Source organism: Mastigoproctus giganteus, chromosome 12 (genome assembly GCF_048544385.1).
Source record: "Mastigoproctus giganteus isolate SK-2022 chromosome 12, ASM4854438v1, whole genome shotgun sequence".
NCBI lineage: Eukaryota > Metazoa > Arthropoda > Arachnida > Uropygi > Thelyphonidae > Mastigoproctus > Mastigoproctus giganteus.
Window position 1 is genome coordinate 31,617,825 of NC_143586.1, and position 444,471 is coordinate 32,062,295.

The 444,471-nt window shown below is 37.5% G+C and overlaps 2 protein-coding genes across 2 annotated transcripts; both read left to right on the top strand.

Annotated features, from left to right (window-relative positions):
• The first annotated feature begins 71,755 nt into the window (after positions 1 to 71,755).
• LOC150076854 (poly(A) polymerase type 3-like) lies at positions 71,756 to 412,816 on the top strand. Its single transcript, XM_090386405.1, has 23 exons — positions 71,756 to 71,935; positions 146,964 to 147,173; positions 158,689 to 158,755; positions 164,833 to 164,914; positions 172,535 to 172,644; positions 190,932 to 190,985; positions 204,502 to 204,613; positions 250,624 to 250,713; positions 261,124 to 261,262; positions 288,212 to 288,284; positions 298,964 to 299,084; positions 302,581 to 302,665; positions 311,631 to 311,684; positions 318,991 to 319,091; positions 319,235 to 319,254; positions 336,182 to 336,186; positions 337,405 to 337,499; positions 346,725 to 346,794; positions 357,618 to 357,681; positions 381,292 to 381,468; positions 394,571 to 394,771; positions 402,139 to 402,267; positions 412,408 to 412,816. Exons 1-23 carry the CDS (start codon positions 71,928 to 71,930, stop codon positions 412,423 to 412,425), a joined length of 2,085 nt encoding a protein of 694 aa, XP_090242531.1. The 5' UTR covers positions 71,756 to 71,927; the 3' UTR covers positions 412,426 to 412,816.
• A 6,362-nt stretch (positions 412,817 to 419,178) lies between these two features.
• Positions 419,179 to 419,553, top strand: LOC150076855 (putative CENPB DNA-binding domain-containing protein 1). Its single transcript, XM_090385701.1, has one exon. It carries the CDS (start codon positions 419,179 to 419,181, stop codon positions 419,551 to 419,553), a length of 375 nt encoding a protein of 124 aa, XP_090241827.1.
• Positions 419,554 to 444,471: the final 24,918 nt, after the last annotated feature.

Genomic DNA, 444,471 nt, shown 5'->3' on the forward strand with positions numbered 1-444,471 from the left:
AAGACACTCTGGGAGTCTACTATAGACATAACTCTGTCAGCTAGATCACTCGCTGGGCATTACTAAAACTGAACAGTGCAGGACGGCTGGTCCACTTCTGGCCACCGCACCATAACCTTCCAGATGACGAGAGCACTTGATCGCGGTACTCTTCCAAGAATACAACACCAGAGATTCGCCATTACTCTTTAAATCACTGCCGCGCCTCGAGATTTCCATGCCCAACATCAACAAATCAGAGACTCCAACTGGCATCAAAGGGCCGTAATAACAATTATTACAAACGCAGCCTCTACAGCCATCTCAAGGAAAAAGCTTCAGTCAAGAACTGTCCCGTGGTGGAACCGAGACCTGCAGAACCTTCGACAAGAGATGAACGCCAAAAGACGAGCGTTCCAACGTTCCCGTAGGACACAACCAGAACCAGAGTTTGACGCCCTTAAGTAAAGCTCCAGGGAGAAGAAGAACCAATACACAACATTGATATGGCAAAGGAAAAAAAACTGCCATGGGAAAACCTAGTTTCTACAGTGGGAAATGATGAACCCTGTAGGGTGGTGAACAAAATCACCACAAACAGACTCCCCAGGGGTGAAGTTATTCACTCCACCAAAACCGAACTAAATCAAGCAACCACCAACTGGAGAGAATCCATAAATAATATCCTGAATGCTGTTTTCGCCCAGCAGTAAACCCTTCAACATTAAAAAAAAAAAAACCAAACTGTTATATTTAGGCCACCCGAATAATTAAATTCATCTGCCGTGCTCTGTTTTATGTATGTTAGTTGCGTGTGTTCTCTGGTCGATTTAGCATTAGCATTAGCATTAGTAGAGGCATTTGATGCAAGAAAGCAAGCTTATGCAGCATCAGCCAAAAAAAAAAAAAAAACCACTTCCACTTCACCCCTCTTTTCGTTAGAAATACCCGTCCAGCTGAGCCTTAAACTTATTTAGACTATCAACTTCCACAACAAGGGATGGAAGTCTGTTCCACCAACCAACCACCCGCTGGCTAAAGGCAAATTTCCGCACGTCTATCCTACATCTGTCTTTCCTCAATTTGAATTTATGCCCTCTCAGGTGATTTTTCTGAGCTAGAGGAAGAATCCCATCAGCATTGAGCATGCTCAAACCATTCAAGGGTTTGTACACCTCTATCAGATCACCTCGCTGGTGCCTAGTCCCCAGACACTGTAATTTGCAAAACTTAAGCCTTTCTTCGTAAAAGCACCCCTTTGTTCCATTCACTAATCTTGTTGCCCTTCTCTGTACTCGTTCCAGCAGCTCTACATCCTTCTTGAAATGAGGCCTCCAGACCTGTATACAGTACTCTAGGTGTGGCCTGACCATTGCCGTATACAAGAGAATAATCACCTCCTTATCCCTGCTAGAAAAATTCCTATATATCATTGACAATGCACCATGAGCTACTCTTGGAGCCCGTCTGCACTGCTCAGAGAACTTCATATCTGCCTGCACAGCTGCCCCCAGGTCCCTTTCATTCTCTACCACTGTCAGTGTAGTACCACACAGTTTTAATACGTTACTCTGGTGTTGCTGTTTCAAATATGTAGTACTTTACATTTGTCAATGTTAAACTTCATTTGCCACCTCTCAGCCCATCTGCTCAACCTTTCCAGATCCTGTTGCAGCAGCATAGTGTCAGTAGTGTCCTTGAAAACCCTGCCAACCTTCGTATCGTCTGCAAACTTGGACATTAATCCCGATATACCATCATCAATATCATTTATAAATAGAGAAAACAATAATGGACCCAACACTGAGCCCTGAGGGACTCCATTAATAACATTATTCCACGAAGAGCAGTGTCCATTGATTACCACTCTCTGTCTTCTCCCCCTCAACCATCCCTTTAACCATAGCAGCAATTTGCCTCCAATGTCACTAATTACCATATGCACTTCATTCATCTCTTTAACTGTTTCCGATGCATTTCAGCCCCATCGGACAAAATAATGAATCGCACATTGCTGTTCAATTTGTACGTCAGACATATTTGCTTCAAAACGATCATGAGTGATACGCGGCTGAAAAAAAGATGGAGTCTGCTCAGTAGAGATAAGGGAGAACGCTTTTAACGGCAGTTATGTTAACTTCGCGAGGTACACATAAATTCTGGAACCAGGCGAGAATTTAATGATCACCCTCGAATATAAAATGACGATCCCTGTTCCCTTCCTGTTTCCTCTTCGTGAGGGATGAGAACTAGGAAACAGCTTATGTCTTTGATGTTTCCTGGTTACTAAGTTGTGGCCTGTCCAATACCATTTGACTCAAACATAGACGCACCTCAAACATTCCAAGCGCTACTTGCATATTAAACCTTCGACACAGAGCTGATCACTTTATTTCAAAGGACTTTGGGGGCAGTTTGTTTGAGAAACGTATGGAAAGGCACTCATTGAAACTTTTACAATGAATTTGTTTCAACAATTAAAACACAAAGTTAGTGTTAGATAGATTCATCTCCTTGCTGCTAATTGCTGTTTCAATATTTAACGGTCATTGTGACGTCATGTTACGCCATCGATTTGCACATTATATAATGGGTGTACGCCTGGTATTATTCATTCGGTACGGACTAGATGAACTACATTAGGCTGCAAGCAATGTCTGAGAAAGAGCAAGGGTAGCGAGGAAATATGTTCATCGCTATTCCACCTTGCATTGAAAACTGGAAGTTTTATGCGGAAGGTACCTTCTTCTTGATACTAAGATCAGGAGTTAGGCCATAGCAGAATCACGAGGAAGTCGGGAATCGTGCAACCTATATGTATGTGGTGAGAGTCATTCGTATGTTCCGATGGAACGTGGAGATTGAATGAACGGCGTGAAGAATTCTGGAGGCGTGGCGTGGTGGATAGATAACCCGTACAGTTTTGATTTACAATGTCTAAAGTATTGGGCAATGCAAAGAAAGACTGTGTGGCTTCCATGGTGGTCAGTGACACTATGAGAAGGATGTTTATCGCTATTCCACCTTGCATTCAAAACTGGACGTTTTATGCGGAAGGTACAGTTACCTTCGTCTTGATACTAAGATCAGGAGTTAGGCCATGGCAGAATCACAAGGAAGTCGGGAGTCATGCAACCCATATGTATGTGAGGGTAGTCATTCATAAGTTCCGATGGAACTTGGAAAAGGAATGACGTGCGCGATGAATTCTGGAGGCGTGGCGTGGTGGGATAGATAACGCGTACAGTTTTGATTTACAATGTCTAATGTATTAGGCAATGCAAAGAAAGACTGTGTGGCTTACCATGGTGTTCACTGACACTATGAGAAGGATGCTTCTTTCTGTGTGACATTTGCGTACCGCAATTGCTGCGCTGCTCGCAGCCACGTGAGCCGTGCACGCAATTTTTATTATTATTATTATTTTTTGTGTTAATTTTAAACCATTAAGGTTAAAAACAACAAAAAACACGGGGGATTTGGAGGGTGTTTTCAGGCGTTTTTTATTGCAGTTACAGTTTTCAGAGTCTTTGTAGACATCTTGTTTGAAACTTAAATCTGCCAATGATGTCGCCTGAAACGGGAATAACTTTCATGGGAACTTTAATAAACTGACGATATAATAAGTGTAATTTACAAAGAAAACGTGCATTGTCTTAATTCTCCTGATGCAGTTCAAAGAAAAGCATTTTCAATTCAGTAAGTCAACTGCTTAGCAAGCTACGTTTCTAAATATTCCAGCTTTTATCATCAGCTGGACAACTGCAATTTGATAGCAAGGAAATGAACACATTCATACTATTCGAAATTAGCCAATAAATAATAAGGATATTTTAAATAATAATTAAGTATTTATTGCAGATATTTCATAGAAATGTGACGAGAGGAGTTTAAGAAAATATAAAGGTTCTGTCAAATAACACTCCAACCGAGCTAGGTCAATGTTCATATTACAAGTAAATCCATGTTATTTGTATTATTTACAATGCCAACAAGTAAAGATGGTGAAATTGTGCGAAGATGCTAGTGGAGGATGTTACGAAACTGGAGGAAGTGATAATTTTGCATTTCAATTGTTCGGTTTTAAGCTTAGGGTTTTAGGTGTATCAGCAACTTAGGCAATATTGCGTATGTTCTGTTATTGCAGCTTTAACATTAGGGTTCAAGCTGCCATGCCCGATGGCTTGATCTAATCACAAAAATCTTTGCTTAAGATACCCTTTACTGGTGAGAGTAGATTCAGTCTCAGTAGCGATTCTGGACGTCAGCTAATGTGGCGCGAGGTTGGCACACGGTATCACCCCGCAAACATTACTGAAAAAGATCGATATGGCGGTCGAGGTTTTCTCGTCTGGGGAGGCGTTATCATGGATGGACATACACAACTCCAGATACTGGGCAGCGGTACTTTAAGCAGTGCCCGCTACTGTCAGAGGGCTACCTTACTAGTCGGACGTGCTGATCAACGCTAAAGAAAAATGTGCTTAAATATGCGTTTTAATTATAGTTATTGCCATAAAAAGTGTTCTCAAACTAAAGAAGTCAACTAGTGGACTCTCACGGTAAGAAATTTTTTAAATTTCAACTGGGAATTTAGCAGGCTATTTGCGTTTTCATCTATATCCTTTGTTTGCGAGACCGCAGTGGTCACCATGTGGCTGGCAGCAAGGATATAGAGAGGCGCCAATATAAAGCGGCGGCCACGTAAATACCCTGCATTTGACTGGGGAGGTGCCCCAACTTGTGCTAAACCCGAGCTGCAAGAGCGTTCCATCATCTGTGCTGAATTACCGTTACTGTGCTAGTGAAACATGTATTTTATGTCTCCCCCCCCTCTGCAATAGACATACCGTGAACAGAATGGATCTTAGCACATATACGTGTAGTGCAAAAACTGATGTCACCACTGTTATCGGCGCCAAGAAAAGCCCCCAGAGAAATTAACCCCGTTTTCCTAGGGCCACTTATATACTAGGCACTTATATACTTATATTTCCCCCCCTATACTAGTGGGGGAGAGCCCGAATCTTCGCCTGCAGATCACACGGCAACAAATATACCCACGGACTAGTGGTTTATATCCTCCAACAGCTCTCAGAGCCCTCATACAAAATAACGCGTCTAGACCTCACTAATCCGGATAACTTCGAAAATCCGAAATGGATACAAACATGATGGGAGAACCACACGAAAAAGATTGTGACTCTGACTGTGAACAAGTTAACCCTGAACACCAATTCCATACTGAAGAAGTTAAACCGACACCTTTGGCTAAAAGAAAAAATAAAAATCAAATAGTCTCTAATTCGGACAGAGCAACTAGAAGCCAGAGCCAACCAAAGGACGCTCATGATGATCCTGGCTCCCTACAACCAGGAAAACAAGTTGAAACCAAGCCGAAGGATTTCCCCTGGACTCTGCACTCCCAGAGGGATCCCCCTTGGATCAAGCACGCACTCTCAAGACAGCCCTAGAAGACCTATTTAGGGACCAGAGCAACAGAATCTCAGCAGGTCTCAGAGGCCAAATTGCTACTTTATGGAATAAAATGGAGTCCGTTTTATTCCAAACATACTTAGAATCTGAAATAGCCACAGCTAAACTGCAGGCTTATAAGGAAGGAGAAGCAAAAAATATGCCACAGCGCACTCCCTCCTATGCAGATGCGCTGAGGATACCGGCTCAGTGTGACCACACAGCCACCCAACCAATACAAGCCAAGGAGAAATCCACCACTCGGCGACCTAACATTGTAGTGTTGAGACCCCTTAATAAAGTGGACAAACATTCTAGTGAAGGCATTAAGCAGGCAATAATTAATAAACTCTCCGATGACCTAAGGACCACGAAAATAAAATCGGTACGAAAGACAAGGAATCCAGGTGTAGTCATCGAAACAGAGACCACAGAGGAAATAAACGAAATAATAGCCAACCCCAAGATAGCAACCCTGGGACTCAGAGCGGAACCCCCAAGAAGGAAGGGGCCCTCCATCCTTATATACGACCTTGATAAGGATATCAAACCCGAGGAGGTCGCAAGAGAATTGTTTGATAGAAATCTGTCCAAACATTTGCCAGATCAAAATCTAAATGATCATGTGATACCCAAGCACACTATCAAGACCAAGTCCTCGAGAACAGTCAACTGGTCGGTAGAACTGAGCCCGCTGGCTTGGCAAATACTTATAAATCAGACTAGAGTTTATATATATTGGAGCGGCCACCGATTCCGCGATCATGTGGCTATCATCAAATGCTACAACTGCTGCAAGTTCGGACACACATCGCACACATGCTCCCAGGCTGTGCGAACCTGCGGCCACTGCGCTGGCAAGGGCCACAACTTCACCGACTGCCCAAATAAGAGCACAGACGCCGTCTGTGCAAACTGCAAAAGTCAGAAAATGGATGCCTCCCATTCCCTCAGAGACAGCATGTGTCCCATATACCAAAAATACAAGAGCTTGACCCAATCCAGAACAGATTATGGCACCACACCATAAACAATTCAACACTAAAGTAATCAAATTCTTCCAGCTAAACGCTCATAGAACCAGGGCAGTGGCCGACCAGGTCAGGATGAAAGCCGACGACGAAAATATAGATATCATCATACTCCAAGAACCATACGCAGCCGCCAATCAAGTAAGGGGATACCCTCTACAATACAAGATCATACAACCTGAAAATGAAATCCCCACGGCCGCTATTGTGGTCAGAAACCCAGATATAACAGCTACCAGGATCACTCACCTCTGCACGGCCTGGGCAGTCTGTGCGCATCTTATCTCAGCACTGGGAGCCTTCTACGTCGTAGCCCTTTATTGCCGCCCTGGAGAGGACATAACGATGGCTACAAGGTACCTAGAACATGTAACAAATATCCTCCCTGACCAGAAACTAATAATAGGAGCGGACGTGAACTGCAGGTCACCAGCTTGGTACAGCCATACCCCGGACAGGCAGGGGACAAGGAATGGGCAGCGCCTGGAGGAATTCCTAGCAACATCAACGATAACAGTGCTAAACCAACCTAATCAACTACCGACTTACTGCAACCTACGATGGGAATCAACCATCGATGTCTCCCTAGCCACTAGAAACATTGCTGGCAATATAACAGACTGGACGGTTCAGGATGCCTGGACAACGTCCGACCACAGGGTCCTGACCTTCCAACTCAACAGAGACCATCAGAGACAATATCCTGAGAGAAAAATGCTGCAGAGATATGCGGTGAACACTGCAAACTGGAACCAATTCAGAGACACCCTAATAGCAGAAAAAGATACACAGCAAGCTGCAATTCAAACAATCCAAGACCCTGACCAACTCCAAAAAATAGTCACAGCGATCATTACTAAAGCAGCGAATGCTGCCATAAAACGAAGAAAACCTGTCTCAGGTGCTGTACCATGGTGGAGTCCGGAGCTCCAGAGGCTCCGAAGAGAAGTCCAGGACAAACGAAAAGCATTCCAGAGAGCCAGACGCTCCTGGCCTGCCCCTGAAGTGGATGCACTACGGGAAATCTACAAAGAGGCCAGAAACCAGTACACCTCGCTCATACGCAGAAGTAAACAACTCTCGTGGGAAAATCTGGTCGCAACCACTGGCAACACTGACCCCTGGGGGGTGGTCTACAAAGTAACCACTAATAAACTTCCCAGGGGAGAGGTAATTTCAACCACCATAACACCACAGGGAGATGCTACCAATTCTTGGGAGGCATCTGTTAACAATATTTTGGATGCAACCTTCCACCCTCATGTAGACCCACAGACACCCCAACAAATCAAGATGTGCACAGAGAATGACGACTACCGAACAGAAGACAGGGAACCGGATTTCACAATAGAGGAACTACAAGCGGCTGCGCACCTTATTAAAAGTAAGAAATGTCCGGGTCCGGACCTCTTGGAGCCCGAAATCATCAGGAAGGTGGTGGAGATAGCCCCTGACATGCTACTGAACCTCTTCAATCTATGTCTCCAAACTGGAACCTATCCGAAGGACTGGAAAAAAGCAAATATTAAACTCATAATTAAAAACCCGACAAAACCACCAGACCAACCAACTTCCTACAGACCAATAGCCCTACTAACAGTCTGCAGTAAACTCTTGGAACGACTTCTGTTAACCAGAATACAGGCTCACTACCTACAGGCAAACCTAATGTCCCCAAACCAGTACGGCTTTAGACCGGGAACGTCGACTGTAGATGCCCTGAAGAACGTCCTTGCACGTGCAGCTGCCACAGAAAACAAATATTTCCTGGCTATCTCTATCGACTTTGCTGGGGCGTTTGACACCCTTTGGTGGCCGAGCATCCTGGCCCGGCTCAGGGGGAGTGGGATGCCAGGCAACCTCTATCGAGTAATCCAAAGCTACCTCTCCAGTAGACTCATCATGGTGAATGCTCCATATAAAATACTCACCAGAAAAATCAACAGAGGCTGTCCACAAGGCTCCGTTTTAGGACCTACGTTATGGAACATCGTTTTGGATGAATTCCTAAATACCGATATTGGAGAGGCGTCTTCACAAGCCTTTGCAGACGACCTCATCCTGATGATAGAGGGAAACAGCAGAATTCAGCTGGAAAGAAAGGCAAATCATGCCCTTAAAATCCTACAAGAATGGACCAATATCCACTTCCTTAGGATCTCTGCAACCAAAACGGACTCCATTCTCCTCAAGGGTGCCCTAGATTACAGGAGACCCCCACAGATTAAGATTGATGGTATCACATTACGACTGTCCAAGGAACTTAGATACCTGGGAGTAATACTGGACCCCACTCTCTGCTTCCAGGCACACTTGAAATACATCCGTAAGAAGATACGGGGCTATACAGCCCTTGTTACCAGAGTCGCAAAAAGGAATTGGGGATTGAAAAAGAAGACCCTCAAGCTGTTTTACAAAGCCGCCTTCCTGCCGATAGCTACCTATGCTTCCGGAGCTTGGTACCCCAAAGTCACCATGGCTGTAAATCGCAGAATCCTCGACTCTATCCATAGAGCCATGCTGCTCGCTATAACCCGGGCCTGCAGAACAGTTAGCACCCACGCGCTGCAGGTGCTGGCAGGAACCCTACCTTTAGACCTCGAAGTAGCTAAATGTGGAGTATTATATGAACTCTCCAAGGGAAGAGCCTGCACCTTCGCCGGCTTCGACGCAGATCCTACCACAAATCGTTTGACTGAGAAAAAGAGACTTGCAAATCATCTCATGCAAACCTGGCAAACCAGATGGGAGAATTCCCCAAAGGGAGAAGTCACCAAACGATTCTTCCCCAACGTTGGAAAACTCTATCCAATGGCTCCAGCATGGTTCACGCCGGGACTCCACGCGACCTTCCTGCTAACAGGACATGGTGCCTTTAAGGCTAAACTTACAGCCCTGGGCATTACAGATGACCCTACTTGCTGCTGTGGAGAGCTGGAGAGCTGGCACCACCTCATGCATGAATGCCAGCTTTATGATGACCTCCGCTGCCAACTCATCACTCGGATCACTTTTTTGCCCAGAGATAGAGAACAACACCTCCTGGATGGGAGACAGGAATATATTGCCTTCTCAAAGTTTGCTGAAGCCTAGTACAGAAGAAGACGGGACCTGAATGCACATTAGCCACATAATGGCTAGAAGCCAAAATGTGCATAACACCAAAGATGGACTACTAAGCAACCATGAAGATAGACAAAAAATCTGAATGAAGGACGAATAGCAGCTGTTCTGGCGGCCTGAGCCAAGCACTAGCCTGGCTCTCCTTTAATATCCCTTCCTGGCAGGAGGACGAGATGACCAGTCGCCTCGCCCCCTGCTACCCCACCTTTCCTTCTGGTGAGGCATGGGCATGCCTCACTGACCACCTGGGGGAATCTCTTCTGTGTCCCCCATACTTCTGCCTTTTCCCCCCAACCTTCTTCCTCCCCTCCCCCACTCTATCTATACACAACGCGAGCACCCTACACACTAAATTTAATCTAGCAAAAAAATAATCTTCGCCCAGTCTCGGCCTAATTATCCTACGCAATGCCCTACTCCTGCCATATGAATGCATGCACACGTGCTGTATGCAAACATCCAAAGTAATTACGATTGCATGGATGCGTATATATTATGTATCACTGTTGTGTATATGTGCATATATGTGTATGTGTACATAAGTTTTTTTTTTTTTTTTTTTTTTAGGTCCTAGCTGCCGAAATCTCAGGAAATTAAGCGGCAGGACCTGCCAGAGTAAATCTTAGTCTACTGGTGTTTCCTGGTCTGCCTCCACGGGGCGAAGGTGGGGCAACGTTGGGCTCTAGCAGGGGTCCAGCGGCTAAATGACCAGATGAACAACGGTACACGACATTACACAGGTACAATACCCACACACTTTTAAACCTCTGGCATTCCCAGGAAACTGGTACACCCACAAAGAAAGCAACGCGGAGATGGGGGAAACCCCTGGGGCCGCATGACAACAATATACCTTACACCTTACACCTTGCCCGCTACTGTAATGAGGTAATCCTTCCCCGTGTGTGTCTTTTCCGAGGTGCCCCGAAATTCGTGTTTATGGATGATAACGCCACACCCCATCGCACTGCAGCTGTTGATATGCTTTTGGAACGTGAGGACATTGTTCGTATGGATTGGCCTGCCCATTTCCGACGATCTAAATCCCATCAGACACATAAAGGGCACTCTGGGGAGATTCCTAGGGGCATGTCAACACCCACCAGAAAATCTTCACCGGCTGAGGATGGCGCTGACAGAGGAATGGACAATGTTACCGCAAGAACTTATCAACAACACGTTCTAAGTATGGACAAGCGATGCAAAGCCTACATCGCCATTAGAGGTGACCATTTCTCCTACTGAGGACGACCTCTTCCCTTTGTTTCATCTTTAACGGTGATGCATCTGCATTCAAAAATCTTTATTCCAAAATGTCGACATAGCCAGTGCTATGTTGCCATTTTTGAATAAAGTCCCTCTGTACCGTTTTGTTTCCGTTGTTGTGCTGTTGTTGTTTCCTTCATCATTTCTGTACTTCATGAGGTTTCTTTGGTATGATTTTCCATATCCAGGCCACTACTATGAGAAGCTACAAGTGAAAACCTGAGTGGTCCTTAAATTTTGCACACAGTATATAACTGGATAGATTTTATCCTGCCACAAGTGCCTTTTTTGTGTTCAATTTCTAATTTCTCCTCCATTTTTTGTCAATTATTAGAATATCATTCAGCTTCCTGTTAGAGTTTGATAAGATTCTGGTTTCCACTTCTCTTCACAGTACATCAAGTTTGAAGGTAGACGCAAAATACTCATTCAATTTGTCAGCTAAATTAGCTGATTCATCAATAATCGCACCTTCGTTATCAGGTTTTACCAATCTGATTTAAACCCTTCCTTCTAGAGTTTACATAAATAAAGTAGTCTTTGCTGATTTTCTTTTGATCCTTGGCTAAAGATTTTTCCTAATCTGCCTTCGCTTGCCTAACCTTTTTTGTGACTTGATTACATAGCAGCTTATATCTGCCATAGGCTTGTGTCACCTGATAATTTATATGCATCCCATGCACTTTTCGTCTCTGCCGCGAATCACATTAGTTCGTCTGGCCTCCCGTTTTAGGCATAAATCTTGGACGGCATTTCTTAGAAGAAGAAGAAGAAGAAGAATTCTTTATTATATACAGAAAGCACATTGCTGTATACAAGTCCCTTCACGGCTACAAGCCAGGGGTTTACATAAAAGAAATCATATAATACAATAAACACAAAAAAAAAAAAAAAAAAAAAGAGCATTATGACTTCCGAAAAGTTTGTACACTGAGATGATGGATTCAGGGCAGTGATGAATAGGTCTCCGGGAGCAGGGTCTACTGTCCTCTAACGTGGTCCTGGGAAGGAAGTCGACCGAGTACTTTCTGCCTATATTCCTTGTCGACTGCGAATTTGTAGAGGTCGCCGTCCAAGGACTGTATGTCTTGCAGCATTTGCACGGGTAGGAACCGCTCAGTTAGCTTTAACCGGTTTGGAATGGCCTGTAGGATTGGATTAGCCCTAAGGCTTGGGACCGGGATCCTCCATCCACAGTTAGCCCAGAAATCTGGCACTGAAATAATGCCGACCATCATTTTGATGGCAAAGACGAGTCTTCTCTCGTCAATGATGGCAGGAAGACGTCTCATGTTGAGAGCTGCCGCCATCTGGGTGGTCCTTGGTGTAGAGAGAAGCCGAAATTTCCATATGGCCCACTTCAGTAGCCAGAATTCCCCCGCGAAAATCCGTCTAAGATGGGTCGTAGCAGTTGAGGTCCAGACTTCGGCGCCATACAATATTACCGGATAAACACATGTCTTAATATATCTGCACCCCACCGCCTGGTCATGGACGTGCATTAGTTGTTGCTTAATCATCCACCGGAGTCGACAGAACTTTATTTGCAAGTTGTCTATGTGCTGTACAAAGGAGAGCTTTTGATCAAAAATAACGCCCAGATCTGTATGTTGTTGGACGGCAGAAATCGCGCATCCTCTTAAAATGGGTTGTGGGCTCCGTTTGAGAGAGAAAGTCAACTGTTTTGACTTCTCAGGATTGATTTGAAGTCCGAAACCGGAGAGGAAGGCCTCAAGGTTCTGGATTTTCTGAAGGATTAAGGTATTGATGTATTCAGCAGTGTCTCCAGGGTTGATAAGAGTAAACATTTTTATGTCATCGGCAAAGGTGAGGATGTCAGTTCGGCCTATCACAAATGGCACGAGAATAGCTGAGAACAAGATTCAGGACAGGACCCCGCCTTGTGGAACTCCAGCTGTAATAGTCCTGGTATAGCGCAGAACGCCATCGCGAACAATAATGGTCCTGTTCTCGAGCATTTTCTGAATAAACCAGAGCACGTCTCCACCAATGAGGTAATACTCACGTAGTAACCTTGCCAATGCGTGAACGGATACGGAATCAAATGCTGCCTGGACGTCGATATACGTAACGGTGATTTCCGAACGGTGCTCAAATGCCTCGAGGATCTTGGTAGTGGTGGTGACTAGATTTGTAGCGGTGGATCTTGACCGGGTAGCATAGTCGATCTGCGGTAGCTGTTGTGGAATAATTTGGATGGTTAATGTTCTTAGAAGAGCTTTAATAGGCATGATGCAGAGGAAATTGGACGGAAGTGACTGGACTGAGAAGCAGAGCGTGTTTTCGGCAGCGGTCTTACTAGATAGACATGCCACATAGGCGGGAAGAAGTTTTGATTAAGGATCTTGTTAAATAAGGACAGGATTGGATCAACAACAAATGTACTGAGGCATTTCAGCATAAACTGAGGAATTCTGTCGGCACCTGATGCGGCCGTAGGTGCTAAGCTATTCATTACGTCGATCAGCTGGTCTCTGGTGAGGTGAACTGAATTTAAAGGGTCTATCGAAATCGGATTGATTGGGAATTCCATTGGTGTAGTGGATTCTGGCTGAGCAGCGAACCTAGTTATATGGTCGAGCTAACTCCTCATATTGAGTGAGTCAATGGCGTCATCTGATTGGATTCTATGGAAGGGCTTCCCCTTATTTATGGTATCCTCTAGGTGAAGTTTTATTGCCTTCCTCTTGTTCCGAATAAAAAGCGCCCTAGCTCGGGAATAGGCAGTTCTGTCCGAAGGTGAGTCGGAGTTTTTCCACTTTTGTGCAAATTCTGTTTAACGTGGAAACTTTCAGAGACTTCTGGGTTCCACCAGGCCTTTGAATGCTCTGTGACGGTTAGTTTCTTCGTTGCAGCATAAAGAGAAACAGTGGCTATCCATCTTGTCATCAAGTCAATCCCGAGTTCGGGATCACATTCCTCAAGGACAACCCATGGGATTGCTTGAGCCGCATAGACACACTTTTCAGGATTAAGGTATTTGAGCGCTGTAATTGTTTTGGTTGTGACTTTCCTTCTTCCAGAAATGATGGGCATTTCTATTTGCACAGAGAGAATGATGGGGTTGTGATCAGGCTGTATGTTGCTTGTAGGATTTTGATTAGCCACACAATTTGCTGACACGAACGCAAGGTCTAATGTGCTTTCGCCCCTCGTGGGTGGTGTGCTAACCAGTTTGAGACCTAATATACCTAGATGCTGACTCAGTCTCCTCCTGAGGTTTCCCTGAGTATTCGGGACATTGAAATCCCCACACATTTAGTTGGGACAAAAAAAGTCTAGTAGTTTTCAAGATTACTATTTTGAATGCATCCCACTTAGAATTGATTGATGGTAATATCATTTGTTTATCCCATTGTATAGAGTTTAAAATGCTGCCTGATAACACAGTGGTCACCTTTACGATAGGAAAAATCGTTCCCTCTACCCCTGATGATAGTTACGTCTTTAATTATATCCCACATCAGCACACCACCACACTTTGGTCACTGACACATAGTGGTTCCTTTATCTGCAGATTCTTAATGCATGACGAATCAATGCTGATAATCATATCGATAGTACTGTATCCCACCCATTAGTTTCCTCCCGAAGATGCTGCTGCAGAAAACAATCATCCAATAAATCCAGAAAAGGCTTGCTAGTGTAGCAGTGAGCAATCCACAAATTCCAGTCAAAACTGGGAAGTTAAAATCCCCCATTGGAAGACAATCTGATTTACTGGCCCACTCTACACTTTTAACAACGTCACCTAACAAAATTTTGTAGTTTTATTATGTACACCTACCTAGTACCGTGCTGAGCTTCCTTTAGCCTTCAAAACAGCTTGAATTCGTCTAGGCATGGATTGAACAAGATGATGAAAAAGTTGTGCAGGAATGGAGTACCATGAAGACATGAGTGTGTGACGCAGTTCCTTAAGATTCAACGGAGGTGTAGGCCTGCATTGAACAGCCCTTTCCAGCTCATCCCAAAGTTGTTCAATAGGACCGAGAACTGTGGTCTGACCGGGCCACTCACTGCAGCAAAGAAAAGTCATTGTCATGTTCCTCGAACCATTCCACAGTGATTCGGGCTTTGTGCACCGGCGCTTTATCCTGCTGGAAATAATCATCTGACTGAGGATAAACTGTCAACATGAACGGATGCACTTGGTCAGCAACGATGTTTAGGTACGATGTGGTATTCAGACGTGAATCTATGGGTATCACTGGACCCAATGTGTGCCAAGGAAACATTCCCCACACCATAGCATTGCCCCCACCACCTTGCACAGTAGTAGGCTCTGACAACCACCATGACGCTCTTAGGTTGACGCTGCCTTTTGCCCTTGCAACTTGTCAGGCTTTCCCCTAGTAGTTTGGTGAAAAGGTTGTCTGTCTGAGTAACATTCAAGTTTGTAAGATGGTCTCGTTGAATTCGTGCCAAGAAATGTTGTTATGGTTGAATCTAATATTTCGCATTTCGCTGTTTTCGCAGAATCCTGAGCTGCATCGTTACGTTACAAGTCAGCATTAGGCATATCACTAGAGATAGAAAAGGAAATCACTCTCTGATCACATATCGTCAAATAGTCATGTACTCAAGAGTTTTGTATGTGTTAAGCCAGGAAACCCGAAGTCACGGTAATATCAATGTTAGGCTTTGACAATGTTAGACGTGATCAATGTCATGGCGGAGCAGAAAGTGGTAGGGTGGTTTTGTCTATTAGCGAGAGTCAGGAGAAGCACCAAAATCCTTGGTCATTGTCCTTCTGGAGACAATATTATGGCTATTCTATAGTGTTGACTTGGCATTTAATTCTGCATCAAATATGAAGTTGTTGGTAACTTGGTCAAGTACAGGTGAGGTGCAATGTACTTTCTAGATGATCCTAATATAATAGTTTACTTTTTCTTTTTGTCTGTGCGGTAGCTCAGTGGAATAATCAGAGATTATTCCAAGAACCTAACTGCTCAACTACTGAATGCCAGGATACTTGTCAGCGGGGACGTGAACTGTCGCTCTCCAAGCTGGTACAGCCAAAGCCAGGAGCGAAGTGGATCCAGAAATGGACAACAACTTGAGCAATATCTCGCCGACAGCTCTTTCACAGTGTAAAGTGTAAAGTATGTTGATGTTAAACGGCACAAGGGGTTTCCCCATCTCCGCGTTGCTTTTATTCTGGGTGAACCACTTCAGTGGGAAGGCCAGAGATTTAAAAGTGTATAGATATTGTAAATGTGTAATGTCATGTACTGTTGTTCCTCTGGCGATTTAGCCGCTGGACCACTATTGAGGCCCAACATTGCCCACATTTCGCCCAGTGGAGGCAGACCAAGCACATCAGTATTTTAATACTGATTTACCTGGTCAGTATTAAAATACTGATGTATTATTATTTTATAATAAATAATAAAATAAATAAATAAATGAATAAATAAAATAAATAATGAATAATAACAAAAGAAAAAAATTATCGATTGCGTTGGGATGTCTCTTGAAATAAATAGGCCGAGACTGGGCGAAACTCTAAATTTCGTCGAGACTAGACTTAATGTGTGGGGTATTCGCTTGTGTGCAGATAGGGGGTGGAGGGGAGGCGGAACACTGGAGGGTAAAGACAGAAGAATGGGGAAAATACAGAAGATGTACCCAGATGATCAATGGAGCATGCCCATGCCCCACCAAGGGATGTGAGGATTGGCGGGGGAAGGGGGAGTCAGGACGCTGTCTTCCCCTCCCCGCCGGTGATTGTGGTTGAAAGTGAAACGGGCTAGAGTGCTCCATTCAGGTCGCCAATAAGGCCATTGGCAGCAAGCTGCATAGTCCAGGCGTAATGTTTAGCAGTTCGGTCCTAGGGTTAGGGTCATTCATGTGGCATGGTTCCACGATCATGTTGTCTTCAGTTAAGTATGGAGTTGTGAGTCGTTTTAGAGTGTCCAGTTTGTCAGTCTCTTGTTGTGGCTGGGATTCTGTTCTCTGGAAGGGTGAGTCTTAGTCTACCTGCCATATTTTGTAGTTAAATCAGTTGAGCCTTTTGTTTATGGTTGTTCCTTGCCACAGATTTGTTGTTGTACAGATCCCCGTGTCGGGATTCTTCTATTCCACTTGGTTAGGTTGTTTGATTCGCTTATTGTTTTTGCAGTGTTTGGCGTCTCGCTAATAGTTCCTGTGAATATTCAGAAAAGGCGATGTATGTCTCCTTACCTTCTAAGAGACGTTGTTCTTGGTCTTTTGGATAGTATTGTAGTCCTGTGACCATTTGGCAGCGGAGGTCATCATATATAATAATAATAATAATAATAATAAAATTTTAAAATTTCAGTACAGTCTTGACGTTCCTTTGAACGCAGAAAGCAGAAATATTTTTATTTGGTAAGAATTCGAATTCCTGACAATCAGAATGCAACGACGTACGAGGACAACGACAACGACTGTGTGAGGATGCAACATACCGGAAAGAGATCTTCCAGGATTCGTACAGACTTACTGAAATATGAATCGGCTGCAAAGTACTAAAGAATTGTGAATAAAAGTGAAGCTTTCTGCTTTAAGAACAATAATAATCTGTTGACTGTAAAAATATACCTTCTGTAACAGTTATGTTAATATGTAAGTTATAGATGGAATTATTAGTGAATTGTAAATATGAGTTGTATAATGTATGTACAGAATCATTAATGTGTAAATACTGTATGTATTAAACATAAAATGTGTATATAATATTTCGGGACGAGACTACGTGTTCAGTATATGTAACCCACTGCACGTAGTATCTCGTACCCTGATATGTACATAGCACCCTCCTGGCACTTTGCCGTCCCGGGGTGGTTTCCTTATGGAAATAAACAGATAATAATAATAATAATAATAATATTGGTGGCAGTCATACATAAGGTGCTGCCAGGTTTCTTGCGCGCCACAGGTACAGTTCGGATCTTCTGTAATTCCGAGTGAGGTCAACTTGGCCTTGATGGCACCATGAACTGTTAATAGATAGGTCGTGAATAAGCCTGGTGAGTACCAGGTCGGTGTCTTCGGCTGAAATCTGTCAACTTTGGGGACTAAATTTTTGGTGATTTGTTCCTTTGTGGAGGCATCCCAGCGTGACTGCCACACCTTCAGCAGGTGACCCGAAGCCTTCTTTTTTTCTGCAGCGTGGTTTTTTTGCAGGGTATGCATTGAAATCCTGATGTGTGTGTGCAGGCTCTATCCCTGGTGAGTTCATATCGCATGCCTCTTTTGGCCAACTCAAGATCAAGAGGGAGGGCTCCTGGGATAATATGTAGTGCGTGTGTGCTCCCCGTGCTGCAGGCGCGGGTAGCGGACAATAGCATAGTTCTGTGGGTGGAATCCAGGATCCTTATGTTGACAGCAGTGCCAGCTTTTTTATACCATGCACCTGCTGCATATGTTGCTATTGGCAGAAGTGTTACCTTATAGTACAGCTTCATTGTGCTTTACTTTAATCCAGAATCTCACCCGGCGATTTAACCAGGGCAGTGCAGAAGCGTATCGTTCTTCTCAAATGGTTGAGGTGTGGTTTAAAAGAAAGTTGCATGTCGAGTATGACTCCCAGATATTTGAGTTCTTTGATGAATCGGATGGTTGTATGCTTATTTTCATCTGGGGAGGTCTGTGTATATCCGGCGTTCCGTTGAGGAGTATAGAGCTATTTTTACTGGGTGAGATTTGGAGCAAGCGAAGTCCAACCCAGTTTTGGAGGGTTTGTATGGAGCGGTTTGCTTGGATCTCCAGCTCTAGTCTGGAGTTGGCTGCGATTGTCAAGACAAGGGCGTCAGCGAAAGCCTGCGAACGAACTTCTTCCAGGTCCTTGTTCAGGAATTCGTCCATCAGCAAGTTCCACATAGTGGGTCCCAGCACTGGGCCTTGTGGTCAGCCTCTGTGGATTTGTCTGTGTATTGCCTCGTAGGGGGGTGTTGACGATGATCGTTCTGCGGTGAGGTAGCTACGGATAACGTTGTACAGGTTTCCGGGGACCCTGGGCTCCTGGAGCGGGCCCAGGGCGCTCTGCCACTTTACGGTGTCAAACGCCTTGGAAAAATCTTTGGAAATAACCAGTAGGTATTCTTTATCCGTCTCCTGTGCTTGTGTGATTAGCCTTTGAAGGGCGTCAACAGTGGAGTGACCTTGTCGGAATCCATATTGGTTGGGTGAAGGTAGGTTTGCTAATTGTGCGAAGATGCTAGTGGAGGATGTTACGAAACTGGAGGAAGTGATAATTTTGCATTTCAATTGTTCGGTTTTAAGCTTAGGGTTTTAGGTGTATCAGCAACTTAGGCAATATTGCGTGTGTTCTGTTACTGCAACTTTAACTTTAGGGTTCAAGCTGCCATGCCCAATGGCTTGATCTAATCACAAAATCTTTACTGAAAGATACCCTTTACTGGTGAGAGTAGATTCAGTCTGAGTAGCGATTCTGGACGTCAGCTAATGTGGCGCGAGGTTGGCACACGCCTGGATTCGAAGTCACCTTCCTGCTTACAGGCCATGGACCGTTCCAGCAAAAATTAACAGCCATGGGAATAGAAAAAACCCATATTGCTACTGTGGTGAAGAGAAGTCCTGGGAACACCTTATGTACGATTGTCTCACTTACGACACCGCCAGACTTCAATTTCTCACAGAGATTCAAGGAAACCCCCGCAATCAGGAGTCAAATTTACTTTAAGAAGAGGCCACATACCTAGCCTTAACACGCTACGCCCAGGCTGTTTTCAATTGTATAAGAGCAAAACTTGCGGAACTCAGAGCAGAACAGAATAACGTGCCACCCCTGCGATCCCCTACTGGGATAGGATAATGCAATTTTCCCTGGGTGCAGGATACTGACTGGAGCACCTGCTCCTGTAATTTTCAACTCCTTTCTCCATCCTCTTCCTTATAGTGGACTGCCTTCCCTCTTTGGTCCACTCCAACTACTGTTTACCACTTTTGACCTCTTCTTCTTCTTTTACTCACCCCCCCATATGCTCTCTTATCTTTTTATTTTATTTATTTTTATTTATTTATTTATTTTATTTATTTTTTTTTTTACAGCCTCAATTTTTTTTATTTACAGCCTCAACTTTTTTTTTATTATCACGCTTCATTTTTTTATTATTTTTTTATTTTTATTTTATTTATTTTTATTTATTTATTTTTTTTTTTTTTTTATGCCTTCTGTCAGGTAGCTTAGGCAACCCTGGCAGAGACAGCCAGAGTATAATGGGCAGCCTGGCTCAAGTCTCACTGGTTGTGGCGGGCAACGTGGAGTCCCAGTTGGGGCCCTGCGGCCAAGCAGCCAGACACAACAACAGAACAAAGCACAATACTACATTAACCAGACATTACACTTTTTTTCTGGCTGTGCAGTAGTTCTGCATTTCATAACAGAGTACATATGGTGCAGATGTGGGAAACCACCGGTGGCGCCTGAACCTAAATACTATGCCACTATGACACTATATTGAATGGACATACACAACTCCAGATACTGGACAGCGGTACTCTAACTGTTGCACGCTACTGTACTGAGGTAATTCTTCCCCATGTGCGTCTGTTCCGAGGTGCCATTGACCCCGAGTTCGTGTTTATGGATGATAATGCCACACCCCATCGCACTGCAGCTGTTGATATATTTTTGGAAAGTGAGGACATTGTTCGTATGGATTGGCCTCCCCGTTTCCGCCGATCTAAATCCCATCGGTCACAAAAAGGGCACTCTGAGGAGACGCCTGGGGGCACGTCAACACCCACCAGAAAATGTTCACCGGCTGAGGATGGCACTGACAGAGGAATGGACAATGTTACCGCAAGAACTTATCAACAACATTGTTCTAAGAATGGACAGGCGATGCAAAGCCTACCTCGCCATTAGGGGTGGTGACCATATCTCCTACTGAGGACCACCTCTTCCCTTTGCTTCATCTTTAACGGTGATGCATCTGCATTCAAAAATCATTATTCAAAAATGTCAACATAGTCAATCCTATGTTGCCATTTTTGAATAAAGTCCCTCTGTACCGTTTTGTTTCCGTTGTTGTTTTGGTGTTGTTCCCTTCCTCATTTCTGTACTTCATGAGGTTCCTTTGGTATGCTTTTTCCATATCCAGACCACAACTTTGAGAAGCTACAAGTGAAAACCTGAGTGGTCCTCAAATTTTGCACACCAGTATATAACCGGATAGATTCCATCCTGCCACAAGTGCCTTTTTTATGTTCAATTTCCAATTTCTCCTCCACTTTTTTTCTCAATTATTAGAATATCATTCAGCTTCCTGTTAGGGTTTGATAAGATTCTGGCTTCCACTTCTCTTCACATTGCATCAAGTTTGAAGGTAGATGCAAAATACTCATTCAATTTGTCAGCTACATTAGCTGGTTCGTGAATAATCGCACCTTCGTTATCAGGTTTTACCAATCTGATTTAAACCCATACTTCTAGACGTTACATAAATAAAGTAGTCTTTGCTGATTTCATTTGCATCCTTTGCTAAAGAATCCTCCTAATCTGCCTTGATTACATACCAGCTTATATCTACTATATACTTCTGTGTCACCTGATAATTTATATGCATCCCATGAATTTTTCTTCTCTGCCACGAATCACAGTAGTTCATCTGGCTTGCCGTTTTAGGCATAAAGCTTGAACGGTATTTCTTAGTTGGGACAAAAAAGTCTAGTAGTTTTCAAGAGTACTATTTTGAATGCAACCCACTTAGAATTGATTGATGGTAATATCATTTGTTTATCCCATTGTATTGAGCTTAAAATGCTGCCTGATAACACTGTGGTCACCTTTACGATAGGAAAAATCGTTCCCTTTACCCCTGATGATATTTACGTCTTTAATTATATCCCATATCAGCACACCACCACACCTTGGTCATTGACACATAGTGGTTCCTTTAGCATTAGCATTAGTAGAGGCATTTGATGCAAGAAAGCAAGCTTATGCAGCATCACCCAAAAAAAAAAAAAAAAAAAAGTAAAATAAATAAATAAAAAATAACCACTTTCACTTCACCCCTCAATTCGTTCGAAATACCTGTCCAGCTGAGCCTTAAACTTATTTAGGCTATCAACTTCCACGACAAGGGATGGAAGTCTGTTCCACCAACCAACCACCCGCTGGCTAAAGGCAAATTTCTGCACATCTATCCTTCATCTGTCTTTTCTCAATTTGAATTTATGCCCTCTCAGGTGATTATTCTGAGCAAGAGGAAGAATCCCATCAGCACTGAGCATGCTCAAACCATTCAAGGCTTTGTACACCTCTACCAGATCACCTCGCTGGTGCCTTCTTTATCTGCAGATTCTTAATGCATGACGATTCAATGCTGATAATCAGATCAATAGTACTGTATCACTCCCTTTAATTTCTTCCCGAACATGCTGCTGCAGAAAACAATCATCCAATAAATCCAGAAAAGGCTTGCTAGTGTGGTAGTGAGCAATCCACAAATTCCAGTCAAAATCTGGGAAGTTAAAATCCCCCATTGGAAGACAATCTGATGTACTGGCCCACTCTACACTTTTAACAACGTCACCTTACAAAATTTTGTAGTTTTATAATGTACACCTAATAAAAGTACGTAGGTGTACCTTTATTAGGTACACCTACCTAGTACCATGTTGAGCCTCCTTTAGCCTTCAAAACAGCCTGAATCCGTCTAGGCATGGATTGAACAAGATGATGAAAAAGTTGCGCAGGAATGGAGTACAATGCAGACATGAGTGTGTGACGCAGTTCCTTAAGATTCAACGAAGGTGTAGGCCTGCATTAAACAGCCCTTTCCATCTCATCCCAAAGTTGTTCAATAGGATCGAGAACTGTGGTCTGAGCGGGCCACTCACTGCAGCAAAGAAAAGTCATTGTCATATCCCTTGAACCATTCCATAGTGATTCGGGCTTTGTGCACCGGCGCATTATTCTGCTGGAAATAATCATCTGACTGAGGATAAATTGTCAACATGAACGGATGCACTTGGTCAGCAACGATGTTTAGGTACGATGTAGTATTCATCTGAATACTACATCGTACTACATCGAGGTAGTATTCAGACGTGAATCTATTGGTATCACTGGACCCAATGTGTGCCAAGGAAACATTCCCCACACCATAGCATTGCCCCCACCACCTTGCACAGTAGTAGGCTCTGACAACCACCATGACGCTCTTAGGTTGACGCTGCCTTTTGCCCTTGCAGCTTGTGAGGCTTTCCCCTAGTAGTTTGGTGGAAAGGTTGTCTGTCTGAGTAACATTCAAGTTTGTAAGATGGTCTCCTGGAATTCGTGCCAAGAAATGTTGCTATGATTCAATCGAATATTTCGCATTTCGCTGTTTTCGCTGAATCCTGAGCTGTATCGTTACGTTACAAGTGAGCATTAGGCATATCACTACAGATAGAAAAGGAAATCACTCTGTGATCACATATCGTCAAATAGTCATGTACTCAACAGTTTTGTATGTGTTAAGCCAGGGAACCCAAAGTCACGGTAATATCAATGTTAAGCTTTGACAATGTTAGACGTGATCAATGTCATGGCGGAGCAGAAAGTGGTTTAGTCTATTAGCGAGAGTCACGAGAAGCACCAAAATCCTTGGTCATTGTCCTTCTGGAGACAATATTATGGCTATATCATAGTGTTGACTTGGTATTTAATTCTGCATCAAATATGAAGTTGTTGGTAACTTGGTCAAGTTCAGGTGAGGTTCAATGTCGATGGAATATAATATGCCGAGATAAAAGTGATTTTGCAAAGTCGCCTTCAAGGATGGCAGCTAAGAGACTGCAGCTTAATGACTAGGATATCCAAGTTTCTTATTGTGATAGGAACTTTTATGGGATTTTTTCACTCCGTGGCTGAGTTAATCGGTCTCAGTCGTAGATAGCAAGGATTTTCTTCGCAGCACAGAAAGAAATGGACATGAGAACACAAGCAATTTACCGACGCACTAGGAATTGGTAGTCGAAAGTTACTTTCTAGATGATCCTAATATAATAGTTTACTTTTTCTTTTTGTCTGTGCGGTAGCTCAGTGGAATAATCAGAGATTATTCCACGAACCTAACTGCTGAACTACTGAATGCCAGGATACTTGTCAGCGGAGTGTGTGTGTGTGTGTGTGTGTGTGTGTGTGTGTGTGTGTGTGTGTGTGTGTGTGTGTGTGTGTGTGTGTGTGTGTGTGTGTGTGTGTGTGTACTGTGTCGGAGTGGTTCCGAGGCATATGCCCATCTCCACCTAGTACATTTAAAGAATATAGAAAACTGTAAAGTGGGCCTGATAGATAAGATAGCTAAGAAATAAAGTATCCAAAACAAGAAAAATTTTGAGATGTTTACAAATTTCAACGCTAGTATCTAAAATTAATGCATCATTTTGTATAGGAAAGATTAAAACGTATTAAAGAAGTGTTTGTGTGTTTAGTGTGTTGTTAAAATCAGGTCACTTTGCCATCAGGAGGCAGCTGACATCAACAGCTGCCAACCGATGCCCGTCCCCGGCACGTGGAGCCGGACCTGTTTCTACTATTGTTAGCTGTAGTGCCAAAGCACAATTCTACACCCAAAAGAGAAAGTGCAATACTATTGGGTGCCAGCTTTCCAGTCGTGGGCCGCCCAAACCCAAGGACCGGAAAAAAAAAAAAAAAAGAACACCGTAATGGTACATACTCAGGAGCTGAAGACTTGACATAAAGCTTCCAGGTCTGAGGCTCCCAAGCCCAGATGCAATCAAGCAAAACTCTCAACATACACTGCCAGTTCATTTTCTGATAGGTTCCTTATAATTGATCTCTTAGAGAACACTGCAGCAGAAAAAACCTGCAATGCCTGGAAATTAGACACTCCGTTCACAAACTCCTGCACATTGTTTTCAGCTAGATCGGGAATCAATTGGAAAAGACGACGCCTCTGAACATTATAAAATGAGCAATGAAACAGTGTATGCAGCCACGTTTCCACTTCACCACAAGAACACCACGGATCTGGCTCCAGACCCCGTGAACATAATTTGTCTCGAAAGAACCCATGTCCTGTCAGCACATAGTTGGTGAACATTGAAGGACAAAACCATGACGAAACTGTTTTAGAAGTAGCAAAGTCCGCAGCAGGAATAATGTTCCTAGTTATTTCTCCCACATCCGACGAAATGCACCGATTCCTCCAAATCTCTATTAGTTCATTCCAGATTCGAAGTTTCTCCTCCTTAACACTGGCATCCAGGTTTATGGAAATGTCCAAATAATTAGCAGGGATTTCTTTTCTCATAGCATGTAACATTCCACGATATGCAATGTAGAGATCAAGAGGAATAGATCCAGCAATTACCTGTAGCGCAGCCGTAGATACCGTCCTCGGGGCATGCAATAGGGCCAACAACATAGATCTTTGTAATGACATGAGTTTGTTTTTTATTTTTACTTTAATCACTGATCCCGACCACACACCAGCCGCATAAGCAACAATTGGCAGGAAGATAGTCTTGTAATACAGTGACATCGTTCGTTTGTTAGGTCCCCATTCTTTTTTGGAGATTCTAATCACCGAAGACGTGAATTTCTTGATTTTATCATTGAGGTGTGATACGTGCAAATGGAATCCCAACCTATCATCCAGAATAACTCCTAGGTATTTAGTACTAGACACAAAAGGAATTTGTCTTCCATTTAACAATACTCTGGGCGGACGGTTATAATCAAAATGTTTTTTCAGCACCATGAAGTTAGTTTTTTTAGATGAAATTTTAAGGAGGCCCAGTCAGAAAGGTCCTCCAGAACATCTCGTATCCTCTGCTCCAGCATCAATCTAGACCCACCAGGAACTCCAACAACCAGGTCATCCGAGTACGCCACCTGCAGGCATCTTGAGGCACTAGGCCTATTCAGCCACTGATCCAAAACTGTGTTCCAAAATATAGGACCCAAAACAGATCCCTGCGGACACCCTCGACTGATATATTTTCCAAACGTCAGATGTTTTGCACAGACCCTCAACAGCCTATCACAGAAGTAAGAAGGAATTACTCCATATATGTATCTGTCACATCGAGACATTCTTAAGGATGTTAACACACTCTCCCACCACACAGAATCAAAAGCACCCTCAAAGTCCACAAACACAACCAAGACATACTTCTCAGAAGAGGATTTTATGTAATTGATTAATGTCAAAATAGCTTCCTCAGTTGAGTAGTGAACTGTCGCTATCCCAGCTGGTACAGCCAAAGCCACTAGCAAAGTGGATCCAGAAATGGACAACAACTTGAGGAATATCTCGCCGACAGCAATATCTCTCCGACAGCTCTTTCACAGTGTAAAGTGTAAAGTATGTTGTCAAACGGCACCAGGGGTTTCCCCATCTCCGCGTTGCTTTTATTCTGGGTGACCCAGTTCAGTGGGAAGGCCAGAGATTTAAAAGTGTATGGATATTGTTAATGTGTAATGTCATGTACCGTTGTTCCTCTGGCCATTTAGCCGCTGGACCACTATTGAGGCCCATCATTGCCCACACTTCGCCCAGTGGAGGCAGACCAGGTACATCAGTATTTTAATACTGATACACCTAGAGCCGGTGAAATTTCCTGAAATTTCAGCGGCTCCAGGTGTATCAGTATTAAAATTTCCTGAAATTTCAGCGGCTAGGACCTAAAAAAAAAAAATAAAATAAATAAATAATAAAATAAATAAATAAATAAAATAAATAATGAATAATAATAAAAAAAAAATTATCGATTGCATTGGGATGTCTCTTGAAATAAATAGGCCGAGACTGGGCGAAACTCTAAATTTCGTCAAGAATAGATTTAATGTGTAGGGTATTCGATTGTGTGCAGATAGAGGGTGGAGGGCAGGCGGAAGACTGGGGAGTAAAGACAGAAGAATGGGTACGATAGAGAAGATGTACCTAGATGATCAGTGGAGCATGCCCATGCCTCACCAGGAGAAATGAAGATTGTGAGGGAGATGGGGAGTCGGGAGGATGTCTTCACCCCCCCGCCGGTGAGTGTGGTTTAATGTGAAACGGGCTAGAGTGCTCGATTCAGGTCGCCAATAAGGCTATTGGCCGCAAGCTGCATAGTCCAGGCTTAATGTTTAGCAGTCCGGTCTTAGGGTTAGGGTCATTCATGTGGCATGGTTCCACGATCATGTTGTCTTCAGTTAAGTATGGAGTTGTGAGTCGTTTTAGAGTGTCCAGTTAGTCAGTCTCTTGTTGTGGTTGGGATTCTGTTCTCTGGAAGGGTGAGTCTTAGTCTACCTGCCATATTTTGTTGTTAAATCAGTTGAGCCTTTTGTTTGTGGTTGTTCCTTGCCACAGATTTGTTGTTGTACAGATCCCCGTGTTGGGTTTCTCCTATTCCTCTTGGCTAGGGTGTTTGGTTCGCTTGTTGGGGTTGCAGTGTTCGGCGTCTCGCTAATAGTTCCTGTGAATATTCAGAAAAGGCTACGTATATATCCTTACCTTCTAAGAGACGTTGTTCTTGGTCTTTTGGACAGTATTGTAGTCCTGTGACCATTTGGCAGCGGAGGTCATCATCTTGGTGGCAGCCATACATAAGGTGCTGCCAGGTTTCTTGCGCGCCACAGGTACAGTTCGGATCGTCTGTAATTCCGAGTGAGGTCAACTTGGCCTTGATGGCACCATGTACTGTTAAGAGGTAGGTCGTGAATAAGCGTGGTGTGTCCCAGGCCGGTGTCTTCGGCTGAAATCTGTCAACTTTGGGGAGGAATTTTTTGGTGATTTGTCCCTTTGTGGAGGCATCCCAGCGTGCCTGCCACACCTACAGCAGGTGAGTCTGGAGTCTTATTTTTTCCGCAGCGTGGTTTTTTGCAGGGTTTGCATTGAAATCCTGGTGTGTGTGTGTGCAGGCTGTACCCCTGGTGAGTTCATAGAGCATGCCTCTTTTGACCAACTCAGGATCAAGGGTCAGGGCTCCTGCGATAATCTGTAGTGCGTGTGTGCTCACCGTGCTGCAGGCGCGGGTAGCGAACAATAGCATAGTTCTGTGGGTGGAATCCAGGATCCTTAAGTTAACAGCAGTGCCAGCTTTTTTATACCATGCACCTGCTGCATATGTTGCTATTGGCAGAAGTGTTACCTTATAGTACAGCTTCATTGTGCTTTGGTTTAATCCAGAGTGTCACCCGGCGATTCTTTTAACAAGGGCAGTGCAGAACCGTATTGTTCTTCTCAAGTAGTTGATGTGTGGTTTAAACGACAGTTGCATGTCGAGTATGACTCCCAGATATTTGAGTTCTTTGCTGAATCGGATGGTTGTATGCTTATTTTCATCTGGGGAGGTCTGTGTACATCCGGCGTTCCCTTGAGGAGTATAGAGCTAGTTTTAGAGGGTGAGATTTAGAGCAAATGAAGTCCAACCCACTTTTGGAGGGTTTCTATGGCGCGGTTTGCCTGGATCTCCAGCTCTAGTCTTGAGTTGGCTGCGATTGTCAAGACAAGGTCGTCCGCGAAAGCCTGCGAACGAACTTCTTCCAGGTCGTTGCGGAGATGGGGGAAACCCCTGGGGCCGCATGACAACAATATACCTTACCTTACACCTTCTTCCAGGTCCTTGTTCAGGAATTCGTCCATCAGCAAGTTCCACATAGTTGGTCCCAGCACTGGGCCTTGTGGGCAGCCTCTGTGGATTTGTCTCTGTATTGCCTTGTAGGGGTGTGGGGGTGTTGACGATGATCGTTCTGCAGTGAAGTAGCTACGGATAACGTTGTACAGGTTTCCGGGGACCCTGTTCTCCCGGAGCGGGCCAAGGACGTTCTGCCACCTTACGGTGTCAAACACCTTGGAAAAATCTATGGAAATAACCAGTAGGTATTTTTTATCCGTCTCCTGTGCTTGTGTGATTAGCCTTTGAAGGGCGTCAACAGTGGAGCGACCTTGTCGGAATCCGTATTGGTTGGGTGAAGGTAGGTTTGCTAATTGGTAGTAGTGTTGGATTCATGCTAGTAGTAATCTTTCAAAAATTTACTGCAGATAGTGAGAAGGGCGATTGGTCTGTATAAATAAATAAATAAATAACTCTTAATTGTGAAGTAGAGTTACAGCACAATATCCCATCACGGCGACGAGCGCCAGGGGTTCATATATAGCAGTTAGAGAAAAGATAAGTACAGCATACAAAAGGCTGCAAAATACAGCGAACAAATACACAAGGCTACAAAATGCCGATCACAAAAGCAAAAGCAATACAAATACAGCATAAAAACGCAGAGCTAGACATAAATACGGAAATAAATACAAGTTGGCCATATATCAACGTTCAAAGGCTTTGATAAAGTCGTGTCTGTCCTTCTTGTTACTTATTATGCTGTCGATGTCGGCGTCCACACGTTTGAAGGTAGCGAGCATCTGCTTGGGAAGAAATCTCAGTGAGTACAAGCCTGTTGTGGTGCGCCAGGAGAGCTGGTACCGACCTTAGGCTTGGCTGTGGAATCCTCCAAGAGCAAGCGTTCCAAATATTTAGAGATAATATCTGGCCTGTGATGAGTTTGGCTGTGAAGACCAGCCTCTTTTCCACGATCAGGAACTTCATCCTCGGGATGTCGAGTGCTTGTGCCATCATGGTGGTTGTGGTAGCGAGAGGTAGCCGAAGCTTGTTATTGGACCATTTCAGTGACCAGTATTCAGCGGTGTACACCCGCTTGAGGTTATTATGTGCAGCAGACGCCCATATTTCTGCACCATAGAGAATGGCAGGGTAGACGGTGGAGGCGATGAACCTTTTAACAGTGACAGGATGTCGGACGTGTAGCAGCTGCTGCTTTGAGATCCACCGTCGACGAGAGAATTTCGTACTGATTTTGTCGATCTGGACAAAGGACATCTTTTGGTCGAACAGAACGCCAAGGTCTGTGTGCGAGGGTACATTTTGTATTCGTACCCCTGCGAGTGAAACGTTGAGTACTGTCGGCATGTATTTAAGGGAGAATATAACCTGAGCGACTTCACTGGGTTGATTTTTAGATTGAAGTTTGCCAGGTACAATTCTAGATCCTTAAGTTAGGAATTCATCCTGTTGCTGAGCTGAACGGGATTGTCGCCAGGTTTAATTTGAGTCAGAAGTTTGAGGTCATCGGCACAGCATAGGAGCCTATTCGTTGAGGCAGTAATGGGCACGTTGATAGCTGTGTACAGGACACCGGATAGGACACCCCCCTCTGGTACTCCAGCAGTAATGTCGCAGGATAGGGTGTGTTGTTGGGGATGGAGAATAAGTATTCTGTGACAGAGAAGAGATTCCAAAAAGCACAGCACAGCACCTCGAATGTGAAATTTCTCCTTAAGTAGGAGGAGCAAGGCCGGGATCGACACAGCACGAAATAAATAAATTTTCTGTTTATACTCCGGCACGACAACTAAGTCAGTAGAGTTTACAATAAATCGTCAATACAAATATTTATCGTATTTAGTAGTCACGGGCTTGAACCCCGGTCCACTCAAGGAACGCGTGCTATGCACTCTCGCTCCTGACCACTCGGATACGTCAGGCCTCGATGGCTGTTCAGGTGGTTTATTCTGATTTTCGATAATTAGTTTTACATTGGCTATTTTCCAGAAGAGTGGGAAGGGTCCGTCTAGCATGCATCGGTTGAACAGTTGGAGCAATAGATCAGTATCAATTTCCGTGACCATCTTAATGAACTACCTCCCCAGCAGCTCCGAGCCTTGGCATTTTCTACCAGTTATATGTAATGCAGCCTGCAAAAGCTCCTTTTTAGAAAATTGTGGCTCCACATCGTCAGTTTGATAAGCGTCCTTATCCCAACATGTCCTAATCTGTTCCTCAGATTGTGGGTCCACATGACGGCGCAAGGCAGTATCCAGGATGCTATTTGTTGATGCGTCCCAGGAACATGTTGCAATACCTTCTGGTGTGATCGTGGTTGTTATTACTTCCCCTCTGGGGAGTTTGTTCCTGACGATTTTATAAACAGTGCCCCAGGGGTCAGTATTCCCCTTGTTAGTCACAAGTCTTTTCACGTTCACAGTATTAAATCGCCCAAATAACCTTGCCACCAATTCAAGGACACTCTGGGAGTCTACTATAGACATAACTCTGTCAACTAGATCACTCGCCGTTCACATCTCAAACTGGACAGTGCAGGATGGCTGGTCCACCACCGGCCACCGAGCCATAACCTTCCAGATGACCAGAGCACTTGATCGCGGTACTCTTCCAAGAATACAACTTCAGAGATTCGCCATCACTCTTTAAAGCAGACTGGTCACTGTTCCAAACTAGTATCACTGCCGCGCCTCGAGATTTCCATGCCCACATCAACAAATCAGAGACTCCAACTGGCAGCAAAGGGCCGTAATAACAATTATCACAAACTCAGCCTCTACAGCCATCTCAAGGAAAAAGCTTCAGTCAAGAACTGTCCCGTGCTGGAACCGAGACCTGCAGAACCTCCGACAAGAGATGAACGCCAAAAGACGAGCGTTCCAACGTGCCCGTAGGACACAACCAGAACCAGAGTTTGACGCCCTTAAGGAAAGTTACAGGGAGAAGAAGAACCAATACACAACATTGATATGCCAAAGGAAAAAAACTAGCACGGGAAAACCTAGTTTGTACAGTGGGAAATGATGAACCCTGTAGGGTGGTGAACAAAATCACCACAAACAGACTCCCCAGGGGTGAAGTTATTCACTCCACCAAAACCGAACTAAATCAAGCAACCACCAACTGGAGAGAATCCATAAATAATATCCTGAATGCTGTTTTTCGCCCAGCAGTAAATCCTTCAACATTAAAAAAAAAAAAAAACCAAACTGTTATATTTAGGCCACCCGAATAATTAAATTCATCTGCCGTGCTCTGTTTTATGTATGTTAATTGCGAGTGTTCTCTGGTCGATTTGTCTGTTTTGGTGGACGAAAAACCTCAGTTTCTGGTTGAAAAACTTGCTATCTACGCCTGAGACGGACTAACTCAGCCACGCAGTAAATCCTTCACCACTAAAACAAACTGTTATATTTAGGTCACCCGAATAATTAAATTAATCTGCCGTACATTATGTATTATGTCTGTACATTGCGTGTGCTCTCTGGTCGATTTAGCATTAGTAGAGGCATTTGATGCAAGAAAGCAAGCTTATGCAGCATCAGCCAAAAAAAATAAAATAAAATAAAAGATAACCACTTCCACTTCACCCCTCTGTTTGTTCGAAATACCTGTCCACCTGAGCCTTAAACTTATTTAGGCTATCAACTTCCACGACAAGGGATGGAAGTCTGTTCCACCAACCAACCACCCGTTGGCTAAAGGCAAATTTCCGCACGTCTATCCTACATCTGTCTTTTCTCAATTTGAATTTATGCCCTCTCAGGTGATTTTTCTGAGCTAGAGGAAGAATCCCATCAGCATTGAGCATGCTCAAAACATTCAAGGCTTTTTACACATCTATCAGATCACTTCGCCGGTGCCTAGTCTCCAGACACCGTAATTTGCAAAACTTAAGCCTTTCTTCGTAAGAGCACCCCTTTGTTCCATTCACTAATCTTGTTGCCCTTCTCTGTACTCGTTCCAGCAGCTCCACATCCTTCTTGAAATGAGGCCTCCAGACCTGTATACAGTACTCTAGGTGTGGCCTGACCATTGCCTTATACAAGGGAATAATCACCTCCTTATCCCTGCTGGAAAAATTCCTGTATATCATTGACAATACTCCATGAGCTACTCTTGCAGCCCGTCTGCACTGTCAGAGAACTTCATATCTGCCTGCACAACCGCCCACAGGTCCCTTTCATTCTCTACCACTGTCAGTGTAGTACCACACAGTATTAATACGTTACTCTGGTGTTGCTGTTTCGAATATGTAGTACTTCACATTTGTCAATGTTAAACTTCATTTGCCACCTCTCAGCCCATCTGCTGAACCTTTCCAGATTCTGTTGCAGCAGCATAGTGTCAGTAGTGTCCTTGAAAACCCTGCCAACCTTTCTATCGTCTGCAAACTTGGACATTAAGCTTGATATACCATCATCAATATCATTTATAAATACAGAAAACAATAATGGACCCAACATTGAGCCCTGAGGGACTCCATTAATAACATTATTCCACGACGAGCAGTGTCCATTGATTACCACTCTCTGTCTTCTCCCCCTCAACCATCCCTTTATCCATAGCAGCAATTTGCCTCCAATGTCACTAATTACCATATGCACTTCATTCATCTCTTTAACTGTTTCCGATGCATTTAAGCCCCATCGGACAAAATAAGGAATCGCATATCGCTGTTCAATGTGTACGTCCGACATACTTGCTTCAAAACGATCATGAGTGATGCGCGGCTGAAAAAGAGCTGTCTTCATGTAAGACTAGCTCGACAGGTACTGGCATGCATATTCGGAGTCTGCTCAGTAGAGATGAGGGAGCACGCTTGTAACGGCAGTTATGTTAAGTTCGTGAGGTACACATAAAATCTGGAACCAGGAGAGAATTTAATGATCACCCTCGAATATAAAATGACGATCCCTGTTCCCTTCCTGTTTCCTCTTCGTGAGGGATGAGAACTAGGAAACAGCGTATGTCTTTGATGTTTCCTGGTTACTAAGTTGTGGCCTGTCCAATAATATTTGACTGAAACATAAACGCACCTCAAATATTCCACGCGCTACTTACTTATTAAAACTTCGACACATAGCTGATCACTTTATTTCAAAGTACTTTGGGCCAGTTTGTTTGAGAAACGTATGGAAAGGCACTCATTGAAACTTTTACAATGAGTTTGTTTCAACAATTAAAAATCAAACTTAGTATAAGATAGATTCATCTCTTGCTGCTAATTGATGTTTCAATATTTAACGGTCATTGTGACGTCATATTACGTCATTGATTTGCACATTATATAATGGGTATACGCCTGGTATTATTTATTCGGTACGGACTAGATGAACTAAATTAGGCTGCAAGCAATATCTGAGAAAGAGCAAGGGTAGCGAGGAAATATGTTCATCGCTATTCCACCTTGCATTGAAAACTGGAAGTTTTATGCGGAAGGTACCTTCTTCTTGATACTAAGATCACGAGTTAGGCCATAGCAGAATCACGAGGAAGTCGGGAATCGTGCAACCTATATGTATGTGGTGAGAGTCATTCGGATGTTCCGATGGAACGTGGAGATTGAATGAACGGCGTGAAGAATTCTGGAGGCGTGGCGTGGTGGATAGATAACCCGTACAGTTTTGATTTACAATGTCTAATGTATTAGGCAATGCAAAGAAAGACTGTGTGGCTTCCATTGTGGTCAGTGACACTATGAGAAGGATGTTTATCGCTATTCCACCTTGCATTCAAAACTGGACGTTTTATGCGGAAGGTACAGGTACCTTCGTCTTGAGACTAAGATCAGGAATTAGGCCATGGCAGAATCACAAGGAAGTCGGGAGTCATGCAACCCATATGTATGTGAGGGTAGTCATTCATAAGTTCCGATGGAACTTGGAAAAGGAATGATGTGCGCGATGAATTCTGGAGGCGTGGCGTGGTGGGATAGATAACGCGTACAGTTTTGATTTACAATGTCTAATGTTTTAGGCAATGCAAAGAAAGACTGTGTGGCTTACCATGGTGTTCACTGACACTATGAGAAGGATGCTTCTTTCTGTGTGACATTTGCGTACCCCAATTGCTGCGCTGCTCGCAGCCACGTGAGCCGTGCACGCAGTTTTTATTATTATTATTATTTTTTGTGTTAATTTTAAACCATTAACGTTAAAAACAACAAAAAACACGGGGGATTTGGAGGGTGTTTTCAGGCGTTTTTTATTGGAGTTATAGGTTTCAGACTCTTTGTAGACATCTTGTTTGAAACTTAAATCTGCCAATGATGTCGCCTGAAACGGGAATAACTTTAATAAACTGACGATATAATAAGCGTAATTTACAAAGAAAACGTGCATTGTCTTAATTCTCCTACTGCAGTTCAAAGAAAAGCATTTTTAATTCAATACGTCGACTGCTTAGCAAACTACGTTTCTAAACATTCCAGCTTTTATCATCAGCTGGACAACTGCAATTTGATAGTAGCAAGGAAATTAACACATTCATACTATTCGAAATTAGCCAATAAATAATAAGGATATTTTAAATACTAATTGCGCATATATCGCAGAAATTTAATAGAAATGTGACGAGAGGAGTTTGAGAAAATATAAAGGTTCTATCAAATAACACTCCAACCGAGCTAGGTCATTGTTCATATTACAATTAATCCATGTTATTTGTATTATTTATAATGCCAAAAAGTAAAGATGGTGAAATTGTGCGAAGATGCTAGTGGAGGATGTTACGAAACTGGAGGAAGTGATAATTTTGCATTTCAATTGTTCGGTTTTAATCTTAGGGTTTTAGGTGTATCAGCAACTTAGGCAATATTGCGTGTGTTCTGTTATTGGCATTAGCATTAGCATTAGCATTAGTAGAGGCTGTTGATGCAAGAAAGCAAGCTTATGCAGCATCAGCCAAAAAATAAATAAAGTAAAATAAATAAATAAAAAAAAACTACTTCCACATCACCCCTCTGTTCGCTCAAAATACCTCTCCAGCTCAGCCTTAAACTTATTTAGGCTATCAACTTCCACAACAAGGGATGGAAGTCTCTTCCACCTACCAACCACCCGCTGGCTAAAGGCAAATTTCCACACATCTATCCTACATCTGTCTTTCCTCAATTTGAATTTATGCCCTCTCGGGTGATTATTCTGAGCGAGAGGAAGCATCCCATCAGCATTGAGCATGCTCAAACCATTAAAGGCTTTGTACACCTCTATCAGATCACCTCGCTGGTGCCTAGTCCACAGACACTGTAATTTGCAAAATTTAAGCCTTTCTTCGTAAGAGCACCCCTTTGTTCCATTCACTAATCTTGTTGCCCTTCTCTGTACTCGTTCCAGCAGCTCTGCATCCTTCTTGAAATGATTCCTCCAGACCTGTATACAGTACTCTAGGTGTGGCCTGACAATTGCCTTATACAAGGGAATAATCACCTCCGTATCCCTGCTAGAAAAATTCCTATATATCATTGACAATACTCCATGAGCTACTCTTGCAGCCCATCTGCACTGCTCAGAGAACTTCATATCTGCCTGCACATCCACCCCCAGGTCCCTTTCATTCTCTACCACTGTCAGTGTAGTACCACAGAGTTGATACATTGCTCTGGGGTTGCTGTTTCCGATATGTAGTACTTTACATTTGTCAATGTTAAACTTCATTTGCCACCTCAAGCCATCTGCTCAACCTTTCCAGATCCTGTTGCAGCAGCATAGTGTCAGTAGTGTCCTTGACAACCCTGCCAACCTTCGTATCGTCTGCAAACTTGGACACTAAACTTGATATACCATCATCAATATCATTTATAAATACAGAAAACAGTAAAGGACCCAATACTGAACCCTGAGGGACTCCACTAATAACATTAGTCCACGATGAGCAGTGTCCGATTACCACTCTCTGTCTTCTCCCCCTCAACCACCCCTTTATCCATAGCAGCAATTTGCCTCCAATGCCACACTGCTCCAATTTGTGCAGCAGTCTTCCATGTGCAACAGTATCAAAACCCTTTCTAAGATCCAAGTATATAATATCAAAGTTATTCCCTGCATCCAGTTATTTTGTGACTGTATCTTAATATCCAATCAAATTGGTCAGGCAAGACCTCCCTTAAAAAAACCATGCTGTGTCCGAGCTATAACTGAAGTCTTGTCTAGATGATCCTGCAGTGCTTCTTTAACCAGTGCCTCCATTAATTTTCCGGGAACAGAAGTTAAAACTTACAGATCTATAATTACTTGTGTCAGCCTTTGATTCTCCTTTCTGAATTGGGGTCACATTTCCACATCTCCAGTCCATGGGTACCTCCGCTGAGTCCAAGGAAGCTCTCATAATTATGGCTAAAGGGTTTCTTACTCCCTTTGCTGCCTCCTTTAATAACTGGATAGAACCCATCCACCCCAGGTGCCTTTCTTGTGTTTATCTTCAACAATTTCTCCTCCACTTTACTCTCAGTTATTTCAAGATTCTATAGCTTACTGCTAGAGTTGAATACACCTCTGGCATTCCCCTCGCTGAATAACTCCTCATGTGTGAATTTCGATGCAAAATATTCACTTAGATTGTTAGCTACCTGAGCAGGATCATCAACAGTTGACCCATCGATATCAAGTGGACCAATCTGATTCATCCCCTTCCTTCTAAAGTTTACATAAGTAAAGAACTCTTTGCTGTTTTTCTTCGCATCCCTTGCCAAGGTTTTCTCATAATCTACCTTCGCCTGCCTAACTTCCTTTGTAACTTGGTTACAGATCAACTTGTATCTATCATAGGCTTCTGTGTCATGTGTTAATTTGTATGTATCCCATGCATTTTTCTTCCATGCCATATGCCTCATTAGTTCATCTGACATCCATTTAGGTCTAAACCTTGAACAATATTTCTTAGTTGGTATTTGTAAAGCCTAGTAGCTTCCAAGATAAGTTCTTTGAATGCTTCCTATTTTTAATTTGCTGTTGGTAACGTCATCAGTTGGTCCCACTGTATAGAATTTAAATACTGTCTCAGTCCATCGTAGTCGCCTTTACGAAAGCAATACCCCTTCCCTTTACCCTTAATGGTAGTTACCTCTTTGAGTAAATCCCACTTCAGCACACTGTGATCACTGCCCCCCAGTAGTTCCTTTATCTGCAGATTCCTAATGCATGAAGAATCACTACTGATAATCAAATCAAGAGTACTGCTCCCTCTAGTTGCCTCCTGAACATGCTGAATTAGAAAACAATCATCCAATAAATCCACAAAAGCCTTGCTAGTGTGTGAGTGACCAGCCCCCAAATTCCAGTCAATATCAGGGAAATTAAAATCCCCCATTATAAGACCCTCTGATTTACTGGCCCACTCTATTTCCCTGTACAGTTCCTTATTATACTCATCAGAGTCATTAGGCCTATAGCACACTCCTACTCTCAATTTTAATCTCCCAATGCACTGTCCAGCGATGTCGACTGGCTTCACTTCCTTGGATTTTATGTGTTTCTTACCTAATAGCATAACCCCTCCTCCCTTCCTATCCTGTCTATCCTTTCTGTAGACATTGTTCTCCCCAAATTCCAGTGCTGCATTCCTTATATCTGTGTGACATCACGTCTCTGATATCCCAACAATATCTGCCTTTGAAGTTTTGAGCAATACCTCAAATTCATCAAATGTATTTACTAAACTCCTAGCATTGGTGTACACGCAAGTATACATGCACCTGCTCTTCCTCTTAGCCACCCTAACACATCCCATGTGTTTACTTGTACCCCCATGTTTCCCAGCAGTCTCCGAAATATCCTGCATCTTATTTTCCAGGCTGCTGCTCATTCCAATAGAAGCAGTGCAAGAATCACTTTCTCCTCTGCCAGTGGCTAATGTTAATCTATTAGTCCTTGTATCCCCCCAATCTAGCAGTTTTCCGACCCACCTAACACGACCTCGGTAGAATCAGCAAACATTCTTTCACCCTTTCTATTTAAGTGTATCCCATCCCTGTAGAAGCAATCTCTCCTGTTAACAAGTACAGACCAGGCTGAAAAAAATTCTACCCCTTGAGCCCTGCACGATCTTTCCAGGGCCGAATTGATCGACAGGGCTCTCATCATATACTCCCTCCTATCGTGTTTGGGCAGAATTGCAGGCACTTTCAAATTCAACCCTACCTCACGGCTTTTTTTCATCAGTGACCTGTACTTGTTAAGTAATTCCGCCGGTCTCCTACTCTTAATATCACTTGTGCCAACGTGTACAACTATAGCACCTTTTGTGCCCTTAAAAGATGATATGCGCTCTACAACGTCATCAACCTTTGCCCATGGCAGACATACCCTGGTTCTGTTCCACCTATCCTTTTTACAAAGCATGTTTCCCGTTTCCCTGAGAATAGAGTCACCAACAACTACTAGTTCCTTTGGGACCAGCGCATTCTGCTTGGGGGTTCCCGCTGTGTTGCGCGATGACCAAGTGCAAGCTCTGGCATTGGTGTGGGAAGCTGAGAGCTTGATGGGCCCCTCACTTGTAAACCTTCGAGGGCATCCACCCTGTCCTTCAAGCTCTCATATAGACCCATAACAACGCTGAGTTGTCGCCTGATTTCCTTACACTCCTTGCATCGCGTACACACAAAGACATTCCCCATGGCAGTATCATGTCCCATACCTGACTGCTCCGCAAACATCAAGCAAATAGTGCATCTTAAAAGGCTGTGATTCAGAGGGCAACTGCCCCCCTCAGTTCTTCCCTGAGCCACAGCATTCCCATTAGCTTGAGCCTTTTGCTTTGCTGCTCTGGTTTGAGTCATGATTTCGATTTCCTTTCAATTAAATTTCAATTTCAGTACAAAATTAAATCCTAAACTTATATCCCAACACAGTTATAACACTATATTTGTTTCAGTAACGAGTGTTATCTACGAAATCCCTTTATATAACTTCCGTATCAAGTTATGTATTAATTATTTATTTTTACTAATTATGTTCCGTAACTTAAGTGGTTATATGTATAGTTAAAAGTACAATTTAATTGCCAATGAAGTTCGACAAGATTAATAGATTTTACTGATTAATTTTCGCGTAACAATGGCGGCCACTTACGAACGGTAAACACGTGGATTTGATACCCTTTCCGATACTAAGTAATACCTATAATATCTCTATCTAAGTTACTTTAAACTAAGTATCGTAAATAGGAATATAAAGATACTCTAGAAAATAAGTTAATATGTCAATTTAAACTAATGAAGCAAAAAATAAATCAGAAAAAACTTCTCTGTTCCAAGAGCGGCAGAAAGGCACGTCAGCACAGGCAATTCTCGTCCTCAGAATATCTCCTACTGAGGACCACCTCTTCCCTTTGTTTCATCTTTAACAGTGATGCATCTGTATTCAAAAATCATTATTCAAAAATGTCAACATAGTCAATGCTATGTTGCCATTTTTGAATAAAGTCCCTCTGTACCATTTTGTTTCCGTTGTTGTGTTGGTGTTGTTCCCTTCCTCATTTCTGTACTTCATGAGGTTCCTTTGATATGCTTTTTCCATATCCAGGCCACTACTTTGAGAAGCTACAAGAGAAAACCTGAGTGGTCCCCAAATTTTGCATACCAGTATATACATTTTGTAATTGGATAGATTCCATCCTGCCACAAGTGCCTTTTTTATGTTCAATTTCCAATTTCTCCTCCACTTTTTTCTCAATTATTAGAATATCATTCAGCTTCCTGTTAGAGTTTGATAAGATTCTGGCTTCCACTTCTCTTCACATTGCATCAAGTTTGAAGGTAGATGCAAAATACTCATTCAATTTGTCAGCTACATTAGCTGGTTCGTGAATAATCGCACCTTCGTTATCAGGTTTTACCAATCTGATTTAAACCCTTCCTTCTAGAGTTTACATAAATAAAGTAGTCTTTGCTGATTTCATTTGCATCCTTTGCTAAAGAATCCTCCTAATCTGCCTTGATTACATAGCAGCTTATATCTGCCATAGGCTTCTGTGTAACCTGATAATTTATATGCATCCCATGAATTTTTCGTCTCTGCCACGAATCACATTAGTTCATCTGGCCTCCCGTTTTAGGCATAAATCTTGAACGGTATTTCTTATTTGGGGCAAAAAGTCTAGTAGTTTTCAAGATTACTATTTTGAATGCATCCCACTTAGAATTGATTGATGGTAATATCATTTGTTAATCCCATTATATAGAGTTTAAAATGCTGTCTGATAACACTGTGGTCACCTTTACGATAGGAAAAATCGTTCCCTTTACCCCTGATGACAGTTACGTCTTTAATTATATCCCACATCAGCACACCACCACACCTTGGTCACTGACACATAGTGGTTCCTTTATCTGCAGATTCTTAATGCATGACGATTCAATGCTGATAATCAGATCAATAGTACTGTATCACTCCCTTTAGTTTCCTCCCGAACATGCTGCTGCAGAAAACAATCATCCAATAAATCCAGAAAAGGCTTACTAGTGTGGGAGTGAGCAATCCACAAATTCCAGTCAAAATCTGGGAAGTTAAAATCCTCCATTGGAAGACAATCTGATGTACTGGCCCACTCTACACTTTTAACGACGTCACCTTACAAAATTTTGTAGTTTTATTATGTACACCTAATAAAAGTACGTAGGTGTACCTTTATTAGGTACACCTACCTATTACCGTGCTGAGCTTTCTTTAGCCTTCAAAACAGCATGAATTCGTCTAGGCATGGATTGAACAAGATGATGAAAAAGTTGTGCAGGAATGGAGTACCATGAAGACATGAATGTGAGACGGAGTTCCTTAAGATTCGACGGAGGTGTAGGCCTGCATTGAACAGCCCTTTCCATCTCATCCCAAAGTTGTTCAATAAGACCGAGAACTGTGGTCTGAGCGGGCCACTCACTGCAGCAAAGAAAAGTCATTGTCATGTTCCTCGAACCATTCCACAGTGATTCGGGCTTTGTGCACCGGCGCATTATCCTGCTGGAAATAATCATCTGACTGAGGATAAACTGTCAACATGAACGGATGCACTTGGTCAGCAACGATGTTTAGGTACGATGTGGTATTCAGACGTGAATCTATGGGTATCACTGGACCCAATGTGTGCCAAGGAAACATTCCCCACACCATAACATTGCCCCCACCACCTTGCACAGTAGTAGGCTCTGACAACCACCATGACGCTCTTTTGTTGACGCTGCCTTTTGCCCTGGCAGCTTGTGAGGCTTTCCCCTAGTAGTTTGGCGAACAGGTTGTCTGTCTCAGTAACATTCAAATTTGTAAGATGGTCTCGTGGAATTCGTGCCAAGAAATGTTGTATGGTTGAATCGAATATTTCGCATTTCGCTGTTTTCGCAGAATCCTGAGCTGTATCGTTACGTTACAAGTCAGCATTAGGCATATCACTAGAGATAGAAAAGGAAATCACTCTCTGATCACATATCGTCAAATAGTCATGTACTCAACAGTTTTGTATGTGTTAAGCCAGGGAACCCGAAGTCACGGTAATATCAATGTTAGGCTTTGACAATGTTAGACGTGATCAATGTCATGGCGGAGCAGAAAGTGGTAGGGTGGTTTTGTATATTAGCGAGAGTCAGGAGAAGCACCAAAATCCTTCGTCACTGTCCTTCTGGAGACAATATTATGGCTATACCATAGTGTTGACTCGGCATTTAATTCTGCATCAAATATGAAGTTGTTGGTAACTTGGTCAAGTTCAGGTGAGGTGCAATGTCGATGGAATATAATATGCTGAGATAAAAGTGATTTTGCAAAGTCGCCTTCAAGGATGGCAGCTAAGAGACTGCAGCTTCATGACAAGGATATCCAAGTTTCTTATTATGATAGGAACTTTTATGGGATTTTTTCACTCCGTGGCTGAGTTAATCGGTCTCAGTCGGAGATAGCAAGGATTTTCTTCGCAGCACAGAAAGAAATGGACATGAGAACACAAGCAATTTACCGACGCACTAGGAATTGGTAGTCGAAAGTTACTTTCTAGATGATCCTAATATAATAGTTTACTTTTTCTTTTTGTCTGTGCGGTAGCTCAGTGGAATAATCAGAGATTATTCCAAGAACCTAACTGCTCAACTACTGAATGCCAGGATACTTGTGAGCGGAGAAGTGAACTGTCGCTCTCCAAGCTGGAACAGCCAATGCCAGGAGCGAAGTGGATCCAGAAATGGACAAGAGGAATATCTCACCGACAGCTCGCTCTTTCACAGTGTAAAGTATAAAATATGTTGATGTCAAACGGCACCAGGGGTTTCCCCATCTCCGCGTTGCTTTTATTCTGGGTGAACCAGTTCAGTGGGAAGGCCAGAGATTTAAAAGTGTATGGATAAGGTGTAAGGTATGTTGATGTCATGCGGCACCAGGGGTTTCCCCCCATCTCCGCGTTGCTTTCATTGTGGGTGTACCAGTTTGCTGGGAATGCTAGAGATTTAAAAGTGTGTGGGTATTGTACATGTGTAATGTCGTGTATCGTTGTTCATCTGGTCATTTAGCCGCTGGGCCCCTGCTGGAGCCCAACGTTGCCCCACCTTCGCCCCGTGGAGGCAGACCAGGAACCCAGTAGACTTAGTTATTCTGGCAGGTCCTGCCGCTTAGTTTCCTGAGATTTCGGCGGCTAGGACCTTAAAAAAATATATGTATGTATGTATATGCACATGTATATACTCATTTCACTTGTCTGCATACACCATATGTTGTATGCCTATACACACCGCTGGGGGGTTTGATATTACATAGATGGATAGGCTGAGACTGGGCGAAGATTATTTTGAGTGTTGTTAAATTTAGTGTGTGGGGCGTTCGCGTTGTATATAGATAGAGTAGGAGGGGAGACAGAAGACCGGGGGGTAAAGATAGAAATATGGGAGCGATAGAGAAGATGCCCCCAGTTGGTCAGTGAGGCATACCCATGCCTCACCAGAGAGGAAAGGGGAAAGGGGGTTCGGCGAGGGGAGACAAGGAGTCTCTGCCCCGCCGTGGTAGGGTTGGAAAGGAATCGAGTCAGGTGCTCGATTTTGGTCCCCAACGAGTCTTGATGGCAGTGAAGCTGCATGGTTCAGGTCCATGTGGCCCTTTCGCAGATTCAGGGTTCAGTCGGTCGCGGAGTTGTAGGCCATGTCCTTTTATTCTCATTGGAGGTATGGAATTTGTTGTGGGAATAGTAGCTTGTCCCATTTAGTTTCCAGTTGTGTTGTTATTTGCTTGTTGGGCTAGTGTGGCTCGGCGTCTGTTAAACAGTTTCTGTGCAAATTCGGTGAATGCCATATATGGTCCTTTATCATCCAGAATGAATTGCTCCTGATCCTTGGGTGAATGTTGTAGTCTCGTCACCAGCTGGCAGCGGATGTCGTCGTATTGGTGGCAGTCATACATTAGGTGCGACCAAGTTTCTGGAACGCCACAAGTGCAATTTGGGTTTTCAATTATTCCCAGAGTTGTTAGTTTGGCGTTTAAGGCACCATGTCCTGTGAGTAGGTACGTCACAAACAGACCAGGTGCGTACCAGGTTGGTAATTTAGGTTGGAATCTATGTATATTTGGAAAGAATTATTTATTTGTTATCCGACCTTTAATGGAGACATCCCATCGTGCCTGCCACGCCTGCAGCAAGTGGGTCTGGAGTCTTCTTTTTTCTGCAATGCGGTTATTTCCTGGATCTCCGTTGAAGTCAAGGTGTGTACAAGCATTGCCTTTAGCGAGCTCATGGAGAATGCCTCTCCTCACCACCTCTAGGTCTAAGGGGAGGGTTCCTGCGATGACTTGCAGAGCGTGTGTGCTCACTGTGCTGCAGGCGCGAGTAGCAGTGAGCAGCATGATTCTATGTATGGAATCAAGTATTCTTAGGTTTGCAGCTGTGCTGGCCTTTTTGTACCAGGCACCAGCTGCGTATGTTGCGATTGGTAAGAAGGCTGCTTTATAATAAAACATCATCGTTCTCTGCTTCAATCCCCAGTCTCTTCGGGCAATTCTGTTTATTAAGGCAGTGCAGTTTCTTATTTTTCTTCTTACGTAGTTTAGGTGCGGTTTGAAGGATAAGCGGGTATCCAAGATGACGCCCAAGTATTTGAGCTCTGTGCTGAGCCTTATTGTTCTAGTGCCAATTTTAATTTGGGGTGGTCTGTGGATGTTCAGTGTTCCCTTTAAGAGTATGGAGTTGGTCTTCGTCGGTGAGATTTGTAGTAAGTGGTGTGTGGCCCAGTCTTGGAGAATTTGCACAGCGCGGTTTGCCAGTATTTCCAGTTGTGCCCTGGAATTAGCTTCTATTGTTAAGATGAGGTCGTCCGCGAAGGCTTGTGAGCGGACCCCTTCCAGATCCTTCTTTAGAAACTGGTCCATCAGGAGGTTCCACATTGTTGGTCCAAGTACTGACCCCTGGGGGCACCCTCTATATATTTTTCTTTCTATTTCTTTGTAGGGAGCTTTTATCTTGATTGCTCTGTCGGTGAGATAGCTTTTAAGCACATTGAAGAGGTTGCCAGGAACCCCTGCCTCCCGCAGCCGACCCAGGACGCTCGGCCACCATAGGGTGTCGAACGCCCCGGCAAAATCAATTGAGATAGCTAGCACGTATTTTTTCTCAGATTCTTGTGCTTGGGCAATTAGGCTTTGGAGTGTATCTACTGTGGATCGACCTGGTTTGAATCCGTACTGGTTTGGTGAGGATAGGTTTGCCTGTTGGTAGTGGTGATTTATTCTGGATAACAGTAGCCGTTCAAAAAGTTTACTTAGTACTGTGAGTGGTGTGATCGGTCTGTAGGAAGATGGCTGTTCTGGTGGTTTGTTTGGATTCTTAGTTATTAGTTTAACATTGGCCATTTTCCAATCTTGCGGGTATGCTCCCACTGTGAGGCATAGGTTAAAGAGTTGGAGCAAGAGTTCCGGTTCTATTTCTACGACTTTTTTGATTATTTCCGGCTCAAGGAGGTCTGGACATGGGCATTTTTTCGCTGCTATACGTGAAGCCGCCAGGGTGAGCTCCTCCGTAGTGAATCGTGGTTCTGCATTATCTGTTCTGTACTTATCATTTTCCCTACAGGTCTGGATCTGCTCCTCCGTTTGTGGGTCTTTGTGGGGATGAAAGGTGACATCTAGTATATTGTTTATTGATGCGTCCCAGGAACAGGTTTCTTCTCCTTGGGGTGTGACAGTGGTTGTAAGCACTTCACCTCTGGGGAGCTTTTTTATGACAACCTTGTACACAACACCCCAGGGGTCAGTGTTCCCTGAGTTTGCTACTAGTCTCTCGCAGGTTTCCTTTTTATTTTTTCTTATGAGGGTGGTATAAGCATTTCGTGCTTCTGTATACAGATTTCTGAGCGCGTCCCCCTCCTGCTGAGGCCAAGTTCTTCTTGCCTTTTGGAAGTTTGTCCTTTTGGTCTGGACGTCCTTGCGAAGCTGTTGAAGTTCTTGGTTCCACCAAGGTACAGCACCAGGTTTGGGCCGTCTCCGTTTGATTGAGGTGTTTGCAGCCACTGTTATAATTTCGGTGATGGTCTTCTGGAGTTCATCAGGGTTGTCAGCTGTGTTGATTTCTTGCATCTGTCTGTTTTTGTTGTCTGTGAGGGTTTTCTGGAACAGGTCCCAGTTTGCAGTTTGCAATGCATAGCGTTGGGGCATTCTTTCTGCTGGCGGTTGTCGATTTAGGTTCCTGTTGAGTTGGAATGTCAGGGCCCTATGGTCTGAAGTGGTCCAGGCATCCTGGACCATCCAGTCTGTGATGTTTCCTGCTATGTTTCGAGTGGCAAGAGAGACATCTATTGTAGCCTCCCAACGGAGGTTGCAAAAAGTTGGCAGCTGGTTTGGTTTATTGAGGACTACGATAGATGAACTCGTAATAAATTCCTCCAGTCTCTGGCCATTCCTAGTACCTTGCCTGTCTGGGGTATGGCTGTGCCAGGCTGGTGATCTACAATTTGCATCCATTCCGATGATAATTCTTTCCCCTCTTAGTAAGTTGGTAGCATGTTGGAGGTATCTGGTGGCTGTGGTTATGTCTTCATCAGGTCTGCAATATAGCGAGATTATGTATAGGGCACCTAGCGCGGTGATAATTTGGGCGCAGGCCGCCCAGTCCGTGCCCAGGTGGGAGACTTTGGTTGCAGTGATGTCGGGATTTCTAATTAGGATTGCAGCCCACGGGGTAGTATCATCTGCTTGTATTAGTTTGTAGTTGAGGGGGTACCCTCTGACTAGTTTGGAGTGGGTATACGGTTCTTGTAATATGATTATATCTGCATTAATTTCATCGGCCTTGAGCCTGACTTGGTCAGCTAAGGCCCTTGCCCGTTGTGCATTCAGTTGGATGAATTTGATTTTTGTGGTATTATAGTGGTTATGGTGTGTTGCCATAATTGATTCTGGCTTGGTTTAAACTCTTGTTTTTGACGTAAATAGGACATTTGTTGTCGCGAACTGAGTGTGAAGCGTAGAACTTCTGACTCTTACAGTTGGCACATGTTGGTTCCTCATCTTTCTTTGGGCAGTCCTTGTAGTCATGGCCTTTGTCGGCGCAGTGACCACAGATTGGGATGTTTTGGCTGCAAGTGTGGGTAGTGTGGCCAAACTTGCAGCATCTGTAACATTTTGGAACTACTATATGTTCGTGGAATCTGTGGCTGCTCCAGTTGATGAAGATCCGCGTTTGTTTTGCTAGGATCTGCCACGCTGCGGGACTGAGCTCGACAACCCAGTTCCTTGTGTTTCCTGTCGTCGGTTTTATGGTGAATCTAGGCATTATTTGCTCTTTGATGTCGGTTTCCGGTAGGGATCTCTGTAGGTTCCTGGCGTATATTTCTGAGGCTAGGTTTTCTTGTGTCATATTGGCATCCAGGCCATAGATTTTTATGGAGGCTCCTTTCCTTTTTGGTTCCTTCGCTTTTAGCCCTATGTTAGTTATCTTGGGGTTGGTTATTATTTCGGTAGCTTCCTCTTTGGTTTCGGTCTCCACGACTATGCCCGGGTTCCTGGTTTTCCTTATTGTTTTAATTCTTATTGTCTTTAAATCATTAGCTAGTTCCTGAATGAACTGTGTCTTGATACTTTCGCTGGAGGTATCTTCATCTGTGGTAAGCGGTCTCAGGACAACAATGTTGGGGGTAGGTAGCAGGGTTCTCCTTGAGGCTGATTGGCATTTTATTTGTGGATTTTCCGTTGTATTTGGTTGTTTCCTCAGCGTTTCCGCGTATGTGGGCGCACGCTGTAGCATTTTGTTTGCCCCACACTCCATGTAGGCTTGAAGTTTAGCCGTCGCTTTCTCGCTGTTGAGATAGGTTTCTGTCAGTAACGCTTCTAATTTATTAAATATGGTAAGGATATGGGACCGAACTCCACTCGATACTCTATTGGGGTAGTCTTTAAATATAGTTTCTAGTGCCGTTTTGAGGTACACTGTTTTTGCCTGTAACGTACCTTCTGGTAGGGTGGGGTCCAAAGGTTGATCCTGTGGTCTTTCCTCGTTGGGGTTCTTTTCAGTTGGTTGTGGTATAGATTTACCTGAAATACCTTTGGTATTCATTTTATGTGCCGTAGTGTATAGCTGAGTAGCCTGAGCATAAGATAATGTAGGCACAGCTGACATTTGTTGAACGTCTTCTGATTTACCAGAATGTTGTAGAAGTTTGTCCATTTGAGAATCTTTTTCTTCCAGTTTCGCCTTGAGGCGTTCATTCTCCATAATTACATTAGACAGAATCTGTTCCATGGCAGACCAGATGTTTTGGATTTCTGTGGTTACTTGCTTGGTGAGTCTACCACCATCGGATATAATGCCAGATAGAGCAGACCTGAGAGTAAAAACTTGATGCATGTGGACACTAATAACAGGATTCGTAAAAGATTGGTCTGTAACTTCAGACAAAGCCTCCATAGAAACAACATCCTGATCCACAGGAGGAAGTGGAGGAATCTTCTCCTTAGATGACATCGGATCAAGCCTAGAAGTTTGTATCCTGGTTTCTTTACTTATAGCACTTAGTCTATTAATAGAGTCTCTATCCTCATCAACTTGAGAGGAAGAAGGCAATGTAGGAAAAGTATCCAACGACTGACTCGGTCGATCCGAATTCATTATGGTCTTAAAGATTTTAAATTTATATGAATTTTGAGATGTTTTGTAGATTTTTAGCCGAATTCTATGGAAAGTTATGAATTTTAAAACTAATTAGGCAGCGATCAGAGAATCGTGTGAGACATAAGTTTTAATCATTCTTCAAGTTAGTCAATTCAAACAGGAGTACTGAAACGGTGCAGTTTGGTTGACGCTGATCACAAAATTTTATAGTTATTTCGGTGCGGGAGCACGGAAGAAAAGTTGTAGCTCGCCCATGCAATCACTATTGGTAGGGAGGGAGGTAGGGGGAGAACTTGAAGACACATTTACTTATTTACTTCACTGTGTTGTTTACAAGGTCATAGAGTGGAGGAGCACAATCCTACGCTATAGTAGCACACAGGGGGGCACTAATCCCCAGTCTATAAGTGTGATTCAGGCGTGGTGACAGTGTGTTGTCACGTGGTCACTCTCCTACAATTCTAAGACAATGGCGCTTTTAACGGCAGACCCATTGTCGTTAGCGTTGGAAGAATAACGCAAACAGAATCTCACTTCTTCCCAAAGAAAGTTAAAACAAAACTCACCGAGGTGTTCCAGTTCCTTAATGGCTTTGATCCAACACAAATCCAAAGTTTGGCGCTAACTTTAAACTAATAAACCAGGTCACAATTTACGGAGCTGTCACACACACACGTGCACGCTTGGAAGCGGCCATTATGTCATGTACCGTTGTTCCTCTGCCATTTAGCCGCTGGACCCCTATTGAGGCCCAAAATTGCCCACACTTCGCCCAGTGGAGGCAGACCAGGTACAGCAGTATTTTAATACTGATGTACCTGGAGCCGCTGAAATTTCCTGAAATTTCACCGGCTAGGACCTAAGAAAAAAAAAAAATAAATAAATGAATAAATAAAATAAATAATGAATAATAATAAAAAAAATTATCGATGGCGTTGGGATGTCTCTTGAAATAAATAGGCCGAGACTGGGCGAAACTCTAAATTTCGTCGAGAATAGATTTAATGTGTGGGGTATTCGCTTGTGTGCAGATAGGGGGTGGAGGGGAGGCGGAACACTGGGGGGTAAAGACAGAAGGATGGGAACGATAGAGAAGATGTACCCAGATGATCAGTGGAGCATGCCCATGCCCCACCAGGAGAAGTGAGGAATGGCGGGGAAGGGGGAGTCAGGAGGCTGTCTTCCCCTCCCCGCCGGTGAGTGTGGTTTAAAGTGAAACGGGCTAGAGTGCTCGATTTCGGTCGCCAATAAGGCTATTGGCAGCAAGCTGCATAGTCCAGGCTTAATGTTTAGCAGTCCGGTCCTAGGGTTAGGGTCATTCATGTGGCATGGTTCCACGATCATGTTGTCTTCAGTTAAGTATGGAGTTGTGAGTCGTTTTAGAGTGTCCAGTTAGTCAGTCTCTTGTTGTGGCTGGGATTCTGTTCTCTGGAAGGGTGAGTCTTAGTCTACCTGCCATATTTTGTAGTTAAATCAGTTGAGCCTTTTGTTTGTGGTTGTTCCTTGCCACAGATTTGTTGTTGCACAGAACCCCGTGTCGGGTTCTGGAAGGGTGAGTCTTAGTCTACCTGCCATATTTTGTAGTTAAATCAGTTGAGCCTTTTGTTTGTGGTTGTTCCTTGCCACAGATTTGTTGTTGCACAGAACCCCGTGTCGGGTTTCTCCTGTTCCTCTTGGCTAGGTTGTTTGGTTCGCTTGTTGGGGTTGCAGTGTTCGGCGTCTCGCTAATAGTTCCTGTGAATATTCAGAAAAGGCGATGTATGTCTCCTTACCTTCTAAGAGACGTTGTTCTTGGACTTTTGGACAGTATTGTAGTCTTGTGACCATTTGGCAGCGGAGGTCATCATATTGGTGGCAGTCATACATAAGGTGCTGCCAGGTTTCTTGCCCGCCACAGTTACAGTTCGGATCGTCTGCAATTCCGAGTGAGGTCAACTTGGCCTTGATGGCACCATGTACTGTTAATAGATAGGTCGTGAATAAGCGTGGTGAGTACCAGGTCGGTGTCCTCGGCTGAAATCTGTCAACTTTGGGGAGGAATTTTTTGGTGATTTGTCCCTTTGTGGAGGCATCCCAGTGTGCCTGCCACACCTTGAGCAGATGAGTCTGGAGCCTTCTTCTTTCTGCAGCCTGGTTTTTTGCAGGGTTTGCACTGATATCCTGGTGTGTGTGTGTGAGTGCAGGCTGTACCGCTGGTGAGTTCATAGAGCATGCCTCTTTTGACCAACTCAAGATCAAGGGGGAGGGCTTCTGCGATAATCTGTAGTGCGTGTGTGCTCACTGTGCTGCAGGCGCGGGTAGTGGAAAATAGCATAGTTCTGTGGGTGGAATCCAGGATCCTTAAGTTGACAGCAGTGCCAGATTTTTTATGCCATGCACCTGCTGCATATGTTGCTATTGGCAGAAGTGTTACCTTATAGTACAGCGTCATTGTGCTTTGGTTTAATCCACAGTCTCACCGGGCGATTCTTTTAACCAGGGCAGTGCAGAAGCGTATCGTTCTTCTCAAGTGGTTGATGTGTGGTTTGAACGACAGTTGCATGTCGAGTATGACTCCCAGATATTTGAGTTCTTTGCTGAAACGGATGGTTGTATGCTTATTTTCATCTGGGGAGGTCTGTGTATATCCGGCGTTCCCTTGAGGAGTATAGAGCTAGTTTTAGTGGGTGAGATTTGGACAAGTGAAGTCCAACCCAGTTTTGGAGGGGTTGTATGGCGCGGTTTGCCTGGGGCTCCGGCTCTAGTCTGAAGTTGGCTGCGATTGTCAAGACAAGGTCGTCCGCGAAAGCCTGCGAACGAACTTCTTCCAGGTCCTTGTTCAGGAAATCATCCATCAGCAAGTTCCACATAGTTGGTCACAGCACTGGGCCTTGTGGGCAGCCTCTGTGGATTTGTCTCTGTATTGCCTTGTAGGGGGCTGTTGACGATGATTGTTCTGCAGTGAGGTAGCTACGGATAACGTTGTACAGGTTTTCGGGTACCCTGGCCTCCCGGAGCGGGACCAAGACGCTCTGCTACCATACGGTGTCAAAGGCCTTGGAAAAATCTATGGAAATAGCCAGTAGGTATTTTTTATCCGTCTCCTGTGTTTGTGTGATTAGCCTTTGAAGGGCGTCAACAGTGGAGCGACCTTGTCGGTATCTATATTGGTTGGGTGAAGGCAGGTTTGCTAATTGGTAGTAGTGTTGGATTCTTGCTAGTAGTAATCTTTCAAAAGGTTTACTGCAGATAGTGAGAAGGGCGATTGGTCTCTATGAATAAATAAATAAATAACTCTTTATTGTGTAGTAGAGATACAGCACAATATCCCATCACGGCGACGAGCGCCAGGGGTTCATATATAGCAGTTAGAGAAATGATAAGTACAGCATACAAAAGGCTGCAAAATACAGCGAACAAATACACAAGGCTACAAAATGCCGATCACAAAAGCAAAAGCAATACAAATACAGCATAAAAACGAAGAGCTAGACATAAATACAGAAATAAATACAAGTTGGCCATATATCAATGTTCATGGGCTTTGATAAAGTTGTGTCTGTCCTTCTTGTTACTTATTATGCTGTCGATGTCGAAGTCCACACGGTTGAGGACAGCGAGCATCTGCTTGGGAAGAAATCGCTCAGTGAGTACAAGCCTGTTGTGGTGCGCCACGAGAGCTGGTACCGACCTTAGGCTTGGCTGTGGAATCCTCCAAGAGCAAGCGTTCCAAATATTTGGAGATGATATCTGGCCTGTGATGAGTTTGGCTGTGAAGACCAGCCTCTTTTCCACGATCAGGAACTTCAACCTCGGGATGTCGAGTGCTTGTGCCATCATGGTGGTTGTGGTAGCGGGAGGTAGCCGAAGCTTGTTATTGGCCCATTTCAGTAACCAGTGTTCAGCGGTGTACACCCGCTTGAGGTTATTATGTGCAGCAGACGCCCATATTTCTGCACCGTAGGGAATGGCGGGGTAGACGGTGGAGGCGATGAACCTTTTAACAGTGACAGGATGTCGGACGTGTAGCAGCTGCTGCTTAGAGATCCACCGTAGACGAGAGAATTTGGTACTGATTTTGTCGATCTGGTTGACAAAGGACATCTTTTGGTCAAACAGAACGCCAAGGTCTGTGTGCGAGGGTACGTTTGGTATTCGTACCCCTGCGAGTGAAACGTTGAGTACTGTCGGCATGGATTTAAGAGAGAATATAACCTGAGCAGACTTCACTGCTCAGGTTATATTCTCAGGTTGATTTTTAGATTGAAGTTTGCCAGGTACTATTCTAGATCCTTAAGTTTGGAATTCATCCTGTTGCTGAGCTGAACGGGATTGTGGCCAGGGTTAATTTGAGTCAGCAGTTTCAGGTCATCGGCATAGCATAGGACACAATTCGTTGAGGCAGTAATGGGCAGGATGATAGCTGTGAACAGGACACCGGATAGGACACCCCCCTTCTCTTCTCTGTCACAGAATAAGTATTCTGTGACAGAGAAGAGATTCCAAAAAGCACAGCACATCACCTCGAATGTGAAATTTCTCCTTAAGTAGGAGGAGCAAGGCCGGGATCGACACAGCACGAAATAAATAAATTTTCTGTTTATACTCCGGCACGACAACTAAGTCAGTAGAGTTTACAATAAATCGTCAATACAAATATTTATCGTATTTAGTATTCACGGGCTTGAACCCCGGTCCACTCAAGGAACGCGTGCTATGCACTCTCGCTCCTGACCACTCGGCTACGTCAGGCCTCGATGGCTGTTCAGGTGGTTTATTCCGATTTTGGAGAATTAGTTTTACATTGGCTATTTTCCAGTCGAGTGGGAAGGGTCCGTCTAGCATGCATCGGTTGAACAGTTGGAGCAATAGATCAAGATCAATTTCCGTGATCTTATTAATGATCTCCCTTCCCAGGAGCTCCGAGCCTGGGCATTTTCTACGAGTTATATGTGATACAGCCTGCAAAAGCTCCTTTTTAGAAAATTGTGGCTCCACATCGTCAGTTTGATAAGCGTCCTTATCCCAACATGTCCTAATCTGTTCCTCTGTTTGCGGGTCCACATGAGGGCGCAAGGCAGTATCCAGGATGCTATTTGTTGATGCGTCCCAGGAACATGTTGCAATACCTTCTGGTGTGATCGTGGTTGTTATTACTTCCCCTTCTCGGTCTCCATACCTTCTCGTCCCTCAGATTCGAGTATCTGTGTGCCTGAGTACGTTCGCTTCTCAATTAATAACATTAATTGGGACATATTTGAACATTCTGTAAATGCTGATTTCTCCAAACTGACTAACTCTCATTTCGACGACATGTCTGTGTCTGAAGCTGCGACACAGATTCAAAATATTTTGATTAATGCATCATATAAATCATCAAGGAAAAAACGTGTCAATTCCAGAACTTGTTCCTGGTGGTCGTCAGAATTATCTTCGCTTCGGAAACAGGTCCACCACGCTCGAAGCACCTATCAGCGCAATCGTCATTTGTCTCAGGCTGATGTTCGCATCTTTTATAATAATTACGTTGATCTCAAGAAACGTTATGTGAAGGCAATTGCTACCAGGAAGAAGGAAACTTGGACAGAATTTGTGCACAACTCTGGTAATGCAGACCCGTGGGGGCTACTTTATAAAATTGTAAGAAATAAATTATTTACACAAGAAGTGTATGGATCGATCATATACAATGGTCTAGAGACCACTAACTGGACGGATTCTGTAAACATTATTCTAGATAATCTTTTTCTACAGGACAATGTGAGCTGCGACACTGATTTCCACACTAATATTCGTTCTGCCAATTCTCTGTATGTTTCTTCAATTAAGACTGAGCCTTTTAGTGCCATCGAGCTGGACACAGCGGTCAAACAAGTGAAAGTTAAGAAATGCCCAGGATGGACATGCTGGAGAGTATCTTTATAGTACGGCTCGCTAAGATTAAGCCCAGTATACTTCTACAACTTTTCAATAAATGTTTAGATGCTGGAACTTTCCCAGATCTGTGGAAGACAGCCCTTATCAAGCTGATTAGGAAACCTGACAAGCCCCCCCAGGAACCGAGGTCTTATCGGCCTATAGCTTTATTGGCCAACCTTGGTAAGCTATTAGAACGTTTAATTGCCCTGCGATTAAACAACTTGTTATTGGAACGGGAATTAATTGCGCCTAATCAATACGGATTCACTCCTGGAAGGTCCTGCGAGGACGCCCTTGTAGACTTCGTTTCTTCTGTTGAACACTCCAGTTTCAAGTATACTCTTGCTATCTTTATTGACTTCGAGGGTGCTTTTGATTCCCTTTGGTGGGAAAGTGCCCTCGAACGTTTACGTCATGCCTAATGTTCCCAGCAACTTTATCTTCTAATTAAGAGCTATTTCTCTAACAGATTTATCACCGCCTGATCTAAGTACAGACAAACTTTGCGTCAGGTCTTTCGAGGGTGTCCTCAAGGCTCCATTTTGGGACCACTTTTCTGGAACTTTGTCCTGCAAGGGTGGATTACCCGAACGTTTGACAACATGAAGATCATGGCATATGCGGATGATTTGACAGTCCTTGTTGGTGGAAATTCAAGGTCTTCTATTGAAATATCCGCTGAGAAAGTTCTATCTGATCTTCAACAATGGACAGTTGAAAATAAGCTAAAAATTAGTTCTACCAAGACAAAAATTATGATCCTTGGCTCTAAATTGGATGTTCGTCGACCGCCAAGAGTTAAAATAAACAACAGACAAATACCTCTAATAACGGAAATTAAACTTTTGGGAATAACTATTGACAGCAAGTTAAACTTTCTCCCTCATTTATCCAATCTGCGAATTAAGATCAGAAATTTCACCGGCGCTCTTGTCAGCGTTTCTAGAACTGAGTGGGGTCTTTCGAGAAGATGTTTAAGAATCTACTATAACTCTGTGTTTCTCCCTATGGTTACCTATGCTGCTGGCGCTTGGTTCCATAGGGTGCGGACTGTACAATTTCAATCAAAATTGATGTCAATCCAGCGTACAATGTTACTTTGTATTTTGAAGATTTGTCGAACAGTTTCAACACCTGCTTTACAGGTTTTAGCCTGGACGTTACCACTCGATCTCTACGTAATTTTCAGAGGCTTATGTTATCGCCTGAAACGTCAGATTCCCACTCAGATCCTTGGTATTTCTATTAACACTCAAGTCGATGTTAAAGCCGAACGACAAAGAATTTGGCAAGAGTTGATCAACTTGTGGCAGAGTAGGTGGGATGGCACAACACTGGGCAGTGTAACGCGTAAGTTTTTTCCTGAAGTTGACTCTCTTACGGATAAAAAATCTACAGTCTGGTTTAGCCTCGACTTGTTTACCTCCTATTTGATATCAGGACACGGATCATTAAATAAGAAATTGTTTAAATTTCGCTTGTCTCCTACGGAACTCTGCCATTGTGGCGGTGTGGAAGATTGGCAGCACGTGTTGTACTCTTGTCCCTCATACAATGAATTTCGAGTAATTCTGCAGAATGCAATTCCCAACTTTTCATCAGGATTGGAACCTAATTTTGTATCAAATGCCACGAGTTACCGCGCTCTTCAGGATTTTGCAAAGGCAACCTTCAATAAAAGGCTCGCAATCCTTTCTGCAACGACTACACATGCGAATGTTTCAAATTCAGCTCAAGACTCTTCACCTTCACTGCAATGACGTCCATTTTCTCAACAAGATCTATAACTCTGGACTTGTGCTCTGTGTGTTTTTTTTTTTTTTTTTTTTTTTAACTCTACAAGTGTCCTACAACTATAACTCAATTAGCCGATAAAAATTCCTGTGCTCCTTTGCTCGGATGGCTGTTAACTGACTGTGATTTTGTTATTGGTGATTGACTGTGACTTTGCTACTAATGACTGCAGGACTTACTGGATTTAACCTCAACTGTTTATAAGGTTTGTGCCTGTTTCTGGGATTGTGTAAAGTTTTGTCGGTTGAATGGTACTGTTATCCTTAATTATTTTCTTTGAACTTGTTTTTTTTTTTTTTTTTATGTTAATATGCATAAGATTACTTTCATTGTTTACTTTCAAATTATCTGTGTGTACCTCAATCTGTTGAGTTTTTCTTTTGTACAGTATTTAATCTTTGTATAGTTGTATAAGTTAACGAGGCGGAGATGAACTAACGTTTCAGGTGCCGCCCAAGACAAATAAATACATACATACATTCCCCTCTGGGGAGTTTGTTCGTGACGATTTTATAAACAGTGCCCCAGGGGTCAGTATTCCCCTTGTTAGTCACAAGTCTTTTCACTTTCACAGTATTAAATCGCCCAAACAACCTTGCCACCCACTCAAGGACACTCTGGGAGTCTACTATAGACATAACTCTGTCAACTAGATCACTCGCTGGGCATAACTAAAACTGGACAGTGCAGAATGGCTGGTCCGCTTCCAGCCACCGCACCATAACCTTCCAGATGACCAGAGCACTTGATCGTGGTACCCTTCCAAGAATACAACTCCAGAGATTCGCCATTACTCTTTAAAGCAGACTGGTCACTGTTCCAAACTAGTATCACTGCCGCGCCTCGAGATTTCCATGCCCACATCAACAAATCAGAGACTCCAACTGGCATCAAAGGGCCGTAATAACAATTATTACAAACGCAGCCTCCACAGCCATCTCAAGGAAAAAGCTTCAGTCAAGAACTGTCCAGTGGTGGAACCGAGACCTGCAGAACCTTCGACAAGAGATGAACGCCAAAAGACGAGCGTTCCAACGTGCCCGTAGGACACAACCAGAACCAGAGTTTGACGCCCTTAAGTAAAGCTACAGGGAGAAGAAGAACCAATACACAACATTGATATGGCAAAGTAAAAAAACTAGCATGGGAAAACCTAGTTTCTACAGTGGGAAATGATGAACCCTGTAGGGTGGTGAACAAAATGACCACAAACAGACTCCCCAGGGGTGAAGTTATTCACTCCACCAAAACCAAACTAAATCAAGCAACCACCAACTGGAGAGAATCCATAAATAATATCCTGAATGTTGTTTTTCGCCCAGCAGTAAATCCTTCAACATTAAAAAAAAAAAAAAAAACCAAACTGTTATATTTAGGCCACCCGAATAATTAAATTCATCTGCCGTGCTCTGTTTTATGTATGTTAGTTGCGTGTGTTCTCTGGTCGATTTGTCTGTTTTATGGACGAAAAACCTCAGTTCCTGGGGGAAAAACTTGCTATCTACGCCTGAGACCGACTAACGCAGCCACGGAGTAAATCCTTCAACACTAAAACAAACTGATATATTTAGGCCACCCGAAAAATTAAATTAATCTGCCGTACATTATGTATTATGTCTGTAAATTGCGTGTGTCCTCTGGTCGATTTAGCATTAGTAGAGGCATTTGATGCAAGAAAGCAAGCTTATGCAGCATCAGCCAAAAAAAAAAAAAAAAAAAAACCACTTCCACTTCACACCTCTGTTCGTTCGAAATACCTGTCCAGCTGAGCCTTAAACTTATTTAGGCTATCAACTTCCACGACAAGGGATGGAAGTCTGTTCCACCAACCAACCACCCGCTGGCGAATGGCAAATTTCCGCACGCCTATCCTACATCTGTCTTTCCTCAATTTGAATTTATGCCCTCTCAGGTGATTATTCTGAGCGAGAGGAAGAATCCCATTAGCATAGAGCATGCTCAAAACATTCCAGGTTTTATACACCTCTATCAGATCACCTCGCTGGTGCCTAGTCCACAGACACTGTAATTTGAAAAACTTAAGCCTTTCTTCGTAAAAGCACCACTTTGTTCCATTCACCAATCTTGTTGCCCTTCTCTGTACTCGTTCCAGCAGCTCTACATCCTTCTTGAAATGAGGCCTCCAGACCTGTATACAGTACTGTAGATGTGGCCTGACCATTGCCTTATACAAGGGAATAATCACCTCCTTATCCCTGCTTGAAAAATTCCTATATATCATTGACAATACACCATGAGCTACTCTTGCAGCCCGTCTGCACTGCTCAGAAAACTTCATATCTGCCTGCACAACCACCCCCAAGTCCCTTTCATTCTCTACCACTGTCAGTGTAGTACCACAGAGTTGATACGTTGCTTTGGGGTTGCTGTTTCCCATATGTAGTACTTTACATTTGTCAATGTTAAACTTCATTTGCCACCTCTCAGCCCATCTGCTCAACCTTTCCAGATCCTGTTGCAGCAGCATACTGTCAGTACTGTCCTCGTCCTGCCCGACCGGGCTAGCCGGGTGGGTAAAGCGCCTGCCTGGCAACCCAAAGGTCGCGGGGTTCGAATCCTGCCTCGGGCTTGGATCAAAGTACTGCAAAAAACCTTTCGAGGTGCACTATGACCACAGAAGCCGATGCGCCAATAACTACCAGAAAAAAAAAAAAAAAAAGTACTATCCTTGACAACCCTGCCAACCTTTCTATCGTCTGCAAACTTGGACATTAAGCTTGATATACCATCATCAATATCATTTGTAAATACAGAAAACAATAATGGACCCAACAATGAGCCCTGAGGGACTCCATTAATAACATTATTCCACGAAGAGCAGTGTCCATTGATTACCACTCTCTGTCTTCTCCCCCTCAACCATCCGTTTATCCATAGCAGCAATTTGCCTCCAATGTCACTAATTACCATATGCACTTCATTCATCTCTTTAACTGTTTCCGATGCATTTAAGCCCCATCGGACAAAATAAGGAATCGCATATCGCTGTTCAATGTGTACGTCCGACATACTTGCTTCAAAACGATCATGAGTGATGCGCGGCTGAAAAAAAGCTGCAGTCTGCTCATTTGAGATGAGGAGTAGAGATGCTACTGGAGTTTGCTCAGTAGAGATGAGGAAGAACGCTTGTAACGGCAGTTATGTTAGGTTCGCGAGGTACACATAAAATTTGGAACCAGGTGAGAATTTAATGATCACCCTCGAATATAAAATGACGATCCCTGTTCCCTTCCTGTTTCCTCTTCGTGAGGGATGAGAACTAGGAAACAGCTTACGTCTTTGATGTTTCCTGGTTACTAAGTTGTGGCCTCTCGAATAACATTTGGCTGAAACATACACGCACCTCAAACATTCCACGCGCTACTTACTTATTAAACCTTCGACACATAGCTGATCAATTTATTTCAAAGGACTTTGGGCCAGTTTGCTTGAGAAACGTATGGAAAGGCACTCATTGAAACTTTTACAATGAGTTTGTTTCAACAATTAAAAATCAAACTTAGTATAAGATAGATTCATCTCCTTGCTGCTCATTGCTGTATCAATATTTAACGGTCATTGTGACGTCATATTACGTCATCGATTTGCACATTATATAATGGGTGTACGCCTGGTATTATTCATTCGGTACGGACTAGATGAACTAAATTAGGCTGCAAGCAATATCTGAGAAAGAGCAAGGGTAGCGAGGAAATATGTTCATCGCTATTCCGCCTTGCATTCAAAACTGGAAGTTTTATGCTAATGGTACCTTCTTCTTGATACTAAGATCAGGAGTTAGGCCATAGCAGAATCACGAGGAAGTCGGGAATCGTGCAACCTATATGTATGTGGTGAGAGTCATTCGTATGTTCCGATGGAACGTGGAGATTGAATGAACGGCGTGAAGAATTCTGGAGACGTGGCGTGGTGGATAGATAACGCGTACAGATTTCATTTACAATGTCTAATGTATTAGGCAATGCAAAGAAAGACTGTGTGGCTTCCATGGTGGTCAGTGACACTATGAGAAGGATGTTTATCGCTATTCCACCTTGCATTCAAAACTGGACGTTTTGAATGCAAGGTGGTATTAGTATTCCTGATATTAGTATATCAGGAATACTAATATCAGGAGTTAGGCCATGGCAGAATCACAAGGATGTCGGGAGTCATGCAACCCATATGTATGTGAGGGTAGTCATTCATATGTTCAGATGGAACTTGGAAAAGGAATGATGTGCGTGATGAATTCTGGAGGCGTGGCGTGGTGGGATAGATAACGCGAACAGTTTTGATTTACAATGTCTAATGTATTAGGCAATGCAAAGAAAGACTGTGTGGCTTACCATGGTGTTCACTGACACTATGAGAAGGATGCTTCTTTCTGTGTGACATTTGCGTACCGCAATTGCTGCGGTGCTCGCAGCCACGTGAGCCGTGCACGCAATATCTATTATTATTATTTTTTGTGTTAATTTTAAACCATTAACGTTAAAAAAAACAAAAAACACGGGGGATTTGGAGGGTGTTTTCAGGCGTTTTTTATTGGAGTTATAGTTTTCAGAGTCTTTGTAGACATCTTGTTTGAAACTTAAATCTGCCAATGGTGTCGCCTGAAACGGGAATAACTTTCATGGGAACTTTAATAAACTGTCGATATAATAAGTGAAATTTACAAAGAAAACGTGCATTGTCTTAATTCTCCTACTGCAGTTCAAAGCAAAGCATTTTCAATTCAGTAAGTCAACTGTTTAGCAAGCTACGTTTCTAAACATTCCAGGTTTCATCATCAACTGGACAACTGCAATTTGATAGAAGCAAGGAAATGAACACATTCATACTATTCGAAATTAGCCAATAAATAATACAAGGATATTTTAAATACTAACTGAGTATTTATCGCAGAAATTTAATAGAAATGTGACGAGAGGAGTTTAAGAAAATATAAAGGTTCTGTCAAATCACACTCCAACCGAGCTACGTCAACGTTCATATTACAAGTAAATCCATGTTATTTGTATTATTTACAATGCCAACAAGTAAAGATGGTGAAATTGTGCGAAGATGCTAGTGGAGGATGTTACAAAACTGGAGGAAGTGATAATTTTGCATTTCAATTGTTCGGTTTTAATCTTAGGGTTTTAGGTGTATCAGCAACTTAGGCAATATTGCGTGTGTTCTGTTACTACAACCTTAACTTTAGGGTTCAAGCTGCCATGCCCGATGGCTTGATCTAATCACAAAATCTTTACTTAAGATACCCTTTACTGGTGAGAGTAGATTCAGTCTGAGTAGGAATTCTGGACGTCAGCTAATCTGGCGCGAGGTTGGCACACGGTATCACCCCGCAAACATTACTGAAAGAAATCGATATGGCGGTCGAGGTGTTCTCGTCTGGGGTGGCGTTATATTGGATGGACATACACAACTCCAGATACTGGACGGCGGTACTCTAACTGGTGCACGCTACTGTACTGAGGTAATCTTTCCCCATGTGCGTCTGTTCCGAGGTGCCATTGACCCCGAGTTCGTGTTTATGGATGATAACGCCACACCCCATCGAACTGCAGCTGTTGATATACTTTTGGAAAGTGAGGACATTGTTTCCGCCGTTTCCGCCGATCTAAATTCCATCGGTCACAAAAAGGGCACTCTGAGGAGACGCCTGGGGGCACGTCAACACCCACCAGAAAATGTTCACCGGCTGAGGATGGCGCTGATAGAGGAATGGACAATGTTACCGCAAGAACTTATCAACAACATTGTTCTAAGAATGGACTGGCGATGCAAAGCCCACCTCGCCATTAGGGGTGGTGACAATATCTCCTACTGAGGACCACCTTTTCCCTTTGCTTCAAATTTAACAGTGATGCATCTGTATTCAAAAATCATTATTCAAAAATGTCAACATAGTCAATGCTATGTTGCCATTTTTGAATAAAATCGCTCTGTACCGTTTTGTTTCCGTTGGTTTTTTGGTGTTGTTCCCTTCCTCATTTCTGTACTTCGTGAGGTTCCTTTGATATGCTTTTTCCATATCCAGGCCCCACTACTTTGAGATTATACAAGTGAAAACCTGAGTGGTCCTTAAATTTTGCACACCAGTGTATAACTGGATAGATTCCATCCTACCAAAAGTTCCTTTTTTATGTTCAATTTCCAATTTCTCCTCCACTTTTTTCTCAATTATTAGAATATCATTCAGCTTCCTGTTAGAGTTTGATAAGATTCTGGCTTCCACTTCTCTTCACATTGCATCAAGTTTGAAGGTAGATGCAAAATACTCATTCAATTTGTCAGCTACATTAGCTGGTTCGTGAATAATCGCACCTTCGTTATCAGGTTTTACCAATCTGATTTAAACCCTTCCTTCTAGAGTTTACATAAATAAAGTAGTCTTTGCTGATTTCATTTGCATCCTTTGCTAAAGATTCCCTCTAATCTGCCTTCGCTTGCCTAACCTTTTTTGTGACGTGATTACATACCAGCTTATATCTGCCATAGGCTTCTGTGTCACCTGATAATTTATATGCATCACATGCATTTTTCGTCTCTGCCACGAATCACATTAGTTCATCTGACCTCCCGTTTTAGGCATAAATCTTGAACGCTATTTCTTAGTTGGAACAAAAAGTCTAATAGTTTTCAAGATTACTATTTTGAATGTATCCCACTTAGAATTGATTGATGGTAATATCATTTGTTTATCCCATTGTATAGAGTTTAAAATGCTGCCTGATAACACTGTGGTCACCTTTACAATAGGAAAAATCGTTCCCTTTACCCCTGATGATAGTTACGTCTTTAAGTGTATCCCACATCAGCACACCACACCTTGGTCACTGACACATAGCGGTTCCTTTATCTGCAGATTCTTAATGCATGACGAATCAATTCTGATAATCAGATCAATAGTACTGTATCCCTCCCTTTAGTTTCCTCCCGAACACGCTGCTGCAGAAAACAATCATCCAATAAATCCAGAAAAGGATTGCTAGTGTGGAAGTGAGCAACCACAAATTCCAGTCAATATCTGGGAAGTTAAAATCCCCCATTGGAAGACAATCTTATTTACTGGCTCACTCTACACTTTTAACTAGGCCACCTAAGAAAATCTTGTAGTTTTATTAAGTATTAAGTACACCTAATAAAAGTACGTAGGTGTACCTTTATTAGGTACTAAGTACTATAGGTTCTTATATCTCTCGTGTTTGGGGTTCACATAACAAAAAAAAAAAAAAAAAAAAAAAACTAATCCCAGCGGAAAACTCATTCTCTCCTATTAGAGATGTTTTTCACTCTCAGGAGGAAATGCAAAACCAATGTGTGAAGCAATTCTCTGGGGAAAAATTCAGAGATAAAAAAAATAAAATGAAAGCAGTGCAAGAATCAGTTTCGCCTCTACCTGCAGCTCCAATTATTCTATTATTCTTTGTATTCCTTTAACCTAACAATGTTTCCAACACGCTTATCACTGCCTTCGATAGCACCAGCAAATATTATTGCATCCAATCTATTATAGTGTATCGCACCACAGGAAAAATAGTATCTGCTGTTACCAACCACGCGAAGAAAAATTTTTTCCCATGAGCCTTGAAAATGGGGCAGATCAACATTTAAGTAGATCAGAATTTATTGTATTTTCCGGAATATTCGAGAAGTTGAAGCTCTTTGGATAGAGATTGTTTTTTTCTGCTGAATAGTTGAAGGTAAAATGCTCCCATCGGTAAAACGATGGATAATATTTCCATACTATGGATGGTATAACAACATTAGAGGAAAAAGTGTAGAAAAAAGAAACAAACTTTGGATAATGTGAACGTTTGTGGTAAATTTGGAGGACAGAGAGCTATTCGCCATCACCAGTAACGAGTACTGAAGAGAATTTTGGCCACGCAATTGCAAAAAAGCAGAAGGCAAACCATAAAATGGCAACTTGTTTAGAAGACATTTATGTCCAGCATGGTCAGAAACCTCAAAAATGTCAAGAGAAATGTCAAATTTTTGAGCTTCACCGACCTTTTTAATCGAATTTTTCCAAATACGAGTAACACAATCCAAAATATCACCAAGAGATTGATACCGACGATTCGATTTTTCTATTATTAGCAGTGGCAAACCATACAAGAAAGAAAGCTAGTAGAGAAAGTCAAAAAGAAAACGCTTCCATATCACCGATTCATCCCCGCTGCTAGATTTTCTGCTCCCTTCAATTTATTCAAACTACACACTTCTACAACACAGACAGAAATTAGTTCAATAATCAACTACCTGCTGGCTAAAAATAAACTTCCGTATATCTATCCTCCATTCATCATTCTTCGATCTGAACAGATGCACAACATTACCTCCAAACGCACGCAATATTGTTTCAGTCACCGATGCGCCTAAAACCCTACAAACACAAAAATAGAAACAAAAACAGATTAAAAATTTGAAGGCAAAGGAAACATTGAGCAGATTGATCACAGTGGATGGATATGAAATTTACTTAAATAGTAACTACCATCAGGTGTAAATGAAAGAGAATTTCTTTTCGTCCACAGTGGATTCAGACAGTTTTTAAATTCTATGCAATGGAACAAACCTGACGATATTACAAAGAGAAAATTATAAAAGGGAAGCATTCAAGGAATTAATCATGGACGCTACAAGGCTCTTCATGCCAACTAAGAAATACTATTCAAGAAAAATGCATCGGTTGTGTGCAAATTATCATGTGACACAGAAGCGTGTGGTAGATATAATTAGTCTGTATTTAAGTCACAAAAGAGGTTAGGTAATCAAAGGTAGATTACGAGAAATCTTTGACAAAGGATGCAAAGAAAAACAGCAAAGACTTCTTTATTTATGTAAATTCTAGAAGGAAGGGGATGAATCAGATTGGTCTGCTTAATGTCGGTGGTTCGATTGTAAATGATTCTGCTCAAGTATCTAACAAACAATGAGTATTCTGCATCTACAGCCACACATGAAGTATTCTGTAGAGAAGCGGACGCCAGAAGCTTATCAAACTCTTCAGGGATCCAAATGATTTTGTAATAACTGAGAGTAAAGCGGAGGAGAAATAGCTGAATTTAAACATAAGAAAAGCATCTTGGGTGGATGCGATCTAGCTAGTTATATTCAGGAGGCGTCAAAGGAACTAAGCTAACCCTTAGCCATAATTACGAGAGCATCCTTAAGAGGTGAGGTCCCTATGGACTGGAGATTTTCAAATGTCCAAATCCTCCTATGTAGTCACTGTAGTCACTGGTTAAAGAATAATGTAGTCACTGGTTAAAGAAGCATTGAAGTATAATCTAGACAAGACTGCAGTAATAATTCAGACATAGCATGGATTTATTAAGGGGAAATCTTTTCTGACCAATTTGATTTTACACTATCATGTGGTCACAAAATAACTGGAGGCAAAAAATAATTTTAATATATACTTGAATTTTAGGAAAGCTTTTGGTTCGGTTGCATATGGGAGTCTACAGTAGAAATTTGGGCAGTATGGCATTAATAGCCAGTAATCAATGAACACTGCCTTCGTGAACTAATTGTTATTAGTGGAGTCTCCGAGAGTTCGGTGTTGGGCCCATTTGTTGTTTTCTGTATTTATCAATGGTATTGATGAAGGTATATCAGGCTTAATGTCGAAGTTTGCAGACGATACTATGCTATGGTTGGCAGGGTTTTTAATGACAGTTCGCTATTGCACCAGGATCTAGAAAAGTTGGGTATATGGTCTGGGAAGTGGAAAATGAAGTTTAACATTAACAAATGCAAAGTACCACATATGGGTAGCAGTAACCCCAAGGCAACTTACCATTTGTGCAATACTACACTCAGGGTAGTGGGGAATGAAAAACCGACTGGTAATTGTACCTTCAGATATCGAGTGTTCTGAACAGTAGAAACAGGCGACCAGAGTAACTCATAGGATCTTGCAAATCATATATATAGGAATTTTGATTCAGTGAGAAGGAGGTGATTGTCGCTTTGAATAAGGCAATGGTCAGGCCAAACCTTGAGTACTGAACACAGGTCTAGTGACTGCATTTTAGGAACTATGTAGACCAGCTGGAATGAGTACAGAGAAGGGCAACAAGATTGGTGAGGTGAATAAAAGGTTGCTCTTACCAAGAAAAGCTTAAGTTCTGCAAATTGCAGCGTCTGGAGACTAGGTACATGCGATGTGATCTGATTAATGTCTATAAGGCCTTGAATGGTTTGAACAAGCTCAACGCTGATGGGATTCTTCTTCTGTCTCAAATTATGCACTCGAGGGGACAGAAATTCAAATTGAAGAAAGAGAGTTGTGGAATACATATGCGGAAATTTACCTTTAGCCAGCGCAGCAGATGGTTGATGCATGGAACAAACTGCAATCTGTCGTTGTGGAAATTGATAGCTTAAATAAATTCAAGACAGAACTGAACAAACTTTTGGCTGGAATGAATGGTGATATCAGGTGAAATGAGAAATTTTTTTTTTTTTTTTTTGGCAAGTGCTGTATTGCATCATATGCTTCTAATATTGCTAATGCTAATATGCCTTCTTCAATATCATTGAAAATATAGAAAACAACAATGGGCACAACAGCGAACCCTGAAAAAATCCACTGATGACATTAGTCCACAAAGAACAATATTCATTGATTACTACTCTCTGTCTCCTCCCCCTCAACCATCCCTTTATTCATAGCAGAAACATGCCCTTAATGCCATTCTGCGGCAATCTAACCTGAAATTAAAGTTTATAACATCACATTTTTTTACATCCTGGCCTTTGGGACCACATCGTAGTAACCTATGAAACTGGTAAAACAATAGTTCCACTTAACAAACCCATGCAGTGTTTCAAGTATAATTGCGACCTTTTCTAGATGATCTTGTATTACTTCCCTTACCAGTCAGTGGGATTCTATTATTTTCCGTGGAACAGAAGTTAGTCTAACTGGTTTGTAATTATTCCTGTCACCTATTGTTTGCGCTTTTCGAATTGGTGATACATTTGCACATTTACAGTCCGCGGCAACCTGCCCTGAATCCAAGGATGCTGTAATAATTATGGCTAAAGGTTTGCTTACTCCTTTCGTTGTCCCTCCTTAACGTTACTGTATAGATCCCCTCCGCCGTATGTGCCTTTCTTGCATTTAACTTCAACAATTTCTGTTCCACTTTTTTCTCAATTATTACAAAATTATGTAGCTCTCTGTTAGAGTTTGTAAACTTCCGGCATCCTTGCATTCCATTCACTTTTCTTCTCTGCCACGAGTTTTATCAGTTCAGCTGACATCCATTTAGGTCTGTTGCTTGAAAGTATTTCTTAGTTGGTATGAAAAGCCTAGTAGATTCTATGATTAATTCCTTGAATGCTGCCAATTTAGAATTTTATGTTGGTAGTATCATTAGATAGTCCCACTGTATAGAATTTAAAAAGCGTGTGAGACCACTGTGGTCACCTTTATAAAAGCAAAACCCCCTCCCTTATAGTAGTTACATGATTAAGTAAATCCAAAGAAATCATTACATTGTGATCACAACCTTCGTGGTTCTATTATTAATTTTAGATTCTTAATGCATGAATAATCAGTGTTGTCAATCAGATCACGAGAATTACTCCTTCTTATTGCCTCTCTAACATAGTGCTGTAGAATACAGTCATTGAATAAATCCACAGAAGTCTTGCTAGTCCGTGAATGACCACCCCACAATTGGCACTTAATATCTGAAAAGTTAAAATCCCCATTATAAGTTGTACTCATCAGAGTCATTATTCCTATAACCACTCTCATTTTGCTTTCCCAGTGCGTGTGTCATACCAAACTGATTCAACATTGCACTATCCACCCATGTCAACTTGATGCATTGTCTTACATTATAAGTGCTCCTTAACAAAGAGCATAACCCCCTTATATCCTGCCTGTCCTTTCTGTGTATATATATTTCGATAGATTTAGTTTTCAGAAACATGTGAACAATGTGTCAGGTAAAATCAGATATTTTACTGCTTCTGTCGGCAGAATATCACGAGAGAAATGGGGACTCAGCAAGAAAACATTATTACTTTACTACAGTGTTGAATCCAGGGGTGAGTTTCATCCCCGGTGAAATAAAATTCCCCCACCCCGGGTGAAAAATAGTAATTTTTATTTTAATAAAAATTACTATTACTCTCGAGGGTGCTCACAAGGTTCTGTCCTAAGGCCCCTTGTCAGGAATATGGTCCTCCACAGCTGGCTCACAAAACCCTTGGATGAATGTAAAATAGTGGCTTTCACAGATGATCTCACTATCGTTGTTCCTGGAAAATCCCGCTTTGATCTAGAGTGTAAAGCAAATCGTATCCTGTCCGATCTCAACTCCTGGACGGTGCTCAACAAACTACGACTCAATCCGGATAAAACAAAAATGATGCTTTTCAAATACAAGCTATTATATCTCAGACGCCCACCACAAATTAAGATCGCTGTAAAGCAACTCCCGATTGTAACACAGACGAAAATCCTGGGGGTGATTATTGATCACAAGCTGAGCTTCCACCAACATCTTATGTACTTAGGAACCAAGGCTAAAAGATTCTCAATGGCCATCATTAGAGTTTCCAGTTGTGCCTGGGGACTCTCAAATAAAACTCTGTCCTTATACTACAGAGCGGTCTTTTTGTCTATTGTGACATATGCTTTTCCCAGAAACTGGGGTTTTTTCGTCCAGTAAAACAGGCAAATCGACCAGAGAACACATGCAATTTACAGACATGAATACGGGTTAATGTAATCATTTACGGTAACCCTAATATATATATATATATATATATATATATATATATATATTTTTTTTTTTTTTTTTTTTTGTGACATATGCGGCTGGAGCTTGGTTTCATAGAGTGAAGCTGGTCAAAATGAGAGACAAACTTAACTCCATCCAGCGAAGCATGCTTTTGTCAACTCATAGAATTGGCCGGACAATGTCCACAGCTGACATTCAAGTGATCGCTGGAACATTACCACTGAACTTGTACGTCATCTATCGAGGTCTAAACTTCAGGATCAAGAAGAAAATTCCAACTAAACTCCTTGAAATTGAACTGGATCTAAACAGCAACCCCAAAGTCGAAAGATTCAGGTGCTACAATGAACTAAAAAACATTGGGCAGACCAGAAGGGAGACCTCTGTAACAGGAGCCATCACAAAAAATTCCTTCCAGAGGTCTCGTTTTACTGCAACGAAAACTGTTACGTCATGGCTCTCGCTGACCTTGGATTCCTGCTTCTTGGTCACTGGACATGGGTCCCTCAATGGGAAGCTTTTTCAGCTAAGACTGTCTACAACTGATAGCTGTTTCTGCGGAGAAAAGGAGAACTGGAAGCATCTCCTACTTGAATGTCCGCTGTATGAAGACATAAGAAGAACTCTCACACAGGCAGTACCAAACGTCACTGAGCATGAACCGGACCTCCTACTCTGAACACCAGAAAATTTCTTAGCGCTGCAGACTTAAGCTGCACAAGTTTTCGAGCGTAGAAGGCGAATCCATGCTGAAGCAACACGCATTAGAAATACTTATACAGAGAACTGAAAGTCCACAGTGAAAAACTTTTTTTTCCCTTATTATTTTTTATTTTCTTTTTATTGTTGCGTTCTGCTTGGAGTTAATCTAGTGCTTTTTTTTTTTTGTTAGCGCATCTGCTTCTGTGGCCATAATGCACCTTCCAAGGTTTTTTTGCACTACTCTGATCCAAACTCGAGTCACGATTCGAACCCGCGACCTTCGGGTTGCCAGATAAAGGGTTAAATCCGATGCAGCTGTTTTTTCCCCTCAAATGCACAAAATAATTTTTTCATTATTTTTTTTTTTTCTGCTTAATTTGCCATTTAGTTTAACTTAGCCACGGAGTGAAAAAAGCCCATTAAAGTTCCTCGCGTCATCGACAGGATTCGAACCCAGGCCTTTTCCACCCGGTGCGGGGAGGACGGTGACGATACCACTATGCTACACGCGCAGACGGAATTAATGGGATACAATCCACTGGCTTCCCTGCATAGTTGCCACTTGAATTGAACTTTCTTAACACAGTCCGTTTGGAAATGTTTTCACTTGTAGCCGCAGCAACCTCAAGAGACAGTTGACACAGGACATTGTAGGGATCCTTCTTGCTGTTAACGCCAGATAGCGGTCTATTATGGTTGACGTAAACCCTGGCGACCTTGGCCAGCTCGTCTTGTAATGACTCCTGCCTCCTGAAACTGCTTCCATAGTTCCCTAGATGCCACATCCACCTGCGACTGCCCGGCTTCAAGTCGTCCAACGGACTGCCAGCTCAAAGAGTCAAATAAACGACAGTGACTAGCTATCTTGATTACTGAAGATGTGGCTGTCCCACTGAGCAAGCCGAAAAAAAAAAAAAAAAAAAAAAAACGGAATGAAGTGGTGTGGTCACAACCCCTGATTTTATAGGCATGAATAATTTGCATTATGTGTGGCTCTGTAAGGTGGTAGTAGTAGTAGTAGTGGCATGTGATGCAAGAAAGCAAGCATATGAGCTTATGCAGCATCAGCCAAAAAAAAAAAAAATATATATATACAAAATAATCCCCTCTAAATATTTGTCCAGTTACTCCTTAAATTTATTTAATCTATCAACTTCCACAACGACAGATGGAAGTTTGTTCCAGCAATTAACCACCCGCTGGCTAAAGGCAAATTTCCGCACATCTATTCTACATCTGTCCTTCCTCAATTTCAATTTATGCCCCATTAGGTTGGTAATCTGAACAAGTGGAAGAATCCCATCAGAATTCAGCATGCTCAACCCATTCAAGGCCTTATATACCTTAATCAGATCACCTCGCAGGTGCCTAGTCTCCAGCTGCTGCAATTTGCAGAACTTAAGCCTCTCCTGGTAAGAGGATCCCTTCAATCCCCTCACAATCTTGTTGCCCTTCTCTGTACACGCTCAAGCAAATCAACATCCTTCTTAAAATGAGGCCTCCAGACCTGCACGCAGTACTCAAGGCGTGGCCAACCACCTCCTTTTCCCTGCTAACAAAATTCCTGTGTATCATTGACAACACCCCATGACCTGCCCTGGCTGCCTGGCTGCATTGCTCAGAATCTACCAGATCGAATTCCATTCCATTGAATACTCGGAATTTGCATGCCGGGATGCCTATTATATCAAATATTTACCTTTGACGATACTGTTCACAATAAAATATTCATGAAAATAATTTTGTTGTGTTAATTTTGTTGAGGCAGTGTACTACTACTACTGCTACTACAACTACTACCTTTGTTATTGTCCCTCCTCCAAATAGAAAATTTATTGTTTTCATGTTCTGAGCAGTTTGAATTGGAATGACTTTTTCGGATATAACGAAAATTTAAAACTCTATTTTTGAAATTTTCGAGTGAAAGTTTTAACTCAAATTTATTAAAAAATGAGCTAAATAAATTTCTTTATTATACTTACTTCTAAACTGGTCTTCTTGTTTCAAGTATCACGTGTTCACCGTTGGAAGGCATCATGGGAAGGTTAATGTACCCGCCATGTTCAGGTACCGATTGAATGGGGAATGTTTTGGAAGTGCTTGTTTTAAAGTTTTATTTGATTATTGAGCAATTAATGTCTTTTTAAAAATTTGCCCATGTCGGGGAAACTGTGGGGGAGTTATTCCCTAAAAAGCAGTTAACGCACCTCTCTCCAAAGAAATGGCAAGGTAAGTTTAAAGACCATTTGTTTTGAAATATTGCGTACGCTTAGCTAAAGAAATGGAATGTTGACATTGTTTGCTTTTGAGGTTGTTTCGAAAAACCAGGAGAGATTGCATTGCATTTCAGGTGACAGTGCTGATATATGTTATGTTAATGTAACGTTTCAAGAAATATAGCTGTGAATGTGTTTTTTTTATGAAAGATTCTTGAAAAATGTTCGCAACTGTCACACCGGACGCCGTCAGTGGCGCACGTTATTCACTTTTTTTATTCTTAATTTAAAAAGTTAGTGATTTTATATCTTCTGTGATGCATTAACTTTTCATGTCACAAAGAATTTTTCCCTTTTAAACATTAATACATTACAGTAACAACAGAAGACATCGTTTCCATTTTAGCATGTATAATGCCAATGAAAGAAACTCGGAGTGTATAATACTCAAATTTTGTATATAGTGTGCGCATGGTAAAAGATATCGCAGAGTTCTCAGTTGCTTTTCCCTTTAACAGTATTATGTTTTAAGTTTTGTAAAATTGTGGTTGTAGAATACATTCCAGTAAAATTTAAAGCATCAAATAGTACCCAATGAAGATTGGGATTATATATGAGACGCTTAGTGTTTTTTCTTTCTTTCTTTTTTTTAAATTAATGGATTCAGTCGGTTGCAGTCATGTGCTACCTGGGTTTTTTTATTTACCAAAAATAAAAAAAAAACTGGATTTTTTTTTTTTTTTTTTCCTTTCTTTTCTTTCCTTTCCTTTTCTCAATGTGCTGCTAATGGACAGTGCAGCCGAGAGTTTAATGCTGGCAAGCATTCCTCTCCTTGTCACCTCTGGGGTGTAAATCCTGTCTGGTTTTTTGAAAATATATTCTTGCCAAAAAAAAAAAAAAGCAAGCGAAGCTGCAAAGCATATTGTGAGACTTAATCATAAAAGTGAGTTATTTTCAATCACTCCATACGAGAAAGTTCATATCAAGTTCTTGTTTTATGGGTGTAATTCATAATAAATGCTTAAGCTTTCAACTTTTGACAGTAAATTTGTTTCAACTAGGTATACAAGGTATGAATAAAGTAGTTTTATGTATCTAATGTATCACATCAAAACCAAGATAAATTAACTCAACATTTCTTTTCCCATTTTGGAATGTTCTAATGCATTTCTAATTATATCCATTTAACATTATATGTTGATGTCATGCACTTTTCTAATTTCCTACCCCCCATTTTGCACTGTCTTCTCTTGGGTAATGTTTCTCTTATTATCACGAACAGTATCTCATCTTTTCTATGTTGATTTATCTAAATTAGGTTCATTCTTATCCAAATCAAATGTTAATCTTACTATATTAGCTTCTTTCTTATTATATCATATACTGAAAAATACCATCTGTCACAGTTTATTTAATCTCAACAGGATAATAATGTCTAATTCTTGATAAGCATACAGGATAATAATGTCTTGAGCATAGACTTTCTGTACATATGTTTGCTGCTTTGTGCATCAATCTCATGTTGTGGAGGCACTTCGCAATGAGTTTCCTTGGTATTATGTTACTCTAAATAAAAAGTACTTCACCAACGGAGACATATACCACAATTTATTTAAAGTGTATGTCACTATCCAGACTATGGTTTTGACCCTTATTGTGGTCTTTTTGGTAGGTAGATAGTTGGGCAGGCAGGAAGGCAAGCAGGCACATTGTAAACACCTTAACAACCCAGTGATCTGATATATCCACAGTATGTGATATATGTAAACAAATTAGACATGGTTAAGTAGAGGACAGAAGCCTTAAGCTATTAAAGCTAAACGGTAACAGTACCTTTTTAGTTTATAGCGTTCTTAGCTTGAGACCTTTGCCCTACAATTAACCATGTCCACTTCATTTACTGCACCATCTTACTTATTGGAGTGTTACCATTTATTCTATCATCTCACATATTGGATATCTCATCATTTGCTGCACCATCTCATGTATTTGGGATGCTTTTGTCACTGGGGTGTTCACATTGCCTACCAATCCACTAAGGCGACCCCAATCAGGGTCGAAACCATGGTCTGAGTAGTGGCATATACACTTCAAATAAATAGCAGAATACTCTTTTTATTTAGAGTAGTGCAATAACAAGGCAACTCACAACATGCCTCCACAATATTAGATTCATGTACTAAGTAGTAAACCCAGTTTGCTCAAAGCTATGTGCAGAAAGAGACTATTCCTGCCATGTACTATTACTTTTTATCGCTTTCATAGCTTGAGTCTTTTGTCCCCAAGCTGTGCAACCATGCATACATGATATATATAATTTTGAATATTTTGTTTTGTGTGAGTCTGTTGGTGTATAATTAATTATGTTCATTAAAAGGACAAACATTTTTACATAGAGGGTAAAGAGAGGACAAACATAAAATATTTCAGCATAAAAAAGACTGTGCATTAAGATTAAATTTGGGGGGGGGGGGTCTTTATGAGCATTTTACAGTCGTTTCGGCCCTGAAAAGGTTATGCAAGGTTCATGATGTAGAATTTTTCTTAGTATGGCCAGCTATTGTTGACAGGTAGGGCTATTTTTACATGGATCGAATTCACTTAATCTGACAGCAGGCAAGCCCTGAATAATAACAGAAAAAAGGGTGCACTGCTCCCAAATTTGTTTTTTTTTTCTGGGGAAACATTTTGGTTTTTTTTTTTTAATGTTACTTGCCATATATTTACAAAAGATGCAAGCATTAGACTTTTGTGAATATTGCTTGCTTGCATAATCTTTTGTGAATGGATTGCATTGATGATATGTAATTTTACTTTTTCCAATTAATTTTTTTAAATTTAAAAATGTTTTTTTTTTTTTTTATATACACGTCATTTCTAGTGAAACAACTTTTATTGGTTCTGCTCAAAATAAGTAAAATCTTCCTAAACATACAAGTACCAAAAAGATAAAAAAGCAATATTTCCTTCCTTTTTCCAGTTTATAAAACAGATAAGGGCAAGAAATTAAATTTTTAAATTTTGCACCCTTATTTCTGCTTATATATATTATGTGTACAAGTATATGTCGAAACTGTTATTAATTGTGCTAAAAATAATAAAAAAACTGAATAAATGTAAAGTATAAACATGAAAGTATTAGGTTATTCCATTTTAAAGTTTATAAAATTGGATTATAAATTAATGATTTGAAATTACACCGGTGCACATATTTCTGCTTATCTGTTATGTATAAAAGTAGAAATATGCAGAAAGTTGTATTTATTCTACTGAAAATAAATAATAAAACTGCAGAAAGAAAAGTACAAATATGAAGTTATTAGGCATTTCTGTTTTATAGTTTATAAAATTAAGCATGTGAAATTTCACAGAAATATGCACACACATTTCTGCTTATATATTATGTATATAAATACTAAAAAATAATATGAATATAGTTAAGAATATGCTGGTCATATGACCAGCATATTCTTAATCAAGCCAATTAAGTGGTGAATTGAAAGTAAACCAGTATGTCATTAGCATTAGCATTAGCAGAGGCATTTGATGCAAGAAAGCAAGCTTATGCAGCATCAGCCAAAAAAAAAATAAAGTAAAAAAAATAAATAAAAATAACAACTTCACCCCTCTGTTCGTTCGAAATACCTGTCCAGCTGAGCCTTAAACTTATTTAGGCTATCAACTTCCACGACAAGGGATGGAACTCTGTTCCACCCGCTGGCTAAAGGCAAATTTCCGCACATCTATCCTACATCTGGCTTTCCTCAATTTGAATTTATGCCCTCTCAGGTGATTATTCTGAGCAAGAGGAAGAATCCCATCAGCATTGAGCATGCTCAAACCATTCAAGGCTTTGTACACCTCTATCAGATCACCTCGCTGGTGCCTAGTCTCCAGACACTGTAATTCGCAAAACTTCAGCCGTTCTTCGTATGAGCACCCCTTTGTTCCATTCACTAATCTTGTTGCCCTTCTCTGTACTCGTTCCAGCAGCTCTACATCCTTCTTGAAATGAGGCCTCCAGGCCTGTATACAGTACTCTAGGTGTGGCCTGACCATTGCCTTATACAAGGGAATAATCACCTCCTTATCCCTGCTAGAAAAATTCCTATATATCATTGACAATACACCACGAGCTACTCTTGCAGCCCGTCTGCACTGCTCAGAGAACTTCATATCTGCCTGCACAACCACCCCCAGGTCCCTTTCATTCTCTACCACTGTCAGTGTAGTACCACAGAGTTGATACGTTGCTCTGGGGTTGCTGTTTCCCATATGTAGTACTTTACATTTGTCAATGTTAAACCTCATTTGCCACCTCTCAGCCCATCTGCTCAACCTTTCCAGATCCTGTTGCAGTAACATAGTGTCAGTAGTGTCCTTGACAACCCTGCCAACCTTCGTATCGTTTGCAAACTTGGACATTAAGCTTGATATACCATCATCAATATCATTTATAAATACATAAAACAATAAAGGACCCAATACTGAACCCTGAGGGACTCCACTAATAACATTAGTCCACGATGAGCAGTGTCCATTGATTACCACTCTCTGTCTTCTCCCCCTCAACCACCCCTTTATCCATAGCAGCAATTGCCTCCAATGCCACACTGCTCCAATTTGTGCAGCAGTCTTCCATGTGCAACAGTATCAAAAGCCTTTCTAAGATCCAAGTATATAATATCAAAGTTATTCCCTGCATCCAGTTCTTTTGTGACTGCATCATAGTATCCAATCAAATTGGTCAGGCAAGACTTCCCCTTAACAAAACCATGCTGTGTCCGAGCTATAACTGAAGTCTTGTCTAGATGATCCTGCAAGGTTCATGATGCAGAATTTTTCTTAGTATGGCCAGTTATTGTTGACAGGTAGGGCTATTTTTACATGGATCGAATTCACTTAATCTGTCGTTTCGGTCCTGAAAAGGTTATGCAAGGTTCATGATGCAGAATTTTTCTTAGTATGGCCAGTTATTGTTGACAGGTAGTGCTATTTTTACTTGGATCAAATTCACTTAATCTGACAGCAGGCAAGCCCTGAATAATAACAGAAAAAAAGGGTGCACTGCTCCCAAATTTGTTTTTTTATTTCTGGGGAAACATTTTGGTTTTTTTTTTAATGTTACTTGCCGTATATTTACAAAAGATGCAAGCATTAGACTTTTGTGAATATTGCTTGCTTGCATAATCTTTTGTGAATGGATTGCATTGATGATATGTAATTTTACTTTTTCCAATGAATTTTTTTAAATTTAAAATTTTTTTTTTTTTTATATACACGTCATTTCTAGTGAAACAACTTTTATTGGTTCTGCTCAAAATAAATAAAATCTTCCTAAACATACAAGTACCAAAAAGATAAAAAAGCAATATTTCCTTCCTTTTTCCAGTTTATAAAACTGATAAGGGCAAGAAGTTATCTTCACTTAATTGAATTCACTTAATCTGTGTTTCGGCTATTTTTACATGGATCGAATTCACTTAATCTGTCGTTTCGGCCCTGAAAAGGTTATGCAAGGTTCATGATGCAGAATTTTTCTTAGTATGGCCAGTTATTGTTGACAGGTAGGGCTATTTTTATCCTGCAGTGCTTCTTTAACCTTCTGATCCTGCAGTGCTTCTTTAACCAGTGCCTCCATTAATTTTCCGGGAACAGAAGTTAAACTCACAGATCTATAATTACTTGTGTCAGCCTTTGATCCTCCTTTGAATTGGGGTCACATTTGCACATCTCCAGTCCATGGGTACCTCCCCTGAGTCCAAGGAAGCTCTCATAATTATGGCTAAGGGTTTGCTTACTTCCTTTGCTGCCTCCTTTAATATAACTGGATAGATCCCATCCACCCCAGGTGCCTTTCTTGTGTTTATCTTCAACAATTTCTCCTCCACTTTACTCTCAGTTATTACAAGATTCTCTAGCTTACTGCCAGAATTGAATACACCTCTGGCATTCCCCTCGCTGAATAACTCATGTGTGAATGTCGATGCAAAATATTCATTTAGTTTGTTAGCTACCTGAGCAGGATCGTCAACAGTTGACCCATCGATATCAAATGGACCAATCTGATTCATCCCCTTCCTTCTAGAGTTTACATAACTAAAGAACTCTTTGCTGTTTTTCTTCTCATCCCTTGCCAAGGATTTCTTGTAATCTGCCTTTGCCTGCCTGACCTCCTTTGTAACTTGGTTACAGATCAACTTGTATCTATCATAGGCTTCTGTGTCACGTGTTAATTTGTATGTATCCCATGCATTTTTCTTCTCTACCATATGCCTCATTAGTTCATCTGACATCCATTTAGGCCTAAACCTTGAACAATATTTCTTAGTTGGTATGTAAAGCCTAGTAGCTTCCAAGATAAGTTCTTTGAATGCTTCCCATTTTGAATTTGCTGTTGGTAACATCATCAGTTGATCCCACTGTATAGAATTTAAATACTGTCTCAATCCATCGTAGTCGCCTTTACGAAAGCAATACCCCTTCCCTTTACCCCTAATGGTAGTTACCTCTTTGAGTAAATCCCACTTCAGAACACTGTGATCACTGCCACCTAGCGGTTCATTTATCTGCAGATTCTTAATTCATGAAGAATCACTACGGATAATCAAATCAAGAGTATTACTCCCTCTAGTTGCCTCCTGAACATGCTGATGTAGAAAACAACCATCCAATAAATCCACAAAAGCCTTGCTAGTGTGTGAGTGACCAGCCCCCATATTCCAGTCAATATCTGGGAAATTAAAATCCCCCATTATAAGACTCTGATTTACTGGCCCACTATTTCTCTGTACAGTTTCTTATTATACTCATCAGAGTCATTAGGCCTATAGCACACTCCTACTCTCAATTTTCTCCCAGTGCTTATGCACACTAAACTGACTCGACACTGCACTGTCCAGCGATGTCGACTGGCTTCACTTCCTTGGATTTTATGTGTTTCTTAACTAATAGCATAACCCCTCCTCCCTTCCTATCCTGTCTATCCTTTCTGTAGACATTGTACTCCCCAAATTCCAGTTCTGCATTCCTTATATCTGTGTAACACCATGTCTCTGAAATCCCAACAATATCTGCCTTTGATGTTTTGAGCAATACCTCAAATTCATCAAATTTATTTACTAAACTCCTAGCATTGGTGTACACACAAGTATACATGGACCTGCTCTTCCTTTTAGCCACCCTAACACAACCCATGTGTTTACTTGTACCCCCATGATTCCCAGCAGTCTCTGAAATATCCTGCATCTTATTTTCCAGGCTGCTGCTCATTCCAATAGAAGCAGTGCAAGAATCATTTTCTCCTCTGCCAGTGGCTACTGTTAATCTATTAGTCCTTGTATCCCCCCAATCTAGCAGTTTTCCAACCCACCTAACACTGCCTCGATAGCATCAGAAAACATTCTTGCACCCTTTCTATTTAAGTGTATCCCATCCCTGTAGAAGCAGTCTCTCCTGTTTACAGCAATAAATGAAAGGATGAGGAGGTAATAATTTGAAATGAAGAGTATTGCAGAAGGAATGGGCTTCCAAAATAATTTAGAAAGAATGCCAATTAATAAAAATACCAAGTAATATAAATTACAAAAATACCAATTAATTCATTTTAGCCCCCCCCCCCCGATTACACCAGGTCCAAATTTTGTGAAATATCATTATAAGCAGAGACAAAACCAACCAGAACAAGGTGAAGAAAATAAAATAAAATCAATGTATAACTGACTTGAATAATGGCAATCCTTATGCAGTGAAAAATTATCAGAGACATGGTGTCACACAGATATAAGCAGTGCAGAACTGGAATTTCGGGAGTACAGTGTGTACAGAAAGGAAAGACAGGACAGGAAGGGAGGAGTTTTGCTTTTAGTTAAGAAATACAAAATCTAAGTGCGTCCAATTGATGTTGGTGGACAATGCAATGTTGAGTCTGTTTAGTGTGACATAAGCACTGGGAAAGGAAAATTGAGAGTAGGTATGTGTTATAGACCTAATGAATCTGATGAGTATAATCAGCAATTGTGCAGAGAAATAGAGTGGGCCAGTAAATTAGAGTGTTTTATAATGGGGATTTTAATTTCCCGGATATTGACTGGAATTTGTGGGTTGGTCACTCACACACTAGCTAGCAAGGCTTTTGTGGATTTATTGGATGATTGTTTTCTGCAGCAGCATGTTCGGGAGGTTTGGTTGGTTGGTTGGTTGTTGGGTTTAATTGTGTTCGGGAGGGAGTAATACTCTTGATCTGATTATCAGTAATGATTCTTCATGCATCAAGAATCTGCAGATAAAGGAACCGGCACCTCTGTATCCAGGTGGGCAGGAGCAGCAGTGCATAGCACAAGCTTCTTGATTAGACTGGGGTTTGAGCCCGTGACCACCAAATACGGAGGATGCAGAAAAGTCAGGGAATGACCACCGCATATCCCCGGAGCAATACGGACTTAGTTGCTAATACTCCTAAAAACCAAAATAACAACAATAACAAACATAAAGGAACCACTAGGTGGCATTAATCACAGTGTGCTGAAGTGGGATTTATTCAAAGAGGTAACTACCATCAAGGGTAAAGGAAAGGGTTTTTGCTTTTGTAAAGGTGGCTACGGTGGTCTGAGACAGTATTTAAATTCTATATGGTGGAACCAACTGATGATGTTACCAACAGCAAATTCAAAATGGGAAGCATTCAAAGAATTAATCTTGGAAGCTACTAGACTTTTCATACCAACAAAGAAATACTGTTAAAGATTTAGGCCTAAATGGATGGCAGATGAACTAATTAGACATGTGACAGAGAAGAAAAATGCATGGGATACATATAAATTAACATGTCACAGAAGCCTATGATAGATATAAGCTGGTTTGTAACTAAGTTACAAAGGAGGTTATGCAGGTGAAGGCAAATTATGAGAAATCTTTGGCAAAGGATGCAAAGAAAAACAGCAAAGAGTTCTTTACTTATGTAAACTCTAGAAGGAAGGGGATGAATCAGGTTGGTCCACTTGATATCGATGGTTCAACTGTTGATGATCCTGCTCAGTAGCTAACAAACTAAATGAAAATTTTGCATCGACATTCACGCATGAGCAGTTATTCAGGGAGTGGAATGCCAGAGGTGTATTCAACTCTGGCAGTAAGCTAGATAATCTTGTAATTACTGAGAGTAAAGTGGAGGAGAAATTGTTGAAGATAAACATAAAAAGGCACCTGGGGTGGATGGAATCTATCCAGTTATATTAAAGGAGTCGGCAAAGGAAGTAAGCAAACCCTTAGCCATAATTTTGAGAGCTTCCCTGGATTCAGGGAAGGTACCCATCGACTGGAGATGTGCAAATGTGACCCCAGTTTACAAAGGAGGATCAAAGGGAGATACAGGTAATTACAGACCTGTTAGTTTAACTTCTGTTCCAGCGAAATTAATGGAAATTAATTGCAGGATCATCTAGACAAGGCTTCAGTTATAGCTCAGACACAGCATGGGTTTGTTAAGGGGAAGTCTTGTCTGACTAATTTGATTGGATACTATGATGTAGTCACAAAGGAACTGGATGCAAAGAATAACTTTGATATCATATATTTGGATCTTAGAAAAGCCTTTGATACTGTTGCACATGGAAGACTGCTGCACAAATTGGAGCAGTGTGGCATTGGAGGCAAATTGTTGCTATGGATAAAAGGATGGCTGAGTGGGAGAAGACAGAGTGGTAATCAATGGACACTGCTCTTCGTGGACTAATGTTATTAGTGGTGTCCCTCAGGGTTCAGTGTTGGGTCCATTGTTGTTTTCTGTATTTATAAATCATATTGATGATGGTATATCAGGCTTAATGTCCAAGTTTGCAGACGATACAAAGGTGGCGAGGTTTACACTAATGACAGTACACTGCTGCAACAGGATCAAGAAAAGTTGAGCAGATGGGCTGAGAGGTGGCAAATGAAGTTTAACATTGACAAATGTAAAGTACTACATATGGGAAGCAGTAATCCCAGAGTAACGTTATCAACTCTGGTATCACACTGACAGTGGTAGAGAATGAAAAGGACCTGGGGGTAATTGTGCAGGCAGATATGACGTTTTCTGAGCGGTGCAGACTATCTGCAAGAGTAGTTCATGGTGTCTTGTCAGTGATATACTGGAATTTTTCTAGCAGGGATAAGGAGGTGATTATCTCTTTGTATAAGGCAATGGTCAGACCACATCTTGAGTAAAAAAAAATAAATTTTCTGTTTATATTCCAGCACGACAACCAAGTCAGTAGAGTTTACAATAAATCGTCAATACAAATATTTATCGTATTTAGTAGTCATGGGTTAAACCCTGGTCCACTCAAGGAACGCGTGCTATGCACTCTCGCTCCTGACCAGTGGGCTACGTCAGGCCTGTATACAGGTCTGGAGGCCTCATTTTAAGAAGGATGTAGAGCTGTTGGAATGAGTACAGAGAAGGGCAACAAGATTAGTGAATGGAATAAAGGGTTGCTCTTACGAAGAAAGGCTTAAGTTTTGCAAATTAGTGTTTGGAGACTATGCACCTGCGAGGTTATCTGATTGAGGTGTATAAAGCCTTGAATTGTTTGAGCATGATCAGTGCTCAAACAAATGATGGGATTCTTCCTCTTGCTCAGAATAATTGCCTGAGGGGGCATAAATTCAAATTGAGAAAAGACGGTTGTAGGATAGATGTGCAGAAGTTTGCCTTTAGCCAGCAGGTGGTTGATTGCTGGAACAAACTTCCATCTGTCGTAGAAGTTAGTTTAAATAGATTCAAGGCGGAACTTGACAAACATTTGGAGCAAGTGGATGGTTAAAATAAAGATTTTTTTTTTTTTTTTGGCTGATGTTATGTAAGCTTGCCTTCTTGCATCATGTGCCAATGCTAATGCTAATTATACCAGAACACGTGTCACACTCACAAAGGTATATCAAATTACTGACAGAGAGTTACAGTTAAATAAGAATACATCCAAAAGAAATTGGATGGCAGTATGAGCAGAACATTAGCATCTTAACTCATTACTACCCATGTAACATAAAAATACACTTGAATCAAATGAGTAATGAAATATTAAAGAATAAAAAAATGGAAAAAAGATAGGAAATCAGTATAGCAAACATCCTTAGCTGTTTCCACTTGTTGCAGAAACAAATTGAATATAAGTTAAGATGATACCAGCCATGTGACAATCAAAGCAAGTGGTGAATAGAAAGTAAGCCAATATGTAACTACAGCAACAAAAAAAAAAAACAGGTGGTGGGGGAAAATAAATCCCTATGTGAAGGAATGAAGAAGGAATGCACTCCCAAACTAATTTAGAAAGAATGCCAATTATGATAAATGATAGTAAAATTAAAAATAATAATAATAGAAAGAATGACAGTTAATTTAAACAGCAGTATCCCCTCGATCACACTGGGTCCAGATTGCATGAATTATCGCTGTGAGGGAAGATGAAAACCAACCACAACTTGAATATTTAATAGTTTACTATTTAAAAAAATATATATATATATATATAGTGATATATTGATAGTGTGAAGGACAAAGCTGTTACTATTGAATTTACGGTATACACAAGAAGTTAAAAAGAAGATAATGTAACATAACTGTAAAGAACAAGAAGAAAAAAAAAAAAAAAAAAAAAAAAGAGGTAAAATAACACATTGCCGTATTACTCACAATTTCAGTGTCTTTGTCAGAGGCCATCCACCGAAATTATGAGAAAGAGGGCAATGTGGGGGCATGGTCTTTATGCTCATGGACACATGCTGTGAAATGAGTTTGAATTTAGTGGCAAAAAATAGGGCCAAATAAAGTATGCCAATTGCTTACCATTACTGTGTAGGACTGAAAATGGTTAAGATGATGTTGTCCATGTGTATATTTATGTATGGTGCACTAGCAGTTCCTAGTGTTAGAAAACAGCTGTAGTAGATGGAAAAAAAATATATATATATAGTTGATAAGTATATATAGAATTGATACGATGTGTATAATGATGAACACAATTAAATACTTGATGAACACATTGCACAGGATAGTTAAGAATTTTGGCTAAACAGTGGCTAAAACTTTAAGGCAAAGAATAGATTGGGTAAAGGCAGGATGCTACCTCCTTCCTTTTACATTTTTATATGATCCAGGCATTAAAAAAAAAAAAAAAAATGTGGAGTACTTATTTCACTTCATAAATGTCTTAGATCTCTACACAAAAATAATTACAAGAGTTACAGGAAAAAAACCCTATGGAGAGTTATTTTCATGTGTTTTCAGCTAATTTCTCTTTAAAAATCTGGAAAACCCTTCCAAAGCTGTGACAATGCAATAATTACAAAGTTATACAGAATAAGTGGTGTTCAACAACACCAGTTGAATAACTGGTGTTGGAAATTCAACAACAGTGGCAGTTATTCAGCGTGCAGTTTAAATATAAACATTAAATATGAAATGCGAGTGGCAGCTGTGAGCTGCCACATGCCTATAAAGCACAAAAAGTTATAAAAAGGAGCATGGAACCTGCCAGGTTCTCTTTCACTATTACTCAGTGAAAAACAAAATTATTACCTCAAAAACAACTTGAGTAAAATTAGATCTATATTTTGGAAGGTAAAGAAAGTTTCAAAAATTAATCTTGAACCAGCAATTTAATGTGCAAAACTTTTTTGCACGAGGCACCTGACAGGTCCTGCATACCTAGTGCTATGTGCTGAATAGAAGAGTTGCAAGAATACTTGCCGATGCTATTGAGGAAATGTCAGATAGATTGGAAGACTGCTAATTTTGGAAATATACAGACTAATTAGAGATATAAATTATCAAATGGCATCATTGTAGGTATTGACAGAAACATGGTGTTACTCTTATACTGGAAATTCAAAATTTGAATATGGCAATTACAATGTACACAGAAAGGATAGTTATGCTTTTAGTTAAAATGCACATATTCTAAAACAGGACAATCAGTAGACACAGGCCACTGTAATATTGAGTTGGTCTGGTGACACTGGAAAAACAATGATGAGAGTTGGTCTTTTACAGGGCTGAATGACTGTGAAAATATAATAGACAACTATATTGACAAATAGAGTAGACAAGCAAATCAGAATATCTTGTAAGGGGGATTGTTAAGTTATGAACTGTTAATAGAAGCTCGTTGGTTGGCAGCTTGTTTGATAGCAAAACATTTCTTAATTTACTGGATGACTGAATTCTATGCAAATACGGTAGACAGCAGAGGTGTAGTTGTCATGGTATAGCAATTGGCAAAGTGTAATTTATAAATTAATATGATTATAATGTATAGATTATTAAATTGTTTATTTTGATGTACTGACTTTTTAAGAGTTTCTTGTAGTTTGGATTCGTTGAATATTACTTAAAGCAGCAGTTCCCAAACTGTTCCGTGAAAAATCGTAATTAATAATTAAAAAAATAATAATAAATTTTGCATATTTGTAGCATACACCACTTTTGTATCATAATTTTTAACATTTTTTTTTGGTTATTAATATACTGGCAAAGACTAATAATAGACCACAACACTTTATTTTGGTGGACTTTTGCAAACCAAATAACAACAACAACAGCCCATGTATTTACTTGTTCCACTATGACTCCCAGCAGTCCTGGAAATCCCCTTTACCATGCTTTCCAGGCTGCTGCCCAATTGCATTTCAATAGAAGCACAGCAAGAATCAATTTCACCTCTTCCAGCAGCTACTGTTAATCTATTAGTCCGTGTATCCCCCCCCCCAAGCTAGCAGTTTTCCAACCCACCTAACTCTGGCTCGATAGCATCAGCAATATTCCTGCACCTTTTCTATTTAAGTGTATCCCATCCCTGTAGAGGCAGTCTCTCCTGTTAACAAACACAGACCAGGCTGAGCCTTGCACAATCTCTCCAGGGCCAAATTGATTGACAAGGTTCTCATCATATACTTCCTCCTATTGTGTCTGGGCAGAATTGCAGACACTTTCAAATTCAACCATAACTCACGGCTTTTTTTCAGCACTAACTTGTTAAATAATTCTGCCGGTCTCCTACTCTTAATATCATTAGTGCCAACGTGTACAACAATATCACCATTGTGCCTTTAAAAGATGATATCTGCTCTACAATGTCATCAACCTTTGCCTCTGGCAGACATACCCTGGACTGTTCCACCTATCCTTTTTGCACAATATGTTCCCTGTTTCCGTGGTAATAGTGTCACCGATAACAACTAATTCCTTTGGAACCCGAATATTCTGAATTGGGGGTTGCTGTTGTGTTGCATGATGTTCAAGTACAAGCTCTGGCATTGATGTGGGCAGCTGAGAGCTTGATGGGCTCCTCAATTTAAATCCTTCGAGGGCATCCACCCTGTCTTTCAAGCTCTCATATAGGCCCATAACAATGCTGAGTTGGTGCCTGATTTCCTCACTCTCCTTACATTGCATACACACAAAGACATTCCCCTTGGCGATATCATGTCCCATTCCTGATTGCTCCACAAACATCAAACAAGCAATGCATTTCAAAAGGCTGTGATTCAGAGGACAGTGCTCCCCTCAGTTCCCCCCTGAGCCACAACACTTCCATTAGTTTGAGCCTTTTGCTTTGCTGCTCTGATCTGAGTCATGATTTCTATTCAACTTCAAATAAAATTCCAATACAAAATACAACCTTAAACTTATATCCCAATGCAGTTATAACAATATATATATGTATTTCAGTATCGAATATTATCTCCAGGGTACGCTATATGACTTTCTTATCTCCTGTCTAGTTATATGTATTAATTTATAATGTTACGTTTCTAAAAACTAGGTCGTTATATGTATTTAGTTAAAAAAAAGTACATAATTGACAATGAAATTTAATAAGGTTAGTAAATTTTACTGATTAAGTGATACTACTATATTCGCTATCTAGTTTTCCGTTAAACCTTACGCTATCTAGTTTGGGGTATGTGTTGTATTGTATAACAATGGCGGCAAGTTACGAATGGTAAATCTACGGACACGAGATTTACGAGATACAGAGAGTATTAATTACTTTCAAAATCATGCTATCTAAATTCAAAATGAACCACGGAGTTTGACTAGGTCTATAAGCTACTTATAGAAAATAATTTAATCTAACAATTAAGTCAATAAACTGGCTAAATACAGTGGAGTCCAGCCATTTGGGCCACTGGTTAATCGGGGTAGCCGTTTATTTGGGACAAATCTTAAAGAACAGAACCCAATCGAGAAAATAGCCAGGGTTTACTTCGGTTAATTGGGACAACATGCCGTTTAATCGGGGCAGGAGACTGCAGCACTCGAGATTACCCTACGATTGTCTCCGACCATAACACACGGTTCGGTCGCATTTCTGGAAGTCCCAACCATAAAACAAAAGCAATTAGCAGGCCCCTGTTTAATAGGTTTTTCTGTTAGTGCTTCAATCATATAAAAAAATTAATTTTCAGAACCTTCTCTTCATTCCTATTTTTCAGGTTTCGTAACTTGCTACTCTGTTCTCACTTGTGCGTATTGTGTTACATGCAATTTGTGTGTGCCGTGTTCTTTGTTATTGATTGCTTATCTTTTTACTGTTTTAAATTTTAACCCCCACCCACAAATGTCAGTGAATAGAAATGTCAACTAGTTAGTATGTACATATTACAGTACGTATTAATTAAGCTATGCATGTAAGCATAAATTTATTTTTATTTTGCTAATCTGTGGAAAATATTCTTCGGATTTTCACGTATCATTTAATTTTTTAATTAGTAACATAAAGTGTAAATTTGTACTTAATACTTTTATAGCTTTTGTACTTTTATACTTTTATCTTTACTTTTATAGCCTGTGGATAATATTCCTCCTATTTTTGCTAATTAGAATCTCTGTTTAATAGAATTAAACTTTAATTCACAAACATGATCACAATGACCGGCACTTACTACATATGATATAGTGAACCGTACTTTACTATGGTGAGTCCATTGTAACGTGATTTGATCGTGATGTGATTTGAACAGAAAATCAATCATAAAGCTGTATTTTTAACTATTTACGTGAAACTTCGCATAATTGGGGCAGCTGCTTAATTGGGCCAAAATGTGTCCCAAATAACCAGAATCGACTGTATATGCTTTGATACTGTACCATATTTGTATGATTGCTGTGTGAATTGGAACAATGCAGTTATTAGAGGACAAGTTAAACCATCCTTTTATCCATATGATGGATAAAGGGATTGTTAGATGGTAAGAGACAAAGAATGGTAAATGGTTATAAATGATCACTGCTCTTCATAGGCTAATGTGATGTTTGGGTACTGCAAGGTTCAGTGTTGTGCTCCTTACTGATTTTTAATATTTATTAATTATATTGATGTAGATATTTCAGGTTTGATGGCTGAAGTTTGCTGATGATACAGAGATAGGCACAGTGTTTAAAATAATCAGGGTATGCTATTTCAAGAAGATCGAGATAAACTAAGTGGACTGGGCTGAATAGTGGCAATGGAGGTTTAACAAATGGACATTTGATAAATGTAAAGTATGGCATTTGGATAGCCAAACTGGTAGTTGATAATGAAAAGGCCTGGGAATAATTTTGCAATCTGACATGAAATTCTCTCAGTACTGCAAACAGGCAGCTAGAAGAGCCCATAGAGTTTTGTCAATGATATATAGGAACTTTTCCATAACGAACAAAGAGGTGATTATTTCATTGTATTAGACAGTGGTCAAGCCATATATGGAATGCTGCACTGAAGTTTGCAAGCTTATTTTAGGAAGGATATAGATCTGTTGGAAAGGGTGCAGAAAAGAGCAACAAGATTAGTCAGTTAGGGATATTCTCACCAAGAAAGATGAGGTTTTTTATAAACTGCCATCTCTGTAGGGTGATCTAATTGAAGTGTATAATGTAAACTAAATGTCGATGGTATCTTTACTCAATTTCTGACAGTAAAAGTAGAACTGTGTATTGATACAAAAATTATATAACTGATTTGAAAAATCAGTTATATAATTTTTAAAAAGTAATATAATTTTTTACTTTTTTTCTATGCCAGTATTGAGTGCCACGTGCTGCAGTTTGGTTAACCTAGATTACACTAGGTGTTCTTATCTTTAATATACTGATGTAAGTTTGTTGCTGTAGCCTTAGCTTTCTATTAATTTAAAACATTGTTGCACTCAGCACTTTACAATATCAGAAGCCTGTTTAGCTTTTGGGGCCTCACATGAGAACTCTATTTCATGAGGGTTTTGAGCTTGTGTAGAAGGCAATAGGACAAACTTTTTTTTTCTTTTTTGTAGAAAACATTGCTTTTCACTTAGTAGATGCCGTAAATGCTCTTGGTAAAAATTTCTCATATACACCAATCTTCCAGAAACATGAAACAAACTGAAAAGAATAGCTTGAATTTTTCTGCTGCATTTAAAGAAATATATCTGACATTTTATCCTTTTGGAACTCTAAAGTGTATATTGCAAATGTAAAGTATTGGAGGCCCAGAAAAGAAGTTACATGATGATAATTCAGCTTAAGAAGAATTTGCTTGTTACATTACTTTTATTCTACAAAGACATATGCTGAGAATAAATTTCCACACAAATAGCCCATGTAATTGTTCTTACTTTTCCTAAGTAAAGCAAAAATCACAAATCCAGATAATTACCAACCCATAATTCAATTATCAGTGCCCATCTGACTTTGTAACTTGATACACAGTCTGTTAAGTCCATTAAAATACGGTTTTGGAATTGGCAGGTTGGCATTATACTTAATGATGACAGCAGAAGCCAACATACGAAATGCTGTTAAATGATAAAGAACATCTGGTCATAGTCACCTTTGAATTTGAAAAGGTATTTGATGCAGCATGGCTTTATGGAATATGTCTTTATGGAAATTGTGCTTGTCATGTTTTCTGGGCAGTGCAGACAGGCTGCAAGATTAGCCCATGGGATCTTGTCAATGGTATACAGGAATTTTGCTAGCAGGGATAAAGAGGTGATTATCCCCTTGTATAAGGCAATAGTCAAGCCACACCTTGAGTACTGCATACAGGTTTGGAGGCATCATTTTAGGAAGGACGTAGAGCTGCTGGAATGAGTACAGAGGAGGGCAACGAGATTGGTGAGTAGAACATAGGGTTTCTCTTATAAAAAAAGGCTTAAGTTCTGCAAAATTGCAGTGTCTGTTGACTAGGCACCTGCAAGGTGATCTGGTTGAGGTGTATAAGGTTTTGAATGGTTTGAGCAAGCTCAGTGTTGATGAGATTCATCGTCTTGCTCAGATTATGCACTTGTGGGAGCATAAATTCAATTTGAGAAAGATAGTTGTAGAACAGAAATGCAGAAATTTGCCTTTAGCCAACCTGTGGTTGGTTGCTGGAACAAGCTTTCATTGTCATTGTGGAAGTTTACAGTTTAAATAAATTCATAGCAGAACTAGACAAACTTTTGGAGTGAATGAATGGGTGAAATGGGAATTTTTTTTTTTTTTTTTTTTTTTTTGGCTGATGCTGATGCTAAGATTACTTTCTTGCATCATATGCCTTTGCTGGTACTAATGTCATGTTTGGTATGAATTTAGAACAAGAGGATGTCTCCCGAAGTTCATAAACTTTCTGCAGAGTCGTACTTTTGAAGTTCAAATACAGGCTACTCTTGCAAACTTTCATTCAAGCAGGGAACCGAGAGGTTCTGCAACAAGATCTAGAAAAATTAGGCAGATAGGCTGAGAAATCGCAATTGAAGTTTAACATTGACAAATGCAAAGTACTGCATATGGGTAGCAATAATTCCAGAGTAATGTACCAACTGTGTGTACTACACTCAGGGAAGTGGAAAGTTAAAAAATATCTGGGGTAATTTTGCAGTCAGATATAAAGTTTTCTTAGCATTGAAATCAGTCTGCCAGGACAGCTCATGGGGTTTGGTCAATGATATACAGGGATTTTACTAGCATGGATAAGAGGTGATTATCCCATTGTATAATGCAGTTGGTTAGGCCATCTTGAGTACTGCATACAGGTCTGGAGGCCTAATTTTAGGAAGGATGTAGAGCTCCTGGAAAGAGTACAGAGAAGGGTAACAAGATAGGTGAGGGGAGTAAAGGGGTTGTTCTTACCAAGAAAGGCTTCAGTTCTGCAAATTGCAACATCCTGAGACTAAGCACCTTTGAGGTGATCTGATTGAGGTGTTTAGGGCTTTGAACAGATTGAGCAAGCTCAATGCTGATGGAATTCTTCCTCTTGCTAAGACTATGCACATGAGGTGTTGCAGAATAGATGTATAGAAGTTTACCTCTAGCCAGTGGGTAGTTGATTGCTGAATCAAACTTCTATCTGTTGTTGTGGAAGTGAATAGCTTAAATAAATTTAATGAAGAACTAAACAAACTGTTGGAGGGAATAGCTACCCACAACAGATAGTGAAAATTTGTTCCAGAAATCAACTACCCACTAACTGAAAGCAAACATGCATACATCTATCTTGCGACCATTCTTTAGTTTGAATTTGTCACCCCCCCCCTCATTTGTAGTCTAAGTAAGGGGAAGAATGTGCCATTCATTGAGTTTTCTGAATCCATTCAAAGCTTTAAACACCTCAGTCAGCTCTCAGATAAATGTTGATACATTAATCTGGGATTATGGCTACCCATATGAAGTACCATGCATTTGGCAATGTTAAACTTCAATTGCCATTTTTCACCCCATTTGCTTAATTTTTCTAGATCTTATTACTTTAGCTTATCTAGATTACTGTCATTGACCACCCTGCCAAAGCCTTTGTATTATCTGCAAACTTAGATATTAAGCCTGATAATCAATATTAATAAATATAGAAAACAATGTGCCCAGCACCAAACCCTGGGTGATACCACTAATAACTTTAGTACACAAAGAGCAGTGTCCTTTGATGGTGGGAGAAGAAAGAGTGTAACTTAGTTACACTCTTTCTTCTCCCACTCAGCCATCCCTTTATCTGGCCCTTAATGCCACACCTCTCCAGTTTGTACAGCAGTCTTTTGTGTGCAACAGTATCGAAAGCTTTCATGAAATTAAAGTATATATTAAAATTATTTTTTGCATCCAATTCTTTTGTTACTGCATCATAGTATCTAATCAAATTGATCAGACCAGATCACCCCTTAACAAATCCAGGTTGTGACTGCTGCAGTATAACTGCACTAATGTTCAGATGGTCATGCATTGCTGTTTTAACCAGTGACCACTATTATTTTCCTTGAAACAGAAGTTAAGCTAATAGGTCTGTAATTATTTTATATCACCCTTTGATCTACCTTGGTGAATTGGGAATATATCCTCATACACATCTCCAATCTGCAGTGAACTCTCCTGAATACAAAGATGTTCTCACAATTGTGACTAAGGGTTTGATTATCTCCTTTGCTGCTTCCCTTAATATAATTGGATAAATCTCATTCACTCCAGGTGCCTTTTTTATATTAATTTTCAACAATTTCCCTTCCGCTTTCTTGTCAATATCATGAAATCATTTAGATCCTATTAAACTTTGATACACTTCTGTGCATCCTTTTCTCTAAAAATTCCCTATATGCGTGAATCTAGATGCAAAATATATATTCAAGTTTTCATTAAACTGAGCAGGATCATCAACATCAAACTGTTCATATCTAGCAGACCAATGTGATTCATTCCCTTCCTTCCAACATTTATATGAGCAAATCTGCTGTTTTTCTGTACTTATTTTGCCAAAAATTTAATATCATTATTGCCATTCTTTTCGACTTGATTGCTGACTAGTTTATATCTACCATAGGAATCTGTATCAGAGAAGAAAAGTTGATCTCATGCATTTTTCTTCTCTGCCCGAAGTCTCATTAGTTACTCTGACATCCATTTCGATCTAAGCATTAAACCGTAGGCTGGAAAACAAGGTGCTGGGGATTTCAGAGACTGCTGGAAGTCATCACGGAACAAGTAAATACATGGGCTGTGTTGGGATAGCTAAGCATAAGAACAGGTGTATGTATACTTGCGTGTACACCGCTGTTAGGGGTTTGATAAATAAAGTTGATGAATTTGGGTGTTGGTCAGAACATCAAAGGAAGATATTGTTGAAATATCAGAGACTTGCAGATCTGATTATAAGGAATGCAGAACTGGAATTTGGGGCGTACAAATGTGTACAGGAAGGATAAACAGGATAGGAAGGGAGGAGGGGTTTTGCTATTAGTTAAGAAACACAAAATCTAAGGAAGTGCAGCCAGTTGACATGGGTGGATAGTGCAGTGTCGAGTCAGTTTGGTGTGAAATAAGCATTGGGAAAGAAAAATTGAGAGTAGGAGTGTGTTATAGGGGAAATGACTCTGATTAGTATAATGAACAACTGAACAGAGAAATAGTAGGCCAGTAAATCAGATTGTTTTATAATGGGAGATTTTAATTTCCCAGATATTGACTGGAACTTGAGTTGGTCACACACACACACTAGCAAGGCTTTGTCAATTTATGGGATGATTGTTTTCTACAGCAGCAGTTTTGGGAGGCAACTAAAGGGAGTAATGCTCTTGATGTGATTATCAGTAGTGATTCTTCATGCATTAAAAATCTGCTGATAAAGGAACTACTAGGTGGGAGTCATCAGTGTGCTGACGTGGGATTTACTCAAAGAGGTAACTACCATCGGGGGTAAAGGGAAGGGTTTTTGCTTTCGAAAAGGTGACTGTGTATTTGAGTTTTAGAAGTTTTGAAATCAACTAAATTGTCTTTGTCCCACTGGAGAAACCTGAAGATCAGCATATAAGGAATTGGTAGCAGATTTTTGAGAAGTTGAAGCTGATTGAGCAGGACAAGGTTTCTTCCAGTCAATGGAAGAAGGTTATTAATATACGAGGAAAAGAGTGGGGGAAAGAACTGAACCTTGGGGGACACTGGCATTAGTGGAGAAGTTAGAAGACAGGGAGCCATCTACCATCACCCTCAGTGAGCGATCAGAGAGAAAAACTGGATAACCAATTACTAAAAACAGTTGGCAAACCATAAGATGGAAGCTTGTTTAGAAGACTTTTATGCCAAACACGATCGAAAGCCTTTGAGATGTCAAGAGCAACTACTTGTGTTTCACTGAACCTTTCCATTGAATTAGTCCATAAATGGGTAACATAAGCCAGAATATCACCAGTGGATCGACACTGACGGAATCCATACTGGCGATGATTAATCAGACGGAAGGTTTCTAGGTAGTTTAAGAGTTGCCTCTGCTTTAGGAGTGTCTCGTTGCAGTGCACAGTGTGTCTGGCACGACGATTCCTTACACCCCTTTCATCTCCAAAGGGTTCAGTTACTGCTCCCACAAGATCATCCTGCACGTGTGGCTTTTGCGCAGTGGTTTCTCCAAGAAAGTGTTCAAGACTTGAATTTTCCAGCCTATGTTTTGTTCACAGATGAGGTTTATTTCACTCGGGAAGGCTTATTCAATCAGCACAATGCTCATGTGTGGGCTCACAACAACCCACACGGTGTGCGCCCCCATGCAGCACAACATCGCTTCGCAATAAATGTGTGGGCAGATATGGTCGGTGACTGCTTAGTGGGCCCATACCTGTTACCATCCCGCATGAACTCCACTAAATATTGGATCTTTCTTGAACAAGTTCTACCAGGGTTACTTGACGATGTTCCAGCAGATGTGAGATGCAACATTTGGTTTCAACATGACAGGGCACCTGCACATTATGGAAGGTGTGTTTGTGACCATTTGAACAGGTGTTTTGGGCGTCGATGGATTGGCTGTGATGAACCCGTTTCCTGGCCCCCGCGCTCACTTGATTTATCGAGCCTTGATTTCTTTCTGTGGGGGCCCCTCAAATCTATCGTGTATGAATTGCCTGTGGAGATGGAAATGGATCTCGTGGCGAGACTCGTCTCCGCTACTGCTACTGTCAAAGAAATTCCAGGTGTGTTTGACCGTGTCCGCCAATCCATGCTGCGTTGGTGTCACGCATGCATTGCATCTCATGGTGGAACCTTCGAGCATCTGTTGTAACATCATGAAACGCATCCATCTCGTACTCCATTGTTAATATTATGTCAAATAAATGTTTGCCACTAATTACTGTCTTGTGTCATTTCTGCTTCTTGTGCCTCTGCTACTACTTTCTCTTGACGTTTCCGGTTATGGGTTCCTATGCGATTCACATTTCTTTAGATGTTACCTACCTCCCCTAAACGTTTATACCAATATTTTTGAGACACCCTGTATGTATACGCTTACATGTATTATACAGTTACATTCCTAATGTTATAAATTAGTTATTGCTTACTAGATAATTGAATTTCTTAGCAAAAAAAAACTAACCTATAATTAGAACCTTTGAGCTACTTATTTACCAGAATTAAAACGCTACAATTACCACTACTTGTTTCTACTTGCGAGACAGATAATTTGTGCCAGTACAAAGTCTGTGAATATTAAGTTGTAATTTAAAAAAATCTCTAGTTAAATTTAAAAATAAGGTAAAGAACATTCCTTTATGCCTGATATGGCTAAGTGGTCAGGAGAAAGTGTGCACTAGTACACACTCTGAGTGGACCATGATTCAAGCCTGCATGACTGCAAAATATGGTTAATGATTATATTCATAATTTATTGTGAGCTCCTCTGAATGAGAAAATGAGAAATATTTAATATGTTAAGTTAAAAAAGGGCCAAAATTTTCAAAAAACTTCTGCTTCCAAGAGTGCAAAATTCTTAAAAGTTTATAACCTTGAACCCTTGATTTGATTCAGTTGTAACTCAGATGGATTCCCTCAGAGAGTGATAGACTCCACCTCGAGGCATTCAGGAATGTAATTATAGAAGCTACTAAGCTTTTTATACCAAATAAGAGATATACTTTAAGGTTTAGACCTATATGGTTTGTTGTTATTTGGTTTTTAGGAGCATTAGCAACTAAGGCCATATTGCTCCGGGATATGCGGTGGTCATTCCCTGACCTTTCCGCATCTTCCGTATTTGGTGGTGATGGGCTCGAACCCGGTCTAATCAAGAAGCTTGTGCTACGCACTGCTGCTGCTGCTCCTTCCCACCTGGCTACGGAGGCGCCTAGACCTATATGGATATGAGGTGATATGGATAAGTCTAATTTCATAGAAAACATGCGTGTTGTTAATAAATTAGCAAAGAGCACAGAATCCTGTAGCGATTACACTCTTCTGCAGTCAAATGACTAATGGGGGTTAGAGAAGCTAAGGCAGATTATGAGAAGTCCTTGGCTAAGAGTGCAAAGAAAACTATCAAAGGTTTATTTCCTAATGTTAATACTGGAAGAAAAAGAACGAGTAACATTGGCTCAGCATATATGAATGGTATAACTATTGATGTTCCTGTTCAACTTGCTGGCAACCTAAATAACAGGGAGCTAAATGATGATTTTGTAATAATTGAGAGCAGAGTGGACGAGAAATTGTTGAAGTTGAACATAAGAAAGGCACTTGGGGTGGATGGGATCTATCCAGTTGTATTAAAGGAGGCAGCAAAGGAAGTAAGCAAACCCTTAGCTATAATTATGAATGAAAGCTTCCTTGGACTTAGGTTAGGTCCCCATGGACTGGAGATAACGCAGTACAAGTGTTCCTAAAAATCTCCACGTTATGGTATTTCGTGAATTAAAAACAATGGCTTATGGGAAAAATAGGGACAGAGGCAGAGCATTAAAAAAAAATGTTCAGTCTGGCAAGGAAAACACTAAAAAAAAAAGTTAGAAACCCAATAAAATTGTTGACTTTTAAACATCTTAAATTTCTAAAAAATAAAAATTACAGTATAGGCAACCCCCGTATAACAGTTTCACTCTAACATGATAAATTGCAGCAATCCCACACAATGTGGTACTTATAACACAGTTTCGCTCTAACACGGTTAGAGAATTGTGGCAAACTGTGTATAACATGGTATTTTTGAGCTTTTGTGTGGGGTTATATTGAATTATTATATTATTATATTGAATGTAATTTTTAAACCTGCTATTATATTGAATGTAATTTTTAAACCTGCTATTATATTGAATGTAATTTTTAAACATTTGCATTCTTTTTTGTGAATCCCCATTGTTAACTCATTAGATTATGCAAAAATAAATAAATTTATTGGGAAATCTATGTATTTTATTTCGTTGAGAAATCCTCCTGTTAAATTCTTTGCTCTGTTGAACTTGTGCTAGTTTGAGACCATAAAAATTTGGGACTTCGAAGTGTGCAGTTCGTAACTTTTGAGGTTTTTGTAAGGTTATTTTGGTTTTTATTTGTTCATTTATAAATTTTTCTGGGTATGTATTACTAAACTTTGTTCTTAAGAAGCATATTAGAATAATTTCTTTGTTGTAAATTAAATTCCATCCCTAAATTATGCCTAAGGAAATTAGGCATAATTTGGGTAACTGCCGATTTATTTAAAGAATGGATTCTAAATTATTTTGTGACAGCTGTGGAAAAGTATTTAAAGCGGAAAAATTTAGATTTAAAAATTTTATTACTATTGGATAACGTGCCAGGCCATCCAAAAGATTTAAGTCATCCAAAATGTTGAAGTAATGTTACTACTACCTAATACAACTTCTTTAATTCAGCCATTAGATCAATGCATTATATCTACCTTTAAAACTCATTACACCGGAAAATCGTTACAATGGATTTTGAAAAAAAAAAATGATTCCAAATCAATTGAAGTGATGAAGGCATGGAGCCATTTTTCAATTGTGGATTGTATCGTAATCATAGCATTTGCTCGAAGTAAAACCGTCAACGTGTGCGTGTTGGAAAAATGTATGGCTAGAGTCAGTTCATTCAAGAAATATGGTCCAGCTGGCAGAAAACAGAATCAGTGTGAAGTATAACTTGCTGAGTCGGTAGGAGGGGACGGTTTTGATGATATGACTACTGAAGACTTCACGAATTACTGGTAGAAAAGAGGCTGGCAATATGGATTTGGTGGAAATGGCATTGGAGGTAAACAAAATCAATTCAGAGAATAACAGCGTAGATGAAAATTCTGAAGTTCCAAATTTTGCACTAAAAAGCATACGGGAAAGCATACATTTAGCTGAGCAATTAGAATCTTATTTTTATTTATTTTTTTTAATGCAGATCCTTCGACTGGAAGGAACACAAAGTTTAAAAGGGAGCTTCAAAAATGCTTAGCTCCATACCATGCAATTTACAAAGATCTGTCAAGCAAAAGCAAACAATCCCAGAATACTAATATTTTAAAGAGAGCAGAAGATACATGAAATCTAGATTATGGTATATCAAGCTTAATGTCCAAGTTTGCAGACAATATGAAGGTTGGCAGGGTTGTCAAGGACACTACTGACACTATGCTACTGCAACAGGATCTGGAAAGGTTGAGCAGATGGGCTGAGAGGTGGCAAATGAAGTTTAACATTGACAAATGTAAAGTACTACATATGGGAAACAGCAACCCCAGAGCAACGTATCAACTCTGTGGTACTACACTGACAGTGGTAGAGAATGAAAGTGACCTGGTGGTGGTTGTGCAGGCAGATATGAAGTTTTCTGAGAAGTGCAGACGGGCTGCAAGAGTAGCTCATGGTGTATTGTCGATGATATATAGGAATTTTTCTAGCAGGGATAAGGAGGTGATTATTCCCTTGTATAAGGCAATGGTCAGGTCACACCTAGAGTACTGTATACAGGTCTGGAGGCCTCATTTCAAGAAGGATGTAGAGATGCTGGAACGAGTACAGAGAAGGGCAACAAGATTTGTGAATGGAACAAAGGGGTGCTCTTACAAAGAAAGGCTTTAGTTTTGCAAATTACAGTCTGGAGACTAGGCACCAACGAGGTGATCTGATAGAGGTGTATAAAGCCTTGAATGGTTTGAGCATGCTCAATGCTGATGGGATTCTTCCTCTTGCTCAGAATAATCACCTGAGAGGGCATAAATTCAAATTGAGGAAGGACAGATGTAGTATAGACGTGAGGAAATTTGCCTTTAGCCAGCGGGTGGTTGGTTGGTGGAACAGACTTCCATCCCTTGTCGTGGAAGTTGATGGCCTGAATAAGTTTAAGGCTCAGCTGGACAGGTATTTCGAACGAACAGAGGGGTGAAGTGGAAGTGGTTATTTTTTATTTATTTATTTTTTTTTTTTTTGGCTGATGCTGCATAAGCTTGCTTTCTTGCATCAAATGCCTCTACTAATGCTAATGCTAGATGCTTCAGAAGAAAGTTCAGAAGGTGAAGATATTCTGCAACTGAGAAAACATTCTCATTTGATTGTGCTTAGCAGCGATGAAGAGGAAGAAAATTAAATGAACATACATTAACTTGACATATTATGTATCACAGTTTGTACGACATTTGTTCAGTTATTACTATTTTTAATAATTTTTTTCTGATAGTCATAAATTTTTTAAAAATATTTTTAATGAAAAGATTTTATTTTAATAATTTTAATTTTATTTTAATAAAAAGTTTCTGATAGTTATAAAAAAATTATGTATTTTGTTAGTGTTTGGAATGTATCTCCCCTTTTTGTATTGGTTCTTAGTCCTGTATAACACGAGTTTGCACTACACAAGATTTTATAGGAACCTAACTACCGTGTTATACGAGGGTTACCTGTAAATATAGCACTTTAACTTGAAAAGTTATGAAGTTTGATTGATTGATATTTCTGTTAACTGACTTTTTTTTTGGATTGTAAAATTTAAAACAGTAAAAAAAAGATAAGCAATCAACAATGACAAACATGGGATGCACAAATTGCACAAATGAGACAAGTTTACAAAGGGAAGATTCTGAAAATTTGTTTTTTCTATGATTGAATATTTCATGGAAGGGGGAAACACATTTTACCATATTGATGTAAAAATCCACAGAATTCCACCTATCGGTATTATTGCAAATGCAGTAAGATAGTTTACTGCCCGTTTATAATTAGATTGCACTAACAGAAAAGTCCAATAAACTGGGAACTGCAAATTGTTTTATGGTTGTGACCTCCAGAAATGTGCTCCTATGCTCACTCTATCACGCCTGATGAAATTTCTGTTTGAACAGAAAAATGGGAGCTGCTGAAAATGAGTTGGCCTACAATATTACGTATTATCTTGTGAATACAGTGAATTACAACAGTGTCTCCGAACAATACAACTACAATAAATGGGAAATATAGGTCTCACACATTTGACGTTTGACATTTTTTAAGCTTCGTAAACTTGTATGTATTGCTGCGCAGGTCGCTACGTTCAGCTTGGTGCTGGGTTTTTCTTTCACCTGTTGTGTTACAGACGAAATCTCTCATGAGCCAATGCAAAAATCGCATTATACTTACATTGCTCCTTAATATATCAGTCGCTTTGGAACAAATTCACGTTGTGAAAATGTGCGTTTTAGCAGAACTAACTGTACTTGAATTTTAGGAACGATTTTGATACTGTTGCACATGGAAGGCAACTATACAAATTGGAGCAGTATGGCATTATGGTCAAGTTATTCCTATGGATAAGGGGATGGTTGAGTGGGAGAAGACAGTGAGTGGTAATCAATGGACAATGCTCTTCATGGGCTAATGTTATTAGTGGATTCCCGAGATTTCAGTTTTGGGCCCCCCTTGTTGTTTTCTGTACTTATCAACCATATCGATGAAGGTATATCATGGTTAATGTCCAAGTTTGTAGATGATATGAAGGTTGCTAATGACAGTACACTATTGCAACAGGATCTAGAAAAGTTGAGCAGATGGGCTGAGGTGGCAACTGAAGTTTAACATTGACAAATGTAAAATACTGCATATGAGTAGCAGTAACCCCAGAGTAACATACCAAACGTGTGGTACTACACTCAGGGTAGTGGGGAATGAAAAGGACCTGGGGGTAATTGTGCAGTCAGATATGAAATTTTCTGAGCAGTGCAGACAGGCTGCAAGAGCCACTCATGATGTCTTGTCAATGATATACAGGAATTTTGCTAGTAGGGATAAGGAGGTGATTGTCCTCTTATATAAGGCAGTGGTCAGGCCACACCTTGAGTACTGCATACAGATCTGGAAGCTCCATTTTAGTAAGGATGTAGAGCTGCTGGAATGAGTAAAGAGAAGGGCAACAAGACTGGTAAGTGGAACAAAGGTTTGCTGTTGCCAAGAAAGGCTTAAGTTCTGCAAATTGCATCTGGAGACTAGACACCTATGAGGTGATCTGATTGAGGTGTATAAGGCCTTGAAAGTTTTGAGTCAATGCTGATAAGATTCTTCCTCTTGCTCAGATTACTCACTTGAAGGGACATAAATTCAAATTAAGGCACATTTCCGCACAGAGGTGCGGAAATGCGCCTTTAGCCAGCGGGTGTCTGATAGGTGGAACACTTTCATCTGTCGTAGTGGAGGTCGACAGCTTAAATAAGTTCAAGGCTGAACTAGACAAGCATTTGGAGTGAGTGGATGGGTCAAATGGGAAGGTGTCTTTTTTTTATTTGGCTGATGCTATATAAGCTTGCTTTCTTGCACCATATGCATGTACTAATTAATGCTAATGCTAATACATGAAGACGTTTTTTGGGATGGGAAGGGATGTATGCCAAATTATACCTGTAAGCTAAATGGTTTTGTTATAACTGAAGAGAAAGTTGAAGAAAAATTGCCGAAGCTAAAAGAAACAGGAAAAGAGGAAAGTGTGCCATTGACCATAATTACGAGAGCATCCTGGATTCAGCAGAGATTACTATAGAATGGAGGTGTGCACATCTCCTATTTGCAGAGAGAGAGCAAAGGTTTACATGAGCAATTATATATTTCTATAAGTTTTGAGTTCTCTCGCAGAGAAAATAAAGTAGTCATTGGTTAAAGAAGCATTGCTGTATGATCTTAACAGTAATGGAATTTTACAGAAATCACAGCATGGGTTTGTTAGGGGAATCCTGTTGGACTACTCTGATTAGCTACTATTATGCAGTAACAAAGCAACTGGATGCATGTAATAGTTTTTGACAATATAATTAGATTTCAGTAAAGCTTTTGACATTGTTTCACACGAAAGACTACTGTCAAGATTGGAGCGACGTGGCATTAGGGGTAAATCATTGTGATGGATAAAGGGATGGTTTAGTGGTAGAAGCAAAAGACAGAGGTTGGTTATAAATGAGCACTGTTCTTCTCAGAATAATTTTAACCATTCCGCAATCCATCTAAGGATTTCTTGTGATTCCAAAATGTTTCAACTTGCACATTCTCATGAGGGACTGAATCAAATACTTTGCTGAGATTAGTACAGCAGGCCCCCATTATAACGTGGTTCGCTTTATGCTAATTCGCTATAATGCTGTTCTTTTATGTTATAGGTTATATTATAGCCCATATCTGACTATAACGCTGTCACAGATCACTATAACGCTCTTTTACAGATTGCATTTTTGGCATATTTAACGAAATCGTTTCATTTGATGGAGTCGATAGCTTGAAAATGAATAGCAAAACAGAATTAAAACATTTCCAACGCCGACTTGAGAAATTTTCCCACGCTCAGTGAAATTTTCTCGCACGCTAATTTAATTGCAGTACAGTGACTTGTTACGTAGTTCCGAGATCAACATTTTAAAAAATGATCAAGTATATTGCTCGTAATATTAGCGTTATATGCATTTATCTGAAGTCTAGTCATCACTCAGTACAGTATTAGACATTGTGCGTAACGGACAGTTTACTTGAACATTGTATCATAATTAATGAAACCAACGCAGTTACATTTTCGAAGAGTTAATAATGGCCGATAAGAATGAAAAAGCAACAACGTCTGAGAGCAGTATGAAGACTATAAAGGTAAGAAAAAGACTGAATTTAAAAGTTAAATTAGACGTTTTGAGGCAAATCGATTCCGGTCAAAGACAAGCGGATGTGTGCCATTATTTAGGATTTGCAAGTTTAACTGTAAGAACAATTATAAAAAAAATAAAGAATTAATTTTAGCAGCAGCGGGAAAGATAGCTGTTCCACTGCAAGCAACTAGGACTAGGCCGGCTATTAGGATTGAAATGGAAAGACTTCAACTAATTTTATTGAAGATAATATCCAATGCAGAATTCAGTTAAGTTAAATATTATTAAAAGAAGAAAAAAGAAAAAGAGAGAGAGAGAGAGATTAGCCAATATGATGATTTGAAGAAAACTCACCAAAAAAAAAAAAAAAAAACATGTGGAACCATTTAAAACTAGTAAGGGCTGGTTGAATAGATTTCAAATCCAGGGAGAAGCCACAAGTGCAAAAGGAGCCGAAACTTTCAAAAAAGAACGTTAAAATCATTGAAGAGGGGTATTGTGTGTTATACTTCTCAACAAGTTTATAACATAGATGAAGCAGGACTTTTGTGGAAACGAATACCTAAAAGAAGTTTCATATTGAAAGAAGAAAAAACATGCCAAGTTTCAAAGCGGCAAAGGATCGGTTGACTTTATTGTTGAGTGGTAATGCTGCGGGGGATTTAAAATTAATACCCCTTTTAGTTTATTTGGAAGAGGGCCAAAGTTCAACCCAAAATCGACACATTTTTCATGATTAAATTCATTAATTAAATTAAATCAATTTAGATCAATTAAATTCATGATTTTAATTGGAATTTTAAGTTTAATTTTGATACGTAAGTAGTTTCCACATAATTATATACGTATGTAATGCAGAATATTTTATATGTACAAATATTTGAATATTAAATATTTTGACCGACATTTGTGCATCTTTTTACTAACCATTTATTATCGATTAGGAAATATCCTATGGCACCGGCCGCAACTCACAAATACATATGTTACCTTATGGGATTGCGGCGCTCGCTTAGCGCATATTCACTTAGCGCTCTGTTTTTACGGAACGAATTGTCAGCGTTAAGCGGGGGTCACCTGTATTAATAGTGGCAAATGATGCAATAAAGCAAGCTTATAAAACATCAGCAAAAAAAAAAAAAAATAAAGTAAAATAAAAATAATTTCAAATGCCCATCTCCTGAAATAGTTTATCTAGTTCTTCTTTGAATTTATTCAAACTACCCACTTCCACAACAGATGGAAATTTGTTCCAACAATCAACTATCTGCTGACTGAAAGCAGGCAACAGATGGAAGTTTGTTCCAATAATTAATTACCCATTGGCTGATAGCAAACCTCCTCACATCTATCCTGCAACTATCCTTCTTTCAATTTGAATTTATGTGCCCTTATGTGATTAGACTAAGCAAGAGGAAGAATGCCATCAGCATTGAGATTTGCTCAATCTGTTCAAAGCCTCAAACACTTTGATCAGATCGCTTCTTAGGTGCCTTGTCTCTGACACTGCAATTTGCAGAACTTTAGCTTTTCTTGGTAAGACCACCCTTTTGTTCCCTTCCAGTCTCATTATCCTTCTCTGCACCCATTCCAGAACATCTTTATCCTTCCTAATATGGGGCCTCCACACTTGTATGCAGTGCTCAAGATACTGCCTAACTGTTGCTTTATACAGTGGCATTATCACCTCCTTATCACAGCTAGCAAATTTCTGTATATCATTAACAAAACACCTTAAGCTGTCATGGCAGCTTGTCTGCACTGCACAGAGAACTTCATAACTCCCAGATCTTTTTCATTTTCCACTAACCTGAGTATAGAACCGCACTCTGGAATTACTGCTACTCATGTGCAGTACTTTGCATTTGTCAGTGTTAAACTTCAATCAGGCCATTTCTCAGCTCATCTGCCTAATATTTTCAATCTTGTTGCAATAGCATACCTTAGTTACTGGGAGTCATTAACCACCTTGCCAGCTTTTGTATCATCTGCAACTGTAGACATTGTATGATATAACTTCATCAATATCATTAATGAATATAGAAAACAATGGGCCCATAACCGAACCCTGGGAGACTTCGCTAATAACTTTATTCTATGAAGAGCAATGTCCATTAATAACCACTCTGTCTTCTCCCACTCAACCATCCCTTTATCCATAGCAGTAACTTGCCTTTAGCCCTCAAGAATTCTTGTTGCCACAACTGATGTTGGCAAGCTGTTCTGAGGGTAGCAATGTCCCAAATGAGCAAGATGAGAAAGATAGGGAAACAAGCCCAAATAACTTCAAGGGATGTGCCAAGATAGTTAACTATTGAAGGATACCTAGTCTTAACTATGTCTATAGTAATGTCATAGTGTTGTCAATAAAATGGCTGGAACTCCTGGTTAGGACAACTAATACTGACATAATAGGGCTAACAGAAACATTTTGCCAGCTGGAAATTAGAGATGACGAGTTCCACTATGGTATTACTAATGACCTAGCACAGATTGTTCATTTACCTACAAGAATACCGGACAATCCTAATCATACAGCCAATACGCTTGATCTTTTTCTCACAAACAACCCTTCTAAGTACAAGGTTGAAGTGAGAGGTCCTTTAGGCACTTCAGACCACAACTTGGTGATTGCCTCTTCTCCAATGGAACCTTTATCTCATGGCTATTCCCAACCTCGTATTGTTTGGCATTACAAGAATGCAAAATGGGATGACCTCCGAGACTTCTTTTCTTCTTTTCCTTGGTCTGATTACTGTTTCAAAACTTCTGATGTCAACGTTTGCTCAGATCGTGTCAGTGAAATTATTCTTGCAGGAATGGAATCCTTTATCCCACACTCCACTTTAAAATCTCGTCCTTTATCTAAACCTTGGTTTTCCAATAAATGTGCTAAGGCTGTCCAAGAGAAGAACGTTGCATATCATAATTGGCTTGTTTCCAATTCTTCAGTTTCATTTTCTGCCTACACCAAAGCTCGCAACAATTGTAAAGCAGTTATTAATCAGTCCAAACTAGAGTTTGAACAGGCTAAGAGTAGGAAACTTGCTTCTTGCCCTAATGGTAGCCGAGCATTCTGGTCTCTTGCCAAAGCTATTGGCCGCAACTTTTGCTCATCTCTGCTCCCACCTCTGTCCAAACCAGATGGTTCTGTTGTCACTTCAGCCAAGGATAAAGCTGACCTGCTAGCATCCCATTTTTCTTTGAGCTCATGTATTAATGATCTTGGTAAAACACCTCCCACCATTCCTAACACGCTCCATTCAATGCCTCCTGTGGTCTTCCGTCAAAAGGATATCAGAAGGATTTTGATGAACCTTGATGCTAAGAAAGCTCCAGGTCCGGATGGTATTTCTCCACTTGTTCTCAAAACCTGTGCTCCTGAACTTACTCCTATTCTTTGCCGCCTTTTTTCACTTTCTTATTCCAAAGGTGTTTTTCCTTCTGCTTGGAAATTTGCTCATATCCAGCCAGTTCCTAAAAAGGGTGACAAATCCCTCCCATCCAATTATCGTCCCATTGCAATTACTTCTACTCTTTCTAAAGTAATGGAGAAATCAATTAACTACCTAGAAACCTTCCATCTGATCAACGATCGCCAGTATGGATTCCGTCAGTGTCGATCCACTGGTAATATTCTGGCTTATGTTACCCATTTATGGACTAATTCAATGGAAAGGTTCGGTGAAACACAAGTAGTTGCTCTCGACATCTCAAAGGCTTTTGATCGTGTTTGGCATAAAGGTCTTCTAAACAAGCTTCCATCTTATGGTTTGCCAACTGTTTTTAGTAATTGGTTATCCAGTTTTCTCTCTGATCGCTCACTGAGGGTGATGGTAAATGGCTCTCTGTCTTCTAACTTCTCCACTAATGCCGGTGTCCCCCAAGGTTCAGCTCTTTCCCCCACTCTTTTCCTCTTGTATATCAATGACCTTCTTCCATTGACTGGAAATCCTATCCATAGTTTTGCCGATGATAGCACATTCCATTCAACTTTCCATTTTGAGAAACCTTGTCCAGCTCAATCAGCTTCAAGTTCTCGAATATCCGCTACCAATTCCCTAAATGCCGATCTTCAGGTAATTCTCCAGTGGGGCAAAGGCAACTTAGTTGATTTCAACCCTTCTAAAACTCAATCTTGTCTTATATCTCGCAAAAAGGATTCTTCTGCTCCTATGCTTATCTTTAGTGACACTCCGATTTCTAGGCAAAATGATATATCTCTTTTGGGGATTACCCTGACTTCTAATCTCTCTTGGCACAAGCACATTACAAATATTGCTTCCTCTGCATCTAAAAAACTTGGTTTTCTCTTTCGCTCTCGGCGTTACTTTTCTTCCAAACAGCTGCTCACTCTGTATAAATCGCAAATCCGCCCTGCCATGGAATATTGTTCCCACATCTGGGGTGGTGCCCCCAAAACCTCTCTCAGGCTTCTTGATTCCATTCAGAAGAGGGCAGTTAGGTTAATTAATGATTCATCTCTAACAGAGTCTCTCCATTCGCTTTCTCATAGACGCACTGTTTCTGCTGCATGCCTCTTCTACAGATACTTCCATGGGCACTGTTCTTCTGAATTGGCTTCTATAATTCCCGCTCTCTCTTTCAAAACAGTCCGAACACGTGCCGCCACCAGCCAACATCCATTTACTGTCCAACTTCAAACCCACAGAACCAACTTTTCATCTTCCTCATTTATTCATTCAACTGCCGTTTTCTGGAACAACCTTCCTTCATACGTATTTCCTGAAAATTACAATCTGCAGAAGTTCAAAGTCCAATATCAACAAATATCTTCTTTCGTCTTCTCAACGCCTCGGGCTTGGATCAAAGTACTGCAAAAACCTTGGGAGGTGCAATATGGCCACAGAAGCCGATGCGCCAACAACTACCAAATCAAAAAAAAAAAAAAAAAAAAAAAAAAAAATCGTCTTCTCAACCTCCAACCCAAGCACGGTACTAAGTACTATAGGTTCTAATACCTCTCGTGTTTGGGGTTCTCATAAAAAAAAAAAAAAATGTGTAATGTATATAGGAAAGATAGCAAAGACAGAAGGGGTGTTCTTTTTATACCTTTGCTTCCAACTAACTCATACCACACAGATTCTGTGCTTGGCACTTGTAACTCCAGACTCAGCAAAAGCTCTTTTTCACGTTCGGGATTCTTTTGATAAAAAAGTATGACATCAATACTTTTTATCAAAACGAATATCTTATTATGGGTGACTTCAGTTGCCCCAGATTGATTGGAATAGGTGGGAGGGAAACTCACCTTGGGGAAAATTATTATAAAGTAGATGATTATTATTTGTACCAGCATGTCAGAGATAATACTATGGGTGAGGATATTCTTGACCTCATCATAATTTATGAATTAAATGACATCACACTGCTTAAAATACAGGAACTGTTGGCATGTAGTGATCATACAGTTATCAGTTGGAAGATGAAGAAACATGTTGCAGTAATTAAAGATATATGCATGGGTTTTAATTTCAGATGAGGAGACTTTGATGGCATAAGTTGCTATATGGCATCTATTAATTGGGCAGATTGCAGAGTGATTGTAAATACATTTGAATTCTGGAATACCTTTAAAGCAAAAATCACAGAAGCCATGAATGCATACAATATCATTAAGAAAATATTGCAGTAGGAGAATGCCAAGATGAACTAATATGGAACTGGCCAGTCAAATAGAGCAAAAAAAAGATAGCGTGGAATAGATAACATTGATGAAAATTACTGAAGGCAGGTAAGGCTCTTGGAGTTGGTGGCATATACCCAGTAATTTTAAGAGAAGCCACTGGTGAATGTATTGAACCATTGAAGTTAATTATGAGGGCATCTTTGGACTTTGAACAGATTCCTTTGGATTGGAGAAGTGCCAGCATGTCGGTAATGCATAAAGTCTGTTCTAAGAGCAAAGTTGGTAACTACAGATCACTTAGTCTGACTATATTGGAAAATCTTAGAGGCAGTGATTGAGTGCAATCCAGAGACATTTAGATAAATATGGCATTCTGAATAATGCACAACATGGTTTTGTTAAGGAAAATCATGTTTAGCTAACTTAGTAGGCTGTTCTGACACACTCATGAGCTGAGTATAGGGAACAATTTTGAAATAGTTTATTTGGATTTTAGCAAGGCATTTGACTCAGTCCCTCATGAGAGGTTACTGTATGAGCTGGAACATGTTGGGATTACTGGAAAAATTCTAAGATGGATTGCTGGGTGGCTGCAGAGGATTGTTATTAATCAATATTCTTTGGATTGGTTGGTGTAAAGTCAGAAGTAGGGTCCCCCCAAGGATTGGTTCTTGGACTACTGTTGTTTTTGATTTTCATAAACGATGTTGACAGTGGGATAGAAGGCTTGATATCAAAATTTGCAGACGACATAAAGATCGGTAGAGTAGTTAATGAAAAGTACCAAGCAGTGCACCTTCAGGGTGACTTGAACAGGCTGCAAGAATGGTCAGAAAATTGACAGCTATGATTTAATGCAGTAAAATTCAAGGTCTTACACTTGGGGAATAGCAACCCCGAAATAAATTATACACTTGGTGGGGTTGAATTATAAACATTAGAGGAAGAAAGGAATTGGGGGTGTAATACAGGCAGATAGGAAGTTTCCGAGCAGTGTAAACAGCCAGCCCGGAAAGCACATGATGTCCTACCGATGATATATCGAAAATTATTCTGTAGAGATATGGAGATCATAGGCCCACTGTATAAGGCAATTGCAAGGCCACATTTGGAATACTATGTTCAAGTATGGAGATCTCATCTGTAAAAAGATATTGAGTTTCTTGGAAAGATCCAAAGACAGGCAACTCACATGGTTGAGATCAGCAAAAGGGCAATCATACGAGGAAAGACTCCAATTATGTGGGCTACAGAGATTGCCAACCAGGCACCTCAGAGGTGACCTGATTGAGGTTTATAAGGCTTTGAGAGGGGTTAGTAAAATGAAAGAAGGCAGAATTTTCATTCCTATATGGTTATTAGTGTCCTCTGTATGCAGCTTCATATATATTACTTCTGTGTCTTCTTTTGGAAATTCCTATGGTGATATAATAAAAAAAATAAAAAATAAATGTTTATCAAATAGAGTCGGATACACACAGGGTTGATCTCATGTGTGAAAAAATTTGTGGTATTGAAAGAGGTTGCCGGTTCTATGAATCTTGAAATTGGTGTAAGGAGTCTGATCTCACTGTTGCTACAGAGACCACTAAGTCTGCAAATTTCAAATGTAAATTAAGGAAGAATTGGAATTCTTCGCATAAGCTGGAATATCAGGACCCAAATGTATCTCTAGGTAAATTGTCTGAGTCTAAGCAAAGAATCTTTCAAGGCTTCTATCTCTGGAGGTGTAGGTGAGAAGATGTTGTAATGGGAGAAGATTCTTGCGGGTAACACTATCATGTTAGCAGAATTGGATAGTGAGGATAATAGGGATGATAAGGACATAGCACTTTTGACACCATGTAGGTCTCCTGAATATTCCATCAAAACATGTCATCAAAGACGCATATAAAGGTGAGGAAGAAAGTTCAGTTGGGTCACTGTGTTCATCGTGCCGTAGGTTTCCCATTTTAAGAAATAATAGGAGGAAAGTCAAAATCAATACACCTTAGAATGATTGGAATAAGGAATTATGTAAAGTTAAGAACAATGTTCAGAGTGATATGGATTTGGCTGAAAAAAATTTTCAGCTGAAATTGAGATAGGGAATGACACTGAAGCGAGTATCTTGTCATCATGTTCAAAAGAAATTAGGAACGTAAACATGAATTTTAATCCTGTTGTCCAAAAACGCGACTTCTTTTGGGGAGAGAAACTGCCTCGTGCAGATAGTGATTTTGGAGAAGATAATACTCATCAGTTTTACAGAAATAACACAGTTTCACAGAAATAACATCTAAATTACGCAAAGATTTGGAAGATTTCCTTTTTGCCAAGGAGAGTGGTATCAATCAGAGGGATACTGTCTAGATATGATCTTCTTGAGGCCGTGGTTTTGAAACTTCGAATACAGAATGAGAAATTTAAGGAATGGATACAATTTATGCATGAATCTGCTCAGAATTATAGACAAGATATGAATAACCAACAAAATCTGAAACTTTATAGTGATGGAGTTAAGAGTGACGTGACTTCTGCTGTGAAGGTCATTAGCTTGAAAGTGACTTAGCATTAGCATTAGCATTAGTAGAGGCATATGATGCAAGAAAGCAAGCTTATTCAGCATCAGCCAAAAAAAAAAGAAAAAAAAAAAAAAAAAAAACAACCACTACTCCCATTTCACCCCTCAATTCGTTCGAAATACCTGTCCAGCTGAGCCTTAAATTTGTTTAGGCTATCAACTTCAACAACAAGTGATGGAAGTCGGTTCCACCAACCAACCACCCACTGGCCAAAGGCAAATTTCCGCACATCTATCCGACATCCGTCCTTCCTCAATTTGAATTTATGCCCTCTCAGGTGATTATTCTGAGCAAGAGGAAGAATTCCATCGGCATTGAGCATGCTCAAGCCATTCAAAGCCTTGTACACCTCTATCAGATCACCTCGGCGATGCCTAGTCTCCAGGCTCTGTAATTTGCAAAACTTAAGCCTTTCTTCGTAAGAGCAACCCTTTGTTCCATTCACTAATCTTGTTGCCCTTCTCTGTACTCGTTCCAGCAGCTCTACATCCTTCTTGAAATGAGGCCTCCAGACCTGTATACAGTACTCAAGGTGTGGCCTGACCAATGCCTTATACAAGGGAATAATCACATCCCTGTCCCTGCTAGAAAAATTCCTGTATATCATTGACAAGACACCATGAGCTACTCTTGCAGCTCGTCTGCACTGCTCAGAGAACTTCATATCTGCCTGCACAATTACCCCCAGGTCCTTTTCATTCTCTACCACTGTCAGCGTAGTACCACAGAGTTGATACGTTGATCTGGGGTTACTGTTTCCCATATGTAGTACTTTACATTTGTCAATGTTAAACTTCATTTGCCACCTCTCAGCCCATCTGCTCAACCTTTCCAGATCCTGTTGCAGCAGCATAGTATCAGTAGTGTCCTTAACAACCCTGCCAACCTTTGTATCGTCTGCAAACTTGGACATTAAGCCTGATACACCATCATCAATATCATTTATAAATACAGAAAACAACAATGGACCCAACACTGAACCCTGAGGAACTCCACTAATAACATTAGTCCACGTTGAGCAGTGTCCATTGATTACCACTCTCTGTCTTCTGCCACTCAACCATCCCTTTATCCATAGCAGCAATTTGCCTCGAATGCCACACTTCTCCAATTTGTGCAGCAGTCTTCCATGCGCAACAGTATCAAAAGCCTTTCTAAGATCCAAATATATAATATCAAAGTTATTCCCTGCATCCAGTTCTTTTGTGACTACATCATAGTATCCAATCAAATTGGTCAGACAAGACCTGCCCTTAAAAAAAAACCCATTCTGTGTCTGAGCTATAACTGAATTCTTGTCCAGATGATCCTGCAGTGCTTCTTTAACCAGTGCCTCCATTAATTTTCCTGGAACCGAAGTTAAACTAACAGGTCTATAATTACTTGTGTCAGCCTTTGATCCTCCTTTGTGAATTGGGGTTACATTTGCACATCTCCAGTCCATGGGTACCTCCCCTGAGTCCAAAGAAGCTCTCATAATTATGGCTAGGGGTTTGCTTACTTCCTTTGCTGCCTCCTTTAATATAACTGGATAGATCCCATCCACCCCGGGTGCCTTTTTTATGTTTATCCTCAACAATTTCTCCTCCACTTTCCTCTCAGTTATTAGAAAATCATCTAGCTCACTGCCAATGTTTACTTCACCTACGACATTCCCCTTCCTGAATAACTCATGTGTGAATGTAGATGCAAAATACTCGTTTAGATTGTTAGCCACCTGAGCTGGATCCTCAACTGTTGAACCATCAACATCCAGTGGACCAATCTGATTCATCCCTTTCCTTCTTGAGTTTAAATAGGTAAAGAACTCTTTTCTGTTTTTCTTTGCATCCTTTGCCAAGGATTTCTCATAATCTGCCTTTGCCTGCCTAATCTCCTTTGTGACTTGGTTACAGACCAACTTATATCTATCATAGGCTTCCACGTCACCCATTAATTTGTATGTATCCCATGCATTTTTCTTCTCTGCCATATGTCTCATTAGTTCATCTGACAACCATTTAGGCCTGAACCTTGAACAATATTTCTTGGTTGGTATGTAAAGCCTGGTAGCTTCCAAGATTAGTTCCTTGAATGCTTCCCATTTTTGAATTTGCTGTTGGTAACATCATCAGTTGGTCCCACTGTATAGAATTTAAATACTGTCTCAGACCAGCATAGTCTCCTTTACGAAAGCAAAAACCCTTCCCTTTACCTCTGATGGTAGTTACCTCCTTGAGTAAATCCCACTTCAGCACACTGTGATCACTGCCACCCAGTGGTTCATTTATCTGCAGATTCCTAATGCATGAAGAATCACTACTGATAATCAGATCACGAGTATTACTCCCTCTAGTTGCCTCCCGAACATGCTGGTGTAGAAAACAATCATCCAATAAATCCACAAAAGCCTTGCTAGTGTGTGAGTGACCAACCCACAAATTCCAGTCAATATCTGGGAAATTAAAATCCCCCATTATAAGACTCTCTGATTTACTGGCCCACTCTATTTCCCTGTACAGTATCTTATTATACTCATCAGAGTCATTAGGCCTATAGCACACTCCTACTCTCAATTTTGATTTACCTATGCTTATGTCACACCAAACTGACTCAACACTGCACTGTCCAGCGATGTCAACTGGCTTCACTTCCTTGGATTTTATGTGTTTTTTAACTAATAGCATAACCCCTCCTCCCTTCCTATCCTGTCTATCCTTTCTGTAGACGTTGTACTCCCCAAATTCCAGTTCTGCATTCCTTATATCTGTGTGACACCACGTCTCTGATATCCCAACAATATCTGCCTTTGATGTTTTGAGTAATACCTCAAATTCATCAAATTTATTTACTAAACTCCTAGCATTAGTGTACACGCAAGTATACATGCACCTGTTTCTATTCTTAGCTACCCTAACACAACCCATGTGTTTTCTTGTACCGCAATGACTTCCAGCAGTCTCTGAAATATCCTGCATCTTGTTTTTCAGGCTTCTGCTCATTCCTATAGAAGCAGTGCAAGAATCTCTTTCACCTCTGCCCGTGGCTACTGTTAATCCATTAGTCTTTGTCTCCCCCCAAGCTAGCAGTTTTCCGACCCACCTAACACTGCCTCGATAGCATCAGCAAATATTCTTGCACCCTTTCTATTTAAATGTATCCCATCCCTGTAGAAGCAATCTCTCCTGTTAACAAGTACAGTCCAGGCTGAAAAAAATTCTACCCCTTCAGCCTTGCACAATCTTTCCAGGGCCGAATTGATCGACAAGGCTCTCATCATATACTCCCTCCTATCGTGTCTGGGCAGAATTGCAGACACTTTCAAATTCAACCCTACTTCACGGCTTTTTTTCAACAGTGACCTGTACTTGTTAAGTAATTCCGCTGGTCTCCTACTCTTAATATCATTAGTGCCAACGTGTACAACTATATCACCTTTTGTGCCCTTAAAAGATGATATCTGCTCTACAACGTCATCAACCTTTGCCCCTGGCAGACATACCCTGGTCCTGTTCCACCTATCCTTTTTACAAAGCATGTTCCCCGTTTCCCTGACAATTGAGTCACCAACAACTACTAGTTCCTGTTGGACCAGCGCATTCTGCCTTGGGGGCTGCCTCTGTGTTGCAAGATGACCAAGTCCAAGCTCTGGTGTTGATGTGGGCAGCTGAGAGCTTGATGGGCCCCTCAATTTATTTCCTTCGAGGGCATCCACCCTGTCCTTCAAGGTCTCATATAGGCCCATAACAACGCCGAGTTGTCGCCTAATTTCCTTGCACTCCTTGCATCGTGCACACACAAAGACATCCCCCATGGCAGTATCATGTCCCGTACCCGATTGCTCCGCAAACATCAAGCAAACAGTGCATCTTAAAAGGCCGTGATTCAGGGGGCAACCGCCCCCCTCAGTTCTCCCCTGAGTCACAGCACTCCCATTAGCTTGAGCCTTTTGCTTTGCTGCTCTGGTCAGAGTCATGATTTCGATTTAAATGTCAATAAAATTACAATTTCAGAACAAAATTAAAACCTTAAACTTGTATCTTAACACAGTTATAACGCTATATTTATTTTTCGGTATCGAGTGTTATCTACGAGTTCCCTTTATATAACTTCCGTATCAAGTATGTATTAATTTTTTGCTACGTTTGTACTCTAAGTCGTTATATATATATAGTTAAAAGTACAATTTAATTGACAATGAAGTTTAACAAGATTAATAGATGTACTGATTAATTGACAATATTATATTATGCACTATACTATACAAAGCTAATGCTATCAAATTCCGGATATGCTGTATCGCGCTTCAGTAACGAGTGTTGTCTACGAAATTCCTTTATATAACTTCTGTATCAAGTTATGTATTAATTATTTATTTTTATTAATTATTTATGTTCCGTAACCTAAGTGGTTATATGTATAGTTAAAATTACAATTTAATTGCCAATGAAGTTCGACAAGATTAATAGATTTTACTGATTAATTTTCACGTAGCAATGGCGGCCGTTTATGAACGGTAAACACGTGGATTTGATACCCTTTCCGATACTAAGTAATACCTACAAAATCTCTATCTAAGTTATTTTAACTTTAAGTACCGTAAATAGGAATATAAAGCTACTCTAGAAATAAGTTAATATGTCAATTTAAACTAATAAAGCAGAAAATAAATCAGAAAAAACTTCTCTATTCCAAGAGCGGCAGAAAGGCACGTCCGCACAGGAAATCCTCGACCTCAGAACTGATGATGACTTCCTCAGATGATGAGAATGTTTTATTAATCCAAGCTAATGACAACTCCGTACTTAAAAGTAGTGAAGATGTCTGATTTGCTGTGGGTAAGGAAATGAGAAACTCGTTGAGAAGGGTCAGGATATGGAAGGCAAGAAAACTATTTGATCGTGGCATTGTTTTAGAGACCAAAATAAAAAAGTGCAAACAACTGACACTTCTTTGATTAGCTTTTGGATTTCCCAAAAGACCTAGAATGAAGTTAATTGTGTATGATATTAGTAGAAGTTCAGAAAGATGATCTTCTATGTGATGTGTATGAGAAATATCTTTTGCATTTGGGATTGACGAAAGAGGGGATGGTTGTTGAGGTCACTGTTTGCTTCATAAATAGGAACAGGAGTGATTCCTGGAATAACTGGATTTTGGAGATTTCACAAAGAATTAGAATGTTTCTAATGCAGCACTTGGTTTGTTGGACTGATGTCATACAGGTGAAAAGATTTCTATCTTGTGACTGTATGCTACAATTGCCAGGGTTTTGGGCATACTACCAAAACATGTAGATGACGAGAGCCTATATGCAGCCATTGAATCAATTGTGCTGGGAAAAGCCATACATAAAAAAATTGCAAAGACGTTAACAAAGAGGCTGTGTGTTCAAATTGTATTGCTAGAAATCATGTAGGAGACCATTCTGTTTGTGACAGTGTCCAGAATATCAGAGTGCTTAAACTAATTAAACTGCGTACAGTTGATTCCTTTCGTAACTTTGGCCAATAGTCTGAATTACTGTAACTCAAATCAGTACACTCACAATATAAGTTTGTTTAAAGGTTCGAAAATAATGCAGCTGAATGCACAGCATTATTGATCTGTTGCGAATGAAATAAAAATTGTATGTCAACAAGAATATATTGATGTTGCTTGCATCCAAGAACCTTATTATGTGAATGATAAGATAGTTGGTTATGCTCTTTCCTGTAGGGTCATATATAATCCTTGTCCAGAAGTGAGCTGCAATAATTGTTTTTAATTCTGATTTAGTATTAACCAAAATTGAATCCTTATGTAGCAGTCATGCAGTTTGTGTTAACATTGTCTACTGTCGGTGCATTTGTATTTGTTTCAATATATTTTAAATACAACTCTGACATTTGGCCATATTTAGTTTATATGGATAGTGTTCTTGATAAGCTAGGAGATTTGCCTGTATTGTTTGCAATTGATTCTAATGCCAAGTGGCACTACTGATGATGATAGCTTTAGATGATATGATAGCAGCGTGGAAGCTAGTGGACATAGCTTCCACGCTGCTATCATATCACAATCAACCTGGGGAGGAGTCCACCTTTTGGGCAGTAAATGGTGAATCAAACATAGGAACCCATAACTGGAAACGTCACGGGACAGTAGTAGCAGAGGCACAAGAAGTAGAAATGACACAAGACAGTAATTAGCGGCAAACATTTATTTGATATAATATTAACAATGGAGTACGAGATGGATGCATTTCATGATGTTACAACAGATGCTCAAAGGTTCCACCATGAGACGCAATGCATGCGTGACACTGACGCAGCATGGATTGGCGGACACGGTCAAACACACCTGGAGTTTCTTTGACAGTAGCAGCAGCGCAGACGAGTCTCGCCACGAGATCCATTTCCGTCTCCACAGGCGATTCATACATGATAGATTTGAGGGCCCCCTCACAGAAAGAAATTAAGGCTCGATAAATCAAGTGAGCGCGGGGGCCAGGAAACGGGTCCACCACGGCCAATCCATCAATGCCCAAAACGCCTGTTCAAATGGTCATGAACACACCTTCCATAATGGGCAGGCACCCCATCATGTTGAAACCAAATGTTGCGTTTCACATTTGCTGGAACATTGTCAAGTAACCCTGGTAGAACTTGTTCAAGAAAGATCCGATATTTAGCGGAGTTCATGCAAGATGGTAACAGGTATGGGCCCACTAAGCAGTCACCGACCATACCTGCCCACACATTTATTGCGAAGCGATGTTGTGCTGCATGGGGGTGCACACCGTGTGGGCCTTCTGCTAATCAGTACACTAGGTGCATGTCTGCCAGCTCACAGTTCGTATATCGATGCATGCTCTTTGTGCGGCGACTACTGCTTGAATGAGTAAACCAGAAATTTTCCCTCTCGCGAACTGATGAACAGTGCCATGTACCGACTTACAGTGACGTTTCCGGTTGTGGGTCCCTATGCGATTCACATTCCTTTAGATGTTACCTACTTCCCCTAAATGTTTGTACCAATATTTTTGAGACACCCTGTATATCAGAGTTGAAGAAATTTATTGCAATGATCTCAAGAATAATGCGAGTGGAATGGGGGATAAAGGGGAAAGCACTCTATTTGATTTATGGTTGTATTTTTCTGCTGATTGTTATGTACAGTGCATCAATGTGGGTTAGCCATGCAATCAAAGTAAGCAACACCAGAAAGCTCTATTCTATACATCAAGTAATATTAGGCACGTCCGTAGCCAGGTGGGAAGGAGCAGCAGTGCGTAGCACACGCTTCTTGATTAGACCGGGGTTCGAGCCCGTCACCACCAAATACGGAGCATGCGGAAAGGTCAGGGAATGACCACTGCACCGGAGCAATATGGCCTTAGTTGCTAATGCTCCTAAAAACCAAATAACAACAACAACAACAATCAAGTAATATTAATCAAAATGGTTATGGCCTGCAGAACAATTTCCACAGAAGGTTTGTAAGTGTTAGTTAGCAAAATGCCACTTAATTTGCAGTTAGTGTTTAGAAGCCTATCCTTTTATTTGAGAAGAGGTGTAAAATCTGAGTTGCTGGGCATCTAAATTAACACTTTAAATGACTTGAGAAATCAAAAGAAGAGGATTTGGGAGCTCCATTTTACAAAAATGGCAAAACAGATGGAATTTTTCGGAAGAAGGTAGAATGACATTCAAATTTTTCCCTTATGTTAATGGTGTGAATTATATTAAACTGACCTGGTTAGTACTTAATCTACATTGTACATTCGTATTAACAGGTCACGGATCATTTTTTGCTAAACTGAATAGTCTTGGAATCATAGCAAGATGCAGCTGTATGTGTGGTGATCTGGAAACATGGGAACATGTTGTTTAATTGTTTGGAATATGCTAATTTGCTTTTGGATTTTGAATAATGTTGATAATGTAACTTGTCTGGTAGATGGGATTGAGCCAGTACTTATTAAAACAAGAGAAAATTTTATTACCTTTCAAAATTTTGCAAATTCAGTTTTCGTGAGAAGGAATATTCTTTTACAGTTGGAAGAGTTAAGGTTGAAAAATGGACGAATTGATGGACTGTACCCTCTTATTTACATGGAACAGTGTTATTTTTTATATAGGAACAGAGATATTTTTTTGCAGAGGTGGTCAGGATGTTGTTACTCTGTTTCTTTCATGGCTGGGTGACCACTTCTCCTGCCAACACAGTTGGCAAGAACCCTTAGTCGTTGCTTTTCTTGGATTTGATTCTGCAATAACACCTTCTTCCAGCTTGGGTTTGCTGGTTAATATGAGTAACTTCTGTTGAGCTCTCTGACTGCTGGTAGATGGCTGTTCGTTGAACTGTTTATCTTTTAAAGATTACCGGCGATGCTTGTGCTCATCTGTGGACAGTGTCTCTTTATCAGTTTCTGTTGTATCCTCGGAGCAATATGGCCTTAGTTGCTAATGCTCCTAAAAACCAAATAACAGCAACAACAACTGTTGTATCCTACTTGTCCAGCTCGTGCTGTTGCTGAGGGGATGACCATTGCACAGTATAGTTAATTTGTAATGTGATAATTGAATTGATTGATGATATACATCTCATGTATATAAGAATATTGTTGATGACTGTATACTGTACTATACCATGTCTATATGTATGGCAGATTTGCCAGATTTTTTTGGCTAGGATCACCCTTTACTCAATAAATGAAAAAAAAAAAAAAAAATAAATAATTAATGTTATAGAATGAATATTTCAGAACTAGTCATAAATTAAAATGACATGGGAGGAAGTTTAGGTTAGATTGTAGAAAGTTTTCTTTTAGCTAGTGAGTTGATGATTGCTGGAACAGGTTGCCTTCACAAGTAGTTGAGGCCGAAAGTTTTAATATACAGGTAGTTCTCGACTTGATGAGTTAATTCGTTCCTAGCTCACGCTCAGAGTGGGAATATATTTCCCATAGATATAAGGTTAAAAATAGGGATTACGTTCTCAACAATGAAATTAGTTAGCTAATTAGTTTGTTTAAACAATGATTGATTTATCGAAAGAAATGAAAACGTAGTCTGTAAAATCAAGCAAGTTATAATAATAGAGAAATTATTTACACCTTACAAATGTTAAAGAATGTTTATTCTTCATCAACATTGACTAAATGCACACTCATTGATCACTCATTATTGGCTCGGCACTCATTGGTTTGTTGCACAAGGAGTAGTCTTCTTCGGAAATGTTTCAAGAGGCATTTGTTTCCAAGATAATCTTCTCTTTTAATTATAAATTTCACGATTGCATGCATAAGCATTTTTTAACGGCACACACAAATTGCAACTAACATGATTCGCGTGGAGTAACAAGTTTACGAAGCTTGAAAAAAAAAAGAATGAAGAGAAGATTCTGAAAATTTATTTATGTTTTTAATACGATTTCAGTAAAGGGCAAACACATTTCACGTAATAATGAAAAAAATCACACAATTCTAGCTATCGGTATTTTTGCAAATGCAAGAAGATCGAGTTTACTTACCCGGTTGCAGTAACAGAAAAGACCAATAAGCCGGAAAGGCAAATTGTTTTTATTGTTTTATGGTCGTGACCTCCAGAAATGTGCTTTAGAAAAATATCACAAAGCGTTTAAAATTGGTTCTTATAATGGAACATACAATAACGAAGAAAGTGTAGTGCATTTTAATGATTTGAATTGGTAACTAATACAGTTTACAAACCACGCTCCCGACCTTTTATATGGCCTTAAGGTCACGCTCGTGACCTTAAAAATGACATTTTAGAGAGATAAATACTTAGTTATACAGCGAAAATTTTAACTTCCAAGATCTTGAAACGAATTACCAAAAAAAAACAATGTGTTATTGGGTTCGTATAATGATATTTTAACATTACAATGGTGTCTCTGAAACTGATTAATATCGTAAAGCGGGATACACCGTATTGTATAGCTACGCACGTGGTTTGGAATGCGGTATTTATGAATATTTAACATTCATTTTTTGCAATTAATGTTCATATTTTCAATTTTGTTGATACTTGATACTTGGGGGGGGGGGGGACCTCGTAAATCCGGGAACTTGTAAAATGAAAACTGCCTATATTCAGAAGTCCACTGGATAGATACCTATGCGGAAACAAGCAAATAGTTTGTATTTTCTTGTCTACTTTTTTTTTCCTGGCCAGCAAAAGGTAGTGGGTTTCTTGCAATAGATGGCTATTACTATTAATGCCACACTGCTCCAATATATACAACAGTGTTGTGTGTAATGGTATCAAAAGCTTTCCTGAAATCCAAGTACAGTAGAGTCCTGATTATCCAAGGTAATGTGGACCAAGGGAACCTTGGATAATCAAAAACTGAGATAACATGGAAAGGGAAGGTTTGGTAAATTATTAAATAAACTGGATTTGAATACATTAGTGTGATGATGTATACACTATTTTCAGGTTAGACTTGCTTATTGAACATCATCGTCATCATCATCAGCCATTTTCAATCCACTGCAGGATGAAGGCTTCTCCAGCAACTTTCCAGTTCCTTCTGTTTTGTGCAATGGCCATCCATTTATTACCCACAAACTCATGAATTTCATATGTCCATCTCCGTTGTTGTCTTCCAGGTTTTCTCTTCAAACTGGCCTCCGTAGCCGAGTGGTCAGGAGCGGGAGTGCATTAGCACACGCTCTTTGAGTAGACCAGGGTTCAAGCCCAACTGCTAAATACGGTCGATCTGGCAACCCGCACTGCCCTGGACTAGCATGGCAGATTATGGTCCATTTCCCTCAGCATGAATTATTGAGGAGGCTTTCATCCTGCAGTGGGTTGATAATGGCTGCAGTTTACCTGTTGAACATAATGACTTTTAAATTATATAATAAAACACTTTTCATTTTAATTACAACTTTTATTACAAAAATTTTTAAAAAAGTAGTACACGTATGAAAATTACAATCATAGACGAGAAAAATGTACACTTACAGTCGTTGGCAACCTTATATCATAAAAAAAATTGCTTAATGGGTTTCTGTTTCATAAAAGCTCCTTGCTTTTTAGCTGCTATATTTTGTAGGTGCTTAAGTAACAACACATCGGCAGGCATGGTATCCTCCTGCTGTACAATATAACATAAAGCTGACTCAATAGCATTTAGACCTTCCGTGTATCATTTTTTTTTTTTTTTTTTTGTAGTTTCTGTGCATTCTTCATCATTATCTTCACTTTCATCTTTTTGTTCGTCAACAAACTTTATGATCATCTTTTTGTTCGTCAACAAACTTTATGATGATGTCATCAGTCATTTCCAGCTGTTCATCAGAATTCATCCACTCTTTAATATCCTCTGTAGTAAGGGTGTCTGAAACAGGAAGGTTATTTTCTGGTTCTAAAATAGTTTCACCTCTTTCATCTTCATTTGCCATCTCGTTCTCATTGGCTTCATCTTGGGAGCATAAAATATATTTCCAGGATTTAATAAGAGTAGATTTTTTAGCATCGTTCCATGCTTCTGCCGACCAGTAAATAATGTCCTTGATGTTTATTTTTTTAAGATTCTCAACAACACTGGTCTTTGTTTCAAGATTTTGAAGCAGATGTTTTAAGAGACGTCACCTGCAGTTGCATTTGAAAGTCACCAAAATACCTTGATCTAGAGCAGCATTTCTCAAACTGTTCTGTGAAAAATCAATTAATAATTAAAGAAATAAAATAAAATAAATTTTGCATATTTGTAGCATACACAATTTTTGTATCATTATAATTTTTACATTTTTTTTTTATTATTATTAATATACTAGCATAGACTAATAATCAAATAGACCATGGAACACTTTATTTTGGCGGGCTTTGAGGTTGTCACAGACATTCTCTCAGATATGCCAGACAAGCTGTACTTGCTACCTGGGAGTCTAAAACTCTGATGGAACTGATATTCGGGTGACACTCAAGTGAAGTGGACCCAATTTCGGCGAAGTCCGGACGGTCTGTGACAGCCAAATCCTCTGCTTGCACTTTCACGATGGTGGGACTGTTAGTAATCCTGGGTATAACCTCCATGCATAAGCACATGGTGGGTGACCACCCAGGTGTGAACCAACGTAAGAAGGGGTCGAGGTGTGGCGCCCACACCACATGGAGGAATGCCGCCCCTCTATGTTACCAGGCAGTACTAGGTGGTAGATGACTCTCATCAACCGGTGAAATACCACCACTTTGCTTATTGGAGGCTTGAAGTGGTGGAACCCATGTTTAGTCTCTAGAGCTAAGTTCCGGTCAACCCTTCCCTATCTCTTCCATCATGCAGTATGATTGATGACTTTTGAGGTTATGATGAACGTCGTGGCGAGATCCAATATTCCTTACATTTCGAGGGTACAGCTCTAAAACGGTTTTCGCAGGCCGGCTGCTAGTTAGTACACCGGACCGGAACTATTGGTAACTCTCTAGGAGGCTTCCGGATCACTAGTGTATAATCTTGCTACCTCTACTCTGCCAGATAGTGACTGGAGGGAGTCCGAGTAGTGTGTATGCGGGGAGCATTGTCGAGGCCACGTTATGTCAAGGATCTGGGTATATTCTTACCACATGTACGCCATATCCAAAAATTTCATTACTTCATACAGCATGTCCCACCCACTTTTTCTTACTATTGAATACACCATGAATTGCCAAACTAATAGAACAAGCTTATCTGCGAAAAGATCTAAACCTCCCAAGGATTTCCTAATTCATTTCACAAATATACGTGGTCTCAATTCTAATCTCAACGATGTCCATTTCCACTTGCAGTCTGCCAAACCCCATGTACTTTTTCTGACAGAATCTCAGTTATCGGTTGATTCAACTACTGCTCATCTCAGATGCCCAAATTATTCGCTGTATGATTCCTTTCGCCTCAAAGGTGGTACTTGTGCATATGTCCGTTCTGATATTCCCTGTCAGAGACTTGGCAATTTGGAATCTCCTCTCTTTGATCTTCTCTGGCTTAAAATCTCTCTACCTCATTGTGTCAAATTCATCTGTTGTCTCTACCGTTCCCCAAACTCCACTAATCACTTGGAGCTCTTTGACTTCCTCTCGTTGCAACTTGACTTTCTCCAGTCCAACTTTCCTAACAGTGAGGTAATTTTCCTTGGTGATTTTAATGTTCACAACTCCAGCTGGCTTCCGTTTTCTAGTCACACCGACCCAGCAGGTCGAGATGCTGAGGCTTTTGCAATTACTAATGACCTAGCACAGATTGTTCATTTACCTACAAGAATACCGGACAATCCGAATCATACATCCAATACGCTTGATCTTTTTCTCACAAACAACCCTTCTAAGTACACGGTCGAAGTGAGAGGTCCTTTAGGCACTTCAGACCACAACTTGGTGATTGTCTCTTCTCCAATGGAACCTTTATCTCATGGCTATTCCCAACCTCGTGTTGTTTGGCATTACAAGAATGCAAAATGGGATGACCTGCGAGACTTCTTTTCTTCTTTTCCTTGGTCGGATTACTGTTTCAAAACTCCTGATGTCAACGTTTGCTCAGATCGTGTCAGTGAAATTATTCTTGCAGGAATGGAATCCTTAATCCCACACTCCACTTTAAAATCTCGTCCTTTATCTAAACCTTGGTTTTCCAATAAATGTGCTAAGGCTGTTCAAGAGAAGAATGTTGCATATTGTAATTGGCTTGTTTCTAATTCTTCAGTTTCATTTTCTGCCTACACCAAAACTCGCAACAATTGTAAAGCAGTTATTAATCAGTCCAAACTAGAGTTTGAACAGGCTAAGAGTAGAAAACTTGCTTCTTGCCCTAATGGTAGCCGAGCATTCTGGTCTCTTGCCAAAGCTATTGGCCGCAACTTTTGCCCATCTCTGCTTCCACCTCTGTCCAAACCAGATGGTTCTGTTGTCACTTCAGCCAAGGATAAAGCTGACCTGCTAGCATCCCATTTTTCTTCCAGCTCATGTATTAATGAACTTGGTAAAACACCTCCCACCATTCTCAACACGGTCCATTCAATGCCTCCTGTGGTCTTCCGTCAAAAGGATATCAGAAGGATTTCGATGAATCTTGATGCTAAGAAAGCTCCAGGTCCTGATTGTATTTCTCCACTTGTTCTCAAAATCTGTGCTCCTGAACTTACTCCTATTCTTTGCCGCCTTTTTTCACTTTCTTATTCCAAAGGTGTTTTTCCTTCTGCTTGGAAATTTGCTCATATCCAGCCAGTTCCTAAAAAGGGTGACAAATCCCTCCCATCCAATTATCGTCCCATTGCAATTACTTCTACTCTTTCTAAAGTAATGGAGAAATCAATTAACCGCCATCTCTTAAACTACCTAGAAACCTTCCGTCTGATCAACGATCGCCAGTATGGATTCCGTCGGCGCCTCCGTAGCCAGGTGGGAAGGAGCAGCAGTGCGTAGCACATGCTTCTTGATTAGACCGGGGTTCAAGTCCGTCACCACCAAATACGGAGGATGCGGAAAGGTCAGGGAATGAGCACCGCATATCCCGGAGCAATATGGCCTTAGTTGCTAATGCTCCTAAAAAAAAAAAAAAAAAAATGGATTCCGTCAGTGTCGATCCACTGGTGATATTCTGGCTTATGTTACCCATTTATGGACTACCTCAATGGAAAGGTTCGGTGAAACACAAGTAGTTGCTCTTGACATCTCAAAGGCTTTCGATCGTGTTTGGCATAAAGGTCGTCTAAATAAGCTTCCATCTTATGGTTTGACAACTGTTTTTAGTAATTGGTTAACCGGTTTTCTCTCTGATCGCTCACTGAGGGTGATGGTAGATGGCTCTCTGTCTTCTAACTTCTCCACTAATGCCGGTGTCCCCCAAGGTTCAGTTCTTTCCTCCACTCTTTTCCTCTTGTATATCAATGACCTTCTTCCATTGACTGGAAATCCTATCCATAGTTTTGCCGATGATAGCACATTGCATTGAACTTTCCATTTTGAGAAACCTTGCCCTGCTCAATCAGCTTCAGCTTCTCGAAAATCTGCTACCAATTCCTTAAATGCCGATCTTCAGGTAATTCTCCAGTGGGGCAAAGACAACTTAGTTGATTTCAACCCTTCTAAAACTCAATCTTGTCTTATCTCTCGCAAAAAGGATTCTTCTGCTCCTATGCTTATCTTTAGTGACACTCCAATTTCTAGGCAAAAGGATATATCTCTTTTGGGAATTACCCTGACTTCTAATCTCTCTTGGCACAAGCACATTACAAATATTGCTTCCTCTGCATCTAAAAAACTTGGTTTTCTCTTTCGCTCTCGGCGTTACTTTTCTTCCAAACAGCTGCTCACTCTGTATAAATCGCAAATCCGCCCTGCCATGGAATATTGTTCCCACATTTGGGGTGGTGCCCCCAAAACCTCTCTCAGGCTTCTTGATTCCATTCAGAAGAGGGCAGTTAGGTTAATTAATGATTCATCTTTAACAGAGTCTCTCCACTCGCTTTCTCATAGACGTACTGTTTCTGCTGCATGCCTCTTCTACAGATATTTCCATGGGCACTGTTCTTCTGAATTGGCTTCTATAATTCCCACTGTCTCTTTCAGAACAGTCCGAACACGTGCCGCCACCAGCCAACATCCATTTACTGTTCAACTTCAAACCCACAGAACCAACTTTTCATCTTCCTCATTTATTCATTCAACTGCCGTTTTCTGGAACAACCTTCCTTCATACGTATTTCCTGAAAATTACAATCTACAGAAGTTCAAGTCCAATGTCAACAAATATCTTCTTTCGTCTTCTCAACCTCCAACCCAAGCATGGTACTAAGTACTATAGGTTCTAATACCTCTCGTGTTTGGGGTTCACATAAAAAAAAAAAAAAAAAAAATAGCGAAATATGCATGGATGTGATTACATCTATGAAAAAATAGCAATGTAGTTGTCTAATATGCCATTCGTATGCAATTTAGCCTGGAGTACACAGGTTGAAGGAGAGGGGGAAGCGAGCTGATATCATAACTAAATTCACTTTCTTGTATAAATCTTTTTTGATAATTATCAGTATTTTGAAGTACTATTATTAAAATAAATGATCAATGATTTGTGGTTGAAAGAAGGAACTTTATTATTATTATTATTATTATCCATACGGTGTAAGGAAGCCTGAGGCTTATGCTGCACCAGCCAAAAAAAAATTTTTCTGAATTACCCTGAGAGAGAGAAGTAGAAGGGAATCACCAAGAAAAAAGAATGATGATATCCAGCTCTTTTTTGATAATTATCAAAAAAAGATTTATACAAGGAAGTGAGTTTAGTTATTATATCAGCTCGCTTCCCCCTCTCCTTCAACCTGTGTACTCCAGGCTAAATTGCATACGAATGGCATATTAGACCACTACATTGCTATTTTTTCGTAGATGTATTTAAAACAAGAAGCAAGTACTTATAGTAGTGCAACTGTGGTCGATGAAAAAGAACACAATATTGTCACACTTCAAAGTGAGGATGAACAATCGCAGCCTTTTATTCCCCAAAAATCCAAAGTGAAAAAACAGGAACCAACTAATAAAAGACCAAAACGTAAGTATGATGACAGTTATTTGAATTTCGGCTTTACGTGTGTTGGAAATGAAGATGCTCCTGATGCACAGTGTGTCGTATGTAATAAAATATTAGCAAACAGTTCTTTGGCTCCCGCTAAACTTGTTTCCTAAGTGTTCTGTAAATATATTGTGAGATGAAGTGTTCCGTGACTAAAAAAGTTTGGGAAATGCTGATCTAGAGGTTGAAGAAGGGATGCCACATTAGGTGGCAAAAACAGAGCTCTGATGTCACCAGAAATTAGTTCACTTTCATCTGGATGGTATGGAGCATTGTCTAAAATTAAAAGTGCTTTATGGGGAAGTTTCTTTTTGTTCAAATATTTTTTTGTGCTAGGGACAGAATTTTCATGAAACCGTGTTTTAAACAAACTTGAATCCATCCATGCATATTTTTTTTGATTTGTCTAGTTAACAGGCAAACATTTTAGTTTTTAAAGCTCCGGGGGGGATTCTTTGACTTTCTGATGAGAGTTAGTTTAAGCTTATGTCCCCTCCCTGATGAATTTGAACATGCCAGTACTGTCATTCTCTCCTTGCTTTGTTTATAATGCAGGACTATGTATACAATCTGACTGGATACAGTAACAAAGCAAGTGGATATAAAAAATTATTTTGATATCATATATAGTAGAGTCCCGATTAACCAAGACTCATTTAACCGAGGTTCCATACTAACCTTGTTTAACCAAGGTTCTGAGGTGAATTGTCAAAGTTGTATATACTTTGTCATCAAAGACAAGAGTATATAGTTCAGTACAGAGCGGGAACTCACACCAATTGACTGTTGAATCGTGCTGATCTTTTTACGTTTGTTGATTCATGACTTTTACTATCTAATTTTAAAGATTTAATAAAAAAGAAATAAAATTTTACTCTAATTTTCTATTTTTTTTATTTGTCATGTTTCAACTATGTTATTAGGATTAGTGTAAGCACTATCAGTGGTAAACAGAAGCGTGTTGTTGTGTCTTTAGATGTGAAGTTGAATCTAATCAAACCCTTGGATCAAGGAGAACAATAAAAAAAAAGTGGCTAGTGACTGTAGGGGACTGGATGGGAAAGGGAGCAGAAATAGAAAAATGGTGTATACAAAGAGCATCTGTATGTGATAGTGAAAATTTGACAAGAAAAACAATGAAGGAGAATTTGAACAAACTTCCGAAGCTTTCTTTTTTGTGGTTCACACAGATGAGAGATAAAGAAAACCCGATTTCTGAACTGATTTTACAGGCTAAGGCCATAGAATTTCATAAGCATTTTAATGAAGGGGAAGAACAATTTACCACAAGTATTGGTTGGTTGGATCGTTGGAAAAAAAAGGTTTGAAGCTAGAAATCTGAACATCAACTGGGGAAAAATTATCAGCTAGTTCACAAGAAATAGCAACATTTACTGCTAAATTAGCAAAAATTATTCAAGAAGAAAATTTGAATTTGGATCAAGTTTACAACTGTGATGCAATCGGCCTGAATTATAAAATGCTCCCATCCAAAACACTTGCAGCTAGAAAATAAAAATCAGCTCCTGGTTATTAGAAACTTTTGCTAAAATCATAATTTAAATCATCGATTGCAATTATCACTCGACGATACAATATCTGAGATGAAACAAGTTAATCATTTAAAAATATTTTTAGATAAAATTTATTCTATTAATTCTATAAATGCAGGCTCCAATACTTTTACTTTTTTGCACATGTCTACCCATATGTTTACTGCCATTGATAATTCTATCTGCTACCCTTTTATCTTTGTATGTACTTGGGAAGTCAGAGAAAATCTCTATGGGAGTAATTACTTCCCTGTTATATCTACCCTGTGCAAAGGGAGACCGTGTCTCCTGCCGAGATATTACATTGGAAGATCGATCAGGCTGACTGAAATGTCTTTAAATACCTGGCAACTTTCAATACCACCACAGTCGGCCAGGAGCCAATCAATCTTGTAGTGAAGTACACCACAGAAAATATTAGCATTAGTAGAGGTGTATGATGCTAGAAAGCAAGCTTATATAGCATCAGCCAAAAAAAAAAAAAAAAAACTTCCCTCAGCCATCCATTCTCTCCAAATGTTTGTCTAGTTCTACCTTGAACTTATTTAAGTTGTTGGCCTCCACTATAACAGATCAAAGTTTGTTCCAACTATCAACCACCCCCTGGTTATAGGCAAATTTCTGCATCTAATTCGTCTTTCCTCAATTTGAACTTATGTCCCCTCGTGAGTAATTTGAGCAAGAGGAAGAATCCCATTCAAGGCCTTATACAGGTCAGTCAGATTACTACACAGGTCCCTAGTCTCCAGATGCTGCAATTTGCAGAACTTTAGCCTTTCTGGTAACAGCAATCCTTTGTTCCATTTGCCAATTTCATTGCCCTTCTCTGTACTTGTTCCAGCAGCTCTACAACTTTCCTAAAATAAGGCCTCCAGACCTGTATACAGTACTCAAGGTGTAGCCTGACCATTGCCTTATACAAGGGGACAATCACCCGCTTATCCCTGTTAGCAAAATTCCTGTATATCAGGGGTGGCAAACGAGTCGATTGCGGATTTAATTTCGGGCAATCAAGACAGATTTTAAATACAGTGAAACTTCCCTTTAACGAACAGCCATGGGGAACGAAAATATGTCCGTTAGAGAGAAGTGTCCGCTAACAAGAAGTCTGAGGGAGAAAAAAAAAAAGAAAGAAAGAAAAATCGTTAAGCGTTTAATGTAAAATGAAATTAAAATATATACAGATTTTGAACAATATTTTTGTAAATAATATACAATTACATACACAAGAGATAAAGAAAAATCGTTAAATGTTTAATGTAAAATTAAATTAAATTATATACAGATTTTGCACAATATTTTTGTAAATAATATACATACAATTGTGCTATGCATATTATGACTTTATCTTAAGAAAAATACATACAGTAATCACTTGTTTTCTTCTGCACCTTCTTCCGGCTGATAATTTTGTTTTCAACATTTGTTTGGAGTGAAGAAACCATCGAAAGTCCTTCAGTATCTTCTTCAGCGGCGAAAAACATTTTTAAACGATTAATTTGTATGAGCCCTTCTATTTTCATCGGTGGTTCGTCATTAATATGTTCTTCGACAGAATGACCTCCTTCCATTTCTTCATCCTCATGAGGAACCTCTTGAAAAATATCAATGATAATGTCGTTGATATCTAAAATCTTCTGTAGTGAGGTTTGAGTCTATATCTTTGTAGCCAGGGTCACTTGTAGCAGAAGTATCGTACATTATCAATAGATGTTGAAGTTCTTGTTCTTCTTGGTGCTCCACATTGCTGTTCACAACTTCAATTTTTGTGTTTGAGAAGCCAGACTTTACAAAACAGTTCACGACAGTTTGTTTTCTAATTGCGTGTACTGAAGAGGAAATCCATTGAATCACATCTAGGATGCTGATAATCTTTGCAAGGTCACTCGCACATGTTACATCGTTCATGTTTGCAGTGAGATGTCTTAAAACACGTTTTCTGTAGTGAAGTTTAAAATTTTTTATTATCCCTTGATCCAAGGGCTGACACTCTGCAGATGTGTTTGGTGGCAGAAAAATGATGTGAATGTTGGACAATTCAATGTGCAGGTGAGATGCAGCATTATCCATGAAAAGAATAATTTTTCTGTTTTGACGAATCATGTTTTGGTTAAAGTGGCTTATCCATTCGCTCATGATATCTCGTGTCATCCACGCTTTTTTATTAGACTTCCAGTCAACATCCAAAAGATTCAACTTTATGCCCTTGAAACAACAAGAATTGTGTGCAAGGGTGGGCAACAGCCGTCCCGCGACGATGTTGAATCCGGCCCCCTCGGTAAATGCATAAATATAGAAAATCCATACCTGACTACACTCGCCGTAAACGTTCGGCTTAATTCGGTTCAATCGGGAATCGCGGCCAGTACAACAGTAACCAAGTGATTCTACGCAGCGTCAAAGAGTTATTTCCTAATTATTATTGTAGCATCGATTGAACGAAGTTCCTTTGGGTTTGACTTCTTATTGAAAAAAATAATATTGGTGCGAGATATTTTATGTTTTATGCCTTTTCTAATTATTACAGTTTTTAATTTAATATAATTTATAGCCCATAAAATGAGCTAATTAAAAAAAAAGAAAAATTGATGCATGATAATTGGACATTCAGATATTTTTTTTAAAAATACATTAATAATTTGGTAATTCAAGTAATATAACATTTTTTAGGTTCTGATTTTTTTTATTAAATCGTTCAATCTATTCCGGCCCGCATCATGATGCGAAAATTTCATTCGGCCCGCATCATGATACGAAAATTTCATTCGGCCCGCTGACAAAAAAAGTTGCTCACCCCTGATTTTGTGGGTTTCCTATAACAAGAGGTTGTTCAAAGTCTCCCAGCATATTTGTACACAATAGTACAGTCAAGCGTTCCTTAGAAATTTTTCCGCCCTGGCACTTTTCGTTTTTAAGACTCATTGTTTTTTCAGGAAGAGCTTTAAAAAAACAACCCTGTTTCGTCACAGTTGTAAATATCCTTAGCTTCAAAATCACAACATAAATCTTCCAATTTGACGGTCCACTCTGTTACAACCTCAGTATCAACAGATCCACCTTCACCACTTACGGTTTTCCAAGAAATTTTATGCCGAGTTTTGAACTTGTCTAGCCATCCCACAGAAGCTTTGAACTCATTTACTCCTATTGATTTCGCAACCTCCAAAGCCTTTTCCCTAATAATACGCCCATTAATGGGAATTTTTTTAGCACGTGCGCGACAAATTTGAAGTCCAACAGTTTTCGGAAATGATTTTTGAACCTGATCATTTACGTGTTGCCAAAATTATTTGAGCAGTTCATTTTTTTCCTTTAGGATGTCGCTTACCTGTGTCTTCCCGATTTTGAATTTTACAGCGAGATTGCGAACACTATTTTTTTGCCGATCATATGCATTAATGAGTTCGACTATCTTTTAAAGTTAAATGTTTATGAGAAGGCATTGTGCACTTCACACGACACTGAACAAAACTGAAAACTGAAACTGAAAAGACGAAAGGCCGACCATATTCCCCCCCTCCCTGCACACACCGAATTCATCAGAAGTTTTACACGTGCCTTAAAATTCTTGAAAAAGGGTTTAGAACCGTGACGTAAACCTTGATAAAATTCAGAGAATCGGAAATAGAAATAAACACACAATTGAGGCAATACGTGGAAGAAACGTTCCTAGAAAAAGGGCCGTGAGCTCTCCCGCTGTCCGTTATGGGGAGATCAAATTAAGTGCTAATCTAAACAAAACAGTGCAGATTGCCTGTCCGCATCCGTTACAGAGAATGGCCGCTAGACAGAAGCTGCAAACACGTTAAAACCAATGGAGGTGAGTTGGGGAATATGAAAATGTCCATTGTAGAGAGATGTCCATTAACAAGAGGTGTCCGTTAGGAGAAGTTTCACTGTATACAGTCATCCCTTGATTTGTGCACCTTGTGCAATGAAATTTTTGAGATAGTAGATAGTGACGCAATTTGAAGGAAAAAAGTAGATCGCATCACATTAAGTTGGCCACTCCTGCTGTATATCATTGACAAGACACCATGAGCTACTATTGCAGCCTGTCTGCACTGCTCAGAAAACCTCATCTGAATTTTATTTTTTTGCATCCAGTTCTTTTGTGACCACATCATAGTATCCAATTAAATTTGTCAGACAAGACTTCCCCTTAACAAACCGAAACTGTGTCTGAACTATAACTGCAGTCTTGTCTAGATGATCCTGCATTGCTTCCTTAACCAGTGACTCCATTATTTTCCCTGGAACAGAAGTTAGACTAACAAGTCTGTAATTACTTGTGTCACCCTTTGATACCTCCTTTGTAAATTGGGGATACATTTGCACATCTCCAGTCCATGGGGACCTCCCCTAAGTCCAAGGAAGCTTTCATAATTATGGCTAAAGGGTTTGCTTACTTCCTTTTAATATAACTGGATAGATCCCATCCACCCCAGGTGCCTTTGTTATGTTCCGTTTCAACAGTTTCTCCTCCACTTTGGAGGAGAAATTGTTGAAACTGAACATAATTGTTGAAATTGAATTTCATCGTATAAAACTGAACATTTTTGAACCTCCCTTTTGAACTTTCAGCTCCTTTCATTCAAGAATCTGCATTCAAAAAATAAGATTCTAATTGCTCAGCTAACTTTATTCCTTCCCGTATGCTTTTTAGTGTAAAATTTGGAAGTTTAGAATTTTCATCTGCGATATCATCATCTGAATTAATTTGATTTTACCTCTGATGCCATTTGCACCAAATCCAACATGCCAGCTTCTTTTTCTACAAGTAATTCTTGAACATCTTCAGTAATCATATCTTTTTTTTTTTTTTTTTTTTTTTTTAATTTTTTTAGGAGCATCAGCGACTAAGGCCATGTTACTCCGTGTATATTGTCTATAAATTGCTTGTGTCCTGAGGTCAATTTTCTGTTTTGCTGGACAAAAAAACCCGAGTTTCTGGGAGAAAAAACCATGCTACCCTCGTCCAAACCCGACTAACTTAGCCACATTGTGAAAAAGACCCGTAAAAATTCCTCCCTTCATCAACGGGATTCAAACTCTGGTATTTTCCAGCTGGTGTGGGGAGTAGGGTGATTCTATCAACTGTGCTACCCACGAGGGCCTCAATAGTCATATCATCAAAACCTTCCCCACATACCAATGTAGCAAGCTCTACTATCGCACTGATTCCATTTTCTGCCCGTTTGATCGTATTTCCTGAATGAACTCGCTCTGGCCATACATATTTCCACATGCATTTAACATTGACGGTTTTACTTCTTTCAGCAATAAGGCTATGATTCTGATACAGTCCACAATTGAGAAATGTTTCCATGCCTCCATTACTTCAATAGATTCGGAATACATTTTTTCCAAAATCCATTGTAACAATTTTCTGATGTAATGAGTTTTAAAGGTGGATAATGGCTTGATCTAATGGCTGAATGAAAGAAGTTGTATTAACCCAGTACAACTGTGGTGGCGCCTCCATAGCCAGGTGGGAAGGAGCAGCAGTGCGTAGCACACGCTTCTTGATTAGACCGGGGTTCGAGCCCGTCACCACCAAATACGGAGGATGCGGAAAGGTCAGGGAATGACCACCGCATATCCTGGAGCAATATGGCCTTAGTTGCTAATGCTCCTAAAAACCAAATAACAACAACAACTGTGGTGGTAGGAACATGACTTCAGCATGTGGATGACTTAAATCTTTTGGATGGCCTGGTGTGCTATCCGATAGTAATTAAACTTTGAAATCTAGATTTTTCCACAAATTCAATAGCACAGAATGTAACAGGGGAATTTCCCAACAAAATAAAATACAGGGATTTCTCAATAAATTTTTTTTGACTAGCATGTCAATAGCGGGGATTCAAAGAGAGTGAAAATGTTGAAAAATTACATCCAATATAATAGCAGGGTTTCCCCTGCACAAAAGCTCAAAAATACCCTGTTATGCTAGGTTTACTGAAATTCTCTAACCGTGCTAGAGTGAAACTGTTATACGGGGGTTACTTATACAGTAATACCCCGAAGTTACGCGATAGGTGGGTCCGACGAAAATCGCGTAAGTCGAATTCGCGTAAGTCGGGGTACAACTTTGCATATAAATACATATAAATTTTGCTCAATTGGGACCAAGGACTAACAAAAACACTAGTTTAGAAGAAAAATATTAATAAAATTGCAGTTCTGTATACATATTAATACAAAATATGTATTAAAAAAACAAATGACTTACGTTAAAAAGTTATTTCGATGTCGATGGCTTCATAAAATCTAACAAATTCGTCTGACGACACAGCGCCTTCTTTTTTTCACGCAGAATTTCTTCGTAGCAAGCTAATAATTTTTTTTATTCCTTGCTTTGTAGCTATAACGCGTTCTTCGTTGGAGTCTATGTTTTCTAAAATTTTTAAGCCCTTTACAATTGAGCCCTTTTCAATTTTCAACCTGTCAAGTTTGCAATTGTCATGTGCTTTTCGCCGTTGCTTCATTTAGGCCTGTAGCACGTGCAATATCACATGGTCTTTCATTTCGTTCAAAGCGTTTCACAATTTCATATTTTTTCTCTATCGACAGAGGCGGACTGGCCATAAGCCTTACCGGGGCCAGTGTAACCCCGGTGGGCCAGTGTGATTTTGGCCATAAACCATAGTATGAGGCCACTATAAATTTTCCCGGGTAAGAATTTTTGACCCAGTCCGCCTCTGTTTATCGATAATTGCTTTTCTTTTTCTCTCTGAATCTGCAGTCTTCACCAGTACGCTTCCTTTTCACACCTTTTAATTAAGTATTTTACTAATTTTTAGGGAATAAAGCGCAATTACAAAATGAGGAGGCACGCTTGATACGCATAAACAAAGCTGCGCGCATGTAGCAACTGAATAAACAACACCATAAAGGCACAGATACACTATTAACACCCCACATTTCTAGGGGTTACTACCATAAAACAATAAAAATCCAGTTGCGTTTCTGCTAGTGAAATCTGTTATAAACTGGTAGTAAACTCGATCTAATTGCATTTGCGATTATACCGATAGCTGGAATTGTGTTGGTTTTTACGTTATTATGGTGAAATGTGTTTTTTGCTTCACTGATATAAAAAACATAAAATCAGCAAAGTTGAATTTTGTTCATCTTTCGCTCTCATTCTCCGCCGTCGCACCGTATATCGATAACATATGAAAAACGACCTTGAAGATAGTGGGCGGCAGCGTTGCCAAACGAAAAAATAAAGAACCGCGTAACTCCGAGTTCGCGTAAGTCGGGGTAGCGTAAGTCGGGGTATTACTGTATATAATTGCATACTAGCAATCTTCTTCACCCTAATGACCCTTTATGGGGGTTGATGAACAACTGAGGTTATTCCCTCAGTGTTTCCATCTGCGTTTGTCGATGTAAGAATTCGTTCAAATAGTAGCCAAACATCAGCATGATGTTTGCTCTTTACAGCGGAGGATAATACCTATTAAGGTTATTATATTATAATTTATAGTTGGTGTGCCAGCTGGTTCAGCATCTTACCGATACCTATCATCAGATCATGCTGCTGCTGCTGCTACCAGGTTTTTACCCTAGATCCGGGGTTCTTGTGCAGTAAGCATAGAGGCCAGATGTTTCCATTTCTTTATATTCTTCTAGATAAGTCAAAATCAACTTACGGTTGCATGTTCTGATTAATTCAGCAGAAAGCATTGCAAATCGAGAAAACGTTTCAACCAAGAAAATTCTAAGTTGATTACAAAAGTGCTGATATTAAGGGCTGTTTATTTCATTTCAGTCAAGCAATTTGGCGGAAAGTACAACATTTAGGATTACGGTTGAACAAAAAGTTAGTGAAGTCAGTGGTGGGATTAGCATTTGTTTCTTTAGAGGAAGCTTGGGAAGAAATCATTCGAGAACGTCCACCTCCAGAACATCCTTCATATGAAAAGCATGAAGAGCTTATAAAATTCTTCAAAACAAATTGGTTTAGACCCACTGCTCATTTTCCACCATCATTTCTGAATCATCATGCTAATTTTGGTCCTTGGATGATAAATCATGTGGAAGTATGGCATTATGCCTTAAACAAATCAGTGGGGCACCATCATGTTAATATATGGAAGATGATTACCCATTTAAAAAAACAAGCTAACATTAAGAGAATACTAGGATTAGTAAATGTTGGAAATCTTCCACTTCGTAAAAACCGTCAATATGAGGGCATTAATAAGAAATTAATGAAATTAACAGTGGACAGGCAAAATGGTGGCATTGATTTACATACTTTTGTGCAAGCAGTTGGTTACTTTCTTCCACTAAGTGATTAGTGTATTTTAAACCTATGTTTATTTGATATCAAAACATTTGCATTTTAAACATAATTTGTATAAAGAAAATAAATTTATTATTATTTTGATGTTATATTTGTTTATTTTTTTCATTATGTTTTTGAAGTCCATTTTTATTTTTTTAAAGGTCCGAAAAATAGGATACAGTTACATACAAGAGAAACATGATTAGGGCAAGTGGGAATAGGGCTTAAGTTATTAGGACATATGAATTAGAGCAAGTGGGTAATGACTCTTTCTTCAGCATCTATGGCTGGCTTGTTCTGTCTCTACAACAACATCTGTCTTAAAGAGCAGTTTTCAGACTTCTGTCATAAAAGAATCATACTTGCCTTCCCTAAACCAGGAAAGGATCTAAAAATTCTGTTGTTCTTTAGCTCTGACTGGCTGCCTGTGCGAGATTCTAGAAAGAATAGTTAATGCTTGCTTTATGTGGTATCTGAAGCAAATGACCCCCTTTCCAGGACATGGTGTGGCTTCCGGGGGAACTTGTAAACCATTGATCATTTAATTTGACTGGAAACTTCTATCGCTTTCCTCAAATGTGAGCACCTGGTTTCAGTTTTATTTGATATTTCATGGCTTGTAAATTTGGAATGCCAAAAAGATATTTATAACCTTAGTCTTGGAGGTTTATGGCTTGTAAATTTGGAATGCTAAAAGGATATTTATAACCTTGGTCTTGGAGGGGTCACCTTGCAGTTTTGATCAAAAACTTCATATTGAACTGAACTAGTCATTCCAATTTTGTGGGGTCTGTTCGCTCTTCCAGCTCTTTTTGTCAAAAGGAGGGAATTCCCTAAGGATCAGTCTTGCGTACCGCATTTTTTGATATCAAAGTTAATTCTATCACAGAACACCTTCTTCCAACTGTTCATAGTACCCTTTTTATTGATGACCAATATTTTTACACTGTCATGTAACATGAGAGTTATTGAAAGACAATTGCAGCAAGTCACTGACTTGCTGCAATTGTCTTTGCAAATGGTTTTGGGTTCTCACCTCAGAAGACTGTCTGTGCATATTTTTGTTATAAATAGAACTCTTATTTCTTGTTTTAGTTCTTGTTTGGAACTGTTAGTTCCAAACAAGAACTAAAGTTCTGACAAAATGTCATTCCAGTAGAACCAGAGACAAAATTCCTTGGGCTTGTATTTGATAAAAATTTGACATTCTTCTAACACATCTGTCAACTGTGGACAAATTGCACGAACATTCTGAACTTTCTACATGCTATCTTATCCAGCAACTGGAGAGCAGATTGTTAAGCCTTACTTTGCCTGTATTATGCATTTATCTGATCTAAACTAGACTATGAGGCCCAGGTGTGTGTGTGCATCAGTTCAAAATTTGTATTTGTGTCCATGTGCTACTTCAAGATCTTAACATCATGGTAGACAGTGTTGCCCAGGCACAAAGACGAACAGGGGAAAGGCCAGCACACCACCTTCTCTCTACTGTAACACTGTGTCTCACACTGAGCTGACCACTCTGACTTCTTTCCTGTATTTGCTGATGGCTCAAAGTCAGAACCTTACATGGGGGTCTAGGTGGCACTATATCTGAGAAGATCCACCATGATTGCAACATCTGCTCGGTGCTGAGTTGTATGCTGTTGGGTTTAGCCTTGTACCACATTAAAACTCACAATTATTAGAGTTGTATGATTTTTTAGGATTCTTTAAGTTCATTACAGACAATGTGATATGATTCCTAGTCCTGCAGCAGCTGCTACATTCATTTACTGAGTGTTTATTGGACATCTGCTGGATCTTCTGAATGGAATCTAGGAGCCTGAGAGAGGTTTTGGGGGCACCGCCCCAAATGTGGGAACATTATTCCATGGTAGGGCAGATTTTCGATTTTTACAGAGTGAACAGCTGTTTGGAAGAAAAGTAAGGTGAGAGCGAAAGAGAAAACAAAGTTTTTTAGATGCAGAGGAAGCAATATTTGTAATGTGCTTGTTCCAAGAGAGATTAGAAGTCAGGGTAATCTCCCAAAAGAGCTATATCAAAAGTGTTATATACCTAGAAATCGGAGTGTCACCAAAGATAAGCATGGGAGCAGAAGAATCCTTTTTGCGAGATATAAGACAGAACTGAGTTTTAGAATGATTGAAATCAACTAAGTTGTCTTTACGCTACTGGAGAATTACCCGGAGATTGGCATTTAAGTAATTGGTAGCAGATATTTGAGAAGTTGAAGCTGATTGAGCAGGGCGAGGTTTCTCAAAATGGAAAGTGGAATGCAGTGTGCTATCATCAGCAAAACTATGGATAGGATTTCTGGTCAATGGAAGAAGGTCATTAGTATACAAGAGGAAAAGAGTGGGGGAAACAATTGAACCTTTGGGGACACCAGCATTAGTGGAAAAGTTAGAAGACAGAGACCCATCTACCATCATCCTCTGTGAGTGGTCAGAGAGAAAACTGGATAACCAATTACAAAAAACAGTTGGCAAACCATAAGATGGAAGCTTGTTTAGAAGACCTTTATGCCAGACACGATCGAAAGCCTTTAAAATGTCAAGAGCAACTGCTTGTGTTTCACTGAACTTTTCCATTGAATTTGTCCATAAATGGGTAACATAAGCCAGCATATCACCAGTGGATCGCTGACAGAATCCATACTGGCGATCATTTATCAGACGGAAGGTTTCTAGATAGTTTAAGAATTGGCGGTTAATTGATTTCTCCATTACTTTAGAAAGAGTAGAAGTAATTGCAATAGGACGATAATTGGATGGGAGGGATTTGTCACTCATTTTAGGAACTGGCTGGATATGAGCAAATTTCCAAGCAGAAGGAAAAAAACACCTTTGGAATAAAGAAAGTGAAAAAAGCCGGCAAAGAACAGGAGTAAGTTCAGGAGTGCAGGATGGACTGAGAAATACCATCAGGACATGGAGCTTTCTTAGCATCAAGAGTCGTCAAAATCCTTCTGACATCCTTTTGACGGAGGACATTGAATGGAGTGTTTTGTGAACGGTGGGAGGGGTTTTACCAAGATCATTAATACATTAGTTAGAAAAAAAATGGGATGCTATCAGGTCAGCTTTATCCTCGGCTGAAGTGACAACAGATACATCTGGTTTGGACAGAGATGGGTAAAAGTTGTCGTCAATAGCTTTGGCAAGAGACCAGAATGCTCGGCTACCATTAGGGCAAGAACAAGTTTTCTACTCTGTAGAACTGAAGCTTTTCTTGCTAAAAGCACCCTTTTGTTCTCTGTCTTATCCAACAGAATCATGTCCTTAAAATCAGGCTTCCCTACTTGTATGTAGTACTTGAAGATGTTGGTTTTACCATTGCCTCATACAGCAGGATAATCATTTCCTTATGAATGCTGGCAGAAGTTCTGTTTATAATTGGCAAAATGCCATGAGCTGTCCTAGTAGCCTGTCACTCAGAAAACCATGTCTGATTGCACTGTTATCTTCATGTCTTTTTCATTCTCTGCTATCACGAGTGTGGTACCACACAGTTGATATATGGATAGTTGAGTGGGAGAACAGTTTTTATCAATGGATATTCTGCTTTGTGGACTAATGTTTTTAATGCAGTACTGCAAGGTTCAGTTGTGGGCTGATTGTTATTTTTAGTATTTATTAATGAAATTGATGAAGGCATATCAGGGTGAGCTACTGCAACAAGATGTAGGAAAATTAGGTTGATGGGCTGGGAAATGGCAATTTAAGTTTAACATTGACAAATGTAAGGTACTGCATATATGTAGCAGTAATCCCAGATTAATATACTAGCTGTGTACTGCACTGAGGGTAGTGGAAAATGGAAAAGATCTCTGGCAATTGCAGACAGGCTGCCAGGACAACTCCTTAGGTTTTGTCAGTAATATACAGAAACTTTGCTAGCAGGGATAATGAGGTGATTATCCCTTTGTACAAGGTCATGGTTAGGCTGCATCTTGAGTGCTGAACATAGATCTGGAGGCCTCACTTTAGGAAGGATGTAAATCTGCTAGCACAGATGTGGAGTAGGGCAACCAGATTGATAAAGGTAACAAAAGGGTGCTCTTACGAAGGAAGGCTTTGGTTCTGCTTGAGGTTTTTAAGGCCTTGAATGGATTGAGTAATAATTGAGCTAAATGTCAATGGCATTCCTCTTGCTTGAGACTACACACATGAGGGGACATAAATTCAAGTTGAGGAAGAGAGGATGCTCGCAGTAGAGATGTGTGGAAGTTTGCCTTCAGCCCGAAAGTGGCTGGCTTGAATGAATTCAAGGAAGAATAAAAAAAAATCTTGAAAGTATGAAGGGGTTAATTGTGTCTAGTCTTTTTTTTTTTTTTTTTTTGCTTAGATGCTTTATAAGCTTGTTTTCTTGCATCATTTGCCACTACTAATACTTAGGGTGTCCCAAAACTAGTAAACCCATTTGTTTTCAAGATTGTGAAAGAACATGATATGATACAAGACAGATTACTATGTTTATTGAAAGTACACACTCTGGAGATTTATGCATGAAATACTACATTAGACAGATGCTTGGATCTCTGCACTGTCATACTTGGGACACTTGCTATCACTTTCTCAAGAAGTTCTGACAATTCCCGAATTATTTTCTGAATGTTTCCTTGAGAACCATAATTGTTCTTCTTCAAGGGCCAGAAACTCATTTGCAAACTGTAACTGTTTTGTATGGTCAGTAGGCAGTAATTGCTGGTTCTTAGCTCATCTTAATTTGTCTAGATCTTGTTGCAATAGCATACCCTGATTACTGTCATTAAGCCTGAAATGCTTTCAGTAATGTCATTAATAAATATAGAAAATCCTGGGCCTAGCACTAAATGCTGGGAACTCCATTAATAACAGTAGTTTAAGAAGACCAGTGTACATTGATAACCACCCTGACTCTTCCATTCAACCTTCCCTTTATCCATAGCAATTATTTATCCTATTGCTGCACTTCTCCAGTTTGTTCAGTAGTCTTTTGTGGAACAGTATCAATAGTTTTCCCAAAACCTAAGTATATTATGTCATAATTACTTCTTGCATCCAGTTCCTTTGTTATTTCATCCTAGTATCCAGTCACATTGATCAGACAGGTTGTCCCTTAACAGATTCATGCTGTGAATGCAGTATAACTGCACTCCTATCTAGATGGTCCTGCATTGACCTATTTATCTGTAACTCCTTTATTTTCTCAGGAACAGAAGTCAAGCTACCAGGTCTGTAATTACTAATGTCACATTTTATGAATTGGAGATAAATTTGCACATCTCCAGTGCATTGTGATCTCAAATGAATTCAAGGATGCTCTCATAATTATGGCTAAAAGTTTGCTTACCCCTTTTTTCTGTCTCCCTTAATATAATTGGATAGATCCCACCAGTCTAGATGCCTTTTTTTTATAATTAGTTTTTTCAGCAATTTATCTTCCACTTTCTTCTCAGTTATCACAAAACCATTTACCCCCTATTAGAATTTGATACACTTCTGGCATCCCCATCTCTAAAACGTTTTCTATGGTTGAATGTAAATGCAAAATATCTATTCAGTTTTTCATTAACTTGAGCAGGATCATCAACAGTCAAACCATTCTTATCTAGCAGACCAATGTGATACATTCCCTTCCTTCCAGTGTTTACATAAGTAAAGAAGTTTTGCTGCTTTTCTTTGTCAGAAACTTTTTATAATGTGCCTTAGCTTGCCTAACCTCCTTTGTGACCTGATTGTAGGCTGTAAGGTAGACTACTTTTAGTCTACTATAGACTTCTATATTACCCGATAATATATTATCCCATGTATTTTTCTTCTCTGCCAAGAGTATCATCAGTTATCTATCCATTTATCTAAGTTAGTTATCCAAGCTTTGAACAGCATCTCTAATTGATATCAAAAGCTTCTGTAATTATTACCCTGAATATTTCCATTTAGAATTCACTGTTGGTAACATCATTAGTTGGGTACACTCACGAGACTTTAAAAAGTGTCTGAGATTGTTGTAATTACCTTTATGGAAACAAAAGCACCTTCACTTTGCCATTGACAATAGTCACATTTTTAAGTAAATCCAATATCCATACACTGTGATCACTACTGTCTAATAGTTCTTTTTTCTGCCGATTCTTAATGCGTTAAGAGTTGCTGCTAATAATCCAATCAGGAATATTGTTTTCTCTCATTGTTTCTCTAAAATGCTGTAGAAAACAGTTGTCCAATAAATCCACAAAAGTTCTTTGGTGACCAGCTCACAAGTTTCTTCAGTATCTGGAAAGTTAAAATCCCCCATTATAAGACAGTCTGAATTACTATCCCACTCTATTTGTCTATATAGTTGTTCATTATATTCATCACAGTCATTAGGCCTATGACACATTCCTGTTCTCATTTTTGTTTTCCCAGTTATGTCATATTAAACTGACTGAACATTGCACTAACCACCCAGTTCATCCAGATGCACTGCCTTAGATTTCATGTCAAGGGTGGCGAACCTATGGCACGAATGCCCAAAGCGGCATGCTGAATTCAGAACGTCCAAAAACAATTTCAAACTTTGAAACAACATCACTCCCGGAATCACCTCGAGTCGTGATCTGTGCACGCCCTTAGGCCCTTCTCCCCCCAGTTCCAAACATGTACTGCAAACAGTCAGCATCAATTCGTTGTTCAACTCTAATACCTTGTGTTTGGAGCTTTTATAATGAAAAGAAAAAGTGTCTTCTAGCTCACTTAATACTGATACTGTAGTGACAACTGACACATGATGCCACCCTGAAGAAGGCAAGAAGAATTTCATTACTCTGAATATAGCAGGAGGATAGTTAAGGGTGATTGGTCGGTAGTGATGCCTCTTATGGAATACTCTCAGTGACTAGATGATATTTCTAGAGTCTGATGATGATCTAGTCAAGGCAAATGTTTAGTCTGTGTGGTACGCTGTCATTAGTTGTTACCGAAAGATGATAGTGGATGGTACATTCTAGGCCAGATCTCTGTGTGGGGGATTATAAAAATCAGTTTAGGCAATGTTATGGGTGACTATTATACCACTTGCTGGAAATAATGGATTGCTGTATGCCAAGTTGCTTTGATTTCTGACCCAACTAGATGATTATTATATTTCTAGCATGTCAGAGGGTAGAACAAGAGGCCCAAATATCCTTGATCTGGTTTTGGTCGGTATCAAGGATATGACAGTGCAGGAAATGCTAGTGGGCAATAACTACAATATTATGCAAGTTGGTTAATGTTTGCAGTGCATTATGTTTCAGACACATTTGATTTTTATTTCTTAAAGTAACAGAATTTTTTTTCCTGTGATTAATAAAGCAAAAAGTAAACTTGTTACCAGTTAATTACTAATTAATTAAAAAATAGAGTGGTCCATAAGTAAGGAAACATGTTTAACCACAGATAACAACACCATTTTAAATATATATTTTAATAATGCTAGCACAGTAGAAAAGGCCCACTTAAACACTTAAGTGTATTTTTATTATTTTTCTCCCAAACTTAAGCGTATTTTTCATTGAATTTCATGGAAAATTTGAGCTAATTGTGATTTCATAGCCCACCCCACCTTCCTAGAAAAACAATCATAAATTTAGAGCAGCAACCCTGATCCTTTTGAAGATTTCAGGACTATGCTACTCTTATTTAGGTTATTCTTTGGGACCTTTATGACCAAATTATGTTAACAGAACAGGTTAACCTGTTCTGTTGACATAATTTGGTACAAAGATCCCTTCCCATTTCTATGGGAAACAGGAAATGAAATGTGTAACTGTAGGCACAGCCCTTGCCAAATGATGAAAGTCAATGACAGGATCTGTCAATATTACCTGAATTGCTACTACAAACAGTCAAGCTACAACAGATGTTCTGACCACAAAATTGAACACAGGTCCTGAAGTAACTATTTCAACTAAAATATTGCATCATATTATTGTTATTTGATTTTTAGAAGCATTAGCAACTAAGGCCATATTGCTCCTGGGATATGCGGTGGTCATTCCCTGACCTTTCCGCCTCCTCCGTATTTGGTGGTCACGGGCTCGAACCTCGGTCTAATCAAGAAGTGTGTGCTACACACTGCTGCTCCTGCCCACCTGGCTCCGGAGGCGCCATTGCATCATAAACAAGGAATTCACAGAATTGTACATTCAGAAACCTCTAATCTCACAGATTTTGGAATTTTGACCAATGGTAGAAAGTTGTCTGGTCTGACAGATCAAATTTATGCTATTTCATGCTGATCATAGGGCCAAAATTTGGAGAAAATTACATGAAAGTTACCACTGTGATTCTAGCAGGTGGTGGCCCTGTAATGATTGGGAGTGCTATATATTTAGAAGGCCAGTATATCCAGTACAGCTACATAGTTATGTGCTTCCCAAACATACCTGGACCTGTGTACTGTACATTATTCAATCCAAAAAAAAAAGTTCTTAAATAGTTCAAAGAGCATGACAATGAATTCCAACACTGTTCAGGTAAGGCATTATGTTGTCTTCTGATCTCAATCCTATTAATGTGTGGAATATCCTGGAGAGAAAATCGGTCAGGTGGTAAACTTGTCTATTTCAGTATTTGACTTGGAAGAATAGTCCTGAATCTTCTGAACAATGTTCAACCTCTTATTGTTCATTGCTGCACCATATGGCAGCAGTTTCCAAAGCTCAGGGAAGTTCAATGAATTATTAGCTGCTATTCTTGAATTTTTTTTAGGTACTGTATATCACTACCATTAATAAATTTTGGCAGTAATTAATTATCATCAGCACTCTAATGAGATAAATCTTATGGATGACTGATGGAGCTTTTCACATATGAAAAACAAATACTTATAACCAACAAGATTTAGCTTTTGTTATGTAATAATATGAAAATGAAGCATTCAATCAAGCAGAGTTTCTTCTTTTGACATACAGTGCATATGATGAATAGTATTTATTATGAATTTGTAATTGGTTCCATTTTAATCATTTTTTGCTGCATAAAATGTATATTATAAATTAAAACATTGTAAAAATGTTAAGTGTGTGTATGTGTCAAACCTTAGCCAAAAGTGAAATTGTTTCTAATGTAGAGTTTGAGAAATTGAATTATCATGCAATTAATATATGGAATTTTTGGCCAATTTTCTCCATTTTAAGGATATATTTCAACATAAGATATATTATTGTGTAACCTTATGACTGCCACTCTATTGGCAGTGGAGAAGTATGCTGATTTGATTTGGGATGCCATTGCAAGTTTCTACTGGTAATGATTATATGAATTTGCATTTGCAGAAGCTACTCAAGCAGTACTGCTATTAAGCAGTACTGGCTTGAGATATAGATATTATCGTGGAGTATAAAAATTACATCTAAAAATAATAAAATTACCTTGATTTTTAATTACTGTAATAATTTTTTTATTATTTTATGTGATTTCCTCTTATTTTAATTCTGACATGTAGATCTGGAACAGATTTGCTGATCTCTGATGATAAATGAATCACCCATGCAGGGTAGTACCATTTGAGAGTCATCAAAGTTTCCATTTTATTTCACTAAATTTTCATACTAGTATTTGAGCATCTTAAGTCTTTTAATATATAGTAAAAGAATTTCAGCTTATAAATATATATAATTTATAGTTTGCATGGGAACAATATAATGGGCAGAGGTTTAAGCGCCAGCAATAGTAGTGAGCAGCAACAGCAACAAGTACCAAAAAAGACATTAGGTGTTACCTCACCTATCAGTACTGCTCCTCCTAAACCTGTTGATCTGCTGAGAACTAAGGAACTGGAAGAGGTGCTGAAACAGTATGGCCTGTTTGAATCAGATGAGGAGCTTACTCACAGGTATTAATTTTTTTTAAGAAATTGAATTTATTAATAAAGATTAATACGAAATTTTTAGAAATCTTCAAGTATCGTGTTAATAGACTAGAAAGAATAGCGAAAGCTTAAAAAGCGGTACTCACCTTGAAATTAATCTGTGATGGTTTACTTAGGTAGCATGGTTAATGTTTAAGTTGAATGGTTAAATTGAAAAATTAAAAGGGAGGGAAGTAGGTAAAAGTTGACTGAGTTAAATGAGCGCAAGGAAACAGAAGTGTACACATCCAATCCTTGGTTGTCATTGAAATAAAAGAAAGAAGAATAATTAAAAAAAACTATGTAAGTGAATCCGGTGAAGCCAATAGTCTTTACGAGGACTTTCGTTAGTTAAAGAACGTCTTCAGTTGGCAATGTGTGGGGAGAGAACACGCATGGTATTTTAAGAATAAAAAATTATACTCTCGTGATGCCTTTTTTGACATGTGGGAACTTTAATCTTGAGAGGTTCCAAATTGGGGAAAGATTGAAAGGGAGTTTAGAATTTAGAATTTTGAGGTTAGAGTGGTGCTTGTACCATTCGATAACTAGAGCTTCATATTGAAGTATTCTGTAGCTGGATTTTAGTTTAATGATGGAAATGGCAGAATCGATGAGCAGGTTGTGGTTGTGAGTCTGGGCATGAGTTGTAAGTTCTGTGACAGATTGGTTAGACGTGAGACTATGGAAATGGTAGTATGCACAGGTGTTGGATGTTTTTGATGAGCCAAATTTGGTAGTGGTACTTCCGATATAACATGTGTTGCAGTTTGGTTGACAATTAATGAGGTATATAATATTATTAAGGTCGTTTGTAGAATATTTGTATGTGTCTTTATAGGTGCTGAAGAAGGATCCTAATTTGTTGTAGGTGGAAAAAACAGGGGAGATATCAGTGTTGTTAAATAGGCGTCGGAACTGTCCTGCTAGTTCATTGTGGTAAGGGAGGACTATGCGGATGTTAGTTTTATTTTTGTCTTTGCTTGGGATGTTGGATTTAATTTTATTTTTAGCGTTAAGGATTGTATTTAAAATGAGTTGGTGGGGGTAACCTCTGGATATAAATTTGTCGGTAATATACTGTATTTCATTGTGAAGGTCGGTGAGTGAGGAACTGTACTTTAGTGCATTGTGAATTTGGTTATATAAAACTGCCTTTTTAGTGTTTAGAGGGTGATGAGAAGCAAAATGTAAGTATTTACCGGTGTTTGTATTTTTCCTGAAAATTTTCGTATTTAATTTTGTGCCTGTTATATAGATAGTGAGATTAAGGAAATTTATCTGATTGTTCTGTCCAATTTCAAGGGTGAATTTAAGTCTATCATGTACAGAGTTAGAGTTAAGTTTTACGAAGAGGTTATTAATAATGGATCTGTTGCCTATTACAAGAATGTCGTCGGCATAGCGGATGTATAATTTTAGTTCAGGGGGAAAGGGATGTAGAATTTGGCTTTCAATGGTGGCTAGGTAGATTTCGGACAATGGGGCCAAAATCCGTAGTCCCATTGGTAAGCCATATATTTGTTGGAAGATTTTTTCGTTGAATCTAAAAAATCTTGCTTCTAATAGAAGGGTGGTGAGTTCAAGGATATGGTCTATAGAAAGGGAGGTACGTTTTGTTAAGGTATCGTCTGTTTCTAAGAACTTGCGTAAGGCTTGTAAAGTAAATGGAATATGGACATTTGTGTAAAGAGAAGTAACGTCATAGGAAGCTAGGATGTTTGTATCAGATATTGTAATATTATTAATTTTTTGAAAAGCTTGATTGGTGTCAAAAAATTTAAAAAAAAAAATTAATAATATCACAATATCCGATACAAACATCCTAGCTTCCTATGACGTTACTTCTCTTTACACAAATGTCCATATTCCATTTACTTGACAAGCCTTACGCAAGTTCTTAGAAACAGACGATACCTTAACAAAACGTACCTCCCTTTCTATAGACCATATCCTTGAACTCACCACCCTTCTATTAGAAGCAAGATTTTTTAGATTCAACGAAAAAATCTTCCAACAAATATATGGCTTACCAGTGGGACTAGGGATTTCGGCCCCATTGTCCGAAATCTACCTAGCCGCCATTGAAAGCCAAATTCTACACCCCTTTCCCCCTGAACTAAAATTATACATGCGCTATGCCGACAACATTCTTGTAGTAGGCAACAGATCCATTATTAATAACCTCTTCGTAAAACTTAACTCTGTACATGATAGACTTAAATTCACCCTTGAAATTGGACAGAACAATCAGATAAATTTCCTTAATCTCACTATCTATATAACAGGCACAAAATTAAATACGAAAATTTTCAGGAAAAATACAAACACCCACCGGTAAATACTTACATTTTGCTTCTCATCACCCTCTAAACACTAAAAAGGCAGTTTTATATAACCAAATTCACAATGCACTAAAGTACAGTTCCTCACCCACCGACCTTCACAATGAAATACAGTATATTACCGACAAATTTATATCCAGAGGTTACCCCCACCAATTGCATTTTAAATACAATCCTTAACGCTAAAAATAAAATTAAATCTAACATCCCAACCAAAGACAAAAATAAAACTAACATCCGCATAGTCCTCCCTTACCACAATGAACTAGCAGGACAGTTCCGACGCCTATTTAACAACACTGATATCTCCCTTGTTTTTTCCACCTACAACAAATTAGGATCCTTCTTCAGCACCTATAAAGACACATACAAATATTCTACAAACGACCTTGATATTATATACCTCATTAATTGTCAACCAAACTGCAACACATGTTATGTCAGAAGTACCACTACCAAATTTGGCTCATCAAAAACATCCAACACCCATGCATACTACCATTTCCATAGTCTCACGTCTAACCAATCTGTCACAGAACTTACAACTCATGCCCAGACTCATAACCACAACCCGCTCATCGATTCTGCCATTTCCATCATTAAACTAAAATCCAGCTACAGAATACTTCAATATGAAGCTCTAGTTATCGAATGGTACAAGCACCACTCTAATCTCAAAATTCTAAATTCTAAACTCCCCTTCAATCTTTGCCCAATTTGGAACCTCTCGAGATTAAAGTTCGCACATGTCAAAAAAGGCATCACGGGAGTATCATTTTTTATTCTTAAAATACCATGCGCGTTCTCTCCGCACACATTGCCAACTGAAGACATTCTTTAACTAACGAAAGTCCTCGTAAAGACTATTGGCTTCACCGGATTCACTTACATAGTTTTTAATTATTCTTCTTTCTTTTATTTCGATGACAACCAAGGATTGGATGTGTACACTTCTGTTTCCTTGCGCCCATTTAACTCAGTCAACTTTTACCTACTTCCCTCCCATTTAATTTTTCAATTTAACCATTCAACTTAAACATTAACCACGCTACCTAAGTAAACCATCGCCGATTAATTTCAAGGTGAGTACCGCTTTTTAAGCTTTCGCTATTCTTTCTAATAAAGATTAACTAATTTTTTCTTGCATAATTTCTTATTCTGTTACTTTTTTTCTGAAATTTTATATAACTGTGAATCAGTTATTACCATTTAGGATTAGTAGTGGCATATGATGCAAGAAAGCAAGCTTATACAGTATCAGCTAAACAAAAAAGAAAAAGAAAAAAAAAAAGAACACTTATCCATTCGTTCCAAAAGTTTGTCCAGTTCTTCCTTGAATTTATTTAAGCTATCAACTGCCACAATGACATATGCAAGTTTATTCCAGCAATCAACTACTCACTGGCTAAAGGGAAATTTCTGCACATCTATTCTGTAACTGCCTTTCTTCAATTTGAACTTATGCCCTATCAAGTGTGTAATCTGAGCAAGAGGAAGAATCCCATCGGCATTGAACTTGCTCAAACCATTGAAAGCCTTATACACCTCAATCAGATCACTTCGTAGGTGCCTAGTTTCCAGACACTGCAATTACCAAGCTGTTCTTGGTAAGAGCAATCCTTTCTTCCCCTCGCCAGTCTCATTGCCCTTCTCTGTATCCATTCCAGCAGCTCTACATCTTTCCTAAAATTATGCCTCCAGACCTCTCTGCAGTACTCAAGGTGTGGCCTGACCATTGTTTTATAAAAGGGGACAATCGCCTCCTTATCCCTGCTAGCAAAATTTTTGTATATCATTGACTAGAACACCCCATGAGCTCCTCTAGTATACTGTCTGCACTGCTCAGAAAACTTCATATCCAACTGCATAGTTATCCATAGGTCTTTTTCATTCTCCACTACCCTGAGTGTAGTACTGCACAGTTGGTACATTACTCTGGGGTAACTTCTACCCATATGCAGTACTTTGCATTTGTCAGTGTTAAACATCAGTTGCCACCTCTCAGTCCATCTGTTGCAAATTTTCAAGATCCTGTTGCAGGAGGGTACTGTCATTAACAACCCTGCCAACCTTCGTATCATCTGCAAACTTGGACATTAAACTTGATATACCTTCATCAATGTCATCGATAAATATAGAAAACAATAGGCACAACATAGAACTCCGGAGGACTCCACTAATAACATTAGTCCACAATGAGCATTGTCCATTGATTACCACTCTGTCGTCTCCTGCTCAACCATCCCTTTATCCATAGCAACTTTTCCCTAATGCCACACTGCTCCAATTTGTAGAGCAGTCTTTTATGTGCAACGGTATCATAAGCTCTCCTGAAATCCAAGTATGTGATATCAAAATTATTTTTTGCATCCAGTTCCTTTGTGACCACATCGTAGTATCCAGTCAAATTGATCAGGCAAGATTTCCCTTTAACAAACCCATGCTGTGTCTGAACTACAATTGCAGCCTTGTCTAGTTGATCCTGCATTGCTTCTTTAACCGGCAACTCCATTGCTTTCCCCGGAACAGAAATTAAACCAACAGGTCTGTAATTACTCTTATAACCCTTTGATCCCCCTTTATGAATTAAGGTTACATTTGCACTTCTCCAGTCTGTGGTTACCTCCACTGAATCCGAAGTTGCTCTCATAATTATGGCTAAGGGTTTTCTTACTTTCTTTGCTGCCTCCTTTTATATAATTGGATAGATCTTGTCCACCCCAGTGCCTTATGTTTAACTTCAGTTTCTCCTCCAATTTGCTCTAAGTTATTACAAAATCAATTAGCTCCCTATTAGAGTTTGATAAACTTCTGGCCTCCACTTCTCTACAGAATTCCTCATGTGAGAATGTACACACAAAATTCTCATTTAGTTTGTCAGCTACCTGAGCAGTATCATCAACAGTTGGATCATATCATGTAGATCAATCTGATTCATCCACATCCTTCTACAGTTTACATAAGTAAAAAAGTCTTTGCTGTTTTTCTTTGCATCCTTTGTCAAAGATTTCTTTTAATCTCTTTTCTTCTGCCTAACCTCCTTTGTGACTTGATTACAGACTAGCTTATATCTACTGTAGTCTTCTGTGTCCCCTGATTTGTATGCACCACCATGGATTTTTCTATCTCCCACGAGTCTCATTAAATGATTATTATATTTCTAGCATCCATCTGACAACCATTTAGGCCTAAACCTTGAACAATATTTATTTGTTGGTATGAAAAGACTAGTAACTTCCTTGAATGCTTCCCATTTAAAATTTGCTGTTGGTAACATCATCAGTTGGTCCCACTGTATAGAATTAAAAACTGTCTGTGGCCAGTGTAGTCATCTTTACAAAAACAAATACCATCTCTTTAACCCTGATAGTAGTTGCATCTTTGAGTAAATCCCACATCAGTACATTGTGTTTTTTTTTTGTGAAAACCCCAAACAGAAGAGGTATTAGAACCATTAGTACTTAGTACGCTGCGTGGGTTTCCGGTTGAGAGGATGAAAGAAGATATTTGTTGACATTAGTATGTTGACATATATACAAAGCAAGGTTGTTCTATAAAATGGCATTTTTGAATGAATAAATGAAGACGAAAAGTTGCTTCTGTGAGTTTGAAGACGGACAGTAAATGGATGTTGGCTGCACATATTCAGACTGTTTTTAAAGAGAGAGTGGGAATTATAGTAGCCAGTTCAGAAGAACAGTGCCCATGGAAGTATCTGTAGAAAAAGCATGTAGCAGAAACAGTATGTCTATGGGACAGAGTGGAGAGACTGTTAGAGATGAGTCATTAATTAACCTAACTGCCCTCTTCTGAATGGAATCTAGAAGCCTGAGAGGTTTTGGGAGCACTGCCCCAGATGTGAGAACAATATTCCATGGTATTTGTACAGAGGGAACAGCTGTTTGGAAGAAAAGTAACTCTGAGAGCGAAAGAGAAAACCAAGTTTTTTAGATGCAGAGGAAGCGATATTTGTGATGTGCTTGTGCCAAGAGAGATTAGAAGTCAGGGTAATCTCCAAAAGAGATGTATCATCTTTCCTAATAATTGGAGTGTCACCAAAGATAAGCATATGAGCAGAAGAATCCTTTTTTTGAGATATAAGACAGGACTGAGTTTTAGAAGGATTGAAATCAACTAAGTTGTCTTTGTCCCACTGGAGAATTACCTGGAGATCACTGTTTAAACAATTGGTAGCAGATATTCGAGTTTGAAGCTCATTGAGCAGGGCAAGGTTTCTCAAACTGGAAATTGGAATGCAATGTTCTGTCATCAGCAATACCATGGATAGGATTTGCGGTCAATGGAAGAAGGTCATTAATATACAAGAGGAAAAGAGTGGGGGAAAGAACTGAACCTTGAGGGACACCAGCATTAGTGGAGAAGTTAGAAGACAGAGTCATCTACCATCACCCCCAGTGTGCAGTCAGAGAGAACTGGATAACCAGTTACAAAAAACAGTTGGCAAACCATAAGATCTTGTTTAGAAGACCTTTATGCCAAACACGATCGAAAGCGTTTGAGATGTCGAGAGCAACAGCTTGTGTTTCACTGAACTTTCCATTGAATTTTTCCATAAATGGGTAACATAAGCCAGAATATCAGCAGTGGATCGACACTGATGGAATCCATACTGGCGATTGTTAATCATACAGAAGGTTTCTAGATAGTTTAAGGGTTGGCAGTTAATTGATTTCTCCATTACTTTAGAAAGCGTAGAAGTAATTTCAACGGGACGATAATTGGATGGGAGGGATTTGTCACCCTTTTTAAGAACTGGCTGGATATGTGCAAATTTCCAAGCAGAGGGAAAAACACCTTTGGAATAAGAAAGTGAAAAAAGGTGGCAAAGAACAGGAGTTAAGTTCAGGAGCACAGGTTTTGAGAACAAGTGGAGAAATACTATCAGGACCTGGAGCTTTCTTAGCATCAAGATTCGTCAAAATCCTTTTGATGGAAGACCACAGGAGGCATTGGATGGGGTGTGTTGGGAATGGTGGGAGGTGTCTTTCCAAGATTATTAATACGAGTTGGAAGAAAAATGGGATGCTATCAGGTCAGCTTTATCCTTGGCTGAAGTGACAATAGAACCATCTGGTTTTGATAGAGGTGTGAGCAGAGATGGGCAGATTTGCAGCCAATATCTTTGGCAAGAGACCAGAATGCTCAGCTACCATTGGGGCAAGAAGCTAATATACTATCCTTAGCTTGTTTAAAATCTAGTTTGGACAGATTAATAACTGCTTTACAGTCGTTGCGAGTTATGGTGTAGGCAGAAAATGAAAGTGAGGAATTGGAAACAAGCCAATTACGATATGTAAAATTCTTCTCTTGAACAGTCTTAGCACATTTATTGGAAGATCAAGGTTTAGATAAAGGATGAGATTTTAAAGGGGAATGTGGAATAAAGGATTCCATTCCTACACAAATGTTGATATCAGAAGTTTTAAACAGTAATCCGACCAGGGAAAAGAAGAAAAGAAATCTTGCAGGTCATCCCATTTTGCATTCTTGTAATGCCAAACAACATGAGATTGGGAATAGCCATGAGATAAAGGCTCCATTGGAGAAGAGACAATCACCAAGTTGTGATCTAAGGTGCCTAAAGGACCACTTAGTTCAACCGTGTACCTTTATTTACTTATTACATGATGACTCCTACCAGTTTTAGGAATCCTCAGCACCTTGCTTTCCAGGCTGCTGCTCATTCCATTAGAAGAAGTGCAAGACTCACTTTGACCTGTGCCTGTGGCTATCGTTAATCTATTAGTCTTATAGTAGGTTTATATAAATATCACCAACATTAGGGTACATATAGTTTATAGCAACTGAGTATCTCAAAGTATTATGTACTAACCCTCATTCATAATAATAAAGAATTGGGGGAAACACATCTCTCACTCCCCATTTTTGTGGGCGCCTCCGTAGCCAGGTGGGAAGGAGCAGCAGTGCGTAGCACATGCTTCTTGATTAGACCGGAGTTCGAGCCCGTGACCACCAAATACGGAGGATGCGGAAAGGTCAGGGCAATGACCACCGCATATCCCGGAGCAATATGGCCTTAGTTGCTAATGCTTCTAAAAAAATAAATAAATAAATAACCCATTTTTGTACACATGATTTGCTGTGTACATGAAACATACGTTGAAAAATAGCTGTGCAAAATTGGATCCAGTTTTATTTTTTAAAAGAGAGAATTATGTTCCAGGCACCAATGTCACTAAGTCACATAAATTAAAATAAATGTATAATTACTCAACACAGTAATATATACAAACATTTGAGAGTTCTCATTGATGAAGGATGTACTGTATTCACTAACACAACCTGGTTCAGCATGTTATGGTACTCTTAATTTATCCTATGAAAACAGAATGCATACTAACAGAAAACCCGGTGTTCAATTGCTAACTGATACAAACGTCTGTAGCTTTATATGACTCCCTAATCTGTAAGTTATATGAAGGCTGTGGTATTGGGAGGCAGAGAAAGACACTGAAATTGCCATCATTGCTTGATTAAATTTCAGCAGAAAGATGTGTGTGCAGGTGCATTATCGAAAAGTAATAGTGCCTTGGTACTTTCATTGCATTTAATTCTTCTATTTCAATGGGTTTACTTTTTTTACAAATTGATAATGAAACCATTCTGAAGGAGATATTGATTTGAAGAGAACTATAATAAAAGTAAAAGCAGTAGGGAGAGTTTCTAAATGAGAATGATGCTGCTGTAGCATTGGAAAACACTGCATTTACTAATGCGAGGAAATTCAGCTTTCAAACTTGCTAATGTTGGCAAACTGACATGATTGGTTCGTACCCCTGTCACAGCAGGAAACTAGTAAAAATGTATTCAGCATGTAATTAAACTGGAAAATTCATATTCAGAAACTGATGGTCTTGTTGAAAAACAAATTGAATCACTGTTGAATTGAATCCTAAAAACAAATTCTTTTGGGGATTCTTTTATCTATAATGCCTATAAAAACTAAAGGTTAATTTCACCAAAAGTATTCTTAAAGAATGTTTTGTAATATAAAGGTTGATTAAAGGACATTGTTATAAAATTAATAAACAGTTTTATTATGCCAAAACTAAAAAAAAAATTCAAGTCGGTTCAGGAAATCAAGAAAGCCGGTGTTTTTCTTTCCCATGAATAATTAGTTTCTTATTAATATTTATTGCCTGAAGGTAGTTTGTTATTTTAGATATGCCAATTTTATGAACACAGTGTTTCAAGAGATTATGCAGTATAGCTATAAAAAAATTATTTTTACCTTCCTTATTAATGACTAATGAGTCATTGTATAAATTTCTCGAGAAACTACACATTTCTTCTGCAGCCTTTATGCATTCCTCTACCAAATACAGAACAATAGTGTGTGGTCAAATATCTGAACAAGAAAAGAAAAAAAATTGCATCCCTCCAACAAAATATTGTATGAGTGCTGTTTTTTTTTTCATAGTCAGCTCAAACACTGATCTCTGCTAAATTGTGACCAATCACCCTGCTGGGTTATGACAATAAGAATCACCAATCACCCTGCTGGGTTATGACAATAGAACTATCTGTAAACTTAAAACACATTGATTTGATTTTGTATTGGTCATTGCCAATATTTATTCTGAAGTTGTGCTCTTTAAACTTATGTATTTGAATTATATTATTAGTATCTGTCACTGCTCATTCAACTATTGTAAATTTTTATTTTTATGTACTTATTTTTTGTGTTGTTGTTCTTCTCGTTTAATGTTTAGCTGTCAGTTTATAGAATAATTTATGTTACTTTACTCTGTTTATGATCCACATATGCTTTTCTGACTTCTGCCACTATAGAGCAGGTTCACATTGGAGAATGTAATTTCCGAATCACTAAATGAATATTTATTTATTTATGTACCATTATTCGTCTCAGATATATACAGTACAAAGAGATCTAACTGTTCAGAATGCTGTAACTGAGCATTAGTATTAGATAACAAAAAAAAAAAAAAAAAAGAATAAAATTAAAATGTTATTGTTTATTCCTTATGTCATTTTAAATTTGAATAAAACTCCACATCTAGTTATCTGAAAGAATTTAGGGCTTAAGTTCAGTTTTATCCTTTGTACACCAGCTGCTAAGCTCTTAATTATTTTTGATAAAACTGCATCTCTGGTGGGGGGGGGGAGTTCAAGAAAAGTTATATTTATATATTAAAAACATTATAGGATTTATTTGATTTGATAAAATTTTGTGTGATTTTTATATTTGTGCAGTATTCTTTAACATGTAAAACAATATTATAGTGTCATAGTTAATACCATTGCAAACTGTCGAATTTTTAAACCCATTTATTATCGAAAAAAATTCTTTTTATTTTTTTAATAGTAGGAAAACCCCTCATGAATTAATCAAAACCATAACACTACATCACTGCTCCATTGTCATTCTGGATTAAGGAGAATATAGCTAATTGGGCATAGTAGTCTGAAGCTGTATTTAACCTTAGAATAATAATGATAACCCTGTGGCCGTGACGAATAGGTTGCAACATAAACTATTTTGTACATATTATTATTGTTGTTGTTGTTGCAATAAAGATTCTCTTCATATTGATGTGTGGGTATGGATATATAAATTTTATGTATTAATGTTATTCTATAAAACATGTTTCAATAAGGATTTTTTCCTTGTGTTCTTGGTGTGTGGGTATACGACACTTTCAAGAATGGCAGGATAGTCATAAATTTATTCAGACAATACAGTACTGGCCTTTTTTCAGGCAAAGTTTTCATCCCCTAATGCATTTTTGTTAGCTAAATTCAGGTTGAGTTTCAGTGTCTGGAGTTTTATTCTGTTGTTATGACTATAGTTCCTTGTGTTGTTGAAGCTCAAATATGAATTTTTAAAACCCATCACTGAAATGATTGGCAGCTTTGTGGTCAAGTTACTGGTTAAAGTGCTATTCCATCCATGTGTGTGGAAGGAAGTAGCACTTTCATCAGTTAGTTCAATGAAGAAATGGGAGGCGTTGTTTTGTGAAATGTATTTCAGATTTATGTACATTACCATTCTAGGATTTAATAAATGTCTTTTGCTGGTGCATTATAGTGTCACAACATAAACCACTGAAATACTGATTATTAGTGATTTTTCATTTAATTATATTTTACAGAATGGAAGTTCTAAGCAAAATAAATCAGCTTGTAAAACAGTGGATTGTTGAAGTTAGCACAAGGAAGGTAAGGATTTTTACTTGTGAAATTAATGTTTATAGCAGTTAGCAAAATAAGATTGATGTGGAAGAAATACATTCTTAATTTTTTATTGTTGTTAATTGTATATGTTGTAAGTTGGTATTGATTTCTTACACATGAATAAAAATGGTAATACAGTCCCCCCCCCCCCCCTTCATAATTATATTGTTTAGTGTGACTGAAATTGAGGATAAGGAAATTAATGCTGTACTTAGGTTTTTTTTTTTTTTTTTTAATGAAAGTTGAATAATTTATTTTCTTCTGAGAGTTTTTTTATTTATTTAGCATACTTTTGTAACGAGAATATATGCCCTCAGCATTGAAAATTTAAAGTAAAATTAACATTTACTGGCACCAACAATGTCCAGAGGGAGAGTGAACCCCATTATTTCTAGTGCAACAGCGTGGCTTATGTGATGACCTAATGGAATATTACAGCATGGAAAGGAGCAGAATATTAACATTTGAATGATATATAGAACGGCTATGAGAGTTATCATATTGATCTGAAATAATCATAATTAGGCATAAATTTTGTTTTTAGTTATTATTTCTGTGTTGTTATTGGCAGTTTTTTTTTTTTTTTTTGTTGTTTTTGTTTTTGGGAGGATCTGTGTGTTATTTCTTGTTGAGGAATACAGGAATATAGGGCATTTTGGATCATTCAGCTGACATTTTCTCAGCATTCAGTGAAGATACATACTTCACAATAAAATTAGTGTCTCACACCAGTGTACACATAAAAGAAAAAGTTATATAAACTTTTATTTCTTAGTATTGTGCTGTTCTACAGAAGAGTTCATCCTGTAATAGAATTCAGTAGAGTTGTTGCCCAGAATACACGAGAGAAGGAGCTAAAGTTGATTAAGATCAGTGTGTGGAAAATATTACTTATTTCCAGCAACTGTGATGAAAGTTCCTGGCGCTTTGAGCTATTTCACTTGCAGAGCTAATGCTTGTTGAGAGCCCAGTTTCTTGAGCCAATGTTTGGTGCACATTATTATGCTGGTTTACATATATAAGCACCCAGTGTTTTAAGTTCTTTTTATAATGTTGTCACTCTGACTGTGTGACTTTTGGATGGACAAAACCTAGAGGAAACATTAAAATTATCAGTAAATTGTCATGTAATTTTTGGTAAATGGTCTTTCAGAAGCATGTTTATTTGCATATGTGTCAGAATCTGAATAATGGAAAATGAACCTATGGATTTCAGATAACATGTGTATTCTTTGTTCTGAGTTATAATTTAAGAGTAAGTTTTGAGAAAACAAAGAATATGGCTGTACTTAGAGTATAGATAGGCAATGTACTATAATTATATTCATGGAATTAATTAGTATTAAGATTGCATAATGATGGGAGAAAGTAAATCCATTCTGCATTTGCCAAGGTGTGTCCAGATTGTCTAGTTCCTCTTTGAATATTGCCAAACTTGTGGCCTTGGCTGCCCTTATAGGCACTTATTCCAACATTTCACAACTTGCTGCTTGAAGGTAACCTTCATAAGATGTCTGCTGTTACTGCCTAAGATTTTATTGTTGTGCCTTTCTAGTTCTCTTTTTTCATAAAATGAATGAGGGAGAAAATTTCTCCCTCATTCATTTTGTTATTCCCCAAATCTAAGAAATATGGTCTGTTATACTCTGCAGGCCTTATTTCTTAGCTGTTCTTCCTAGGGATACCATCACCACCCTCTCTCTCATGGCCAACCTCAGCCTCAAGTTGTGTTGTGGCATTGTAGGAATGCAAAATTGGATGATGCGTAATTTATATTATTCTTTTCCTTGTTTGAATTACTATTTTAAATCTTTTAATGCTAGTGTTTACTCAGATTGTCAGTAAAATTATTCTTATAGAGATGAAATCCTTTATTCAGCAATCCCCTCCAAGTTCTTCCCTTATATAAGCCTTGGTTTCCAGATAAATGTGTCAAGAGTTTTTGCTGCTTGTCTTTTCTTTCGGTACTTCCACGAGTACTGTTTTTCTGAATTGGACAGCTGTAATTCCCCGACTCGGTTTCAAACTAGTCCAAGCATGTGCTGCCAACAGTCAGAGTCCATTCACTGTCCACCTCCATACTCACAAATGCAACTTTATCTTTTCCTTATTTGTCCCGTGTACTTCTGTTTTCTGGAATACTTTCCCTTCACGTGTATTGCTGAAAATTGCAGAATCTATAGAAATCTAAGTCTAATGTTAACAAGCATCTTCTGCCTTCTCAATTTTCAGCCCATGCGTGGTTCTAAATACTGTAGGTTATAAAACTTTTTGTGCTTGGGGTTTTCATATATATATATTTATTATTTTTTTTTATCTAAATATATAAAAACGAAGAAGATATCACTTGACCTCTTTACTCAAGGACTGCCATTGCTGTACTTTGCTCTTTACATAATTTTTAACAGTAAGGTTGTTTGCCCTCATCTGCTTGCTCAAATTTTTGCATTTCTAAAGAACCACTAGACAAAACCTTTTATTTTTCTTTTCATTCAGATTATGATCACTTTATCCCCTTCTTTAAATTATTGAACTTTAATAATGTTATAGCTTTAGATCCCTTTGATTCTAATTCTCATATTCAGTCATATTTAGCTCCATAGTTTAATTTTTGATGTGAAACATTCTTAGGGGCACCTCAACCAAGTAAGTCTGCTTGCTCACAAAAAAATGCAACGGGGAAGTGGTCATCTGCAGTTTCTGCCAGAGGCGAATTACTGTTACGTGTATTGTTGCAATCATACTTCCTGCAGTTGCCATTTGATTGTAGCCATTCAGATGGCTACAATGAAATGGGTAATTAGGCTATTGGCTTGGATTTTGCTAACCCCTTCTATGCCAAGGATGTTTCACATAAAACCATTTCTGCATGTGCTTGGCACACGCACCATTTTTTCCCCCACTTACATTGCTTCATTATGAATTTCATAATATTTGTTATTGTGTGTTGTTTCTTCCCCCATATTTTTGGTTATTATTCTCTTCTCTTAATTATATTTTAGAGCATTCTTTTTTTGTTACTGTTTTTTTTTTTTTTTTTTTCTATCTTGAGATCATGAGTAGGCCTGACATAGTTGAGTTGTCAGGAGCAAGAGTGCAGTAGCAGTGGACTGTGGTGTTCAAGCCTGTGACTGCTAAATATGATTAACTATTGTATTTCATGATTTATTGTGAACTCCTCTGACCTGGTGGTTGTACTGGAGTATAAACAAGAACTGTTCAATTTGCTATATCAGGTAACTATTTTATATATTTTATTTAAAATTGGTATGAATATTTATGTTGTAATTTTAATTTTGGGCATGTATAATCTTTTAAATTTTACTGATTATTTGCTTTTTAAATAAATTAGATATAAATAAAAATATAAAAATAATAGCCTGGTTCTGAATCTGTTTGAAAATGTGTGGTCAAGGCTAAACGTTATTGTTTTCTGCCAAAATCCTAGCAATAAAAGGAGCTGATTCGGGCCATCATTTAGATTTAGTTCAGGATCCTCACACCTGAAGAATTATGACATTTGGTAGATTTTATGCCAAGACAGACTGAAGTTGTTTCAAAGGTTTCACAAACACCAAAATATTAAATATTAAATTTAACACCAAAATATTAAATATAAAGTTTTACTTTTAATTACTGACTTGGTTTTATGATCATTTAGATTTGTTTTGATAAATGTAATTTGTATTTATCTTGTTTTTTTTAAGTTCTTTTAAATAAATTGCAACTAATGGTAATTAATTTCAAATGAAATAAATTATAAATTGGAATTCCAAATGAAGGCAGTAAACATTTGATTATAAATGAATTAAGTGTATACATTTGTCATAATAGGTTCATCTTCATTATTTTGTAATAAAGAATATGAACATGATTTTGTCATATTTTTGAATGACATTTTATTTAATTTACTTTGTGTCGACTATGCTAATTTTCATACCCAGGGTTTGAAAACCTTTCTTAAAAAATAATTTTTATTATTTATTTATTTTTTTATTAATAACAAGATACACAACATTAACAATGTTGTGTATTTACAATGTATCTGAGAGCAGAATAACGAACAGCACAGCGTCGATAACAATAATAAGAAATAGTATGGTTGGATTTTTAAACTCCCTCATAATAATATAGTGACTAAAACTAAACAGAGGATTTATAACCCCTTTCAAATCTCAAGCACACTGAAAACAATCCTGTAAAAATGTTTTGCTTTTGAAAGCAAAACACTTTTACAGGATTGTTTTCAGTGAGCTTGAGATTTGAAAGGGGTTAGTTTTGTGTTAAGATCTTTCACATCCACATGTTTTTAACATGTTAAATGTTATTTTCCCCTGTTTCATATTTTGATCAATTAACTCTGTATATACAGGGTGTGTCAAAAATATTGGTACAAACATTTAGGGGAGGTAGGTAACATCTAAAGGAATGTGAATCGCATAGGAACCCACAACCGGAAACGTCACTGTAAGTCGGTAGACGACGCTGTTCATCAGTTCGCGAGAGGGAAAATTTCTGGTTTACTCATTGAAGCAGTAGTCAATGCCGCACGAAGAGCATGCATTGATATACGAACTGTGAGCTGGCAGATATGCACCTAGTGTATGGATTAGCAGAGGGCAATGGACGAGCCACTCAACGAATTTATGGAGAACGCTTCCCAGACAGACGTACTGGACCACCGTTTGTTTGCGCGTGTGCATCAAAATTTGTGCGATTATGTCATTTAGAGGTAACAGGAGTAGTGCGGGCAGGCCACGTTCGATGCGAACTCCCGCCATGGAAGAAAGTGTGTTGAATGCCATCCAGAATAATCCTACTACCAGCACACGTGCCGTTGCCTCTACCTTAGGAGTGTCTCGTTGCAGTGTACAGCGTGTCTGGCATGACGATTCCTTACACCCCTTTCATCTCCAAAGGGTTCAGTTACTACAGTTATCCCACAAGATCATCCTGCACGTGTGGCTTTTGTGCAGTGGTTTCTCCCAAGAAAGTGTTCAAGACTTATTTTCCTACCTATGTTTTGTTCACGGATGAGGCTTATTTCACTCGGGAAGGCTTATTCAATCAGCACAATGCTCATGTATGGGCTCACAACAACCCACACGGTGTGCATCCCCATGCAGCACAACATCACTTCGCAATAAATATGTGGGCAGGTATGGTCGGTGACTGCTTAGTTGGCCCATACCTGTTACCATCCTGCATGAACTCCACTAAATATCGGATCTTTCTTGAACAAGTTCTACCAGGGTTACTTGACGATGTTCCAGCAAATGTGAGACGCAACATTTGGTTTCAACATGACAGGGCACCTGCACATTATGGAAGGTGTGTTTGTGACCATTTGAACAGGTGTTTTGGGCGTCGATGGATTGGCCGTGGTGACCCGTTGCCTGGCCCCCATGCTCACCTGATTTATCGATCCTTGATTTCTTTCTGTGGGGGGCCCTCAAATCTATCGTGTATGAATTGCCTGTGGAGATGGAAATGAATCTCGTGGTGAGACTCGTCTGCGCTGCTGCTACTGTCAAAGAAACTCCAGGTGTGTTTGACCGTGTCTGCCAATCCATGCTGTGTCGGTGTCACGCATGCATCGTGTCTCATGGTGGAACCTTCGAGCATCTGTTGTAACATCATGAAATGCATCCATCTCATACTCCATTGTTAATATTATGTCAAATAAATGTTTACCACTAATTACTGTCTTGTGTTATTTCTGCTTCCTCTGTTACTACTTTCCCGTGACGTTTCCGGTTATGTGTTCCTGTGCAATTCACATTCCTTTAGATGTTACCTACCTTCCCTAAACGTTTGTACCAATATTTTTGAGACACCCTGTATTGGGAGGGGGAACATTTTAAATTTAAAGGTTGTTAAAGAAGATAAAACTGCAATGAACATGTGTTGGCAGATAGTTATGTATAAAAAAAAGTTACTTTTGTACAGTGATAACTTTTAATATTTTGAACTTCTATTATTTTTTAGCCAATTTTAAAACATTTTCATCAAACTTGCCTTTAGATAAGCATTGCTTATCACTGAGATTTTCTCTCTTGCAGAACATGCCTGCAAATGTTGCCGAAAATGTAGGAGGAAAAATATACACATTTGGTTCTTACCGTCTTGGTGTTCATACAAAAGGTACGTTATATTATTACCATGATGTTGTATTAATATCATATTTTGAAACAGTTGAGTAATAAAACAGGAGAATAATGAAATTTGACGATAATCATCTAAATCTGTTATACCCAATGGATGTATATGTCACCATCATCATACAAATCAGCCCTACATTAATTTTTTCCATGCTATGTGATTTCCTGTTACTTCTTCAGCTTGCTAAAGTAGTGCCCTTTCCTCTCATGCTTAATTTAATATAATTTCATTTTGATCTGCATTTGCCTCTTACTATTAATTTTTTATTTGAATATCTATTTGACTGATATGCCTTCCCCCCATCATTTTTATATGTATATACCCTATTTTAAGGGAAGTTTGTTTCACTTATTTTTTTTTCCCATATTTTTTATTTCCTCATTTGTAATATGACCTGTTGAATGATTTCTGTCTGTCTCAGCAGAGCAAAAGTACTCTCCCAATCTTGACAATGAGATTTTGGATTACACAGGCATCAGACTTTTCCCAAAACACTTAACAGAATTTTTTAGTCAAAATGCTCCCCCTCCCCAATACAGAAAGAGTTAATCTCATACTGGACCCTGTTACAGACTTTATCTTGGACACCGAATGAAACATACCTGTGTTCAATAGTAGTCCAACTTTCATGAACCTTCCATTCACTCACCTTCTAATAATTGCATTAAAACAAACGATAGCATCAATATGTGATCCCCAAGGGAGGAGGAAAATGGCATTTGGCCAATGTCTTTAACCACTTCCCACCCCATGGTGGAAAGGAAATCTTTTAAGTTCTGATCCTCTATCATTGGAACTTCCTCTTCCCTACAGTGTGCAGCCTGCATTAGTCTATAGGCACAGTGATCTTATATGAAGTCAAATGTTGATTCACCTTTTCCAGTTACTGAATATAAAGCTCCATAAAGTCATTAAATTGGCAACAGACAAATTATGAAGTAATAATCTGTCTGTTTATCCGAGGGTGCCTCACCACCTTATGACATGCACACCATGAGGAAAGCAAAGAAAATAGACAATGATAATTACCAGATCCCTATTCCAATGATGATAGTGGCTTGTGAGTTCACCCTGATCGGGGTGACCGGATAAGACAGAAGATATCTGCTCACTTTACCACAAAAGGCAGTATAGCTCCTGAATCAACAAATCAAATCCTGCTTCCTGCATCTCCTTGAATGAGCTGGGAAGCAATTTTAGCACACTGCCCATTGACTTGGAGTACATTATAACAGGTGTTATTTTTATTTCCCTCCATATTTCTCTTTTTGACTAACTCCACAGTTCTTATATTCAGAACAGTTACTTTCCACAGCCATGTGATCAGATGGCAGCTTCTTTTTCTTTCAGCAATTGATCCACCTTGGTGGTTCATTGAGAATATGGCATTCAAGTCTTCTTCTTCCATGAAGAGAATATGCTATTCAGCTAACATTGTTTCTTGGTAGAATGCTGGTTTAACTGATACTTGGAAAAGGCTTGTGAAAACTCGAAGAGAATACCAGCAGTCTGGATGCATGGGGGATGCCGAGCTGCGAAACCAATAGATAATTAAATCTTATGTAGACATCAGGAATGACTATTCTCGGAAACTTAATAGTGTTAAGAAATAGTTTTGGTAGGACTCTGTGAGTCATCATGTTAACCAGGACCCATGGTCATCTATGTACTACATAATTGCTGACAAAATAAATATGGACAATATTGTCTTCACAGTGAAGGGCAGGAACCAGAGAGAGAGAGAGAGAAGGGGACGAGAGAGAGAGAGAGAGAGAGAGAGAGAGAGAGAGAGAGAGAGAGAGAGAAGAGGGGGACGAGAGAGAGAGTGAGAGTGAGTGAGTGTGAGTTGGGCTGAATCCATCTAGTATATCTTAGTTCAGTTGTTTCCTAGAAATAACAGTTTGTATGTTTCGGTTTTACAGAAACAGTTTGCTTCTAATGATGCTTTATATATTTTTATGATGATGTCAGAGATTTTCTCTCTTGTTTGAGTTGAAAGATACAGTGGATTTGGTCAGGGATTATAGGGAATTGCCTTTCATCTGCTTCAACCCGATTTGATGCTCTAATAACTCTTGTTTTAGGGATGGAGTTTTCCCTTTTATTTGGAAAGACTCAGTTCTCAGCATGATCCTGAAGAACCCAGAGAAGCCACTGGATGAATTCAGTTCATATTACCCTATAGCCATTTTGCCTATTTTTGGCAAAATTATTGAACGACTCATACTGTGGCACTTGCAAAGCTAAGAGGTTATGTTCTACAAGGCAGTTTGGCTTTAAGAAAGGTCATTCTGCTAAGGATGTCATATATAAGGTGATCAGCCTTGTTAATGAATACCGGGGCTAGATATATTTAAGCATGTGTTCAGTGCTCTGTGGTGGGATAGTATTGTCTGCAGGGCTAGGGATGCCCTTTATCCCAGCAATCTCTATCATTCTCTGAGGGATTATATGGGAACAGAAGTGTGCAATTGTTAGATCAGGATATAACCAAAGGTCTATCCAATTGAGTGAGATTGTCCTTGGGGTCGATTGTGGGCCTTCCATGTGGAACATTGTCCTGACGAGTTTATGGAAAATGAACTGGTTTATCTGTTATGACTGTTTTTGTGCCCATTATCACCTATGCCTCCAGAGTTTAGTGTTCAGAGACCACTGAGGTTGCTATTAAAAGGCACCTTATTAGTTTGCAGCAACTTGCTGTACTGGAGATAACCCATGTGTGTAGAACTGTTTCATCCAGTGCCTTGTATGTTATCTCTGCCAAGTTGCCCCTGACTAGTTTTTCAGGTTGGTGTTATGTACTTTAGATGAGGGATTTCTATTGAAGTTTGAGGTGCCCAGTTGGTTGGGCAGCAGATGGTCCTGTGAATTTACCAGCTGAGAGAAGACACAAATGAATGATGAGTTGGGATACATATGGTATACATGTTGAAATAACTCTGAGAAAGTCAGTGAAGCTTATTCCTTTTCCCTGCTGTCTTGATTGTGTTTAAGAGACATGGGTTGCCGACCGGGCTAGCCGAGTGGGTAAAGTACCTGCCCGGCAACCCAAAGGTCGCGGGTTCGATTCCCGCCTCGGGCTTGGATCAAAGTACTGCAAAAACCTTGGGAGGTGCAATATGGCCACAGAAGCCGATGCGCCAACAACTACCAAATCAAAAAAAAAAAAAAAAAAAGAGACATGGGTTCTCCATTTTAGACTTTGAAGCCTGTTTCCTTTTGACCAGAAATGGGTTGAGGTTTAAGCTTTGTCAACCAGGATTGGCTGTCTGGACTGTATGGGTATTTTGATACCCTCTCCACATTATACTCTATTTTGGCTTGTTTGCTGAATTACAGTCTTGCCTAGAGATTAAGACTGATTCTTTCTCTGTGATAATATTTCTTTGTTCAGTACTCAAGAGGTTTTCTAGAGTGCTTAATACTTTTGTTAAAGCCATTTTTTGTGGGATAAATAATATGCTAGATGTATAGGCCCACTTCAATGTTAGTAGGGATGATAATTCCAGGCACCAGATGACATCTGTGTCATTCCCTACTACAGAGGCCAGGTTCTCCTACACTGGCAGTTTTGTGTTGTACGAGGGGTGATCATTCAGTTCACGGACTGGTGCAGGATTTTATGTTTACCATGCGAATTTTTCATAACTGCTGCTAGAGGTGCACTCCCTGATCATTAACAAGCAAACTCTGTAGTATCACGTAGTATCATGTCGGACATACAGATTGAACAGCGATATGTGATTCGTTATTGTGTCAGGCGGGGCTTAAATGCATCAGAAACAGTTAAAGCGATAAATGAAGTGTATGGTATTGAGAGTCTTGATAGGATTACTATATTTAAAGCACAAGCAATTCAGTGAAGGCCATGGGTCTGTTGCAGATGACCCAAGACCTGACCTTCTTCCTCTGTAACTCCTGAGCAAACTGCAAAAGCCCAAGAAATCTTGGATGAAGATAGGCGAATTACATCATGAATTAGCTGTTAGAATATCCATTTCATACGGTAGTGCTCACAATATTGTGAAAGATCACCTGAAAATGTCACTAATCTGTGCTCGCAGAATTCCACATAATTTGACTCCAGAACCAAAATAGCAAAAAGTAGACTTGTGCAGAGAAATGCTTGATCGGCTTAAATTGAATAGTGACGTGCGATGAAACTGGAATTTTTCACTGTGATCCAGAGACAAAACGACAGTCCAGTTAGCGGATGCATTCTGATTCACCAAGACCTAAGAAATTTCGAGCTTTTTGTTTGGCTGACAAACAAATTTTTCTTATATTTTTTGACATAAAAGGCATTTTTGTTACACATTTTGTGCCTTGTGGAACATCTACACCAGTGGTTCCCAACCTTTTTTGACTCTCGAATCCCTTTCAACATATTTTTATGAACCCCTAAACCTATATTCTCTGAAATCATATAATAGTACTGAATTTTTATTATAAAATATTTCAGTACCACATTTTTATAAGCGATATTGGGCAATAACAAAAATTATTTTTACGTATTATTTATACTTCATAAATCAGTCCAAACTAGATTTCAAACAGGCTAAGAGCAGAAAGCTTTCTTCTTATCCAAATGGTAGCTGAGCATTCTGGTCTCTTGCCAGAGCTATTGGTCGCAATTTTTGCCTATCTCTGCCTCCACCTCTGTCAAAACCAGATGGATCCATTGTCACTTCAGCCAAGGATAAAGGAGCAATAGTGTGTAGCACACGCTTCTTGATTAGACCGGGGTTCGAGCCCTTGACCACCAAATATGGAGGATGTGGAAAGGTTAGGGAATGACCACCGCATATCCCCAGAGCAATATGGCCTTAGTTGCTAATACTTCTAAAAACCAAATAACAAACAAACAAACAAACCAAGGATAAAGCTGACCTTGCTAGCATCCCATTTTTCTTCCAACTCATGTATTAATGATCTTTGTAAAACCCCTCCCACCATTCCCAGCACGTTCCATTCAATGCCTCCTGTGGTCTTCCATCAAAAAGATGTCAGAAGGATTTTGATGAATCTTGATGCTAAGAAAGCTCTGTGTCCTGATGGTATTTCTTCGCTTGTTCTCAAATCCTGTGCTCCTGAACTTACTCCTGTTCTTTGCTGCCTTTATTCACTTTCTTATTCCAAAGGTGTTTTTTCTTCTTGGAAATTTGCTCATATCCAGCCAGTTGCTAAAAAGGGCGACAAATCCCTCCTATCCAGTTATCATCCCATTGAAATTACTTCTACTCTTTCCAAAGTAATAGAGAAATCAATTAACTGCCAACTCTTAAACTATCTAGGAACCTTCCGTCTAATCAACGATCGCCAGTATGGATTCTATCAGTGTCAATCCACTGGTGATATGCTGGCTTATGTTACCCATCTGTGGACAGATTCAATGGAAAGGTTTGGTGAAACTCAAGCCATTGCTCTTGACATTTCAAAGGCCTTTGATCATGTTTGGCATAAAGGTCTTCTAAAGTAGAATATTTGAGAAAAAATCAACTGTTATACACTTCTGTAAAATTCATTCTCTTTAACTGGTTCTATATTTAAACTACTTTTCTGTATGTATTGTTCAAAATTTCTAATTTTTAGGCTTAACCCTAGATAATAAAGTAGACTTTAACATATACTAAAACTTCAAACTATCTGCCTATCAAAACTTGTACAACTTTTGTATTTAATGGCCTGGGGAGCAGGCTGACAAATACACATTGCTATAGTTATATAAAACAATGATAGAGCTCAGTTGAAATCCAGATCTCCTGCATATGATTCAGCTAGATGGAGCTTGTTACATTGCCTAACTATTTACCACAGTGCTTTTTGCGTATATCTAGGAGCCTTTAGAACTTTACTAGTTTACAGCTTTTGTTCAGTCTCCACTTCATCTTCAATTAGATTATCTGCCATCTTCAATTAGATTATCTGCTCTGCATGTGTGATGCTGAATCATAACACCCATACTGGTCCTTTATTTGTGAATAAAAGACCAGAGATCACTGTGGGTGATTAACTATGATCACAAGCTGAATGAAAATAAACCAGTGGGATTGCATCACAGATGCTTACTTCAAGTTTGAGAAATATATTTCTGTCACATTTCTACTGCGAAAATTTATTTTTATTTTGTTACACAGAGCATTAATAAAACTACAATAAATAAATTAGCTTTCGGCTGGGTGGCAGCCTTCATCGGATTAAAATACTTGAATGGCAGTTGGAATAGAGATGCACTGCCAGGATGGTGCGTGAGGCACGTGGTTAATTGTTTGTTGATGTTTGTGGCTGTGACGTATGGTGGTGACGTGGCCAGCGTTTGTCTATGGATAGAATTACTGACTCTGTGATGGGGTTAACTTGACAACCACTGTTCCTGTTCAAAGCGGTGTCCGAGCATTTTATATTTAGCGATTCCAACCAGGTACGCCTCAGGTAATGGTGGGACCTGTCCACAACCACGACATCGCGGTGTGGGTCGATGTCGTGGTGGGTTGTCCAAACATGCTCGGCGATAGCTGAGTGTTCTACATCTGCCAAACGGATCATCCTTTTATGTTCTGAGAGACGTTTCTCGAGTCGACGTCCAGTCTCTCCAAAGTAGCAGCTCGTGCAGTCACGGCAAGAGATGCGATAGACCAAACCACTCTGTAGAAGGGTGGGGACAGGTGTTTTTATGTTGGAAAGGAGAGAACGCAGTTTCTTGCCTGGGAGTTGGATGCACTTTATCCCATGCGATCTTAGGATTCTACCGATCTGCTGTGACAGGTTGGGGTAGTATGGGATGAATGCCCTCGTGGATGACTCGTCACTGTTGGCGTTGCTGTTGGTCGTCACGTCGCGTGCTTGTAGATCACACCTGTCAAGGACGTCGATGGGGTAGCCACACCTCTTAAGGTCTACTTTGACTCTGGTGATCTCTTTGCGTCTTTCATCTGCGGAGCTGGAGTGTGTCCAGGCGCGAGTTAGCAAGGTTCGGGCAGTTGAGAGGAGGTGGCCCCGTGCCACCTCCTCTCAACACATCACATTTCTTCTTATCACATTTCTACTGTAGACGTAAATTCAGCAGTTCTTTGGCTGCTGACTGTGCATTTATCACTCTCTTATCTTGCAAAATAGATAAAAAAAAAAAAAGGATATATAAACAATTATTATGCAAAAGGCTATGACTGCATAACCTTAAAAATAGAAATAAATTTTGATAGCCATAGCAAACTGCCAAAAAAAAAAAAAAAACTTATGCATATACTAGAGGCTCCTGTTTATCACAGTATTGGTACATGCTTATGTAATGCATTTAAGAAACAGTTAAATATAAACAGAAATTTTTTGTTACATAGTGTAATAATACATATATATTTTTTACTTATTACAGTTGTTTTTAAAGTTTATTTTACTTGTGAAAGCTTGATTTCTAAACTATATGCTTTAAGATAAAGTAATTATGGATAACTTACCACAGACAGGGAAATGTTTGGTAAAACCCACCAGGAATTTTAATCAAGTTCCTTGAGTGCATGATAAGTTGCCTTATTTTAAATATTTGTATAGATGTTATCTTTTAAAGTATGGCTTTGTTGTCTGATTTTGACTGTTTCTTAGGTGCTGATATTGATACACTGTGTGTAGCTCCAAGGCACGTTGATCGATCAGATTTCTTTGGCAGTTATGTCGAATTGTTGAAGCAGCAACCTGAAGTCAAAGATCTAAGGGTAAAGACTTATTTATATGCTCCTTTATCATCTAATGTAACCTATCAAATGTTGTTAGTAAAATAGAAGCCCTCTTATCTCATGTGACCAATGATCACGTGAGATGAGGTGTTAACCAGTAATTGGTTAACACCTCATCTCACTAACATTTTCATTGCTAGCTTGACATATATGCCCTCTGTGAAAAAGTTTGGTGTCAAGCTAATCTGAATTGGAGGGGGCAAAAACATTTTTGGGCCTCTTTCTCGCTAGGCTTAATTAGTCAGTCACTGCTGAAGGTTGCTTGATAGAAATATCCAGTTTTTATTCTGTCAGATAGGTTGAAAGTTCTTTTAAAGTCATTGAATTTTTCATCCAAGGGGATTAAAAACCCATGACACGGTTAATGTATTAATCAAAAAAGTTGGTTAAAGTGGGAAATCATAAAAAAAAGTGTATATATATATATATATATATATATATATATATATATACACACACACACACAGTGGATTCCTGTTATTTGGGCCACTGGTTAATCGGGTCAGCCGTTTATTTGGAGCAAATCTTAAAAAAACAGAACCCAATCGAGAAAATAGTCAGGGTTTACTTCGTTTAATTGGGGCAGGAGACCGCAGCACTGGAGATTACCCTACGATTATCTCCGACCGTACCACGTGGTTCGGTCAGATTTCTGGAGGTCACAACAATAAAACAATTAGCAGTCACCTGTTTATTGGGCTTTTCTGTTTAGTGCAATCTATCATAAACGGATAGTAAACTCGATCTTATTGAATTTGTGATAATACTAACAGCTAGAATTCTGTGGGTTATTGGTGAAATGTGTTTACACTTTCACGGAATCTTCAATCATATAAAAAAATTAATTTTCAGAATCTTCTCTTCATTCCTATTTTTAAAGCTTCGTAATTTGTTACTCCATTCTCACTTGCACGTATCGTGTTACTTGCAATTCATGTGTGTGCCGTGTTCTTTGTTATTGATTGCTTATCTTTTTACTGTTTTAAATTTTAACCCCCACCCACAAATGTCAGTGAACAGAAATGTCAACTAGTTAGTATGTACATATTACAGTACGTATTAATTATTCCGATTATCATGTATATTCTTCCGATTTTCAGGTATTATTTAATTTTTTAATTTTAATTGGTAAGGTAATAAAGGGTTAAATTTGTGCTTAATATATCTTTACTTTTATAAACTGTGGATAATATTCTTACTATTTTTGCTAATTAGAATAGCTGTTTAATAGTACTGTATTAAAATTCAATTCACAAATGTGATCACAATGACTGGTGCTTACTACACATCGTATAGTGAACGGAGCTTTACTATGGTGACTCCATCGTAATGGGATCAAATCCTGTTACGATGGAGTTACGGTTCACTCCATTGTACAGTGAACCAATTGTAAAGCAGGAGTCCATTGCATTTTTAACTTTTTTTACGTGAAACTTCGGATAATTGGGGCAGCCGCTTAATCGGGCCAAAATGCAGTAGTCCCGATGTGTCCCCAATAACCGGAATCGACTGTGTATGTATATACCTTAAGTATATATATATATATATATATACTTAAGGCTCATATATATATATATATATATATATGAACCTTAAGAAGTATTCAATTAATTTAATTTTAATGAGTCTGGAATCAGTAATTTTCACATGTTTAGGTGGTAGAACATTGTTTATCAGCATACCCCCTCAGCCCTTTTTATAAACTTCACATTGTTGTTCAGGTTGTTCATTCACATTGTTGTTCATGTAATGTAAAGCTGTATTTAGGGCATGTTTGGGTGCTGCAGGAGAAATTTTTGGCCCTGGATTCTGTTCGTTTTTTTTTTTTTTTTTCTTTTTTTTCCCATATTTACCTCTATTTGTTTCCATCATCATTGTCTGTATGATCTCTGCATTATCCATAATTTCATTTTCTAACGAATTGGTCATGATTCATTTTGCAGTTCAGGACTTTTTATAACTGCAATTACAGGAACTCCCCGACTTAAGTAAGGGTTGCATTCTGTGGAACGCTACGTAAGTTGGGGAATTTTCCTCATGCTTGTGCAGCACTCGCAACTGTACTTGCTGAATTGATTGAATCAAAAAAGAAGTATTTATTGTATTTATTCAATTTTTTATCTCATGCGCAAGGAAAATTACAAAAGTGTGTAATTTAAAAAAAAATTCAAAAGTATAAAATTACAAAAAAAGAGAGGAGATAGGCATAACATCAGTAAGTTTTATCTCTCAAGCATCATTGCCAGAATCGACGTCTTCAGCTTATGAGTACGCCGCTGCGGAGGTTGAGGGCTGTGGAGATTTAGAAGAGGTCAACCGCTCAACCTTACGAAAGAACATATTAATGGATGACTGGACGGTGGCTTTTATCTTTTCATCTTAGATTTCTTTGTAGCAAGCAAGTATATCATTTACCCCTCTGTTAACCTTTAAGAATCGTTCGCTGCCGGAATCCATCTTCTCAAACCTCGCCATTGCCATCTCTCTAGTGATGAAGTTTCTCGGCTCCTCATTTGGTTCATCTTCAGCTTCGTCAGCATTTTCTTCTTTCACTATCGCTGCCTGCAAGTCAATAAGTTCTTCGTTAAATAATTCCTTCTCTTCTTCCTCTATTAACTCCTCCACGTCTTTGGCATTAACTTCCAATTGAAGTAGCTCTGCAACCTTTACAATCTAATCTGTAACCTCTTCATATGATTCGTCTTTTTTGAAATCCTTCAAAGCTTTTTACGTACCATGTGCATATTTTCCTCCATGCGCCATTTAAACAACTTTTAGTAATTTCTGCCCAGGCCTTATTAATGTTTAAGATGGCATGGTAAATATCGTAAGATTTCCAAAAGTCACATTAACATAAAATTTTTCTCATCGCCTACTGCAGACAATGCCTGATCAAATGTTGTGTGTAAATAGTATGCTTTTAAATTCGAAATATCACCCTGATCGGTTGGATGAGTGAAGTCTTGTTTGGCGGTAGAAATATGACTCACATTCGAATTGAAATCATCTAGATGCGTAAGATGTTCAGGAACACTAATAGAAGCAAAATCGTGAAAGGACGTCATTGTCTTTACAATATTTTTCAACCTTGGGAATGAAGCAGCATTTAAGCCAATCCTCAAAGAGAGAGATTGTTGTTATCCATGCTCTCTGATTCGATCGGAAATGCACAGGTAGGGTGGCTTTATTGATACCTTTAAATTCACGAGAATTTCCAGAATGGTACACAAGCAGTGGTTTTAATCTGTCATCTCCCGCTGCATTAGCCCAAAGCAGGAGCTTGGACCTATCTTTTGTTGCCTTGAAACCTGGCATTGTATTTTCCTCTTTGGCAATGTATGTTCGATCCGGCATTTTTTTCCTAAACAGAGCAGTCTCGTCAATGTTAAAAATTTTCTTAATTGAATAGCCGCCTTCATCCATAATTTTTTCCAACACATCACAAAATATCTCTGCTGCTGCAGAATCAGCACTGGCGACTTCACCGTATACTTTAACGTTGCAGAATCCAGCGCGATGATTGAACCTGTTAAACCACTCATTGCTTGCCACAAACTTGGGTTGGGGTTTGCCGTACTTATCCTTAATATCTTTATAAATACTGTTGCTTTTGCTTGAATGGTCATTAGACTCAAGGGCACTCGCTTCTGAATCTGATTTTCCATCCATATTATTAACAGCTGTTCCATTTTCGATATAGCACTTGAACGCTGTTTTGTGATCACTATTGATCTTAGTGCGTTGATCCTTTGACATGTTCTTTTATACAACCACTGTCCTATAAAATAGTAATCGCTGTTGAAGCAGCGAGACCCAATTCCTTGAAATAGATGACAAACTTTGCTGCTTCCTACTTCTTAATTGTTTTCATCTTCATTTCTAAATGAATTTTGTTTTGTTTTCTGGCACTACCACCACTTGCAGTTTTCGTTGGATGCTTTCCGTTCATCATTGTAATATGTAAATAGGAATGAAGAGAAGTTTCTGAAAATTTGTTTTTTATATGATTGAAGATTTCAGTGAAGGGGAACACATTTCACCATAATAGCATAAAAACCCACACAATTGCAGTGATCGGTATTATCGCAAATGCAATAAGATTGGGTTTACTACCCGTTTATAATTAGATGCACTAACAGAAAAGCTCAATAAACCGGAAAGTGCAAATTTTTTATTGTTTTTTGGTGGTGACCTCCAGAAACATGCTTTAGAAAAATATCACAAAGGTGTTCAAAATTGATTCTTATAACGGGAACATATAATAACGATGAAAGGATAGTGCAATTTGCATTATAAATATTACCTTTTAGAGAGATAAATAGCTCAGTAATATAGCGAAATTTTCAACTTCCAAGAACTTTGAACGAATTACAAAAAAAAAAAAAAAAAAAGTGTCATTGGGTTCACATTACAATATTTTCATGATACCTCCATTTATTCCTATGGGATGCAGAATACGTTTCCACAAATTTTTTAAGTTTGCACCAGCTGGCAAAAACTTAGATAAAGTCAAAAATCCGTAAGTCGGGATTTCTATGATGATGTTGGTCCTCCACTTGCAGCCAAAACAGCTTGTACCTGGCAATGCATGGATGCTGCAAGATTTCTAAATGTGTCTTGTGGTATCTGGTACCAACACGTAATTGCAGATCCTTTAACTGCTGTAAGGTCCATGGTTGAGACGCTGTAGTTCGGAGTTGCTGTTCCAATACAAACCACAGATGCTCGATGGGATTGATGTCTGGGGAATTTGGAGGCCAGTGCAATACCTGGAAGCCTTCCTCGTGTTCTGTGAACCGGTCTCGAACAATCCAGGTGGTGTGGCCTGGTGCGTTATCCTGCTGAAAGAGCACTGCCAGAGGAGAAGACGGTTGCCATGAAAGGGTGTACCTGGTCAGCAATGATGTTTAGGTATGTGGTAGACGTCAGAGTACCCGGCACATGGAGACTGGACTCAGGGTATCCCAGCAGAACGTTGGACAAAGCATGACACCGCCGGCGGCGGCTTGTGTTCGTCCCACGGCGCATCCAGGCACCATCACTTTCCCACGTAAATGATGCACACGTACCCGGCCGTCCACATGGTGCAACAGCAAACATGATTCGTCGGACCAGATGACCATCTTCCAATCACTCAAGGTCCAGTTTCAATGCATGCATCCCCATTGTAAGTGCTGTCGCCGGTGAACCGTGGTTAGCATGGGCACTCTGAGCGGCCTGCAGCTATGCAGCACCATTTTCAGCAGGGTTCAATGTGCTGTGTGTTGGGACACATTACTCCCGTCACCAGCATTCCAATTACCGGCAAGTTGCACCACAGTCGCTCTTCTTTTGCCACGTACCATCCAGGAGAGCCTTCTCTCACCTCAAGCATTGATGAGCCGTGGTCATCCAACACCTCGCTGGCGGTTCTTGGGTTTCCCCTCTTCTGATCACTTTTGGTAGGTACTAACCATGGCTGGCCGTGAGCACCCCACCAGCCATGCCGTTTCTGATATGCTCTGACCCAGTTGTCTGGCCATTACAGTTTGGCCTTTGCCAAACTCGCTTAAGTTCGCTGCATTTCCCATCTGAAGAACAAGAGTAACTGATTAATGGATCTTAGCACCAGGTGTTTTTTATACCGTGTCCCAACCTGCACACACGCTGTAGTTCACTTGCAGTTGCTTCGATTTGCATGACTCGCTGGTCATAATATTTTGGCTCATCGGTGTAGATATACAGCAGGCCCCTGTTATAACGTGGTTCGCTTTACGCTGATTCGCTATAACGCTGTTCTTATATTATAACCCATATCTGACTATAATGCTGTCAAAACTCACTATAACGCTATTTTACTAGCATACAGATTGAATTTTTGGCAAATCCGTCTTCAGTCCAGTCTGTTTTGAACCTTTTTTTTTTTTTTTTTTTTCTTGGCAAAAGGAGAAAATAGCCACAATGAAATTAACTACAGTAATTATTTTTATAATTTCTATGTACAAAATTGAAACTTTCAATATGCTCTGTTTTCTTGGTGTGGATAGTTTCAAGGGAGAAATTCTTTTTTAGTACACAAGCTGAAAAAATTTACCATCCAGTGTCATATGCTGTTACGAAGTCTGCATTTTCTGTTCTGACCTGTAATAGAAAGATACTAAATATAGATTTACTCCCTATCTCTTCTTTTGTTTTACTGTGGGAACTATAACTTGCGAAATGTTTTTCACACAATCAATCCCATGAGTGCTAAATGCGGTGCTGTTTCTTGTACAGTATTCTCTTGTCTTCTGAACTCCTCTGACCTTGTGGTCACCCGAAGTACATAAAATTTGTTTGTTTTACTGTTTTGGAAATTCCATAAACATTCTCCATGACTCACACCATAATTTATTACAGTATTTTCGTGCAATAAACAACCATTTGATTTTACTGCACGGTAAAATCGAACTTTTCAGATAAATAAAACATTTGTCACCGTCTTCAGCTCACTTGCCAGAGGAATTATGGATATCGTTCAGTGCATACAGTGTTAGACATACAGACAGTTTACTGTACTCGAACATCGTATCACAATCAGTGCAGCGCAGTTACATTTGCAGAGAGTTATGGCGGATAAGAATGAAAAAGCAACAATGTCTGGACGCGGTGCAAAGATTGGAAAGGTAAGAAAAACATTGAGTTTGAAAATTAAATTAGACGTTTTGAAGAGAATTGATTCCGGTCAAAGACAAGTGGATGTGTGCAATAATTTAGGACTGGCAGGTTCAACTGTAAGAACAATCATAAAAAATAAAGAATCAATTTTAGCAGCTGGAAAAACAGCTGTTCCCCTGCAGGCAACTAAATTGACCAGGGCTAGGCCGGCTATTATGATTGAAATGGAGAAACTTCTAAATAATTTTATTGAAGACAACATTCAACGTAGAATTCCGTTAAGTTCAATTATTATTAAAGAAAAAGCGAAGAGCCTATATGAAAATTTAAAGGAAGCTCACCCCGAAAAAAAATGTGGAACCATTTAACGCTAGTAAGGGCTGGTTTGATAGATTTAGAAAGCGCTATAACCTGCACAACGTAGCAATACAGGGAGAAGCTGCAAGTGCAGATCAACAAGGAGCTGAAACTTTCAAAAAAGAATTTGTTAAAATTATTGAAGAGGGATGTTATACTGCTCAACAAGTTTTTAACATAGATGAAACAGGTCTTTTTTGGAAACGAATGCCTAAAAGAAGTTTCATATCAAAAGAAGAAAAAAACATGCCAGGCTTCAAAGCGGCGAAGGATCGGTTAACTTTGTTGTTGGGTGGTAACGCTGCGGGGGATTTTAAATTAAAACTCCTTTTAGTTTACCATTCCGAAAATCCAAGGGCTCTTAAAGGTTTAGCTAAATCAAACCTACCTGTCATCTGGAAGGCTAATAAAAAAGCTTGGGTAACCAGATTGCTTTTCATTGATTGGTATGCTGAGTTCTTCTGTCCTGCAGTGGAAAAATATTGTGCAAAAAATAGCATTGGTTATAAAGCTATTCTAATCATGGACAATGCGCCAGGACACCCAAGCAAAGAGAGCTTAGAAGACTTGAACAATCACATAAAAGTTTTTTACATGCCTCCAAACACTATGTCTCTGATCCAACCAATGGACCAAGGAGTAATTGCCACATTTAAAGCGTACTACATAAGGAACACCTTTTCCCAAGCTATTAAAGCCATCAACACTGAAAATGTACCGAGTTTAAAGGAGTTTTGGAAATCCTATAACATTAAAACCGCCATCTACAACATTTCAAGTGCCTGGGATGAAGTGACTCAGAAAACCATGAATGGAGTGTGGAGGAAAGTTTGGAAAAATTGCATAAAGCATTCCCAGGAACCTGATGATTCCGTTGAAAATGTTAAAACACAAATTGTTGAGCTCGGAAAAGAAGCAGGATTACACAAAATTAACAAAGACATCGTACAAGAGATGATCGACAGCGACAGGGATGGCCTCTTTAATGAAGAACTAATGGAAATTATAAAAGAACAAGAGCTTGCTATTGAGGGAGATGATGATCAAGATACTATAGATGAAGAACTGATGAAGTCACTGACTGCAAAAGGACTTAGTGAAGCTTTTGAACACTTCGAAAAAATGTGTGATTATTTCCGGGAGAATGACCCTGACATGGAACGAAGTGCCAAGGTAATAAGAAATTTGAAGAAAGAAATGAATCCCTACATGTTGTTGTACAATGAGAGGAAGAAGGCCAAAGCACAACCCAAAATCGACTCATTTTTCAGTCTAAAGATACGAAAGCTCGAGAGCACAGGGCCATCGAATTAATAAATTCATGATTTTCGTTAGTTAATTACCTCATAATTATGTGTATATAATGTAGAATATTTTATATGTACAAAATTTTGAATATTAAATATTTTTAATCGACATTGGTGCATATTTTCACTACCATTTATTATTGATTAGAAAATATCCTATGGAATAGACCGCAAATCACAAATACATATGTTACCTTATGGGAATATGGCACTCGCTTAGCGCGGATTCACTTAGCGCTCTGTTTTCCCGGAACGAACTATCAGCATTAAGCGGAGGTCACCTGTACAGTGGATTCCAATTATATGGGACAAATCTTAAAAGAACAGAACCAGATCGAGAAAATATCCAGGGTTTTCTTTGTTAATTGGGACAAGATGCCGTTTAATCGGGGCAGAAGATCGGAGCACTTGAGATTACACTACAATTGTTGCTGACCATACTACTTGATCTGGTTCGATTTCTGAAGGTCACAACCATAAAACAATACAAACAATTAGCAGTTTCCAGTTTATTGGGCTTTTCTGTTAGTGCAATCTATTATAAACCGAGAGTAAACTTGATCTTATTGAATTTGCTTGCAATAATACCAACAGCTGGAATTCTGTGTGTTTTTACGTTATTATGGTGAAATGTTTCCCCTTCCATGAAATCTTCAATCATATAAAAAAACAAATTTTCAGAATCTTCTCGTCATTCCAATTTTTTAAGCTTACTCCATATCTCACTTGTACGTATCATGTTAGTTGCAATTTGTGCATGCTGTGTTCTTTGTTATTGATTGCTTATCTTTTTTAATGTTTTAAATTTTAATCCCCCCACCCCCACCCAAATGTCAGTGAACCGGAATATCAACTAGTTAGTATGTTACAGTCCGTATTAATTACGCTATGCATGTAAGAGTAAATTTATTTTTATTTTGCTAACCTGTGGAAAATATTCTTTCGATTTTCGTATATCATTTAACTTTTTAATTGGTAAGGTAATAAAGTGTAAATCTGTGCTTAATATATCTTTACTTTCATAGCCTGTGGATAATATTCCTCCTATTTTCGCTTTTCAGAATTGCTATTTAATAGAATTAAAATTCAATTCACTAACGTGATCACAGTGACACACGCTTACTACATATCATATAGTGAACTCTACTTTACTATGGTGAGTCCATCGTAACGTGATTTGATCTCACAGAGAATCAATCATTACGATTGATACTGTATTTTTAACTGTTTATGTGAAACTTAGCATAATGGAGCAGCCGCTTAATTGGACCAAAATGCACTAATGCTGATGTGTCCCAAATAACCGGAATCCACTATATATATAATTCCATTGCATTTAGAGAACCAATTTGCCATCTAATAGTGCTAATAAAAGAATTTTTTTTATCAGATTAAAATGAATCAATTTTGCAAAAAAAAGAAAGGGGAGGGAATGCAATTTTCAGTACTTTTCAATATCACTGACACATAAAGAGATAGCTATTTTGCATTATCATTATATAAGTTCTTTCATAATAATGAAAGAAGATAGAATTGATGAACATTTGTTCCTTGGTTAGGGAACTGACAAGTACATGAGGAAGCATGAAATATAACAAATTATATAAAGGCATGCTTGAAATTTAACAGTTCCTTAAGGCAGTGTGTGGAGTGTGAGAGGATATTCAGCCAGGTGGAAAAAAAAATTCAAATATCTTTCTGATACACTTTTTGAAATGCTCTTGACGGCAAATTCTAAATAACAGTGCCTGCCTTCATATCCTAACATTTATTCATGGCAACAATCAATTCTGTCCATTTTTAGGTGTATTAGCATGTATGCATAAAGTGCCTGTTTTCTTTCTATGTCTGTCCATCTGATGTAATGACAAAATTGCCAAATAGAAGTGACAATTCTTATTATTATTATTTATTTTTATTTATTTATTATCTCTCTATACATTAAAAAAGTTTTCCTCCTAATGATATTTATTCAAGGTAGTGGGAAAAGAGGGTAGGACAATTACGTCTCTACAAATGCGTAGGTAAATAATTACATTGTTTTGTCTTCTATTGAAAGACAACTGCCTCCATAACGATCACCAACTGCCTGCACGTACTTCCCTGTCTAATACGTGACCATACCCGGCATCATTTGATGTTCCATTGTAGTGCCAGCTGATGAAGGGACCCAATATAGTTGGTATACAGCAGACTGTCAATTTACCAGGATCGGATTAACCAGGTCACTTCAAGGCTCCAACGCTTCTTGATTAGACCGGGGTTCGAGCCTGTCACCACCAAATACGGAGGATGCGGAAAGGTCAGGGAATACCACCGCATATCCCGAAGCAATATAGCTTTAGTTGCTAATGCTCCTAAAAACCAAATAACATAACAATCAAGACTCCAAATAAAAAAAATAAAAAAAAACCAACTAGAAATCATAATTTTTTTTTTTTTTTAGAAATCGCAAAAATGATGAGTAAACGCAAAAGAGTTGCGCTTTCAGTTAAACAAAGATTTGAAATTATTCAAAAGTTTGAAAACAGCGCATCCGTTAAATCTCTAATGAACCATTATAATGTTGGTAACCAAACGCGACATTGAAAAAAATAAAGGGAAGCTATTAGATTTAAAATTGACATTGCAAAAAATAAAGGGAAGCATCGTATTGGACAAACGAGTAGTAGGTGGTAAGTTTTTTTTTTATCTATTGCCATTTTTTTTTACGTAGGTTGCTGAACATTTTTCGATACAGTAAGTCCCCAACTTACGCAACTACAGATTTACGTAAATTTTTTTTCACTCTATTTTTTTTTATTTTTAGGATTGTAAAATTTAAAACAACAAAAAAAAAATAATAATAAGCAATCTATAACGACGATCATGGCATGCATAAATTGCACAAGTGAGATCGGAGTAGCAAGCAAAAAAATAGGAAAAAAGAGAAGATTCTTACAATTATTTATGGTTTTTTTTTTTTATATGACTGAAGATTTCAGTGAACGGGGCACACAATTCAACATAATAACGTAAAAACCCACAGAATTACAGCTATCGGTATTATTATCGCAAATGCAATAAGATCAAGTTTACTGCCCGTTTATAATAGATTGTGCTAACAGAAAAGCCCAATAACACGGAAAGTGCAAATTGTTTCTGTTTTTTGTTGATCTCCAGAAATTACTTTAGTAAAATGTGAGCTTGTGCGGGGTGATAATAGTGAGTTTTTGCCTGTGAAGTTCTTTACAGAAACTTTCATTTTGACCATTATCATGGTGCCAACTAAGAGAATAAGTGACAGCGGTACTAGTACATCAACTAGCAAAAGGAAAGCGATCAATTTGGATCAGAAAATTAAACTAATAAGAATGTATGAAAATGGTCAAACATTAACAAGTATCGTGCTGAATTCAGATTTGTCAATAATAATATAGTAGCAATATGTTACTAGTCATTGACTAAGCCCCTTAGTTATTATTAATATATTTTTCATACGTAGTGACTATCCATATCTTGTATATTGTGTAGCTGGAGCACTAGATATATTTTGTTGCTACGCACTGATTAGAGAAATGGATGGTAGATGCTCAAGAATGAAATGGTCTTGAAGAAATTAAGTTTGTAATTAATTCCAGTATAAACATTAAATACATGTTATACAGTGGGCCATCGATTTAGCAGACTAATTGTGGAAAGGGGTGTCTGCTATTGCTGAAAGTCCGTTAAATTGAATGTATTTTAAAAACATATATTAATAACAAGCTTACAATGTAAAGGATGTATTAAAATGTTATTATAATGTATAAGTGTGAATAAAATATAATGTACATTGAGTAATTTATACATACCACTAAAACATCTGTTAAAAATATAAAAATAAATTTACAACAATAACCAAACTTTATTTTAATTAAACACATCAAAAACTATACAATGTAACTAATGGAGTGTTTCCACCACTTTTATTATTATTATTTTTTTTTTTTTCTTAAAGCTCACACAAAGTTGTTTTCAATGTGAAAATTATTTTTTTTCATTTAAATCCATTTTAGAGGGGAAAAATACTTCAAAATTCTTAAACTCCATTGAATAAAAAACATTAAAAAAAGATACATAATATTCAATATTAACTTAATTGAAAGAATCACAATTTTCAGAGTCGGAAACAACTGTCATATGGAGGGAGAGGTGGTAATTCCTTGCTGGTAGAGGGTTCTGGTGAAACAGGTCCAGTTGGTGAAGTGGTCTTGAAGAAATCATCAAGCTTCAGTTGCCTTACACCTTGGTGCTGCTTCCTTATTACCATAGATCGAAATTCTCTAAAATATTCATAATAAAGAAGCACACCAGGGTCTGATGATGATTCAATATAATGTATGATATCATCCATATGTTGTTTTAAAACACAATTTAGAATGAGGTGCAACTGATTCTTCATCTTTGTCATTGTCCTCTTGTTTTCCATGGAGAGGTGCATTATAGCCTTAGATGCTAATGCAGCATAAAATCCTAAAACAACATCATCTCCATGAAGAACATTTTCTGCAATCTCTACCTCAGAAAAAATTTGATAGCCTGGATCACCTTCATTTTTGAGCCACTGTTCCCCCATCATTCTCAGTTGTATTTTTGTTGCTGCCCCTCAGAAAAGTGTCCCGAAAATTAGACACCTCAACTCCCTCAAAGTCCATTTCAGGTTCTACGTCATACAACAACTTCTTCCAAGCATTGGCTAAGGTAGCTAAGGTAGTAATCTTCATATCTTCCCTCGCAGCTGATAAGTTGAAGATAGCGGATCTGATGTATGCATGTAAATTTTGCAGTGTCCTGATGCCTCTTGTATCTTCTGTTTCTTCCAAAACAAAAGTCACCTCTTCCCAAACCTTCTTCCTATACAACCTCTTACATGCAACGATTACGCCCTGATCCATCAGCTGTATCAGTGAAGTAGTGTTAGGAGGCAGAAAAACACTTTTAATTCTCCCATCCCTGCTAACTAACCTCTCAGCATTAGGGTGTTATTTGTTATTTGGTTTTTAGGAGCATTAGCAACTAAGGCCATATTGCTCCGAGATATGCGGTGGTCATTCCCTGACCTTTCCGCATCCTCCGTATTTGGTGGTGACGGGCTCGAACCCCGGTCTAATCAAGGAGCGTGTGCTACGCACTGCTGCTCCTTCCCACCTGGCTACGGAGGCGCCTACATTAGGGTGAGCAGGTACATTATCTAGCAGTAAAATAGCCTTTATTTCATTAGAAGGAATTTTCAGCACATCTGTCTGATAGAAGAAAGACAGATGTGCAATGCTATCAGATATAAATAGATTCTAAATTTTTCTTTTATGACAGAAATTTTTTGTCCGTTAAATCCGAAGTCTGTTAAATTGAGGGCCTACTATATTTCAATTTTATTAAGGTCTAGGAAGAAATAAGTAAACTGCATTATCCAGCAAAACGGTCGTAAAATGAAAAGTCATAAAACAAGACTAAATTATAATGTAATTGAATGAGATAGGTTCCAAAATTCCCAAAATTTTCCCAAGTATGTACTAATATTTCTGTTCTTTATAAATAATTAAATATTTTAAACATTTAATGCATGTTTTATTTATACTTGTACATAAAACAATTAATAAAATAAAATTTTAACTTACTTTGGTCCTGTGGAGTCATCTCTTGAGTATGTATTTACTTCACTGATATTTTATGTGACAATGGCATAATGGAACAACATTAATGGGAGGTTCCTGGTTGAGAGTCATCAGGTTCTGAGGGTTCCTTTCACTTCTTTGTCAAGAACTGTAGTACTGACGTCTGGCATGACACAGTAGGGCTTCAACATCATGTTGACACCTGGATGCCATGTCTACATTCCCAATCAGGATTATTATTACAAAGTTCATCAAATGCACTAAGAATTTTGGTAAGAGCACTCTGAATAAGTTTCGTTTTTAATGTTCTGATTGGCTCCAACTCCTGACGTAGCCCAGTGGTCAAGAGTGAGAGTGCATAGCACGCATTCCTTGAGTGGACCGGGGTTCAAGCCCGTGACTACTAAATACGATAAATATTTGTATTGATGATTTATTGTAAACTCTACTGACTTGGTTGTTGTGCCGGAGTATAAACAGAAAAATTTATTTATTTCACTCCATCCGGTGTGTCAGCCATGTGTTGTTGAAGTTGCACAGTCAGTTACTCCAATTCCTCCCTCGAAAGTGGCTCACCGTGACTCTCCAGCAACTGGTCAACATCATCTGGATCAGCGTTGTCAGTGCTAACATCTTTAGCCACTTCCGAAATTATCTAAATCCTTACAAAATCAGTCACTGTTTTGGGCCACAGTTTACACCAGATGCCATTCATTCAGGACTGTGACACATCCTCCCAGGCAGAATCAATGTTTGTGATGACATTCAGGATGTTATACAACTTCCAGTAGTTCCTCACAGTTATATCAGACTGCACAGCTGCCTCAATAATCCCTTTGAAAGTCGTATGCAAATAATACGCCTTAAAGGTCACAATTACACCCTGATCCATCGGTTGCAAAGGTGAAGTTGTATTGGGAGGTAAAGGTAAATGCACAACCTCAACTTCCAAATGGTTATTGTGGATTTCTTGGAGGTTGGCTGGGTGTCCCGGGGCATTGTCCAGCACCAACATGACTTTGGGAGGCAAGCCATTTGCTGCACAAAACTGAGCAACCTTTGGACAAAAGTACGAGGTGTACCATTTGCTAAAAATTGTCTGAGCCACATGCCCTTCATTACACGAGGCATCTCTGATTGGTATACCAACATCGGTTTAAGTTTAAATGTTCCCGATGCATTGCCACCCAGAAGCAATGTCAACTGATCTTTTGCAACCTTCAAACCAGTGGAAGACCTCTCCTCATAGGCGATGTACATCCTACTTGGCAATTTTTTTTCAATAATGCCCCGTTTCATCCAAATTAAAAACTAAATCAGGGCGGTAGTTGCCTTTGTCTATTAAGTGTTTAAATTTGGAAGGATACTCTTCAGCCACCACAATGTCAGCACTAGCAGCCTCACCAGACACTTTCACATTGTGAATTTTAGGACGGTTTTTAAACCGATGAAATCACCCATTGCTGGCCATAAATGTTTCAATGCTACCAGACTCCTCACATATTTTATCAAATGGTGACTTTGCATTGCCCAGAATTACCACCTGTGTAACAGGAACATTATTTTGGTTCATATTGTCAACCCACAACACTAACAGTTTCTCCATTTTTTTCCATTGTTTCACTGAATGAATAAGTTGTTCTGGAGGATGACACACTTGTTATCTATCCCTGTGTGTGTGTACGCTTTATTTTATCGACATTGTTCATAATCGTTGATACAGTAGAAGGGGATAAACTCAACGCCTTACACACATCCGACCGATGCTCACCAGACTCCATGCAACAAACCACACCCAATTTCTCCTTAATTGTTAGTGTTTTACACTTTTTTTGGCACCCCCTTCCCCCGGAACAGCCACTTCCCTATGTTTAGAGCTCATGGTTACACAAAAATTATTATTATTAATGAGAAATAGCACTATAATAACACTGTGTAACCCATTAACAATTGAGGGAAAATTCACAATGAAACCAAGATGGCGCACTGAACGTAAACAACTCTTAGTGTCGCTATCATTCCACCCACAAAAGAAATGCCTAGTGTGTGTTTGGACTCGCAGGCATTGCTGCAATGCGTTACTGAGTTGCAATCCCCCCATTTTTTAACAGGCACACACAAATTGCAACTAACACGATTCGCGTGGAGTAACAAGTTTACGAAGCTTAAAAAAAAAAAAAAAAAAAAGGAATGAAGAGAAGTTCTGAAAATTTATTTGTTTTTTATACGATTGAAGATGGAAGGGGAAACACATTTCACCATAATAACGTAAAAAACCATACAATTTTAGCTGTCGGTATTTTTGCAAATGCAAGAAGATCGAGTTTACTAGCCATTTATAATTGCTTGCAGTAAGTAACAGGAAAGCCCAATAAACGAGAAAGTGCAAATTGTTTTTATTGTTTTATGGTCGTGACCTCCAGAAATGTGCTGTAGAAAAATATCAAAGGTGTTTAAAATTGATTCTTATAACGGAACATATGGTGAAAGTGTAATGCATTTTAATGATTTGAATTGGTAACTAATACAATTTACAAACCATGCTCACAACCTTTTATACTGTCTTAAAGTCATGCTTGTGACCTTAAACACGATATTTTAGAGAGATAAATAGCTTAGTTATACAGCGAAAATTTCAGCTTCCTAGATCTTGAAACGAATTACCAAAAAACAATGTGTTATTGGGTTCACCTTACGATATTTTAATGATACAACGGTGTCTCTGTGAATTGATTAATATCGTAAAGCGGGGTACACTATTGTATAGCTACAAACGTGGTTTGGAATGTATTATTTATGAATGCTTAACATTCATTTTTTGCAATTAATGTTCATATTTTCAATTTTGTTGATACTTGGGGGAAAAAACTCGTTAACCCGGAAACTCGTAAAGCGAGAACTGCCTATATTAAGAACTTTAGCTGTGTGGATAGAGTAGATGAAGAGCACAAAATTGCTGAAATTTGGGCACAGTCTCAAAGACCTTGAGTGCTTGCCTCCAGGTTAACTTGTTTAGGAATATTGCACATTTCATGTAACATTAAGGATTGTATTTAATTTAATTAGATACTGGTCTCATAGTGTAATGGTGGTATGTCAGGACCTTGACAGTGCTGTAAACCTGCAGGGTTTCAGGATATCAGATTGTTGCTAATTCCTTTTGAAAAATGTGAAATGATTTCATAAAAATTTAATGATTCCTGGGACATAGGTCATTAAAACATCAGAGCAGATAATTTACTTTTTCTGATGGTTACATGTATAAGCATTTAAAATTGTTGTGTGCCTACTTGATAGTTATCATTTATTTATCAAAATTTTAATGAAAAGTTCTGTGAATTATAACTTGCTAAGTGTTATGAATGAAATGCAGGAAGGAATGTTATTACCAGGACTTTCCTCCATGCGTTCTTAGCTAGAATTAACTTTCCTAAACTGCTCTGCCATCTGTCACTCATCTTGGAAAATCTGGGTTTGATTCTCATTCAGCTGGAAGAATTTCTAAAGTTCTCTTCATTCAAGGCTGCAGTTAGTTGATTTCATATGAAGTGTAGGAGTTCCCTGTGCATTTTTCTTGCTTTTCTTGCTACACAACTTGCAAATCAGCCAGTGAACACATGCTTCTAAGACCATAATACATTCATGGTTTTAACAGCATGCTTAGAGACTATCAAGAATACCAATAGTATTCCTAAAACTGTTCAAGGCAGGTAGCCTAATTATCACATTTAAAAACTTGGTGTATTTATTTTATATTTAACAGAACTGTGTTGTATAAAAAATTATAGAAAAATTATAGGGGGGGGGGGAGGAACTGGAATAGCTCATTTGATGCAGGACTTTACTCCATCTGCATAGGATCAGCTAACTACAGCTCTGATTGAAAAGGCCATTAAGTATTCTTCCAGTCACCAAGAGGATTATCCTGTGAGGTTTTTCCCCCCAGCTCTCTAACATGAATATCATCCAGTGAACACCCACTTTTATAATTCCATGGTACATATAGTGATTCATCTGATATTTTATGGCATTTAACTTCTTTCTTATGGATATCCGAAGCACATTTGTAACCTCAAGATGGCAAATGGAAACAAGTTTATTCTAACACCCAGAACAGTCTCTTCAAATTGGTTATTTTTACCGTTAACACAAGCAAAATTTGGTTGGCATATCTTATTTTCCTTTGCTAATATTCCATTTAACAGAATTCCATGTGCCAGCAATATTTATTTTTTTGCGTTACTTTGCTTGTTTTTATTGTTTTAAATCTCACAATAACTTTGTGGTATTCACGTGTGACTGTTAACAGATATAATTAATCATTTTTCAGGCTGTTGAAGAAGCTTATGTACCTGTAATTAAGATGACATTTGATGGGATTGAGGTAAGTTGTTTGGATAAGGGGACAAATATATGAATGGGAATGATATTCTCTTAGAATGTTTAAATATTCTTTGTTATTTTTGTAGAAACCAATAGGATTTTATTTAAAAGAAAAATTTATGGATAAATGTAAGTTTTAAGATTACATAAAATTTATGTACCTTTCATCTTGTGTAACAAAAATAAGGGGGGGAAAAGCCCCTTTGGAGTAAATTTTTATTATAGCTTTAAAATAAATCTGACACGAACATTTCATGTTATGTGAATGGTAATTGAATTAAACATTTGAGATTCTAGTTTGTTACCATGGGCTTAGCAAACTGAAATTTAAATAATAAGAAGAAATGCATGTTTCTTCTGCTTAGTGATACTTCAGCTCAGTATGGCCTTAGATGCATATTATCCTATATTCATTATGAAGAATTGTCATCCTTACAACCATTTCAAGAGTAGTCCTCTTTCTCTTTATTGGGTTTGTAAACATTCCATCAGTGCAGTGTCATGTGTGTAGTTAGAAATACTAGTTTCCAAGACAAAACATGCACACTAGTACACATACACACTACTTTCTTGGTTTGTTTAGAAAACTTATCCATGCAGTCTCAGGTAAATGTCTAGTAATTTGATGAATGAAGGTGAAATTAGGTAAAGTTATTTTTACCTAATTTTTCTTAAAGATGGAAGAATTTCTAGACAAACCGAAAAAGTTGAATATAAATAAACGTTTTTTGATCACATGAGGTGTGATCAAAAAGTTCAGGGACTGAAATCATGTTTAGGAAATGATGAAGGCTTACCAGCTTATTCAGATATATCTCCTTCAAAGTAATTTAACACTGTATACACTGATTCTGAGGCCTCTGCACCTTGTGGAAGTATTCCTGATAGTCTTCTTTTGGATTTGCTTATAGTTTCTGTGTCATATTCTGAATAATGTCCTCAGTCACTGCAAATTTTTGGCATTGAAAGGGGGCTTTAAGCTTGGAGGGGATCATCGTGGGGTAAATGTAATTTTTTTGGCAGATCATGGACCACAGTGACAGCATGTTTTGCAAGAAATCTTGAATGTAAAATGCTGAGTCCGCAGGGACAGTCATGATGCAAGCTCAAATTCCCTGAAGCCTACACTTTCTCCATAAAAGCATCTTGTGCAATTGCTGTAGAACTGTTTTGTAGCATTCATTATTTGACCATCAGGGATAGATTCATAATGAACAATGCTTTGAGTCGAAAATTATGATTAGTACAATCTTCACATTTGATCAAGACATATTTTTGTACCTTGAAGAAGGTGGAGTCTTCTTCGGAGATCATTGGAAGGACTGGGCCTTTTTTCCATGGTAGCTACGCACCACTGATTCATTACAATAATGATGGAAAAAACAAAGATGAATGGGTTAGCAGCAGCATGTTGACATGTAAGAACTGCCATGCTCTCTGAACATTTAAGGATGCAAGACACAAAATTTGCTGAAATACATCATGTTCTCAAATCTGGAGTTATTTATTTATTGACATGTCTTATAAGAAATAGCAATTTTGTGGATGGTTAATCTTACAAACAGTCCTGACCAGATTACAAACACTTGTGACGAATCATTGCTTTTTGTAGTTGGATGGTAGTCAGAGTGAGGATCGTGTTCAAAGACAAGCAGACCTTTTTAAACTTTATGAACCACTGAAAAGTTTTGAACAACATATCTCTTAAAGCTGTTTTTAATATTTTGTGGAATTTTGTTGTAATTTTTCCCTAATTTGAAACAAAATTTGATGTAAACTTGGTGCTTAGTAAAATCACTTATTTTAAAATGTGATAACTGCCTGCATCATTTTTCCATCTCCTCTAATAATTTATCTATTCCTTGCTTAAATTTATTCAAACTACCCACTTTCACAACAGTATACTGAAGTTTGTTCAAGCAATCAGTTGCTCTGGCTGAAAACAAATTTTTCCACATCTCTCTCACAGCCATCCTTTTCCATTTAAATTTATGTCATCTTAGGAAGAGAGGGATGCCATTAACAGTTTATAAAACTGTCAACTCTGGATTTATGATGGAGAGACCTATTTTTTAACTCAATTTGAACCCTTCTCCATCTCAACTTCATAGAAATGGTATAGTAAAGTTCCTATGTTTTCGCAAAAACACTTGTTTTTTCTGTCTGTTTCCCTTTCACAAAAGAATTAATAAAACTTAAAATCAGAATTAAAAAAATAATAATAATTTTTCTTAATTTCATTACAAGTCACGATAATTGATATCCACATAGTCATTATAAATAGCTGAGAATAATTTATCGTAATTGTTAAGTTAACCATTAATGGCAAACAAAATTCCAGTATTTCTCATTATCACTGAAGGTGCCTCCGTAGCCAGGTGGTGAGGAGCAGCAGTGCGTAGCACACGCTTCTTGATTAGACCGGGGTTCGAGCCCGTGACCACCAAATACGGAGGATGCAGAAAGGTCAGGGAATGACAAATAACAGTTATCACTGAAAGTAAAGAAATTGATATTTTGCTGTTTCCCATCCACTCACTGTCAGAACCTACCAGATGCTATTACGAAAGAGGAAAGAATTTGTGTCATGATACTTTATTAGGGAACTGACACTTACAAGTAAGCAAGGATTATAACAAGCTACCTAAAGTCATTCTTGGTATTTTAATAATCCTCATAGCAATACTTAGTGTCAGAAAATATTCAGCAAGCTAGAGGGGGAAAAAATTGTTCGCATCTCTTTCTGGTTCAGTTTTTGAAATGCTCTTGACAGCCTAAATAGCAGTGCCAATGTTATAAACAAAACTGACTCAAAAAATTTCTGAAGAGAGCAAAATCGGCAACAGTATCTTTCTTTAAGTAATCATGATCAGTTGATGTCTCCAGCTCTTTATGAAAAATCTCCAATTTTCCCCCTTTTTGGGAATAATTACTACCTTAAAAAAAAAAATTTTTTTTTTTTGTGTCTGTTTTGCCCATTTTTCTCCTGCCTGCAAATAACCAATTTCCAGATTTTCAAAAGTCATGCTGGTGGCTATTTTCTTGCCTACCACAAGTCCAAGTCACTAGTATAACGTTATTCTTGAGAACTTTATACTAATGACTCAATAATTTTTGTTCTCAGGGATCATCATATCACTAATCTTAAGCAATTTGACTTTGTCTCTGTTCCACCTTAGTTCAACCGTGCTTTCGATTGTAAAAAATGGGTGCTATTTTGCACCCATTTTTTACAATCGTGCTATTTTGCACCCATGCTAAACTTATGCGATCCCTTCCACATTTTCTTTGATTTCACTCTTGAAGGGAACTTTATTTACTTTCTTATCTTCTGCATTCACATAAGAGAACTCCTTGTTTCCCCTTTTCAGTTATTTTCACCAGTGATTTTTTGAATTTAGCTGTTTTGTCCTGATTTCTTGTATTGATCTATAGTATTGTTTCTTATCTGCTTTTAGTTTTCATCTCCTAAAATTATCTCCTGTTTCTTTCTTTAGATGTATAAGATCTGGCAATTAAATTGCAATCTTCAGAATGATCTGAAGGGTGCCACTTGCTTCGATATTCTTAGGGTATGCTGTTAATAATTCTTTGCTACCGAGGAGAATGTTATTATTCCTCTTTATAAAAGTGGTGAAACCACATTTGGAATATTGTATTCAGGACTTGAGATTTCACTTAAAGAAAAGGACAAATTATAGTATTGGACTAAAATAGAGCAACTAGATTGTTTAGGAATTCTGAGCGTCATCTTAGAAGGTGTTAACTGCATATCTTGGAGTTCTTATTCAGAATGTGACACAGGAACTATTAGCAATTCCAACAGAAGCCCATCTGGAATGCTTGTAGAAGTTGGAATCGGTATATATAAGAGAGTAATACCATACATTCGGTGGAAATGGTAATTAGATTTTCTTAAGTAAGTTAAGATAATACAGGAAGCTTTCAGGGTAACGAACTCCTTCTTCAGCAAGTGAAAATAATTAATTAAGTGAAAATTTATTATTTTCACTTGCCGAAGAAGGGGTTCGTTACCCTGAAAGCTTCCTGTATTATCTTAACTTAACTTACTTATTAAAATCTATTTACTGTTTCCACTGGATGTGCGGTATTACTCTCTTAAATCATGGAATCCAGTACCACAGGCCCATTCTCTTTTATCGGTATATATATGTTAGAAGGAGATCCATCCAAATAATCTTCATTTCCCAAATATTAGATCAGTCCCTCGACTTTTTGATCATACCATGCTAGTTGGGGGGGGATACAAGGACTAATAGATTAACAGTAGCCACTGGCAGAGGTGGAAGTGATTCTTGCACTGCTTCTATTCAAATGAGCAGAAGTCTGAAAAACAAGATGCAGGATATTTCAGAGACTGCTGGTAGTCATTGCGTTACAAGTAAACACATGGGTTGTGTTAGGGTAGCTAAGAATAGAAACCGGTGCATGTATACCTGCGTGTACACCAATGCTAGGAGTTTGGTAAATAAATTTGATGAATTTGAGGTATTGCTCAAAACATCAAAGGCAGATATTGTTGGGATATCAGAGACGTGGTGTCACACAGATATAAGTAATGCGGAACTGGAATTTGGGGAATACAATGTGTATAGAAAGGATAGACAGGACAGGAGGGGAGGAGGGGTTATGCTATTAATTAAGAAACACATAAAGTCCAAGGAAGTGAAGCCAGTCGACATCGATGGACAGGGCAGTGTCGAGTCAGTTTGGTGTGACATAAGCATAGGGAAATCAAAATTGAGAGTAGGAGTGTGCTATAGGCCTAATGACTCTGATGAGTATAATAATATATTGTACAGGGAAATAGAGTGGGCCAGTAAATCAGAGAGTCTTATAATGGGGGATTTTAATTTCCCAGATATTGACTGGAATTTGTGGGTTGGTCACTCGCACACTAGCAAGGCTTTTGTGGATTTATTGGATGATTGTTTTCTACATCAGCATGTTCGTGAGGCAACAAGAGGGAGCAATACTCTTGATCTGATTATCAGTAGTGATTCTTCATGCATTAAGAACCTGCAGATAAATGAACCACTAGGTGGCAGTGATCACAGTGTGTTGAAGTGGGATTTACTCAAGGAGGTAACTACCATCAGAGGTAAAGGGAAGGGTTTTTGTTTTCGTAAAGGCGACTACGATGGTCTGAGACAGTATTTAAATTCTATACAGTGGGACCAACTGATGATGTTACCAACAGCAAACTCAAAATGGGAAGCATTCAAGGAACTAATCTTGGAGGCTACCAGGCTTTACATACCAACTAAGAAATATTGTTCAAGGTTTAGGCCTAAATGGTTGTCAGATGAACTAATGAGACATGTGGCAGAGAAGAAAAATGCATGGGATACATACAAATTAATGGGTGACATGGAAGCCTATGATAGATATAAGTTGGTCTGTAACCAAGTCACAAAGGAGATTAGGCAGGCAAAGGCAGACTACGAAAAATCCTTGGCAAAGGATGCAAAGAAAAACAGAAAAGAGTTCTTTACATACTTGAACTCGAGAAGGAAAGGGATGAATCAGATTGGTCCACTGGATATTGATGGTTCAACAGTTGAGGATCCTGCTCAGGTGGCTAACAATCTAAACGAGTATTTTGCATCTACATTCACGCATGAGGAGTTATTCAGGAAGGAGAATGATGTAGGTAAAGTAAACATTGGCAGTGAGCTGGATGATTTTGTAATAACTGAGAGGAAAGTGGAGGAGAGATTGTTGAGGATAAACATAAAAAAGGCACCTGGGGTGGATGGGATCTATCCAGTTATATTAAAGGAGGCAGCAAAGGAAGTATGCAAACCCCTAGCCATAATTATGAGAGCTTCTTTGGACTCAGGGGAGGTACCCATAGACTGGAGATGTGCAAATGTAACCCCAATTCACAAAGGAGGATCAAAGGCTGACACAAGTAATTATAGACCTGTTAGTTTAACTTCTGTTCCAGGTAAATTAATGGAGGCACTGGTTAAAGAAGCACTGCAGGATCATCTAGACAAGAATTCAGTTATAGCTCAGACGCAGCATGGTTTTGTTAAGGGCAGGTCTTGCCTGACCAATTTGATTGGATACTATGATGTAGTCACAAAAGAACTGGATGCAGGGAATAACTTTGATATTATATATTTGGATCTTAGAAAGGCTTTTGATACTGTTGCACATGGAAGACTGCTGCACAAATTGGAGCAGTGTGGCATTGGAGGCAAATTGCTGCTATGGATAAGGGGATGGTTGAGTGGCAGAAGACAGAGAGTGGTAATCAATGGACACTGCTCAATGTGGACTAATGTTATTAGTGGAGTTCCTCAAGGTTCAGTGTTGGGTCCATTGTTGTTTTCGGTGTTTATGAATGATATTGATGATGGGATATCAAGTTTAATGTCTAAGTTTGCAGATGATACAAAGGTTGGCAGGGTCGTTAAGGACACTACTGACGCTATACTGCTGCAACAGGATCTGGAAAGGTTGAACAGATGGGCTGAGAGGTGGCAAATGAAGTTTAACATTGACAAATGTAAAGTACTACATATGGGAAACAGTAACCCCAGAGCAATGTATCAACTCTGCGGTACTACACTGACAGTGGTGGAGAATGAAAAGGACCTGTGGGTAATTGTGCAGGCAGATATGAAGTTCTCTGAGCAGTGCAGACGAGCTGCAAGAGTAGCTCATGGTGTCTTGTCAATGATATACAGGAATTTTTCTAGCAGGGATAAGGAGGTGATTATTCCCTTGTATAAGGCAATGGTTAGGCCACATCTTGAGTACTGTATACAGGTCTGGAGGCCTCATTTCAAGAAGGATGTAGAGCTGCTGGAACTGGTACAGAGAAGGGCAACAAGATTAGTAAATGGAACAAAGGGTTGCTCTTACGAAGAAGGGCTTAAATTTTGCAAATTACAGAGTCTGGAGACTAGGCACCGGCGAGGTGATCTGATAGAGGTGTATAAGGCTTTGAATGGTTTGAGCATGCTCAATGCCAATGGGATTCTTCATCTTTCTCAGAATAATCACCTCAGAGGGTATAAATTCAAATTGAGGAAGGACGGATGTCGGATAGATGTGCGGAAATTTGCCTTTGGCCAGTGGGTGGTTGGTTGGTGGAACCGACTTCCATCACTTGTTGTTGAAGTTGATAGCCTAAACAAATTTAAAGCTCAACTGGACAGGTATTTCGAACGAACGGAGGGGTGAAATGGGAGAGGGGTTTTTTTTTTTTTTTTTTTTTTTTTGGCTGATGCTGAATAAGCTTGCTTTCTTGCATCATATGCCTCTACTAATGCTAATGCTAATATATAGGGGTGTTTCGGTTAAAACACATCAGGGTCTGTATTGCTTATTTTTTAGGTTTAGGCTGCTTGTTTCGTAGGCTTTTTTTTTTTTTTTCCTTTCTCCTCTCTCTCTCTCTCTCCTCCCTATCAGGCTGAAAATTTTGAATTCATTAAAATTTGACTAACTGTTACTATTTACATTTTTTTTTTTTTTTTTTTTTATGATTTCTAAATTAAAATTTTACATAATCAGCTGGGTTTTCCCCCTTCAATTCAGTGGAAAGGTTGTTCCCTGCCTTCAGTTTAGTCTAAAAACCTTGTACTTCTGACACAAATGCAAACCACTTTTATTTTAATTAAAATTAAAAAGAAATACGATGGTTGTGATGTGAGGAGAGGTAACACAGATGCATTTATAGCCAGTCGTTCACAGCTGTGTATGTGCGTGTGTGCTAAAGGGTGGACATAACAGTTGTGTTTGTTTTGTTCTTTGCTTGAAATAAAATTGGTTTATGTATATTTCAGAATTACAACAATTATGTTTTTAGACCAAACTGAAGACAGGGAACAACTTTCTCTTGGGGGGTGAGGACCATAGTTGCTTAGACAAAATTTTTATTTAAAATTGTAAAATGTAAACAGTAATGTTTAGTCCAATTGTAACATTAAATTTAAAAATTCAGCTCTAATAGGCAGAAAAAGTCCAGATGAAAAATAGCCTAAACCAGAAAATAAGTGAGATAGATTCTCGTGCATTTGAATTGAAACATTCTATATATATAGATAAGTATATTAGAGTATAAATGAAGAAATGCTGACCACATCAGATGTATTAACAATGGAAAAAATAAATAGGTACCTGTAAAATAAAAGGTAAATTAAAATAAAAATACATATAGTACTTAATGCCATAGATCCAATGATTTTAACTCCATCATCAAGGGTCAGAAGCCAAAACCAATGGAAATATAGCAAGAAGTATGGCCTCTGTTTCTGATATGAAATATATGTAGCAAGAGGTAAAAAAGCAGGCTGATGCATATTTCACAGCTGACCCGACATTAATGAAAACCAGATCAAATCTAAAGTTAAAAATAAAAGTAAAGATTAAATAAAATAGCAAACCACCCAAGAGGAATTTAAATACGTTTTTTAATTATCATTATTTTCAAGCTGTTACTATTCACTATAACTACTTGTTATTAATATCTCTCTCTCTCTCTCTCTCTCTCTCTCTCACACACACACACACACACACGCGCACACAAAACCTTGTCCATGCTGTATAAGAATGTGCTAATTTCATTTTTTTTGCTTTTTGGCCTTTCACCTTTCTTCTACTACTATGGACAAGTATAGAAACACAGTTCCTAATACATGGTCAGGTGTAGTCAGTCCCTGATGTAATGCCTGATCATGCATCAATATTTACTTTAGCTGACATCAGATTCTGCATATTTGCCTTACCTGTATTCGACTTTTATATAAATATGTCCCCTCATATCTGATGACAGCTCTACCACTTTTTATTTTATTTGTATTATGTTATTAATAATTTTATTTTACAGTTCACTCACCTCTTATTAGCTTTGTAATTTAGCCCATAATTTTATTAATTCATCAACTTTTAGGATATAACTTTCTTTTACATATCTACTATACTCTTCTTTTTCTACTATCCTTACCCTTCTAGTCACTGGCACTTTGTGTAATTTTCACCTCCATATATCGTATACTTTATCTAATATATCTATTCATACATACTTATGTACACACACACACGTAAATACAGTGGCCACCATGAATTGCATTACTGTAAATTTTCTCCCAAAACAAGTATTACAATTGAAATAATTGCTTTTATAGCCTCAAATTTTTTATTCACTGATGTAAATTATTATGAATTTTATTGATAAGAAAATAAATTAAAGGAAACACTATTTAGACATATTTTTACAAATAATCACAGAAATACACAGCAGGCCACATGACCTTCCATTGTGACTAGTGTTTGAAATTAACATTATGTAATGATGGGTGTTTGAAATTAACATTATGTAATGATGGACAAAAATATACCAGCAGTGAACAAATACAGTTGTGATACCATAGCTTGTTCTTCTGTAACATATATTACAGTTATTTTAGCCCACCATATGTTTTAATTATCATCTTTATTTTTATTTTATTTTTATATTTTCATTTTAAGATTTTTTGTGCCATAACACTCCAACAGTTTTCAGTTGGGTTCAAATCGGGACTATTTCTTAGCCATGATAAGGATCGGATATTGCGGTCCTGCATGAACTCCTTCAGCTAAAGATAAAAAAAAAATAGATGGAACACTCGGTGCTTGAAACAAGATAAAATTAGAATACTAGAAATTGTCTTAAATGATTATGTAATGTTATAAATAACCTTTACATGCACTGTGACAAGTTGCAGGGCCACATTGGAAAATACAGTTTCTATTCCTTGAAAGAGATCTCTGATGATAGGCAGAAGAGTCTCCTTTAAAATTTGTGTGTAGTAGTCACCATTAACAGTGCCATTTACAAAATGTATTTTGCCCACTCCTTTGCTCATTATGCATTCAAACCTTGTAGCCTGATGGAAACTTTACTGTTGATTGAACACGGTTGGGGTCATAAACTTCATTAGATCTGTGTTGAATATAGCAATCCATAGAGGTTATTGGATCCATCAAAGAATATTACAGATTCCCTTTGTCCAGTCAGCATGTTCTTTAGCCCAGGTTAGTTGTTTTTAACTCAGGAATTTTGCCAGTGAGGGTTTCTTATGTGGTTGATATGTTTTCAGACCACTCACTTCAAGTATTCATCAGATAGGTCTGTCACTTGCATTTACCCCAGTATCTTCCTTCCATGTGGATTTTAGTTCTGTGGAACTTGCAAGATGGTTGCAGAAGCTTTATGCATTTCCTTGGAGTTCATTGAGTGTATGCCATCCTGCTGCTGCTGAATGGGAAATTAATACAGATAGAATCAGGTGTATGCTATTTATAAACAAGACAACATAATACCACTCTAATATTACTGAATGATGATGTATTATCGCACTAGTTTTACTGGGATGATGTAGGCTTGAAACGACATGATAGGAAATATTGAACTTTTAAGAGGGTGATGCAATTTATGTTGCCATCACTGTTCATACACATACTTTTAACAGCATTGCTTGTTAGCAGTTATGCTATTGCAATGCTGCAAAATATGGAAGTGTCAATATTTTTGGGATATCAGAGATGTGGTGTTACACAGACACAGATAACTAATCAGTCATTGGCCTAATGACTCTGATTAGTACAACAAACAACTGCAGAAAAATAGTGGGCCAGTAAATCAGATTTGTGTTATAATGGGGGATTTTAACTTCCCAGATATTGATTGGAACTTGCAGGTGGTCACTCACACACTAACAAGGCTTTTGTGGATTTATTGGATGATTGTTTTCTACAGCAGCATGTTTGAGAGGCAACCAGAGGGAGTAATGCTCTTGATCTGATTATCAGCAGTGATGATTCTTCATGTATTAAGAATCTGCATATAAAAGAACCACAAGGTGGCAGTGACTACAGTGTGCTGATGTGGGATTTACTCAAAGATGTAACTACCATCAGGGGTAAAGGGAAGGGGTTTTGCTTTCATAAAAGTTACTACAGTGGGACCAACTGATGTTACCAACAGCAAATTCTAAATGGGAAGCATTTAAGAAATTAATTTTGGGAGCTACTAGGCTTTTCATACCAACTAAGAATTACTGTTCAAGGTTTAGACCTAAGTGGATGTTAGATGAACTAATGAGACTTGTGGCAGAGCAAAAAAATGCATGGGATGCATATAAATTATCAGGCAACACAGCTGCCTGTGGTAGACAGAAGATAGTCTGTAATCAAGTCACAAAGGAGGTTAGGCAAGCAAAGGCAGATTACAAGAAATCTTTGGCAAAGGATTCAAAGAAAAACAGTGGACATTTTTACTTATGTCAACTCTAAAAGGAAGGGGGAGGAATTAGATTGTCCACTTGATATCGACGGATGGTTCAATTGTTGATGATTTTGTTCAGATAGCTGACAGACTGAATGAATATTTTGCATTTACATTCACACATGAGGAATTCTCTCAGGAAGTGGAGGCCAGAAGTTTATCAAACTAACAGGGAGTTATATGATTTTGTAATAACAAACAGAACAAAGTGAAAGAGAAATTGTTGAAGTTAAACATAAAAAAGGCACCTGGGGTGAATGGAATCTATCCAGTTATATTAGTCATGATTATGAGGGCATACTTGGACTCGGGCGGTCCCCATGGACTGGAGATGTGCAGTCCGTGGGGACCGCCCAATTTACAAAGGGTTATCAAAACGTGACACAAGTGATTGTAGACCTGTTAGTTTAACTTCTGTTCCGAGGAAGATAATGGAGTCACTGGTTAAAGAAGCACTGCCGGATCATCTAGACAAGATTGCTCAGACATAGCATGGGTTTGTTAAGGGACAGTCTTGTCTGACCAATTTGATTGGATACTACGATGTGGTCACAAAGGAACTGGATGCAAAAAATAATTTTGATATCTATACTTGGTTTTTAGGAAAGCTTTTGATACTGTTCCACACGGAAGACTACTGTACAAGTTGGAACAGCATGACATTAATGGCAAGAGTGGTAATCAATGGACACTGCACTTCATGGACTAATGTTATCAGTGGAGTCTCCCAGGGGTTAGGCCCATTGTTGTTTTCTCTATTTATCAATGATATTAATTGAGGTATATAAGGCTTAATGCCCAAGTTTGCAGACGATACAAAGGAGGTTGGTTAGGGTTGTTAATGACAGTAAGGACAATACAATACTGCAACGTAATCATGAAAAGTTGGGCAGATCAGCTGAGATGGCAACTTAAGTTTAACATTTACAAATGAAAAGTACTGCATATGGGTAGCAGTAACCCCAAAGTAACATACCAAACTGTGCGATACTACACTCAGGGTAGTGGAGAATGAAAAAGACTTGGGGTATTTGTGCAGTAAGATATGAAGTTTTCTGAGCACTGCAGACAGGCTGCAAGCGTAGCTCATGGGGGTCTTGTCAATGAGTCAAAGGGTCTTGTCACACCTTGAGTACTGCATACAGGTCTGGAGGTCTCGTTTTAGAAAGATGTAGAGCTGCTAGAATGAGTACAGAGAAGGGTAACGAGATTAGTGAGTGGAATGAAGTGTTACTGTTGCCACGGAAGGCTTAAGTTCTGAGAATTGGTGCATCTGGAGACTAGGCACCTGCAAGGTGATCTGATTGAGGTGTATAAGGCCTTGAATGGTTTGAGCAAGCTCAGTGCTAATAGAATTCTTTCTCTTGCTCGGATTCCATACCTTAGGGGCCATAAATTCAAATTGAGGAAAGATGGTTGTAGAATAGATGTGTGGAAATTTGCCTTTATCCAGTGAGTGGTTGATTGCTGGAACAAACTTTTCTGTTGTGCACGTTGACAGCTTAAATAAATTCAAGGCTGAATTAGATAACATTTTGGAGTGAAAAACTTGCTTTGTTGCATCATATGCCTCTTCTAATGCAAATGCTAATTGCTAGTTTGAGAGTTATCGGCAAAATTAAGTTTCTATTTAGTGTTATGAAGTATTTACAATAATTTGAACATGATTATTGTGAATATATTAGGAATATGAACAAAAATAACTATAATGCTTAAACATTAGGAAAACTAAATATATCCACACTCAGTTGAGGAAATATAACAGCAAAATAAAATCAGGTAAGTGTTATAAAAAACAGTTTTTTGTAATTTAAAATCATAAGCAAAGTTCAGCATTAGTTTTTTCTAATATAGTGAGTTTGTATACAGCAGTATAATAAATACATTTATCATTCTGTGGACAGTGATATGCAAGTTCACTCTTTGTAACATTACGCTTCCTTTTTTTTTTTTTTTTTTTTTTTATATATATATAATTAAGCATTGTTCTTTTCAATTGTGACAAGTAATTTTTGGGAAACTTCTGTTCACTGCACATTTGTGTATATATGGTGATAATGGGCTGAATAAAAAAAAAAGAAAAATTTTTCTTTCTTTTCTCTTTAAAATTATGTTATTAAATATATTTTTAATTTCATAATTTCTCATGTCTACTCTTGCTATAAGGGTAAGTTTTAACTTATGTACTAATTGCAGTTGTCTGCCATTATTCTAGCTTGATATGCTGTTTGCACGACTGGCTTTGAAAGATATACCAGAAGATCAAGATTTAAGGGATGTCAGCCTTTTAAAAAACTTAGACCCAAAGTGTGTTCGGAGTTTGAATGGTAAGTATTTGGGTTTTTATTAATTGCCTTCTTATCCAGTGAACATCACGGGAAAAGGATGTCTTCTGCCATATTCAACTAGGGAGTAGGGGAAGGGTATGTATAGTGTGTCATTTAGTATAAATTATTATTTAGTATATATACATATACTAAATGACTGTCACTGCAGTCATTTAATATATGTCACTGCAGCTTGCAGGTTACTATATTACAGCCACGTGTAACAGCTTACTGTGGTAAACAAATTTCATCACTGGGTGCAGTACTGCTTTGCGTAATGGACTTGAAGTGGTCAAAACAATGTTTTTGAGTTTAGAACAAAGTTTCAGAGACTCAAAAACCCTTGCCATATCTTTATTATGTAATATATTCATCATAATCACATTTTTGAATTATGATGAGCATCATGGTGACCACCATCCGTTACATTATGATGGTACAGATTTAAACGTTTCTCACGGGCTGGTCATTTAGAGGGTCTACTGGGTTGAACCAGTTGGTCATTCTGTAGGAAGCAACTAGACCATAATAAATTGCTGTTTATATACTCTGCTAGCTATGGCTGAGGGACTTGTAGTAGTGTTTTGAGGTGGACGAGGTACTGTCTTGACTACACATTATTAGACCTCCAACTTTCACCTCATTAAATCAGTAAATATTTGAGTGTCATGAATATGTAGTCCTTGCTAATCTCAGTAACATTTCATCTGCAATCATCTAAGCTACGCTTTCATTTCCTTGCAGAATATTAATGGGCGTCATTGACTACAACTCATGTACTTTGACCTAATGTACTTGTGATATAAACTGAAAATTTGTTATTCCTTGTCAGAGACATTCCTGATCTAGAATGTCTTCAGCTTGACCTCATTTAATTCAAAATCTGTTTTCCTTTTTTTTTTTCAAATTCATTTTGCATCTGTTGCTCTCTCAGCTCATCAAATCATACAGAACCATCTGACTTTATTTCTTTGAAATAGGGGTTTCTTTTACTTTTATTATCACCTTTTTTCTTTTTCTTTTTTTAATATTCATAAATCTAGTTGGTTCAGTCTTGTAATAATACTTGGCAGGTATATAGTTAAGTGGTGTGTATCAGGAGCATACTTGTGCTTTCCTTGAGGGTTTACATGTGAGGCTTTCAGAACCCAAGGATTAACTGTGTTATCAGTGATTCATAGATGATCACTTATCTGTGTAAAACAAGCTAGCAGTGCCAAAACATGCCTTGATAATTGGAGTGTATCAGGGAATGAATAAAAATCACTTTTATAACAGGCAACACAGTGGAAATCTTCAGGGCAGAATGTGCTGGTCCCACACTAGATAGTTATTGTCAGTGACTCAATTGTCAGGGAAATGCGAAATATATTATGCAAAAAAGGATAGGTGGAATAGGACTAGGGTATGTCTGCCAAGGGCAAAAGTTGATGACGTTGTAGAGCAGATATCATCTTTTAAGGACACAAAAGGTGATATCGTTGTACACATTGGCACTAATGGCATTAAGTGTAGGAGATCTGTGGATTTTTGGCACCTCCATAGCCAGGTGGGCAGGAGCAGCAGTGCGTAGCACACGCTTCTTGATTAGACCAGGGTTCGAGCCAGTGACCACCAAATACGGAAGATGCGGAAAGGTCAGGGAATGATCACCGCATATCCCCGGAGCAATATGGCCTTAGTTGCTAATGCTCCTAAAAACCAAATAACAACAACATCTGTGGATTTACTTAACAAGTACAGGTCAGTGTTGAAAAAAAGTCACGAGTTGGTGTTAAATTTGAAAGTGTCTGCAATCCTGCCCGGACATGATAGGAGGGAGTATATGATGAGAGCCTTGTCAGTCAGTTCTGCCTTGGAGAGATTGTGCAAGGCTCATGGGGTAGAATATTTTTCAGTGTGGTCTATGCTTGTTAACAGGAGAGATTACTTCTAGCTAGTTCTTCTAGCTAGGGATTGGATACACTTAAATAGAAAGAGTGCAAGAATATTTGCTGGTGCTATCCGGGTAATGTTAGGTGGGTCGGTAAACTGCTGGCCTTGGGGGATTCACAGACTAATAGATTAACAGTAGCCACCAGCACAGGTGGAAATGATTCTTGTGCTGCTTCTATTGGAGTGAGCAGCAGCCCGGAAAGCAAGTTGCTTGGGATTTCAGGAACTGCTAGGAGTCATGAAAGAAGTAAATACGTGGGCTCTGTTAAAGTAACTAAGAGTAAGAACAGATGCAAGAATACATGCACCTGTACACCAGTGCTAGGAGTATAGTAATTTGATGAATTTGAAATGCTGGTCAAGACCTCAAAGCAGATATTGTTGGGATATCAGAGACATGGTGTTACACAGATATAAGGAATGCAAAACTGGAATTGGGGAGTACAATGTGTACAGAAAAGATAGACAGGATAGGAATGGAGGAGGGGTATGCTCTTAGTTAAGAAACACATAAAATCTAAAAAAGTGCATCCAGTTGACATAAATGGACAGTGCAACGTTGAGTCAGTTTGGTGTGACATTAGCACTGGGAAAGCCAAAATGAAGGGTAGTAGTTTGTTATAGGCCTAATGACTCTGATGAATACAATGAACAATTATACAGAGAAATAGTGTGGGCCAGTAAATTAGAGCATCTTATAATGGGTTATTTTAACTTCCCGGGTATTGACTGGTACTTGTGAATTGGTCACTCGCACAATAGCAAGGCTTTTGTGGATTTATTGGACGATTGTTTTCTAAAGCAGAATGTTAGAGAGGCAACCAGAGGGAGTAACACTTTTGATCTGATTATCAACAGTGGTTATTCATGCATTAAGAATTTACAGATAAAGGAACCACTAGGTGGCAGTCATCACAGTGAACTAATGTGGGATTTACTTAGAGATGTAACTACCATCTGGGGTAAAGGGAAGGTTTTTGCTTTTGCAAAGGTGACTACAGTGGTCTCAGAGATTTTTTATGTTCTATACAGTCGGACCAACTGATGATTTTACCAACAGCAAATGCTAAATGGGAAGCATTCAAGGAATTAATCATAGAAGCTACTACGTATTTCATACCAACTAAGAAATACTCTTCAAGGTTTAGGCGTAAATGGATGTCAGATGAACTGATGAGACTTGTGGCAGAGAACAAAAATGCATGTTGTGCATATAAATTATCAGGCGACATAGAAGCATATGGTAGATATAAACTAGTCTGTAATCAGGTCACAAAGGAGGTTAGGCAAGTTTACTTATGAAAATACTAGAAGAAAGGGGATGAATCAAATTGGTTCCACTTGATATCAGTGGATATAGTGTTGATGATCATGCTCAGGTTGCCGAAAAACTGAATGAATATTTTGCATCTACAGTCACACATGAGGAATATTTTAGAGAAGTGGAGGTCAGAAGTTTATTAAACTCTATCAGGGAGCTAAATGATTTTGTAATGAAACTGGAAAGAAATTCTTGAAGTTAAATATAAGAAAAGACACCTGGGATGGATGGGATTTATCCAATTATATTAAGACAGAATGCAAGGGAAGTAAGCAAACCCTTAGCCATAATTATGAGAGCATTCTTGGATTCAGTGGACGTCTCCCACAGACTGGAGATGTGCAAATGTATCCCTAATTCACAAAGGTGGGGGGGATCGAAAGGTGACATGAATAATTACAGACTCATTGTTAGTTTCACTTCTGTTGGGGATAAATAATGGAGCCACTCGTAAAAGAAGTAATGTAAGGTCATTGAGACAAGTCTGCAATTATACTTCAGACACAGCATGGGTTTGTTGAGGGGAAATCTTGTTTGGCCAATTTGATTAGATACTACATTGTGCTCACAAAGGAACTGGATGCAGAAACTAATTTTGATATCATATACTTGGATTTCAGGGAAGCTTTTGATACTGTTGCACATAAAAGACTGGTGTGCGGCATTAAGGACAAGTGCTGCTGTGGATAAAGGGATGATTGAGTGGGAGAAGACAGAGTGGTAATCAGTGGACACTACTCTTTGTGGACTAATGTTATTAGTGGGGTCCTAGGGTTCAGTGTGGTGCCTATTGTTGTTTTCTATTTTTATTAATGTTATTGATGAAGACATATCAGGCTTAATGTCCATGTTTGTAGATGATACAACAGTGGTTAATGACAGGAATGACAGTATGCTACTTCAACAGGATCTAGAAAAGTTTAATCATTGACAGATGCAAAGTACTGCATATGGGTATCAGTAACCCAGAGTAATGTAACAACTTTGTGTTACTACACTCGGGGTAGTGGAAAAGGAGAAAGATCTGGGGTTAATTGTGCAGTGAGACATGAAGTTCTCTGAATAGTGCAGACAGGCTGCCAGGACAGCCCAGGGGGTTTTGTCAATAATATTCAGGAATTTTGTTAACAGGCATAAGGACTTTATGATCCCATTGTATATAAGGCAGTGATCAGTCCACATCTTGAGTACTGCATACAGGTTTGAGGCCTCTTTTTAGGAAGGATGCAGAAGTACTGAGAAGTGCGACGAGATTGGTGAGGGGGAACAAAGGAGTGCTCTTACCAAGAAATGCTTCAGTTCTGCAAATTGCAGCATCTGGGGACTAGAAACTTGCAAGGTGATCTGATTGAGATGTTTAAGGCTTTGAATGGATAGAGCAAGCTCAGTGATGATTGGATTCTTCTTCTTGTGCAGAGTACACACAAGGAGGCATAAGTTCAAATTGAGGAAGGATGGTGGCAGAATAGACAGGCAAAAGTTTGCCTTTATCTAGTGGGTGATTGATTATTGGAACAATCTGTTGTTGTGGAATTTGATAGCTTGAATAAATTCAAAAAGGAACTAGACAAATCATTTTTGGAAGGTATGAATAGATAAAATGGGAGGTGGTTTTTTTTTTTTTTTTTTTTTTTTTGCTAATGCTGTGTAAGCTTGCTTTTTTGTATCATTTGCCACTACTTTAGCTAATCCCAATTCTAATTTATAACTTTAAGGATGAACAGTCAAGTTTTAGGCAAAACAAGGAACGATAAAATCATACTACTCTAAAACAGTATAGTAAAATCATAGGACCATAATACTTTAGAATTTGTTGATTTTGGATATCATGATAAAGTAAATACTGTCCCCAACTTAGGTATACATGATTTCATGTAAACTCAAAAATTAATTTGCCACTACTATAGTTAATGTTAATGCTAATTTATATCATTAAGGAAGAACAGTCAAGTTTTATGCCAAACAGGGAACGATAAAATGAAATATTTACTCTAAAACATTATAGTAAAATCATTGGGCCATAATACCTATTTAGAATTTGTTAATTTTAGAAGTCATGATAAAATAAATACAGTTCCTGACTTACATATACTTGATTTCATGTAAATTCAAAAATTAATTTAACAAAAAAAAGCCTTTCTGAAAAATAAAATTTTTGAGAGAACTACTTAGGAGCACATAGGTGGATGGGTGTCTGTTATATGGTAGATATTGCGTTTGAGCACTCTATTTTCATGACAAAGAATTTCTTCTCTTGGTTAGATGTGTGGCATCTATTGCATGGTATTTGTCTCATTCTTACAGATTTTATCTATTTTTAATGATGGCAGAGAAATTAGTTTTTAAGAGAAATATGATGTGGCAGGCATGAGAGCAGTGAATCCATAACTTCTCTTACATTTACTGTGCACTTTTTCTGCATCCACAGTGTAAGGCCTCGCACTCAGAATGTGGATGGCACGTTTTGTATGACATGAGCACTGGGAAAACAGAAATGAGATTAGGAGTGTGTTATAGGCCATATTGACTGTAATGGGTATAATGAATAACTATACAGACAAATAGAGTGGACCATTAAATGAGAATGTGTTAATAATAGAGGATTTTAACTTTCTAGCTATTGACTGGAACTTATGGGTTGGTCACCCACCAAGTAGCAAGACTTTTGTGGTTTTATTGAATGACCGTTTTCCACGTTGGCTTATTAGACAAACAACAAGAGAGAGCACTATATCAACCACGATTCTTCATGCATTATGTATCTGTAGATTAAAGAACCTCTAGGTGGTAATAATTAGTGTGTTGATTTGGGATTAACTTAATGATATAATTACTGTCAATGGTAAAGATAAAGGAATTTTGCTTTCATGAAGGCTACTGCAGTAGTTTCACATAATTTTTAAATTTACTTCAGTGGGACCAACTGATGATGTTATGTTACCTGCTGAGAATTCTAAATCAGAAGCATTGAAGAAAGTAATCATTAAAGCTACTTGGCTTTTTATATCAACTAAGAGATAATATTCAAAGCCTAATTAGATGTGAAATAAACAGATGAGACTGGTGGCAGAGAAGAAAAATACATGGTATGCATATAAATTATCTGGGATACAGAAGCCTACAGTAGGTATAAACTAGTTTGCCCTAAAGTTACAAAGGGGTTAACCAAAATTTAAGGCAAATTATGAGAAGGCTCTGGTGAACAATGCAAAGAAAACATAGCAAAGTTGTCTGTACTTATGTTAACACTAGAAGGATAGGGATGTATCACATTGATTTGCTAAATATGAAATGGTTTAAATGTTGATCTTGCTCAAGTTGCTGAGCAGCCTGGATAAATATTTTACAATTACATTCACATGAAATTTTTAGGAATTTTTTAGTAATTGGGATGACAGAAGTGTATCAAATTCTAACAAGGAGCTAAATGATTTTGTGATAACTGAGAGGAAAGTGGAAGAGAAATTGTTGAAACTAAAAGTAAATAAGGCACCTGGGGCAGAGGGGATATATCCAATTATGTCAAGAGAAGCAGCAAAAGATGTAATCAAACCTTGAGCCATAATTATGAGAGCATCCATGGATTCATAGATGGTTGCCTACAGGTCGGAGATATGCAAATATAACTCCTATTTACAGGGGGAAGGAGGGAGGGAATCAGAGGCTCATCTTGATGGGAATACAGTAATAAGGCAATAACAATGTAGATTTTTTAACAGGTTGTCTTGTCTGACCAATTTGATTGAATACTATGATGCACAAATAAAGGAACTGGATACAAAAAATAATTTTTACATCATATATTTAGGTTACAGAAAAAGCTTTTGACATTTCCACATAAAAGACTAGTATATAAATTGGGAATTAGGGTGGCCCTGGGGCAAGTTACTATTATGGATAAAGGAATGATTGAGTGGGTGAAGACAGTGAGTGGTTATTAACGGATGTTGCTCTTCATGGAGCTCTGGGAAACTAATGTTATTAGAGAGTTCACCGGGGTTCAGTGCTGAGCACATTGTTGTTTTTGGTATTTGTTAGTGATATTGATAAAGTTATATCAGGCTTAATGTGTAAGTTTGTAGATGATGTGAAGATTGGCAAGGTGGTTAATGACAGTTATCTGGGTATCTGAAAAAATATGGCAAAAAAAAAAAAAAAAACTCTGAATTCATTCTTTATTTGTAAAACTAGTACTTTCATTGTTTATTCTGAAAACTAGTATTTCAATAAATTTTACTTAACCTTATATTGTTCAACATATTATAATAAAAAATGTCTAATAAAACACTAATCATTTTTCAGTTCCTTCAATCAATTTTTTACTATATACAAGTACACGATACACATTAAGAAAATTTGGTCCCCGTTTTAAGTGGAATTTTCTGGAACCAATTATCCTCGAATAACGAGGCCCCCCATACTGCAAGGTCTGGAAGCCCCATTTTAGGAAGGATGTGCATCTGTTGGAATGGGTGCAGAGAAGAGCAGCAGGGTTATTGAGGAGAACAAAAGGGCACTTTTACCAAGAATGACTTCAGTTCTGCAAATTGCTGCATTTGGATATTAAGCACTTACGAGGAAATCTGATTTAGGTGTTTATGGCTTTGAATTAATTGAGTAATCTAAATTTTTATGGCATTCCTACTCTTGCACAAACAACCCACATTGAGGGTGCATAAATTGAAATAGGGGAAGGTAGTTAGTAGTTACAGGATAGATATGCGAAAATCCTACTTTCATTTAGGGGACAGTTGATTTTTTTTCCCCCCCAAGAGTCAACTAGCCACTGGCTGAAAGCAAATGTGCAGAATCCAGTTGTGGAGGTTGATATTTTTAATAAATATATTTAAATTTATGGCAATGTTTTTTTTTTTTTTTTTTTTTTTGTTTTATAATGCTATATAAACTTGCTTCTGAGAAAGACTGTGAAGTGAACTTCAGAGTCTTTCTCAGAATTAAGGTGGTTGCCTATGGAACCAACTTCCATTGCTAAGAAAGGTTCTTGTATATTAGCCGTATATTAGCCAAGATGGAGTAGTTGCCACTTGTTTGGATTGAGAATCAAAATTAACAGCACATCCTGCTTAACCTTCTGAATATCAAGGAAAGGGCTAATAGTATTTACTGACCCTTGAAAGTGAAGAAGATTGAAACTGAGAGGAGTTTTGTTGTGAGCATTGGGCATTTCAGCCAATTTAAAGTTTGTGTAATGTAAAAGTTAGTGGCAAGGCTGCTAGTGATGATACTGTGGGTGCAGAGGAGTTTCCAAATTTTCTGGCTAACATAATTAAAGATGGTATTTATATCTGATAGAGGAGAAGGTGGCTAATTTTGGAAAAGAATGCCTTACTGTACGTATGCTGCTAATGAAGAAAAAGCAGTGTCATGTTTGAGGTTGCTAAGGATAGTCTAACTCTGCTCCTTGGTGGAAATGCAGTGGAGATTGCAAGTTGAAACCTCTGCTCATTTACAACAGGGAAATTCCATGTGCAATGATGTGCATTAAGAGGTAGCCTCTTTCTGTTATATGGATATCAGACTGAAATGCCCGGCTACAGGAATTTGAATTTGCTATATTCAAAGCATATTTTAGAAGCCATTTCTTCAGTCAGTTGAAGGATCATTGCTAGCAAAGGAATTCCCTTCAAAATCCTGCTGATTCTTGACATTGTCCCTGGTCATCTTTCTCAATTCTGCAACCAGTGCATGGGGGATTATAGCAACCTTTAAGGCATACTGTCTACAGAACACATTTTTGAGCTGTGGAAAGTGATAGCATGACTTAGAAGAAATTCTGGGAGATAGCAGCTTTGGATTAGATAAAGTCAATGAATGAATAGTGTTTTGAAGAACCTATGTTCTTAATTTGCCAACAGCTTTCAAGGGTTTGAGGATATAGTTTAGGAAGAGACTACTAAATTCATTGACCTTATTTGTTACTTGACCGTGAGTGTGATGATGAGGGTGGGTAATTTACATGATGAGGAATGAAAATATGGAATTAATAGAGCTGGAGACCTAGAAGGTTGCAGAGGAGAGCTAGGCTGATGATGAAGTAAAATCACATGCACTTACAACATAGGAAACACATTCAACTTAACAATTACTGACACATTCAATGACATTGCCGAAGGAATGGTAGCCTTTGAAAGGATGGCCTGATTTCTATTGATTTGCCAAAGTGAACAGAGCCATAGATGCCCCGGTTTCTTACAGGGCCATCTGTACTGGGGTGGGCAGAGTCTGCTGCACAGTCAACTCTCGACAAGTATATATAATAAAGGTTGAACAACTGCCAAAACTACATCCTAATTTTAATTATAGATTGGAAAACACTGCATCCACAAATTTTTTGGGCAAAAAAGTTTACTGAAAATAGATGAAACAAAAATCTTTACAAAAAAACATTCCAGTAACTCAACCACATTTCAAAATCCATGTGGATATCATTGTAAGAACTACTTCAACAAATGCTGTGCAATTTTTATTTTAAAGTAATTTTTTGAATTAGGTGAAAACCTTATCAAGAATATGAAGACCACTGTTAGCAGCTACTTACGTTGTTCAAGAGCTAGTTAAGATAAGTTTCAAAATTTAATCAGAGCAGACACCCAAGATGGTTGGGTTATTGGAGTGGGGGTTTTTTTTTTTTCCTTCATCTATTTTCAACAAACCTCTGCCATTTTTGTCCAAAAAAAAATCCATGGAGTACGGTATTTTTTTAAATGTAATTAGAATTATTTCCACGTATATTTATCTCAAGAAATTACTACATCCTCATAAGCTCCTCAAGATTGTTTGTATTATTCTTCACTTCATCTGGTATTAATTAATTAGCCAGCATACTAATGCTTATTGTAAAATTTTATCTTATGATTTATAATAGCATTTCATATATTCCATATTTATGGTTTCTGTAAAAAAAAAAAAAAAAAAAAAAAAAAAGCACTAAACTTCAGTCAGCTGTTTCACTACCACTGCTTACTTAGGTGATCTCTGACTTACATAAAAGAATTGTGAAATTAGAGTTATAAGAAAAATAAATGGAATTAACAGTGTAAGCAGTAGCAAGACCATGTAACAAATGAGCAAAAAAAAAAAAAAAAAAAAAAAAATGTTTGGGTAACAAACATCCAGTTAAAACTGGATATTTGTTACCCAAACTTTTTTTTTTTTTTTTTTTGCTCATGCCACCTTAAGTTTGCTCTGCATTCCTTTTATGGTATGCAAAACAAACTTAGGGTGGTATGAGCAAGTGGTAAGTATGAGAGAAGCAATAACTGAAAGGTAGCAGGATTGAATGATATTTAAAAACAAGATACATTTGTTAAACAAAACAATTTTTTTTTTTTTGCCTACCCTTGACTTTTTAAATGATTTTACTACATTTCTGATCAAGCCATTTATTTATTCTCCACTGATTATTAATATAAATATAGTATTACCTTAAGACTTAAAAAAAAAAAAGTACATAATTATTGACTATTATACTTAGTGTGTGCTTACATGTTTGTTTGTTACCACTGGTGGTTTAAGTCTTTTGTTATTTCACATTTTTTGGAATAATCTTTAATATGTTATCTAAATAAAGAAATAAATAAAATAGTTCTACTCTTTTGACTTACATGTGGCTAACACTTTTTTTTCTGAAGTCTAGAGATACTTAAAAAAAAAAAAAAAATCCTTTTTTGCTGCAAAGTATGGGGTGATCATGAAATAATTTGCTACACTGAATTTATATTTTATAAACTGACGACGTTTGTTCAAAGTATGTATAGTTTCATTTCAAGTGTTGTCACCACGTTCATTTTCATTTAAGGCTCATTGAAAAACAGAATTATTCTTGTTATTTACTCCTTACTCTATCACCTGATGTCTGTGATATTTTGTGTTATAACTTCAGTTAAGTCAGCAAGTTGGCATAATTGCATAATACATCGCACATAGTGCAATTCTGATGCAAGACCAGTCAAGTGCTGCCCCATCAATGGTGGTGAAACTTTATTCCAGCTTTGTTCTGTGAGGAGAATGAGCATCTCCTTTTGGCTGTGCATCTCCTTTTGGCTGTGTACCACTTTAAATCCAAGAAAATCTCAGTCATCACTTCAGTTACTCTAAAAGGTAATATCAGATTGCTTATTAATATAATCAAGTTGTATAAGAAATAATTTATTAGATAATTAATTCATGTAAAGTGCACATTGAGATCAAAATATAATTGTAACATATTTGATATTTTATGCCATGAAGATATGTATTGTGGTTTATTTCCATTATAAAACCAGTGTGATTTTATGAAAGGAAGAGTAAAATAATTCACCACATGACGTTACCTGGTGGCAGTGACCAGGAGGACCTGTCAGATGATAATTGATGATCCAAATTAGACTGGTCTACATAGATTTTGATGATTCCAAAAATTCATGTTGTTTCTAGGTGTACTTTTGGTGGTAATTCTAAAAATCCAAACTGTTTTTACTTATGTATATCTTTTTTACAAACACATTCTTACACATTCCATGTATACATGATATGCCTTGGTACTTCCTTTGTGATTGACAGGTATAAGTGTGTTTCGATATGCTTAGACCTTCAAGTCGGGTAGCTGTATAAATCTGCAGAAGTGTTTCTTCTGCTTTCAGTTGTTATTCTGGTGAAATCATGCTAACTGGTATCTGTCTGTAACATTATTTTCATATTCTATGCATTTTACAATTGCAATTCATGATTGTGCAAACAGTTGAGTTATATTTTGTTACATTTACAGTAACTCTGTTTTTGGCAAAACAAACGCAGATTATAATATTTGTGTAAATTGTATATGCTGCGCATTTTGGAATTAACCTGTCAACAATCATTGCAAAATTTTTAATTTTTCTGTGCGCATGAAAGTTTGAAAAATCAGCAAAATTTAATTAAAAATTTAATTTTTGAAAATTGAAACTTCCCTTAGAGCTGTTGGTGAGTGAATGCAAATTTAAAAACTGTGCCCTTCAACTTATGCTTTGATCAGCCCAGAGCATGTCAGTAACAGGTGTGCTTACTGTATGAAACATAAAACACCCACATAACAGCTTGATTCCAGATGATGCATAAATGTCACAAAGTCTGAGAGCTTCACTGATTGGCAGCAAAGCGAACTCACTATCAATAACTGTTCATGACATATGGCAATTAAGCATGCATATAATTGACTTTAGCTTAATTATGAATTTTTCCTAATTGCAATAATTAAGGAGCATTTCAAGAATTTTCTGCAGAGAATTCAAAGAAAATGTTTTCAATAAGAGTTTCAGCTGTGTAGATGAAGCAAAATTGCTGAAATGTTGAGGTCGAAATGACCCTGTACAGGGGCGCTCCGTAGCCAGGTGGGAAGGAGCAGCAGTGCGTAGCACACTCTTCTTGATTAGACCGGGGTTCGAGCCAGTCACCACCAAATACGGAGGATGCGGAAAGGTCAGGGAATGACCACCGCATATCCCGGATCAATATGGCCTTAGTTGCTAATGCTCCTAAAAATCAAATAACAAACAAACAAACCCTGTACAACTAACACAGAGTTAAATTAGGCAACTAAGATAATATTTGTGCCCCTGTAAAGTGTGCCATAATTGTATGGGGTGATTGTGGAAATATGGTAAAGAGAAAGCCATGACATTTGCCATTCCCATGGTGTGGAGGGAGTTTCAGAATCAAATTCATGACTGCTACATTTTGTTCCATAAATGTAGGGTTATAATGATAAGAATAAGCAGAGCATTGCATTTCTCAAAAACATTTAAGACCAGTATCCCATGGACCTGAACTTCTCTTACCACTCCATCAGCTGTTCTTGAATGTATGAATCTGATGTTTGTGATCTATAAGATGATATGAATTATTGTGTTGAAGAAATTCAAAACTTTGAACCACAGCTGTTTACGCAAAGTGAACTCAATGATTATGAGTGAGAAGCTACTGGTACAAGGAACAGTCTTTTAATGGCGTAGCCATTGTGAAAAAGAATTGGTTCCCCATTTTTACAAAGAAGGTTGTGATATATTACAACATTCCTGTAGTTATGAATGGGTTTTTTTTTTTTTTTTTTTTTGGAAATTTTCTACAGACCAACCAGCAGAGTGGAGGCTGTTGACTTGTCACAGAAAAGCTTCAACAGAGTTCTCTCTCGTAATGGAAACAAGTGTGCACCTGTTCCTGTAGCCTATTCAACACACTTAAAAGAAATCTATGAAAATGTCAAGCTTCTTTTGGAAAAAATTCCATACAAGGATCGTGGTTGGCTACTATATGTAGATTTTAAAGTTATTAGTGTGCTACTTGCCTAACAACTTGGCTACACAAAATACCCCTGCTTCTGTGTGAGTGGGATAGCTGAGCAAGAAGTTTGGGAAATGAAAGTGCAGTCACCAAGACAGTCTCTTTGACACCAGGTTCAAAGAACATTAAAGAGGAGCCATTGGTAGATCGTAACAAAGTAATATATAGTTACCTCCTCTACATATAAAGCTAGATTTAATGGAACAGGTCATTCAAGCCCTGAATACAGAAGGAAATTGTTTTCGGTGGGTTTGTATTAAATTCCCATTGTTTATATATGAAAAAATCAAAGCAGCAGTTTTTTTTTTTTTTTTTTTACCTCAAATCCATAAGCTGCTGCTGGACTCTGTATTTAAAGAATCCATGAACCAAACTGAAAGAGATGCTTAGACTGGATTTAAAAATGCAGTGAGAAATTTTTTGAGAAACATTAAACACCCAGATTAAGAGATGATTGTGAGTGACATGCTGAAGAAGTTCAGAAAGCTAGTATGCATATGATTAAGGTACACTTCTTGCACTTTATCTCAATTATTTTCCAGAAAATTTAGGTAGTTTAATTGAAGAGCAGGAGAAAAGATTTCAACAGAATATAAAAGAAATGGGGAAATGATACTAAGAGGGCTGGAATATCAGTACATTAGCCAACTGTTGCTGGAAGCTAAAAAGAGGAACAGCCAGTGAAACTAGCTGCCTGAGGAAGTAAAAAAATTACAAGTAACCCAGTCTCATTTATAAGAAGTCTATTTTGCTGCATCTATGCTTGACAGAAGGATATAGAGATTTCTGTTTCTGCCTTGATATTTCTGTTTTTACATATTTTTATCAGTAATTTCATATGAAAATAATTTTCAGAACTTTTGATACTTTAACAAAACAAAAGTTTCATAAATTTTGTTTTTTGTTGACCTCATCATGCAGTATGATTGATGACTTTTGAGGTTATGATGAACGTCGTGGCGAGATCCAATATTCCTTACATTTCGAGGGTACAGCTCTAAAACGTGTTCGCAGGCCGGCCGCTAGTTAGTACACCAGACCGAACCTATTGGTAACTCTCTAGGAGGCTTCCGGATCAGCTAGTGTATAATCTTGCTACCTCTACTCTGCCAGATAGTGACTGGAGGGAGTCCGAGTAGTGTGTATGCGGGGAGCATTGTCGAGGCCACGTTATGTCAAGGATCTGGGTATATTCTTACCACATGTACGCCATATCCAAAAATTTCATTACTTCATACAGCATGTCCCACCCACTTTTTCTTACTATTGAATACACCATGAATTGTCAAACTAATAGAGCAAGCTTATCTGCGAAAAGATCTAAACCTCCCAAGGACTTCCTAATTCATTTCACAAATATACGTGGTCTCAATTCCAATCTCAACGATGTCCATTTCCACTTGCAGTCTTCCAAACCCCATGTACTTTTTCTGACTGAATCTCAGTTATCAGTTGATTCAACTACTGCTCATCTTAGATGTCCAAATTATTTGCTGTATGATTCCTTTCGCCTCAAAGGTGGTACTTGTGCATATGTCCGTTCTGATATTCCCAGTCAGAGACTTGGCAATTTGGAATCTCCTCTCTTTGATCTTCTCTGGCTTAAAATCTCTCTACCTCATTGTGTAAAATTCATCTGTTGTCTCTACCGTTCTCCCAACTCCACTAATCACTTGGAGCTCTTTGACTTCCTCTCTTTGCAACTTGACTTTCTCCAGTCCAACTTTCCTAACAGTGAGGTAAATTTCCTTGGCGATGTTCACAACTCCAGCTGGCTTCCGTTTTCTAGTCACAGCGACCAAGCAGGTCGAGATGCTGAGGCTTTTGCAATTACTAATGACCTAGCACAGATTGTTCATTTACCTACAAGAATGCCGGACAATCCTAATCATACAGCCAATATGCTTGATCTTTTTCTCACAAACAACCCTTCTAAGTACACGGTTGAAGTGAGAGGTCCTTTAGGCACTTCAGATTACAACTTGGTGATTGTCTCTTCTCCAATGGAACCTTTATCTCATGGCTATTCCCAACCTCATGTTGTTTGGCATTACAAGAATGCAAAATGGGATGACCTGCGAGACTTCTTTTCTTCTTTTCCTTGGTCGGATTACTGTTTCAAAACTTCTGATGTCAACGTTTGCTCAGATCGAGTCAGCGAAATTATTCTTGCAAGAATGGAATCCTTTATCCCACACTCCACTTTAAAATCTCGTCCTTTATCTAAACTTTGGTTTTCCAATAAATGTGCTAAGGCTGTCCAAGAGAAGAATGTTGCATATCGTAATTGGCTTGTTTCTAATTCTTCAGTTTCATTTTCTGCCTACACCAAAGCTCGCAACAATTGTAAAGCAGTTATCAGTGCAAACTAGAGTTTGAATAGGCTAACAGTAGAAAACTTGCTTCTTGCCCTAATGGTAGCCAAGCATTCTGGTCTCTTGCCAAAGCTATTGGCCGCAACTTTTGCCCATCTCTGCTCCCACCTCTGTCCAAACCAGAGGGTTCTGTTGTCACTTCAGCCAAGGATAAAGCTGACCTGCTAGCATCCCATTTTTCTTCCAACTCATTTATTAATGATCTTGGTAAAACATCCTCCCACCATTCCCAACAAGCTCCATTCAATGCCTCCTGTGGTCTTCCGTCAAAAGGATATCAGAAGGATTTTGATGAATCTTGATGCTAAGAAAGCTCCAGGTCCTGATGGTATTTTTCCACTTGTTCTCAAAACTTGTGCTCCTGAACTTACTCCTATTCTTTGCTGCCTTTTTTCACTTTCTTATTCCAAAGGTGTTTTTCCTTCTGCTTGGAAATTTGCTCATATCCAGCCAGTTCCTAAAAAGGGTGTCAAATCCTTCCCATCCAATTGTCGTCCCATTGCAATTACTTCTACTCTTTCTAAAGTAATGGAGAAATCAATTAACTGCCAACTCTTAAACTACCTAGAAACCTTCCGTCTGATCAACGATCGCCAGTATGGATTCCGTCAGTGTCGATCCTCTGGTGATATTCTGGCTTATGCTTCCCATTTATGGACTAATTCAATGGAAAGGTTTGGTGAAACACAAGTAGTTGCTCTTGACATCTCAAAGGCTTTCGATAGTGTTTGGCATAAAAGTCTTCTAAACAAGCTTCCATCTTATGGTTTGCCAACTGTTTTTAGTAATTGGTTATCCAGTTTTCTCTCTGATCGCTCACTGAGAGTAATGGTAGATGGCTCTCTGTCTTCTAACTTCTCCGCTAATGTAATGCCGATGTCCCCAAAGGTTCAGTTCTTTCTCCCACTCTTTTCCTCTTGTATATCAATGACCTTCTTCCATTGACTGGAAATCCTATCCATAGTTTTGCCGACGATAGCACATTGCATTCAACTTTCCATTTTTAGAAACCTTGTCGTGCTCAATCAGCTTCAACTTCTCGAAAATCTGCTACCAATTCCTTAAATGCTGATCTTCAGGTAATTCTCCAGTGGGGAAAAGACAACTTAGTTGACTTCAACCATTCTAAAGCTCAGTCTTGTCTTATATCTCGCAAAAAGGATTCTTCTGCTGCTCCTATGCTTATCTTTAGTGACACTCCAATTTCTGGGCAAAATGATATATCTCTTTTGGGGATTACCCTGACTTCTAATCTCTCTTGGCACAAGCACATTACAAATATTGCTTCCTCTGCATCTAAAAAACTTGGTTTTCTCTTTCGCTCTCGGTGTTACTTTTCTTCCAAACAGCTGCTCACTCTGTATAAATCGCAAATCCGCCCTGCCATGGAATATTGTTCCCACATCTTGGGTGGTGCCCCCAAAACCTCTCTCAGGCTTCTTGATTCCATTCAGAAGAGGGCAGTTAGGTTAATTAATGATTCATCGCTAACAGAGTCTCTCCACTCGCTTTCTCATAGACACACTGTTTCTGCTGCATGCCTCTTCTACAGATACTTCCATGGGCACTGTTCTTCTGAATTGGCTTCTATAATTCCCGCTCTCTGTTTCAAAACAGTCCGAACCCGTGCCGCCAACATCCATTTACTGTCCAACTTCAAACCCACAGAACCAACTTTTCATCTTCCTCATTTATTCATTCTGGAACAACCTTCCTTCATACGTATTTCCTGAAAATTACAGTCTACAGAAGTTCAAGTCCAATGTCAACAAATATCTTCTTTCGTCTTCTCAGCCTCCAACCCAAGCACAGTACTAAGTACTATAGGTTCTAATACCTCTCGTGTTTGGGGTTGACATAAAAAAAAAAAAAAAAAAAACTATTTGTGAAATATGTAAAAATACAAAAAAAAACTTGAAGCACCTACCCCAATATTTTTTATTAGTAAAAAATTATATGGCTTTATTTCAAGTAAATTTTGAAATTTCCATTAAAAATGTGAATTTGGATTTCTTATCAGCAATAAAACATCATAGAACTTTTAAATGCAGACCTGTATTAACTACCTTGTTTAAGTCGGGAAGGGGGGATATTTTAATCTCAGAGCAGGAGAGCAATCAGTGATTGGTAGTATCTGAGAGTGAATCTGGTGAGTTATGGACAAATCTAATAAATTTAGATTTTATCAGTAATTTTTGCTTTTCTTTTGCAGGAGGATTCTTCAGCAATTGTTTATATCAATGCCACACAAGAGTCAATGCTGAGGAAACCAGCAAGAAGAAGATTAGACTGGAAAAGCACTCTAAAACTTGATAGCTTTTAAGTTGTATAGAATCTGGGAATCTGAAAATGTCAGCACAAAGTGTAACTTTTTTTTCATCCAATTTTTTCAAATATTTATTCCTCAAGGAACTTGTGAAACTAATCACTGAACAAACAGACCCATTTGGTGTAATAAAAGACTGTAAAAAATTGTGAATGTTTCAGAAAACAAAATTGAAATCTTTAGTGGAACATATTTATACAACTATTCTTCAATTACCTTCCACCTGACTTCAACAGAACAATGAATATGGTGTTTCCTTAATGTCTCTAGTAGGTCTCAGTTTTTGGAAAGAAATGAAAAGATTACTCTATTTTCAAGGCAACAGTAAGTATATAAGGGGAAGGAAAGTCATGACAAACTTCATGAAGTTGGTCCTTTTCATAGAGTTTTCAGGAAAGGTTGTGTTTGATTCCTTGTGAAGAATATCTGTGTATTGATAAGTAGATAATCCCCTTCAAGGATTGTAGCTCTATGAAGCAGTATTATCTGAAGAAACACCACTAATGGGGCTATAAAGTGCGTGTTCTAACTGAGGCATTAGGACTTTTTTGTGATATTGGCCTGTACAAAGGTGTAAGTAATCCCTGTTCAATATCAACCTGAAATTGGTGCCAATAGTATTGTAGTAGTTAGATCCTAGTGTAACCCTAAATGTGTACCTTGCTAAAACAGGATCTTGTGTTTGAGAACAGTACAATTGAATTTCTTTCCAGTGTGTAACATGACAAAAGAAAATGAGATGATAAAATGTGGATGAGGAACTTGTGAAGAAAGAGTAGCTACTCTGGATTTAACAATTAGGTTGTTGAAGATATTGTCAAGTTCTGATTGGAAGCCAACCAGAGCAGAAAGCAGCAAGGAACATCAGTTCTGACAAAAATCTCATTAGATGAATTTTTAGCCTAAAATTTTGTAGAATACAAGAAACTAAGGTCCGGGGCGGGGGGTTGCCTTTGATTGTATACTCTGTTATTCTAGAATCAAAATATGCCCAAAAAAAGTGATACCTTAGGATTTTATTTTCACCACTGCCCAGACACCACCCAGCACACTGTGGGTCACCACCCAATTCTGAGCCAACATAAGTAGAGGTCACGGTATTGGCACTTACATGACACAGAGGAATGCTACTCCTGTGTGTTACGAAGGAATACTAGGTTGTAGATGATTCTCATCAACTAGTGCAATGCCACCTCTTTGCTTATTGGAGGCTTGAAGTGGTGGAATCCATGGTTAGTCTCCAGAGCAAAGCTCTGGTAAACCCTCCCTGTTCTCTTCCATCATGCAGCGTGATTGATATCTTTTGAGGCTATGATGAACATCGTGGCGAGATCCAATCTTCCTTGCATTTCTAGGGTACAGCTCAAAAATGGTGTTCGCATGCCAGCTGCTAGTTAGTACACTGGACCAAACCTATTGGTAACTCTCTAGGAGACTTCCAGATCAGCTAGTATATAATCTTGCTGCCTCTATTCTTCCAGATAGTGACGGAAGTGAGTCCGAGTAGTGTGTATGAGGTGGGGCATTATTGAGGCCACGTTATGTCAAAGAGCTGGGTATATTTCTATCATGCATATGCTATATCCAAAAATTTCATTACTTCATATAAGCACATGTCCCCTAATAGAGCAAACTTATTTGCGAAAAATATAAACGTTCCAAACATTTCTTCGTTCATTTTGCAAATATACTTGGTCTCGGTTCTAATCTTGATATCCATTTCCACTTAGTCTGCCAAATCCCATGTACTTTTTCTGACTGAATCTCAGTTATCAGTTGATTTAACCACTACTCATCTCAGTTGTCTGAATTATTCGCTGTATAATTACTTTCGCTTCAAAGATGGCATTATGCATATGTCCGTTTTGATTCCCTATCAGAGACTTAGTAATTTGATATCTCCTAGTTTCTATCTTGTCTGGTTTAAAATCTCTCTACACATTCTGTCAAATTCATCTGTAGCCTCTATCATTCTCCCAGCTCCACTAATCACTTCGAACTCTTTGACTTCCTCTCTTTAAAACTTTACCTTCTCCAGTCCAACTTTCCTAAGTGAGGTAATTTTCCTGGGTGATTTCAATATTCACAACTCCAGCTGGCTTTCATTTTCTAGTTATATGGACCCAGCTGGTTGAGATGCTGAAACTTTTGCAATTACTAATGACCTCGCACAGATTGTTCACTTACTTACCACAATACCAGACAATCCTCACCACAACCAACATGCTTGATCTTTTTCTCACAAACAACCCTTCTAAGTACACAGTCAAGATTCATGGTCTTCTAGGCACCTGAGATCACATCATGATGATGATGGTCTCTTCTCCATTGGAGCCTTTCTCTCATGGCCATTCCCATCCTTATGTTGTTTGGCATTACAAGAATGCAAAATGGGATGATCTGCGAGATTTCTTTTCCTTGGTCATATTACTGTTTCAAATCTTCTATGTCAATGTTTGCTCACACATCGTGTCAGTGAAATTATTCTTGTAGAGATGGAATCTTTTATTCCATACTCCACCTTAAAATCTCATCCTTTATCTAAACCTTGATTTTCAAATAAATGTGATAAGGCTGTTCAAGAGAAGAATGTTGCATATCGTAATTGGTTTGTTTCCAAATCTTCAGTTTCATTTTCTGCCTACACCAAAGCTCAAAACATCTTCAAATAGGCCTCTGGGGTTGGGCATATTCATAATATAAATTTTTAGTAGTTTACATCAACCTTGCGTTGAAATAATAAAACAAAAAATTAAATTAATAATTTAATAAAATTAAACTGGTATTACTAATTTACAATAAATTACTATTTACAATAAGTACATAAAAAGAAAGAAAATACGATAAAATACAATAAAATATACAGATTTAAAAGCGCTAAAATCTGAAGCTTTTGAAGGCTCTGCCTTCTTTCTCAACGGTATTTTTTTTTTTTTTTTTTTTTTTTTTTTTTTATGAGAACCCCAAACACGAGAGGTATTAGAACCTATAGTACTTAGTACCGTGCTTAGGTTGGAGGTTCAGAAGACGAAAGAAGATATTTGTTGATATTGGACTTGAACTTCTGTAGATTGTAATTTTCAGGAAATACATGTGAAGGAAGGTTGTTCCAGAAAACGGCAGTTGAATGAATAAATGAGGAAGATGAAAAGTTGGTTCTGTGGGTTTGTAGTTGGACAGTAAATGGATGTTGGCTGGTGGCGGCACGTGTTCGGACTGTTTTGAAAGAGAGAGCGGGAATTATAGAAGCCAATTCAGAAGAACAGTGCCCATGGAAGTATCTGTAGAAGAGGCATGCAGCAGAAACAGTACGTCTATGAGAAAGCGAGTGGAGAGACTCTGTTAGAGATGAATCATTAATTAACCTAACTGCCCTCTTCTGAATGGAATCAAGAAGCCTGAGAGAGGTTTTGGGGGCACCACCCCAGATGTGGGAACAATATTCCATGGCAGGGCGGATTTGCGATTTATACAGAATGAGCAGCTGTTTGGAAGAAAAGTAACGCCGAGAGCGAAAGAGAAAACCAAGTTTTTTAGATGCAGATGAAGCAATATTTGTAATGTGCTTGTGCCAAGAGAGATTAGAAGTCAGGGTAATCCCCAAAAGAGATATATCATTTTGCCTAGAAATCGGAGTGTCACTAAAGATAAGCATAGGAGCAGAAGAATCCTTTTTGCGAGATATAATACAAGATTGAGTTTTAGAAGGGTTGAAATCAACTAAGTTGTCTTTGCCCCACTGGAGAATTACCTGAAGATCGGCATTTAAGGAATTGGCAGCAGATTTTCGAGAACTCGAAGCTGATTGAGCTGGACAAGGTTTCTCAAAATGGAAAGTTGAATGCAATGTGCTATCATCGGCAAAACTATGGATAGGATTTCCAGTCAATGGAAGAAGGTCATTGATATACAAGAGGAAAAGAGTGGGAGAAAGAACTGAACCTTGGGGGACACCGGCATTAGTGGAAAAGTTAGAAGACAGAGAGCCATCTACCATCACCCTCAGTGAGCGTTCAGAGAGAAAACTGGATAACCAATTACTAAAAACAGTTGGCAAACCATAAGATGTCAGTGAGATGTCAAGAGCAACCACTTGTGTTTCACCGAACCTTTCCATTGAATTAGTCCATAAATAGGTAACATAAGCCAGAATATCACCAGTGGATCGACACTGACGGAATCCATACTGGCGATCGTTGATCAGACAGAAGGTTTCTAGGTAGTTTAAGAGTTGGCGGTTAATTGATTTCTCCATTACTTTAGACAGAGTAGAAGTAATTGCAATGGGACGATAATTGGATGGGAGGGATTTGTCACCCTTTTTAGGAACTGGCTGGATATGAGCAAATTTCCAAACAGAAGGAAAAACACCTTTGGAATAAGAAAATGAAAAAAGGCGGCAAAGAATAGGAGTTAAGTTCAGGAGCACAGGTTTTGAGAACAAGTGGAGAAATACCATCGGGACCTGGAGCTTTCTTAGCATCAAGATTCGTCAAAATCCTTCTGATATCCTTTTGACGGAAGACCACAGGAGGCATTGAATGGAGCATGTTAGGAATGGTGGGAGGTGTTTTACCAAGATCATTAATACATGAGCTCGAAGAAAAATGGGATGCTAGCAGGTCAGCTTTATCCTTGGCTGAAGTGACAACAGAACCATCTGGTTTGGACAGAGGTGGGAGCAGAGATGGGCAAAAGTTGCGGCCAATAGCTTTGGCAAGAGACCAGAATGCTTGGCTACCATTAGGGCAAGAAGCAAGTTTCCTACTCTTAGCCTGTTCAAACTCTAGTTTGGACTGATTAATAACTGCTTTACAATTGTTGCGAGCTTTGGTGTAGGCAGAAAATGAAACTGAAGAATTAGAAACAAGCCAATTACGATATGCAACATTCTTCTCTTGGACAGCCTTAGCACATTTATTGGAAAACCAAGGTTTAGATAAAGGACGAGATTTTAAAGTGGAGTGTGGGATAAAGGATTCCATTCCTGCAAGAATAATTTCACTGACACGATCTGAGCAAACGTTGATATCAGAAGTTTTGAAACAGTAATCAGACCAAAGAAAAGAAGTCTCGCAGGTCATCCCATTTTGCATTCTTGTAATGCCAAACAATACGAGGTTGGGAATAGTCGTGAGATAAAGGTTCCATTAGAGAAGAGACAATCACCTCTCAATCAGAAGAGACAATCACCTAAAGGACCTCTCACTTCAACCTTGTACTTAGAAGGGTTGTTTGTGAGAAAAAGATCAAGCGTATTGGCTGTATGATTAGGATTGTCCGGTATTCTTGTAGGTAAATGAACAATCTGTGCTAGGTCATTAGTAATTGCAAAAGCCTCAGCATCTCGACCTGCTGGGTCAGTGTGACTAGAAAACGGAAGCCAGCTGGAGTTGTGAACGTTAAAATCACCAAGGAAAATTACCTCACTGTTAGGAAAGTTGGACTGGAGAAAGTCAAGTTGCAAAGAGAGGAAGTCAAAGAGCTCCAAGTGATTAGTGGAGTTGGGAGAACGGTAGAGACAACAGATGAATTTTACACAATGAGGTAGAGAGATTTTAAGCCAGAGAAGATCAAAGAGAGGAGATTCCAAATTGCTAAGTCTCTGACAGGGAATATCAGAACGGACATATGCACAAGTACCACCTTTGAGGCGAAAGGAATCATACAGCAAATAATTTGGACATCTAAGATGAGCAGTAGTTGAATCAACTGATAACTGAGATTCAGTCAGAAAAAGTACATGGGGTTTGGAAGACTGCAAGTGGAAATGGACATCGTTGAGATTGGAATTGAGACCACGTATATTTGTGAAATGAATTAGGAAGTCCTTGGGAGGTTTAGATCTTTTCGCAGATAAGCTTGCTCTATTATTTTGACAATTCATGGTGTATTCAATAGTAAGAAAAAGTGGGTGGGACATGCTGTATGAAGTAATGAAATTTTTGGATATGGCGTACATGTGGTAAGAATATACCCAGATCCTTGACATAACGTGGCCTCGACAATGCTCCCCGCATACACACTACTCGGACTCCCTCCAGTCACTATCTGGCAGAGTAGAGGTAGCAAGATTATACACTAGCTGATCCGGAAGCCTCCTAGAGAGTTACCAATAGGTTTGGTCCGGTGTACTATCTAGCGGCCGGCCTGCGAACACCGTTTTAGAGCTGTACCCTCGAAAATTAAGGAATATTGGATCTCGCCACGACATTCATCATAACCTCAAAAATCATCAATCATACTGCATGATGGAAGAGATAGGGAAGGGTTGGCCGGAACTTAGTTCTAGAGACTAAACATGGTATGCTTTATTTTTGCAGTGCGATCTTAAATACCTGCAGGTTCACGGTATATGTCACGTGATTCAATAACACGTGCATTGTTCTCATTCGTAACGGAACTGGAAGTGCGTCGGGTGAAATCGTTCATCCCCTCTAAGGATCACTGTATCAAAGAAGGGATGAATCCACATACCCCTATCTCTATTAATGTTGCTCACAATGGAACTAATCCACAAGCTCTCGAGCCACTTGCGGTCCCAAAACCTATGCGCCCGGTCGATGATTGTAGCTTCGTCCGGGGATATTTGATGTTGTTTTTTGTTTTTATTATTTCACCACAAGGTTGGTGTAAACTACTAAAAATTTATATTATAAAAAACTCAAAACAGTTGTAAAGCAGTTATTAAGCAGTCCAACCTAGATTTCAAACAGGCTAAGTATAGAAAACTTGCTTCTTGTCCAAATGGTAGCTGAGCATTCTGGTCTCTTGCCAAACCTGTTTGGCCACAACTTTTGTCCATCTCTGATCCCACCTCTGTTAAAACCTGATGGTTCTGTTGCCACTTCACCAAGGATAAAACTGACCTGCATGCATGCTATTTTTCTTCCAACTCTTGTATTAATGATCTTGATAAACCACCTCCCACCGTTTCCAGTATGCTCCATTCAGTGCCTCCTGTGGTCTTCTGCCAAAAGGATGTCAGAAAGATTATAACGAATCTTGATGCTCTGAAAGCTCCAGATCCTGATGGTATTTCTCCACTTGTTCTCAAAACTTGAGCTCCTGAACTGTTCTGTGTTGCCTTTTTTCACTTTCTCATTCCAAAGGTGTTTTTTTTCCTTCTGCTTGGAAATTTGCTCATATCCAAGCAGTTCCTAAAAAGGGTAAAAAATTCCTCCAATCCAATTATCACCCATTTGCAATTATTTCTACTCTTTCTAAAGTAATGGAAAAATCAATCAACCGCCAACTCTTAAACTATCTAAACTAATCTGTATGATCAACGATGGCCAGTATGAATTCCATCAGTGTCGATTCACTGGTAATATTCTGGCTTATGTTACTCATTCATGGACAAATTCAACGGAAAAGTTTGGTGAAACTAAAGCAGTTGATCTTGACATTTCAAAGCTTTCAATCATGTTTGGCATAAAGGTTTTCTAAATAAGCTTTTGTCTTATTGTTTGCCAACTGTTTTTTGTAATTGGTTATCCAGTTTTCTCTCTGACCTCTCATTATGGGTGATAGTAGATAGCTCTGTCTTCTAACTTCTCCACTAATGCTGGTGTTCCTCAAGGTTCCAATATTATCTGCTCTTTAATATAAAAGAGGTAAAGAGTGGGAGTTCTTTCTCTCACTCTTTACCTCTTTTATATTAATGACCTTCTTCCATTGACTGGAAATCCTAGATCATAGGACATTGCATTCCACCTTCCAGTTTGAGAAACTTTGCCCTACTCAAACAGCTTCAACTTTTCGAATATCCACTATCATTTCCTTAAATGCTGATCTCCAGGTAATTCTCCAGTTGGGCAAAGATAACTTAGTTGATTTTAATGCTTCTCAAATTCAGTCCTGTCTTATATCTCACAAAAAGGATTCTTCTGCTCCTGTGCTTATCTTTGACGACACTCAGATTTCTAGCTACAATCATATATCCCTATTGGAGACTACCCTGACTTCTAATCTCTCTTGGCACAAGCACATTACAAATATTCCTTCCTCTTCATCTAAAAAAAATTGGGTTTCTCCTTTGCTCTTAGCATTACTTTTCTTCCAAACAGCTGTCCACTCTACAAATCAAAAATCTGCCCTACCATGGAATATTGTTCTCACATCTGGGGCAGTGCCCTCGAAACCTCTTTCAGTCTTCTAGATTCCATTCAAAAGAAGGCAGTTAGGTTAATTAATGATTCATCTGTAACAGAGTCTCTCCACTCTGTCTCATAGTCATACTGTTTTTGCTGCATACCTTTTCTATAGATACTTCCATGGGCACTTTTCTTCTGAACTGGCTTCTATAAATCCCACTTTCTCTTTCAAAGCAGTCTGAACATGTGTTGCAACGAGTCAACATCTATTTACTGTCAAACTTCAAACTTACAGAATCAGCCTTTCTTCATCCTCATTTATTCATTCAACTTCTGTTTTCTGAAACAACCTTCCTTCATATGTATTTCCTGAAAATTGCAATCCACAAAAGTTCAAGTCTAATGTTCACAAGTATCTTCTTTCATATTCTCAACAGCCAACCCATATATGGTACTAAGTACTATAGGTTCTAATACCTCTCTTTTGGGGTTTTCATTAAAAAAAAAAAAAAAAAAACAGAAGTCAGGATAATCCCTGATAGAGACTTGATCTTGTCTAGAAATCTGAGTATCATCGAAGATAAACATAGGAGCAGAAAATCCTTTTTGGCAAGATATAAGACAGGACTGAGTTTTAGAAGGATTGAAATCTACTAAGTTGCCCCACTGGAGAATTACCTGGAGATGAAGTTTTAAGGAATTAGTAGTGGATATTCAAGAAGCTGTTTGTGCAGAGCAAGGTTTCTTTAACTGGAAGGTGGAATGCAATGTGCAATCACCTGCACTGAGCAGTTAGAAAGAAAACTGGATACCCAATTACAAAAAACAGTTGACAAACCATTAGAGGGAAACTTATTTAAAAGACCTTTATGCCAAACACTATCAAAAGCCTTTGAAATGTCAAGGACAACTTCCTTGAGGTTCACCAAACTTTTCCATTGAATTTGTTGATAGATGCGCTCATAAGCCAATATATCACCACTGGATCGTCACTGATGGAATCCATACTGGTGATCGTTGATCATGTGGAAGGTTTCTAGACAGTTTAGAAGTTGGCAGTTAATTGATTTCTCCATTACTTTAGAAGGAGTAGAAATAAGTACAATGGGACAGTAATTGGTTGGGAGGGATTTTTCACCCTTTTAAGGAACTGGCTGGATTTGAGCAAATTTCCAAGCAGAAGGGAAAACATTTGTGGAATAAGAAAGTGAAATAAAGGCGACACGGAACAAGAATAAGCTTAGGAGCATGGATTTGAGCGCAGAAATACCATCAGGACCTGGTGCATTCTTTGCCACAAGTCTGCTTAAAATTCTTCTGACATCCTTTTGACGGAAGGCCACAGGAGGCATTGAATAGTGTACTAAGAATAGCAGGAGGTGGTTTACCAAAATCTTCATTATACGAGTTGGAAGAAAAGTAGGATGCTAGCAGGTTAGCTTTATCTTTGGCTGAAGTGGCAATAGTACCATCCAATTTTGACATAGGCGGGCGTTTGATATGAACAAAAGTTGCGACCAATAGCTTTGGCAGGTGACCTGAATGCTCAACTACCATTTGGACAAGAAAGAAGTTTTCTGCTCCTTGCCTATTCAAATCAAGTTGGATTGATAACTGCTTTAAGTTAGTGCAAGTGCATCATTTCTACACACAGCCAGCTACTAAGTAACTGGGAATAGCCATCATTAAGTACATCTCATATTGTGAATATTTATTGTGATGTAAAAAAAAAAAGGTGGCTGCATGTAGAAATGATGCACTTGCACTAACTTACACATCAGTTAACTATTTAGCAACCTGAGGCTTATAGCCTTAAATTGTTTTATGAACTGCCTTGTAATTGTTGTGAGCTTTGTTTGTAGGTAGAAAATGAGCCTGGAGATTTGGATACAAGTGAATTGCAAGATGCAACATTCTTTTCTTGAACAGAGTGTGGAATGAAAGATTCCATCTGCACAAGAATAATTTTTCCCAACACGATCTGAGCAGACATTAGCATCTTAGATCAGTTTAGATTTTTTTGCAGATAAGTTTGTTCTGTTAGTTTGGTTATTCGTGTTATATTCAGTAGTAAGAAAGGGGGAGTGCAAAAAATGTTGTATGAAGTAATGAAATTTTTTGATATGGTGTACACATGTCAAAAATATACCCAGCTCCTTGACATAACGTGGCTTCGACAATTCGCCCTGCATAAACACTACTTGGACTTCCTCCAGTCACTGTTTGGCAGAGTAGAGGTAGCAAGATTATATACTAGCTGATCCAGAATGCTCCTAGAGCCTTCTGGATTAGCTAGCATATAATAGGTTCAGCTGGCCTGCAAAAACTTTTAGAGCTGTACCTTTGAAATGTAAGGAATATTGGATCTCACCATGTTGTCCATCACCACAAGACATCAATCGTACTGTACAATAGAAGAGATGGGGGGGTTGTCAGAGCTTTGCTCTGGAGACTAAACATGAGTTCCACTAGTTAAAGCCTCCAATAAGCAAAATGGTGGTATTGCACCTGTTGATGAGGGCCATCTACCCCAAGTATTGCCTGATTATTTAATAGTTTTTAAGAGTTTTTCAAGTATTTAAGAGTCCCACTACTTAAAGCCTCCAATAAGCAAAATGGTGGTATTGCACCTGTTGACCGAGGGCCATCTACCACAAGTATTTCCTGGTAACACAGGCGAGGCGTGGGAATGCCAGCTAACAGTTCTGCTCTAGAGTACTATTACTAATGAAAAAGTTATTACCTGGAAGTGAAAGCCATTACTGTCAAGTCAAAACGGCTGACTCTTAAGACTTGCTCATTTCCAGGCTAATACCTTTTTCAATAGGTTTCTCTTCAGAACAGGAAAATGAACTGGCATTACATTCTTGGTTCTCTTATCAAGGCATAAGTATTAAGCTTCTTCAAACTAATTGCTATTAATTACATCACATATCAATTGTTTTGTCCCCCCACCCCAGAGGCTCAAAAATTGGGTTCAGCAGACGCTTGAAACATAGCCAACCTGTATTAAGTGTAGATTGATATGGTAAGACTGCAGTAAACATCTTACAACAAATTCTTAAATGGTGTAACAGTGTCTTTCGCTTTCATTTAACTTCTAATAGTGGCCAACTGCATATTTTTTCCCTTTCCAACAGCAGATAAAGATGCAAAATTATAACATGCTCAAGCTTTTTGTACGTGTTGTGTAGTAATTGTAACGTTGCCTTATGTTTAAATAAAGACTGAAATTGATCTGAAGTGTTTCATTTATCGTAGTGTAAGGTAGTGAATGTATGAATATGGTACTTGTTTATGGTAGTTGTATAATGTATCACCTATATAACCATTGTTTAGCTGTGGATGATATGGACAAATAATATTTTGAAAACTGAGTGTCAGTTTTGTTATTACCCACCTAAGTGCTTTTACACGTATTTTTTCAGATGTTCTTAAAAAGTTATGCTGTTAGGTGTTAAAGTGCTTTGGGCCACATTGAAATCTCTTTTAATTGCATGTTCTAATTCTAACAAATTTGAAATCTGGAGTTTTGTAAACATGGTCTCAAGAAGCCCTGTAGTAACTAAAAGTTGCAGAGATATAAATTTGTGCTTTTTAGAGAGACCATATAATATCAGAATTGTAGTTAATGAGAGTATTGCTAAAGGCATTCCTAACCCTTGACCAGACACAATTTTCTAAAAAATCATTGTGGCCAGTAAACGTTAAAGAAGTAGACCAATTATTAGAATGAATCGGCAAAAAGAATGGTTCTCCTTGGGGGGCCCCCTTAGACCCTGTGTCTGGTACAGGGTTAAGAAGACTTGTTACTTACACTTTGATGGAAATGAGATGGCACTCCATCTTACTGGCATATGCTTCTGTTCTCAACAGAAGCATCTTACTGGCATATGCTTCTGTTGAGAACATCTTGTGCTTGATAATATCTGGTATATCTCTTGTCCCAGTTACTGTGGCAGTTTTTGGATACCCCATTAACCTTTTCCCCAAATAAATATGGAACAATCAAATTGCATTTGGAAGCCCTACCATATGTGATGTGGGAGCCAAAAAATTTCTGGACTGGGGCAATAAAATTAATCTTGACTTATATTAGTAACATGTTGGCATTTGTGCCCTTCAAAGTAATTCCCTCCAGAGTTTTTACATCCTAGCACTTTTTGTGCTGTTTGAACATCGCTGAAACTCCTGTTTTGTGATTTTGTTGAATTCGATAATTCAGCTTGAATCTCTGTGATGTCTTTGAATCTTTGTCCTTTTAATTTTATTTTAATTTTGGGGAACAGGAAGAAGTTAAGGTGGCCCAGGTCAGGCAAATTGAGAGGGTGTGGGACAATCAGCTCCATTCAGATCAAATTTCAGAGGAACACCAAGTGTGCCCTTGACATTTGATCTGACCTGACTTGCCTTTTTTTAGATGTGGAGATGATGGACTTTTTCACAGGTAGAAGTGCTACTTTCTTTTTCAGTAAACCATAAACCCAGCTTTCATCCTGTTATGACCTTGGAAAGGAAGTTTCTCTCCTTTCCAGCATGTGTACTTGCAGGCCCCTGCACACAAAGCCCATTCTGTTTCATCATTCAGTAAATGGGGTATAAATTTTGCAGCAGTCCGCCTCATGTTTTAATTTTTAGTTAAAATGCATCATGTATCATGAAAAGACTAAATTGTCACAAATATCGTTAATCTGCCGTTGTTCTCATGGATGACTTGTTTCACTTTTTTTTTTTTTGAACAGTTTCAGTCTGCCTTGGAAATGTGAATGCCATTGAAAAGTTTTTTCTACCCACAACATCATAAAAAATACTTGTTTAAACATTTTGTAAGTCTGAAACTGTTTTCCTAAGTTTATGACAAAATTTAATGCAGATTCGCTGTTCTTTATCATCTGGGCTACTTTGGCTACAAAAAATTATAAGACACTTACAGAAACACTTAAACGCCAATTGCACAGTTGGTCTTTAAGTAAGTTTTCAACAGCACAATAGCACCTTATTGGTGCTAAACTTGCTGCATTAACGCACAATGAATTAGTTCAATATCTTACGGTGCATCGCTATACTATGTATATTTAGCACTCCATGCAGCCAGTTCTGAAACTTTTGGCTTGCAATTTGTAGTAATAACATTTTCGTTGTAGAGTGGAGATTTGACATAAACATGCCATAGGGATACTGGTTCATGCCAACTCAGTTGCTTCCCACAGTTGTTACAGATTGGATGGCTGCAGATCTCTATACTGCAAAGCTCCTTCCACTAGTTTGCTCTTTTACATATCATATAATGGCACCAGCCTCATTGGCTGCCTTTCAGCAGCAATTTACTGTGAAAATAATATGACCTCTTGGGTATCTATACAGGTGTGGGTGCTTCCCTGAAGAAATTGTGGTTGTGGTTCCTTTAATTTCTCTCTGTATTTCATTTTGTTTTGTGATTTGATGATTTATATTTGTCTGTGGGAAATTCTGTAGTCTTCTTGGTAGCATTACTGCACCAACCTCTTGGATTTCTGGAGGAGGGGGGTTCCTGGAATGAAAGTAAGCTTTTGTATTCAAATTTTATTTTTTATTTAAGATTTAAGTTTTTCCACATGGTAACAGCAGTAGTTACCTATAAGCATAAAATGTGCTGTAGTTTCAGCAATAAAATTAAAGCCATATACCATCTTTGTTATGGAATTGGGCAACTTAGATGTCTGTGAATATTTGTATGTTCTTTGCTCCATTTTAGATTAGTGTGCAGTCAGTGACATATATATATATATCTAAAACAGAAATGATTAAAATCATAACTCATTTTATTTCAGAATATGCAGAAATCAGGAGATTTCAACAGTTATTGTAATATGGTTGATATAATTTCAACAGTTGTGCTAAATGCTGTTGAGACCAATGGAAGGGGGAAAAGGTCTTCATCTTCACCCAGGGAAAAGCATTGCCTTATTTTTATTCAGTAAATCATCCATGTTATGATTGTGGAACTATTTATACGTACAAGACATGAAACAGCACATAGCAAAAAAAAATATAGTCACAGATCTAAAGAGAGGGATGCTATCTGTGAGAAGCAAAAAACTTTTAACTCAGTTTCTTGTGATAAAAAAAAAAAAAACCTTGGAGCAAACGCATCTAATCCACAGCAATTGGAGGAGGGCTGATTGGAATGACATAAGAAAGATGCCATGCCCAGGTGGTTAGTATTATGTGATTCAAAAAGCAATTCACAATTCTTTGCTTTCATTTTGTGTGATATTTGGTGATGTGAATGGATATGTTGAATTTATTAATTATTATTAATATCCATATGATGCAAGGAAGCCTGAGGCTTATGCCGCACCAGGAAAAAAAAAAAAAAAAAAAAAAAAGTTCCCGAGTAACCCTGAGAGAGAGAGAGAGAGAGAGAGAGAGAGAGAGAGAGAGAGAGAGAGAGAGAGAGTCAAAAGTAGAAAGGAATCACCAAGAAAGAGAAGAGTGATGATATCCAGCTCAGGACACTGGGTGTGCCAAGCCCATACTCACTAGATGTGAGCCCCCGGGGTTATTTATTGACATTAAGGAGTAAAGTAAAAGCAGAATAAAGAGAGAGAGATGATGTCTGGTTATTATTGAAGAACTGAGTGATAAAAATCTATTTTATAAAAATGAGAAAACCACAGGGTTACAGAAAATATCAAATGGATCACTAGTAAGCAAAGGCACAGCTGTGTGTCTTCTTAATTTAATGGAAAATGACAAGCAGTCATTTTCAGATTTTGAACAAGAAAGGTTTTTAAAAAATGGAACAAAAATATATTTTATTGAATTCTGAGGAGTTTCATTTTAAAATTTTAAGACTCCGGGAGAAACAGTCACTATAATTCAAAATCATTAACTAAGAGAGAAAGAGAGAGAGAGATATGATTTTTATAAAATAAATATGTATGTACACTGTTTCAGTGAAATGTGTATTGTACATGCTCTTTAACTGAAAAATATAGAACATTTTAAAAATTTGGTGAAGCCTTTTCCAAAATCATAATTTCTTTTTTTTTTTTTTTTTTTTTTTGATCACCTGTGCAGCGGTTACCAACCGGTGGTTTGCAAAACCCCAGGGGTTTGCGAAGTGTTCCGGGGGATCACACTAAAAATTCTGTAATGGCGTCTGCTTAGATTTACATAGATATATTATTGTAAACTACAAAATATAACTACAGTGGTACCTTGGATTACGAGTAACTTGGTATGCGAGTGTTTTGCAAGACGAGCAAAAATTTTTAATAAATTTTAACTTGATAAACGAGCGAGGTCTTGCAATACGAGTACAGTCAGTTCTCGTATAACACGTGTTTACACTACACGAATTCGATCATACACGATTTATAAATAGGGGAACGATATCTTATATAACACGAACCGAATTCGCTTATGCACAATTAGCCTTTGCGTTTACAAGAAATGGCAGTCGAACGCAGAATCACCCCAACCGAACGCAACTTGATAGGAATGAAGAGAAGATTTTGAAAATGTATTTATGGTTTTTTATATCCATGAAGGGGAAACACATTTCACCATAATAACGTGAAAACCAACAATTCCAGCTAGTATAATCGCAAATGCAATTAGATCGAGTTTACTACCAGTTTATAACAGATTCCACTAGCAGGAACGCAACTGGAAATTGTTTTATGGTAGTAACCCCTAGAAATGTGCTTTAGTAAAATGTGAGGTGTTAATAGTGTATCTCCGCCTTTATGGTGTTGTTTATTCAGTTGCTACACGCGGGCAGCTTTGTTTATGTGTATCAAGCGTGCCTCCTCGTTTTGTAATAGTGCGAGCGATGAATCTGATTTCCGTGAAATCCTCAAAAGGAGGCAAAAGCAAGCGTCATTGGAAAGATTCCTTGTTAAAGTCGCACAAAAAGAAAAAATCAACAGATAGCAGTGATTCCATTAGAGACAGTGAAAGTCGTCCTACCCAATAATTAATAAATTCGATTGCTTTATGTATATTAAATTTAAATATTAAAAATATAAAAAGGTATGTATTTTGTATTAATCATTTTTACAGTATATGAATATTTTTGAGTTTTGGAACAAATCATCTGGGTTTCCATTATTTCTTATGGGGAAATTCGCTTTGATATACGAGTGCTTTGGATTACGAGCACGTTTCCGGAACGAATTATGATCGCAAACCAAGGTACCACTGTAATAATAAACAATAAAGTCAAACCAAATTAAATAAAACGAAAAAGAATTGCCAAAGAAAGAAACTACATTTCCCACAATTCCTTTTAATTAGTTTACTATCTTACATTAATTGGTTACTGTGCATAGGTTGAAGGTTGAAAAAAGATACTTGTTGACATTAGACTTGAACTTCTGTTGATTGTAATTTTCAGGAAATACATAAGGAATGTTTTTTCAGCAAACAGAAATTGAATGAATAAATGAGGAAGAAGTAAAGTTGGTTCTGTGAGTTTGAAATTGGACAGTAAAAGGATGTTGACTGGTTGCGGCACATGTTTGGATTGCTTTGAAAGAGAGAGCAGGAATTATAGAAGCCAATTCAGAAGAACAGTGCCCGTGGAAGTATCTACAGAAAGATCTGTGAGACAGAGTGGAGAGACTGTTAGAGATGAGACTGTTGCATAGCACAGTGGTGTCGCCGTCCTCCCCACACTGGGTGAAAAGGCCCAGGTTCGAATCTCGTCAGTGAATCCTATGTGATTCACATTCCTTTAGATGTTGCCTACCTCCCCTAAACGTTTGTACCAATATTTTTGAGACACCCTGTATAGGCTTAGTGGTTCACTTTAAAAATATTATGTTGAAAGAGGTTCGCTAAAAAAAATTTTACATTGAAAGGGGTTTGCAATAAAAAATATTATCTTGAAAGGGGTTCACGAGTCAAAAAAGGTTGGGAACTGCTAATCTAGTGTATTCAGATTGACTGATTTTCAATAGATGTGACAATAAGCTAAAATTTTTAGAATCAAAATGGTGATCAAAGAGGATGAAATTCACTGAAATTATAAAATCAAGCCCAGTATAAAGATCCCAAGAGATATCAAAACTTGTTAGCACAAAAAAAAGCCAATTAATTTTCTTTGTGAACACAAATATATTTAGCAAGATTCAAGACTAAAAATATTTGGTGGATTTAAGCTTTGTTTCCATTTCTTGTGTGTTTTATAAAAGTATGTATCGATAAATAATACACAATTACAATCATGTATGTGTGCATAAGAGGAAGGGGAATTTATGAAGCACACTTCTTGTTCTACCAATTATCCATCAATGCACCTAATATCATCACTTATCAAAGTAATATCCGGAGGTGGCTCCAATGGTTTTGGGAAAGTAATTTTGACAAGGACAAACCAAGAGCTTGAAGACTCAGTGTCTATCACAAAGAATAAAAATGAAGAACAGAACTCATTGTGTAGCTCATTCGAAATGATGGTTGTATAACCATAAAGCAAGTGATGAACACTGCAAAATTGTCAAAGGCAAGTGTTTTGACCATCATCATCAACAGACTGGGGTACAAGAAAAATCTGTTCTTGGTGGGTGCCTAAGCTGCTCACACAGAGTTGATGGCTTCGAGAAAAGAGATCTGTAAAGATCTTCTGGAGAAGTTTTATGCTGATGGGTGCTTTAAAGGAGTTGTCGCATGATGAAACATGGCCCTTCCATTATGACCCACAAAACAAAACCGCCATCAAAGATCAGTGAACTCTCCAGAACTTCTCATTATTGGTAATTTGTTTTTATGTAAAATAGGGTTAATCTGCAAGTTGTCTTGCTAATTCTTTGTTCCAGCCATCGCCGATCAACAGACAATTCTAGATTTAGAATCCTGAAGAAATCCTCATGTTAACTTGCTCATACCAGTTGCAGTTGAATTGAGTCTGTGAGATAGGTTTCTCATAGATTGAGTTTCCATTTGATGACATCAGCGAGAATTGCTTCTCATAGATTGTTTCCAATTCTCATAGATATAATGTAATCCCTGAGTTATATAAGTATCATAAAACTCATCAGATCTCATCTGAATCATCTAGAAGCATAATAATCCATGAATGTTATTACCTTCTTGATTATATATGGTTATATTAGACCCTCTAGATTTTGAAATCCTTGCACCTATCTGATATAATCTAGAAAATAAGCCACCAAGTGACAAGAGGATGTAACAAAATAACATCACATTCAATCTTGATTCAAACCTATATTGCTTTGTGACAATATACACTAAGCTGTACTTTGTCTGTTTTCTTTAACCGAACTTTATATCACAGGAAGCCCCTTGAGATTCAGAGTTTTGATAATTTGCAAGTGGCTGTATTGAAAGCTTATGTTTCGTTTAAACATATTTCCTTACTTGTCGTAGTAATTATTCATATTAGCCATAAAGTTCAAAAGAGCCACAGGCTTTTGCTACATTGGCCAAAAAAAAAAAAAAAAAAGAACAGTATGTGCTTTCCTCCTCACATTAGTAACTATCTAGTTGGCCTATGAATTTCATCAACTAACTTCAGAGGCAGCTTATTCCAGTAGTCAGCAACACGCTGGGTTAAAGAAACTTCCTAGAGTTGTCTAAACCTCTTCCCCCTGTAATTTGAATTAAGGCCCCTAGTTCTGGAATTCTTTATAACAGTTGAAATGCTACCCTCATTCATTTTATTAACCCCTCTCAAAGCCTTTTAAATCTCAGTCAGGTCCCCTCTAAGGTTCTGGTTACCAAGCTCTGTAACTCATGTAATTGAAGTGTTTCCTTCAGTAGTCACCCATTCAAGGAAAGACTTCATGTGCATTGCCGATTTTTGGACCCTCTCAAGAAGCTGTCTTTTTTCGGATAAGATCTCCATACTTGGACACAGTATTCCAAATGTGGTCTTAGAATTGCCTCATACAGTAGGGTTCTCCCTATCTCTACTGTATAGTGTTCGATAAACCTGTTTATGCTGCCTGTAGAATCTCATAACTGCCCAAATTTAACTCCCAGATCCCTTTCTTCCTCTACTGTTTTTAATTCAGCCCTCCCAAGTGTATAAGTTAATTTGGGTTTACTATTCCCCAAGTATGATCGTGCATTTTGCTGCATTAAAACATAGGTACCAATTTCAGACTGTTCAAGTCATCCTGAAGGAGTGCTGCTTGGCACTGATCATTAACGACCCTCCCAGTGTTTACATCATCTGTATATTTTAACATCACACTCTCTATCCCTTTGTTGATGTTGTTTATAAAAATCAGAAACAACAGTGGTATAAAAACTGATCCTTGGAGGACTCCACTTCTGATATTACACCAATCTGAAGTATATCCATTAATCATAACCCTGTACCATGCAGCCACCCCTGCAATCCATCTTAGATTCTTTCCAGTAGTCCATGTTCAAGCTTATTCTGTAACCTCTCGTGAGGGACTGAGCCAGTGCCTTGTTAAAATCCAAATAAACTGTCAGAATTGTTTCCTACATCCAGCTCATAGGTAACTGTCAAAATAGCTTACCAAGTTAGTTAAACATGATTTTCCCTTAACCATGATGTGTCCTTCAAAATGCCGTTTCTATCTAAATATCCCTGGATTGTACTCCTAATCATTGCCTCCAAGATTACTACAGACTAACTGTAGCTATCTACTTCACTCTTAGAACCATCATTATGTATTCGTGGTATGTTGTCACTTCTCCAATCCAAAGGAATTTCTCCCGAATTCAATACACTCTCTGGCCACCTCCCTCAAAATTACTGGGTATATGCAACCAACTCAGGGAGCTTTATTGCCTTTGGGCAATATACCTTATAGTTGTGATGGTAATGAGACTCCTGGTTTTTAAATTACAGATGACTTAACAGTCATCTGTAATTTCAAAATCACTAATTGCATGTCTCAACCTCACTTGCACAGCCTCTCCTCAGCACAAAGGGTCTTTTGTCAGTAAAGACTGATGCGAAATACCTATTCAATTCATCAGCTGTGTTACCTAAAACTTTCCCACACACAGTACACAAGGATCCAATTTGATTCATTTTCTTTTTATTCACACACATGGAAAATGCCTTGTCCCCATTCTTTGCTGTCTTAGCCAGTGCTTTTTTCATATTCAGCCTTAGCCTCCCTAACCTTATCTGTGGTATTATTATAGATCAACTTGTAGCTGTTGTAGGTTTCAGTACTTTTCATTGCTCTGTAACTTCCCCTTGTATCTTTTTGAGCTCTATTTGACTGACTAGCTCTGTATTCATCCATCTCAGCTTCCTCGTGCTATTTTTTTTCCTTAATGGTATATATTAATATTGTAGCATTTGTAGTTTCTGTGATTACTGCTTTAAAGATATTTCATAATTCTAATATATTTGGCCCCTCTCTCTCTCTCTGCAATTTGCCAAATTAATAAGATGCCATACAGTGCCTTAAACTGTTATAGTCTCTAACTACTGCAACACCTTTCTTCACCTTCCAACTAATCAGGCACCTGGGAGGTGATCTGATTGAGGTGTATAAAACCTTGTATGGTTTTAGCATGCTCAATGCTGATGGGATTCTTCCTCTTGCTTAGAATAATCACCTGAGATGGCATAAATTCAAATTGAGGAAAGTCAGTTGTAGGATAGATGTCTGGAAGTTTGCCTTTAGCGAGCGGGTAGTTGATTGGTGGAACAGACTTCCCATCTTTTGTTGTGGAAGTTGATTTAAGGCTGAGCTGGACAGGTATTTGGAATGAATGGAGGGATGAAATCAGAGTTTGTTTTTTTTTTTTTTTTTTTTTGTCTGATGCTGCATAAGCTTGCTTTCTTGCATAGTGTTCCTCTACTAATGCTAATTCTAATGACTGTGATGACTACCTGCCATGGTTACTGTAAGCCCTGTGAGTAATCTAGAATATTCTTACCCCTAGTATTTTCTCTAATGTGCTAGTACAAATAATAATCTAGTTTTATTTAAAATTTTGTTCCTTGTGTTGAGTTCCCCCCCCCACTTAATCTATTCTGTTAGGGGCAGATTGAAGTCACCCATAATAAGACAATTACTCTTGCTTGCCACTTCATCTGCATGTAGACTTGTCATACTCTTCACAATCTTCTAGACTACATTACTCCCTCTCACATTATACCTATGCTTCCAAGTAACTACACATAACACAGATTCTAAGCCAACAGGCATAACTCAGCAAAAGCTCTAAGTATTCAGGCTACTTTTGATAAGAAGCATGACCCCACCGCCGACCGGGCTAGCTGAGTGGGTAAAGTACCTGCCCGGCAACCCAAAGGTCGCGGGTTCGATTCCCGCCTCGGGCTTGGATCAAAGTACTGCAAAAACCTTGGGAGGTGCAATATGGCCACAGAAGCCGATGCGCCAACAACTACCAAATCAAAAAAAAAAAAAAAAAAATGACCCCACCACTCCTATCTTTCCTGAATACATTATACATACCATAGTGGAACTCGTTACATTTCTTTCAGCTCTATTATGTCAGCATTAGTTGCCCTAATCAGGAGTTTGAATTTACCTATTTTATTGACAACACTCTTGACATTACTTTAGCCACAGTTAAAATATGTATTCTTTTGTAGTTTACTACCCTAACATACCCCTTGAATTTACTTAGTATTGTTTCTCTAACTTTATCTTCCCGCTCATATGAAACATTACCAGCCTCTGAACATCTTTACCAACACTGGCTGTTGTGGCAACAAACAAGAATCCTTGAGATATGTGCAAGCATATCTTTGACCCATGTCATCAGATAAATGTTACCATTACCCTTATCACCTAGCAGTTTCCCTGGACCCTTAAGATATCCCTTAGTGATACTGGCAGAAACCCTTACACTATTTTTTGTTTAAATGAATATTGTCTTTACAAAATATGCTGTACAGATGTAGACAAGATCCTAATCCAACCAATCTATTTGGGTCTCATAGCAACATTTAAGTTTTGTTATGCCTGATACACGTTTGCAGGAATTCCCAACCAGATGAGCTATTCAGCTACTTCATTCAGCAATTGATTGAAAAAGCACATTTGTGACTGTATAACAAATGTAAAAGAATCTAGGTGAAATAAGACGATTGGGAATGCATACTGAAGGAAGCTGTTGTTAATGTGGTGCAAGACCCAAAAGGCATTTCATCAGTAGAAGAGCTGCAGAGTATTGCGAGTTAGACACATACGTAGGAGGAGATGATTGTGGTGTTTTTGAAGAAAGTCAGGTGAAAGCAGTGAGAAAGAGAGTTATGCAATTCCAAGCCTTGGCTGTTACTTAAGGCTCTGGCTTAAAGGAATTGTAAGGCTCTTGCAAGGAATTGTAAGTCTCCTCCAGAGCTTTTTAGTGAAAGATGAAACAAACATCCATACCTAATTTTTTTTTTTTTTTTTTTTTAAGAGCATTGTAACTGCGTTGCTGACCCTTTTCACCTTCCCAGAAAGATCTTCAAGTTGACCTACACCCTACACCTCTTTTATCCATCCTCATCTATCAATGGTACTTTCATTTTTATTTAAAGTATTGTCATAGTTGGAGTTAAATGACCCCCTTCTCCATTGGTGAAGCATTACTTATTCAAGATAGTGCAATATCACAGTAACACTTTAGAAAACACCTCAGACTAATATGGCAGACTCCATAATGGGGTTCATGTGTACTCCCCTCTTACTTAAGATTCATAGTAATGTTACAGCTGACTGTGCAGTGCTTCAAGCCATGAGTGCTGGCGGTAATCACGTGAATATTCTGTGTAGAAATGATGCACCCCATTATGGAGTCTGCCATTTTACAATGTGATGAGCGCTCCTCACGCATGCTTAATGCTGCATTACCGGCACCGGAGGCATGATTTACAATCATTCTCAGTCGACTTCTGTTATTTTACCCAATGTGTGTATATATGCATTTGAAATGATGCACTTGCCCCGAAAGCTTCTATTTTATTATTTACATATATTTTGACACTTTTATGTATTGTATCTCTTTTAATGCTTTTATGTATTGTATCTCTTTTAACGCTTTTATTTTATATCTGTTTTAGTATTTTATTTATGTATATATCTATTTATTTTAATAAAGTTTAACTTAAACCAGTCTGTCAGTTGTTACTAGAACTTATATAGTGATGATAGTAACTTGTAGTGAAGGTATTCACAATATGAGATGTATTTAATGATGCCAATTCCTAGTTACCTAGTAGCTGACTGCATGTGAAATGATGCCCTTGTGCTAACTTACATGTCAGTTAACTATTTCACAACCTGAGCCTTATAGCCCTAAAGTGCTCTGTGATCTTAATTACTTGTACACCACTAGGCATCTCCCATATTGTGGAGTTATACTTCACAACTGGATTGTCATCATGCATTACCAGAGTACCTGCCCACCCACCGATGAGGATCCAACAAGCTCTGAAATGGTGCTGTCTGGGTGGTGGTATCCACTGAGAATAAGTAACAATAGTCTTCTCCATTGGTAAAGCGTTACATATTTGAGGTCATGCAATATCATGATAACTCGTGAAGGTATTCACAATATGAGATGTACTTAATGATGCTAATTCCTAGTTACTTTGTAGCTGACTGCGTGTAGAAATGATGCACTTGCACTAACTTACACGTCAGTTAAGTATTTCGTAACCTGAGGCTTATAGCCCTAAAGTTCTCTATGACCCCCTTTTATTTTTTATTTATGGACTATCTCAGCTTAATTCCAAAATGCATAATACAGACCTGCAGTAAGCTTATTAACTTCTGTTACAAGATGTAGTAAATCTTTAAGCTCTTGAGGTATCCAAGACGTGAATGTTATAAAAATGCAAAACTACTTGCCAGTTGACTGGGGCATTTGTTAATCTAACTTTGTTAAAACTGTGTGGTCTGTATTAATATCATACAAGGTGTGACTATTAAATAATGAGACTGCACACACAGCCACTATACAACAAGCACCATCTGTGAAACAAAGGCACAGGAGTTAACCTTGAACCTCTCCCTAGTTGTCTGCTAAGTCACATTCCAATGTGCATGTTTGCTTTGCAGTGAGAGTTTTTCATTACATTGTGTTTTTGCAGTTTGCCGGAAAAATGACAGACAAAAGAATTCAACAACAAATCAACCTCATTTTTAAAAACCAAGAAAGCACCAACTGAAAGTTGTGTTACGTCGAGTTCATGGGGAAAATACTGTGTCAAGAGCTTGTGTGTTTTCGAATGGCATAAAAGATTTTTATAAAGAAGAGAGAATGTGAAAGACGTTGAAGAACTAGGTCATCCATGAAAACTGATAAAAATGTGGACAGGATAAGGACGGTGATTAGATACGATTGTCGTTTAAGCATTAGAATGGTTTCATCAGAACTCAGTATGGACAAAGAAACAGACTAATTTTAACCAAAAATTTAGACATGAGAAAAATGTGCCAAGATGGTGCCAGAATTTTTTAATGAAGATCAAGGAATGAGAAGACTCCGAGTTTGTGAAGTTGTTTTAAAAAAAAAAAAAATTGAAGTCCATACTTGAATACTGTAATTAGTTGAGGGAACCCATTTTCACTCCATTGAAGATATTCAGAAAAAAATGAGAGAAATGTTAAGCAATGAAAGTTGGCTGTTCCAGTAAGACTCAGAAACTAAAAGGCAAAGAATGCAATGGAAGACAACATTCCCCAGACCAAAAAAAAGCAAGAATGTCAAAATCAAAAATTGAAAACCATGCTTCTTGTTTTCTTTGATATATTGAAGAATTATGGCTGAATATATCCCAACAAATCAGACTGTCAATTAAAAATACTACATTGAACTTTTGAGAAAGCTGTGTGAAAAAATTTAAAAGAAGAAACCTAAATTGTGGAAGGATAGTTGGATGCTCCATCAGGACAGTGCTCTAGCACACAATGCGCTCTCTGTTCACCAGTTTCTGGCCAAAAAACAAATCCCTATGTGCAAACATGCACCCTACTTGCTATACCTGGCCCCTTGTGACTTTTTTCCTCTACCATAAACTGAAACCTGTACTTGAGGGAATCCATTTTCACTCCATTGAAGATATTCAGAAAAAAAAATGAGAGAAATGTTGAGGCTTTACAGAAGATCACTTCCAAAAATGTTTTTGTGCTTTGAAAAAATGTATGAAACAGTGGGTGTGGTCCCAAGGCAATTATTTTGAGGGAGAGAACTTATTAAGTTATGAAATATTTCATTATATTTTTTGTATTTGTATCCAGCAGGGATAAGGAGGTGATTATTCCATTGTATAAGGCAATGGTCAGGCCACACCTAGAGTACTGTATACAGGTCTGGAGGCCTCATTTCAAGAAGGATTTAGAGCTGCTGGAACGAGTACAGAGAAGGGCAACAAGATTAGTGAATGGAACAAAGGGGTGCTCTTACGAAGAAAGGCTTAAGTTTTGCAAATTACAGTGTCTGGAGACTAGGCACCAGCGAAGTGATCTGATAGAGGTGTATAAAGCCTTGAATGGTTTAAGCATGCTCAATGCTGATGGGATTCTTCCTCTAGTTCAGAAAAATCACCTGAGAGGGCATAAATTCAAATTGAGGAAAGACAGATGTAGGATAGACGTGAGGAAATTTGCCTTTAGCCAGCGGGTGGTTGGTTGGTGGAACAGACTTCCATCCCTTGTGGTGGAGGTTGATAGCCTAAATAAGTTTAAGGCTCAGCTGGACAGGTATTTGGAACGAACAGAGGGGTGAAGTGGAAGTGGGTTTTTTTTTTTTTTGGCTGATGCTGCATAAGCTTGCTTTCTTGCATCAAATGCCTCTACTAATGCTAATGCTAATGTATTGCAACAGTCTCATTATTTATTAGCCATGCTTTGTGGAATAACTTTTTTAAATTTTATACTGAATGAATGAATGAATTGTTGATAGCAAAAGGGATTTGTTTTTCAGAAGAGATGGAGAATTAGTAATAAAATATGATACTGAAATTGTGGCAAAGTGAAGCATATTTTTACCAGTGATTAGAAAATGACTTAACTATTTAAAATAATTAAAAAATTTTCTATAAATAATGTGCATATTGCATTTCTGTACTGGGTGGGTCTATATTATATTATTTTCAGCATTACAAACTGTCATAAAAGAAAAGCACCCTAGATAAAGGAAAACGTTTTATTTTATTTGAAAGAATGGTTTGAAGTTTTCACACAGACAATAAGTTTTTGCATGGCATCCATTTTGGTCCAAAGGATGTTGAATGATATACAGTTGTACACCTACAACTGTAGGTGTACAACTAATGCACTGTTGATGTCCAGCAAAATCATATTTTGAACTGCTGGATAGATTGTTTTCCAGGTACACTGTCTCTCTCTCTATCTATTTTATAGCTTGTAACATCTTTGTATTTTAAAAACAGATTTAAACCCAAATTCAAGAGCACAGAAATTGCTTTCTGTAGCAGCAACACCATTTTGAGATTCAACTGTTTCAGCCCTGTCATCTGGTGGTTACATTACTTAAAGTTCCATGAAACATTTGGAATTATTTCAGATAAAGAACAATTTATCTAAACTAATGACAACATAAAGAGAGACTAAAATGTTTCTCTTTATTTTTTGTGCTTTTCTTTTTACAGAAGTTTGTAATGTCATGAATAATATATGCTCATCTTATATATACTGTTTCATGTAAATTAGAAAAATGTATCATCGTAAACGAGGCGCTTCTATAAGCATGTACAAGTATAATGCTGCTTTTATAGTTAAGAAGTGTTATCTTATTCTTGAATCGTAGAGGTCACATTTTATATATATAATCAAAATTCATCAAAAGAAATGTGCAACACAGAGAATACAGAAATGTTAAATAGTTTGATAATCTTATATAACATTTTTTAATATGAAAGTTCAGGTGCTGCCTGCAAATAAATAAATAAAATAATACTTCCTTGATTCACGTTTTCCCCTCAACATAGTACTATTTCTACTGTGTTTTCACTTATATTGACACTTCTCACATTTTTGACATTGGAAAGCCAAGTATGAACTGAAGTTTTACAATTTATTATTCTGCCTTTGTAAATTATATATTTTTCTGATAGATACTTTATAGCTGTTACAGACCTTGCAATCTGTTTCAAGAGTTGTTTTGGACTTGGAGTTTTAAAGTTACTTCCTCTTCATCCTTATCTGTAGCTTTTAACCTATTTACAAATATGTTTTTGTTAGTAAATTGTGCATTTTTTTTATTCATTTTTTTTTTTTTTTTTTTTTTGAACCAGAATTTAAATATTTGTTGGTTGATGTTGATTATGAGTAATCTTCATTAATTTTTTGCTCTGAATAGTAAAAGCACTTTAGAAATGAAATATGTGTATGATGGTAGTAGTTACTTATTTAAAAAAAAAAAAAAGTAACCTAATTGGTTACTTTTAATTACAGAAATATTTACAGAAATAATTACAGAAATATATATATTGAAGTCGGTGATTGATGTATCAGTATTGTTTCCATTAGCAGCTGTTTCTAATAATATTAGAAATAGCTGCCAATGGAAATTTTTACGTGAATTTTTCTAATTTCAACTAAACATTTTTTATAAAATAATACAAAAAAAATATATTTTTTTGAAGAATATTTTAAAGTATTACAGTTTTTGAAACATTAACAAAAAAAAATATTTTTTTTCTTTTCTTATAGGTTGTCGTGTTACAGACGAAATTCTGCATCTTGTTCCTAACAGAGAATGTTTTAGACTAGCTTTAAGATCAATAAAATTATGGGCTAAAAGTGAGTAGTATATATATTACATTTGTACGTGTTATTTACCATGTTGTATCATATATGTTGTGATATAGTTTATCTCTAATACTATAAATATGCAAAAACTAAGACTTCCTGTTTTGATATTTTATTATCCATATAGCTAGATGCACTTTTGCTCTCTTAGACATGTTTTTGATATATATCTAATGTTTAATTTGAAAATATAGAAAACAGTTAAATCATCTGTATGTGAAATACATTGAGAGGATGGTTTGATGTGTTGCTAATGGAATATTCTCCACCTTGCAGTCCTCTGGTTGTTTGTTTGTTTATCTTTCTTCTGCTTTTTCCCCTCTGAACTTTATTCATTGCATAAATTCAAATTAATTTCTTCACTTCTTGACATCTTATTTTGTGATAATTAGCTATACATATTGTGTAAGTCTTCACTGTCACTGTCTTTTTCAAATGATGTAGCTGAAAGAAGAATATATTTTTACTACTGGCTGCTAACTTCAGTGGTGCCATGCTTCTTTTCAAGAATTGTGTAACAATATAATATCTTTAATATACCACTCTTGCATAATATTATAGAATGCAGCTGATAGCCAGTTGGTCCTCCTTTAAAAGAGATGACATATTAGCATTAATTTTACAAGTATGGTTAAATGCACATGGTTAGTCAAGTGCAAAACAGCTTTAGATTGTCTTAGTCATTAATGGTCATGTTGAAGTTGATGGTATAAAGTACAGTCAGTCCTCGTATAGCACGATAGTTGTGTTCCTAGAAACCCTCGTGCAATATAAACAACAGGCCCTACGGGTAAAATAGGGTTATGTGCCGACCACCCAATGTTGAACACACATTTGTAACCAAAACATTACCAAACACAATAAATAATCGTAATAAAATACTTACGTATTTTATTACGACTATTACGTAATAAAATATTGCTAATGCTTTTGCTTCTATCGTAAGAAAACTTGCTTTTTGTTTGATTTTCTGTCCAAACAGATGACAGCTGTTCCGTCTCTTCCAATTCTTTGTGTCTTAATCTAATGGATTTTAATTACACTTTGAGTTGTTCCTGCTATGAAAATTATTTTTATTTTCTCTGCATTCTTTGTAATTCTCGGCATTGCTTCATTTAGATCTGTACGTGCACTATCACATGGTCTTTCATTTCACTCAAAGCGTTTCACAATTTCATATTTTTTCTCTATCGACAGAGGCGGACTGGCCATAAGCCTTACTGGGGAAACCCCTGAGACCGGTGTGATTTTGGCCATAAACGCTAGTATGAGGCCACTATAAATTTTCCCGGGTAAGAATTTTTGACCCAGTCTGCCTCTGTTTATCGATATTGCTTTTCTTTTTCTCTCTGAATCTGCAGTGTCTTCACCAGGACACTTCCTTTTCACACCTTTTAAATATTTTACTCATTTTTAGGGAATAAAGCACAATTACAAAACGAGGACGCACACTTGATACACATAAACAAAGCTGCATGCGTGTAGCAACTGAATAAACAACACCGTAAAGGCAGAGATACACTATTAACACCTCACATTTTACTAAAGCACATTTCTAGGGGTTACTACCATAAAACAATAAAAACAATTTCCAGTTGCCTTTCTGCTAGTGGAATCTGTTATAAACTGGTAGTAAACTCGATCTAATTGCATTTGCGATTATACCAATAGCTGGAATTGTGTTGGTTTTTACGTTATTATGGTGAAATGTGTTTCGTCTTCACTGATATAAAAAACATAAATACATTTTCAGAATCTTCTCTTCATTCCTATCGTGTTGCGTTCGGTTGGGGTGAGTCTGCGTTCGACTGCCATTTCTTGTAAACACAAAGGAGAATCGTGCATAAGCAAATTCGGTTTGTGTTATATAAGATATCTTTCCCCTATTTATAAATCATGTATGATCGAATTCTTGTAGTGTAAACATGTGTTATACGAGGACTGACTGTACGTTGAGTTATGTATTGTCCTGTAAACTGCAGCATGGCCATTCACAATTATAACTGTATAAAGCTGTTTTCTCATTGTCATGACTAACCAGTTTTTATGCAGTCTAAGAATGTTTAGGCTAACTCTAACAGTCTAAGACTTAAAAGTAAGACTTTATGACATTACAGCATTATTCACAGAAAAGCAAATATATTATGAAAAGAAACTCTAAATACTACAATTTGAATTATGCTTAGTAAGGTGCTATGTTACTACCTGAATACCAAGACACTCATGATATTAAAATAAAATCAGAAAATAAGGAAAAGATGGTGACATTTGTCCTCATCCTCATTAGTGCAATTGCACAACCCCCTGCACAATATGTACTCCACAACCACTAAAGATGTGTGCTACTTCCAAATAAAATTAACCAGACAGGGAACTCACAAGAACCACCCTTCAAGCGGGCAGACATCAGTGCTTTATGATTTCAGTCATTGACTGCTGTTAGTGGATGGCCATATGCAATTAAAACATAAAGTAATAACAGATGAATTGAAATCATAAAGTATTCCATGTCCACTACTTTCTATAGATTAAATAAGCAAATGCAACAACAGTGTTAAGTTGAACATCAACCCAGCCAATTGACAGGTCTGAACCAAATGTAGATATGCAAATAAACATTTAATCATATTATAATAAACATATAATCATAGTAAATAGAATTAACATAAACGAATAAATCAGAATGAAATAACATAAACTAAATGACAATAAATTAAAAAATGAAGAAAGCAAAATGTGATCAAACTGAAACAAAAATGTGACAGAAGAACATAGAAATAAGAGGGAGAGAACAAAAGAAAATTCTTCAGACTGTGCTACATTATAACCATATCAAAAGTAACTTTATTATAATTAGAAAAACATGATTATATCTTCAAGACTATTATTTATTTAATATCGATGTAAATACACCATAGATAGCTCTTAAAGAGAAAATTGTGAAAGTAGTGTAAAAAGGCATCATTTCATCTGTATCTCATATTGTGATCATCCTTCACAACAAGTTACCATGTATTGCACTACCTTGAATAAGCAACACTTCACTAATAAAGAAGTCTATTGTTACTTATTCTCAATGGTTACCACCACCCAGAAGGCAGTTTCAAGGCTTGTTGGCCTTTCATCAGTGGGTGGTGTTACCCACTGAGGATAAGTAAGAATAGACTTCTCTATTGCTAAGAATATTCTTAGCATCTTGCTAAGAATAACCCCAATTGTAGCATTAACTTGTTTTGTGGTAATTAATGTTTCTTTTGATAACAGACTTGAAGACATAACTACCTTTGTCTAATTATAAAAAGTATTCACTATTATACGACATCTTTTTCATTTAATTCATTTAGCTGCTGAAAAATCTGCAATGGCAATTAGATAAAATTCTTGTGTACTATTTCTTGCATAGGTTTTAATATCATCAAAGAGACCAAGAAAATACTAAAGCATATTCATTATGTAAGGATTGAAAGGCACCTTTTAGTGAATGCAGTATTAGAAAATTAATGTAAAGATCACTTCATCTGTGTTATGGTAGATTTGAGTGATGATATTGGCATATAAGTTTAATGAACACAAAATTAATTTAAATTTACGTATATCCTCACATTATGGCTTAGCTCCTCGGAGATACTTAAACAATAATAATTTAAAATACACTGCTTGTCAGTGAAATTGAATAGGTGGATTTCTTAAATTTGTCGTGCATAATTCTGACATATTGATTTAAACAAATAGAATGTCTGTTGCCATGCTATGCTGACATAAGAATCAGAATGTGCTAATTGTTTTTATAGCACAAGACAAGGGTAAACAAAATAGTGAGCAAAAGACTATCTAGGGGGAGGGTGTAATTCCTTTAACAAGCATAGGGCAACATTGTGTGGCTTACTGACTTTAAAATCGTCAGAACATTTAATTGTCATGTTGACTGTGATGCCAGAAAAGTTGGACACTTTTGGTAGCAATGGATAGAGGAAGATGCTCACATTTCTAGGGATCTAGTGGCATTAGAAGAACATCAAAATTAGAAAGATTGACAGATCTACCAACTAGTGACAGGAATTGTGCCCCCTATGTCATGGGGCACAATCATCAGACAATTTTCTCACCATCTTGCCTCTTCAGAATTTGCAGTGGTATAGGAAAAGAACTGCTTGGAGACAAGAATGATATCACATCTTTAGTGATGAATAAACTTTGTGTGGATTCAACATCACCCAGATGAGTGTATGAAGACATGCCAGAGAGTGGTGCATAGGGTCAGGATAGCTCCTGGTAGGGAGCTATCAGTTCCAATTGTGTCTTTCCTCTGGTTATTATTGATAGCAAAACATTATGATAAACAATTCCAAGAATGCTATTTCTATACTTTCTACACCCCATCCAAGTGCTGCTTTCACAAGGAAATGAGTCTTCACACATTCAGCTCATATCTTGAGAGTGCTTTGGGATGTGGGGATGCTTCATTAGTCTGGCTGTTCAGAGATCTGTTACCCATTGAACACATTTGAGATAGGATGAGATGTAAGAACAGTAGAAAGTCAGTTATCCATAATAATTTGAAAGGCTGATCTTTCGTCTTTTTTTTTTTTTTATTAACGGTAGTACAGTAAGCTCTGGTTATAGTGATCACGTATATTGCAAATTGAATTTTGATTTTAATAAGCGAAAGATCGAGTTTAGTACCTGTTTATAACAAATTGTACAAACAAAGAGCCCAATAAAACAAAAACTGCAAATTGTTTTTATTGTTTTATGGTTGTGACCTCTAGAATTCTATGTGACCTTCAGAAATGTGCTTTATAAAAATATCACAGACACTACTAGATTTTCTCGGAAACCATGAGTGAATTTCAGATTAGTTTAGATCCAGAATCGGTAAGAATAATATCGGCCCAAAACTGCAATTTATTATTTTACTCATTTTTTTTACAGTAAAATGTGAACGAGAGAAAAAAGGCGTAGTTTTAACATTGCAACAAAAGACAGAAATTATTAATAGAATTAGAAAAGGTGAAAAATTTAGGAAATCTCTCCAAAGAGTTTGTGGGGACTTCAACTATTTACGACATCAAGAAAAATTCCAGTGCTATAACAGAATTTGTGTCGATTGTGGATAGTGAAGAAGGATCTAGCAGGGATAAAATGTCGAAACCTGAAAATGCCGCTTTAGAGAGTGCACTCACTTTACTTTTTTTGTTTTCTTCAGAGCGAAGTTTAGGTGAACCAGTGTCCTGTGAAAAAGCATTGGATTTTAATCGAAAATTAATAGGTAATGAAGATTTTAAGGCGAGTACAGGTTGGCTGAAAAACTTTAAACTGAGACACAGTATACATGAACTAGATATTCAAGGCGAGAAACTCTGCAGACAAAATCAGTAGCGGTGTCCTTTGAAAAGTAAGTTTGCTTCAGTTATAGCAAATTATGAGAAATAAAACATTTATAATTTTGATGAGATGGACTTATTATTGAAAGCATTACCGAGAAAACCCTAGCCACTAAAAGAGAAATGCCTGCACCAAGTTTTAAGATGAGAAAAGAGCAAGTTACAATTGCTATGTGTGCAAATGCCACTGGGATGCACAGATTGCCTGTGCTCATTATCAGTAAGTCGAAAAAAAACAGAGCATTTAGTAAAATCTTTCTAATTTGTCTGTTTTGTATAAAAATGATAAAAATGCCTGGATGGATATTTCTATTTTCCAAGATTGGTTTATAATTTTTTTTTAATTTATTTAATCTTACCTTACGATTAAATTAAATAAGATTAATTTTAATAAGAGGCGTACAATTAAATTACTGCCTTACACCTCTCTAGGGTGGAATGAATCAGAACCTTGATATAAATGCTGCTTAGTTTATGGTACCAGACACGAATAATGGTTTCTTGCTGTTGTTACCTTGTTTTATGACTTTTTAGCAGCAATTTTCTATTCCATAACACTCCAGCAGTTTTTCAGTTGGGTTCAAATCAGGACTCTTTCCTGGCCACGATAAGGATCAGATATTGCAGTCCTGCATGAACTTCTTCACCTAAAGATAAAAAAATAAAAAGTCATTGCTTGAAGCAAGTTAAAATTAGCATACTAGAAATTGTAGTAAATGATTATGCAATGTTGTGCTGACTTTACAAGCAGTGTAGCAAGGCAAACAGTCACATTGGAAAGCAGAATTTTCTGTTCCTTTGAAAAAGGTTGCTGATGATGGGCAGAAGAGTCTAATTTAAAATTTTTGTATAGTAGTCACCATTAACAGTACCATTTACAAAATGTATTCTGCCCACTCCTTTGCTCGTTACATATACACAAACCATCTGGCCTGATGGAAACAATACTGTTGATTGAATGCAGCCAGGGTGATAAGCTTCATTAGATCTACACCAAATCTACCATTTATCATCTCAAAAATTTAACCTTCATGGAGGTTAAATTTAGATTCATTAGATTCCCAATCTCCAATCATCGTGTTCTTTAGCCAAGGTTAGTCATATTTTCCTCCTGGATTTTGTCAATAAGGGCTTACAAGGTCGATATGCTTTCAAACCATTCATCACAAATCTTTGTCAGACAATTATATCACTTGCATTTACCCCAATATATTCCTTAATTGTGGATTTTAGGTTAGTGGAACTTGCACAGCAACCACAGAGGTGTAGAAGCATCAAAATTCTGTCCTATACTGCAGTACTTTTCCATTTCAGTCTGGTTCCACATTTTCTTTTAATATCTCTGATATTACATTTCTTTTAAAGTAACCTTTATACAGTAGACTAGTTACGGCCAACTTTTACAGTTATAGTTGACTAGAAATGCCCTCCCTATCAAAGCAACAGTTTGCTGTGCTTTTCTTCCTTGGAGTTAACTGAGTGTATGCCATACTCCTGAATAGAAAGTGAAGAAGGAGAATGATTTTATAAACAAGATTATGCAGGCAGAGGTGGAAGTGATTCTTGCACTGCTTCTATTGAAATGAGCAGCAGCCTGCAAAGCAAGTTGCTGGGAATATCAGGAACTGCTGGGAGTCATCATGAAACAAGTAAACACGTGGGCTCTGTTAGGGTAACTAAGAGTAAGAACAGGTGCATGTATACTTGCATGTACACCAGTGCTAGGAGTATAGTAAATAAATTTGACGAATTTGAAGTGCTGGTCAAGACATTAAAGGCAGATATTGTTGGGCTATCAGAGACATGGTGCCACACAGATATAAGAAATGCAGAATTGGAATTTGGGGAGTAAAATGTGTACAGATAGGAAGGGAGGAGGGGGTTATGCTGTGAGTTAAGAAACATAAAATATAATGCAGTGCATCCAGTTGACATTGGTGGACAGTGCAATGTTCAGTCAGTTTGGTGTGAAATAAGAACTGGGAAAGCAAAAATGAGGAGTGTGTTATAGGACAAATGACTCTGAATACGACGAACAACTATACAGAGAAATAGAGAAGTTTAATATGCTTCTTAACTAAGAAGTTAAGAAGCATATTAAATCTAAGGCAGTGCATCCAATTAACATGGGTGGCAATTGCAATGTTGAGTAAGTTTTGTGTGATACAGTCCATTCCGGTTATTTGGGACACATCGGGACTAGTGCATTTTGGCCCGATTAAGCGGCTGCCCCAGTTATCCGAAGTTTCATGTAAATAGTTAAAAATACAATGTACCCTCCCCCCCCCCATTTTTTTTTTTTTTTTTTTTTTTACAATTGGTTCACAGTACTGTACAATCAAATCACGTTACAACGAACTCAGCATAGTAAAGTACCATTCACTATACGATGTGCAGTAAGCGCCGGCCATTGTGATCACGTTTGTGAATTGAATTTTAATTCTATTACACAGCGATTCTAATTAGCGAAAATAGGAGGAATATTATCCACAGGCTATAAAAGCAAAGATATATTAAGCACAAATTTACCATTTATTACCTTACCAATTAAAAAATACGTGATAATCGGAATAATTAATACGTACTGTAATATGTACATACGAACTAGTTGACATTTCTGTTCACTGACATTTGTGGATGGGGGTTAAAATTTAAAACAGTAAAAAGATAAGCAATCGATAACAAAGAACACAGCACACACACAAATTGCAAGTAACACGATATGCGCAAGTGAGAACGGATTAACAAGTTACAAAGCTTTAAAAATTAACAAGTTACAAAGCTTTAAAAATAGGAATTTGCGTAATACCGACAGCTGGAATTCCAGCTGTCGGTATTACGCAAATTCAGTAAGATCGAGTTTACTGTCCGTTTATGATAGATTTCACTAACAGAAAAGCCCAGTAAACAGGTGCCTGCTAATTGTTTTATGGTTGTGACCTCCAGAATTTCGATCGAACCACGTGGTACCGTCGGAGACAATCGTAGGGTAATCTCCAGTGCTGCGGTCTCCTGCCTCGATTAAATGGCATGCTGTCCCAATTAAGCGAAGTAAACCCTGGCTATTTTCTCGATTGGTTTCTGTTTTTTTAAGATTTCCCCCGATTAACCGGTGGCCCAAATAACCGGAATCCACTGTATAAATACTGGGAAAACCAAATTGAGAGTAGGAGTTTGTTATAAGTCTAATGATTGTGATGTGAATACCAAACAGCTATAAAGAGAAAGAATGGGCCAGCAGATCTGAATATTTCATAATGGGGATTTTAACTTGGGATTTTTCCAGATGTTGACTGGAATTTGTGGGTTGGTCACTCACACTAGCAAGACTTGTGGATTTCTTGAATGACTGTTTTCTACAGCATGTTAAAGAGGCAACAAGAGGAAGCAATACTCGTGATCTGGTTATCAGCAGTAATTCTTCAAGCATTAAGGTTCTACAGGTAAAAGACCCACTGCATAATGTGATCACAGTGTACTAATGTGGAATTTAATTGCATTTACCTCTATCAAGGGTAAGGGAAGGGTTTTTCTTTCATAAGAGTGACTACAGTGGTCTCAGACAGTTTTTAAATACTGTGCAGTGTGACTAACTGATGATGCTACCAACAACAAAATCTAAATGGAAAGTATTCAGGGAAGTAATCAAAGAAGCTACTAGGTTTTTCATACCAACAAAGAAATACTGTTCAAAGATTAGACCTAAATGGATGTGAGATGAGCTATTGAGACACATGATATAGAAGGAAAGTGCATGGGATGCATATAAATTATCAGAATTTCTGAATTTCAGTTTGTACATTAAGCACTGTATAACAATTCACTAAACATGTTTACTTTGAAATTTCATGATGTTTCAGATTGTCATTTGTAAACAACTTGAACAAGCCAACTTTTATCTATTTGTACAATTGCCCATATGCCATCTGAAAGAAAATTAAGTAGCCCAGAGAAATTGTGACCTTTCAAGAGACAAAATACGACCTTTCCATCAGTTTTGAAAAAAAGTTGTATTGTCTTAAGTTTGGCAGAAGTAATTTTATTTTTATTGTTCTTTTCCGCTTACCGTATATTACTTCTCTGGAAATGCGGTATTTTTTGCAACCTCTTTTTATGATATATGACCACCAAGATCTAATAAGAATTAGATCTGAAGGTTGTAGTGATTTTTTGAACAACCCTTTTTATGTTTCCTTAATTATATTTTAGAGGGAGAACTATGTGACTGTTCTAAAAAATGTACTAATTCAAATATAAATTAAAGCATACTTTATATTTGATGCAAAAAAAAAAAAAACTCATAACAGATAAAATTTGAAACTTTATGAAACTATTTATACTCCCTATTTGAATACAAAAGTTATGAATAGCCTTTGAATGGGTTTACCCGCATTCAAAGGCCCTTCATGACTTTTGTATTTGCGTAACTAATTTTCGTGCTGATTTGTCTGCTACCATTACCTAATTTATTCAAGTAACCATTTAGCAGTACAATATCATGAGTAGCTTATATTCTTTTCTTTAAAATCTGTGAAAAGATTTAGCTGATTTCGGTTTAGCACACTTTTTACTCTCTACTATTATTTTCCAGTCACCACTCAAAAATTTAAGAATATTTTCAGCTCAAGTTGTTTCTTCACTAATGTTAAAAATGCTTTTTAGGATAGAATAAATTTTACAAGCTAAACAACCAGATATGCTAATTATAATTATTATTAGCCATAATAATCTATCTTTCTAAAATAAATTTGTTTAAATGAGGATCAAGAGATAGCTTAATTATAAACTAGTATATTTTATGCTTAAAGAATAGCTTTTAAGAAAAAATATACTGAAATAAATATACTTCCTGAAAGCAGGTATTTATTTACTTGCAATTTGTGATGCTTGGTAATCACACATCTAAAGTTATTTGTGTGGTGATAGAGATTTTAATTTTGGAATGATTCTATTTTCAGAAATATATTTTATATGACAGATTTTTGTAATTTCTCATTTTTGCTTTTTATATTTTTAGGGCATGGGGTTTATTCTAATGTTCTGGGTTACTTGGGAGGTGTATCTTGGGCAATGCTTGTAGCACGAACATGTCAGCTTTACCCAAATGCTGCTGCAGCAACTCTTGTTCATAAATTCTTCCTAGTATTTTCACAGTGGTAAGTTTTTCTTTGAATATTTTGATATACATTTTCCCTCCTTCATATATAATACTGTATGAGGAAGGGCTTTTGTATTCCATTTTCTTCTCAGCTCAGTAAAATATTAGAATTTGCTGTTATCTATCGGAATATGTAGTGGTTTAGAATAACATTTAACAAAAGAAATATGAGATATTTTTGCCCTAAAGTGTTGTAATAAAATTATATTTAAGAAGTAGTTGCTAATAATTTTTACCTGATAAACTTAGATTGGTTTTTTGAATAACATGTTAATTATGATTAACATATTTGCCAAATGATAAGACACACTGGACCATAAGACATCCAGATTTTAGATGATGAATTTTGAAAAGAAGGAAAAAAAAAAATATATATATATATAATATATATATATATATATATTTATTTTTTTTTTTTTTTTTTTGGCTAAATGGCTAAAGGGCTAAATGTCATTTTGCCTGTGAACAACTAAATTATACACCTGACCATTGGACCTTAATATTACATTTTTGGCTACGTTATACAGGAAGATGATAACAGAAACTGATAGCTCTGTTGATTATTGGAGGGATATATTGAGAGGGTTAGCCCTTGATAACATCTCTTTCAATGTATCCTACTACCCATAATTAACATATTGTGTTATATTATTATTACCTTATTTTACTTATGATTTTTCTTTACTAGGTTTGGCCTATGGAGACTGGTATTGGCTACTATAGCGTTTTGGTTGCCTTGATATGTGGGTATATATATTTTTTAATGGGCAGCCAGCCGGTATACATATTTCTTTGTATTTATATGGTATCATTATTATATTTTCGGACACCACATAATAAAATTCTAACATAATATACCATTAAACAGCACGTATCTTATGTATTTAGACTATAATCAAATATTATATATAATTTGAAATACAAATTCACAATATAAGTATTTTCTTGGTTGGGGGATCAGGATGCATTTCAGTTGCCTGTTTTCATGTTCTTTGGCATGAATGGACACCTTCAATTTGAAGCAACAGTCTATGAAAACATCTGCCTGGTACTCATTTCATCTGGATTACAAATTTATAACAAATGAAAAATATTGTATTGCATGAATAATGTATTGCATGAGCAATAGAGATGTTCTCTCTCTCTCTCTTTCTCTCCACTTATGACTCACTGGTTTACAGAAGGGATTATTGATTCTACATCATAGATCAGATCAATCAAATGATTAGTAATACTATTAATTTGGACTTATCATGCTACTTGCTGTCATGCATATAGAGTTCAGCAAGATGAACCTGGGGGGGGGGGGTGGCTGTTGTCTCAAATATTGATGGTTAGGCTGAGCTACATGATAATTCTCTGTAATCCTTTCCAAAAGGGGGGGGGTAGAAGGAAGTAGTGGTTTTGTATGCGAAAGTAAAAGGACAAGCTCTATTTAGATGTGCAAAGCATCACCCAACATATGCTAAGCATTAACCAGGGATGGCCAACGTTTTTTCTACACTGTGCCAGATGTCATGTCATGTTGAAAGTGTATCATAAGCTAACATAATCAATACTTCCCAATACTGAACTGTATCACCAAATATTGTTGGCTAACTAAATAAAAGAATTGCTGTATATGCTAAGTGCGTCTAATAAAAAATTAAATAAATAAAAATAAAATAAGCAATTTTACATTTATAATATAAATTTAATGTAGATTAACAAATAAATGTTTGTCCTTACAGGAGTGCATGTCATGGGAAGCTCACTAACTTCTCATGTCAGTTTACACTAAAAAGTGATAATTATGAACCGTGAGTTCTTGTCACATTGAAATCTAGGTATATTTTTTGGCAATTGATGAGAATAAACTGTTAATTTCTGATTTCTTACATTCCTTCCCCCTCTACATCGGTAGGTGAACTGCACATGGTGTATGTGCCTCAGGGTTGGCCACCCCTGAAAATACAGTCTCATTTAAAAAATAAATAGTAATAAAAATAAATGCATGTAATACACATTTTCCAGAGAAAAGGGCATCTTATGATCCAGCAAATCTCTTAAAATTCAGCTCCTTACAATCTGGAATTTTGTAAAATCTGGTACTATTTTATCAAAAAAAAAAAAAGTGTATATTATCATTGCAAAAAACTATTAATCCTTAAATTTCAATGAATTTTAATTTTATTTTAAATATCAATCCCTAGATGTGTATATTTCACCAGTTAGTAATGAAGATATAATTGATATAAAGTTTTTATACTGCAGTAATTAAGGGCACGAATCTGTGCATATTAAATAGGCCAAAAAGGGATTAACCAAATGTTATATTTATACATTACAATAAATTATGTATATAGACAAAAAAATATATATAATTAGATAAAACTAATTACCATCTTTGCACATTGATGGGCACTTGAAGGGGACCAGCAATTATCATTGCATAAATACAAATTAATTAGTGGAATCATCTGTTTCTGTGTGCCTAATGCCAGCATTACATATGACTAAGTATGGAAACTTTAAAAAGGTAGCTTATGTTCTGGTGTAGCATTATAAAGATATAAAAAGTTACAGTGATTATTAGCATTATTAGTGGCATATGATGCAAGAAAGCAAGCTTATACAGCATCAGCCACAAAAAAGAAAAAAAAAAAAAAAAAAACCTCTTCCTATTTCACATATCTATTCACTCCAAAAGTTTGTTTGGTTCTTCCATCAATTTATTTAAGCCATCAATTCCACAATGACAGCTGGAAATTTATTCCAGCAATCAATCACTCACTGGCTAAAGGCAAATTTCTGCAGATCTTATCTGCAATTGTCCCTCCTCAGTTTGAATTTATGCTCCCTCGAGTGCATAATCTGAGCAAGAGGAAGAATCCCAGCAGCATCGAGCTTACTCAAAGCCTTATATACCTCAATAACATCACCTCACAGGTGCCTGGTTTCCAGACACTGCAGTTTGCAGAACTTAAGCCTTTCTTCTTTAGAGCAAACCATTTGTTCTCCTCACCAATCTCACTGCCCTTCTCTGTGCTCGTTCCATCAGTTTTACATACTTCCTAAAATGAGGCCTCCAGACCTGTATGCAGTACTCAAGGTGTGGCAAGACCATTGCTTTATACAAAGGAATAATCATCTCCTTATCTCAGCTAGCAAAATTCCTGTCGTATCATTGACAAGACCCCATGAGCTGATCTGGAAGCTTGTCTGCAGTGCTAAGAAAACTTCATATCTGATTGCAGAATTACCCCCAGGTCTTTTTTGTCCTCCACTTACCTGATTGTAGTACTGAGCAGTTGATGCATTACCCTGGGGTTACTGCTACTCATATGCAGTACTTTGCATTCGTCAATGTTAAACTTCAGTTGCCACTTCTCAGCCCGTCTGCCCAACTTTTCATGATTATGTTGCAGTATCATACTGTCATATCATTAACAAACCTGCCAACGTTTGTGTCATCTGCAAACTTGGACTTCAAGCTTGATATATCTTCATCAGTAGCAATGATAAATATAGAAAACAACATTGGGTACAACACTGAACCTTGGGGGAATCCACTAATAACATTAGTCTTCAAAGAGCAATACCCATTGATTACTGCTCTGGCTTCTCCAACTCAACCATCCTTTTATCTATAAGGCGCCTTCGTAGCCAGGTGGGCAGAAGCAGCAGTGCATAGCACACGCTTCATGATTAAACCAGGGTTCGAGCCCATGACCACCAAATACAGAGGATACGGAACGGTCAGGGAATGACCACCGCATATCCTCGGAGCAATATGGCCTTGGTTGCTAATGCTCCTAAAAACCAAACAACAAACTTTTATCTATAGCAGCAACTTTCCATTAATGCCATACTGCTCCAATTTGTGTGCAACAGTATCAAAAGCTTTCCTGAAATACAAGTATATGATATCAAAATTATTTTTTTTCATCCAGTTCCTTTATGACCACATCAAAGTATCCAATCAAATTGATCAGGCAGGATTTCCCCTAAACAAACCCATGCTACGTCTGAAACTGTAATTGCTGTCTCATCTAGATGAAGAGGAAGTCTGTAGGGAAGTGGAGGCCAGAAGCTTATCACACTGGCAGGGAGCTAAATGAGTTTGTAATAACCGAGAGAAAAGTGGATGAGAAATTGTTGAAATTGAACATAAGAAAGGCACATGGGGTGGATGGGATTTATCCAGTTATATTCAAGGAAGCAGCAAAGGAAGTAAGCAAACCCTTAGCCATAATTATGAAAGCTTGGACTTGGTGGAGGTCCCCATGAACTGGAGATGAGCAAATGTGTCCCCAGTTCACAAAGGGGATCAAAGAGTGACACGAGTAATTATAGACCTGTTACTTTAACTTCTGTTCCAGAGAAAATAAAGGAGTCACTGGTTAAAGAAGCACTGCAGGATCATCTAGACAAGACTGCAGTTATAGTTCAGGCACAGCATGCATTTATTAAGGGGAAGTCTTGTCTGACAAATTTGATTGGGTACTATGATGTGGTCATAAAGGAACTGGATACAAAAAATAATTTTGATATCATATACTTGGATTTCAGGAAAGCTTTTGATACTGTTGCACATGGAAGACTACTGAACAAATTGGAGCAATATGGCATTAAGGGCAAGTTGCTACAATGGATAAAAGGGTGGTGATTCAATGGGCACTGCTCTTCATGGACTAATGTTATTAGTGGAGTCCCCAGGGTTCCGTGTTGGGCCCATTGTTGTTTCTGCATTTATCGGTGATATTGATGAAGGTATATCGGGGTTAATGTCGAAGTGTGCCAACAATACGAAGGTTGGCAGGGTTGTTAATGATAGTACACTACTGCAACACGATCTGGAAAAGTTGAGCAGATGTGCTGAGAGGTGGCAACTGAAATTTAACACTGACAAATGTAGAGTACTGCATATGGGTGGTACTACACTCAGGGTCGTGGAGAATGAAAAGGACCTGGGGGTAATTGTGCAGTCAGATATGAAGTTTTCTGAGCAGTGCAGATAGCCTGCTAGAGTAGCTCATGGTGCCTTGTCAGCAATATATGGAAATTTTGTTAGCATGTAAGGAAGTGATTGTCCACTTGTATATGGCAATGGTCAGGCCTCAGTTGAGAATGATGTAGAGCTGCTGGAACACGTACAGAGAAGAAGAATGAGATTGGTGAACAGAACAAAGGGTTGCTGTTACCAAGAAAGGCTAAAGTCTAATGGTTCTGCAAATTGCAGCATCTGGATACTAGGCACCTACAAGGTGATCTTGAATAGGTTGAGCAAGCTCAATGCTGATGGGATCCTTCCTGTTGATCAGATTACCCACCTGAGAAGACATAAATTCAAATTGAGGAAAGACAATTGTACAATAGATGTGTATAAATTTGCCTTTAGCCAGTGAGTGGTTGATAGTTGGAACAAACTTCCGTCTGTTGCAGCGGAGGTCAAGAATTTAAATAAGTTCAGCGCAGAACTAGACAAACATTTGGGGTGAATGGATGGGTGAAATGGGAAGGGGTTTTTTTTTTTTTTTTTTTTTTTCCCCTCTTCTTCCAGTTCTACATAAGCTTGTTTTTTGCATCATATGTCTCTACTAATGCTAATGATCGTGCATTGCTTCTTTAACCAGGGACGCCATTATTTTTCCTGGAACAGAAGTTAAAGCAACAGATCTGTAATTACTTGTGTCACCCTTTGATCGCGTTTTGTGAATTGGGGATACATTTGCACATCTGCAGTCCGTGCAGACCTCCCCGGAATCCAAGGATGCACTCAATTATGGCTAAGAGTTTGCTTACTTCCTTTGCTGCCTCCATTAATATATCTAGATAGATCTCATCCACCCCCAAGTGCCTTTCTTCAACAATTTCTCCATTTTCCTCAATGTGATACGTAGAACACTTAGCATTAGTTGAGGCATATGATGCAAGGAAACAAGCTTATACAGCATCAGCCAAAAAAAAAAAAAAAAAAACCGCCTCCTTCCAATTTCACCCATCCGGTCACTCCAAATGTTTGTCTACAGTTCAGCCTTAAATTTATTTAAGCTATCAACTTCCACAACAACAGGTGAAAGTCTGTTCCAGCAATCAACTACCAGCTGGCTAATGGCAAACTTCTGCACATCTATTCTACAACTGTCTATCCTCAATTTGAATCTATGCTCAAACCATTCAAGGCCTTATACACCTCGATCAGATCACCACGCAGGTGCCTAGTCTCCAGATGCTGCAACTTGCAGAACTTAAGCCTTTCTTCATAAGCGCACCCCTTTGTTCCTCTCACCAATCTTGTTGCCCTTCTCTATACTCCTTCTAGCAACTCTGCACCTTTCCCAAAATGAGGCCTCCAGACCTCTTATTATTACAAAATCATTTAGCTTCCTGTTAGAGTTTGATAAACTTCTGCCCGCCACCTCCCTTGAGAATTGGTCGTGTGAATGTAGATGAAAATGACTCTTTCTGTTTGTCAGCTACCTGAGCAGAATTGTCAACAGCTGAACCATCAATATCAAGTGGACTAGACTTTACATAAGTAAAGAAGCCTTTGCTGTTTTTCTTTGTGTCTTTTGTCAAAGATTTCTTGTAATCTGCCTTTGTTTGCCTGACCTCCTTTGTGACTTGATTACAAGAAAAGCCACCAGAAGCCTATGGTAACTTATGTTTGTCATAGGCGTCTGTGTTGCCTGCTAATTTATATGCATCCCATGGATTTTTCTTCTGTGCCACGAGTCTCATTAGTTCATCTGACAATCATTTGGGCCTAAACCTTGAACAGTATTTCTTAGTTGGTGTGAAAAGCGTAGTGGCTTCCAAGATTACATTCTTGAATGCTTCCCATTTAGAATTTGCTGTTGGTAACATCCTCAGTTGATCCCACTGTATAGAATTTAAACACTGTCTCAGACCACTGTAGTCATCTTTACAAAAGCAAAACCTTCCCCTTTACCCCTAATGGAAGTTACATATTTAAGTAAATCCCACATCACACTGTAATCACTGTAATCGCTGCTGATAATCAGATAAAGAGTATTACTTCCTCTGGTTGCCTCTCTAACATGCTGTTGTAGAAAATTCCATAAAAGTCTTGGTAGTGTGTGGTGACCAATGCACAAGTTTCATTCAATATCTGGAAAGTTAAAATCCCCTATTATAAGATATTCTGATTTACTGGCCATTTAAAAACTGTCCGAGACCACTGATGTACCTTATAACGGTATATTTCTCTGTACATATGTTCGTTGTACTCATCAAACGCATTATGCCTATAACACACTGCTACTCTCATTTTTGTTTTCCCACACACCAAAATGATTCAACATTGCACTGGCTGCCCATGTCTAGTGGATGCACTGCTTTTGATTTTGTTTTCTAACAGCATTTAATCTTCCTTCCTACCTATCACGTCCTAAATGCAAATTCTGCATTCCTTATATCTCTATAATACCATGTTTCTGATATCCCAACAATATCCACCTTGATGTCTTAACAAGCTCTTCAAATTTGTGGACTTGGCACATTGTGGCCTTAGTCACCCTTGCACCATAAAAACCAAAATCAAATCATCAAATTTGTTTACTTTACTCCTAGCATTGGTGTGCATACAATGTATCTGTTCTTAATCTTAGTTACCCTATCACAGCCCATGTATTTACTTGTTCCATGATGACTTTCAGCAGTCCTTGAAATTCCTAGCGGCTTGCTTTCCAGGCAGCTGCTCATTGCAATAGAAGCAATGAAAGAATCACTTTCACCTTTGCCTGCCGCTACTGTTAATCTATTAGGCTGTGTATTCTCCAAGCTAGCAGTTTTCCGACCCACCTAACACTGCCTCAATAGTATCAGCAAAATTGAGCGCCCTTTATATTTAAAGTGTATCCCATCCCTGTAGAAGCAGTCAACTGTTAACAAGCAGAGACCACATTGAAAAAAATTCTACCCCATGAGCTTTGCACATTCTGTCATTGCCAAATTGATTAACAAGGTGATAGGAGTGAGTATATGATGAATTAATTCTCATCATATACTCACTCCTATCATGTCGACAGGATTGCAGACACTTTCAAATTTAACCCTAACTCGCAACTGTTTTTCAACATTGATCTGTTCTTGTTTAGTAAGTCTACAAATCTTCTACTCTTAATGTCATTAGTCTCAACAATATCACCTTTTGTGTCCTTAAAAGATATCTGCTCTACAACATCATCAAATTTGTCCTTTTGCAGATACCTGGTCCTATTCTATCTATCCTTTTTGCATAATATAGTTCCAATTTCCATGCCATTAGAGTCACTGACAACAACTAGCTCCTGTGGGACCAGTGCATTGTGCCTTGAGGACTGCCACTGTGTTGATTGATGATCAAGTGCAAGCTCTGGTATTGATATGGGCAGCTGAGAGCCTGATGGGCCCACAATTAAATCCTTCTAGGGCATCCACCATGTTTCAAGCTCTCTTAAGGCCCATAATGATGCTTAGTTGGCATCTAACATCCTCACACTCTTTAAGTCTTTACAAACACATCCTCTTGACAGTACATTTCATAAGGCCTCTGATTGAGAGGACAGCCATTCCCCTCAGTCTCCCCATAGCCACAGCTCTCCCACTACTTTAAAAGCCCTTTGAGCAGACCAAAGCAGCAAAGCAAAGGGTTTTGCTGCTCTGGTCTGGATCACGATTTTGGTTCAAATTCAGTGTAATTTAAAATACTACATTAAACTTATATCCTAATGCCGTAACATAACACTGTGCACTGGCTATTCTATGTTGTCAACATTACTGAATATGTATATATTAGTATTAGTAACGGCCGTATGGTGCAAGAAAGCCTATGGCTTATGCTGCACCAGCCAAAAAAAAAAAAAAAAAAAAAAAATCCGAACAAAACAATGATAAAAACAAAAAATAAATAAATAACTAAATAATAATAATTAATAAATAAAAAAAATAATAATAAAATAAAAAATAAATAAAAAGGAAATGAATCCTATCATCCTATGCGCTTCCCTACCCGAAAGTACTATCCAGATGACCTTTGAATTTCCCCAAACTGTCGCCCTCTACCACCCATGAAGGCAACTTATTCCAATAATTTATAACTCGCTGGCTAAAATAAAACTTCCTGCAGTCCAATCTAAACATTTCCCCCCGTAACTTGAATTTATGTCCCCTAGTTCTAGCATCATTTATAATCTTGAAAATTTCGTCCTCATTCATTTTACTGATGCCTCTCAGAGCCTTAAACACCTCAATCAAATCTCCTCTAAGGTGTCTAGTTTCCAAACTCTGCAACCCACATATTCGAAGTCTTTCTTCATAAGGACGCCCTTTTGCCGATCTCACCAGGCGAGTTACCCTTCGTTGCACCCTTTCAAGAAGCTCGATGTCTTTCTTTAGGTGCGGTCTCCATACTTGAACACAGTATTCCAAGTGTGGTCTAACATAAGCCTTATATAATGGGATTATCACGTCCCTATCTCTACTTGCAAAAGTTCGATAGATCATCGATAGGACACCATGGGCCTTCCTTGCAACCTGTTTACAATGCTCAGAGAATTTCATGTCTGACCGTATCGTAACACCCAAGTCCCTTTCCTCCAGTACTGGGTTTAGTTGAACTCCACCAAGTGAATACGTTATTTTGAGATTACTGTTTCCCAGGTGTAATACCTTACACTTTGTTGGATTAAAGCACAGCTGCCATTTTTCTGACCATTCCTGAAGTCTATCTAGGTCTCTCTGAAGAAGCTCAGCTTGACAGTGATCATTAACTACTCTACCAATTTTAACGTCATCTGCAAATTTAGACATCACGCCCTCTATCCCTTCATCAATGTCGTTTATGAAAATTAAAAACAACAGTGGCCCTAATACTGATCCTTGGGGAACCCCACTTCTTACATCAACCCAATCTGAGGAATAGCCATTTATCACAACCCTCTGCCTCCTGCCCTGAAGCCATCCTTCTATCCATCTAAGGATTTTCCCAGTGATTCCAACCTGTTCCAGCTTATAAAGCAACCGCTCATGTGGGACTGAGTCAAAAGCTTTGCTGAAATCTAAATAAACAATGTCGAAATTATTCCCTAAATCCAGCTCCTGAGTGACCCTTTCGAAATAGCGAACCAGATTTGTTAAACATGATTTTCCCTTTACAAAACCATGCTGAGTATCCTTGAGAATTTCAAGTCGATCCAAATGATCCTGAATTCCACCCTTGATCATTGCCTCCATGATTTTCCCTACTACTGAAGTCAGACTGACAGGTCGATAATTTCCCACTTCACTTTTAGAGCCACCCTTATGTATGGGAGATACATTTGCACTTTTCCAATCCAAGGGAATCTCCCCAGAGTCTAGTGATGCTCGCATAATTAGCCTCAATGGTTCAATGCACTCGCTTGCCGCCTCTCTCAAGATTATAGGGTATATTCCATCAACTCCAGGAGCCTTACTGGTCTGTAGGCTTGAAAGTTTTTTCATTAAATAATCTTGCGAAATTTCAATATCATTAATTACATATTTTTTAACTTCGCTCCCACAATTTCCCATTGCCACAAATGGCTTTTCATTTGTAAATATCGATGCAAAATAACTGTTGAGTTCATCTGCAACGGCAGCTGGTGTATTTATTACTATCCCCTTTCCCTTACGTAAAGGTCCGATCTGGTTTGTCCTGCTCTTCTTGACATTTATATATGTGAAGAATTCTTTATCCCCCCTCTTTGCTCTGTTTGCTAGTGATTTCTCATAAACTGCCTTTGCCTGTCGAACCTTTTCTGTGGCTCTATTACACATCACCTTGTAGCTGTTATAGGCTTCAGTACTTTTTATTGCTCTGTAACTTTTCCATGCCACCTTTTTCTGCTCAAGTAATGTGGCAACTTCACTATTCATCCAACTTGGAACCCTTCTCGTGGAGTATTTTTTTAATGGTATATACGCATTCAAGGCATCTGTGATTAATGTTTTAAAAGCGTACCACAGTTCAATTGTATTCATTCTCTGCGCGATATCTACCCAGTTAATAGAGGCCATGTAGTACCTTAAGGCATCGTAATTTCCTTTTCTGAAATTAAAACCCATTCCTTTGCCTTTTACTGCTGCTACCTCTCTCGTCATCATCCACCGTAGAACTCCGTGATCACTTCCTGCTACTGGTTCCTCTACTCTCAGCCCTGTTATGTCCTCTGATTCATGTGTGATGATGAGGTCTAGGATATTCTTTTCTCTAGTACTTTCCCTGACATGTTGATACAAATAACAGTCATCTAGTTGATTTAAAAATTTTGTTCCCCATGTCGAGTTTCCTTCCCATTTACTCCAATCAATTAGAGGCAAATTGAAATCACCCATAATAAGGCATTGACGCTTACTTGCCCATTCCATTTGCATGTAGAGGCTTTTGTCATAATCTTCACAATCACCTGGTCTGTAGATTACTCCTACTCGCATTATACCTTTGTTTCCAACTATCTCACACCATACAGACTCTATACTAGCATGTGAAATGTCTGAATCCGGGAAAGCTATCGTCGCACTCAGGCTGCTTCTGATAAGAAGCATTACCCCACCACCCCTTCTATCTACTCTGTCCTTCCTAAATACATTATACAAGCCGTACTGAAACTCATCATCCCCAATTTCCGGGTGGCACCACGTCTCTGTAAGCCCTATTATGTCCGCGTTACTTGTTTTAACCAGCAGTTCGAATTCGCTCATTTTATTGACGACACTTCTAACGTTACTGTATAAACAATTAAGATTTACTGATCTTGTATATTTAACAACCCTAACACAGCCCTTGAAGTTTTTTAGGCTCTCTTCCCTGATATTAGCTACCCGCTCACGTGAAACGTTTTTGGCCCCAGAACATCTAGATAATACGTCCAGTTGGGGTAACAGATAAGAACTCTTAAGGTATGTGCAAGAGTTACATTGACCAATATTATCAGATTAACGCGTGTCAGTATTACCCACATCCCCCCTAACTAGCAGTTTCCCTGAGCCTTTAAGGTATCCTCAATAATACTGGCAAAAACCTTTGCACCACCTTTGTTTAAGTGTATCCCGTCTCTACAAAACAAATTCCTTCTACCTACAAGTGTGGGCCATGCTGATAGAAATTTACCCCCTAAAGCCTTGCAGATTCCTTCAAGTCTTGAGTTAATCCACAAGGCTCTTAACATATAATCCCTCCTATCGTGTCTGGGCAGAATTGCAGACACATAGACATTATGGCCTAGCTCGCGACATTTCCTCAGCATGGTCCTGTATTTTTCCAACAAATCGTCAGATCGTGTACGTTTAATATCGTTTGTCCCCACATGAATAATAATATTTTCTTTACCCCCTTTAAAATCTGACAGTCTGTTGGTGACATCATCAATAGTTGCTCCCGGCAGACATACCCTGGTTCTGCTCCACCTATCTTTATTACAAAAAATATTCCCCGTTTCCCTGACAATGGAGTCTCCTAATAAAACAATGTCCTTCTTAACCAGAGTAGTTTGCACTTGGTTTTTCTGTTTTGAGGTTCGAATCGGGTGTGCATCACTTGGTAGATTGCTGGAGTTTTGAGTCCCTGACGAGCTCCCAGATGCATTATTTTCGAGGGCAAGCACTCGTTTTTTCAGGGACTCAAATTGTTCCATCAGTGCACCAAATTGTAATTTAAGATCGGTGCACTCCTTACATCGATCACAAAGAAAAGAATCCCCAGTTGAGGTAGGATTAGTCACCAGGTTGACCTTGGAAAACATTCCACAGGTTCCACAACGGATTAAATCATGACTCACCCGTAAATCGCCATCTGCTATTTCCGTGTGAGTCACAATACCCTGTGACGTGTTTAAGGCAGATCTCGTAACTACCATTATAAAATTAAATAAATATCAATAAAAGTAACTTTAAAAAATTATATCTATAATATTATTAGAATCAAACAGTTACAGGAAAACCTATAACAAAATAATCCAACAATATCTAAATAAATCAAATATTTAAAAGCACTATCCAAAAGTAAACCACTTAACTGAGGAGCCCTGTCTAAGCGCGTCCGCTCACCTCGAATGCCAACGTACGAACGTCCATATATTTCAATATCGAGCTTACAGTATATGTATTTCATATATCCTATGAAGTTTAAGCAGGCACCTCCGTAGCCAGGTGGGAAGGAGCAGCAGTGCGTAGCACACGCTTCTTGATTAGACCGGGGTTCGAGCCCGTCACCACCAAATACGGAGGATGCGGAAAGGTTAAGGAATGACCACCGCATATACTGGAGCAATATGGCCTTAGTTGCTAATGCTCCTTAAATCCAAACAAGAACATGAAGTTTAAGTTATATGTATTAGCTATAACATTGCATTTGTAAATTCTAAGTAGTTATAATAGATAATAAATTTAACTATCTCCAACGTGATTCAAACTCTCAAGTGATCTATATGCTATATCTATGCCAAAACACAGATACTAAAAGTTCTATGAATATTAATGTCGTATTTTACTGACTACAAGATAAAGTTAAGTTATTAAAACATGTATGTTGTGCTATAAATTATAGTTTATAAGCCTTTCTTTTGCTACTGATAACACTGTTACAGAGCTGTGTGGAAACCTCCAGTATCTGCTGTATCAAAGCTAAAACAATGGCTTTAAAACTCTAACATTCTTATCAATACAGCACAATGCCAGCAGAAGTAGATTGTGGTTTTTTAAGCAATTACAGGGGCCAAGTAAAGAACAAATGCACCAAATTAATCAGGAAAAAGTTCGTTAGCAGCTCCCAAAAACACGTGTAGTCAGCAAGATTTCCAAAATTGTCAATCTATCATTTATAAACAGGTTCATAGCAATATATAAAAACAAAAATGCAAGAGAATTATCAAATTTTGTAACAATGTTAATTGTATTAAAGTATAATGATATACAGTCAGTCCTCATATTACGATAGTTGTGTTCCTAGAAACCCTCGTGCAATGCAAAATCATGCAATATAAACAACAGGTCCTATGGGAAAAATAGGGTTAAGTGCCGACCACCCAAGATTGAACACACATTTGTAACCAAAACATTACCAAACACAATATTGCTAATGCTTTTGCTTCTATCGTAAGCAAACTTGTTTTTTGTTTGATTTTCTATCCAAACAGATGACAGCTATTCCATCTCTTCCAATTCTTTGTGTCTTAATCTAATGGATTTTAATTACACTTTGAGTTGTTCCTGCTATGAAAGTTTTTATTTTCTCTACATTCTTTGTAATTCTCGGCATTGCCTCATTTAGGACTGTAGCACGTGCAATATCACATGGTCTTTCATTTCGCTCAAAGCGTTTCACAATTTCATATTTTTTCTCTATCAACAGAGGCAGACTGGCCATAAGCCTTACCGGGGAAACCCCGGTGGGCCAGGGGCCGGTGTGATTTTGGCCATAAACGCTAGTATGAGGCCACTACAAATTTTCCCAGGTAAGAATTTTTGACCAAGTTCGCCTCTGTTTATTGATATTGCTTTTCTTTTTCTCTCTGAATCTGTAGTGTCTTCACCAAGACGCTTCCTTTTCATACCTTTTAAGTATTTTACTCATTTTTAGAGAATAAAACACAATTACAAAATGAGGAGGCATGCTTGATACACATAAACAAAGCTATCACATGTAGCAACTGAATAAACAACACCTTAAAGGCAGAGGCACACTATGAACACTTCACTAGCTCACATTTTACTAAAGCACATTTCTGGGGGTTACTACCATAAAACAAAAGAAACAATTTCCCGTGGCGTTACTGCTAGTGGAATCTTATAAACTGGTTGTAAGCTCGATCTAATTGCATTTGCAATAATACCAATAGCTGGAATTGTGTGGGTTTTTACGTTATTATGGTGAAATGTGTTTCCCTTTCACTGATATAAAAAACAAATACATTTTCAGAATCTTCTCTTCATTCCTATCATGTTGCGTTCAGTTGGGGTGATTCTGCGGTTGACTGCCGTTTCTTGTAAACACAAAGGCGAATCGTGCGTAAGCAAATTTGGTTCGTGTTATATACGATATTGTTCCCCTATTTATAATTCGTGTATGATCGAATTTGTGTAGTGTAAACACGTTATACGAGGACTGACTGTACCTAGTAGGGTTTCTCTCTGTATGCACCTTTCTTGGAAAGTCCCTAAAAAAAGAACCTAATACCCTCCCAGGATTTCCGGGAAATCCAGGAAATGGTGATATACTAAGAGAATGGTAATTTTTTTTTTTTTTTTTTTTTAATTGTTTGATGATAAGATTCCCTTTTAGAATTCAAAAAATGAATTACTTATGCTTACATGGCCATTTTATATTGTAATACTTGAATTGCATTTACCGTCATTAAACAATTTTTATCATGCTATTCATTAGCAAAGGACAAATAAAAGGCTAAAATATTATATTTCTTTAATTATAATTAAGTGCATTTGCAAATTGAAAGAGATTATTTTTATTACAAAGAAATTATTTTTTTAAAATATCTTAAAATACCGTCCCAGGATTTCAGGGAAATCCAGGAAATGGTGATATATTAAGAGAACAGTGATTTTGGAAACTGAATTGTGTTGACCATCAGTAGTGGCTATTTATTAAACAATTTTTGTCGTGATATTCATTAGCAAAGGACAAATAAAAGGCTAAAATATTATATTCCTTTAATTAGAATCGATCAGAATATTTATGAATTCTTAAAAAACATAAACAATCAATACTTCTGTCACTAAGAGAAGTTCTCAACTTTGTTATAAATAATCCTGCCAGAAAATGCTCTTTCTGATTCACCAGAAGTTAGCAGAATGGTTTTCAGTACATTAACTAAATTCATGACGTTTGAATATCAATCAAGGCTTTGGCAGCTGCTGATCTTATTTCTAAAAATTGTTCAAGCATTGACAATAAACCATTCTAACAAGTTTTGAAATTTGAAATTAACATCTTTTCATGACAATGTTCTGCTTTGCCATAAATTTTGTAAAATTTCATTCTTGGGTGGTGATTTTCTAAATCTTACAATTCTTCTAAGTTTATTAAGAGTTTCATTAATATCTAGGGCCATTTTAATGCCCGCTTCATCTACATCACAGATGTGTTCATTGATGGCAATTTGATTAATTTTCTCAGTTGCAGTTAACTCTTCAATTTCAGTTGCTGTGCTCAACTCCTCGCCTAACTCATCTTCATCTGACTCATTTTCTGTGCTAATATTTATATCAGAATCACCTGTTTTCTTATAAAGAATGCCACATACAGCAAGATGTATACCATGAGCATAACAAATGATGTTCACAACTCAGTAATTTTACCAAATTTCATCATACTGGCACCATCTGTAACACAATCAGTTATATGCTTCTGAATACTGAGATCGAATTTTCTAGTTTAGCTTTTACAGCTCTTACAGCACTTTCTGCAGAAAATGATCCAATAATTTGCACAATTCCTGAACTCAATTTTCCTTCATCCACACGAATGTTTACATTTAAGTGTCTTCTTTTTTTTTTTCTTTTTTTTTTTTTCAAAGATGAATATTTGTAAGAGAGATGCTAAATCTTGATCCTGCTTTTTTTCTTTGCAGAAATTTTATTTTTAACTTTGACCTTAGTGATATCATATTGTTTATATATGACATTCATTACATCACTAGGATTTTCAGAAAACAGATATCTTTTGTCTCATATTGCCTATCTTATAAAGTAACTTGTTATAATTGCATTTGCAGAGAATCCATCAAGGTCAACGAGGTTTGCTAACTATTTCTTCTAGGGTATCTTTTTCCTTCCTAGCAAAATACTTTAATAATGCTTGCTTTCGTTTACCAGTAGAGGTGCTGTCTTCAAGCTTGGCACTTACAACTTCCTCTGCTTGTTGACACAGTCAATTTATTTGTTAAGTTCTGCTTTTTTGTAAATGTCGAATTAATTCACTTGCGGACCAGCCTCAGCACAGTAATGTGGAACCTAACTTTTTACATTCTGCACTTTCTTCATTGGAGTTCTTAATAAAATATTACCAAACAAATGATTTGGATCAGACAGTGACTGGTTTAAAATAAAAAAAAAAACATAGGCAGTAAATATTCCTCACAATATGGATATTGCAAATTGGTGGCAACTGAACTGAATTCGTGGGCAGTGTAGCTTAAATATTGTACCATGAGAGTAAAAATTATTCTTTATTCAAAAATATCTTAATCAGGAAATGTGTGTAATTTCGTGTATTATAACGATTTAGTGAGTAACATTAGCATGCTTTCTTATTTTGGATATGGAAAAATTAATATTCTGAGATTTCCAGTTTATATATATATAATCCCCAGGATTTTCAAATCCAATAAAACGGTCGGGATCCCAGTTTCCTGGGAAAGAAACCATAATACCTACACAATACATAAAGTTTCACTTGGGAAGAACACTGAATACGTTGACACGGACAGATAACTGCATGTCCGATTCAATTACCAAAAGCATAATGGCCATAATATGACAAAAATAGGGAGGGTCATCTAATATTAAAATTTTTTTCATCAGAGTCTGTAGCATACAGCATGGTAACTTGTATATATACGTACAGTTGGTGATGCAATTGGCTTACAATTATATTGGTACAGTTGGTGATACAGTTGTCTTACTGCCATAGAAACACTGTACCCATATTTCTATGGTTGTGTCCATTTTTATTCTTATTTAATTTAATTTTTAATTTTTCATTTTATCTTTCCTGGCATACACTCTTATTGTTTACTAAAATGAATTAAATCGTATGTTAATTTGTGCAATAATTTGAAACACATATTCAGCCATTTATTCGGAAGGCGAAATGGTAAGCATGTCTGCTGGGTTGTGATTCTTTTGTAGGTACTTTTCTTTATGTAAAATATAAATATAAAAATATACGAGGAACCATGGTTCCTTTGTGGCAGTTTAAGCAAAATTAGTCTTCTCTAGTGTTTATTATAATAATCGTAACTTTTTATTACTTATTTGAGCTTTTTTAGGATAGTGTAACATTGGCATGGGGTACATAGAAACAGATAGTGATTTCACTAATTACTTTTTAATTATGCATCAATAGATGTTGGTCCCCATTGAGTGCTTATCAGTGTGTAAAGTGGTAATTAGTTTATATAAATACATATTTTCTGTCTATATATTTTATTGTAATGTATATAAATATTTTTAAAAAATAATAAATAAAATTTTCTGTTTATAGTCCGGGACGACCACACAGTCAGAGGAGTTCGCAAGAATACAGGAAACAGCACCGTATTTAGCATTCAAGGGCTTGAACCCCAGTCACCCAATGCACATGTATATATTCACTCTTGCGTTTGACCACTCAGCTGCGGTAGCCTATTCGAAACATTCGATTAATCCCTTTTCAGCTTATTTAATACACATATATTTATGTTCTTATTGCATTTCAAAAATGTTAATATCAATTATATCTTCATTCTAACTGGTAAAATATACACATCTTTTAGGGATTGAGAGGGGGGAGGAATAAAGAGAGGGATAAAGAGTGAGGAACCCGTGAGTACAGCTGGAAAATGTATGCTTCATTACAACTAGGCATACACCCCATCAGCTTCTTGTCTGGTTATAATGGTAGCAAAAACAAAAATTTAAAGTTATCTTTATTATTAGATGTGAGAAATTGATTGAATTTCTTTGCGGACATTATTAAAATTAGAATGTCATGTGAACTGATGAAGATTGCATATACCTGATTATAATTATTCCTTAAGAAGAATATTCAATTTTTTTTTCTCATATTCTTTACTTCGCATTTATTTAAAATTGACATTGCAGTACATGACAGTGTTTACTCTGACTTTATTGTTGTTTAAATTTAACAAATGGAACTGTAATATACATTTTAAGTACTAGCACCACCTTTTAATCATTTTAAATATTTACAGGTCTATATAAGTTCATTTGTTAATACATTTAATATTCATTGAAATGTACTTGCTAAAACTGCTCAACCACTAGGTATACCCTCTCTCAAATTCAGAATATTTTTATATTTAGCATATCTCTATCCCCAAATGTCTAATTTTAAAGCATTTGTTGTAATATTAACCTGTTAAACTCTCAACAAGTATGCAAGGGCTTCTCAATTACCAGTCCTTGTCCAAAATGATCTTTGCAGAAAAGCATTCTGAGTTTATTAAAATAATATTCTTTTTAAATCATTTGTACCGAAAGAAGACATTCTTTTGCAAGTGTCAGTTCTCATTGGCACACTCTTTACACCCAAAATTAACTAGTTGATGCAAATGATCTCTTGCTTCTCATATTATACTTACCATAAAAGAAAATTCCAAATAGAAAGTGAGAAACACATTGCTGCTTGTCTTTAGAAAGTTTATTATACAGTTTTTTAGATAAAAATTAATACCATTTAAGTAATTTGGGTTAAGTCAAGTTGATGTTTCAAAGGTCATATTACTTTGGTTTGGGATGGATGTCTGAATACAGGCTTACAGAAAGATATAACCAACCAACCTAAATTAGATACAAAGCAAAAGCTTTAAATATCAATGGCTGCTGTTTAACTAGTTGAGAAACTTACTATTTACCTTTATAAAACGTAAAACCCATTATCAAATCAGATTCATATCTTAGTCATAATTTTTTATGTCAAACTTAACGTGTAACATATTACATACATACATACATTCTGTCTGAAGTAGCAGTTAAACATGCATAAAGTAATCTCATCCATGACATGGATTGCTATATCTTGCAACATCTGTATAAGCCACATCATACCACTTTTGAATTTATGGTAACCAGTTTGACTCATCTAGGAAAAGTTTTAATATGGCTTGATCCCATCCATAACATCTTAGGTTGCCAAAGCTATCCTAAGGGGAATCCTGGTAGTTGAGGGAGCCCAGCTTCAATGCAACACCTTGGCCCCTGCTTTGATGAGACAGATGGTCCTGGATGGTTCAGTCAGTTTGATGGTATACTGCAAGGGTCAGCCATATCCAGGCCCGACGAGAGGCGGGGGAAAGCCGGGACAAATTCCAGGGACCCGTGCAGGGTCTGGATTCTTTTATTTTTTTTTACAAATCATTATCCAATTTTATTATTTGTGATTTTGTTGCATAATTTCTTTAATCTCTTTGTCAGTAATCGTAATATGTAGTAATACTTGTAATAACAGTGTTTATAAGTCCAGGCCCCAAACCCAATTTGACTGCACACTTTGTTTATTTATTTCAGCTGTAATCGGTATTTCGGCATTTCTGTCAGTAGCTGCAGGAGGAAGTAAATCTGATGCAACTGAACTGTGTTCTGCTTCTTGCTTAACAGAAATAACATTGCCAATGCCCGAAAATGAACAAAATAATGATTAGTTATAAAATTTTGACATTAGCCTTCTAAAATCATACTTCGCCACCAACGAAATAGAAGACACTGTTTGACAAGGACCAGAACCATACCCTACAATTTTTCCTCCCGACAATGACGGAAATAAATTCCCTGTGTATGTGCTGAATTGTCGTTTAAGGAATAATGAAGTAGTTCCTCGATACTGGCTAGTTTGGAGTAAAACCAAACAAGCTGTATTCTGCTTTCCGTGTCATCTATTTTGCAAATCACCTGAACTAAAACGATCTATTTTTACAACAGAAATTGGCTGGGGACCTTCCAAAAGCTATAAAAAGCTATGACAGAATACCTGTCATAGCTTTGTTACTGATCATGAAAACAGTAACAATCACAGAGCATGTTATGTAGAGTGGTGAAATTTACAAAACAATCTGAATAAAAACATGACAGTGAATTGTTTATTGAACAAAATAAAAAGCGAAATGCAAGTATGGAAAGACTTACTAAGATCATAAGTCATTATTGATCCTCTCCTTGACGAGCATTTGAAAAAAGTGAAAGAATCACAAATTGAAAAGAAAAAATTGGAGGTTCATTCTTGTCAGCCAAAATTCAAAATGAATTTATTTCGTGCTGTGCTGAAAATGTTCTTAGCTGCATTTTAAGGGGAAGAGAAGTTGCAAAATACTTTTCTATAATTGTAGATGCAATGCCAGATTCCGCCCATATGGAGCAAACGACATTCATTTTGCGTTATGTTCTTGTTAACAAAGAAACAAATGAATATGAAATCTTTGAAAGATTCGTGGAATTTATAGATTGTAATAAGAAAATAGGAGACGCCATTGCAAATTTAATTCTTGAAACACTTAAAAAATGTAATATCCCAATAAGTGAGTGCCGCGTGCACTCACTTATTAGAATACAATAATGTCTCTATTTGTAAAATAATAAGAGAAGTTTACCTCAGTATAGTACGTAGAACACTTCCATATGATACTCTCCAGAAATTAAAATGAAAAAGTCAAAAATCTTACATTAGAGTAACAAATAATTAAAAATCAATTTAACACAATAAAAAAGAATTTAACGAAAAAAATTGCAAAACGGTTTTCCTTCCTGAAGCTGACAATGCTTTTCGACAGTATGTTGTGTGATCACAGGAATGAAAATTACTGAATGGGGGTGAGCATGAAACCTAAGTAGGAATTATTTGTCTTTGCACATATGCGTAAAAGCCCACGAATCAGAGATCAGATACGGCCGACGAACATTAACAGAATTCTCGTGTAATTTAATTTATACAGTTTTTGTAGTTAATAGCCGCGTATAATTATGCTGGACACTTAAGTATTTTGACCTCATTAAATAAAAAAGTGTGTTTTTCGTTAACGGCAGGAAAGGCTGATTCTGACGCTGCTGAACAAGAAGCACAAACTGAGGCTGCACGTTGATTAACACGATTATTCAGAGGGAAACGCATCGAACCTTGGTAAGGCGAGTCGCAATCACCGCAAGAAATGTCGTATACCAGGCCATTCATTTGTGTTGCGAACGTGGAAAGGACTGAGCGATTGTTCAGTATAGTGTGTAATTTCCATATTGGCCTGGCCACAGTTTTAAATTCGGTATCTTTAAAGAATCTGTTAAGATGTTTGTGCGACTGTTCAACATATGGGACAGAAATAAAGGACTGTTCGACATATGGGACATTTAATATCAAAAGTAAATTTTGATATAAATTTGATCTTGATATTATTTTGGTTCACGCCATTAGCAAAAATCATACTTTTTAATTTAACGAGGCCACAATACTTAGTGTCCAACTTAATTATACGTAACTATTAATTACAAAAACCGTAGAAATTAAATGACACAAGAATTCTGTTAATGTTCTTCGGCCATATCTGATCTCTGATTCGTGGGCTTTTATGTGTCTGCGCGAAGACAGATAATCCCTATTTAGGTTTCATGCTCACCCCTATTCAGTAATTTTTATTCTTGTGATCATGACATACAGTCAAAGCGTTGTTCAGCTTCAGAAAAGAAAATCGTTTCGCAATTTTTTTTCATTAAATTCTTTTAATTAATCTAATGTAAGATTTTCGATTTTTTTCGTTTTAATTTCTGGAGAGTATTGTACGGAAGTGTTCTACATACTATACTGAGGTAAACTTCTCTTATTATTTTACAAATATTGATATCAATGTAGAACAAGTGGAGCATACCGGGCGTTCAAGCTCGAATTTTGGAAAAAATCCCCTGGCCATTTTTTCTCCTTGTGCTTGTCACAGTTTGAATCTCTGTGGTGTTCATGCGGCAGAATGTTGTTCTGAGGTAATAACATTTTTTGGTGTTGTACAGAAGCTGTATAATATATTTAGTGGTAGTCCTCAGAGGTGGGAAATTTTGGGGGGAAAAACACCAACTGCTTGCTCATTCCATGTCCAACACACTTTGGTCTGTTCGAATTGAGAGTGTGAAACCATTTGCACAAAAGCTTCCTTTAAAGAAGTCAATTGACATGATGCCAGAATTAAATCTAACTGCAGACACTCGAACAGATTTGAATGGTATAATGACGTATATTATGGAGACAGAGTCGTTTGAATGCCTCGTGATGCAATAGTTTGGTTCAAAATTCTATCAGCCATAAACTACTGAAGCACAGTCTAACAAGCTCAAAATACCACCATTGACATTGAAGTAGCAAATCTTTCTAGTTTTTTGTATGGAAAGACTTAACTAAAATCAGATTTGAAAAAGATTAGGAATAGTTGGGAGGCAATCCTAAACGAATGCAAGCTCATAGCCGTAAATTTAAATATGTAGGCTGAATTTTCAGGTCGACGACAAAGGAAGAGGAAAAGAAATGCTGCAGAATCGACAATAACACCAACTGAAATATTCAAATTTAATGTTCTTTTAGGAGTCGATTTCATTAGTTGTTAATCCATTTGGGCTCTTCCGTGTCCACTTTCTGTTCACCCTTTTCTTGAAAAAAGTTTTCATTACTGACATTCCTCGAGATTCTGCAAATTCCACAACTCTTTCACCTCTTTCATTTCTTTCACCAATTCCAAAATTTCCTATAGTTCTCCTTTCTGCACTGTTTTGTCTCTTTCCAACCTTAGCATTGAAGTTCCCCATAATGATAGTGTAGTGAGTTTTTCAACCTCTTCATCAATGGCTCGATGTTGGTGCATAAATCATTATAACCTTTAGCTTATACCTCTTAGAAATCCTGAGTAATAGTCTTGACACCCTTGGTGATGTACTTTTGAATTCCAAAATGTTATTTTTTTATATCTTTATGGGCCAGAAAGCCAACTCCACCTTCACTCCTTTCCCTGGTGTACAACAGATTGATGTACAACAGATTTCCACTTGATAAACTTATAGGTGATTAATTTTTTCTTCTCAGCCAAACCGATGATATTCCAATTTACATTTTCTAATTCCTTTTCCAGCTGTAATATCCTGTCTTCACTGATGAGTGGTCTTACATTGTAACAGACCAAGTTCAGTTTCCGTGCATGGCTGCCTGGTTGTACCCAGAGATTCTTAGCACCCTCTGCTTCCGCTCTGATCCTCTCATGGCCATAAGAGGGGGAGTGAAAGCAGCTGGGGACTGAGGGCCATTTGCTGGAGGGTTTGGTCTTTTCCTCTTCAAGCTGACCTGGCATCTTGAAAAGAACCACTCTACACGTTCATTGCCACCTAAGTGACGTAACAGAGCTAACCATTGAGGTGTGCATGAGTGGATTTTAGGGAGATAGGCCAACCGGACTTCTCCTAAATCTTCTGAACCAGAAAGATATTGGATCCATCAGTGTTTTAGACTTGAGTGTCTGATAATACACAGAATGCCTGTTCCCCTCTAAGCCCCTAACTGTAGAATTCCTACCACCAAATGTGACATCAGTTCTTCAGCCACTTGATCAAGGTGTAATCCAGATTTTTAAAAAAACTACTGAAGAATGCTATTAAATAAAATTGTGCTATGTCTTGAAAGCAAAATTGACATCCTGCAGGCAATGCATTTATGTGTTTAAGCATGAAATGAAACTGATGAGAAATTGATCGCTAACTGCTTCAGACATGCATGATTTACCGCTCTGGATGATGCAATGTGTGAATTTTCGCATGCTTCTTCCTTTATTAATTTAATACTGTAATTATTAATAAGATTATACTATATTGTATTAACAGAATCACATTAAATATTCAGCCTTTTACTTGTATTGTTGCGTATTTTATTAATGATTGATATAACGTCCTTCCGATATAATGCTCGTTTTTCTCATTCCCGTAGAGTAAAGTTTCCCAAACTGTTTTAGTCACAGAACACTTTTCCATGACTAAATACCATAGTATATTTATGGAACACTTACAAAACACAAGTTTAGTTGGAGCCAAAGAACTGTTTGATAATATTTTATTACGTACGATGCACTGTGCATCAGGAACATCTTTATTTCCAACATATATAAAGCTGAAATTAACATAACTGTTGTCATACTTTCGTTTTGGTCTTTTATTGGTTGGTTCCTTTTTTTTTTTTTTTCCCACTTCAGATTTTTGGGAAAGAAAAGGCTGTGATTGTTCATCCTCACTTTGAAGTGTGACAATGTTGTGTTTATTTTCATCGACTACAGTTGCAATACTAGAAGTACTTGCTTCTCATTTTAAAGTTCCCCTTTTGAGCCACAAATCCATGGTAATTTATTTTAATAATGATATTTAGAAATACTGATAATTATCAAAAAAAATATACAAGGAAGTGAGTTTAGTTATGATGTCTGTTCACTTCTCCCTCTCCTTCAACCTGCATACTCCAGGATAAATTGCATATGAATGGCATATTAGATAACTACAATGCTACTTTTTTGTAGATATCATTACCTGTATGCATACTTCTCTATGCAAAAGCCTGCCAAAATAGTGTTCCACGGTCTATTTGATTATTAGTCTCTCCCAGTATATTAATAACCAAAAAAAAAATAATAATGTTAAAAATTATAATGATACAAAAAGTGGTGTATACTACAGATACGCAAAATTTATTTATTTTATTTATTATTTTTTAAATTATTAATTGTGATTTTTCACGGAACGCTTGTTCACATCTCATGGAACACGTTTGGGAAACACTGCCCTAGAGGGTCGTTATATAGAGCTTTAACTGTATTATCAATTCATTGCCCCAAAGAAACCTAATTATATATAATTGGAAAACCAACTAAATTATTGTGGGCAAGCATTATTTTTAATTACAGAACATTTTCCCAATGTAAGTAGACCTAATGCACATTGATAGCAGTGTATAAATGCCATAGTTACAGTAATATGTAAAAAATTGCCTATACCTCTTTCCTACCCTATTAATATTTTGAGGCTTTAAGGCAGTTACTCTGTATGATTTTTAAGTAGACTATGCTTTCTAAATATGGATGTTGTAAAAATAGTATATTTGTGTATTATTATTTTGTTTGCCACTTAGTGTGTGTTATAAATTACCATAAAAGGAATCTTTTATTCCTTTAGCAATTAAATGAAAAATAAAATACTAAAAAAATAATAAATTTGCTTCAAGTCAGAAATGCAGGTTTGAGTGCATTCATCTTCTTCTTTGAGCTTCTGATTTATTTTAGTTCCATTTATGTATATTTTTATGCAGTTGGAGGAATTTGTTGGTGGCCACAACAGCTCCTCAGGGAACTATTTGACTGGAAGAAGAAGGTGTATATTCTAAAATCCATTTCACATAATTCAGTTTTGCTCTTCTGCTCTTGTGCACATTCATATAGCAAATAGTTGGTGTTTAATTTTCATATTTTGCAGTTGGTAAACAGATATGGGTAGCCCTTTGTTATTATAGTGGAATTGAACTGTCTAAATTTTTAGAGTGAAAATAACATGCGTATGGTTTCTTCATCAGATAAACGGTTAACCTGAAATAATCATTTTTTATGAAAGTGTTTTTGCATTCTTTTATTGCATGCATATACATTATGTGAGTAAATAAATATTTTCACATTCATAACAGATATGTTCAACAGCTCATATTACAAAAAAAAATTGATATTTATAAAAACTGATATATTTACATAGTAGCAATCTGATCTTGTTTATTAATTTATTTATTTTGTTTGGGAATTTTTAATTATTTTTGTTTAAAATATTGTTATAGCTGGTGAGTAACCAACTGAGAAATATTTAGTCTTAAGAGTTCATAGTTTTCCATATTTTACCACAGTATGGTTTGTAAATCATAATTTTGGCAGGCTGTTGGCAGAATACACTGAACCACTGTTTTTAAGGAATTTGTGTCCATGACCAGACACATTTGTACTTATTAACAGTAACTCTTTTTTAGTACTCATTTCTCTTTTAGAATAGTTGATTTTAAGAAAACCCCTGAAATCTGAGCATTTAAGACAGGATTTAAAAAAAAAAAAAGTCATCTAGGCTATAGAACAAATAAATAGTTAGCCATGATTTTCTAATTTAATAAATACCTTAAATGCAATAACTGAATTCAGGACTTCCTTATTTACCATTTACTATATATTTGTTTATTTATTAGGCCTTGGGCTAAACCTGTACTCTTGAAACAATTTGAGGAAAACAAGCTGGGATTTCCTGTTTGGGATCCAAGAGTAAGATTATAGACTAAATATTATTGTATAATGTATAAATTCTTATCACTTATAATCAGTGATCACTGAACTTTGACCACTGTTTGCCTAGGCTTCAGATATCTAGTGAATACATTAGATATCTGAAGATGTCCATAGAGATATGCAGCCATGCAGCCTGCAAGTGTTTCTCCAGTATTGGAATAGATGACAGTTGCATGTCTGTTTACCTAACTTCCTGTTCAGTAGGATTGAGGTGTGGCAAATTTGGAGGCGAATCAAGATGGGTGATATCTTTACTGTGTTACTTGAACCATTTGTGTCTAGTGCAGGCCTAATGACACATGTATTGCCTTGGAAGATCCCATTACACTCCGGGGAAAAAATACATGGCTGGGTTCACATGGTTTCCTAAGAGCTGCCAGTAAACCTCACCAGTGAAACATCCATATGCACCGGGGAGGGTCCTAATTTTTGCCAGAAAAACATGCCCCATATTAAGAACCACTGCCACCTGCCTGGATAGCGGACACCTTGATGGAGGCATTCATTGGCATGTTGCACCAGGTATTTGGACTCATCTGACCAGCACACTTGTTTCCAGTGTCCAATTAACACATTAACATCACAGCATTCACTGTAGCCAATGGTCAGTGGTGAGGAATCCCATACATCAGAGTGCGTAGCACACGCTTCTTGATTAGACCGGGGTTCGAGTCCATCACCACCAAATACGGAGGATGCGGAAAGGTCAGGGAATGACCACCGCATATCCCGGAGCAATATGGCCTTAGTTGCTAATGCTCCTGAAAACCAAATAACAACAGCAACATCAGAGTGTGTGGTGCGTCATCATTTCCCATATTGTATTGTGATGTCAACTGTCACACGGTGACTTGCTGTTGAACCTATACAACGTGCTGCACCCTTCACTCACTACAAACATCCACCTTGCATAATCATTTTACAGTTCTGTCAGTGGGAGATGGTTGAACTGTTCAACACCATTCTTTGTACACCTTAACCACAGTGGGCTGTGAGCAACCAACAAGATATGCCATTTCCAATATGGAAGCACCCAAGGTACGAGCTCATACAATTGTTCCCTTTTGAAACACTGTGACATCTTTACTACATCCCATAACTGCTACTTTTTACTTTGATTTGCACAACCAGGTGCAAAATACCACTGCTCCAGCATACAAAGTGCTGTTCGGCTTTTTATATTGCGAGCAATGTGGCATATTCCATTTATGGATGGGGGTGGCCAATTCAGTGATCACTGGGGGGGATATAGGATATTTGAATTAAAATGGACTAGGCTCTCTAGCCTATTTTTAGGTTTAAACTATTCATCATCTGGACCTTTTTGTCATATTTGGGATGAAATTTTTGAATTTGTTAAAATCGGTCTATCATCATTTAGATTTTGTGATTTCTGAATTTAAATTTTGCCTAATAAGTTTTCTCAGTAAGAAAGGTGTTTCCCCACCCTTCTCAGTTTAGTCTAAAACAAATATAAAACAAGTTTACTAAACAAAAAATAAATAAAATAAAAGCAGTTGTGATGTAAACAGAAGCAGCACAAACTGCACCTGTATAGCAAGATATAGTATATATATATTGAATGCACACAGTTGAGGGTAAACATTACTAATAACTATAGTATTTATTTTGTTTTTTAATTCAAATAAAATCGATTTATATTCATTTTAGGAGTACCAGATATAATTTTAAACTACATATGGAACTTATTTACCATTAGAAAGAAAACTGTTACATTAGGCATGAGCGCCTCCGTAGCCAGGTGGGAAAGAGCAGCAGTGAGTAGCACATGCTTCTTGATTAGACCAGGGTTCGAGCCCGTCACCACCAAATACGGAGGATGCGGAAAGGTCAAAGGGAATGACCACCGCATATTCCCGGAGCAATATGGCCTTAGTTGCTGATGCTCCTGAAAACCAAATAACATCAACATCATTAGGCATGATTTAAATTTAGAAGTTATAAAATCTAAACAGAAATATTAGTCTAATTTTTAACATCCACTCTATATATGGCAATAAAGAGCTACCTATTTTTAGGTTTAGGCTGTGAATTGCCTAAACCTAAAAATAGGTAGGATAGACCCCAGTACCTTTTAAATGAAACACCCTGTATATGTAATATCCTGTTAGCTGTCACACTGTTAGTGCAGTAGTATCAGATTGCACGTAGCCATATAGAATGATGTTGTATGATACATAAAACAGCATCATATAACATCTCATATTCTGGAATCCCTTCTCAAGTAGAGAAGTATTTTTACACTAGTCAACACGTAAAAATGTTTCGAAAATGAAAAAACCCAATCTTGACTAATTTTATATTGCTGAATACAAAAATCACATTAAAATTTGGCGATTGGCTCTTGTTTTAGAATTACAGTTGAGGTCTCATATTAGCAAATTTCTGTACATTATCAACTACAGCTTGGCAAAACACATGGCAAGGCCACAATTTCAGTACCACCATGCTCTTATCACGAGGAACCTCCGTAGCCAGGTGGGAAGGAGCAGCAGTGTGTAGCACACGCTTCTTGATTAGACTGGGGTTCGAGCCCGTGACCACCAAATACGGAGGATGCGGAAAGGTCAGGGAATGACCACCACATATTCCCGGAGCAATGTGGCTTTAGTTGCTAATGCTCCTAAAAACCAAATAACAACAACAACAGCTCTTATCATGTGATCGGCAACTGTCACCTCACTCTGTATCACATGATAAGTTGTTGTCACCTCAAATGCATCTGCAACTCTGTTGCAGTAATCCTCAAATATGTCTAGGTACTGGATGGTTTGTTCTCAGTTAATAGTTATTCTCTCTGAGGTTCTTACTTTTTTTCTCAGTATTTGTGTCTTGTAAGATTAATTTGCCGCCTAATTGTGTGAATAGTCCAGATGACTTCATTTCTGGAGAAGTTGTTAGTTTCAAGAAAGCATCCCTTTCTTGAAAGGGACAAAAGTGACAAGAACTGGGCTCCACACATATGCTGCACTACCTGTTCATCAAAACTCAATGCGTGGGTGAATTGAAAGGGATGCTTTATGCCTTTCACCATGCCCGTGATATGGAGGGAACCAACAAATCTTGTCACAGACTTCTGTATAGTTCATCCTATTAGAAAAGGAATGACAATGAAGAAAAAGTGCACAGTGACGTACCCAAATATACCATCTGCAATTTGTCCTGTGCCTCACAGTAAGTACTACCTATTCCTGAACCACCCAACCATTTTTCTGTACACTCTGATGAAGATGACACTGATGAACATCAGCTTGATTTACACAAAGATGTACAGCAGTCGTCTATATCAAGGGATCCACCATTTTGTCCAAACTTTATCGTTCTGAACAACGTAAGATTACAGAAAATGAGCTTAATGACCTCATCAATGATCTTGAACTGCCAAAGAATAAAACTTAGCTTTTGGCCTCAGAGCTACAACAGTGGAATCTTCTAGATCATTCTGTGAAAATGACAACATTTTGTACTCAAAATAAAGACTGTGATAAATTCTGTCAAAGAAGATGAACTCACTGTTTGTAAGGACGTTGATGGTCTTATGGCATCAATGAACATGAGGCACATTCCCAAAGAATGGCAGCTATTTATAGACCCTTCTAAGGTTAGCTTTTAGGCTGTGTAATTACACAATGGAAATATTCTGCTTAAATACTTCTTGCATATGCCGTCCACAAAAAAGAAACATATGCCAACATGGAGAACATCCTCTTAGGTGTACACTATCAGAAGTATGAGTGGCAGATATGAGGTGATTTAAAGATAATTGCCATTTTATTATGACTACAAAAGGGTTACACTAAGTAGTGTTGCTTTCTCTGCAAGTGGGATAGTTGTGCCAAAGATATGTACTATGAGAAGAGGAGTTGGGCTCAGCGAAAATCATTAACGCCTGGAATGAAGAACATAGCATTTGAACCTCTGATAGATCTAAATAAAGTTTTGCTTCCACCATTCCCCTTCAAACTGGGATCCGTGAAGGCTTCAGGAGTGAATGGTCCTACATTCACATACTTGCAAGAGAAATTCCCAAGACTTAGCACAGAGAAGATTAAGGGAGGCATTTTCATTGGTCCACAAATAAGGCAACTCTTCAAAGACGAACAATTCGAATGTGTCCTTAGTGATGGCAAGAAATTAGTGTGGAAAGCTTTACAAAATGTTTTGACTGGTTTTCTAGGAAATGTTGAAGCTGGCAACTTATGGAAGATCTCATTACTTCTTACGAAAAACTCGGGGGGGGGCAATATGCCATTGAAGATGCATTTTTTGCATTCACACCTGGATTTCTTCCTGTCAAACTGCGGTGGCATCAGCAACAAACATGGTGAGTGCTTCCATCAAGACATTGCAGTGATGGAACAAAGATACAAACGCAAATGGAGTGCCACCTTGTTGGATAGTGAAAAGGAATGTTCCCAAAGCTGAATTCAAGCAAAAGGTGAAAAGATCCTGTGTTTGATGCAGGTTTGTTTGCAGCCACATCTTACTGTCATGTAAGAAAGATGTGCCCCCCTCCCCCCACAATATATATTTTTTTCCCATAATTCTGTTCCTCGCATCACTTTTTTTTTTTTTTTAGTCCTATTTATACTACTGTGTGTAGTAGTAGTGGCACATGATGCAAGAAAGCCAGTGTAGGAGCTTATGCAGCATCAGCCAAAAAAAAAAAAAAAATTACACCATTCCCTCCAAATGCCTGTCCAGTTCCTCCTTAAATTTATTTAACCTATCAACTTCCACAACGACAGATGGAAGTTTGTTCCAGCAATTAACCACCCGCTGGCTAAAGGCAAATTTCCGCACATCTATTCTACATCTGTCCTTTCTTAATTTGAACTTATGTCCCCGTAAGTTGGTAATCTGAACAGTGTGCTCAACCCATTCAAGGCCTTATAGACCTCAATCAGATCACCGCGCAGGTGCCTAGTCTCCAGCCACTGCAATTTGCAGAACTTAAGCCTCTCTTGGTAAGAGAATCCCTTCATTCCCCTCACCAATCGTGTTGCTCTTCTCTGTACACGCTCAAGCAAATCTACATCCTTCCTAAAATGAGGCCTCCAGACCTGTACGCAGTACTCAAGGCGTTGCCTGACCATTGCCTTATACAGAGGGACAATCACCTCCTTTTCCCTGCTAGCAAAATTCCTATATATCATTGACAAAACCCCATGACCCGCCCTAGCAGCCTGTCTGCACTGCTCAGAAAACTTCATATCTGACTGCACAACTACTCCCAGGTCTTTTTCATTTTCTACCACCTTAAGTGTAGTACCACACAGTTGGTACGTTTCTCTGGGGTTACTTCTACCCATATGCAGTACTTTGCATTTGTCAAGGTTGAACTTCAGTTGCCACTTCTTAGCCCATCTGCCCAAATTATCTAGATCCTGTTGCAGTAGCACACTGCCATTACTGTCATTAACAACCCTGCCAACCTTTGTGTCATCTGCAAACTTCGACATTAAGCCTGATATACCTTCATCAATATCATTGATAAATACACAAAACAACAGTGGACCCAACACCGAACCCTGTGGGACTCCACTAATAACATTAGTCCACGAAGAGCAGCACCCATTGATTACCACCCTCTGTCTTCTCCCACATAACCATCCTTTTATCCATTGTAGCAACTTACCCTTAATACCATTCTGCTCCAATTTGTACAGTAGTCTTCCATGCGCAACAGGGTCAAAAGCTTTCCTGAAATCCAAGTATATGATATCAAAATTATTTTTTGCATCCAGTTCCTTTGTGACCACATCATAATAACCAATCAAATTTGTCAGACAAGACTTTCCCCTAACAAACCCATGCTGTGTTTGAATTATTGCTGCAGTCTTGTCTAGATGATCCTGCAATGCATCTTTAACCAGCGACTCCATTATTTTACCCGGAACAGAAGTTAAAACTAACTGGTCTGTAATTACTCGTGTCACCCTTCAATCCACCTTTGTGAATTGGGGACACATTTGCACATCTCCAGTCCGTGGGAACCTCCCCTGAGTCCAAGGATGCTCTCATAATTATGGCTAAGGGTTTGCTTAGTTGCTTTGCTGCCTCCTTTAAAATAACTGGATAGATCCCATCCACCCCAGGTGCCTTTCTTGTGTTTAACTTCAACAATTTCTCCTCCACTTCGCTCTCAGTTATTACAAAATCATTAAGCACACTGCTACAATTTGATAACCTTCTTCCATTTTCAAATTGTAATAATTCCTCACGTAATGATGATTACAGTTGAATCTCTTATTATTTGTTCATTAAGTACCACATACTGTCATTTTTGTTTACCATTTGGGTGTATAACAAACAAACTCATTTTCCTGGTCTTCATTAAATTCACGTTAATTGGTAATCTCGGTATTTTTATGTTGTTGATTCTTATTCGTTTTATGGGTTATGAACAATTAACACCTTGAAAACACATGCCTGATCAATACCCTTCATTTATGTGACACCAACAAATGAGATCCTAGATAATGGTGAGAATGCTGAGAATTACAGAGAAAAAACAAAACTAGGATTAAAATATGCAAAATTTGGATTGACAAAACAGACTAAAGAGCAGATTCTTATACACAGACAGATTAAGTGTAAAATCAGTACAGCAGGAACTCGTTATAATGCAGTTCGCTTTATGCTGATTCGCTATAATGCTGTGCTTATATTATAAACCCGTATCTGACTATAATGCTGTCACAAATCACTATAATGCTCTTTCACCAGCGTACAGATTGCATTTTTGGCATATTTAGCTAAAACCCTTCATCTAATGGAGTCGATAGCTTGAAAATGAATAGCAAAATAGCATTAAATGTTTCCCCCGCTCAGTGAAATTTTCTCACACGCTAATTTAATTGCAGTACAGTGACTTGTTACGTAGTTCCGAGATCAACATTTTAAAAAAAAATCACGTATATTGCTTGTAATATTTGCGTTATATGCATTTATTCGAAGTCTAGTCAACACTCGGTACAGTATTAGACACCATGCGTAACGGACAGTTTACTTGAACATTGTATCATAATTAATGCACCCAATTCAGTTACATATTCAAAGAGTTAATAATGGCAGATAAGAATGAAAAAGCAACGTCTGGATGCAGTATGAAGACTACAAATGTGAGAGTTGCAGTATGAAGACTACAAATGTGAAAATTCAAGTTGGGCATAGTGAAAGGTATTTGTTCAAGAAGAGATGGAAAATCTATGATAGAGTTTGATATTGTTGACAAAAAGAGACCTGTGGAGTTGTCGTCTGGAATGAAGAAGAAAAATTTTGATGCAGTGAATTTGGAAATTAAGTTAGACATTTTGAAGTGAATTGGTTCCAGTCAACAACAACAAGCGAATGTGTGCCATAATTTAGAACTGGCAGGTTTAACTGTAAGGACAATTATTAAAATAAAGAATTAATTTTAGCAGCGGGAAAGACAGCTGTTCACTGCAAGCAACTAGGGCTAGGCCAGCTACTAGGATTGAAATGGAGAGACTTTAATAACTAATTTTATTAAAGATAATATCCAAAGCAGAATTCAGTTAAGTTAAATATTATATATATATAAAAAAAAGAGAGATTAGCCTATATGATGATCTGAAGAAAGTTCACCTAAAAAAAAAAAAATGTGAAACCATTTAAAACTAGTAAGGGCTGGTTGAATAGATTTAAAATCCAGGGAGAAGCTGCAAGTGCAGATCAAGGAGCCAAAACTTTCAAAAAAGAACTTGTTAAAATTATTGAAGAGGGGTATTGTGTGTTATACTTCAAGTTTTTAACATAGATGAAGCAGGACTTTTTTGGAAACGAATGCCTAAAAGAAATTTTCATATTGAAAGAAGTTAAAAAAACATGTGAGGTTTCAAAGTGGCGAAAGATTGGTTGGCTTTATTGTTGGGTGGTAACACTGTGGGGATTTTAAATTAAAATCTCTTTTAGTTTACCAGGAAGAGGGCCAAAGTACAACCCAAAATTGACACATTTTTCATGATTAAATTCATCAATTAAATTAAATCAATTAAAATCAATTTAGATCAATTAAATTCATGATTTTAATTGGAATTTTAAGTTTAATTTTGATACGTAAGTAGTTACCACATAATTATATACGTATGTAATGCAGAATATTTTATACATACAAATATTTGAATATTAAATATTTTGACCAATATTTGTGCATCTTTTCACTACCGTTTATTATTGATTAGGAAATATCCTATGGCACCGACCGCAACTCACAAATACATATGTTATCTTATGGGAATTCGGTGCTCACTTAGTGCGGATTCACTTAGCGCTCTTTTTCTGGAACGAATTATCAGTGCTAAGCAGGGGTCACCTGTATTGGGATCATTTAATAGCTAAAGGAAACAGAGCAAAGCGCTTCCAAGTAAGTGTTGAGTATGAGGGACAGGCAGTGAGAAATTAGTTTTATAACGAGAATTCAAGTTGGGCATAGTGAAAGGTATTTGTTCAAGAAGAGATGGAAAATCTATAATAGAGTTTGATATTGTTGACAAAAAGAGACCTGTGGAGTTGTCGTCTGGAATGAAGAAGAAAAATTTTGATGCAGTGACAAAGAGCTCCATATTTTTGACAGTGAAAGGCAAGGTGATTTCGAAAGCATAAGAATTTAATCAATTTGATTTGAATTCACTGAAATCTGTGAGAAAGATATTTTTATTGTGGGGACCAAATGATATTAAAATAATCAAAAATGGGAAGTATAAGCTACTTGTAGAGAAGATTTATAACTTTGTCACTCTTGGAAATCGAAGAAGAATGCTTAATTAATCCAAGAAGTTTGGAATTCTGAAATATTACATGATCAACATGGAAAGAGGGATGAAGGTCAGATCGAAATAGGACACTTAAGTCCTTGAATGAATCAGTAGATGCAATTAGAGAGTTTTCAATGTAATAATCAGTAAACACAGAGGGTCCAACTGCATGGAAGCAACATAATTTATAATTTAATGGGTTTAGAAACAAGTTGTTTTTTGTTGAGCTAGAGTGAGAGGGGATCAAGACAGGACTGGAGTTCATTGCTGTCAGTTGAAGAATAACTTTGTAAAATTTAATATCATCTGCATAGTTGCCACTCAATATTAAAGGACTAAAATAAGGTTGACAGATCATTAATGTAAACAATAAAGAACAGACCCACTCAATTTAGTTTGAAGAAAGTTTGTGACATGCTAACCACCCCTGCATTAGGCCTCCTCAGTGACCTTAACAAAGGCACTTGCACCACATTTGTTTAAATGTATTCTTTCTCTACAAAATAGCTTCCTCTTGCCTACTGAGAAAACTCTTTCCCCGAAAGGAGCCTTGAGGAGCCTCAAGTCTTTTCTTTTATGATATTTATTACAGAAATGGGGGGGGAGACTTTTAATATAATAGTATTTTTTGCAGTTCTATGTAATTCTTTATCCTATTTCATATGAGCTGTTCATGATTTTGATCTGTACACAAAATGTGGTCTTAATTTGTTCTTTAAAATAAACTAGAATTTGAGTTTTGTTAGGCAATCATCACTTAAATAGTCGGTGTGTGTGTTTAGTGGTATTGTTCAGTGGCATGAGCTAGTAACAAATGGTTCTTTATTCATCTGCCTCACCATGTGTAAAAGTATTGATCAATTTACAAGGGCTGCCCAGTACAGAATGATCATAATTTTTCATTAACAATTGTACTGTTTGCTATTTCTAGTTTAGCTGTGGAATTCAAACCAAGCTGCATCGCATAGCAACTGTGCAGTTGACTCGTATGTATGGTGTGGCCGTACACACACACAGTAGGTCAAGTTTATGCCTGTTCAGTTTCGCTTACATAACAATGGAAGGGACACACGAGGAATAGTATGCTGTACTCAAATTTTCTCTCTCTCAAGAAAACGTCAACTGAAGCATATGAAATGTTAAAAGAGGTGTATGATGAATCTAAGTTTCTATATAGCACAGCTCGGTGGTAGCTTGGAATGTTTAAAGATGGATGTGATTCGATCACAAAAATCAGTAGCCCTGGAGTTCCATCTACTGCTGTTATCACAGAAACGATAAACACTGCTTCCGTAATCATGAGATATCGTCGTATAACAGTAAGGCAACTAGCAGAGATGTTGTAATATACGTAGGAAGCATGCATGGTATTCTCCACGACCATTTGAATATGACACTTGTTTTGTGGACACTGGGTTTCAAGACTACTCACACATGAGCAACGCTGATTTCACTTGAAAGTTTGTCAGGAGTTGTGACAGGTGGATAATTAAATAATTAAAAGATGGATAAATAATTCTTTATTGAATAGCTCTCATTTTCTCTTGCCTGCAAATATAAAAATTGATCCTCATAATGATGAGTTACTTTTTAACCATGATTAAATCATTTTAGATAAACAAAAATAAGGATTGTGTCAAATAGCCTCATCTTTTCTTGCCCCATTCAGTTGGAGATTTTAGCATTTTATTATAATTTTAAGCCAAAGCTAGAACATTTTATTGAGCTTCTAGAAATGGCATTTTGTGATTGACTATAACATTAAAACTTTTTGTGTTGCATTTCAAAGTATTCTGAAGTAAAGTCAAGATTTATTTTAATAAATTTATAAGTTTGTGAAAATTGTATTTACAGGTAAATGTTGCTGACAGATTTCATCTGATGCCAATCATTACACCTGCATATCCACATCAAAATTCTACATTTAATGTTTCATTATCAACAAGAAGTGTGATGCAGGAAGAATTTAAGCAAGGTCAGTAAATCTTAATTTTTGATTTCAGTTGCTTTGCTTTTTCCTTGAATTACTTTAGATAATTTTCAGGTATTTATATCTATATAATATCAGTGTAGATACACCATAGATAATTCTTAAGAAACTACGATGGTAGTGTGGTAGGCATCTTTTGCTCTATCTCATATTGTGCTCTTCCTTCACAACGAGTTGCCATGTATTGCACTACCTTGAATAAGTAACGCTTCACTAATAAAGAAGATTATTGTTACTTATTCTCAGTGAGTACCACCACCCAGACGGCACAGTTTCAAAGCTGTTGGCCTATCATTGGTGGGTGGGCAGGTACCCTGGTATTGCAGACATGACAACCCAGTTGTGAAGATAATCACACAATATGAGAGATGCCAAAAGGTTTATGTGATAATATTTAAAATAACTAAATGCAACAAGGCATAATACATTAAGAGTAAGAGTTTAATATCTATATAATATCGGTGTAGATACACCATAGCTAACTCTTAAGAAACCACGATGGTAGTGTGGTAGGCATCATCTGCTCTGTATCTCATATTATGCTCTTCCTTCACAACGAGTTACCATGGTATTGCACTACCTTGAATAAGTAGCTTCACTAATAGAGAAGACTATTGTTACTACCAGGGTACCTGCCCACCCACCGATGATAGGCCATATTCTTTCAACTTCCACAACGACAGATGGAAGTTTGTTCCAGCAATTAACCACCCGCTGGCTAAAGGCAAATTTCCGCACATCTATTCTACATCTGAATAGTGAAGTGTTACTTATTCAAGGTAGTGCAATACCATGGAAACTCATTGTGAAGGAAGAGCACAATATGAGATAAAGAAAATGTTGCCTCCCACACTACCATCGTAGTTTCTTATCTATGGTGTATCTACATTAATATTATATACTCTTACTCTTAATGTATTATGCCTTGTTGCGTTTAGTTATTTTAAATATTATCAGGTATTTATGAACAGTGTAACCTCAATATAATGTGGATGCCAGGAGGGAACCTCCCAGTGATGCTGCTAGCCTTCCAGATTAGCATCACTGGGATCCAATACCAATACAGGGTTACATGTGGCGAATTCCAATAATGTTCCAGAGTTACATTATTGGAATCTGACACGTGCAGTAAATTGAGTTCTGCAAATTGCAGTGGCTGGAGACTAGGCACCTGCGCGGTGATCTGATTGAGGTGTATAAGGCCTTGAATGGGTTCAGCACGCTGAATTCTGATGGGATCCTTCCACTTGTTCAGATTACGAACCTAAGGGGCCATAAATTCAAATTAAGAAAAGACATATGTAGAATAGATGTGCGGAAATTTGCCTTTAGCCAGTGGGTGGTTAATTGCTGGAACAAACTTACATCTGTCGTTGTGGAAGTTGATGGGTTGAATAAATTTAAGGAGGAACTGGACAGGCATTTGGAGGGAATGGTGTGTTTTTTTTTTTTTTTTTTTTTGGCTGATGCTGCATAAGCTCATACACTTGCTTTCTTGCATCACATGCCACTACTACTTTAACTCAGAGAGGGGGAACCTGGTGGGTGAGGGACCCAATCCTAATATACCACTGACCTCTGCAAAAAGACCCAGAACTGAGGACATAGCACCATCTGTGATGACAGTTTTCTCATTCTCCTTACCACCGGAGAGCAGGCAATTGGAGAAATGTTACCCTTCTTCATCCATAAATTATCTGGATGAAGAAGGGTGACATTTTCTGAACCAGGATTTTTGAGGATCTCAAAAATCTGTGAAAGGGCAGCATTCTGGAGACCCTTTAGTGTACACTTCATATCATCTAGACAAGACTGCAGCAATAATTCAGACACAGCATGGGTCTTTAAGGGAAAGTCTTGTCTGACAAATTTGATTGTATACCAGGATGTGGTTACAGAGGAACTGGATGCAAAAAATAATTTTGATATCATGTACTTGGATTTCAGGAAAGCTTTTTGACACTGTTGCACAAGAAAGACTACAAATTGGAGCAGAATGGTATTGGTATTAAGGGTAAGTTGCTACAATGGATAAAAGGGTGGTTGAGTGAGAGAAGACAGAGGGTGGTAATCATTGGATGCTGCTCTTCGTGGACTAATGCTATTAGTGGAGTCCCACAGAGTTCGGCGTTGGGCCCACTGTTGTTTTGTATATTTATCGATGATATTGATAAATGATGATATTAACCAGTCCTTCGGTGTTTCACCAGTATTATAGATTCAATTAGAGTTTTGTGATTTGATTGATGTTGTCTTCTTCGAGTTTTATGACCTCCACTGGTATTTCGTTCGGCCCTGGATTTTTTTCTGGTTTTTTTTTTTTTTTTGCCAGTGATATGGCATATAGTACTTCTTCCTTGAGGATTTCTGGATCCTCCAAGCAGAATTCAGAGCCTTCTGTACTGCTTCTTGTCACTTAATAGCTCTTGTATGTATAACTCCCATGTCCTTCGAGCTGCTTTTTCTTCATAGGCTTGTTTGATGCATCGAACAGAGTTATATTATGCCGCTTCTTGTATATCACGGCTATTTCTTTGACTTTCCTGTGCATGTTTCAGTAATATCATTCAACCCGTGATTTGTGTGTAATTTTATAACAAATTTATTGAATTCTGAGAGGACAGAAATGCCTACTCCATTGTAGTGATTGTGGTCTTGAGGTTCACTTCCAGAGTAATAAAGAATACCATGTTCGTGGTGGCACATTGCTGAGTCTGGCCAACAAAGCTCACTGATCCCTAATAGGTGTAAGCCCATTCTTTTAATCTCTTAAATCACATTGTCTAGCTTTCCAGAGCATACAAGCTCCTGACATTCCATGTAGCTATGTGGAGTTCATCAAAACTTCATAGTAGTTTTGACTTTACTATGTTGAGCCAGGGGATTCTTCGCACCCCTTGCCCATTTAAGGGCTGCCCAGAACTAGGAGCCACAAGACTTTTTCTTTCCATAATAATGTTCTGGGAAAATGAGTCACTGGGGTGGTTTTCTTTTGCCTTCCCTTGTAGTTGTTCAGCCGCCCCTAACATGGAGAACTGGTGCTGTCTGCTGCTGCCTAGTGTGGAACAGACACTGCAGTACCTGTTGGTCCACCGGAGCTATTTCATTTCACTCCTACCACCCATATCTGGGAGGCATTCCCTGATCGCCACCTGGGGACGCACGTTCTAGGGGTTACAGGTTCCCCCGAGAGAGATATGCCTCTACTGATGCTAATGTAAAAGCCTTTTAAATTTAATTCTGAATGAATAACCCATAATTGCTATTCATTGTATTCTTAGTCATTTTAATTATATATTTTTTAATGGCAAAGAATTCAAGTTTTTTCTTTAAAAGGTAACCAACAATCAATTGTCTATCATTTGTTATGTAGGAAGAGGTACTTTTTTGATTAAGATTGGTTTTTTTTTTTTTTTTTTTTTTTTTTTTAGTTGTCTTTGGAACTCAGATTTTTATAATGAAATATTTATTTTAAATTTAGGTTTAGCCATCACCGATGACATCATGTTAGGAAAAGCAGACTGGAATAAGCTATTTGAGCCACCAAATTTTTTTGGAAAGTATAAGTAAGTATGCCAACACATAAGGAGTGATCAAGTTGCTCTCCCTCTAATGAAATAATTAGTTTCACTTATTTTGGAATATGCATTTTATATTTGCTTGTCTCTGGTGCACATACACACAACTAGAGATTACCCATAATAATACTTTTTTTCATTGCAGGAACAGATGAGCACCTAGTTGAAGGAGTACTAGAGCTGTTATCAAATATTTTGTTAAAAAGAGCTGGCATCTGACTAATATTCACAAAGATATGCACACTATTCACCAGATTTAGCCCCCAGTGACTCTCATCTGTTCCTAAATCTAAAGAAATGCTTTTGAGCAAGGTTCCCTTTAAGTTACATGCTTGTGCAACAACACTGTGGTTTTGGAAATGTTAGATACATACTAAGTTCTGGCATGCATCTGAACATGGAAGCACGCAGGTTCCAGCTTGAGAGGGACTCCTCCTCACAAAGGTTTTGCATATTTCTGTTACTGAAATACAAATTATGCTTTATATCTGTTTGGAACCATATATGCAGGAAAATGTAGAACCACAACACAAACAATTCAAATAAAATTATTTTTTGAGGAAATGTGCCTCATAACCCTCACTGATAAGAGAACGCACTGTCGTTAAAGGATGTACGGAAGGCATCTAAGGATTGTTTTCTGATTTTTCACTCTGCAATTATAAAATATTCTAACACTGTCAAGAATGGTTTTCTTAAAACTAATTTTATATTTATAAGATCTGTTTAACAGTTATAGTTACCCATTATGAAATTGTTTATTTTCCAATTCATGTGTAACACTCACATGTAATTATTATTATTAATGATTATAATCATTAATTAATATTTATTTGGTAACCAGCCACACTACAGCAGCATAAGGTAAGTGAAACACAAAGGAATATTACCAGTTAATTTTTAATTGAGTTTTGAAAGTTGAACTGTGAAGCCCATTTAACAAATAGCAGGTTTTGGAATAAGATTTTTTTTTTTTTTATATATATATATTTGTAGTATGCATAAAATACATTATTTTTAATTAGATAGTTAAGGAGGGAAACAAGCTGAATACATTTAACATAAGTTTATTTTTAAAAAAAAAAGTCTTTAAATAAAAAAACTACAAAATGTAAAAATAATAAAAAAGAAAAAAAAAATATTTATTCATCATATCTCTCTGGAGTAGATGGGCAATTGAATAACCAATCATTTTAACCAACCCATTAATTTTTGCCTCTTTTATGGGCACTTTTCCTAATGGATATAAAGTGTTTGGTAAATCTATAACTTCTCTTCATTTTTCATGTATATATATATATATATATATACATGAAAAATGTGAGTTGAGAGTCAATTTATGAAACTCAAAGCTGTGATGTACCCTTTTTTTTTTTTTATCATCAATGTGGTATATAAAGTGAAACAGTGAATTTATTCCAATCTTAATTTTTAATCTTTTTTTCTTATGCTTTGTTTCTTCTGAATTTTGAAAGACAGTAGTTTCTTCTGAAACTACTGTTTAACAGCACCTTCAGGGATTCAAGGTGCCGCTATTTTGATTTTTCCATTAACTAGAATGTTTTATTTTTAATATATTTAATGCAGAAATAATGAGGCTAGATAAGAAATAGCGATTAAGAATGCAATTTTATTAACTGCACATAAAAAAACATAAACATGTTGATGATCCAATGTTATATTCTGCCATTAATACTCTCCATTCTATTTTCTTTATTGTATCAAGTTTAGTCAGCGTGGTAGCACAGTGGTATCGTCACCGTCCACGCACCACCCGGTGGGAAAGGCCCAGGTTCAAATCCCCGCAATGACATGAGGAATTTTTATGGGCTTTTTTCACTCCTTGGCTGAATTAGCTGGTCTCAGGCATAGATAGCAAGATTTTCTCCCCCCCACAAACTGGGGTTTTTTGTCCAGCAAAACAGGCAAATCAACCAGAGAACAATACACATGAGTATATGAATTAACTTTCTGGGCGAACCTAATGAAATAGTTTGGATTATATCAAGTATGTCACTAAGCTTTAATGTTGTTCCTCTTTTCTTCTCTGTATGAGGTTTATTAACTTTAGGAGCCATAGTGAGGGGTTTTTAATTTAAAATAAATATAAAACAGCGGTATAATCCATGATATCAGTACAGAATTCACTTTCAAAATGGCAAACGTAAACAAATACAGTAATCACATGACTTGCTGTTTTTTTTTTTTTTTTTTTTTTTCAGCACTGCAAGACATCTGATCTTAATGTGCCGTTAGCTCGAATGTTCCGTTATTTGGGGGTCCCGCTATTTTGACAGTCTATCGTATAATGTTTCTTCCAACAATTTTTAAAATCTAAAATATCTGTTTTCACTCCCTGAACAAATTTTCCAGGCTTACTTCATAACTAGATCTGAAATTTCATGTAGGCTTTATGATCAGTCATGTTTCCTTAATAATTTTATTGTTCTAAAATCCCTATCAGACAGTAAAAAGCTGTGCCCTTTAATGGGGTAAAAATGTTGAATCTTCTCAAAACAACTTATTTCTGTAAGTGTGAGTAGATCCTGTGAAAGTGTGTGATTTTTGTTTTGACCCAAACAGTTGTCTGGAAAAAAAGGCAAAGTTCGGTAAATTTTGATGGCACCTGTTTCAAATATTTGTTTAAAAAATTGTAGACTTCATCTGGGCCTTTCTTCCCTTCTTAATGATATTTAAAAATAACTTTTGTTTTCCTTAGTGTTGTTGATACAAAATAAATTTACAGTTAACTGTCTAGGGTAAAAGAGCTCTTGAACTGGCACCTTTGGCAGTGATAATTTGATTTTTCATGAAGTCAAAAGCAAGTGACAATACATAACCTTCCTTCTTGCCATCTTCTGATGTTTCATAAAAAACTTAATGCAGAATAAAATTTTTTGCTTCTTTTTTGATGAACTGTCAATTCAGCTAAAGAGGTTTAGCTGAATCATATAACTGAGGTAATCTAATTTTTAATTTTAATTCCTCACAAGTGTAGCAGATATACATGAAAAATGTAAGTTGAGAGTCACATTGAGAGTCACCCTGCAGTCTACCAAACTTACAATCAGAATTTTCTTTTAAATAATTTAAACATTGTTGTAATATCTAAATTAATACTGTTGTACTGATTTTTTTTCAGGAATAGTGTGACTGTTTCAAAGGAAAAGATTGGATGTGTTCTATTTAATTTTTGTATTTAAAGCAAGACTATAGCTAATGTGTCTTCCCCTTTCCTCTTCTGGTGTTTTTCCTTGTACTTCTGATCCTTTTAATAGTTAAATATGGAAATTAGTGTTCCTTCATACATACATACTCTGCCTTTTGGATCCATTCAGTAAATGATATTTGAATGATGCAGCATTTAGCCTTGCATTATCATTTCATTGCCACCTTTGTTTTACTGGTACAAAATTAATTAGTCATTGAAGTATAAATCTTGCTCATTCTTGGTTTTATTATCATGAAGTTTAATAAAATATGTCTCAATTTTCTTCTCCAAGTACCTTCAGACATTGTTTTTTGCATCTACAATATAAAAAACGTAATAATGAAAAAAAGGAAACAGCCTTTTCAGTAATCACCAGACAATAATTATTTAGAATAGCAGGTACCCGATGAAGCAGATTTCTTAGCCTCAAAATGAGTTCCATTATAATTAACATGTGCCTCTCTCTTTTGATTTTAGCCTAGTTAAATTTATTTTTCTTATATTCATCAGAATGTCTGCTTTTTTCCCTTTGGAATTTCCTTTGTCTATTGCGCTAAGACTACTAGAATCACTTTGAATCATACTAAATTTACTTTAATGTCTAAACAAAGCAGTCGTGACAGCTACCTTGTTCTCCCCATTAATTAACGTTATTAACATTAAAAGAACAATGCTGCAGAAGACTATGCCAAAAAATAAAAATACTTTGTTGTCATCCTGTTATTTTAATCTGAAGGTAGAGAAATTTGATCACTCCTCATATTTGCATTCTTTTCTTTCCTCCAACACAGTTATAAATTTATTTAAACTCAGGTATATCTGTTAATAAGAAAAGAGTAATGCTTCAGATTATGAACTTTTTCTATTTATTGTTTATGATTTATTTAAAAACTATATTATAAACTTTAAAGTTTATAATATAGTTTTGTTTTCAGTATGCACTTTCCTCAAATCGTTCATTTTGGTGTGTGCATGTATTTTTGTTTGTGTTCTACATATATTTTATATTTTCATTTGTCTACATAGTTTTTAATTTTTACAAATAGTAGTAGCCATTTTTATATATGCAGTAGTTTCAAAAATTGGCATGTGAGGGTGTGGCCATTTTAGCAAGCTTCAATACTGTGTGTGTGCTTACACAAGCTGAAATTAAAGAAATTCCCTGGAACTGGAGTCAGAAGTTGATGAAACTGAATCAAATAATATATTCATAAATGTAAAGGAAAAATTAAATAGTGAAGTATTTTTTAAATATATTATTTTAAATATTTTTTATTTTATTTTTGGCAGCTAGTTAATGTGTGCAGTGCATTACATTTCTGATGCATCAGAAATAGTTAAATGCATGATTTATATTTTTAAAAAAGTCAACAAAAAGCAAGGACTTACATAGAACCAAAGGGCATTTTGGTTCTGTACATCTGCCATATTCCCATTCTTTCCTCCAATCAGCACATGGCAAAAAAAATAATATCCAGTGTTTCACCTACAATATACAGTCGGACTTTTTTTTAACGAACTTCCATATAGCAAATTTTTCTATGTTGCAACCTTTTTTAATCCCCCCCCCCCGTCATTACATTGAAAATAGTTTCTGTATAATGAACTGATTTCGAGAGACCTGGGTATACATTGTTCGCACCTTTGGCCTTTAGGCAATAAAGCCGATGCTGTAGAAAGCATGAATTAAGAGCTAAAGCATTCTACAATTTAGTGGTGCCCGTAAAACCCTGCAGGAGGAAACTGGCCAATCACGATGTGGGATAGAAAAAGATGGAAGGTTTTGGGCGAGGGCCATTGCCCAACAGTGGGTCAGCAATGGCTAAAAAGAAGAAGAAGAAAACCCTATATACAGTAAAACCCCCATATCCGCGGTTTCAGCCATCCACAGTAGGTGGATGGCTGAAACAGCGGATATAAGCGAACACCTGCTGACCCCATATATAATGTGATTTTCTTGTACATACATACACATAATAAAGTTTAATTGATAAATTAAACACACAGTAAGACATTACCAACATAAATGCGTTAATAATAAAGTACAGCAGACTCTCGATTTATTTACCAGGATTGGATTACTTCAAGACCAAATGTTTGATTTAGTGCGTCGCATCAATTGTTGTGTTCCCTTGCGCTGCAAAAGGACAAATTTTGTTTCGTTATTTATGCCAAGGATGTCGGTTTTTTTTTTTTTTTTTGTTGTTGTTTAGAAATTGCAAAAATGATGGGCAAACAAGAGTTGTGCTTTCAAATTAAACAAAAAATTCAAATTATTCAAACGTTTTAAAATGGGGCATCCATTAAATCTTTAAAGAACCATTATAACGTTGGTGATCAAACCATACGCGACATTGTAAAAAACAAAGGTAAACTATTCGATTTAAAATCAACATCGTAAAAAAAAGGAAAGCATTGTGTTTTGGACATGCAAGTAGTACATGTTAAGTTTTTCCTTTTTTTTTTTTTTTTTTTTTTTTTTATTGTGGTTAACCAAGGGTAACAAATCAGCGGATTAGGGGCCACAATTGTACTACCGTACCGAGAAGTTGCACTGGTTAACTGCTATCTATGTATCCACAGTCACTGGCAAAGTCAGGGCATATTCTGGATGCAGACATTGGTTCTGGTCAACCTGTTTTCTACTATAAGCATCCTATTAGAGAATTAGGAAAGAGTGATTTTCTTTTATTTCAGAAGTTCATCTGTTGTTTTGAAGAAATGAGTCGCCACACTTTCATTAAATTTCACCTGTCTCTGTTTACATGGTAGGTACAAGTGGTCCCTAAATCAGTTTTGTGTTAGCTGCTGTGCACTTAACTGCTTAACTTTTGTGTTAACTGCTGTCCATCCATTGATAGGTGATAGGTTGTCTGTCTGTTGTGGAGAGACAGATGGACATGGTGGAGACAATAGGCACATTACACTAATACAGTTTTCAACCGGGGTGCCGCAACAACATTCTTGGGGTGCCATGTAATTTTGGTTTAAGTTACTTAAAGTTATTATTATTATATATATATATTTTTTTTTTATTTATACATTTATTTCATTATAAAAAGGTGTACGGTATCCATTGTACCGTATCTTTTTAATTTTGTGGTGATCTATAATTGATCTTTATTTTAGTACCTCTATATAAAGAATAAAATTATTATATAGGTATATATTAAAGGGTCGAAAACCACTGTGTTAGGTATTTCTTTTGGCCTAGGGCTGCCGTGAAAAAATTTCTTGGACACTAAGGGTGCCGTGAACCGAGAAAGTTTGAGAACCTCTGCACTAATATATCTAATAATCCCATTCTGATATTCAGCTATGAAGTCAAAATAGGAAAAAAAATTATATTTGGAAGCATTTGTCTCCATAGTTTTTCAATTTTTACAAACTTTCTAATTTCTTGGAAAAAAGGACTGTCCTTGAAAATAACCACAGAATATAATAAGTACAGGTAGTTCCTGACTCTACAAGTTAATTCATTACTAGCATGCGCTAGTAAAGCAGGAATTTATTTCCCATAGACACAATGTTAAAAATAGGGGTTACGTTCTCAACAATGAAATTAGTTTGTTTAAACAATGATTGATTTATCCAAAGAAATGGAAACATAGCTTGTAAAATCAAGCAAATTATAATAACAAAGAAATTATTCATGACTTACAAATGTTAGATTGTTTATTCTTCATCATTGACTAAATGCACACTCGTTATTAGCTCGGCACTCATTGGTTTGTTGCACAAGGAGTTGTCTTCTTCAGAAATGAAGAAGACAACTCCATTTTTTAACGGAACGCACAATTTGCAACTAACACGATTTGCACGGAGTAACGAGTTTACGAAGCTTTATTTAAAAAAAGGAATGAAGAGAAATTCTCAAATTTTATTTATGTTTTTTATTCGATTTTTATTTATGTCGGTAGTTTTGCAAATGCAATAACATGGAGTTTACTACCCGTTTATAATAGATTCTGCTAACAGAAAAACCCAATAAACTGGAAAGTGCAAATTGTTTTATGGTCATGACCTCCAGAAACGTACTTTAGAAAAATATCACAAAGCCATTCAAAATTGGTTCTTATAACAGAACATATGATAATGATGAAAATGTAATGCATTTTAATGGTTTGAATTGGTAACTAATACAACTTGCACTATAAAAAGGACCTTTTAGAGGTCGTTTTTATAGTGCAAATTTATGAATTTGTGCAAATATATAGAGCAAATGTAGTGAAAATTTCAACTTCCGAGGTCGTGGAACGAATTACCAATAAACAATGTGTTATTGGGTTCACATTACGATATTTTCACGAGATGATGGTGTCTCTGGAATGGATTAATATCGTAAAATGGGGTACATTTATTGTATAGCTGTGCACATGGTTTGAAATGCAGTATTTATTAATGTTTTACATTCATTTTTTGCAATTAATATTCATATTTTCAATTTTGTTAACAAATACTTGATATTTGAAAAAAAAAAAAAAACTCAAAGCAGGAACTGCCTGTAGTTTACAGTAGTGGCACCTCATAGCTCCAGTTGCCTTGGTGCTTCCACTTATTTGATTATGGAGTCTTGTTAAAGGAACGGTATTTGTAAGGTTTATAAAATTTGTGAAGTTGATAAATTTAATGAGTAAATGATAAACTCAACCAGAGTATATAACCAAAATTATGTACTTTAATTACCAAGTCTACAATTTTTCAGTGCTTATAAAAAATAATATTTCCTCTTTTCCGGAAAATAACTAGATTCTTTAAGGTTTAGCCACCCAGATACATTGGTTTGAAAAAAATTTTTTTTTTTTTTTTTTTTTTGTATAAGCTTGCTTCTGTAAATCACTTGCTAATATTAATATACAGGGTGGAATAAAGTTCTCCTCTGGGTAAATAACTGTAGTCAGTGGTACCATTATGATACTTAGCATTTAGTCAAAAGAATTCCGTAGTGGACATTTGTTATGATCAGTAGTTCCAGTATCAGTTTCACGAATTTCAGAAGCTGTCACCATATTCTGGCAAAAAAAAAATAAGAACAGACGAGGCAACTGGATTTTCTTCACCTTCATCTAATTTTGTATGGCTATAGCATGCCTGCATCAAAAGTGCTGTACATTCATCAAATCCATTATTATAGGTTTTGTGGTAGCATGACATAAAGTAACCACAATTCCTGATATTGCAATCACGTAGAACTCTGTAACATTATAAATGACATTAACTCTTTCACAAGTGAGTTTCCAAATAGTATGCAGCCCAGCTGGATTAAAGATTTTTTATTTATTTATTTTTATTTTGTGAAGTTTGGAAGGTAACAATTTAAAAACTATATACATACACATTTTTAAATATTATTTTTCTTATTTTAGCCTCAGAGTGAGATTATTGTTAAAATAAAATTATGGACAGAGTTATATTTAAAAAAAAACACTAAAATATAAAACTACTTGTTGCTTTTTTATGTCCTAATATTATTTTCATTTAAATATGTACCACTTGGTTCAGTTTCATCTATCTTCTGGATCTGTCTAGATTTCTAAAATTTCTTCAGTTTTGGCTTGTAAGCCCATGTCATCTTGAACCTTTTGAAAGGTTGCACCCTCCTCTGCTGATTTTCAAAAGTATCATATATTTTTATTCATATATTTATTTATATATATATATATCTTTTGATCATTTAATTGCCAATTTTATAATGATATGTGCTAATGCTTTTTATAACTTTGTTTATTTTTATAATTATAGGCATTTTATTGTGCTTATTGCAACTGCTTCTACCAAGGAACATCATCTAGAATGGTGAGTGGTATTTTTGCAACTTGATATGAATATTATGTAATTTAAAACTAACATTCAAAGATTACAATTTAAATATGTACAATTATAGGTAATACACATGTGCGATGTTTCAGGTCTTTCTGCTTGTTTTTTTTTTTTTTTTTACTTGGTTTGATAAATACTACTCTCATGGCTAGCACAGCAGCGAAAAAGATTGCATAAGTACATTTTTCACACTGTTTTGAAGACAAAGTTCAAATCTTATCTTGATAAGAAGGACTATAAATACACCTTTCTTTTTTGGGGGAGGATTGGTAAGATGCATGTGGTGAATTTTTTTTCATATCAACCAAATTAGAAAACAAAGCTAGAAAAGTCAACCAAGATGGTATGTCCTCTACATTAATATAAAGTCTGACACCAATAAGGAAATAAAGTTCACCTATATATAAAGTACATAGAATGATTTGAAGAAATGGAAAAACTCCAACATATGCTAGCGAAATGTTCTTTACAGATTTAAAGTTATCACAAAATTAAGTGCATAGAATGACTAGACCAAAATGTCAAAGCAAAAACTCCAGAATTATTCCTGTGAAACAGTGTTTCTTTTACGAGCTTAACTTAAAGTTGTCACAAGCTTAATGATGAATTTAGAGATCAATAAAATATAAAGCCTGCTTAATTCTGTGATGGAAATTGTACATCACATATAACTAATGAATGAGGTCTGCTAACGAGGCTAGTGGGAGCCAGACGTGTTCAAAGCCACTAAGTGGATTTTATTATTTATTGATTTGAAATTATTGTTTTTCTAAAACTTTTGATTTAAATTTAGTAGTATAGCATTATTTTGTGATTTTCTGATTAATCTGGTGTATTTATTCTTTACTTGGCCTTGTAATTGCATAAAAGTATCGGTAAGGGTATCAAATCCACTTGTTACAAGTTGCAGCTCCGCTGAACGAGAAGTTTTTTTAGACATATTTAGCCGCTTTATTGACAGATTGTTACATAAAATTATTTTCTATAAGTAGCTTATAGACCTAGTCAGGATCGTTACTTTATTCTGAATGGAGACAGCGAGATTTGGAAGTTAATTAATACTTAAGTGTCCGTAGATTTACCGTTCGTAACTTGCCGCCTTTGTTATACGATACGTTATATATGAACTAGATAGCATTAGTAAGTATAGTATAGAATAATATCAATTAATCAGTAAAATCTATTAATTTTGTTAAACTTCGTTGTCAATTAAATTGTACTTTTAACTAAATGCATATAATGACTTAGATTACAAACGTAACATAATTAATTAATTCATAACTTGATACGGAACTCGTAGAAAATACTTGATACTGAAAAATATATATAGCGTTATAACTGTGTTGGGATACAAGTTTAGGGTTTTAATTTTGTACTGAAATTGAAATTTTATTAAAATTAAATCAAAATCATGACTCAGAGCAGCAAAGCAAAAGGCTCAAGCTAATGGCAGTGCTGTGGCTCAGAGGAGAACTGAGGGGCGCAGTTTCCCTCTGAATCACAGCCTTTTAAAATGCATTGCTTGCATGATGTTTGTGGAGCAATCGGGTACAGGACATGATATTGCAATGGGGGATGTCTTTGTGTGTGTGTGTGTGCGCAATGCAAGGAGTGTAACGAAATCAGGCGACAACTCAGCGTTGTTATGGGCCTATATGAGAGCTTGAAGGACAGGGTGGATGCTCTCAAAGGATCTAAATTGAGGGGCCCATCAAGCTCTCAGCTGCCCACATCAACACCAGAGCTTGCACTTGGTCATCACGCAACACAGTGGCAAACCCCAAGGCAGAATGTGCTGGTCCCACAGGAACTAATAGTTGTTGGTGACCCTATTGTCAGGGAAATGGGAAACATGCTTTGTAAAAAAGGGATAGATGGAACAGGACCAGGGTATGTCTGCCAGGGGCAAAGGTTGATGACGTAGAGCGGATATCATCTTTTAAGGGCACAAAAGGTGATATAGTTGTACACGTTGGCACCAATGATATTAAGAGTAGGAGACTGGCAGAATTACTTAACAAGTACAGGTCACTGTTTTTTTTTTTTGCCTGGTCTGTACTTGTTAACAGGATAGACTACTTCTATGGGGATGGGATACACTTAAATAGAAAGGGTGCAAGAATATTTGCCGATGCTGTCGATGCAGTATTAGGTGGGTCGGAAAACTGCTAGCTTGGGGGGATACAAGGACTAATAGATTAACAGTAGCCGCTGGCAGAGGTGAAAACGATTCTTGCACTGCTTCTATTGGAATGAGCAGAAGCCTGGAAAACAAGATGCCGGTTATTGCAGAGACTGCTGGGAGTCATATCAATACAAGTAAACACATGGGTTGTGTTAGGGTAGCTAAGAATAGGAACAGGTGCATGTATACTTGCGTGTACACCAATGCTAGGAGTTTGGTAAATAAATTTGATGAATTTGAGGTATTGCTCAAAGTATCAAAGGCAGATATTGTTGGGATATCAGAGATGTGGTGTCACACAGATATAAGTAATGCAGAACTGGAATTTGGGGAGTACAACGTCTACAGAAAGGATAGACAGGATAGGAAGGGAGGAGGGGTTATGCTATTAGTTAAGAAATACATAAAATCCAAAGAAGTGAAGCCAGTCGACATCGCTGGACAGTGCAGTGTCGAGTCAGTTTGGTGTGATGTAAGCATTGGGAGATCAAAATTGAGAGTAGGAGTGTGCTATAGGCCTAATGGCTCTGATGAGTATAATAAGAAAATGTACAGGGAAATAAAGTGGGCCTGTAAATCAGAGAGTCTTATAATGGTGGATTTTAATTTCCCAGATATATTGATTGGAATTTGTGGGTTGGTCACTCACACACTATCAAGGCTTTTGTGGATTTATTGGATGATTGTTTTCTACATCAGCATGTTCGGGAGGCAACTAGAGGGAGTAATATACTTGATTTGACTATCAGTAGTGATTTTTCATACATTAAGAATCTGCAGATACAGGAACCACTAGGTGGCAGTGATCACAGTGTGCTGAAGTGGGATTTACTCAAAGAGGTAACTACCATCAGGGGAAAAGGGAAGGGTTATTGCTTTCGTAAAGGTGACTACGATGGTCTGAGACAGTATTTAAATTCTATACAGTGGGACCAACTGATGTTACCAACAGCAAATTCAAAATGGGAAGCATTCAAAGAACTTATCTTGGAAGCTACTAGGCTTTACATACCAACTAAGAAATATTGTTCAAGGTTTAGGCCTAAATGGATGTCAGATGAACTAATGAGACACATGGCAGAGAAAAAAAATGCATGGGATACATATAAATTAATTGGTGGCATGGAAGCCTATCATAGATATAAGCTGGTCTGTAACCAAGTCACAAAGGAGATTAGGCCGGCAAAGGCAGATTATAAGAAATCTTTGGCAAAGCATGCAAAGAAAAACAGCAAAGGGTTTACTTATGTAAACTTTAGAAGGAAGGGGATGAATCAGATTGGTCCACTTGATATCGATGGTTCAGCTGTTGATGATCCTGCTCAGATAGCTAACAAACTAAATGAATATTTTGCATCAACATTCACACATGAGGAGTTATTCAGCGAGGGGAATGCCAGAGGTGTAGTCAACTCTGGCAGTAAGCTAGATAATCTTGTAATAACTGAGAGTAAAGTGGAGGAGAAATTGTTGAAGATAAACACAAGAAAGGCACCTGGGGTGGATGGGATCTATCCAGTTATATTAAAAGAGGCAGCAAAGGAAGTAAGCAAGCCCTTAGCCATAATTATGAGAGCTTCCTTGGACTCAGGGGAGGTACCCATAGACTGGAGATGTGCAAATGTGATCCCAGTTCACAAAGAAGGATCAAAGGCTGACACAAGTAATTATAGACCTGTTAGTTTAACTTCTGTTCCAGGAAAAGTAATGGAGGCACTGGTTAAAGAAACACTCACTGCACGATTATCTAGACAAGACTTCAGTTATAGCTCCGACACAGCATGGTTTTGTTAAGGGAAAGTCTTGACTGGCCAATTTGATTGGATACTACGATGTGGTCACAGCGGAACTGGATGCAGGGAATAACTTTGATATCATATATTTGGATCTTAGAAAGGCTTTTGATACTGCTTCACAAATTGGAGCAGTGTGGCATTGGAGGCAAATTGCTGCTATGGATAAAGGGGTGGTTGAGGGGGAGAAGACAGAGGGTGGTAATCAATGGACACTGCTGATCGTGGACTAATGTTATTAGTGGAGTCCCTCAGGGTTCAGTGTTGTCTCCATTATTGTTTTTTGTATTTATAAATAATATTTATGATGGTATATCAAGCTTAATGTCCAAGTTTGCAGACGATACAAAGGTTGGCATGGTTGTTAAGGATGCTACTGACGCTATGCTGCTGCAACAGGATCTGGAAAGGTTGAGCAGATGGGCTGAGAAGTGGCAAATGAAGTTTAACATTGACAAATGTAAAGTACTACATATGGGAAACAGCAGCCCCAGCGCAACATATCAACTCTGTGGTACTACACTGACAGTGGTAGAGAATGAAAAGGACCTGGGGGTAATTGTGCAGGCAGATATGAAGTTCTCTGAGCAGTGCAGATGGGCTGCAAGAGTAGCTCATGGTGTCTTGTCAATGATATACAGGAATTTTTCTAGCAGGGATAAGGAGGTGATTATTCTCTTGTATAAGGCAATGGTCAGGCCACACCTTGAGGTCTGGAGGCCTCATTTCAAGAAGGATGTAGAGCTGCTGGAACGAGTACAGAGAAGGGCAACAAGATTTGTGAATGCAACAAAGGGTTGCTCTTACGAAGAAAGGCTTAAGTTTTGCAAATTACAGTGTCTGGAAACTAGGCACCGGCGAGGTGATCTGATAGAGGTGTATAAAGCCTTGAATGGTTTGAGCATGCTCAATGCTGATGGGATACTTCCTCTTGCTCACAATAATCACCTGAGAGGGCAGAAATTCAAATTGAGGAAAGAGAGATGTAGGATAGATGTGCAGAAATTTGCCTTTAGCCAGCGGTTAGTTGGTTGGTGGAACAGACTTCCCTCCTTTGTTGTGGAGGTTGATAGCCTAAATAAATTTAACGCTCAGCTGGACGGGTATTTTGAACGAACGGAGGGGTGAAGTGGAATGTTTTTTTTTTTTTTTTTTTTTTTGGGCTGATGCTGCATAAGCTTGCTTGCTTGCATCATATGCCTCTGCTAATGCTATAAAGGATAAATGGAACCTGGGAAGAAATTCAGCTGCTGATGTTCTTAATCCAAATATACAAGCCACTCCAAATGAAGGAAGAACATAGTGCTCTGACAACCCTTCAGTAGTTGAATGGTTGTAGTCCCTACACTGACAACTGGTGATGCATGCAAAGCCATGAAAAATTAACCAAAAATATGCAAATATAATTATTCATAAACATTGCTTCTGTGTAGGATAATGTATATAATAATTCTTGATTATTCAGTAATAATAATAATTCTTGATGATTTAAATTATCATTTGAAAGGGTTTTATTAATAAATGCAATGCATACTGACTCATTTGTAGTTTTTTCTGCCTTTCCTGCTCTACATGTGCTTTCCTTATCATGATTTAGGTATTATTTCATTCTCCTGCAATTGGCACTAGTTATATGAAGTTGTTTTTGTAAGTGCCAAAAAAGGAAATGTGCAATGTATTTTATACAATGGGTACTATTGTATTTAAAGTGTTCTATCAAAAATAATCAATCTTCCCTTCCTCTCAGTGCACAAGTTTACGAAGTGCATCCTACTGTCTTGAAACTACTCAAAGAGGAACAAGTGACACTTACTTTGGTGTGGGTATGTGAACTTGTAATAACAAACTGTCAGGTTGTTTTGTAAATTTATATTAAATGAAATATCTTTTTTTTTTTTTTTTTTTTTTGGTAGTTGTTGGCACATCGACTTCTGTGGCCATAATGCACCTCCCAAGGTTTTTTCAGTACTTTGATCCAAGCCCGAGGCGGGATTCAAACCCACGACCTTTGCGTTGCCAGGCTGGCACTTTACCCACCCAGCTAACCTAGTCGGCTGAAATATCTTTTAAAGGTTATTTAAGATATGAGCCTTGAGAAGGCTGATGTTATAGTTATTTTTTTTAATTGTTAACTCTTCTGAACATAAATGCTGCTGGCTTAATTTGAGTTGAATTTTGTATTATGAATGTTATGTTAGCATTAGTAGAGGTATGATGCAAGAAAGCAAGCTTATATAGCATCAGCTTAAAATAAAACAACTTCCCATTTCACCCATCCATTTACTGAAATGTTTGTCTAGTTCTGCCTTGAACTTATTTAAGTTGTTGACCACCCACTGGCTAAAGGCAAATTTTCAAACATCTATTCTACAATTTTCTTTCCTCAATTTGAATTTGTCCCCTCAGGTGAGTAATCTGAGCAAAGGGAAGAATCCCATCAACTTGCTCAAACCATTCAAGGCTTTATACACCTCAGTCAGATCACTTCACAGGTGCCTAGTCTCCAGGTGTTGCAATTTGCAGAACTTTAGCCTTTCTTGGTAACAGCAACCCTTTGTTCCATTCACCAATCTCATTCTCTATACTCATTCCAGCAGCTCTACATCCTTCCTAAAATGAGGCCTCCAGACCTGTATGCAGTACTTAAGGTGTGCCTGATGATTGCCTTATAAGGGGACAATCACATGTTATTAAAGGTATTGCTGATGTACTCATATGGCAATTATTCATTGACTGGATGTCTTTCACTTTATTGAAATAGGGTTAAAAATAGTATGCCACACAAAACAGCAATCTGTTACATAGTACTGCTGCTTTCTTTTTTGTTCAGCCTCCACATCCGGGTTTTATAAATAGAAAGTGTTGTCTTAGATAATTTCAATAGTTATATCTGAATTAAGATTTAGATTTATTACTTTTCTTTCTTTCTTCCTTCCTTAAATTCCCTCTTTCTGTTTTTCCAATAAAAAAAAATTGCTGTGCAGGTGTTGACAATTTTAGGAAACTTGGCTAGTTAAAGTTGATTTTCTTGTAATTAGACACATCAGTATTTGTAGGATAGGTAAGAATGAGATAAACATAACTGAACTGGAACTTTATGGCCCTTTAATTTCCCTCCTACAGAAATATTATATACTTATTTATCCCTGACCCTTTGGAGACTGACTGCAACTTACTTGGTGTAGCAAGCCCTGAATAAAAAGGTACCTAAAACACTTTCTTATTATAATAAGAGTTATCAGGATGCTTTAATTTTTATAATTTTGTCTGTGACCAAGTTTTCATTATTTTTTTTCTTTTTAAGGTATGGCCTAGTGGAATCAAAAATTCGATTATTAATTGGTAATCTGGAAAGACATCCATGCATTCAGTTAGCACATGTGAATCCTGAATTGTTCACCTCCTGTAGAACCTGAGGTGTAAGTATGTTTAGTGGTTTTAGAATTATTACTGTTGCATGGTTTATTTAAAATTGTACGATACATTTATTTTGAAGTATATTCTTGCATTTTAAGTATTTTGAACTATTTTCTCATAAAATTCCAAAGCCAAAAGGAGTAAAAATCAAGTGAACAAGGTGACTATGCTGTAAAAAATTATTATTAATAATTCTTTCCTCAGTGTGATGTCTCAGAATCAATCATATGACACTAATTGTGATATGTGAAGAGTGCCATCTTACAAAAAAAGTCATCTACACATCCACACAGTTCACTATGTAATTATGGGGAATATTAGTCAAACTGGAATGATAATTGAATGGTAGTGATTGCTGGCCCTTACTGAAGGTAGTAGGAAACCTCTGAACTGGCCCTTACTGAAGGTAGTAGGAAACCTCTGAAGCTTTTGCTTAAAAAAGAATGGACTAATTATGAATTCTGCAGTATGTTCATACCACATTTAGTGCAATCAGTAGTACTTCCAAATTGGACAAGAGTTATTCTTTCCTTAAATTCTAGAGGTTTGGGTATTCAAGTGTCATTGGACTTCATGTATTCTTAAAATGTTCTATGATTAATAGTTATCAGTTTCCATAAATGCAGGTCCTGTACAGAGTTGTACATATTTTTAGATCCTCAGGCGCAGATGTTGAGTTTGGCCACTCTTATACAGATAATAGTACAGTAACCACCCAGTTATGAACACTGTACATGCCTGAAAAGTAAATTGTAAAATGAAAGTTTGAAAATCAGAAGTATTTTCCTGTAGTAATGGTATAACATGAGGAATGTTCCAAAAAATAAAATGTTCACTTCTAAAAACGAATGACAGCTGGGATAACCATAAGATTTATATAAGATATTTGTCATAATAACAAATTAAAATTTTTTTTAACAATAAGATTTTAAAATAATATCTTTATTGTAATATACAGTAGAAGTGGATGGTATTTGAAGGATCGTACTTATAAAATAATGAAGTTACAAGTACATAAGAACATTTTACTTAGAAAAAATTATTACAGAACTCCAGTTTGGCAAACAATATTGGAGTTGTGGAGTATGGTTAATACTGAATAATTTAAATAGATATAAACAATTTCAGAAATAGCACTATTATAATTCACGTTTAGGTATCACTCCCAGCCTTCTTCTGCAAGTCAAATTGCAGTGTTAAAAACATGGTGAAAACTCTTTGTACCTATACTAATGCAATGAAATTGTTATAGAGTTATCTACTTACACTGGAAGTGTGAAATGATTTCAAAAGGAAAAGCAACTGGTTTCCCCAGGCAGTAAACTATTTTAAACATAAATCACTTTTGTTTAAAAGGTGATAGTTTTGTAACTTGCACTTTCATAGAAAAATATTTCTTGACTGAATGTCTAAGAGTATGAAAGAGAGGTTGTTTATGCGTGCGTATGGCACTTCCATCATTTCTACTACCCAGGTAGTATGAATGCATAATTTATTCATATCTCATATTGTGATCACCTTCACAATGAGTTGCCGAGGTATTGCACTGCTTTGAATAAGTAAAGCCTCACCAGTGGAGAAAACTAATGTTACGTATTCTCGGCAGACAGTACCGTTTTGAAGCTTGTTAGCTTACTTGTCGGTGGGTGGGCAGGCAGGTACCCTGTTGTTGGGTGATGGTGTCCGCCAAGAATAGGTAACAATAGTCTTCTCCACTGGTGAAGCATTACTTATTCAAAGCAGTGCAATACCTCAGCAGCGCATTGTGAAGGTGGTCACAATATGAGATGAATAAACAATGCATTCATAGTCTTAGACATTCAGTCAAGAAATATTTTTGATTACACCATACACACCATAAAGCATCTCTTACATTGTGATTGTTATACTTCATAACTGGGTTGTCACTATTGCAACAACAGGGTACCTGCCCACCCACTGATGAGTAAGATAACAAGCTTCGAAATGGTGCTGTCTGGGTGGTGGTGTCTGTCTAGAATAGGTAACATTAGTCTTCTCCACTGGTGAAGCGTTACTTATTAAAAGCTGTGCAATACCTCGGCAACTCGTGGTGATCGCAATATGCGATATGAATAAATGATGCATTCATGCTACCTGGGTAGGAGAAATGATGGAAGTGCTGTACCCATGCATAAACAACCTCTTTCTTGCACTTTCATCATGTGTGCTTCACCAAAGTACACATGTTGAAATGCATTTCACTAAAATTATACTGTAAATAGTGTGATATATCGACCTGCATGTGGAGTATATGATGTTAATTTTGAATATATTAAATACAGTACATAAAAGCTGAAAATATTTCATCCTTACCCCCTCTACTTTCAAGAGATGGTGCTTTTTGAAGTAGTAGAAAAGTTTGAGATTGAGATATGAGTTTGTAATTGAATGTATAGTGCCGTGTCAAAAAGTTTGTTTGTAAGATCAAAAGTTTGTAAATCTGATAGTTCAGCATTTGTAATATGACATGATTGAAAAAGTCATGATGAGGGCTAGTCTGTGAATAGAGTCAGAAAAGTGAAGTTTAAACGGACAGGGTTTCAAGATATAGGACTCTGGGCACATATGGTAACTCATCCCCTAATGAAGTAGTTATTGCTGCAGCAATTGAGGAAGGGGATCCATTGGGAAGGCACATGAAACCAAAAATGTGTTTTTTGTCAATGGATCCTACCTTAACCTTTCAGTAGACAACATATCTACAAAGTGCTACGTCAACCGTACTTGAGAGTAACCAAAACAATAATTTAGTATTCCTCGGTTATTGCTCCTTTGGTGCATTTCCTTTCAATCTGTACCATTAATTGTTTTGTTAATGTATAAGTTTGGTCACAAACAAATAAAATGACATGTTATCATTAATCCTAATGAATATTTGTTATCATTAGATTTAATGAAAGGCCCCAATAGTGATATTTTAAAAAATTAGTAAAAAAATAAATGTTTAATAAAAAAATAAAAAATAAAAAATGGATTGTTTAGATATATTATGGGTGGCATGAAAATATAAACAAATTTTAATATTTCCTTAACCATTTTAATTTGGTGGATCAAAAAAAGATTAATTTCAGGGACAACATGCCTATTCATATGATGGAGTTTATGTACCCACTGAACTATAAGAGTACCCTAGAGTCAATCATAACAGTTATAAGACAAAGTTTATAAGCATCTTGCACTTGCCATTGTGTTTATACAGCCATCCGGTAGTGTTTATAACTTTATTTTAAAGCTGCACCGTTACCACCTAAGTTATGCCAGCTGATACACACTGTGACTATTTTATTAGGAACATGGCAGGTAGTTTGTTTGTATCTTTGTGACCATTTATGCAAAAATATGAAAATCAGAAGTCCCAAGATTTGTGTGTAATGCATGCAGGAAAGTGCTGTAAAGCCATATGGCCGTTTTAGTGTCCAGATCAGTTTATTGGCTGCACTTAAGTGTTCAAAGACTGTTGTCATTAGTCTTTAATGAGTGATAAAAATGTCCAGGAAACAACTGTGAACAAAAATGTCAGGTAACAGTGAAGTGCTCAGTGTCTGGAGCAGATTGTCAAGTCTAATTGTTGTCAAAAGATGAAACAGTTAAACTCTTCATTTGTTGTGGAAACGTTACGAGGTATCTGTATTCACAATGTAAAGAGTCCTGCAAAGATTGTGGCACAATCTTTGCAGGACTCTTTGAGTGGGTGACCTTCACAGATACCATGTAAAATAGGATGTCGTTGGTGCCTGCAACACACAGAATGGATGCAAGAGGACTGGAGGCAGTAATTTGATCAAATGGGCGTTACTTTGTTTTTCAGCACTATTGGAAGAGAGCACATATGGAGGAAACCAAACAAGTCACTAAAGCCATCTTGCTGAGTACTAACATTGCAGACTGTTAGAAGTTTAATGGTGTGTGGCATATTCTTGGTCATCTGATCCCACAGGAAAGCACAGCAAGCTCAAGGTCTACCTGGACATTGTTGCAGATCAGATAAATATGGCAATGTTGCATGTCCTCTGGACAGGGATACCTTCTAGATGACACTGCAACCATTCTAACATGGGCAAATGTGTTACAGTGATTTAGGAAATGTGAGGAAGAATTCCATGTTGTGTCAGTGCATTGATTAGCATTAGCATTAGTAGAGGCATTTGATGCAAGAAAGCAAGCTTATGCAGCATCGGCCAAAAAAAAAAAAAAAACCCACTTCCACTTCACCCCTCTGTTCGTTCAAAATACCTGTCCAGCTGAGCCTTAAACTTATTTAGGCTATCAACCTCCACCACAAGGGATGGCAGTCTGTTCCACCAACCAACCACCCGCTGGCTAAAGGCAAATTTCCGCACGTCTATCCTACATCTGTCTTTCCTCAATTTGAATTTATGCCCTCTCAGGTGATTTTTCTGAGCTAGAGGAAGAATCCCATCAGCATTGAGCATGCTTAAACCATTCATGTTTTATACACCTCTATCAGATCACCTTGCTGGTGCCTAGTCTCCAGACACTGTAATTTGCAAAACTTAAGCCTTTCTTCGTAAGAGCACCCCTTCGTCCATTCACTAATCTTGTTGCCCTTCTCTGTACTCGTTCCAGCAGCTCTACATCCTTCTTGAAATGAGGCCTCCAGACCTGTATACAGTACTCTAGGTGTGGCCTGACCATTGCCTTATACAATGGAATAATCACCTCCTTATCCCTGCTGGAAAAATTCCTGTATATCATTGACAATACTCCATGAGCTACTCTTGCAGCCCGTCTGCACTGCTCAGAGAACTTATATCTGCCTGCACAATCACCCCCAAGTCCCTTTCATTCTCTACCACTGTCAGTGTAGTACCACAGAGTTGATACGTTGCTCTGGGGTTGCTGTTTCCCATGTGTAGTACTTTACATTTGTCAATGTTAAACTTCATTTGCCACCTCTCAGCCCATCTGCTCAACCTTTCCAGATCCTGTTGCAGCAGCATAGTGTCAGTAGTGTCCTTGACAAACCTGCCAACCTTTGTATCATCTGCAAACTTGGACATTAAGCTTGATATATACCATCATCAATATCATTTATAAATACAGAAAACAATAATGGACCCAACACTGAGCCCTGAGGGACTCCACTAATAACATCAGTCCACGATGAGCAGTGTCCATTGATTACCACTCTCTGTCTTCTCCCCCTCAACCACCCCTTTATCCATAGCAGCAATTTGCCTCCAATGTCACACTGCTCCAATTTGTGTAGCAGTCTTCCATGTGCAACAGTATCAAAAGCCTTTCTAAGATCCAAGTATATAATATCAAAGTTATTCCCTGCATCCAGTTCTTTTGTGACTGCATCATAGTATCCAGTCAAGTTGGTCAGGCAAGACCTCCCCTTAACAAAACCATGCTGTGTCTGAGCTATAACTGAAGTCTTGTCTAAATGATCCTGCAGTGCTTCTTTAACCAGTGCCTCCATTAATTTTCCTGGAACAGAAGTTAAGCTCACAGGTCTATAATTACTTGTGTCAGCCTTTGATCCTCCTTTGTGAATTGGGGTCACATTTGCACATTTCCAGTCTATGGGTACCTCCCCTGAGTCCAAGGAAGCTCTCATAATTATGGCTAAGGGTTTGCTTACTTCCTTTGCTGCCTCCTTTAATATAACTGGATAGATCCCATCCACCCCGGGTGCCTTTCTTGTGTTTATCTTCAACAGTTTCTCCTCCACTTTACTCCCAGTTATTTCAAGATTCTGTAGCTTACTGCTAGAGTTGAATACACCTCTGGCATTCCCCTTGCTGAATAACTCCTCATGTGTGAATGTCGATGCAAAATATTCATTTAGTTTGTTAGCTACCTGAGCAGGATCATCAACAGTTGACCCATCAATATCAAGTGGACCAATCTGATTCATCCCCTTCCTTCTAGAGTTTACATAAGTAAAGAACTCTTTGCTGTTTTTCTTTGCATCCCTTGCCAAGGATTTCTCGTAATCTGCCTTCGCCTGCCTAACCTCCTTTGTAACTTGGTTGCATATCAACTTGTATCTATCATAGGCTTCTGTGTCATGTGTTAATTTGTAAGTATCCCATGCATTTTTCTTCTCTGCCATATGCCTCATTAGTTCATCCGACATCCATTTTGGCCTAAACCTTGAACAATATTTCTTAGTTGGTATGTAAAGCCTAGTAGCTTCCAAGATAAGTTCTTTGAATGCTTCCCATTTTGAATTTGCTGTTGGTAACATCATCAGTTGGTCCCACTGTATAGAATTTAAATACTGTCTCAGTCCATCGTAGTCGCCTTTACGGAAGCAATAACCCTTCCCTTTACCCCTAATGGTAGTTACCTCTTTCAGTAAATCCCACTTCAGCACACTGTGATCACTGCCACCTAGTGGTTCATTTATCTGCAGATTCTTAATGCATGAAGAATCACTGCTGATAATCAAATCAAGAGTATTATTCCCTCTAGTTGCCTCCCGAACATGCTGATGTAGAAAACAATCATCCAATAAATCCACAGAAGCCCTGCTAGTGTGTGAGTAACCAGCCCCCAAATTCCAGTCAATATCTGGGAAATTAAAATCTCCCATTATAAGACTCTCTGATTTACTGGCCCACTCTATTTCCCTGTACAGTTCCTTATTATACTCATCAGAGTCATTAGGCTTATAGCACACTCCTACTCTCAATTTTGATCTCCCAATGCTTATGTCACACCAAACTGACTCAACACTGCACTGTCCAGCGATGTCGACTGGCTTCACTTCCTTGGTTTTTATGTGTTTCTTAACTAATAGCATAACCCCTCCCCCCTTCCTATCCTGTCTATCCTTTCTGTAGACGTTATACTCCCCAAATTGCAGTTCTGCATCCCTTATATCTGTGTGACACCACGTCTCTGATATCCCAACAATATCTGCCTTTGATGTTTTGAGCAATACCTCAAATTCATCAAATTTATTTACTAAACTCCTAGCATTGGTGTACACGCAAGTATACCTGCACCTGTTTCTTTTCTTAGCTACCCTAACACAACCCATGTGTTTACTTGTACCGCAATGGCTCCCAGCAGTCTCTGAAATACCATGCATCTTGTTTTTCAGGCTTCTGCTCATTCTAATAGAAGCCTGCTGATTCAGGCCAACAGCAGTCCAATATACTAACTCAGTCCTAATAAAGTGGTCATGCAGTGCAATAGCAACAATTAAAAATGGACCGTGTGTTTGTGTCATGTGAATTCACTCACATGCATTGTGAGAAAATCACTCGCTTGCTATATATATATATACCAGTAACCATGTACATTCATCATCATCCATTTTCAATCCACTGCAGGATAAAGGCTGTTCCAGAAACTTTCCAGTTCCTTCTGTTTTGTGTGGTGGCCATCTGTTTACTGCCCACGAACTCTTGAATTTCATCTGTCCATCTCCTTGTTGTCGTCCAGGTTTTCTTTTAGCTCCTCTTAGACACCATTCTGTTATTTTCCTAGTCCATCTGTCATCATGTCGTCAAGCTGTGTCCTGACCAAGTCCATTTCAGTTCTTTAGTTTTGACAAGAATGTCCTTCACTTGAGTTTTCTGCCTAATCCATGTGTTTCCATTCTTATCCAACAGTCTGATTCCTAATAATTTGTTCAATTTTTTGCTGTATAGTTTCAGCTTCTCTTCCATTTTTTTGGTGAGTGCCCATGTTTCACTTCCATAAGTCATGGTGCGAAGTATGCATTGGTTCATTATTTTATGTTTCAGTCAAATTGGGATATTGCTCCTCAGTATGTGACTATATTTCCTGAATGCTAACCATCCAAAATTTGTTCTTCCCTTGACTTCCAGCCATTTATTATTATTACAGCTAATTACTTATCCAATATAAGTATATAAATCCACCATTTCAATTTCTATTCCTTCAGTGATTATATCCCTTCCTGTGGTATACTTGTTCATCATTACCTTTGTTGTAACCATTCATCTTTAGTCTGAAATCCTTACTAACTCTGCGTAACTGATTAAGATTTTCCTCTAATTCTTCAGGATCACGACTTATGATCACAATGTCATTTGCAAATCGTAAATGTTGATTCCTTTTTGCGACCAGTCCAATATAAAAGCTTATTCAAGGGCAGCAGTGAACAACTTTGGAATATTGTCTCCCCTTGTCGAACTCAAATCAGCCCCTGAAATAAAACTAGCTTAGAATCAAGTTGTGTGGCACCTTTAAGTTTGACTTTCAGTCCTTTGCAGGAATATTATGAGCAGCAAGAAATATCAACCAGCGACATGAATGCATGCTGCTGGTACCCTTATGCATTCATCAAATGATTTCCCCTTATTACTGCATTGATGCCATGTACTTAATTTCAGGTTGGTGGCAGGGTGGGGGGTTCCATCCATCTCCAGTCCAATGTTTTGGCAGACCAGCTCCTTTGAATTTTACCACTTTTCTGCAACCATTTACAGACATCAGGCCTCATCTAAAAACTTATTATTCTGACAAGAATATGTCATTACTATCAAAAGTGTGTCATTGGTAGCATATGATCTTTTAATGATGTAGCCAGTGTGTGATTTATAGCACTACTTACAATGATCCTGAAAGCTCTGCACATCTATTCTTTATGCTGGAACAGCTCTCACCCCCTTCCTGTAATTCTCTCATTTCCATTGTATTTTTGTACTATCAAAAGTGTGTCATTGGTAGCATATGATCTTTTAATGATGTAGCCAGTGTGTGATTTATAGCACTACTTACAATGATCCTGAAAGCTCTGCACATCTATTCTTTATGCTGGAACAGCTCTCACCTCCTTCCTATAATTCTCTCATTTCCATTGTATTTTTGTGAAATTTGATTGCTTTCCTTCAATTAGTTTACACTGCCGATGCATTATAGTAGCCAAACTTTAATTATAGTCACTTGTATTTTCTAACTTTTGATTCTGTTTTGATTTAACCACTCAACTTCTGTATGGGAATTTTATCTACCTGAAATGACCTAAAGGTAATTTTTCTGCCGAAGAATGGGTGTAATTGATATTGTGAGAACTTATTGGCTAAGTGAAACATAGCTAGCCACAATTAGGCAGAACTCTAGGAATTAACCATGCATTTTTATTCTCACAAGCAGACAATGTTAGAACACAGTTTATAAATGTAAAACACTGATCTTCCCCACCTGTTCAAATCCCATTGAAGGCTAGAGGAACTCTTAAAGACAAATTAAGTTCCTTTTACTTGTTACTTCAAATTCGATTTGGTCATTAGGGATCTTTCTACTCCCACTGAAGCTCAAGGTCCATGTATTGAGTCTTCTGGTTTTGGGCACGTATTTACTTTAGATACAAATACTGCTGCTTAAGTTACTGATATCTTTATAAATTGTATGGCACCTAAAAAGTGAATTCAATACAAATTTGAAAATCTGAGAAACTGGTGATAGCTCTGTCAAAGATTTCTAGGATCTCATCATTTACAGTTCAGCATCCATTCACTAAACTAACTAATTTAGATGCCAATAAGTTTCAAAACAGCTATTTTTAAATATATAGCAGCTTCACCCTTACAAATGATGCTATACAATTTAAAAAGATAATCAGCAACTTAGGCAGAACCATCAATAATGGCATTTGTCGTGGACATAAGCCTAACCTTAAGATCGAATACTCAATCCTTGGCCTTCACTGGGAACAGAATGATCACAAAGATTGAAATCAAATGCATAAAGTGTACAAATTTATTTGATTTTAGATACTGCATTGCAATATAAAATCTGCATTATAACCCCTCTTATATTGAACTCCTAAAGGCTTCTTCAGTTGAGATTGTAGTTATCTAATTTCTGGCAGGAGTAGTTTTTTCTGTAAGTTACCAGTTTTTCCAATCTATACTAGATTCAAGTTGCTCATGAGCAAACACTTACACAGAGTAAAGATAACAAAGTAGTGCTATACTTTGTGTGCTGCTCTATGAAAAAAAAAAAAAAACCAACCAGCTAGTCCTTTATGAAATGAGTTGCCTTAGCACTTATTCAGAACAGCCTTGAAAAGTATTTGAGATGGAAGTTTCATTCACAGGACTTTCAGTACCTCTCTGCAGAAGAATGAACTTTCGTTGGATGGTGCAAAACAGACCTGAGAAAAACATCTAATTTAGTCCTAGGCACCAGGATATAAACTGAAAAATCATGTACTTACTAATAACAAGCTATGAAACTGTTGACCAGCACAATTTTGATTTTGCTGGAAAAATTAAAATACAGGAAAAGTGAATAAATAAAATTCATATAGTGATTTCTCCCATCTCTTTGTATCATCTTTATTACAATCCTCATTGTTACCTAAAGGGCATATTATATGTATTGTAGTAGAGTATAGTAAATGTACATGACTGATCGCTATAACGCTATTCACAGAATAGGTGGGGGAGGAAGGTTATGGGTTGCAGAGATGAAACTTCATAATCATGCAGGGAGTAATTATACGATAGCATCATATAAAATTTTTCCCTTGGGAAAAAAATAATATATTGATAATAAAATTAAGTACCGGGGGTCCCTGGTATCCGAGTCCCCGCAGTTACGAGGATTAATTTCTGAAACCGATACAAGCAATGAAAATAACATGGAGGATTTTTGAAAAAGTTTTACTATTCTGCACAGCATAAAAATGATTGGAGAAGCTTTGAAAGAAATTTTGTAGATTAATTAATAGCTCATGGAAAAAGTTATACCTTGATGCAGTTCATAATAGTAATAGAGGCATGTGATGCAAGAAAGGAAGTGTATGAGCTTATGTAGCATCAGCCAAAAAAAAAAAAAAAAAAAATCACACAACCATTCCCTCTAAGAGTTTGTGCATTTCCTAAGTTTGTTCCAGCAATTAACCACCTGCTGGCTAAAGGCAAATTTCCATACATCTTTTCTACAACTGTCTCTCCTCAATTTGAATTTATGTCCCATCACATTCGTAATCTGAGCAAGCAGACCCATAAGAATTCAGCATGCTCAACCCATTCAAGGCCTTATACACCTCACTGTAATCACCTCGCAGGTGCCTAGTCTCCAGCCACTGCAATTTGCAGAACTTAAGTCTTTCTTAATAAGAGAACCCCTTTGTTCCCCTCACCAGTCTCGTTGCCCTTCTCTGTACATGCTTATGCAATCCTTGAAAGAACTATACAACTGTATTCTCCTGTGATACCTCTAATTGATTCGGTGTAAACCAGAAATATAGGCCGATGTGATTTATTTAACACATCATATAAGCTTTATAAATCTGGAAGTGAAACTACAACAAAGCTTTTGGTTTTGTTTTCTGTATCATTCGGCAGTCTCAAGTATTGCCATTTTTGACCACATGTTCTCAGTTTTCATATTTTAATTAAGCAGTAAATTGTAGAAGTGTTTTTTTAATGTGCTGTTGAAAACAGAAAAGGTATTGGTTTTCTTGAAACTAGTGCGGTGAAAAAGAAAATGCATTTAATTACACTAGAAGACGAAAATAAATAAATAAGAAAAGCTAAAAGTGTTGGAGGCATAGTGTTGTCACCTGTGAATTAGGGATAGCTACCTAAGCAGTCAGCGAATTACTTCCACTCACATGGATAGTAGTGTAATGGAAGAAATGGAAAGACATGCAAAAATATAGATTGAAATAAAATGCATTGAAAAATATATTTTCGAATCAGTGGGAATGTATTTTGGTTATTGGTGTACTAGCCTACATTTGGTTAACATACAATTTACCAAATATACATTGTATACATTAACCAAATGTATATGACATGGGGTAGAATTTTTTTCAGCGTGGTCTGCGCTTGTTAACAGAAGAAACTGCTTCTACAGGGATGGGATACACTTACATAGAAAGGGTGCAAGGATATTCACTGATGCTATCGAAGCAGTGTTAGGTGGATCAGAAAACTACTAGCTGGGGGGGCCGATTCGCAGACTAAAAGATTAACAGTAGCTGCAGGCAGGGATGAAATGGACTGCTTTTATTACAATGAGCAGCAGCCTGGAAAAGAAGGTGCTAATGAGTTCAAGGACTGGTGGGAGTTATCATGGAACGAGTAAATACATGGGCTGAGTTAAGGTAACTAAGGGTAAGAACAGGTGCATGTATACTTGCATGTACACCAATGCTAGGAATATAGCAAATAAATTTGGTGAATTTGAAGTGCTGGTCAAGACATCAAAGGTAGATATTGTTGGGATATCAGAGACATGGTGTCACACAGATATAAGGAATGCAGAATTGGAATATGAGGAACTTGGGGTTAGTTACTCACACACTAGCAATACTTTTGTGGATTTATTGGATGATTGTTTTCTACAGCAGCATTTCAGGAGGCAAACAGAGGGAGTAATACTCTTGATCTGATTATCAGCAATGATTATTCATGCATTAAGAATTTCAGTACAACATGTACAGAAAAGATAGACAGGATAGGAAGGGAGAAGTTATGCTGTTAAGAAACATAAAATTTATGGAACTGCATCCTGTTGACATAGATGGACAGTGCAATGTTGAGTCAGTTTGGTGTGACATAAGCATATTTGAGGAAAGGGCAAAAATGAGAGTAGGAGTGTGTTGTAGGTCTGATAGACTCTGAGTACAGTGAACAAGTGTACAGAGAAATAGAAGTGGGCATTAATAAGAATATCTTATAATTGGGGATTTTAACTTCTCAGATATTGGCTGGAACTTGTGGGTTGGTCACTCACACACTAGCAAGGATTTTGTGTATTTATTGGGTGATTGTTTTCTAAATCAGCACGTTCAGGAGGCAACTAGAGGGCGTAATACTCTTGATCTGATTATCAGTAGTGATTCTTCGTGCATTAAGAATCTGCAGATAAAGGAACCACTAGGGGGACAGTGATCACTGTGTGCTGATGTGGGATTTACTTAACGATATAACTACCATCAGGAGTAAAGGGAAGGGCCTTTTCTTTTGTAAAGGTGACTAGAGTGGTCTCAGATTTTTTTAAATTCTATACAGTGGGACCAAGTGATGGTATTACCAACAGCAAATTCTAAATGGGAAGCATTCAAGGAATTCATCTTTGAAGCTACTAGGCTTTTCATACCAACTAAGAAATGCTTTTAATGGATATCAGAAACTAATGAGACTCATGGCAGAGAAGAAAAATGCGTGGGATGCATATAAATTATCAGGTGACACAAAATCCTATGGCAGAAATAAGCTAGTCTGTAATCAAGTCACAAAGGAAGTTAGGCAAGAAAAGGCAGATTACAAAAATCTTTGGCAAAGGATGCGAACACTTCTTTACTTATATAAACTCTAAAAGGAAGGAGGTGAATCAGATTGGTCCACTTGATATTGATGAGGAATTGTGTAGGGAAGTGGAGGACACAAGCTTATTAAACTCTAACAGGGAGCTTAATGATTTTGTGATAACTGAGAGCAAAGTGGAGGAGAAATTACAATTAATCTATCCAGTTATTGAAGAATTGGACAAAGGAAGTAAGCAAACCCACCACCTTAATTATGAGAGCATCCTTCAATTTTGCACCACAAAAAATCAAATCAAAGCATCCTTGGTCTCAGGGGAGGTCCTCACACACTGGAGTTATGCAAATGTTCCCCAATTCACAAAGGGAGATAAAAGCATGACACAAGTAATTATTGACCTGTTAGTTTAACTTTTGTTCTAGGGAAAATAATGGAGTCACTAGTTAAAGAACCATTGCAGAGATCATCTAGACAAGCCTGCAGTTATAGTTCCGACACGGCATGGGTTTGTTAAGGAGAAGTTTTGTCTGACTAATTTGATTGGATGTGGGATCACAAAGAAACTGGCTGTAAAAAATAATTTTGATATGATATGCTACTTAGATTTCAGGAAAGGTTTTGATACTGTTGCACATGGAATGTGCAACAGAATCAAAAGCTACTGTGCAAATTGGAGTTTTATGTCATTAAGGGCAGTTGCTACAATGGATAAAAGAGTGGTTAAGTGGGAGAAGACAGAAAGGTAATAAATGGACACCGCTCTTCATGGACTACTGTTATTAGTGGAGACCCCCCCCCCCCAGGGTCCGTTCTGATATTCCCTGTCAGAGACTTGGTAATTTGGAATCTCCTCTTTTCGACCTTCTCTGGCTTAAATTCTCTACCTCAATTGTGTCAAATTCATCTGTTGTCTCTACCGTTATCCCAACTCCACCAATCACTTGAAGCTCTTTGACTTCCTCTCTTTGCAACTTGACTTTCTCCAGTCCAACTTTCCTAACAGTGAGGTAATTTTCCTTGGTGATTTTAATGTTCACAACTCCAGCTGGTTTCCGTTTTCTAGTCACACTGACCCAGCTGGTCAAGATGCTGAGGCTTTTGCAATTACTAATGACCTAGCACAGATTGTTCATTTATCTACAGGAATAATGGACAATCCTAACCATACAGCCAACACGCTTGATTTTTTTCTCACAAACAACCCTTCTAAGTACACAGTCGAAGTGAGTGGTCCTTTAGGCAAATCAGATCACAACTTGGTGATTGTCTCTTCTCCAATGGAGCTTCTCTCTTATGGCCATTCCCAACCTCATGTTGTTTGGCATTACAAGAATGCAAAATGGGATGACTTGCGAGACTTATTTTCTTCTTTTCCTTGGTCGGATTACTGTTTCAACACTTCTGATGTCAACATTTGCTCAGATCGTGTCAGTGAAGTTATTCTTGTAGGAATGGAATCCTTTTTTCCCCACTCCACTTTAAAATCTCATCCTTTAACCTTAGTTTTCCAATAAATGTGCTAAGGATGTTCAAGAGAAGAATGTGGCATATCATAATTGGCTTGTTTCCAATTCTTCAGTTTCGTTTTCTGCTACACCAAAGCTCGCAACAACTGTAAAGCAGTTATTAATCAGTCCAAACTAGAGTTTGAGAAGGCTAAGAGTAGAAAACTTGCTTCTTGCCCTAATGTTAGCCGAGCATTCTGGTCTCTTGCCAACGCTATTGGCCGCAGCTTTTGCCCATCTCTGCTCCCACCTCTGTTGTCAATTCAGCCAAGAATAAAGCTGACCTGCTAGCATCCCATTTTTCTTCCAACTCGTGTATTAATGATCTTGGTAAAACACCTCACACTATTCCCAACACAGTCCATTCAATGCCTCTTGTGGTCTTCCATCAAAAGGATTTGACGAATTTAAATGATTAGAAAGCTCCAGGACCTGATGATATTTCTCCACTTGTTCTCAAAACCTGTGCTCCTGAACTTAATCCTGTCCTTTGCCGCCTTTTTTCACTTTCTTATTCCAAAGGTGTTTTTCCTTCTGCTTGGAAATTTGCTCATTTTCAGCCAGTTCCTAAAAAGGGTGACAATTCCCTCCCATCCAATTATCATCCCATTGCAATTACTTCTACTCTTTCTAAAGTAATGGAGAAATCAATTAACCACTAACTCTTAAACTTACCTAGAAACCTTCCGTCTGATCAGCGATCGCCAGTATGGATTCCGTCAGTGTCAATCCACTTGGATATTCTGGTTTATGTTACCCATTTATAGACAAATTCAATGGAAAAGTTCAGTGAAACACAAGCAGTTGCTCTTGACATCTCAGAAGCTTTCGATATTGTTTGGCATAAAGGTCTTCTAAACAAGCTTCCATCTTATGGTTTGCTAACTGTTTTTTATAATTGGTTATCCAGTTTTCTCTCTGCTCGCTCACTGAGGGTGATGGCAGATGGCTCTCTGTCTTCTAACTTCTCCACTAATGCTGGTGTTCCCCAGGGTTCAGTTCTTTCCCCCAATCTTTTCCTCATGTATATTAATGACCTTCTTCCATTGACTGGAAATCCTATCCATAGTTTTGCCAATGATAGCACATTGCATTCCACTTTCCATTTTGAGAAACCTTGCCCTGCTCAATCAGCTTCAACTTCTCGAATATCCGCTACCAATTCCTTAAATGCCAATCTCCAGGTAATTCTCTAGTGGGGCAAGGACAACTTAGTTAATTTCAGTCCTAAAACTCAGTCCTGTTTCTTCTGCTCCTGTGCTTTTCTTTGGTGACACTCCGATTTCTAGGTAAAATATATATCTCTTTTGGGGATTACCCTGACTTCTAATCTCTCTTGGCACAAGCATATTACAAATATTGCTTACTCTGCATCTAAAAAACTTGGTTTTCTCTTTCGCTGTCGGCATTACTTTTCTTCCAAACAGCTGTTCACCCTTACAAATCTCAAATCCGCCCTATCATGGAATGTTGTTCCCACATCTGGGGCAGTGCCCCCAAAAAATCATAGATGTACTGTTTCTGCTGCATGCCTCTTCTACAGATACTTCCATGGGCATGTTCTTCTGAATTCGCTTCTATAATTCCCGCTCTCTCTTTCAAAACAGTTCGGACACGTGCCGCCACAAACCAACATCCATTTCCTGTCCAACTTCAAACTCAGAATCAACTTTTCATCTTCCTCGTTTATTCACTCAACTGCCGTTTTCTGGAACAACCTTCCTTCATACGTATTTCCTGAAAATTAGTGTACAGAAGTTCAAGTCTAATGTCAACAAATATCTTCTTTCGTCTTCTCAACCTCCAACACAAGAGGTATTAGAACCATATTATAGATTCTAATACCTCTTGTTTTTGGGGTTGTCATAAACAAAAAAAAGGTTTTGGCGTTGGGCCCATTGTTGTTTTGTACATTTATCAATGATATTGATGAAGGTATATCTGGCTTAATGTCCAAGTTTACAGATGATATAAAGATTGGCAGGGTTGTTAATGGGCTTCTCAGATGGGCTGAGAAGTGACAACTGAAGTTTAGCATTGACAAATCCAAAGTACTGCGTATCGGTAGAAGTAACCTCCAGTGAAACATACTTACTGTGTAGTACTACAGTTTGGTAGAGAATGAAAAAGACCTGAGGGTAATTGTGCAGTCAGGCTGCAAGAGTAGCTCATGGGTCTTGTTAATGATATACAGAAATTTTGGGATGAGGTATCAGGGATGAGGTGATTATCCTTTTGTATAAGGCAGTGGTCAGGCCAAGCCTTGAGTAATGCATACAATTCTGGAGACCTCATTTTAGGAAGGATGTAGATTTGCTAGAACGAGTACAGAGAAGGGCAACAAGATTGGTGAGGAGATTGAGTGGCTTCCTCTTATCAAGAAAGCTTAAGTTGTGCAGATTACAGCATCTGTAGACTAGGCACCTGGGAGGTGATCTGATTGAGTTGTATAAGGCTTTGAATGAGTTGAGCAGGCTCAGTGCTGATGGGATTCTTCCTGTTACTCTGATTATGAACCTTAGGAGGCATAAATTCAAATAGAGGAAAGGCAATTGTAGAATATGTGTGCAGAAATTTTCCTTTAGGCAGCGGATAGTTGATTGATGGAACAAACTTCCATCTGTCATTGTGGCAGTTGATAGCTTAAAGAAATTAAGGTGGAACTGGACAAATGTGTATAGCTAATGGATGTGTGAAATGGGATTTTTTTTTTTTTTTTTTTTTTTTTTGCTGATTTTGTCTGAGCTTTGCTCTCTTGCATCATATGCCTTTACTAAATGCCGTTTGAGATTTCTCTTTTCTGTGTGATATTTATAAAGCTATATTTACTCCCTCCCTCCATACCTGACTTGTCTTTTTTGGATGCAGTGATGATTATGGACTTTTCCATTGAGAGAACTGCTGCTTTGTTTCTGGGTCATAACCATAAACTTGACTTTCATCGTTGTTGTGCCCTTGGAAAAGAAGCAACCCGGGCACAGATAGTATTAATTGTATGCCATCTTTCCTCATGGATGACTTTATGCATATTTTCATCAGTCTGACATGAGCAGACCTCATCCAAATCGAAATCCTCACCAAACTTTGGCCACTTGGGAAATGTGAATACATTGAAAGGTGTTCTACCCATCTCTCTGATGCTCTTTTACCCAAATTTATGACACAATTTGGTGCCCCCCAATAGGTCAAAAATTTTCCCTCTTTAAATTTCTGTATATGGCACTGCCACAAACAGGAAGATATATATTATTATTTTTTTTTTTTTTTCAGTATTCCACAGGGGAAACCTGCACACCTGTCAAAAAGCTGGACACCAATGTTGCTAAAGCTGTTATTATTTATTTATTTATTCTTTTCTTCAAACGAAATGTATTGCAACTGTTGTTAAATTTTATCATACTACTTATGTAATTAATAGTGTTAATTTTTCAGTTCTGTTTTTTCTGTTGATAAATATATATTGTTAACATAAGATTGTTAAATAGCTAATTTTATTTCATTGATATATTCTCTGTTCCCCCCCCCTTCTTCCTACAGGGGCAGTTTTCAGTCAATGTGGTTTATTGGTCTGCAGTTTGCAAAGACTGAAAATGTGAATGTAGATTTAACTTATGACATCCAGACTTTCACTGATACAGGTTTGTATGTTTAGTATTAATTTAAATGAATTAATGTCTGTAAAATAAAAGTCCATTCAAGAAAAGGTGATTTTTAAATCAAACTCAGCATATCAATATGATATATACCTGAAATGCTTCGAAACTTGTGATGTCAATCTTTGCTCAGATCGTGTCAGTGAAATTATTCTTGTAAGAATGGAATCCTTTATTCTGCACTCCACTTTAAAATCGCATCCTCTGTCTAAACCTTGGTTTTCCAATAAATGTGCTAAGGCTGTTCAAGAGAAAAAAGTTGCATATCGTAATTGGCTTGTTTCCAATTCTTCAGTTTCATTTTTTGCCTACACCAAAGCTCGCAACAATTGTAAAGCAGTTATTAATCAGTCCAAATTAGATTTTGAACAGGCTAAGAGTAGAAAACTTGCTTCTTGCCCTAATGGTAGCCGAGCATTCTGGTCTCTTGCCAATGCTATTGGCGGCAACTTTTGCCCATCTCTGCTGTCACCTTTGTCAAAACCAGATGGTTCTGTTGTCACATGAGCCAAGGATAAAGCCGACCTGCTAGCATTCCATTTTTCTTCCAACACATTTATTAATGATCTTGGTAAAACACCTCCCACCATTCCCAACAAGCTCCATTTAATGTCTCCTGTGGTCTCCATCAAAAGGGGCACCTCCGTAGCCAGGTGGGCAGGAGCAGCAGTGCGTAGCACACCCTTCTTGATTAGACGGGTTCGAGCTCGTGAGCCACCAAATATGGAGGATGCGGAAAGGTCAGGGAATGACCACCGCATATCCCCGGAGCAATATGACCTTAGTTGCTAATGCTCCTAAAAACCAAAACAACAACAACATCCATCAAAAGGATGTCAGAAGGATTTTGACGAATCTGAATGATTAGAAAGCTCTAGGACCTGATGGTATTTCTCCACTTGTTCTCAAAACCTGTGCTCCTGAAATCCTTTAAATGTCATTTGATTTTAAGGTGTAGGAGATAAGAGGAAATAAATTAAGGGGATTAATGGAATGATTTAGCCCCACAATTTCACATTTTCCAAAAACTTCTTGATAATTAGGACAGAATTTAGCTTGGTGTTGTCTTGCAATAAGAACCAGTTCCCTTTTTCTCAAACTCATAGCTTATTCAGTGAATACTTTTAACAAAACGATCTAAATTTGTGCACAATACTCCTTATTTGCTATACTACTTGGTGGGAAAAAAATTCCTTGTGAACAATTCTCCTGCTGTCAAAGAACATGATCTGTGGGCATGATTGTGTGTAAATCAATTAAAAGTTCGATATTGAAGTGATCAGAGCATGGCATTCTTATATAATAAAAAAAGCTTATAAGTCATAACTTATCTCCATAATCATATGATTAATTCATTAAAAATATTGAAAAAAATAAAAAATATGTGAAATGATTAAAAAATTGAACTTTTCAGTCCCCTTAGGGGGAAAAAAAAGCACACTTCTCAATGGTTCTTCATTGTGTAAGTGAAAGCAAACAGGAGAACCAAAGATTTTCTGATATTAGTCTTTCGTATAATGTCATCAGTTGGCTTACATGGATGTACATTGAGTGGACAGAAATGAAATCATGGGATATCTACTAGAAATGGATAGACCCACCTTTCACCCAGATATGGACTCACATGGCGAGGTATTGAGTCCATTAATTCACAAAAGCATTCCATGTGTATTTCCATCCATGCTTGCTGCACTGCTGTCCATAATTCCATCGCATTCCTGGATGGACCTTTCCACAGCATCCCAAAGATGCTCCACAGGGTTCATGTCTGATGAACAGGAAGGCCATTCCATGGTGATAAAATCTGTGGGCTCTTCGAACCGTGTTCGAGTCACCACGGCTCTGTGGGGAGGCGCATTGTCCTTCTAGAAGAGTCCATTACCCTATGGGTGCACGATAACCATGAAGTGTGCAGATGGTCTGCATGGATGGACACTTAACCTGGACCATTCAGAGATGCATTTATACATACCAGAGGTCCCAACATGTACCAGTTGAACATACCCCAGACCATTACCGACTGTCCACCTGCCTGAACAGTTCCTTGTTGACATGACAGGTGCATAGCTTCATGCGATTTCCACCAGATACGCACCCTCCCATCTGCTCGAAATAACTGGAAGTGGGGTGGGGGACTCATCAGACCAGGATACCCACCTCCAATCATCCAAGGTCCAGTGCCGATGTTATTTTGCCCGGTTGATGCATAGAGTCCTGTGTCGTGGTGTTAGCAATAGGACCTGATGGGTCGGCGATTTGTGCCGCTGTTGCTCTCCGGTTGGCTAAAACAATGCAAGACAGATGTCGATGGCAACATTCACCCACCACCTTTCTCCACCGACAGCACTGTCCACAATGAGATGTTATTCAGGAAATGAGAATAGTGCAATTTCCGATGGAAATTGCACTATCCCCATTTGTACCACCTTCCGCGATGGAGTGGCCAATGCATCAGGCACCCACTATCATCCCTTTTTCAAAGTCAATTAACTCATGACCTTTATCCATACTGACATTGAATTACCGTCTACGTGAATACAGTATACATATATACCTATACGCAGTATACATAAATTACAAAACAATCCGATCTAAATATTTTTCCAGTTCTTCCTTAAATTTATTTAACCTATCAACTTCCACAACAACAGATGGAAGTTTGTTCCAGCAATTAACCACCTGCTGGCTAAAGGCAAATTTCCACATATCTATTCTACATCTGTCCTTCTCAATTTCAATTTATGCACCCTTAGGTTCGTAATCTGAACAAGTGGAAGAATCTCATCAGAATTCAGCATGCTCAACCCATTCAAGGCCTTATACACTTCAACCAGATCACCTCGCAGGCGCCTAGTTTCCAGCTGCTGCAATATGCAGAACTTAAGCCTCTCCTGGTAAGAGGATCCCCTCATTCCCCTCACCAATCTTGTTGCCCTTCTCTGTACACGCTCAAGCAAATCTACATCCTTCCTAAAATGAGGCCTCCAGACCTGTACGCGGTACTCAAGACATGGCCTGACCATTGCCTTATACAGAGGGACAATCACCTCCTTTTCCATGCTAGCAAAATTCTTATATATCATTGACAAAACCCCATGACCTGCCCTGGCAGCCTGTCTGCATTGCTCAGAAAACTTCATATCTGACTTCACAATTACTCCCAGGTCTTTTTCATTTTCTACCACCTTAAGGGTAGTACCACACAGTTGGTACTTTTCTCTCGGGTTACTTCTACCCATATGCAGTACTTTGCATTTGTCAAGGTTAAACTTCAGTTGCCTCTTCTTAGCCCATCTGCCCAAATTATCTAGATCCTGTTGCAGTAGCACACAGCCATTACTGTCATTAACAACCCTGCCAACCTTTGTATCATCTGCAAACTTCGACATTAAGCCTGATATACCTTCATCAATATCATTAATAAATATACAAAACAACAGTGGACCCAACACCGAACCCTGTGGGACTCCACTAATAACATTAGTCCACGAAGAGCAGCACCCATTGATTACCACCCTCTGTCTTCTCCCACTTAACCATCCTTTTATCCATTGTAGCAACTTACCCTTAATACCATTCTGCTCCAATTTGTACAATAGTCTTCCATGCGCAACAGTTTCAAAAGCTTTCCTGAAATCCAAATATATGATATCAAAATTATTTTTTGCATCCAGTTCCTTTGTAACCACATCATAATATCCTATCAAATTTGTCAAATAAGACTTTCCCTTAACAAACCCATGCTGTGTTTGAATTATTGCTGCAGTCTTGTCTAGATGATCCTGCAATGCATCTTTAACCAGTGACTCCATTATTTTACCCGGAACAGAAGTTAAACTAACTGGTCTGTAATTACTCGCGTCACCCTTCGATCCCCCTTTGTGAATTGGGGATACATTTGCACATCTCCAGTCTGCGGGGACCTCCCCTGAGTCCAAGGATGCTCTCATAATTATGGCTATGGGTTTGCTTAGTTGCTTTGCTGCCTCCTTTAATATACAGTCAGTCCTCGTATAACACGTGTTTACACAAACCGAATTCGCTTATGCACAATTCGCCCTTGTGTTTACAAAAAATGGCAGTCGGACACAGAATAACCCCAACTGAACGCAACACGATAGCACTGAAGAGAAGATTCTGAAAATGTATTTATGTTTTTTATATCAGTGAAGGGGAAACACATTTCATCATAATAACGTAAAATTCCAGCTATTGGTATTATCGCAAATGCAATTAGATCGAGTTTCCTACCAGTTTATAATAGATTCCACTAGCAGGAATGCAACTGGAAATTGTTTTTATTGTTTTATGGTAGTAACCCCAGAAATGTGCTTTACTAATATGTGAGCTAGTGAGATGTTAATAGAGTTGTCTCTGCCTTTACGGTGTTGTTTATTCAGTTGCTACACGTGCACAGCTTTGTTTGTGTATCAAGCGTGCCTCCTCATTTTGTAATTGTGCTTTATTCCCTAAAAATGAGTAAAATACTTAAAAGGTGTAAAAAGGAAGCGTCCTGGTGGAAACACTACTGATTCAGAGAGAAAAAGAAAAGCAATATCGATAAACAGAGTCGGACTAGGTCAAAAATTCTTACCCGGGAAAATTTGTAGTGGCCTCATACTAGCGTTTAAGGCCAAAATCACACCGGCCTCCGACCCACCGTGGTTTCCCTGGTAAGGCTTATGGCCAGTCCGCCTCTGTCAATAGAGAAAAAATATGAAATTGTGACGGAAACACTTTGCGTGAAATGAAAGACCATGTGATATTGCATGTGTTACAGGCCTAAATGAGGCAATGCCGAGAATTACATTGAATACAGAGAAAATAAAAACTTTCATAGCAGGAACAACTCAAAGTGTAATTAAAATCCAGTAGATTAAGACAAAGAATTGGAAGAGATGACATGGCTGTCATCTGTTTGGATAGAAAATCAAACAAAAAACAAGTTTGCTTACGATAGAAGCAAAAGCATTAGCAATATTTTATTACGTAATAGTCGTAATAAAATACGAAAGTATTTTATTACGATTGTTTATTGTGTTTGGTAATGTTTTGGTTACAAATGTGTGTTCAATCTTGGGTGGTCGGCACCTAACCCTGTTTTTCCCATAGGGCCTGTTGTTTATATTGCACGATTTTGCATTAGACGAGGTTTTCTAGGAACACAACTATCGTGCTATACGAGGACTGACTGTAACTGAATAGATCCCATCCACCCCAGGTGCCTTTCTTATGTTTAACTTCAACAATTTCTCCTCCACTATGCTCTCAGTTATTACAAAATCATTAAGCACCCTGCTGCAATTTGATAACCTTCTGTCATTTTCAAACCTTGATAACTCCTCATGTGTGAATGTAGATGCAAAATACTCATTCAGTTTGTTTGCTATCTGAGCAGGATCATCAACAGTCGAACTTTATGTTGTTAACATGAAGTTACTGGCATAATTTTTCACTAATATGGCAGCTAAATTATGTCAAGTTTTCAACTCGTGCACTCTATATGCATCATGAGAACTAATTTCACTTTGTAACACTAAATTATCATCAGGAGAGTTCTCTTTTGATGATAACTCCATTTGAGCCAACATACAGTATTATATATAAGTCCAGTGTCAGGACTCCTGGTTCTTCTGTCCAAGAATGCAGTTTTTAATGTAGTTTAATTTATACATCGATGAACCATTTAGGTGGAAAGTGCACCACCCCAAAGGGATTCAAAAGTTTTTGTTTTTTTTCCCAGTTAATTTTTAGTCACTTCAAACCATTTCAGTGAATTAACCATACTGTTATGGAAGTAAGCTTTGCTATTATATAAGAATGTCATAATCTTATGAAACTTGAAGCAATACTGTAAACCTTTGTCATAGTGACCAGAGGAGAAAAATCCTGTTTGGGTTCTCTCTCAGACTTACCAAAAGAATCACTGTGACAATCTGCACACAAGGAGGATAGAGAGGAAGAGAGCAGCAATCATTTGCAGAGAACATTTGAGCAAATGGACAGATTCCTACAAATGACTGCAACCATAAATGTATGAGGTTCAAGTATTTATTTAGTGAATAATACTGACTGTTGCAGAATGACTAAGGTCATTCTGGAGCAGTCAGCTTATCACACTTTTGAGAGCTTTATAAATATTTTATTTTCAAAATTTCACTACAAACAGGCTCCCTATCAATATAGGCTTCAAATGATGTTTCATTTTGGTACGTTTGATTTTTAGAATCATTAAACATGTTTAAATAAATAATACGTTGAGCCATGTTTAGGGAAAAAAAATAATAAGAAATGTTTAGTAAATGTAATTCAAAATTTAAATCAGAATCTAAAGAAATGCCCTCCAACACTTTTGACAGATTTTTATATATATATTTCCGAATTTAAAATTGCCAATACGGAAATTACACACTATACTGAACAATCGCTCGGTTCTTTCTGCATTGGCAGCACAAATTAATGATCTGGTATACAACATTTCTTGCATTGATTGCGACTCGTCTTACCAAGGTTCGACGCAATTTTCTCTGAATATTCATGTAAATCAACTTGAAGCCTCAGTTCGTGCTTCTCGTTCAGCAGCGTCAGAATTAGCCTTTCATGCCATTAACAAAAAACACACTTTTTTATTTAACAAGGCCAAAATACTTAATGTTCAACGTAATTATACACGACTATAAATTGCAGAAACTGTAGAAATTAAATTACACAATAATTCTGTTAATGTTCGGCAGCCATATTTGATCTCCCATGCATGGACCTTTACGTGCATGTGTGAAGACAAATAATCACTATTTAAGTTTCAGGTTCAACCCTATTCGTTAATTTTCATTCCTGTGATCACGACATATGGTCAAAGTGTTGTCAGCTTCAGGAAGGAAAATCGTTTTGATTCTTTTTAATTGTGTTAAATTGGTTTTTAATTATTTATTTTTTACTCTGATGTAAGTTTTCGATTTTTTTGTTTTAATTTCTGGAGAGTATCATACGGAAGTGTTTTACGTACTATATTGAGGTAAACTCCTCTTATTATTTTACAAATATATATTTCCAGTTTTCAAAATTTTACATCTAAAACTTCAAGGACCTCTGATTTGAAACTAATTTTGATGACAAGCACATTAAATAGAAATAACTCATGAAATCCATTTAATGACATTATTTGCAATACACTAAAATTGCAGAATGTTTAATAAATTTAGTCACTCTGATAGAATGAACTTCCTTATATTAAATCTTAAAGCCTTGCAGTAGACACTCTTTGTTTGCATTTCTGTTTCCTTGAAGATTAGCATTGGTGTTTATCAGAAGCATTCAAGGTTTTAAAATAGGTTAATGTTCTTAAAGAATGAATTTCTATATTTTCTCCTCAGTCTTACTTTCAATTTTCTTGTCACAGTAATGAATGTAGAGATTAAAACATTCGTAGCCGAGTGGTCAGGAGTGGGAGTGCAGTAGCACATGCTGTTTCAGTAGACCGGGGGTTCAAGCCCCTGACTGCTAAATATGGTCGATCTGCCAACCCGCACTGGACTAATGTGGCAGATTATGATCCATTTCCCTCAGCATGAATTGTTGAGGAGGTTTCCATCCTGCAGTGGGTTGATAATGGTTGCAGTTTACCTTTATCTTTTACCTTAACTTTATTAAAATTGAAGTTTTGCATCTAGTGTATTTTTAAATTAATCATATATCACCAATTATTAAAATGGGTGGAAAAACCATTTAAGAAAACTTAACAATATTATCCTCTGAATTAAGAATATTTTTCCATTGAGCACATATAATATTTCAGCAGAATAAACCTTGTTCATTATGAATGGAACTTAAAAATCTTATTAAGAGGTCTGTTCACTCTATGGTTTAATGTTGCTGCATAACTCTCTGTTATCATCATCAAGCAGGTAAAAGCAGTGGAAATGGAAACAGTATACTTCACTCTAGGTTCAGATTTCTCCTGCTATAAACAAAATATTTGCCATTATGCAATGGTGAGGAAGTACGTGGTTTTAGCAAATATTGTCGTAAAAAACTTAAATATTAAAATAATTCTGTTACTCTATAATTGTACAAAATTCAAAAATGGAAACAACAAGCAAGTAAAGTTCATTACTACATGATCTTAAACTTCAGATAATAGTCCTAAAAATGCAAGAAAACAGTTCACATTAAAGAGTGGAAAGTTCTTTTCATTAATAATTTAAATGCTTTCTACTACAAATTGATATCACTTTCGTTTTTGCAAAATAAAAGTTTTTGTATCTCAGAGAGCACATTGATTGCCATTCCAATGTTTCTTTTTTCTGGATTGTATTTGAAACACCATGACTTGTCACCTATTACAATTGAGCAAGGAGAAATTATCACCAGCTTGAATAAGCTCTTTACTTGCTTTGAGGTTGAGCAGCTTTTGTTCATCTGTCATTGTGGAGAAGAAACCAATTGTTGATGTTCTGTTTGAAAATCTTCTGTCAGTATTGATGAGTTGTTTTTCTGTTAATATGAAGTTGTGCTTCTGTCATTTAATGAGCAACTCGAAAATATGACAATGTAATTTTTTTCTTTTAACTGTTTCTGTGGTTCAGTAGTTGTTTTGTAGCACTCTCATCTTCTAGATACTTATAGCCATCTTGAAATCATGCAAATGGCACAAAACACTTGAACAATATAGACCATTATTATTATTATATGTCTGTTTTATCAATTCATGTTTTGGTTATGCTTTTCTTCGGCCTTAAAAAAATTTTATTAACATTTGCTCTTTGTTCCATCACCCACCACAAAGACAACACAATGAACGACTTGTGTGGTATTTGCATGTTAGATGTTGAATTAGCTAGTAGACTTACTAAACTGTGATGCCATCACTAAGTGCATAATCTTCCTCCAATACCGAATAGATATAATCCAGGTAGGACCTTTTCTGAATACTGTCATGTCTAATTTCCTCGTTCATATATATGAAGTCATCTGCTGAATATATGAGCCATTCTATGTTGTAAAGATTTTGGTCTGAACATCCCAACACATTCAAGAACAGCATCAATTGTGAGTGCCAAATTTATGAAGAACAACTTAAGTTTCAAAGAAAGTTAGTCATCCAGTTTAAAAATAAAACAAATAAATAAATCATAGTTAAAAAATATTTAAAATTACTTGTTTGAGAGTGTTCTTTATCTTTATAATCAGAACAATGGTCTTGCTTTCTAGTGATTAGGCAAGCAGTGACAATAAATTTATACAAACCAGGAATGAAAATAGATACCAAGCATGTGCGACGGTAAGCATATTTTGATCTAATTATATATAATCCTGTAATTAAGAGCTGTATTTATATTATTTTTTCTTTCCCCTTCCCACATAAATTATCATTGCAGAAGACGACTTATAGATCATATATTTTTGCAGGCTGACGTGTAGAGTTCCTTTGTCATTTATTTTATTTATTTTATTTTTTTCTATAAAGATGAATATATAACCAGGCTTTTGTAGATGCCCTAGCTGGCACATTGAGACACATAGGGACAATACTTGTGTACAAAGATGAATTAATGATGTGTACAGATGAGAAAGAGGCTGTGGGCAGAAAAACAGAATGAGACAATATAACTGCCCTAAAAATAAATGAATACATAAACTTGTGTTAATTTGTATGCATCCCATGCATTTTTCTTCTGTTACGAGTCTCATTAGTTCATTTGACAACCATTTAGGCCTAAACCTTGAACAATATTTCTTAATAGGTATGAAACTTTTAGTAGCATCCACAATTAATTCCTTGAATGCTTCCCACTTAGAATTTACTGTTGGTAACATCGTCAGTTGATCCCACTGTACAGAATTTAAAAACTGTCAGGGGGACCACTGTGTCAGGCAAGACCTTCCCTTAACAGAACCATGCTGTGTCTCAGCCATAACCGAATTCTTGTCAAGATGATCCTGCAGTGCTTCTTTAACCAGTGCTTCCATTAATTTTCCTGGAACAGAAGTTAAACTCACAGGTCTATAATTACTTGTCAGCCTTTGATCCTCCTTTGTGAATTGGGGTTACATTTGCACATCTCCAGTCTGTGGGTACCTCCCCTGAGTCCAAGGAAGCTCTCATAATTATGGCTAACGGATTGCTTACTTCCTTTGCTGCCTCCTTTAATATAACTGGATAGATCCCATCCACCCCAGGTGCCTTTCTTGTATTTATCTTCAACAATTTCTCCTCCACTTTACTCTCAATTATTACAAGATCATCTACCTCACTGCCAGTGTTTACTTCATCTATGGCATTCCCCTTCCTGAATAACTCCTCATGTGTGAATGTAGATGCAAAATATTGATTTGATTTGTTATCTACCTGAGCAGGATCATGAACAGTTGAACCATCGATATCAAGTGGACCAATCTGATTCATCCCCTTCCTTCTAGAGTTTACATAAGTAAAGAAATCCTTGCTGTTTTTCTTAGCATCCCTTGCCAAAGATTTCTCATAATCTGCCTTCGCCTGCCTAACCTCCTTTGTAACTTGGTTACAGATCAACTTATATCTATGATAGGCTTCTGTGTCACATGTTAATTTATATGTATCCCATGCATTTTTCTTCTCTGCCATATGTGTCATTAGTTCATCTGATATCCATTTAGGCCTGAACCTTGAACAATATTTCTTAGTTGGTATGTAAAGCCTAGTAGCTTCCAAGATAAGTTCTTTGAATGCTTCCCATTTTGAGTTTGCTGTTGGTAATATCATCAGTTGGTCCCACTGTATAGAATTTAAATACTGTCTCAGACCATCCTAGTTGCCTTTACGAAAGCAATAACCCTTCCCTTTACCCCTGATGGTAGTTACCTCCTTGAGTAAATCCCACTTCAGCACACTGTGATCACTGCCACCTAGTGGTTCCTGTATCTGCAGATTCTTAATGCACGAAGAATCACTACTGATAATCAAATCAAGAGTATTGCTCCCTCTAGTTGCCTCCCGAACATGCTGATTTCGAAAACAATCATCGAATAAATCCACAAAAGCCTTGCTAGTGTGTGAATGACCAACTCACAAATTCCAGTCAATATCTAGGAAATTAAAATCCCCCCATTATAAGATTCTCTGATTTACTGGCCTACTCTGTTTCCCTGTACAGTTTCTTATTATACTCATCAGAGCCATTAGGCCTATAACACACTCCTACTCTCAATTTTGATCTTCCAATGCTTATGTTACACCAAACTGACTCAACACTGCACTGTCCAGCGATATCGACTGGCTTCACTTCCTTGGATTTTATGTGTTTCTTAACTAATAGCATAACCCCTCCTCCTTTCCTATCCTGTCTATCCTTTCTGTAGACGTACTCCCCAAATTCCAGTTCTGCATTACTTATATCTGTGTGACACCATGTCTCTGATATCCCAACAATATCCGCCTTTGATGCTTTGAGCAATACCTCAAATTCATCAAATTTATTTACCAAACTCCTAGCATTGGTGTACACGCAAGTATACATGCACCTGTTCCTATTCTTAGCTACCCTAACACAACCCATGTGTTTACTTGTATCGATATGACTCCCAACAGTCTCTGAAATATCCTGCATCTTATTTTCCAGGCTGCTGCTCATTCCAATAGAAGCAGTGCAAGAATCACTTTCACCTCTGCCAGTGGCTACTGTTAATCTATTAATCCTTGTATCCCCCCCCCAATCTAGCAATTTTCCGGCCCACCTAACACTGCCTTGATAGCATCAGCAAACATTCTTGCACCCTTTCTATTTAAGTGTATCCCATCCCTGTAGAAGCAGTCTCTCCTGTTAACAAGTACAGACCAGGCTGAAAAAAATTCTATCCCTTGAGCCTTGCACAGTCTTTCCAGGGCCGAATTGATCGACAGGGCTCTCATCATATACTCCCTCCTATCGTGTCTGGGCAGAATTGCAGACACTTTCAAATTCAACCCTAATTCACGGCTTTTTTTCAACAGTGACTTGTACTTGTTAAGTAATTCCGCCGGTTTCCTACTCTTAATATCATTAGTGCCAACGTGTACAACTATATCACCTTTTGTGCCCTTAAAAGATGATATCCGCTCTAATTTTCCTTAAAATAAGAATTGCAACCCAAGAAAACTGAAACACAAATAAAAATTTACGTTAAAAGAAACAGTCCCATTTCTAATTAATGAAACATTCCCAGTGTGCCAAAAAAAAAAAAAAACTAAATGTGCCATGAAAATTTAATTCATTAGTCCCCCAATGATTTTGCTGATGTTTGGCTCTTGCTTTCATAGCCCACTGGCATAGCTAAGTACAGCACACTGTTGAATGTAATTTAAAGTAGTTTATTCTTGAGATCATAGGTGGCTCTTGCTGGATTTCTAAGAGCTAGTAGTGGATCTCAGTGTATTCCTTGAATTTTTTTTTCTCTTTTTAATATTGGTTATGCGCTTTTTCTACTCAGCAGTCTAGTTTGAGTCTTACTTTTGTCTGTTTTTAGAAGGAATTTGAGTGGTTGGTTACACTACAATTCTTCCAGAGAGCTCTTCGACAAGACCTCAAATCTTAGTCCTGTAGAAAGGAAGAACTTTCCATATTTCAAGTTATCTTGCAACAAATTTGTGATAATTTCTTTTCTGCATTTTGCCTATCCTTGGAAGAAGAATATCCTGCAATGATTAGATAATTTGTGTTATGGTTAATCTCTTCTGTAAACAGTGACTTAATGATGCTCACAAGCAATAGATTTAATTCCACACAACCAAGTTTTATTTGCACTGTTATAACTAGAGATAAAACTTGTCAAGTGTATGACTAAAGTAGGGAGAAAAGCAACAGGTTACTCACTTGGCTTCTCATTTCACACTGATGCTATGAAAGGGGCCCTGGTGAGTGACCGTGACCACCTGCTTTCTCTGCTATATCATCAAAAACAAAACTTGGCAAACTTTGTTATTATGTACAAAATATTGATTGAATTTCTCCACAGTACATTATTAAAACAAAATATCATGTAAACTGATAGAACTGGCCTCATTATAATAATTATTCTTCGAAAGAACAGTTTTATTTTAATTTATTTATTTATTATTTATTTTTTTATTTTTATTTATTTATTTTTTTTTTTTTTTTCATATTTGCCATTGCAAAAGCATTTTTTCTCTGAAGCACATCCGTTGATATTCTGAAAGCATTTGTTCTGATTATGTTTATTGTTATTTGACAAATTTAACTGTTTACATTTTGACCACTAGTAAATGGTGTATAGTACATATAGTCTATAGTGCATAACATATATATGACTACTAGTACATAATGTATGGTCTGTTAATATGTATATTGTTTTATTCTGATTGTTTTCTACTTACATATAACCATGGCCTTTGCCGAAAAGAATATATTGTTATTGTAAGTAAGATACAATTAGTGTTATTGTAAGTAATATCTTACTTACAATAATTTAGTGTTACCCTACATCTAGATAATAGATATTGGAGGTGGGGAGAGATCAAAAATAAATTTTCATGCCAGCACTTTGTTTTTAAGATGAATCCCTTCAACCCACACCATTAAATATGTATGAAATTGGGCCTTCCTATAATACACCCCTACTCTCAATTTTGCTTTGTCAGTGCTTATGTCACACCAAATAGACTCAACATTGCACTGTCAGCCGGATGCACTTCCTTAGATTTTGTTTCTTAACTAACAGCATTACCCCCTCCTTCCTTTCTGTGCTGTCTATCCTTTCTGTTCATATTGTATTCCCCAAATTCCAATTCTGCATTCCTTATCTCTGTGTTACACCACTTCTCTGATATCCCAACAATATCTGCCTTCAGTGTCTTCACCAGCACCTCAAATTCATCAAATTTATTTAGCAGTTTCTGATCCACATAACACTGCCTCAATAGTATTAGCAAATATCTTGCACCCTTGCTATTTAAGTGTATCCCATCCTTGTAGAAGCAATCTCTCCTGTTGACAAGCACAGACCATGCTGAGAAAAATTCTACCCCATGAGCCTTGCACAGTCTCTCCAGTGCTGAATTGATTGACAAGACTCTCATATACTCCCTCCTATTGTGTCTGGGAAGAATTGCAGACACTTCCAAATTTAAAACTAACTCACAACTTTTTTTCAACATTGATCTGCACTTGCTAATCAAGTCTGCAGATTTCCTACTCTTGATGTCATTTGTGTCAGTGTGTACAACGTCATATACTTTTGCCCCTGGCAGACATACCCTGGTCCTGTTCCACCTATCATTTTTGCACAATATATTTCCTGTATCCGTGACAATAGTCACAACAATAACTAGCTCCTGTGGGACCATCACATTCTGTCCTGAAGATTGCTGGTGTGTTGCCTAAAGCACAAGAATTAGTCTGGCATTGGGTTGGACAGCTGAGAGCTTGATGGGCTCCCCATTTTAATTCCTTCAAGGGCATCTACCCTACTCTTAAAACTCTCATAGATGCCCATCAGAACGCCGAGTTGGCACCTGACTTCTTGGCACTCTCTGCACATAGCACACACAAAGACAATCCTTGGCTAGATCATTTCCTGTTCCAGAAAGTTCTGCAAGCATTTCACAGGTTGCACATTGTTTTAGAATGTCATGTATTGGAGAATCGCCCCCTTCGGTTCCCCCCCGAGCCACAGCACTCCCACTAATTTGTGCATATCGCTTTGCTGCTCTAGTCTGGGGCATGATTTCTAAAATGCGATTTAATTAACAATGAAAATTGATTAATGAACTATACTATACTACACTTGACTATACTATACAATACTATACTAATGCAGTGATTCATATTATGCTATCTAGTTTTATGTTATACCTTACAATATCAAGTTCAAGATATATGCTATACCATAACGATGACAATGTTAAATTAGTTATGCCCTTAACTAAATACAAAAGATATATGCCCAAAAAGTGATTAAAACCTTCAAACTGCTTATTTATTACAATTAAAACCATACTATTCTTCTGCACTACTGGTTACGTGCTGCGATATTCACGCCCAAAACTCCAATGCAATAGCGGTATGAGTAGCGAGTCATAACTTACAAAATCCACCAGCTAAATTTAAGAAATAAATTAACACTACTAAGCCTATTTAACCTATTTGTGAAACACAAATTAATACATTAATTAATAAAAAATACGATAAAATGTCTAAGAAAAACTTATCATTTGAAGGAGCTCATGAAGTCTGCTTCTTCACACAATTTTCTTCACACTTGTGGTTCAGATTCATAAATTGGATTTCTAATATCATAAGTTCCTGTTCATAACTCAGGTGATTGTTGTATTTCGACAGCTTGACAGTAAATAAAACTGTACTTTCAGTGTCTTCAACTTCATATTTTTATTTATTTAGTTTGTTTGATGGCAGGTGGACAAGGAAAAAAATTGTGTGAAATAGAAAAGATGGAATGAAATTTGAGTTGCTATTGAATGAGAGCTGGAGAGGGAAAAACTGAAATGAAAAATTCAATACCATTATATAAAAACAAGTTCAATTTTTTAAACAAAATTGCAAAACAGTAGTACCTGTAAAAGGATATTAAGTGAACTTTTTATTCTTCCATTAAAGTTTACTTGATTTCATTTTACAGATACTGCTGTTTTCAATTTTTTTAAAGAAATTAACTTGAGTGAAATTTTTTTTCACCAATAAATAATAATATAAATCTATTATTCATTGGTGATCTGGGTATACATGATATGGAAATATTATGCTAGAACAATGACAATCAAACTTTTTTAAAACCTTAGACCAACGAAATGTGTGAAATGCCTTTATAGACCACTGACGTAAATCAGCATTATAGTTTGTTTAGTTTAAACATATGATAAATTTGTTAACTTGTGTGCACTTATTAAATTGTTTACAGTAGCCCAGTAGAGGTTCACATTTTGATCTACACTTAAGAAATTTTAAAAAATAATAAAATAAAATCAAAAGCATCTCTTAAAGTAACTCACTCATCCCCTACCAACTACAATTTGAATTTGCAACAACCAGAGAAACCCCAGGTGTGTATGTTCAGACCACAGTTAAGAACTTCTGCATTAAAATTTAAAGTAAGCAAGCTATTAAAAATATCCACTTGAATGAAGTTCAAATGTACAAATAAAGCTGCCTTAGCAACCATCTATAAAATGACTGGAGACACCCACGGGTGGCTCGTTGATAGGCACTGTAGAACTGTAGCACCCTCAGCTTTTTAAATCTAAATATACAGTCAACGGAGTTATATGAAATTTTGTGAAGAACAATGCAATGCAATGAATATTTTTATTAACAGGTCCTGCATATAGTATACTCATCCTCTATTTCCAGTAATCAAAAAAATAAATGAATAATTGCTTTATTCAACACAAGTATTAAACAGAGCCCGGGTCATCCAGGCCCAAACATAGCCTAAGGCCTTTGGTTCATTGGAAACCGACTACAGTTGAACTCGTTTATAACGAGTTTCACTGGACCGCCAGATGTGCTCGCTGTATCCGAGTGCTCGTTATACTCGGGTTAGGTGATTTGGAATAATAGAAGTGTAGGAACCAGAGGCAACATGAATGTTTTTAAAAGTGATTATCCAATTTTCAGGTACGAATGTAGGGTCATTTGACTTGTCTTCTTCTGCTTTTGTCTCAACTTTCTTCTGATGAGGCACTGAATACCTCTGCTTCTGTATGGTCTGTAGCTTCGAAAAAACACTGAAGGTTCTCTACACTGTCAGCAGCTGCTCCATATGATGGAGGCTGAATGGAGTTTTCTTCATCTACTACTTCTTCACCTGCTACTCGGATAGTTTCTATGTCTCTGTTGTACAAGTTCCCGAAGTTGCATCATCACCTACATGCTCCCGAATGTCGATGTTTGGAAATTGATTCAAATACTCTGGACTCCTTTTTTGCAACCACTCAGATAGTGGAATGTTATCTTCGCTGGTAACGTTATCTTGCTTTGACTGAAATCCGGCCTTCTTGAAACAGTTTTGAATGCAACTTTGTGAAATGCATTCCCGCGCATCACTCATAAAGAATCGAGAACCGAGATTTTTGTTTCATTTCCCTTGTCTATTCTGTCAATGAGCAAAAGGACCAAGTTGCGACGAACATGAGCTTTGAAACTTCCGATCACACCTTGATCCATTGGTTGTAGCACTGCTGTAGTGTTTGGAAGCAAAAAAAACAAGCATTATGTGACTTAGATTGTCGACTTTCTGTGGATATGCAGGACAGTTATCTACAACAAATATAATTTTGCATTTTTCTGTAATACGGAGATCGTTGTCCCACTTTTTGAGGTAAGCCGTGAAAATATCTGAAGTCATCCAAGCTTTTCTGTTCGACTTATAAGCCACTGGAAGTTGCTTCACATTCTTGAAGCATCTTGGTTTGGCAGACTTTCCAATCACTAGAAGCCTTTTATCTGTCCCAGACATATTCAAGCTCACTAGAAGCCTTTTATCTGTCCCAGACATATTCAAGCAGATAGCCACTATCTATTCTTCGACAAATTCTCCAATGAATTTTTCGCCCTGGAATTTCAAAGTTTGGTCAGGAGTGACATTATAGAAAATTCCAGCTTCATCCATATTGTAGATGTCATCATCACTGTAGCCTTGGGAATGAAGTGGCCACACATCGGTCATCCACATAGATGTTATCTCCATGTCCACTGCAGATGCTTCTCCACTGATTTCGCCATAGCAAATTTTATGCTGATTCTTAAAACGATCAAGCCACCCATTTGAGCAACAAAATCCTGCATGGTTGAAAAGCCGTGCAAATTCTTCTGCTTTAGCCTTTAAGATTGGTCCACTTATGGGTAACCCGGCATTTCTTTGTGCAGTGAACCATTTCAGCAGAGCTTGATCAACATCATCTTTGTTGCATTTCTTGAGTCTCTTTGCATTTGTTACGTTGTCATCACGGGCCTTCAATACTGTCTCTATTTTTCCACAGTGTTGAAACAGTAGGCGAAGAAAGTCCGTACTTCTTGCATATCTCTATTGTTCTTCTGACCAGTCTGCAGTTCCTCAATAATTTTGGCTTTTTCCTTCACCGATAATGCTCCTCTTCTACATTTTCAGGCTCTGAGATTGAAACCAAGTTCCTCTTACTGTCCTTTAGAAGTGAGAATAAAGGTCATCCTTAAATTATAAAATTTTCTGCGAAATCCACTATCCGAAACGATCAGTTTCAAAGCAGCGAATGCATCTAAGCTTTCCGGAGGTCTGCTTTTATCTATTCGGCAGCGGCCATCGATTGGTCATTGGCAAAGGAGTGGGAGTGTGTTTTACAGCTCGCTGATTGGTTTGCTGATGACCAATAGCTAGCTGTTGCAGGGTAGGTAAAAGCAGACCTCTAGAGAGTTTAGAAGCATTCACTGCTTTGACGTTGATCATTCTAGACAGCGGATTCCACAGGCAATTTTATAAACTTTCTTTTGAAGGACAAGTAGGAACTTTCTTCTTGTTTGTAAAGGATGACAAGAAGCAATTGGTTTGCTGCACATGGTGGTGCGGTATGTTCCCTTGTTATATCCAGGACGTGCTCGTTATATCGAATTGAATGCTGTGTTTTTAAATGAGACCAAACAAAATATCTCAGTTTATTCGTTGTAAGCAGGCTCGTTATGAACGAGTTCAACTGTATTTTCAGTAATCATTTCAATAATAAATGAATAAAAACACAATCATTTTCAACTTTGAAGCTTAACCATAGGTGGAACTGTGTGCTAGACAGCTCCACATTTTAAGGAGCACTATAAATCAGGAAAGGCTAAATGCCGAAGCAATGCTTTCGATAGAGAAAAGCTTGGTTAACCAAGCTTTTCTCTATCAAATCTGTGCCAAACTTGAATGAAAAAGTTAATCTATTTTCAACAAATAAAAACCGAAGAATGGATTTTATTTTTAAATAAAATTTCAAGATTATCCAAGTCTGTTGATGGTAAGTGTCCAATTAATGTTTTGTAGTATTTTTAATTTGCTTATTATTATTACTATCTGTGTCTACATGTCTTATAACCAAGGCAATTTAATGTAACTTTTAAGAAGCAGCACCCCCCATACATCAGAGTCACGAGACACCAGGCACTAATTATGGGCATAATTGATTGATTCAATCTGATGTTACTAAAGATAAAGTGCTGTTACCACACAGCTCATTATTGCTGTTGATTTCGTAATCAATTAGTTTGCATATAATTGGTTATGTCCATCATAACCAATTATATGCAAATTAATAACATCTAATAACAGATGCAAATTAATAATCTAGTAACAGATGCAAACTAGATGTGTGATTTGTTTGTGGGATAAGTTGCCAGACAAATGCATGAGTCTGAGAGCAATTAAAAGTAGGATTATCAGTCATCTGGTTCCAACATCTGTTGTTGGACTGAAGTAGCAACAATCACTGAAAATGCTATCTTAAACAATGGCACCACATTATAAATAAACAGCACTATATACTTTTCTATTTATTTGTAGTGCAACATTGAGGCAACTTATTACAATAGAATCTTGCAGATGAGAGATCCATTTTTAAAAAAAAATTTTTTTGTGTGTGCGCGCATGCGTTTGGTTTACTGCTTGCCTATTCTATAAAATATGTCATGTGGTTGAATTAGTTTTTCACTTATGCAGTACTTTTTATTTTGAGTGATTTATAAGAGATCTCCGAGTGTGGTGTCCATCCTATGCAAGTCATCTATAAAAGGAGATTATTATATTATTCAACTTAATTATCTCTAATTTATCACTGCTTTCCAGTGGGTCTCATTTGTGCAGATAGCTTCTTGAGTAATGATATTTGCAACTGCGATATTTTGGAATTGAAACTACAAGCAAATTCCAATTCCATTTTGATCCATTCTGATAAAATGACATTGGGAATATTTAGCTTTCTCAAAGTAACTAACTGGCTTCAACTCTTATTCCAATTAAGATATATTTTTTTATCAGAAATTTATTAATAAAATGAGTTTGACATGATTCCCCCCCAACCCTCACCCACTTGATTTAATCTCTGTTAGCTAATTTTCTTTCATATGAATAAAATATTTTTCTTACCATCATTTTTTGATATTGCAGAAAGGAACTTACTAAGTATTTGCCGCAGAGTGTCCTCAATCGACATAAAAAGAAGGACAAAGCAGTGAGTATTTTTTAATATACAGGCAGTTCTCGCTTTACGAGTTTTCTTTTTTTCTCTCCCAAGTATCAACAAAATCAAAAATATGACCATTAATTGCAAAAAATGAATGTTAAACATTCATAAATACCGCATTCCAAACCACGTGCGTAGCTATACAATACAGTGTACCCCACTTTACGATGTTAGCATTAGCATTAGTAGAGGCATATAATGCAAGAAAGCAAGCTTATTCAGCATCAGCCAAAAAAAAAAACAAAAAACACACCACTCCCATTTCACCCCTCCGTTCGTTCGAAATACCTGTCCAGTTGAGCCTTAAATTTGTTTAGGCTATCAACTTCAACAGCAAATGATGGAAGTCGGTTCCACCAACCAACCACCCGCTGGCCAAAGGCAAATTTCCGCACATCTATCCGACATCCGTCCTTCCTCAATTTGAATTTATGCCCTCTGAGGTGATTATTCTGAGCAAGAGGAAGAATCCCATTGGCATTGAGCATGCTCAAACCATTCAAAGCCTTATACACCTCTATCAGATCACCTCGCCAGTGCCTAGTCTCCAGACTCTGTAATTTGCAAAACTTAAGCCTTTCTTCGTAAGAGCAACCCTTTGTTCCATTCACTAATCTTGTTGCCCTTCTCTGTGCCCGTTCCAGCAGCTCTACATCCTTCTTGAAATGAGGCTTCCAGACCTGTATACAGTACTCAAGATGTGGCCTAACCATTGCCTTATACAAGGGAATAATCACCTCCTTATCCCTGCTAGAAAAATTCCTGTATATCATTGACAAGACACCATGAGCTACTCTTGCAGCTCGTCTGCACTGCTCAGAGAATATGACCATTAATTGCAAAAAATGAATGTTAAACATTCATAAATACCGCATTCCAAACCACGTGCGTAGCTATACAATACAGCATACCCCGCTTTACGATATTAATCAGTTCCAGAGACACCATAGTATCATTAAAATATCGTAATGTTAACCCAATAACACATTGTTTTTTGGTAATTCGTTTCAAGATCTCAGAGGTTGAAATTTTCACTGTATAACTAAGATATTTATCTCTATAAAATGTCATTTTTTAAGGTCATGAGCGTGACCTTAAGGCCATATAAAAGATTGTGAGCGTGATTTGTAAATTGTATTTGTTACCAATTAAAATCATTAAAATGCACTATGCTTTCATCGTTATCATGTGTCCCATTATAAGAATCAATTTTAAATGCCTTTGTGATATATTTCTGGTGGAGGTCATGACCATAATACAATAAAAAAAATTTGCACTTCCTGTTTATTGGGCTTTTCTGTTACTGCAAGCAATTATAAACGGGTAGTAAACTCGATCTTCTTGCAGTTGCGAAAATACCAATAGCTGGAATTGTGTTTTTTTACGTTATTATGGTAAAATGTGTTTGCCCTTTACTGAAATCTTTCAGTCGTATAAAAAACAAATAAATTTTCAGAATCTTTTCTTCATTCCTTTTATTTTAAGCTTCGTAAACTTGTTCATCATCATCATCAGCCATTTTCAATCCACTGCAGGATGAAGGCCTCTCCAGCAACTTTCCAGTTCCTTCTGTTTTGAGCACTGGCCATCCATTTACTACTCAAAAACTCATGAATTTCATCTATCCATCTCCGCCTTTGTCTTCCAGGTTTTCTTCTAGCTATGTGTCCTGCCCAAGACCATTTTAGTTCTTAATTTTGATAAGAATATCCTTTACTTGAGTTTGCTGCCTAATCCATGTGTTTCTCTTCTTATCTAACAGTCTGATTCCCAATATAATTCGTTCCATTCTTCGCTGTGTAGTTCTTAGCCTTTCTTCCATTCTTTTGGTGAGTGCCCAAGTTTCACTTCCATAAGTCATGGTGGGGAGTATACATTGATTCATTATTTTACGTTTCAGACAAACTGGGATATTGCTCTTCAGTATGTGACTATATTTCCTGAATGCTATCCATCCAAAATTTATTCTTCTCTTGACTTCCAGCCATTTATCATTATTACAGCTAATAACTTGTCCCAGATAAGTATATGACTCCACCTTTTCAATTACTGCTCCTTCAATCATTATTTCCCTTTCCGTGGCATACTTGTTCATCATTACTTTTGTTTTAGCCATATTCATCTTTAGTCCAAAATCCTTACTAACTGTGCATAACTGATTAAGATTTTCCTCTAATTCTTTGGGATCGTGGCTTATGACCACAATGTCATCTGCAAATCGTAAATGGTTTAGGTACTCTCCGTTCACATTGACTCCTTTCTGCGACCAGTCTAATCTTCTGAAAGCTTCCTCAAGGGCAGCAGTAAACAGCTTCGGAGATATTGTGTCTCCTTGTCGAACTCCTTTCTCGATTTTAAATTTGCTACTGTCTTTGTCTAGTCTAATAAAGGATGTAGCACTCTCATATATTTTCTTCAAAATCATAATATATGGAGTATCTATGCCTTGTCTTTCCAGTGCCCGAAACATTGCCTTATGCTGTATGGAGTCAAATGCCTTTTCATAATCCACAAATGCCAGGCATAATGGTGTTTTATATTCATTTGCTTTCTCCATTAGCTGTGATATTACGTGAAGGTGATCCATAGTTGAGAATCCTGTCCTAAAGCCAGCTTGCTCTTTCGGTTGATTCTCATCAAGTATTCTTTCTAATCTGTTAGTAATGACCCTTGTGAACAACTTGTAGATATGGGATAACAAGCTAATTGGTCTATAATTTCCAATTTCTGATTTATCTCCTTTCTTATGCAGCAAAACTATGATTGCATTATTCCACTGCTTAGGCATCACACCTTTTCTAATGCACTTTGTGAAGAGCCTTGCCAGTTTTTGTGTTATGTCTTTTCCTCCCAATTTTAACAACTCTACAGTAACTTCAACTTCCCCCGGGGCTTTCCGATTCTTCATTTTCTTCAATGCATGTTCTACCTCATCAGGAAGAATATCGGGTATGTCGTATGTGTTGCTACTTTGCAATCCATCTTCCCCACTGCTGGTATCATTCCCTCGCTCCTTGTATAATTCTCTATAGTAGTCTTCTGCTATTTGAATTATGCATTCTCTGCTGTTTATAAGTACACCATCGCTATTCTTCAGTTTCAGTATTATTTGTCTTTCTGTATTACTGCTCATGACTGCTAATTTCAATCCTTTGTTTTCCCTTAATGCTTGTTCTACTTTTCTTGTGTTAAATCTTCTTATGTCCTCTCTGAGTCTCTTTCTAATGGCTTTGTATAACTCAGTATACTCAATTTTCTCCCTGTCAGTGTTTTTCTTGCTCTTCATTTGTCGTCTTTGGTTCATCATGACAAGTGTTTCTTGACTAATTTTTTCTTCTTTGGATTTCTGTTTCGCTATAGGTTTCTTGGGCTTTATCACTTTCAGAAAGTTGTAATATTCCTCGTCGATATCTTGGTCCTGAGCAGTCTGCAGAAGCTCAAACTTGTTCTTAAGTTCCAGTACATACTGCTTTTTCTCCTCCTCGAGTCAGTTTTTTCCTTTCCTACATCTATATCAAGTGTACATCTTACCATTCTGTGATCACTTCCAACATTTACCTTATTCAGGACAGTAACATAATTCACAATATATCTTCTGTTAGTGAGGATGAAGTCGATTTCATTAGTTGTTAATCCATTTGGACTCTTCCATGTCCACTTTCTGTTCACCCTTTTCTTGAAAAAAGTGTTCATTACTGACATTCCTTGAGATTCTGCAAATTCCACAAGTCTTTCACCTCTTTTATTTCTTTCACCAATTCCAAAATTTCCTATAGTTCCTCTTTCTGTGCTGTTTTGCCTTTTTCCAACCTTAGCATTGAAGTCCCCCATAATAATAGTGTAGTGGGTTTTCTGCTCATCTAGAAGACTCAATTTCAGTGTACATTTCTTCAACCTCTTCATCATCATGGCTCGATGTTGGTGCATAAATCATTATAATCTTTAGCTTGTACCTCTTAGAAATCTTGAGTATTAGTCTTGACACCCTTGGTGATGTACTTTTGAATTCCAAAATGTTGTTTTTAAAATCTTTATGGACCAGAAACCCAACTCCACCTTCACTCCTTTCACTGTTTCCATTGGTGTAAAGCAGATTTCCACTTGATAAACTTATAAGTGATTCATTTCTTCTTCTTGTTTCAGCCAAACCGATGATATTCCAATTCACATTTTCTAATTCCTTTTCCAGCTCTAATATCCTGTCTTCACCGATGAGTGATCGTACGTTATAACAGGCCAAGTTCAATTTCCGTGCATGGCAGCCTGGTCGTACCCAGAGATTCTTAGCACCCTCTGCTTCCACTCTGATCCTCTCGCTGCCGTAAGAGGGAGAGTGAAAGCTGCTGGGGACTGAGGGCCATTTGTATTGTTGTGCTCTCATTGCTGGAGGGTTTGGTCTTTTCCTCTTCACGCTGACCAGGCGTCTTGAAGAGAACCACTCTACACGTTCGTTGCCACCTAAGTGACGTAACAGGGCTTACCATCGAGAAGGTGTGCATGAGTGGATTTTAGGGAGGCAGGCCAACCGGATTTCTCCTAAATCTTCTGTAATAGAGAGATATTGGATCCATCAGTGTTTTTGGCTGAGTGTCTGATAACACACAAGGATACCTGTTCCTCTGAGTTAGTTGCAATTAGTGTGCGCTGTTACAAAATGCTTATGCATGCAATCGTGAAATTTATAATTAAAAGAAAAGATTATCTTGGAAACAAATGCCTCTTGAAGCATTTCTGAAGAAGATGACTCCTTGTGCAACAAACCAATGAGTGCCGAGCCAATAATGAGTGATCAACGAGTGTGCATTTAGTCGATGATGATGAAGAATAAACATTCTTTAACATTTGTAAGTCATAAATAATTTCTCTATTATTATAATTTGCTTGATTTTACAGGCTACGTTTTCATTTCTTTCGATAAATCAATCATTGTTTAAACAAACTAATTAGCTAACTAATTTTATTGTTGAGAACGTAATCCCTATTTTAACATTGTCTATGGGAAATAAATTCCCGCTTTACGAGCACCCGAATTAACTTGTAAAGTCAAGAACGGCCTGTATTTAATTTGCTATTTGTTAAAGTAGCCCATCAAGAAAAAAAATTATTTATTTTTTTTTTTTTATTTTATTATTTATTTATTTTTTTTTTTTTGTTAGGAAGAACACATCTGTTGATTAGAGAAATAAGACTTTGTTGGTTAGCATCAAAAATGTCAATTTAACCAGTGATCAGATATAACACAGAGAATAATCTACTAAGGTTACTCAAGACAAGCATTAGTGATTTGTAGAAAAACAAAACCACACATCCCAAATAAAGTATTGTTAAATACTTTATTTGGTGTTACACAAAAAGTGGTGTTACACAAATGTTGGCCTGTAGGTTCTTGGCTAGAATGAGGATCATATTTTAATTATTTTAATGTATCAAATTTGGCACATTTTGTTAAAGATTTTAGCTAATACAGAACCCCAGTATAGGTTCATCAATGACTCACAAATTAGAAATCATCATCCATTTTCAGTATTGTCTATATCCTTTAGTAAAGCTTTTGATACTGTCCCACATGAATGCCTTTTACATAGATTAGATCAGTGTAAAATTGGTGGGTAGTTACTAAAGTGGGGAAGAAAGTTTGCCTGAGTGATAGGAGTTCACATACTCATAGGATTTTTTTTTTTTTTTTTTTCCTGATATTTGTTAATGACATTCATGAGAGCACAACAGGCTTGATTGTTTGGGATTATGATAATAGTATTAAAGATCAGCATTGGTGATTCATAGAAAAACAAACAGCATAAATTATGCATTGTTTTGAATTGTAACAAAGATATAAAAGGTAGTAAACAAGAACTAGATAAATTGGTCTTGTTTTACTACCTTTGGCTAGAAAAGTGGTAGTTAAAGTATAGTATTCGAAAATGTAGTAGGGGTCTGCATTTGGTAATAGTAATTACTCATCTTATCGCTTGGGAAGCATTAGGTTTAAGTCACTTAACTGGGAAAAAGATTTAAGAATAATTGTTCAATCTCTTATGAGTTCTCGCAGCAGTGTAAAGTGAGTACTAGCACAGCATTAGAAGTTGGCGGAGAACAGGAGATCTAGGAGTAATTATACAGTCTGATATGAAGTATTCTAAACACTGCAGAAAGGTTACAAGACAACCCATGAGGTTTTGTCAGTGATACAAGATGCAAGCCAAAAGTTTCTGGAGTGGAGGAATAAAATTAATTTAGACTTACGTTAGTGACATATTGGTGTAGTCTCCTTCAAAGTAGTTCTCTCCATAGTTTATACATCAATCTCAGCTCTTCTTCCATTGTTTGAAGCATCTCTAGAAATCATTTTTGTGATTGTATACAACACTTCCTGCACTCCAGCTTGAATCTTCACAATATCTTTGACCTTTTAATTGATTCTCATTTTGGATTTTGGACAAGTCAGGTAAATAGGAAGTCTTGGCTAAAAACTGCTGAACCAACAAAGCTGTGTGACTAGCAAATTGTCATGATGCAGTCCTGAGTGTGCCATATGTCTGCCTTTTTTCCTTTTTTTTTTTTTTTTTTTTTTTTTTTGGCATCGTCAAACATCTTAGGACCCCAATGTAGAACTGGTGATTTATAGTTTTTTTTTTTTTTTTTTTTTTTTTTTTATGAAAACCCCAAACACGAAGGTATCAAAACCTTATAGTACTTAGTACCGTGCATGGGTTGAAGGAGAAATATGGGGGGGAAGGGGATACCGGAAACTTTGCTCTAGAGACTAAACATGGGTTTCACCACTTCAAGCCTCCAATAAGCAAAGTGGTGGTATTTCACCGGTCGATGAAAGTCATCTACCACCTACGTTTGGCCTGGTTAAAGGAACTCCTGATGAACAATTCCCACGTTGTCAAAAAAAAAACAATCAACATGCTCTTTGTCGTTTGATCCAGCCTTACTTGCCTTTTTTGGTGTGGAGACGATGGACTTTTCCACTGGTAGGACTGCTGCTTGGTTTCTGGGTAATAACAATAAACCCAGCTTTCATCCCTTGTTATGACTTTGGAAAGGAAGTTTCTGTCCTTTCTGGCATCTGCTTGTAGATCTCTGCACACAGAAACCTGGTTTTTTTTTTTTTTTTTATCTTTGTCACTCAGCAAAAGGGGCACAAATTTTGCAGCAATCTACTTCGTATTTAAATTTTCAGTTAAAAAGCATTGGCATATACCATAAAATAGGCCTGGAATGTCACAAATATTGGTAATCATGCCGTCTTGTCCTTGTTAGTGATTACTTTTTCAACATTTTCATCAGTCTGACTTTATGTTGGATAACCTGACTGCTCAGAATCCTCACCCAAAGTTTGGCCACCTTGGAAATACCAGTAAAATTGAAAAGTTTGTGTTCTGCCCATTGCATCACCAAATGCTTGTTTAAGCATTTCATAAGTCTCTAAAGCTGTTTTCCCAAGTTCACAACAAAATTTTATGCAAATTCACTGTTCCTTAACTGCCTTTCCTACTTGGCTAAAAAATCACAAGACATATGCAGCAGAAACACACTGAAACATCAATTTCACAATAGCACCACATCCTATCAGCACAAAACTTGCCATACTAACTCACAGTTAATTAGTTCAGCTGTATCTAACAGTACACCATAAAATAGGCCGGAGTGCTAACCACATGCTATACTGCATGTGATTAGCACTCCATTTGGCCAATTGGGAAACTTTTGCTTTGCACCTCATATGCAATAATTTTGTCAGCACAGAAAAGGAAGTGATTATCCCCTTGTAGAGAGCAATGATTTCTGTTACCTATTCCTAAGCTGTAGTAGACACAGTTATGTCTACTATTGCTTAGGAATAAATAACAGAAATCATTGCTTTATACAATATAATACTGATAACAGAAATCATTGCTGAGAAGAGCAGAAATATTAGTCAAGAACATAAAAGGATAATCTTATCATGAAAGGCCAGGCCTGAAGATTACAGAACTTGGAATCTGTAAGGAGACCTGATTGAAATGTTTAAGGCTGTAAATGGATTGACTAAACTAAATTCTGATGTCATACTTGCTCTTTCTCAAACAGAATAAGCAGACATAAATTGAAAAGGGATGGCTGCAGGATAGATATGTGATAGGCTGCTTGCTTCCTTGCATCATTTGCCACTAGTAATACTAATAATACTAATCCTAATACCAGGATTTGAAAGGATTAAGAAGAGGAACCTTCCCAAACTGTCTGTGCAAAATGAGAAAATTTAACGAAATAGCTGACTTATCTATAGCTCATGGCCTAGGATTTTCCCCAGTTGAGGAGCTGTTGTTTCTGTGACTGATGGTGCAGCATGAAATCAACATTCATCTGTTAGTGCTAGAGCAGCAGCATGACAACTTAACATTCCATTTTCAACAATTCCTCATTCATCGGTATATGTATAAGATCCATGTGATGTAACAGCTAACATGAACTGGTCCACATTGGAGCATTTACACTTGTTCATTACCAATTAAATGATATGTGAAAATCGGAAGAAATGTTATCCACAGGTTAGCAAAATAAATTTATACTTACATACATAGCTTAATTAATATACATATTAATTACACATAACACTTGTAATATGATTATAAATATTTTAGATTGCTTTGAATTATCACTGCAAAGTCTGTTTATAGATTTTTCAATATTGTATAACAGTCTATATTCACAATCACTTGCACCAGCTCTCCTCGGGATGGCTATAGCTTCACGAGTTTGCCATTTTGTAACTGAAATTTGTTCGGGTTCATCTTCACTTTCCTCTTCCTTGGCAAAATTATCAGTAACAGACTGGACAATTTCTTCATCTGTTAAAGATGTAGTAACTTGTAGATCACTGTTTATGTCCACCCAATCTGTTCATTCATGTCTTCAGGCTTTTCAACGTGATGAGTATCGCGACTTAGTTGTCATATGTTTCTGCAATTGGTAACTTATCTTTTACACTCAAATTCACTCTTTCTGCTCACTGACATTTTTTGGGGGCTATTAAAATTTAAAACGGTAAAAAAAGATAAGCATCGATCAATACAAAGCACACTGCATGCCCAAATTGGAACTAACATGATATGCGCAAGTGGAATACAGAGTAAAAAGTTTATGAGGTTTAGATATAGGAATGAAGAGCAGATTCTGAAAATTTATTTATGTTTTTTATATAATGGAAGATTTCAGTGAAGAGGTAACGCATTTCACCATGATAACATAAAAACACACAATTCCAGCTATCAGTATTATTGTAAATGCAATAAGATCAGGCTTACTACCCGTTTATAAAAGATTGTACAAACAAAAAAGTCCAATACAGGAACTCCCCGACTTACATAAGGTTTGCGTTCCGTGGAACGCTACGTATGTCGGGGAATTTCCCCCGTGCTTGTGCAGCACTCGCAACTGTGCTCGCTGAATTGATTGAATCAGAACATGTGAATAGAATTATTTATTGTATTTATTCAATTTTTTATTTCAGGCGCAGGAAAAATTACAAAAGCATGCAATTTAAAAAAAATTCAAAATTATAAAATTACAAAGAGAGGAGACAGGCATAACGTCAGTAAGTTTATCTCTCGAGCATCACTGCAAGAATCGACGTCTTCAGCTGATAAGTACGCCATTGCAGAGGTTGAGGGCTGTGGAGAATTAGAAGGGGCCTGCCGCTCAGCCTTACGAAAGAACATATTAATGGATGACTGGACGGTGGCTTTTTTCTTTTCATTGTAGATTTCTTTGCAGCGAATAAGCTTATCATTCACCCCTCCGTTAACTTTTAAGAATCATTCACTGTCGGGGTCCATCTTCTCAAACCTTGCCATTGCCATCTCTCTGGTGCTGAAGCGTCTCGCCTCCTCATTTGGTTCATCTTGAGCTTCGTCAGAATTTTCTTCTTTCACCATCGCTGCCTGCAAGTCAATAAGTTCTTGATTAGATAATTCCTTCTAATCATCCTCTCCACATCTTTGGCATCAGCCTCCAACTGAAGTAGCTCTACAACCTTTACAATCTTATCTGTAACCTCTTCGTATAATTCTTCTTTTTCAAATCCTTTGAAGCCTTTTACGTGCCGTGGACATATTTTCTTCCATGCACCATTTAAACAACTTTTTGTAATTTCCGCTTAGACCTTATTAATGTTTAAGATGGCATGGTAAATATTGTAAGATTTCCAAAAGTCTCTTAACGTAAAATTTTTCTCATCGTCTGCTGCAGACAATGCCTGAGCATGTTGTTGTGTGTAAATAGTATGCTTTTAAATTCAAAATAACACCCTGATCTATAGGTTTGATTCATGTTCGAATTGAAATCATCTAGATATGTAAGATGTCCAGTAGCATTATCCAGTAGTATTATCTAAAGAAGCATTATCCACTAGCATTATCTAAAGAAGCAAAATCTTTAAAGGGGAACATCGTTGTCTTTACAATATTTTTCAACCTCGGGAATGAGCAGCATTTAAACCAATCCTCAAAGAGAGATATTGTTATCCAAGCTCTCTGGTTCGATCAGAAATGCACGGGTAGGGTGGCTTTATTGATGCCCTTAATAAATGCATGAGGATTTCCAGAATGGTATGCAAGCAGTGGTTTTAATCTGTAATCTCCCGCTGCATTAGCCCTAAGCAAGAGCGTGGCCCTATCTTTTGACACCTTGAAACCTGGCATTGTATTTTCTTCTTTGGCAATATATGTTCGATCCAGCATTTTTTTCCAATACAGAGTAGTCTCGTCAATGTTAAAAATTTGCAGCGTTGAATAGCCACCTTCAATAGTTTTTTCCAACACATCACAAAATTTCCCTGCAACTGCAGAATTGGCACTGGTGACTTCACCGCATACTTTAATGTTGTGGAAACCAGCGCGATGCTTGAACCTATTAAACCACCCTCTTCTTGCCACGAACTTGGGTTGGGGTTTGCTGTACTTATCCTTAATATCTTTATAAATACTTGTTGCTTTTGCTTGAATGGTCATTAGACTCAGGGATACTCGCTTCTAAATCTGATTTTCCATCCATATTATTAACAGCTGTTCCATCTTCGATATAGCACTTGAACACTGTTTTGTGATCACTGTTGATCTTAAGTGCTTTGATCCTTTGACATGTTCTTTTATATGCACACTGTTCTATAAAATAGTGTTCACTGTTGAAGCAGCGAGACCTAATTCTCTTGCAATAGATGACAAACTCTGTACTGCTTCGTACTTAATCATTTTCATCTTCATTTCTAACTCAATTTTGTTTTGTTTCCTTGCGCTACCACCACTTGCACTTTTTGTTGGTTCCCTTCATCATTGTAATATGTAAATAGGAATTAAGAGAAGTTTCTGAAAATTTGTTTTTTATATGATTGAAGATTTCAGTGAAGTTGAACACATTTCACCATAATAGCATAAAAACCCACACAATTGCAGTTATCGGTATTATCACAAATACAATAAGATCGAGTTTACTACCCGTTTACAATTAGATGCACTAACAGAAAAGCCCAATTAACCGGAAAGTGCAAATTGTTTTTGTTTTTTGGTCGTGACCTCCAGAAACATGATTTAGAAAAATATCAAAGAGGCATTCAAAATTGATTTTTATAACAGGAACATATGATAACGATGAAAGGGTAGTGCGATTTTCCATTATAAATATGACCTTTTAGAGAGACAAATAGATTAGTAATACAGCAAAATTTTCAACTTCCAAGACTTGGAACAAATTACAAAAAAAAAAAAAAAAAAGTGTGTTATTGGGTTTACATTACGATATTACCACGATTTTTTTAAGTTTGCACCGCCCGGCAAAAACTTACATAAAATCGAATTTCCGTAAGTTTAGTATTACGTAAGTTGGGGAGTTCCTGTATACTGAAAACTGCAACTTGTTTTATGGTAGTAACCTCCAGAAATGTGCCTTTAGAAAAATATCACAGAGGCATTTTCAAAATTGATTCTTATAACCAAAGATGTAATTCTAATAAACGATAAAAGTGTAGTGCATTTTATTGATTTGAATCGGTTCTTTGAAATTCGATTTTATAAAGCAGCTGATTCTTTTAACCAGTGATCACTATAAACGGCACTTACTTTATTTAAAATATATGTGTACCGTGGCAGCATATTTGCTGAAACTATACTGAATTTTAAAAATTAATTTTGACTAGACACACCAGTCCAAGCTATACATGGACTGAATTGAAATATCAGAGGAAAACTCCATTTAATTTGATGTGAGACAACATTAAATTTCGCATAGTCTTGCCTACATCTACATTTGACTAATTTAAGGAAATTGGGTAAAGATTGTGGATGGAAATAAAAATAGATAAGAATGAGAATTTTTATGCTTATTTTGTGAATTTGGTAAAAGTATTTGATAGGATAAATTGAGGTGGGGGGGACTTTTGGAGATACTGAAAGATAACGGAAATTAATTGGAGAGATAGAAGATTGATATAGGATTGTATTGAGGTCAGAGGATAATATTGGGAATGCTTTTGTATTATGCAGAAATTGGAAATAAGTAAAAAGGGTGAGACAAGGTTTGTCTCTCTCAAACACTTGTAGTATGTACAGGGTGATCCTGTCATTGAAAAATCAAAATTTGGCAAATAACCCTTTATTAATGCACAAAAGCTGGCATGAAATGAAAGTTATTCTACGATAAGAAATCTTGAACACTGGCCACTTCAACTGAGACTATCCAAGCCGCTCGTGATCATGCACAGACGATGCCTCTGTAGCCAGGTGGGAAGGAGCAGTGGTGCGTAGCACACGCTTCTTGATTAGACTGGGGTTCGAGCCCATCACTACCAAATACGGAGGATGCGGAAAGGTCAGGGAATGACCACCGCATATCCCGGAGCAATATGGCCTTAGTTGCTAATGCTCCTAAAAACCAAATAACAAACAATCATGCACAGACAACATGTCAAGTTCTAACAATAACATATCAATTTTCCTTCAAATCCCTGGGAGAATTTCTTAAACTTTGTCACCACATGTCAAATTTGAATTTCAGAAAGAAACTCCATGATTCAGATTGTCACACGGAAAATTTGGATTGAAATAAAAATCCGTGTTTTGTGTAAAATAATTATACTTGTTTAATTATTAAATAGTTATTACCACATTATTAACATCTCACTCTTGCTCCAAAACATAAGAAGCAGTAAGGATAGACTCACCGTGCTGGAATCCCTATCTTTGTCTTGTATTTATGACGTTATGGTTCTTTTGGTAAATTGGATTTCTACCGAACAGCAGTATTTTGATAACATCTATGGCTGGTACATTGGTTTCACCTGTTGACAAAAAGCCAAGCAGAGTGAAGTTCAATTCTCATCGAGAAATCTTTCTGCATTATAAAAGAAAATATCTGTCTCCATCCTCAACATACATGGTTAAATATCATTCCTCTTGCTCGAAGCTTAGAGGTGTGTATGCTGAATTTATATCCTAGGTTACCTCCATCATTGGAAAAAAGAATCCAGTCTTGGTTTGCACAACTTCAGCCTGCCATCTTCTACACATTTGCTATTGTCCAAATTCTAACCAGAGTTCATGATATATTGTAGATCAAATTTTTACTGCCTCTGAATGCAATGAATTCCCTATATCAGTATCTTTTTACTGATCACATGCCTATCTAAAAAGCTTTCTCTTCATTAATGATAATGTTAAAAATAACTCAAACTATAGAGTTTTAGTTATTTTTATAACTCTAAAACAGTCAAAACTTCCCTATAACGAATTCAATAAATCCAGCGAAAAAATTTGTTATAGAGAAATCTCGTTATACAGAGAATATCTTTTTTATTAGAAATTATTTAATTAGAAAATGAAAATGAATCTACATTTATTTTTAATGTATTTTATTTCAAAAACACTTATTTAAATTACATTTACACAATTCTCGCCAGGCCGACCGGGCTAGCCGAGTGGGTAAAGTACCTGCCCGGCAACCCAAAGGTCGTGGGTTCGATTCCCGCCTCGGGCTTGGATCAAAGTACTGCAAAAACCTTGGGAGGTGCAATATGGCCACAGAAGCCGGTGCGCCAACAATTACCGAATCAAAAAAAAAAATACACAATTTTCACCGGTAAGTATCACAAATTTAAAAAAAACTAATTTTCGTTTGCACAGTACAATTAAAAAATGTCTGATTCTCAAAGAAAACCTCAGATTTGTTCAGAGCATTAAAAACATCAGGAACATTTTCACAAAACTGTAGACCCATACGAACTGTTTTAAAAGCGTTAATCATTTCTTCGCGAGTTGGCTTTTCTACGGGTTGTTCTGATGTGTCTTCAGCATCATTGTTAATTTCTTCGTGATCATGGTCACGTCTGACACTGTTCAGCAGTATTTCATCTTCATTTGGATGTTCTGTTGTAGTCAGATCTTGATCTACATAAACATAACTATCCAGTGTTATTTCATTTTCGATGTTTCCAGACGATTCTAATAATTTCCAAAAGTTTTTCAGTTGTGAAAGTTGTGTGATGAAGTCCGGTTCATCTTGTTCGTCCAGTTGTTGCTCGACTTCTGTATTCAATGCAAATCCCGCTTTTGAAAAACAATTTTGAATAGTGTATTCAGTGACATTGTTTGTCCAAACTTTTGCCAGTTCAGAGATGCAATCTCTAAGGTTAATTGTAACCTCCAAGTTTCTATTTTCTGATAATGCATTGACAATCTTTGTTATTATTCTCTTTCGATAATGAAATTTAAAATTTTTAATAATGCCTTGGTCCATTGGCTGGAGTTTTGACATCACGTTTGGTGGTAAAAATAACTTCACACTTAAGTTTGGCAGGATGTGCCAGTCAGTTGTCAATTACCAACACGATTTTCCTTTTTTCTTTTGTTATACGCTTGTCTAGTTTTAATATCCAGTCTTCAAAGATACCACTTGTCATCCATGCTTTTTGATTAAAGGTGTAGTCAACTTCCAAAGATTTTGTGCCTCTAAAACATCTTGGATTTTTTGATTTTCCGATGACTAAAAGTCTTAATTTTTCACTTCCTGTCATATTTGCTCCAACTAGCACAGTTATTCTTTCTTTGTTTTCCGCCAAAGCATTTATCATCCTTAAAAGCAAGTGTTCTATTCAGTAAACGTTTAAAGAATAAACCCATTTCGTCAGCATTAAAAACATCCTTAGGTTCATATTCTTCCAAAATCTTCTTTAAAGTATTGTTCCTCCAACTGTTGCAATCTTCTTTGCTTACATTAGCACTTTCTCTACAAATTTCCACAATTCTGTGGCGCTTCTTAAATTTATCTAGCCACCCAGTGTTCACAGTAAATTCTGTATGGCCCAGGGACTGTGCAAATTTCAGAGCTTATTGGTTAATTATTGGACCTGATATTGGTATATTCTTTTCACGTATCATTTGCATCCATTTTAGAACAGCTTTATCACCATCTTCGTATATACACAACTTAATTCGTTTCTTGTCTGCTCCTCCTTCAATTGCATTTAAAATTGATTCTCGATTTTTTAAAATCATAGATAAAGCTGCTTGCAGGTATGCCATATTTCTCTGCAATATCTTTTTTCTTAAAACCCTGGTCAATATCATGAAGAATCTTTACTTTATCATTAATACTTAAACACTTTCTCTTCGACATTGTTTCTGCAAACGTAAAAATTACTGGACTGCAGCTCTTGCTGATACATACACTGCAAACTTCGCTGTGCTGGCTATATAGTGAATCGTTAGTACCGCCTACTCGGTGACGTTCGCTTGCCAATTCAACAGTATCACGTGACTTTTCCTATAAATCACTTTGAAGAAATGTACGATTTTCATTCATATATACACGAAAGAAAATTTGCGGTTAATGTATGCTGTATGTTACTTTTCAGAAAAAAATAAATAAATAAAACCCATGTGATTGATGACAAATTGTTCTAAAAGAACAAAATTTAAAAAAAAAAGAAAAATTCATGAAAACCATCTACTGGGAGTCCAATTAGATGAGAACGGACATATCATATAATGATTGACAGGAAGGTCACATGGTATGGTTGAGGTGAGAAGCGAATATCACTCAGTAGGTGTTACTAAAAACTTGACTATGGTAGCATTTTATGTATTGCCGCCGCAGCACGCTAAAGGCTTACCACAGCGAATTTCGTTTTCCCCTAAGCCAACATCAATTTACAAATCTATTCCTATTTATTGTAAAGTTTATGACCACTTTTAAGAAAACCCATTTCGTTTTATAACTGTAACAAAAATGAAACAAAGATCCCCCCCTACAGGCATCAATGGCCACAAGTATTAACTAAAAGGATGATTAATTCCAGATGATACTGCACAATTTTGGAGGGAACGAGGCCATATATTTGAGCGGCTGTTTAGCAGTAATGCTTGAAAATCTTCAAAAATGCTTTTACTATTTACTAATTTTTTTAAAAAATTCGTTATAGAGAGACTAACACTTTGCTATATGGGGTTAATTTTACATGTAATTTCGTTTCAAGGTGCAACGTTTTACGAAAAAATTCGTAATATATAGAAATTCAATAAATAGAAGTTTCACTGTATTTGAATTGCCAGTATTATGCTAAATTTGTGAATCCGAAGTATTATTAATAGTGGGAAATGATGCAAGACAGTAAGCTTATAGAGCATCAGCCAAAAAAAATACCCACTTCATCCATCCATTCCCTCCAAGAATTTGTGTAGTTCTTCCTTGAATTTATTCAAACTTTATTCAATAAATTATCTACCTACCTACGAAGGAAATAAGATAGAGGGAAAAATCTGTTGTTATTTTTCAATGTAACTCCCCTGAACTTCATTACACTTGTTCCATTTTGTTAGCAATGAGGAAATACCATATAAATAAAATTCTCTGTCCTGACCATCAAAAAACACAGAAACAGCAGACTTCAGTTCATTATCATCAGCAAAACAATGTCCAAGTACATTTTTATTGAGATGTTGAAACAGGAAATAATCACTAGGGGCCAGATCCGGACCTGTAAGATGGATGGGTACGTTCTGTAAAGTCGCAGTTTCTCAAAGCATTAATAACCTGTGCACTGGTGTGTTCTTGTGAATAAGCAGCACACCTCTGGAAAGTTTTCCATGGCATTTTTCCTTTATGACTTCCCTTAGGTTGTACAGTAAGGATGCATATGACTCCCCATTGACTGTCTGCTTGTGTTCTAAGTAGTGAATGTACGAAATTCCCTCAGCATCCCAAAAAATAGTCGCCATAATCTTGCCAGCTGAAGGTGTGTCCAAAATGTTTTGGGTGGGGGAGAGTTCTTGTACTTCCATTGCTTGATTCTTGCTTGGTCTCAAGATCCCAGTGATAAACCATGTTTCAGGCTCCCTTCCATAAAGCTTTAAATTCTCCTCACAACACCATACTCTGAATTGCTTCTGCACAGGAGTCAAATCTGGGGACGCACCTTGCACTGACCTTAGTCATCCCCAAATGTTCATGGAGGATGGTTATAACTGCTCCCTCAGATAAGTCATATTCCCTAGAGATTCAGGAGACCTTTGAACATTTGACATTCAGCACAAGAGGTTTCCACAGCTTTGCACATTTCTTGAGTGGTTGCTGTCACAGGCCTTCCTGGACATGGATCATCTTCAGTGGACTCTCTACCTACCCCACTTGAATTGTTTTGATCAGAATTTCACCTGGTACTCTGAAGGTCCACTGTTGCCATACACAGCTACCATCCTTTCATGAATGGCCTCCGGTCCATTTCCTTTTTTGGTGAGAAACGTGATGGCTGAGCAGTGCTCCAATTTCAGCAAATCCGTAATTTGATACAGATGTCTTCCTTCTTCCTGTTATAGCAGCACAGTCTAAAAACATAGTGGGATAAAAATTAGTATGATTGAAGTTGAGATATGTAGGAACGTGATAAATCATGAATCATTGAAATACAGATGACCCTCAATTTTGCAGACTAATGTGGGGAAGGGTTGTCCGAAAAACCCAGCAGTCCGAATTTTCCGAATGAATATTTAACTGTATAGTACCCATAGTAAACATGATTAAATATAATAGATAGTGTATACACAATGCACATACATTACTTATAAGCAATGTAAGTAGTACAATATGTAAAAATAAATATACTAGAAAAAAATAATGTAACAAAAACAAAAATAAAAAAACTATTTTCCCTTACCTTGATGGAGATGGAACTGAGTTTGTTGTACTGTGATCATATAGTGGGACTCAGAATAATTTATTCTGTATCAGTGGAGCTTCGTGGCTCCACTGAAGTGGCTTGCTATGATGATGAGGCAGGCTGGGACAAAGATGGGGCAGGAGCAGCAACAAATTCAAAGAATGTGTCCCGCTTCATCTGTTTACATACCTTATACTGCTCCCTTATGACAGCTTCTCTTAATGTAGGTGAATGGTGGTAGTGGGACTGGATTTCACTGTTGTCTGAGAGACTGGCATACTGAATGACAAAATCAAGTGCCTCTCATACTGCTGTCCTTTTTCTTTTGTTAATAATTTCTTCATCACTGGATGCCCCCTTGATGTCACCTCTCTCACTTCATCAGCAGTCTCCTCTGGTGTCAAGATCCGGTAGCCCAGATCTATGTTACTTTCCTCTAGCCAGTCAGTTATGTTTTTTGGTAGGGACTGCCAGAATAACCCAGTCTTGTCTCCATTATACACCTGGGATAAAAGCAGGCTTTCCTTTATCATAAATGCTCAACTGAATGTGTTGCAGCAGGCCCAGCTTCACTGTTCTTTCATGTTACACATGCCATGCCGATTTCTAAAATCCCACAGTCGTCCATCACTAGCTTTGAAATTGTTAATGTCCATATGTTTAGCCAGTTTCTCAGCTGCAGTGCGTAAAGTAGCACCAGTAACATTCACTCCATTAATCGCTCTTGCACGTACCATTTGTAAACAGCTTCTTCTAGATCTTTATCTTTGCTTGCTTTCTGTCACTCACAGAACCCATACTTCAATATTATACTTTAATGCAAATCTTTGGAGCTTTCCTTTGGCCTTGCAAATATCAGAAACAGTTTTTTTTTTGCTTTTTAACTCTGTACTGCTCATAAACACTGGCCACTGAAGCACTACTCTCAAGCTTTCGACTGACACTCAGATGTACATTTTCTTTTAACACTTGTTTGTTTTGAAACCAGTTATGGTCACAAAAATTATTTGAAATAATACTAACAATGGATAAATGTTGATACAAAGTGCACTGTTCTCATGGCCAGGCACAACAAAAACAATACTGCCGCCGTGCATGCATGCTAACTGCCGGGATGTCCCATGAATTACAGTCAGCGTCCGAAAAATGGTGGTATAGTGGAATTTTCAGAATCTTGTCTGGGAAATTGAGGTCTGCGGAATCAAGAGGAAACTGTATAACTATGAGAAGTACCTTAGGTAGATAACTTATTGGATGTCCCTCGTACCTGCTGCAACAACAACAGATGGAAGTTTGTTTTAACAATCAACCATCCATCCTTAATTTGAATTTATGCCCCTTGCAAGAGGAAGGACTATCAACATTAAGTTACCCGATCCATTCAGTTCCCTAAACCAGTGGTGTCCAACCTTTTCCTGTACAGGTGCCATATTCAAGTTAGATTTGCCACACTGAGTGATTCGAGAAAAAATAGTGTGTTACATTTTCAGTGACGTGTACTGCGCAGCCACCAAAGTTAAGCAGAAGGTTTCTTTTATTTCCACTTATTTTAGTGTCAAATGCATAGTTCTTGAAATAATTAACAAAATTTAAAATGCTGTTTTAGTTCACTTTCTGTGCGGGCAGTATAAAAATTATTCTTTGGCGTATCCTGCCTGAGGGCGGTAGATTGGACACTAATCAAATCACATTAAACACATCAATCAAATCTCCTCGCAAGTGCCTAGTCTCTAGATGCTGCATTTGTAGAACTGAAGTAGATGCTGCATTTGCAGAACTGAAGTCCTTCTTGGTAAGATCACCCTTTTGTTTTCTTCACCAATCTTGTTGCCTTTCTCTGCACCACATGTTCCAGCAATCTACATCCTTTCTAAAACAAGTCCTCCAGACCTGTATCCAGTACTCAAGATGTGACCAAAACATGGCTTAGTACAAAAGGATAATCACCTCCTGCTGGCAAAGTTCCTGTCTATAATTGACAAAATCCCATGTTTTGTCACTGATATACAGGAACTGTATAATGCGACAAGATAAAAAAAAACAAAAAAAAAAACAGATAAATAATACCAACTGAATATCAAGTTTTACATTTTAATTTCTAATAAAACATGTTTATACATTATATTGTATTCATTATGATTTTTCTCTTAATATTAAAATTTATGAAGCAGCGACTTCCAAAATGGAAAATATTCAGTTTAATGGTTTTTTATATTCGAAATAGACAAAAAGCATAAAAAATCTTTTAATGAAATAATAAAAAAAAGTGCCTTGTAAACATCAAACAAAAAACACCTTTCCCAAAGATTTACTTTATCCAATACATATGTTAAAATTATTATTAAGATAATATATTAAATAATATATTAAATTGAAACAGATTATGAGATTAAATATTTATCTTTCTTCTTTTGTTGGCATTGTCACATATGAAGTTCACTTTTTACAATGATTGTAGTATCATTGTAAAAAGTGAACTTTATATGTTTTGCCCTCAAAACAATTGCAGACCTAATATTCTTATATAAGTGCAGTGATTCTTGTAGTGTATTGAACAATTTTTAGATAAACCATAAAAATTGCCACTCATTTTCATCAGTATGTGAAAAAGACAAAGTTGACTTTCTTTAGTTTACTAGCTTTAAAATGTCTATTTGTATTCTTTTACAATTGATTATAAAAACATAAATGAATACAGCAGTTTAAATAAAGTTGCTTATGTGTGCTTTCTAACCTTCATTTTTTCAGTGATATGCATTTATTGGAACTGCTTTGGTTTCCTTTTTTTTCTTTCAATTAACCACTTACCTTCCTGTAAACTTTAACAGGAAGGCATACATCCCTCCACTATGCAAGTAGCATAGTGGATATTATTACCATCCTCTCCATGACATGAGGATTTTTATGTGATTTTTTTCACACCTCAGCTCAGTTAGTTGGTATCAGGCTTGGGTGTCATGGTTTTTCCTCCTGGAAATTCGGTGTTTTTGGGCTCAGAGGATAAATCTATTGATATAAATGAAAGTAAAGTTTGCATATTATTCTAGAACAGAAAGGAATCAATTTTCAACCTGCTCTGTTGGTCCTTGGGAAAATTTCAGGTCCAGTTATGATTTCACAACCCTCATTCTCCCAAAAAAATATGCATAAATGAAAGTGTTTTCACATTAAGCAACAAGAAAAATGTGGATTGCTGCCAAATTTCTATGTACAGTAGACTCTCGATTTTATGGGATAGATGGTAAAAAAACAAATCCCGGATAATCAATTTTCCGGTTAATCCAAAAATACAAAAGTTCCCGACATACGTAAGAGATACGTTCTGGGACTTCTTACTTCGTCGAGTTTTACGTAAGTCGGGAATGAGTAATAACATATTGCTACTATATTATTATTTACAAATCTGAACTCCGCGCGATACTTGTTAATGTTTGGCCATTTTCATACATCCTTATTAGTTTAATTTTCTGATCCAAATTGGTGGCTTTCCTTTTGTTGGTAGATTTACTAGTAGCACTGTCACTTATTCTCTTAGTCGGTACCATGATAACAGTCAAAATGAAATTTTTTGAAAAGAACTTCAAAGGGTTAAGGGGGGAACACACTATTATCACCTCACGCGAACTCACATTTCACTAAAGCACATTTCTGTAGGTCACTGTTCGTGCATCTAATTATAAATGGGTAGTAAACTCGATATTGTTGCATTTGTGATAATACTGATAGCTGGAATTGTGTGGGTTTTTACATTATTATGGTGAAATGTGTCTCCTTCACTGAAATCTTCAGTCATATAAAAAAAAAGAACCATAAATAAATTGTAAAAATCTTCTCTTCTTTCCTATTTTTTTGCTTGTTACTTCGTGTCTCACTTGTGAAATTTGTGCATGCCATGATCGTTGTTATTGATTGCTTATTTTATTTATTTATTATTTTTGTTTTAAAATTTTACAATCCTAATAAAAAAAAAAAAAAAAAAAAAATTGGGCGGAAAAAAATTTACATAAATCCGTAGTTACGTAAGTCGGGGACTTACTGTATCGAAAAATATTCAGCAACCTACGTAAAAAATATGCCGATAGATAAAAAAACGAAAAACCTACCACGTACTACTCCCATGTACAATACAATGCATCCCTTTATTTTTTGCAATGTCGATTTTAAGTCTAACAGCTTTCCTATATTTTTTTATGATGTCAATTTTAAATCTTCCCTTTATTTTTTAAGATGTTGCGTATGGTTTGGTCATCAACATTATAATGGTTCTTTAGAGATTTAACGGATGCACTGTTTTCAAACTTTTGAATAATTTCAAGTTTAACTGAAAACGCAACTCTTTTGCGTTTACCCATCATTTTCGTGATTTCTAAACAAAAAATAAAATTACTATAAAAAAATTTCTGACATCGGTGACATAAATAACAAAACAAAATTTGTCCTTTTGCACTGCAATGGAACATAACAATCAATGCAATGCACTAAAACAAACTAAACATTTGTCTCTTTGTTTATTTTATTTATTTATTTTTTCTTCTTTTTTTTTTTTTTAAGCGGCAGGTGTGAAGACAGCAGGAGTTGCAAGATAATAGGCACACTAATCTCCCAATGACGACTTATAATGCTGCTTGTCGCTTATTTATGACTTGCAAAATATCTGTTTATACCTATTCTAGTTATTACTTGAATTTTATGATTTCAGGTCGATTCTTTCTTCTTTTTTTTTTATTTGGAGTCTTGAAGTGTCCCGGTTAATCGAGAGTTTGCTGTATATTCTGTTAGCCCTTGGGATGGGTCTAAGTTCAGTTCTATTTTTGTGACATTCCTTCCCTAGTTTTCTCTTACAGTAATATTACTATAAATTAGGAACAAGAGCTCCAATCTATTTAAAAATTTCAGTGCTTCATTGGAATATTTTAGGAATCAGTTATTACTAATTGCTGCAGCACCCGAAATGTGTTAACATTTCAAATACATTAACTAACTTGTTCATATGGCAAATTGGCCACAAAACATACACTATTTACAGACACAATATACTGCACTGCATAGCCTTAGTACACACACACACACCTTAGCAACTAAATTAGTTTTATGTAATGGAATGACTGCAATTTTTGAAGTTTACAAAAACAAGGAGAGCATGAGAAACAATAGAATGCCAGAAAGAGTATCCTTTCTTAAGGCAGGGTGAAAGAAGGAGAGAGAGAGAGAGAGAGAGAGAGAGAGAGAGAGAGAGCATTGATTACACTAATTGCTCTCTAGACTTGGTTTTTTCAGGACAAAATTATTAACTCAAAGTAGCTCCTTCCTGCTCCGTAGTAAAAAGTTTATTATGGACTTAATATATAATGAATGCTTTTCTAATTTTTATATGAATTTAATGCAATTATCTTTTTCTCTTGTAGGCCACCACCCCAAATTGCACACCACAAAATAGTCCTGGAGCAACACCAACCAACTCTGACACAAAGATTGAAAATAAAAAGACACTTAATCAAAGCAAATCTGATTCTTGTCTGTCATCATCCGTTAGTAGTACCACCTCCCCTCCCGTCAAATCAAATAGGCTGTCTACTCCTTTGGTGAGTTAAACTGTGTATTATATGAATTTTTATGTAAATAGTTGGAGAGATTACTTTGTGTGTGTGAGAGAGGGCAAAATAAACCTTGTATGATTTGACTGATGTGTGTTGTGATTCTCATAGACTATGTTCAGAAGGATAGTGCCATCACCAGAATATGTTACTCCAGCCTTCTGTACAATTTACATGTAGCTTTCAAAGGAAAAACAGCTAGGAAAACTGATGGATGCCCCTGAACATAAATCGTGTCTGACAACACACAGTGTGGCTTTGAAATTTTAATGTATAGCCCATTGTCCCTTTAGATGTCTTCCTCTTCATCCTGGATTCCTTTTTTCACAGCAAACATTTTTCAGACATCGGCTTTTTTAATGTTACAAAGTCCCTCACTATTGCTTCCTGAAAGAGAGAGAAAAAGAAGATTATGTGAGACTACCTGAAAGAGTACCTAACACTGATTTTGGAAAGGTCTCTCATGTTTTCAGAAGTCTCTTTATCTCAACCAGAAAAATTCTACAAAAGCTGCCACCAGAAGTGTATTTGTCAGTGGCAGAAGTGTGTTGTCTTAGCTTGTGCTTATGTAGAAAGGAACTAATAAATACATGATTTCATTATTTTGTCACCTAAGATTCTAAGTGCATGTGGATCTGTATTGCACTACCCTCTTAAATAAAATTATTGCCTTTTCTTCCATCTTTTTCTTTCATGTGAAAGGCTACTCATTTCATTCATCAAGGCAAATTGATAATTTTGTAGCACACAAAGAAATAAAAGGAAGGTAAGCTTTCAATTTAAAATTTTTGAATTGTTGAAGTAGTCAGTTTTAATAATATGAGAGTTGAAAGGCATTTTAAAAATTGTTAAAAACACTTACCATCCTGAGTACTGTAGATGTGGCCATCCCACTTAGCAAGCCTAAAAATGGGAATGAAATGGTGTGATACAGGCTTGCACTGGGAGTATTTCAACACTAAAGTTGAAATCAAATTAAATTTCTTTGCTTTGCTGCCTTCAATTTTTGATTATGGGGATTGTTCTGCTCCTGCTAAAGACAAATGCCAAGTATTCAGTGCTAAGGCCTGGGCTGATGTTCAGCTTAAAGACAGATACCTTTATCCATTTATAGTAATATTACTATAAATTAGGAACAAGAGCTCGGCTTTATTTAAAAATTTCAGTGCTTCATTGGAATATTTTAGGAATCTTTGTAACAAATTTCATGTCAGTGAGTTGATTTATTTTGTTATAAATCATGAATTATTACTAATTGCTGCAGCACCTGAAATGTTAACACACCGAAAACATTAACTAACTTGTTCATCTGGCAGTTTTGCCACAAAACATACACTATTTAGAGACACAATATACTGACACTGCATAGCCTTAGTAGTCACACACACATATCTTAGCAACTAAATTAGTTTTATGTAATGGAAGGACTGCAATTTTGAGGTTTACAAAAAACAAGGAGAGCATGAGGAAACAATAGAATGCCAGAAAAGGTGTGTGTGTGTGTGTGTGTGTGTGTGTGTGTGTGTGTGTGTGTGTGTGTGTGTGTGTGTGTGTGTGTGTGTCATACATAAAGTTATCCATTCTGTCTGTGTTGTTGATTTAATCATATAGCATTATCTGAACAGAAAAATCTGCTATACAGTTAAAAATTTGAAAGACACTGCCAGGACAGCTGTGTTCTGGCAGTCAAGCAAAAAACTTCCATATATGCACCTAACGTTTTTTGATCCCTTTATCTATGCAAAGTATAACTGGAGATGGGCCTATCTCCAGTGAAACCTCTGCCCCACAGCTATTTCCATCCCCATATCATTTTCACTTATGCCAAAAAGATGATCTGCATGATTTTTTTATTTCTCCTTTCCCTGGTTGAAATGCTGTTTTAAATATCATGATTCTAATATTTGCTCAGATCTTTTCTGAAATTATTCTTGTAGGAATAAGATCCTTTATTTGCTGTTATTATTATTTTTTTATGAAAACCCCAAACAGAGATATTAGAACCTATAGTGCTTGTGTTGGAGGTTAAGAAGACCAAAGAAGATAAATGTTGGCATTATACTTGAACTTCTGTAGACTAATTTTCAGGAAATACGTACGAAGGAAGGTTGTTCCAGAAAATGACAGTGGAATGAATAAACGAGGAGGATGAAAAGTTGGTTCTGTGAGTTTGAAGTTGAACAGTAAATGGATGTTAGCTGGTGGCGGCACGTGTTTGGACTGTTTTGAAAGAGGGAGCAGGAATAATAGAAGCCAATTCAGAAGAACAGTGCCCTTAGAAGTATCTGTAGAAAAGGCATGCAGCAGAAACAGTACGTCTGAGACAGCGAGTAGAGAGACTGTTAGAGAGGAGTCATTAACATAACTGCCCTCTTCTGAGTGGAATCTAGAAGCCTGAGAGAGGTTTTGGGGGCACTGCTCCGGATGTGGGAACAATATTCCATGGTAGGGTGGATTTGCAATTTGTACAGAGTGAACAGATGTTTGGAAGAAAGGAATGCCGAGAGCAAAAGAGAAAACCAATATTTTTAGATGCAGAGGAAGCAATATTTGTAATGTGCTTGTGCAAAGAGAGATTAGAAGTCAGGGTAATCCCCAAAAGAGATATATCATTTTGCCTAGAAATCGGAGTGTCACCAAAGATAAGCATAGGAGCAGAAGAATCCTTTTTGCAAAATATAAGACAGAGTCAACTAAGTTGTCTTTGTCCCACTGGAGATCGGCATTTAAGGAATTGGTAGTGGATATTCAAGAAATTGAACTTGATTGAGCAGGGCGAGGTTTCTCAAACTGAAAGTGGAGTGCAATGCACTATCATCAGCAAAATTGTAGATGGGATTTCTGGTCAATGGAAGAAGGTCGTTAATATACAAGAGGAAAAGAGTGGAGGAAAGAACTGAACCTTGGGGGACACCAGCATTATTGGAGAAGGTAGAAGACAGAGAGCTATCTACCATCGCCCTCAGTGAGCGATCAGAGAGAAAACTGAATAAGCAATTACAAAAAACAGTTGGCAAACCATAAGATGGAAGCGTGTTAAGAACACCTTTATGCCAAACATGATTGAAAGCCTTTGAGATGTCAAGAGCACCTGCTTGTGTTTCAACCAAACTTTTCCATTGAATTTGTCCATAAATGGGTAACATAAGCCAGAATATCACCAGTGGATCAACACTGACGGAATCCATAATGGCAATTGTTGATCAGACGGAAGGTTTCTAGGTAGTTTAAGAGTTGGCGGTTAAATGATTTCCCATCACTTTAGAAAGAGTAGAAGTAATTGCAATGGGTCGATAATTGGATGGGAGGATTTGTCGCCCTTTTTAGGAACTGCTGGATATGAGCAAATTTCCAAGCAGAAGGAAAAACACCTTTGGAATAAGAAAGTGAAAAAAAGCGGCAAAGGACAGGAGTAAGTTCAGGAGCACAGGTTTTGAGAACATGTGGAAAAATACCATCAGGTCTAGAGCTTTCTTATCATTAAGATTCGTCAAAATCTTTCTGACATCCTTTTGACGGAAGACGACAGGAGACATTAAATGGAGCTTGTTGGGAGTGGTGGAGGGTGTTTTACCAAGATCATTAATAAATGAGTTGGAAGAAAAATGGAATGCTAGCAGATCGGCTTTATCCCTGGCTGAAGTAACAACAGAACCATCTGGTTTTGACAGGTGGCAGCAGAGATGGGCAAAAGTTGCAGCCAATAGCGTTGGCACTGAGACCAGAATTCTCGGCTACAGTTAGGGCAAGAAGCAAGTTTTCTACTCTTAACCTGTTCAAAATCTAGTTTGGACTGACTAATAACTGTTTTACAATTGTTGCGAGCTTTGGTATAGGCAGAAAATGAAACTGAACAATTGGAAACAAGCTAATTATGATATACAACATTCTTCTCTTTAACAGCCTTAGCACATTTATTGGAAAACCAAGGTTTTAGATAAAGGACGAGATTTTAAAGTGGAGTGTGGAATAAAGGATTCCATTCCTACAAGAATAATTTCACTGACACGATCTGACCATATGTTCACATCAGATGTTTTTAAACAGTAATCCGACCAAGGAAAAGAAGAAAATAAATCCCACTTTGCATTCTCATAATACCAAACAATACTAGGTTGGAATAGCCATGAGGTAAAGGCTCCATTGGAGAAGAGACAATCACCAAGTTGTGATCTGAGGTACCTAAAGGACCACTCACTTCAACCGTGTACTTATAAGGGTTTGTGAGAAAAAGATGAAGCATGTTGGCTGTATGGTTAGGAATGTCCGGTATTTTTGTAGGTAAATGAACAATCTGTGCAAGGTCATTAGTAATTGCAAAAACCTCAGCATCTCGACCAGCTGGGTCGGTGTGACTAGAAAACGGAAACTGCCTGGAGTTGCGAACTTTGAGGTAGAGAGATTTTAAGCCAGAGATCGGAATGGACATGTGAACAGGTACCACCTTCAAGGCAAAAGGAATCATACAGTGAATAATTTGGCTGTTTGATTCCTGTATGGCTAATAATTTGGCTGTATGAAACTGAGATGAGCAATAATTGAATCAACCGATAACTGAGATTCTGTCAGAAAAAGTACATGGGGTTTGGCAGACAAAGTGTAAATGGACATTGTTGAGATTAGAATTGAGACCATGTATATGAACTAGGAAGTGTTTGGGAGGCTTAGATCTTTTTGCAGATAAACTTATTCTATTAGTTTGACAATTCATGGTGTATTCAATAGTAAGAAAAGGTGGGGGAAGAACATGCTGTATGAACTAATGAAATTTTTTGATATGGAGTACACATGGTAAGAATATACCCAAATTCTTGACATAATGTGGCCTCAACAATGCCCCCCACATACACACACACTACTTGCACTCCCTGCAGTCACTATCTGGCAGAGTAGAGGTAGCAAAGTTATATACTAGCTGATCCAGAAGCCTTCTAAAGAGTTACCAATAGGTTCGGTCCGGTGTACTAACTAGCGGCCAGCCTGCGAACACCATTTTAGAGCTGTCTTGCAATGATGAACACCGTTTTAGAGATCCAATCTTGCAATGATGTTCATCATAACCTCAAAAATCATCAGTCATTCTGCATGATGGAACAGATGGGGAAGGGTTGACTGGAACTTAGCTCTGGAGACGAAACATGCGTTCACCACTTCAAGCGTCCAATAAACAAAGTGGTGGTATTGCACCAGTTGATGATAGTCATCTAACACCTAGAATTCTACCGTATTCTACTCTCTTGGTCTGAGTGCAAAACATCTTGTTCCTCTCCTCCCTTCCCTCCAGTTTTATGCTTGCTGCCTTGGCACTGGACAGCACATTAACTAAAAAATTGTATTGGTTAATTCTGAAGAATGCTCAAGTAAGCAGATGAAACAGCAATGCAACTTAATACTAGATTCTACCAGTTGTGCCAGCGAGTGAAAGCACCAGGTTCCAGAATGCTTATTAGAATAGATACAGAGAAAAGCTACTACTTGTAGCACTTAAGGAAATTTACTCTATATATCATATGTATCATTCTTGCTTATATAAAATTGTAGGTATATGCTGTTATTATTATCATTTTTAGACATGTTAACATATATGCATAATGCACTTATTGTCTTCACCATGTTACTGCATCCATCTGAATGTAAAAACTCAACTCCTGATGGATGGATAAGATTTTCATAAAATTTTATATTTGACTCTTTTAGAAAAATTTTCCAAGACATCTGAAGTTTCATTAAAATCGGGCCAGTAGAAATTCCAGCAATAATAATAAAGGTAGTAAAGAACATCTCACTCTCTACCACATTCTACTTAGCATTAGTAAAGGCTTATACAGCATCAGCCAAAAAAAATCATAATTTTACCCATCCACTCGCTCTAAATGTTTGTCTAGTTCTGCATTGAATCTGTTTAATTTTTCAACTTTTACAACAACAAATGGAAGTTTGTTCCAGCAATCAACCACTTGCAGGCTAAAGGCAAACTTTTACACATCCATCCTACAGCTATCTTTCCTCACTTTGAATTTATGACATCTCAGGTGATTATTCTGAGCAAGAGGAAGAATCCCTTCAGCATTGAGCGTGTTCAAACAATTCAAGGCCTTATACACCTCAATCAGATCACCTCATAGGTGCCTAGTCTCCAGACACTGTAATTTGCAAAACTTAAGCCTTTCTTCATAAGAGCATCCCTTTGTTCCATTCACTAATCTTGTTGCCCTTCTCTGTGCTCGTTCCAGCAGCTCTACATCCTTCTTAAGATGAGGCCTCTAGATCTGTATACAGTACTCAAGGTGTGATCTGACCATTGTGTTATACAAGGCGATAATCACCACCTTATCCCTGCTTGTAAAATTCCTGTATATCATTGACAAGACACCATGAACCACTCTTACAGACCATCTGCACTGCTCAGGAAACTTCATATCTGACTGCACAATTACCACCAGGTCCTTTTCATTCTCTACCAGTGTCAGTGTAGTACCACAGAGTTGATACGTTACACTGGGGTTACTGCTTCCCATATGCAGTACTTTACATTTGTCAATTTTAAATTTCAGTTGCCACCTCTCAGCCCATCTGCTCAACATTTCTAGATCCTGTTGCGGTAGCGTACTGTCATTAGTGTCATTAACAACCCTGCCGAGTTTCGTATCATCTGCAAACTTAGGCATTAAGCCTGATATACCATCATCATTATCATTAATAAATAATGACACTGATAACTAATAACATTAGTCCACGAAGAGCAGTGCCCATTGATTACCACTCTCTGCCTTCTCCCATTCCATGGCAGCAATTTGCCTCCAGTGCCACACTGCTCCAATTTGTGTAGCAGTCTTCCATTTGTAACAGTATCAAAAGCCTTTCTAAAGTCCAAATATATCATATTAAAATTATTCTTTGCATCCAGTCCTTTTGTGACCACATCATAGTATCCAATATAATTGGTCAGGCAAGACTTCCCTTAACAAACCCGTGCTGTGTCTGAGCTATAACTGAAGTCTTGTCTAGATGATCCTGCAGTGCTTCTTTAACTAGTGCCTCCATTAATTTCCCTGGAACAAAAGTTAAACTAACAGGTCTGTAATTACTTGTGTCACCCTTTGTTCCTCCTTTGTGAATTGGGGTCACATTTACAATCTCCAGTCCATGAGTATCTCCCCTGAGTCCAAGGAAGCTCTTATAATTATGGCAAAGGGTTTGCTGCCTCCTTTAATATAACTAGATAGATCCTATTCACCCCAAGTGCCTTTCTTATGTTTATCTTAAACAATTTCTCCTCCATTTTACTCTTTAAGTTATTACAAAATCATCTAGCTCACTGCCAAAGTTTAATATATCTCTGGCATTCCCCTCCCTGCATAACTCCTCATGCGTGAATGTAGATGCAAAATAATACTCATTTAGTTTGTTAGCTACCTGAGCAGGTTCATCAAAAGTTGAACCATCGATATCAAGTGAATCAATCTGATTCGTCCCCGTCCTTCTAGAGTTTACATAAGTAAAGAACTCTTTGCTGTATTTCTTTGCATCATTTGACAAAGATTTCTCATAATCTGCCTTTGCTTACCTAGCCTTCTTTGTGACTTGGTTACAGACCAGCTTAAATCTATCATAGGCTTCCGTTTCACCTGTTAATTTATATATATGCCATGCATTTTTCTTCTCTGCCACGAGTCTCATTACTTCATCTGACATCCAATTAGGCCTAAACTTTGAACAGTATTTCTTAGTTGGGACAAAATGCCCAGTAGCTTTCAAGATTACTTTCTTGAATGATTCCCATTTAGTATTTGCTGTTGGTAAGATCATCAGTTGGTCCCACCGTATAGAATTTAAAAACTGTCTCAGACCACCGTTGTCACTTTTACAAAAGCAAAAAACCCTTCCCTTTACCCCTGATGGTTGTTATCTCTTTGAGGAAATGCCACTTCAGCACACTGTGATCACTGCCTTCTAGTGGTTCCTTTATCTGCAGATTCTTAATGCATGAAAAATCACTACTGATAATCAGATCAAGAGTGTTACTCCCTCTAGTTACATGCTGCTGTAGAAAACAATCATCCAATAAATCAACAAAAGACTTGCTATTGTGGCCAACCCACAAATTCCAGTTAATATCTGGGAAATTAAAATCCCCCATTACAAGACACTCTGATTTACTGGCCCACTCTATTTCTCTGTACAGTTGTTTATTATACTCCTCAGTCTCAATTTTCCTTTCCTATTGCTTATCACCCAAACTGACTCAACACCGCTCTGTCCACATGGGTGGACAGAGGAAGTACAAGCCAAGTACTTCCTTGGATTTTATGTGTTACTTAACTAATAGCATAACCCCTCCTCCCTTCCTATCCTGTCTATCCTTCCTGTACACATTGTACTCCCCAATTTCCATTTTTGCAATGCTTATGTCTGTGTGACACCCTGTCTGATATCCCAACAATATCTGCCTTTGATTCCCTTTCACCTCTGCTAACAGCTACTGTTAATCTATTAGTCCATGTATCCTCCGAAGCTAGAAGTTTTCCGACCCACTTAACACTGCCTTGATAGCATCAACAAATATTCTTGCACCCTTTTTATTTAAGTGTATCCCATCCCTGTAGAAGCAGTCTCTCCTGTTAACAAGCACAGAACAGGCTGAGAAAAGTTCTACCACTTGTGAGCCTTGCATAATCTCTCCAGGGCCAAATTGATCGACAAGGCTCTCATCATATACTCCCTTCTATTGTGTCCATCAGAATTGCAAACATTTCAACCCTAACTCATGACTTTTTTCAACATTTACCTGTATTCGTTAAGTAATTTTGCCACTCTCCTACTCTTAATATCATTAGTGCCAACGTGTACAACAATATCACCTTTTGTGCCCTTAAAAGATATCTGCTCTAAAACATCCTCAACCTTTGCCCCTGGCAGATGTACTCTAGTCCTGTTCCAGCTATCCTTTTTTGCATAATATATTCCCTATTTCCCTGACAAAAGAATCACCGACAACAACTAGTTCCTATGGGACCAGAGCATTCTGCCATGGGGTTGCCACTGTGGTGCATACTCTGGTGTTGATATGGGCAGCTCAGTGCTTGATGGACCCCTCAAGTTAAATCCTTCAAGGGCATCTACCCTGTCCTTCAAGCTCTCATATAGGCCCATAACAACGCTGAGTTGGTGCCTGATTTCCTCACACTCCTTACATCACGCACACACAAAGACATTCCCCTTGGCAATATCGTATCCCGTTCCTGAATAACCCACAAACATCAAACAAGCAGTACATTTCAAAAGGCTGTGATTCAGAGGACAACCATCCCCCTCAGTTCTCCCCTGAACCACAGCACTCCCATTAGCTTGAGCCTTTTGCTTTGCTGCTCTGGTCTGAATCATGATTTAGATTCAATTTCAGTACAAAAAATATTACACTTAACTTATATCCCAATGCAGTTATAACTATAATATTTATATATATATATTTATATATATATATATATATGTGTGTGTGTGTGTGAAGTTATGTAAAAGAATATAAGAAATAGAAAAGGAAAGAGTGGCAGAACAGATTAATGCCATCAAATTTATGATTGTACATTACATCTGTCTGTGTACAGGGTGTCTCGAAAATATTGGAACAAACGTTTAGGGGAGGTAGGTAACATCTAAAGGAATGTGAATCGCATAGGAACCCATAACCAGAAACATCACGGGAAAGTAGTAGCAGAGTTACAAGACAGTAATTAGTGGCAAACATTTATTTGACATAATATTAACAATGGAGTACGAGATGGGTGCATTTTGTGATGTTACAACAGATGCTCGAAGGTTCCACCATGAGACGCGATGCATGCGTGATACCGACGCAGTATGGATTGGTGGACACGGTCGAACACACCTAGTTTCTTTGACAGTAGCAGCAGCGCTACTGAAATGGGTCTCACCACGAGATCCATTTCCGTCTCCACAGGCAATTCATACACAATAGATTTGAAGGCCCTCCACAGAAAGAAATAAAGGCTGAATAAATCAGGTGAGCGTGGGGACCAGGCAACGGGTCCACCACGGCCAATCCATCGACGCCCAAAACACCTGTTCAAATGGTCACGAACACATCTTCCATAATGGGCAGGCGCCCCGTCATGTTGAAACCAAATGTTGCGTCTCACATTTGCTGGAACATCATCAAGTAACCCTGGTAGAACTTGTTCAAGAAAGATCCGATATTTCGCGGAGTTCATGTGGGATGGTAACAGGTATGGGCTGACTAAGCAGTCACCGACCATACCTGCCCACACATTTATTGCGAAGCGATGTTGTGCCGCATGGGGGCACATACTGTGTGGGTCCTCTGCTAATCCATACACTAGGTGCATGTCTGCCAGCTCACAGTTCGTATATCAATGCATGCTTCTCGTGCTGCGACTACTGCTTGAATGAGTAAACCAGAAATTTTCCCTCTCGCGAACTGATGAACAGCGCCATGTACCGACTTACGGTGACTTTTCCGGTTATGGGTTCCTATGTGATTCACATTCCTTTAGATGTTACCTACCTCCCCTAAATGTTTGTACCAATATTTTTGAGTCACCCTGTATAACAATTTTTTAGTTAATTATAATACCAACAAGATAAATTGGAGAATTTAGCAAAAGTATTAGGGGTAAAACTATACTCATTAGTTCAAAGCGCCAAGTTTAGTTAAACCTAAGTTGGACTTCTTTGTTGTACCCTATAAATAAAAATAAAATAGTAAAATTAAAATGATAATATAGCTAATTATAGATATAGGGATACATTGAATTGATCATTAACAAGGACTAGCTTCACTCAATATATCCCATCAATAATTTCTCATTTTCTAAATTTAGCAGACAACTCGGTTATTCTACCAGTTTTCTGCTAAATTTAAGGTATATTAAAGTAATTAAGCCAATTTGATTATATATTCACAGTAAATTATCAGTATATTTGAACATAGGAAAACTGGCAAACAGAAACAGATAGCTTCAGCTAATTATTGATGGGATATATTGAGTGGAGCTAGCCCTTGTTAATGTTCTATTCAATGTATCCATATATCTATAGTTAGCTATATTATCATTTTAATTTTACTATTTCATTTTATTTTATTTTATTATATGTGTTTATTTATAGGGTACAACAAAGAAGTCCAACTCAGGTTAACTAAACTTGGCACTTTGAACTAATGAGTATAGTTTTCACCCCTAAATACTTTTGCTAAATTCTCCAATTTATCTAGTTAGTATTATTATTAACTAAAAAATTGTTATTTATATGTATTAATTTCTAATGTTACATTTGTAAAATCTAAGTAGTTATAATAGATAATAAATTTAACTATCTATTGGCACCCACGTGGTTTGAACTCTCCGCTAGCTATCTATGCCAAATCACCGATTCTAAAGCTCTACGAATATTACTGTCCTACGTTACGATCTACATGACAAGTTAAATTATTAAATCACGTATGTAGTGCTATAATTTATGATTTATAATCTGCTGATACTGATTACACTGCTACTTATCTATATATTCACACAAAATGTGCTAAAGCTGTTTTAGAATACAAATGAAGCTTATGGAAACTTACCTTGAGATAAAAAGGTAGTCAAGCCTTAACACATTATTCTAAATAATTAGAAGTCTTTAGGTCCTGTTGGCATTTCTCCATTTACTTCTTGTATTTGCACTACATTGCTCTTATCAATTTTGAATTATTTTTTTCTGTTATTATATTTCTCCCCTTATATTTAAAACCCATGCTCTGTGTGGCTAGCTCCTTTTGTGTAATTGGTGCTTTTCCTCCTCCCTGGAAATTTGCTCATATCTAGCCAAATACTTGAAAAAGAGGGAGAAATCCTTCCCTTCCATTAATGTCCTGTTGCAGTTGCCTGTTTCCAAATCCTCAGTGCTATCCTGAAACTTTTAATCTGATTAACCATTCGTAGACCAATGGACTAGCATTCTTCAGTGCTAGTCCATTGGTAATACCTTGGCCTATGTTACTTATTAGTGGGCAAATTCCATGGATAAATGTGGATGCTTTCAATTATTTTCAGCATGAAGGCCCTTCTGAAATAAGCTTCTGTCATATTGTTTCCTTTCACTTGGGTAAAGTGCAAAAAATTGAAATGCAAAACTGTCTCAGTGTAGCTTGACTTCAGTAACAGTAGTCTTCTCATTTAAAAATTATTTGACTATATTATGACCAAACTGTAGGCCTATGAAGGGAACAAAATCAATGGCAAAACCACAACTCTAGAAAATTGATAATGTTCTAGGTGTGCACAATACATTTTTTAACAATTACATTTACAATCAATTATTTTTCACTCTTACAAAGCCATGAAGAAATTTTTGTGCCTATATCACTCCGATTAAAAAAATTCTCAGCAATGTAGATTGAAAATGAAGCTATACTAGCATAATATCATAATAATAATAAGTTTGCACCCATGTAATTTTAATAGATATTTAATTTTTTTGGTGTTTTGGTTAATACAGTGCATTTGTTGGAGATTAATGGTTAGTTCTTCCTCTTTTATTAAGCCTAAAAATTTTGAATTATGCACTGTGGTCAGCAAGTTCAGATTCCTGATCCACAAACAATGTATTAAATAAGAAAGAAATAAAAGGTTATTTTTGAAGATTTATGATTAATTCAAAGGATTTTACATATTTTATTAATCATTCAGGTTTTTAATTTATATTTGAAGTGGAAATTACTTCAAAAGAATTAGTTAATCAGCCCAAGATGCAGTAGCAGAAATTTTTCCTTAAACATAGTGGCTTAGGATAACAGAGGTGAAGGAATTCTGCCCCTTTAAAAAATTAATAAAAAATATATTGGATCCTTACTGGATATTGAAATAGTAATTTCCCTTACTGTGATAGTAATTCAACAAGAGGTCCAGGTTATTTACCCCATTTATTGTGAACAATAGATTACTTCAATCCACCGATTCCAGACTGGATTTTTTCTGTATGCTTACATTTATTTGTTGATGTCGTAAAACAGGCAGTAAATATGTTTTTAAATGATATATCTTTTTAAAATGCATGCATTTCATTGTTTCAGAATGAAACATCTGGAAATGGATCTTCACAGTTATGCAAAAAAAGACGTAGCTCTGGAGAAAATGAAGCTGAGCAGAAACGATATAGGCTAGATGAATCTAGCTCAGCCACTTCACTCTTTATATCTGCTCATTCAGAAGTGCGGCTTCCTTTCTTAGAAAAGACTTTAGATGATTCAGAAGATACCACCAATGATTCTCAGGTAATTTTTCTATATAAATGAATTAGTCTGTCCTTAAGAATTTAACTGATATAAAATTAATAGGTTAAAAATATATCCTAATTGAATTTGGAATCTGAATAAATTAGTTGGCCAATATATAAATATTTGATAACATAATATTGAATGATAATTTTCATTATTAAACAATATTCAAGTTATTTATACAGCAAGCCAAGTTTCCCCAGTTCTTTTTTTTCTCTCTACAATTAAGTTTTAGTCAATTATTAAATGTTGATATATAGAAATGAAAATAATTCAGTTCTCACTTCAATTTCCTGTAGTTTTGACAAAGCATAACTGCTTTACAGAATTATGTAATACAGAAAAGATAATTTTTTTTTGTATGCAATTTTGTTAATTATTCTTGCTTCCTTTAAAAAAAAAAATTGTTCAAAAATATAATAATGGCATGAAAGGTAATTAGTTATGTTAAATTATTATTGCTGCCTGGTTGGATTCCTTGAAGAATGCCTCCCCCCCCCCCAAAATATATAATAATAAATAAAATATAAAATCATCCATCATCTGTCAGCATTAGGTAAAGATCTAGTGGCTATGGAAGCTGTGAGGCATAATTTTCTCAGACACTGATGTTCTTCAAAATCACACTGATATACTTGTGGGGATTCTTATCTGCCCCCCCCTTTTTTTTTTAAGTCTGCTTTTTGTATGAGAAAGAATACAACTTTACATGAATAAATACAAAATATTAAACAGCAGAACCCTTCAGGGTAAACAGACTACATAGCCACAAACTAAACAAATACAGTTAAAATTTAAAATTAAGTAAACATATGTAAGAGTGGAGTGAAAAACTACTGTACATTGTCATTGTTTCCAGTGTTATGCAGCAGATTCGGGGGATTTTTACAAAAAGAGGGCAGCACAGGACATAAGTAGCTAGATCCTGCAGCAGTGGTAAATGAAGTAGAACTGACAGGTATGACTTGTGCTAGACAAATATGGGAGATATAAGCACTCAGTGATCAGTAAGTTGTTGGACAGCCTACATATTCCATATCCCCCCCCCTCTATTTTTTTCCTCTAAGGCCACACATTCCATATGTGGTCTTAGAGGAAAAGCTGCAATTGGTTTATTACCAAATGGTTATGGTTTGTCTGTTTTGAATGTTGGGATCTGAATATTAATGGACATTAGTTAGCTCCTAGCTGTCCAGCAAATTTGTTTGTTTTTGGAACTCCCTGTGCTGGTAGAAGTAATCCAGGTTTTCAGAGAGGGGGGGGCAGAACCAAAACGCATCTCAGAGGGCATTCTAGGAGGGGAAGATGGTATTTTCCGATGTTTCTATTGTTGTTAGATGTAACCTTAGATGAGCCTGGATTCTAGAATATTCTCTCTCTCTCTCTCTCTCTCTCTCTCTCTCTCTCTCTCTCTCTCTCTCTCTCTCTCTGGGAGAAATTTTCTGAGATTTGAATCTTGGGATGCCTGGGATTAAATATGACTCACAGTTGATGTGTGATGCAGCATCGCACCTGCAGGTCATGCCTACAATATGACTGACTGATTATTATTATTATTATTATTATTATTATTAATGGCCATATGGTACAAGGAAGCCTGAGGCTTATGCTGCACCAGCCAAAAAAAAAAAAAAAAAAAATTCCCAAGTTACCCCCCTGTGTGAGAGAGAGAGAGAGAGAGAGAGAGAGAGAGAGAGAGAGAGAGAAGTAGAAAGGAATCACCAAGAAAGAGAAGAATGATGATATCCAGCTCAGGACCCTGGGTTTGCCAAGCCCATACTCACCAGATGTGAGCCCCCGGGGTGATATACACATGCTTCCCACACTGGCAATCAACTTGGTTGACATAGTCACACACTTCTGGAGTTTCCTCCACTGTATATCAATACAGTGGAGGAAACTCAGTACAGCGGTTTTGATATTTCCTCCACTGTACAGGCTAGATATTCAGCTCCATCTAGCCTGCAATATGACTGACTGATGTAGTGCTTTCTACACTGGTGGGAAGATTGGGGAGAGCTGTGGTTCTTGGCTTGTGACTTGTTAACTCTCATGACCTTCTAGACTGGCTACAATATATTCCCCCGACATACCCTGAAAAGGTTTTTGTGGGTGTCAGTGTTCACTGATATCTCTCTTGATGCCAGAATCAGTCTCTTAGCTCCTACCTTTATGCACACACAAACATGCCCCCATGCCCTTTTCCAAAGACATCTTGGATCTGATTGATCTCATAGCAGGCTAGGCCTATTTCTAGTTTTGAAAAGAGTTCTTCCTCCAAATTTACAGCTTGGAGAACCCTTGTCACTCTTTCTTACTGAGGCCTTCATGGCAGCCCCCAAAAGAACCATTTCCACTTATATACACATACTTAATCTATGGATTAAGCATATTGATGATGTGATCTCAACTTTTTGTGTAACAACAGGTCTCCCTCATATAGAAGTGAGGAGTTGTGTATTACCGAAACTTCATTTCTTGCTGCATTTTCGTTTAGACTACTTTGTCACAGTGAGTGACGAGCCGGGGGAATTTCTTCAGGACATTAAATCAATGAAAAATTGCTACCAAGGTTTCTGGAGTGAATTTATATTGACATCATACTGCTGAATGTTGTATGCAAAATTGTGGACAAAATGTACCAAAGGAAATAATGCACCCAACATTTTTAAATTGGGATATCTTTTTTTACAATAATGTACTGTATTATTTTGATTGCATATAAAGGGTATTTGGGTTTAAACTGTAAGGTGCCTAATCTCCAGATGCTGCAGTTTGCATAACGGAAATCTTTCTTGGTAAGGGCACCTCTTTGTTCACTTCACCAATCTTGTTGCCCTTCTCTGTACCAACTCCAGCAGCCCTGCATCCTTCCTAAAATGAGGCCTCCAGGCCCATATTCAGTACTCAAGATGAAGCCCAGCCATTGCCTTGTAGAATGGAATAATCACCTCCTTATCCCTGCTAGCAAAATTCCTGTATATCATTGACAAAACCCCATGTGGTGTCCTGGCAGCCTGTCTGCATTGCTCAGAGAACTTCATATCCGAATGCACAATTATTCCCAAGTCTTTTTCATTTTCTGCTACCCTGAGTGTAGGATCACACAGTTGGTACATTAATCTGGGATTACTGCTATATATGCACTACTTTGAATTTGTCAGTTTTAAATTTCAGTAACCATTTTGCCAAACTGTGTATCATCCACAAACTTAAGACGTTAAGCCTGATTTACCTTCATCAGTATCATTAAAAAATGCAGAAACAACAATGGGACTAGCACCGAACCCTCTGGGACTCCACTAACAACATTAGCCCACAAAGAGCGATGTCCACTGATAACCAATGAACCATCACTTTGATGTGCAACAGCAACTTTTCCTTAATGACATACTGCTCCAATTTGTACAGCAGTCTCTTATATGCAACAGTATCACAAGCTTTCCTGAAATTTAAGCATATGATATCAAAATATTTTTGCATCCAGTTCCTTTTTTTTATTTCATCATAGTATTCAATCAAATTGATCAGGGAAGAAAAAATGGTTGGAAGAACGGTCTATTACAACTCTTAGCTGTCCAGGAAACAGCGCGGACCTGAATCCTGTAGAGAACTGTGGGCATCATGTGGAATCTGCAGTTGCCAGAAAGAAACCAAAGACCATTTGTGAACTTCAGGAAGCCATAATTCGTGTTTGGAACCATGAACTATCAGTTGATTATCTTCGGAAATTGATCTTGTCAATGCCTCGATGGTGTGCTGCTGTCATCAGGGCCAGAGACGTTTCAACTAAATATTAGTTTGCACCTGGTGATCTTTTCATTTTGTTTTCCATTTAAAATGATAAACTGAAGCAAATTGAGGGCTTCTGATAACATTTCAGCCATAATTGTCGTGTTTACCAAAACTGTTGTATAACGGTAGCAAATGGTCATTGTGGAATATTTTGAGAGCACCTGTCAAATATTACTTAGTTTTGCCTTAACTGTTAATAAATATCGTTTGTTTATATTCCTTATATCTATTTGTGATGCTAATCATTAATGTAACATACCATTGTGAAAAAGGGTTAGAAATGTGAAATTCCTAGGTGATGCACTTTCTTTGAACACCAGTGTATATGCATTCCATGCATTTTTCTTCTCTCCTGCAAATGTCATCAGTTCATCTGACATCCATTTGGGCCTATACCTTGAAAATTAATTCTTTGTTGATATGAAAAGCTTAGTAGCTTGTTTGATTATTTCCCTGAATACTTCCCATTTAGAATTTGCTCTTGGTAACATCATCAGTTGGTCTCGCTGTATAGAATTTAAAAACTGGCTGAAACCTCTTTAATCACAATTACAAAAGCAAAAGTCTTTCCCTTTATCCCCGACAGTTGTTATGTCTTTAATTAAATTCCACATTAGTACACTGTGATAGCTGCCATCCAGTGGGTCTTTGACCTGCAGATTCTTAATGCATAAAGAATCACTGCTGATTCTTCATGCAATAAGAGTATTACTCTCTCTTTCTCTCTCTCTCTCTCTCTCTCTGACATGCTGCTGTAGAAAACAGTCATCCACTGAATCCACAAGTCTTACCAGTGTGTAAATGACCAAACCACAAGTTCCAGTCAATATCTGGAAAGTTAAAATCCCCCAATTGTTAAGACATTCTAATATACTGGCCCCCTCTATTTCTCTGTACAGTTGATCATTGTACTCATCAGTCATTAGGCCTATAACACACTCCTACTTTAATTTTTGCTTTCTAGTGCAATTTTCAATCAGTTTGTTTAACTTAAATTTTAAATCCTGATGCTTATCTTTCATTTTTTGATCTAAAAATACATGATGGCATACACTTCTAGTAAAGGGAAGTCTTGGCAGTGATAAAAATTAATTTAGGGAATGGATTAACCACCCTGCAATTATGGCTTTTAGGGTCTTGGAATGTTCAGCTGCAGCATTTTTCACACACACTAGCACCTTCCCAATTATATAAATGCAATGAAGATTATTGCACCATTTAAATTTTCAAACTACCTCTGCTAGCTATGAAAGTCCCAAAGTTTTTTGTTTTTTACTTCCATATTGTTTATAGGTTCATAAATATCCCTTGCCTTTGTCTTTATCAAAACAGAACTTAAAGGCAAGGCTTCTCTGGTTTTGATCTTCGACCCATTTTCTTATTATTATCTCTGTCTTCTCCATTTTTAAACTTGGAGTCAGTTTTGAAGCAGTTAAGACTAACAGGTTGACTAACACAAAGAATTTTTGGCATTATTCAGAATTGGTTTGACTGTTGATGCAGATAAACCACAACATCTAAAAACTTCAGCATAGCAAATACCACCTTCACTTAGATGTATGACTTCTTTCTTTTTCTCTAAAGTGATGATAACCTTTCTTAGATCTTTAGTTACTTTATCACAATTTTCACTTGACTTTGTTTTAAGAGGCACATTGGATAATGAGTATAAACCAGTTTATTTTATCAGTAGTAAAAAGCACTTTAACTAAAATACCAGTAATGTACACAATCTAGGAACAACACATGAAAAACAAAAACTAATAGAGTTTTGAATGTGCTGTGCTTAAAAGTACATATCTGTGATATTTTTTATTGTATACTGATTAAAAACCAAAATTTAATTAAAAATGAACAACTAAAATAAGAGTTCATTATTCTGAAACTTCTTATCAAATATTCATATATCAAGGTATTACTGTATGTGTAACTCATAGACAATATAATACTTTTTGTGAACAGACAGATTCTCTCTCTCTCTCGACACTGACAGCAATCAGTTATTGCTTTATTAATTAGTTTATGGACACGGTATACTTGTGCATTGGCACCATTTCTGCAACTCGAGGAAAATAGCCAAGGTGACTTTGCAAAAATTTAAACTAGCATTTTGAAACCAAGGATTGCAAAGCTAGTTAGCATATTGGTGAAAACCATCTTTTATTCTTTTGCCTTATGATTACCCTGAATGTTTTTCACATCACCTTTAAGTGATGTTTAAGCTGCCATTTCTTTCCAAAACATGTGTAGTGAAATTAGCTTTCCTCAGTTCTGTAAACTGCTTAAGTGAAACTGACAGTATGAAATTAGTGATATTGCAGAAGATTATTTTTTAGATAAACTTTTGAGCCTAAAGGCAAGTAAAGTTCCTGTATTTGATAGTATATACCAGGCACTTTTGAGGCAGGCAGTGAGAGCACATTGAATGTATCACCAGTACATAAGATGGCAAAAGATTCAGTGTATCACCAGTACCTAAGGTGGTGCCGAGAGTGAAGTAATTGCGGAACAGTCAGTCTGACATCAATTTAGAGAAAATCATGGAGGCTGTGATCAAGAGTGCAATGCAAGGACATTTATATGGAAATGAAATTCCAAAGGGATGCTTCTTCTTTCCTATTTTGACAGAGTCACTCATGAGCTGGATGCAAGAAATAATTTCAGCATTATTTATTTGGATTTTAGCAAAACATTTGGCTCAGTCATACAAGGTCACTGGATCACACTTAAAGATAGCAACTCCAAAATAACTCTTATACTTGGGGGGATTTGAGTTTAAAAAATGGTAGTTGTGATATGGGTAGACATGAAGCATGTGTGTTACTGTAGACAGATATCAGAGAGATCCCATGGAGTCCTATTGATGGCTTATTGAACATTTCTCTTGAAACTTATAGCTTGAGCGGTTATAATCCCACTATATAAGGCAATTGTAATACTGCACTTGGAATGCTGTCTAAGTATGGCAACACAGTATTCCACACCTAAAAAAGACATTGATCTCCTTGAAAAGGTCCAAAGACAGGTGTTTTCCTGGTGAGATTAATAAAAGAGCACCTATATGTGATGAAACACTGAATGTGTGGGTTACACATCTTGGTAACTTAGGTACCTTAGAGGGACATGATTGAGGTCTAAGGTTCTAAGGGAGAATTGTAAAATGAATGAAAGTGAAATGTTTGAGGTTATAAATAATACTTTAACTAGGGGACCATAAATTGATAGCTTGGGGATATTCAGATATCAACTGGACAGAGAAACCTATTTGAGGAAGGAAACACACAGTTTATTTTAAGTTTATTTATTTATTATTATTTATTTTTGTTTTATTTGTTGGTGCACTAATACTATACTTACTATTTGTCAGTTATTCCTCGATATTGCATGCACCTACAGCTTGTAGATCTTTTATAAAGTCCGAGATATTTTCAGCTACATCATTGGTAATTGTGCCCTTAAACATGAAATTAAAAATTATAAAATGGTTAAGAATTATAAAATATATATGAGAAATATAATCTAAAATTTCAGTATTTTATAACTATTTATTCATATTTTATCAAATACAGATGAGTTCTGCAGATACTTCAGTTACTGGAATAGAGTCCAGTGTACCTTCCTGCATAGGTGAAAGGTCTTTACCAGAATTTGATGATGCAAGCAGAGATTCTTGCAGCATGAACATGGAACAGAGTGAGGTGAGTTATTGAAACTTTTACCTAGTGATGGGTTTTGTTACATGGATTACAAACAATCAAGCCCTAAACAAGCAGGCAGTTTAAATTAGATTTAGTTTTTTTTTAATATGAAACTAAAATCATAATTGACATCAGGGGAAAAGACTATAATACTAAATATTAACCCTTCCAACAAAATGAGATATAAATGGTTAGATGAATCTGACTTTTTGCAGACTGCATCACTTCTTCAGAGATAAATGTAGGTATATATCCATTTATACATATTTACGTGCAGTTTTACATGCACAGATAATAACATTAACAGTAACAAACAAAGTTACGTGGTTACTCAGAATGAAGTCCTGCAATATATAACTAAAGGCCTAAGGTAAACTGCTCAACACCACACAATTCAGTGCTGCATCGTTGCACCAACTATTGGGGAATAAATACATAAATGTTGGATGGGGGAACTATAGGCAAGGCTGGGAGGATGCTAATATGGGACATAAATACTGAAATAATGGGAAAATGGATGTCTCTGCAGTGGTCAGTGAAGAGAAGGAAGGTTGCGGCCGCATGCCATTAATATTAGTAATATCAGCCTATACAAAATTACAAAACTTAGTCTTGGTATAAAGACCCTTCTGTGCCCCTGAATAATCTTGTTCTACTCTGCATCTGTAACAGAACTTCATCCTTCCTAAAATGAGGCTTCCAAAGCTTATGCAGTACTCAAAATGTGCCTAACCATTGTCTTAAAAATTGGGCTAATTGCCTCTTTGTCCCTGCTGACAAAATTCCTCTATATCAGAAGTTCCCCTCACCCTTAACGTATTTCATAAATTTTGCTCCCCCCCACATTCTAGAATAAGAAAAAATAAAATAGATAAACTGAAACTCATTAATAAATGAAACTGATTATTGTTACTGTTACAATTCATTATTACTGTGTGATAACTAAACATTACCCAAGCAAAGGATTTAAAAAAAAAAAAGTTTATCCATATTTCACATCATACAAACATCCTTTCCCCCCTTTGAAAAAAAAAGTGTGCCCCAATTTGGGAATTTCTGTCCTAAAGCATCGACAGAACCCTGTGAGCTGTAGTAGCAGCCTGTTAGCACTGCTCAGAGAACTTCATGTCGGACTATACAATTACCTGTAGATCTCTTTCATTCTTCATTACCTTAAGTTTGGTACCATCCAAATGAAGTACCATGAAATTATCAATTAAAATGGTCCCCAATTGCCATTTTTCAACCCATCTGCTTAATTTATCCAGGTTTTGTTGGAGAAGCATGTCCTTAACCCAACCGTTACATTCCATTTCTAATAATCATTTAAAAAAAAAAAAAAAAAAAAAAAAGTTGAATGCAGTGTTCAAAAATTACTTATTTTTGGGTTTACTTGTTATATTTTCGACATTTTTCCAATATTTAATATTTTAATATTGAAAAAAAATTTTTACTGTAGAGCATCAACTTTAAATCCCCGTTATTTGTCATGTTGTGGGTGGGCAGAAATCTCTTCCTGCTAAATATATTCTTCAAAAATTGAATTCTGTTTAGTCATTCCAACCAATATTTCTTTATCAGTTTTTTCATTTAGTTCCCATGTTGATAATAACACCAAAAAACTGCTTCAATTCATTCAGCAAAACTGAAACCCAGTCACACTGTATTGAACAGTCAGATTCTTATTTTTAAGTGTCCCCCCCCCCTTCAAGTTCTTCAGAAAGGTTTTTAAATAGTTTAACAGTTTCTCAATTTTGTCATCTGGAAAGGCTTTTTATGAGATCTTGATGGCATATGTAAATACTTCACTCTAACACAGAGCATAAGTTACTTTGTGACTTCTGCACTGAAAAAAAAAACAGCGCTGTCCCGTCATTAACATTTAAACATAAACACCAATAAACATTGACTTGGTTTTTTGGATCATTTGCATGAAGTGCAAATGGATTGCAGTGCAGCAGGAAAATTTCAGAGCGTTTATAAAATGAAGTATAAATAGAAGCTAGTACAGCAGGAAAACAAATTTTATAATGTGAAATGCCAACAGGCATGGTGGCTGCAACATTAGGCCACAAAGGGTTAACCATCCTGCCCACCTTTGTGTCATCAGCACACTAATACATTAAACTTAATATACCTATATCAGATCGTGATAAATAGTAAAAACAATAAAGGATCCAACACCAAACCCACACTGTCTTTGACACCCCTTTATCCATAGCAATAACTTCCACCAAATTCCACACTTCCAGTTTGTGTAATAGTCATTCATTTAGGACACTATCAGAAGCTTTACTGAAATCCAGGTATACAATGTCAAAATTTCACCCATTTCCTTTGTAACTACCTTATAGCAGCTAATCAGATTGGTCACTTTAAAGAATCCATGCTCTGATTTCTGTATAACAACAGACTCCATTATTTTCCTTGGCACAGACATCAAGGTTACGGATTTGTAATTACTCACTTCACCTTTTGATTTCTGCTCTTGATACAAGAAACATTGCACATATTTGCAATGTTTCTTGTATCAAGGATGCAAGGATGTCCCTAGTGACTAGGGGGATGTCCCTAGTCACTAGGGACATCCCCCTAGATCAGGGATGGCCAACTTAATTTGTGATGTGATCTACCATCTCAAGAATTTCATTGCACATGGTTAAAAAAGTTAATTAACACAAAGAATTGAAAAATGTTGTTAATCAATACACATTGAAAAATGTTTATAAATTTTTAAAATTAAATACAATTCAGAATTCTTATTTTAAATTCATATGTATTTAAATTTTTAATTTATGTGAAGTTTGTCTTAATGTCATCTGCCAAGCTTTCAAAATCGGGATATACTGTGATAAGGCCAACCGTAAAGAATCTTTTGTATGCAAGTCCGTAAGAGTAGAGCGATTCTTCATCTTTGTTTGTTACAAATACGAAAAAGGCCGATTCACATAGATATGTGGAACCAAAACAGGAATTTAAAAGTTTGCTGCATTTTTTTTACATCTAGGTACTTTTTTTGGCAAACATATTTCCAAAAGTCTTTTTTCTGATAACCTGGCTTTTAGGAAGATATCATTTCGCAATATAATATTTTCTCCATGTGAAAAATCTCTTAAGTTTTTTTTTTTTTTCTTTTTTTTTTTTTTCTGCAATTTGTTTCATATCTAAGTCGACATTAAATGGATAAGAAATATATTGAACAATGTCTTCAATTGTTTTAAAATCACTGAATCTAGTTTCAAATTATCCACAACTTTCTCAATTTCAGAAACATATTTCTCACTAATAAATTCAAAAACAGGATATTTTTGCAAATGATCTTATATATCTGCAAAATGATCGAATTTTTTTTCCTTTCAGATCCTTAGCCATTGCCAAAAATTGATATTTATATGCAGAAATGCTACTAATCACGTCACCCACATTTTTATTGTTTTCTTGTAATTCCAAATTCAGTTCACTTAATTTACTGGTAAAATCTGCCAAAAAAGCCAGATCACACAACCACTCCATATCTTATAGCTGCCGATAATCATCTTCCCTTTGATCAACAAATTTTTTAATTTCATTCAGCAAGTTTCGAAATCTCTGTAGAAACTTACTCCAACTCAGCCACCTCACATCTGTGTGTAATATCAGATCTGGTTCATTTTCATTGAGTTGCATTTTGAAAAGTCTCCTTTGAAGAGATTACCCTCTGATGAAATTCACTCTTTGGAAAGCTATGTTTTTTTTTTTTTTTTGTTTTTTTTTATGAAAACTCCAAACACGAGAGGTATTAGAACCTATAGTACTTAGTACCGTGCTTGGATTGGAGGTTGAGAAGATGAAAGAAGATATTTGTTGACATTAGATTTGAACTTCTGTGGACTGTAATTTTCAGGAAATACGTATGAAGGAAGGTTGTTCCAGAAAACGGAAGTTGAATGAATAAACGAGGAAGATGAAAAGTTGGTTCTGTGAGTTTGAAGTTGGACAATAAGTAGATGTTGGCTAGTGGCAGCACGTGTTTAGACTGTTTTGAAAGAGAGAGAGAGAGCAGGAATTATAGAAGCCAATTCAAAAGAACAGTGCCCATGGAAGTATCTGTAGAAGAGGCATGCAGCAGAAACAGTACATCTATGAGAAAGCGAGTGGATACACTCTGTTAGAGAGGAGTTATTAATTAACCTAACTGCCCTCTTCTGAATGGAATCTAGAAGCCTTAGAGAGGTTTTGGGGGCACCACCCCAGATGTGGGAACAATATTCCATGGTAGGGCAGATTTGCGATTTGTACAGAGTGAACAGCTGTTTGGAAGAAAAGTAATGCTGAGAGCGAAAGAGAAAACCAAGTTTTTTAAATGCAGAGGAAGCAACATTTGTAATGTGCTTGTGCCAAGAGAGAATAGAAGTCAGGGTAATCCCCAAAAGAGATATCATCTTTCCTAGAAATCAGAGTGTCACCAAAGATAAGCTTAGGAGCAGAACAATCCTTTTTGCAAGTTAGAAGAATTGAAATCAACTAAGTTGTCTTTGCCCCACTGGAGAATTACCTGGAGATCGGCATTTAAGGAAAATTGGTAGCGGCTATTCGAGAAGTTGAAGCTGATTGAGCAGGGCAGGGTTTCTTAAAAATGGAAAGTAGAATGCAATGCTATCATCGGCAAAACTATGGATAGGATTTCCAGTCAGTGCAATAAGGTCATTAATATACAAGAGGGAAAGAGTGGGGGAAGGAACTGAGCCTTGGGGGACACCAGCATTAGTGGAGAAGTTAGAAGACAGAGAGCCATCTACCATCACCCTCAATGAGTGATCAGGGAGAAAACTGGATAACCAATTACAAAAAACATTTGGCAAACCATAAGATGGAAGCTTGTTTAGAAGACCTTTATGCCAAAACACGATCAAAAGTCTTTGAGATGTCAAGAGCAACTGCTTGTGTTTCACTGAACTTTTCCATTGAATTTGTCCATAAATGGATAACATAAGCCCAGAATATCACCAGTGGTCGACACCGATGAAATCCATACTGGCAATTGTTGATCAGACAGAAGGTTTCTAGGTAGTTTAAGAGTTGCCGGTTAAGTGATTTCTCCATTACTTTAGAAAGAATAGAAGTAATTGCAATGGGACAATAATTGGATGGGAGGATTTGTCTCCCTTTTTAGGAACTGGCTGGATATGAGCAAATTTCCAAGCAAAAGGAAAAACACCTTTGGAATAAGAAAGTGAGAAAATGCGGCAAAGAACAGGAGTAAGTTCAGGAGCACATGAGCACAAGTGGAGAAATACCATCAGGACGTGGAGCTCTCTTAGGATCAAGATTTGTCAAAATCCTTCTGACATCCTTTTGACAGAAGACCACAGGAGGCATTGAATGGAGCGTGTTGGGAATGGTGGAAGGTGTTTTACCAAAATCGTTTATACATGAGTTTGAAGAAAAATGGGACGCTAGCAGGTCAGCTTTATCCTTGGCTGAAGTGACAACAGAACCATCTGGTTTTGATAGATGTGGGAGCAAAGATGGGCAGAAGTTCGAGCAATGGCTTTGGAAAGAGACCAGAATGCTCAGCTAATATTAGGACAAGAAGCAAGTTTTCTACTCTTAACCTGTTCAAAATCTAGTTTGGACTGATTAATAAGTGCCTTACAATTGTTGCAAGCTTTGGTGTAGGCAGAAAATGATACTGAAGAATTGGAAACAAGCCAATTACAATATGCAACATTCTTCACTTCAACAGCCTTAGCACATTTATAGGAAAACCAAGGTTTAGATAAAGGATGAGATTTTAAAGTGGAGTGTGGGATAAAGGATTTCATTCCAACAAGAATAATTTCACTGACATGATGTGAGCAAACGTTTGACATCAGAAGTTTTGAAACAGTAATCCAACCGAGGAAAACAAGATAGAAATCTCAGAGGTCATCCCATTTTGCATTCTTGTAATGCCAAACAACACGACGTTGGGAATAGCAGTGAGATAAAGGCTCCATTGGAGAAGAGACAATCACCAAGTTGTGATCTTAGGTTCCTATAGGACCACTCACTTCGACCATGTAATTAGAAGGATTGTTTGTGAGAAAAACATCAAGCGTGTTGGCTGTGTGGTTAAGATTGTCCAGTATTTTTGTAGGTAAATAAACAATCTGTGCAAGGTCATTAGTAATTGCAACAGCCTAAGCATCTCGACCTGCTGGGTCGGTGTGACTAGAAAACGGAAGCCAGCTGGAGTTGTGAACATTAAAATCACCAAGGAAAATTACCTCACTGTTAGGAAAGTTGGACTAGAGAAAGTCAAGTTGCAAAGACAGGAAGTCAAAGAGCTCCAAGTGATTATTGGAGTTGGGAGAACAGTAGAGACATCAGATGAATTTGACACAATGAGGTAGAGAGATTTTAAGCCAGAGAAGATCGAAGAAGAGGAGATTCCAAATTACCAAGTCTCTGACAGGGAATATCGGTATGGATATATGCACAAGTACCACCTTTGAGGCGAAAGGAATCATAAAGCGAATAATTTGGACAAGTGAGATGAGCAGTAGTTGAATCAACTGATAACTGTGATTCTATCAGAAAAAGTACATGGGGGTTTGGCAGACTGCAAACGGAAATGGACATTGTTGAGATTAGAATTGAGACCACATATATTTGTAAAATGAATTTGGAAGTGTTTGGGAGGTTTAGATCTTTTCGCAAATAAGCTTACTCTATTAGTTTGACAATTCTTGGTGTATTCAATAGTAAGAAAAAGTGGGGGATACATGCTGTATGGAGTAATGAAATTTTTGGATATGGCGTATAAATGGTAAGAATATACCCAGATCCTTGACATAACGTGGCCTCGACAATGTCCCCCAACATGCACACTACTCGACCTCCTTCCAGTCACAATCTGGCAGAGTAGAGGTAGCAAGATTATACACTAGTTGATCTGAAAGCCTCCTAAACAGCTACCAATAGGTTCATTCCGGTGTATTAACTAGTGGCTGGCCTGCGAACACCATTTTAGAGCTGTACCCTTGAATTGTAATTAAGATTGGATCTCGCCATGATGTCCATCATAACCTCAAAAGTCATCAGTCATACTGCATGATGGAAGAGTTGACCGGAACTTAGCTCTGGAGACTAAACATGGGTTCCACCACTTCAAGCCTCCATTAAGCAAAGTGGTGGTATTGCACCGATTGATGAGTCATCTACCACCTAGTATTACCTGGTAACACAGAGTGGTTGCATTCCTCCATGTGGTGTGGGCGCCACACCTCAACACCTGCTTACGTTGGTTCACACATGGGTGGTCACCCACAGTGTGCTTGTGCACGGGGTTATACCCATGATTACTAACAATCCCACCATCGTGAAGGTGCAAGCAGAGGATGTGGCTGTCAGAGACTGTCCGGAAAATTGGTCTACTTGACTTGCGTGTCACCCGAATATCAGTTCCATTAGCATTTTAAACTCCCAGGTAGCAAGTACAGCTTGTCTGGCATATCTGAGGGAATGTATGTGACAACCTCAAGGACCATAAAAGTGTTATGTCCATAACACTTTTAAGTGTTATGGACATAACACTTTTATGGTATCCTTTTGGCACAGTGCAATGAATCCGTTAAGATGCCCTGTCATTGCTTTAGCTCCATCTGTTGTTATTGATACAAGCTTAAATAGTGGTAATTTAATTTTTTCAATAAAATTTTTGAATGTGTGAAATATATCAAGATCTCTGGTTCTTTCTTTTAACGAAACCATACCCAGCAGTTCTTCTCTAGTGGCAGAATCATCAAAAACCATACAAATAGTGAGCAATTGAGCTATATCACTAACGTCAGTAGATTCATCCAGTTGTAAAGAAAAGAACATGTAATTAGCAATATGAGCAGGCAATTGTTCGCACACATTTTTACTCATTTTTTGATGCGTCGCATCACAGTATTTCAAGATAATTGCAGATCTTGAAGAGAACTTTTACTTTCATTTTTGTTCTTAAAAATTTTCAAAGAGAGAATCTGTTATTTCTAAAAATGTATCTTTGATGAATTGACCATCAGAAAATGGATTTTTTTTGCAAGAAGATGACTCACTTTAAATGATGCTATAGTTACTGCTTTAGATTGTAAATTAGGTGTCACGAAAAAATTTTTGTTGTGCAAATAATCTAGATTTAAGTTCTTTTAATTTATTTTTTCTAGATCACTATTAGGCAGAAAATCCGATTGGTATTTATCATGGAGTGCGATTAAGTGTCTTTCTAAATCTCCTTTTTTGGGTATAGCCATGGAATCATTGCAAATCAAACAACAACATTTTTCTTTTATCATTACAAAAAAGTATTCTAGTTAAAAAAAGTACTCTTGATGAAAATGATACGTTTTACTCTTTTTCCTTGTATTCTTTTTAAATCAAAGGGTATTAAATTGACATATAAGTACTGTCCAGTTATTAATATTAAATAAGCTAAATAAGAATTCGGCACATACACTATGCTCTCCACAGTGTAACTAATGGCTGCACGGTGACAAGAGTAGTCACTTGGTTCAGTGGGTTTGTAATAAAAGTATGCAGTGGGGTGCATAATAATAATAACATTTAGATTTTGACTAATCTATTTTTTATATATATTTAAAATTTGTCACGATTGACTTGTTGGCCACCCCTGCTCTAGATGATCCAAGGACAATGTTCTCATAATTATGGCTAATGGTTTGTTTACCTCTTTTTGCTACTTCTTCCTTAAATTGGATAGATTCCACTAGTCTCAGGTGCATTATTTACTTTAGCTTCAGCAATTTTGTTTCCAGCATCCTTTCAGTTATCATAAAACTTTAACTCCCAGTTGGAATTAGGTGTACTAATGGTATCGACATCCTCAAAAATATCATCTATGAATTTAGATGCAAAATATTTATTGAGATTTTTTAGTACGTTGTATAGTGTCATCAATAATTGTGCCATTTACATCCACTGGAACAATGTGGTTCATCCCTTTCCTACTAGTGTTAACATAAAGAAACAGTTGCTCCTTTTCTTTGTTGACCTTAGCAAAAGACTTCTTGTAGTCTGAATTAGCATTCATTAGCCCGCCTTAGTAACTTGATTGCAGGCTAGTTTAACTTATTGTAAGCTTCCTGATAACGTCAATATGCGTTTAAGTATTTCTCTAGTATGTATTCGCTCTGTTTGCATTGTTATTTTTTAATCATAGAGGTGTAGCTGTAAAAAAAAATTCTTTCCAGTGTTGTTGTTACTTTGAAGAAGTGGGTTTTTTTTTTAATAACAAGCTAGCTGTTTGTTATCCAATATATTACCAGACTAAAGTTTTAAAATAGTATATAAATGATGCTTATTTTTTTTTGTATGTTAATAGTGCATGCATTGTTTGCATTTTGTATTATTGAAATTATTGTGTAGACTGTTGTTGTGACACTGGGGGGGTTGGGCAGTGTTTTCTGTGGAAAAGAAATTGAGTTTAAAAATAGTTAATAATGGGAAACAGTCATATATATATATATATATATATTAATTTACATGTAGGAAAAAATTGATAAATTATTTTTATCGAATGTCTTGTTGTGATTTGTTCTTTATGCAGTTTTTCTTCATTTATTTTTCAAGCTTGAATATTATGTAAGGTTTTAATTAGGTGCCTGCTCTTTGATCCTGTTTATGCTGATTAAATAGAGGTAAGTATAAAATATAGCTAGAAATAAAGGGGGGAAATATAGGTAAGGGTTTAATATATTTACCTATATAGCATTAAAAAAAGTATTTATATAGTTATGTCTGTTATCTTCAAATAAAAGCATTGTCTTTGTTGCCATCTAGGCTGTAGCTAATCATAGAAATGATATGACTAGCTTCAACCTTTAAAATTGAAATTTTCAGGGCATTGTACATAATGCACATTACACTGCATTGAATTTGAATGAACAAAATGAGAAATACATAGTTGTAGTTCCCATTTGCATTATCCTTTGCATATATTCCAAAAATATGAATTTGAAGTATATATGTGCAAATTATATTAATTATAAGATGAATTATGATTTTATAAGAATTAGCATTTCACTTGTGTTATATTAGTTTATCTTTTATTTTTTTATTTTATTGAATTGTCTTTTCTTTTTTTTTTTTTTTTTTTTCTTTTTTTCTCCCCAGATACTAGAGAAGCTTTGATAAACACCATTAGGAATACTGAAGATTTCAAACTTGACATTACATTAAAATCAGAAAGACTGATATGTTCATTGAGTAGATTTTGGTGACAGATAGACATACTACTTCAGTGATAATTTCATAAAGGTACTGGATTTAGCTCACTGAAAATAAGTAAGGCCATTGATCTGGTTTACTACTCACATCTGTCTCAGAATTCCAGCTCGGGAAAGGCTCTGCAGCAAAGGTGATGGGCATTAGTGGCAGTTGTTCAGCTCATGGACAGAGTGCCTGGATAACATATGATTGATTGGACTTTATAGTCTTTACCTGTATATTACAAAACAAAACATGAAATTATTGTTCCTTTTATTTAAATAGGATATCTTGTTTTGATGAAAAATTGTGAGTTCTCAGAGGACAAAAGATCAGACATCTTTATTTTAAATGCATCTGTGTTTGCATCACTTTTCAGAAGTTTCATGGAACATTAAAATCAGTGTTAAAACAAATTGCATGTTCTTCTACTAGAGGGAATGCAGCTTGTCATTCAGATTTCATATTGGCGTTTTGATATAAATCTTCCTTTGTTAGTGCGTGAAAGTTCAGGAGAGGGTCCAAAGTGTTTATCCAGGAGTAGATAAATTTGTGCAGTTCATTGGTACTCCACTTTTTGCCATCCTCCACAAGCTGTGTTATCTATTCTTTGTATATAAGTACTGTGTTTACAGTCTCTAGCACACAAGTTTTTATATTTTCACTGTATGAACTGTAATATATATATTATATATATAAAGTCAATAAAGATCCTTCCCTCTGGGATCCCACAAACATTCTGAGAATGTGCACATTTTTTTCTTTTAAAAAAAGAAAATTTATTTCCATATTGGTTTTTGTGTGTTTGCATGCATGCATGCACACACAATCTGTTTTCATGTCCTGTCAGCCCCAAACAGGAAAACTTAAAAACGAAACCTGAAATGCTAAAGATTGGGTTATTGTCAGATTTTTTATGTAAAATATTTCACATAACAAAAAAAAAAAAAAAAAAAAAAATGTTTTTCTCTGTAGTGCTGTATTTTATGTGGAATGCAAAGGAAAATACTGAAGTTATCACTGTCTCATTTTTCTGTACTGTGATGAATTCAGAAAATATTTGATCAGTCAAGCTATTATGTAGATGCTAAATCATTTTAAAACAGTGCCATTTTGCAACATTATATCACAGGAAAATACCTTCCTAAAACATACTTGTGATGGATTATCATATTGATTTCACCAAGCAGGTTCTGATGTTGGTCGCAGAAGTTCTGTCGGTGGTGATAGCCATGGCGGTTTTCAGACTGCCATGGTGGCTATCATCAGTACTAAACCAGGCTGCATCCTGGCAGGCTTTACAATAATGATGCAAATGATATTCAAGTCATCATATGAGCTGTGCTCAGAACTACAAAGTGAGGTCCTTTCTTTCTGTGAAAAATAAAATCTGCTTACATTTTCATGATGATGAGACTGTTTATATACACTGGTGTTCAAAGAAAGTGCATCACCCCTTAAAATTGTAATTGTCGTCCGAATAACGTAAGTATATGGCAATATTTCTTACAGATTGTATCAGATAAGAGTGACATGCATAGATGATGATGTAATATTGCATCAGCTGCTACTTTCAGCTATATAAGCACACTCTGCAAGAGTTGCAGTCATTCCTTCCTTGTGTCAAGATGGCGAGTTACGTGCAGTTGACGCCATGAAGAAAGAGTGCTACTGTTGCTTTACGTGAGGAAGGGTGTTCTTCCCGTCTTATTGCTTATAGAGTGTCTTGTAATCAGTCGACAGTGAGTAGATTTCTTTCCAAACTCAAGAATACTTGTTCTGCTAATATGAAAAAAGGAACCAGACACAAATGAGTCGCTATGCCAAAACAGGACCGTGTTTTGAAGCGCTTATGCCTTAAAAGCTGTAAAGCTTCTTCATCTGAGATGAAAAGAGAATGGGAAGAACATACAGGAGTGGTAGCAGGTGCAGTAACAGTCAGAAGAAGCCCCTCCTCATACAAAATATGAAAAAGGCCCGATTAATTTGGTGTAAGGAGCATGTCAAATGGACCCTCAAGCAGTGGAAGTCATTATTTTCTCAGATGAGAATAAATTCAGCCTGCATGACTGATGGGAGACAAATGCTTTGCCATAGACGTGAAGATACCATCCAGACTGTATGGTGTCTACAGTGAAGTTCCCTACCAGCCAAACGATAAAGGGGTGCATTTCGTATAGCAGAGTAGGCCACCTGCAGTTTATAAAAGCTTCCGTAAATACCAATGGATACCTGGCTATATTGGAAGGCAAATTGCTACCAACCATTAGAGACCATTTCAACCTGCCAAGTAACTGCATCTTTCAGGACAACTCTGCTCCTTGTGGTCGGGCAAAAAGTGTAAGTAGGCATTTCTGTTGTTACTTTAGCTTCATTTCTGCATTAGAGGTTCGACAGTAATGTGTTTACAATTGTTACAGGTGAAAAAATGGTTGGAAGAACAGTCTATTACAACTCTTAGCTGGCCAGGAAACAGCCCAGACCTGAATCCTATAGAGAACTGTGGGCATCGTGTGGAATCTGCAGTTGCCAGAAAGAAACCAAAGACCCCTCGTGAATTTCAGGAAGCTATAATTCGTGTTTGGAACCATGAACTATCAGTTGATTATCTTCGGAAATTGATCTTGTCGATGCCTCGATGGTGTGCTGCTGTCATCAAGGCCAGAGGCGTTTCAACTAAATATTAGTTTGCACCTGGTAAACTTTTCATTTTGTTTTCCATTTAAAATGATAAACTGAAGCAAATTGAGGGCTTCTGATAACATTTCAGCCATAATTGTTGTGTTTACCAAAACTGTTGTATAAAGGTTGCAAATGGTCATTTTGGAATATTTTGAGAGCACCTGTCAAATATTACTTAGCTTTGCCTTAACTATTAATAAATATCGTTTGTTATATTTCTATTTGTGATGCTAGTCATTCATGTAACATGCCATTGTGAAAAAGGGTTAGAAATGTGAAATTCGTAGGTGATGCACTTTCTTTGAACACCAGTGTATATCCCATATTGAAAGGTTTCAAGGTATTGTAAATGCCTAGTATACTAGAGCTAACCATCCAGGTGTTGAAGTATGGTGCCCCCACAACCTACAGTGGAATAGCCAATCAAGTAAACTTACTTAGTGACACTAGACTTAGGTGACAGTAGATGATTCCAATCACTCAAGTAGCATAAATATTCTTCCTTTTTTTTCTCATTTCTTCTACCATGTAGGTTACATGTTTTGAGGATGTGCAACTTTAAAGTGGTTCTTAGAAGCAACCAAATATTAGGCCAGATTAGAACTAATTGTAAGTTTTTGGGTCAACCTGAAAAACCTGTCACTAGCCTGTGGCTGAAAGGAGTCTAATAGTTATATGTTGTGACATGCCAGGTTATGTTTTGTCAAGGAGTTGGTTATATATTGAACACTCATAACATCCAAAAATTTAATCATATAGTTTTGTGTCCCACCCATTTTCACTTGGATGAGTCATGAAGTCTAAACTAATGGAACAGTATTATCTGTTGAAAAAATATATTTAAATAATCTGGAATGCTCTTTAAAACAACTATCATTGCAGCTTTCACCTCGCTTGCACTATTGAGTGCAAGTGAGGTAAAAGCTCCAGACATGAAAGTCTGGTGCTTGTGGAGGTATTGTTACCTCTGCACTGCCGGATGCTTTGTCACATGTGCTTGATGGTCTGGTGTAGCAGTTCTCAAACTTTCTGAGCCCATGCCTCCCTTGACCTGTAAAATTTTTCCCAGCACCTCCCTTGAAGTAAAACATCTGTAATTGTGCAGTTTCTTATTTTTAATATGCTCCTAGTAACCAGATCCTAAGAATACGATCAGGGAACACTGCATTCTCTTCGTCAAAAATACCCCAAATATTTTCTATAATTATTTACATTAATAATACAGATCAAATAGTAGTAGATATCTAATAATAATAAAAAAAAAACATTCTTAATACATTTTTAATATTTGCCATGGAAATCTTACATAAACTATTACATCATCAGTGATGCCCCTGGTAAATTATGACGCTTCCCCAGGGTGGCGCGATGCACAATTTGAGAACCGCTGGTTTATTGAATTGTCATGTAAGAGCAATCAATTCTTGTCAGCCTACAACTATTGTTTAAGGCAGTTGAAATCCCATAGATGAAACAGAATAACATATATTTTTAACTAAACCCTTCAATCCATAATGAACAATTCCTTTGGCGTCAAAAACTTCCAGCATGACTTCACTGTTTGCTTCTGTTGCAGCAAAAGTTTTGGGGCAAGATGAGAAATTGTTCTTTCAATCTGAAAACTGGCATGTACTCTGGGAATCATATGAAAACATTCAGCTTTCATCTCCACACACAATTTTATTCAAGAATGTGGGGGATTACCATCAGCCTCCACAACAAAGTCACTACAAAACAGTCATCTGTGCCTTCCTTGTCCTCTTTTAATTCACATAGAATAATATGGTCACAAACATGACGTATGTTCAAATCTTTGAAAAGGCAGGGTGTTGTGAAATACCAGATTGTGCCAGCACTGTTTGCTATTTGCCAACACCCTGCCAATAATTAGCACATGCATATTGTCACTCTTCTTTAGTCTTGACGGTGTTTGGGAAGAACTGGATTTCTTGGAGCATTCATTGTCCTCCAGCGCATCTCAATCTAAATTTGTTACTTCACACAAGCCAACATGCTACCTGACTCACTGTTTCCATATATTAGCCAAAGCATCTGCTGTCCCAGTGGCAGATTCATCCAATTTTTGCTGGAACTTCATGTTAGTACACCTCTCCAGTACTGACAAAAGAATTTAGCACATTGCATTTCATTCACCAGAGACTTGTGAAGAAGCTCGCAGCACATGGCATTTCCCATTGATGCATATTCATAAAACCATCCCTAGTTTGTTATGCTACCCATGATTGTTAAGTTGTACAGATCCGCTACAAACCTTTTGAACCAACCTCGTGATCTTGGAAAAATCTGTTTACTTTCTCTAATGGAATCTTGCCTATTGGCTTCCTTACCCATTACTCTCTCACATGCTAATTACTCGTTCAGATTCCTTTCTGACCTTGTCACATGTCCTTTAATGCATTAATTATAGGTGTTTCATTTTTTTTAGAGAAAGTAAATATGTTATAAAGAGCAATAATCCCTCATTTGCCCTTTTAGAAGTTAGTATTTTTACACTATTGAAGCCCCCAGGAGCAAATTTTTTTAACCATCTTAATTAACAATACCAGAGCAAGTTTCAGATATTCATATTGTGTATTTATCTGTAGAATTCCATGTTTACAGGCCAAAAGGACATTCTGAAATAACTCACAAGGTAACCCTAATCCCTCTTCCTCAAAATTGTCTTACTACATCTCTGAATGCATGATAGGTAGCAGTGTATCATGCAGACTAAGCTGACATGGAGGACAATACTGTGGTGCCAGATTATTTTATTTTAATGGTAATGTTGCTCTTATCTACATTGTAGTTTTCGTTTGTAAAAGTGTGTTTACAGACTGGTTTACACATTGTACAGGCTACAAAATCTGGAATAATTCTTGGAGTGCATGGGAGTATGCAGCCCAATTTCAAATGGACTTCAGAAATTCTTCTAGTTGTTATCAACAGGAATTGAATCCAGACAATGGACCATGCTAAGTTGCCATGGAGTGGTCAAGAAATTACTGAAATAATTACATTGCAAATAAATAAATATGCATCATAGTACATGAGTACTTTAAAGTGGATTTCCATAATCAAAGGAGTGTAGAGATTGGCCTGTTTATTTTGGAAGTGCTGTTTTGTGGACTATTTCCGTCCCCCCCCCCAAGTTTGCTGAATAACTGGGCTCAATTCCTCTGTGCTAGAACTTCATCCACATCACATGTATTATGTGATGTGGCAGCGCTTGCCAATGCCATAGTAATAATTTCTATTCTTTGGTTCCAATTGATGCAATCCTGTCGATAATTTTAATGATAGTACATTACATTCTACTTTTCTGTTTTACAATTGTTGTTCTGCACAAACAAGCTTATCTAATTGAATATGAACAATTTCCTGAAATGCTGATTTTCATCTCATTCTGATAATTCGTTTTCATTTCTGCTAAATCCTTTGTAGGAATGGGAACAAGTTTTGACTACCAGTGTTTTCTGCAAAACAAAATGTGCTTTTACGATAAGTCACATGTAGATCACTGGTTTGAAATAAATACATATACTGAGGGTCCTCAATATAAATCGTATATATTCACACTTATATCATTTGAATAGGAACGTACATGAATATTACCCTCTAATCTTCTCTTTCTCCTTCTGTATTTAAATTCATGATTACATACTGTATATAAAATTTTAAAATATGTACAGTATGTATCAAAACATAAGTACAGTAAATAAGTATGTATTAAATATTTAATACAACAAATAAATTTTACAAATCTGTATAGCCATTACTGTATACTATACAGTACTATAAATCAAAGTTTTAGAGAATATATAATGAAATGAAAATGTAAAAAAATAAATAGCAAATTCTAGAACAATGCCCAGTAGGTCTGTGACATCACATGCCACCGCTTGTGTACCTACAATGTCCAGTTCTATGTTTTCGTGAGTGAAGAGGCACTGTGAATATATATATATATCAAAAATATTTCACTAACCATTCATCATGAGTGGAAAATTTTCAAGAAAATTGCCTAGTGCAGTGAAAAAGCAACATAATGTGACTTTAGATGTTAAAATGAAGGTGATTAAGCAAAGTAGAAGTGGTGAAAGAGCTGTTGATATTGCTCAGTGTCTTGACTTACTGCCAACAACAGTGCATACAATTATCAAAAATGCATGGGAGATAATGAGCAAAGCACAGAATGTAACCCAACATTCTACAATTAAAATTACCCGGCAGAGGAGTAGCATTATGTACAAAATGGAGAAGTCACTTTCAACACGGCTTGAACATTTGCACAAGCAAAATATTCCAGTAACTTTTGCTCTTACTCCAGGAGACGGCCTCAGCCTTTATGATTTTGTTAAAAGTGAGTGAAAGTGAAACTTTTAGTGCAAATCATGGCTGGTTTCATAGGTTTCAATCCCAGTATGGATTTAAAAATGTGAGGCAGCAAGTGCAGGCACTGAAGGGGCATCTGCATTTGCACAGACTTTGTCTAGGGTTGTAGAGGAAGAAGGTTACGACTCTAGACAAGTTTTTAATGCGGATGAAACTGGCTTCTACTGGAAGAGAATGCCATCTAAAACATACATTTCAATCCATGAAAAAAGTGATGCTCCAGGGTTTAAGGCCTCCAAAGACCACTTAACACTTTTGCTTGGGGGGAATGCAAATGGAGGAAAGAAGCTTAAGCCACTACTCATGTATCACAGTGAAAATCGTAGGGCCATGACAAATTATGTGAAATCTCGCCTCCCTGAGACCTGGAAATCCCAGCGAAAGGCTTGGATTACAAAGCAAATCTTCTGTGACCGGTTTGTAGAAAGTCTTGTTCTTGGACTAAAACTTTATTGCCAACACAAAAATTTGTTGTTTAAGATTCTTCTGTTGTTGGATAATGTGCCAGCCCATGACATCAACTTTGAAGCTTTGTGTCCAAACGTCAAAGTTGTGTTTCTGCCACCACAAACTACTTCTCTCATTCAGGCTATGGACCAAGTTGTCAAGCAAATTTTAAAGCTTAAAATTTAAGAACATTTAGAAAGCTAATCCATGAGACTGATGGTGAAGGCAAACCAACTGTTCAGGAGTTTTGGAACAGCTTTAACATCAGGGATGCAGTGTCCATTATTGGTGAGGCATGGAATGAAGTGACAGTTAGGTGTTTGGAAGAACATTTATCCTGAAGCTGTGCATGACTTTACTGGTTTTAAAACTTTTGAAGAAGTTCATGGGGAGCTGGTGTCTTTGGCAAGGTAAGTTTTTGATAATGTCAAGGAGGAGGATGTTAAAGAGCTGCTGGAGTCACTCACAGCCCTTAACTAATGAAGAATTGGCTGAACTGAATAGGCAGGAATTTGATGAAGAGGCCATGGAAGATGAAAACATAGGCCCAACAGAAGAAAACAGCTTAACAACAATGACTCTTAGGCACGTTTTTAACCTATCTGATGAATTAACATGCATTCTGCAGAGTTGTGATCACCTGCCTGATCGTTCTGCTAAGGTAACACGACTCATAAATGATAGTTTATCGTTCTATCATGAGATTTATGATGCAAAGATTCATGGTGGCAAGCAGATGAAATTAGACTCCGTCAAGAAAAATGTCAGAGAACCTCAAACTCAAAGATAGTCACAGAAGCAGCAGGAACTTCAGCTACAGTTGCAGCGACTTCACGTGCTGAGGAGGAGCAATTGTAATAGGAAGAATAGTAAAAAAAAATTGTTTTATTAATAATTTCATAGTGTATTTTCTAATTATTATTTAGCAATTACAATAAATTATACTGTATTACAGTTTAGTGTATAATAAAATAAGTACAATAAGTGCCAGTTATAGTGATCACGTTTGCAAATTGAATTTTGATTCTAATAAGTGAAAATCAACGAATATTATCCACAGGCTTTAAAAATAAAGATATAAAGCAAAAATTTACACTTTATTACCAAAAGTTCATTACCAATTAAATGATATGCGAAAATCGGAAGAATATTATCCGCAAGTTAGCGAAATAAATTTATACTTACGTACATAGCTTAATTAATATTCATATTAATTACACATAACACTCCGTAATATGATTATAATTTAAATTAGTCACTTATTTTAGATTGCTTTAAATTATCACTACAATGTCTATTTATAGATTTTTCAAGATTGTATAACAGTCTATATTCACGATCACTTGCACCAATTTCTTCCAACACTCTCCTCAGGATGGGTGTAGCTTCACGAGTTTGCTGTTTTGTAACTGGAATTTGTTCAGGTTCATCTTCATTTTCCTCCTCCTCGACAAAATTATCAGTAACAGACTGGGCAATTTCTTCATCTGTTAAAGCTGTAATAACTTGTATATCACCATCAATGTCCACCCAATCATTAAACTCCTGTTCACCCATGTCTTCAGTCTTTTCAATGTGATCAGTATAGTTATTATTATTAATATTAGCCATATGGTACAAGGAAGCCTGAGGCTTATGCTGCACCAGTCAAAAAAAAAAAAAAAAATTCCCGAGTTAAGAGTTACCCCCCCCCCCCCCCCGTGTGTGTGTGTGTGTGTGTGTGAGAGAGAGAGAGAGAAGGCATCACCAAGAAAGAGAAGAATGATGATATCCAGCTCAGGACCCTGGGTGTGCCAAGCCCATACTCACCAGATGTGACTTAGTTAACCATCATGAATAATTAATCCACATATTTTGAAACAGTTGGTAATGCAGGTTTCATTAACTTCATTCCAGTCACTCATTATCATATGAAGTGCATCTAGAACAGTTATCTGCTTTGCGATATCGGATGATGTTCCCAAACCTTCATCTGTAGACTGGATGATTTTTTGCCTCATATCCGATCTATAAAAGGTCTTAAAATTTTTTTTATTCCTTGGTCGAGAGGTTGAATCAGTGGTGTGGTATTTGAAAGTAGAAAAATCGATTCAATGTTTTTGAAAGTCAACTTTGAATGAGCTGGGCAGTTGTCCAAAACCAATTTTTTGTTTTTCTTATCCAATTTCAAATCCCATTTACGAAGATAATCTTCAAATAAAGAAGTTGTCATTTAAGCATTGGTATTATTGGCATATTCAACAGGCAACTGTTTTACTCCTTTAAAACATCTAGGCAATTTACTCTTGCCTATAACTAAAAGCTTCATCGTGATTGTTCCTGTCATGTCGCATGTTAAAAGAACTGTAATCCTGTCCTTGATCTTTCCTGCAGGTGCAGAGGAATTTTTAAAAATCATGCAATGGTCTGGGGTAACTGTAATACAGCCCTGTTTCATCTGTATTAAAAATGTCTTCAGGATTATAAGTGATTAACACAGTTTACTAAGTGGTTTTCAACCAGGTGTCAGCTGCAGAACTATCGGAATTCTCTGTTTCTCCTGTTTTTCTCCGTGAAGATTTTTCTAAACACTATCATGCCTCTCCTTCCATCTGGTCAGCCATCCGTCCATTGCCTTAAACTCTTCAAGTAGTTTTCAGCAAAATCATTAGAAGAAGAATGCTATGATTGATTGGTGCATTAAATGAGCTGGCCTGTTTGAACCAAATGAACAGAGCATCATCTACTGTTTGGCATTTCCCTTCAAGCTTCCCTTTTCTGGTTTCACTAATCAAATTAGTGTTTAATTTGTGATGTGATTTTAACAATTTTGATAAAGATGACTGAGCCACTCCTAATTTTATTGTCGCTTCCCTTTGAGACGTATTGTCTAAGTTTAATTTATTGTACGTTTCTATAATTCGTAATTTATCTTTTACACTCAAATTTAATTTTCCATTCACTGACATTTTTTTTTTTTTTTTTTTTGTTGTGGTAAAATTTAAAACACAGTAAAAAAGATGAGCTTCAATCAATAACAAAGCATACAGCACACACAAATTGGTACTAACATGACACACGCAAGTGAGCCAAAGTTTAGATGTAGAAATGGAGAGAAGTTTCAGTGAAGGGGGAAACACATTTCACCATGATAACACAGACTTCCAGCTATTCGTATTTTTGCAAATGCAATAAGATCGAGTTTACTACCAATTTATTGCACTAACAGAATATCCCAGTAAACCGGAAACTGCAAATTGTATTTATTGTTTTATGGTTGTGGCCTCCAGAAATGTGCTTTAGAAAAATATTACAGAAGCATTCAAAATTGATTATTTTAACCGATAATGTGATTCTAATAAACAGTGAAGGCGTAGTGCATTTTATTGATTTGAATCGGTTCTTTGAAATTTGATTCTATTATGCAGCTGATTCTAATAACCAGTGATTGCTATAACCGGCGCTTACTGTATTTCCTATTCATATGCCTATACACTTCCATATAAATTCAAATTTTTTATTTGGTCTGGAATGTATCTCCCACATAATACATTAGTTCAGTGGGAAATCAATGTCTGATATATGTTGTTTTGTTATAAGTTTACGAACATAACCACAATGCATATCTAGGACCCCCCCCCATACAATTCTTTTCTCGCTTACCCTTCTGCTTTGCACCATATTAAATTTGGAAATTTAATGATTAAAAAGTTAAATGCCAAGAATTTCAAAGTTCTATGGCTCCTCGTCAGTGTTATTACATAAATCAAAACATGTAGGCAAAGAGTTCTTTGTTTTATATTATGAATGTTTTGTTTTATATCCTGGCATGACCTAATGGTCATGCCAGGATATAAAACAAAACATTGGGCATTAAAAATGTTCCATTTATACTACAGCATTGACCACCCAAGTCAGAAGAGTTTGCAACTAATTAATTTGACAATTTAGTAATTACATTGATTTGAACCATGTGCAACTGAAACATGATGCTATTGCACTCCTGGACTAACCATTTGGCTATGCTATGCTGATAAACCATAGAGCTCTAAGTTATTTGGTTTTCCAGTATTCCTATACATAGAGTACTGTTGCTTTGAATTTTCACATGTAATTTGACATCTTGCATCAAATTACTCTAAACATATAACTATTGGCCAAAATCCATTCATAGTTCAATTACAATCTATAAAATATTTATTATAATCCTAATATCAATATGTTTCACCTGTTTATTATCCTACACAACACTTGAGTATTGTAGGCATCTATAATTTAGAAATTACATGGATTTCAACCATGGCCAACTGAAACATGCGTGCTCTTGCACTCCTGGGTTATGTTGTTACTGATGAACCATAGAACTCAAAGATATTTGGTTTTCCAGTATTTCCATATATATAGAGTACTGTTGTTTTGAATTATCACATGTAATTTGACCACTTCTTCAAATTCCTTTGGCCAGAATCCATTCATAGTTCAATTACAATCTATAAAACTTCATTATAACTCTGATATCAATAAGTTTAACTCACTTCTTATCCTACACAACACAAATATTTGTAGGCATCTACAACCTTTTTTATTTTAGATCATCTTTAAAAAAATTATAATAAAATAATAAATCATCCGGATTTACTCATAAAGACAAATCAGTGTCAGAGTTTGATGTTAATCTTAAGTAACACTGGGGGGAAGGGGGGGATAATTTTTCATTTACAAATAAAAGTATTGCTTCCCCAAAGAAAGGCTGTGTGAATTGAAATGGATTTTCCTATATACAGTGTTGTAAATCATGGTTGTATTCACAGGTAGCTAGATGAGAGGCCTGAAACATCAATTGAAAAAAGGCTCAGACTTGTTTTGCAAGAGTGTGGAGCTTTTGCATATCATAAGCCATCTAAAAATCACTTATGGGCTGAATTTAAGTAAAGAATTATTAATGACATTATATAATAATTACACAATTTCTATATTTATAATGATTTATTTAATATCATAATTTAATGGAATATTCAAATGCTAGTATCATTATAATTCAGCATATTTTAACAGTGAAATATATTTAACTTACAACTAATAAGAAGGTCAGACTTGTATTTGTGTAACAGTATAGTCCAGTTTCATAAGCATTCTTAACTTTAATCTTAATTAAAAATTAACTTATATTCTTAATTTTGTTTTAAACAGAAGTTTGTAATTTACATCTCTATTTGCTACTTTCCTGACAAGGTTGCGATATTTTGCAATGTGGAATTTCACAATTTCCAACTACAGCTTGTTAAAAAAGACTGTTTTTGAACATCCTTTAAATCATCACTCTTTTGCTTTCTTTCATAATTAAACTTAGCAGCATTCAATATGACTGCTGATCTCACAGCAACTCGCTTAAAATGGTAATCTTTAAATAGATGTGCAGGGTCATTTTTAATGCTATTCAGTGGTGATTTTTTAAATTTATAATAAACTTGGGGGGGGGGGGGGTAAGTTAAAAGTGTTCTGTCCAAATAAAAGGTTTGGACAGAACAGTTTTAACTTGCCAACCTCTGAGTGAACAGAGTGCTTTTAGAGTGAAAAAGAGCTTATGGGGCACTGAAGCATAACCCACGTTATGCTTCAGTGTTTTAGACATGATAATCACTTGCGTCTGGCATGGTATAGATTCTGCAGTGCTGCTGAGGGTGTCCTCAGGTATCCTGGACTAGCAGGACAGAAGGACATCCCAGAGTGAGCCACTGGCATGGACTTGTCAAATGCTGCATCCCGCAATTATTTGAGGGGATTAATGTCTGGGGAATTTAACAGCTAGGGAAGCACACAGACTGCTGGGAATGATCCTTGAACCATTCCAGCACAATGCAGGCCTTATGAGGCATTGTCTTGTTGAAAAAGTCCAGTACTATCTTGATACTTGGTCCAGAACAATGGCAAAGTAGAATCTGGCAGTAACTGTGTGTTCACTGGGGATGAAGGGACCCAGTGATGTTCATGAAAACATCCCCAAAACCATAATACACAGCCACCAGACTGTTTTCATCCAACCATGCAGTTTGGTTGGATGAAATATTCTTAAATTTTTCGAGTGCAAACCTGTCCATCGGCATGATGGAGCTGTAGCCTTGATCCCTCAGACCCAGCAACTCTTTTTTCACTATTTATCCAGCACAAATTGGTAACTTCACTCCTAGGCTGTGGGATGTATCCAATCTTAGAGACAAGGATGTCAATGTTTTGGCTCATGAGTACATATGAACTGAAGTATATTAATTACTGTTGTGAAAGCGAACACCTTTCAGGTTTGTTCTGAAAGATTCATATTTTAACAATGTATTTCTGTTCGTAAATAATATACAATAAACCCCCGCTATTCGTGGTATCTGTATTCGCAGTCGGCTGATTTAATATAAAATGAAGCCTAAAAAAATGCGAATTTTAAAGCGCCGTGAACATTTTCCACCATAAAAAAAAACATGGGCGTGGCTAAAATTATCTTTCCCGGTTAAAGCAGTGCTCAGTAGGTGGGGGGAGAGGGGTGACAAAATCACAAGCCTGGATGTTTCTCGCTAATCCTTGTTCAGTATGTGTTATGCGCTTGTCATGGAAGGTTTCGTTGTTTGCTTTTAATTTATATGCTTATAAATTGAATAAATTTATCAATTTATAAATTGATATGCTTACAAAAGTGATAAATCTACCGTTTGCAGTGTAAAACAGACTTTTTCAAGTGTGTTAACGGAAGAAAGTGACTTTATTGTGGACAAGTTCTTTCTAACCCGTACAAAAATATGGCTACGAATAACAAGGGAAATCTGAAAAGATCAAAGAAGGTGATGACATTAGCGAATAAAATTGAGTTATTAGACAAAGTTTCTAATGGTGAAAGTGTCTCCTCAGTGGCAGAACATTATAAAATCAATGAGTCAACGGTACGGTCAATCAAAAAATTGGAAGGAAAAATCCGCCATAGTGTTCGTGAAAATGCGCTAATTGCTTCAAAAATTTGCTCTGTAACTTGTGATGTTAAAATAGAAAAAATGGAAAAAGCTTTAAATCTGTGGATAGAAGACCAAACTCAAAATAAAATTCCGTTAAGTTCACTCATCATTCGTGAAAAGGCAAAACTCCTTTATCAACACTTTAGGGAAACTGGTGATAGCACTGGTGGGATAAGTTTTTTAGCTAGCAAAGGTGCTGGTTTGAAAGATTTATTTGAAATTTCTAATAAATATCACATTTAATATTAAATTGTTTCTTATTTTCATTTCAATGCCATATGCCTGCATTTCACTATGTACATAGTCATATTATGAAGGTACATATAATACATACATAGACAAAGTTTTAGACTAGTTTTTCTTTTACATTTCATACTTTGGAACGGAACCCCTTTATTACTATGGGAGCCATAACTCAGTATTCGCAGCATTTCTCAGGAATGTAACCCCCGCAAATAGCGGGGGTTTTACTGTACTTCACAACAGAGTGATTGAAAGTTGTTATAAACAACTTCCATTCACATTTGCTGAAATGTAATATCTAAACTACATATTAGCTCTGTAGCGTTACTGCAGTATCTTAGTATGCCTTCCTGAAAAAAAACTAGGAATAAATCTACTGTTTCTGCAAAAAAATCAATATCTGGTTATGGGGTCTCAATCCCAGAATATTGGCCTCTTTTCAATGTGAAAAGAGTTAGAGGTTCTGAATAGGAGTCTTTCAGCATTCCCAAACTTCTCACCAAATTATACATGATTATTCAATCATTATATATGATGAATTAATGCTTTTCTTCTGCTTGAATTTGTGAGAAGCCCATGACTCCTCTTGGTCTCCAGGTTTCATCCCATCATAAGTATAATTACATTTTTCTTGCAAAGTCTAATTTTTTTTGTCTTTGTTTCTTTGGAACATAACTGCCAAACATACAGAAAAGTATGTCAGGATGATTTATATACATTCCTGATGCCATTGAATTTTTAAAGAAGTGACAGTAAATAGCAGCACAAAACTGTATAATAATATATATTAACATATACAGGGTTTCAATTAAAAGGCACCAAGGCCTATTTCACCTTTTTTTTTTTTTTTATTTAGGCTATTTGTCATTTGGACTTTTTTTTTTTTTTGCTATATTTCTTCCACATCCTCGATTTAGTGTAAAGGCAACACCAGTGTATGTCTGAAATAAACATGAGGTGATTTTATTTCAAGAAAAAATAATAATAGCAGTTTGTAGCATAAGGGGACACCAGACAAACTGCCCATGTACAGCTAACTATTTGCAGCTAAACACATGCACTGACAAGCAAACATTACATACATCCTTTGTGTCTGTTTTATCTGTTCTTCAAATAAAGTCAGTTTTATTGATCATTTTGGAAGTATGCTCATAATGTTTTTAGACTAAACCAAGGATGAGAAACAACTTTCTCAGTGAGGAAATAACAGTTGATTAGACAAAATTTAAATTTAGAAATTGAAGTCTGAACAGTAATACTTAGTCAAATTTTAACTATAAATTTGAATATTTCACTCTGAATATGAAAAAAATAAAAATAAATAACCTAAAAATAAGCAAAGCAAAACCAAACCCCTTTGCCTTTTAAGTGAAACACTGTATAATGTATGAGGACCTGTATTGATGTACATAAACGTTATATAAAACTACATAGCTATTTGCACCAAAACTATGATGAGTAACAGTGGATATTATTTTTGAATATAACATACTTTGAAAACCAGTGTAACTTAAATGTCACCATCCTTCCTTAAATTTTGGTAAACTTCCATCCTCTACAAGAGCACTTAGGCAGTTTATTCCAGCAGATCCACATCTTTCCTGAAATGGAGTCTCTGAGCCTTTATCCATTATTTAAATTTGGCCCTCACCACTTTATCTCTACTGGCAACATTCCCATATATTATTATTTATTTATTATTAGCTGCATGGTGCAAGGAAGCCTGCAGCTTATGCTGCACTAACCAAAAAAAAAAAAAAAAAATTCTGAATTACTCCAAGAGAGAGTAGAAGGGAATCACCAAGAAAGAGAAGAATGATGATATCCAGCTCAGGACCCTAGGCGTGCCAAGTCCATACTCACCAAATGTGAGCCCCTGGGGTTTATTACATTACTTTGAGTTTACTGCCAACAAAACATGCAAGACTGCATTTTCCAGTATTATACTGCTTATTTGCCATTATATGTCCATCAAAATAATTTATCTTCTAGGTCTTGTTGAAGTTCCAAACCCTATTACTATTATCAACTACCATATCCATCTTTGTATCATCAGCGAACTTAGACATTGAACTTGAATACGTCAATACAATTAATGAATATTAGAAACAGTAAGAGGCCAAAAACTAAACCTTGTTTGATCCCACTCATTAGTCCAGGAAGAGCAGTGGGCATTTATAACTGCCCTCTGTCTTCTATAACGTAAACCATCCCTTTATCCATAGTAATAGTTTGCCCTGTGCAACATTGCTCCCATTTATACAAGAATAATTCATGTGGGACCATATCAAAAGCTTTACTGAAATCTAAGTAAATTATGTCAGTAGACAACCTCAGTAGCTAATTATATTAATTAGACACTAACTGCACTTAACAGAACCATGCTGTGATTCCCTTGTAATTCCATATCCATCCAGATGATTTTCCCAGTACAGAAGTCAAACTGACACGTCTGTAGTTACTCAATTCACCCTTTGAGCCACTTTTTTGAATAGGAGAGACGTTTCCACGCCTCTGATGTATGGGTACATGGAATCGAAGAATGCTTACATTCTATAAGATGATATTTACATTCTATAAGATGAATTAAGACTAAGATGCATTAAGGGCTTACGCCTCAGGCTGCAAGAGAATTAGACTACATACAAGTTAGTGCAAATACATCATATCAGTACACAGTTAAACTCTGAATTAGCAAATTTTTGCAAAGATGGCATCGTTTAGGTTATATCATATTGTGAATACCTTCACAGCAAGTTGCCATGATATTGCACTACTTCGAATAAGTAGCGCTTCACCAAAGGAGAAGACTTGTTACATATTCTCAGCAGATACTACCACCGCCACCCAGACTGCACCGTTTCAGGGCTATTTGGTCCTTTTTCAGTGGGTGGGTAGGTACCCTAGTGATGTAATGATGGCAAAACAGTTAAGTATAGATGATGAGAATAAGTAACAACAGTCCTCCTTTGGTGAAGCGTTACTTATTCGGAGTAATGCATTATCATGGCAACTCGTGAAGGTATTCACAATATGAGATATAACTTAAACGATGCAACAATTTGCTAATTCAGAGTTTAGCTGTGTACTAATATGATGCATTTGCACTAACTTTTATGTGTAGTCTAATTCTCTTGCAGTCTTAGACATAAGCCTTAATGCAGCTTATACACCACGGGCATCTCTCATATTGTGCAGTTATACTTCATAACTGTTTTGCCATCATTAAATCACTGGGGTACCCACCCACCAGATAAGGGCCAATTGCCCTGAAACTGCCGTCAATTAAGTGTGGTATCTGCTGAGAATAAGTAACAACAGTTCTCCTTTGGTGAAGCATTACTTATTCTAAATACTGCAATATCGTGGCAACTCGTGAAGGTATTTGCAATATGAGATATAACTTAAATGATGCTGCCTTTGCATAAATTTGCTAATTCAGAGTTTATCTGTGTACTGATATGATGAATTTGCACTAACTTGTACATAGTCTAATTCTCTTGCAGCCTGAGGCATAACCCCTTAATGCTTCTTAGGCTTAATTGTAACTTAATTTTAGTCCTTTCTCATTCATCATAGCATTAAACTCCCAATTGCTATTGGCTAGACCATTGGTACCCTCAACTGTGGATGTAAAATATTTATTCAGCTTATCAGCAACCCGTTCAGTATCATCTGTTCCAGATATGTGGATCAGTATGGTGATAATCTCGTGGCTTTCTTTTTGCAGTTAATTGTAAGCAGAAAAAGCCTGCCCTCTTAGCTAAGGACTCTCAGGTTTCTCAGCATGCCTGAGCTAGTGAGAACCAGAGCATCAATTTAAAAAAAAAAAAAAAAAATCATTAGTTACACAAATGACAACAGGAAACAGCACATCATTATTATTGCACTGAACAAAAATTAGAAGCCGTTCAGAGGCATAAATCAGCATCAAGTTAGGTTATCTCATAAAAATTGTAGATCCTCTGATTGATGAAATTGCTGTAATTATTTTCCTCTAGTGATTTGTGAAATTTAAATATACAGTCGAACTTGGTTATAACGAGCACGGAAATAGAGATCACTGCTGTAACGAGCAAAAACCATAATGATTTTAATTTACGCGTATTCTCACACATAATCGCTCACTGTTATAACGAGCGTAATACACGGATATACCGAATAAATTTTGGTAACTATGCAAACATTCTTCATTGCTCCGGGTCGAAAAAACCCGATCCTTGGAATAGACAAAAATGAAAAGGGCAACTTATGATCACCCGCATTGGAATTAGCAGCCGGTTTATGAACTTACCCTTGCGGGGCGGGGCTATACAATAGTGCACTGGCGTTCTGCTTGTTTCATTACTCTATTTACAGAATGTCTTGTATTCACTGAACCATAAGTTTATTTCGGGACTTCTAAGAACTTTGTATGCAGATCTTATATCATTTTAAACTAAAATCAGTTAGAAACGAACTCTTCCTTTGGAAACATGTCTACTAACAAAAGAAGTGTCTATCGATTTGCGAAAAAGCGAAATTATTTTTGCACCGGTGCAAAAAGTTTTATTTTTCCTCTTCAAGTGTATCGACATTGTGGAAGAATAAAGGTGTTAACATATCGGTACTGGAAAAGAACATAACCGAAAAAATTTTTAGAAAGTGCGAAGTTACAAACGTTGATGAAGCGTTGCTTCAATGGCTCACCACACAAAGAAGTGTTGGACGATTTTGTGTGTAACAATGGTTGGCTGGATCGATTTAAAAAGCAACATAACATCTTGATCTGCAGATCCAATAATAGCAAAGGAATAGATTGACCATGTGGGCAGAAATCAGGAAAGATTTCAATGACGAAGATATCTACAACGCCGACGAAACAGGACTTTTTTATAATTTGACACCTGACAATACATTTCAATTAAAATAGGGAAAATGTGTTGGAAAAAATATCAAAGTCTCGTATGCGCAAATATAACAGGAACTGATTAAAAAAAAACTTTATCGGAAAATCGTTAAAACCTCGGTGTTTCAAAAACGTAAGGAAACTTCCTGTGGATTACGCTGCAAACAAGAAAGCTTATTTGACTTCGGATATTTTTCGGCAATAAGTAAATGAATAAGGAGCTATTCAAAAAGGAGAAAAAATTTTTTTTTTTTAGTTGATAACTGGCCTACCTATCCCCAGATTCAAAATTTGTCCAACATTAAGCTAGTGTTTCTGCCTCCCAATGCGACATCAATTTTACAACCAATGGACATGATGTAATCAAGAGTTTGAAAGTATTTTATAAAAGATTTCTAGTTCTACATCTGATCAGTCAAAAAGAAGAGAAACTTACTGAGTCTATGTAGATATTGGATACTATAAATTTATTGAATGATGTGTGGAACAACGTTACTTCGACAACCATATCGAATTGCTTCAAGAAATCGAAATTAAATTCAAATGAAATTTCAATTGTAGGTGAAGAAGATAGAAACAAAGAAAACAACTTATACCATTATCGGAATAGTTGCTAAGTAACAACGTTGTAGGTTTTAATACAGATAACATCGATGAATTTGTATGAGTCGATGACAACTTATTAACTAGTGGTCTTCCTACCGAGAGTGACATTGTAGACACTATGCTCAACAAAGGCGATGAAGATATGATGACAATTGAAAGTGAATTAAAATCAGTGCCCACAAGCTCAAGGTGCAATGGACACAGTAAATTAAGAAGCTGTGCAACTTAAGTTATGTCAATGTGAAAGGTCATCAGGTCTCAGCAAAAGAGACTTTTGGATCCTTTCTGTAACTGTTAAAAAAATACTTCTTTGAAACCTTATGTCCAGTGGGTGAATACTAGGGCTTTATTAAAAGTGTTTCAAGGCAAAAAATCAGAGTTTTAAGAGGGTCAAAAGGCTGACTGAGAAATTTCTGATGACATTAAAACTGAAAATACTTCAGTGAATCATTAAATCAGAGGGAAAAAAAAAAAAAGGTGTGAAACAGAAAATAGAACTCACAGTACAAATTTGCATTTTCATATTCCCAAAATGGATATATGCAAAAAATGTGATATCTACAAAATAAAAATAAGTAGTTGTGGTTTGACAGCCAGAAAATGCATGCAAAATATCAAGAAATTGCTGTTTCTCATCCTCACCTGTTTATACTAATGGGTGAGCAGTAGCAGTTGAATTTATCCCACTACACCATGAATTGGCAGAAAGTACTACCCTTTCCTGTTTTAAAAGTGCCAGATAATTACTACAAAAGGAAAATATATATATAATTCCCATTAGATCTTGCATCTGAATTGAGACAAATTTTGGTATAAACATTTGAACAGAAGTGAATGAGAATGCACCTCACACCACAATTGCTTTTGTATGTTTATTTGTTCTTACAAGAGGTAATTGTGATTTGTGGGTAAAATATGTTGTCTGCAAAATATGTGCAAAAAGAATAGGTGGATTAGGACCAGTGTATATCTACCAGGGGCAAAAGTAGATGACATTTTAGAACAGATATCATCTTTTAAGAACACAAAAGGTAATATTGTTGTACACATTGGCACTAATGATATTAAGAGCAGATCTCAGGACTTCCTTAACAAGTACAGGACAATGTTCACAAAAAGTTACATTAGGATTGAATTTGAAAGAGTCCACAATTCTGCCCATACAAGATAGGAGGAAGTATATATCCAGAGTCTTGTCAATCAATTCAGCCCTGGTGAGAATGTGCAATGCTCATGGGGTAGAATTTTTTTGCAGCATGGCCTGTGCTTGTTAACAGGACTGATGGTTTTTGCAGGGATGGGATACACTTGTTGAATAGAAGGGGTGCAAGAATATTTGCTGGTGCTATTATAAATAAATTTGATGAATTTGAAACACCAGTTAATTCATCAAATACAGAGACAAGCAATGGCTAAGACGTATCACTCAGATATAAGTGATGCTGAATTTCAATATGGTAAGTACAATGTATACAGAAAGTACAGACAGGAAAGGTGGGTGGGTTATGCTTTTAGTTAAGAAGCATATTAAATATAAGGCAGTTCATCCAATTGACTTTGGTGACGAGTGTAATGTTGAGGTCAGTTTGGTGTGATATAAGCACTGGGAAAACGAAATTGAGAATAGGAGTGTGTTATAGGCCTAATGATGATAAGTATGACAAACAGCTATACAGGAAAATAGAGGGGCCAACAAATCAGAATGTCTCATAATGGTTGATTTTAACTGTTCAGATGTTGACTGGAATTTGTGGCTTGGTCACTTGCACACTAGCAAGACTTATGTGGATTTCTTGTATAACTGTTTTCTACAGCAGAATGTTAAACAACAAGAGGAAGCAATACTCTTGATCTGGTTAGCAGGAGTGATTCTTCATGCATTAAGAATCTGCAAGTAAAAGACCCACTGGATGGTAGCGATCACAGTGTACTAACGTGTAATTTAAAGACTACTGTCAAGGGTAGAGGGAAAGGCTTTCGTAAGGGAAACTACAGAGGTCTCAGTTTTTAAATTGTATGCAGTGGGACCAACTGATGATGTTACCAACAGCAAATTCTAAATGTGAGCATTAAGGGAAGTAATCAAAGCAGCTACTAGGTGTTTTATACCAACAAAGAAATACTATTCAAAGCTTAGACCTAAATGAATGTCAGATGAACTATTGAGATACGGCAGAGAAGAAAAATGCATGGGATGCATATAAATTATCAGGTGATACACAAAGCCTATTGTAGATATAATTTAGCCTGTAATCATGTCACAAAGAAGATTAGGCAAACTAAGGCAGATTATGAGAAGTCTGGCAAAGAAAAACAGCGAAGACTTCTATGCTTAGATTAACAGTAGAAGGAAGGGGTTGGATCACATTCTGCCACTTGATGTCTATGGATTAACTGTTGATGAACCTGCTCAGGTTGTGGACAAATTGAATCCGTATTTAACATATACATTCACACGAGGAATTCTTTAGGGAAGGGAAGGAGGAGAAATTGTTGAAGATGGACATAAAAAAGGCACCTGCGAAAGAGAGAAAATATCCAATTAAGCAAACCCTTAACCATAATAAGAGCATCCTTGGATTCAGGGGAGGTCCATATGGTCTGGAGATGTACAAATATATCCCTAATTCATAAAGGGGGATCAAAAGGTGACATGAGTAACGGCAGACTTGTTAGCTTAACAGCCGTTCAACAGAAAATAATGAAATTGCTGGTTAAAGAAGTAATGCAGAACCATTTAGACAGGCATTCAGTTATGCGGCAGTCATAGCATGGATTTGTCGAGGGGCAGTCTTGTCTAACCAATCTGATAGATTACTATGATGCAGTGACCAAGGAATTGAATGCAAAAAATAACTTTGTCATCATATACTTGGATTTTAGGAAGGCTTGATACTGTTGCACATAAAAGACTGCTGTACAAACTGGAGCAATGTGGCATTTAGGGCAAGTTACTTCTATGAATAAAAGGATGTTTATGTGGAAGAAGACAGAATGATTATCAATGGGCACTGCTCTTTGTGGACTGATGTTATTATTGAAGTTCCCAAGAGTTCTGTGTTGTTTTCACTATTTATCAATGATGATGAAGTGTTCAGGCTTAATGTCTAAGTTTGCAGATGATACAAAGGTTGGAAGGTCAGTTAACGATAGTCATCAAGGTGAGCTACTGCAACTAGGAAAATTGGGTCAATGGGCTGAGAAATGGCAGTTGAAGTTTAACATTGACAAATTCAAGGGACTGTACATGGATAGCCGTAACCCCAGAGTAACTTATCAACTGTGTGGTACTACACTCAGGGATGTGAAGAATGAAAAATACTGTGGGGTAATTGTGTAGTCAGACATGAAATTCTCTGTGCAGTGCAGACATACTGCTAGGATAACTCATGGGGCTTTGTCAATGATCACCTTATCCCTGCTAGCCTTTGATAGCAGGGATAAGAAGATGATTATCCATTTGTTTAAGGCCATGGTTAAGCTGCATCCTGAATACTGTGTGCAAGTTTGGAGGCTTCATTGTAGAAAGGATGTAGAACTGCTGGAACAAGTGCAGTGAAGGGCAACCAGATTAATGAAGGGAACAAAAGGGTGCTCTTATCCAGAAAGACTTCAGTTCTGCAATTTGCAGCTTCTGGAGACTAGGCACCCACGTGGTGATCCAACTGAAGTGTTTTAAGGCTTGGAATGAATTGAGTAAGCTGAATTTTCATGGCATTATTCCACTTGCTGAGACTACGCACGAAAGGGCATAAATTCGAGTTGAGGAGGGATGGTTGCAGGATACATGTTTGGGAGAGTGCCTTTAGCCAGCAGGTGTTTGATTGTTGGAACAAGCTTCCATATGTTGTTGTGGGGATGGGTGGACTGAATAAATTCAAGGTAGAACTAGACAAATTGCTGTAGGGTACAGCTGGGTGAACTCTCTCGTGTGTTGACAGATACTATATAAGCTTGCTTTCTTTCATCATTTGCCATTACGACTACTACTACATGTACCTACACCTACTATGGCATTCATACATTATATCCCATGTGCTCAAATACACGTGTCAGATCATCCCTAATTTATTACAGGTCAAGTTGTAAGCAGCTTTCGTCAAGAAAAAAAGACTTCCAGTTTTCTGCATCCTAGGTAGCGTATATCAGACCATTTTATGCTGTTATTTATAATAGCCTTTGGTAATGGCTGTTTGTATCTGTCTAAATTATGTTTGGCTGTTTATTTAAACCCTCAGTGAAGCCTACCATTTGTTAACTGGTGAAATTATTTTAGTATTTCTTATAAAAATTTCATTTTTTAAAAAAATAGTTAAAATAAGTCTTGTATCTCAATTTTCAACAAACTTTTAAGATATTTTATTTTAATGCAATAAAATTAAACAAGTTTTCTTGCATAATTTACTTCTTTATTGCTCAGAATTTTTATATTTTCATAAAAGTGTGTACCTTTTCAAAAAAAAAAATTAAATTTTACAAAGTTTGTGTATCATATTTGCTATATGTAAGATATTTTTAAATCTCATAAATCTGGCACATTTTTGGAAATGTTACAAAAATAAAATAAAATTATATTAATCTAGAAATTGCTGTAAGTGTTATTTGCATGCATTTTCTGAAATTCTGATTGTCAAGGTAAAGAATTCTTGCATGATTTCCATTAGTGACATAAAAAAATGATCTTGAAATACAAATAAACCTGCAACCTTTTCTGGTCAAGGGCAACATGTCAGTGGTTCCTAACTCTTTATCTTCAAATCTACCTCCTGTGATTCCTTGCAACTAAATTTTTGCACTGAAAGGGTTGAGACCAGGTAGGGACTATATTTCCTTCCCCCTGCCATCAAAATGCAGATTTCTTTTCTTTTTTTTTTTTTTTTTTTTTTTTTTTTACTTCTACATAGTAAAGCTTAGTGAACACTGTTTGTGGTATCGTGTCATTTCAGAAGTTTGTGAAAAATCACATGCGAAGCACATCAGAATACAGGTTCCAGAAATTCTAACAGTGAAAGGGTTGCTGTGTTTCTATCAGTCTGGGGCTAATTCTGACAAAAGCACTGGAATATTCAGTAAACCAAATTTTTTTTTTACATGGTCTCCTTTCTGATATACCTTATTTCTGTACCACATTGGTAATACATCACTTCTAAAAACCCCCAAGTTGATGACTTTCATATATTCACAACTAATTCATAAGTAATGAGAAGACCAAAAATCATTTTTTGTTATGTAATTCAAAGTGAACATGTATGATGTTTTCATACTTGCAGATAGCACAGTATGTATCGCCTTCCTACACCAGATGAAAATGTTCAATTTCAAATGCTGAAATGATCTGAAGAGTTTTTATGGTCATTTTCCACAGCTTGGCTGAGTTAGTTTGTCTCGACAAGGATAGCATGGTCTGCATGTTTTTGTGATCAAATTGACAATTGACCCTCAAAAAAACATGCAGTTAACAGAAAATTTATACAGTGCAACATGGTCTAAGACAGGGGTCAGAAACCTGCGGCTCGTGAGCCGCATGCAGCTCTTTGAGCATGTAACTGCAACTCCCTAACTTTTAGCCCACGAAGCAAAGTTTGAAATGGAGTTAGAGGACTTAAAAATCAAGAACATTCTGAGTGCAAGACTAAAATGGCGCCTCCGTAGCCAGGTGGGAAGGAGCAGCAGTGCGTAGCACACGCTTCTTGATTAGACCGGGGTTCGAGCCCGTCACCACCAAATACGGAGGATGCGGAAAGGTCAGGGAATGACCACCGCATATCGCAGAGCAATATGGCCTTAGTTGCTAATGCTCCTAAAAACCAAATAACAAGACTAAAATGCCTCAAAACTGAAATTGAGGATTTGGAGAGGCAAAAGGCTACCCTTGCGATTCAACATAAATGGATACCAATAGATGAGTTGAAAAAGCAAGACCAAATTGTCTTCGATGCATGGTGTAACTCACTGGACACATATATAAATTTGAAAATATTTGATTTTGGGCTTCTCTCAGTTTTTGGTTCAATGAATTTCTGCGGGCAAATATTTTCAAACGTGAACTATTGTATATTAAAAATAAATCAAGAAACTGTCTGAACAGTGCTAATCTCTCAGCATGCTTAAAGATGAAAATTACGGCATACTTCCCTGATGTTGAGAGACTTGCTCAAGAAGTTCAGCAGCAAAAGTCACATTAATTAGAAATATTATTAAAAAATAATATTTCAAAATATTTAAGGGCAAAGGCCTCATGCTACGAGGTAGAATAACCAACATGTAGGTTAGTGCAAAAGCATTATTTTAACATAGTCATCTACCAAAGTAGTTAAATTAATTAAATTGGCATCGTTTTGGTTATATCTCATATTGTGAATGCCTTCACAACAAGTTGCCATGGTATTGCACTACCTCGAATAAATAACACTTCACCAGTGGAGAAGATCTTCAACCCAACCCAAAGTGGAGAAGATCTTCAACCCAAAACCCAACAACATAGTTTGATGTTTTTGGGTTCAACCTGAAGCTAGTTTGTTTGTTTGTTATTTGGTTTTTAGGAGCATTAGCAACTAAGGCCATATTGCTCCGGGATATGCGGTGGTCATTCCCTGACCTTTCCGCATCCTCTGTATTTGATGGTCATGGGCTCGAACCCGGGTCTAATCATGAAGCATGTGTTATGCACTGCTGCTCTTGCCCACCCGGCTACGGAGGCACCTACCTGAAGCTAGTGTAATTGCATCTAGTCCCATGCTTACAATACAATTTATAATTTTTTTAATAACCCTTGTATTTAATAAATCATTTCTTATTATTTGCAAAGTACTACTTCCCTCAGCATGAATTGTTGAGGAGGCTTCCATCCTGCAGTGGGTTGATAATGGCTGCAGTTTACCTTTTACTGTCATGGAACTGGTTCTTGACCATCAGTGTTATACATTCTGCCCCCAAAAAAAAAAAAAAAAAAAACCAGAAAATGGATATGCACACACAGATTTTTTTCTCTTAATTCCCAAGAGCTAAAATTTGACAAAAATTTTGGTCCTTGCCGTTGGAAAATCAATTACAACAGCCAATTTTTTTTCTAAGAAGAAACAAAAAAAAAATTTACAGTATTTGTGTATATATTTTTTGAATATAAAAAAAAAAAAAAAAAAAAAACGTGCGGAACTTCTGAATTACCAGATGGGAATCTTAAGTGGAAAAATGTATTCATTTTTAAATTCATAAGTTTAAACAAGCTTTAACTGAACAGAGACAGATTCAAAAGCTAGAATACCCCCAGGGGCTCACATCTGGTGAGTATGGGCTTGGCAGGGTCCTGAGCTGGATATAATCATTCTTCTCTTTCTTGGTGATTCCTTTCTACTTCTCTCTCTTAGGGATAACCTGGATTTTTTTTTTAGTTAGTGCAGCATAAGCCCCTCCGTAGCCAAGTGGGCAGGAGCAGCAGTGCGTAGCACACGCTTCTTGATTAGACCTGGGTTCGCGCCCGTGACCACCAAATACGGAGGATGCGGAAAGGTCAGGGAATGACCACCGCATATCCCCGGAGCAATATGGCCTTAGTTGCTAATGCTCCTAAAAACCAAATAACAAACAAACAAAACAAGCAGCATAAGCCTCAGGCTTCCTTGCACTATAGGGCTAATAATAATAATAAGAGCAGGTGGTGACTTGCGAGCTGAACTTCGGGATACTACACTGCAGGTCTCTCGACTCACTTTGTTTCGGTCTCAAGCTATCATGCGTCCAGGTTGTGTATACCGAGTGTTTCTGTGATTTCTGAATTGATTATTTATTAAATAAGTTTCCAATCCTTACAATTTAAAATGGCATCAAGTGATAGAGGGTTTAAAAGAAAGTGTGAACTTAAATGTGGCACAGAAATTAGAGCTAATTGAGAAATTAGAACAAGGCGTCTCAGTCGCACGGGTTTGTGAAATTTACGGCGTAAAAAAAAAAACTGTTTCTGATATCAGTAAATCAAAGGCCAAATTGTAACATTTTATATCATATTAAAGCTTTTTTTTTTTTTTTTACATTAAGAACAATAAAAAATGCCCCCCGCCCCAGGTTTCATTCGATTTAACATACTTTCGGCATTAACGGACACCTCTTCTCCCCTATTAGTCCGTTAAATCGAGAGTTTACTGTATTTGAATATTTAATGATAAGAATTAAAGTGGAATATGGCGAAAAGAATTTGTTGCAAAAAAAGTATTTAATTGGCTTTGCTCTAATATTTAGAAAGGGTATTACTGTTGTACAGACCAAATAGCTGTTCAAAAAGGCCTCTAAGGTTGGAAAAGTTCATGTTCACAATATTAAATTAATACACCAACCGTTTAAATTAACATAGTTTAATATTTACAAAAATTAATGGATATTATAAAATAATCTATTTACAATGACTGATTTACTATACATTATAATAAAATAAAAGTAAAAAGTTAAAATACAATAAAATATAAATACTTAAAAGCGTTAAAACTGTGCTATTGTAGCTTTTGGGGGCGCCTGCCTCTTTTCTCAACAACATAGCAAATGAAGCAACACATCCTTAGTATCAGGTTCATGGCACACGTGGTTGACAAGGCGCATGAACAGTATATTCTTCGTGTGTACCAGAAACGCTCATCTTTTGCGAGAATTACATCCTCGAAAAGGGGGTGAAGCGAACACCCCTATCTCTATTCATTGTATTATTTTCAGACGAACCAAATTACAAGCTCTCGAGCTACTTGTGGGCCTAAAATTTATGCGCCCGGTCAAGGATGACATCATTCTCTGGAGAGACCTGGTGTTGTTTTTCCCAAAAATGCTCGGCAATAGCGGACTTGGTAAACTGTGCGGTCTGTATAGCCCTCGTGTGGTCCCCCAGACGATCTTTGAGCCGCCGTCCTGTTTCTGCCACATAACTCTCCCCACAATCCGGTCATTTGATATCGTATATGACCCCACTGCTGGAATCCCTTGTAATGGGGTCCTTAACCTGCGACACTACTGTGTGCAACCTCCGACTCGGAAGCTGCACACAGCGTGCGTGCTAAGTACGGAATATCCTTGCAATACGTTCTGAAAGGCCCGGATAGTAGGGAATGTAGGCTGTGGTGACTGGAATAGATGGAACTCTATGACTAGACACCCCTACTATATCTATATTTATCTAAGATTCTCTGGGGGTAACCGCATTTCATAAGGTCCACCGAGATTTGTCCTATTTCTTTTTCTCTCACCTCAGGGGTACTACAATGCGTCCCAACCCTATCCAGAAGTGCCTTAGTGACGCTGTTCTTATGCTGTATAAGTCTGCGCCGACTTGTAATGGGTGTACTGGCTCCTACACATTGGTTTCCTATAGACTGTGGTCTTAAGTCTAGAGCCTTCTCTGTACACCATTACATCCAGGAATGGGAGGGCACCATCTACTTCTACCTCTGAGGTAAACTTTATGAACGGAGAGAAACTGTTGAGAAAACAAAGCACATCCTGTTCTCTCCCCTTCTAAACAAAAGTGAACGTGTCATCCACGTATCTCTTCCACTTCTGCATAGGGAACTCCAATCTTTCAAAGATTCTATTTTCTAATTCTTCCATAGCTAAGTTCGCTACGATGGCGCTAATGGGAGAACCCATAGCTGTGCCGTGAACCTGCTTGTACATCACCCCTCGAAATACCATAGTGGTACTTGAGAGGCACAATTCTACACCACAGCAGATACCCTCCATATTTAGATGAGACCTAGCACTTAGTGTCATCTTTCTGCAGGGCCATTTTAACACATTGGACTCCATGATTTATAGGGATACATGTAAATAATGACACTACATCTAACGAAATCATAGTCTCATCCCCCCTATAAATCATGGAGTCCAAGACCAAGATCATCAGACGATTCTTAGGAGCAATCGGTTATGGGAGCCGCCGAAGCGCGAGTCCCACTGCTCTCACCACGACACAGTATTCTACGCCTCAACTGGGCGAAAAAACATCGGCACTGAATGACTGGAGACTGGTCCAATGAGTCCCATTTCCATTTTATTTCGAGCGGACGGGAGGATGCATATCTGGCGGAAATCGCACGAAGCTCTGCACCCGTCGTGTCAACAAGGAACTATTCAAACAGGTAGACGGTCGGTAATGGTCTGCGACGTGTTCACGGCACATGTTCGGACCTCAGGTACATCTAAACGCATCTCTGAACAGCCCTGGTTATGTGTCCATCCATGGAGACAATCTGTATCCCTTCATGGTCATCGTGCATCCACAGGGCAATGGACTCTTCAAGCAGGACAATCCACCTCCACAGAAAGCGGTGGTGACTAGAACATGGTTCGAAGAGCATTCACAGATTTTAACACCAGGGAACGGCCTCCCCGTTCACAGGACATGAACCCTGTGGAGCATCTTTGAGGTGCTGTGGAAAGGAAAGGAATTATGGACAGCGGCGCAGCAAGCATGGATCGAAATGCCTTTAGATCACTTTTGTAAACTAGTGGACTCAATGTGACTGCCCTTATCCGGGCAAAAGGTGGGCAAACCGTTACTACGCAGGTGTCCCATGATTTCTATTCACTCAGTTTAATACACTTTCTGATTATCAGCAGTGATCATTGATGCCTGAAGAACCTGCAGATAGAGAAACCACTAGGTTTCAGCGATCACAATGTACAAATGTGGGATTCGACTAAAGATGTAACTACAATCGGGGGTAAAAGGAAGGGGTTTGCTTTCGTATAGGTGACAATGATTGTCTGAGATAGCCTTTAATTTCTATACTGTGGGACAAAAATGATGATTTTGCCAAAAGTAAATTCTAAATGGAATGAATCTTAAAAGTAATCTTAAAAGCAACCAACCTTTTCATACCAGCTAACAAATGCTGTTCAAGATTTAGTCTGAAATGAATGTCAGATGGCCTAATGAGAGTAATGGAAGAGAAAATAAATGCAGAAGACTATGGTAGATATCAGCTAGCTGTAATCAATTCACAAATGATGTTAGGCAATGGAAGCTAGATTATGAGAAATAATTGGCAAAGGATGCAAAGAAAAACAGCAGAGTTCTTTTCTTATCTAAATTCTAGAAGCAAAGGGATGAATTAGATTGGTACACTTAACATCAACAGGTTGATTGTCGATGAACCTGCTGCGGCAGCTGACAAACTGAATGAGTAATTTGCATCTACATTCACACATGAATTCTGTAGGGAAGTGGATTTAGCTCACTGTTATTAAACTCTAACAGGGAGCTAAATGATTTGGTAATAAACCAGAGCAAATGGAGGAGAAATTATTGAAGTAAAACTTCAGAAAGGCACCTGGGGTGGAAGGAATCTTTCCAGTTATACTAAAGGAGGCGGCAAAGGAAGTAAAACAACCCTTAGCCATAATTATGAAAGCATCCTTGGACTTAGGGGGAGGTTTCCACTGACTGGAGATGTGCAAATGTATTGGCAATTCACTAATGGGGATCATAGGGCGACACGAGTAATTGAGGACCTGGTAATTTAACTTCTGTTACGAAAAAAATAATGGTGTCACTGATTAAAGAAGCATTGCAAGATCATTCAGACAAGACTGCAGAATAATTCAGACAGAGAATGGGTTTCAGTAGGGGTAGTCTTATCTGACCAATTTGATTGGCTACTATGATGTGGGCACAAAGGAACTGGATGCGAAAAATAATTTTGATATCATATACTTGGAATAGAGAAAGGTTTTGATACTGTTGCACATGGAACATTA

What these genes read in the sequence shown, in the direction of transcription:
- LOC150076855 (XM_090385701.1), top strand. Translation starts at nt 419,179, where the DNA reads ATGAGTGGAAAATTTTCAAGAAAATTGCCTAGTGCAGTGAAAAAGCAA.
- LOC150076854 (XM_090386405.1), top strand. An exon ending in CTGAAGTCAAAGATCTAAGG is followed by an intron (nt 172,645 to 190,931) that starts GTAAAGACTTAT and finishes ATCATTTTTCAG; the next exon opens with GCTGTTGAAGAAGCTTATGT. An exon ending in GTGTGTTCGGAGTTTGAATG is followed by an intron (nt 204,614 to 250,623) that starts GTAAGTATTTGG and finishes CTTTTCTTATAG; the next exon opens with GTTGTCGTGTTACAGACGAA.